The sequence below is a fragment of the Sphaerodactylus townsendi genome, linkage group LG09 (assembly GCF_021028975.2).
Source record: "Sphaerodactylus townsendi isolate TG3544 linkage group LG09, MPM_Stown_v2.3, whole genome shotgun sequence".
NCBI classification, from domain to species: domain Eukaryota; kingdom Metazoa; phylum Chordata; class Lepidosauria; order Squamata; family Sphaerodactylidae; genus Sphaerodactylus; species Sphaerodactylus townsendi.
The window spans coordinates 43,641,034-44,216,441 of record NC_059433.1 but is presented as its reverse complement, the minus strand read 5'-3'; the positions used below and the strand labels follow the sequence as shown (position 1 = coordinate 44,216,441).

The following is a 575,408-nucleotide window of genomic DNA, read 5'->3' as shown; positions in this document are numbered from 1 at the left end:
ATATAAACGGCCGTACCTACACTGATCTTCATATTCCCCATTGCACATTGTTTTTATATAGGACTTTACATTTTTAAAGTCCCAACTGAGAGTTTAAAAATGTATTACTGACTTGTGGAAATAGGTTAAACAACACACTCATAGATAATTATTCGTAGCCTAGTCTTGTGCAGTGGTTGTTTAATTGAAACACATTGGTTTCCATGGATTTTAGAATACTTATTTAACCATTTATACCCCACTTTTCTACCCAAAGCAGCTTACCGCATAATTCTCCCCACGTCCATTTTATCCTCAATGCAACCCTGAGGAGTAGGTTAGGCCGAGAGAGGGTGATTGGCAGAGTGGGGATTCAAACCTAAGTCTTCCAGATCCTAGTCTTAGCACAATATGATGCTAATTCTCTATGAAGGAAAATGATTTCCTATTCATGTTGAGCTTATAAGAAAATTTTACTTATTTTTTAAAAATCAGGAAATCTTTTAACCCTGAGATTGGAAGCGTTGTACATCCTTTAAAATGTAGGTGATACACAGTACCTTTGTCTTGAATTTCCTGATCTCTCAGTGTGGATGTTATATTTATTAATGAAACATTGTCAGGCAGAGGCAAAATGCATTCATGTCTAAAAATATTCAGTATACAGTCAGCTAGGAAAGCTGAATCTATCCTTTGTTCTGAACACAGTGTTGTTTGGTAGTGTTGCTTGGAAGCATTTCTTGGAGAAGGCAATGCCACAGTCAACTACTAATATGAAAATCAGGGGGTTTTTTTTAAATCAAATGTGAGATACCCCCCCCCCCCCAAGTGGAAAGGGTTGGATGCCCAGCTGGTAGTTACTATTTAAAAATAAGTGCAAGTGATGAAATATCCCATAATTATACCAGTGATAAAATTCACTTCACAGTTGGAGACTCAGAAAAAATAATGTATAGACTTTTTGTACTTACAACCATACAGACTTGAGCTACATGTTCACTAATGGCTCAATCCGTGGGGGAGGGGAGATCCTCTTGAGGCAACATAGAGCTGTGCCAACACTTTTGCCCCCTCTGCCAGTGCAAGGGGTACTTGTGCTGGTAAATGGGGCAAAGGCGCCTTAGCTCCACTGTCACAAAAGCCAGACATCCTGGTTGACACAGATGCGCAGGTGTCCCAGTTGGACGCCAGTGTGTGGGAAGGATTGTAGTCCCAAGAGCATGTATTTAGAACAGGGGTTCCCTATCTTTTTGAGGCTGTGGGTACCTTTGAAATTTCAAGACAGGATGCACAGTGAACACCAACATTGACCCCAAATGACTCCCATAAGGGAACAGAACAAAGCATACCATCTTCCTCCTCATTTTACAAAAGAATTACAAAAGGAGGATAAAAATAAACGAAGGCAAAGGAGAAAGTGAAGGATGAATAAAAAATTAGACAAGACTGAATGGGAATGGAACCACAAGCTTGGCATTCACTTGTCATCCTGCCCTTACCTTATACTTAGTTTCTGAAAAGTTCAGTAGGCACCAGGCCATGAGCTGATTGGCACCATGGTGACTGTGGATACCATGAACCCTGCGTTAGAAATATTTTCACTGAAGTCAAAGGAATATTGTTTCAAATAAATCCTTTTGGGATCAGAATGCTAACAAACCAAAAACCAAGTGCTTTGGCTTTGCTGCTGTGCAGCCCAGGCAATTAATATGCATTGTAAATACTACTTTGGCACTCACATAAGGGCATTGGCAAGTTTATTCCAACAGTGCCCATGCTCGTAAAAAAATCACAGCTGCTGCAAGTTACAAAAACAGCCACTAATTTGGACTAAAGTTGCTGGAGCTACTTTCTGCTTACCGTTAGTGAACGTACACATATATTGAAGACATCTAGATTTTGTATCAGCAAAATAGAATAAAAGCATACAAGTGTTGAATATTTTTTTTCTGAATGTTTTCAGCATTGGAAATAGATAAGGTGCGGTTCAGGCCCCAGTCTTGGTAACTGGCCCTTCAAACCATGATCAGCAACAAGTGTTTTATTCAGGTTCTGGCTAAGTGAAGTTCATTACAGATTAGTTTTAAATAATCCTGCCCTTCTCCCTAACCGTATGGCCCCAACATGTACAGACTCCATGCGGTGGGAGGCAAGTCACATTCACCATCTGCATGGTTACTGAATGATGGCTTCTTGCAATCTATAATACTCTAGTTATATGCAGCACTTTATATGTTGCTATATGGTTCTGCTTGTCTTTCATTATGGACTTAGTTCTACTTAAAACTTCAGCTGTGCAGTCCTCTGAAAGGTTTTCTTTATCAACAGCAATCTGTTCCCAGAAAAAGTTTAAAAAACTTTTCAGTTAACTGAAATCTCCATTTGACTTCTTTAGTGGTTGATGGGAAAAAGGTAAATCCATTTTAAGTCATTCTATTATAAAATTACCAGAAATGCAGCTGCCAACTGGCTGCTCAGAAGGCAGAAAAATCTTTTCTGTCAGGTAGTTCGCTGATTTGCTTCTGCTTCCTCAAAAGTTTTCAGAAATACGTAAAATATGTCTTAAGATGCCTTCAGACCTCTTACTTAATGACATAAAGCATAATTTTACCTAACTTCAGTCTATATAAAAATGTGAATACTGTCCACTCTCTTGAGAAACTTACGGTGGAATTCTAAACAGTTTCACCTTTCTAAGCCCATTGACTTCAGCTGATTTAAAAGGTGTAACTGTGCTTGGGATTGCACTGTTAATGTCAGAATTATCATCAGTCAATGTATTTGGAAAATAAAATAATTCTTATACATCACTTTTCACCCCAGCTTTTTTTCTTTTTGCCATCCTTAAACATAATTCGCTAAGGAGTTGGTACGTCCAATGATAAACCCACAGCCAAAGGGCGCCCAGGACTCAAAGTGAGTTCTGCGCACAAATTTGTTGGAAGTACATTCCTCACATTCCAACCACCCCTTTTCTTAAGATCTGTGGGCCTTGGGAAGCAAAGTGGGGGAGAATCAGGTCCCACCCTCCATGCTGGACTCAGCACACTGAATCCAGCATGGAGGACGGGGGGCGGGGGAGGGAGAACAGGCCTATCCTGCCTGCCCTCTTCCCCACCCCCACCGTCTACAGCCCATTTTATTTCATTTTGAAATGGGCTTTCCTGCTAGTCAACTCATAACTGACTTATGGTGACCCTAGTGGATTTTTCAAGGCAAGAGATGTTCAGAGGTGATTTGTCATTGCCTGATTACATGTCTTAGCTCTGGTAATATGTGGAAGTCTCCCATCCAAATACTAGTCAGAGCTGACCCTGCTTAGTTTCTGGGATCTCACCTTTCATCCCACCTATTGCATGTTTAAGTAACAATCATTTTGCATTATTACATAGCCCCAATGTTTTGTAGATTCTGATAAACCAGTACAAATCCCCATTTGTGGGTTCTGGTTTAGATACTATGAACAAATTCAATGTCTGCTGTAGAGCTTGCTTCCTCTTGCACTAGCCCTTCAGTTTACACAAGGCTCATTGAAAACTATTGATCATGTGCAAATGGAAGCACTAATGCAAGATGAAGCTCACTCCACAGCAGACACTATCTGGTGTATGTGGAAGTTGTTCTTTGCTGCCAAGCCTATAAGCATGACAGGATGATAACATTATATTTCACAAGCACATTGTTCTGTCAATGAGCACTTTTGCAAGGTAGTAAATGTATTACAAGTTAATAGGATGCAAATGTTCCTGTTGTCCTTAGACATTTAAACTAGGCTTGACGTATTTGGAATCAAACAATTATCACATGACATATGCAGCGAGCAACCTGATTTCCATTACTTTGTGTATACCTGTGTGAAAGCATGCCCTTATAAGTTATTCATGATTTTATCAGTGAATTGGAATTCTGCATCAAGATAAGCCCAATGCAGAAGCCGTCTATATCAAATAAAAGTACATCCAGAATACAGCAGCAAACGTGCAGTGAATCCATTAAATGGTAGTATATTTGTACTGCATCATCCAATACAGCCATTCATTTCATAATAGTGCAGTATTATGATAAAGCACCCCTGTATAGGATGTTTTCTCTCGGACATTTTTTCTGTTCCGACTTCTGTTCATGAATCCATCTGAGATGAAGTCTTGTCTCTGGCACTGGCATGTCCTGGGATTCCTTTAGTTTGCCAGATGTCTTCAGGATCATTTCAGTCTTCCAAAATTGGAATTTCATTTGGATCAGGTGTCTCTTCTGTAGCAATAATCTCTTCTACACATGGCTTAGTGAAATCTAATTCAAGAGAAATAATACATTTTCCCCATATATGTATTCCCCTGATCCAAAGAGAATATAAAGTTACTGTGTGTGTAGGAAGTTCTTCAGTGTTGCAAGGTCTCAAAAGCAGCAATAAAGCAGAAAAGTGAGGGAAGGTCCGTGCCATGGTATTATAGGCCCTCTCAGGTGCATCCTTGACAAGCTCAGTCTGGCCTGCTCTTCTCTTCCTACATCCTATGGCAGGGGTGGCCAACCTATGGCGTTCCAGATGTTCATGGATTACAATTCCCATCAGCCTCTGCCAGCATGGCCAGTCGGCCATGAACATCTGGAGTGCCATAGGTTGGCCACCCCTGTCCTATGGCATTGTCACCACACACCAAGGCCTGTAGACTACAATTTCTGTGACAAGAGCATTCTGCTTCACTAACTCCAATGCAACCATCCAGATGATGGGCATCTTTCTAGTGCATAAGCCATAAGTACATTTGTATCAGTCTGTCTACATCTGTGGTGGCGAACCTTTGGCACTCCAGATGTTATGGACTACAATTCCCATCAGCCCCTGCCAGCATGGCCAAAGTGCCAAAGGTTCGCCACCACTGGTCTACATAGTGTTCCACTGGAGAAACTGCATAGGATTGTGATTTAAATCTATGCCCTTCATAACTGGAACTAAGGGCTGTTTCATGCTGCCAAAATCCTGGCAATCATATCCAAAAGTGGGATAACAATAGGATAAATCCTATTAATTTTATTTGAACCATCTTCCAGAAAAATGTGCTCAGGGTCACAGCTTGAACTACCAAGGCAATAGCTTTGTTCATGAGGAGTGTCATCCTTAGTAGAGTTATACCCGCTGACTTAAATAGATATAGAAAGGTTTAACTCTGTTTAAGATTACAATGTAAAAGTCTTAGCTAGTTTGGTATATGATTTAAACAGAAGTTTTCTAACAGTTGGGATTTCAATGATCAGCACATTTCAGGAACTCCAAATAAACTATACTTTGTTTTAATTAGAACAAAAATTAAAATTCATAGGATCTTATGAAGAAACAGTATATATTTTCCATTTAAAATAATATGGAACAATGGGAAAACAAGATTTTTTTTTCACATGGGAAAATACCTGCAGGTGACTATAGAAGAAAATAATCATGGACTTCAAATATATTATTCTTGGAAATATGTCTGCAAAAATAAAAATTCTTACCTTTTTTGTCACCAGACGCCTTTTTCTTGTTACCTAGTGCTACATTATCAAGACAAAGCCCCTGTGCCTCAGTAGCAAGTGTAGCCAAAGGAGTTATTTCATCTGTTTGAGTTACAATAAGCTACAATAAAGCAAGCAGAAAAAAACAAGCAAGAAAAATAGGAAGCTGGAATATAGTTCCATGGAATTATTTGCTCTCCATGGTCCGAATTCAAATAGCAATCTTAAGTGTACTCAAGGACTTCAATGCATCTAATTAGGTTTTTGCCTTTTACTGGTATGTGTGGGGACGGGAGGGGAGGGACAGCAGCAAGATCAGCCAGTCTCCCATCACAAACAACTTTCAAACTGCTTCAGTCTCAAAAGTGGCTTACGGTAGTAATTGTATCCTTATAACAACCCTATGAAATAGGTTACATTGAGAGAGGGGGGTAACTGTCCAGTGGTGGGATTCAAATAATTTCACAACTGGTTGTTTACAAGCACCATTTTAGCAACTGGTTCTGCCGAAGTGGTGCGAACCTGCTGAATCCCACCACTGTGACTGTCCCAAGGTCACACAGTAAGCTTTAAGGCACATTGAACCTGGGCCTTTCCAAATCTAGTTTGACATTCAGATCCCTGAAACACACAGATCACCCCCTCTTTCTGATATTATTCTATGATTCGGTGTATTGTTGGAAACTTTCACGGCCGGAATCACTAAGGTGTTGCGGGTTTTCCAGGTTGTATTCTATGATTACTCAGACAAGGATCACCAAAATCATTTTAAAAATTATCTTTCCAACAGTAAGTTTAAAACTTCTCATATTATTAGGAGGATATTTAATAATCAGATCATCTTAATTTTATCAGATAAGCTCAGTGCTTTAAAGATTCCTGCTCAGCAAGTCTTCAATGAAGATATTTTCATATCTCTCACATGTTACTAATATTGTTTGTTGTACTCCCAAAAACAAAGATTTCATGAGAGGGCAGAAGCAATCATTCTCTCAAGTCTTGCAGTCATAATACATTTAAAGGTATAGTCTTAAGAACATAAGAACATAAGAACAAGCCAGCTGGATCAGACCAGAGTCCATCTAGTCCAGCTCTCTTGCTACTCGCAGTGGCCCACCAGGTGCCTTTGGGAGTTCACATGTAGGATGTGAAAGAAATGGCCTTCTGCGGCTGTTGCTCCCGAGCACCTGGACTGTTAAGGCATTTGCAATCTCAGATCAAAGAGGATCAAGATTGGTAGCCATAAATCGACTTCTCCTCCATAAATCTGTCCAAGCCCCTTTTAAAGCTATCCAGGTTAGTGGCCATCACCACCTCCTGTGGCAGCATATTCCAAACACCAATCACACGTTGCGTGAAGAAGTGTTTCCTTTTATTAGTTCTAATTCTTCCCCCCAGCATTTTCAATGAATGCCCTCTGGTTCTAGTATTGTGAGAAAGAGAGAAAAATTTCTCTCTGTCAACATTTTCTACCCCATGCATAATTTTATAGACTTCAATCATATCCCCCCTCAGACGTCTCCTCTCCAAACTAAAGAGTCCCAAACACTGCAGCCTTTCCTCATAAGGAAGGTGCTCCAGTCCCTCAATCATCCTTGTTGCCCTTCTCTGCACTTTTTTCTATCTCTTCAATATCCTTTTGAGATGCGGAGACCAGAACGGGACACAGTACTCCAAGCCCGGTCGCCCTACGCCTTTATATAAGGGCATGACAATCTTTGCAATTTTATTATCAATTCCCTTTCCTAATTATACCCAGCATAGAGTTTGCCTTTTTCACAGCTGCCATACATTGAGTTGACATTCCCATGGAACTATCAACTAAGACGCCCAAATCCCTTTCCTGGTCTGTGACTGATAGCACTGACCCCTGTAGCGTGTATGTGAAGTTTGGATTTTTTGCCCCTATGTGCATCACTTTGCATTTTGCTACATTGAACTGCATTTGCCATTTCTTAGCCCACTCACCTAATTTATCAAGGTCCGGGCTTTGAGCTCCTCGCAACCCTTTGTGGTTCTCACCCACCCTACATAATTTGGTATCATCTGCAAACTTGGCCACCACGCTTACCCACCCCTACTTCCAGGTCATTTATGAATAGGTTAAAGAGCACTGGTCCCAATAATGGATCCTTTGGGGACACCACTCCCGACATCTCCATTGTGAGAATTTCCCATTTACACCCACTCTTTGCTTCCTGTTTCTCAACCAGTTTTTAATCCATAGGAGGACTTCCCCTCTTATTCCTTCATTGCTGAGTTTTCTCAATAGTCTCTGGTGAGGAACTTTGTCAAAAGCCTTTTGGAAATCCAAGTAGACAATGTCCACTGGTTCCCCCTTATCCACATGCCTGCTTACACCCTCAAAGAACTCTAGTAAGTTTGTAAGACAGGATTTGCCTCTGCAAAAGCCATGCTGACTCTTTCTCAGCAGGTCTTGCTTTTCTACATGTTTAATAATTTTATCTTTAATGACAGATTCTACTAATTTACCAGGAACAGATGTCAAACTGACTGGCCTGTAATGTCCCGGGTCCCCCCTAGATCCTTTCTTAAAGATTGGTGTGACATTGGCCATCTTCCAGTCTTCAGGGATGGAGCCTGATTTCAAGGATAAGTTGCATATTAAAGTGAGAACATCAGCAATTTCATGCTTGAGCTCTTTAAGAACTCTTGGGTGAATGCAATCTGGGCCAGGGGATTTGGTAACATTTAGTTTATCAATGGCTGCCAGAACTTCTTCCTTGTCTACCACTATCTTCGCTAGTTCCTCGGATTCACCTCCTAAGAAGCTTGGTTCAGGTGCAGGAATGTTCCTCACCTCCTCTTGGGTGAAGACAGATGCAAAGAATTCATTCAGCTTCTCTGCAATCTCCCTGCCATCTTTTAGCACACCCTTTGTTCCTTTGTCATCTAACGGGCCTACCGCTTCCCTTGCTGGCTTCCTGCTTTTGATGTACTTGAAGAACTGTTTGTTGCTGGTCTTGATGTTCGCAGCCATGCGTTCCTCATAATCCTTTTTTGCCTCCCTTACAGCTAACTTGCTTCTCTTTTGCCACCATTTGTGTTCTCTCTGGTATTCTTCATCAGCCAAACTGGACTTCCATTTTCTAAAAGACATCTTTTTTTTCCTAATAATTTCCTCAACGTCCCTTGTTAACCATGGTGGCTTTCTTTTGGACTGGGCGCTGCCTTTCCTAACCTGCGGAACACATTCCAGCTGAGCTTTTAAGACTGTGTTTTTAAATAACCTCCAAGCATCTTGGACATTTTTGACTCTCTGGATTTTCCCTTTCAGCTTCCTGCGCACTATCCCCCTCATCTTTGAGAAATTTCCCTTTCTGAAGGCAAATGTAACTACATTAGTAGTTGTCACTTGTTCGCATGCAGAGATACTGAATCTGACAGCATTGTGGTCGCTGTTCCCTATCGACTCAACAACACTGACTTCCCGCACCAGGTCCTGGGTCCCACATAGAATTAGATCTAGGATCACATCTCCCCTGGTTGGTTCTACAACCATCTGCTCTAAGCCACAGTCATTTAGCATATCCAGGAATGTTCTCTCCTTACTATGACCTGAACATGCATTTTTCCAGTTTATATGGGGATAGTTAAAATCGCCCATTACCAATGTATTATTTTTGCTTTGTTGGCCTCTGTAATTTCTTTTTTTCCATCTCAGAATCCTCTTGTGCTTTGGTCAGGGGACGATAATATATTCCTAATGTTAAACTATGCTTCACCCCTGGTATTGATATCCACAGTGCTTCTGTAGAGGAATCAGCTCCCCCCTGCATTGTCTATTTTATGTGACACTATGCTCTCTTTGATGTAGAGGGCCATCCCACCCCCAATATGCCCTGTCCTATCCTTCCTGTAGAGCCTGTAACCTGGGATAACAGCATCCCACTGGTTCTCCTCATTCCACCATGTCTCTGTGATGCCCACTATATCAATGTCCTCCTGCAAAACTCTGTACTCCAGCTCCCCCATTTTAGGTCTAATGCTTCTACTATTAGCATAGAGACACTTGTATACTCTGTCTCTGTCCCTAACCTGGGATTTATGTGTTTTGCCCTCTAGCCTTTTGTAGACACAATCACTTATCACATTGCTGTGCTCCTCACTTGTATGTGGTTGATTTAAAAACGACCTCCTTCTCTGTCTGCATCCCCATGGCCTCTGTATTCCGCACCGAAGTCACCTCCGCCCCTGTCGGCTTTCCCCCAGGGATCAGTTTAAAAGCTGTTCTGCCACCTTTTTAATGTTGAGCGCCAGCAGCCTGGTTCCTCTTTGGTTAAGATGAAGCCCGTCCCTTTTGTACAGGCCTGCCTTATCCCAAAAGGTTCCCCAGTTCCTGACAAATCTGAAACCCTCTGCCTTGCACCACCTTCTCATCCACGCATTGAGACCCTGTATCTCCGCTTGCCTAGCTCGCCCTGCGCGTGGAACAGGTAGCATTTCAGAGAATGCCACCTTGGGGGTCCTGGATTTTAACCTTTTTCCTAGCAGCCTAAATTTAGCTTCCAGAACCTCCCGGCTACATTTCCCAATGTCATTGGTACCAATGTGGACCACAACTGCTGACTCCACCCCAGCACTGTCTAACAGCCTATCTAGACGATAGTCTTCTTTTTATATGCCCTACAAAATCCCTAGTTGACCCAATGGATTTCACTGCATTATTTTAATGGTTTCAATTTCTATTAAAAATATAAAATATTAATTTGACAGACAACAAACTTAAGAAACGAATATCTTCATTTCCTGGCTAAATAGACATCCATACTCAAGCATGCGCTTTGTTGGATAGAATGCTCACCTGTCTGACTTTTACATATTGCCATAATTGTTTTGATGATATAATAACATGGTTGGGGAAAAAAGCATTCTAAGAAATTAGCTATCTCTAATAGAATTTGGAATATATAAATTCTGGACCAAGCTTTGAAATATTTTAAAATAGCTATTTTTGTTATACCACAAAACTCACCTTTTTTGTTGTCTAAATATATTTACTTCATTCAGCCTCTCTATATGTTTAAGCTTATGTCATCTTTGTTACTTTGTGCTGAAATCACCATTTTATACATTAAAAATGTTGGGTTCAATACTAGAAGGATGAAACTTCAGGTGATGCCCAACCAGTCTTTAGTAGTATAGTGCTATCAGTACTATTATCCAACCTCTTTGGCATTAGTTTGTGGTGGAAAATGCTTTCAAGTTACTGCTGACCCCGGTGTGGGCTTTTCAAGGCAAGACATTCAGAGATAGCTATCATTGTCTCCCTGTGGAGCAATGCTGTACTTTCTTGGTGGTCTTCCCATTCAAGTGCTAACTATGGATGACTCGGCTTAGCTTCCATGGTCAGATGAGACCAGGCTAGCCGGGGCCATTTAGGTTAGAGTCTGGCGTAACTCAAAATGGCTTCTGCTGCTTATTCAAGTTGCTTTCTTCTGGACAATGACATAGTTTAAACACCCCATGGGTTAATATATATTAACAGCTCCTATATATATTGTGAGCAGAATGGTATCAGTTTAGTTTTAGTTATTGAATTCTAGAAAAATTCATTGCCTTTCTATGGCAATGATGTGAATGGGCTCTGAAGCTTATGGGTCTAGGATGGAACTGTTAATATAGCCCTGTGTTTAACAAGTTGAGCTATAAGCCTGGAAAGTCACATTTTATCAAGTCACATTTTATCAATGCAATTCTAAGCCAAGTCAACCCCTTTTAAATCTACTGAAGTCAATAGAAAGGTGTAGCCCTGCGTAGCGCTGTACTATGAAAGGCCTCAAATTAGTCATTATTTCTCAGGCTTTGGCCCATGTACCCTCAATCCAGTAGGCACACCCCAGTGAAACATTTGTGTTCATATTTGGAAGATAGATAATGGCTGGTGAGATATTTCTAACATGCCGAACAACATGCCTGCTATTCACAGGGTTTGCAGTGGAGACAGAATCAAGCAGAGATTAGTGTAGATTGAAGAGGAAAGTTCCATTTTCCTTGATGAGTGCTGCATTCAAGAATAAAGTGGAGGTTACTACAACCAAAATGGCATGAGAGGATTAGGTAAGTGAAATCATTGCTGGGGAAAAAATGTGATCCACTATTAGAGTAATGAGCAAGCAAACAAGACAGAGACAGCATGGTGAAATAAAAGTGTTTCATTTATTTGTGAAGACTAAGGAGGGTGAATAGTATTTCACTGACATTCATGTGTATTAATATCATGGCAATTTGTCTGTTTAAACATCCAGTTTCTAACACTATTCTACAATACACTCAGTAGATACCAGATTACCAGTACGGTCAAATCTAAATTCCCAGTGAGGAAAAAATTCCCACTCAGCCAAGATTATTACTTATCCTTTCACTCCCTTCACTGATGATTTTAATTAAATGATTTTTTTTTCAAAGACTGCTTGTGATTTATGAACACTTGGACTTGGGAAAACAGCCAACCTGTGGTTACCATGTGCACTCATCAGCTAGTTGGTGTGATTAAACATATGATAAAAGAAGGATTAGAAAAACATGTGTCAGAAAAAGGGACGATTGTAAACAGTTTTTGCTAAGTATAAGTAAGTCACAGTGTCTCTAATGAAGTGAGTGGAAGGATCCAGATCTACCCCAAACATAGGAAAACACTTTACACACATATATCATCAATCCAGGTAGAACTCTAGCTTCAGGGTTTTAGCTTCAGGGTTTCTTTTTCTTATCTCCTTTGCCAGCATCTGGCTGTGATATCTCATTCCCTTCCCCTTCGGGTATGAACACACTTACAGTGAAATCACTTGTCTCTGTGCCGTATTTGTTTTTCACTACAAGGCTGTATCTCCCTGAATCAGCTGTACTGACACTGGTGATGGTGAAGCAGGCATGCTTTCCAGATTCAAATTTCAGGATGACGTGGTCATCTCCCATCAGAAGCCTTTCATTTTTCAGCCATGAAACCTCTGGTACAGGATTTCCCCAGATACTGCATGTAAGATTAAGCGCCTGCGGAAGTCCACAACAAAAGAGTATCAGTAGCAGCTATAAATAAATGCCCTCAACATTTATGCTCCCTAAAAATGTTGTCTGCTTTGCTTCTGTAACAAAACTGATGCATATAAATGGTCAAAATATACAATACATGAATCTAACTTTATGTAAAGAATGAAGATATGCAGTCCTAAACCTTGGCCCTTTAACCTCAGTGAATTAAGGCGGCTACAATTCTGCTTAGGATGGCACTGTAAAGAAATTTGTTATAAATTGTTATTAAAATCCTTCAATGTTTTATTCAAGCCAACCACAAAGTGCAGACTTGTTTTAAAATGAAATAGGATGTGAAGATTATTTCTAAATATGGTCCTTTTGATAGATCTATTTATGTGTCACATTTATTTGAATTGCTGTTTATGTTCTTTTTGTATGTCCATTTATGTGACTTTTTGTCTTAAAATATCATCATTCCTGTGATATTTTAGCTCCTGGAATATTTCAATCCCATAGTGAAATTCTAAACAATTGTATTAATCCATTGAGGCCAGTCAGTGTGGAAGGGTGAAATTCTGCCCAAGATTGCAGTGTTATGTACATTAGTGTTATATATTAGCCTTTCTTTCTGGCAGTGTATTTGTACATTTTCAGGGGGGAAAAGGCAGAGAGTTTAAGGAAGTAATTCAGTATCCAGGAAGAACTGAAACAAAAGTTTAGGCAGTCTGTATCATCAGTTGAATCTGGACTGTCTAATGAGTTGTCAGGACTGGGAAGCAAAACTGAAGTATGGAAGTCTCCCAGGAGGGCTCCAGTGTCTGGTGCCTAGATATTAGTAATAATTTACATAATCTTACTGTATCCATTTAAAGAGAGACTCATGATGGATATCTTTAATAAAATAATTATTTAACATGGTTGTATATAATAAATAACAATCATTGGGTTTAAAACATTTTTTTTACTTCCATATCAGGGCGACAAAAATGACTGCCACCTAAAGCTAAACAAAAAATAACGTGATATTAAAGAATGTATATAACCTGAAATTATATGTATTGTCCAGGCTCGGCCGCAGCGCCTGGACTTGCCCCGCTGGGTCACGCATGGGCTGGCACCGCGGGAGATGGGAAGGCTGCAGAGGAGCCTCTTGCAGGGACGGTGGAGGCGTTAGAGGCCTTGTTCAAAGAGGAAGGCAGGGCCCACCCGCCCACAGCTGAGCCAGATGTAGGAAATGGGCTAGAGAAGCAGCTTAGACCAGGCAGGGCCTGCTTGCCTACAGCTGAGGCGGATTTGGGAGATGGGCTGGGGAAGCAGCTGGGACAAGGGAGAGAAATGAGAGGGCAGAAGGGATATCAGGAAATGGGAAAGGGAGAGTCAGGAGCTGCCACAGCAGCAGGGAATGTGGGCGGTGGTGTGAACAGACAAGGGAAAGGGACAGCTCACTGGTGGGAAGTGGGAAGGAAGAAAGAGGACCCTGGAGCCCAGACCCCCTACCAGAACCTAGAGCACAGTTTAGGCTGGTCCCATCCCTGTGCAGTAACAGGGTGGGAGTCTTTCACACAGTCTGGGAACACCTCTCCATGTGAGGCAACAGGGGAGAGCCAAACCCCGGGAAACTCCTCTCCCTGTGAAGCAACAAGGGAGAGAGAGAGGGGGAGGGTGCGAACTCTCAAGTCAGCCAGGGGAAGGAAGACGGAAAGACCTGCTAAGAGGGGGGCGTTGGCTGTGCGGGGAAGGCCAGGAGGTACACTCATGCAGGGGCCCTGTGGGCCAAGGGGACGAAACACCGTCTGGGGAATCCAACCCCCAAGTCAGGGAAGGAGGGACGGCACACTCGCCTGAGGACACTGGGCAGCTAGGGGAAACGCCACATTTATATAATCTGATATTAAAGAATGTATGTTCAATCGAGCTCACTAGAATGCCTAAGTGGTTTTCAAAATGTCCTTAAAACCAGCACACTTAATTACTTTGCTTTCAATCTGAAATCAGTAATATTTTGAGGGACAATTTCTAATCTTCACTAATCTTATGTGCCAGTAAGAACAAAATGTGGTTTGCGCCTTCAGACTGGCAGGTCTTATCAATGACAACGGTGGTTATATAATAATATATATGCTACTAGTAATGAATCCTGTTGGGCAAAAATTACAATGGGCTCTAGAAAACTAATACTCCCACAGAAAAGGATGTGGACAGGGCATACCTATAGGAAATGGCACTTGGCACAAACACTGAGATTGCGCCCCCCCCCCCCCCCAAAAAAAATTCCAGCTTTGCCAAGGAGTTACAGCAGGATGCCTGTGAAGATGGGGAGAGTTCTTTCTATATCCATAGGCACTTCCCTCCCCCAAAGTGGGGGATCATCAGGGTGCCTGCAAATCTGGTTCTACCCTACCCCAGCTTCTACTCTCTCTTTTTGACCACCTACCCTAGCTCACTCCTCCTCTTTCTGCTCCCCCCAGCATTCATTCTCTTTCTGCTCCTATTCCAACTCTCTATCTTTTCCCCCAGTGCAATTCTTTGTAGCTTGCCTGAAGTGCTGCAGGTAGGTGTGATAAGGCCTCTCCCCCCACCCACAGCCCCACTCTCACTGCCTCAGCTTGAGCCATTCTAGGTGCAGTGAGGCCTTCCCATTCAGTCCTGATCGCTGGCTCACTGCCAGGAGCGTAGGTGCATAAAACTGCAACCAGATCAAAAAGTAACATTTTCCCACCCAACCACTCCCAACATCGAGCCCTTCGGGGATGAGGAGGCCTATAAATTTAATAAATAAATAAATAAAAATATTTGCAGAGTTTCCTCCATTCCCCACACAAAACCTCTGTGGTTTCTTAAAATTTAGCTTCTTTTCCTTCCAGTTGAATGGCGCTGAGTCCAGCAAGAGACTGGGGCACTCCTTCCCTGGGCTTGTCCCCACCCGCAGTCTCTTGCTGGGCTCAGGGTGCTTGGAGGAAAGTAAGCTGAATTTTAAAGGAATGGTTTCTTTAAAATTCAGCTTACTTTCCTTCTAGTTGAGTAGCAAGAGACTGGGGTGGGGACAATGCCAGAGAAGACATGCTCCTTCCCTGGCCTTGCCCCCGTCTCCAGTCTTTTGCCAGGCCCGGTACCACTTAGGTAGAAGGAAAATAAGCTAAATTTTAAAGGAATCACAGTGGTGTTTGCAAGAATGACAGCAGGGGAGGCAGTGGCTAGGGTGCCCCAGGCACCTCATTACACCCCTGCTCACTGCTGATGTATTACTCAAGAGTGGGCTCAGGCAAGAAATAGGACAGCCATGTGAGGACTCCTACTGAACAGCTGGCTCAGCCATGGAATAAGACAGCCCTGCAAGGACCCCAGAGCTTTAAGAAGTATTACCAACTGAGTGAAAAGAAGTCTGGGAGTTGTAGTCCCATCAGCTTCTTGGTACATGAGAAATGGCACCCTCTGGACTACATCTCCAGAGTCCTTCATTTTTTCTGATTTGTCATTAGGAACGTGCTGCTTAATTATATAGTAAGATAGCTGCCCCTTCTCGATGCCCATGTACCATCTGCTGGTCCCCTCCCAGGGTTGGGACCAGGCGCCACCTACCAAGTGGCAGATGGGTCATACTGCTGCTATTTTAATTAATGGATTCCATGGTTTTTAATGATTGTTCGATTGTCTTTGTGCACTGGGTTTTATTGTTTTATTCTTTTGTTTACATGTACGCTGCTCTGAGCCCTTCGGGGGTAGAGAGATTAAGAAATAGAATTAACAACAACAACAACGGCCATATATTGGTGCTTGTGTTACACAGTGATGACTGATCAGATAACCGTGTCATGAAAATGGCTTTACTCTGGGGTGGGAAAAGTATAGGTTCATTTAGAAAAGGGCAGCATTTCAACCTGAACTTTTAACAGGCTCCTGGAAAATGTGCTTCTAATTTTCTAACTGAATAAAAGCCGACTGTACTCTTGAATGCCAAAAGTCAGGCTGGAGTGAATTTTATTATGTCACTTATAGAGGACTGAGAACACTGTTTCATTGTGTAAGTGTTGGCATAATTTGAATGAGACTAGCAAAGTCATGCACTTATACAGAAACACAAAGTGCTGAAAAAGGAAGTATGAGATAAACATGAGGCAAGACCAGAGCACTGCTTCCCCTGGTTCTGTTTCAGAGCCATTCTCAGTGAGCTGAGCACCTATTACAAGAGCTGCACCAGATTGGATGAATACAGGTGCTTTACAAGCTGGTGTGCTTCTCATCTCCACTGCTTGTACAGTAATGACTCAGAGTTATCCTTAGCTCTGTGTGATTCTCGGATTGTAATGCAGGCTCTAGATTCAAGGCAAACTCTTTAATTCATAATGGGTATGTATAGCAAGAGGATGTGCTTGTATTACAGGAGAAGTTACAGTTACCCACTCAGCAGGTTTTCTCAAAAGTTCTGCTTTCCCATCTATCTCACTGTGCCTCAGTCTCAACCTTGTTTCTCACAGATCAGCAGCAGTGGGCAATGGTCCCAGAATGGCAACAGGAAGTGAATGTTTACAGAAAATATTTAGAATGTAAGGAGTAGGAACATCTGTTGAGGACAGGACCATCCAGACTGCAATACTACTTCCAGTACAGTTGAAGGTTTATTTGCAGCTGAAACCAGAAAGAGCTGTATATGCTTTGTGGAAGTAATTTTTTAAAATGTCAGATTAAATAGCATGAAAGAGTGCTAAACTGTGGCTTGTATTTTCATTATTGTTCAAAATTGTTATTGGTAGTAAGAACTAAAATGCTGAACTGGGCTAGAACTTGGCACTCGTAGTTGGTTAGAATAAAAATTAAGTTAATGTACATGATGTTGGAAGTACTAGGAAATCTGTTCTATGCCCAGTAATTATCTAGGGTTGGATTCCAACCAACAAGATCCTCACTGAGGCAAGAGCAGGCAAGTTTTTGCTGATCCTGTCCCTCTCCCATAGCAGCCCTAACTTTGAAATTCTCAGTGAAATGATAGGATACTCTCCAATCTGTTTAATACTGAAGTGTCAACCTCACTGACAATGTATGGCTAAATCAACATTATCATGAGATTTTTTTAATTTTAAAAGGAGTCATGTAGCACCTCTAAAGTACTTCTAAAGAGTAACAGATATATTGTGTCATAAACTTTCATGGACTAGAGTTCATGTAAGGAACCCTCATGGGTTTCCTCAGTAAATATTATACACTTGCATGGGTTTAGAGAAAAAACTGTATAAACAGTAGAACAAAAAGAGAGAAATACAAAATTTCAGTCTGTGAAAGTTCTATGCAAATAAACGAAACTACCACATTGTAAGTTTGCCTTGAGGGTGCATTTGATGTGTCTGAAGTGAGCTTCAGTTCATAAAAAGTTCTGCTTCAATATATACATTGTACAAGCTATTATAAGACTACTGTTCATTTTTTCCTGAAACAGATTCATACAGCTAATTCTGTGGATAAATCTGAAATTAGGGACACCTTCTCTGTTAAATCTCCCAAGACTTGCCATCACTTAAAGTTTACATGTGTCACCAACAGTTTTGAGGGGGGTGGGGTGAAAAGCAGGTTGATGAAATGGTGAAGTTTGTTTATGCCATTGGACACAGATGGGCTCACAAAACCATTGTCCAGTGGGCTTTAGCAGACAACTTCATGTTGGTTTGTGGCCACCTTCCACAGATCTAGTGGAACATGTGAGTATAGCCTAAATACAGAACACCAGTCTGTCTTGTACAGCAAAATGGATTCTCCAGATGGTGGATGAATAGAGAGCTGTCTCACTATAGAAACTAAAGCCTTTAAATAATCCTGAAGCTTTTCCTTCCTTGAGAGGCACAGAGACAGCAAAAGTGCTGTTTTCAGACTATTGCTCCATTTAACTGTTCATTTACTGTACCTTGCCTTCCTGGATAGTAACAACATCGGGCAGACCTCCAAGCACCCGGGCACGATCTGAAAACACAATAGGATTTTTTAAAATTATTGTTTTCAAAGTAAGTTCTGGCCCAAATTTCATTACCCTTCTGAAGACTATTGTATTAATTTTGTACAAGCTGCCAGTGACCCAAAGCAAACTGAGAATGACACCCAATATTTCCAGTCCACTTTACTGGAATTAATTTAATTTCCCCCACTTTTTCATTGTTAGTATTGGACTTCCAGTCATTATCAGACTTCCAGTGTAAGATGTATGCTGCAAAATCCACACTTAAAGTCAGGATGCAGATCCTATGCTTCTTAACATAACAGCTAGCAACACTGTAAATGAAGTCTGTGGTTAAAAGAATTGTTGAAGTACACCCTGTTAGAACAGTTATTCATCACTGGTTATCTTGGAACACACAGAGAACTACAGGGGGTTCCAGCCAAACAGATCACTTCGTTGGGTGTTTTCACAGTAACAGTTACTAACATCTTGATGGATGGTATTACACACTTTCCTTAGTTAATTCCTTGAGGCCGTCGTTTTCCCTGACTATGGCATCTGATAGTTTTCTGCCAACTTTAATATATATAAATATCAACAGTTGCTTTAATACAATAGGGTTATATAAACCTATAGAGATATAGCGACTTTTGAAAGTTGACAAAAAGCCCTCCAGTGGAATAATGCAGAGAAATAATGGGATGAATCTAACAGTGCTCCAAGTAGCTTTGTTCCAATCTGCGTTTGGAAGCTGAGCAAATCAATGATGTGGATGCAGCCTCACTGCTGTAGTCATTTCCTCAAAGTTATGCATTTCCTCACTGCTGTAGTCATTCACAGAAAGTCAGGGAGAAATTTATAACTTGGAGCTCCAACCAGAGGTGGGGGAGAAAGGGCTTGGGGGAGCAGAATAGCCTTGCACCAGCACATTTGCCTTCTCTGGGGCACTTACCAGATGGCGGCAGATGTGCCAGCAGATAGCTGCTCCCCAACTCTGCGGCAGCAAAACCTGGAAGTCCAGGTCACTGCAAGGCTGTGATGGTGTCCCAATCAGACACCAATGTGGGGGTGCGATGGGCTGAGACGTTCCTGGGGTGGAGCCAGTGTTAGTTGGCTTCCTCCCAGAGGGGTGGTGTTTAAGACCTATGGAGGGACAGGATTTTTATTTCACATTTTTCACTCCCCACAATATTGGGAAGCCCTCTTGGAGGTGGCAGGAGGCACTGCAGCAGCACTGCATCCCATTGCCAAAGGCTGTGGATGGAGCTGTTAGTGACATCGATACAGTTTGTCTCCCTATATATTATGGTACCCATAAATTGGTTGCACAGGATGTTGCACAAGCAGAAAAAAAAATGAGGATACAATAAGCTTGACATAACATAAGTGGCTACCAGGGTCTTTTTCTTGCATTTCTGTTGGATAGCAAGAAGCTGCCTTTGCAGGTTTGCAATTTCTTTCTGACAAATAACGCTTCAAAACATGTTATCCTTGTTTGCCTGTTCTTCCTTCCTCTGATTAATTTTGTATTCTCTAAAAAGCATTTTCTAAAAAAAAATTCTACAAATCAATCTATCACTCAGAAAATTGAGTGCTTTAAACACAACATCCTATTGATGATATAAATATTAATACAGAAGAGTTTGCTTACTTTTCTCTGCAATTGCAGCTGCTCTGTAATTTAAAAAGACAAAGAAAACTCACTTTTATTTCAGTTGTTTTGACATGTATTCAATTAGTTTGAGATGCATAATGACATTTTTGGTCACTCTCTTTCTATGGAAACTAAGCATCCAATTAATGTTAAAGCAGATTTCCAAATAAATAAAAGAGTGGGCTCAGTACAGCCTAAAATCATACTAATATAAGCTATATAATTATTACATTTCTACAGCATAAGCCCCATTATCTTATTTAAATGGCACCTTTCATGAATTGTACTTACTTTAACCGTTGGAATTCAGCAAAGGCCTCATCATATGCTTTTTTTAAAAAGAAAAGATTGGTATTAATACAAAAACAATTCATTAAATTTTTTTAAATTAGATTTTTTCTAAGTTAGAATAGATTTTTTAAAACTCTGTTCTGTTGTACAAAGCAGAGAATATCTCACAGCCACCTTGTAATCCATTGCACTTGGTAAATGGGATTCATCACCTTCTGACATTAAATTCTAAGAAAGGATAGAATAATGTTTCCCCTCTAATGTGACAGTACAACTGCAATAATAATTCAATGGAGTTGAGGACTGTTGAAAAGCAAGTATAATGGTGGCATGGATGGTTCAGAAATTTCTCTCTAACTAGAAAAAGTGAGAATAACCCCCCAGAAATTGAGTAAATTTGTGTGGGAACTCTGGGTTGAATCCAACCAGCTTTTCAGCTGTTGACCCCAAAAAATATGTCAGGGATCATGGGACCTGCATTGGCCAAAAGGTAGGTACTGTAGTTAGGAGGGGAATTGGATGAGATTGATCTAAAAAGTAGGTTGGACCCAACCAACTGATGGTATTGTCTAAATCCTATGCACACTTACTGGGAAATACATCCCCTTGAACAGTGGGACTTCCTTTTGAATAAATATAACCACACAGTTGATTGATCTGCAAGGAATGTCTTGACTGTAATAATCCAAATATTGGGAATTATGTTTCAAGCATGTCTTATGCCAACAGTCTGCAAGCGCTGGAATCTTCAGCCTCCCACTAGTCCACACTGCTGATAGAACTAATGAGAAATGAGATAATGTGCTCTTTTGGGACACAATAATGTGTCTGGTGAAAAAGGCACTTGCATTTTTGAAGATGACTTGACTGGGCACAAACGCAAACAATAGGCAGAAGGAGAATCTATCATATTAATGCAATTTAAAACTTTAAATCCTAACCATTTGCACTATCAAGTCTCACTCTAGAGCCAGAATAACGTTTATGCTGTAATGCTAAAAAGGTCTTGGTTTTTGATACTCTGCCAGCATTATGGTCAATACACCTTATCATAAGAAATTTTTCTAGTAAAGAACATCTTAGATTAAACTATAAATTCCCTCCCCTATTTTTTTCTCTCTGGCAGCCCAATCCAGAGGGGGGGGGGAAATCCCCTCTCAGTGCTGGCATGAGTACCCATTCTACCAGCACAGGGGACAAATGCGCAGGTGGAGGGCCAAATTACCCAGGCGGCTGGGTGCTGTGGAGCTCCATGTCACTTGACCCAGAAGCACCCTCAGTTGCCCAGATCCATTGTGCTGGTGTGGCCAGGGGCATTCTGGCAGTAATCTCCTTCCATAAAAGTTGTCATCCTTGTGGAAATAAAGCATATGTGTCTCCCAGCTACAAGCTTCATAGTCTCATATGCTTTCAAAATCCCCAAGTGGGGATCACTGCATGATGACCCAGCCTATTTTGAACTACAGAATGGGGAGTCAGTGAACTTTTATTCTTGGTTGTTGGGAGTTCCATTGAGAATCATTCAACCAGAAAGGTAAAATATATTTCTTCATCAGAAAATGGTTATACTGAGGGAGTTTTTACCTTGGCCAGAAAGATCCACCACTTTTGTGTGTCCTGTTTTACCATCAAAGAGCTCCATGATATATTTGCCTTTGTCATTTGGGGTTGGCTCATTGATCTGCAACCAGATTTGTTCCCCAGTGACTCCAGTCTTCACTCTTTCTGTATACTTAATTTTGGCTTCACTGAGAAGAAAAAAGCAACATTTTTATTTTGATAATATAAACACTATGAGGTAATTTGGCCTCTCTATTGTACATAGATTGGGAAATGTCTTAAATCACTCTAAAAGCATTACACCAAAGGTATAAGAAACCTTATTTTTTCTTGTGCAGACACATTCTGGATATTTGAAATGGTGGGTCAGGACAGGACAGAATAAGCAACCTTTGATGTTGATAACAGTATGTCAGCACTGTTACAGAGCTTCTTACTATAGATAACGTTTCTATTTTAGTCCTAGCGCATTCTCCAAGAGACAATGCCATATGCTTCAAGAGTTTTTCCAGGACTACTTCAAAGGATAATTTTCAGCCTACAGCAGCCCACCTGTCAAATTTGAACCTCAGCACACTTTCTTCCTTCAGAAGTCTATCTATGCAGAAACAGGAATGATGATTAAATGGGAGATTTTACATTACATCAATGGTATTGATCCTGTGCCTGAAACAAACAGAAGCATGAAGGCTGCCAACAATGCAGGCCATGCCTAAATACCTCTATGCATCTTACAGCAGGAACTAGCAGAGAGAATGTCTGTTGGACTTCCAGCACTATACAGCATTATGCAAATGAGTTCATTGTGATCAGCCAATCTAAATCCAGCCTGGAGAGATGTATTAGTGTGGGTATGTCCTGCACTTAACTATGTATGGAATTCCCTTGCTGAGTGCCAAGAGTTCATTCACTTACTTGTGCAACCAGCTCACTCTCAGATCTTCCAAGTAGTAGTTAACAAAGGAATATAATCTGATGCCCTCTTCTGTGCTCTGGATTTTCAGTTCTGTTGCAGATAGAGCTGGAAACATAACACATGTTGTTTTTATAACTTTATAGTCCTACGTGGAGAGGCACAAATGAGTCATTCATCAGGAGGGGGACTTAAATACTCACCAATCACTTTGCATACTTCTGTCATCAAATCTGCAAAAGCTGTAGGGGAAAAAAATCCTGAGACTGAGCCTCACAGTTTCCAGATCAGATGTGTCTGGTGATGACTGAATATAGCCCTCGAATTCCCAGACTAATCTGGCACTTCCTGCCAATTCTTTTTTAAATTACTTTTTAAAGAGTTCTAACAAGCTTTCTCAAGGAGTTTGTATGCATCCTCTCTGGTTTTATTGGCCTTTGATTATTGGTGTTAACCAAACCAAAAGAGTATCCCTATACTATAGAGAGGAAAACTGCACCATTGATGTGAGATCAGTTATGTCAATGAATTATACTTGGAGTCTTTTGTTAAGAAATGTTGACCCTTTCTGTTAGAAAAATAATCCATCTTTTCTTAGGAATATACCACTAGAAAAGGCAGCACATAATATGAGTGTTTTTTTATTTATTACTTAGAAATAATGCTATTCCGCACAGCTGCAAAGTGTATTGAAAGTGTATTGAAAGTGCATTATTCTGCATGTGCAGAAAAGGCCAAGAGGAGAAACTTTGAATTGTATCACTGTTGGTGCAGCATAAAGTTCATGTAGGTCAGTGTGCTTACCTGCTTCCACAAGCTTCAATATGCTCTTGTCCTTTCCCCTGTCATCTTTCAATATTACTTCATAAATACCAGCATCTTTCTTTGAAAACTGTGAATAAAACAAACTAACAGCACCAGAGAAAGCATTCTGAATACTGCATGTGTAACTTATGAAGATAATGGAAAAGAACTAGGGAGAAGAAGCATTGCCAGCTGTGAAACATCATTGCTGATGATGGCTTTTTCACCTTCCTGTCCCAAACACTTTATAAAACTTGAGTGTGGACAAAAGCATGAGCCAAAAAGAAAGAGGCAATGACTCTTAGTCAGTAGCCTGCAGTCTTCCATCAAACTAGCTGATGAGTCTAGGACCAGTCTGAGATGCATTTATTTGTTTTACTTTGTTTGCTGTGCATTTTATTATGTATTTTTGTGTTGTAAATCACTATAGGTTTCACCAGTAGTTCCAGTTCTACAAGATACAGCATGTTGTGCTTATCCTGAAAACAAAATCCTGTAAAGTAGATTTGTTTCTATGCAACAAATGAGCAATAACGCTGCACTTGCTGTACTTTATTTATAGACCTGGGTGGGTTACAACATGCATAAATGCAGTCAGATAGCCTAAGAGATCCAGTGGAAAATGAAATAAAAAATGCAATAAGAGCAAGATGATATATACAATCAATAGTGCACTAAGCTACAATCCCATTCCCTTATGAAAGTGATTTAAAGTGAATGGCATCTACATGCATGTGTAGATGCCAGTGTTTGCCTGACTTGGGACACAACTTCCATTTCTCATAGTATACTATATTTCTTGACACCTGACATTTTCCCCAGGTCTGCTGTTCATTATGTACCATAGTTACAACAACTGAAGATGGCAGTACCAGCTTGAAATAAAAGTCAGGGACATTTCTATGTGTCTTCTGAATATCTGTTAAAAACTGAGTTAACAACAGGTGTAAAGACAATTAACATAGCCAGAAAACTGGCACCTTGGTTTTCTGTTGTAGCACTGCTTTGTCCAGTTTAAGTACCCAACCCCATATCTGCAAAATTTGGTATAATATGTGTGACATAAATCACTTGCATATTCATTTTCCTAGTGCATTTTTCCTGAATATATGGACCTGGTCTAGGGGCCTTCTTTAGACAGGTTATGTGTAATGTCACATAGGTAGAGATGAGCACCAGATTTCTGTGTGTCTGTTTACAGTGGGCTACAGAGAACCAACTTGATGCACTGAAAATTTGACTGTGGTATGTGGGAGAAAATCAGTATATAAATAAACAAACATACCACCTGGGTAGGTGGGAAACAAACTGGCAGAAGAAGGTTTAAGCACCTTCCTCACACCCATTCACACACACACCCTCCTCTTCACAGAAAACTGGGTCATCCCAGGCACAGTTTGCAAAGTAGCTGCTAGGCTTTGAAGATACTGAGCTGGTGGAGACAGGAAACACCATTCTCTCCTACTCAAAGCAAACCATCTTCCTAGCCCTGACTTTCCACCAGTGTTTATACGCATAGTGTGATAAATAAATGATTGATCATTACATCAAACATGGTTGGGAAATTTTAATTTGCGAAAAAGACCTCCTTTTGGAAAATTTATTACATCTGAAGAGGCTCTTGACCTCTGTGGAGATAATCATTAAAGAAGGAAAGTTCACTTACCTCTGTTATCAGCAGAGTACATACACCATCCTTAAAATCATGCTGTTCATCAACCATTATCTCTCTTTCATCTTTGTACCAGACAATATGTGTTTCCTTCTTAATATTAGCCACCTAAAGTTAAAGTTAAAGATATTCCTGTCATGTGTATAAATGTTATCAGCAGTCAGTAGTTATTTGGGTAGCTGGGGAGAGCAAAGCCCCATTCAGTTATGGAAGTGAGTGGCCATAATTTGCTTGCTAAATCTGTCCTCAGCCTTTCTACTTGAAGCAGTCAAAACATTCTGCATGGCCCCTTCCGCACACACAAAATAATGCGTTTTCAAACCACTTTCACAACTGTTTGCAAGTGGATTTTGCTATTCCGCACAGTTTCAAAGAGCACTGAAAGCAGTTTGAAAGTGCATTATTCTGCATGTGCGGAATGAGCCCATGTAAAGGGGAAGAATGCCCCACCAGCTCATTTCACAGTGAACAGTTACACTGTAATACTGACAAACATATTCCATTGAAAGGTAGTTTTCTGTCCTCTCTTTACATCTTTCACTTGGATGAATTGCCACGTTATTTCAATGACTAGAGGCACATTTGTTAAGAAGTGATGAATTGATAACTGTGAGCATCAATAACAGTGGGGGTGTGAAACATACCTGCCCCAATATATGAGGCTCCATAGTAGCCGCTGGTTGCTACCACTCTGTACTTGTGATTTAGTGTACTAAAATTCTAGCTCTTACCTTGCACTTCAGTAACACGTTGCATTCTGGGGTAACTTCCCATCCCAGGTATTCAACAAAATGTGGTCCTGTTTGAAATGATTTGTAAAAGAAATCACTCAGAAATTAGGAGATACAAAAGATCAAGTGACTTTTTAACTGTAAATGTTAATTTTCTCTTTTTATACCCCTGATTAAGGGTCAGCAACCCTTCTTTTAAGCTACTTCCAAGGAATGAAAAAATTCTGAAGCTACTCCCCAGCCCCCACTCTGGCACGTTACCAGGTTTGTTCTGTCCTAGAAACAGAACATGGACTAGGGAGAGCACCAGATATGAAGCTATCAGTTAAACAGCACTGAGGAAAAAAAACCCTACGGCACAGAAGATTTTTTTTTAAAGTCTACAGCACATCTTTTTGTGTTCTTTCCTGTGATCTTGTCTAAAGTACCCACAAGCTACTTTGCAGGGGCTGAACACACGGACTAGCTGTTAGAGACCCTGCCCTAGATTTTGGTTTTGGTGTTGAATGAAAAAACGGGTTTCACTACACAACTGACATATATTGCTATAGTTCTCTCCCACTGAATGACGTTATATATATTATATATTACCTTGTTTCCTGAACCACTCTTGCCTCTGGAATTCTGCTGCTGTCTGTAACTTCTGGAACACTAATGATTTAAAAAACACACACAGAGAGATCAAACTACATCTCTCTTTGAAGGGCAACTGCATTTCTATAAAGCCAAAATATATGCCCCAGTATAGCTGAGGAGATCCAGTGCTTCAGTACATTTCTGAATGGTTATTTCTTGCTAGATTAGGAAACAGGATGCAAAGCAAACCAGACACATATTACACCGTTTTCACACCTCTGTTTTTAGCCCATGCGGAATCCGCCATAGTGTTGCTTTTAGTGGAATACATGCTCTCATACATAATCTGGTGTATCTTAATCACATGCAAATATATTTTCAAACTGTAATCAGAGCTGGAATGGGATTCATTCAGAGGTGGGATCCAGCAGGTTCCCACAGGTTCCCGAGAGTAGGTTACTAATTATTTGTGCGTGCCGAGAGGGGGTTACTAATTGGTGATTTTGCCACGTGATTTTTGCCTTAGTTATGCCCCTCCTCTCAGCAGTAGCGCGCAGAACTTGAAGCAGTCTAGCAGGAGGTGCACTGGCGTGAGTGGCAGCCTGCGCCTGCATGCATTTGTTTCCCGCCCAAGGACCGGCGCAGCGGCTGCGTCCTTGCCACAGCCCTGCCCAGGAATGCCCCACCCCTGGAATGCCCAGCCATGTCCCCGTCGTGCCCCGCCCAGCCCCATTGGTGCTACGCCACAGTTTGAATCCCACCACCATGGGAACCTGTTACTAAAAGTTTTGGATCCCACCACTGGATTCAATGCAGATTGTTAATATGACAAAACATAATCCTGAACAGTGCAAAACTTAAGAGTCATTACCATATTTAATCTGGGTTGTCAGTTCTGATATGTATTAAACATACTTGTGACATGGCAAGATTAAGACAGTCAGCAGAGCCAACTAGATGGCTGCAGAATCAGCCAGAATTAGCCTGCACCAGAACTGGCAGTGGAACACAATTGGAGAGTTAGGCCCTTTCCACATGGGCCAAAAACAGCGCCCTAGGGACGTGCGTAAAAACGCTCTCTCCTAGTGCGTATGCGCCGAAGCATTGCTGTTGCTTCCTCGAAACAGCAGCTTCCAAAACGCTGCTCAGCCGCGAACGGCAGCAGCTGGAAGGCTCCATTGTCTCCTCGCAAGACAGTCCCCTCAGCAAGCTATCTTCGTCTCCTGGCTTCCAGCTCATTGCAGAGGCCAGGGGACACGCCCCCCTGGCCTGCGACTCCAGAGCCGTCACTCCAGCCTGTGGGGGCATGTCCCCTGGCCTCTGCGATGAGCCGGAGGCCAGGGGACGAGGTAAGCTTGCAGGGACGGTGCAGCCTGTGCGAAGGCTGCGCTGCTGCCCTCCCGGTACTGTCCATGCGAACGGTCCCGGGGGTGTGTGTTGGCGTTGTTTACACCGACACCCCCCCGCACCATTGTGGTGCAGAAAGGGCCATCGTGTAAAGAAAATATTACAGAAATAGAGGAAAGCAAGCAGGCAGTGGCAAACAAGCCAGAAGGTAGCTCTGATTCTCAGAGAAAGAGCAGAAGCTGACCAGTTCAGGGTCCTCGCTCCTTTTGATAATATATAATGCAAGCACTCAATAAGAATAATGGAAATATTCATTGGACTTACTAAGCATACTAAGAATACAATCATTAGTCCATCATTTGGGAGGGAAACGCAGTGTGCAAGCCAAAGTACTCAGCATTAAGAGACACTTGACAAATTTCTTGTTATAAAACAAGCATTAAAAGATCTTACCGTCACCAATAAGAACAAGGCTGGACTGATTGGTGGCCTTTCCATCCTGAAGTTGAAAAGTGTAAGTACCTTCATCCTCATCTTCAAGTCGATCCATTAACATTTCAATTAGACCAGTATTGCGGTCAATCTTCATCGTGTATTTCTTGTAGAACAAACATAAAAGGAAATAGAAGTTTTTTTCCAATCCAGAAGTACAATTTTTCCTAAGATGGCATGACTGCTACGAAAGTACCTCTTCTTAACTTGAAGTGTGCAAGATTTTTCCCTTCTATCTTATTTACTGTGGCTGCATTTTTCCCCAAAGCTGTATAGTTCAAATGTGGTTCTGGAAAGTGTCATCAAACCACAGCCAACTTATGGCAATCCCATAAGATTTTTCAGGCAAGACATGTCAGAGATGGCTTGCATTGCCTGCCCCTGCATAGCAACCCATGGACTTAGTCAATGGTCTCCCATCAAAATACTTACCAGGGCCAACCCTGCTTAGCCTAGGCCATGCAAGACAATAGCTAGTAGCAAGTAATCACTGTTAGACTGCAAAGTGCCATTAGCTTACCTCTCCATTTACAATTTCTTTGTCATTAAACACAAAGTTGACTTTAGAATTGCCAGAAAGTTTCTCAGCCTGCATCCAAAATCGCACCTGTCCCTTCTCCAGAATTTCCACTGCCAACTCTGACTGAAGAGGAATAACTGTAAAAAAAAGTTTCAAAAAGAATCTCTCCTTGGTGTCTTTTACAACAAACAAATGAAGGAGAGGAGAATGATGTAAGGTGCTTTGGTCTCCATTGTGATTAAAGGCAGGATATAAATATAGCTAAAGATGGTGGAGCAGTAAAAGGTAGATAGGTGGGTGGGTGGGTGGGAGGGAGGAAGGGAGGAAGGGAGGAAGGGAGGGAGGAAGGAAGGGAGGGAGGAAGGGAGGGAGGGAGGGAGGGAGGAAGGAAGGAAGGAAGGAAGGAAGGAAGGAAGGAAGGAAGGAAGGAAGGAAGGAAGGAAGGGAGGGAGGAAGGAAGGAAGGAAGGGAAGGAAGGGAGGGAGGGAGGAAGGAAGGAAGGAAGGGAAGGAAGGAAGGAAGGGAAGGGAGGGAGGGAGGAAGGAAGGGAGGGAGGAAGGAAGGAAGGGAGGAAGGAAGGGAAGGAAGGAAGGGAGGGAAGGAAGGAAGGGAGGAAGGAAGGAAGGAAGGGAGGGAGGGAGGAAGGAAGGAAGGAAGGAAGGAAGGAAGGAAGGAAGGAAGGAAGGGAAGGAAGGAAGGAAGGAAGGAAGGAAGGAAGGAAGGAAGGAAGGAAGGAAGGAAGGAAGGAAGGAAGGAAGGAAGGAAGGAAGGAAGGAAGGAAGCAGGGAAGATATGAGAGCTGCAAAGAGAAAAATAAGAGGAGATATAGAAAGGGGTATACAGGCAAAAGTGAGGTACCCTCTGCAAGTTCTTGCAGACTTTCCACTACACAACTGAGCCCAGTTCAGCTGGCACCATGCAACTGGGCCAAACTGTGCTGGGGGAGGGAAGGAGAGAAAGGTAAAGATGGGGAAGATGAAGGTGATGTGGCTGATTAATGGGGAGGATAGAAGGAAGCACGAAAAGAACAGAGTCTCTGGGAGTTTTCAGGAAAGGGAAAGAGGAAATTGTGGAGGAGAAAGAAATGAAACTCTGGTGGCTCCCACACTTGTTTATCTATAATTTATTATGTTCACATTAATGTCTGCTATTCTTTTTCCATGGTAAATTAACAACCATGAGCTATATTATCTGTGGATCCTGCTTGTCACTATGTTTTCTAGCACTTGAGGTCGAAGACTCAATCTTTGGCTATACCATGGTGCGAATGATAAACTGCAATACTCTGCCCACATTCTGAGTTGGATCCAATGGCAGTTGGTTTTGGGTAACCTTCACAAGGTTGACTCAGCCTTCCATCTTTTTAAGGTTAGTACAATGAATACCCAGCTTTCTGGGAATAAAGCGTAAATGACTGGGGAAGGTAATGGCAAACCACCCAGTAATCATAGTCTGCTTAGCAAACATCATGATGAGATGTCAGGCCATGAGTCAGTAATAGCCCAGGGCATGCCCAAGGAGGTTTACTGAAAGATTCATACAAGGATCCTTCTGTTTCATTGATCCTGGTCCCCACTGTGATTCCTATCTGGATGAAGCTCCATCATGTTTATAATATCGTTGCTGCATTTTTTTTATTTAGATGATGAAAAAGCCTTTGATTGTGTGAACCCTAGTTTCCTGATTAAATACTTGGAACAGATTTGGCAAGCATTTTATAAGATGGCCAGGATTTTGACTGAGAATTCATAAAGAGTTCTCCAGTTACTGTGAAATAATGAGAGGAATGACTAAGGTGTCCTCCATCAGCTCTACTACTTGCCTTATATTTAGAAATGCAGCAATGATTTGATAAACATCTTCACTAAAGGGATTATTCCTCTTCTATACATTAACACAGGGCCAAGTTCAGCAGATGGCCAGAACAACCAAGCACACATTAAAGGGTAGCACTGAGAGTGATTGGGTCATCATCTTGCAAGTTTCCTCTAGACAACACATCATATCACACACAGGCTTCTACTGAGCTGTTAATAAACAGCTTGATCATATGCTCCCTGACCTGACCCCTTCCGCACATGCAGAATAATGCACATTCAATCCACTTTTCACAATTGTTAGCAAGTAGATTTCGCTATTCCGCACAGTAAAAACCAGCTGCAAAGTGCACTGAAAGTGGATTGAAAGCACATTATTTTGCAAGTGCGGAAGGGGCCTGAGAGCCAACACTACCACATGAGAATTCTAAAGATATTTGTTCTAGTAGACTCTGCATCAGGAACTATCTGGGTTAGCATGAACCCCTGATACTATAAATCAAGCTAAAAGACCAGTGTTCTACTAGACTAAAGACCTTGTGCTATGATGATAAGTAGAGCAGATGAGGAGGTATGTGCCTAGGTCACCACTTTCCTCTGCAAGTGACAGTGATGCTCCAGTTGCAGGGGCATAGAGCCTGTAACTTCCCATGAAAACTGAAGTCGGCCCGCAGGGGTCGCAAGGAAGAGGCGAGACGCTGTGATATCATCCGATGGAGAGAGCCAGCAGCAGGAAGCACGATCCTTGGATCCGGCAACTCTGCTGTGTGCTCGGCCCTGGCACCTTTTATTAGGGTTTACAATAGGGGCGGCAATGGGGTTGCATCTGAGTAGGCTGGAGAGCTGAGAGAATATCATATGATACATGACACCTCATGCTGGGTTGCTTCTACGCAAGGGAGGAAACGCTTAAGGCCTGGGTCTAATCCATACCTGGGGGCAAGCACCCCTTTGTCCCTTTGTCTGGGACATCTGGTGACCGTGAGTCAGGCATCTCATGACCTGTGACTCACGGGGGGTCCGGGGGATGGGAGAGCGTGTGCGCCCAGAAGGACACAGATGGCACAGGCATTCCTGTGCTCTCTCTGAGGCTCTGCTGGGTTCGCGGGGCCCATCCCTACAAAAACAATGATACGTTGACATACAGACCAAAAACTGAGGCATCAAGTGTTACTCCATCAGCCCCAATACGTGATATGTGGCAGCCACTTTGCACTGCAGCCCATATCTTTAAAACTATGAGAGCAAGGATAGAGGAGTATAGTACATGGACCCATTTTGGAATACTAGGAAGTGAGATAAATCAGCCCCTAAATAAGAGGAACTTCACATTCCACACCCAGTTCAATTTAGCTTTTGCTCACAGCCAGTTTAAGATTTTCATCTGTTATAGCTTTATGGTTATAGAAGTGAGTTGTTCTCCTCTTCACAGCATGTAACTCTAACACTATTTCAAGTTTTTACTCAGATGCAAGAAAAGTTTTAGTCTGTAGAAATAGAACAAAGTAAACTGATGACATCCCCAAATTTAGATTCTACTCAGCACCATATCTCCTTGGAAACTGAAAAGCACTGACTGGGATATCTGCCATAGCTGTGCTATAAAATTCTTCAAAGTACCGGGAAAATAGGACATCAGCAGGTAATTTTTAGGGACTTATTCTTCACGATTTTCCTGATTCACACATGAACACTTAGTGGCAACCACAGCTGAATTTGTGGCATGTATTTGGGTAACATTAAACCCCTTACTATAAGTCCATGAGACAAAATGGGAAGCTATGGAGGGTTCCTAGATAGAAAGCAAGTCAAAGGAGGAGGAAGAGGAGAAGTAAAAAAGAATTAGATCACTTATTGTCTCTCTAGATACTTCTTCCTTCACATATTTACCACTGGGGTGTGAAAAAGCTGTATGTTATCTTTTTGTTTGAATACGAACAGAAGGAGAACAAGGACCTTTTCAACCTAAACTGGCTTAATACCGCATAAGTCAGTGCTTGCATCAGTATGTGGGTGTAAAAGACGACACTGTGCTGTTGCTGCTTTTGTTTCACTGTCAACTCTGTGACAAATTTAAGTTCTTGTGTGTAATTAGCTGTGAATATTTCATCCTGAAATGGAGCAGAAAACAAAGGATAAGGGCCAGGGGCTCGGTGGAAAGAGTTAGAATGACCTAGAATAATTGGCTGTTATGTGAAAAAATTTCAGTGAAGTCTCTTTCTTTGGCACCTCAATACCAAAGTGGAAGAATTCAACCCACTCTCCGCCCCCCACCTCACCAATCATGAGATGGTTTCATAAACCTAATTTCAAAACTGCATGTTCTGCCAGATAGACAGGGTCAAGAATGGATACATTTTTGGCTTGCACATCCTCTAAGAACATTTAATTCATGAAAGGAAGACCTCAGCAGATTTCATTAGCTTAGCAACACCCCTTGTCATTCTCCCAACCAGTATTTTTTGTTAATACTTACTTGGAAATTTGTGCTGATGGCTGAGGGCAAGCAGGCGCTTCATTTCTGCAGGACAGTTTAAGAAAAAAATGTATTAGAACTCATGAGTCTTATGCGGTAGACAAACATGCATCTTTTATTGCATCATACTTCATTGTCTTGCAGTTATATTGGATATAATGGAAGAGCCTGAAACATATACAGAAGAGGCTTAATGCTCACCTTCTTCATCCAAAGTATAACTTGAAGAGACACCATCTGTGTCTGTGACAACACAAGAGTAAATGCCCAAATCTTCTTCACTAAGATCTTTAAAGATAGCTTTTGACCTTTAAGACAAACAAAGTTGCTTAAGCAACAGGGATAGACCCACACCAAATATGTGACAGACATAAAATTCTTAATCGCTAGTGCTTATTTTCAGATGTGATGATTCCACCATGCCTTTTGAAAGACTATTTCATGTGGTCAAGCCACAAACACTAAAGGCTTTGTGAACTAAACCACTGCAACAACTAGTACAAAATGTGAACCCAATCAGAGAGCTTTCGGGGCTGTCCTTGAAGGTAACCTGGAAACTTCAACTTGTATAAAGTGCTGCAGCTCAGCTGTTAGCTTAGGGAAGGGCAACTTAGTTTGTTTCCAAGAATAATTTAAGGAAATTGTTTTAAAGGTAAATATCCTTCATGATCTTTGATAATCATGCTTCAAGGACCTCCACTCCCTGTGTAAACTCTCCACTTGGCCCAACAATTTTTGTTGATGATACCCTCCAGTCGGGATATACAATCATCCTCTGTGAGATTTACAATGATTAACACCCCCTCACCAATCTATGGAATGATCTGTCCAAGGAAAAGAGCAGGGTGTCCTCTCCAATTGGTTTTAACAAACTGTGTTCTGTGACTTTATTTCAGAGGCATTTACATGTCAATTTGATGAGATCTAAAAGAATGACACATTTCTAAATATACTACAGTTGTCATCATTAACATTTTCTTACTTTCCACCTTTGGTGTCGATCAATAATCGAGAGTCATCCTCAATTGGTTCATAATTCTTGGACCAGATAAATTTAGAGTCTGAAGACATCTGATCACATTCAAAGTTCAATGAAATGACTCCATTGTCATCTACTTCAACAACAACTTCTTTTGTTCCTGAAAAATCAAAGGAACAGAATAAAATAGCTGGCATATATGCTAAATTTAAACAAAGTTATTTTCTTAAAGAAGAAAAAAATTACCACTTTTCAAATAACACAATAATAGAATTCATATCTTAAGATTATGGACCAAAAACTGGAGGCAGGCAAAGGGGATCCTGGTTACCTGCTTCTTAGCTTAGAAGGCTAGCAGTGCTTTTTACCAGCTTTGACAGTCCTGGGTAGAAAAGATCTGGTCATGGTGGTGCATGTTCCTGTTACATCTATGTTGGCTGGATATTGACTGGAGTGGGTCATAGTGACTATGTTCCTCTAGTTTTGGCTGCTTTACTGTAGCTTGTAATCTGGGCAAAATGCAAGATCTTGGGGCTGACCTTTAAAGCCTGATTTGGTTTGGAACCAACATAACCAAAGGGACCATCTACTCACTTAACTAGTTACTCATTTATTCATCTTCTGAGGTTTTGCTTTGGGGGCCCTCACCTTATGATCTTAGGCAGGTGGCATCATAGGAGAAGGTACTCTCACCCAGGGAGACTTGTCTGTCTTCTTCCAACAGCAGGTAAAGATGTTTTTGTTTCATTTAGCATCATCTCAATGACCCCTCTTTCCTGCCCAACATCTCAATTGTTTTGATGCATTTGTATGTAATTCAGCTCTAATTTTAGTTTTCAAATGATGTGGGTTTTCTTGGTTATTTAATTTTAAAATGTGATTTTATTATTGTAATTTGTTAGCTGCCTTGGTGGCCCTTATGAGGGCTTAGCAATAAGGTATAAATGTTGACAAAATAAATCAAAATAAAATATATGCCTTCATCACTTCAAAAACAAGAGACTGTCGGAGATACTGGTACTCTGTGAAATGCTAGCTTTTAATAATCAGAGAACAGAATGATCTATTCTGTGTGCCCTGTTTCCAATATTCTGATGTACATGGCTATTTTAATTAAGTTTACACAAAAAAACCCCCCAAGTGTACATTGACAAACCTGGTCGCGTTTCAGCTACCACAGGGTCAGTGGAATCTGAAGGTTTTCCAACTCCAGCTTTGTTGACTGCTCGTATACGGAACACATAGCTGGTCCCTTCTTTTAGTCCACTGATCTAAAGGAAGCAAAAAAGTATAATGCCATCTAACATTTTAAAGGAAATGCCTTCAGGTTAGCTGTGTCTCTGAGTTGTGGTTCTGAGAATAGGATTGTTAGTATAGCATTGCTGGCAAAGATTATGTCCATGCTTACTTTGTCCACTTGATATTCAGTAATAATGATATATATGTTTGGTAAAGCTCTACACATTCATTAGAGAGCCATTGGCTAATGCCAGGTTAACATGCTATTTGGGGACTGTATGATGTGCTCAATGATCCAGGTGAAGTTCTTAGCAGAGTAAGAATTTGGAGAGCCAGAGAGTGTGAAAACAACACAGAAAATGCCACCTCCTGGATTGGGCTGCTCACAATCTAAAATCATAAAGAAACAGGCCCACCAAAACTGAACATGTATAAGTACTTGACCTTAGTAATTATTCATGAGCAAATTCTTCCTTGAATGTGGATTACCTTTAAGAATTTGCTTGCAGTTGCCTTCTCATTCACACTCTTCCAATGCTCTTCTGTAGCACTTGTTTCTTTCATGTCAACATAAAAGCCAGTTACAGGATTTCGGCCAACATAAATTGGTGGCTTCCATAATAAAACCAAAGAATCTTTCCTGACTTCACTGCATGACAAATCATGGGGTGGACCTATAAGATAAAATTAGAAAACTAAGACTACAAGTACAATCAGTGCATACTGTAGAAGAAAGAGTCATTGCACAGAAGAAGTCAGCAAACCAGAGGGAAGACAAGAAGTTATGGCATTAGCTTTGTATTTACCCCTTTTTGTCCATCATTCATCAAAATTTAATATGGGCTTTCTCATTCTGGAGTAATCACTCCTTATGTTCCTTGTCATGCATGTTTAGGACAGCACTGGCACAAATTTTCTGTGCCCTAAACTTGCTTAGTGAGGTTGTGTTAAATGTAATCTCTGTACAGACAGAGACCAAGGATGTAACAGGCGAAATGATTTCAGGAGCCAGCTTTTGTGAGATCTGTGTGCGTGTAAAGTGCCATCAAGTCACAGCCAACTTACAGCAACTTCAGCAAGAGGCCTTCAAGGCAAGGGAGAAGAAGAGGTGGTTTGCCATTGCCCTCCTCTGCAGAGATCTTCCTTGGAGATCTCACTGCAAGTACTGATCCTGCTTAGCTTCTGAGAACTGACGAGTTCAGACTGTACCATGCTGCTTTCCTTCTCTCTATGACAGGGGTAGGGAACCTGCGGCTCTCCAGATGTTCAGGAACTACAATTCCCATCAGCCCCTACCAGCATGGCCAATTGGCCATGCTGACAGAGGCTGATGGGAATTGTAGTTCCTGAACATCTGGAGAGCCGCAGGTTCCCTACCCCTGCTCTAATGAGAATTAGCTCAGTATTTTTAAATAAGCACTCAGCACTCACAGGATCAAACTTTTACAATGCTTTCAGGAAGAGGTCCATTGAGATATCCCAGACATCCATTATTTTCCTTACACTTGTGCTGCACAGTCTATCATGCCACACTTAAGAAGCCCCCATCACTTCTACATGTTTCTTTCTAGGTCTGACCTGGAACAGCAATGGTCCATTCTTCACATTTGAAGGATTGACTAGCTGGAGATGGAATACCAAGTCCAGCTAAGTTAGCAGCAGCCACTTGAAACTGGTAAGTTGTATTTTCCTTCAAGTCACATACCTGCAGCATTGATAGGAAAAAATATTATGGGTTTCATCCAACTTTAATGTCTCAATGCATATTTCTTGCTTACTCTTAAAATAATTAATTTAAGTTAAAAAGTGTGTGTTTTAAGATAGCTTGTATTTCTATTAGAGTTAGGCATACAAGCCAATATACTTAACCAAAAAAAATGAAATGCGTTTTCTAGAGGCTTCGCATGCAAAAGTATATGTCTTATACACAATAGTAGTAATACAAGTAACCTCTAATATCTCAATTAAGAATTACAAAAAAAAGCCCATGGCCAAGAGGACAAGTGAAAATGCATATAGAAACTTAAAATAGATAAAATTTAACATTGCTGTGGAATTTATCATCCCAAAATGTTATAACTGTGAGCCTTCTCTATATAAAGGAATTCTTTTTGCTACACACATAATGGCTGAACTATTATAGCTCTTCTCCCAGATGTGGGTGATTTATGTGCCACAGATTTCTTCCAATAGCAGTCTATGGAAGCCTTTCCTGTTTATCAGTAAATAGATATAGATAACTCAATAAATGAGATAAGGCGTTTCAGTCATCTTATAAGTAATGATTTGCCCTTTTTTCTGATGTCAAGTTTCATTTGACTTATGGTGATCCCAGGCATAATTTTCAAGGCAAGAGATGTTCAGAGATAGTTTGCAATTGCCTGTCTCCATGTCATGACCCTGGTATTCCTTAGAGATCTTCCATCAAATTACCTGCCAGAGTCAACCCTGCTTAGCTTCTGAGATGTGTCGAGATCAGGCTATCCTGGTCAGGATCTACATACAGCAAAATGGCTCTTCAAAGCCTTTTAATATTATTGCATTTCCAAAATGTATATATGAAATCTTTATATGATTGCAGTGAGCAGTGATTGCAGGTCAGATTGTAAATTAATTTCCGTTCAAATGAACAGTTCCCATTAATGCTGTATTTTAAAGTAGCTGTCCTGTGCTGACGTTTGCTGTCACTTTTGTGGGGAAGTGCTGTTTCTCTCAGCTCCCCAGGCTTCCATGTTGATGCATGCCCCTGCATTTTATGGTGGTTCTGACTATAAGAAGAATGGTAATAAATGTAGTCCAGCGGTTAGAGAGTCAGACTGGCATCTAGAGACTATGTATAAATGAAGGTATGTATAAATGAAGTAAATAAGCCATAAATAGTAAAATAATAAAAACAATAGCTTTAAAAGGGTAAAGGTCCTCTATGCAATCACCTTGTCATTACTGACCTGTGGAGTGATGTCTCATCACAACATTTACTAGGCAGACTTTGTTTACAGTGTGGCTTGCCATTGCTTTTCCCAGTCATCTACACTTTACTCAAAGCAAGCTGGGTCCTCATGTTACCTACTGTGGAAAGGTCAAGGGCTAAGCTAACCTTGGCCCTTTCCGCAAGGGCGTTTTATGGCGCCCTGGGGACGGCAGAAACGCCGTCCCCAGGGAGCCATTCGCACAGGGGGCACAGCTGCCCTCAGGTCGCCTCGGACCCGGCTGAAGCCAGCATTTTCCACAACCATCAGGGAGGCGAGGTTTGTTGGGAAATGTTGGCTTGGAGCACTTTAGCAGCGGGCATCCAAGGCGCCCTCCCCCCCCCACCTCCCACCCATCACTTGCCTGTCCCACAATAGCCCTGTTCGGTAGCGTACGCCGAGGCCTGGGGACACGCCCCCCTGCCCTGCGATGCTCAAGCAGACGCGCAGGGCCGGGGGGGCGTGTCTCCAGGCCTCGGCGACGTGCTGGAGGGCCAGGGACAAGCTGGGTCGGCCGGGCGACGGCGCTCCATGGCACCGTCGTTCCAGCCGGTTCTGAAACCGTCCGTGCGGATGGTCCCAGCGTCGTCGGGTCGGCGTGGATTACGCCGACCCAGCCCCTTCCGCCTCCGTGCGGAAGGGGCCCTTGAGTCACCTACCTGAAACTAACTTCCATTGGGATTGAACTCAGGTCATCGTACACTCAGTCATTCGTCCTAAGTACACTTATCAGGGAGCGGCATACTAAGCTCAACAAGACTTACTTCTGATTAAATATATATGGAGTTTACCAGTTGATTTCTATTGATGGGATAATGACACTTTTCAGATACATAAGCATTTCTCTACTCTTAAGTCACTAAACAGTTAACATTTCATTTTAACATGGGCATGACATCTTACCATATAAGTGAGCAGAATGTCCCCCCACAACAAACTAGAAAAAAACTAGGGCTGCTAGGAAGTCTAGTCCTCAGCCATCTGAGGTGGCCCAGATTCCAGCTCCTCCTAGAGGGGCAAGGATTACACTGCCCAGTAGCCCTTGCTGTAGGAAGCCCTTTTCCCTCTTTTTCTTATCACGTGCTTCTCCCTGGCAATTCCAAACCTTGAAAAGGGTGGGAAGTGCAGGAAGAAGCCATATCTCCCCCCAAAAAAGGTGTGCTTGTCCTTACAATGACTAGGTCCCTGTGGTGAACTTTTAAGAACTTCCTGCCTGGGAACATGGGACAAACTCTGTCAAGCTGCATCTGAGCCAGAAGAATCCATTCACAAAATTAGGGAAGCCTGTCTGTGTGTGTGTGTCGGGGGGGGGGGTCTGAGAAGGGACAGCCTGTTCGCAAAGTTAGGGGAGCCTGTCTGTGTGTGTGTGTGTGTTGGGGAGGGGGGGGGAATCTGTAATTAAGCCTTTATTTTTCATTGAATAAATAAGCCAGGTTTTCACTATTTATGGTAAACTGTTGGGCTAAGCATGGATGAAAGACAGGAGGAGCTGGCTCCCTCAGTGGGCATTGTTAGCTCACTAACAGTTTTCTAGAGCCCGTTGTATTTTTTTATACAATGGGCTTTACTGCTAGTATTTAAATAATCAACCTTGGCTGACACCATAGTTGGATTGTATTGGCTGCTGAGTTTCACAGCAGGTCAGATCCAAAGAGCTGAGAGCAGAAAGAGAAAATCTTCTAGCACTGTATTGCAAATGGTTGTACCTCTGCACAGGGATTTAACAGATACCAGCAGTTCTCATATCGTCACTCATGCAGAAAGGAGCTTCTTCTGGCTGTTCTATAAACAGAAGAATGCCACTGGACTTAAAATGTCATCAGACTTAAACTCACTGCTAGTGCGAGGTAGGGGCCTTGGCTCAATGTAGAGCTTCTCCTAGTCATGATAAGGTACCAAGTTCAATCTGTGGCATCTTCAGTTAAAAGGACCAGGTAGCAGGTGATGTGAAAGACCTCTGTCACAAATCTGGGAGAGCTGTTGCCAGTCTGTTAGATGGTACTAATCTTAATTGACCAATGGTCTGATTTGGTATAAGGCAAGTTAATATATGCAATACTGTCTTTATGTGAGCAGAAAAAAGCCTTTGAATGCAACTCAGAAGCTCCAGCATATAGAACAGAACATTCCCCTATATTCTCTTTACATGTCCAGACAATATTTTGTTAAAATACAATGACTCACATCTAGCAATATGAAAATTAAACTCTTACTCTGTAAGCCCTTTCACCAACAGCTTTAATGTTAGCTTCTCTCCATTCTTTAGGTGCTCCACCAATAACTTCTCGGTAGTTCACATAATAGCCCGTTATTTCAGCCCCACCAATGTTTTTGGGCTGTTTCCATCCAAGAACCATGGAGTCACGAACACTTTCAAGCACAGTGATGTCATATGGTGGAGATGGAGTAGCTGTTTTAGAGAGAAATGTATGTTATTAAAACAAAATGGCTTAGTTAGCCAAGTAAACATTTATTTGAATGTATTCAGACTGATCCTGGGGTTTCTTTCTTCAAGAAAAATCACAGCAGTCCCTTGAAATCCTTCCTAGACTTTCCTAAATATGTTCTGCCTGAGGGAAAATATTTATGGGTTTTTGTCATTAAGAAAAAAGGATAACGCAAACTGAATTTGTGTCATGATTACCAGTGTAACATAGTCATGAAATTTACTTCAAAACAATGGAAAATGTGGAAGGAAAACAAATACCAAGTGAGGATTGCAAAAACAAAACAAAAAGAACTGTATTATCTTTCAGAATGTAATTATTTTATGTCTCAGAATTCTTGTTTATGTTTTTCTCCTTGTTGCAAACACCCTCCTTCCTCAACTAATAAGAAATTCCAGTGATAGTGCTTACCTGTGTTGGATCCCTTTGGAAGAAAGAGCAATGGAGACTTCTGGCATATTTTTAATGTATTCCTATTTAATTTTAATTTGAACAGGGGAACTGAGTTGAATTGAAATCAACTTAATGTGTGTTTACCAGCAGTGGTGTAGTTCCCACATAGTGGGGGGGGGCATGATGCCCCAAGTGGAACCGTGGCAGAGGCGTGGGTGAGCCATGGAGGGGGTGTTCCGGGCAGGGGCAGGCAGCACGGCAGCAGAGGTGCAGGGCGTGCACGCACCACAGGCACAGTGTCCCCTTACTCCGTCTCTGTTTATCAGAGCTACAAAAGAGGCTCAAAAAACCCACCAGGGAAAAAAAATAAGAACCAATTCCAGAAACAGCATGGCCTCCTCAGCAGATGATCTGTGAATCACTCCTTGCTGTGGAACACAAATACCTCTTGGTAGCATTTTACCATAACCAATAAAAAACAAAAGCAAAGGTTTCTTGAATATCTATTGTTTCCAAGCTGGTTTCAATATCTATGCTTTTGCAATAAATATAAACCTAAACAAAACTGGTCTAATCAAATTAGCAAATGAATGCTTCACACAAGCTTGTTGTTAAATGCAACTGATACACACACACATAAAACTCTAATCACTAATAAATTATATATAATACAATATGACCTTAGATGAAAAGCTGAGCATATATTAGATGGATCTGGTGAAGGATGTAGCAGTGGCAAGAATGTCCACTTGTAGCTTGGATGGTTGCAGGCAATGAATTGTCTCAAATGAATCTGCTAAAATGATGAAATCACTATACAAGACCAAAGCTCACCTATAACTTGTTTCTTTTTCAGTCTTTCCAATGCTGAGCGATCCCCAGGTTGAGACTTACTTGCCTGATTGGTAGTTGTCTTTTGTGATGAAGGTGTAGGGACCATTTCACTCACTCTTGTGTCTGTTGGACTTTTCTGCTTATCAGAGCTACTGCGCCCTGTTTGTCTGTTAGGTTTAGCATTGCATTTTAACAAAGCATCTGTGTCAAAGACAGGCTGGGAGGACTCATGCATGCCTTCCCAGTTGGCAGTGTGGTCTGTTAGTCCACCAGCTTTACCACTTAGTCCAGGACAGACACCATGAAGCAATCCTCCCCCTATAATTGCCAGAAAATAACAAAGACAGTTGGAATTAGCATTCATTCATTCCCAATTCTTCATTATTCAACTGAATGAAGAGATGGACACACAGCAAGACAGAGGCAGGACATTTAAACAGCTACAGTTGCCGGCACTGCAATACGTTTTAAGTGATACAAAATTTATATAGGTGTACATACCATTCCATACTTGTTAGTAGCTCACATTTGCATGCCGTTAATGCTTCTATCAAGTTACACTGAAAACTGTTAACATGAAATGCAGCATTGCTAGACTCTTTGGAGAGATGCATGGTCTGCTTTAGCAATCTCAGAATTTATGTGTTATGTAATGATTATTTGAAGTTTGGAAATATTTCATTTAATAAGGCAAAATGAAGTTATTCAAAACCTGTTTGTTATTTTGGTTGTTGTTTCTGTTAATTAGTGCAATGGCCATGCAAACCTTCTCAATGACATTGTGAAAAAACTTTAGAACATTTACAGATGAGAATAGTGGTATTAGTTGATGAGATGATTACCAATGAGAATAATGGGATTAGGAAGCAAATCAGGGAAGTAACATTAGGAAGCAAATCAGGCAAGTAACATTTTGCAAGCTGGGATATGAGGTGAAATATACACCACCTGATGGAATCAGACCACCAGTTTTTCACAGAGTGATGAATGGGGAACATACTTTCTATAAGGAGTTACATGGAATACACCCAAGGATGTCTGTGATGGTGAAGATGAGAAGACTACAAGAGTACAGTGGCTGGTTGACTGTGTAACTATGAAAGTGAATCATCAAATTACTAATCCATAGTCAATATGTGTCATCAATACTGTAATTCATTAAGTCAAACACATTCTTAAAATTATCTCTGAGTAAATGATAAAATATTGTTTCACATCAATAGCTTACCAATAGCTGCCTTGACTTCAATTGCTTCTGACTCCGATGAATACTCACTAAGCCCAGCTGCATTAACAGCTCTGACACGGAGAGTATAATGGTCTCCAGTAGTGAGTCCATGACAAGTGAATCTAAAGAAAAAATAATAAAATAGTAGATAAAACTGAAAGAGAAAAGCACCTCACCATAGTTCAGATTGTGTATACCATGTTATCCAAAACATCCAATACAAATAGACCAAATAAAATTTAGTGATTTGATTTGATTTATTTATTTGTTTGTTTGTTTGTTTGTTTATTATTGCTAGGCTGCCCATTCCCAAAAAGGGCTCAGGGAGGCATAGAATCAATAAAACAATAAATAGATACAATTTAAAACAAGTAGATCATAATCAAAGTTCAAAACAGTAAAACCTAGTAACAAAGACGGCGACTTCCCCACACAGACCCACGGGAGGCTTCGATGTAACATGATGGTTCAACCTGGTTGGCCAGATAGAAAAATGGTCCTGAAGTAGAGTCCTTTTCTGTAAACCTATTTTGCATGAATCCAAAAAGGAATCTTAAACCTTGCTGAAAATCCTATTTTTGCTCCACTGCACTGAAAAATTTTGCTCATCCTGCACATCTTTGACAAGTAAGTGTTGCTGTGCTTGAGATAGCCTACTATCCATTTATTGGTCTAACCTGGTGCCTTTCACTGGATTATTGTTGCATGGTTCCCATTGACCCGATCCAACTTTGCTGGCTTCAATGTAGTACCCAACCAGTTCTTTGGCATCTTTTGATGCTGTCCAAGTGATAACAACAGAGGTATCTGTATTCCTGGTGGGTATAACATGGCTAGGTGCACTTGGAATATCTAATGGATTCAAGAACAAAAGCAAATGAATGACAACTTTTTGATTCTTTTATCTTATTTATACTTTTATCTTATTTATACTAATATTAACATAGGAGATTACCTTGATATACCTTAATGTACTAATAATTAGTGGCAAGCTTGAACAGATTTTGCAAAGTAGTCATTATCATAACATTTTATATACATAAACCTACCAAACTGCATGTCCAAGTGTGGATTTAAAGCAGTGGTGGAATTCAGCAGGTTCACACCACTTCGGCAGAACCAGTTGTTAAAATGATGCTTGTAAACAACAAGTTGTTAAATTATTTGAATCCCACCACCAGAACCGGTTGTTAAATTATTTGAATCCCACCACTGATTTAAAGTAACAGAATGCAATGGTGCTTGACATGTGTTTTATTTTACAGGGTTCCCTCCTTTTGAGAAGGCATACGTCTTTAGCATACTATTCAGTAGCTTTGCCTTCACTCCTTTTACCTGAAGGCATTGGACAAGAATAAGCCCTGCCATTTGAACAATATGTCTATTTTGACAGACATACCAACAGTGCATCTGTAGTGCATCTGACTATATACTTACCAAGTTTATCACCAACCACTGTGGACTCGGTTGCTTCTGAGGGCTCACCAATTCCAGCTGAATTACAACAGCGAACCCGAAAGTGGTAGGATTTCCCTTCAGCCAGGTCAAAAAGTGCAAAGCGAGGAGACTTAACAGGGATCTCAGTGTTTACTCTCTGCCAGTTCTCTGTTCCTGCAACACACTGAAATAAAAATTTTGGAACAAACAAACTCAGACACTCAAAGCACGGAGCCCTGCAGATATCCAGTAAACTAATTAGAAAAAGGTAAATAGTTTTGCCACATTGCTTTATAGTGCTGAACTGAAAAACCAATTTAAAAGAACATTTTATCATCTATCTATCTATCTATCTATCTATCTATCTATCTATCTATCTATCTATCTATCTATCTATCTATCTATCTATCTATCTAGCTAGCTAGCTAGCTAGCTAGCTAGTTAGCTACCTACCTACCTACCTACCTACCTACCTACCTACCTACCTACCTACCTACCTACCTACCTACCTACCTACCTACCTACCTACCTACCTACCTACCTACCTAATCTATGTACGCTGCCTCTTCAGAGTCCTGCTCATGGCGGCTTACAATTAAAAAGCACAGTACAAATAGCATAGAAACACACAGCAACACCCCCCTCCCCCCCAAAAAACTTGCTCATTTATATAGAAAACAAAGGTGAACTTATTGTTATACATTCACTAACAATAAATGGCTTGTGCTTGCTTGGTTTTCTCCAGTGTAAAGAACTGATCACCTGCCACCATTCAGCCATTCTTGGTTGACTACTAATCTGTTAGGACAATTTGTCAAAACACCCCCCCCCCGAAAATTGTATACGTGGAACACATGTTTAACAGACACATACTTGTATCTTATATTGTTCCTATTAAAACCAGTGCTGTTCATTCCTATCTGTAGTGGATGCTATTGAAAACTGGGTTGTTTTAACTTCTTCACTTATGTTACTTAGCAGAAAACAACTGAAGAGGTTGTCTGGGGGTGGCACAGAGAGCCCTAAAAGGGGTCCTGTCCCCTCATTTGATGGATGGGGAAGATAGATAATATGTAATGAACTTAGTATGCAAAGTATTATTTGATGTGAATAAATATCACTCAGTTCAAATGCAACAGACCAAATTGAATCTGAATATGATTGGCATGAACCTGGTTAATTACTAGGCTTGCAAACTTCCTCTCTCCTCCTCCATCCCTGTAATGATTTTAATGTGTGCATGTGTTTGAGACTTTAAACTGAGAGCTTAGTTGGAGAGAGCTGGTGAGAAAGGGTTAAGAGAGCAATATGATTGGTTGAATCTAGAATGTGCATGTAGGAGGGATGTGCTGGATGGGCAGAAGGTGTCAGAGAGGGCAGAAGGTCAGAGTGAAAGGACTGGGAGTGTCAAAACTCTAGTCAGAGAGAGTTAAAGCTCTGTGTGAGCATGGCAGCATATGTTAAGACTTTTTAGTGAAAAGACCCAGTGTTCGGAGAATTAGTGTGTCAGAGTGTATACAGAGAAAATCAGAGTTTCAATAAACTGTTAGACAAAATAATGACAGACAGTCTGGGAGAACTGTGTGTGTGTGTGTGTGTGTGTGTGTGTGTGTGTGTGTGTGTGTGTGTGTGTGTGTGTGTGTGTGTGTGTGTGTGTGTGTGAGTGAGAGAGAGAGAGAGAGAGGCTATAGCTGTCAGAAAGTGTCAGAGTAAATTTATGTTGATTGAGGTCCTCAAAGTATTTGTTGCCTCACTTGAAACTTTGATTTTTATTTTGTAAATATTTTTCTTGAAACCTTGAAGTTACCTTATCAGTTATAAATAAAATCTTACTTTGTTTGAAGAAACATTGGAATCCCACCCCAATTTCTGTAGGCCCACGTAGAGCCACTATCCACATTGCCTTATAAACTTGTACACACTACCAACAGGGAGATGAATGGGTGTGTGTGTGTGTGTGTGTGTGTGTGTGTGTGTGTGTGTGTGTGTGTGTGTGTGTGTGTGTGTGTGTGTGTGTGTGTGTGTGTGTGTGAATTTCAACTAATTCTATTACATAATGATATTCAAAGAAAGGAGCAAATCAGAGTTTATTTACTATTTATTTACAAAATGTATACCCCACCTTTTGTCCCTTACAAGGACCACTAAGGAATTAGGTATAGTATGTGAGGAGAAGAGGGAGAAGGAGAGGAAAGTGTATGAGCTTGATAATTAACCCAGCTTGTGCTCATCATAAACAAACTCCAGTTTCTGAAAGCAGCCTCCATTTTGTACATTTTATTGGTTTTTTAAAAGATAGAAAAATATTAAGGGTAGGAGATACCATTATCAGGGCATAAACGGATGAAGGATGAGTGCCACATTTCCCAAAAGATGGCATTAACTTATTTAATTATACACATCCTAAAACAACCCTTGTTGTTACAGGATTCTAGCTAACTTTTGCTTCTATGCTACATTCAGAAAGGGAGTTAGGAGTTTAGCTTCTCTTTCATGAAGGTCTGTGCTGTCTATGTATAGATTTTTTTAAAAAATTCAGTGCCTTTTCACTCTCCTGTAAACAATACCTACATGGCTTTGTCTTTAATGAGTAAAAAGAAATTGATATAAAAATGGCACCTGTCTTAAATTCTTTGTCTTGGGATGAACTATGACTAACTAAGGAGATAATGAAGATAACTAAGGAGAAGATAACTAAGAAGACTAACTAAGGAGATAATGAAGGTGAATATAGCATAATGATACTCTGATTTTACCTTTTCCACAAAGTACATGACACCCTCATGGCCCCGTTGACATGGAGGTTTCCAGCTGAGCACAACATAGTTCTTTGTGGCCTCTGTAACATGGAGATCTGAAGGTGGTCCTGGGACAATGCCCTCTGTATAAAAGGAGAGTGAAGAAAGGCTTTGTGAAATCTAACACAGACCTCCCCACACACACAATTATAATCACTATGTGTAATCCACCTTGAGTCCCTGCAAGAAAGATACACTATAAATAACATAAATTCATAAAATAAGAAAGGTTCCTTGAGGGGAAACTATAATTACTATTCTTGGAACCAACTGATGATGAATTCAGATCAGGCTTCTTTTAGGAGAAAATGTACTCACCTGTAGGTTCCTCTTCAGTGACAATAATCTGTCCAGTCCACGGCGCAGAAGGATGACCTGCGATAGAATCAGAGGTTAGCCAGACTTGCTAACTTTCCTTCTTTGACTCAGAGGTCCCAGTTGAGATTCAGCCTCCCAGTCTGATCTCCCAGTTTGTTTTTTGTTATAGTCACTTATATTGGTGGCCCACCATAGCAGCATAGGTGGCTTTTAGAATTGCACTGCCCAAGACCAACAGTTTTTTTTTTTTGCATCTGCCAATGTGACATCATATGTTTGGTGATACCTTCAGCTGGCAGATACAGTTTACATATACTTTTTCTTGTAAATATGAGGTTAAAAGGTAACAAAAAGCTAGGGACAGTGTAGGTATGTGATAAATTGTATGCAGAGCTTGAGGGCATGCAATACAATAATAGAGTGACCTATTCACAGCACCAGTTACCAGTCACTTCTCAGCTATATTATACTAATTTAACATATGTAGTGAAAAAGAAACTCATAGTTTGGATTCAGTCCAAGTTGAATAGAACCAAATGTAATGGTGAAAAAATCATCAAATTCATGCTAAGCACATTAAAAATACTATGGGGTCAGCGGCAGAATTTCCTGAGAGTTTGCAATTTCTCCCCACTGATTTCTGAAAGTCACCATTTTTTATGCTAGATTTATAGCTATTTTCTTTTGTAGAACTGTCATCCTGTGAATACAACATAAGTCATTGACTGTAGGTGATGGCATTTATGTTGGAGGATGACTATTAAATTGTTACTGAGTTCTGTAATGTTAATGCTTGAATCTAAGAATTTTTTATTACAGTCAGTGTTTCAAGAGAGGGTTATGCAAGCTTTATGAACATTTGAATGGCTGGAAATAAAGAGGACGGATATATTTAATATTTCTTAAACTTTATCAAAATCAAGGATTTTCAGCTGTGGCAATATTATTTCAAAAAAGGAAAATATAATGTATTAGAAGAATACTTGCTAATTTTCAGTGGCTGGAAGAGAGTGTAGTGCTTCAAAAACTGTGGTTATGAGGAAAGGCTTGGACACTCCAGCTGGATATTTGTTTTATTCAACATTAATATGACCAAGCAAATACTAATTAATAGAATTTTGAGACCAAATTAACCCAGGCTATCACAACCTAACATGGTTCTCTTGATACCACAGAAAACTCTGCAGACATGAAAATCAAGAGAGACTATTTTAGAGTAGCATATGCACCCTACCTAGGCCAAAAATGATAAAGAGAATGTATTTCTGATTAGGATTTTACGAGTATGTGGATGTTTGACAATCTAAGTAAGGTATGTTCAGGAACGTTCCATGTCAAGATCTGTATGACACAAGACCATCAACAGAGGATATGAGGAAACGTTATGAACAATATTTAAGAAGTCTTTCTCTTGCTAAATCCTATGTGAGTTTGCTTTGATATTACACCCTCTAGTGGGATGTTCTTGAGTTTAATTTCTGCTGATATCTTACCAAAATTAAGCCTTCAGATTCATATGATATTATTATTATTATTATTATTATTATTATTATTATTATTATTATTATTATTATTATTATTATTATTATTATTACAAAATACACGGCAGCCAGGTATCACTGTCGGTGTCGGTCTACATCACCATCAAGCCCCAGCCAGGGGCCTAGGATGTTGTGGCGTATCGGCAAAGGATGTTTGCGGAGCCCAGCAGCGCGGCTTTTTGAAGTTGACAGATGTTTATTTATTTATTACCCCACCCCCGAAGGGCTCGATGTTGATTTTGTCGATGTTAATTTGTTTCAAGTGCTGCCCCAGGTCTTTTGGAACAGCAACTCAGCATGCCGGATTTAATCCACCGGGCAACTTCACTCCTCAAGCTGCTGGTTTGTGCCAAAGACGCTGGATCTCGATCTTTAGATCCAGGTATTTCACGATCTTTTCATGTTGTTTTTTGTTGACCCTACTGTCATTGGGTATCACGATATCAATAATCCACACCTTTTCTGGTTCGACGATGACAATGTCGGGTGTGTTGTGCTGCAGGACTTTGTCTGTTTGTATACGAAAGTTCCACAGTATCTTGGCTTGCTGATTTTTGAGGATTTTTTCTTTACTTTTGCTTACAGCTGCTTATCTTGCAACTATGTTTTGATGCTTGCATTTGTATGTCCAAGGATGTGTTTTATGTTTTGATTTTAAGTTGCTGGCTCTTGATAAACTGATTGCCTGCCAGTATTTTGTGGTTCAGTAAATGGACTATGAAGCCAATAAAAACCTCTAAAAACATTTTAAAAGGATTTTCTGTCTCCAAGTTGTGAGTATCATCAAAGTCCTGACCCACACAGAGAGGAGAGAAGTTATCTCTTCCTTTATCATCATCATCAACAACAACAACAACAACAACAGCATTTGATAACCCGCTGTGAGTATCATCAAAGTTGTGAGTATCATCAAAGTTGTGAGTATCATCAAAGTCCTGACCCACACAGAGAGGAGAGAAGTTATCTCTTCCTTTATCATCATCATCAACAACAACAACAACAACATTTGATAACCTGCTCACCCCCAAAGGGCTCTGAACGGTAAACAAGGTGTATATAAGAGGAAGACACTTACTTCTAAGTCTTGCCCTATCAGCAGGGTCTAAAGCTGCCACAGGCTCTGACACACGGGATGGAATGCTTATTCCAGCATTATTCACAGCCCGGATACGAAATGTGTAAGAGCGCCCCTCTATTAATCCCGTTACAGGGAAGCGAGCAAATTTTACTGGAGTCTCATTGCACTGGGACCAGTGGGTAGTGCCAACTTCGCACCTGAAAGGAAAACCAAGAATAGTTTACCAGTTGTGATTGTACCCCCAACATTGTCCACATTCTTGTTCATATGGTGGCATGAATGCCCCAGTTTGTCCTGCAGTATCCAGTGCTTTTAAAAAAATGTACCAGACTTTTAAAAAATATAAATGCAGTCTTAAAAAATATATAAGTCTACATGAATTTCTACCAATTTCCACCTCCAAATGTGACAGTATAATACTCAATACCAATAAATTCCAGCCACAAAAAAGCCCTGCCAATATCTATTCTTGTATATTACTACAGGAAATTAAAGGAAGAAGACGACGAGAAGTTTGGATTTATATCCCCCTTTCTCTCCTGTAAGGAGACTCAAAGGGGCTTACAATATCCTTCCCTTCTTCCCTCATAACAAACACCCTGTGAGGGGGGTGGGGCTTTGAGAACTCCGAAAAGCTGTGACTGGCCCAAGGTCACCCAGCTAGCATTGGAGTGCACAGGCTAATCTGAATTCCCCAGATAAGCCTCCACGGCTCAAGCGGCAGAGCGAGGAATCAAACCTGGTTTCTCCAGATTAGAATGCACCTGCTCTTAACCACTACACCACTGCTGCTCCAGGAAGCAAAAGGATGTGTTTTGTGTGAGTTCCATCCACGTGGCTGTTTATTGTAGTAAACGAGGGAACGAAATATATAAAAACACACAAATACAAGTATATCTCCCTTTAAAAACTCAATTCAACTAATTGCAGCATAAGAGAAGAAAAAAAGTTGCAATTTATACCCCGCATTTCCTGTAAGACTTCTCAAAGTGATCCACAAACTCTTTCCCTTCCTCTTTCCACAACAGACACCTTCTGAGGTAGGTGGAGCTGAGAGAATTCTGAAGAACTGTGATTAGCCGAATTTCACCCAGAAGGAATGTAGGAGTGGGAAAACAAATGTGGTTCACCAGATAAAAGTCTGCTGCTCATGTGGAGGAGTGGGTGATCAATTCTGGGTCTCCAGATTAGAGTCCACCTGATCTTAACAAATATACCATGCTGTAAGACATGCCAAAGACTACTTAGGTGCATTCAGTTTTTGATTTTTTTTAAAAACTGAAATAGAATAGAGAATTCATCAGCCCCATCCAAGAAACCAGACGGCTGGCTGCAGCACTGCAGCCGCCCCACCCTGCTGTTCCCATAGGGGCTTTCTGTTGGCATGGGGAGACTTGCAAAGTAAAAAAATCTCCCAGTTGCCAAGAAGCCTCCATTGGGCTTAATAGACTTTTGGCAGCTTTTTAAAGTCTAAAGTCCTCTGGCATACGGCAGTGAATGGTCAGGAGGATTCCAATTGTTGCCCCCCCCCATGCCCCCAGTTTACTCCCACTACGCCAGCAGTGGCAACAGGGGTGCTGGTGCTGGGGAGGGCCATGGTGGCTGCATGCCAGCGGAATTGCCTCTTCACCAGGGCAAATGCCTCAGGGAGGGCAAATCCACCGGGACAGCTGCACGCCACTCCCATGAGTGGATTCAGTCCCCCCTCTTTGGATGGGTCCATAGGTATGTTTATGGAACCCTTTATAAAAACCATTGGGTTTCAATTTTATAGAAGTATTGTGTTCACTAAAGTTTTATGCAATTAACTACACTAAGTTAAGGCATTGGAAGAAGCCAGGTAACCACCCTGTGTGGAGAAAGAGAATGAATAATCAATTAATCATCCTCCATTGTTGATTGGAGGCCTTAAGCTGAAGTGAATCAGTCTCCCTTGCCAAACTGTGGCAGTTCTTCCATATATGTTCTGTACATAATAAGTCTTCTGTACATAACAAGGCTAATCTGTGAACTAACTCTCATTCTTTCAGAACTATCTGATTTTTCAAATAACATTTTAATCATGCAAGTGTATTACATGCTTAGATATGTAGCACTGATTTGGTGGAATCATAGAGTTGGAAGAGACCACAAGGGCCATCAAGTCCACCCCCCACCTGCCATGCAAGAATTCACAATCAAAGCTGTCTTGATGGATGGATGGCCATCCAGCCTCTGTTTAAAAACCTCCAAAGAAGGAGACACCACCACACTCCAACGCAGTGTATGTCACTGTTGCACAGGCCTTACTGTCAGAAAGGTCTTCCTAATGTTTAGGTGGAATCTCTTTTCCTGCACCTTGAATCCATTACTCCTTGTCCTAGTCTCTGGAGCAGCAGAAATCAGGCTTTCTCCATTGTCAACACGACATCTCTTCAATATTTAAACATGGCTATCATGTCACCCCTTAACCTTCTCTTCTTATTTATTTATTTATTTATTTATTTATTTATTATATTTGTAGACCGCCCCATCCCCTAAGGGCTCTGGGCGGTGAACAGCAAGCGTCATAGACAATTCAACAATAACAGTTACATTTAAAATCAATAAATACATAAATTACATAAAAATTACAGCGTTCCATGCAAGTCACATGACTTCCAGTATGAAACTATCAATAGATAAAAAGACCCCTCCCAGAGAGGAGGTGGTATAGATGTTATAGGCTCCCAAGATGATAAAGGGAGGACACAGGAAGGGCGCACACCATCAACGGCCGGCTTCCTCAAAGGCCCGGTGGAACAATTCAGTCTTACAGGCCCTGCGGAACTCTCCAAGATCCCGCAGGGCCCGAACAGATGGTGGGAGAGTGTTCCACCAGGCTGGAGCCAGGGCCGTAAAGGCCCTGGCTGCGAGGTGGGGCTCCAACCCGGTATCATTGAGGGGCCGGGGACCACCAGTAAATTGGCCTCTGCCGAGCGCAGAGGCCGTGCAGGGACATATACGGGGTAAGGCGGTCCCGAAGGTACGAGGGCCCCAGGCCGCCAAGCCAAAGCCTTAAAGGTTAATACCCATACCTTGTGGATGATCCGGAATTCCACTCGGAAGCCAGTGCAGCTGGCGCCAATACAGGCTGGATATGGTCACGAGTAGGGCACCACCTGTAAGTAGGCTGGCTGCTGCATGTACTGGACCAGCTTCAGCTTCCGGATCAGGCGCATAGGGTAGGCCAGCATGAGAGCTTAATTACAATAGTCTAACTTAACCTGGAGGTGGACCGCTGTGCATGGATCAGCGAAAAAAGTGGCCAGGTCAGCTTGGGGAGAGGAAGGGGCCAGCCGTGGGGCCTGACGGAGATGGAAAAACGCAGCCCGGGTTGTATGGAGCCCACCTGGGTCTCCATTAAAAGAGATCGAATCCAGGTGGACCCCCAGGCTGCGAACAGAGGGGGCCGGTGCCAATGAGGCCCCTCCCACACCGGCGGCTGGAAATCCCCAACCTTGCCTCTTCGCTGTCTCAGCCAGAGGATCTCCGTCTTCGATGGGTTTAGTTTTAACCTGCTCTGTTGCAAATCCAACCAGCGGCCGCCTCCAGACAATGCTGTAGAGCTGCAGGGAAGCGATGGCGTCCGCTCTCCCCTCCATCAACAGCAGGAATGAGCTGAGTGTCATCAGCGTCATCGGTGACAGATCAGCCCAAAGCTCCGTACTCAGCTGAGCAAGGGGGTCGAGCATATAGATAGCTTAAATAATAGCGGAGATAGAAGCGCAATCTCCTGGGGCACAATACCACACACCTGAAGCGGGCACCGTCGGGAGGGCTGGATTCTCCGCGACCACACTTGTTGAGTCCGTCCCGGAGAAACGGTGACAAATCCCACTGGAAGGACAGTGCCCCCGCGACTCGGAAACGGTCCAGGCGGTGGGCCAAAAGGTAGAGTGGTGGTTCCATTCACATCAAACGCTGCGTGTAAGATCTAACAATACCAGCAGCGCCCGATCCGCCTCGGTCCAGCTGTATAATGGAGCTGTATCTGTGGACGGCGACAAGAACGGTCTCCGGCCCCATGCCCAGCACGGAAGCCGACTGGAAGGGGTCAAAGGCCGATGTGTCCTTCCAGGAAACCCTTCTGAAGCTGCTCCAGCACTACTTCTCTCAATTACCTTCCCAGAAACGAGAAAAGATTCGCAGACGGGGCGGTAATTGGCCAGGATCTCCAGGGATCTAACGGGTGGTCTTTTTTAAGAGTGGGGCGGACCATCTGCCTCCTTCAACCCCACTCTGGAAAGCACTCCTTGCTCAAGGGAGCCATATTGATGATATCTCAACAGGTGGGGTCGTAGCTCCCCTCCCGGCAGACTTTTTTTAACAAGCCAGGAGAGGGCACAGATCCAGAAGGATGCAAGTAGTAGGCTCTAACAGCAGCCAGGGACCTGTCAACAGCGTCCTCAGAGGAGCTTAGGGCAAACCGGGCCAAACAAGGGCCTTTGAAGACGGCAAGGGAGCCTCCAGTTCACTAATTGTAATTGTCAAGTAAGCTGAAGGGAGGTCCTGGCGGAGTGACGCTGACTCTTCATCTGGGCGAAGAAGCTCATAAATGCCTCTCACAGCCTATAGCCAATTGATCATTTGCAGACCTCTTGAGGTAGTGAGGTCAAAGACCCATCATACACGAAACAGTTGTGCCGGGCGATGAGCTAGCAGACGCTGTAGAGAGGCTAGGAAGGCATGCATATGAAAAGAAAACTCTCTTTGCCTCTCCTTTCTTCTTATCGCCAACTCATAGGCAGCTTTCATGGCAACGCCCTCTATAAGATGCGTTCACAAGGCCTTAATTCGTCCACGAAGTTTTTTCCTCCCACTTTCGCTTCTAGGCATGTCTGAGTTCTCGTTTCATCCGGGCGTGAAGCTCCTCGGTATACCAGGGGCCAGCCGGGAACGGTGGGAGGCAGCAGAGGTCGCCGTGGGAGCAAACAAGCCTCAATGGCATTTTGTCTAGACGGGAGTTCCAGTCAGCCACCTGCTCATCGAAAGTGTGCCGGGCAGGTTCAGATTCCCGTGAGAGGCATTCCAGGAAACCAATTGGATCCATAAGTCTCCGGGCGGGCAGATATAAATCAGTCCGATGCACGCTTCTAGACGAGGGCGGTGGGGCATGTCCACCTCGAACCTTCAGGGCATAATGGTCGGACTCATGGCACTCTTAATCAATAGGAGGATCACAGGCCATATTTCAACCCCTGAACCAAAGACCAGGATCCAGAGTGTGACCGCCCTCATGGAGTGGGGCCAGAGTTCACCAAGGAGAGGCCTAGATGTTGCTACATGGATGACACTCAGGAGTCCGCCCAGAGCCACTTCTTCGTACATGAGGCAGTAGGCTGGCAAGCATGGACATTGAAGTCCCCCCCAAAACAATAAGTTTGGGGAAACCCCGCCAATGCCCAGTCGTGGCCACCACCTCTAGCAGCTGTAGCGTAGGCTACCTCCCGGTCTGCGCTAGGGCTGCACCGGTACACCAGGAGGACAGCCAACCTCTCCGAGGCCAACCACTCTAGGCCAACACACTCTATACCACTGATCTCCGGGACAGGGGCAGCCCTGAAGGGTATAGAATCTCGGATGAACATCGCGACACCACCCCCCCAGCCCTGGGTTCGAGACCGGTGGAGGCATGCAAAACCTGGGGGGGCGACCTCACGCAAGGCAACAGTCTCGCCTTCACGCACCCAGGTTTCGGTGACACAAGCCAGGTCCATCTGCAGCTCTCCAAGGAAATCCCGGAGCACTGCGGTCTTATTATTGATGGACCTGGCATTGATCAACACCAGGGACGAAGCAGTCCCTGCTTCTTCAGACTAAACATATCTAGCTTCCTAAGCTGCTCGTTGTAGGGTACTGAATCCAGTCCTTTGACCATTTTAGTTGCTCTTTTCTTGACCTGTTCCAGTTTGTTGATATCCTTCTTGAATTGTGTTGAACTGTACACAGTATTCCAGGTGATGTCTGACCAATTTGGAATATAGTGGTACTACTACATCCCTCGATCTAGACACTATATTCCTATTGATACAGTCCAGAATTGCATTGGTTTTCTTGACTGTCCCATCACACTGCTGACTCATGATCAGTCTGTGGTCTACTAAGACTCCCAGATCCCTTTCACATGTGTCACCTATCTTATATCTGTGCATTTCATTTTTTTTCCTGCCTAAATGAGGTATCTTATATTTTTCTGTGGGAAATTCATTTTGTTAGTTTTGGCCCAGCTCTCTCATCTGTCCAGGTCACTTTGAATTCTGACATTATCCTCTGGGATATTAGCTACCCCTCCTAATTTAGTGTCATCTGCAAATTTGATTAGCATGCCCTCTATTCCATCATCCAAATCATTGATAAAAATATTGAATAGCACTGGGCCCAGGACAAAACCCTGCACCCCACTAGTCATTTCTCTCCAGGATGAAGATGAGCCATCAGTGAGTACCCTTTTGGACCGACCGACCGACCGACCGACCGACCGACCGACCGACCGACCGACCGACCGACCGACCGACCGACCGACCGACCGACCGACCGACCGACCGACCGACCGACCGACCGACCGAATTCTAGGGGATCAATCGACCGACCGGCCGACCGACCGACCGACCGACCGACCGACCGACCGATTCCACCGACCGACCGACCGACCGACCCACTCACCCACCCAATTCCACCCACTCCACTCCACTCCACCCACCCAAACCCAACCAACCAACCAACTTTCAACCAACTACTAACCAACCATTCTCCACTCCACCCATAGTACTCCACTCCTTACCCACCAACCAATCACAAATCCATCTAACAGTAGCCTTGTCTAGACCACATTTTACTAGCTTGCTTGCAAGAATGTCAGAGGGGGGGCTTGTCAAAGGCCTTACTGAAGTCAAGGTATGCTACATCCATTTTCTTTGTCTACCAAACTTGTCATTCTGTCAAAAAAACGATAAGATTAGTCTGGCTTGACTTGTTTTTGAGAAACCCATGTTGACTTTTAGTGATCACAGCATTCTCTTCTGAGCATTCACAGACTGTTTAATGATCTGCTCTAGAATCTTTCCTGGTATTGATGTCAGGCTGACTGGGCGGTAATTGTTTGGGTTCTCATTTTTCCCTTTTTGGAAACATGGACAATATTAGCCCTTCTCCTGTCTGCTGGGACTTCTCCTGTTCTCCAGGAAGTCTAAAAGTTCTGAGATTACTTCTGCCAGTTCTTTTAATACCCTGGGATATCAGGCCCTGGAGATTTGAATTCATTTAAAGTAGTCAGATTTTCTGTACTACTTCTTTATTTATTCTGTGATGAATATCCCCTACTGCATCTTCTGTTTCATTTTCCCCTGGTTGAGCACTGTTTTTCTTTAGGGAGAAGACTGAGGCAAAGAAGGTGTTGAGTAGTTCTGCCTTTTCTCCATCCCGTTAGCATTTTGCCATCTTCTCTACCCAGTGACCCTATCATATCCTTTTGCTTCCTTTTGCTACAGACATAACAAAAAAGTATTTTAAAATTGTTTTTAAACTTTTTATTGACTTTTTATTAACATCTGAGCAATATTTGCTAACTTATATTCTCAATCATGTGTTAACTTGCTTCCATAAAAGGACTTCATGAGAGATTATTTGGCCAATTGGAATCCCTTAATAATTTAGAAGGTAAGGCTTCATTTTCCATAACCAAGTAGTTTTTATGATCATATAACAACCCCATTGATCAGTTTCATTCCTATTTGCCATGTTTTTCAACTTCTATATGAAACCTTTAGGAAAAATCAGTCATAATTTGGGGGGTTGACTTGTCATCAATATGCTGTTGATATGCAATTCTGCCCAAATCTCCTGGTGATGTTGTAGAGGTCATGTAGAGGTCAAAGAGGCATGGCTGCTATGGTAAAATGGCTAAGAAATTGACAAGATGTAGACAATGCTGATTGGGGAGGCAGAGAGGTTGAAGGACATTGCAGTTTAGCTGATATATGTTGGTTAAGACCCTACTAATACTGGATCCAGCATTAGTACTGAAGAAGAAAACCAATGAAGCTGCAAAAATCATGTTCCTCCAACTCAGTGTACCCAGGAAAATGATCCCCTACCTTGACATGGTTGTCACCTGGTTGCACACCAAAGTAACATCTGGGATAGACTATTGTGATGGATTATATATAGGTCTCCTTGAAGTCAACTCTACAAATGGTTTATATCAACAACTGCCTGTGCACATGCCTTCTCTGTTGTGGCCCCCACCTATCCTGATGAGGTTCTCTCCTGGTAAAACTGAATTATTTAGGATGGCTTTTTACACAAGTAATAGGATTGTATTGTAACAAAACGGTGCCAAAATATGTTTTAGTAAAGAGATAGGGATTGTGGACTATACTAGGGTATATTGTGTACTGTCTGTTGCTGTAAGTACAATCCAGCTATTTACTGACTGCATTGTTTAATGTGTCTTGTTAATGAACATGCTTTGTTTCTACTTCTTTCAGATTTCTGCTTGTCGTCGGTTTTCTGCAGTCCAAATTCCATTGCATTATTTATTAGATATCCCATCCTGTTAATTGTGTTGACTAACACTGTAATCCACACTGAGTCTCAGTACAAAGGCAGACGATAAGTAATGTAAATAAATAAATAAATTCAATCTGGCATAAATACTGACTTATCAATGAAATATCCTAAGATGGGGCTTCCTCCATCAACAGCTGGTTGTTTCCAAGAGATAATGACATAGTCCTTATTAGCATCCAGACATCTCACATCCAGTGGGGCTGCAGGGGCTCCTGGGATATCGGCATCAGCATCTATGTAGGAGGAGATACATGCCCAATTAAAATAATTAAAATATTTCTTTAATTTAAGACCAAAAGTCTTTTAAAAGCCAAATTCTCCTATCAACTTCTATCAATTTTTTCCTTTACTAGAAACAGCATGAATGAATCAAAAGCTTTACTGTTTTATTAATAATCAATATTCACCAAGTATCAAGAATTCAAGAAAGTAGTCTTATCAAGGGCTATGGAGAAAGTTTTGCAAGTTCATAGAACTGTTCCCTTTCACAGTGCTCTATACGTTTTTTGCAGTGTGTGAAGGCAGAAAATGAGGAAAGGGAGAAATTTTGCAGACTTCCCAAGAATTTTGTATAAATATCTGCCCAGTTTTTATGAATTCCAATATAAAAGTATGCCAGAAAGATCTAGTAAAATCCTTACAGAAAGTTAATAATAGATTGCTTATATAATATTTTAATTTTAGCTGATTCTGTAGAGCCTTCTTTTCCTGGAGTGAGATCACCAATAAGCAAGCCCCTTGGAATTGTCTATAATGTGTGACCATATCTACTTTGGTCATGTTTTGTGGGGTGAGGGTAAGGGGGTGACTAGCTGCACATCCCTAGGCTCTGCTGAATAGGGCAAAGTGGCGCCATTCTGGGCCTGGTTATTCAGCCAAGAATTTGAAGACCTCCAGCACTGGTATGTTTCTTTTCAGCTGCCTCCAGCAGCTGAGACTGATATAGTGTGGCTGCATGGCCAGTGAAATGTGATCACACTATATACTTGTTCAAAAGACATTTGAGCACTTATTCCAGGGACTTTTTGTCCATAAGAAACTACATGAGGCAATTTTTGCACAAAAACTTGAATAAGTCACCAAGAGAAGCAAAACAAAGACATTGTTATTCAGTTCTAAATCTTGAGTTTAAAAAAACTCCGCAATTTTTCTTCAGTATATTTGTTTATTTATTTACAGTGTTTATTGGTTGCCTCTATATACAACATGCTTAAAACACCTTCCAGTATTAAAAGTGGAATAATTCTTTTTTAAAAAATCAAACCATAGGGTCGAGGGGATTTTGCCAGCGGGGGTGGGGGGTTGGGGGTCAATGTACAAGAAACTGCTTCCTTGCCTTTTCCTTTAATGTTCAACCTGATAAAGAATTCTGGAGAACTCAAAAGCTTGCATGCTGTTTTGTTTTAGTTTGGAATATTTTAATACAAGTTATTAGAAAAAGAAAAAAAGTTGGTTTTTATGCCCCACTTTTCTCTACCTTTAAGGAGTCTCCAAATGGCTTACATTTTCCTTCCCTCCCCCTCCCCACAACAGACACCTTGTGAGGTAGGTGGGGCTGAGAGAGTTCAAAGAGAACTGTGACTAGCCCAAGGCCACTCAGCAGGCTTCATGTGTGGGAGCAAGGAAACAAACCCAGTTCTTCAGGTTAGAATCTGCTGATCTTAACCACTACACCACACTGCATCTCTTACAGGGAGATATTTATGAATCGCTCTTTTCCATCTCTTGGCACAATCTAACAGGGACTCAGATATCATTTAGAATGAGAACAGGCAGGAACGGTATTCAGTTTCCAAGATGCTTATTCTTTGTAATTATAATTTATAAATTAAGCAAATGAAACTAATCCACTGAATGCTCATGGGAATAAGGGAAGATACATTATACCATGCCAGAAACCTGAAAGTGTGCACAGTGTGTAATGCAATTGTGGCTGATCATAATAAAAAGTATCTCATAGGCGGATTCCGCGTGGGCCAAAAACAGTGGTGTGAAAATGGTGTAAAATGGTTTAAACCGGTGTAAAAGAGTTTACACCATTTTCACACCACTGTTTTTGGCCCATGCGGAATCCGCCATATATTTTGGCTTTGGCAATTGCTAAGTCCAGTTCATTTTAAAATATTCTATATCTTTGAGAGAGTGAGCGCACACACTTAATGGCCTACCTTATTTCACTTCAACAAAACTTACCTCGAACAAAAACATAAGCACTGTACTGTTCATAATAGTCTCCCATCACCACACGGAGGGTGTAAAGACCTTCATCCTCTTTGTTAGCATGAGTAAGGGTTAATGTAGCTCTTTCTCCACTCCAGTGTGTCTTGACCCATTTGGACGGAGTAATCAGATCTCCTGCAAGTTATAAAGATGTGACTGAACATAATCTGTTCCAACATGTGTGGAACAATTTCTTATGTGAAGAACCTACCATAATAACCCAACTTCTTCTCTCATATGAAGTTATATCTAAGGATTTCAAAGGTCTTGCTCCTTGTACAAATTTGTATGTGCTGTTGTGTGACCACTTGGAAAAAGAGCAACAGGGAAAGACTTGACAAGTGTCACTAACTGCATCTCTGGGAATATCTAGTAAATCTGTCTCATGCAAATACATGAAGCTGCCTCATATTGTGTCCCTCCATTGACCCATCTTGCTTAGTCTTGCCTAGTGTTGCCTAGTCATAGCATTCTAGTGTCTCAAGAGTACAGAACAATCTTTCCCAACACCTTCTGCCTGACATCTTTTGATTAGAGATTTTAGAAGTTGACCCTGGGGCCATGTGCTTATAAATCATGTACTTTACTGTTGTGCCACAGATTGTTCCACAGTCTCAGCATGTGACCACACTTCCTTTTATAATCATGATAACATGTGGAACAATATGTTGTAGCTTAAAAGTTGGAAACGTGCAGAATTTAGAGTGTAATTCTGAACAGTGTTAAACCCTTATAATTCCAATTAAATCATAACCCTTTTGATTATCTTTTTACCTGATTAGTGGTTATTTATTCTAAACTGCAGACAGCAGCCATCCTTCTCTCTTGGAGGCAGAAGGCTTGCTAAAGCACACATATATAATCCACCTCCCCCCACCCAAGGAAGAATGCTTTGATAAAATAAATTCTTGACAACTTTGACAGCTGCTATGTCAGACTATACAGGAAAGCAATTGACCAACTGAAATTCACAAACACAATTTCAATTAAAAATACAGTCTGAAAATCAATAAAACCTGACTACCAGTACTAAAAGACACCAACACCAAAAACCAGAGGACTTTTCAAACTCCATTCAACAATCCACCAGGTCCTATAAACTCCTCCCCTCACTCCAATTTTTGAGACATGTCACATATATTCAAACCACCAGGACACACACATACAAATGCAACTGAAAATTAACTCCACCCAAACACATGAAAATGCACCTCATCCCTCTCCCACCTCGTTGGTTGACAAAGCAAATATCCAATTATATTAAACACTTCATACTGTGCCATGGGGAGAAACACATCTTACCATGATATGCCTTGGAAGATGCCAGCCATAGATGTGGGTGAAACGTTAGGAACTAAAACTACTAGGCCATGGCCACAAAGCCTAGAAAACCCACAACACCCAGTTGATTCCAGCCATGAAAGCTTTCAACAATACATTGAAGTATGCTTTTCCATGAAAACTATTTCATTCATGTTGATAATAAAGATGTAATTGTTTAACTAATTGATTAATGGATGCATTAAATTAATTGCTGGATGAGAATTTGGCATACCCAATCCTACAAACTAACCTAGTAGCAGGTGTTCAGCAAGTGCAGGGTCTCCTTTCCACCTGCACTAAGATGGCCATGATTTCAGAACTGTATGAATCGCACATTTTGAACACTCATACAAGGAGTATTGCCAGTTTGGGATTCTTCCATATTATACTTCATGTTGGTTTCAGGACCACAGACACCTTACAGTTATACAATACTCAAAGTGCAATAAGGGATAAGTTCATCTTGCAACACATACTTACCATTCCTGTACCACTGGATCTCTGGTTGGAAACGTTTAATGTCAGGGTGAATGATAACTGTGCATCCCAGACTCATTGTCTCACCCTCTCTTCCAAAGGAAACCTCAAATTTATCAACAAAGTGAATCTCAAATCTGGAGGCATAGCCATGTGGAGTAACACCGACTGCAAGAGGACAAGATGTGTTTATTTCCTTTACCTTTATCAAGGATTAATTGTCCCAGGGCAGAATTGCACAACTACTGTTCTCCTACAAACCCCCCCCCCCCCCCCCCCACAAGCCATAGGATCTATATATAAGCTGAAAGTGCCAGGACATGTCTAAGAGCCATCAGCCAAGATACAAAAATCACGTTTATTGAATTCATTATAGCTCAGAAATTGAATGAGGTTTAGATTCTTCCTGCAAAGATAAGATGTTATTATGGAGAAGATTCAATAATTAAATTTCTTAATCGAATACAATGGAATAGGAAATTCAAAGCAATTAAAACACAAGATTAACCTCTACCAAATAGTTTATGTCTAATCAATTCTTATAATTAAGAGCTTGGACTCACTATAGAAGACTGTCAGCTGCAGCATCAAAGGCTTTAGCAATCTTAATGAAAGATAGAATGTTCGTCTTCAGCAGCAGCAGCAGCAGCAAACCATGTGCATGATTTCTCAGCATAAGCAAATACAATAAGAAGGGTTATACTGGGTAGAAGAAGAAAAAAGAGTTTGCTGCTTCTATTGATGAAAAGTGACACTGCTGAGCCTCATTCTCCCTGAAAGCAGTAGAACTTCTGAAACATAATGCTCCTAAATAATGTTATCAGGTCATTTGTAATGATTTATCCACATGGCCACTGATCAGTTATCAACTTACAGCTGATGGGTAGGGTAACAGTTCCAGCATGGAAACAAGTTTCATCAAATTCTCCTTTGTATCCTAGGAAAGAAAAGGGCAAGAACTGTAACTACTTGTCATCTCAGAAGTGGCATCCTGGCCACAAGAAAGACAATTTTTACATGCAATATGAAAAAACCACCTGTATAGATGAATTTCCGGCAAACCTACTTTTTACCACCAGTGAAGCATAAGCTGAAAGCTCTCCTTTTACATTCATGGCAGAAGCACGATACTGAGCAGTGTCTTCAAAATCACATCTGAAAAGAATCAAAGGATCAGGAATAATATAAATACTACTCAAAAAGCAGTGTTTTTATATATCTTTAAACCAATAGCGTTGCTAGGCAACATATTTCTCAGTGGTGATAACTATGTTGTGCATTTTACATTTCAGGTAAATGAAAACACTAATGTCAAATAAAAAGGACTCATTGATTATATTTTATTGATTAGATTTCCATCCTACCTTTTGGGAGGCATTCCATGTGAGGGAAGGCAGGATGATGGAGAGTGACAGATTCAGGGCTAACCAACAAGCAGAACGGGTACCTAGTCTGACACTCTAACCACTATACCACACTATATTTGATGACTTTGAAGCAAATGTGTGGTATTTGAGTTATGATTTTAATGTTGGATTCATTTTCTTGGCTCATTAATGCTCACCACATGGCTATTTCCTTACATATAACATCATATAACATATAACATGTCTTCCCATTTCTCCACCCCTTCTTACAGCATTCTTACCCACAAAACATGCATGCAAACATCTTATAACCCTTACAACTGGCTCTCCCATTACCAAAACTGGTTATGTCCCCGTAGATGGGGGTGTATACAATTTTTTAAAATAAATAATATTAGCACAGAATTTTATTTTCTCATTTGATTTCAAAGTTCACACAAAGTTTTTTTTAATCTATTTAGTAGAGGCTGGGTGCCCATCAAAAGTCTTCTACAACTTTGGGATGGTAGCAGGGATAGAGAGGAGAATACAGCAAAGTAATAGTTAGAGAGCTGGTAAATGGGAAAATGCTGGAGTTATTGAAGGGTTCAACAGAAACAGACAAAAAGAACAGCTGTTAAAGGATTTATCTTTTAGTTCTTTCAGCCTTACCTCAGATTCTTAATATTTCCTCTTGGGAACAAATTTCTCCACTAAAGCAGTTTCTTGTGGATCTTTTTTTTTCTTCATAGAACAATGTGTTCCAGTTTATGGGGCAGGGTGGTCTTTTGACAACAGAAGAAAGGCTAGGTTGCAGCACTAATCCAGGGAAATGTTTGGCTGTGGGCTTACATTCTACTCACTGTGGTCTAGACTCTACTGGCTGTGGTCTTACATCCTATACATGCACCAAGCTTAATTCTTAACACTACATGTATTGTATTAGGAACCCTAATCTTATGTGCTGTTTCTGACACCATAAAAGATGGGCTCAGGACAAGAGATATGATGAATACCATTTGAGGATATGTCGGCAGAACCATAACCAGCATGAGGCCAGTGGGGACACCATTTTGCTTGGAGCCCTGTTTTGCCTCCATCCATTAAGAATCTTAAGAGTCATCTAAATTTGTTACAGTTCCATTTGAAATTATCTAAATTCTACCCAGCTGACTCATCCAACTTTGCCCACCCAACACTCTTCTTATTACACTGATATGATCCTGGAAACATCACTGTTTAGCTACTATGAGTGTGCAAACAGCAAGGTGTTTAAAAGATGTATAGTGTAACTTATAAAGAAGTATTCATTGGTTTAAGAAAGGTATTCATTGTAAGCTGGTAAAAAAATAATTGTGCTTACTTATTCGTTGTGTATGTTCCTGATGCTACCAAACTATAAATATACCTAGGCATTGCAACAGGGTTGTAGAACTCTTCTCTGGTTATGAATCATTGCTGATTTCCCATTCATTTTTTTGAAGCCTCACTTGGAAGCATTGCAGCTCTACCTTGAAATATAGCAGCCCACCTTACATGGAAGGCTGGCTATGATGATGAATGAAGGGTATGTATTTATACTAAGTGAGTCCAAGACAGACCAGTGTTTTTCTGACAATGTATGGGAACAGAAAAACAAACCTAATCAAAGAATTAGCTTGGAACCAGATAGCTCATACACAATGGGAAGGCACTTCTATGGATGCAAAGTGATAAGGCTCATCAACTCCCCCTCTCCAGATGCTTGGGATCCAAGCTGCTATTTTCATTTTAACTGTGCCTGTTTTTCTGTGTTCATGCAGTCCAAGCCATTCTGAAGGGTTTGCGCTATTTAGGAGTGGCTTTGGGGAGATAGGCTTGAGAGGCCATAGTGGGAAAGGGAAACACTTGGGTCCCAAGCCAGCGCTTGCAGAGTTCCACAAATTGTAATGAATTAATCTGGAAAAGTTAATTTTTTATCCACAAAAATACAAGTGATTTATGATGGGCACAAACTTCTATAAATGTTCATAGTTTCAAAAATGAACTGTCAGTATAATCCTTTGTGTACTTATTTCATCGCTGAGTCAATTTGTCAGACTATGATGAAAGAACTATTGCAAAAATCCCAGGAGTGTGAACAAAGCCACATCTGCCAAAGGGACAACATCGTCCTAAAAGACATTTTTAATTTGACTGTTAGTGTCTATTAAGTGTTTAAAAGGCTATGTTCTAGTTAGTGGGAAACATTTATTTTCTAATGCCTCTTTCAGGGTAGATTAGGATCTACTGTGAAGACAAGATAAGGGTAAAAACACGATTATGGTCACTAATTGAATGACCAGCTTGCTAATAATGGGGCTATGGAAACTGGGGAAGGGGAGTATAAGTTCAGTTTTTAATTGTGAGGCATGAATATAATTTCAGAATTATATGTGAATGTTTTCTCAAGGGTTCACACATGCAAATTAATGAGAATACAGCAAGGTAGCAGTGTCCACAGGTGATAGAATGGATCATACCACTGCGCAACGCATGGCCGCTTTCAATATTCTCTTTGCGCTCCATGCTAACTAACCCAACAGGAACAAAGACTCTGTCTCCTCTCTTTTATTCCTGTGCTGCTCTTCTGTTTGCAAGGAGCCTTTTAGCAAAAAAGCATTCCAAAGTATGCTCACAAGAAGCTGCCTTCTACTGAATCAAACCATGGTCTATCAACATCAATATACTGTCTATTCAAATTACGCAGCAACTCTCTGGGGTCTCCGGAAGAAATCTTTGACATGACCTATTACATAATCCTTTTAGCAGGAGATGCCATGGATAGAACCTTTTCAATGCAAAGCAAATACGCTATACCACTTTGATTCTGCAGTCTGAAATGCACATTCCATTCTACCACCTCCTGTTTCTGTTATAAAATGGAAATGGAGCAGCAACTCCAGGCACAGTCTCAGTGTGAAAGTTCTGCCTGCAGCCAATCCATGAGGAGAGCAAGGTAAAAGTCAGCACTGTATTCAAAATACTGTCACTAAGCTTTGGAATTTCCCCCCATTTTAATCCTTTAACTGGGTTTTCCTTTTTTCTTAACAACTGAGTTGTGGCAGCTTTTAGGGCCAAGGACCTTCGGTGGGGGAGCAAGATTCCTGTTGGAGCAGCATTTCTGTGCCAAAGTGCCAAGAAGAAAGGGATGGAAAGGTGCGGTGCAAGCAGTAATCATGAATACGTTGTTCATGACGTAAAACAATAGCAGCACAGAAGTCCTGCCACTTGATATATCCTTAGTAACATCCCTAAGGTCAGTATTGTTTGTGCCTAATTATATGCCCAGATACAGTTATACTTTCCATAAGTCAGATAGTTCAGGAAGATATTGCTTCAGGCTATTATAACCAGCTCTGATAGACCTCTGACTCTTCTGTCACCGTTTGGGCCTGGAATCAGGTATAATGCTTGCCTCTCATTGGAGAAAGACCCTAGTGTCAGGTTTCCCTTGGCAGTCATCCACATGGATTGGGCTTTAATGCTACGTACTAAATTGTTTTGCAGGTAGCGTGAGAGACTGTGCCTCAGTTGTTTTCACCTCCTCAGTCTTGTGAAGAAAAGTGTGATGATTCAGAAGTCAACTCCTTTATCATACATTTTATTCAAAACAGAGAACAAATCATAAACAAATTCAAATCACGGTTGTATGTCATCCAAAACAAACTTGGGCTTGTTAACATCAGTTCACTCTTATTAATCAAATCAGCTCATTAAAACTAATTCAGTTAACTGATGTCAAATTGACTATTCTTGTCATCAAAATGAGCTTACAAAGAAATAGACTTGGGCAGAACTTACAGTGGCATTAGGGTTGCCAACCTCCAGGTGGTGACTGGAGATTTCCCACCATTACAACTGATCTCCAAGTAACACAGGTCAGTTCACCTGGAGAAAATGGTGGCTTTGGGGGGTGAACTGTATTGAAGTTCCTGCCCTTCCCAACCCCTGCTCTCCTCAGATCCCACTCCCTAAATTTCCAGGTATTTCCCAACCCAGAGCTGGCATCCCCAAGTGCCATCCTCAATAGTGTTTTATTCCTTGAAGCCAACTGAAGTCAGTGAGCTTAGAAAGGGATAATTCTGCTATGTTTTCATAGTAATTATTTAATAGGCAACTTACAATTATCCTGGTGGCTCTGTTAGAATTTCAGATAATATTTTAGTATTACAACTTGTCCAAAAAACAACTTGTGGGGCCTTTCTAGGCAGTTTCTGTATGTGTTTATGAAGAAATGGATCCCTTTTAATTTATTGTAGGAGCTCTAAATTACTTTCCTGAGTCTATGATTCTGATGTAAGAAATTGCATTTCCCAGCAGTCAAAGTGTAATTGCTGGGGGTGGGGGGTGGGGGATGTCATTCCCAAGTGAGTGCATTAACTGGAGTTTGTAACGTGACAATACTGCTGTTGACTGTCTCACTCCCCATTATACCTAGGCTATTTTTGCAGCATTAAAAATGTAATTTAAATATGTGTCTGCTGCTTATAAGCTCAGTATTCTTATCTCCCACTGCACTACTTCAGTAGTAGAGTGTAGTGGTTTTGAAAACAAAAAGCAGTAAATACTGCACTAGCAAGGCTAATTCCAAAGGAAGATATTCCTGTTTCATCTTCCCACTTCCTTTCTAATATTAACTCAAAGGCATGCACTCCTCCCTCTTTGAATGAAGTCCACATTTTGCATTATTATTTCTTTAAAGAAAGTGAGCAAGCTACACACACACACACACACACACACACACACACACACACACACACACACACAATTTTAACATCACCCCCACTTTAGCAAGGATTGTTTACCTTCTTCCATTTCATTGGGGCTATTGGCATTGAAATTTGGATTAATTCTAGGACACTTTTTCAGGGAGGTGGTAATCTACTAATGTGCTCTATATTCTCCATGTCTGCATGATAAGCAGTTGTAAGACCTATCGTACAACCTACATCTACACGATCAACCCTCAGCTCACCACTGTGCCAACTTTTCTTTCTTCCTTCTACCCAACTTTCTCGCACATTTCACATTTATGAGACCACTAGCTAATTTCTTGGTAACTTGACGCGAGCTCTTTCAGTCATTACTTTTGGGGTAGTTCCACCTCCTTATACCAGGAAAGCCTGCTACATGCAATCATCCCTATATGTACAGTCATCGTTTTATTGGAATAAGGCAACATACAAATTGTCAAGCTTTAGAACAGGTAGTTGGAAACCTAGACTTGTGGGTGTTCGCATGTACCAAAGCATGAAAATATGCTTCGTTCATGAAAAATGGCAGCCATGCATATTAGGAAAATTGCATCCAGAAGCATTCCCTGTATGCAAGAGAGAAGTGACTCAAGTGTAACAACTAAAAAAAGTTAAGAACTTCCAGTTTCTGTTTCCCCTCTGCTGTTGTGTCAATCTAACTAAATCAGTGGTGGCGAACCTATGGCACGGGTGCCAGAGGTGGCACTCAAAGCTCTCTCTGTGGGCACGTGCAAACAGAGTCAGCCCCCCACCCCCCCACACATCTAGGCTGTCCTGGGCTGCTGGGCTCGATTATTAGCATTAAACCTAAGACCTAGTTTTGGGGAAGCAGTGTAGGTGACCCTGATAAGTGCTGTTAAACCCCACTGATTTTCATGCGAAGAACTAAAGCACAACCCTTTACCTGGGAGCAAGCTCGGTTGCTGGCAATGGGGCTTGCTTCTGAGTAAACCCTCCTAGGGTCGTGATTCACCCATTGGAAGAGTTGCATGGTTCCTTCAAAGCAGAGCCACTGACTACCACGAAGCTTAGGTAAAGGTAAAGTTTCCCCTTCAGTCGTGTCCAACCGTGGGGTACCACTGCAAGCAGTGATTTCATAGGCAAGCCATTTTTGTGGGGTAGTTTGCCATTGCTTTCCCCGGCTATTCTTTACCCCCTAGCTGTGTGCTAGGTACTCATTTACCGACCAAGGAATGGATGGATGGCTGAGTTGACCATGAGCCAGCTGCCAGGATATCTGACCCACAGGGGGCTTGAACTCCTGACCGTGTGAGTGGCATCACAAGCACTTAACCACTATGCCACGTGGTGCCACTACCACGAAGCTTACTCCTGAGTAACACATGCCTCGGAGCCAACTGTTTTTTTCTAAACTAAAACCTCAGTATTCAGGTTAAATTGCCATGTTGGCACTTTGTGATAAACAAGTGGGGTTTGGGTTGCAATTTGGGCACTCGATCTCGAAAAGGTTCGCCATCACTGAACTAAATATTTCCTACAAATCAGATGCAGTGGTTTAGGGTGTTTTTTTGTTTTATTAGGAAGCAGCATCTCCAAGAGTTTAAAAAAATTATGGATAGCTTGAAGTGTCCACATCATGGCTTCTATATAGAATGCCCATCCTCAGAATCTTTTTAACAAATTTACATCTGCTAAGTGGACATGCTAGGATTCATAGCAGGCTAATGGTGTACGTGGGAACATCTGTGTTGAAAGGTCCTCTGGACCCTAGCAGACATTGCACCAGAATGCAGAAAGTTAACAGTTCTTGACAGCTTATTTGGAATTTGCCAGCCTCACTTTCTTGAATACACCCCACTTATACAAATTTTGTGTAGTGTGTGTGTGTGTATGTAGGGGGGGGGGCTCTTTTAAACTAAGATGACTTTTCCCAGATGTTATATGCTCTGAAACATGTTCAAGGAACACTTAAGATGTCCTTTTACTTCTTGTTGCCTATCACTAATGAAAATATCACAAATTGTACCATTATCCAAGTGAAGGGGGTAAAGCTTTAAGATTACAGGACTGGCTCTAACCTTGATGTTTGTACAAATTAAACCTCTATTCAAAATACTCTTTTTTGGGAGGAAAGAGATGGAAGGAAGGAGAAAAAACCATGATCTCTGAAAATGCAGGGAAATATTTCACATCATAAACAAAACAGACTCTTGTGCAAATTAATTTTAGCATTACTTTAACACTGACAGAAAGCTCTACACAAGCATTTAGATTTTGATGTAAGTATGCAAAAATGAGAAATTCAAGTTTTCACAACTTTTAATACTTACTTCAAATACTAAAAGCTACTCTAATGTTATCAACTATAGAGCTTTCTGTCTTTCACACAGACCAGTTTATGCTATAAGGAAAAATACTTTGCAATCTACAGACAAAACCCACTGTTCAAAGGCAATATAATGTAGTAGAATCTAACATACATTTTGCGTAGCCTATGATCAAATTCACAAACTAAAACTGCAATCCTGTGCATACTTCCTTGAGAATAACTGAATTCAGCGAGGCTTACTTATGAGTGAATGCGCACAAAAGCAGGCTCTAAGAGTGAAGGTGTTTTGGTTTCAGGTGCTCATACATTATGAATAGTTTCAGCTGCCATCTCTTAATAATGTTTTCCAGTAAACCACTAATACTCCAACATAACATGTGAACTAAAAGTCTTATCCATTTTATGCCATGTCAGATGTAAATCACATTCCATCTTTTAATGGACTCAGATCAAGCAAATTTGGTTGCTGTTCACAAAAAAAGTTGTTTTATTGTCCCAGAGATAAATGAATCCAGATGTTTTCCAGGGCTACATTCCATAAACATGGACAACTTTTGTTCTTCTAGCAACATTATCTCAGAATATGTATCTTGAGCAATAATGGTTGGTTTTCTTCTGGTCCCTGCAGCCATGGGAAATCAGAATTTGTAAATACCCCAACACCAATTGATTCTATTGCTTGTTTATAACTATGCTGTGTTAATAATTGAGTTTTTTGAATCTACCTTTATAAAGACTAAAGAGTTACAGAATCCTGCCTGAAATCAATATATAGTGTAGTCCTAAGCATAGATATACCCTTCTAAGCTCATACGTCTTCTTTTTCAGATTGTCTCTTATTTAAATAGACCATAATTAAAATTTGGAATCAATGGGTTTATGTGCTTAAAGGTTAGCCAGAATATAACACCAACTTTGGTTATGCAAAGCCCTTTAGAAAAACTTTTTCCATAGCTGTGGATCTAAACTAACAGGTTTTGTAAAATGGTGCCTGCCTTGACAAAAGGGGTTTAGAAATACCATTTTCATTAGAGGCTATGCTTATGTCCTAATGGTTTTTAAAAGATTGCAGAATACCACTCTAAATTTTAACAGCTTTTGCTGGATTCTGGAAGCAACCAACTTCTCCAAAGAAGTCAGACTGGCTTAGACGTTTTCTGCATAGTGGAGTTACTCTTCATTTTCTTAGGTGACTAGTCCGGACTAGTCATCAATTATCAAAAGACCAAGATTTTGATCTTTGCCAAACAATACAAAAAACATAACTGGGCAATTAATAAAGTGCCAGTGGAGCAGGTTAACCAATACAAATATCTTGGAATTACATTTTCTTATAACCTCTCCTGGTTACCCCACAAAAAAGCTGCTATTGCAGGTGCTACCATCAGTTATTCTGCCATTGCACGCTTCTTTTATGGAAAGGGCCACTCCCTTGTCCCAGCAGCACTAAAAATCTTTAACTCTAAGATAGAAGCGCAGTTACTTTATGGAGTACCTATCTGGCTCCAAGCAGTTGACGACTCCTTGAATACTGTCCAATCCAAATTTTTCCGTAAAATTATGGGCCTGCCAAATTGTGCAGCCGTATGGCCCCTCTGTTTAGAACTGGGCCAAAATTCATTAGTTTATAGGGCTTGGTTGAGAGCTTTTAAATTTTGGCTTCGCCTGCATTTCTCGCATGATGAGCACTCGCTGATTCACCTACTTTTGTCTGATACTCAGGCTAATCCATGGTTCTCTCTGATCGAAAAAAAAGATTGAATCACTTGGTATATCTCTCGACTCGCTTTTCCCGCTATCTAGTTCAGAATCCTACAACTTGTTAAAACAAAAATTGTTGGAAAGCGAATGGATTAATTTATTTAGGGCTGCTATGAAAACTTGTTCACCCTTACATCTTTCAATACCCCTATATCAAAACAGGATGGCTCCCTATTTGTATTTTTTGACTAATCCAATGCAGAGAAGAGCCCTCACACTTGCTCGCTTCAATGTTTTCCCCTCCGCTTTATTGCTTGGTAGATTTAACAACTTGGAAATGAGCGAAAGGGTATGCTCTTGTGGTGAACAACAAATTGAAACATTGGCACATCAACTGCTTTGCTGCCCTAAATCTGCTAATATCAGATCAAAATATTCCAACATTCTTTCTAGGATACCTAGTGAAATGGAAGAATCAAGTAGACTTCCTTTTCTTCTGGACAATTCTGACAATGAAACTTGTGAATTGGTTGCACAATTTTTACTGGAGGTGATGCACAATCAATAATTTATATTTTATCTTAAACCTTTGTATTTGTATACCTTTTATCTTAAACCTTTGTATTTGTATACCTTTTATCTCAGGTTTTTTATTGTGTTATGATTATTGTTATGCCAAATAAAGGCTTATTATTATTATTATTATTATTATTATTATTATTATTATTATTATTATTATTATTATTATTATTTTCTTAGGTGTCAGTCAACAACCACTGGGATCACTTTGAACAGGGTTTTTCCATGCATGATCTGCCTCCCTGTGCATTTTTACAGTTGTGGAGTTAGGTTATTTTCTCTGCACATGGCTTATTATTTGAGGAATTTCAAGGGAGAATGTTGGCATAATTGGTGTCATTACCTGTGTTGTCAGAGCATGCTGTCTTTTTAAAAAGAAGAGCCCTAAAACAGTGTTGTAATGAGAGTTTAAGCAAGTTCTCTGAATTCCCAGCTTTTTTTTAACAAAAAGTCTCTATCTCCTTCCCTTGTGGAAATATTCCTTTTTCCTTTTATCTCCATGACGCAAAAGACTAGAGACTTTAAAAAAAATGAAATGGGAATTCAGAACACCTGCCTAAAGTACCATTTTAACACTGAAGCATTATATTGTAGCATTATATGGAAATTATTTGTCTGGGCGGGAAAGTGGTATAAAGATGATGTCAGTCCAATCATAGAAAAGTGGGCTAGAGATGGGTGGGACAAAGAAAGCCAATAGAAACATTACACTAGGAAAAAGCAAACTCAAAATCAGCTTCCAGAAAAACATTGGGGTAAAAGTGCTCTCAAGAGACAAGAAAAAACAGGAGGCGGGGGGAGGGATGGGACGAAAACACTGAGGTGAAAAGTAAAAACACAACAATGCATGTGGAAATCAAGGGATAAATCAAAACAGCACAGAACCAGAGCTGATGAAAAAAAGCCCATGTAGAAAAGCACCTAGTAAAGTTTAAAAGATTTATGTACTGATTAAAATTACAACATTACAAAAATGACACAGAAAGATTGGGCATATTGTGGTATTTAGTTATTAACCAGTCTGAGTGAGATTCAGAAGAGATGTGAATTCAGGATTTATAATGGCTCCTAGCCTGGGAGAAGACTAGTTAGGATATATTAGATTTGAGATTATGCTAAAAGGAAGTGTAGTATGATTCTCTCTCGAAGTATAATTTGTTGTATAGTTATGTCAAGGATTCTTGTTGTTTTGATAATTTTTGTACTCTGTATGTTTTTAATACTTTAAAATAGAAAGTCAATGAGCTTAGAAGAGGATAACACTGTTTAGGACTGTACTCTATGAGTATAAAGAACAGTTGGCCTTAGTGTGAGAAAAGGGCTCCTGACGTTAAAGAAAAAGGCAAGAATTCTGGAGAGGTAAAAAGTTAGCCAGACCTTTTAAGAAAAAATTAATCAAAATTACAATTCTCATACAAAGGTAATGAGTTTTACTGAAAAAAACAAAGTTACAGTCATGAATCCTATGAAACTGTTCAAATCTAAACTCACAGATTAAGATTGGGCTCTTCTTCCCTCAGCTTGCATTAACTGTCTGGTATTTCCCATCAATTTAATGTTTCGTGGTTTCAATAGGTTTGAAGTACAGCTAAAACACATGCTTAGATACTGTATAGGTGAAAACTGGTAGGTCAGAACAAAATCATTCATCATAATTATAGCAGAAATAGCTGGAGGAAGAGGTAGTGAGGCTGTCCAATCTAGAATCAGTTTTTTAAGACTATCAATCATAATAGCCACAGTCAAACAGTAATTCACACTAGATGATTCGGTCACATGTACAGGTAGACAATTAAAATAATTTCCACTCAACAATCTTTTTGACATTGCTAACTTCAAAAGATACAGACACAACTACATAACATTGTAAAAACGTTAGGATACAATTCTAAGCCAATGGGAATACATTTACTAAACTGTGGGATATTTGCTTACTTGTTAATTTCCAGAGAATGCATCCCATATCGACTTTCAATTACATATTTGCCAGGATGAGCATGGACATCAATGGGCACATGGTTTTTGTACCTATAAAACAATGACAACAGTGTAGCTGTAATACAATGCAGCAAAAATATTTAGAATGAATTAATAAAATAATAAATACATGTTGAACCCTTGAGGAGTAACAAGCTAAAATTTAATCCAGACAAAATGGAGGTACTACTGGGGTGGGAGGGGGAAGGTCTGACCCAGGAACATGGATATCTCATGTTCCAGATGAGATCATATTCTCTCTAAAGCAGCAGGTTTCTAGTCTGGGGTGATGCTGAGCCTGTGCTTCCAGTTGGATAAGCATGTTGCAAAAGTGTTCACGAGCGCCTTTCACCAGCTTCTGCTGTTCATGAGCAGAAAAGATCTTGCTACTGTAGTGCATGGCCTGGTAACATCTAGATTAGTTTATTACAATGTGCTCTGCTGCCCTTGAAGACTGTCTAAGCTACAGTTGGTACAGAATGCTGTGGTGGAAGGCTGACTACTGTGGGTTGTAGGAACCATGCCACTAGCTCAGTTTGCTTCCATGCCCAACACAAAGCACTGGTATGGAACTTATACGGTTTGAGGCCAGCATACCTGAAGGATTACTTAATTGCCTTTCAAGTAGCACCTTTTTGTTTCAGTTTATCTTTTATAAATAAGATGTGTTGGTATCTTCCACACAATATGGTTTCCTCATTGCTGATGTGGCTGTAAATAAAATGTAGCAGCAATGAGGCTTCCACATGGTAGGTTTCTTCACAGTGTCCGTGACCCCGTCCCCTTGAAGCAGCCACCCCTTTCCCCGCAGGACTACCAGGGTTTTTGCAATTTTGTTATATCGGTATACCATTATAATAATAGATGTAGCAAGTTCTCTGAACTCCCAGCTTTCTTTTTTCTTCAATTAAGTCTGTAGTCCTTTCCCTTGTGAAAGTATGTTTTTTTCCTTATGCCTCTGTAAGGAAAAGAGCTATAGATTTACTTTTGTAAAAACCCGAAAGCTGGGAATACAGAGAACCTGTTACACCTACTGTAACAATGGTACATTGAAATTACAATGTTCTAGTGCTGATCTCTCTCTCTGTCTCTCTCTGTCTCTCTCTGTCTCTCTTTGTGTGTGTGTGTGTGTGTGTGTGTGTGTGTGTGTGTGTGTGTGTGTGTGTGTGTGTGTGTGTGTGTGTGTGTGTGTGTGTGTGTGTGTGTGTGTGTGTGTGTGTGTGTGTGTAAAGGACTTCCAGGGGTGGGGCCAGGGAATGGCTGCTGTGGGGACAATGTCACAGAAAATGGTGGCTATGTGGATAGAAAATCTAAATTTTTCCACTCGTGCAGCAGTCATCTAGGCTTTACTGCAATTTTCCCCAACATTTCAGAGTGAAGCTGTTTGAGAATGGCTGCAAAAAAGCCAGAAAGCACCACAGTGCTGTGGGAAAGCAGAAAAAAAACCACTTTCCCAAAGCACTGAATGTGGAACAGATAACCCATGTAGAATAACATCTCTTCCCTGGTCTTCCCTGGTTCCAGTTTTATTTATCTTCTGACTTTTGTGTTTTATGCTTGAACACTTTCATTTTTATATGATTCTATGACATTTGTAATTTTATGAAAAGCAAAAAAATGAAAAGCAAATAATTAAACTAATGCATAATATTAAAATAAACAAGTTACACCTACCATGTTAGACGAGGTTCTGGCCAGCCAGTAACAGTGCAATGTAATTTGATGTTTTGTTTTTCCCAGATAGTGTGGGAGCGAGGCTTGATAACAAATTCAGGAGCATGTAATAAACTATCCTCATTCAGTTTCCTGCGAAATTCTTCTGTCTCTCTTAACTGTAAGAGAAATATTTCATTTTAAAGTGTATTTTTCAGATTTTCTGGGTTTCCTAACCAAGGGGAAAAAACTATCTAGGACAACACAGAAAATATATTTAAAATCACATTCTGGTTTTAAGAAATAAGTTCTAAGTTGCTATTTTCTTCAAGACAGCTGTTTCAACTGCTAAGCCGTATTTTGTCCTTAAAGAATATAAAAACACTATTCAATATTACACAGATGTAATAAATGTGGCACAGTGCTTAAGAGTGTTGAATGAGGATCTTATAGACCCAGGTTTGAATTCCCAAGAAGCTAGCAGACTATTCCCTAAGTTAATATTCTTACTGTATCCAAAATGACAACCCAAACAACCTCTTCATATTTTGATCTCCCTGCATATAAGAAAAGAAATGTGGGGAGACCTCATGTGGAGCACTATGTCTTGGGGTAAGCAGGGCATGCATAAAGGGCCCTAATCTGTAGCAGTGGCTTGGAGTGGACACTAGGGGCTGCTGCAATAAAGGGAAGAAGGTTACAAAAACTTATATGAACTTTATGGAAGTCTTGCATCAAATCTTTTGTCTTTCACCACAAACTCTTGGCAATAATACAGGTAACATTTACAGTAATAACAGATGAATAGTGATAAGTGGAATGATAATTAAAATAGATCTAAATATAGGGCTTTATGTGCTTAATGTGAACAAGGAACTTATAGCCCTACAATTCTATTACTGTATTTACCTGAAAGCAGAGGTGGGATTCAGCTGGTTCGCACCGATTCTACTGAACTGGTAGCTAACCAGCTGAATCCCACCATGGCACCACCCTGCCAGGCTGCAAATCGGGCCACGCCGCCAGTCCAGAGGTACGCGGCCTGCTCCCCCAAAGGCCACACAGCCAGCCCAGATTGCACAGCCCGATTGGCCACTGACCCCCTGCCGGCCCCCCTGAAGGGTCAGGGGTGCAGCAGCCAGGTAAGTGGGCGGCGGGGGAGGGGGTGGCATGTGGTGAACCAGTGGTTGATCTGGTTGAATCCCACTTCCTGAAAGGAAGTGTTATGTTTAATTTGCATCCAAATTAATTACATACCGCAATTTAAAAAAATGTTTTGTGTATAATTTTTTTAAAGAAGAGGTCTAATACTGATTACTAATGGATAATTGCAAAATGCTTAATTAAATGTTATATTTCTGCTTCTACATCTGCAGAGCAAAGAAACCGCAATTCTGCAATTCCAACTTTCACTGAAACTTTCTGTGTACTCAGCATCTTTAACCTGAAATTTCCTAAGCGCTGCTTAGAGACAGAAAATGCTTGTAAGAATGTGTAGGAAGTGCATGTATAATATAAAAAAGAAGTCAAGGCAAAGAGCACATATGTGCCTGAAACAGAGATGTGCTTGAACATCTCTGTGCAGTCAGCCTCTTCCTTCACCTCTGCCCAACTGGTGTTATGAGAAAAGAGGGAAGAGTAGTAGTAGTAGTAGTAGTAGTAGTAGTAGTAGTTTGGATTTATACCCCACCTTTCTATCCTGTAAGGAGACTCAAAGTGGCTAACAAATTTCTTTGCCTTCCTCTCCCCACAATAGACACCCTGTGAGGTCGGTGGGGCTGAGAGAGTTCCGAAGAACTGTGATTAGCCCAAGGTCACCGAGCAGGAATGAAGGAGTGTGGAAACACATCTGGTTCACCAGATAAGCCTCCATCACTCAGGTGGAGGAGTGGGGAATCAAACTCGGTTCTCCAGATTAGAATCCTCCTGCTCTTAACCACTACACCATGCTGGCTCTGAAACAGCAGAGACAGTCGGAGCTGATTAACCCAGCATAGACCAACAAAGGACCAAGTGAGAACTGGGTGCACCTGCATTTTGGAGAGTAAAGGGAAGGAGAATAGAGGCAAAGAAAGAGTTAAGAAAGGCCAGAGGCACCAGCCCTACAAAAGTAAAGATACAGTCTTGCAGGGTCAGAATTCTACTTTCCACCATCAGTGGAGCTTTTTTGCCAAGCAGCCACCTTGGGCAGCTTGCACAACAGACTGCACATAACCATTAGGTCTAGTCAACCTGACTACAAGGTGAGTGTCAAGTGTGAACAGGGTTAGCACAGGAGGCATGAATGTTTTCAATAACACTTTGTTTCATTTGAAGGATCCTTGCCTAGGACTCTCCACCTGTTCACTGCTGGATACAAATGCAGCAGGCTCAGAGCCCTGCTCTAGAGTCTGCTCAGCCCCTGAGGTAAAAATTCAAGAGACTACACATCCAATTTTGTACCTGACAGTTCAAGGTTTCTTTCTTTTAGGCAAATATGCATAAAAAGTATACTGTACTCAGGATCTGTCCAACAAGCAGTTGGACTTTACCATAATAGGTAATATATCTCTGAAACAATAAAAACAAGTAAATTCAGGAAGATTACACATAAGGCATCTGCAATGGGGGCAAATGTGCGTCGCAGGAAGATTTCTTGTATGGATGTACTTCCCCATCCCCTGCTTTTATTTTTTATTCTCCCTGTGGCAAGCAAAACCACCTCTAGTAGGAATTTAATTTTGCTTTGCAGCCAGAGTGGGAAGATTTGCCAGTGGGCATAGCCAGCCTGCCTAGTCTCACTCCCCCCAACTCCCTCATGCTGCTTTGCATGCTTCCCCCTCACCTTCCTCCCTGTTGCCAACTCCTTCCCATGCTTGTATTGATACATCAACATGGTGATAACAGAAAGTTGGCTTTTGTAAAGGAACAGCATGAGCAGGATCTCTTTCTGGCTCCACTCCACCTTCCCTGCTCTGCCTCTGCCCTCCCTGATGATCTGGAGGGCATTTTTAAAATTTTCTCTCAAACAAGCTTCTATCTGAAAAACAAGCCTCCCACTTGCAGCAGTAGCAAGTGTGTGTGTGTGTGTGTGTGTGTGTGTGTGTGTGTGTGTGTGTGTGTGTGCGTGCGTGCATGTAAGGGAAAGGAGGGGAAGAGAATATCAGCGAGATCAGTACCTTTAAGGCTGTTTACTGGGTGGAGTTAGAAGAAGCAGCAAAAGGAGAGGCCATTTGAAGCTTCAGCAAACAGCTGTGGGGCAGGCACTCGGCTGCCTGTTTGGGTGCAATGAGACTAGAGCCGTGGTGGCGAACCTTTGGCACTCCAGATGTTATGGACTATAGTTCCCATCAGCCCCTTCCAGCATGGCCAATTGGAAGGGGCTGATGGGAATTGTAGTCCATAACATCTGGAGTGCCAAAGGTTCGCCACCACTGGACTAGAGAAATGCAAGGAGAGCTTTCTGCAAGCCCACTGTGAAGAGAAGAGTCCTGAGGGAAGTATTCTCTGCATAATTGGCCTAAGACATATTGTTTCTCATATAAATAAGAACAGTGGAAATAGAACATACAAAGCAAGCATCACTCAAAATATTTGATCCAGTCTGAAACTCAAGGCGCTACAAATCAAAAAAGCCCAGTGGTTTCCAAGAGCGAACAAGTGTGAAGTTTTCCCTGCCAGTGCAGGGAATGTGAAACAGACAGGGACTGCCCTGCTTCAGCTTTTTTGCTCCTCTGCATCTTCCCCACAGATTCAGGAGCAGTTCTGTCCTCTCCCCAAAAGGGATTTCTTGGGGAGCATTTTTTTTAAATTACACCAATATTCTATTGCAGGTGCAATAGAACACTGAAACATCCAAAAATGTATTTAAAGGAGTGAATTTTAAAGCCGGCAGCCAACCAGTCAGGCCAAAGCAACATGGAAGCCAAGGAAGGTAATAGTTGCTTGGCTTGGAGCAATCAGTGGAGTCTCCTCACATACACACAGAGAAATTACAGAACAAACTGGATCAGGCAGAACAGGGAATGCATAAAGGGCCAAAAACATTGTGAAGCAGATCCTCTTGGAATCAGCTAATAAAAGTAATACAATAAATTAAACAGGGAAACTCTCAGTGGTTACTGGGAAAAGTACATTTCTTTCCATTTAGACATTTAGATTAATTTTTTTAAAAAAAACAGCTATGACCACTATCCAGTGATGTTTAAGGATCTTTATGTCCTATTTATGTTAAGCAAATTAAGCACGTTTCACTCTTTCCTACTGAAACCAGTGGAATACAAAATATTTAAGTATACCTGAATTGTGTCCATGCTTTAAGTACTTGTTTTTAAAAAATCACATGAATGAATTAGTGATTAATACCGTTTTCTTTAGGGCTGTCCGTTCAGCTGTCTCTCGTATTTCCACTTTTCTTGTTGTATTTTTTTCTTCTTCCACAGAAGATGATGTTATCTTTTTGGTTGCACTAATTCCTTCACCAGTTGCAAAAAGGTTCCTTCTAGCAATATAAGCAGCACTTTCTTTAATTCTTTCTTCTTCTGTGTCTGTAATCCCACTGACATAGGTTTGTCTAACAGAATTAAGAACATGTTCCATTACATACTGGTGAGAAGACAAAAGATTTTATACTAAAAATTGTTGATAGCTTAGCCTGTCCATTTCTAAATGCAAATGCCCTTCAACATAATACTCTATAGGATCTTCATCTCCTGTTAATTTGAGGTAGAAGAGATCCCAGAACATATCAAGTCCATTAGTATTTTCACCATGTGATTAATAAACCTCCCATTATGGTCATTTTATTTTATCTCTGAAGAGTTTGTCCCAGAAATTGTTAGAGTAAGTTTTGTTCCAGCTACGACATCTTCCTAAACAGTTAAAAATACAGGAAGAGATTACAGTAACAATTTGAAAACCACACTTGATATAGCTTGGTTATTACCAGTACTCATCTTTTAAGAAAGAGGATGCTGAGTTTTACCATCTGAAAGTCTATCCTCTAAACTCAAATGCATTGGGCCTCATTCTGCTTAGTAATGAGGAAAATATATTCTCAACATGTTCAAGGGAAATTAATTTTATATCACATGTTCTAGAGTTATGCCCTATCATTGGAAACAGCAATAAGCCCTACCCTAAACTATTTGCTGTAAACTAATTTACTAGTGATGAACCATGTTAACTAGGGCCCCTTCCACATGGGCCGATAAACATGGGTGTAGGATGCTAAAAAACCCATGGGGGGATTTCACACAGATCCTACCCCCAAAATGAGTCTGCCCCATGTTATTTCCCCCAAACTGGCTTTTTTGAAAATCACTAAACAAGAGAGTCTTTTCAAAAATCCTGGTTTGCAGCCGCTCACGAATGAATGACTGGGCGGGAGGTGCTTTATTCACCTCCTTTAAAAAAAATTTCATGGCTTGTTTCTGCATAGCTACACAGGTGCAAATGGTCATATTGTGAGACATTGGCACGCCTGTGGGGGGTCATTTATGCATGCCTTCATAGCTATGCATGTGTGGAAAGCAATTTTTTTAAAAAGAAGCATCTTTGTGCGAAGGCATGATAGCAACCTGGATTGTTTCCATGGGTTCCAATCGCTGCCTGCACGAATGCACATAAATGCAAAAAGAGGAAGTTGGGTTCCTTTATCCTAACTGCAACCTATTATACATTATATTCCCATTTTTATTATGGGAAACTTAGAATGAAGGGATGATTTGCCTTAGACAATTCTGAAGTTATTGCTTGCCATCTCATAGATCTATACCCAGCCTGGTCTGCTGGCTCTCACCCAGAACAACTGCAAATGTGTCAGCTCCAAGGAGATTTGTGATTTATTTTTAAAAATATACTGCCTCTCCTCAACACATAAACTGCTGATGGAAAGCTGCAATTTGATCCAGAGAGAGAATTTAGATATGATTTACAATTTGCACATGGCTGAGTGAGCCTGGACTATTATCTTTCAGAGAATAAATAGTTGGCATGGGTGTTACATAGAGCAGCCAACAAACACATGACAATGGATCAAGTGAGTTTTTCAGCACCTTAAGAAATGACAGAAGCTATTGTTGACAGAAAAGAGATCTAAAAATACAGAAGTGGAGGCACTCCTCCTTTCCAACGTATTCCCTCCCAAGAATTCTGAAACCGCTATCTGAGTTTAAAACCTATTGATTACGTCAGATCTGAATGTAAATCTTCACCCCTTGTTTGGTACACATATGTACCAAAAAATATACAACCTTTTCTTACATTTCTTGGACTTTTCTGGAAAGACACTAGTTGGATCCAGCACAGCTACTTTTGTTCAAGCAGAAACACAAGAAATAGATTAAAGTAGTTGTTTGCTGTAAGTCAGACTTATTGTGCCACAACTGCACTTCTGTTTTCACAAGATCTTGTGGAACCAATTGGAGAGTTTCAGAAGTGAACCTAGCAACTTTTGGGGTCCCAGAATAGCTCCCTGTGGTACAGTATGGCAGAGGGAGGAGACTGGTGCACAAGATCTTACACATATGTTTTTGTATATATGATTTAACTAGGACAAGAATGGCATATATACAAAATCTTGTACAACCCCTTCTACAAGTTGATCTATGCTGAGTAGATTTCTTTTTTTTTTTTGCATCTGGCTGGATCCAACCCACTGCAAAGAACACTTTATCCTTCACAAGTTTGCTTGCCAATAGATTTCCCAACCAGCTGTTCATTTTTGACACCAAATTGCAGCAGTGTTTGCTTCTGAAGAAGCACTAGCCTTTTGTGTGCAGCCTGGTCCAAAAGGATTTACCAGAAAAGTTCAAAAAGTGGACCATTCCAATCAATAGTCGTCTGCATCCTTCCATTGTTCCAAGCAAAATATGAAGCTTTAAGTTGGAAAAAGCCAACTTAGGCAAGAGAAAGGAAAATCAGGAAGGAACATCCTCTAACCTAAGGCAGGATACTTCCCATTAACTTCAATGGACTTAATAACTCAATTTAGGATTGTACTGTTGATCAATCATCAGGCAGATATGTTGATGGATTTAGGTTTGCCAGCAGCCTGCAAAAAAATGCCGGGTCCTTTTAATGGAAGATTAATTTGTGGAAATGATCAACTGAAGCTTTTTATGGCATCACCAGGTATATAACATTCCATTAAGTCTCCATGTATTTATTTGTTTGTTTGCCTGCTTCCTCTATATCCCACTCTCCCTGGCATGCAGGCTTAGAGTAGCTTCTAACACATTCAATAAAAACATATAGAATACATTAAAGATACAGGATATTTTTTCTCCAGGCAGTTGGCAACCCTATGATCATTTGTACTGAGCTATTTCAGATTGATTGGACTCAGTTGCCTATCATTCCAGTGAAAGGGTAACTTCTACTAAATTCCTGGCCTGTTACATTCCATTATAACTCGCATAGTGATTTTGACCTCCTGCTTCTTTACTTCCCAGGGGATACCCTTTAGAGAAAATTGGAAACAGCCCAATGGATATATAAAGGTTGAGGTAACATGAGCTGGTACATTCAACTCAGTAAATCAAAAATATTAAACTAAATATCGAACACCTTTTCTGTAATGCACAAGGAGATCCAGCCTTCACACTCTGTCACCAGTTTCTTTTTACAGTTCAAAAATCATTGTTCACCTCAGGCATATCATCAGTTGTTTTTTATTTTTAAAAAGCATCTCAAACAAACAGATCCCTGCCCTGTCTAAACACACTCAAAATGTGAGATGAAAATGATTAGGACTTGGAGGGGAACAAGGGAAATAGCAGAACAACGTGTGAAAATGTGTGACCAATCACAGTGATCTGTGATTGGTCCCTACGGATGTAAATTATCCTTTAAAACAGTCCAATACAAACAGGATCACCGCTCTGAGGCTACCACATCACTCCTGCATTAACAACTGAAAGGAGAGGCAGCCAGTCTGTCCTGATCAGGGATACAGTTGAGCATGTACGTAATGCTGCCCATCTAAAGAATGCATCTGACTCAGCAGGTGCAAAGTGGTGGCAAACAGCAACTGACAGTCACTTTAATGACCCAACCATGACCTAGCAGGACACTGCCTACTTCTACTGCAGTCAAGACAGTTTTGTCTACCCACTGGGGAGGAGCAAAAGCAGCAGCAAGCGCCATCCTGTAAGTCATACATTATCAGGCACTATCCAGCCATGATCTAATAGCACAAATGGCTATTGGCAGACACACAGTTGCCTAATACAGCATTCAATGCAAATGTATTATTCCACCCTTCCTCCATGGAGTTCAGGTTAGTACACATGAAACTCCCTCCTCTCCATTTTATCTTCACAAGAACACTACAAGGTAGGTTGAGTGAAAATGGCCCAAAGATTCCCTGTAGCTTTCATGACAAGTAAGACTCTGAATCCAAGGCTCCCCAGTCCTACTCTAACATTCTAACCATTACATGGAAACACTGGCTCAGTCTGTTAGCAAAAATGAAAGCAACATAAGAACAGAGGTGTAGCAAGGGGGGAAAGCGCCCAGTGCACTGGTGTGTCCTCTGCCCTGCCCCACCCTGGAACGCCCCTGCCACACCCCGACAGGGGCGCGCCCGGTGCGTCCTGCACCCCTCCATCCCCTTGAAGCTACACCTCTGCATATGAACCCATATGAGAATGCCCAACAATTAAAACTGATGTCAGCGGCCCCTTTTCTCTGTTCCCTACATGAGCAGTCACCAAGGACAGGTCTTTCTTTGTTGTAGTGCACTGTTTGTAGAATGCTCTCCCCATAACCATTTCCTTAGCTTCAAATGTAATATATCTGCACCAGTTGATATCTGGTGATATCTATGTGATATCTGGTGATATCAATGTGATATCTACACACCCAGGTCTTTTGCTGATTTATGTATTTTAAGGCAGCTTTTCTCAGACTCCTTTGTTGTTAGGTTTTCTGTGGTTTTATTTATTTTATTTTGATTTGATTTAGTACTCCACCCTCCCCTCTTGAGGCCAGGCTCAGGGCAGCTAATGCACATTTTAAAATTGCAATCTAAAAATACTGTATCAAGAAATTAATAATTAAAACATTCCAAAAACATTCTATTACATTAGATGGCTATTACCCATTAGATAACACATTACCCATGTATCAATCCAACTCTCATCCCAATTTTTAAAAAGTTTATGGGCAAGAGAGGAGAGGCGTAAAATCTCGGGGGCCAGCATGACATAATTTGGACCAAGTGGCTTTTAGTTGTAAGCCGGGCAAAACATCTCAGTCATACAGTCTCTGGGGAACTGGTTTAAATCCCACAGAGCCCTGATGTCCTCTGGGAATGAATTCTACCCGGTGGGAGGCAGGGCTACGGCCAGGGACCCAGGGCTGCTATCAGAGGACTGTAGTTGCTGAACTGCTGGTTTTAATCTTTTAGTTTCTAGCTTATGGTATAACATTATTATTATTATACATTATTTTAATTATTTTTTTAGATTTTATTTTAATCCATTGTTTAATCCATTGTTTTATTATATTATATTTTAATTATTCTATTAAATTTTATTTTAATTTGTTGTTTAATTCGTAGTTTTCATTTATTTAGTGCCTTGAAATACCTTTAAAAATACCTTTAAAAATCATGACAAAGTGATGTTTGAGCTGGGCTGCAACCCACAGTTTGCAAGATCAGATCAAGGCTGTTTAAAATAGGACATTTTGGAGGATATTGATTCATAGGGTCACCATGAGTCAGAAGCAACATTATGGCACTTAACATACAATACTTTTGCAGAGCTTAAATATTTAATCAATATATCTCATCTTTTTCACGAATGCTGAGAGTAAGTGAGCAATAAGTAGGCAAAAGAAACAAATTTAATTCAAATATAGTAGTAATGGAAGAGACAGTTAAAACAGAGATTGTTAAATAGCAATAAGGATTTAACATCTCTCCTCAGGACATACATGGCCATTTCTAAATTCAGCATTGAATTATGTCCAGGAGTAGCCCCAGTGCTCTCATACTTACCAGAGGTGAATGGGAGAGAGCCAGCTAGAGCAGCATATCTGCATATAGCAGAAGTTGGCCCTACCTCTGCTGGTTAATACAACATGGCACTTCAAATAGCAGGTCTATTGAAGTCTACCCAACCCAGCTGGCCAGGCAAAGGAGGAACATCCACTGTGTAGAGAACAGGAGCCATAATGTGTTGGCATCAACCAACTGAGGGGAGGAAGGGCACCCATTTAAGGAAGGTAGAGGACAAGGCTGGAGACTGTCCTGGCTCAGTCACACCCAAATGGCAATCATTCTTGTCAAACAATTCAGGAGGGCAGGCAACCCTCAGGGAAGCAAGAAGGGGAGAGGGTAGGCGAAGCCCAGAGAATTTCCCTCATAAAGGCCACAGACTCTGGCATGAGAGGATATGGTAGCTCTCCTGCCAGCTACAGGAAAGAGCTATAAAAAGAAAGGAGGAAGACCAAGGAGACTGTTAATCAGTGATGGGACTCAGCAGGTTCGCACCACTTCAGCAGAACCGGTTGTTAAAATGGTGCTTGTATACAACCGGTTAAATTATTTGAATCCCATTATCCCACCACCGGAACCGGTTGTTAAATTATTTGAATCCCACCACTGGTGTTAACCCCTTTTACTGTCTGGTCTGAAGCCCATCAAGGCTCTCACAAATAGACTCCAGGGGGTGTGTCAGCCCTGACCATCTCTGGCAGGGGGGCAGATGCTCATAACTGTATAGATGTTTTAGAAACAAAAAACATGAGTGTAAGTCAAGTCAGGCCACTGAATCTCTAAAAGCATCTTCCAGGTCTCTAAAAGCATCTCATGAAAAATTCTGTTCTGTGTTGGCTGCATTACAAAAAACATGAATAAATAGAGGGTGGTTCATCATTGGCGCAACTTAAAGTTGCATTGAAATGTCTTGATAAGCTGCAATTAGTCTCCAGTTGGGCACAAAAACAATTTGAATCAGTGCTCATAAACAGGCATCATTCCCCCCATGTCCTTCTTTCTCCAGCATACAGAGATTGATCAAATGCTCCCATTAATTATGGCATTCAAATACAAACGCTGGGTGAACTGAAGCTCCACACAAACCAAGATTTTAAACTAGGATTAACATGAAATCTAGAATCCTGGATGTTGAGGAAATGAAGTCATATCAACTGAGGCATCTGCATTTGACCCCTCTTCCTCCTATATAGTTGTAAGTTTGATCAAACTGTAGTTGGTCCTGCAGTTTGATCAAACCAGAAAGTCTTCAATCAGGCTGTAATTATTGAAGGATGAGGTAGGTAGTAGGAGAAAGGAGTGCATACTAGTTAGGAGCAGCTCTTGTCCACTGCAGGGCAGGTGGCAGTTGCCATAATTGCCATCTGGCAGCCCAAACCCGATGCCAGGTGGGAAAGAAGATGCACAGCTCAGCTGAGATGCATACTGGGGATGGAGGATGCATGGCCGTGCATAGTACAGGACAGACTCTTTTCCCCTTGCTCTGTTCTTTGGTTGTGGGGGGGGGGGACATGGCACAGACCTTTTCCTTGGCCATTTTCCCCCTCCTTGTCTACCCTGGAGGAAAGCATGCAAACATGACAAGTCATGTAGGTCTAATCAGGTAGAAATTGTTGCTTGGCAATGTCATCTGAAAAGACTCATGAGGGTGAAGGTTGAAGAAGGACATTTATGTGGCTGCAAACAAGCATGGGAGGCTCTTCTTCCAACCTTCAGTCAGAAATAATCTGTTCTACAATGTTCCCTTTTTTGGAACATTTAGTTTTTGATAGCAAAAGTTTTGTAAGACACCATATCCCATGGGAAAGAAAAAACATCTGTCTTTGCCTTGGCTTCTGCACTAATTCCAGTCCATACCTCCTCAGCATACATCAACCATACAACATATGTGTATGACCATAGGTCTTGATTTAGCTGTTAATACATTTTTTTCATACAGGTAATATATAAGATGACAATTAAGAAAATCAGTTTATTATGTACAAATTTATGCACAGACTACTTGAAAGCAGAATTTTATATGTTATATAATTCCACTGTTTTTTTTTACCAGTGCCAGACTAAGCAAAGGGTTGGGGTTTGTTTGTTTGTTTTTGGCCATTAAGTTGCAGCCAATTTATAGTAACCCCCATACAGTTTTCCAGGTAAGACACATTCAGTGGTTGTTTGCCATTGTCTCTGCATAGCAACACTGGATTTCCTTGGTGGTCTCCCATCCAAGTACTAACCAGGATTGGCCCTGCTTAGCTCGGTACTAAAATCAAGGAGATAAATTCTGCTTAGGATGGCACTTTCAGTGTGCAAAATGGATTAAATCATATCATCATCACATCGTTGTCATCGTTGTCATCATCATAATTGTCATTACAACCACAGTATTCATTGCATCAGCAAATAGGCCACGGCAACAACACAATGATTTCAACAACAAAAAACAAGATGTTTCATAAAATCAATACATAGTAACAATCTATATATTCAGGTCTTTCCTATTATAAAACATTTACAATAAGAAACCCATTCTAAAGATGTAGGGACGTATATTCCTCATAATCTCTTTTTTTCTCTGCCCTACACACAAAATAACAAAAAAAAAAAGACACATACCTTCCTGTGAACACAGGTACAACATAATAAACAGCTGGGTTTTCTTTTTCGTCAGACAGTAAACTTTGCTTTGCCCGTTTTGCTCTGAGACTTCTCTCTTCTCTCATTTTACTGGAATCCTTTAATCTGAAATATAGACCATATTATTAGATTCACAAAGAGATTTTCTCACAAACATATGGAAAATCATATCTAAACGTAAATACTCAATAAATTAGGATGCATGTTTGTTTACAAATATACAGATTGAAGAGTTGGACAGAAAACAGACCCCAACAGATAAAGTCTCAGTTTCCCTAAAGCACTTAAGAGACTCCTCATCCCATGCTGCTGTAAAACCAGCTATGAAATTCAGGGTGTTTCTCTGTGTCTTTCCAAAACTGAAAATGCTTCTGTCTCTTTGAAACCACACTGTCCCATCTTGGTCTGTATGGTAGAAGGAACTTTCAATCACTGACAATTAAATAGGCATCTTTAGCCATTAATTTCAAATGTAGCTATGTTAGTCTCTTGCAGTCAAAGAACCTAGTGGCCTTTTATGCATGCAGTATTTACCCTGGTGCTGTTTGCCCCACAGTGGGATTTTTCTGCATTTTTGTTTACATTTGAGGAAGTGTCCTGTTGATTCCTGCCAAGCCTCCATTTTGCCCCCCCCCCCCGCCCCCACATACCACTTTCTGGTTGTTTCTGCAACCTCCACTTAGGGAAGGCCATTTTTGACATTTCAATAGTCTTTTGCTCCTGTGATAGATCTACAGTATTAGAATTTTTAACAACTGAAGAAGCTTCTCTGATCCTTCCGAAATGCCAGCCAGAGGAATGGTCAGAACAGCTGCTTTGTGGGTGGGGAAGGTAGGAGTGGGAGAACCCAAAGGAAGTTGAACACACCCTGGTCTCTTTTGATGTCCCTGTGAAAGGAGACAAAAAGTCGTACTTTCACTGGTTTCAGAAACCACACGGAGAGTCTGAGCTGAGAGCACAGTGTGAGTTCGAAGAGGGTGAAATGTGGGTGTAACTGAGAATCCAACCCAAAGGGGATGTACACTGAATGTGGAGGAGACCAATTGCGTATAAATGACCTAGTGGCACTTTAACATCTAATATCTTTATGGTAGCATAAACATAAATGAGTAGGGTGCCATTTTTTAAACTGGTCCCTCCAGCTGTCCCTTTAACATCAGTTTGAAAACAATTAGCATGGGATTTTTTTTAACTTCATGCCACGATAAGCTTTATCTGTTCATTTGTGCTAATAAGCCTCTATGAAAGGGACAGGACTTTTCCTTGGTTGGCAATCTCATTAATGATGGAACGGATGAACTGGGAACTGGCTCATGAATGATTATTAGAAAATCCAATTGTTAACTTTAAGGCGCCACTAGATCTTTAAAACATCAAACAGTTCACTAGCATTTTTAAAAGCTAACAATTTTATCTATTAAACTATACACAAGCCTAGAGAAATAATGGTCTCTTCACTCTGCACAAGTAATGTCTCTGTGACCATACAGCATACATCAGGACTGCACAACACAAAACAGTTCCTTGGATCACAATGGATCTTAACTGGAGTGAAATGGGCTGATGTGTGACATCACTTTGCTCCACCCTGTGACATCATCAGTGAAGAGGATGCAGGTATGTTTGTAGCTGTAGTGTTTGCAGTCTCTGACATGTTACAGTTGGTATGACAACAGACTGCCAGAGAAATGAAGATGCCTTGGGAATGAGTTAGAACTTCATATCTCAACTTGGAGAACATCTGAGAAGCATTATTTGGATTCATTCACAAAGGAAGGATATCCTCTCCACTCTGGCACACTTGCAATGGAAATGCAAGGCAGACACATGCTGAAGTGCTACTGATTTCTTTTCCTAGCTTAATAAGAAACAACACTTCAGGACTCATAACATGATTGTAGGGGCCACATGCAGATCATTTGTCTTGCAGAAGAGTAATACAGAAGTACAGTGTTGTGGGAACGGATCAGAATGTGTATAAAAATTGTATTTAATCAAGAAATATGGAAAATCCAAATGAACCAAAGAAGCAAAGAATCAAAATGGGAGCTTCTGTGTAAGTGACCCAAAGCCTGCATTTTTGCAGTAGGTCAAAGCTTGTCAGTGAAAATGCAGGCAACTACAGATAACATCTTTGGGATCTTGTAACTACAGGCTACTACGTGACAGAAGACAAATGCATTTTATAACTCTGTTTTTGGGTTAGAAATGAATGTGATTAGTTAAATTACAAAGTGTTTTTCTCTATAGTTAAAAGAGCACAAATGATAATGAGTAATTCACATGTATTTGTATTTCACTATAATTCTATTGTCTTAGAATCATTGTATAAGTGTTAGAATCATGTTTTAACATTTCACACTGGGGAATGGCAAAAGTAAGTTTTATGATCTAAAAGTATGTTAAGCCTGCATTGCCTCTCTCTCTGGGAGAAAACTTAGCAAAATGGGTTTTTCTTGAAGACAGCAATCTAGTTTTATTACTGTCCTTTGCATATGCATAGAGGGCCATAAGCTAACAGCATGTAGCGTTTGAGTAACAGAAGGAATGTGAACACGTAGTAGAATAAGGGGCTGTCTTACTGTGACCAGGAGACAGATTCTGACCAATAAGATTTTGAAAGGTACATGCTTGTAATACGTGAGTAAGGGGATGGATCGTGTGACGTCTTTGCATCTATAAAAATTAAGGCTCTTCCTCTACTGGGCGTGTCTCTCGCTTGAGAGCACCAGGGCCTCTCCCACGGGAGAGGTCACCTTCTGTAACTTATCTGTATTCTGTAACGTTCTAAAATCCGTGTCTCTCAATTGAGGGCACCGGGCGTGTCTCTTCCTCGGGAGAGTTCACATTCTGTAATCTCATCTATATTCTGCTAAGTAAAAACTGTCTGTTTTCTAATGTCAGATGTCTTTTGCTTTTATTTCTAACTAAGTTTTTCTTAAAACTAATCGTGCTGTGTAGGACCAGAGACGCGGCTCTGGCCCCACAGTGTTACATAACTTGTGTATAGTTACAGGGATGTGTGGATTTTATTAATCAACATAATAACTTGAATTACACTAGTGATTTTTTAAAAAATAGGGATGTCAGAATTGTAGATCTCAACAAGGCCATTAAAACAGGTAACAGGAAAATATCTATGTTGCTATTTGTTGCTGTTAATAATAGTTGTTCATGAAGGTAAGCAAATTTCTACCATTAGTAAAATTTTAAGATTTCAAATATACCTCCAGACACAGAAATATGAGAGCAATGTTGGATACCTCATTTGAAATGTATTCTGAATAAAATTTTGAGAATGATCTTGTTACCTGAAACGGTGGGAATCTGTCCCTTTTAGAGAGGGGAATTAGCAAGAGCAGGTCGAAGTGGAGGTCTAAGTGGTGATGCCTAAACTTTAGTTTAACTGTTATGTAAACACCTGCACAAGCCAAAGAATATTTTTGGATTATTTACCATTCTCAAATATTCTGCAACAAAGTAAAAAACTGTACTTCAATAAGTACAGGACACCTTTACATGTGGAAGGATTATCTGCATAGAGATATAAATGATCTTAACGTCGTAACTATTAATCCAAAGGAGAAGCAAGAAAGGACATTGCTTTCAAGCCCCTTTCCTGATAATGGATAGGTTTAAACTTTAACAATTTTATCAGGATCATGCACATTAATAATAACAGAAACAGGATGAACTATCCATGGCAGGCCTGGAATTTTAAATTCAGACTGTCCTGAAAAATACAAACATTTGGCTAAAAACATTTGAAAGGTCATGAGTCTGTTCTTGAAACTGGAGAGTGTGTGAGGTTTTCTCTGGGGAGATTCTGTTTCATATACCAAATTGCAGCATATCAGTTGAAGGGCAAGATTTTGGAATCTGCTTTTGAGAATTTTGATAGCTATGGCCAACACCTAATGATCATAGGTTACTGTTAGATGCTTTCAGAAAGCATTTCAGGACACAAGAAGTCAGGGCAAACTTACAAAACTGCTACAATGACCATTAAGCCTCCATTTTGTTAGCCTCTTTCTCAGTTCCCCGACATTTCAGACCTACAACAAGCTCATTTTTACCACACAAAATTAGACCTCAGAAAACAAGATTTTCAGGCCACTTTACAGAGTAATGAGATGGGCATGAAAATAGGCAGGAGTGGAGATACCTCACTCTGATTCCATTATAGCACGCTGACAAATCCAGAGAGATATCCACTGGCACAAAATTCAGAACTTAATTCTTTCAGGCAGTGAAACTTTTATACCATTTGTCAAAGTATTTCATCTCAATCAAGGTACCTTTGGCACTATGCCTCTCTGGTTCTTGGACAGCCCTACTTAATGAAACAAATCCCAGTGATAGCAGCAATCTAAATAATAAATTTTTTGTCTCTTGAATGATATCCCATGAAAAACCCACATCTAATATACCTCCTTATTACCCCTTTCCCCCTCCCTTTCCTTATTTGGAGGGGTTCCTAATCCCCATCCAAGAAATTTGCTCTGAAACCTCTCCACACACCCAATGAGATGGCTTGGATCAGCCTCATCAACATTCCCCTTCTCCTGCCAAGTGTAGGAAAATCAAATGTTTTGTTTTCTATTATCTTACAATATATCCTGAGTTGCAACAGCCCACTAGTTTGTATTCAGTGATCAGATGATGAGTGATTCTACAATGCGGTGTAGTTTGACATTTGTCTTCCTTGTTCAGTTCTGCCTTGCATGGTAGATTTCACAAGCTTTTCCTGGCTCTTAACCTGGATCTGTGTTTAGGTCCCTACTCAATTGGGTCCCTCCTAGAAGTCTGGGTCAGTCTGAAGCCACGCAGAATCAGATTATCTGCAAATCCTACACTTAGAAACAACCCCATATAACTTCCCCATTCAGAACTTCATGCATGTATTTTATTCTGCTCAAATAAACAATTCCTGTTTTTCTGGTATATCCACATCATAGGTTTCCCCTCCTAAAAATTAATTCTAAGGTTCATTATTTTGCTATAGATCTCTAATTCAAAGTACAGTGATCTGAGTCCAGATTGGAAAACATTGCATTCTAGCCAATTATTGGAACCTACATTAGTAACGCCTAATAGGACAGGAGTGAAAAGAGATTTCTTTCCTCTTCATTGCTGTTTAACACCAAAAAAGGAAAAAAGTTTTTACCATTTTAATTGTGATGACAAACTATTAGGGAATGTTTCCAGTTTTCTTTCTCACTTGACAAAGTATTTTCTAACTGATAATACACTTCATGAACCTGATGAAGTGGACTCCAGTCCATGAAAACTTATACCATAAATATTATCTTTAACAACCTGCAAGAGTGAGTCCAGCATATTCAGAGCCATTGGCTAAAAATATCATCTAGCAACAATGATCTGAACTGTTACAACATCTCAACAGAGGAATCATGATAGCTCTTTGTGTCATTGGCTTGGTTACGTGGATGTCTGTAAAGGGCACGTAAAGGGCATGACATACCATGGTTAAAAGCTGAGTACTGAAGAGGACTTGGAAGATTTTCAGCTCATACCTAAACATGTTTACTTGGAAGTCAATGCTGTTGAAATCCACTTGTTTGCACCCTTTTTGGCATGCTGGGGGAGAGGTCACTGCTTTTATCATTATAAGGTCAAATACCTACTGGCGTATCTAGGAAGCAGGGGGGTCTCAAGCCCCAGGTGCCACTTCTTTGGGGGCATATTTGCAGGCCCCCCAACTGTGCCCTGGTCCAGAGCTCCCCACAGAGCTTGGAACTCAGAGCAGTTGAAGACCGACAAGCCAAGCTCATCCTGCCCTCAATCTCCATGTGGAGATTGTGAGCGTGGCCAGCCTGGGCTCATCCCGCCCCCATCTCCATATGGAGGTTGGGTATAGGGCTGATCCCGCAGACAGTGTGAAACAGACTCCTCTCTGTGATACACTTCTGAAGATGCCAGTCACAGATGCGGGCGAAACGTTAGGAACAAGATCAGTGGTGGGATCCAAAAATTTTAGTAACAGGTCCCCATGGTGGTGGGATTCAAACTGTGGCGTAGCACCAATGGGGCTGGACGGGGCATGACGGGGGTGTGGCTGGGCATTCCGGGGGCAGGGCATTCCTGGGTGGGGCTGTGGCAAGGACGCAGCCGCTGTGCCGGTCCTTCGGCAGGAAACGAATGCACGCAGGCGCAGGCTGCCACGTACGCCGGTGCACCTCCTGCTAGACTGCTTCAAGTTCTGCGTGCTACTGCTGAGAGGAGGGGCATAACTAAGGCAAAAATCATGTGGCAAAATCACCAATTAGTAACCCCCTCTCGGCACACACAAATAATTAGTAACCTACTCTCGGGAACCTGTGAGAACCTGCTGGATCCCACCTCTGAACAAGATCTACCAGACCACAGCCACACACCCAGAAAACCCACAACAACCAAATATTGGAATTGTTCTGAATTCAAGCAGAAGTATTTCAGACATTTGTGAATAGTCAGGAAACTTGTAATCTGACCACTTTTCCTGACACCTTGCTGTTTAGTATCCTTTTCCCAGGCAGCAGAAAGGACTGGGCAAAAAGGAAAAAGAATGGGGCTTGGAAACAGGATCTTCCCGACTAGCAATTAAATGTTTCTAGGTTGTGCTAATAATAGCACATATCATTGGCTTAGGGAAAGTTTTCTGAATGTGAATGACCATGGAAATTAGTTATTACCATAAACCTTGGGAGGGTCAGGTAAAGGAAAGGCCTTGTCTGTATCTGCTGGCTGGTGCACAGTTGGCCATCCTGCAGTAATAAGTAGATCGTGCCCGAAAGCAGCCTGTCTTGCTGGGAACAGAGAAAAATGTTCTGCTTGTACTAGCTGGCAGACAGAGCTGCAGGGATGGAGGGGAATATGGGCATCAATCAGCCACTCACCCCCATCCTAGGCAGTCCTCCTATCCCACAAGCAAACTGAAAGGAATATTATTCATTTGCATATTTGTTTAATATACTTATATACAGTAGGGAAAGGACAAACAAATCCTATCTTCACATGCAAAGACCTGCTTTTAAACAACATCAGATCACTCGAGGCTGGGGACCAATCCTCCTTTACCTCAAATCTTACTCCAGCACTTACAATCTGGCTCCAGCAACGGAAATCAGCTATGTTACTAGAAAAATATTTAAGGAAATTGACTGCAGCAAATTAATCTGGTGCAGAGTAGGGTTTAAGTCCTTTTGTCTACTTTCTCTGTTTTCATAAAAGAACAAGATTCTATCCTAGGATCCTCAGACAGGAATTCACACACCATTTCAGACTTGCCTACTGCATTAGATTACACTTGTCACTGCATTAGACTTGTCACTGCACTAGATTACACTTATAACTAATGACACTTATAACAGCCTAAAGATTTAATGAATGAAGATTTAATGGATGAAGAGTGCAATCCCGGAGAATTTCACCTTAGTATGATTGGCTGGGTGGTTAAATTTGGAAATTTGTTTCTCTTTGAAACCAGTGAAAATAACTAGCAGATTGGCTTCCTAAAATGATTAGCTTTATGTCTGGTACTGAAGAATCCAATCCAAGTTTTTAAATTAACAGAAAACTTGTGTTTGAATCTAACTAATGTTTTCTTCTGCAAACTTCTGACATACAGTATATGGACAGTTTGGATCTGACAGACAAGGACAGACATTTCAGTTCCAGATGCATAATTCTAACAAATGCACAGGAGCCTCTTTTTTTTAATTCTGCTAACGAAGGTCTCCACCACCCCCTTTCTTTGCTGCTTGATAGATGCATCATGTAATCGATATAGAGTAACTTTGTTCCATATGTTGGGTAAGATCATCTGACAGTGGTGTGTCCTGAACTCTGAAGGGTCAGTTTAAGAACATTACAAATATTGGCTACAATCCTTTAAGAGGTTTAGGGTACATAAAGAGCTGTGCAAGACATTTAAGACATTTAGAAACATGCTGAATAAGCACCAGTCAACAAAAGTACACTTTGTACAGTCCAAATTACATCCCCCGCACCAATTATTTTTTACAATATAACACTGGAAGCACCTAAATAAGGTAAATACCAACTCCCCAGAGACTACAAAATGATATCAATAGTTCATTTATATCAGTGATATGAAAGTGATAACAATATATCTAATTCTCAACATGGCCCCATCTGCGGATACTTAAGTCTGTGGAGTGAGGACATGTAGACAAAAGGGACATTTTTGACAGCCAGGTTTGCAAAAAAAAAAAAAGGGAATAGTTCAAATAAATGAAAAAAATGAAGGGAAGGGAACCAACAGCGTAAATTGTGGCTCAGATGAATTTCTCCATACCACTACAAACCTTTCTTCTTTCTTTTTAATGTACTGGTAGGAAGCCCTTCACAGTCTGCTTCTGCACATCAGTAGCTTACTGTTTTATAACAGCCACCATGTGATGCAATTCAAGTGGCAGGTATAACATATCCGTTGACTTTGAACCTTAAGGACAAACTAATTAGGAATCAAATGCCCAAGTACTCCCTCTTCTCTACACCATCACTACACTCCTTACAATATTTGCTGACTAAGCACATAGCTTCTTATGACATATGAAAGGGGACATCCTCAATTGCACTCTTCAGCTGCTGGAGCAGTGGGTCTCCCTCCGACCAATGCATAGAAAAGCTACAATATCTGGACATTGATAATGATAGCCATATTATTACAAAAGTCACATAGCAGAGTTGCACCCTGATAAGTCAAAGCCAAAGATCAGGAGAAAGGAAGCTCTGCAGAATGGTCAGAAAGAGCAAAGATTAGAAGACACAACACTAATCCTGAAGCTTGAATGACAATCAAGCACACATTTTCCCATAACAATTAGCACACATTTGTAAGTAACTATTCAACGAGTTTGCTTGAAATAACCACACAAAGAGGTCTGCTTAAGATCTTTTCCTCCTCTTTTCTTCTTCAGACCTCTGTGACACCAAAACAAACCGGGGGGGGGGGGGCACCATGGGGACTGGGAAAGGAAAAATGCACAAAACCTGTCACCTGGAAGCCCAGTTGCCACTGCACTGCATTGGCAGCTGCAGGGCTTCTACAGAAAAGTGCTGTGTGAAAGTCTTCTCTCAGGGTTGAAGTACCCTGGAGACAGTGTTGGTGCAGCACAGAGAGGTGCCATTAGAGTGGAAAGTCCATGGGGATCAGACACATCATTATTTTTTGATGCTGCAGAAATGCTTTAATCTCACAGAAGAGCATCTTTGAACCCCACCTGGAAAATTTTCTTTCAACAGTATTCCAGTTTAGCTTTGAAAACCTGCCATTAAAGCTGTTTGCAGAGGTCAAAATAGCATGGCTAGTTTACAAAGCATGTAGTCATATTTTCATCAATGCCAGCAATTACAAGGTCACATTCCAAGCGCTTAAACCCATGTAATTACATGCCAGCCTAAATCCCAATCACAACAAATGAGGTAATTACTTTTAACAAGGTTCTCTTTTTAAAGCAGAGGCCTTGAACACAGGGATATCGTTGCTGGAGGAATTGGGTTTCCACCTCAAAATGACAGCTTACTTCAGAGACCAAACTATGGAGTGTTCTTAAACAACATACAGGTGCTCAATGGGACCTTACTCGTCTTGCTAGACCAGCCACTGAAGGCAAAACTAAATATTGCACTTTTTAAAGAGCATTCCTTGCAGCCACACAGCAGCCATGGGTATAACTTATAAAAATAAAGAAGAGCCCAAATAGACTTGGAATGGTGCTGCAAGATAGGAGGGAGTCTCCTTGAGTATCTGTGCACATAGAGAAGCACACTTGATGAACCAACTGCCTCCAGCATGGTTTTCAAAGTAGGAAATAGATTGGAGGGGGGGGGGGAACCAGGAGCCCTTCCTCCCCCTGTGGTGTCATTCTGAGCCTACGTAGGCTGTAGTTTTTATTATTTTAAGGAGATATTCCCTGCAGCTCATGTAAGGCTGCAGAAAACATGTTAGGTTCAGGGAACTTGGACTCGCCTCTTTTAAAACTGTAGTTCGGCTCTGAAAGCTGCTGACAGCTAATGTAAAGCAAGACATTAATGATGTGAGAGAGGAGTGTAGTTGTATATTCGTAATTCATTTTAACATTGGACAAAACATTTGCAGATTTGTCACCCCTGCTTCAGTTTTTCTAACTTCATTGTATTATAAAAGTGCTGTACGGCTTTGATGCCAAACTAGGTGATATATGGCACAGAAATATACCAGTCCCTTCAAACGCTCCTCAAATGAAATGCAGTCATGAGGTACGAAACAAAGCACATACATGGAATCTGATTAATCTTTCCTCCCCAGGCACTTTCCCAATCAAAATTCTTTTTCCAAGCTGATTTTCCACATTGAAAGAATGGGGAAAATAACTTTTTTTTATTTTCAATAGAAAAGCAGCTTGGAGAAAGAGGAATCTGAGTAGAAAGATGGCAGAAGGGAAGAAGGGAACTGCCCCTCCTCCCATTCTCTCACCTAATCTCATAACCTTCCACACAGGCTTTTCCGTTGATAAAAGATCAGGATACTGTGACACGTTTGTTGTGTAACGTATAATCTGAACTTCAGAAAACCAACAAAAGAGGCAAAGGTGGTGTTATGGACTGAACCTTGTCTACACTGGAAGAAATTTAAAGCAAAATGTAACATTAGCCTAAGAAAATTTAAATGTTCCAGCAAATAATTGCATATAGTTGCTGATGACAGATAATGCCTGATTTTGATCCAAAATGAACAGTTTCACATGAACCTTCACTGCACTAAGTCAGAATAATGGTATGTGAAGGTCACCATTGTTGTTCTGACTGGCAGCAGCTCTCTGGGGTCTTTCACATCACCTATTACTTGATTCGTTTACTGGAAATTCCAAGATTGAACCTGGGACCTTCTTCATGCAAAGCAGATGTTCTACCCCTGAGTCACTGCCCTTTCCCTAGATCAGTGGTGGCGAACCTATGGCACGGGTGCCAGAGGTGGCACTCAGAGCCCTCTCTGTGGGAATGCACAGACAGAGTCACCCCCCACACACACATCTAGGCTGGCCTGGGCTCGATTATTAGCATTAAACCGAAGAGCTAGTTTTGGGGAAGCAGTGTAGGTAACCCTGTTAAGCACTGTTAAACCCCACTGATTTTCATGCGAAGAACTAAAGCGCGATCCTTTACCTGGGAGTAAGCTCGGTTGCTGGCAATGGGGCTTGCTTCTGAATAAACCCTCCTAGGGTCGTGATTCACCCGTTGGAAGACTTGCACAGTTGCTTCAAAGCAAAGCCACTGACTACCACCAAGCTTACTCCCAAGTAACACATTACTCGGAGCCAACCATTTTTTCTAACTAAAACCTCAGTATTCAGGTTAAATTGCCATGTTGGCACTTAGCAATAAATAAGTGGGTTTGGGGTTGCAATTTGGGCACTCAGTCTCAAAAAGGTTCGCCATCACTACCCTAGATTAAAGCCAATGGAATTTTTACTACAGAATTCAATAGGTGGTTTTTCCACTATTAGTAAAGAAAAATGTACCCTACCCTTGATACGTTTCATATCCAAGACGGTAGGCTTGGGCTTTTCTATTGACCAACTCTGATCCAAGACGGTAGGCTTCAGCTTTTTTACTGATTGATTCTGATCCAAGACTGTAAGCTGCTGCTCTTTTACTGTGCGCTGATGATCCATGGGTGTAAGCTTCATCCAGGTCATGACTGGATAACGTAGACTGTTGCTCAGAAGATGCTGAACCATGGTGGTAGGCCAATGCAGTTGCCTGATTATAGGCAGAAGATCCGTGAGTGTAGATTGCAGCTTTGCTTTTCTCTTCCTTTTGGTACTGACTTAGAGTGGATTCCAGTTCCTTGTGGCGATACGTACGATCAAAATGTTGATGATGCCTCTGATAAAATGGTAACGACATCCTGGATTCCTCGTAGCTTACTTTTCACTTCACACTTGAGAAACACCATAAAAAATGCAGCTGTTAACCAGTTAACAATATGAATTTCAATTACAAACTCCAGAAGATTTCAGTAATTATACATAATCCATCATGTATTTAGGCTGCATAAAATGAGTGTGTGGGGGAAATTATATGCGAGAGCAGCCCATGATAATGTAGGGCAGGAAAGTCTATACTATTTTATTTTATAGCCAAGAGAACAGAGAGCTTGTATCTAAAGAATTTACATGGGTATGTTTGTGTTATCTTGAGTTCTAGTTAAATTATTAATAATTTATTTGTAAATCGGAATGTGAAAAGATATGGAGTGCCAACACACCTAGTAATTAGTACTCAGTCATTTGATCTTACCTATTAGATCTGTTGTTCGCATTTTAATTGAAAATATTCCTTTACTGTCCCTAAGATGGTGGCTTCAGTTTCTTTTTTTGTGGAAGCCAACTGTCAGGGTCATATGCCACAAGTTGCCTATATGGGGCATCACTGGCCGCCTCTGATCTGTCTTGACCCTGTGCCAAATAACAATGTACCCCAGAGATCTGAGTGATAGGCCAAGGCAGTCTGGGGCATACTGTTAATTAAAGCCTAGTTGACCAGGTTATAGATATAGTATGCTGACTCCAACCTATTTAAGTCCAGCACCAAGTGAGAGTATATTTCAAATGCCCTTAAGGTGGCAAAAAGGTCTTTTAATTCATATGGGATTTGGTAGTAAATACTGTTTTTCCTTGCTGATTGAGGCCTGCACCAAGATAAAGTGTGCCATAAAGCTACTCAGAATGGAGCAGATGATGCTAAACTATGCTCTTATGCCAAATGGGGACCAGTGCAGTATACCTTTCAGGATCTAAGGAAACCATAACAAATGAGGTGATCATGTTTAACAAGGCCCTCTTTTAAATCTGGGTTCAAATGTTCCCTCCTGGGAGATCTTTGGCTAGCCACCTCTTCCAGCTTAACCTGTCTCAGAGGGTTGTTGCGAGGATAAACAGGAGGAGAAGAAAACAATATATGTTGTCGTGAGCTCCTTGCCAGACAAGCAGGATGAAAATGTCATAGACAGAAGCAGTGGCTCCTCAATGTTGCCAGCCCAGGTGCACTAGAGTACATCTTAAAGTCTCCTTATTTCTTTTCATATTTCTTTAATGTGAGGAGGGGGGGAGGGAATGTGATTGCATTCACTACCTCATGTCTGACCTCATATGGAAACTGAAATGGAGCCTATACAATTGTACACATGTAAATCTTGTTGAAGGTTTGCAACTCTGAATGAATGCATGATGGATAAGGATAACCCATGGGAGCCTAATACACATTCAAAGAATGTCCAAAAGATATTTAAATGCAAAAGACGGCAAGGTTCTCTTTCAATGTATGTGTCCCTCTCTTTTCTGCACCAAGCTAAGGACTTTCCTTGGCCAAAGTGACTCAAGATTCAGCAAAAGCAGAAGTGAGAAGTTTTATGGTAACAGGAGCAAGATTCTATGTATGCACAGGCCTCCAGATATCTGAGGCATATTTATTTATTTTATTATATTTATATGCTGTTCTTTCCCTTGAGGGCTTAGGCCGGCTTCCAGCATTTATGTTTGAAGTTAACAGCAAACATTTATGTTTGTAGGAACACATACAGAATGGTACACTCATGGGGCATAATGCTTTCTTCTGGAATATCTTATAAAAATATTTGTTAAAAATAAGGAAACTAATCATTAATTTCATCCAGTATGACAGCTCTTAGGGAAAACCTAAGAGAAGTATCCTTATAAAAGGTCTGATTACCTACTGTTACTTTTTCTTTTATTATGAGTAGATGGAGCAGGACTCTTTTGCTTTGTACTGCATTAGAACTAAAAGTATAATAAAAGTATAATAAAAGTATAACTTTCATAAACTTATGATGCCTTTTACAAATCTAAAATGATGAAAATCATATTTTAAATTTTCAAATATTCAGAATTCTAACTGTAAAATCATGAAATCAGAATGTATTTTTTAATTCCAGACTGGGGGGTCCAAAAGTTTATTGTATATAACTATACCATATCAATGCATCTGGAATGATCCAAGCTCTGACTCTAAGGTTGCCAACTTCCAGGTGGGCAAAAGAACCTACTCTGCACCCTAGGCTAGCTCTCTTGCAAAAAACACAAGATTTATTCCTTAAATAATATATATTATCAACAATTCCAAAGATACATAAATAGTATACATAAATACAGATTCTCTGATTTCAAATGACACATATATCAGCTCCTTGGCTTTGAAACTCAAAAAAAGCAGAAACACTTATAATCCATAAAATGTGTTCGTGTCTCTTTAACTTCTTAAGTAAGCAGCACACTTGCTTGTTCCTTCTCAAATAGTTCCATTCACATTAGCCAGACTCCAGCAAGTTTGGTCTGGAAGTCCTTCAATTTGGCCTGAATAATTGCAACACAGTCTGTACTATTATATAGGCGAAGCATGAGCTGATGCAGCCTTTCGTGGTCCTGGAGTACAGAAGCAGATAAATATTGAGTGCCTATAAAGTAGTATAGACATGTTACATATGCAGTCCAGAACCATCAGAAAAGATGGATGGTTCTGTTATAATTTCTATACAACTAATGCAGTTATAGTCTGGCTAGTCTAATATGCTGAATAAGCTACATTAAGGACCAACCCTTACATCAGTAGTTCTCAGCATTGAAGAGCTACCTGCATTTGTTTGTGAACACCTGTTGACCCCAACAGGAAAGTGAATCTAGACTTAAGTCTCTTGCATCTGAGGTGGATTCTTGGAGGTTCGCCAGCAAGCTCCTGCAGCGTTCAGTTTTAACAGTATTATTCATTCTATGAATGTTTGGTAATCTTTTTAACAACCCTGTGACCATTGCCATGACACATTTACAGAAGCATGTACAGTGTGACAGAAATAGAGATTGTATTTATAACCTAATTCTACAAGTACTTGCTTACAGTATTTTAAAAATTGAAATATAGAAATTAAAAAAGAATCTTAGCTCTCTAGTTAATATCTCCAGGGAAATTCTGAAGTAAATAAATATTACACATTCACAATATTTTTTTGTACAGTCATTCATTCAAGTCTCACTTGAAAAGTATTTCAGCTATCTATATTGATAGCTAAAATCTTACAATGCTAGGAACACTTTGCTTAGTAGGATTCTGTGAAAGCCCCATTGAATAAAATGGGACTTATTCTGAGTAAACTTGTTTAGGATTGATCCCTAGCAATGAAATCCTAACCTGAATCACACTCTTCTAACCTTGATTACTTGTAACTCTGCTTAGGAATGCGCTATCGGTCTCTCATGTTGTTTTGCTTTGTCCCTGAAGTTTGATTAAGATTCTTCCAACTTGCTATCACATCTCAACCCTCACCCCCTGCTGAATTCAAAAGAAAAAAGGGACAGAAGTTGGTCCACAATTATAATATACAGAGCCAATTTATTTGAGAAATAATATCTCTGAACAGGGCGTACTTACCAGGAGCCAAGCTAAGAATGATAAAAATTTCAGTCTTGAAGTGGATGAATGGAAGCAAGAGGGAAATCCAGCAAAAGTTGAATCCAGTAAAGTGGCTGCCAGGATCAGGGCTACGGACAGGGCTTCAAGTCCAGAACAAAAATAAGGCCTGAAGTCAGTGGAATGTGAAGGCAACAGTTCCAACCTTTTATGGGTGGGAAGGTTGTTAAATATAGCAGCAGCAGAGAGGCAGAGAACTATCTCTGTGGAAAGATATGATGACAGCAGCTACAAGGGTTCTCTCTCTCTCTCTCTTTCTGAATGCCCAGTCCAGTGCTGAAGCCTTCAGTCAGCTCAAAAATGACAAAATGGATGTGCTACTGAAATATAATTAGTTTAAATGAAATAGGGAAACATGCTGCATCACAAACTAAACTTAGAAAAAAATGTCAGTGCACTGACAGACGCCAAAGTATAGTTGTATGATGTTGGTCCTTTCTGTACAAGTTGTTTACAATGTATTTTGCAGCCAAGTTCATTTTGTGTTTTTTTCTATTTCTGTATGCATTTCTCCCTGTTTAGTTTAGAAAATATTTTCCTATCATTTTTTGTCTGTGGTTTTTCCAAGCACATTAACAGTGATGTTTTTCCTGATCTGTTTTGGAGCCAATTTCTACTGCATGAGCGAAAATCTGCAAACAGTATTTTTGTTGGGTCTCCACCCCTACAAAAACCTGCTCCTTATCCATTCCCCATATAGTCACCCAACCTCCCCTTCAGCCACTTGCTCCTCCCCCTCCGTTTTCCAGGGAATTTCCAGGAGAGTTCCAGGCGGTATCCCATTGAGTGTGGGGTACAGCAGGGGGCAATCCTTTCCCCAATGCTTTTTAACATCTATATGCACTCCCTGGCCAAGTTGGTCTGAAGTTTTGGGCTGAGGTGTCATCAATATGCGGATGATACCCAGCTTGTCCTTACAATGACTGGCCAGCCAGACTCAGTCCCTGAGGCTCTCCAGTTATGTTTGGAGGCTGTGGCTGGTTGGTTAAGAACTAGCAGGTTGAAATGAATCCAGCAAAGATGGAGGTCCTGTGGGTAGGTCACAGGGAGATGCCGGCCAACTTTAGTTTGCCTGTGCTTGACAGCGAGGCCTTGTACCTAACCTTATCGGTTACCAGTCTGGGGATGATTCTGGACTCTGGAATGACCCTGGAGGCCCAGGTCACCAAAACGGCCCAGACTGCATTCTACCATCTTCGCCAGGCACGACAGTTGGTCTCCTATCTCTCCTGTTCTAATCTGGCCAAAGTGATCCATGCAACAGTCACCTCCAGATTGGATTATTGTAACTTGCTCTTCATGGTCCTGCCCTTGAACCTAATCCAGAAATTGAAGCTTGTTCAGCATGCGGCTGCAAGGCTCTTGGTGGGAGCCTCGAGTTGGGACCATATTATACCTGTCCTGTTTCATCTGCGTTGGCTGCCAATCAAGTACTGGGCTATCTTCAAGGTATTGGTTTTAACCTTTAAGGCTGTGTGCAGTCTTGGACCCACATACCTAAGGGACCGCCTCTCCCCATATTTCCCAGGTAGGTCCCTCCGCTGATCGGTGGGAACCTCTTAGAAATCCCTGGCCCAAAGATGATCTGGCTGGCCTCGACAAGGGCCAGGGCCTTTTCGGTCCTGGTCCCTACCTGGTGGAACATGCTCCTAATTGAGATCAGGGTCCTGCGGGACTTAAATAGTTTCCACAGGGCCTGTAAGACAGAGCAGTTCTGCCGGGCCTTTCCTGATGGCCAGCCAGGTTCATAGATGTAACATCCTCTTTGGCCTCCCGGGGGGGGGGGGGTTTGCTGCTGGGGGTACAGATCAAGTCGCCATCTGGAGTTGGGTTATTAATATTGTTAAGCTGCTATTGTTTTAATCTATTTATTGTGTTTGTAAATGGAATTGTTTTGTCATTGTTGTAGCCGCCCTGAGCCCTTTCGGGAATGGGCGGGGTATAAGTTTAATAATAAATAAATAAAATTGTATCTTTGCATTAACATTCTATTACTAGTTCAATATGACAGAGGCAATTTTGAAGCTAAGGCCAATTTGATAGAGTACTAGGAGAATTTCTGCTTGTGATCAGGGACTATCATGTGTTACTCCAGATCAAACAAAAGGGTTGTTCTGCATCATGGATGACATCCCACCATCATCAGGAATAATACATTTTCAGCAGTAGTATGTGGAATAAATGCAACTAAAGAGATGTGTGCAGGGGACAAAATGAGAAGGGGAAAGTAGGTATGCAGAAGGATATCACAGAATATATTTCAAAGAAACAAGGTTTGACCACTGGGAACATCTGTGGTATGCTGTGCATGTAGAAAAGGCCACTATCATTGAATCATCATATTCTCTCTCTCTCCAAATGGCCAAATGGACCAGATCTGAGGATAATTAATTCTGGTGATTGGAACTGTGATTGGGCAAGACAGACGAATTGTTGATTCCATCCCTTTATTTACTGTTGCTGTTGCTTTACTGAATAACCGTATTTTCTATTTTTAATGTTTTTAGCCAGTTGAGTATGGTTATGCCACTTGCTAAAGTTCAAAGTGTGGAGAAAAAGGCATTACTTGCATTCATATATAAATGCATGCAGATTATATCAGTTTATTATTCTACCGAAACTCGTATGATTTACTGACACGCTTTAATCAGGTAATAATCCTAAATGCATACACTGGCATGCTGGAGTAGTATGTGAATATGACCTATTCCTTATTCTCTTAGTATTTTAACACAGAGATCCCAAGGCAACTTCTTGTCTCTTTTCTAGTATCTCTGCCTTATCTGCCACCTGCTGGCAAAAGGCAGTATGAAATATCAGCTTTTAAATCTACTCCTTGCATTTATTTTGACCAATGTTGCTCTTCAAAAAAAATTGTCTGGTTAGAAGTGTATGGCAATAATATCCAATGGTGTATAGCGAATAAGTCCCAACACAGAAATTTTTGTATTAGAAGTTTATGGCAGCCTGGATGGTTGTCCACTAACAGTGCTATTCCAAACAGGTGTAGACCCATTAACTTCAAAAGATTTAGAAGAGGTATAACTATTTGGAATTGTGCTGTAAACCTAATTCAGTCAATTGGATGTACATTTCGATTTTTGTATTTCACTATTTAACTGTTGTGTACTGTGCATCAAAAGATATATTTATAGTTATTAATAATCACCAAGTAGCAAGACCATGAGCTTACAAACTGCATTATGTTACATTAATGTCTGGTTTATGTGGCCACTTTTCCCATTGCACCAGGTGAACAATATCTATGGCAACTTACTTAGCCTGATAACTATTCGAACCACCCAGTTTGCTCAAGTGGTTGAGACAGATACACTGCATTATAAATACTGGGAAATTAAGAATTGAAGGTGGGCTATACAGACTGTTAGAGCATACAAGAGTGTTTTCCAGCTTGTGAGTTCCAACCGAAGGATGAGTTGCTGAGCCTGTGAAAGTGGGTTCTGGGTTTTTGTAGTTTTACTGATTTATGCATGCTCTGTTGTTTGTTTTTAAGTGAGTTAACATTCAAGTAAATTTGGACTTTTTAAAAATGAATTTTCCTCTCACTCTTTAGCCATGACACTCAGCTTAATTTTAACTCTGTTAGTTCTCTCTGTGCTCCCTTGTCCTACTCTATCTTGCACATCATCCTATCCTAATATTTTGGTATCACAAATTAGGCTTTCCTACAGTTTAGTTCAAGCTGTATAACTCCTAGGCTTTAGGTGGATTATTCAACAGAAAGAAGGAGCAAATAAGGCATCCATATAACTGCTAGCACAGGCCTTTTTCTTAAAACTGCCCATTCAAAATAGTACAACTTAATCTGAGAAATCAACCAAGAACAGGGACTTTTCTGCATTTTTTTAAATTTGATTTTGGTTCTGGCCCCACACTGCTTCACTTTATCCCCTGATTTTTGCACATATTTTGGGGTCTTTAATTTTTGCCTTGGCTCTTGGGGCTTCCTCTCTCCCCAGTTTTTTTCTCTGTCTTTTACTACCACTTTTACTATTATCTTTTCTGGAAGCCAATTTAGATTCACCTTTACCCTCAAGTGTAATGTTTCTGAGGGAGTGATAAAAGATTCTAAAGTGTAATTATATTTTGCAGAAATCAAGATCAAGTGTGGCCTATTACTATTGTAAGGGTGTGAAAGTTGGAAAATGAATACACCTGACAATAAGAAATACAGTTCCTTTGAAATGTGGTGTTGGGGGAGAGTTTTACAGATACCGTGGGCAGCCATTACGACAAATCAGTGGGTTCCAGATCAAATCAAGGCTGAACTTTCCCTAGAAGCTAAAAGAGACTATTATACTTTGGCAGCATTATGAAAAGATAAGACTCACTTGAAAAAATAATGCTAAGAAAAGTTGAAGGCAGTAGGAAAAACTCAACATGAGATGGATGGACTCTTTAAAAGAAGCCTCAGCCCTCAGTTTGCAAAATCTGAGCACAACTGTTAATGATAGGATGTTTTTCAGGATGTTGATTTATAGGGTTGCCTTAGTTGGAAGCCACTTGATAGTGCTTAACACACACACACACATTTTTGTCAGTTTTCTTTGTTTCACCCATTTCCCTTACCCCCAGCCCATGTGTCAGTGACTGAACTATTGTAAAATGTCAAACCGCTTCTCTCCTCTTCCCCAATCCCTGAAGATGAATGGTTTCATTTTCATTTTTTTTAAAAAATGCAGCCTATTCCAGTGGGGGGGGAGAGGATCAAAGCACACTCTGGAAGTGGTGTGGGCCTGCACCAATGTGTTTACTTACCTTGCTGATGTGGGTAGCACCCGCACTGGTGAGAGGGCAAACAGGGCAGCATGCAGGTGCTGCATAGCTCTTTGGCGCTCAAACATGGACATGTCTGCCACCCGGGAACAACACTGATGTAAAAAAGTACACTGGTGCAGAGGTGGGGTGGTGGACTAGGGTTGTTCTGATTTTAGTTGACTTCCACAAGAATCTCAACCCAGGAATGCCCCATCCCCCACACTGACTGCAGACTTATGCCATAGTAAATTGTGGCGCAAGTCATTTTTTCCCACAGGATTTTCCCAGGTGCCCGGGGTGGGGGGGTGGGAGCGGGGTTCATTTTTTGCATTGTCTTGTTCCAGCAAAGTTCCTTTGGAAGCAGTATGACATCACCTTCACCGAACTTTCCCCAACCTCCATGAAGTTCCCCTCTTCTGGACTGCACTGTTCATCATACACCTGCACACACCTGCACGCGCGTGCGCGCGCACACACACACACACACACACACACACACACGAGATTTAGCATTAGAAGCTTTTTTTAAAAAAAAGTCTCTGTTTTATTTCTCTTTTTTATCTCTCAGCAAGAAAAAAATACTAGAGATTTATTTATTTTTTTAAAAATGACATAGTATATCAATATAACAATATTTTAGTGCTGACTTTTAAAAAAAACCCTGCAAAAATCCCTAGTTGTGGGAGGGGATGGCCACTTTTGGCTCTAGACAAAAGTGGTGTGATTTGACAGGGCCCCCTCACATAAATGGATGGGTGGCAGAGCTCCTCTCCTGTTAGGCTTTCCCATGCAAAGACAGGCAGGCATGTGGGGGGGGGGGGGACATAATCCAATAGCCAGCTGTAGCCTTCTATTTTGAGAATGCTATTCTCCCCACCCCCCCACACACACACAGCCCTGTATGTGTCAGTGAAGGCCCCCTCCATTCTATCTCTTCATTCCTAAAAATATGTTCATTTTCAATCTTTACAAAAATTAAAAATTTCAGCCATGATATTCATATAGCAACAGAAGCATGTGCAAAAATAAAAAAGAGGCATGCTATGATGCCATCAATGGTAACAGAACCCGCCCTTTACAATCCCAATAATTTAAGGTATGTGTTGAAGAAAATAAACTGACTCCACAATTGTCAGAGGCAGAGCACCCAAACCAAGTCCAATGGTGGATGGATTAAGTGCCAAGAAAATCAGGGCTGTTGCCATCATTTAGTAGAAGGAAGCAGCTGCCAAATGTCTGTTATGGGTGTAGATTTTGCCATCTCAGGCACCTGGCACGTTCCCTTCTGCTTGCAAATCAGGAATAGGGTACTCACTCTGGTTCAAGATTCACACAGCAGAGACAGGTGCATTCAAAACAACATCCATTTATCAGCAAGGAGATACGGTGATGGAAGCAACTGATTTCAGGACAGGTGGGCTCATGCAGTCTACAATTCTAACTAACAAAGAGGACCAGGTTGCTAGATCCTGTCTATTGTTTTACTATATTTGAAATTGTATTTGTACTATGTTTGAAGCTGTCCTGAGCCCATAACGGGAAAGGCAGCCTACAAATATAAATAAATAAATAAAACCCCAGTTGGGCCCTATTCTATTAGGCTAGTTATTTGTTTGTTTTATTTATGTATGTTTTTATAGTCTACCTTTCTCACAGGGACACAAGGCAGATTACACATAGTGAGTCACTACAATTGGCAAAATGAGAACATGAAACAACCAATGCAGTAGGATTTCAGCCTGGAACCACCAGAATTAACAGAAGCATAGTGTGAATATTAAGATGAGACTTTAATCAATCCAAGATTTAAATAAGAGGATCCTACTTACAATAATCTATATACAGCAGTATGGACTTCAATGCCTAATTATATTATCCAAAAAGTTTGTGAACCATTTTGTACAGTGCAACCCTATTACCGCCACAGAAAAGCCCTCTTGAATAGTTCAGTTTTGCATAGTTTGCGGAAAGCAAGGCATGTGGGCGTATTCCTAACCTTCTCGGGAAGGCCATTTCACAAGACAGGAGCTACAATGGAGAAAGCATGTGTACAGATTTTGGTGTCCTGGCAGAGCATAGGGAGAGGAGCAGTCCTGCAAATAAGACATGCCGAGACTATTAAGGTCTTTGTAAATGATCGTCAATAGCTTAAACTGACCCGCAGAATGGGAGTAATATGCACGCTCCATCTAGCTCTTGCTAATATTCAAGTCACAGCATTCTTGACTAGTTGGTGTTTCTGAGTCGATTTTGAGAGAAGACCAGGTACGATACATTACAGTAATCTACTCCTGATGTTACTGTGCCATGGATCCAGATAGCCAGGTCAACTGTATCAAGGTATGGGACCATCTTACAGGCTAGCCTCAGTTAGTAGAAAGTATTTTGCAGCTTCATTAATGTTTTTCTCTAGTAACAAAGCTGGATCTAGTATAACTCCAAGGCTTTTAACTGAGTCAGCAAGGGTCAGTTGAACTCTATCAAAAGGAGGAAGAACAAGACCTTTACCTTCCCAGCCAGCATTACCTCTGTCCAGTGGTGGGATCCAAAAATTTTAGTAACAGGTTCCCATGGTGGTGGGATTCAAACTGTGGTGTAGCGCCAATGGGGCTGGGTGGGGCACGATGGGGGAGTGGCCTGGCATTCCAGGTCGGGGCATTCCTGGGCGGGGCTGTGGCAAGGACGCAGCTGCTGCACCGGTCCTTGGGCGGGAAACGAATGCACGCAGGCGCAGGCTGCCATGCACACCGGTGCACCTCCTGCTAGACTGCTTCAAGTTCTGCACACTACTGCTGAGAGGAGGGGCGTAACTAAGGCAAAAATCACGTGGCAAAATCACCAATTAGTAACCCCCTCTTGGCACACACAAATAATTAGTAACCTACTCTCGGGAACCTGTAAGAACCTGCTGGATCCCACCTCTGCCTCTGTCTTACCAGGATTTAGTTTAGTATATTAGCATATTTCCAAATATACTTGTAAGCAGCCACAAGAGAATTCCTTAGTCTTAAATAAGGCTTTCAATAAGGACAATAGATGATTTCATATCTCATGGTCATTTATGCCTGTGTGGTCTCCTGTGCTTTGAGCGTACATTCCCTTTGAGTTGGATTCTTGGCATTCATCTTGCAGTCAGATCTGAGAATCCCTGTAATTTCTGAAAGCTCTTTAAATGTGACTTTTTCCTCATTTTGCAGGAAAAGCAAAGGAGATCACTGGGCATTAACACTTCCTTGTATTTTCTCACTCCTGCCCACCATCCACCATCCACACCACAGAAGTTCCTCGCATTCCTCGCATTTCAGGACAATCAGCAGAGATTCCCCATGCTAGCTTTTAAAAACTTTGCATGGTTAAGGCCTATCAACAAAGCAAACCCAATCAAATTGACAAGATCCTTGCTGTTTCAATGCATTATTGATAGGCAAAAGATGCCTCCCCACAAAGGCAGCAGGCAGTTTCCCAAAATGGATGGCAACAACAAAGAAGCAGGTGGGCAAAATGGTGGGAAACAAAAAACTGCAGGGGTGGTGGTGGAAGAATGGTGTAAACAAGGAAACCCCACTGCAAACCAAAGAGAATGACTGATTCTCAGCTGTGGGGTAAGTAATGCATGCATAAGTGGCCTATATTTTAGGCAAGGCAAACTATTCACCTATAGAGAAAAATGATGGTAAAAATGATGGAATGTAGAATAAAATTACATAACACATATTTGTATGATAAAGGGGAAATCTAAATGATATTCTACTCTACTAAAATGTAAATAAAACTGGAATCCAGAGGCATCTAAAAACTAACCAAATTTATTCCAGCATCAGCTTTTGTGAGTTGGAGCTCACTGTTGACAGAGAAGATACAGAGGTGCTATTGAGTTTGCTGAGAGGTTGCAGTAGTGGAATTACAGAAAATATACAAGGAGGTAAGAGTGGAAAAGTAATAAGCTTCTGTCCTTTGTTGTCAAAATGAATAGCAATGGGTTGCATAAGGTCATTTAAAGTGCACATAACACTGATATCTACATATGAAAGAGTACAGATAGACACTGAAGACACTGTAGTTCAAATACTGTTTCACATTATGACACCCCAGTTCTCATGGCAACTAGAAATAAATGTCACTTTCTGACAACTGAAAAGATTTATTGGAGCTTGGATTGTTTAAATCAAAAATTCTATCAGAAGAGACATTTGCAACTTGATTTGAAGCATGTTAAATCAAAAACAAGCTTTGCTGAATTCAGTAGGATAAGTGTGTTTAGGATTACAGTCATAAATCTAATTCCTCAGAACACTTATAGAAATAGGTTTCGCTGACCCCAAAGTGATTTACAGTGGTATCCTAACCAGAGATTACTTAGGATAACTGTCTTATTCTGGAATCTGATGAAGGAAGCTTTGACTCTTGAAAGGTTATATCCTGGAAATCTTGTTGTGCTACTGATCTTGAATTGATCTCTTCTACTGCACACCAACATGGCTACCCTTATTATTATTATTATTATTATTATTATTATTATTATTATTATTATTATTATTATTATTATTATTATTATTATTATTATTATACACATAACAACACAGCACAAGTGTCTGGAATTCATCTCTGAATATCGAGTCCTTCCCAAGGACCTAGGATATTAGAGGTATTTGCGTAGAATGTGTGCAGTTCCTAGAAGTGCTGCTTTCTGCAGCATGTGGACTGATGTTCTGTCCAAGTTTAGCCTTTCCAGATGTTTTTCAAGATTTCTTGGGATTCCTCCTAGAGCACCGACTACTAGTGGGATTACTGTTGTTCTTTTCTGCCACAATCGTTCAACTTCAATTTGTAGGTCCTTGTATTTTGTGATCTTTTCCAGCTCTTTGTCCTCTACCCTGCTGTCAACTGGCACAGCAACATCTATGATCCAAACATGTTTTTCTCTATCACTGTTATGTCTGGGGTGTTGTGTGCCAGGTGTCTGTCTGTTTGTATTCTAAAGTCCCAGAGTATTTTTGCTTCTTCATTTTCTGTGGTCTTCTCTGGCTTGTGCTCGTACCAGGTCTTGCTAGAGGGCAGGCCGTACTTTTTGCAAAGGTTCCAGTGCACCATTGCTGCTAGCCTATTGTGACGTTCAAGATAGTCAGTTTGGGCTATTTTCTTACAACAGCAGATGATGTGCTCCACAGTTTCATCACCCTCTTTGCAGAGACGGCACTTTGGGTCATTGTAGGACTTTTCAATTCATGTCTTTACTGGCGTATGTTCATAATGCTTGCTCCTGGGCAGCAAAAATCAGCCCTTCAGTTTCCTTCTTTAGAGTTCCCCTTCTAAGCCACTCCCATGTTTTCTTGCTGTCGACCTTCCCTTCAATGTTCTTAGAGTATTGCCCATGGAGTGGCTCGTTTAGCCACTGCTCCTTTTGTATTGTAAACTGTTGGGCTCTGTACTCCTCTTTTGATTCTTTGGCTTTCAGCATCTCAGCCTTGTGGACTTCTTTCAATGTTGGCTTTTGGCTTTCTTGGATGTATTCTTTCAGGCCTCTTTTCTCTTCCTCTACTGATTGCTTGACTTGGAGCACCTCTTCCTCCTTCTAGGTAGAGTCTGACTATATCACTTCTTGGGTGCAGTGCTCAATTTATGGTCATAATTTTCCTTGTTTTTCTGTCCAGGGTGTCTAATTTGGCTTAATTATCCCAGCAGTGTAGTGTACTACAGGCACCGCCCAAGTATTAATTGCCTTTATTGTATTTCCTCCATTTAACTTTGATTTCAAAATTTTTCTTACCCTTCTAAGATATTCCTTCCTAATTGCGCCTTTGACTTCTGCATGCTTGATGTTCTCTGCTTGCAGTATCCCCAAGTATTTGTAGCTTTCATTCACTGGTAAGCTCTTTATTTCTATGTCATTTGGCATATTCACACCTTCGCATGTTGCAAGTTTACCTTTACTGAGTTCCAAAGTTGCACACTTGTCAAGTCCAAAATCCATTGCAATGTCAGTGCTAAAGACTCTCACTGTGTTCAGTAGTGACTCAATCTCTGCTTTTGATTTTCCATAGAGCTTTAGGTCATCCATGTATAGAAGGTGTGAAATTTTTGGTGAGTTTCTTGCTGTCTGATATCCTTGACCTGTTTTCTTCAGAATTATAGAGAGCGGAATCATAGCAATGATGAAGAGTAGTGGGGACAGGGAGTCTCCTTGGAATATTCCCCTTCGGATGTTGATTTCCCCTATTCCTGCTCCATTGACTATTAATTCTGTTTTCCAAGTGTGCATTGCATTCTTGACCAATTTCTTGATGTTTTCACTGACTCCAATTATCTCCAGGCAATGAAGTATCCAACTGTGTGGCAGTGAATTTATTATTATTATTATTATTAGGTTGTGCACTTATTTATAGCCATCAAATCATAGCTGATTGATGGTAACCCCTTAGGGTTTTCAAGGCAAGAGACCTTCAGAGGTGACTTGCTGTTGCCCGCCTCTGTATTGTGACCCCATTATTCTTTGGTGGTCTCCCACCTAAATACTGACCAGGACTGACTCTGCCTAGCTTCCAAGATTGGGCTAGGCTGGGCTATCCAAATCAGGGCAAGGCACAGGGAAGCAAGGATGTACTCCTTCAAGGCAGCCAATTTTCTCCCTTGCATCAATTTCAGAGATTCCCTGAAAGTGCTTCATTTTCAACCTACTCACAGCTCACTCTCCCAGCTTCTCTTATGTATTTAGAGAACTTGCACATTGGCTCTTCATACCTGCTTGCGGCAGCTCACAACTAAAATAATTAAAATAAAATAAAACAATAAAAAAGCAAAACAAGCCATCAGGAAAAATATAAAATAAACAGAATAGTTTAAAATGAACAAAAAGTCCTTTCTCTCCCTGGCTGCTGTTTCTTCACATGCCCTCAAATACCTGTCCCTTGCCCATAACCAGAGTCCAGGCATCTGAAGACTAAGCTTACCAACAACCTTAGGTCATCCATCCCTTTAAGAGAGGATTAATGTATAGAAATCAGCAGGTGAAGCTTCTCAGGGCATGGAGATAATTGACATCACCTGAGAAGTAACAATCCATTTAAGCATTTTTTAAAAGGATAGCATACCATTTTTCCAGGCTTTTGGTGACCCTAAAGCTTATGCCAAAGTAAACATATCATGGTGCCACAAGATACTTCTTTATTCTTTTGTCAATAGTCATGACTTCTATCAGGTGTCACTTGAGGTCAAACCATAGAAGGAAAGACCCATTTGAAGGACCGAGACAGCAAATGCAAAAATGTTTCATAGCAGTGTGGTTACTGCTGAAAAACTTTTGCTTGGTCAAGTTTCCATGTGGTTGTAGAAACATTTTAAATCTGCTTCTCACCTGGATCAGCTGTATTGTATGGTAAGGGCTCAATTCAGTACTGCCAGTCTTAAACAAATTTGAGGTACCTCAAAAAGTAACTCAGTTATGGTAGCACGGACTTTCATGGACTTCATCCCACTTTGTCAAATGTCTGGAACAAATTCTCAGCCAATGAGATGTCTAAAGAGAAAAAGAAGGAAAAATGTGAACAATGGATTGAAGGGACTGGTTTGTAACATTATAGTCACAAACATCAGCTCATACTTCAGATAGCACAGTATCCATTCATAAGCTTTAACTGAAAACACACACATTTATTAAGCAATTTTACACTTAAAGAAACTGAGTTAAGTGCCAGATATGTTGAACCCTGGCCAGTACTATGAAATTTATTGCTGAATTCTAATTTAGTAATTGGACTCCTGCTTTGACGTTGCTTTGTTGGAAAAATATAGACGTTCAGGTCTGCAAGAGTTCCTGAAAACTGTTCCTGAAAATATGTTTCTGCATGCTCCCACAGTTTATGTCCAATTTGTGCAATTTATTTTGCAAGGCTACTGATCTGTTTGTCCTTAGTATACTGCACAAGGACACTGTTGACAGATAGCATATATTAAGTTAGATGGCAAGCAGGTGACTAAGCCAGTAATGGTATGGGTAACATTTTTAGATCTTTAGATCTTATAGTACCACTTCTGTGAATATGGAGGTGAAGCTGTCATCTGGACTTGCTGCAGTTTCGGTCACTGGGCTAATATCTCTGCTAAGTGCTGGACTGTTACTGGTAACAGCTTGAGATTAGGGCCTGTGAAAGAAAAGTACCATAGTGTTGGTGGAACAGAATTTTCCTGCTTCCTTGACTTCTACACTGAGAGACCAGAAATGTTGTTCCTGAAGATGAGCAGACCCTCGGGAACAGAATAAAGGGCAAAGCTGGGTCTGCAGTGGAAGGGGGAATAAATGGAAATCATTTCCACAAGCCTAAGTGCCATTCCACTAGAAGAACTGCAGTCCATCAGAGGACACATGCCACTGTTGTGTGGGGTGCACTATAGATCATCGCAACATTGCAGTTTCAGTTGGGAACCATAGGTGACAGGTGGAGCTCTGTCACCTGCTTTTGGGGGCATGTCCTGTACCAGTCTAGCCTTTCTATGTATGTTTTACTTCACTACCTCCCATTAAAGTAAAATGCACATTAAAAAGCCAGACTAGATCTTGTAGTTTTAAAGTCTTTGTCTTTAGAGTCTTTAAAGTCTTGTAGTCTTTAGATGTGAGCTTCTGTCCAAGGAATAAATACAGTTGTATCCTAAGGCTTGACTATAAACAATGGATCATGTAGTGTGCTCTGTATGGAAACACCAAGCATGGGAATATGTGTAGCAGTCAGTAGTCTTATACAATTGATACTTATATGTCCATCACATGGTTATATGGTGCCCCAGAAAGTGAACTAGCTATGTAGACCTGTTCAAGAACAAGTTAAAATTAGCATGGTTCCTGTTGAAGACCTGGTGACATTTCTTGAATGCCCATTTTCTGTATGCTTAGATAATAAAAAATATCATAGTCTGAGGGGATAGGAGCCCTCATCCACTTGCATATTATTATCTGCTCCTTAACTGTTATGGTAGGGATGGTGACGTAGTATTTGGACTAAGATCTGGGAGACTCAGGCTCAAATCCATACTGCATCATAGTAGCCCACTGGATGATGTTGGCCCAGTTACTCTCTTTCAGCCTAATCCAATTAACGAGGGGGGGTTGCTATGAGGATGAAAAAGGAAATATTTTACATAGGAGATCATCAAGTTGTTTCACTTTTATCCAGCCCCTTTCAAGGTGCACAATGTCCTCTTCCTTGACCCGCATAATAAATATGAGAGGTAGATTACACTGCAAGTGACTGGACAAACTCATTCAGTGCACCCAAGCCAGCTGATATTACAACGAATGCATGCACATCCTGCCTGTTGTAAGAGACAGCCAACATGCATCCACTTTACAAACCAGGAACAAATGCCTGGATGAATGTGTAGTTTCCACCACACCAGCTGAATGAGCACTGAATATAAACCCAGAGTTACTCAATGGACATATAATGACAAGAGTACAGTGTCCATGGTTTGCATGCACATCCCCTATAACTTGTGAACAGGACTAGAGTTTCATGGCACAGCAGCCCAGAAGAGTGGGTTCACGTCCTATGTTTTCAGCTTCCAGTCTGCAGTTGGACAGTCCATGCTGCCCCCTTTATTTGAAGGTCCACAAACATCCAACGTCCGCCTACGAGACAGTTCCTCTTTAAGCTCGCATGAGTCCACGCTCCACTGCCCTCCCCGCGCGTTCCATTTCAGTCACGTCACTTGACCCGCCCGACCCGAAACGTCAGAAGCGCCGCGATCCCCGGCCGTTAGTGACAAACAGGAAAGACTCGTCAATTGCCTTACAAGGGCATCAGTCTCTCATTCCCACTCTCTCGCGCGCGCTCGCACTCCCCACCCCGCCCTTCTGGCTCCGCCCAGGTCTTTGGAATGCGGCGAGCGCGCTACTGGACTGTACCATCCCAACCGAAGAAAAGGGGAGAGACGGACTAAGCCAACAATCCAAATGTGTTGTGAACGGAGTGACGCTAAAATTTTGGTAAAGGATTAGAGGGTATGTTGGGATTTGGCCTGGTCCCTTCGCGGCTTTTTGAGCCACTGCTAACTGTTCCCGCTACTGAAGCCGCCGTCTCATTCTTGTCTCCCCCCATTCCTGTGCGGGCGTGACAATAGTTCGTCCCGAAGTGGCGCTCTCCGGAAGTGCCGAGCCTATTCGAGTCCTCTGCGTTGCTGCCGTTGGGTCTCGCTGGGGTCATCTTGCCGCTGATTTTTCTCCTGTTGCCGCTCAGGTGAGATCAGACCTCTGGTTCGGCGGGGAGCCCGTTTGAGGGAGGGGGGGCCACGGGAGGCTCCCGGTTCTGGCGCCCCCGCCGCCTTTCCTTCGGAAAGAGCCCGGCCGGTGCCCCCTGCGGCCAGGCCAGAGGGTGGGGGGCCTCGGTGTGGCTCTTCTCCCCAAGGAATCGCGTCGAAACAGGGTGTGGCTGTCATGGCGGTGGCGGCCGCCACCGAGGAGGGGCGTCGCCCCTCTGGGCCAGTGGGGCTCTCAGGCGCCTTCAGCGACAGGGAGTGTCCTTAGGCCATCCCCAGGGTGCACGACGGAGTTACTTGGTGACGTTTTCTGCTCCTCGCGGGATGCGAACGGGCAGATACGCATTTAGGGCGGTCTGGAAAGCAACGGGGGTTGGGGGGGGGGAGAGAACCCCCACCTCGAAGCGCCCCAAGATGGGCTGTCAAGAAGTGGCTGCAAGAACTGATAGATCTGCCCAGGCCGTGGTTGTGTATGAGGTGACTTTGACCCCCGTCAGATGAACGCAGGAAGGTCCCCTAAAACAAACACTGTGGACCGTGACTGTTGGCACAGAAGCCGCCCACTGCGTGCCAACCCCGGCGCTGCTGATCTGCTTGCCCTCCTTTCTGCAGGAGAGTTGGATGCGCTGCAATATACCTTCAGCGCTTTGTATTCATTTCCTTTTTCTGCCGCCCTCCGTAGTTCTGTGCCAGATTGTCTTGCGAAAGTTTTCTAGAGGGGAATTGCTTGGTATAGATATAGAATGATGGCCGAATGTAAGTTCAGATTCATTTGGACAGTTCGTGTTTCATCCAAAAGCCATATAGGGCCTCTATAGGTGCTCTGGGTAATTCATCAACTCGGAAACTTGTTAGAAGGTCGACTTCTAGACTCCAACTGTGTGACATGTAGTCAAATTTTGTGTAAAGTTTGGTCAGCTCCTTAGGGGCCGAAAGTAGAAATGTTAGTGTTAATGCACACTGATTGCATAAAGAAGGACTGGAAAACTACTGATTTGCTTCTGAGGCTGGAGCATCCCATCACACATTCCAATAGAAACCATGTCAAAGGGGTATTTCACTGTAGCAAGATTCCAGTGTTAATATTCATTGCCAGGCAGGCCCCATGAAATACTTCCTGAAGTATAAGCTCAACCGATTTAAATAGCTGGGGCAAAGTTGCTGTATAAATATAAATGTGCGCTAACATTCATACTGAGATTTATCATAATAGATGTCTTGTGTATACTTGGCTCTGTTTCTCTAAAGTTCAGTACATAAGCCTGGAAGAGTTGTACAAGATGCCAGTTAACAATTTCTTGGCATTACTTGAGAGTATAGACTTGTGGACGCCCTCTAAAAGTAAACTTTGAAACCCTTACACCATATTGAGTCATTTTACAGCAGTTTTTAAATTTGCTAGTATTGTTCTCTCAGTGAAACCACTTGAGCAGTTGTTCGCCTTATTCAACTCTGTTTTCTGTGTCACTTAAAGAAAACACTGCCTTTGATTCAAGTCACCTTAAATCTACTGGTGTAAAAGGAGCAGAACTTTTGAGGGTTTTGGTGATTGTACTGTTTCACTAAAAGTAATTTCCTTCTGAAATTTCAAGCTGAAACAGGGCTTTTACAAATATGTCTTATTGCTTCATTTCTGGTTTGCATTTCTTAAGGCATAGTACAGAATTAGAAACCAACAATAAAAACTCTTAATAAATTTTCAGCAATTAAAAATCAGAAGCATCCCTTTTGTAGACATGACCTGATAAAAGTTCAATTCTAACCATTTTGTTCAATGATGCCAGTGTCAATGCCTTTCTGACTTTGTCAGGGAGGTTATTTTAACTAGGTGGAACTTAGCATGCAAACTGCTCAGAGACAGCAGCTGATCTTACCTGTTTTCAGGGCAACAACTTTAAAAGAGCACACAGAGATGAACAAAATTAGCAGAGTAGAAGATGCTGTCTTCCGATATCTAGGTTGCAGACCTTGAATAACTTCATAGAATGAACTTTTGTGAAGTTTTCTTGCCAGGTCACCAAAGGTGAGCTTATCATGCTGCAAATAGTTTCCAAAGTGCAAAATTTGTTTTGGAAAAGAGGAAATGAAGTACATTATATGTAAAGTGGTAGCTTTCAGAAGATAGTGAAGTATAGCTTCCAGTTAGTTGGCCTTTGTTTTGGAGCTCACTGAGAGAGTTCTTTTGGCTATCTAGCGAACCAGTCCAAATGATCAATACACAATAAAACTCTTTGTAAGTTAGCTGGTGAGTTTCATCTGGTACATCTCAAGTATTAAAATGTTTCAGTGAATGTTGTATGATTACCATGAATCATCCTACTTGAATTGCTTGTAATAGTAAATCTTAAGGGGAAAGGAAAAATATGAACAAATTCTTGACCGGTTGCGGTGGGTTTTCTGGGCTATGTGGCTGTGGTCTGGTGGATCTTGTTCCTAATGTTTGGGGTATATATTGTCCATTTCCCAGGGTGGAGAACCAATCAGTAAGTGTGTCCATGTCCCAGGGTGGGGACAACATATGCCCCAAACATTCCCTTCTGTCTGGACACAGTGTATAACAGACTTCCCTCTGTGATACACCTTTCAAGATGCCATCCACAGATGCAGGCGAAACGTTAGGACCTATTCTTGCTTTTATTCTCCAGGAAAACCAGGAAACTTCTTATTTGTGGACGATGTGTTTGGTAGTATGTGATAATATTATTTACTTATATTTTGGATTTTTTTTAACTGCTCTCCCCCAAAGGGCTCAGGGCAGTGTACAGCATAAAATTATAACAGTATCATATAAGATGCTCAGTAAGATGCTGAGGCCAAGTTGGTTTTATTTTCCCCATAATATATTTTCCAAAATACCACATACACGATGTAGTTTCAAAGTTAGAGAGCCCAGTGTGGTGTAGCGGTTAAGGCATCAATCTAGGACCTGGGAAATCCAGGTTTAAATCCCCTCTTGCTCTAAGGAAGCTTGCTGGATGATCTTGGGCCAGTCACACGCTCTCAACCCTGGCTCCTGGCCAGTATTAGGAGGGAGACTTCCAAGGAATACCAGAGGAGTGACATGGAGGCAGGAAATGGCCCACCACCTCTGAATATCTCTTGCCTTGAAAACTCTACAGGATCACCATAAGTCAGCTGTGACTTGACAGCAAAAAAAGTTTCTAAGTTGTGCCTCTTAAACCACTGAGGTTTGCCTCTGGAATCAATCCCAGTGGCAGCTTCTGGGATGAAACCCACTGCAGTCATAGACATGCTTTGGGATAGTTATTTCAATTTCTATTTTCAGTGCTTTCCTCCCACCATTTTCTCTCTTGTTCTGAAAGCAGCACTTAATAGGTGCTTAATATATAACTTATGCTAACTACTTAGATGATCAAAGACTTGGGTAATTGGGAATGCTGTTTGCATTGGATTGCGCTGACAAGGAATGTTATATGTGGTGAGCAAAAAATTATGTGTTTCATGACTTCCATGTGTCCTTTTGTTACATGCAAGAGATACCCATGTAGAAAAACCTCCTTATGAAGTGGTCCTAAATCTCTTCAATCTAACTTCTTCAGTTTATGTGGGTTGGTAGGCCAGTTATTCAAATAGGAGATAGAATTTTGTTTCAATATGGAATCTTCCATCTACTGTTATACTTGAGAGGTTATTCTGGTTGTAAAAGGGCAGTGAATGTTTCTCAGGTGACTTTTTACTTGAGCTTATTTTTAGTCCATGACAGTAGCTTGTGTTCTTGTGTGTCAGAGGAATGTTGTATATGGAACACAAGTTTAAAATTCTGCACTTAATCAGTGGATGAAATCAGAGTTACTATTTGTAGATCTCCTCTACAATATAACTCAAGTACAGCTTCATATCCTGCCATTTGGAAGCTTAGTGAACAATTTAGCGGCAGTTTCACATTGTAATATGGTATGGTTTTTCTCTTTCAAAATCTATGATTTTGTATTTTGGGAGGAAATCTAGAGGTCATTGGAATGTCTCTGTACAATTATGGAATGCTGCCTGGCTGAAAGAGAATTTATTTTAATAAGGCAGTTTTCCAGCGCTGTAAAATGTGGCTTTGAAGTAAGACAGTTGAAAGACAAAGCCATATGAAGAAGTTCCTCTCAAGGGACAGAAAACAGCCATAAGGACAAAACTGTAATGTTAGAGTGTGGCAAGAAATCATGTTATCAGAACAGTATATGTTTCTGTAGTAGTAGTAGTAAATGGTTTATCTTGCTTGCAAGATCTGATCTGAATGGCTCCAGCTGCTTTCATGTTCACGTAGACTTTTAATAGGCTTAAGTTTTAGAGTGTGATGTTTGAGGCTTGTTTGGGGATAAAATAAATCAGTTTTAGTTAATTATTTTTTAAGCTTAGCTATTAGGAGAAATTGTGTTGATTTGGTTCCCTTACAATGTCATCTTCATGGAGTGAAATTATCCTTGTGTGTAGCACTGGGTTTCAAACCTGGGGGGAAATAAGGAAAATAACTGCTCTAAATTATAGTGTTTTGCTTTATACCAGTGGTTCTCAACCTTCCTAATGCCGCGACCCTTTAATACAGTTCCTCATGTTGTGGTGACCACCAACCCTAACATTTATCCATTTTACAGCTGGAGAACACTGATGCAGAGAGTCTTAGGAGACCCCTGTGAAAGGGTCGTTCGACCCCCAAAGGGGTCCTGACCCCCAGGATGAGAACCACTGCTTTATACTGACAAAACTTTTCATTTTATTAGAAGTGATAAATGTCATATTAGAGTAATGCAGTAATTCATAAAAAGAATACTGCTTCACAATGTTAAGCTTTCTGAGTAATACTTGCGAGTAATACTAAACCTCTTTGATATCTGCTGAAATACTGTAGAGGTGTTGGTTCTGTTTGGTTTAGACTATTGTCTGAGATATTGCAAATCCTGTTCTATTGTGAATGATTAATTCTATATCCATCATCATGTTATTTAACTTTCTGCAATATCGAAATTTTTACAATAGTACATACGAACTATGGACCTCATTTTCTTTCGAGGGGTATTTCCAGTGGTGGGATTTAAATAATTTAACAACTGGTTCCAGTGGTGTGATTCAATTAATTTAACTACTGTTTGTTTACAAGCACCATTTTAACAACCGGTTCTGCTGAAGTGGTGTGAACTTGCTGAATCCCACCACTGGGTATTTCCCTTTCTTTTCTTCCACTGTTTGCTCTTTTCCCATCAGCCAACCTACCTTTATCTGCTCTTCTGTCATCAGTAGTCCCTCTTTTACCCCCCTGGCAGCCTGTCCCCAGGAAAACTGTGACTCATTGGTACAATGGGGAACCCACAAAGACTTGCAGGGGGCCTCTCACTTTCCAGTTTCTCCCTCTCCATATTATATCATTATATCCATTTTCCTTTGCCTTGTCAGCCTTACTTTTCCTTGACTGCTTCTCTCCTATCCATCCACCATTTGCTATTTGTTACTTATCTGCTTTATTTATACCCTGCTTTTTTCCACGGAAGAAAAGCAGCTTACATCATTCTTCTGTCCTTCCACAACGATCCTGTGAATAGAATTGCAAACTGCATTTAGCAAACCGGGGGGGGGGGGGGGCGACACTGGAGGGCAGGGACGCATGGAGTTCAGCATCACTTCTGGCACCATCACTGATGGTGTTCTGGTTGTCTTTGGAAGTGACACTGCATACCTGTTTAATGCTACTGTGCCCCGTTTAGCCACTTATCTTCCATCGATCTGTGAGGTGTTGCCAGGGACTGGGAGAAAACACCTGCAGCATATACAGGGGGAACTGGCCTATTGTGGTCAGGACTGAATAGGAGTTCAGCGGTGTGAGTCAATTGTGATTACTGAGCTTTTTGAGCAGTCAGAATGACTGCTTCTAAGAAATGTAAGGATGCATTTGCCTCAAAAGGTGTGTTATCCCATAAATGTGGGAATTGGCTCTCGTTTTGAAGGTATCTTGGCATTGTCTTAGCCATCTAGGATGACTGAAAATCCCAGTTTTGTCTGCTCCAGGTAATGTACCCACTCTTTGGTGATCTTTTTTAAACGTTTGAGGCCCATCCTTGCTCTAAAGAGCTTAGAACGATCTTTTAGCCTTGAAAGTCCACCCAGTGAATTTCTTGGCTATGGTATTTTGAGCTTTGTTTTCCCACACTGAAATGTAATACCTTAGCCATTAGATCATATTTGTTGTGTAACAATTAAGAGTTTTTAAATTCAACTATTATTGTTTTATGATTTTAGCATACTTTCAGTTTTCCAGTCTTCCTTGCAGCAATAAGCCAACACATTAAAATGTAACTGTTATTTATTAGGAATTATTACTCAGGAATAACAGCGTTGTAGACCCAAGTATATCCCCATGGTATGTCATTTTGTTGTGTGGGCTGCAGAAACCAGTGACTCTATTTTTCCTCCTAGAATCCAACCGCCAATATGTCGAGCAAAAGAGCAAAGACCAAGACCACAAAGAAGCGCCCCCAGCGGGCAACCTCCAATGTCTTTGCTATGTTCGATCAGTCGCAGATTCAAGAATTCAAAGAAGCATTCAACATGATTGATCAAAACAGAGATGGCTTCATTGACAAAGAAGACCTGCATGATATGCTTGCTTCACTTGGTAATAATTTTTTCCTGTCCCTGGTTTTATAAACTTCTTGTTTCCTGCTGAGAAAGGGGGAGGGGATCACTTGTTTTGCCTGTGTTTTTCCTAATGATTTCAGTGCCAGAAGTTTTTTTTATTACTCTTAACATTTTACAGTTGCATTTTTTTGTATAAAGCTGATTCTGTAACGGGTCATATTATATAATATCTGATACTAAAGATATTAATACCTGATTGCAGGAAAGAATCCGACAGATGAATACCTAGATGCCATGATGAATGAGGCCCCGGGACCAATAAACTTCACTATGTTTCTGACAATGTTCGGAGAGAAACTAAATGGCACTGATCCAGAAGATGTAATCAGAAATGCCTTTGCTTGTTTTGATGAAGAAGCAACAGGTAAAAAGCTGTAACGTCAGAGAGGGCTTTCCTTTATTATTATTAACTTTCTTGAATTCTTTATGATTAATATATAATATGGATTCAAATAAGGTATTTGCAACAGTTTTTACAAGATTACAAGAACAGCCTGTTAGTGAAAATTCACAGAAGCGGTAAACATAAATAGCCAAGGATGTGTGTGGCTTTATTAGTGGAACAAGCACAGAAGAGAAGACTGCACAGACTTCATGAATGTTTGCAAAGGGGCAGATTTGCAGGGCTGAACAGAAGTCACAGGCAGCACCTAGAGCTCTTAGGTAGAAGAACTGTTCTAGAGTAGGAAAATGTGCTTGTGTTAAGTGCTATCAAGTTGCTTCTGACTTATGGCAACTGTATGACTTGACCTCCAAAACATCCTGTTCTTAACAGCTTTGCTCAGGTCTTGCAAACTGTGGGCTGTGACTTTCTACTATGACCAAAGTAGAGCCTCAGATTAGTCATTTTAACTTCTGGTTAGAGTTTAAGCTTGGTTTGATCTAGAACCCACTTATTTGTCTTTTTGGTGGTACACAATATCTGTAAAACTCCTGCCACGCTACATTTCAAACGAATTAACTTTCTGTCAGCTTTCCTCATTGTCCAGTTTTCACACCCAAACATATACCCTTTTCAACAAAAAGAACTAACTTCATCTGCCATGTGCCGGACTGTCTTTGTTGTAGAATGCTCTGCTCTAGTGCCCATCTAATAGAACTTAGGATCCAAGTGGAGCATTCTAAAGCAAAGGCAGTCCAACACGTGGCAGATGAACTTACAATTCTGCTTAGTTGTTTTTCTTGAAAAGGGTATAGTAATAGGTAATACTGTAGTATGTATCATCTTGGTCTTGGTCACTAGTGACACATCCTTAAACTTAAGAATCTTTTTCTAGCTCCCTCATGCTGCCCTTCCTAGACTCAGTTTTCCATTTAGTTGATGATAGAGCCAAGGATTAGAAAATCTTGAACAATTTTGGTTTCTTCATCATCAACCTAAAGTTGCATAATTCCCCAACAGACGTCATTACTTCAGTCTTCTTGAAGTTCATCTGTAATCCTACACAGGGAAAATAATTATGATTAAAACTCTTAAGCAAAAATGCTGGGGTAAAAAGTAACTTTTTTGACAGGATGCATAGAGAATTGTCTCAATAATTTTATCCTTTTTAGGCATTGTTGGCTGTGTTTCAGAAACTTGTGTCCCAGCAGAAAAATATTTGAGCATATTTACTGATTGCTGAGATGTTTGCAATCCTTCAGATATTCTGTTGATTTTGAGATTGGGGTTTCTGTCCCACTAAGGTAGCTTATTGGGATTTTTAAAAGCTCATCTGTTTTGATAAAGTGATTCAGGAAGTGATACAGTTAGTCTGTCAGGTAGTTCAAACAATGAACTTCATTGAAGACCATTCACCTCCCCACAGCCAGATGTGCTTGAGGTACAAAAGCCAACTGTGATAAATTATTGTTACTGGCTCTGGGCGAAGTGAAACACACTGACTTCTGCCATCATAAAACAGGATTGCTTATTTGTTTATAACTCATTACTGCAAACCTTGGCCTTATCCAATAGCAACAGGCACTTTGCAACTCAGCCCAACAGGTAGGTAGGCAGGAAAGAAGGAAGCAGACCTGGCAGCCCCGGCTAATATTCCACTGAACTCAGCCTGGTTCTAGTAGCCACTGTATGACTCAGCCACACTTTTCCTGAGGAGAGGCAACCAGGAGTAACAAAGGAGTGAAAGCTGAAAATAGGGTGGCCGATAAAGGTAATTTGAGTGGGGAGTGGGAAAGAGAAAAAGAAGTAGAAAAATTAGTGTCTTTGGAGGTTGCCAGGGTAAGGAAAGGAGAAATAGCAGTGGAGGGGATGGAAAAATGAGATGCCCTCTGCAAGTCCTTGTGGGTTCACCAGTTGTGATAAATAATTTTCTGAAATGCCTCTGTGCTAAGTTCTCAAGCCATTACCAAAGTGTAGTCCTTTTTAATTGTGGGATCTTTTTGTCTGGTGGGAATTTGAGGCATTTCATTGTTCTTTAGCCGAATGTGACCACAGGACAAAAGAACGATGCTGTCATCTCCAAGAGAAAATGAAAATTATTAATTTGACATCAGGCTCCCTCCCACACTCGATTTCCAGTCCTGGAGCATGATGAGGCCTGCTTGTATTTAATGCCAACACATTTGAAAAAATAGGGAGTTAATTAAGTTCAGGGTTGCTTTTTCTTCATCATAATGAGAGCCCCAAATGGCATTTGTATTGTATAACCCAGCTAATGTATAACTTAAGTCTGTTTTATAAAAGTATAGTCCCTTCTTATTCAGTAAAGGTTTCTAATTCTTTGTATTTCCAGGTTTCATTCAAGAAGACTACCTGAGAGAGTTGCTGACGACAATGGGAGACAGGTTTACAGATGAAGAAGTAGATGAGCTGTTCAGAGAGGCGCCAATCGATAAAAAGGGCAATTTCAACTACATTGAGTTCACACGCATCCTTAAACATGGAGCAAAAGACAAAGATGACTGAAACAGAACTCTTGCCTCTGTGATTCTCTTTAGATCTCACTTGCGGTTATCTGAGGGTTTTTTCCTGGTAGCACCTGTTGCATGCATTTAGCTTTTACAGCTTTTGCCTTTGATGTATTTATCTATACCAGGCCATTCTGGCACATCTTGCACCTGTGTAATCAGGCTGATAGTGGAGATTGAGATTATTACAGAGACTGGAGGGAAAGATCAATGACTCAGAAGGCCCAGGAAAAAAAATCTCAATGTTTCTGGTTTAGCTGGATTTTTACATTTTGTAATAATGCATTTTGAAATAAGATTGCTATATCAATAAAATACCTCAAATGCTGCCCTGTGAAGCATGAGAGTTTATTTGAAGTACTTAACTACCTAAAACTGATCTTGTCTGTGAAATACAGGATATGAAATAGTAGAGTTTATAGAACTGAAGTACATATGGAACTTTTTTGTGTTGGAAGAGGCTGGTGCGGCATAGTAGCATTAAACTTACTTGCTCATTTAAATTTTGTTTTCCGCTTTTGTCTGCATAATCTTAAATACAGAATTTCGTCAAGTGCATACTTTGTACTTGGGTAGCATGGCTCTCTTGACTGTAGAGTCTATATTAGAGGAGCTGCCATCAGTAAATGAACTCTCTCCTTAAGAAAAGGAGGGGAAGAGATTGTGGGGTCTCCTGCTGCATAGTTAGTGTCCTTTAAAGCTTTTTGGGGCTCTTGTGTTACCCATTTTATCCACTGTTTTGTATAGGACTAGAACAGGGGTCTGCAACCTGCGCTCTCCAGATGTTCATGGACTACAAATCCCATCAGCCCCTGCCAGCATGGCCAATTGGTTGCAGACTCCTGAACAAGAATATCTTAGTACATGTTTCCTAAATGAAAAGAGGTGCCGTAATATTTAGGAGATCAGTATCACTGTTAAAATGGTTCTCTGTGTATGTTGACACTGCATGATGGTAGCTGGATTTATGTTACGAAGAGCATAGGCATACCATAGGGGGTGGTATTAGGTAACATGGCTCTACAGCTATCACTGTCCTGCTTCAGCTGCTTTTCCTTTAGCAGCTGCCCTTTGGGGATGAAAAAACAGCTGCAACTGGATGGTGATAAGCTCACTGCTTCTTTTCTGGCCCCATCCTACAGCCCAGTGTCCTAATGATTTTTCCTGTTCTGTGAGAGAAGTGGAATGCCTGCCACAGTGAATGATTTCTTGCTTTTTTCTTCTCCATCCTTAAATCAGCTGCCATGCTATTAAGTTACCTATTACTTCCTGGTACCCAGTAGGTGAACCAGCTGCACTTTCTACATTCCCCACATCATTGCTTCTTTGGCCAGAGACCAGTTCCTTCCCATCTTTGAAAATACGTTAAAGGAGACCGAAGGGCCAATCCTTCGCTCTTTGATCTACCTGGCTGTAGTATGGGAGGGTGTTCAAGGGCCATGCCACCTTAAATGGCCGAGGCATTTTAAAGCTATTGGCTTCCCATGTGAACTGGAGAAAGTCTCACGCTGGAAGGCAACTCCACACTTCGATTTATGTTGGAAATGCAGGAGTCTTCGCCACAATTGTGTGTGGACATTCGAAGACTTTATGAGACTTGTGGTACGAAACAGATTTTTTGTTGGCTGTACTACTGCGAGTGAAGTCCACAGTAACCATGTTTATGTGGTTGCCTTGGGGTTTGAGGTTATAAAGAGTGTAATTAATTTTGATCCTCAGCAGATTTTTACAGTATGGATGTTAATGCTTAGTCCTGTAGTATTTTCATTTCTTTTTAGCATGCCACTATCCTTTTCAGTTGCTTTTTTAATGTTCAAGGTCTTCTGATATGGTGGTTTTAAGGCTTTCAATATTCCATAGAACCTGCATGCATATGAATAAATTCTGTTTGTTTAAACCTTTTAGACTTTTATTTCTGATTTTAATCTTATTTTATTGTCATGCCTCTACTAGTATGCAAAGTTTTGTTCTATTTGTATTTAACATTTCATGTTGACTGCCGTTTCTAGCCTCTTCGCTTTCTGTCCAAGTTGCTTGTCTTTGTCCTTTAAGTCAGACCACCCAGCCAGTTCTTTCTCCCTAAGGGAAGTACTTGTCAGCTCTCCTATGCCATAGTAATTCTGGTGCATGGTGTTGAAATGTCAGCAAGATCTCTGCAGCAGTGCATTCTTGAAAGGCTGCTTGCCAAATATGCAATAACTTTTTCTTATTAAAACCCGTTGACAGGTTTATTGCTGTCTGATAAAATGACCTACTTTTTTATTTGAAAAGCAGTAAGAATTTATGGATGGAAAATAAAATGAAAACTTGTTTTAAAAACTTTTAAACAGGAGAAATGAACAGGCATACATAATTATTCAGTTTATACTTGCCTGTTTTTATTTGAGCGATAAACGACAGGTTGAGTCCTATGATTGTGTAAGTAGAAGGCATTTGTGATGGATTGCTTCCTTGCCTTTCCCTTCCCCAGTAATCCAGTGTAGTGTCCAAAAGGGTTTTACTACGGGGTTGCAGGATTCCTTCAGACAAAAAGTCTGGGCATAGGAGACCATCATAGGAAGGGGAAGGTCCAATAATACTAGCAGATGTGGACTTCCGTGTGCCATCTGCTTCTATTAACTTTTATTTTTGTCATACCTGAACATTACTTTGTTAAAAATAAATATTTATGGTATGTGTTACTTCAGTGGGCAACATACCTGAATTATATAAGCACCAAGACACAGTGCATGCCAGCTTCCTTGTAGCCCCTTAATGAGGTAGTTTTCAGAGGTCTACCTTGTGTAGTCCAAACCATACATGAAAACTACATCACTAAATACCTCATGGTTGTCTTCTTGGTGTATAGTGCTGATAACAATGATAATTGGGCAATAGGGATAAATACTCCTAAACAACTATGATAATGGCTACTTCCAGTCTTCTACTGTACTGAAGGCTCAGTGGGTTGGCTTCTGTGTATCACAAGAGCATTCATTACCCCAGTTATTTCCCACTTCTACCTTCCTGCCAGCAGAGTTTCTGTTGACCAAAGAGGCTTTCAGCTCCGGAAGAAAGTAAGGAGTGATATTACCAAAGTCTCTTTATTCATAGAACTTGGTCCAAGGGGGAAGATGGAAAATATGTAAGAGTACCTCCTGGCAGTTTGTAAAATTTTAACAACTGAATTTGATGTTGTGATAGGATCCTCATTAGCCCTAGGCATTATCAGTCTGAAGAACGTGGAATTCACAGCTGCTATGGTTTCATGCTTTTTGCACCCTTGACTTCTGTTCTATAAAATCTTTTAGCAAGTACTTCAAACAACAGTTTTTACGGTACCGTACTGGCACTGATACTTAACTTCATACTGTAATTTTAATCACACATAATCTGCATGCAAAACCTTCTCACAGAGAAAGAGTTCTGTTATATTTATTGAGTCTGTTTCATGTGCATGTGTGCCTCACGGCAGCTTTAACTCCAAACGAATCCCTGGAGTATCATCCAAACACAAAATAAGTTGGGAATATAAGCAACCAAGCAATCATAGAAGAACATATGGTACATTTGCAAACCCCTAGCCAAGAATTTCCAAATGTTGGTAATACAGGTCTATGACTTTGGGAGTTAGTAATTCTAAATCATTTCCCCAAAAGTGTATTAACTCCTTGATGCAAAAAATTTTTTGCATTACCCTTGGTATGAATAACAAGATATTATGCATGGTGGCAAATCTACCATACCATATTGTGGTTCCTCACTCAAGAGGAGTCCTGTAGTAATGTATTCAGTGTCGGTTTTGAAAACCTTAGATGGCTTATGGGATTTTTACAAGCTGCAATCGTAGGGCAGCATCCATAAGAGCTACCAGTAGAAAGGGAAGAGTTGCTTGTGCTGTCCCTCTCCCCCAGTACTCCTTTCCAACTGTGCATGAAGTTTCACAAGTGGGGAACTCATGGGGGGAAATAGCCATGGTAGTATACCATTAGATTGTGGTTTCTTTGAATGCAGAAGCTGTGGACAGACACAGTAGAGTTGGAAAAAAATCTATTCTGGCAGGAAAAATGAACTGTGTTGTGTGTCTGTTACATCTGGACTGAGGTGAGGGGGAGAGCTAAGTTATGTAATGTGGAGGTGTGAGAACTGTAGCTCCATATGCAAGGCACTACAATATGATTTAAATTCAAAGGGAGGATTTTTTGAACTTCCTGTGTTAAGTGGATCCAAACAAACCACAGAGCAGCAAGGAGAGCTGACAAAATAATAATGCAATACTATGTACAGGGAATTGATTCTATAAGAAATGTACCTTTACTGTGGGAAAAGAAAAATGTGCAAATACAATCCCAGCATTATAGAGTGAAGTGTATGGATTTGTAGTTTCCTGAAATGGAACTATTAATTATATTCAGTGGGACTAGTGCCTTTTCCATACAAGTTGTTTACAACATATCTTTCCACCAAATGCGACTTTTTCTCTCTTAATTCTGCACATTTTTCCTCTGGTTCTGAAAATGTTTTCTCTTCATTTTTCTTCTGTTTTCCCAAGCATTTTAACCACAATGTCTTTTTGATCCGTTTCCAAGCCAGCTTTTTGTGAGCATGTGATCATGTTGAAATGGTCTTTAATTCTCCACCCCTCCAAACACTTGTTTCTTATCCACACCCCCATATAGTACCCCAGCTTCCCCTTCAGCCACTTTCTTTTCTCTCTCGTTCTTCATTTTTGAAAGGAATGTTTTTAAAATTCTCTATTGTATCATCAATGTAACATAATGGCAAAGACACAAGCCTGGTCTATTGTATCAGCTTTGTCAATTTCATCCCAAATGAGCAATATCACATTGAGAGGAACATACAATATATTCACAGTTAAGAGCGAATGAAATTGCCAAGGAACTGCTGCAGAAACAATGATGTTTTACTGAATCGGTCCCTTGTCAACTTCCTCCTGCAACAGGAACTTCCATTGTTAGTATCACTGTGAAATATCTGTTTTTTTCCTTACAAACCTGGAAATTCCCTCAGGTTTATCCCTGTCTATCCCTGGCTTCATTGTGTGAATTTTTAGTCCAGATTCTAAGATCTTGTTCAGAATTAAATATAACCAGTTATGGACCCCCAGAACAAACGGGAGAAAACATCCATCTCCCCCACATTTCTCTTGCTTTCTTGCTCCCTTTCTTGGCGTTAGAGGTTTGCGGCAAAGAGCATGCTGAATGTGGAATCGAAATAGTGTCCTGTGCTTTAAGTCACTACTGCTCCTTTAGGTCAGCTGATAGGGCTGGTATTACAGGGAACATACCTCAGGCCAACACATCCCCATCAGCTGGGTGGTGCAGCAGGAGGCTTGGAGATGGGGGAAAGCCTCCCTAGCCTTGCAGCTGTTGTACCTGTTGCTATTCCTTTATCCTCCCCACCCCCTTTATTGCTACTCTTTCCTTCTTACTTGTCCTACACTCACATGCTGCAACTTGGTTTGGAAGGGTTGCTATGCATCCACTGTAATAGCAGCTTTTCTCCTTTAACTTTAATGCCTGCCATCTTGTTGTTGTTGTTGTCTTTTAAGCTTTTTCTGTAACCCTGGAAATTCTTCTGGGTTTGTTGCGGGGGGGGGGGGGAATCCCCTTACTCTGTAAACATGGCCTTATTGTGTGGAGTTTTAAAATCTGTATTCTGGGGTCATCTTCAGAATTGGATGTATTGATGACTTGCATTTCCCATTTTTAATTTCAACTTTATTAATGTACAATGCTTTATTAATGTACAATGTTTAAGCTCAACTTTATTTATGTACAATTAAAAAAAATACTATGTCAAAACTTTAAGAAATGTTCTGGCCTAAACTCAGACTTCCCATTTCTTCACAAAGACAGGACTAATCTCTTTTTCTAAGTCATCACTTGTGGTCATCATACTGAAATGCTTATAATAATGTGTGGTTTCTACTTCCATTGAATCTACTCATCACTGTTTAACGTACAAAGCCTTTGGTGAACAAATCTTTTTTTAATTTCATCAGGTAGGCGATAAATGGTTTCCAAGTGTTAAGATATTTGTCTGGGTTTTGGTTCCCTTATTCTGTTTGTTAATTTGTCCATTCTTCTAAATCTATGAGTTTCTCAGTCCATTCTTCTTTCATTGGTAACTTTGAACCTTTCAATTTCTGAGCAGTCATTGGTCTCGCCACTGTAACCATATACATCATAAGTATTTCAGCGAACATGATAGAGAATAAGCTATGCTGGTTTTAAAGCTATGCCATGTTTAAATAACTTCTTCATTTCTTCTCCAATCTCTAGCCAAAATTTGTATATCTTTTTACATAACCACCATACATAATAGAATGAACCAATTGCCTGGGAACATTTCCAACATTTAGGAGAAGTTCCTTTACAAGTTTTTGTTGATTTGTTCTGTGTAAAGAAGTTCCATAAAATATGATAAAAATTATCTGTTAGATTTGTTGCTATTGTAAACTTTATGCTTTTAGTCCTTGCTGTTTGCTAATCTTCTTACAAAAGATTATGTCCCAGTTCTTGACCCATTCGATCATATTGTTTTTAATCAATTCAGTTTCTGTCTCTAATTTTAATAATAGATAAGTATTAGAAATTAAAGGAACTTCTTTTTTGCACAAACATTTTTCGAATTCCAGATCTAATTCCAAATTAGATTCAGATTATTTGTGTTTCCTATATCTTCTCCACATGTCATGAAAATCACTTATGTGCTGGAGTGCAACTTGCAGATCTCAAAAGGCAGGTTGAATGGCGACAGAGTACATCTTATTTTCTCTGTGCACCCCATTTATATATTTATGCTGGCAGAAGAAGTGGGGAAAACAAGATTTCATTTAACCTTGCTGAATTGTTTTGTATGCAGGCACTGCACCTTAAAGCTACTGAATCAAACCTCTAAAGCGGGTTGTATATATTGGGAAACTAATACTGTAAGCATCTGGTAACCGTTTATGAATACACACATATAACTTGTTTTATGTTCTCCTTTGCTGTGAAAAAATCAAACCTCACTGCTGTGAGCACTTCCGTATTACAAAACAATATCGCTGGGCTCCGTCAGTATCTTAATGAGTGTTAAGTGCTTGTTTGTTTGGAGACATATAATAGAGTTTCCTCTCAATTTGCCACATAGAAATTAAATGGCATCATTTCTGAACTTCTGAACACTGCTTCTACAATCTGGTTTTTATTGGTCCTTGGTTCTAGGGCTAAAATAATCCAATTACTGCCACAGACAAATATGCTTCTGCATATATATTGTTTATTTGTTTATCAGGCCATTTCTATGCTGCTTCTCTCCTCATGGGGACCCAAAGGGACTTACAGAGATTTCCAAATACAAAATGACCAATTTAAACACTATCATTTAAAAAACAAAAAACTAACACATCTGCGGCAAGTCCTGATTCACAGGGCTAACTAACATAGATTATGGCCCAAGGACTCATGTTTCTGATTTATACCCTGGCTAGGTACCTGCAAGTAAAGCAAGAACTGAACTCAGCCCGGATGTATAAAGCTACAACCAGCTTCCCAACTTTAGAGGAGAAAGTTGCCACACCCTGTATATACAAAGTAGTGCTGTGCAGGAGAAAAATAGCCAAATTCAGTAGCATGCATCACCTGTTACTACTTCCAGTCATTAATGAGTACAGTTTGGGTAAGTAAATGGTTATATGTAGCAGTCGAAGCACAACCTATGTTATTTGCACAAAGACTTCTAGTGTGGGGCCATTATATTAAACAATTGTACATCCTTTTAGTAATTTTCAGTGTGATTAACTGGGATTACAATCAGAAATTGCAAGTTACACAGAAAACATTTGGAGGTTTACTGTGTTCAGGAATTCTTTGGACTTCTCTAATGGGTTCTAAATGAGAATAGCTAGATGTAAAACAGTCTGCTAGTCTGAAGGAATAATTCTACTCTGTGAGTAGACATCAGGAGATGGAGGCTGCACATGTAGACAAGTGAATACTTGGTGGAGAGCCTTTACAAGCTCCCTCCCCATACCAGCCTCTTTGCAACATGGGCCCCTCCAACCACACACAAGAATATTATCCAGTGTTTCTAATTCAGAGTGGAGACTCTTTTCCAGCTATATCCCCAACTCTTCTTTGAATCCTTCTAGCAAAGTTCTTGACAATGATTTATGGCCTTCTGTTTAAAGTGCTAGAAGTTGATGTCACATTATCAAACATTAAAGCCACTGGAGAAGATAATATTCCTAGCAACTTCTTTAAACCCAACTGAGAATGGTGAGTCATCCTGAAAATGTTGTGATGTCATTAATCTGATTGACTCATACCTTATGACTAGAATATGATAATTGTTCTTTCATCTGCCAGAAAGATGACAAAAGAACTTCCATAACTTATACAGGGCACATTTAAGAACAGTGTCCAAAACTTTATGCCAAGTTCCTAATATATGACGCTTAGGCTTGAGCAACTGTAACAGCTGTCAAAGAGCTAACAGATGTCAATTAAAACATGACACATGGGTCACGCAAATGCTGCCTTCATTGATTTCAGGATTGTGCTTATCATTATTGATGGGGAGTCCACCCCCCCTCCCAGATATGAACTATCATTTGATTCTACAAATCAAAGCACTTTATTCTGATACTTAGGCAAGATCATCTAGTTTTCTAATAACATTAATGTAGTGAGATGTTACAATACAATACACATGGCTATTTATTGATAAATAAAAGTAAAGTTTCCCCTTCAGTTGTGTTTGACCCTGGGGTACCACTGTGAGCAGTGTTTTATAGGTAAGCCGTTTTTGTGGGGTAGTTTGCCATTGCTTTCCTCAGCTATTCTTTTCCCCCTAGCTATGAGCTAGGTACTCATTTACCGACCAAGAAATGGATGGATGGCTGAGTTGACCATGAGCCAGCTGCCAGGATATCTGACCCACAGGGGGTTCGAACTCCTGACCATGTGTGTGGCAGTGCAAGCACTTAACCACTACGCCACGTGGCTCCTTTATTAATAAATATTATATCTTAATTCAGTGACAAGTGTTTTTTTCCTGTATGAAACAGTCAGCTTTCTATTCTATTTCATGTAGATTCTATTTCAAATCTGAATAGGACTTTGAAGACTTGGCTTCCTTCCTTAGAATACATCAATTATGATCTAATTAAAATCTGTATTTAACCTGTAAAGACCAAATGTCTCAGTACTTGGGGACAGGAATGTCTGTGCAGCTGTATTGAAAGAGGAATCATCGAGTTCCAATTGGCCATAATGGCAGGGGCTGATGGGATTTGTAGTCCAGGAACATCTGGAGAGCCGCAGGTTGCAGACCCCTGATCTAGTTCTACACTTTTCAGGTTTTAGAAAGGCCTGTGGAAGCAATGGGTTACCCCAGTTCTAAAAACTCTTGAATTGGAATTTTGGAGCTTCTAGGGCACCATCCTTTCCTCTCTGTAATCAGTGATGTTGCTTTGGGAATGCCATTGACAACAGGGAGGGAATGTTTGTGCAGCCACTGTATCCATGCAGTTGTCCCTGCAGGCAGTGAGGTGACTGTGCAGAGCCAGGATGGTGCCAGTGAACTCACTCCTGCTCACCTTCCTTGCACATTCAGAGAGCATGTGGAGTTGTTCTGTGTGCCAGGCTTAGAAGAGTACGATTTGTGAGCCTTTCCAGAACATTGCAAGTGGAAGGGTGCTAGGAAGTAGATGCCTCTTTCCCTTATTTATGTGCCACGTGCCTCTGCCCACCCCCACCCCCCCGCAATCTGTGCATGCTCCTTGTGTGAACTCACATACTTTCAAACATTCCTCTGCCTAGTGAATAATCAAAGCCATCCTTATCTCCTTTTCACCAAATCAGTAACAAATATTACTGCTCCAACTTTACACATAAGAATATGCATTTCCGTATTTACTACTGAATTACTGCAGCTGCACTCTGTGAATGAGGCTAGCACAGGCTCCAACCCCAAAATGAATGCCAAGGCATATTCATGAATATTGTCACATGAAGTCAGATCCAAATGACTGTGCAACATTTTGTCTCACTGTTGATACCGAGTGGTACAAACCTTGCTGGAATAGCTCAAAGCTGGTGTAAAACTCCATGTCCCCCGCTGCTTCTGTATCAGCAATCTGAAATTGGTATTTTTACCTGTAAAAAAAGGAAGTTGAATCTATATCTGTTGAATCTACTGAATAACATATGCCCAAACCTTTAAATGTCTTTTGTAAGATAACAGAGCAGAGCACGGTTAGTTCACCTGGTGCAGAGGATCAGCCACAGAATTCCATTGTGGTTTCTCATTGAAGGGTTTCCCCCGGCCCCCAGCTCAAGGACATTTTTGTAGCAAAACCTGGATTCAAAAGAAGAAATATTTAACAAGATGTCCATATTTAGAAAAGCATGATGTTTCTGGCTAGCATCAAGACCACTATTTGGAATATCATGTTTAATTTTCAACATAGTTTTGAATATTGTTTGTATTGTCAGCTGCATGGTGAGAAAAGCACATAGTTATCTTTGATTAGATCTAAAGCTATCAGAAAGTAAAGTTCTGATGAAGCTGCAGAACTGACAGATGTTAGATAAGATAATGTAAAAGTATAATTATTTGATGACAATTCATAGAGGTCAACACAATTCTGTTGTTCAAAAGAGTTGTTATTTTGTATGTATATTATATACATTGATATACATATTTTTCTTATATATATATCAATGTATATATGTATATATATATCAATGTATATATATCAATGTATATATATGTATATCTACATATGTATATATACAATGTATATATGTGTGTATATATATAATGTATGTATGTATGTATATGTGTGTGTATATATGTGTGTGTGTATATATACACACATACACACACATATATATACACACATACATATATACACACACACATACACGTGTGTATATATATACACACACACACACACATATACACACACAGATATATACACACACATACATACATACACACACACACATTTTAATAGGGCAAAAGTACAAAATGATGTCCTTATTTATTACATATGTATTTTTCATATATATGTAATAAATAAGGACATCATTTTGTACTTTTGCCCTATTAAAAAATGTAGAACCAACCCTGGATGCATCACTGTTCTGTTCTGCAAACACTTGGCTGTTGTGGTTTTCTGGCAGTGCAGCCACAGTCTGGCAGTTTTTACTCCTAACATTTTGTCCACATCTATGGCTGGCATCTTCAGAGGTGTGTCACTGTGCGATGCGTTTCTCTCCGTGGAACAGTCTTACTATGACATACGTCTAAAGATGCCAGCCATAGATGCAGCCATAACATCAGGAGCTAAAACTCCCCGACCACGGCCACACAGCCCAAGAAACTCACAACAGCCAGTTGATTCCAGCCATGAAAGCCTTTGACAACACATTCCCAAACATCCTTTTCCTCTGGGGTTGCAAGATTGTGGTAGCTGTTCCATGTTATGAATGAATAATTAATGGACTTGTGAATACTATCGTTCACAGGCTGTGGCCTTTCAAATGTATTGCCAATCACTCACTAACACTGTTTTACTTGAAACCCTGGCTGTTACAAAGCAGAGAAATAAACTGCAGGTTGGCAATTTAGCAAACAATGTGCAATACACAGATTAAGGCACTGAACCAGCTATAAAGCAAGCAGTATAAAACAAACTCATTATAAAATGATCTGATGGTGGGCTAGGCTATACACCATTAAGCAGGATGGCCCCCATAATACCTAACTATATTGTGATGCCTTACAGTACTTTCCTCATTAGAAATATGATTTTTACTGTTTCTGGTTTTGTGGGACTGTATGTTTTTTGTTTCTAACATCTACCTGTTTGTTGTGGCCCATAGCTAAAACAAAGAAAATAAGCTGAACAGAGCTGTTGTTGCTAGCTTCACCCAAGTGGACTGCTGTTTTTCACTAACTTAATCCCAGTATTATTGTGAAACAAATGCTGAAGATGCCCAGATATTCTAGTAGACCAACTCCATTGCACTTGGTGGCTGCTAAGAGCACCTTACTGGAACTGAGTCCCACTTAATAAAATGGTATTTAGTTCTGAGTAGATTAGTTTACTTACTTGACTTGCACTCTCATCCCCAGATCTCTTCTGTGTTCCATGTTAAGTGCCAGTGTGATACTCATCTTTCTGGTGGTTGCTTCTTGCCGGCTCTTTCTCTCCCAATATCATTTATTTTCCTTTCTTTGTCTTGCTCCCTCCGGAACAGCTGCTCACTTGTCCAACTAGCAACTGCCTTCCAATACCTTTATCTCTCTTGATCCCTCCTGCTTTTTGCCCTTACTGAGACTTAATTTGGTCCCTTTTACTTTACTATTAATGTCCTCTGCTTTGGAATCCTTTCCTATATACTTAGTATAATTTTAACTGGAAGTGATTTTGCAAGTGTAATTTTAAAGTACGATATTTATGTTTTATGCATTGTTTTATTGGAGGCATTGTTTTATTGAATGACGGAAACTGCCCTGAGTTTCTGGGGATGGCGGTGAATAAATCCAGTTATTAATAAAATTCTTCTGCATATTCTCTGCTTCCTTACCCCTGGTGGCTCTTATTACATTGATACATCATATATTTTAGGAAAGTATCCTTTAGTTGATTTTACATTCTCTATATATGATTGTATAGATACATAAGGCATCCACCCTAGAATTCATCAATCAGACCAATGAAATATAGAACAGGAAATGTGATCTAAGCAAAAATTTGCACTAATGATCTGACAATAAATTTTTTTAAAAAGGTTCAGATAAATTGAAAATAGTAATTTAATATAAGTATGCAATGTCAAATAATCATGAAAAATTATTAATAATAATAAATAGCATAAAATAAAGGAAAACATGAAAGGTTAAGTAACGTTGCATATATTAATACATAATCAACCATACTATTTTAGCTGTGAGTCACCTCAAGCAGATTTCTGGACAGGCAGCGTATAAAATTTCTAAATAAATCAGTGAATAATATCATGTAAATAACCATGAATATACATCTACACGAATAGTCATTGAGAGTCCATGATTAAGGAGAATGATCTGAACAGCCATCTTGTCTTTCTGCTCCTGCCTCCCCCATGGGATGCCCAGGACAATCTAGAAATACAGAATCTGGGGAAGATGTGATGTTGACGCTCTTGCAGATACCCTCTGAAACTATCCATGAAAGTGTGGGTATGAAGCAAGTTGACTACATGCAAAACATTACTGAGAGGCTGCAGGGGTTAATGAGAAGGAGTACCTAAAGAAGATAGCTGTCAACTCTGCTGTGATCACTGAGAAATGTGAGTGTTGCCCATCAGAGGTGAGTCCTTTGCCAGGTCATGGGCCTCAGCAAGTATCTAGCCAGGCTGATTTTGATAATCACTCTGAAGAGACAGAAACCTCTGCCACAAACCTTTGCCCAATTCCTACCTGTAAGGCTACAATTTCCCCTAACAAGGAAAACACACAGTGTATATTCTTCCTCCTTGGGAAAACACTACCTCCTATGGAGATCAATTTTCTCCAGGAAAAGGATGCCCCTTAACAATAACTCATCTTCAGTACCGGTATCACACGTATTGAACATACTGTCTATTTTTGCCCCAGAAACTCAGGGTAGTTTCCAACATTCGATAAAACAATGTTTCCAATCAAACAAATTGAATGGAGGTAGAAAGGGCGGGTATTTGAAGGCACATAGGCAGTCAAAATAGATGAGATAGTGGATATCTGTGACTGGATCCATCATCTGTTTAAACATCTAAAAATATAAGCCATGCACCTTTTGCTTTGAGCACAAGACTCATCTTCTTTTACCTTCCCTAAGTCACAGGAAACAACGCCTTCATGATATCACAGGACCTAGGGTGATATGGAAGGCGTTCAGGAGGAAGCAAAACATAATATATTCATATTTTACAGAGCCGGAGGATCTTAAAGGAGTATGGAAGAATTGCTACTCCACTTGCATAAACATTTCTCCCACTGTGAACTGGGAGGTTATATCTGCATTCTTCAGTTAGTGCATGGTCCCCTAACACTAAATAGGGGAGGGTTAATCCATCCCTCTCCTCTTCCTGGCGTATCATGGAGTTAATACGTGCCTTAGGGAAATCTTGTAGATAACATAGTGTTCTTACTGGGGCAAACAGCAACTCATTTTTGTAGATTAACATCAGAAGGAATGGAGAGATAGAGATGAATTCCTTCAGAACTAATGTCACAACTGGCTTACTCAGGATCAAGTAGTTTGGCCATAAAAGAAATGGGATGAAGAGACAGAGAAAAGGGGGGTAGGGCAGAGATAGGAAAAACAGTGAAGGAGAAGCACAGAGATGTAGAAGAGCAAGGAAGGAAGAATGGAGGGCAAAAAAGTAATTAAAACATCAGAAGAGTCCTGCTGCATCAGAACAGTGGTCCATCGAGTCTAGCATCCTGTCTCACAATGTGGCCAACCCTCTGGAGGTCCAACAACAGGGCATAGCGACCAAGGCCTTCCCTGATGTTGCCTCCTGGCACTGGGATTCACCATGGCTAGTTGCCCTGATAGACCTATCCTCCATGAATCTATCTGATCTACTTTTAAAGCTGTCTATACCTGTGGCCACCATTACAACCTCTAGTGGCAGATTCTACATTGTAATCATTCGCTGTGTAAAAAAGTATTTGCATTTGTCTTGAATCTCCTGCCAATCAATTTCATTGGATGCCCTCAAGTTGTAGTGTTGGGGGAAAGAAGAACAAGGAGGAAGAGGTGAAAACTTGTAGACATAGTTGCAAATTATCTGGAGAAAAAAAAGTCTTACCCCATTTAATGTGCAGAAATGGCCAATCGAAGCTTTTCATGGCACAGAGGCATACAACATCCTGTTAAGCCACTTATCCTTATGGAAAGACTGGGGTATAAAGTTTTCACTAGGTATAAGCTTTTATTATTAACTAGCGGGGCCCAGCCACGCGTTGCTGTGGCAATTGTCCTTCTCATCACAGTCCGCAGCCCACACAGATGTCCATGCAGGTTCAATGATCCTCAACATAGCCTTTTGGGGTGGTCAAATGCAATCCCTCTTTCCCTTTTCAATTCACATTGTTACATGGTGGTGTCTTTTTTTTAGTATAAGGTAACCCTTTCCTTTCTACAACGGAACTGTCCAGAGTGCGAATCCCGCTGTCCATGAGGCTGGTTGACATGCACAGTCCTGGCTTGGGGAAGGCAGAACTGGGGCAAGGAGGCTATCCCAGTCAGGCAGCAGAGGCAGGGTGGTGAGGTATTCAGATCGAGGCCAGCTCCCTGGGTTCTTAAAGGGCCATGTGCAAAAGAAGCGGAGCCAGTAGTGTTGGTTCGCCCGCACCCTGCAGATTTTCTTAGAAGAAAAAGGCAAACTCCAGCTCGCTTTTAGTAAAAGAGAGCTGTGGCGAATATTGGTGAGGAAGTGGGTAAGTGAGTGAGGAAGTGGGTAAGGGTAGAGAGCAGCAGTGGCGTAGGAGGTTAAGAGCTCGTGTATCTAATCTGGAGGAATCGGGTTTGATTCCCAGCTCTGCCGCCTGAGCTGTGGAGGCTTATCTAGGGAATTCTGATTAGCCTGTACACTCCCACACACGCCAGCTGGGTGACCTTGGGCTAGTCACAGCTTCTTGGAGCTCTCTCAGCTCCACCTACCTCACAGGGTGTTTGTTGTGAGGGGGGAAGGGCAAGGAGATTGTTAGCCCCTTTGAGTCTCCTGCAAGAGAGAAAGGGGGGATATAAATCCAAACTCTTCTTCTTCTAAGTGGTGGTTGGATGTGAAGGAGGGCAGAGTGAGGTGTGTGATGTGTATGAAAGTATATGTGTTATGTGGTAGCAGTGGGTGAGGCACAGAGAGTGAAAGTTACCTGCGTGTGAGGGGGGGGGGAACCCCACCTGAGATTATCTCCTGACAGGGTAAAGTGTGTAATGTTTCACTTCCAGTCGTATTACCTAACAATGTTACCTATTAACTATTTTAACTGCTCATCTCTGCCCATCTGCGTGACCAATTGACCATGCTGGCAGGGGCTGATGGGAATTGTAGTCCATAACATCTGGAGTGCCAAAGGTTCGCCACCACTGTTCTAAGCCCTCATCCCAAGCCCTCAGGCCACAGACAGACAGGCTGCATGAACATTCTAAGGATGACAGTTAAACACAGACAGCTTCACTTTGGCCTGGTGCGCCCAGGAAAAAGACGTTTTACCTGGCTCAGGTATGGACTTTTGGCAATTTGAAGGTCCAATTACCTGCCCGCAACAGGGAGGAACGTCATGTGAAAATTTGAGGGTGATCCGTCCAGCAGTTTCGGCGTTATGGAGTGACTAACAAAGTCACTGTTTGCTTTTTATATATATAGACTAGCAAGGGGATGCCACCAAGGCAGTCCAGGGTTGCTAAGCAGAGTAAGACAGCAGCAAACCACCTTTGAATGTCTCTTGCCTTGAAAAACCTATGGGGTCACCATATGTCAGGTGCAACTTGAAGACATTTTCCTCCACCGCCTCTTGTTGGGCAAAAATGTGGGTAATTTTTCTTTCATCAAGTAGATATGAGGGCATCTTTGAGGATCCGAAGAGAGTCTGACCAAAAATATTTGACATTACAGTCAAATGTGCAAACAATGTCCACTAGAGGACACTGCTTCACACATGTACTGTGCTAGATCCCTACACTACAGGTTCTATAGCCTTCATACTAAGCAGAACATTATACTTACATAGGGAAGTAATTTCCAGAACTCACTGTAATATTTATTTATATAAGGATTCAATAAAGTGTCAAAACAAAAATATATATACAAATTTATCTGGAATCTAGCTTTGCCACAAATGTCACTTGAACAATGAGTCTAGGATTTGCTGAAGTCCTTCACACACTTTTGTTATCTAGCAACAATACAGTCCTGTATGACTGTACAATTTCACTGCGTAGACATGAATGACTAAGTGTCAATAAGCAAGAGTCTTGTGGCATCTTTATCCTAGCATAAGCTGTCTGGAACTTTTTTTTTTGCTGTCAAGTCACAGCTGACTTATGACAACTCAGTTGGGTTTTCAAGACAAGAGACTTCAAAGGAGGTTTGTCATTGCCTGACCACTTTTGGACCCTGGTATTCTTTTGAGGTCTCTCATCCAAATACTAAACAGGGTCAAACCTACTTAGCTTTCTTGTAGTAGTGTAGTAGTGGTAAAGAGCAGTGGATTCTAATGTGGAGACCCAGATTTTATTACCTACTTTTTCTGCATGAAGCCTGCTGGGTGACCCTGGGCCAGATTGGCCTGGTACTGACAGCTGCCACAGAACTGGGACTGGCCTAGCAAGGGATGCCACCATGCAATTTGGCTAGGCCTTTTCCCAAATGGAGGCTGCCAAGGATAGGAAGGAGGGGGAACTGAGATAGGTAGACAGGCAGGCAGGCGGGCGGGCGGGCGGATGGAGAAAAGGATGCAAGAAAAAGAAGAGAGGTTATTGGGGCTTCCACAGAAGAGAAAGAGAAAATGGTGGGGTAGGGGATACTGGGAAAATAAGATGTCCCCCACAGGTTTCTGCAGCATATCTCTACAAATCTGGTCAGTACATTCTTCACACCCAATTCCAAATAATTTATGAACCCATTAAACAACATAGATCCCAATGCTAATTGTTGTGAGACCTCCTGACTTGTTTTTCTCCACAGTGGGGTAGTTCACTTACACCTATTATCTGTTACTTAACCAATTTCTAATCCATAAGAGGACATCCTAGAGGTCCCCAACATTTTTTAGTCTGAAGAGACTTTTGGAATTCTGAGACAGGGTGATAGACACAACTACAAAATGGCTTCCGCTGGTGGCAGGCCCAAGCATAAAATGCATAACTCTAACAGTAACTCTTCAACATTTTAGGCAGAAGACATTTTTAACAGGATGGCTTTTTAAAATAACACATTATTTAAAAATATTTTCTTGCATACACACAGCTTACCTTCACTCACATAATGAAAATCTTCCTATTGTGATGGCAACTGCTATTGATGTAACTTTTAAAAAATCCATACAGCTAATCAGAAAGGTCAATAAGAAGCCCTACTGGGCAAAAGCTCCACCTAGCCCTGAACACTTTCCAAAGGCACTTGACAGCCATGGGCACCATGTTAGGAATCATGGCCTTATCCTATGACTACTAGGATAACTTTGGCATCTTTGTTAAGAAAGCTTGTGAGAAGGTTTTCACAGTCCAAGTATATAACATCCCAAAGAATACTGAAATATTGATCAAGTAGGACTGACCCTTTGAGGATACCATGCAGATATTCCTTCAGCAGGCCTTGTTGCTTGGTGTTCCTTTTGTCACAGTTCCTTCTGGTTTTCCCAGAATAGACATTAGCATCCCCTTTGAAAAATCAGTATTGCACCTGCTACTTCTAGTTTTCTCAAAACAATGTGCTGTGCCAATGGCGAAGTGCCCACGGGATGTGTGACGCCCCGAACGGAGCAGCAGGGGAGGCATGGAGGGTGGTCAAGGGGGCATGGTGTGGTGTTCCAGGGCAGGGTGGGGGCCGGTGACACCGCAGCAGGGGAACAGGGTGTTCACTTGCCCCGGATGGGGTTTCCCCTCACTCCACCCCTGTACTGTGCAGAATATGAAAAATATTGATGAAAACTAGTTTTCTAGCCACATTTAGCGATAAAATACACTACTTTTCTCAGAATCTTCAGACAATTCTTACTTGGATTCAAAGACTTGTTTTGAATTTCTCCATCAGCCTTAGCATGTCACTCATCATCTTAATCTGACAGTTTTCAGACAGACTTTCCCAAAATTATGGTTCTGACATGGAGTTTGCACTCTAGATTTTCTTCAGTAAAAACAACACAAGGAACTTATTCAGTTTCTCTGCCATCAGCCCTCTTCCTTAAGCAATCCTTTCACTTCTTTGTTATCTAATGGCTCAACTGCTTCCCTGGTTAATTTCCTGCTTCTGATATGTTTGAAGAAATGGCTTTGTTTGATTCAGTGCTTTTACCAATTTACTCCACAGGTTCTTGGTGTTTGTCAGGTTGCATTTGTTTTTCCAAATACTCCAACATTGCCAGCATAATCCTTTTGGGGGGAGGACTTGCAGAGCCGGCATGTGGCCACAATGGTGCATTTGCCGACCCCAGTGGCATAAGTGGCACCTACTCTGATGGGGAGGACAAACTGGGAGGCAGGAGGACACCGTGGACCTTGGCAAAGCCCTACCCAGAGCTGTGTTGGCATCCAGGACGATGCTAGCATGGTTGTGGGTGTTCCTGGAAGCCAACTTTAGTTGTCTTCCACCAGGCTTTCAGTCTGGGAACACCCCCGATGTAGCCCTTGGACTTACGCCAACCGATGTAGCCCTTGGACTTACGCCAACCAAAAGGGATAAGGGTAAGTCCATTTTGGGCTATGAAGGGATTTCAGGTGGCTGAGGTGTTGCAAATCTTTGCTACCTCCCTGTGCAGTCTGGAAGCCCTCTGGAGGCAATGTGATGGAGCTGTTCCTAAAAATAAACAAACAAACAAACAAACAAACATATTCAATGTCTTCAATTCACCAGCAAGTATTCACAGCCTGGCATCATACACTTTTAGTTGAGTGGGGATTTCAGTAGAAGCAACAACTTCAAATGGTTCCTTTTTAGAAGTTTGCCACTGCAAATGACATATTAAAATTCCTTACGTATATGAGAAGAAAGAGCCATTTGTTACAACATGTGCAAATTGTAAAAGAGGCTGTCCTTGCTGACCCTAGGAGACCCCTGATAAAATGCATGCAGAAATGGGCGGCTGCCTTTGGCCTAGCTTTAGTCACTCGCTTGATTATGCTTGGTATATATTATGGTAGCTGCAGTGCTCCCAGATCGTTATTGCTTGTGATTGCTTAAGAAAAGGCGGGGTGAACTACAAGCTCAGACTAAACAGTGGGAGGGAGGAAAAATCTACCTGATGGCAATTCCATGAGTCACTCCCCATGAGACCTTCAGAAGGAACCCGTTTACGTTTTTTTTCTCCCACTAAGTGCAAAAACACTTTCCTCTATCTGAAACTTTCAAGGTCACCAATGAGTAGTTTAAACGGAGAAACATTTGTATTTCAGCACATAATGATTGGCTGCTTGTTCGGACCTCAGAACCCACTTCGAAGCAGCTTTCAAAGGACTTTTGAAGCAGCCTTTTATCTGATTTCCGAAGTGTCCCCCCAAATAAGGGAGATTAGCGGTACCGACGGTCTGCATCAACCCAAACGACTTTGGTTTCATGGAGAGGAACAAGATGCTCACGGAAGCTTGCAAACTCCTTCCATGGAAGGCTTTCTTTCCAGGGACGCTGCTCCTGTAGGCTCCGCCCCTCCCTGGCTATCCTGCCTCTGCATTGGCCGCGGGCAGGATTGGGGCGTGACTCATCCCGGCCGCCTGGGTGGGGCTCCGCGCGGACAGTCATTCACCCAGAGTCACAGCGGATGTGAGACGTGCATCGGCCAATCTCTGCCACAAGCAACTTCTCACAGCCAAAGCGCCGCCCAGACTTGCGGCTGAAAAAAAATCATCAACACACAGCCCAACCAGGAAACGTCTTTGCCTCGTGTTGATTTTATTGTGCAACTGGAATTCTTCTTGCTTTTCCCAAAGCTGACTCCGTAGGTCATCGAGTCTAAAATGTGACAGCATAAAAAAAAAAAAAAAGATCTGGGCCGGTGTAACAAAACTTTTTTTAGCCTCAAAGAACTGGCTGTCCAAGCCAATTACTTTCGACAATTAAACAGTTTAAAAAGTCTTGTAGCATCTCGAGGCCTGTTGGCACGTTATAACCCTTGGTGGATTTGGAGAGTCTGTTTATGCATCAATAAATATGCTAGTCCTCATGGTGCCACAAGGTTCGTTTTTGGGGGAGGGAGAGGGTGTGAAACGTGGTCTCTTATGACCAGGAACAGGCTTCGTCTGGAGGTGGTGGGCTCTCCTTTTTAAACAGGGGCTGGCTGGCTTTCAGACAACAAGGACGATTCCGTGAATTTAGGAATATCCTGGAAGGGTTGCATCACTGCATGGCTACATTCAGCACTTTGGGGTCAGGAAGCAATTTTCCTCTAGGGCAGATTGGCCAGGGATGCTGAAGGGTTTTTTGTTTTGCTATCTACTAGGCACGCAGCGTGGGTTACTGGGAGTGTGCGAAGGGGCAGATCGTTGTGAATTTATTGTATTTTGCAGGTGTTTGCACTAGATGACCCTGGAGATCTCGTCTGTGAACCTTCTGCCTAAACTGCTGGGTGTGTGATCGCCTATGTTTGCACAAACATGCAGAACTTCCCTGTGATTGGTCGCCGCAGCACAAACACATATGCAAAACTGGACTGCCGAAGGAGTTTTATACTTCCTTCTACAATTGTCCTAACTTGAAAAAAGTTCCCAGATGCACTTTGAAAATACTGGCTGAAAAGGGATGCTGGGGAATTGGTGCACACAAACTCAGCTACGCTAAAGCGTAAAATCCACTCAATCCAGAGGATTTGTTTATCGGGCTCGCCCCCTCCCCCGGAAACGAAACTACGAAGTATTTGAGTTGCCTTGTCTCCGAACGGGACAGCTGACTGACTGCTTGGTGACCAAGTGTTTCGCAGCTTGCCTGGCTGTGCTGGGGGGAAGGGTGTCTCGCTTTCCATTGAGCAACCACTATTTAATAGCCCGCACAAAGGAACACGCTGTAAGACTGGGAGCGTGTTTATGTAAGGCGTGAATTATTGCCTGACAGTTACGTGTTAGTCATCACTTTCCTGACAAAATCCAGGAAATGCAAAAGACTCATGCTTAAGTAAGAGACTGACTTTCCCGGGATCGACCCTGCTTCCTCCATGCGTTTCTTTCCTTGCAAACTGGACCACATGTTTCGCCAGAAAGAGGACGCCTGTTGCCGCACGGCTCTGTCGCATTTGTGCCGTCTCTTCAGTAACTGGACGAGGGAGCAAACGTCTCGCATAAAGAAAAGCCTGAGCTCAGGCGCCAGCTCCGACTGAAGCCGATTTAAAAACAAAACAGCCTCCCTCGGATAGCTTCATGGCTGGTTTTCCCCGTCTCGTTATCTCGGAGCAAAATAAACCTTGCAAAAGCACGTGTTTATTTAACCACCCGAGTGAGTCCAGCTGTGAGAGATTTTCGGTCAGTTTCATGAACGAGCCCCCCCCCCCCCTTATGAACAGTTCGCTAGCAACTAGACAATAACACTATATTTTTGAGATTGCGGGTGGAAAAGGGAAGGGTGGAAAGAAAACTATATAAAAACACTGTACTAGGACAGAGTGAATATCTGCCCCCTCCCCAAGCGAGTGAAACTGCTGACGTCATGGTGACTTTCCTTCTGGGGCTGTTTTGGGCGCTTTTGAATCAGCACGTGGTTTGGAGAGGTGGGGGGAATTTGGGTCCGCCTGAGCTTCCGAAGGCTTTTACAGCTGGGTGGCTGAGACGCTTTTCCGTTTGTAATGGAGCCCTGGGTAAACCAAGACACTTTTATTTGGGGACCTCACTGGGATTTAGTTCTGAGTAAGGCATGGCTGAGGTCGGGTGCGCACCAAGCGCAACTTACTGTGGTGCAGTGTTACGACCTATTGTGTGGCGACTCAGTAAACACTACTCTGGAGTAAGCAGTGCTCTGCAGCCTAGCCGACTTTACGCGACTCTGGGGAACGCGCATCTGTGATAGTAAGCTAGCACGTGAACGCCATGAGGAACTGGGGGAGTCGCTTCAACTTGTTGACCCGGTTTCTGGCCAAGGCAGAAGCGACAGTCGTTTGAAACGGCGCGAGATGAAAGTAAACCGGATTTGTGCCGGTGCTGCAGACTCACTATGACTGATAGGGCTCAACGCCTGTAATGTACGACAGCGTCTGGCTTTCCCCCCCTCCCCCCTCAGGCGTGCCAGGAATTTTCGAATTGCAACAGTACAAGGCAGCTGCGACAAGTTAATCATAAATACATAAATCAAGCCCACCACAGGAAGCGAAAGAATCCACGCACCCGGAGACCAGCTCTAGGGCGGGAGGGGCACGGAAGGATCCTCCCCCCGCCCCCACCAGTTAGCAAGCACTCCTAAACAGTTGTCCATTTTTCAGTGTTGAAATGCAACTCTGCTGGCTGCTGCAGACCTAAGCACCCTACAGGAATAAGCCCCATTGAGCTAATGGCATTACTCCGGAGTAAACAAGTTTAGAAGTAGTCGGCAATGCTGGTCTTTGTTCCTTTGCACCCTTATCCGCCAGCCCGCCAGGAGGGGCTCATGCAACCGCACTCACGCTGACCGGGAGGGGGAGGGGGCATTTGTCAAGTCCTCGTCCTCCCACAAAGCTATTCCTGAGTAGTGAACAACGAGCTGCTGGTGAAGCAAAGCAGGAAGCGAACGGAGGGTCCGGGCTCTCCCTGCCCTGTCACCAGTGCAGTCTGTCGGCTGCTTTGCAAGAAAGAGGTTCTGCCTCCCCCCCCCCTCGTCGGCGCCCCCCCCCCCGGCTTTTGGCGCTGCTATCTGACAGAGTCAATCACCCAAGCTGCCAGGCAGCAGCAGGGGAGGAGAAGCGGGGGGGGGGGGGCGGAGAGGGAGGGGAGGTGGCTCCGGTTCCTGGTGACTCTCCCGCTTACTCATTGCTGGGCGGTGGGGGAGGGCGCACCTCGTGGTGGAGGAGGCAGCCGCGCGCTCTCCTCACTTCGCCCGGCGCTAGTTAAACAAAGAGAGAAGCGGCGGAGTGAGCGCCCCGCTCAAGTTACTTGCATCTTTCAGCGAGAAAACTGTCAGCTCCGCACACACTGGACGCCCTTTAAGAACCACTGCTGGGAAGGGGTTTTTCCCCCCCTTTCTCTCTGGCTTTCCTTTCCCAAGTGTCCTCCTTCCTTTCTGAAAAACGAGGAATCCTCGACTATTGGCAGAAGGAATTTCCAGGGGACGAGATGAAAACTAAAAAAGGCAAGTAAGGTTCTCGAGAGTTGTGTCTCTTCTCTGCGGTCGTGTCTCTTGGGTCGAAGAAACTCTCTCGCTTTGCCTGCCTCGTGGTGTTGCTAAACAATTGTTGGGAGGGGACTGGCAGTGTTATGCCTGACACTCTGCTCCCTTCGCTGTCGTTTCTGGAAGAGATCCCCCACGCCACTCTTTCTGCGCCCGATCCTATCCTTTTGTGTAGCCTGTGTCTTGAACGATAATCGAGGAGGTTTCCCACCCAGACAAAACACGAGAGCTGCTGCTGCTGTGTGTGTGGCTGCTCCCGCATCTCCATGCTGTTGGCGCCCTGTCAAAAACCTGTTCCAACTGCCTGCTTTGTGTCCGGGCAAAGTTTTCTCCTCCTTATGGCCTCCCTCACCTTTAAAACTGCTCCTTTTCTTTTGTTCTTTCCCTCTCTGCTGTCAAAAACGGAACTTTCTCTTTTAAGGAGTCAAGAACTTTTCTCACAGTGCCCCCTTTCCTTTTAAAACCCTCAGTACCATTCTTTGAGCATGGTGGCAAAAGGACTTTCTTTGTTTGCGATTTTCGGATAGGGAGGGGGTTCTTGAGACAGAGGTGGAGCCATTTAAAATGCTGTTTTTAAAAAAGTTTTCAGTGTACTTTTTCATATTTTAGTCTTGTAAATGCACACTTTCTTTTTACAGAGAAAAAATAAAAGCAAATTTATGTAATTCTTTGACACCTAGAATAAAAAAAAAGTTTGGGTGCAAAAGATAATTTTATAAATCATCTCATTCCACTGTTTGACAGGGTGGCTTCCCTCTATTTTTAACAAGATTACCATTGTTTGCATTGGTAAACTTTAATGTGGTTTGCCCCAGTAGTTAGCTGCAAGTTGAGATCTTGTTCCAGTCTTCCTGTCTTTTATGCATTAAAATTTGAAAACTTCAAGACAATTGACTTAGTTTTACACTTTGGTGCTTTCAGAATCATTCAGATTAGCCAGTGTAGATTTTATAAGGGAGCACTCCAATCAGTGGAGTTTTCCTTTACTATGCAATGCTTTGTATTCAAACAGTCTGCTCTCTTGCCAAGAATCTTGGAGCAGTTTGTATTTGCTCTCAGATTTCTGAGTTCTTTATATGCACTGCAAGAGTGGTCTGTTAACATAATTTGTAGTTTTCTGAGGGAGTTTTGGAACTGAATGCAAAGGGCACAAAGGAAACTGGTTTCATACAAAGGGTACAATTAGACAATAGTAAAGGAGTAATGTAAGCCCACAACAGATGAAGAGAATACCATTAAGGACAAAGATCTTATGACTGTTCTGCCCAAACAGAGTGACTTTAGGCAACATTTGTTGCACATCAAGGCCGGCTATTGGTGACTAAAAACAGTTGCATCCCAGCTTGTGAATTTAACACTTTGTACAAGTAAGTAGCATTATTGGAGCTAAATAAATATATAAATAAAATTCCAGAGTGAATTAGAGTAGTTATTTTTAGAACATTCCTCTACTCCCTCTATTTGAACAGTGGTAGGGAGCTGGTTTCCTGTCTGCTGCTTCCATTGTTCCAGCCCTAGGGCAGCTGTTTCTGTATGTGTGTGTTTAGACCTAAAACTTAATACATAGCTTTGGCTGTTTCTGCATCTTTTCTCCAGTGTTTAATAGGTTTAAATGCTGCCAGGTGTTGTTTTTAAATTGAGGAAAAGTCACTCTAACTCTCTTGTAAGTTTAGGTAGTGTAGAAAGTCATGAAAAGATGCCATGAAGCATGATGGAAGACCTCCTCAGAGGAAAATACCATTTTTAAAGCAACATGTGACATATGGAAACTGTAAAAAATAGATTGCAGACACCCGAACCCTTAAATGTGTTTTCTTCCTTCTATATCTTGTAAATGTTTAATTTCCAGTTTGCACACATGGTCAGGTTGTTTACTTTGAAAGTCTGAAATTCTGCTTATGTTATGTTACAATCCTAATAACATTTTACTTGGAAGTAATGATCAGTGAAACTAATAGATTGGATTGGGGTGTCAGTTGTAGATTCTAGTTTCAGATTTTTTTAAACGCATGTATGACATCTGGGGGGGGGCACTAAAGTAAAAAATAAGCCCAATTGTGGAGGTGTTAGTTGCTTCAAAAACTAGAACATATACAACAATTTTTCTTCTCACAAGCATGTTTTCACTGTAGTTTATATAGCATACAGTTGACACATCCTGCTTACCCAAATGGTACCAAACCTGTTGATTGTAAGACTTTGCATAAATCATAGTCCTGAATAGATTGTGGAGGGAGGGAGGAACGGGACAGTTTGATTAGTTGTGAAGGCAGTGGGAAAGCCCCTGTTTCTCAATGTTTTAACTATTATTTTAGGAACTAACTCTGGGTAACTTCTTTCCTGCTCTGTAAATCATAAGCTTGATATCTTTCTTTGTTTTGCCTTGATTACATTTGTGTAGAGGCTATACAACCCAGTTTTTTCTTTAAGGAAGTTTTTTTTAATGGAACAGGCTTAAATGGAACAAGACGGACTGAACTTTCTTTACATTGGGGAAGTTTATTATATTACATATTTAGACTTGATTTGAATCTTGCAAATATAGATGTATACTAGAGTAAGATCTGTGGGTGAAGTCTGGAAATCTTTTATTTTAGTATAAGAAAGGCAACTCATCTAGAGCTTCACAAGTATGCAAATAGGGAGATTTCTGGATAAAGCAGTCTGGCACATTTCTTTCTTTCTTTTTTTGCAAAGAATTGGCTCTCTTTGAAAGCTATCCTTGTAGATTTCAGTTGGAACATCTGGTTTCTACCACTTCCCCTTCAGTACTTTTTTTTTTAACAGGACAGCTCTTTTATCTGGCCAGTTTTTAGATGAAGTTATCCAGCTTCTCCAACATTGTGCCATTCAAGGTGTTAATTTCTCAGACATTACATCTGTTACATGTGTGGTCTGACACATAACTGTATGATGTTATTTCTTTTCTGTTATACAGAAGATGAAAACCATTCATTTATACATAAAGGTGACATCTGATCTTGCCAACATAAATACATTTTTGACAAGCTGTCACATAGTGTGTATGTCTAAAATAGTTTTCAAAGTTGAGATATACAAACTGAACCCTAAACTAGTTGTTACCATGCACTTTATACCTGATAGATGGTCCACATAGCTGCAAATTTTAATCTTATGTACAAAATAGATTAGAGCCTTGAAAAGAAAGACATGAATTATGCACATCTGAAATATTTGGGTAAGGCCTACTATTTGAGGCATGTACTTGCAACTGCTGACATTAAATTAGTGTGAAGTAGCACTCAATGCAGAGGGACAGCCTGGACCCTGTATATTGCCATACATTTTGGGAACAGGAGTAACCAGTGGGAGACTGGGGGTGTGTGTCCAGCTGTCAGTGGTAGTATGACATCATCTCAGGGGCAAACTAGAAGTGATGTCAATCCTCTCTAGGAACTGCTGGAAATTCTGTGGTTTCCTAAAAAGTATGATGCCACAAGTTTTCCTGGAGGTGACATAATGCCATATGCCTGATGGCCATTTAATTTTATTTTCCTTTTGCTGTGTTCCAGAGCAGTGTGAGAAAGGGGATGTGAGGGCAGAGAATCTTCTTTCCCAACAAGGGGGCTGGAAATCCTACTTGGGACCCCCCAATTGTTTCTTTTATAGGGCTTAATGAGACCCAAAATTAGTGTCATTTAAGGGTAGCAGGGCAGGGTATGGAGCCTCAGGGCTTCTCTTGCTTTTTCTTGTGATTTGAATACTGGCTAACTCAGGCCCCTTCCGCACACGCAAAATAATGCATTTTCAAACCACTTTCGCAACTGTTTGCAAGTAGATTTTGCCATTCCGCACAGCTTCAAAGAGCACTGAAAGCAGTTTGAAAGTGCATTATTCTGCATGTGCGGAACGAGCCTCAGTTTCATCAGATCTCAAAAGCTAAGCAGCCCTGGTTAGTATTTGGATTGGAGTCCACCAGGAAATACTAGGGTCACTATGCAGAGGCAATAGTCAACTACCTCTGAACACCTCTTGCCTTAAAAAACTTATGGGCTCACCATAAGTTGTCTGGGACTTTATGACAAAAATAATAACCTTTTTTTCCTTAAGGGGAATCACTTAGTTTTATTTCAGATAAACTCGAAGTACAATTGTTTTATAAACTGAAATTGTGACATGTGTTCTGAACTTGTCATTGAGGGATCTCAAGTAGTTTCCATTAAAAAGGGGCAGTACTTCTTTAGCTAGACCTGAGTGTTTTGACAAAAGCCCCCCCCCCCCCTAACAGTTAACACATGAGACTGGCTGGCTAGCCGGCATGCCTCTTAACTATGCCCTGTTAAAACAGGAAATCACAAGCACAGTCTGATTACTGACAAGAGGAAAAACCAAAGCTAGCCTGTAATCTGCACAAATGCTCCAATGCAAACAGAGTCATGAGAACACCAAAAGCAGCCTTTGCTCTGGTGGGGTATCAGCTGGACACCAGGAATGGATCCATTTCTTCCAGATGTCTGTTGCTGCAGCCTCTGCAGGGATCTGGGGGCTCCTTGCTGGTAGAGCAAAGGACTGGTGCTTCTTTATGGAAAACAGAGTGCTACTCTGTGAGAAGCTGCATGGCAGTTTTCTACAGTTTAGCCAAAACCTGTTTTGTATCATTAACCTCTTAGCAGAGGGAACATGTCACAATAAGTAAGCAGATCAAAGGGCAGGTGGCACTGCTGGTTTGTTCTTGCTTTAATTTTATTTGTTCTTTTGTGAGTTTTACAAACTTTTGTTTCAAGGGAGGGGAAGGACAAGAGTTTAACTTCAATTTTTTTCCCTTTGGGGGAGGCACTAGAAAGGAAGCTCTGTGAATGTTCAGCTTTTTAACATTGTTTTCCAACATGCTCTTAAAGTAATATTCTGATCTAGCCAATTAAAATATTTTAGCATGAGTATTTACCTCAAGGCAGGACCTGTCATGTAAATACTTGTGTAAAATGTGTGTTGACCTGCTGACTTGTCTTCTTTTGCTGCTTTCAAATCTGCACTGTTCCTGACCACACCCCCATACAATCTAACTCCAGGACAGAGTTTGCCATAATGCACTCATCTCTGCCAATTGCAACTCTCCATATCCATAAAAAGGAGGTGTGGGTTTGGGGTGGGGGGGGGGTTAGGGCCTGTTAAGGGAACAACACACTACAGATGCTTCATGATGTGCTACATAGCTTGTTTGTATTGTTGTGTCGGCAAAGAGCACAAGCATTTTGTCAGGTAATCGAGCTGAGTCATTGCACAAAAAAGAATGAAAGCTACAACAGTAAGTACAACTGAAAACCCTAGGGGAGAATTCCATTACCTCTTGGATTGCCCTTTCCAATTGTGCTTGCTGTTGTAGGGTAGACATGAATGTGGTCTCTGAGGTACAGCCTGTTTGGAGGGAGGTGTACTGGTGAGTAAAGGAAGAGACTGCTGATTTCCCAGAGAGCAGCACCTGAGACCTATGGACATCTGTGCAGAGCAAAAGAAGTCAAATCACTCCTTCCTGACCCCCCTGTGCCATGCACGAGAATAAAAGAGTAAATCACCTGATTATTTTTCTATTCCATGTGCCTCAGCCTAGTTCCACGCTAATTCCCCCAGTAGAATCTCCATTAGTGCCTAGACTTGGACTTTCGTCAGTGGGAAGTTGCAGCAACCATACTTTAAAATTTACAATTCTGGGTGCCATTTATTTTTGTCTCCTTGCCTTGGCTCTGATCCTGCAATGCAGAATTGAATCCTAAGTGTTTGGCCATCCATGTTAATAAGCTGATAGGAATGTTTGGTGTTCACTGACAGAGATGGCAAATGGAGGAAGCAGCTTTAATTGTTACATGGTGAGAACACTGAATACTTACCTTGGGTCCCTTGTGAAGGAGAGACATCGTTGTGAAGACTCTCTGCATGCATACTACTATACTGCCATCAGGACAGAACCAGTCCCTCAGAGAGCATAGGATTCTGACCAAATTTTACTTCATGTTCCTAAATTTGAAGTACTTACTTACTTTGAAGTACTCACTTACTTACTTACTTAGAAGTACTTGCTTACTTATACCCTACCCTTCTCCCTAATGGGATCTCATCTCTTCTAGTTTATCTTCACGCAGCCATGTGAGGCAGGTAAGCTGAGCGTAAATGACTGGTCCAATGTTATCCAGCAAGGTTCTATAGGTGAGAAGGAATTTGAACCCTTTCCTCTCAGATCCTAGTCTGACACTGTAACACTGGCTTACCTATACCTCTGTAGTATTGTGTTCTGCTACCACAAGGAGGCTTGGATATAATACAATCCCATCAACTGACTGAAACTGTAAGGATACAATTGCTGTAACAGACTTATGTGAATGGTAGGGTTTCTACAATTTCTGATAGGATTAATACACAACCAGGTTTTGTGCTGAGGCCTACAGTGCTGTTCGATTTGTTTCTTCAGATGCTTTGATTGTAATGTTAAGCACATTTACTTGGATATGCATTTTACTGAAGTCAATAGAGTTGCACTTCCAAATCAGAGAAAATAATATTAGCAAATTAATATTGCTTATAACAGTATAGTTGCAGACTGATTGCTTAGTTGCTATATATAAAATGTTTTAAATAGGATAGTTGTGCTAGATTTCTGTATGAAGCTGACAGAATTTCCATAAGGAAGTTGAACTTGAGTATTGAGATATAATAAGGTCTGTGCTCCAGTTCTAAGATTTGCAGCGCCAGCATAAAAAAAAGGTTTAGAATGAAGCATCCCGACTGTTGTGTCAGTGCAGTGTCTTGTCTGATACACACTACGTTCATTTTTCTGGCACATATATTGAATGGGCCTCTCGGGAATAAATCAGCTAAAGTTCCAAGTGTTCAGTATTGAGTGGTTTGTGAATAAGACTCTTCATGAGATGTGGAAAGATCCCATAAACATATCACATAAATGGAATAAGTGTGTGGCAATTTGAAAGCATCAGTAGACAGGAAATGGGGCATGACTGGTCCTCCAGAAAAATGAAATGAGTATGAAATTACTTGGTGCATGGGTTTTTCAGGCAATGTTTTTCCCTTTCCTATTCGGTTAGCATGATTTTGAAATGATTCCAAAATAGCCAAAATTAGTGCCTACTTGAATGCCTCTCACCTTCTTTTGTTAGTCTTTTGAGAAGAGCAGGTTATGTTTAAAATGCTGAATGCTATATTGAGATATTTAAAGGTGTCAGAATAGCATCAATGCCTAGTTCATGTTTTATCCTTCTTGATAGTTGGCTTCTTGTCCAACCAGGAAACTCTTGGATTTGAAGGGAGGGAAAGAAGCTGGATGAACACCTACCATTGCTGGCTAATCTTTGATATAATCCTGGCAAATGATGCAAGCTATTCTATGTATGTGGCCAGGTGGCTGGTTGCTAAGGAGACTAGTACACTTACGAATACAGAACCATATCCCCAGAATGCAGGTCATTGGCTCCAGCATTGTACACCAAATAGGAAGTATACAGAATGGTTCTTTTTAGTGTGTACATCACTTTGCTTTATTGCAGAAAGTGAATAATAAAATGTTGCATGCGTGGATACAGCAGAAGTGTGATGAGACTGTTCTGTTTTTATCACAGGTGCTCTTGTTGCAGTCTCAGGTAGTGAGACTGATGATGACGACAGCATGGATATCCCCCTGGATCTTTCTTCTTCTGCCAGCTCCATCAAGAGGAAGAGACGGGGTAACTTGCCCAAGGAATCAGTTCAGATTCTTCGGGACTGGCTATATGATCACCGCTATAACGCCTATCCTTCAGAACAAGAAAAAGCACTACTGTCCCGACAGACACACCTTTCCACACTACAGGTATTTAAAATATGTTGATGGAAGTTTAAAACAGTGTTGTTTGGTGTGGTAGATTAGTTGGTTCTTAACTTTGAAAAGCACTATTTGAGTTCCACGTCTTGCTACATATTCACTGAGGTGGCAGCTCTTTTTGGAGCTTTAGATTGAATTTTGGGAGGGCGGGGTCTTATTCAGGCCAAAGGATATGCACTGCTCTCACACAAAATTTGCAGTACTTTGGATCATGTCTACCATAAGCTGCACCCCTTTTACATGTACCAATGTTAATCTCCTCTCTGAGTACCATGTGGTTTAATTTTTAAACCCTGGTTTACGAGATGTGCACAGCTGCTACAATGACCCTGGTGGCTCTGAAAACAAAAGAGCAGAGTAATGGTGGTGGAGACATGGAGCGTCCGTACTCTTTTCAAGATCTCTGAGTGCAGCCGTTTTCAGCCCACGTTTTCAAACACATCCCTGAGTGGTTTTATGTGTAAGAAGTTTTTTCCAAATAACTGAAAATATGTACCTGTGTGTGTCTGTACTTTTTTTATTTACTTTGGCTTAAAATTTAAAAATTAGTTTCTGTTCCCAATTCTGCCTGTGACCAGGCATGGTTCTGGTCATGCTTTTGTTTGCTTCCTTTTCTGCTAGGAAGAGGAGAAATTTATTATCCTCTCTGTTGCAAATGCTTAGTGTTTTCATAGATATGCAAAACAGAGTTCATGGCAGCTCTCAGAGTAGTCTGGATATGGGTGCTTACATGCAGGCTGCAAGTAAAAGGGGTAATTCCTTAAGTATCTTCTGCTCTGTTTTATTAAAGTAAGTTTCAGCCTTGCAGAAGAAAACACTAAGAAAGCTCCTGTTGACAATTCAGAAACCCATGGCACCCGGTATCCATCCTCAAGTCCATTAATTGTCTGCTTTTTAAAAATAATTATTTGCAGCCTTGAATATTGCAACTGAGGAAGCCCTTCATGTTAAAATAAATCACAAATGGCTAAAATGCACTTGTGTGCAAAAATTTGTGACCACTTTGCTAATATACTTCTGGGTTTACCACTTTACATCATCTTGTAGTTCTTGGAGTTGTTGGTATCACTACTCCCTGAGAATTGAACAGTTTACTTCGCTGCATGGCCTGGGGGGAGGGGGAACCTACCTTTCATGGTAAACAAGCAAATGACTGTTGAGCTGTCCTTTATTGCCCAGGAAACTGGCTAGATATTCAAACAAGAGCAAACTTCTTCGGTGAGGTAATCTGGTGTTTTGCTTGTTGACACAGTCAGTTGAACAGGGCAAATCAGTAACTGTTTGTGGGCGGAGTAACTCTTTTACAGGGCAACATTTTCCTGTTGTTAATTAATCTAAGCGTATTGAACAAAGGGTAATAATTTAACATATGTACAGAGCTGAAAGCTAAGCCTCAGTTCAGGCTAAATAGCCTTCAGATGTCCTGAGGCACTTGAGTAAGCAGAAAGGGTTGGGAGAAGCTGAAGAAAAGGAAGGGCTTTGAGTGAGTGTGCTGGAGCTTGTCTGCCAGCCTTTGTTTTGTCCCACAGTTAAGGAATCTGCTTTGAAGGGACTGGTTAATTTTAACTGAACTAACCCTAATGGCATTTAGTTTGAAATGAGAATGAAGGCAGGAACTTAGCTGTTGTTGTATTCTCAGGTCTGCAACTGGTTTATCAATGCACGGCGTAGACTTTTACCTGACATGCTGAGGAAAGATGGGAAGGACCCAAATCAATTCACAATCTCAAGAAGAGGGACCAAGATGGCTGATGGCAGCCCGGTGGAATTCTCCGTTGGCACAAAAAACTGCATTCCACTGATTGAGGGCTCCTATCTCTCTGGCAGCCCAGGACTAAACAAGATTTGTAAACCTTCTTCCCCGGCATCAGTTTTGGCTCGACCATCAGTAATATGCCACACCACAGTAACTGCACTGAAAGATGCTCCTTTCCATTTTGGTCAACCAGCTGGTACAGGTCAGACCCCAGAAGACCTGCAGCAGGCCTTTCCTGCCAACTTCACAGACAACTGTCTTATATACCGTGAGGATGCGTCTAAACTGGAATCGAGTACAAATGCACAGAATGGGCTTTTCAACACCCCTCCTCCTACACCTCCAGATCTCAATCAGGACTTTAGTGGATTTCAGCTCCTGGTGGATGTAGCTCTGAAACAGGCAGCAGAGATGGAACTGCAGGCAAAACTCATGGCATAAATCCCTCCCTACTTTATTTTTCTTCTCCCCTGGCAGGGATGTAATAGAAATATGTGGCAATTGTCCATGTCAGTATCAAAAACTGACTGCATTTTTTAAAAGTAATCTTATTTGCACAAGGGATTGTTGAGATGAAGCTTCCTGAAATGGTCTTCAGTGGAATATGGTCATTCCTAGAATTATAAATGTAAAGCTACTGTAGAAACAAAACGTTTTTCTTTTTTTTATAATAAATGTTTCTTAGTAGGTTTTTCATAATGTGAGATGGTTCCCAAGGTCATGTGATTTTTTTGTTATTGTTTTCATTGTTTCTTTCAGACTGTGCAATATTTAGTGACAAGATTAGTCTTCATATCATTCCCGTGTGGAACAAAATATACCAACAGGCTGTCTTAAAACAAATTTCAGATTAAAAAATGAGTTTGAATTTTGATTATTATTATACTTTTTCATGATGTAATAAAGTATTTTCTTTAACATTTGATTCACATTGAGTGTTTTGTTGAACAGGTGTCAGTCTTGGAAAACAGCCTGTTGTACTGCAGTATAGTCAACCCCCCTTCTGCTTTCCTATATGTGTACATACAAGCCAATAAGAATTTTTAAAACACTCCTTGAACATTTGGCTTAAGTGTCAAGTTTTTGAAAGCAGGATGCCTTGAATGTATGGTACTGGAGCTACAAAGAACCAGAAAAAGTCATTGTGAAAAAGCACTGCTTCCCATTTCATTAAGTACATTGATATAGGGATTTCCAGGAAAGCAGGGAGTGCTGGGACTTCCCATTTGTCAGTGAGAACCTAACCATGCATCACTCTAGTTCTGACTCTGCCTCAGGTTCCGTCAAGCCAGAGGTGTATTGGGTCTTCTGTACTGTGAGTACCCAGCAATTTTATTTGTTTTGCAGAAATTCCCCATGTATTTTTTTTACCCCAGTCTGTTAGGTTGATTGGGACAAGGGCACTCCACTGGTAGAGTGGATTTCTGAGGTAATTTGGGACCGTAGGTGGGTTTTTTTTAGGAAGTGTCTGCTGACTTGGTTTGCTAATGTGCAGATGACAGTGTCCTCAAACAGTGACATTTAGCAGCTCAAGAGTTGCCTGTAAGGGCTTGTGAATGACAGATAGTTCCCCCCTTAAAACAGCCACTGGTCTAGAAACTGGAGGCTGGAGCAACTGCAAGCCACTTTGAGTTCAGACCTTGTGCCAGGGATGGAACTAGAGGGTCTGTTCTTTCCAGTTAATTCTTTCCTACAGCTCCTGAACTCTCATCCCAGCACTGTAGCAGCTACTGGGAGCAGAATAAGCTAGCCACATATAACAGAGTGCACCACTAGCAGCCCTGGCAGCTACCCAGGAAACGAGAAAGCTGGCCACAGTAGGTTGCTTCACTGTATTCCTTCCTAGCCGTGCAGCACCGTGCAAGTAGCTTTTCCACATGTGCATTCTCACACAGCCTGATTGAGTTCTACTATCACCACCACATCCTTGCAGCAGACAGTTGTTTAAATAGACAATTGAATCAACCACAAATAAATGCTGTGTTTTGATAAAAAAAAAATCCTCCTTGTTGCTATTTATCTAAGTAGTCCCTGGTGGTGCAAATGGATGCCACTTAGTTTGAATAGGCAGTATCTTTGCTCTTGCATAATATTGCAAAAACCAAATGCAAACCAATTTGGCAGGCATTCATGGCTGTTTGGCAGAAATCGAATGGGATGAGTGATTGGTTCATCTTTGACTGACACATTCAAATATGGCAAGTTCAACTGTCAAACATATTTATAGTGAAAATTGCTTCCCTAATTTTCTTTGGATTGTGTTCACCCGAAAATCATGATGAAGCCAAATCAGAGAAAACACAGCAGCCCAGGCCGTTTCCGCACGGCCAAAAGCAGCGACGCGATGACGTCGCAAATTGCGACGCATCCCAAAAAAAGCGTTCACACAGACAGGTTGAGCGCGGGTCCGCGAGCCCTCGCGAGAAATGTGCATCGGTTCGCACGAAGCGCTATGAAGCGGCGCTCATGACGCTAAGTGCCTGGCGCGACTTAAGCGGCCGCAGGCTCCTGGACGCCATTTGTAGACGACAGCTCCGGCATGCTGTTCGCGACGAAAAGGCCGATAAAGGCCACATGGGGAAAAGAGTGGTTTGCTGCTTTTCTGGAATACACCGCCTTCACAATGTTTAGCTACACGGGCGCTGACTGGCGCGACCTCGCGCTTGCCGCGGCGAACGCTCTGACGCTTCTTTTTCCGTTGCGACGACGTCATATTTTGCCCGTGCGGAAACGGCCCCAGCTAAATGAATTCAAGCCATTCTAAAACTGAATTAAAACAATTTGGATTGCAGGGTAGTTTTAAACCATTCTTAGGTAAATTGGCATATACCTTCAGTATTAAGACAACTGACAAATTTTTTGGCAGTAGATTCCTTGCAACAAATTGTGCTTCAACTGAAGTTTTAAATGGAACCTGATCAAAGTTACCAGTGACCAAAACTACCAACCACACATTTTGATAAGATCAAAAGTAGCATTTTAACTCTTCAAACTAGTGATTCAAGAAATGCAAGCAATTAAGCTATATGCGTATCCCTTGTTTTCCTTAAGAATGCTTTCGTGGGAATAAGCTTCACTAAATAGTAGCTCCACTAGGTAGACTAACTAGTTTTCCAATTAGGTCTGCTTAGGATTGCTCTCTTCATTGCATTGAACAAATCTGGGTAAAGCTACTTAAGGAGATGCTACGCCAGCATTAGTCTCTGGCCGTTTCCGCACAGCGGCGGAAACGGCTGGGTCGGCGCATTTCACGCCGACCCGAAGACGCTGGGACTGTCCACACGGACGGTCCCGGGAAGAGGCGGGACGCCGGCGCCGCTGAGGCGCTGGCATGCCTTCGCCAGTTCAGCGTAGCCTTTAGCCTCTGAAAAGTGCCAGTCGTTGAGGTTGGGGACACGCCCCCCCTGGTTCTGGCGCCCGGCTTCAACCCAGCGTGTCCCTATGGGCCTCCAGCGTCGCCCGAGCCTGGGAGACCACGCCCTGGCCCTGCGCGCCTGCTCCAGCGGTGCAGGCCAGGGGGGCGTGTCCCCAGGCCTCGGCGATGCGCCGGAGGCCCAGGGACAAGGTAAGTGCCGGGTGGGGGAGGCGGCGTGAAGCCACTGCCGTTCGCTTGGCAGCGGCTTCACGGCGGCATATTCCCTAAAAGAGCGCTTCCCAGCGCTCTGGAAATACGCCGGCTTCGGGCTGGTCGGGCGGCGCGGCTGCGCTGCAGCTGCGCCCCCTGTGCGAATGGCGGCCTGGAGACGGCATTTTTACCGTCTCCAGGCCGTCATTTTCTGCCCGTGCGGAAACGGCCTCCGACTACACTTGAGGCAAGCAGTAGTTGCCTGCTGGTGTTGGTATTACTGGATGGGCTACAAATGCTTTATTTAGCTGAGAATATTTATTGAGAAACTGCATAATGGAAAATGTTTCTAGACCTCAAGAAATAGGCTTGGAAATGAGATGGAAGTTTGCCAACTCAGTGAATTTCAATAGTGTTCTACTTTTGAATCTGGGCCAAGGTTCAGGGGGAAAAAGAAAACACATAAGTGAAATATAAATAAACTTTCTGCTCTTGTTTTTGAAGCTAGTCTAGACAGGCAATGCAAAACTGCAGATTTGTACTGATTAAATACTCCTACGGGAAAAGCTTGTGCTCCTCAGAATGTTTTGCCTCTTAGGGTCATTCACCATCCAAATGCTTGGCTTTCGGAGTTATGCACATTAATGGCAGCTTTCCACCTCACTGAATATTTTCATTGTAACTGTTGGAGCTGAAAAAGTCACCCATCCCTATCTGAAAGGTAAGAAACTACACAAGAATTTCAATTTTTCCACTCAAGCAGCAAAAAGAATATAAATTGCAGACACAAGAACAAAGAAAATTAAGAGTAATCTGTATACCATAAAAGGAGGAAAGCTTTGGCGTCAAACTCATTTGTTATGAAGGCCAGATATGACATAAATGTGACCTGGTTGGGCTGGGCTGGTGTGTGCGTGTAGCTGCCACAACTGGCCTTAACACTGCACTGGGGGGTATGTGTGTGTGTGTGTACCTGGACTGGCAAGCTTGCAATGGTGTAGGGATGGCTGCCTTGAGGGAATTTATTAGGCCCACAAACCAGCTGAGGCAACCCCCCCCCCTTGCTTGTGATCTGGCCTGTCAAGCACGCATATCAGGAATTGTGGGGGAATTGCCTCAGCTGGCTTATGGGTCTGATAAGCCCCCTCAAGGGACTGAATCCAGTCCCTGGGCTGCATGTTTGATACTCCTGAGGTAAACCATAAAAATGTTACAACATAAAATTATTGTTTTGTTTATGCTCATTCCCTCTGTCAAAAGAATAAGAAGATTCTGAGGACATCTAGGAGGCAATGGATGAGCTGATACCCATTTTCAATGCTACTGACTGAGTCTGAGCAGAGTGGTTTCTTCAGCCCTGTAAGGGCTATTTTGTTTGGTTTGTTCCTGGGCCATGTAAACTTCCTGGTCCCCCACTATGTTATTTGACATAATTCACAGCTGCAGGAAGCAAAGCAAACTCTAGCAGGTGCTGTTTCTTCCCATTTTATTAAATTGCTTCATATCTGTTGCTCACCTTTCCCACTGAAAAATAAGGCATGTGTCTTTGCCCCTTCCATATAATCTCAAACATTCGGTGATGTTATCTCACATGAAAAACATAATGTCTTAATGATGGCTCCTTTAGATGTTACTGTAGCACTCCTTTCCAGAGCTGTGATAATATCTGACAAACTTATTGTGCCGATATTTGCTTCCCTAGCTTCAATGTAGTTCAATGCTTTTCAATGCCAAGTTTCATCTGTTTTCAATGCCAGGTTTCACCCTGGACTTTCTAATGTAAAATGAAAAGTAATCTGGGCAGTTTTGGAATGTATGTTCCTCACCACTGAGTTTGCCACAGAAAATCCCCACTGATTATAGCGAGATTTAGGGGAAGGGCTTCCAGAGCAGAAGAAACATTCCCAGATGGATTAGCCTCCAGAATTTTGTCTCCTGTAGGAATTTACACATTCAGTTATTTTTTTATTTTACAATTCATGATGAAGTATGACATTTCTGCATGTCACTGTTCCAGCTATATGACTCAGCAATTCTGCAACCTTTTAACAGGGAGAGCTGTGACTGCCCATTGTTTGCTCAGACTCTTTGATAGTTTATTTAACCCCAGCAGAGGCAAATGTTTTATAGCAGGACAGAGGAAGACCTTGTTTTTAGTTTCTTGTTTGCGGATTTCTCAGGTACTTATATTCTGGTCCTGTAGCACTGGTTTAGCCTACTCATTAGCAATGTATTTAGTAAACTAAAATGACACCAAAATGGTTTTTGCACTAGTGGATTTTTTTTAGTTAATATTTCCCAGTTAGCCAAACAAGAGACATTTGACACATACACACTTTCCTGGTTGTTAATGAGAATTCCAGTTAACTTTAGTAAAGGGACAGCTTTCTTTGTATTTACCATGCATGCTATTAATTAATGACCTTTCTGACAATGAGCTCTTACTTTTCAGGATTCTTGTCATGGAGAGAGGTTGCTCATTGTTTCAAACAGAGTCTGTTACAGTTGCTTTTAAATGAAACCAAATTAAACAAGATACGAGACTGGGATAAATGCTACTATTGTTGATCGCAATGCATCCAGAGTAGTACATATTTGTTCCATCTTTCTGTTTCTCCCTCAAGCAAGTATTTGTCAGGAAACAGCTCTGATCAAAAGCAGGCAGGATACTCCCAGATCCAGTTAGCATTTTTTTTACGTTATAGAAGAAGGTAAAATCTTCACGGGTTTGCCATGTTAACATTCTTCTGTTGAAGAAAACTCTTAATTGGAATCAGACTCCAGACACCAAAGACACCAGGCTAAAATGGCAAATAGTACTCTCTAATGGCACAGAGGTCATGGGTGTTACATCAGATGCCAGGGGATTCTTTCTGCACACATAATCACAAGATCTGTTTCTTAACAAATTATTATCTAGTTCAAACTGGATTTCTGAATAGTTTTTGATTCTGATGGAGAATAAATTTAGTAGGAGTTTTACATTTTAAACTTAAATATGGGCTGAGATTGTAGAAAGGCAGATTTTGGTTGAATATTAGAAGAAACTTTCTAATAGTAAAAGTGGCTCAGCAATACAACAGGTTACCTAGCATGTGAGTCGGTTCTCCTTTGCTGGTGGTCTTCAAGAAGAAAAGGAGTAGTAGTAGTAGTTTGGGTTTATACACCACCTTTCTCTCCCGTAAGGAGACTCAAGGCAGCTTACAAACTCTTTCCCTTCCTCTCGCCACAACAGACACCCTATGAGGTAGGTGGGGCTGAGAGAGTTCTGAACGAACTAACTAGTCCATGGTCAACCAGCAGAAATGTAGGAGTTCAGAAACACATCTGGTTCACCAGATAAGTGTCCGTAGTTCATGTGAAAAAGTGGGGAATAAAACCTGTTTCTCCCTATTACAATCCATGTGCTCTTAACCACTACACCATGCTAGTGTATACACTCTCTCTCTGTGATCAGTAATTTCAGAAAGCTGCACCACTAATCATGGGGAGGGAATATGCATGGACACTTCCTCCACATATTAACACCATGTAGATGATTCAGTTGTGTTGCCAGTATGAGGCTGACAGCACAAGACTGGCAAACAGTGAGAGACTCACCCTATGGATGGAACTTGTTGGAGATGTAGTGATGTCTTGGGGTGATGCTATTACTTCTGGGGCAGCTTCTTCAGACCTATTTTGTTTCCAGCATCACATGAAGTCTGTAATACATTCTGTGTATAATTTTAAGATTCTTCAAACTGCACACCAGTGGCTTCCACATCATGCCTGGACGCTTTTTAAAAGCCTCTTTCCTCTTTTGTGTGAATTAGCCATTCAGCCCAACAAAGAATTCTGGGGAAGTAAAATCTTGCTTACAGTGAGGTGATTATGTTCAGTTAAAAGGTATTATAATCCTGTTGCAATATGGGTCGGTAGTATCATCCCCATAGACTATTATTGAGGAAAAATAAGCTAATGCTTTTCTATGACTAGCTAGGCATTTGAACCAGGTTCCCAAACAATTTGCCCTGTTATCTGTGGCATTGCACTAGTTCTTACTGTTCAGTTCCACAGGTCTGGAACCTGAAGAATTCCTCAGCATCATGAAGAAAAAGAAGAGGAGGAGGAGGAGTTTGGATTTATACCCCACCTTTTTCTCCCGTGTGGGGTCTCAAAGTGGCTTCAACCTTCTTCCCTTCCTCTCCCCACATCAGAAACCTTATGAGGCAGGTGGGGCTGAGAGAGTTCTCAGAGGACTGTGGCTAGCTCAACATCATCCAGCAGACCTCATGTGTAGAAGAGGGAAAACAAATCCCATTCACTTGATAAGAATCCACTGTACATGTGGAGGAGTGCGGAATCAAACCCAGTTCTCCAGATTAGAGCCTGCTGCTCTTACCCACTACACCACGCTGGCTCTCACGGCAGCCACAAGGACCCCACCACTATTTTAAAGTAATTTAACAATGCTGTGAGGTAATCAGGCCCTCAGCATGGGGCTCCTATCCCTCTCTGTGCCCTTTTCAAGTGTTAAAACAGCTGCGGGTGTGTGTGTGTGTGGCTGTTTTGACACTTGATCACGTTTTGACACTTGATAAGAGTGCTCAGCTCACCATCTAGCAGCTTCTGGACATTTTAAACTGTCTCTCTGAATAGTCAATACCAGACGGTAGTTTTCTTTTCAGGTAACTCCTATCCAATTTTCACCTCTGAAAAATGGGTGTTGGCAGGTTCTTATACTATTTGATAAATCTACAAAGCCTATTTGATTAGAGAGAACTGATAAGATTTTTTAAAAATTGTGTGTGAAAAACAGCCTCACTCAAAGTACTGTCTTAGGAACTAGTATCAACCCACAGGGCAGAAGTTACCTTAGCAAGGCTTTTTTGGATTTTTTTACATAAGTAAAAATTACAATGCAGAGCAGAGTTAATTACTGGAATTCTGCTGGAACAGTCTTGTTGCTGCCCTGTAAACAGTATTGATAAAAATGATGTTTAGCTGCTCCAAATCCTATTTTCTGTCCCCACTATATTATATGCCTACATAATTGCTCCTGCTGATAATTATCTTTTAGTTTTCAATGCTCTTCATCAACGATGAGCTGGCACTAATAATGGGACATTTGCATGTGTTCTGATCATCCAGAGGCTAACATATATATTATTCACTAACATATATATATTCACTAACATATATATATTCACATCATACTTCCTGGTGACAGAAAAGTGCACTTGGAATTGCAGGTGGCTCACCAGCATAGTGGACGTCGGCTGAATCCATTCAGATCTTCCATTGTTGCTTCATGCTTTGAGTTATCAGAATCCTGTTACACTGAACATGGTTCCCAAGTAATACGGTACAAGTTATTAGGGGAACCAGTTAGGATTTCAAAGATTTGTCTTTTTGATAGGTTTCTTTTCACAGATTCGCTTAATGGTGAATCATTCCAGCACAGTGTCTTTACAAGCAGCTGAATGTTGCAATCAATGATAAACATACTGCAGACCCTGGAGCAGGGGTAGAGAACCTGCGGCTCGAGAGCCGCATGCGTCTCTTCTGCCCTTGCACTGCGGCTCCATGAGCTGAGCCGCCGGCCCCATCCTTGCCCGCCCTGCAGGCAGCAGGGGGGGTGCACCAACTGCTCGCAGTTGGATGGGCCACGCCGTGGGCTTCCCCTCTCGCCAGCCCTGTTGGAGCGGGGTGGGTGCTTTCCCGGCGGCCGGTGAGGCTGAGCCACCGGCTTCATCCTTGCCCGCCCTGCAGGCAGCAGGGTGGGCGCATCCATGCACTTCTCAGAATGAGCGGAGTAAAAGGTAAAAAAAAACCCTAATATATATGTGATCTTTATTTTAAATGTCAAAAATTATTTGCAGCTCCAAGTGTTTTCTTTTCCCGTGGAAAACGGGTCCAAATGGCTCTTTGAGTGTTAAAGGTTCCCTACCCCTGCCCTGGAGTATAACATTCTCATACTTCTAGAAATTAATTATTATCTTCCTGTATACAATACAGAAAAAAGAAAGAGCTGCAGGTTGGTAGTAGAGCCATCTGTTGTTCATGCAAAAGATTCCAGATTTCTAGCTCCTCCAATGAAAGGTCCCCATCCCAACCTGGATGGCTCAGGCAAACCTGATCAGCTCAGATCTCTGAAGCGAAGCAGGGTTGGCCCTGGTCTGTATTTGGATGGGAAACCACCAAAGAATATCACGTGCACTATGTTGAGGCAGGCAATGGCAAACCATCTGTGACCATCTTTTGCCTTGAAACCCTATGATATCACCATAAATTGGCTGCAACTTGATGGCACTTTATACTCATGTACCAGTGAAAGCATCTTTGGAATCAGGAGATGGTACGGTAAAACACAGTCCCAGACTTACCCAGGGCTGCCCTTGTGGGAGGAGACCAGGCGAAGCAAGCATGTGCACGCTCAGAAGCGGGTCATGTGATGGGGCCTGGCAGCTCCGGGTCATGTGATAGGGGGCCCGTCACATGTCAAAAAGGGGCAGGTGGGCCGTGCGTGGTGTGCCCCGGTCTCTTTCAAGGCAGACAAGCGAGTGGACCCACCCTCCCTTCCCTTTGGTTAAATGGGTTTAATTGGTTTAATAATGTTTGTTAAGATGCTTTTTCGTTGCAGCCTTGGGTGGGTATGGGCATAGGAGCACATCCTTTCTGGGGAGGCCGAGTTTGTGATCCAGACCTCCCCATGGTTGGGGGTCTCAGTAAGAGGTCTGAGGTGGGGCAGGCTCGATAACGCAAGCTGTGAAGGCTCTGCTAGGGAGCCCGCTACCTCTGGCAGGAAGGGGTGTCACATAATGGGCATGCGCTCAGGTGGCACCTAGTAACTTTCTGTCCCAATTCCCCAATAGGGATTGGAGATGGTGCCAGGTTCAGCAAGGGTGCTGCCCAGCTGCTAGGATGTGCTCCTTATGCTCGCCCAGCTTTCTATGTTATGTTAATAAAAAGAACTGCAGCCCAATTTTATTCCAAAGAGAATTGTGTTTGTGTTGTTGGGGCATGCGAGACTCCACATATCTGCACACAGCAAGAAGTTTGGTTGGCTGAAAAAAATGCTATTGTTTCCAGATGCTTCTTAGTTTAAGGAAGATCTAGATTTTAATGGACTGTTCCTTTTATTTCAGAATGTCATAGCTCATGCAGCATCCCAGTTGTCCTGTCTCAGAATACAGCAAATGCTTATTTTAAAAAGAAAGCTGGTTCAGACCACTTAGCAACCTTAGCTTGGTTTTGTGTAACGGTAGCAAACACCGAACTGAAACAAAGACTGTACTTGTGCCAAAAGCGCTGAATGCAAAACCTTTCTACTCTGGACCCTCTGTCCTTTAGACTACAGAACAATGAATTCACATGGAAGTTAATAGTCTTTCTGTGGGTTAGCTCCACTGCACATGGGACGCATGTTCTGCTTATGAAGGGGCCTCATGTTGGAGCAGAACAAAGTGAAACTGCATTTTTAAAAATAGTCTGCTTGTGCCAGCTGTTGTAGAAGCACAAGGATAGCCTGCCTAGGATACCCCTGCATGAATGAAGGTGTGCAAACAGAGCAACTTGCTGATTTTCCTTCTGCTTACACTTCTTTGGATCTAGTACAGCATATTTAACTGTAAATGTATTAAGGACTTTGTTCCATGACTTGCTGTCACTGGAAACTGTATCTCAATTATAATGATGGGCTTGTTTCTTCATAGGTATGTGGAAACAGAGTTTATTGATTTGCTGCTACTGGTTTACTGCTGAGCTTTAGAAGACAGAGCAGGTGGCGGTTGGCTCTGGTGGTTGTGATCCTTTGTTCTTGACTTCCCGAAAGAAAAGAACTGTTGGTGGAAGTGAGACCTATAAAAGCGGCTTTCCTCAGCAGCAAACAATCCATGAAGAGCAGTTGCTTAAACATTAACCAAACTTATGGAGTGGTTCTGCCCTTGTTGTTTAATTCTACAGCATGAAGGCAACAAAGCACAGTACTGATAGTAGCAACAGAGTCTTTTGGTTGTAGAATGCTTGCTTTCATGTGATGGAGGATAACTAATCAACTGTGGTGGAAGACAACTTCTAACTGTGTGAGATGTCGTGGTAAAAATGTGTAGAAATGGAATTCTGACAATATATTATAAAATACTCATAAAATATTCCACCTACTGGCAAAATACTATGGGAATTTTGGCAAAAAAATTAAATTCCTGCTCAATAGCCAAGCATCACCCATTGTATAACAATACTAAAGTCATAGTTATTCCTGTTAATAGTCCGCCATATGAAAAACATTGGGAAATAGCAACTCTAAGCAAGTTGGAAGATCTGGGTAAACAGAAGTACAGAAGCTCAAACTAGCAGGAGACAAAGTGGCTGTGCTGTAACAAATACTAAGGCCATTGCTGCCAACTGGGCTGATACTTCTCATATATGAATCTGTTAAACAGCTGAAAGTCATTTGGTGATACTGTAGTTAGTGTGATGTAGTGGTTAGAGTGCTGGAGTAACATCTAGGAAACTCAGGTTTAAAGGCCCACTCTGCCATCGAAGTTCATTAGGTGACTTTGTGCCAGTCACACACACTCAGCCTAACCTACCTCATACAGGGGTATTGTGAGGGTAAAATGGAGCAGATGTTAGCTATTTGCGGTCCCATCATGGATAAATAGTGGGGTATATATAAGGCAAATAAATAAATTTGTGTAAGTCACTGTGAGGCAAGATATAAATGGTTCTTTAAAATACGTAATGGGAAAACATCAACTTTTTTTGTTTATTAAGGGTATTGTATATTATAAACATGTATAGCATAACAGCAAAACATAACCTATAGAACTGCCAGTCTTCTGTGAGCCTGCAGGTACATGTCACTCAAACCCTACCTCTCACCTTGAGCTGGTTTTGTGATCCTGTAGATAAAGCTGCAGGAAAAAAACACAAGTAAAGAGATTTTGGATGTTTGATTCTATGGGGCTACTTTGAAGTACTAATTTGTATGTAGACAGTTCCATACAACATAATAATACCGGATTACATTAGGTATTTAAAAATCTGGGTCTACTTTACCCTGGTTTCTCCCTTTGCATGGGTGCCCATTTCTGTGAAGGAACCGAGTTAAGATTGGGAGGAAATACTCCAATTTCTTTCACACAAGCCCTTTTGTGTGTGTGTTTTTACAACACAGATGGCTTGGACATCCCTGCTGTGCTGCATTGTGATTGGCTCTTCCCCCCCAAGGCAATACTTGGGGAGCATTTTGGAAAGGGTGGGCTGCAACTCAGCAAAAATGAAACTGACATGATGTAAGGCGGGGAGATCAGGCCGCGGGGTGGGAAAAATAAATCAGTTTTGCTCCTGTGGCGTTTGCATGGAAATGGATTCAACGCGGGATTTTGGGAAAAGATTGTGATTTTAGCAGTTTTTGAAAAACATGGGATGAGGGAAATATCCCAGGGCAAACCCGCTTTAGGATCGGGAACTGTGCGAACTTCTTGGCCAAACTGGGATATTTCCCTTGCTCGACCCGAAATATTTGGACCGTGTGGAATCGACCCTGTGTTGGATGGCTGGAAGATAATACATGAACCACCTCTCCCCCAGACATGAAAGCATCATTGTGCTAGGGCAGGGGTAGGGAACCTGCGGCTCTCCAGATGTTCAGGAACTACAATTCCCATCAGCCCCTTTCAGCATGGCCAATTGGCCATGCTGAAAGGGGCTGATAGTTCTGAACATCTGGAGAAAACACGGAACCCTACCCACAATAACTAGGGAATAGAATTTGCCATAGATGAAACCCCACATCAGTCATAAACTAATTACATTATTTTGGTGCAAATTGGATTGGAAGAATGAATTGACTTTGGGAGCTGGTTAGAAGGTGGATCATTTTTTTTGTAGTATACCTAAAGAAGTGAGTGGGAGCAGTAGCTCTGTCCATTTTATATCCCCTAGGAGAAATTGATGTCCTGAAGAAATGGTTAAAGTGTACACATTTCAGCACTGATCCAGGCAGACATTTTGTCTCCGTCTCAATTCAGAAGAATATAACTCCATGCTAAGCATTGGTCCAACAGCCATTATCAGTATTAAGCAGTCTTCTTCCTCTTTCCCAGAGCAATACATCTGTGCAACACAAGGAGCTTAGTTGGAGTGTGCCAGGGACCCAATGGTTTTGTCCCATAAATTTGACACTTTTTTCAGCTTCTCCATAATGTGGAGCAGGGGAAGTTTGTGATAGTGGAATTGTGGACATCTCTGCTGTATTTGCCATGAAAGGGCCATTTTAGCGACCACAGACTTACAAGGACTGGTTATCTGTTTTTGGAGATCATAGGATAGGATATAGTTATTATTTTAAACAACGTTGTAGCCTGCCCAGAGATACAGAAGGCTAATACATATTTATACAAAACAACATTTACATCAGCTTCCCTGAGTTACATCATTTATTGTTTTGCCCCAAATTCTGATGATTTCTCATGTGGAAAAGACATGGCAAACCCAGAGCACAGGATTGTAGGCTAAAACTACAAATTACCTCTTTTACTGTTCTTTTCACATATCTGAATCAGTGGAACTATGATATATTAGTATGATTGTGTTATTCATTTTTCAAATTGCTTTAGTATTGTTTTGGTTCGCTGATGGGACGTTTTGTTTTTAACTATAAGCCACCTTGTGGATCTGCCAGACTGAAGCCAGGATGCACATCATTAAATTCATGAAGCTACTGTAGAATAAGCAGATGGAGAATCAATACTCAATAGACTGTACTTTATGAAAACCAAAAAAGGAAATTTACAAATTCACAAGGGTGCAAAGCACATGTTTTGCAAAACAAACCAGGCCTGTTTATTGGCTGATAACTTCAACTGGCTCTTCAACATGGCCTGAGAAACCACACTACAATTTCCAGGAGGCAATTTGATAATGTGCATGTGTGCAGCACCATGAGCATGCATGACATGACAAGCGGGGAGAGAACTCTCATAGGATGCATCCCACTGGCATAATGCCCATTGGGCAAGGTGGGCAGCTGCCCAGGGCATCACCTTGTGGGGGGCATCAAAATGCTGGGTTCGTTTTTGGATATTTTTAGTGGTTTTCCATTTTTAGCCTACAGGGGGGTGCATTTTTAGGCTAGTGGCTCCAAAATTTTAGCATATCATCAGGAGACTGTCCTTATGCTACCCCCCAATTTTGGTGAGGTTTGGGTCAGGGAGTCCAAAGTTATGGATTCCCAAAGGGGGTGCCCCTATCCCCCATTGTTTCCAATGGGAGCTAATAGGAGATGGGGGCTACAGTTTTGAGAGTCCATAACTTTGGCCCCCCTGAACCAAACTGCACCAAACCTGGGGGGTATCATTAGGGAAGTCTCCTGATGAGACCCTGAAAGCTTTGAGACTGTGCCTTCAGAAATGTGCTTGACTCTAAGCCCCATTGACAGCAATGCAGAAAACTCAATGCAGAACAAAGATTCTTGGGCAAATATCGGGATGTTCTTGCAGGGAGGGCATTCTTGGGCCGATATCCAATTTAAGGAATTTCAGGGTATCATCTGGAGACTGTCATGATGGCACCCCCCAAGGTTTGGTGCAGTTTGGTCAGGGTTAAAGTTATGGACCCTCAAGGTAGCCCCATCTCCTTGGCAAAGGGTAGCTCCCATCTCCCCTAAAGCCAAACTGCACCAAACTTGTGGGGGATCCCCATCAGGACAAGTTTCGAATGATACCTATTTGTGCTGATTCATCAAAAAATAGCCCCTTCAGGAACATCCCAGAAATTTGCCCAAGAATCTGATACTACGATGGTCTGCAGTACTTCAATGAGGAGTTACAGCTGAGAGCACAGACAAACTGCATAAACATTTCTGAAGGCACAGTCCTCAAACTTTCAGGGTCTCATCAGGAGGTGCCCTGATGATACCCCCAGGTTTGGTGCAGTTTGGTTCCAGGGGAGACTGAGATTATGGACCCTCAAATCTGTAGCCCCCATCTCCTATTAGCTCCCATTGCAAGCCTTTATTGGCATAGACAGCAGTACAACAATAATAAAAACGGATTAAAAAAGCATATAAAAGGAAATAAATGTTAGGTCAAAGGAAATCTACTAGCGTTTAGTAATTTCCAGGAGAAAGTCTGCCACTATCATACAGAGAGAAGGATCAGGATTGTCCAACAAGTAGTGTAATCTAATTAAATCGGAGATCGGGTAAATGTAAAGGAGTAAGATTCACATAATTGGATCTGATTTCCTTGAATCTGAAGACAGTGTAGTAATTGGTGGGCCAGAGATTCAACTGAGCCACATCATTACATAGGGCACAATCTTTTAGCCTTTTCTTTGCTTATTAAACCTGCCATGTAACAAAGGCAGAAGGCATAACATTAAACCTGGCAAGCATTATGGCTCTCCTTTGAGCAGTTTATTAAGGGTTTATTAACCAATACAGGTGGTGTGCCAAGTGGCCCGTTCAAATGGGAGGAGAAAATACAGGGGGAGCACGTTTTCTTGGCTGGGTTGATTAGGGTAGAGAACTCTCTATCCAATAGTTGACCTTTTAATTTTCTATAAGCTTCTGAATGGGACAAAGGGCTAGTGAATCCACTGACAGTCCAATAGAGGCCATTTTTTCTTGGATTATGGAAAACCAGGGGTTGGAATGGGTGTCAGAGAGCAGACGGTGGACCAAGGGAATTACAGTCCGAGAGAAAATGAATTAGCAGCCAAGTCGAAAAAAGCCCTCACCCACTGGCGGCTGATTCCAAGGAGTTTTGACCTAACTCCAGACAAAGGGCTGCATAGGGCACACAATTTGGGGATTAGCTCCCATTGGAAACAATGCGGGATGGGAGTCCATAACTTTGGACTCCTTGAACCAAACCTCACCAAACTTGGGGGGTGGCGTAAAGGACAGTCTCCTGATGATACGCTGAAAATTGGTTGTGGTGGAGTGTCTGCCCATGGGGGGGGGGCATCAGCCTCAGGTTTTGCCCAGGGCTACAGTTTGCCTCATTAAGCCCCTGATGCATCCTTTTTTTTTAACACAGTGAAATCTCATAAAAGCTGAGTCAGTTCTAAATGGAGCTGAATGGAACTCACTCACCACTGCTTCAGGTGTGGTTTTTAGTCTTTTGGTAGCTAAAATTTTATCAGCTAGCAGTACCCTTTAGAAGGATTTTTTATTGTCTCCTAAGCAGGAATAATGAAAACAGCGAGTTTCATTGTCCGGGTAGCAACATGACAAATGTCTAAATCAAGCGAATAATAATATATTCATTAGTCTTCAGATATAAACAGTTTGTTTATGCTGGACTCACACAAGCCCAGTGACAGTCCCATTTTTGACTCAATTTTTATCCTCCATGGCCTTACTGGATGACCTGGGGTAAATTATTCAGTCTTCAATTTTGCAATCTTTAAAAAATGATAACAGAATTATCCTTATTCAGAGAAATAAACAATGTAAGGCTCTTTGGAGCTCAAGGATGATGCATACATTCTCATCCACAGTTTTGTTCTTTTTTTGGTAATTGTGACTAAAATCATATGATCAGAATGTTGAAGTAATGATAATCTACACTTTTATCTCTTTTACAGTGAAGAAACCAGATATCATATAGAGATATGTCTCTTATTTTTTTTAAATTAAAAAAGTTCTTGGGGGTAGCTACTAGTTTAAGCAGAGAAAAAGCTCTAGCATTCCATTCTGCTACTTCTTCACACAAAACCTTTGCTTTCCAGAATATTTTTTTTACCTGTAGTGCAAATGAAATGTTTGCTGATGACTCTTTCTGCACAAATCTCCTAAAACATTTGTAAAAAAATTTCAATCCCTTCTTTTGTTTGCATTCACCCCTTTGAAATGATTCCTGGCCTCCATTTTGTGATTTGACCCATTTTTAAAAAGTTCTGTGTTGAATCGATGTTTCAGTGTTTTATGGCCTTGTGCTGCATTCTCCACTTCTTGCATACTCGATGCTTTGAAGATTGCCCCCCCATAAAAGAACAAACAGCTAAGTGCTTCAAATAAGCAGACAAGGTAGGACTGAGTGAGCTCAGAAGATGGTGCTGAGGAGGAAGTTCAAGAAAGCAGAGAAGCGTGGAAACTGTCAATAGATTGCACAGCAACCAAAGACATTTTCAAAATGTTTCACCCAGATAATTGCTTTAAAAGGAGATTAATTTAAAAATGTTTTGAGGCGGGAAATAAAACATTTGGGGGTAAAAACAATGTGGCACTCCATGAAGGAAACGTTTTATTTCCTGACTCAAAATGTTGTAAATGAATTGTTTGGAAAAGCCACATATCTCTTCTCCCCATGGGCATAAAAAACACCTGGCAGGTCTGAGCTCTCTCTCTCTCTCTCTCTCTCTCTCTCTCACACACACACACACACACACATACAGAGCAAGAGTAGCTTCCCCACTCCACCCCTCGCTATCCATCTATTCATATGGGGAGCCTCCAATGGCAGATTATAATCTTAAAAAACCACTGGCAGAATGTTATGTGTCCACTGTGTACATTCTAGTTTTTGCTCACAGTACAGAGTTCAAGTTACTTGAATAAGACAACTACACAGAGAACACTGCATATGACTTTCTAGTTGCATGAACAGGTTGCCTCTGAATATTTTGTGAAAAACAGGGATGGTAGTGGTATTGGCTCGGATTCTGTAAAGAGTTCCACAGCTTTAAGGAGGTGGGGGTGATTTTTACTTATCCGCCCTGCAGTAGATCTCTACTTCTCCCTTAAGCTATTCTTGAGAGTCCTCCCTGCGACAGGAACTGCATTTCAGAAGGCAATTTGGGCTGCTGAGGCAGGAATTAATTGGTGAAAATTACTCCCCCCAACCATTAACCATGCCTTTCTAAGCAGAGTTACTCCAGTCTTAGCTTGGGCTGGAATAACTCTACACAGGATTACACTGTCATCATCAATTTTAAAAAGCCTCTAAAATACTTATAGGGATCAAGGCATCTATCCTGTAAGCACTGCATATCTGAGCAGCTATACGCATTAAGTAAACTCACTAGGATGGATCGTATGAGTAACATTGCACATGTAAGTCTGAAGACTCTGACTGAAATTCCATACTATAGTTTTTGAAAAGCAACAGTCTTCTGCTTTCATTTTTGCATTCAATCCAGTCAACAAGGCCACTTCTTACAAAGAGGAAATGTGAACTTGTATTGAAAAGTCACAGCTCTTACAAGCAGTGCATTATTATTTTATTAATTTGCTCTTTTTTACAATATGGGAAACATTAATCTATTTACATTTTTTGTCCACACACCAGGTCGGCATATAATCTTATGAAAATTCTATTCATAATACCGTACGTTGCTCTCCACCTTTCTATACCTCCATCAATAAGCTTTGCAGGTTGTATATCAGTTTTGCAAATCAAAAACATACTATTATCATGACTTGGAATGCAGGTAGACTGTGAGTATGCCAATGATTTACATTCTAGTTAAAATATGCGTTATAACTTAGAAAAACCAAGCAGTAAATTCACAAACATAAATTTTAAATTAAAGTGATAGTGCATACCAGAACCTCAAGGGAACACCCAACAAATAAACTGAAATATATTACAAATAATTTATTCCTATATACCTGTTCAATATCAAAATGTTTAATCCATTACTTCATCTGTCATTACAAAAAGATTACAGAATATTTTATGGAAAGGTCTGCAAAAAATATAATAAATACTTTTGAACTTCCAATGTAGGAGGCCAAACCAAGCATTTTTTAAAAAAAATATCCTACCGTGCAGGAAACCCTAACAGCTGTCCTCAAAAACTGGTAACAACAGCTATTTCCCTTAAACAGATTTGGATTTGTTTGCTTTTTAAAAAGACACAAATAGATTAAAGCAGCATGGGCACAATTCAGCCAAAGCCAAGCACTTTTTAGTTCCATTCAGGTCAATGGAAGAGTTTCAAGCACTTGCCTATTTCTCCTGTTGAAATTAACAGGACACTGGAAAGTACTTAACTTTGGCCCTTTCCGCACAGGCCTCCGGGCACCCTCACGCTGGCAAGAATTCTGCTGGCGTGGGGGTGGAGGGCTTGACCAGCATCTAGCGTCTTGGCGGCCCCAGCAGAGGCGGAGCTCTTCCCTGCACTTGCCTTGTCATGCGTCACCCTGCTGTCTTCCTAAGCCCGCCCGCTGCCCTCCGACCTCCAGGGTGGGGAGGACAGCGATGGTAGGCAACAAAATCAACGAAGGCGACGGCTGGAGACAAAGGCAAAATAGCGAAGAGGAAACAAGCGTGTTCCCTGCGATGCCCGTTTGCACCAGCCACAGAACCACGGCTGTTTTCTCAAAACACCTTTAGAGGGTGTTTTGAGAGCCTGGCCTTGCGCCCTGAGGGAGGAAGGGGAGCCAGGTGAGAAGCTGCTGCATTTCATGGCGCCGCCTGTGTGAAGCGGCGACCTGGGGGCTGCGTTTTACCGTCCCCAGGCGCGTTTTTTTGGCCTGTGGGCGGCTGCCTGGATTATGGTCTATAAATCGGGGGTAGGGAACCTGCGGCTCTCCAGATGTTCAGGAACTACAATTCCCATCAGCCTCTGTCAGCATGGCCAATTGGCCATGCTAGTAGGGGCTGATGGGAATTGTAGTTCCTGAACATCTGGAGAGCCGCAGGTTCCCTACCCCTGGTCTAAATATATCACTGTATGCTTGCATGGTTGTACATGTTAGGTGGACAATAAGTGGCAACCCTGGGGAATAAACATTCACTTACAAGGCTGTTTGAATCAAAGGTGTGCTCTGCCAGCAAAGAAACAGTCACGATGGAACTCCTGTCTAGTGCACTAGTGCAATCTGACAAGCCACACCATCATGTTTGGGCCCCTTCCGCACACGCAAAATAATGCGTTTTCAAACCACTTTCACAATTGTTTGCAAGTGGATTTTGCCATTCCGCACAGCTTCAAAGAGCATTGAAAGCAGTTTGAAAGTGCATTATTCTGCATGTGCGGAATGAACCTTGGATTGTATGCAAGTGCTTAGAATCTGTTTGTCGACTGGGTTTGCTGGAAAACCATGCAGCAGTACTGTCCACACACAGAGACCATATGAATGATTAGGCCTCATGCTAATAACAGATCCTTTCACACTTCATACCCAAAATATTTTGTGGCATATAAATCTATCAGTCCCAACCTACAAAATGTTGGGCCCCAGATCCTCATTTTATTTATTTAGGAAAGAAACTAATGGGCTCTTATTAGTAAGTACCTGTGTATATGCTTCAAATATGCGAAGCTATCAGATTTATTGCATAATCCAAACACAATTATTCTCCAATAGCCTGCCAACCAGTCTTAACATCTGTTCCAAAGAAGTTCAAATAGTCAACAATTTAGTTGTAAAAGTGTTTTGTTTGTTTGGCTGCTGCTTTGTACACCTTCATATGTTTGAGTTCCCAAATCTCTTTAATACATAACATGATTATGATTAAAGATGGCAATTGGCACTATGTAGACTGCAGACAGTGTGTGAGCCTTCATTGCTGCTACAGTTTTAGTGAAACATGTTGCAAAAATAAAATTTAAAAAAAAAACCCCAACCCTGGTGAATACAATGCGCTGAATCCTTGCAAATTAGACTTTTGCCAAGTTCATTTAATGCGATGCATGTGTCGGTTTATATTGGATTTTTCATCCTTCAGTTTTTAAAAGTCTTTAAAATATTAAATTATTAGCCCTTTACTTGTAAAACACAACAGTGATAATCTTGTGCCCTGTTTATAAACACACAGCTAGGATATACCAATGGCTTGGAGAGGTAGCAAATTCTCTAGTGGTTTACAAACGTTTTATGAAAGTTCTCCTTGTCAGAACCTATCACCTCTCATAAATTCTTGAATAAAATTAAAATTAGCACCTGCCTACGATGCTGTATTATGTGGAGTGCCCTGGCATGGCCTGTTAATGTGCATTTCCAGAAAAGGTCAGCTTTTTGAAGGTAACTGATGATGCTTTCAGATGTGAACTACACAATTATGCCAACCCTGCCATTAAGGTTTTCACAGTTGGAATGTTCTGAATGTTTCAGGAGCGAGGCACTGAAAGCCGCCTCCAGTGAGATGCAAAGTATACATTATCCACACTTTGTAATGAAACATCTCTTCGTGGAAAGATCTCCCTTAGTCTTGTGACAAGTAAGGGCCACAACCTGCCATGGTCAACATGGGTGCCCAGGTAGGAAAAAGGATGCTTCAAAGAACAAATGGAATAGGATTCTTAACATAGCATCTGAGAGAATACTAATGAAAAAGGACAACAGATGGCTCAGACCCCAAATATACTCACTTGAGTCAATGGAAAGCCTCCTAGTGATAATGTCAGTAGGGTGTGCACCAGGCTTTGTGAGTGAACCCACTAACTCCACAAAGGCACAATCTGCTGGTCCTATCTGTGGGCAGGGCTCATATAAAATCTACTTCCTATCGTGCATACTAGTAGGATGCCACTGGATGCCATTCTCAAACTCTGTGGAGCCTGTTGTCCTCTCTTCTGCCATGATAGCTGATGTAGAGATGGCAGAGGCAGAGAGCTTTCTCATCAGTCTTGTTCCTGCTCTTGATTTAAAAGAACTTACAGTTACTTATACAGTTCAGCCTTTAAAAACTTCTGCGAAGAAACAGTTCTCACCAGCTGATGACCTGTGATAATTCCTTGATTTTGTTAAAATTAAGTCTTTTCTTTGTTTAAAGAACAGACCAAAGGAGCAATTTGCACTCAGGTGTGAAGCATATGATATAAGCAGTCTGATTTTTAGTGTGCAAACATGTATTTCATTTACAGCAGTTCAGCAACAAATGATGGTAAATGCATGCGTGATATCTGAGTCTCACCAAAGTTAAGACATCAACAAAACCAATGATACTTTTTGTACTTTGAAGGAAACCCCCCCGGACCTGATGTAATCCATACATTACAATAGAAATTGACAATATAATATACAGTCTTGAAAATTCTCACTAGTTAGTTGGACAAAAATATTCCTCCACCCACTTTTGCATCTTATCATTGCATGATCCCTTTATTGCCTTTTCAAAAATACATTGTTCCTTTAAAGATTCATTTTACAATCTTCAGCCAATCAAAAATACTTGTTCTGAAGTAAGACTGAGGAAATAGAAATGCAGCACTTTATGCAGCCGCAGGGCTCTATGGAATCAGGTACAATTCAGCTGCAAGATTCACTGCACTTTTTAACTTAAGTCAATGGTATCCAGTACTTTACAATTTACCAGGTGAGAAGTTATGATTCTCAGGATCAGAATAATGTGTGCCATCTGTTTGGTTTTTTTTAAAAAAGAATAGCCATAAGAAGAAGGGATTCTGAGCTGGAGCTCCTTTCATTCTTAATGAGGAAGACAACAGAATCTTAGATTACCCTGCAATACTGGATCTCCAAAATACCATATAATTGAATATTGCTGTACATTAAATAACAGACTAGTTTTAAGGACCAAGGATGAGTTAATTGGTGAATCTACTGTATAGGTGTTTATGTGTGTAAGAGGGAGGGGGGGAGAGAGAGAGAGAGAAAGAGAGAGAGAGCATTTGTATGTTTTGTAGAAGTTTTTACATGAGGCAAAGTGGTAGCATCAGTACATGTGACAAAGCATTAGGATGACATGGGCAAACCTTAGAAAGCAAGGATTATTAGCGAAAACCTCTTGGAGGACTGACAACTACGCCACAGAAGTGTTACTTCATTGGGAGAGAAGAGATAGATAAAAGGAGGAGACATACAAATACTTATTGGTGTCTGTGAGCATGGACCTAGAAGGGCAGATTATACAAGAGATATTTCTTGCCATTAAGAGTCCTCTTGCTTGGATCCCTTCATAGCCTGGTCTGGGCTTCGGGGATGTAAATCTCAATGCTTTCGGCGCTTTCAGTGGCTGAGTTCTGACGGACAGATGCGGCTCGTTTGGCAGCCATCAGCCGTTTCCGGGCCTCCTGACGCTGTGAGCTCTCCAGAGAGCGTTCCCGTATGAGTGGCGCCTGACCTTTCGATGGCTTCTTTGGCACTGGAGGAGGAGCCCTTCTCTCCTGATCAAAGCAGAAGGTTAATGACATTATACAGCTTCTTAGGGGAAAAACAAAAAAAATGGAGTGGAAGAAAAGTACTAGAATAGGTCAGAAGTTAGAATATACATTTTACCTAAAGTTTGTTAATTCATATCTGAATTTTGTTCTTCATTGAACTGGCTTTTGCATTCCTAGACTCATAAAATAATTCAATCTTAAGAGAGAAAAGGGTGGCACTGATAGCAGTGCTAGTTATCCAGGGCATGGTGTTCAGCTACATGCCTGGTGTTGAAAAGGCTGAAGTTCCACAGCTGAACAAAGCACATAGTTCCTTCTGAGGAACTCCTCTTCCTAATACCAGGAATTAGAAAGGACAGTGTCTTATACAGTACCACCTTTTAAACTAATACAAAGCCATACATCTAAGGTGTCCAAAAGCTGTTGTGGAATGAAGACAACCCACCAACCCACTGTTAAAAATAGTTTTGGGATTTCTTTATCAAAGTATCAAATTAGAGTAGTGTTCAAAAGGTATGAAAGACACACATAATGAAGCCCCCATCCTATGTACAATATACATATACAACACTAAATGGGCTTACAACACTGAGGATTTATGGATATATTTCACAACCATATAAACTAGCAGACTGATGTAAGTTATCACAGCATTATATATGTATTAAAAAAACCCAATGTGCTTAGGAGTGACTGATTTGGGTAACAGCTCACATAATCCAGTCTTTGGCTATTGCCATAAAAGTGCTTCTGAAAGCTTGGTAGCATCGTGCTCAATCAGCACCAGAATTATACAATTTAATTACAAACTCAAAAAAGCTGTTGGCAGTGACTCAAAAGTCATTGTGAGAACATATATTAATCATCACTTTGGCATCCAAAGATAACATAGTTAACAAAAGAAAACTTATATATACATGCTATATATACATACATATATATATATACATACATATATATATAAATTCAGAAGAGGGAATCTTCAGAGGAAAACATATGTTACATTTGGCCTGGCAGGATGCTTCAGTACAAAGTGTATATCTGTAATCCCTAACCTTGGATGTCCTTCCATTATGACCATGCTTTCTTAGAGCAGGGATTGTCCATTGCATTACACTACACAAATTTTATTTTAGTTTCTAATTTTCTCAATGTTGATGACAACAGCTTCATCGCTCAATCTGTAAGGGCATTAAAACTGAACAGAATTTATTTCAAAAGTTACATTTCTTCAGCATGCAAAGGTTCATCTATGCTATTTACTCAAGGCTGAGAAGTAGATGAACAAATAAAACACAAATTCATAAACACTTTCTTTAAAGTATTGAAAATGAACCTCCAGTTTAAGGTCCTAAACACACCCATTAAACTCTGAATGCCATGGTAACTGTGTACTGCAGAGTCTCTATGCACCTACAACATGTAGCAGAAATATCTCCTTTTCCTTATTTTGCTATCTGGGACCTTTATTAAAAAAAAATAATATTTAGGTTTTTGTCTGTTGAGGAACTTGAAGTATTTATTCACTTCTAGTTTAGTCCGGGAAGAAGCAAACAAAAAGGACGCACCACTTTCAAAGACTATGCAGCTATAAAATGTGCTGCTTCATTAATCATGTGTTTTAAAAAACATAATTATACTTCAGGAATTTTGTAGGGCTCTCCTGAATTAATCATTTTAAAAATGGGCATTATGGACAGAAAGCTAAGTATGTCCAATAGATTATTGTGTCTCTATTCTGAGCATCTGTAAGGGATCCATTTTATTATTTGGCAGAAAGAATGCATTATGCTGTTTGTCAGCAACAGATAAGATCATGGTAGTGTGTGGGATGTAACCAGTATGAAACTATTTGATATGCTAATATCCAGATAAACTTAATCCAAGATTCTTCCTTATCCCTTATTTCTTCTTTCCTAGTTCATGAAACAAACAGTCTTTATGAAACATTAAAGCTATAATGTGACATCCCATTTTTTTCCACAGGAAAATTTGGTACATTGTGGCCTTTTCTTTGATAACTGTTCCACTTGCTTATATCTTTTTTACTCAAAAAACCATATGAGTATATACAACACCCTTGGTTGTGGTACTAAAGGATCCAAAATATTTTTTTCAGAGGACTGTGCTTAAATGCATGAACTTCATTTCTTGAAATAGCCATTAAGGCAGATATTGGAGATAAAACTAGCTATACGTAAAAACAGATTGTCAGCTTGTTAGAAGAAAGGAAGAGCAAAGTCTCCCTGTGCTTGTTCACAGTATGAAACTGAATTAGTACACAGATGACCTAAAACTTTTTCTGGATCAGCCAATACCTCCCTGTAAAAGAATTTTGCAGCTTTTAGTTCTTAATATTTATTTTGTTCTTCTTCTTCTGGAAATGGAAGTGTTACACTCAATATGTTAACCTTGCTCTGGATTTTAGGTAATACTAACATTATGCAATATTATTAAAGATAGAAAGGGAGCAGTATATTAAATATTTTGTTAGAAGCATTACATTATTTTCCACTTCATCATGGGTGAAAATATTTAGGAGTTTCAATTTTTTCAAAATACCCCCCTCCGCTAATGCACACTTTTGGACTCAGGAAAAGAAGAGGAACAACAGTTCTTATACAAAAGTTCTCAAATTCCCTCTACAGCATGGTGTAGTGGTTAAGAGAAGGTGGACTCTAATCTGGAGAACCGGGTTTGATTCAGTACTCCTCCACATGGGTGACAGACTCTTATCTAGTGAACTGGATTTGTTTCCCTGCTTCTACACATGAAACCTACAGGGTGACCTTGGGCTAGTCACAGTTCTTCAGAATTCTCTCAGTCCCACCAACCCACAAGGTGTCTGTTGCAGGGAGAGGAAGGGAAAAGAGGTTGCTAAGCCTCCTTGAAACTTCTTACACAAAAGAAAGGTGGGGTATAAATCCAAACTCCTTTTCTTACTCCTGCCAACTGATGTATTATTAGAATTCTTAGACTGGGGATGTTGTACTCCCCAACCTGGTGAAATGCTCTGTGTCATGAGACCAGGATCCTGCAGGAGTTATAATTTTGCAGGGCCTGTAAGACAGAGATGTTTCGTCAGGCCTACAGTAGAGGACAACAGAGTAGTTGGCTGGTCTCCCTTCCTGTTACCCCCCCCCCCAGAGGAACAGCTAGGGAAAATGGAGCCCGGTGCAAAATCTGAGTTTTGTGCCCCCCCCTCCCATGGGCAGCCACTGTGATGCTGGAATCCACCCACAAACAGCATCACTTTCAATGGTGTTTAAGCTGGGGAGCCCAGATTCTCCTTTTAAATCCACCTTAAAGGGAGATTCTGGGGTCCCCAGTTAAAACAACATTGAAAGTGATGCTGTTTTGGGGTGGATTGTCCCCGACCCTGAAACAGCATCACTTTTAATATTTAAACTGGGGACCTCAGATTCTCCCTTTACATCCATGCTGAAGGGGGTGGATTTAAAAGGAGAATCTGGGGAAATTTGGGGGGTGCCTGCTATTAGGTGGGCAGTTGTTAAGCTAGTAGCACCAAAATTTCAGGGTATCTTTGGGAGACTCTCCTGATGATACCACCCAGGTTTGGTGAAGTTTGGTTCAGGGAGTCTAAAGTTATGAACCCTCAAAAGTGTAGACCCCATCTCCTATTAGCTCCCACTGGAAACAATGGGGGATGGGGCATCCCCCTTGAGAGCCCATAACTTTGGACTCCCTGATCCAAACCTCACTCAACTTGGATGGTATCATCAGGAGAATCTCCTAAAGATACCCTGAAATTTTGGTGCTGCTAGCCTAAAAACTGTGCCCCCTGCAGGCCAAAAACGGAAAAAAACACTAAAACATACCAAAAAACCCACAAATGAACCTGCAATTTTTGTGCCCCCCACAAGAGGGTGCCAGGTGCAACGCGCATCCCCGGCTCTCTGGCAGCTTTGCCTCTGCCACCCCCCTTCTTCCATCTTTAAATTGGGGGTGGTGGTGTATTAATCTACCCTGATTTGTTTTAGCACCATCTCTATATGAATTTTATAATTGCTTTTTATCAATATTGTTATCTGTCTGAGCCTGCCTCAGCAGGAAGAGAAGGATAATAAATTGAATAATAATGATTTGTTATGAGGGCCAGACACAAATGTGACTTAGTTGGGCCAAGCCCTTGGACGAGGTGGGGGCCTTTACTGGCCCATGTACAGCACTGTGAGGGGTACAGGGACTGGCGAACCTGCAGAGGGGTGGGTGCTGCCTTGAAAGGGTTTATCAGATCCATGAGCCAGCTAAGAAAACATCCACCCCTTGAGTTTAAACTCTCCAGGCCAGATCAGGAACAACGGGTTGTGTTGCCTTAGCTGGCTTGTGGGCCTGATAAGGGGCCATATGTTTGACATCTCTGTCTTAGATCAACTGCATATTTTTATTTCAAATTAAATACTTTTTAAAAAAGTGTTTCTGCTCTTAGGCCTCTTCCGCACATGCAAAATAATGCACTTTCAATCCACTTTCAATGTACTTTGCAGCTGGTTTTTACTGTGCGGAATAGCAAAATCCAATTGCAAACAATTGTGAAAGTGGATTGAAAGTGCATTATTCTGCACGTGGGGAAGGGGGCTTATTGATGCCACAGGACCAGGCCCACAACATTAAACCATGGTCCCATTTTTATGTGCCTGTTAATGCTGCATGATGATGTAAGGCGGCTACATTTTGCTCAATAGCTGCTTCTGACACAAAGGCTGAAAACAAACAAACAAACAGACAGACAAGCTGTGTCAAAGCACAATAAAAGGTAAAATCCAATTTACTCTTAGAAATGCAAAAGAGCATTATTTGCCAATTCTATTTAATGTTCCAGACCAAACTATGCTAAAAAAAATGAGGTGAGCCCAGTTATGAGAGCACCTTCTAAGAAATCAAACCAAAGCAATGACATGAGAGGTGTACCATGTGACTTCTATGATGATATGGTTGGAGAATATCCACATTGTTATCCGTGGGAATGGGGGTTGGTTACCAAGGCAGTGATGATTACAGTACTTCCCTAAAGTTCTTGCTTACACATTTCAGAGTGCATTAGTAGTAAACAGAACTCTTACGCTAGGCAGTACTACAGACTGTCCATATTATTTATTTAAATTTAAGAATCAATATATGAGGCAGTTCCTTCCAACAGTTGATTATCTAATATGAATATAAGTATAATAAGACAAATGAGCACATTCCCATTATTCAAGTCACAGAAACAATTTTGGTTTAAAAATATGCCTGAAACATATTACAGATAATATCCCAGGTAATTAATATGTAAACATTTTTTACAATGAAATTAATCTGATATGAGCTCCATTTCACATTTTTTTAAACGTCAGTGCTGTATGCAGAGGCCTATTTAATTTGTCCAGTATTTGTGCAGGGTTTTAAATGAAGCATACAAAATCGACAATGTTCTACCTTCTTGTCATGCGGATCCATCTGTTTCCAGTTATTGGCCTTTAACTGATGAAGTTCATCAAATTTCATACTAATATTTTCTATGGATAACTGCAACATATCCCAAAACCCTGCTAAATCCTGGGAGGCTGGTCTTGGATGTGCATTAGGATTCTGTACAATAGAAAAAAGAAAAGAAAAGAAAAGAAAAAAGAACATGAAAGGAAACATTCTATTTCAACCTTTTTGGAAATCACAGCAAAAACCTTATTACTTTTTACCTCAGTCTGATGATACTAATTTAACTGTTGTACTAGACTCAACTGCATTTGAGATGTAGGCTAATTGTGCTAAATAAACTATAACTTCTCTTTACTCAGACAGATGTTGTGTTTAGCATTATTAGGACTGCACATTAATCTAAGCAGAGTTTACCACAAGAGAAAGCTCCATCTTCAAAGTGAATTCTTTGACAGGGAAGACTACTGTCTGATTCAGAGTTAATGACATGTTTTGTTTCACTAACTGTGTGGTGGATACTGTCTGTTGGCAGCTTATGTCTATAAGACACATGATTGATTTTTAATGTATATATCAAAGTAATAGTAAGAATGTTATTTTAGCTTGTTTTGATATGCCTAAAACGTTGTGTTCTTGGATATATTTTCATTGGTCAAGCAAATATTGCTTCTTGGGTGCTGTGTGGTTTCCGGGCTGTATGGCCGTGTTCTAGCAGCATTCTCTCTTGACGTTTCGCCTGCATCTGTGGCTGGCATCTTCAGAGGATCTGATGTTGGGAAAGCAAGTGGAGTATATATATCTGTTGGAGTGTCCAGGGTGGGTGGAGAAACCTTGTCTGTGAGTAACAAAGAAGGCAGCCAGGTCAATAGTTGAGGGCATCTGAATATACTTATATCCAGCCACAGATGCAGGCGAAACGTCAGGAGAGAATGCTGCTAGAACACGGCCATACAGCCCGGAAACCACACAGCACCCAAGTGATTCCAGCCGTGAAAGCCTTCGACAATACATTAAATATTGCTTCTACTCTGCACAAAGCCTTGCCCAAATGAATAACCCACAACTGATGTCATAAATACAGCTGAGACCTAGGGGTTGGGTTATAATGGAGTGAAGTTAAAGTTGAATCTACTTCATTTGGTGATGGAAAGAATAGACTTTGGAATGATTAACCTCAATGGTGCCCTAGCTTAGATAGTCACCTAAAATAAAATGTATTTGCAAAACTCTGCTTGTGGGTGAATTCACAGAAATCTTCATCTGCCAAGGAGTACAGAAAAATTATTGTGTGATGTGAAGATCCAGAGTAGAACCTGATAGGCATAATCTCAATCATTACTGTTAAGATGACATCAAGAAGAGTTCAAAAAAGTGCAAGAAATACAGGGTCAGTGTAAACATTGACCATGAATGTGATCTTCTTTACTGAACACAGCCTTATGCAGGAGTGTGCTTTATGTAGAACACTTAACCTGCATTCAGATTGCAAACTTAGCCAGCATTAAGCAAAAACATGCATGAACCTGTCCTATTACAGGGCTTACATTTGCACCTTGTCCCTCCTACATTTCTTTTCACATGAAATACAATAAAACTTAACTGTGACTAACTGTGATGTATGAATGTAGGTGTACAGCTTAACTGGAGTTAGTTTTCTCCTCACTAATCAGGGTTATCAACCAGTGTTTAACCGACATTTAGAATTTTTGTGCATGCAGTTAACCTGTATACTTGCATTTGTATGTCATCGTTAGCTGGAATTAGTTTTTGATAAGACATTCTTATATTATGTCCCATGAGGAAAGAAATGGGGGAAAGTGACACATATGTTTCACAGAACAGCAACAAGCAATGTTTATGCATGTTTTACTTTAATCATAGGTAAGTTTGCTGTGTAAGTACAAGAATGGAAAAGTGGCTTATTCTGCCTAAGAGGAAAGTAAAACTCTCTTTGTGAGCAAGATGAACTTGTTTCATATGTGTGTCTAATCTAAACCATGAGAAACTGTATAACTGTGTTTCTAAACCATGAGAAACTATATTTCTACAATGCCTCAGAATGATCTGAAGATATTATGAAATTAAATTGGATCCTTATCTGAAAATTTTATGATAAGTGTTGGATTTTACAGCCTTGCTTGCATGGAGCAGCAGGGAATTCTGGGAGATCTCTAAAGGTGGCAGTTGGAAACAGTTGCTCCCTGACCCTTGCTGAGGAAAGATGTGTTCGCTTAACCAAAAGGGTCTGACTGAAATGTTTAATATTGAAAACTATGCTTGAAATTGTAACCATACTATGAACTGTGAATGTATTCATATAAAAGTGATACTTTGTGTATATAGTCTACTTGTGTATATAGTCTATTTCTCAGTTTGTAAAGCTCTCTCATGTTTAATGATTTCTGAAATAAAAAGACTGGCCTTTAGCTAGATAGCTGTTGCTATCATAAAGTGGCACACAAAGCTACACTCTGCTCATTACTGTGCTAACAGGATCATACAGAAATATATCTAACAGGATCATATAAAAATCTGTTGCTCTTCAGGTTATGGGCCCAGACAGCCCAGACAGCCCCCCCATGTAGCCAAATGTGCCAGTGTTGTGCAGTGCAGCTCAGTGTAGCCCAGTCTGACCAGACTATCGAAAGTCAGCCAGAGCAGTTCAGATATTGAATAATCAGAAATCATTAGAAACTAATCTTAACTGAGAGAAACAAAGCTGAAATAAGACTGAAGGCTATCAAAATGTTTCTTGTTGAGGACAAAGCAACGGGAAATATGCAAAGAATCCCCATACTAACTACAAATAACTATCAACAATGGAGAAAAAGACTAATTGTTTCTATAAAAGCAGAACAAAATTAAAACTGTATTGAGTGTCCCAAGCCTGAACAAAACATACAAGAAATTAGAAAATGGGAATTACATGCAAGTCTGAGAAGAGGTGTTGGATTTTACAGCCTTGCTTGCATGCAGCAGCTGGGAATTCTGGGAGATCGATATGAACATCCTAAATGTGACAGTTGGAAACAGTTGCTCCCTGACTCTTGCTGAGGAAAGATGTATTCTGTTAACCAAAAGGCTCTGACTGAAATGTTTAATATTGTAGACTATGCTTGAAATTGTAACCAAACGATGAGCTGTGAATGTATCTGTAAATAAGTGATACTTTGATTGTGTATATTTCTCTCTCTGTTTAAGTAAAGCTCTCTTATGTTTAATGATTTTTGAAGTAAAAAGACTGGTCTTTAGCTAGATAACTGTTGCAATCATAAAGTGGTGCACAAAGCTACATTCTGCTCGTTACTCTGCTAACAGGATCATGTAGAAATATACCTGTTGCTCTTCAATAGGGGGGATAAGTTCACCGGGGAAGAGGAAGACGAGTCAATATATCCTTGTCATCCCAAATCCTTAAACTCATTGAGTGGGGCCTGATAATATCATGACCGGGTTGTAGTGATGTAATAGGGTGGCAACTACTGAAGTCACAATACTGCGGTATGAATAATAGTACTGCTGCATACCACTAGGTTCACACCACATGGATGTGTGTAGTCATAATCTGAAGAGATGGGCTATTTAGCAGACTAAAAAATGGAATTAGCTAAGTGCTAAATATAAAATGAAGTTACATGGGTTTTCCAATTTACATCTGCAATAATTGTCACAAGTATGCCTACATTTAAGTCTTACAATAGAAGCCATATGTTAGTAATATGGCATACCATTGGCTTTTTAGAAAAAATGTAACTGTTGATTTAATTAGTGCATCTATATTATTTTCTCAAGAGATGTCACTGGGCATAAGATTGTGGGATAAGATTTAGAGCACAGGGGTGAAGAGATGGCAATTAATCAGTGCTTTAATTTTTAAATTGGAAATTTCTAAATTATACCTGCCTGCAAATCAGTCCCTCAAACTAAGGAATTATCCTTTAATAACAGGTAGGTAGAGGTATATTGTTATGGCTTGTTTGTGTGTGTAAAGTGCTGACAAGTTGCAGATGACTGATGGCAATCCAGTAGGATTTTCAAGGTAAGAGTCTAATAGGGGTGGTTTGCCAGTATGTTATGACCCTACTATTCCATGGTAACCTCCCATCCAAGTACTAACCCTGTTAAGCTTCTAGGATCTGAGATCAGGCTAACCTATGCCATTCAGGTTAGGAATTGTTAAATCACAGTGAAGAGGAAAATCCAGCGTGTTCGTGTACTGAATGCTAGTAGTTCTGGCATTCAGAAGAAGGGATTTAAAAATGATTTGCATTTACACAAATGCTTTATTATTCTGCAGTGAGAGGTGGGACAGAATAAGAATGCCATGATATTCAGGCCAATTATACACTGCTGCTGCCCTGACCTTGAATGAGGAAATGTTTCCTTCAGGGCAGAGATTTCCTTGCAGACACACTCTGTGTTACAGTGCCACAGATCTCAGAAGTCCTGTAGTTAGTAAAGGAGGTGAAACCCTAATGTTCTCACTTGCTTCAGGGTTTCTATTCTGGTCTTGCCCCTATTCCTTGTTCCCTGCTCTATGAGGGAGGGACACAGAGTGAACTGTCAGAGGGAGAGGAAGCGGTGGTGGCAGCAGCAGCAAGGGAAGAGCTGGGCAGAGCCAAGTAGAACTGCTGTACTCTGGCACCAGCTTTCCCCATTGGAAAGAGAGGTAAAAAAAGATCCCATTGAGGTGCGCACACAGCCAGCCACTACAATATTGATATAACATAGAAATATTACTACCATATCAATACAGCAATGAAATATTGATCTAACCCAGCAATAATGATATGAAAATTTTAAGAGCTTTGAAAGCAAAACTGGCAATCTTATGACTACCAGGAGCAACCTGGAAGTGGGGGCAGGCAAGCCACACAGCAGGCAGTGGGGTGCCTCCTCGTGTGTAAACAAAGAAATGTGAGGAGGCCCCAAGACGACCCCACCCACTGCATAGTGAAGAAAGCACTCCATGCATAATAGGGCTATGTCTCCCCTGCCCTTTGGTCTCCTGAAGTGAAGTACTTCTTTTTCTGAGAAGTTCTACAGTTTAAATCTGTCTGAGCATTATATCTCTTTAATTTAGAACTAATCCTAGATTTTGGGGAAGGAACTTGCTGAGTTGAGTGAAAATCATTCTATATGTGCTCAAAGGCATACATACATTCTTTTTCACTGCCACATTACAGCAAAGTAGCATGCAATAAATTATTTTAAAAGATATCAGGCTAAAATTAATTTTTCTGCCGCAGTCCTCTACCCATGACCCTGCCTGCTCTTGAGGCAAATTTCCTACTGCTAACAAGGGAAGCAACCCAAAAATTCACTCCAATTTTCTTAGTTCTCATTGGAGACATAAAATAGCAGAGAAACTGCCTTATGGAGATCCCATAGGACTTTCAAGACAAGAGATGTCCATGCCATGACCCTGGTATGTCTGGTGGTCTCCCTTCCAAATACTAGCCATGGACTTAGCTTCCAAGGTCAGACAAGATCATGCTAGCCTGGGCTATAAAGTTCACAGCAATTAAGGTTATAAAATAGAGGAAATGAGAATTCAGTTGGCAAAGGGTTAACTGACGATTTCAGCTTTCTTGCAGCTTCTCCTTCCCCATTCCTTCCTAGGCAATAAAAACGGTGTGCACATTTCCCCTTACATCTCCACAACAAAAATAAGATGAAAGCTGGTAATTTAGAGTGGAGGCATGACATATTTCTGTGAAGCATTACTTACACATGACTCCTGAAGCTATGCATCTGGAACAAATGGATCTCTCAAAAGCAAGGCATCTTTAAGGGGAAATAATTGGGGCAGGGGAGAATCTGCTTATCAAGGTTTAAAATTATTTTAACAATTGTAAGTATTTAAAAATCTGTGAAGAATCCAGCCATTCACTATAATATTGTATATGTACAGTGTTTTGGATAGCCATGTATTTTGGTTCTATGCAGAAATATCTTCTAAATTACCTTTCCTCAGTTACAGATAACAGATTGTGGTCACAATGCATATTACATACCAGATTTTCTTCACACAGTTCTCTGAACTGGTAAAATTTCTGAGCCATGAGAAGCTGGGCACTGCCAACTGCAGTTCGAATTTTACCTAGAACTGAAAAGACAGAAAAACAATAAGAAAAGACTGGTAGACATTGTCAGGATGCAAACATGCAAATCAGTGTTGGAAATCTCTGTGGGTTGGATCTAGGGTTGCTAACTTCAAGCTGGGAAATTCCTGCAGCTTTGGAGGTGGAGCCTGAGGAGGGCAGAGTTTGGGGAGAGGATGGAGCTCAACAAGAATGTGGGAGCCCGCCCCCAAAATGGTCATTTCCTCCAGAGAAACTGATCTCTGTAGACTGGAGATCAGATGTAATTCTGCAGCTCCACCTGGAGTTTGGCAACTTTAGCCAGCTTCCATTTAAAATTCTATGCATGGAATGGCAAGTTCCTTGCTTTCCACACTCCCAGTATGGCCAAAACACCTCAGTGAGAGAACTCCCAGAAGCACTATAAGGGGGAAGTTGGAGGGCTGCCATAAGGTGGTGGTAGAATAAGCAAAAACGAACCCCCTCCCCAAAAGAATGCTGAGCTTTTCCACAGAATCCAACCATATACCATTATAAAGTCATTTGGAGTTGAGCTACCATCTTCAAGGTGGGGCCTAAATGGAAACAGTTAACCATCCAAAGAACCAGTTCAAGTTCCAGCACTGAAGCTATCATGAGACATCCAGAGACCATTCTGAAAATGAGGATACATGCTCATGAACCTAGGTCCCCCCCCACCACATCAATTTACTAGTGTGGAGAATGCAAAAACAAAACAAAACCTGAAATGATGCACTTCTGCTTCCAGTAGCTATTCTAGTGTTACAAATAAGCTCTATCTTGTTATTATCATTCTTAAAATGGATTACAAAGAGTTACCACATACTATAGACAGTCCCCCAATATTCATATGCCCCAAATTTATGTCATCAAAGTACTATAGATGTGAAGGCATAATGTGAAAACCTGGATTTGAACTATTTTCCTAATGTGAGTCCTTTCTTTAATTTAATTTGCATTAGTAATTGTAATTTTTTCTTTCTTTTTTGCTATTAGTTTTTTTATTTCAACAAATATTAAAATACATCATATTCAAATCATTAGTATATATGTCCATAATATAAAAAACATTATCACTTAGTGACCAAACATAAATCCACATCTATTCACAGTTAAAAAAAACAACACAAATAAATCTTATTTTCATTAGCAATCGTAATTTTTTCCCCACATTGAATAGATTTCCATAGTTCTTTTTTGGCTTGAATTTGTACAAACAAATCAGTCCCTCTGAAACTTATAAGACCATAAATAGTGAACATATAGTGCAAGCAACATACTTCACTGACTCCAGAACACATACTCAAACATTATGATATGCAGATGATGTCCCTAACTAGATAATGTTTCATGTGCTTCAGCCAATGGCATATCTAGTGGGGAACAGAGGGGGCAGATGATCCAGGCACTACTTTCAAGAATCACATGTGGGCACACTGCTCCAGTCCCCCCACCCTCCTCCCCAAGAGTCAGCGCAGACCTCGGGAGACCTGCCCCACAGCAGCCCCTGAGCTGGGCAGGCGGGATTGTGAACATGCCACCTCCAGCCTCCTGGGACCCTGCTGCCACATGCTCTTGTCCTCCTCCACCATAGCAGCACTGGTGCCACCAACAGTATAGTGGCGCCAGTGCTGCTGGTGGTGGTGGAGGGCAAGAACATATGGCAGTAGGCTCCCAGGGGGCTGGAAATGGGAGCACGTATGCCCAGCATAGCCTACATGCCACCACCCACCATAGCCCCTTTAAGGCTCCACCAGCACCGTGCAGCCTGACTGTGACATTGGGGAGGCAGAGTGTCTGGTAGAGCCAAGGTGCAGCCCAGTGTCCCTGCAGGCTTCTGTATGGTGGTGGCAATGGCGGGGAAATGTCATTGAGGGGCAGCCAACTGATGCAAAATGGATAACTGTGATCCATGAGGCCAGAGGTGGCTTTGCCCACACCCATCTCTGTACCACCATCCCAGTCCATCTGGGCTGCTCTCCCAAATGCTGCCCCTCAAGCCTCAGGGCCGTCCAAGGTATGGGCAGAGGTGAGTTATTTTGCTCCTGCAAGGACTGCTGTTGCACGGCAGCTCAGCAGAAGGCAAACATCAACCAACATGATTTCAAAGCTGTTATGGGGGGGGGGGACACACACCTGTGTGTGGGGCCACTCGGTGTAAGCCCCTGGTGCTGTTTTTATAATGGTACACTCCTGGTTCCAGCTTTCTAATCAATCTAAAAATATGGTGAGAAATAAGATACAAAAGCACTGATACAAAAGTATCAAAGTCTAGAGCTTGGACAATTACATAAGCATTCCAAATGGACATGTGAGGCACCATATTTTAGGGGCATCACTCTGCTTTTAGTAAGAAGTTACTAAGGAAAGTGAATGCAGCATGCAAAAAGAGAGCTGTGTCCTCAGATCCACTGCAAAATGCTGTAGATGCTGGGGTGAGAGTTATCATCCTCATGGTGGAATTCCCTTAGAATTACAACTGATCTCGAGAATGCAATGCTCAGTTCCCTACCAGATTCAGGGAACAGAGAGTGGATATTCTACAAAAGAAAAAAAAGACTGTCATTTGTAAAAAATACTAAAGGGCAGAAGCTAGTGGGGACTGCTGTGGACTGATGCCCTCTTATGCATCTTCAGGGTGGATTTTTTTCTTTTCACTGAGGAAAATCTGAAGAGCAGTTCAAGAGGTTTTTAAAAGTTGGGTATTAAGTCGACTGGCACACAGCTAGTCATGTCAGCACAAATATTTAGGAGCAAAAGTTCTGACATACAGAAGTGATGTAAACTGGAAGAAAAAGACAAGACAGAAATGATATAAGGTAAGAAATTTTTTAAAATGTGAATTTGGAAGGCAGTGATCACTCAGGACCTGGTCAGATCACTCAGGAATGGGAGAATTGGACAGTCGACTTTTGATCTTATGTGACAAATAGGCAGCAGAAGAGGCCAGAGGAGTCTTGAGCTACTGGGCTGAAGGCAGCAGCTTCTCCAAGAGTGGGATGCCACCTGAAATGGCAATAGCTGCATGATGGCCCTGGCAGGAGTTCAGGTGCGCCATATGGTACTGCCTGGCAACTGGCAGAAGAGTTGTGGTGGGGACACAGCATCACAGGAGAAAAATTCAAGAACAGCGGGTCTGTGTACTTACTGGAAGCTGACCCAGGAAGTGACAAGGGTAGCTGTAAGAATTACTGGAAACTCTATGTGGCCTTTCATAGAGTCTTTGGCTATTCCTTAAGGTAATCTTGTCACTTCCTGTACCAAGTAGGACTGCTAACTCTGGGTTATGAAATTTCTTTCGCTTTTCCAGGTGGAGTCAGGATTTGGTGATGGGAGAGACCTCAGCGGAGTATAAAGCTATGGAATTGTCAGGGGATGGCTATCTAGGTGATTGAGATGCATTTCTGGAATTGGGCAACTGCTTGAAGTAACAAATTGCCGCTGCTAAAAAGATTCATGTAACCAGCCTGCTATATGTATCCACTGCCATCTGCGCATTCTTTCCTTGATTTTTACTATATGACTTCACATGCTTGTAGACAACTAGGCTTCCCCTGATACTTCTGCCCCATGGGAACTGTGTTACATCTGTTATGTCGTAGGGCAGGAAACCAGGTGGCTCTCTCTTGCTATCTGCTGCCGACCTTGGGGTGCCTTAGCTCCAAAGTGTTTTTTACAAACTCTTGGGAAAATGGGAGGGAGGTTCTCTATGGGGGCTAAAGGGTTAGGGTTGCTAGCTTCGTCAGAACTGGCTTTACCAGTGTGGTGCTTCGATGTCTATTCAATAAATGCTACTGATCAATACTTCAGAGTCCATTTTTTGGCTTGAGGTTCTGAGACCTAACAAGAATCCACCTTCCAAAGCAGCTGCTTTCTCTAGGGGAACTGATCTTTTTTACCTGGAGATGGGTCGTAATTCCAGAAGATCTCCAGCTACCACCTGGAGACTGGCAACCACCTGGAGACTGCAAACCCAATTGGGGTGGGTGGAAGGCAAGGAGTGAAGGAGTGAAGAGAGAAACTTGATTTAGAGAAGTGGGGTGGTGGTGGTGGGAGAGCTGGGCATGGCCACTTTGGTTGAAGCTCCAGGAATAAAAAGGAAGATGTCAAGGGAGGAAGGGGGGGAGGGGGAGAGAGAGGAAGAGGTAGTACATGGGAAGGAAGAAAGAGAAAGAATCAAGAGATGATGCTATAGGTCTAGACACGGTAGGGGGACTGGACCTAGTCAGATCTGGAGGAATCAACCCATGGCAGAGATGTGGCTTAGCCCTCAAAGGCTTTAAAGGGGTAGACCAGGTGAGTAAAGGAAACACACTCATGTGGAAACCTATCTGGACTTGTTTCTGGCAATAATGTAAATCTTAATAAGCACTATCTAGTCTGGCTGAGTTTCCACCTGCCATGGAAAACACTTGTACTGTCCAGCTGGCATCTGGTGGGGCTACACCTGGCCATGCATTGCAGCTAGTAGTAATATCATGGGATGTGATCTCACATGCCTGCTGAACTCCTTATCCAAACCACACCCTATAAAGGGACAATCTGCCAATCTCCAGGAATTTTTTAAGCTGGCAAAGGAGCATGGGGCCTGCCACTTTATTTTGCAGCTACTTAAGGTAGCAAAGTAATTGGGTTGATGTCACTGATAGTTAGCTCAGAGGAAACAGCCTACAGCCCTGAGCAGATTAGATTTCCAGACCCCTTTGTAACTTGTAAAATCAAATTATAATGACATATGGGAGAAAAGATTTTTCTGAAATTGCACAGTAAAGAATTCAATGCACACAATAGTCCATTCTGAACAGCACAAATAAGATGTCCTGAGGCTACACACACAAAAAAGACATCTTGGGGAGGAGTTCTGCACAGCTTTTTCCTCAAGACATCCTCAGAATGCCTTATTTTCTGTGCAATATTTCTGCACAAGCCATCCTATTTGAGGACACATTAAAGTATATCTTTGTTTCCCAAGCCACCTGCAAGACGTCCCCTGCCTAGCTGTGCAGAACTCAGGAGTCGTCTTATTTATTTGTTTGTTTGTTTATTTATATATTATTAATTTTATATACTGCCCCTTCCCCGAAGAGCTCTGGGGGCTCATTTTCCCACCCGGCTGTTAAGCCCTCTGATCAGTTTCACTCTCTGCTTCTGCCTGACATTTTGTGGGCTGTTGAAGGCATCCTCCCTGCCTCCATCTGATGAAGGTTGCCCCAGGATGTTCACAGGCTCCGATCCTGGGTGTCTTTTCAACCCAAAATGTACATAGTTGTACTCAGCTCTTCCTACCCATTCAAGCAATGTATACCGGTAGTTTTCATATTTTTTAATTTTGGAAGAGCTGTATTTGAAGATACGCAAATGCACATATGAGAATCTTAGCCATTCAGAGAACTCTAAATGTAAAGCATTGGGAGGGAAGGTAGACCTGCCCTCCACAGTCCCAATGCTTTTCATTGGGAGTCTTCCAAGTGGGTAAGATTCTCATATGCGTATCTTCAAATATAGCTCCTCCAAATAATAATTTTTTTAAAATAGAAAAACTATATATTGCCGGAATCAGCAGGAAGAGCTGAGCACAGCTATATACTTTTTAGGCTGAAAAGTGGTCTAGGATTTGAGCCTGCAGAGCAAACACCCTGGGGCAACCTTCAGCAATGGAGGAAGATAGAATCCCTTAAGCAGCACACAAAATGTCAGGCACAAGTGGAGGGTGAAACTGACCAGAGAGCTTACTAGGCAGGTGGGAAAAAGCCTCTTCCCTCCTCTGATGGCCGTGCTGTCTGGAAAACAAATGAGAAGCCATTTTTAAAAAGATGTTTCCAGGATGTCTTATTTTAGGTGCGTGGAGGGAGATTAAGAAGTTATCTTTTTTTAAGACATCCCCCAGATGTCTTATTTGTGCTGTGCGGAATGGACCAATATAAACCTAAGGAAGCTGAATAATGACGGAATTTAGAGCTCCTTTTTAACCCAATATAAAAAAACTGCAGGAGGGCAATCTAAGTAAACATTGAACAACAAATATGTGAAACATGAATAACTTGAGTAGGGAGGCTTATTCCGGCCTTGGAGAATAAGTAGGTAAAAAACCTAAGCATATCCAAATTCAGACTAACCTTTTCAGTTTGCTTCCAGGCTTCAACAGCATTGCTAAGAGGAAATAGCTGTGGGCTGTGAAATTTAAGTGGAATACACCCAGTCCCTGTGCAGGAAATTCTATATACAACTGCCATTATTGTTCGTAAGAATTGCGTGTCTAATTCCTTGCACACTGTGCTGAAAATGTACCCCTTGGTGTGTCTAGTCTTTTATTCAACCCAATGTGCAAACCACTCAACTGAAAGGAGCCCTCAATAGTGGGGTGGAGTTACTAGGAGAGCTTTCATGTGGTTCTCATTGTTATGAAAACCCCTTCTTCCCCACTTGCATCGATCTCTAGAACAGTCTGCCACTCCAGGCTGGAGCACAGGCCAATTTTAATCTGACACTCTCACAAAGGGCATCTGAGAGGAGTTACAGAAAAATCCAAAAGATGAGGGGATCAGACAGAGGCAGTCCTTCAACTTTGATACAGGAGAGGTTTACGTACAGAATAAAAATTGCTCCAGTGCTTGCACTAGTAAAATATGTTACTGAAAAACAGGCCTTCTTAATGGTGTGCTGCTGGTCATATTTCACTTAACAATAGCAAATAAGCTTGAGAAAATAGTATTCCAAAATCACTGGGTGGGGGAACTGAAAGAATGCTTTGATCCCAGCCAGTTTAGTGACTGGTGATTGTTTAAAACCGACTTCCCAGCTGTATGTGAGATGAATGCTGATGCTATGCGGCATGGTTACTACTGCTGCAGTAGCCACTATAAGCAAAGATTTGTGAGTTGGTATGTCATGAAAATGGGCAGTTTGTGGTTATACTAATAAAGAATACAAGGACAACGTAACAGAATTGGAGGTCAGAGATACTGCCAGGGGGGAGGAGGAAGAAAACATGTCAATGTGGAATCCTGGGTCAAGTCTTTCAAAGAGATAAAGATATTTGTTTTGATTAGGGTTGCCAGTTCTAGGTCCAGACATTCCTGGAGATTTGCAAACTCTACCAATGCAGCTTTTTTTCAGGAAGGCTTCCAGAGGCCCATATAATAAACGTGTGGAGAGTGTGTAAAATGGAATTGTTTTGGAAGGCACTGTTGTTCAGGAGGATGTTTTTAATACAGGCTGTGTCACTGTTTGTGGTGTACAGTTCTTGTTTTTTCCTGCATTGAATTCAGGAACACACGAGGCTGCCTGCTATTGAATCTGACTCTTGTTCTATCAAGTTCTGTAATTGCATACTCAGGCGGGCCACAGCTTACCAGAGTCAAAGCTAGAGGTCTTTCACATCATCTGTCACTTGGTCCTGGGAATTGAACCCGGGGCCTTCCGCATGCCAAGCAGATGCTCTGCCACTCAGCCATGGCCTCCACATAGTTCTATAACTTTTTTTCTGATTTCTGCAATCCAAATTTTGCATTTCATATGTCAAAACTTACCCTGTCTTATTGCACTTTTCTAACTTGAGATCCAATCTTATTACAAGCTTTTTATATCTTCTACTGTTTTTGCTGCCTTGCTAAGTTTTGTAAACCATCTTGAATGTCAGCAAGATTGGCACATTAAACTCAATGTAACTGAATGGGCAGTCAGTGTGCTTCCATCACTGTCGCAATGACAGGCATTGTGACTAAGAATAAAACCTCAAAAAAACTTTACCAATTGACGTGTCCTTAGCTATGTTACAGGTGTTACCCCATCGATGTCTATGCAAAATTCAGTACTAATAAATCTTACCTGAAGTTTCCCTGAGATTGGAAAAAGGCCTGGATTCCCTGCCATGAGTGGCAGTGACTCTGTTATGTCATAAACTCTTCTCACAACAAGGCCCAGAACAGGCCAGAGATAAAATCTAAACCTCTTTGCTAGTAAAAGGGTTACTGAAGTCGGTTTTGTACTGCTTCAGAGATCTTAATTATATGGCCAACTTGTTTGTCACAAAAGCTAAGTATTGCATGGCAGCAGATTTCCAGCCTTGCAATGGGAGACTGAACTGCCAATTTTCAAGTGGGTCTTCGAGATCCCCTGGAATTACAACTAATCTCTAAACTCCACTGAAGTCCCTCCCCTTTCCAAACCCTTTGCTTAGAAGGCTCCACCCCCAAATATCCTGGAGCTGGCAATCTGAAGTGGGAGGAAGCATCAGCAGCAAGGGAAAGAAGAGGAAAGAGAACTGAAAATGGAGACAAAAGTGTGATGTTTGCAATTCAGATGTGCCTTGTGTATATGGACTCTTATGGTGAGATTAGAGCGAACTATTACCTGCTTTATTCATGTGGACAGACCTTAAAGTCTGTCCACATGGTGCGCAGTCCGAGAATAGGTCTATGGTCTGTTTCAGGTTTTGGATTTTTGTTACAATTTGGGAACAATTTATGACTGAATAAATTAAATAAAAATAATAAGTTAGGGTTAGGGTTAAGGCAAGAGCAGGTGCTTGGGCTTGTCTTAGTGTTACGTTGAGTTCTAGGGCGCAGTCTGAGAATAGGGCTATGGTAAGTTTCAGGTTTTCGGGTTTTGCCTTAACCCTTGCCCGAACCCAAACCTAACTTTTTATTTTTATTTAATTTATTCAGTCAAAAATTGTTCCCAAAATTGTAACAAAAACCTAAAACTGACCATAGCCCTATTCTAGGACTGTGCCCTAGAACTCAACGTAACACTAAGGCAAGCCTGAGCCTCTGCTCTTGCCTTAACCCTCACCCTAACTTATTATTTTTATTTCATTTATTCAGTCATAAATTGATCCCAAAATTGTAACAAAAACCCAAAACCTAAAACTGACCATAGCCCTATTCTTGGACTGCGCCCTAGAATTCCATGTAACACTAAGGCAAGCCTGAGCCCTTGCCCTTGCCTTAACTTTAACCTATTATCTTTATTTAATTTATTTTTTGTTACAATTTTGGGAACAATTTATGACTGAAAAAATGAAATAAAAATAATAAGTTAGGGTGAGGGTTAAGGCAAGAGCACCATATCAACTTTGATTTTGTGCTTCAGCATGAAAATAAGGGGGGGAAAGACCCTTAGCCATGGGACTAAAAAATGTAGAAATAATGAAAGTTTAGTTAATTCAGTACAAATGTACTGTCTGTTGTCAGGAGGCATAGTTATAAAATATTAAGCCAGCCCATTTAAGAGCAACACAAATAAAAGTGGACATACGTGCATGTACCTCTAGCTGAATGGAGAACTGTTTGAGTAAACAGGTGCTCTGTACATGATTTCCCTTTGCCGTCCAATAGCTGGCCCGCCCCTTTAAAAAAAGCTAAAATTCTACAGGTCAGCTGTTCGGAATACTGGATTTGCCACCCCTTAATGCTCTCTTATCTTCAGCAAAAATGGTCTTAAAAGTTTTTTCAGCTGTTAAAAGTGTTATGCACACAGAGACACAATTGTTCCAGGCACACACTCTTGGATCTGAGCCCATTTGTTAATCTTCACACTTTCAGATGTGCAACAATCTCAGAGCGGACATGTTTTCTAATACAGATGCAGCAATTGTGGAATAGAATCAGCACTGACTCGTGCTCGACAGTTGGTAGAGAGACTTGGCCTTAATTTTCTTCTTCTTCTTATAGATAAGTGATTCAGATGAAACCAGCAAATATTCATATACTAAAACCATGGCTTAATTGTCAAAAGAAATATCACATAATTCAGCTTGGAGTCACCTATGCTCTAATTCAGTGGTACTCATATTGTGGCTTGTGGAGAATCACATTTCCAATTACCTTAAAACAAAGAGCCAAACAGTCACTGCAGGCCTTATGCATGATCCTACCAAACACAAACATACAATAATAGAAACCTCGACTTGCCAACCTCTAGGTGATGCCTGGAGACCTCCCAGAATTACAACTGATCTCCAGACAACAGAGATAAGATCCCCAGAAGAAAATGCCCCCCTCCCATCCTCAAACCTCTCCAGGCTCCACTGCAAAATCCCCAGGAATTTCCCGACTCACAGTTGGCAACCCTACAATGTAACGAGTAATATTAAATATGTAAGTATAACCTTTTAAATTACTAGAGTACCTCTGAGCATGTAGAATAATATTAAATATGTAAGTATAACCTTTTAAATTACTAGAGTACCTCTGAGCATGTAGAGTATTACTAGAGTACCTGAGCATTACTAGAGTACCTGAGCATGTAGAGTACCTCTGAGCATGTACCTCTGAGCATGTAGAGTTATCTCTCCTTAACCTTTAGTGCCAGGAGTGAGGAGAAGTTCTTATGTTCTTATGTTCTTAAGGGCCTTTAAGTCAGGCTTATGACACATCAGAGTGTGTAATCTTTCAGGTTCTATAGCACTTTTTGGCCGTTTCCGCACGAGCAAAATATTCCGAGATGAGCAAGAAAAATATCCCAATGTAGCCATGAATTCCGCATGGCTCCCGGTGCTAACGCAGGCCTGACCCGGTGCTTCCCCGCGATTTCCCCCTTACCCCGGGATATTTCAAAATTGCCAAATTGATGATTCTTTTAAGAGATCTTGGGGTGACCCCGCTGCCATGCAAACAGCATGGGAGCAGACCCAGTATATTTTTCCCGCCTCACCACTTCCTCTTAAAAGTGGCGGGAGGCAGCCTCCCCCCGCGGCTAGCAGCTTATCATGAATGCTGTCAGAGACATCTTCTTATTTCAATACTGTTTTCCTTCCCACTAGCTTTATTTTCAAAGGCGTCCTTAACAGGTTCCTTCTAAATGTTAAAGCCAATTGAAGGGCAGGCACCTAGGTAGTTCCTTTTGTTCTTAGTTTTGAAGACCCCTTTCTTTCTCCCCTTTCCTGCAGCATTTTCATGCCAAAACACAAACACGTGGGGCAGCTGGACACACTCCCCCTCCCCCCTCTGCCATGGCTAGCAGGCCCACGAGGAAGAGAGGGGGCTGCTGAGAAGCTTCCTTGTGGCGCGGCTGGGCACACTCCCCTCTCTGCCCCCATTGGAATTGAACAAGAGAATTGGACAATGCTCGACTGTTCATGGGGCAAATACAAAAGACCCGGGCTGTGCAGAACAAACTGGAGTATTACCTCCCGGTCCTACTTTGGCTCCTGGGAAGAAGCAGGGAGCCATGCGCAGGCAGACACCAGGATAAAATAGCCCCAGCATGTAAGATCCTGGTTCTACCCAGGAATATTCTGACCGTGCTGAAATGGCCTTTATTAGGCAGATTTTTTTTAAAAAAGAAAACGTTTCCTGTGTTAAAAGCTGTCCAAGTGCTGAGATGAGAGTGCAGAAACTACAGAAAAGGAGTGTGTATGTGGGGAATCATTAGAGAGGACATGCTCCGTATTTTCAACTCTGGCATAAGGCCCATAACTCACAGCTTACACCTCCTCCATTCCCTCCATTGGATCTATTCCAATCTGCCTACCATAAACTCCACCAGGCTTACATTTGTGGAAGATGTGGCAGGTGCCACATTGGAGAACAGTGCACAGAAGATCCACAAGTGGCCTGTCAAAGAGCCACATGTGACTTCTGAGCCACTGAGTGCCACTGCTGTACCTTGTTCTGGGCTGGAGCAAACTACACTCCTAACTACAAACATTCCACTCCATCTGGCAGTTTCATTCTCAGATAGATTATACTGAACATGCCTATGTAACAAACAAGCCTGTCAGGCAGCCTTAAGCCATCTCTTCTAAACAGCTGTTTTATACAAGGAGGCATTGTCTGAAAATAGTTCGTATCATATTACTTCAAAAACTGGGTAACCACACTCTCAGCTGCTGAGGCACTGAGGAAACATCAGTCTCTGCAATTTTTTTAATGAGTTTGTAATCTGATGAGTAAGCCTCTGAGGCAGGAGATGGTGGGGGTGAAAACTCCTCAGCAGCACAATCCACCATGGCACACCTGGGCAAAGTAGTTGAACTGCATACTGTCTGAAAGTTCATGAACAACCATGTTTCTGTGGTGTCTTTCTTATTATTAATTCCAAAAGATAGTTTTTAGAAACTGAAGTTGACACCTTTGAGGATGAAGTTCACAGAACTCCCAAGAAGACAGCCAAGATGTTTTGAGGCCTGCAGGAACTTGACAACAATAAGTCTATGTGTTGCAGTGATTTTTTTTTTAGTTTCTCCTTTTCTTTCTTTGGTTGCTTCCATTTGTCATTCAAACTGGAAGGGCTTGCTTTCAAGCAGGGCTTGCTTTTTTGAAGCATCCACAATCTCCTGCTGTGAAATGAGGTGCGGATAGGTAGGTCTTTTTAAACGTTCTGCCTGTATTGGCACTAATTTCTTTGCCTCCTCCCCCAGTGGCTGTCATCCCCCCTTGCCTATTTGTATTTTCAATTTACAATTGCTGAGGAATAACAACAATCTATTGCCACTAGGTGCTAGCTCCTCTGAATTCCCACCTTTAATTTTAAACGCTGGTCCCTAGCCCTTTTCATTGCAAGATATGGGAGAAGGTGTACCCTCTCACAAAGGCCATAGTGATGAAAATGGTTACAATAAGGGGGCTTACAGAGGGAAAATGTCGCTTATATGGACAGGACCCTTGAAAATGTGCACCACCCAGAATGCTCGCTAATATGGCTGGACTGCATCCACTCTGGGAAGATTGTACCAGACCAGGTTTCAAAAAGAACATGGGAATGCCCAGAAAATGTACCATGAGAAAACAATGCTGTGGGAAACTCTTCCCCGCGTCAGCCCAGGCTTTGTTTAGAAACCAAAGTGGGTAAACATTCTGTGTGGCTGCAGCCAGAGTCAACTGTGACATCCCCAGAACTATACCAATGTACCTTTTCAAGCTGCACTGCAAGGTATCAAGTAAATATCAAATCTATTTCAGTCTGATCACCTAACATCTTGCACAAATGGATTCTAGTTTTGTGGTCCATGGAGTTACGTTACAGATACTGGTTTTCCTTTCCCAGGTGTACCCTTGTGTTTCTTTTACAGGATTCATAGAGAATAATTGTTTTCATGCCAAAGGAGTTACAGCAGTAGACAGAAAAGGTTTGACTCATGCTAATCTGAAGTACTATTGGACTTATTGGTTTAATTTGCTACAGCAAACACAGCTACTCCTCTGAACTTATTATGATGTGAAATCAGAAACCGCACACAAAAATTGGTGCCAGACAGGGGAATTGGTGGGGATTACAGATGTTTCAGCTTTCTGATCACTGTGTCCCTTAGGCATATGAAAAATGTCTACATAAAGTTTTATTTCTGACCATATTAATGTTTGAAGTACTTACTATCTTCAGGTAGGATGTTATCTCGCTCTTCTCTCTCCATCTGTTGGCACCAACCTTCCATACGCTCCCTTTCTGCTTGAAGAAGTTTCAGGAACCAGTGTCCATCTCTATGACACACTGACCTTTGAACAAGCTCAATTGGGTCTTCAGTTATGGAATCAATCCAAGGATCCGGTGGAGGTAAAATTGAAGGATCAAAATCTGCATCAAAGTCATCATCCACTGCACAGGCATGATAATGGTTTCCTGAGCCCTGTATGCTAACAGTGGAAGTGCTTGCATCTCGAGAATACTGTCTTGATATCTGCCCAGGATATGAATTATCTTCTTGAGGATCCAAGGACATTTCAAAGTTCTCATGGAAATCCATGTCTGCTTGAACAGCTGTTGTAACACTATTTGATCGTGTGAACCTGCGGAAACTGAAGGACAACAAAATGAAAAGCTTAGAGACAGATGTTAATGAGTAAATCCTTTCCAAAGATAAAACAATGAAAATATAGACGTGTATAAGATTCCTTATGTTTCCACCCAGACATGCCAGAATGCCATAGCCGAAGCTACAAGGGGGCGGGGGGATGCACCTCATACCAGGTGCACATCTGGGGGGTGGAAATTGCCCCAACCCTTCCCCCGACCCCCTGTGACCCCCCATTCATGCCCCCCACTTACCTTAGTTCTTAGTTTCGTGTTTAGTTTCAGGCTGAAAAGCAGCCTGTTCCATTCAGGCTGAAATGGGCCCTGGTGGGAACTACACTACCCAGGAGACCTTGCGAGCCCCAAGGGCTCCTGGATAGTGTAGTTCCCACCCGGGCTTTTTTCCGCCTGAACTTTTCAGCCTGAAACTAAGCCTGAAATTAAGAACTAAGGTAAGGAGGGGTGGGCAGGGAGGAAGGAAGGAAGGAGCAGGGCCCGTGGGGGAGGGCAGAAAATGCCGAGTCAGCCCCAGGCATAGTTTGGTCCAGCTATGCTTCGGCAGAATGCTAACACTAATACTGAGAGCTTTTAAGAAACATTGTTGAATCAAGTTGTCATGTCAGTTTAGATCTGCAAAAGGTTCTCAGCTTGTGTATGATTCCTAGATTTTGTATATAATCCTGTATATTTGCCCCCCTGCTCTCAGCGGTGTTCCATGTTATTACATTCAGGTGAGATTGCAATGATGTTTCTTGTGGATCTTCCTGAAAACGAACTTTTTCTTGTGTGCCCTTAGGAAGCTAAGAGGCAGTAGACCCTTCTCTGACACAGTTATCCTTTCAGAAAACAACAACATGAAATTGACATAGGCAATATACCTGCTCCACCTCATTTTATTTCCAAAAATATTTACATCCTGCACTCTCAACACAGTGGTTAAAGGCAGCTGACAACATTCTAAGAGGAAGGAATGTGAACTGTGGGGAGATGGCTGCCAGCTGTTTACAATTCTGTGTGAGTTTTGGTCTTCCTCTCACTGGAGGTACCTAAAGCCTGGACATGGCCGGAGGCGCATGTTTTTTATTTATTTATTTATTTTATTTATTTAATTTGGTATACCGCCCAATCCCCGGAGGGCTCTGGGCGGTGCACAACATAAAAACACATAAAAACATCATAGGCATCCATAAATTATAATAAAAACAGCAGTTATAATATATCTAGATGGCGTCCCTCCTAAACCTAATCCCTTTAACAAAGTCCGATGGTATAGGAACCCATAGATCTTAATAGTGGATCCCATTGATATTAGGATTCCAGCCAGAGGGCACTCAGGCGGCTGGTTTCTCGAAAGCCCGGTGGAACAACTTCGGTCGCCCACAGGCCCTGCGGAAATCCCAAAGATCCCTTGGAGACCCGGACAGTTAGATGTTCCACCAGGCGGGGAGCCAGAACGTAAAGACCCTGGCCAGTGAAGAACAACGCGTGAGGGCCAAGGGATCTCCAGTAAGATTAGCCTCTGCCGAGAGCGCCAGAGAGGCGGAATTTGGACTGTAATAAGAATATCTGCCGGTCGAAGGTACGAGGTCCCCGAGCGTAAGGCCTTGAGTCAAAACCCACACCTTGAAGGCGATTCCGAATTCAACTGGGAAGCCAGTGCAGGCAGGCACTTAACACAGGTTGTATATGATCTCGGGAAGGCCCTGTGAGCAGTCGAGCCGCTGCATGCTGGACCAGTTTCAGTTTCGGATCAAGCGCGAGAAGGCGTAAATGAGAGTTACAATAGTCAACCTGGAGGTGACGTTGCATGGATCGCAGTGGCCAGGTCCGATGTTGGAGAGGAAGGAGCCAGCCCGTGAGACTGGCCATGAATGGAAAAAAGCGCAGCCTGGGTTATATGGGCCACCTGGAGTCTCCATTGAAAAGGCGAATCCAGGTGGACCCAGACTTCGTGAAGCGGAGAAGTGGCGCCAATGGGGCCCCTCCACACACGGCGACTGGAAATCCCCAACCCCTCCCCGGCCAAGCCACCCAGAATCTCCGTCTTGATGGATTAAGTTTTAACCTGCTCATGGCGCAACCAGCCAGCAACGCCTCCAAACAATGCTGTAGAGGCAGCAGAAGTGAAGAAGCGGCTCCCCTCCATCAACAGAGATAGGCTGGAATTGTCATCCAGCGTACTGGTGACGAATCAGCCCAAAGCTTCACGTACCAACTGAGCAGAGATTAGCATATAGATGTTAAATAACAATACAGGGACAACAATGCCCCTAGGGGCACACCATTAGGCGGGCACCTCCGGAGGCTTGGTCCCCACACCACACTTGCTGACTTAGCCCGAGAAGAAGAAGCGAGGCAATCCATTGAAGGACACTGCCCGGATCCCGGAGCTGACCAGTGATTGGGTCAAAAGGTCATGATCGACCATATCAAGCGGCTGGTAAGGTCAATAATACCAGCGGCGCCGATCCGCCTCGGTCTAGTTGCATGCATAAGCGTGTCTGTGATGGCGGCGAGAACCGTCTCCGTCCCATGCCAACGGAAGCGGACTGGAAGGATGAAAGCCGATGTGTCATCCAGGAAGCCCTGAAGCTGCTCCAGCACCACTCTCAATTACCTTCCCAGAAGCGAAAGATTGAGACTGGAAGCGGTCAGTTAGCCAGATCCCCTAGGATCTAATGATAGTGCTTTTCAGGAGTGGAAGGACCACGCCTCCTTCAATACCGGAAAGACTCATGCTCAAGAGTCATTGATGATCATCTTCAACAGGTGAGATACCGTAGCTCCGCCCGGCGGGTTTTATAATAAAGCCAGGAGAGACGCGGATCAAGAGGGCGAGTCGTGAGTCTAACAGCAGCCAAAGGCCCTGTCAACAGCCCGGCCGGAGAGCAGGAAAACTGGAGTCAAACAGGGACCAGAGGCGACAAGGAGCCTCAGCTCCGCCAGTTAGCCAATGATCAAAGTGGAGGCAGGTCCTGGCGGGCGGCGATTTTATCTGCAAAGAAGCTCATGAATGCCTCACAGCTAATAGTCAATTGAGGGTTTGTAGAACCTTCTGATAAGGAGGTCAAAGTTGATTATCACCCGGAATAATTGTGCGAGGCGAGGCTAGCAGATCGCGGAGGAGAAGAAGCCCTCTTAAGCCTCGCCGTGCGCTTCATCTCATAGAGCTTTCATAAGCGTCTATAAGATGTTGGCAGCCGTCCTTGAATTTCCTCCCTCGCTCCTGAAGTCGTCTGAGTACCGTTTCATATGGGCGCAGCTCCCTCGGTGTACCATGGAGCCTGCGTGAGAGCGGGGCCCGCCAGAGGCGCCGAGGGCTAACCTCGATGGCCTCAGTGCGGAATTCCAATCCTCACCTGCTCATCCCGAGTGTGCGGCAGGTTCAGGGTCATAGACATTCAGGAAACCAAAATTGGATCCATAAGTCTCCGGCGAGGCGAATAAATCAGCCGTCGCCCTAGACTGGAGTAGTAGCGAGCGTAATCATCGAACCTTCAGGGCATAATGGTGGGACCATGGCACTCTGTCAACAGAGGATCACGACAAAGTTAACCTCAGACCCGAGACCGTCCAGTGTGACCGGCTTCATGAGTAGGGGCCAGATTTCAATAAGGAGGGGCCTACAAGCGTCGCCATGGATGACACTAGGTCAGCGAGCCTGTGCATGGCGATGTCGACATGGGCGTTGAAGTCACCCAGGACAATAAGCCTGGAAACCTCAGCATGATCCGCCACCACCTCCAACGCAGCGCGTAGGCTGTCGATGTAAGCTAGGCGGCGGTACACCAGTAGGACAACCAACCTCTCCAGGCCAACCACTCCAGGCCGACACACTCCATGCGGTGATCTCGGGGCCGGACTGCCCTGAAGGAGCGAATTCGGTTGAACATTGCCACCGCCCCCCGGCCCGTGTTGCGCGACTGGTGGAGGCAACGCGAAACCTGGTGGCGTGTGGTCGCCCAAAGGCGATAGATCTCACCCTCACGCGCAGGTCTCCGGTGACTGAAGCCAGATCCCTTGCAGTTCCTCGAGAAAATCCCGAAGAACCATTAGTGCTTATTATTTATGGACCTGGCATTGATTAACACCAGGGGCGAAACAGGGTATCCCTGAACCATGCATCCTCGTTCCTAGGGATAGATTCGGAGTCAAGCGAGCGAGCATATCCGTATCTAAGATTCGTTGTCTATTATGCGGCCACGCCTACCGCTATATTTACCCGTCCCATCAGCACTGGGATCCCAGCCCGTTCGGTGCCCCATTTCTCCCTAGTCCCCTCCTGATCTCCTAACTTAGCCAACTAAAATCTCCACAATGGTAAGAATCCAGTTACTACTAACTAACTAACTAATTCTACTATGGCAGGTCGGGCTATTTAGTTGCCTACCTACACAGAGTATAACGATCAACTACTCCGCACTATACTAATAATAATAATCAACTTCTCACTATGTTAATAATAACCTACACAGCTAACTGTCCAGCAAATCTCTGTAATTGCCAGTAGGTTGTAGGTAAAAACAATCAATTATCCAATGGGAGGGAGAAAAGGGCACAGTATTTGAAATATTAAGGAGGGCACTAATTCACGGAGCGCGGCACATCCACTTACCGCGATTAAATGATTGATTGGAGTTAGGGCCGGTTGTCACCAGGCATAAAGTGCCCCGCCGGGCGAATAGTATCCCCCACAGACCGCAGTCTGTCGGCTCTCACTGCCCGTCTCAGGCGTCTCAGGCCCGGCTCTCACTGCCGTCTCAGGCCACGTCTCTCTCAGCCCAAGTTGCCCTACCTCCCAATCTGCCCACTGCGTCCAGAGTGAAGGGAGGGAGGGTTGCTGCACCAACTAGCGTCGGCTCTGCGATGATGTTTCAAAGCACTCCGTCTCCTTTCCAAGCTGCCCAACTCTTGGGTCTCAGCCTGAATCTACGGGCTCCGTTAGATCGCTGCAACTTCCCACCTGGCTAGCTGCGTACTTGGAGGTGGGAAGGAATCCCTACCCCTCTTCAGCCAGGTCCTGGATTCTTGAGTGAAGTAGAGGGAAGTCCCTGCCGCCCGGCCCCAGCTCCGTTTCTGCTGGATGCGGCTCGAGACCCTCACGTCCTCGGCTGCACCCGCTCCGTGGCGAAGCGAGAACGCGCGGAACATCTTATAGGACGTTTATGAAAGCCTATGAGATGGCGACGAAGGAGGCGAAGAGGGCTTTCTTCTCCTCCTCTCTCGCATCTGCTAGCTCTCGCCCGGCACAATGTATGTTGAAGCACCATCAAAGTGGATAGCAGACTAGGCCAGTCAAGGACATTCATGTATCATTTGGTTCTTGATTTATAATCCAGGAGGCCCTGAACACAGTGCTTAGGAAAGTGGGGAACATGTAACATGGCCTTTGAATAGAAACTAGCAGGGGAAGCTTGTCAGGCCTCTTTCTTGAATATCAGTTCCGCTGAGGTGCTCTAGGTTTGTGTGAAAGCACAGCAAAAGGGGTCAGCATAAATAAATCCTAAGTTGTTATCTACTGAAATGATATGGTGATAAATGGCCAAAAGGCAAGCTGACATCATTTAGTGCATGACTCATGTTGTTGTTGAAAATGAAGTTTTGACAGATTTCAAAGGCTCAACTTACTGCGCAAATGAACAGTGACTATGGATCTGGGTTCTTTGTAGTTACAAAGAAGACAAATGAGGACACAGGGTGGAGAAGGGATAGCTGTCAGTAGTATATCAGAAAAAGAAAATATTTGGCAACAAAGATGTTTTTGGCACAGACAACATCCCTCATATATACAAACTCAGGATTTGTTCCTCCTTTATTTCAAAGCAAAGACTGAAATATTTTTCATGCTGTTGCATGTTTTGAAGTACAGGGGTAAGTTCTGAAGCACAGAAGTTAGTTATGCAAGTTCTACTGGCACTGACAATGTGGAATACTTATTGAATATTCCTGATTTTTTAATTCTTGGAATTATATGCAGTGTGCCATTTTAGTGACTGTTAGTGATTCTGTAACAACAGTCTTCAGTGCCTTTTAGGCAAAACTAGCAATAATACCCGTTGTATGAACAAATACAGTCAACAGGGTGCCTATGAAGAAATCCATAAGCACCCCCAACCTTAATCTGCAAAGCTGAACTGAGGCTCTGCAAAGTGGGGGGAGTCCATGGGATGCCTGTGAAGACGGGGATAGTCTTCCCCATCTCCATGCCCACCCCCCACCAAAAGCAAAGCTGGGATCATGCGTTTGCAAAGGGGGGGGGGACAGAAGGATGCCTGTAAAGATGGTGAGAGTTCCCCCCTTCTCCATAGGCACCCCTGTGCTGTTTTTCCTTCCACCTTGCTTTCCCCCCCTGTGGCTGATGTTGTTGAATGGGGAGGGTGATGTTGCATGTGGGACGGAGTTAGCTCTGTCCTGCATGCAGGATCATACTGTTCCTTCACCCCCGGGTGTGGGGGGTGGGGGTGGGAAGACAGCCTGGCCTGCTGACTTGTGGCTGCTTCTCCCCCCACCTCACTTCCCGAGACACACAGGTCTTAGGAAGAAAGATTGTGGGCCTGATCCTGCTTGCTGCTCAGTGTGCTCAAGCCTATACTCTATACTATATAGTGTGCTGAGTCTAGCAAGCAGGATTGGGCCTGCTTCTCCCTTTAATTCCATCTAGGAGGAGGTGAACAGATAAACTGGAAGGTGACGTGGAAGCCTGTGGCATAGCTGCTACTGCCCTGCTGCCTGGGTTGTTGTTTGGGGTTTTGGAGAGGGTGGACAGGGGAATCAGGAGCGGGCTGGCACAGCAGCAGGCAGCAAAGTTTGCCAGTCACTGTGCTGTGCTCAAAGGGCTGGCTGCCAATGAGTCCTGCGCAGTGATTTGCTGAGAGTTTGTCGTCAGATGTTCCAAAGGTTTAGACAATTATAAATTAGGATGCGTTTTTAAAAGGTTTCTTAATGTCCCTTTGAATTTCACAAACTGTGTCTCAGAGTCTCAAGCCTACATCACATACATAGAAGAATCAGGTGACAGTCCCTGCAGGGAGTGGAATGGACCGAATTGTTCCACAGTGATGATAGAGGATTACACTTGGGTGCTTCTCACATGCTTCTTGGGTACTTCTCTCTCAGCATTCATATGCATTATAGAATTGTGCATCAAATCTAAATGGCATATATATTCCTCTTTTTGGGGGGTTGGCATGGGGAGTGAAGGTGATATAATGCCTGAGGCATCACTTGGCAAAAAACTGCAGGAACACACCCTCAGAAAACAGGCTCTGTTCACCTTATAATGATGAATGACCTAGTTCTGCGTACAGCCTCAAAAATCTACGGCAAATTTTTATATCAAAAATTAGAAGATTGGGTTATAGACAACCATCTAATATATCCCATCAAGAGCAGGTTTTAAAGAGGGACAATCTACCATTGACCACTGTCAAGAAACCTTTACAATCTGGCATTTTCAGGAATAGAAAGCCCTACCAAGAGCCTTATATGCCCAGCTTTTGTGAATCTGGCCACACGGCTTTTCGATTCAATTGACAGAAACAGACTCTGTGAGTCAAAACTAGAGAAATTAAAATCTATCAGCGTTTTGTTATTCAGCTTATTAAACGTGAATTACATACAGACACCCAGGCGGCTAGGATTAGAGTTGGTATGATGGGTTTCCCCTAACAAACAAGATATCAATTAAGCGAGGAGGTGTAAAAGCAAGGGCTGTGTCTAAGCTCCACTACTTTTAATCTCTATATAAACGATGATAGTACAAAAGGGTTATCAGGACCAGAGATACATAGCCCCCTCTATTAACCAACAGAAAGAATTTCCATCCTATTTATGCATGAGGCGACATGGTCCTAATTTCTCAAACCCGATTGGGATTAAAAGACTGCTCAATGGCTTAAGGTGAATATTGCAAGGAGGAAGCACTCTCCATCCAATTTATATCCAAAACAAAGAGGCTATGGTATTTAGGAAAAAAACCGAAGAAGAAAAAACACTCCTGGGCTGATGCACAAAGGGAATTCCTATAGAGGCAAGTGCAAGCTCATTTTAAATATCTAGGAATTAACTTTGGGTGAGACCTTAAATTGGAAAGAATTACCACTTAGGAACTTTCACGAGATCTCAGCTATAAAAATAATAGGGGCGAATTATAAGATTCTATTACTCCAAAAGGTAGGTTGTCTTTGTAGATCCAGCTATAAAACTGTTGAAAGTAAAGTCATCTCACATATGTTATATGGAATGGGAGTTTGGGGCTGGAATGACCTTATACTCAAGACACTGGAATCCATTCAGAACCTTTTTAAGGCCAGTTTGGATGCCTGCCAAAGGGAACACCGGCTGCACTAATGAGGGGCAGGAAGTTAGGTTTACCATCAATTGAATCCAACGATGCCCATCTTGCAATCTTGGGAGGCCTGGAAAAAAAACAGCTCAGATAATAAAGGAAACCTTTGGTCATCCAGTCTTTTTGCTCTCTGTTGATGACAAAAAAATAAAAACCGCAATCACCTTTTTGAAAAAAAATTAGATCTCGGTACACTGGCTTCCAGATGATCTATTAAGAGTTTCAACATCCAATGCTGCTGAACTCCGAGGACTGGGTGTACAAGAGAAGATGCCAGAATAAACAGACAATTAATAGTTCAGACAAAAACTGCTCCATGGTATAAACTATTTAAAAGAGATCATAATTAGAGCTACATAATACTGACCACTACACTAACAAAAGGAAATCTAAGAATAAAGCTTATACTTCTATTAGATTTCAATCAATGCCTTCAGCAGTGCTTGAAGTGGCAGATACACACAGAACCACCATTTTTCTCAAGCGGCTTTTTGTATCTGTGGAAAACAAAGGAGCCTGAGGATCTCTTCCACTACATACTCTCCTTGTCCTTTATATTCTGAGAATAATAGGAAAAGGGTTTTTGGAGCCAATACTACCTAGGACAGCTTTTTTGTCAGATGATGAGAAACTGATTTTCTTATTATCGGATATTGATTCCTATGTTTCTTATAAGATGGCTCTCTTTGCCCTGGCGGCTAGGAAACTACGAGCAAAGTATTTAAAGCGCTGTTTGAACTAATGTTGTAAAGTACTGGAGATTAACTTAGACTAGCAGAAGAAACTGCAAAAACATCTGACGTATTTGATGGGGCATTTTAATTTAGAGATTGTGAACGCTAATAATTTATATTTTAATGTAAAACTAAATTATTGTTTTAATTTAAATTATTGTTTTAACTAAGTTACTGTTTTAACTGCATGTATTTTTGTATTGTTATAGCCAATGGCTCAAACAATCAATACTTGACTGACTAGTTCTGCGTATCCTTGTTTGTCAAAGCAATACTGTAGTACTGCTTTGTTGGGTAGACTATTTTTGGCACTGATACACGTAAATATACATATTTTTCCACAAAGTGTGATTTCACAGCAGATAATTAAAACTGAAAACCTCAACAGACTAAGAATTTAACAAATGCCTTCATATGCACTGTTTTGATATCCTTAGCCTTCATGCAAAAACACTTGCTAATGTCCACCTATGATAGGCTGACCAGACATCCTGCTTTTGGCGGGACAGTCCCGCCTTAAAACAATTTGTCCTGGTCCCGTGGTTTTTTTCAAGTGTCCTGATTTTTTGAAGGCTGCCACACTGCCTTCTGGGGCGCAAGGCAGTGCGGCAGCCGGCCGCGCGCGCGGCCGCAGGAGCACACGACCTTCTTCTAGAGGTAGCTCCCCCGTTTTCCACCCTGTCACAGGTTCACAAAGGTGAACCGCACTGCCTTCTGGGGCGCGCCCGCCTACCCGCCTGTCCCGGTTCACAAAGGTGACCATCTGGTCACCTTAACCTATGACTACATCTGATGGACAAACCACACACATTCTTAGAGTCTGTATCTACTTGTCCTACCTGGTTAGCATTGCTAAGTCATGGGAGTCACTAGACACATTGCAGGTCAAAATACATTACAGGTTGTGCAGCTCAGTCCTACAACTATAGAAATTGGTCCAATAAAACAGATCAGGTTTTTGTATCTCAGAATTCTGCTCCTCAGATTAATAGTTCTGCACACAGTAGGATAGATGGTAAGAGTAAGCAGTAACAGTTTGTACATGGATCAGTCTGTAGAACTGGTGGCCCACTGAGCCAAATGCTGACTCCCAGTGATGTATTGGGGCTGGCCACATGTGGCAACGCTTCCATTTTTGCTTTCTCTACCAGGCCAAAGAATAGAAAGTTTATTAAGTCTCAGGCAGTCACAAAGCATGGCTGATGGGCTTCATGTGGCCTGGCAGATCACAAGTTTTGTGCTAGACGGAAAAGCTTTACACCGGGTCTTGGGATGGGGGAAATTTCCTAAAAAAAAAAGTTTTTCAGGTAATGCTCTCAGGCCTCTGGGGTTTCCTTGTTTTTTATACTTTAAACCTGCATGCTTTTGTGTTCACTTCTGCCTCAGGGCATGAAGTGTAATAATTACAGCCTCTGAGAACTATGACAGTTACCTGGCCTGAGGTGCACAAAACCATGAAACCACAGAGTGGTTAAACCTGTCTTGAGCACAATGCAGAGTCTGTCCCAAACAGCAACAGCAGGGTTATTTGAACACATTCATCTCTCTGCTGCTTCTTTTGTGTCCATTTTGAGAACCTTGTTTACATTTTTAGTGAAAGGAGGTTTTCTTTTGCACAAACAGGTGCTGAACAACTTACAGACGGCTTTGATGGTACTAATCATATTTTCATTATCTTGTTGCCCTAACATTTTAATTATATACAAATTTATCTGAACATTCTGGATTATGGCTGAAACAAATACATTTTGAATGGAGCCAAATTTACAGCTGGTAAGTAGCGATGGTGCTGGTGAAGTTTTGAGCTGGCTTCATTACGGGTCACAACAGACCGGCTGTTACTGGATTGATCCCAAAGAATTAGAAAGACAAAATGGGTAATGTGATACTTTTTATTGGGGCAACTTCAGCTGGTGAAAGATTTGCAGGCTGCTGAGATAGGTATCTGCAGTCCTTCATTTGAAACAACTGAAAGGCAGCCCCTTCTCAGCTACACATGAAGCAAAGCTATTTAGTAATAGCAAAGGCTTGCTTCAGGTAGACAGTTACCTGAGTCTAACTTCCTTAGCATTTCTAGTTAATAGTTAATGGGTACAGAATGGATGCATTGCTGTAATGTTAGGATGGCACTGTGAAGCTGCATTTGAAAGTTCACCTATGAGGAAGTAAGCTCTGTCAGAATTAATGAGACTCATTTGTTAAGACAGTGTAATTTGCAATTAAGTACATACATTAAAACTGGCTTCCAACAACATATGTTTAGGATTGGAGAGCCTTGCTGTGATTCTAAGTATGACTGGAAGTCGAATAGTCTGCAACCAAGATATTTACTGGACTAATTGTTTCCATATATGTCTGCCCTCAGTTAGGGACTTCTGTACCCCCCACCTTGATTAGAAGTCAGAGAGGTGGCTGTCAGAGACAAGGCCTTTTCTGTGTGGTATATTGGTGTTCCTGAAACACCAACAGGAGACTCTGTGGTGCTGGTGCCTTGTATTTAGAGCTTCCCCCCTTCCATAAATTTGCTTGATAAAAATATTTCTTTTTTCCCCCCTTCACAGTTTTAGTTTGAAGGGTCCCGCTCCTTCCCTCCACTCCCTAGTTTTCTCAATTTGACTTTATCTTCTAGATCTTTTATTATTCCTTTTAGCTGTTTTTCAAATTTAATATCAACTTGTTTAGATGGCTATTCTATTATTAACTATTATTACTGATGGTGTGATTTTTTAAAAATGTCTTTTCATACATTAAAAGTTATATCAGCAACTCAGACTGAGAGAAACAGTAAAAAATGATGGAATTAAGCCAGTGATTTTGTGAAATCTGCTGGGGATTTCTTGAGTGCTGAGCAGGTCTGAAAGGCAGGATATAAATTGAAAAAAAATTCCTTCAGGGGAGATTCATTTAGGATTGCACTGAGACTGACCCCTCTGTACCCAAGAAGAAGCTCTAGACCCCTTGTTGCAGGTGTGGTTGTATGTGTTCTGGCTTATGAAGGGGGATATCCAACAGGGACAGCTCTGGCTCTGAATGCTGACTATCCGCTTCTCCCAAAGGCTTCCCAGCTGAAAAAGACCGCCTTTGAAAAGCATCCAGGGTATGCAAAAGGCTGACCCTGGTGTCTTTCACCTTCATGGAAAGCTGCATAAGCAGGGTGATACCTGTTTTACATCAGGAGATGCAGAGGTGGAGACAGATCCTTGACATTCCATTGCCCATCCAGCCCATCCAATGAAGGGTTCTGAACAATCACTATGGTGTTATTTGACTGAATTTGGGTGGGCCTCGGTGTATGTGGGGAAGATGGAGCCTTATTGGGACTGCAGGTGCTGAGAGTTTTCTGTGCGGTTGTTGGAGCTCTTCATCCAAATGACGGTGGTCTGTCTGTATGGAAAGACTTTGGGGTGCCAGCTTCTTCTCCTCATAACTCAGGGACTAGGGGTGAGCACAATCTTTTTTATTTGGTAAATTTTGGGTTCGGGTTTCAAAAGCTGGGACATTTTTGGTAAAGAGAAATAAAGTCGATAACCATCAGTTTTGTTTTTTTTTATTGAAAATTTTCAGGTTTCTAAAACCCAAATCCAAATATTACCAAATAAAAAAACTGTGTTCCCCACACCGTATTGTTTCACAAGTCCACATGGACCTCTAGTCTAGCATTTAGTTGAAGCTCTCCTGTCCCTGCTACAGTTTCCCAAGTCTGTGAACCTGAGAAATGGCAGCAAAGAGGACTTCATTGGAATGCTGGACTCATTTGGTATGAGTGCCCTGTCCATCAGGGCCCACCACTGTCTCCCCATGTGACTGTTTCCCCATGGTGCGGTAGGCTGCTGCCACACTGCTGATCCACACAAGTAAACAGCATTGCCAGATCCTGGTTGAGAAATACCTGGAGATTTTGGGAGTGGCGAATGGATAGTGGAAGGTTTGGGGATGGATGGGACTTCAATAGGGTATAATGCCATAGAGTCCACCTTCCAAAGTGGCCATTTTCTCCAGGTGAACTGAACTCTGTCTCCTGAAGATCAGCTGTAATAGTGGGAGATCTCCAGCCACCACTTGGAGGTTGGCAACCCTACATGTAATCCCCCCAAACCCCTCCATTGTCCCTCTGGCTGACATGTAATTTCCCCCTTAGAAAGTGCTCCAGCTGAGTCGTAATTAAACTGCAGCCAGCCATGACACAAATCCTGGGTCTCAGGATTGCTCTGTGAGAAACCTACTGTTCTACTTTTGAGTATAAGTATCCATCCTTGCAGGATATGTGTGTCTTTGTCTGTTGGTAAGAAAGAACCAGTACCTGGATAAATGGGGTGTGTGTGTGTTACATCGCATTTTAGGCTGTACATATATTAAATGTAGCATGAGGAGTACTCAGTGCATGTATAAAGGAAAACCACGCTTAAGCTGTATATGGATTGTGCATGTCTTCACAATAACAATATAGGAATACAGAGGGACAAAACCCATAATAATAATTACATTAATTAAATACAATAATTAAATACAATAATTACATTGTATCTGCCCGTTTGTGTTTTGAATCAAGGAAAATGCAGCTCATTTACAAGTAAATTCCTATAAGAGATAATGATCCAGATTTGCTCTGCTATGTTAACAATATGCATTAAACATCTTAACAAAAATGATAAATCTTTTGTGTGCTGAATGAATTCTTTTTCTGACAATTCAGATGCAAGTTCATTGGGAGATACCATTTATTTTTCTGCTCAACGACTGCAGTTCCTTTCCATTTATCACCAAATGATCCACATTTACACCTCTGACAAGTTTTTGTAAAAATAATGGTTTTATAGGACCTCAGAGACAACATTTTCCTTTGAACACTGGAAATACATTTTCAAAGGCCTGAGAACAATAGTCATACTGCTTATCGGTAAAAATAACACTTGTGCTTGGAAGAACTACATTGGGATTTCATTATATTTTTTGGTGTGGCGTGTTTTTTTAAATGACAGAAAGACCTCTTCACTTGAGTATGCCAAAAATGTATATGTGAATTGTCTATCAGAAACAAAAGGCTTGACCCATCTCCTTCTGCAACCACAGTAGAATACTAAATGTGTATGGAGGTAGGATTTGGCTTACCTCTCTCAGCATCAGAGGCATAGCTAGGGAAAATGGAGCCCAGTGCAAAATCTGAGTTTTGCTGCCCTCCCCCATGTTTATTTGTGTTTTATATATTTTTTAGTTTTTTTCAGTTTTCAGCCTGCAGGGGGCCCACACTTTTTAGGCTAGCAGCATCAGGGTATCTTTAGGAGACTATCCTGATGATACCAGCCAGGTTTGGTGAAGTTTGGTTCAGGGGGTCCAAAGTTATGGACCCTCAAAGGTGTAGCCCCCATCTCTTATTAGCTCCCATTGGAAACAATGAGGGATGGGGCACCCCCTTTGGGGTCCATAACCTTGGACCCCCTGAACCATACCTCACCTAACTTTGGTGGTATCATCAGGAGAGTCCTCCGAAAACTGCCTGAAATTTTGGTGGTGCTAGCCTAAAAACTGCGCCCCCTGCAGGCCAAAAACTGAAAACACTAAAAAAATACAAAAAACGAACCTGAAATTGTGGATGTCCCCCCAGGACATGCCTGGTGCAACGAGCACCCCCCTGGTCCCTTTGTAGCTCCGCCTCTGCTCAGAGTCACCATCACATTGCTCTTCCCTACTCATCAAGATGCCAACCACTGATACAGATGAAGGGGTGGATCTTGCCATCTTCCAAGAAGCCTTCCTCCAGTGTAAGCAGCCTTTCTCCAATAGGCAGCTTTTCCTTCAATACAAGCACTACTTAAGCTGGAAGAAGGTTTTTTCAAGTGGAGGAAGATTTCAAGCTTTGCTCAGAGGAGTGTTAGGATGGAAATGGGGGGTAGAACTTAAGAATATGAAATTAATATTTGCTTACCACTTCTCCTCCTCTACTTGAACACCTATGGATTGGAACTTACTGGTTGCTCGGTTGTCGTTTGAGCTAGAGGATTCCTCTGCACCATCAACCTAAAAGAGTAACCAAACACAAGTAGTGATAAATGATGGCATGCATACACTTTTCTAGGGTTTACCTTGTGCCTTAGTACTTTCCCTGAATGCAAATTTACAGCTCTGCTTAAGGTTCAAAATGTGCAAACATGGGAATGTACTGATTAGATTCTTTAGATTAGATCCACTGTGCCCTGATTAAACTCATGACAAAGCCAGCTAAGTACTAAGGGGTCGGCTGCACTGCCCCTGAACTACTGACACATAGCTTAGGGATGCTACTGGACCCTGGTCTAGGGTTTGAGATACAGGACTCTTCTATGGCACCTTTGGTCAGGTTGGTTGATATGGCAGGTACAACTCTTCCTCAAAAAGCAGGATCTGGCCATATAATCCATGCTCTGGTCATATTCAGATTAGATTACTATAATGTACTCTATGTGGAGCTACCAGAGTTTTCAAGGAAAGAGACGTTCGGAGGTGTTTTGCCATTGCCTGCACCTACATAATCGCTTTAGTATTGCTTGGTGGTCTCTTATTTAAATACTGAGCAGGGATAACCCTACTTAGCATCTGAGATTTGATAATAATTGGGTTGTTGTTGTTGTTGTTATTATTATTAATTCAATATGGTAGACCGCCCTACCCCCGAAGGGCTCAGCTGGAGCTATCCTTGTCAGGGTGGTCCAGGTTATAGCAGCTTCATTTAAGGGACTGAAGACAGGGATTGTATCACTTCAGTGCTGAAAGATTAGTATTGGTTACCACTCTGTTTCTAGGAACAATTCAAATTGCTGGTTCTAAGGCCTAAACTAGGGCACTTCAAGGATTTCCTCATCCCATACTGTCCTCCAATCAGCTAAGATTATCTTCTTAGACCCTGTTCACTGTATCCACACCTGCAGAGCTGAGCTGGCTGGCAAGCCGAAACAGAGCTTTTAAACCATTTTACAGTCTACTCCTAATTTGAGGGCTGTTTTGTCAAAATCATTTTAGATTGCTCTATTTTATTTATTGATTTATTTACAAATTTTACACTCTGCCCTCATCATGATCACCAAGGTGATTAAAATATAAATAAGAAAAACATCTTTAAAAGATTAAAACCAAACAAAAACATTCAAACTATTAAAACCAAATTAAACGATACATACAGTGCAATAAATTACACATACAGAGAAATGAAAATTAAAAACAGGGCAAGAAGAAAGGCTCACTGAGGGAATGCCAGTCAAAACAAAGTATTCACCTGTTTGCGGATAACAGCAACAGAAGGGGATAGTTGAGTCGCCCTGAAGAGACAGTTCCAGAGTTTTGGTGCCGTGATGCAGAAGGCTCTCTCCTGAGCTGACACCCTGCTTTTTCTCAGAAAGCAGGGGCGCCCAAAGCAGGGCCTCAGAAGATGACTTTTGCAGTCAGGTAGGTTTCTTTTATCTGCTTTTATGCCCAGCTTGCTTTTATGAGCATTTTTTTTTGCATATTCATGTATAGCCCTTTACTGTTTTATTGATACAATTTGTTTTTAATTGCCTGCTTGATTTTCTTTCATTGTATGAACTGCCTTGAGCAGGTCTGGAAAGGCAGCATATACATTTTCTAAATAAATAAATATTTTCAGTTTGGTATTATACAGATCACCCAATTACTGCTGGAGTTCTATTATATTCTTCTTCCTACCATGTAAGCCATGTTTCTGTCACATTTTCTATGACCTTACGCTAATTTTTTGTTAGTTTTGAAAGGGCAGATCCCCTCTGCTACAGCAATAAATTCTTATTACATTATTTGTGATTATTCCATGCATAATAATCACAAATTATTGATTATAATCACACATTATTGATTGAGAAAATTGACATTTAATTAAAAGTGTAATTAGTTCACCTTGCCAAGGTCAATCAACATGAGTACGGTCCTGTCATATGTACAGCATTCCCGTTCTAGGATTTTTTTTGGTCAAAATACTAGTCTGGGATGCAAATTGTCAGTACAAGCTCTTCCCTGTAGAGAACAACTGTAACATGAGCCCCCACCCCCACCCCCTGGAAGATAGATAAAGCACACAGTAAATCAGCATGCTCTCAGGGAAGGAGTTACAACATCATTCTTTTGTTATGTGTCCCCAAGATCTTGTTACTGTTGTGCCCACTACATACCTTTCTGGATAGTAACGCCAGGGGTCACAACTGCTCATATCCTTCTCCATAAACACATAATGCATAGTTGTAATGTCAATAGTAATTCCTGTATAACTACATATGTTAGTTTAAGTGAAGCCTGTACCACACAGCAACATAGAGTTTTGGGCTGGTAGCATCAGTTTGCCCAGCAAAAGCTATTTTGTTCAGTAAGCAAAATCTTAGCAGACAAATAACTAAAACCTTATTGGAGATCTGCCTTCATTTTAAGTTGTGATAAGTGAACTCATCTTGATTTGGGGTCAGTTCTTGCACATTTAACACTGATGATTTTGGAAGGAACAGTGTAAAAATTGGGGGGAAAGCAAGGAAATAAAGGCCAGGAGAAGAACTAGTGAAGATTATATTAAAAGTTTTTGAATAAGCTGTAGGTTACTGGTTTGGAGGAAGCTCCCCAGAGCTTGGCCAAATTCAAGAATTCCACTTCTCCCTTTACTTCAAGGCTCACGGCTTGCCTGGTCTTACTACTGTTTTCTGGAGCCTTAAAAACTCGTTCTTTGGGTCACTCATTCAGCTCTGCCTGAACTCTGATTAGTGTATAGGACTTGGAGAAGACAGATTTAACTAGAAATACATTGTTCACATAAACAGAATATTATTTTCCATCAAGATTCCATATGTTATAATGTGTCAGGGAAAGAGCAATTGAGGAGAGATGGTAATAAATTCATCACTAATATAAAATAGAAACTTATAGCTCTTTCCCCTCTGCGTTAATTAAGGTTTATTTGGCATGTTCTTACTTCCACTTCATTTAATATAACAAAGCTTTGATTCAGCGATTCAGGAAGTGATATGGCCAGACACACAACTTTTCCACCTCAGATTTCAAAGTGAGAAGAGTGGGATTTCTTATTTGAAAGCAACTCCAAGTGAAAACAGCCCCCCTCCCCATCAAAGCTTGCCACCTCAGAGAAAGTGCTAGTTCCTGTGCTTTGAATCAGACCAAGGTTTAATTTATTTTAGACAGGGATAAATCAGACAGATCTTATCCCTAAGCCCTCCCTGCTGATTTAACAGCTAAGCAGAACAATGCTTCTGCATTCAAGTGAGTAACAGTTGTTATGTGATGCATGAATAAGCAGTGACAATTCAGCTAAACTGGATGAAAACATCTCTCTGGCTATAGTGCAGTGTAAATCATTGCTGTACGCATTCTCTTTCAGTGATTTCATTCAGGTTTTCCTAACTCCTGCTGGGATATGAATCAGAGGTTTTGCACGCTTAATTCTTATAAGCAGAATACTAAATACCCAGAAGCCTCACTAAATCTGTTTAAGATTAATTAATGAAATTTGAGGAACATAAAGGGAGTCTATTTGCCAAATCAGTCATTGAAACTAAAACAGAACTGGAAAGTAACAAAAACAAAGGATATCATAGCTATTCCACAGGTTAGAAATAACTCTCAGTATCCTTGCATGTTATTATACCTGTATTCCAATAGATAGGCATCTGTTTTTCTTGAAATGGTCCCTTTTTCTGTCATCTGCAGTAACTGTGGCAACAGTGGTAGTGGTGGTGACCGTGGCAGTGTTGTTACCCATATGCTGGCTGGCAGGGCCATGGATCTGCGCATTGGCTGCCTCAATAGCAGCAGTCAGTGCCTTCATGCTGTCCAAGCTCTCTGTAGAGTTGCTAAGTCCTGACTGGCTGATGATATCTCCCCTTTGCCCATGTCCATCCATATAAGCATCCTGAGCAGATTCTGTGCTGCTCTGGGCTGTGATAGAGATAAAAGGCTTGGTGGTAGTTCTTGGTGGGACTGGAGGTGGTGTCTTCTTATATGTGGTAATGCAAGAGGAAACTGTAAAAATCAAAGACATATTAATATGTAGGTTGAAAAGCTTGGCTCCTAACAGCAGCCCAAAGCTAAACAGTCTGATAGTGAAAGTATATTTATATTACAGTGAGAAAAATATTATTTTTCAAGTAAAAGGGCACACTCTCATAAAGTCTTGTTACTTTATATTGAGTACATATCTTTAAGCTGCTGGGTGGGATCCCAAGAGCCATGCATGGAGCTAAATTTGCAGAAGGGATCTCTGCTTATACCCACTGCTGTCCCCTGTACTGCGTCCTCTGATATTCTGACCCTTGGATGCAGCTTTATTGGGGGCACATGAATTTACAGTGGGCAGGATGTTTTGATTGGCTGCCTTGAAAGCAGGACAGGTTTTATACAAATCCTTTAAATTAATAAATAAAATTAAGAAATTCCTGAGTTATGGTGCTTTGGATCCAAGAAACCACAATATAAAAGAAACTATAATAAGTTCCAAATTGAATCACATTATTTCCCTAATTTATTGTCTACTCATATTCTTATATATTTTGGGACAATTTAGTGATAATGCAAATGGGGGGACAGCTGCAGCTTCCTTTACTATTTAATGACAGAAAGAAATTTGAGGTTTGCTGCCACAGACAAGGTTCAGGAGACACTTGATGTCTGTTTTATAAAGTTATAAGCCCTTTTTTAAAAACAAATGAATCATATGCACAATTTTTTTGCTTGCTTTCCACTGTTAGCGTTTATCTAAAGAAGATCTTTTTTGAAATGTCAACTCCAGCAATGTTGTTTAATGAGGTTTGTCAGGCCCAGTCTGGCAACCAATCAGAGAGCAGGGTGGCAAGGGTCATGGGAGGGGGGAGCTGTCGGCGATAGTGTGAAATAAGGGAAAACCCCAAACATGAATTCCTCAATATTCTATGTTTTTACTACAAAATTTCCTCAGATTCCTAAAGAGGCATGCCCAATGCCATAGGTGTCACAGCCACATTTGTTTTTTCCTCCCACTTCCACATACGCTGCCTCTGCAGGAGAATGACAATTCTATAAACAATTTAACAGGATAGTGGCTTCACTACACTGTAATACATAAATATATGTATTGATAAAACTTGGAAGGTTTTCACAAAGTAAATAACCCTGCAAAGTGTCAAAAATACAAGAAAAAATCATTTATTAAAATCACAAAGATGCTTTTATGCTTAAATATCACCAACAATAATCTTGAGGCACAAAACTGCTTATCGGAGATCAGTAATTGATTGGTATCTGTGCTATTTGCATAAAATGTAGTTAACTCCAAATGTTATGTCTCTTTGTTCTGAGCATGCTTAGTGAGTCAGAATCCATTTGCAATTAATACAGCGAAATCAAACTGTGTCTTTCTACTTCTGAGGTAACTCCACATAGCTGCTCAGGAATGGATAAATAAGAAGCCCACATCATGTTTCACTTATTAGCAAATTTAAGATGTACCTTGCTTTGAAGCCCATGGTCAGTCTAGTAAAGCGAACCACAAATGCTGTATTGAAGATTTACCTTAATTTTATGTGAACATTAAATATAAGGGGGGAAATGCTGATGAGGAAAATTATCTTCTGCTTATCTACCAAAAGCATATCACACAAATGGCAGTGTACCAATCCTGCCAGTCTTTGGCCTCTAATAAGCAACAGCTTCTTCTATCTGGGAGAGGACTGCAAGATTATGTTGGAATGTGGCATGCTATACGCTGTGTTACTGAATTCATTTACATTCTAAAGTGCACTGCAAAACAAAACAAAACACATCTAGATACGGAGTTCTATCTTCTTATAGCTTTGTGGATTATGATGGCAGGATAGTAATTTCATTTTAGCCTTTGAGAGTTATCATAGAATCTCTCAGTAATTTTACTGGCTGTCGACTATGTCTCTTAAATCATCCAAAGTTTAATGCATTTACATGTTCAAATGAAAAGGAGGGAAGGACGAAGACACAAAAACAAGGTGGTTTCAAACAAGTTAATGCAAAAACCTTTCTTTCCTGGAGTCACATTTGTACAGACTGTACCAAATCCAAAAGACAGAGTGCAAACCATTTGGGAAAGAAAGCCCTAGGCTCTTCATTACTGGAAATGATGTAAGTTTCTTGAGACTCCTTTGATGAAACTACAACAAAACAATCAAAAGCCACAACCTGCCTTGCATGCTTCTAAATGTCAGCATTGACTGAGTTTTTCAAGTGTCTCAGCTGTGGTGAGCTAGTAGACTTCATGCTTTCGTTTTACTTCCAAACACTCCAACAGCCTAGCAACTTAAGGCATGGCAACCTGTCTGTTCTAAAAAAGGCATTTTGTTTTATGGTTAACTGCAAAGTTTTGGAAAAAAAGAGTTTTACAAAAAGTGGTGAGAAGAAATGTGATACTCTGATGCTTTTTGTTTCAGGGCCAACAGGAACTGCCAAGTCCTGAACAACAATGTATTAAATCAGCCCAGAAGAGACTTTTACATTCCAATTCTGGCCATGATGAGACTATGACAATTGTGGTCAAAACAAATCTCTGCAGAACTCTTCAGCCAAAACAACAGTCATTGGTTCAGCTCCCTGTAGATTTAAAACAGAGATCCACATGTGATCCTCAGAGATTTGGAAAAAAATTCCAGCTTGGTGCATAGCCTCAAGCCAGTCTTTACCATCCAGCTTCACTTCTTTATCTAAACTTTTAGAAATTAGGATAATTTACTTGACTGAATTATCATAGGAAAACTGAGTCCAGTGGTGCGATTCAGCAGGTTCGCACCACTTCGGCAGAACTGGTTGGTAAAATGGTGTTTGTAAACAGCCAGTTGTTAAATTATTTGAATCCCACCACTGTAACTGACCCTATGTTTTAGGCATAGCAAAGGTTATAAAGGACTCATGTTTGAAAACTGTGGAATGAAAGGGATGAGATTAGCACTAAAGTCATGCCAAAGATCTGAAGTCCCAGGGATCACATTGAGGAAATGTGAGAAAGGAGAATGGTGCATATCCTCTACACAAGCACATCATCCACAATGGCAGGCACTGGAATATATGTACAATTAATCCACCTCTGGCCCTTATGTAGAATACTTTGGTTTAATTTAAGAGGCCGTGCCTATGATGCAAGGATGTAGGTAAGGGTTTTTTTTTCCTAGGGTTCAACCTGCCCATTACATGTCTGAAGCCCTGTCCCCCGTTTGTGGTTTTTTTTTTTGTATTTTTAAGTGTTTTTTGGGTTTTGACCTGGAGGGGGTACAGTTTTTAGGCTAGCAGCACCAAAATTTCAGGGATTTGTTGGGAGACTCTCCTGATGATACCGCCCATGTTTGGTGAGGTTTAGTTCAGGGGGTCCAAAGTTATGGACTCCCAAAGGGGTGGCCCATCCCCCATTGTTTCCAATGGGAGCTAATAGAAGATGGGGCTACACATTTGAGGGTCCATAACTTTGGACCCCCTGAACAAAACTTCACCAAACATGGGTGATATCATCAGGAGCGTCTCCTAAAGATACCCTGAAAGTTTGGTGCTGATAGTTTAACAATTGCACCCTTGACAGCAGGCACCCCCCAAATTTCCCCAGATTCTTTTTTTAAATCCATTCCCTTCGGCATGGATTTAAAGGGAAAATCTGAGTTCCCCAATGTAAACATGGGAAGTGATGCTGTTTCAGGGTGGGGGATAATCCAGCCAGTGGGGGGCAGGCAGGACAGGGGAGTCTGTCGTCCCTGGCCTCGGAGAGCTGCTTTTATAAGCACTGAGGCTGGGGGCGGGGCTTGGGGAGGCATGCTCACGCCCCCAGGAGCAGGAGGGGGCATGCCCCCAACCCCCCCATAAAAATCTATACCTACATCACTGTTACGATATATATTTTTTTCTTCCTCTCCTTGCCAGGAACAGACATTTCAGGTGAGCTGGGAGGGAGATGGAAAGCAAGAGAACACCAGTAATGAGAGGAACTGGCACTGGGGTAACAGCTATGAACTTTATAAGCCCTTTAAAAGGCGGATTGCTTGGCCAATTGCCTTTTTAAAACAGCCCTTGGCAATCTTGCATATTCATTCCTGCCTTTAGTTTTCTTGGATTGCACAGATTACGGAAAGAACTCAAATGCTGAAGTATTGTACTAGAGCTTAAAAAAAAAAACCATAGAGGACTGTTCCCTTTTTGTAGTTTACATTAGAGTCTTCAATGAGTTTTATTAATTTCAACATTGGTTTTGAACCTTTCCCTGTTTTGAAGATGACTTAATGGGAACTCTGGATCACACTTTACCTGATGGTAGAATATTTATCCCAAAGGGGAAAGGGAGGGAGTTTTTTTCAGCAGCTAAAGTTTCCAAAGAGCTTAGTCATGGGGCAGGAATTTAGAACAAGGAGTGTCAACCATCAAATGCATAAGGAAGTAGAACTGTAAAATATTTCCAGGCTCACTTATTACCAAGAGTTAATATTAAATATTCTGTTATCAGAGCATTTCTAAAACCTACTCATTGTTTAGGAAGCAAAGAGAAAAACAATCATCATCTCACATTCACAGACTGAAGTTATTTATGAACTGGGTGACACTGAAAAATGGTGAATGTATATGTGTCATAGAAGCACATTTGCAGAACAGGAGGGAAGGACAAACAAGAGAGACACAAGATTTCCTTGTTGCACATTCTCCATTTAGCATAGAGAAAACAGAATTCTCAGCCAAGTAGTTGAGGAAGACGGTTAAGGCCCAACTTTTTTCTTTTGCCATTAACTCACAACGGACTTATGGCGACTCCAGTAGGGTTTTCAAGGCTAGAGATGGTAAGAGATAGTTTGCTATTGCCTGCCTCCATGTCATGACGCTAATATTCCTTGGAGGTCTCCCATCTGGATACTTGACCTTACACAGCTTCTGAGATCTGACGAGATCTGGGCTATCCAGATCAGGGCAAATACCCAACGGTAGAGCTTGACAAAAGGTTAAAGGGGAAGTAAGCCAATAAGGAAAGAGTAACAGCATTATTACACTAGCAATCTGCCAGTCATTGTGTGTGTGATAGGTGCCAGCATATTAAGAAATGCAGCAAGATGTTTCCCTGAAGCTGCACACAGACTTCTGGAATTTTCTAGTTTCTCCCCAACATCTAACCCCTTGTTTGATGGACTGTTTCTAGTAGTCTTGTGAGTCTTGTTTGTCTGGAAAAATACCATAAGGGAGCTAGACACTGTCAAGAGACTAAACTCCTAACAGAATCACTCAAGGTGAAATAGTCACAACTAAAACACCAGACTAAGGGGTTTTCCCCACTGACAGAGTTGAACTGGTTTCTACCTAGGTTCGCCTCAGTGAATCCCCACTGCTCCCGAGCTCAACAATGTTTTGTCTCAGTTCCCCCGCCCCCTCAGAACTGCAACATCCTTGTTGCAGTTATGAACTACACTTTTCTGCCGGAACAAGGTCGATACCGCTTCGAAGCTTCGAAGTTTCGATACCGCTTCGAAGCTTCGAAGTTTCGAAGTGGGGAAGCATTGAAAAGACACCTCATCCATTCAACCAATCACGAGTCGCTTTTGTGGCATGTGCAGAATGGGAGAGTCATGGCGGGCAGAAAGCGTATGTAACTGTAAACTGTAAACTGCAAAAACTGTAAAAAAAAGAACGCTCCTGTTTCCCACCACAACACAAGCACCAATCACGATCAAGGAGTGAAACAGGCACCAAGATGATCCCACCCACTTAGCTCGGTTCCAGGGGGCCAACTCAGTTGCTGTGGGGACAGCCTGGAATCGCCCTCCACTGAAGGGAACCGAGTCGACCTTAGCTCCCTTCTGTAGTGGGGAAAGCCCCTAAGATGTGTCTATCCCCTTCAAAGATCAATGGCTACATCCACAGAAGAGGACAGTTCCAATGGTGATGAGGACAGAGGAAACATTAAAGGTTAGGTGCTAGGCACCAGTGGTAGTGGAAGGTGAAACTGGTGGATGGTCTTTTGCAGCTAATGCTGGTTAGTACTGCATCGATGAAGGCAATGGTAAACCACTTCTGACCAACCTTGAAAACCCTGTAGTGAGACAATCCAAAATGAAAAAGATAAAGTTATGGAAGATACCTCTGCCCTTGTTTTACAAGACCTTGAGCAAAGTTGTTAATGATAGGTTGTTTTGAAGGACATTGATTCACAGAGTCGGCATGAGTCATAAGCGAATTGAAGGCAATTAACGCACACACATAATGCGAGTAGAAGGCTAAGAAGTTATGAAATTCTGAATCATGGAAAACCTTTTACTCATGCTTGCTTCAGGGAGCTCAAGAAAACTTTAGCTACTGGGAGTCATCTCACAGGGATTTCTATCCTTAATGATATTCTCTTAGCCTGTTTCCTCTGGACTATTGATGGGGCCAGTTTCAGTGCATAGGTCGCTGCCTCTCCCTCTCAGTCAGACTAATTCACTATTTGACCAGCAGTAGCTCTTTAGAATCTCAGGCAGAGGAGGTCTTAAGCCAGGCTCACTGCCTCAGCACCTTTAATGAGGACCTTCCTCATAGAAAATAGGTGTTCCTCCACACATCCATAAATCATCTTCAAACCATCAACTGTAATCTGGGAGAGAGACCTCATTCCCTTTCTAGTTCCAACACTGCTTTGGGAATACTCTGAGTCAAGAGTTCCTTCTGCTACTAGGATCTGCTTTCCACACACATAAAAAAGGACAATGCAGAGGAAAAAGGTACAGCGCAGCTATCCATCACCTTTGAGCCTTAGCTCCTATAAAAAATGTGGGGATAATAGGCCTATACTCTTTTCAACAAAAAGAACTAAGTAGAATTGTATGCCACATGCTGGACCGTCTTTGTTCTAGAATGCTCCGCTTGAGTCCTAGTGCACGCTGGGACCAAAGCATTCCAAAACAAAGACGGTCCAACACGTGGCATATGAAGTTACCATTCTACTTAGTTCTTTTTGTTGAAAAGGGCATAGTATGTCTGACAACATATATGAAGGCTTTTGAACACTTAGACAATGAGCTGTATAAATACTTATACTTTCATTGCACTGCCCTTCTGTATTTATTTATTTTTATTTGATTTAATATGCTGCCCCTTCCCTTCCAGGTTCAGGGTGGCTCATGACATATGCATATACACATTTAAAAGCATCTACAACAACAATAAAACATATTACTAAATCCAAGCAGCAGTAATCTTCCAATTCATAAGACTAACCAACAGCAACAACCATAAATCCAAAGGGCCCTGATGATTAGTAAAAGATTGTGGGTGGGGGAAGAGATGAAAGATTGGTGGGTGCTAGATGGTTAACTGTAGTTGCCTTGACCATATGCCTGGCAAACAGCTCTGCCTTGCAGGTCCTGTGGAACTGCATAAGATCACGCAGGGCCCTGGTCTTCTCAGACAAAAAGCCCAGGCCCTGTTTGAGGCAAGCCAGATCTCCTTGAAGCAGGGGTGAAGCCAAACTGCAAAGTTAGTGGGAGCGAGCACATAAAACAGGTGCTATGAAACATACCAAACTATTTAAAACTCTACTGCTGACTTTCATCGGCGCTGAGCTCAGGCCTGGCAGTGTTCATCTCACCACACAAGGCCAGCCCGAGAGTCTTCCCACTGCTGCTGGCCAGCATGAGCTACCTGGGGGCACTGGTGGGGGCCTATGCCAGCTACCTGCTGCGGTTCCTGTCACACGGTGTGACCCTGGACTCCACCAAGCCGGGGCAGCCTGGTCTGTGGCAAGGCGGTGGTTTCGGGCTCCCGCCCACTGGCTGGCGCCTCCCCATCTCAGTGATGACAGTCAGGCTGTGCTGCGATTCTTACTGCCTCAGCTACCATTGAATCAGCCAGCGAGCCAAGGCCGTCACCATCAGCACCTCTGGGTGAGCAGCCACTACCTACCTACCTACCTACCTACCTACCTACCTACCTACCTACCTACCTACCTACCTACCTACCTACCTACCTACCTACCTACCTACCTGCCTGCCTGCCTGCCTGCCTGCCTGCCTGCCTGCCTGCCTGCCTGCCACCACACCTACCATGGTCTACTTGAAAGGGCCCCTGCTGCTCCTGGTCCTGCCACTACACACTATATGCTCATTGCCACCCTCTACCTGTAGGCTTCCTGCTGCCCAATCAGTTGCAGCTGCATGCCTGCAACTGGATCTTGGTGCCACTTTTCAAAAATGGGCTCAAGGGAAGCTATCACTCCCTTTGCGCCCCATTAGCTACACCACTTCCTGGAGGCTGGGGACTTCCAGTAAGTTGGTATTTATCAAATAGAGTGATCTTTGGGGAACGTAGCAAGAGAGACGGTCCTGTAAATACACCAGTCCCAGACTGTTGAGGGCTTAGGACCCGATAAGGGTGCTCACTGCCAATTTTGAATGAGCTGGAGCCTCTGGAGCAAGCCCAAGCAAATTGCAGTAGTGATGATTACCTAGAGGTGACAGTCACATGGATCACAGTGGCTAGATCAGTCTGAAAGAAGGCACTACCCAAGTGTTGTGTGCTATGTGGGCCTCCATATTCAACAAGGCATCGAGGACGACTCCCAAACTCTTGACAGTCAATGCAGCTGTCAGCTGCATGTCGTCCAGAGTCGGCAGCCAGCATTCCCCAATCAACTCCTCTGATCTAGCCACATGATTTCCATCTTTGCTGGATTGACTAACTTTTACAGTAAACTTGCTGGGAATTCTAAAACAAGCTCATCTACTCATGCCTAAAACAAACTGAGAACAGTATGCTTACAGAAATCTTGGCATAATCCAAAAAGAGAGAAAAGGCAAACTGTTACTGCTCCCCTCCCCACGGGTGCATGCTATGAAGTCATTACACCTAGATAAAACAACAGGTTGTTTGTTGACACTGGTAGTTTTGCACACTATTTTAATCTCAGCTAATCAATAAAACAGCATTTGAAGTATAATTTAGACTGTTTTCACAAGTGAGGTTTAAAATGTTTTTGCATTTCCTGCACTGTTATTTTCAAATGTATAAAAAGCATTGGCTGGTCTCTGTGTTTAATTGAAAAAGCACACTCTCAGCCCTGCTTTAACAATATCCACTAGTTATGCCTTTCATTCCAGAAAGCATTTTTATGATAAGTCACTTGTAAAAACACCCACAGCCAAGTTAATGTCCAGATGCCTCCTGTTCTTTCTGCTGCTTTGATTGATTCATAACACAAAAGAACAGCTTCAAGGCTGTTTTGAAAAATCTACATTTTAAATTAGAAATCCTGTACATTAAGTTACTTAATAGTTTTAGTGGGAAAAGAAGACTTAAACTGTCCATAGCCTTTTCCCAGTTATCTGGCATGGAGGTCTGCCAGTTTCATCAGAACAGTTTTCCATTCAGTGGGAGGAGAACCGGGTTTATTTCCTTACTGCTCCACATGAAGCCTGCTGGGTGACCTTGGGCAAGTCACAGTTCTTTCAGGACTCTCACAGCCCCATCTAACTAACAATGTGTTTGTTGTGGGGAGGGGATGATGACTGTCAGCTGCTTTGAGACTCCTTAAAGGTAGAGAAAAGCAAGGTATAAAAACCAACTTTTTTTCTAACTACATTGGCATTCTTCTTCATTGTCATTTCATGTGCTCATTTTTGCATAATATTAGGATCTTGCCAAATTTGTGCAAGGATATCAGAGGCATTTTAGCATATATGATCCATGTGAAATAGATTAGGCTGTGAGCCAACAACTCACCCAAGGCTGTTCAGTGCACCTCATACCTCAGACAGGTTTTGAACCTGGGTTTTCCACAACTGAGACCAGCACTCTAGCCACTATATCATACTGGCTGTCCATTTAAGCAATTCAACATCCTTGCATGAAAGGAACAAAGAGAAGGGGTGCTTGAAAGCTAATCTAGTAATTATGCATTTAATACTCCACACAGGACTAAAGACACTCCTGGGAAAAAGACAACAGAACTTGACACACATCTGGAGAATTTTACTACAGAGAGGAAGACAATCTTTTTTTTGTGGTAAGCATACAGATACACAGAAATGCACAATCTCATTCAAGTCGTGATCCAAACTGTGACCACATCCAGATTAAATTAGAGTAATGTGTTCTAAGAAGGGTTGCCTTTGAAAGCTGCCTAGAATCTTTGGAAATTCTAGCTAATCAAAAACATGGCAGCCAGATTGTTCTCATGGGTTAGATACAAAGATTGTATCACCCCTCTGCTGAGAACCCTGTGGGAATGTCCATGTGTTTCCAGGTACAATTCAAAAAACTGATCCTTACCATTATAGCCCTAAATACCTTGGGGTCAGCATATTGGAATGAGCTCCTCCTCCAGTACTGTGCAGCCGGCCCAATGACAGTCCTCCACATAAGCTTACTCGCTGTGCTCCTGCCTTCAGTGGTGAGATGGATGATGACCAGGGACAGGACTTTTCTCAGTAGTGGCACCTTGCTTGTGGACTGGCCTCTCTCTCCCTTGAGGTTTGGCTGGACCTATTTCTACTTTTTTTTAGACACAGAAATAATATGCTGCAGATGGGAGCCAAAACTGGAGCAAAAAGTCCATACTGAAGTCACCTAACATTGCCTAGAATTCAGGCTCAGAGTTACTATACTCCAGTGGTGGCAAACCTTTGGCACTCCAGATGTTATGGACTACAATTCCCATCAGCACCTGCCAGCATGGCTAATTGACCGTGCTGGCAGGGGCTGATGGGAATTGTAGTCCATAACTTCTGGAGTGCCAAAGGTTCGCCACCACAGCTTATATTCTGTCTTACCAAAAGAAAAAACTCAAATTGTAATTTAATTCGCCACATGTTGAACGGTCTTTGTTTTAGAATGCTCCATTTGGGTCCTAGTATTTTCTAGGTAGGCACTAGGACCCACAGAACCTTGCTGTTCTCCAATGGTGTACTCCAAGAAGCATTTAAAGGATGTTCAGCTTATATTAAATATTTTAAAGGAGTTTAAATTATGATAGCATTGACTGTTCTGTTAAAGCTGTGTGTAGCCTTAGGTTGTATAAGTTTATCAGGCATTATTCGTGTGCAAACTGACACAAAGTTAGGAGAGAATGATATGTTAATTATTATGAAATAAAAAAGACACATATTGCAAAGTAACAATTTATTTTGGGGTTCCACTCGCTTATTATTTTAATGTGAAGCAACGATGTGGAAAAATCTAATTGTTTATGAAGTGGTAAAATACTTTATTTATAAAAGAATAATGGTCCAAACATCCTTACTGGCATATACAATATTCCAATTAGTCTCCTCATGGTTGGTTGTTGTGGGTTTTCTGGGCTGTGTGGCTGTGGTCTGGTAGATCTTGTTCCTAACATTTCACCTGCATCTGTGGCTGGCATCTTCAGAGGTGTATCACAGAGAAAAGTCTGTAACACTGTGTTCAGTAACAGACTTCCCTCTGTGATACACCTCTGAAGATGCCAGCCACTGATGCAGGCAAAATGTTAGGAACGAGATCTACCAGACCATGGTCACACAACCCGGCAAACCCACAACAACCAGTTGAATCTGGCTGTGAAAGCCTCCTCATGGTTGATTATCATGTTCCTGAATTATACATGTGGTTGCCCTTGTTTGGTTGCATCAGGTTTGATTGTGAACACTCTGTGAGTGCATGGGTTTTGTCTGACTGAAAGAGAAAGAAACCTGAAATAGAAAATCTCAGTTTTGTAAAAATGTACAATATAAGCAAATCTGTTCTAATATTTGTTGAAGTCAATCCTATTCCTTCTACTAAATAAGAAAAAATACAACTAGCCGTGAAACACATACATTTCAAATAGTTGCCTAGGGTGACAAATTCCCAACTATAAGTCTGAATGCTATTTGCACAAAAAGAAGTCCTACTTGACAATTCATTTACAATCACCACAGGGCACAGATAAACAACCATTCTAATAAATCAGGGCTCAGAATTGCCTATTGTCTGGACTCTTTTGCTAATGCCAAGTCACTAACACTCTGTATTGTTTCAAAAAGTAAAAGATTAAGACAAGGGAGAAACTGGGGATCCTGGGATATTGGAAAGTTGAGAGGCTGCAGGCTAACTTGGTTCTTAAAGAGAGTGAAAAGTATTCTCATTTTCTTCCTGAACAACACACATTCCTGGATACAATAAAGCAACGCCTTTAACCTGGGTCATGTCATGGAGTGTGAAAGCCTTTCTCAGGGTAGATCCACTCCATGAAGTACTTCAGAAACAAATTGTGCTTGATTCTAGTGCAAACTATGCACAAGCAACCTCAGTGCTTGTAAATATGGCTCTTCAGGTTACATTTATTTCCTTGAATAATATAGGGGTTATTTTGAGCTTAAAGATTTGATAGCTGAACAAGTGCCTTGCTTTTTAACCAAGTAAATGATTAATAAACAGATTAAAATATAGTCTCTCAGTGCAGGTATTACTTGAGGATAGTGAATCAATATTTTTGCTTGATTCACTACACTTAAGTGGTCTGATTTCTTTTCTTCATGTGGTGATGGTGATAGGGAAATATTCTGAAGCACATTCCTGACTTCTAAGGTATAAAGAATTAATCCACAGTGATACAGTAGATCAGGGGTAGGGAACCTGTGGCTCTCCAGATGTTCAGGAACTACAATTCCCATCAGCCCCGGCCAGCATGGCCAATTATTACATGTACTGGCGGGCTGATAAGTATGGTTCCCTGAACATCTGGAAGCCCGTTCTGATAGATCATGAATATCTTTTCCAAGGTTACAAATGTACATTTTAAAACTGGGCCGGGCCTAGTAACAGCTCTGCTAATGTCTGTTGGATTTATGTTGCTTCCACATTTTAACAACTACCTGCTGTCTTTTTTGGGATAACATGAAATGCTGGATATAGCATGATTAACGAGGCCATTGCCATATCTTTCACAGAAAATCAAAATTTGCCAATTTGATCTATTAGTCAAAGGTAATGCTATCATTCCAACAGGTAAGGTTGTTGTAGTGGGAAAGAAGAAAATTGCCTCACAGAAATCTGTGATGCTAAAAAAATGGAAGCTGGCCTCTTGTTTTTAGAAGTTGAACTCACTTGATCAGTTATGATAAAAAGGAATTGTTTTCGGCTTTTATTGAAGGAACTAACACTGCTGAGTTGGACTGAGTGAACAATATCCTCTGTGATATTTTTGGGTGGCTGGTACATCTACTTTTTCAAATGAGATTTTCAAGGAATAGCACAATTTCTAGCCAACCAAATAATCAAAAAAAGGTACTTTAAAAGAAGTCAGCACTTCACAATTCTAAAATAATACGCTAACATCAATATTCACAAGGGGGTAGGGAGTAAATGTCTATCCTGACACTCCATTCCTAACATATTCCTCTGTGTGCTGCTTGGAAGGGAAAGGGACAGAATCTCCTCCATGTTCATTTAGGCAGTACCAAAGAGTTGTAAGATTACAGCAAAAGAAGAAATGCCAAATGAAAGAACTTGTGGTTGCCAAATGTGTTGCAGCATAAGCTTTATGGGCAAAGGCTACTTTATCAGATGCCCATCATTGATCCTGTGCACACACACACAGACACACACATGTCTAGAGAAACAAAAATCCAACCAGCAAACTCTGGGGTCAGAGGAAATTCAACTGGCAAAGTCTGTAACATTTCTAAGCAAAAGTCAAATGTGCGCCAAGAAAGCATAGTGTCCGTTCATAACTGCAGTTACTATTAATAGTTTGGTCTGAGCTTTGTTAAGCTAATTTAACATTTGTACTTGTTGAGTAGTCCATTAGCTCCTCTTGAGACCAGTAAAAGTGTACACCTCCATGAGCCTTTGACTTATACTATGAGCACAGATGCAGGAGAGCACTCCCAAAATTTCATATGATTTTGTACCGCAGCATCTCTTGGCCTCGTCATTTAGAATTGAGGGAAATAGCATTTAAAAGAAGGTTTCTTGATCAGAGCAAGAACTGATTAAGAAGCACTCCTGGCAGGGAGGAGGGAATAACAGATCAAACTTTCTTAAAATTCCAAAGTTTTTGCACGTTTTTGGTCATCAATCATGACCCAGGTTTGCAGGATAAATAGTCAAAGCTGCTGAAATTTTCTCTGCAAAGGCAATTTCCAATTGAGACAATAACAATCCCAGGAAAGACCATTTGCCCCTCTCCTGACTACTATCAGCAGGTCCATGTTCTCTTCTATCCCATAAATATTTCCTATGCACATTTAAGTGTCCCTTGTAACACAAGTTGGTTACACTACCCGATCACTGTCTGGAACCCCTAACTTTGCAGCAATAAGGTCCCAGATCAAAATAAGTGCCAGTTAGAATGCACCCCACAGATTACAACAGATATTTTAGGCTGCAGTTTTGTTTGAAAGTATATGTTTTGGCAATCCATGGGATACCTCTAAGTAAATGTTCATTGGTTTGTAGTGCCAGTTCCACTGCATTTAATGGGATTAAAATGGTTCACACACCAGTGGCCCATAACATTATTCTGATTGCTAACAATAGTAATGGAGATCGCTTCTTATATGCTCTCCATAGTGGTAGTATTTTATCACCTTCCTGCATATTAGTGGATGTACCATTTCCACAGCAGGCCTCTGTTGTGAAATGACATCACTGTGAGATGGATTCAATTACTTTGAAGAGAAATTTCATCGTTTCCCTTGCAGTTCTGTTATTCTTTTTCAAACAAAGGGAGAAAAGGAATTCTGCAGGAAATCTTTACAATTTGGTGTATAGTTTATGGCAGATTGATATAAACCATAAGGGGTCTGAAAAAGAACTTTTAAGACTGTTATTCATGTCTGTTTTAAGAATATATGTGCCTCAGATAAGATTCACGTTTAGATTTTTATCAGACTATATTATATTTCACCAATGTTTAAAAAAACCCCAGCATATATTTTGCCAATAATTAAACAATTGCAACAGCTTTCTGCTCGCTCTCTCTCTCGCTCTCTCTCTCTCTCTCTCTCTCTCTCTCTCTCTCTCTCTCTCATGGTTCCTCAGTACCAGATCATACACATAAACATAGAGTTTTATTTCTACTATCAAAGTTATGTACCAGAAATCAAGCACAAAAGTTCCAACACAAGTTCAACGGTAAAACAAAAACACAAATCCAGAGATTCAGGCCAAGGTCAAGACAGAGCAGATAGTTCAAAGCGGATGCCACAAGGTCAGCAGAAATTCAAGTGTTGCTTCCACACAGACATGCCCTTTGCAGCTGCTTATGAAGGCAAAGCTACTTAGAGCACCTGTAATGCTGGCTGCCTCAGACCTGCTCCTGTAAATATTCCTCCTCACTGTCCATGTAGGCCCTATGCTGGGCTGCCAGGCGTACACTTCATCTTCTTTCCTGCAGGGCCCTGCATGCCTGATCCTACAGGGGCTGCTTCTCCCTGTGCCATTTCTACTGCTAGCTGTGGACTTGGTTGGTCCATAACACTATCTCTCATCCTCTCCCTCTTTTTCTGTGTCTCTTTATTGCTCCCTCTTTCTCCCTCCCCCTCTTTTCTCTCCCTCTCTTTCTCACCCACTCTCTCTCTCCTTCTTTCTCTCGCTTTCTCTCCTTACTCCCTCTTTCTCTCTTTTTCTGCTCCTCCTGGGCAGGAGCACCATTGGTAAGTTGTGGCTGGGGAAATAGGGAGGGGATGTTCCAGTTCTCCTCCATGTGGGGGCAGGGCAAGGACTGGGCAGCTGCATAGACCCCCTCATCAATTGGATGCTTGTGGGAAGGGGGGAAAATCAGTTCTTGCCCTGGGCTCCATTATTTATAGATATGCTACTGGCTGAAAGGGCTCAGGAAGTTGACTAAAGTTTGCTCTGCTCATGGGAATACAGATATTGGTGCCAGTGTGGACTCTTACACCAGTGGGGTACTGGTGCTTTAGCTGCATTGGCACCCAGGCATCATGTAGCCACACAGCTCACCAGTAAGTGCTTCTGCACCGCCATAGATGCCACTTACACCAAGTTGAGTGGCATCTACACCAGAACAGGGGTCACACTGCATTCAGAGCCCTTTTCCTTCCCCCCCTAGTCAGCACTGCATAGTAAAGTATGTTCTGATTATGTTGTGTGGTGAATACAATTCTGAAACTTTCTCATTCAAACACTGATTTCCTTAAAGAAAATAATCCAGATTTGTAGTTGTTAACTCCAGCTCAGGAAAGTCATATTTGAAACTAATGCTGTACTTAGCATTACAAAAATAAGTTTAATACTGAAGCAATGCAAACCTTCATGTAGCAGAAGCTTAGATTCCACAGTAATTCAACAAGGAGATCTGTTGCAAACTACCAGTTGCTCATGCAGTTCCTTCTAAGATTACTTAGAGAACTGTAGTGCCATGATACTCTTTGTAAGAGTTCTGAAATTGGAAATCTTGCACAGTCCTCTCAACAGGTCCTGATTCCAAGGGGGCCGGGGGGTGCCTGTGGGGGTGTGGCGAGGGCATGGCAGGTGCGTTCTGGGGCTGGATGGGGCGGAGGACGCCTTTGATAGAGGCAGAGAGAACTCTTTAACTGAGCTAAAGTATTTGGGTCAAAGCAAAGTTTCCTAAATGACAAACCTTCACTTTGAATAGCAAAAATAAATTTTGTGCATACATTGTTCTTAGAGGAATGACATAAAGATTCAGAGGTGTGTCCATTACTTAGCTGTGGGAAGAGGTGTTTCACTATGCAAAGTTTCAGGGCAGTGTGGGAATTTTTGTATGACATGGCTCTTTGTGAAATCTTTAAAATAACAGGCTGTTTATGATATCTTTAAGATTTATGAGCCGTAGCCCTCTTCATCAAATACATGTTCTTATACCACACTCCCACTGATTGCAAGTAATCAATAATTTAATGTATCATAAATATCTGTGAGTAGATTATTAAGGCAATTGTTATATAAAACTTTAAAAGATTAAAAAAATTATAAGATGCTAATAGCAAACTGGTTAAGTACAGAGTACTATCATGTGGATGGTACTGAAAGAGGGCCTTTCCGTAGTGCTTTATCATTCTTGAGGCAAGCTTTGACTGGGTTATGTTCTGTACTTGATACTCTTCAACATTTTTATCAGTGAATGGATGAAAGAATGGAAGGAATCTTCACCAGATTTGCAAATGACACAAAATTAGAAGGAATAATTAATATATCAGGAACAAAATAAATAAAATGATGAATGACTTTGGGCTGAAACTCACAGAAGGAAGCTCAACAGAAACAAACTTAGTATTTTAGGCAATAAGAATCACAGGCACAGCTACACGGTGGGAGATATCGGGCTTAGCAGTAGTACATGGATCACAGGGTTAGAGCCAATAGGACAGTGAACATGAGTTAGCATGTTATGCATTTGCAAAAGTGACTAATGTGATTTTAAGCTGCATTAATAGAAGCAGAGTATCCAAGTTCTACTCTATTTCATAATAATCCTCATGTGGAATACTGTGTCCAGTTTGGGCACAGGACTTTAAGAAGGACGCAGACAAATCAGAATGGGTTCCGAGAATGAAAACGTTTATGGATCTTAAAAACAAGTATGTCTCACAATGATAAGACAAGAATATGTGAAAAGGTAACCTCTGTTGCATGGGACTAAGTGCTGATATGCATAGGAGGCAAGATGTCTCCATCCATCAATCCATCAATCCAACTATAAGGAAATGGGCGGTGGGGAGGGAGTTGAATCCTATAGAGAACAACAGCACCACCACATGAACAACATTTTAACTCAGTCAAAAAGGCATAAACAGAGACGAAATGGAGGGATGGTGATTTACAAAGAGTAAAGATAATAAAAGCAGGGATTATCTCTTGTACATAGGGACCACTGCAATATATACAGTAACTCTAATTCTGAATGAGTATGACATTCTATTGTACAAATCATTTTAATCTATTGTTGCTATACAAGTTAAGATATTAGTAATTACTAGTTATGTCACAAAATTGTCATATTTTATATTCTAACTAATATTTGAAAGGATCACTGGGTATAGAGGAGGTTGGGGTCTGACTAAACAAATAAAATTTAATTCATTTCCATCCATCAAAAAGAAATTTGACCTTTTTATTATGATAATTTATAATTTCTGAACTAATCCACATATTTCCAAATTCAAAGCAGATTTTAAATTGGGAGATTTATGAATTCATTACATTTGCCCAGTCAGTGTGGGGGAATGCTGAAGCAGTCTGGGAATAGCAGAATTAAAGTGTTCAGAGTTCCCAGATCCAGAAAGGTTTGCTGCTATGCCCCAAACACACACACTGGAAAAGTCACCTGGGGATGAAAGGGGGACACACCTTTGTAAGACTTGTGCTCCTGTTTCTTAGGAGCAGTAGACAGATCTTTCTTTTTGTCTTTCATTTCAATGAGGACATCTTTGACAGAGTACCCAGAATGTTTGCCACCTAGGAACAGAGTAGAGGAGAGATTAGATCTGACATCCACATTTCGGTCGATAAGACACAGGATGCAGCAGACCACAACACAGCTCTGGTCAAATACACGATTACAGGGTCCACACAGAAGTCAGCCAGGAGTACACAAAGCTGAAAAAGATTTTCTACCATTTTCATTTCTTACATGTCCTCTTCTCCCTATTTCTCAGTCCCTACATGCTTTTGCTACTATACAGGTTATCCAGCCTGTATTCAACTTTGGGTTCTAGTAACTCCTAATCAATGTTGGGGCAGATGGGTTTTGTGACTGGTTGGGATCTACACTTACTGTATAACTGGCAGGGCATCAGACTGGGTCTTTCAAATCATGTTGGTGGGAGATGATCCTGCTGTGGTGACGGTCTGCTAGCTGAGAGAAGCTGTCTAGGTGAAGTCAGGCTCCATAGCATCTGCGTGTAAACTGTTCCACTTGTCACTTGCATTTTGGAACAAAGTGGTATCTGCTTGGTGTCAGATCTTTACTGTGGGAAGCTGCCAGAAATTGTTGTAAGAGATCCAGGGAAAAAGGCAGGAGCTAGTTGTCCACTTCCCCATAAATATATTTGAGAGAAAGGTGGAAGAGCATATCACTAAATTTTCCATATTCCACCACAGTTCTAGTTGGCAAGAACAAGCAACCTCCTTTCCTGTCCAGAGCTGCTTTGGTGGGATGGCAGCTGAGGGTTCAGCAGATGGCTCGGTGGCTGTGAGGGGGCCTGTATAGGTCAGCATAGCAAAGCCCTGTCAGGCTCAGGTTAACTAAGAAACTGAGGATGGGGATATGTGAGAAACAAAAAGCAAAACAACATAAAAATTAAATTACAAAAACTGAGGTAGTGGAGGATATAGTTTTAATATTATGAAACTACTTGTGCTGGTCTCTCCTCAGAAGAAAAGCCAAACATTAGGAAGGAACTCCTCAGAAGAGATCGTTCAAGTTAATTGGCTCTACTTTGTCCTACCATTAAACATGAACACTGTTTAACTTTCACTATAGTATATGCATGTTCCCACAGTTCATACAAAATCATTTTACACCCTGAAAGCACATATTACATAGTATATGAGGGCAAAAACATCAAAAGCAAAACCTGCAATTACAGTCTTCTAAATAGTCACTGAAACATATTAATATGCTGCTCTGTCATGACAAATACCTCTGGCAGTTTAATTCAGTTTTACATGTGCTATAACTGTATTCCAAGTCCTGTTTTGAAATAACTGACTAATTCTGTTCCCTATAACTAATCCAAACCATTAACACTCTTTGAAATTGCAAAGTGACTTAATGCCTGCTGTTTTAATTTCACAGAAGAATTTCTCCTGCCACAGTTACTTTTAAGCCATACAGTGAAATATACAATTTCCAAAAAAAATCTTTTCATGTAAGATAAGTGCTGTATTTGGAGGAATGAATAGTTCCAGGCATGGCTTTGGAATTTGCTCTCATCCCTTGAGAACACACAGGAAACAGCTGCAAATTCACAATGCAGTCACCCATCATCAGTTTTCCTCCTTCCTAGAGCGATGCAATATCAGGACACCCACTGTGGAGTCTGCTTCCTCTGGAGGAAGAAGCATTAGACGTCCACAAAGCAGAGGCAGAAATTAAGAGGCAAGAGCAGGCAGAGCAGGGCTTGAAGAATTATCCCTGAAGACTAGCCAGAATAAAAAGGTTTAGGAACTTTTACTGTAAAATATTTTACAGGGTATGTAAGACTGCGCTTTTCAGTTGTGAGTGTTCTAATTCTCTGTCTTATGTGGTTGGCTGTATGCTGTCTTGAACTTTCAGAGAGGTGAGCTATAAAATTTGAAATGAATGAAGGGAGGTCTAAGGCTCAGAAGGATCTGACTGAATATAATCAAATAAAAACATCATTCTGGGACATGCCCAATCATAAAAAAGCCGTAACATTACAAACCTTTAGAAATGAATGTGGGACAGCATTAAGAGAACCCTTTGAAGAACAGAAAGGCAAGCACCGGTAGAAACAAGATACAGACACAATTTAATAGCTTATGCGGGAAGGGACGGGAACCAGCTGGCTGCTGTCAGGAGGGAAGGAACAGGGAATAGGGATGCTGACAAGCTACTGGGCAGCTGCTCTTCCAATTGCACCGTACGCCAAGCAAGCAGCCTTTGATCTACTGACCAAGCCTGGGCTTGCAGCCAGGAGTCATATTCTTTCTCCAGTAGTTCAAGTCTGTTTCCCCTCACTAGTGCTTCTCCTGCTAGCAGATCACAGGACAGACATTTCATGAAACTTTCAAAATCCTTGAGGAAAACAGCATCCCACAGCCTTTTATGTGCCCAAATGTTTTCTTATATAAAACACACACTACAAACTGCTCTGGTTTCTCATCTTGGAAGGAAAGAAGCCTGTTATAAAGTAAGTGGTTACCACATTGGTGACTTCATCTTGTTACCACCAGGAAAATAGGAAAAATATTTTCCGGAGCCTGCCATCGAACTACACTGGCTAAGAATCAGAGTAAAGAGACCAGTGTTGTCCAAAAGCCTCCACAAGGCTTGGAAAGAACATATATATACAAATGTGCTGATATTTCACATGGTTTCCTTCTTGCCTTTGTCCCTTTTAAAGTTTAATGTAAGCCCCCTCAATGTTGAATGTATTAGTTGCCCAATGTTTAGGATTATACTTTAGTTAATTTAAGGTTTTGTTACTGTTAATTTAGGATACTCTAATAATTTAGGTTTCCTCTAATGTTTCAGTTTAGAAATGCTATTTTAAACTAACGGGGCCCAGCCACGCGTTGCTGTGGCAATTGTCCTTCTCATCACAGTCCGCAACCCACACAGATGTGCATGCAGGTCTAATGATCCCCAGCATAGCCTTTTGGGAGCAGCAGTGGCATAGTGGCTAAGAGCAGGTACACTCTGATCTGGAGGAACAGGGTTTGATTCCCAGCTCTGCAGCTTGAGTTGTGGAGGCTTATCTGGGGAATTCAGATTAGCCTGTGCACTCCCACACACACCAGCTGTGTGACCTCGGGATAGTCACAGATTTTCGGAGCTCTCTCAGCCCCACCCACCTCACAGGGTGTTTGTTGTGAAGGGTGAAGGGCAAGGAGGTTGTAAGCCCCTTTGAGTCTCCTACAGGATAGAAAGGGGGGATATAAATCCAAACTACTACTCCTACTCCTCCCCCCTACTACTACTACTACTACTACTACTACTTCTTCTTCTTCTTCTTCTTCTTCTTCTTCTTCTTCTTCTTCTTCTTCTTCTTCTTCTTTTGGGGTGGTCAAATGGAATCCCTCTTTCTCTTTTCAATTCACATTATTATATGAATTGCACTGTCTTGGTTTTTTTTTTAGTATAAGGTAACCCTTTCCAGATTTCCGCAGCGGAACTGTGCAGAGTGCAAATCCCGGTGGCCGTGAGGCGGGTTGACGCACACAGGCCTGGCTTGGGTAAAAGTGTGGAGACTGGGAGACAACGGGAGGCCTATCCCAGTCAGGCAGCAGAGGCAGGGTGGTGAGGCGCTCAGATCGAGGCCAGATCCCTGGGTTTTGAAAGGGCTACGGGCAAAAGAAGCAAGGCCACTAGTGTTGGTTCGCCCCCACCCCATGGATTTTCTTAGAAGAAAAAGGCAAACTCCAGCTTTTCTTTTATGTGCTGATGTTTATTGTTGTACGGTAAGGGACCTGCCCCCTTACCTGCCCCTTTGCCCCCTTTGATCTGTGTGTATAAAAGTTCTTGCGCTTGGTTACGAGAGCGCGATTCCCCTGCCTGAGCTGTAGCAACCACTTCCGAATAAAATACTATGCTTTGAAGAACACCGGCTTCCTGCGCCTTACTACGTTGCCTGAGCTGAAATCACTTAATGTTACCCGAGAAGCAGTGGTAACAATCTAGCTATGTTATAGGTATAGCAGCAATGCCATGACTGGAAAAACTGCTTGGGCTGAAGGCAGCTGATAGGCTAGATAAATAAGACTGATTTTGTGGATAATCTCAGTGGGTGTTACAGCAGGATTTACTAACATGTGACTTCCAATTCCAGACATAAATGCACAGTGTAAAGAGATTGTTACAATCTTATAAGTAATGGTGTGTTTCAAGAGAACAATGCGACCCATTTTAATAAACCCATCAAAGGTGTGAATCACAGACCACCCACATTGAAATCAGAGACTACAGTCATCTCAGTATGGCTACATTAATATAACCAAATAGCCAAAGTGAAACTCATGGGACTATTAGGAGCACTGCTCAGGAAAGGTAAAGGGTGCTGCCCAGGAAAGGTACTGCCCAGGAAAGGTAAAGGGTAAAGGTACATGTGTACTATTGTGGGCTGAACTTGGTGTATTGTGCTATTTAAAATAGAAGCAAGATGCACCAAAAATGTCAGTCAACTCTAAAATCCTCATAAGCATTTGGGAAGGAAGGTCACGAAGACCACCTCTACTTAAACTGAGGTAAAAGTCATCCCATCTCCCCTTGACAACTGTTTTTGTGGGCAGGACAAGATAATTCTCAGAACCATCACCACACCACAACTCCCAGGATTCTTTGGGCAAAGACATACACTGGTATAAAAATGAAATAAATCTGTAGAAAGTAATAAATCTGCCTAGAATCAAACCAATGAGCTGTTAAAAAGAAACTGTCTGAAGCACAGCAAAGGACACAAAAATTAGCTAATGTCAATGAATTCCATAAAAATGGCCAATTTAAAGCCCAGCTGCAAGGAATCCAAAATCATCTCAATCCACTGTTTCATTGCCCTTTTCTTCTGGAAGGGACAGAAAAAGATAAATTTCAAGTTCCTGCAGGTGCCAGCCCCCAATTCCCCACGTTTACAGATTAATTCCAATCCACAAAACTTCTTCCAAAGGAAAGTGATGCCAACTGGGTGCAAAATTTAAGGGAATAAAGAGGATATTTGGAGGTTAAGGTGGCTTTATCATGGCAGATGCTTTCATAAACCCACCATCAGAGTCATGAACTGAACTGAAAAGGTTGCATGGGTATTATCTAGGGATGAACCAAGTTTATTTAACAAGGACTGCAGATACATAAATGGTTTTAGGATTGTTTTATATGGTGATATTTTACCGTTGTTTTTAATTTCTGTAAGTTGCACTGAGACTTCAGTATAAAGTAGGATATAAATTCCATAAACCAATAAATAAACACAAACATAAATACTGCCTAGAACATTGCATAAATGGAGGTAGGGGTAACAAGTTGGTTTCCTGCTGTGTGTTCTAAACACACACACACACACTTGGGAGGAGAAAAGAGCAACTACTGTGACATCTTCACAGAGTTTAGGAATAATGGACACAAAGGGGTGCTACTAAGTGCTTTGCTTCTGCACAGGTCTCATCATTATGGTCAGCAAAATAAGTCTGCAAGAACCACGCTTGAAAAAGCTTTGCCACTGCATTGCAACCAGCAAGGTAGTAGATGAATTGTGCACCACTTAAAGACAAAACACACATACCACACAGCTACATTCAGAAAAAGAATAGCTACCAGTTTTCCTCTTTAAAAAATGTAGGAATGAGACCTAAATTAATACAGCTGTAAAAATGTCACATGTAGTTTGCTGCGTGAAGCAGTTGCTAGGAAATTTGACCAATTTACTCTGTAGCAGTAAGTCCAACCTTTTTGAATTACATCAGTCCCAAGTAAGTGTGAATACAACTGTCCAGTAGACTTGGATTGATTTCCAAGCAGGGCTCATCTCTGAGTGTGCAGGCATACAAGCATGCCATTTGATTTTCAGATGTGTAGAGATGATTTAATTCCTTCATTTAATCCCCCTTTTTCATTTAAGAGGCACTCAATGAAGGCAACCTCCCCAGCTGAGATCTTATGAGATTTTCTTGTGTGAAATTTGAGAGCTCTTCACAGTTGGTGACAGCATGCAAATTAACCCAGCCATATTTCTCACTTTATATAGAACACGTAGCATTCAATGACAGTCATCAGCAGTGACATGGCAAAACCATGACAAAATACATGGGAACAGATAACTGCACAGTCACACAGGAGATGCCCCCCTGAGCATTTCAGAACCTTTATATTACTTCGGTCACCTTCAAAGTTACGGTCTGCAATCTTAAAAGAAGAAAGAAGCCCTTTTCAGGAGAAACTGGAGCTTTGCAATAACCAGCTTGAATTTACACCACGCTTGGTGTCACTTTAGTTTTCCGGACATCCAAAGGCAACAGATAGTTTTCCAGGTAAAGGCAAGCCACACCACACAAGCTGTGCCTCAGTTTCAGTTCAAAGAGATCAGTCAGCTCAGCTGCTAAAGCTGGGTTTCTTCATGTTTCTTAGAGGTCAGGGAAGGCACTGCTAGGCCAAAAATAAACATCTGTATTCCAAAGGCTTGTTTTATTCCTTCTCTCTAAAACAATCTTTTGCTTATAATGTATCCCAAGAAAATTCAAGTACAGGCTTGGCGACGGAGCAGGATTTAACATGATTCATACTCTTAAGTACTTTCTTAAGAGTGGGTGTTCTCTCTGAATTACATGTTATGTACAAACTCCATTTAGTACTGCTATTCATTTAACTATTTTTTGCTATTTTTCTTTTAAGCTAGATAGTCCATACTTGAGAAGACTATTATGAAAAGAAAACTGAATTTGTACAAAGAAAACTGAATTTGTATGGAGTGCTCTATGCTAGCGGCATAGTTAGAGACAGACCCTCCCTACTGGTTCTGCAGTCCTTCCAGGCCAATTTTTGTGTGTATATTTTGAGTCATTCAGAAAGATAAAGAAGTCTGTCCTCTGCATTTAGTGCTCCACAGAGAGCATACAGTCATGTAACCATGATAATAGGTGAAAAAAGAATCTATTATTGTGGCTCCCCCCCCTTTCCACATTTCTTTTTTCATATGCTCTGAATTGTGGCAAGCCTGAGACTGAATGTCTGATTTTATAGTGTGTAGTGTACCTATTTTTTAACTTCTGGTGTCTCCTTCTCAGGGTCAGAGTCATCCATCCAACATGATAAAGTATCCTGGTTCACTCGCTACTCACCTGCAATGAGGGGAGCAAGGAGGAAGCATTCTAACTCAAGTTTGCTCCAGATTCCCCCTCAGGTATAATTTCATAACACAGGAAGATCATCTAAATAGGTCCTATTTAAAATGGCAGGACATCGACATAATTCCAAAATCCTCTAAGTTTTCCATTTGTTATCATATACATTTTGGGATAATTCTATGAAGTATGGCAGTACAGACCCTGTTCCAAAGTTATTTCATTTGGAGTATTTATTTTCCACTTTTCTTCCCAATGGGAACCCAAAGCAGTTTACAATATTATCCTTCCCCTCCATTTTATCCTCAAAGTCATAACCTCAAAGCCATAACCAAGTAAGGTAGGTTAGGCTGAAAGAGTTTTCATGGCAAAGTGGGAATTAGACCATAGCCCAACATGTACAAACATGCTCATCCCAAAATATCCAAACATATGTAGTAAAAACTTTACTGCTTATGACAGATTACCTAAATATGCATGTGCCTGGGAATTTCTCCTTTTCTCAGTTTGAAGCAGCATGGAAAAAATAAATGTATGTCACAACATCAATTTACATGCATGAATAAGATTAGCGCAACTGATTTATCACTATTCATAAGAATCCAAATGATATGTTCCCTTAAAGGAGGGTTTATGCCCAAACATTATAATGGTAGCAGTAACAAGCTGTGTACACATGTGCTATTCTCATTCCAGAAGTGTTAGTCCTTTCACAGGGACTGAAAAAACAATTGGAATGGCAATGGACCACAGAGATGGCAACAAAATTGAAATATTTGAAACAAAGAGAGTTTGAACTAGCAAATAAACCAGGAAAATTGTCAGCTGCCAAACTAAGGAAAGAAAAGCAGAAAAAGATAATAATTAAAATTAAGGACAGTGTGAAGAAAATGTATATATTCCTTTAAATTTACTTAGAGATCATTTATCTTGTATATTGAGTCTTTTATGAGGCAACCATTTGGTTTTGCTAGGTCATTTACAATGAAACCATTTGCCCTCACTGAAGTTGTAAACTGTGTTTGTGTTTAATTTAAGTAATGTTATTCTTTAGATAACGAATTGGCTTTTACAAGGCCACATTCTAAACTGGACAGATAGGTCTTAATTGTCAAGAATGCTCAGGTGAGGTTCATCTCCCTCATCAACTCTATTTGACACCCAATTGGTAAATTACTGATCAAATTATCTAGATGAGCCAATTCTATAAACCCCCTGACACCATTTTAGGGAGATTCATTCTAAAGAGATTCATTCATAAGGATTCTTCTTAACATTGTTGTTCTTGCTATTATTTTGCCTTAGGCTGAATAGCCTTGTATTGTATTGGGCTTGTTTGTTTGTTTATTTATTTATTTATAATCAATTTTATATACCACCCCTCCCCGAAGGGCTCTGTCTAGAGCTGAGAGAGAATTGACTTTATTATTTCTTTTCCTTTCCTTTTAATAAAATTTTAGAATCTTAGCTGTTTGAGAGTATCTGGATAAAGAACCCTGGTTTCGGTGTGCTCCTGGTAAAGTACCCGGCTTTGGGTAACCTTTTCACAAATGGTGAAAGAACAATATCAGAAAGGAAAAAATTGAGAAGCAATTTGTTGCTTCAATTTATATAAAGAGGAAAATATAAGCGAAGAAAACAATGAGATATTTAGCCAAACAAAGTGTTCCAAAGTTAGAACAATTAAAAGGTCTTAAGGAATTTATAACATTAAAAGAAGTAGTAGATATAATAAGAATGTTGAAAACTGGAAAAGCACCAGTTTTGTTATAAGACATTTAAAAAGGGACATGCAGAATAATGCACTTTCAATCCACTTCCACAACTGTTTGCAAGTGGATTTTGCTATTCTGCACAGCTTCAAAGTGCATTGAAAGTGGATTGAAAGTGCATTATTCTGCATTGGCAGAAGGGCCCCCAGAAAAACAATTTTCAATGATTTTTATTGATGCAGAGAAGGCATTTGACAATGTAAATTGGGTCTTTATGAATAAGGTGTTACAGTATATGGGAATAGGGACTACTGGTAATTTCCAACATTTATTCAACCCCAAAAGTGAGAATATTGATTCACAGAAATCTAACTGAACCATTTAAGCTACAAAAAGGGACCAGGCAAGGACCCTAACCCTAACCCATTATTCCCTCTGCTATTTATAACCGTGTTGGAGGTGCTAAATAGAAGTATAAGAAATAATAGCCAGATGGAGGGGATAAAGGTAAAAGGAGAAAATGTTAAATTAAAAGCTTATGCGGATGACCTGGTGTTATTTCTAGATGAGTTTTTTTAAAAAGATCAGTTTGCTAATAGAAACAATAAACAGTTTTGGAAATCTAGCTGGATTAAAAATTAATAAACCAAAGACTAAAATTATATCTAAAAACTGAACAAAAAGTGAAGACTTAGAATTGGGATTTAAAAAATCAGGATTTAGTTTAGTCAAAATAATAATATATTTAGGATTTATAATAGAAAAGAGTAATAATATACTTTTGGAAAATAATTGTGAGAAGACATGAAAAGAAATTAAACATGAGATGGAAAGGTGGCAAAAACTCACAGTCCCCTTAATGGGAAGAATAGCAATAATAAAAATGCACATCTTGTGTAAGATGTTATATTTTTTTCAAAATATTCCCATGATTCTCACAGAAAAACCTTTTCAAGAATGGAGAAAAGATTTAGTAAAGTTTATTTGGAATGGAAGAAAACCTAGAATAAAATATTTATCACTAATAGATGCCAAAGAGAGAGGAGGACTGGCAGTACCAGATTTACAAATATACTTTGAGGCATGTGCCATCATATGGCTAAAGGATAATGTAAAGAAGAGATGAACTGCTAAAAATAGAAGGCCATAATAATACTAAAGGATGGCATGATTACCTTTGGCCTGAAGAAAGTAGAAGCTTCTCAAATGTTAAGAACCATTATATTAGAAGAGCCTTATTAAGAGTTTGGATAAAGTTTAAGGATAGATTCTGTACAAGCATACCAATGTGGTTGCCAAGAACAGAAACATTACAAATAAAACAAGATCGTGAAGGGAAAACAGACTAAGGTACAGAGATATAGAAAGAAAAAGTAAAGAAATTTGTTTGAAACCTAGAAATCAAATCAAAATTCAAGGAAAAGAGTGCCACTGGTTTGCATATCTTCAACTAACTGAATGCTTTCAAATAAATAATAAGAAATGGGGTTTTGAACAAGATACAATGGATGGTCTTTGAAGAAACACTACGGCAAATTCCATATGTAATATGGTTTTACACCGTTTTCACACCGCTGTTTTCGGCCCATGCGGAATCCGCCATTGTTTCTTCAAATACATTCTTCTATGAAGAAACACCAAATGTACTCACAGCCTTTTAACATACACATGCTTCTCTGTACTCAAAGAACATGGGTTACTTGCCTTGAGTTTGATACAGTGGTGAACTATTTCCCGCCCCCCTCTACGGCATCATGATATATTGGGGCATCTCCTAGTTTTCCCCTTCTCCTGACTTTATGAAACTTACTTTTGAGAGGGATGACAGTGAAGTCTGGATGGCTGCCATGTTGGTGGGGAAGTTAGAATATCATTAAATTGCTATAAGAGTGTCTATCAGATTCTCTGAATTCCCAGCTTCCATATTTTTTAAAAAGTCTCTCACAGTTTTCAATGTAGATCTATGCCTTTCCCCCACAAAATGAGCTAGAGATTTAATTTTTTAAACATGAACACTGAGAATTCAGAGAACCTGATACCATATTGTCATAACATCTGTGTAAAGTTGTATTGAAATAACAACATATAGTTTCCCATTTGAGAAACCCAGAAGCCCACATGGTCCTGGGAGGGGCATGACAGGGGACTGGGGCAGGAAAAATGAGCGGAAATCTGCCATTGGAATCCCTGTGGCTGCTGTCCTGTATTGGCAGCTACAGCAGCTATCAGAAGCCTCACAAGCTTGATCCTGTGTGGAAAACATTTGAGTACAAGCACATTCCATACAAGCACATTCCGTATATTTTCAACTGGATGTTGCCAGTCTCTTCTTCTTCTTCCTGGGTTAAAGGCACCACCTGATACCAACTCCACCCAACATTACGTTATTTATTTAAATCTGCCTGGCATTCTACACAAAGCACAATTAAAAGGCCTTGAGATCAGGAGTCCAGCGGCAATTAAAAATAATAATCTTTATTTCAGTGTTGGTGTTTGAGATATCCAAAGACTTGAGTGGTGACTCATGAAATCTCATATTGAAATAAATGTTGCTGAATCTTTAAGTTGCAATTGGGTTTTTGTTTTACTTTTGTTTTACTTTTACTTTTGTTTTAGTTCACTACACCAGATCAACACAGCTACCTCTTTGCTGTCATCTTAAGATCAGGGCCAGCCAGACCTCCCTGCCTCCTTTCTAACATCCAACCTGATGAAGACTTCTGGAGAACTCAGCAGCTTGTACACTGTTTTATGTTATTTTAGTTGGTCCTAATAAAAGATGTTTTTCTTACACTTTTGATGTTTTAAATGGATACCTACATATGTAGTGTGTCTGTCAGCATGAACGTGAATCTTTTCAATCATTTTCAATACAAGGAACTGGACATCACACACACTTGTGGCCCTGGATGCTCGTACATGCAGGATCATGTCTCCTCCTATGCTTTGCCATGACAACAATGCTCAACTGAACAGGGCCTTTTACAGGGGCCATTTTGCAAATGGGCAAGATCAACAAAAGCCCATATGTTTGTAGTGGCTCCCATCTGCCTGAGGAGATCAAGAAGACTTCCACACTTCTGGTTTCCCGCAAATTGTATAAAACTGAACGGTTTAGGAGGGTATTTCTATAAAGGAAAAGGACAACAGTATAACTGATTCAGGAAGATGTTTTGATGGAATAGAACTGAGGACTATACTTTTAATATGTGTAATCTATTGTTATGTTTTATATTTCATTGCATTATATTTCTACATGCATACTGTAACTCGCTCTACGCTTTACACGGGACTTCCCTTGTGACTGATCCGGAAGTTGAAGCTGGTACAGAATGTGGCGGCTCGGCTCTTGATGGGTGGTGGTTATCTAGACCATATCACTCCCATGCTGTGCCGCCTGCACTGGCTACCAGTGGAGTTCCGGATCATTTTCAAGGTGTTGGTATTGACCTTTAAGGCCCTACGCGGCATGGGGCCCTCATACCTGCGGGACTGCATCACCCCTTATGTCCCGCATAGACCGCTACGTTCGGCAGTGGCAAAACTGCTGGAAAACTCCTAGCCCTGCGACAATGCGGCTGGCCTCGACCCGGGCCAGGGCCTTTACGGCTCTGACCCCTGCATGGTGGAAAGCTCTCCCTCCAGCTGTCCGGGCTCTGCGGGACCTTGGTGAGTTCCGCAGGGCCTGTAAGACTGAGCTGTTCCACCGGGCCTTTGGTGAGGCTGGCCGCGGATCTACTGCCCCCCACTGAGGCTGCCAGTTTTCCATCTTGGCAGGGCCTTGATTCCATCTTGGGCCCTGCCTTTCCCCCCCAGCCTTTTTGATCGGGCGCCTGTCTTTGAATTTTGCTTGCTCTCCCAACTTTGTTATTTAAGAATTTTTAAAGGAAATTGCTGCTGTGGAAATTTGTTTTAATGTGGTTAGTTTTAGTTATGTATTTTATGTGCTGTTATTGGAACAGCTGTATTGTAAGCCCTTTGGGGGTGAGGCGGCGTATAAATCTAATTAATATTAATATTAATAATACCATTTTCTTGTATTGTTTCATGTTTCATTGTATCATGTTTACTACTTATGCTTTGTTTCAGATTTCTGCAATCCTAGTCCAATTACATTGTTTATTGGATGCCTCCTGAGCCTACTGATTGTACTGATTTACATTATATAATCTGTCTTGAGTTTCAGTGAAAAAGGCAGTCTAGAAAGTAATATGTGAGTGCCTGTGCATTTGCTACGTCTTCTCTGCTACAAATACACAAAGTGGAAACTATGTTAACCTCAGCCTTTCTACAAGGGAACTGAGTATGAAACAAAATCCAGCCTCCAAACCACAGTTAAAATTCTTCAAAAGAACAACACTGCCCTCTAGTGTTGAATCATTGTACCCACTGCATTATGTTTAGAACCCCCCCCCCCCAAAAGACTTGCTTGAGACAGAAATGTGTAGATATTTAAAATATTAGAATAATGTCAAGGAGGCTAGGGCCAACCACCAAACCCAAAGTCTCCTATGGGTAAACTGAAATCAAATGCTGTGTTGCAAGAATTCTGTGAAATCAAAATGAACTGGAGAAATAACATTAAAAAAATCAGAGACCCTGAGATGTGAAAAAAATGCAGCCTATGCCAAATGAACTTGTCTAATAAAATCACCACAAATACCTAGACTGTTTATGTTCTCATACCAGACACAGTATCAAAAATATTTCTATATAAGAAAAAAATAGCAATTGTGAAGTCAGGGAGGGAGGGGACTTCTTTCAGTGTCCAAAACTTGCACGCTATCTTTCATCCAGCAACAGCTGTTGTTCCAATTTGATTTGTTTTGTGTCTCTCACTCACTGAAACCAACTGAACAACATTTTTGTTGTGACTGAAAAGCCTTAGAGTCTTAGGGCTGCATTCTTTACCCTTAATGATCAATCTTCCCATTACAGTTTCCTTTACCCAAAATGTCCATGAAAGGTTCACACATTTGTCAGCTGAGCATCAGGTACATGCAGGGTTGTAATTGTGTCCAGGCTCAACTTCACCATCTGTTCTCAATATTCGGGTTCAACTTGAAATGCAAGAAGTACAAGGTTAAAGGGGGGCTGGGCAGGTGTAACACACATTTCTGTCATCACTGAGTAACTGCATAGAAACCCCACACATCTGGGATTGAAGGGTCACAGAATGTTATTTCCAGATGAATTTGATTCTTGGTCTCTTTTTTCTAGGGATTAAGTACACATGGTGAATGAAAGGGCTGATGAATATGAGATAATGTATAGTTCTGGTGCCATGTAGATACACAGGTCCACTGACTAGTTTATTTTAAAAAGTATAACTCTCTTTAAGATTTAGGCTACAGTCCTAAGAATATATATGCCTATATATGCCTATATATATGCCTATATATATATATATATATGAAAGTTCTAGTGACTTAGGTAAGACTTACTTCAGGATAAGCACATCTATTTGTTTCAGATAGCTCATTTTATAATTAGGGCAGAATAACTTCACAGAAGCCCTGTGACAGACAGGTTGTGCAGAGAGGAAGTTACTCATCCAGTTTGTTATTTAAAACGGAGTTTTATGGCTGTTGGGCATTTGTAGCAAAGTCTCTCAGATCACAGTCCAATACATAAACAACTATACTATAGTTTAAGATTGAGGTAACGATTCTCAAAATACCTGTGAAATCCACAAGTCAATGTGATGGGGTACTGAGGTAACTAGGGAAGGAATCTCCATCCTCTCAACAAAAAAGCAGGCCTAGGAGAACTCTCATGAAGTACAAACACAAGACTGACTTTATACTCTGATTATACTATGGTAGCTGGCTTTCCAATGCAGTATACAGCACCACTGCCTGGCTAATTTTGTATAGAGTGTACAGAGCTACTGCGCTGCTTACAGTTTCAAAACAGTTTAAGCAATAGTGGTAACTTCAATACTATCACTTGGATCTCTTTATCCCAGTGTTAAACCCATTCCAGCTGTAGAAGATTTTAGTTACAATTTTTTTTCTTATGGAAAAGGTCTTCTTATCAGTGAAGACTGTCAAAACAATTTTTATAAGTAGGAAATGTTTTATTCCAACCCTCTTTTTCTTCTCAATAACAAACAACATTTCAAGAAAATGAATACTTCTGAAAGAAATGATTTATTTATGAAATGGAAAAGTAGCACATTGATTTTGCTACGCATATATAATTTCCACCACTATTCTAATTCAAAATAAATGATTTATAAATGCTAAAATGTTATGCAGAATGACATAATTTCCTCAAAATTAAGCACAAATATCATATATGTGTGTTATAATTTTTGATTACTAGTTAAGTGGGCAGAGTTAACAGTCTTTTGTCCTTGGGGATGCAGAGCTCTTTTGCATGTGAAGAGCCATTCCTACTCTGCCTTCTGCATGCATAAAGGGGGGTAGGAAAAGGTAACTTTCCCATTTTTCATGTTTAGGCAGCTATTTATTTTTAAATACAAAGAGATGCATGTTAATTCTGCTTCGGTACTAAATAGAGACATTCTTGAGAAAAGGATGTTGCCTCAGGGCATTCAAAAGAGATGTGAAAAAATTCTGTTTAGCAGTTCTACACACAATTACAACGTTATGTCATTTTGCCTCTGAGAGACTGAGATATAAAATAGACATACTTTCAGATATCTACCTCAGTCCCAACATTTTCTAATCTAAAAGTTGAAGCAAGACAATTTTTAATTACACTGAATTTGTAGCATCTTGTTCAGGAACTTGTTTCATTGAAAAGCCCATCAGTTTTGGGATTTTGCCAGTCAAATTATTGACAACACTTTATGCAGGGGAGACTATGATCAGATAAAGAGAAAATGGAAACCCATAATTGACCCTCTTGAGTTTAACTTAATATAATTACACTTAGTGCCAGGAATCAGTTGTGATTTTGGCAGCTGAATTCTGTACCAATCACATAATGGAAGAATTATTCAGTCCATCAGGTCTCATTTCCAAGGGTGGGAGGGGGATGCTGAATGAGGGACAGTTAGTTAGTTTCATTGATCAAAACAATGCACACTTAGTTGGAAGATATTGCTTCTGTACTTAGTGGTTTTGCTGGTTTTTATAAGATTCAATTACGAGTGCCTATGTAGTCTGCAGTTCAACACTACTAAAGATTATGTAGCATGTTTGTGTTTTTTTTAAATAAACAGAGAAGGCTTTAAATCTATCATAGAATCTTTATCACGGTCACTATTCAAAGGAACCTCAAAATTACTAGAGTATTACTGCACTATGCAAGTAAATGTGATCAGACTAGCCAAATACTTCTGCATACAATTAGTAGCTAATGTTTACTGAAGGGGAAGGGAGGAACTGTGGCTCAGTGACAGATCATCTGCTTGGCCTGCATAAGGTCTCAGGTTCAATTCCTGGTATCTCCAGTTAAAATAGGTGAGAGGTGATGTGAAAGACCCCTACCTGAGACCCTGAAGAGCTTCTGCCAGTCTGAGTAAATACCAACTTTGACAGACTGATTTAATATAAGGCAACTTCACGTGGAAGCTGGACGGGGTGCTCTTGTCACACAAAATGGCAAACACACAAATTGAAAGGATCACCTATAGCTTGTTCTGCTGGAACATGAGAAATCATCATGACTGAAAAGGGCTTATGATATTGTTATCTGTTAAACTATTTTCGGTACACAACTGCAATGAGGCAGAAACCATCCCACTGTGTCTTCTGCACAAGACCCTTGATGTGATATGAAAAGCATAGCTTTGGGAGCATTAATCATTTGATGGAACTGGAAGAAAACAGAAGTACAGGATGTGGAGCCATTGATTCTCTGAAATGATGTCCCACACTCAAAGATTAGTCTGTAAAATAGAGACTAGAATGTGCCACCTACAAAAGAAAATAAGTGATAATAGGATACCATGCCAATTTTTTTCATTTATATACATTATTTATAGTCTGCTTTACTCCACGGTCCAAGGAAATGTGTTGGCTGTGTCCCAAACAGAAGCTTCAACTTGACTCCCAAGTCTTTATATATATATATAAAGACCTGGCAAAAAAGGCAAAACCCATCCATTCTAAATTAACAACAAAAAATCCCACCCCAAAACAAAACAAATTGCAGACCTTGCCTTACTGGTTTTTAGACGAGATATAACACTGTCTAAATACATTAATTTGGACAGTGATTTCCATTTAACTCTACCAAAAGAGATGTTGGAAATGCCTTCAGAGAATAGTTGAGGTGTTGAAGACTAGAGAAGGAGACAGAGGCAGAAGCTACACCGCTTCCGTGACTGGCAGTATGTGTTTGTGATGTGGAGGGCAAGAAACAGAGCAGACTGGAAGGTGAGCTGAACACCAATGAAGCACACCACCAATTCAGGTCCACGTATGAGAGATCAGGGTGACAGATCCACGCTGGCAAATCTGGTTAACAAAAAGCTGTCAATGTGCTCCACAATGAAACAGACAGAAAAGGCAATGAAATGTAGTAACTAAACTAACACTTTTTAATATCAATGAAAGAACTGTAAATAATTTATTTTTTTTCTATTTTCATTTTCCATTTTTGTTTTTTAGAAAAATCTGTCCATATCCCCACAACTGAGAATGAAGCTGGAAAGAAGTTCTCCTGCTGAAATTTTACTAAATTGAGCATATGAAACTTCCTTATGCTGAACCAGGTCACAGGTTTATGACGGTCAGTATTGTCTACCCAGACTGGTGGCAGTTCTTCAGGATCACTGGAGCACATCTTTCATATCACATGCTACCTAACTGTTGTAGTTGGAGATGCCAGTCAAGTTGAATCCTAGTATGAGTGGTAGGCGAACCTTTCTCCAGATGTTATGGATCATACTTTATCATGCTCCCTGCCAGCATGGCCAATTGGCCATGCTGGCAGGGGCTGATGGGAATTGTAGTCCATAACATCTGGAGTGCCAAAGGTTCGCCACCATGGACCTAGTACCTTCTGCATGTAAATGTTTATCATGGAGCCACAGCCCTGCCCTCTCCCACCCAACTTAATAGAATACTATTTTATTTCATCCCGAGTGACATAACTCTCTTCCGTAAATGCCATATTGTTCTAAAGCAGAGATTAACTTTTGCACAGATCAGTAGCACTCTGTCAAAACAAAGAGTACAGTATAAAACAGTCATTTCTATCGTCTGCCTGCTATGACTTTAACTAGGAATAACTTCCAGCACAAATAGAAAAGCTATATTTTCTCCCACAAGCAATACCGTTAGAGGATTTCTTCACTGCAGGATTAAAAAACCCCTGCCACCTATTACATCTTTTTATTGCTGGTAACTGGAAAAAAACCTTTCCTCAATTGATACTGGTGTACTACACTGTGTGTACTAAATTGCAGTGCTTTGCAATATCAAGGCAGAAGCGTGGGATACACTTATCATTTCTGAGATTTAGAGTGAAGATTGCTTTCGTTGGGTTTCCTCTGGGTTGTTTTTTTATAGCACAATAAAGTTGAGTGAAAATGTTTGCTCAGAGAACTGCTTAATAATACATGTACTCAGTAGTCTGCAACAGCTTCATCAGAGCAATTAGTTCTACAGACTTTTGCATAAATACATATAGAAGAGATTTTAAAATCCGGCAATATGTACTACATCAGGCAAATAAATATGTGATGTGCTAAGTCTGAAATGGGAACTACTGATATGATGAAGTAGCAGTAGCTTCAGATGTTGCCTTGCTCTGGTGTGGAGAAGCACTGAGGGAGCTATGATTGTATTAAATCCACTTATTAAAATGTTCAAAAAGGTTTTTCCCCCCTCAGATTCTGTTCTTTGTTAATTCTACAGGGATACTCCTACTATGCTTGGAGACTGCTATGCCAGGACTAATATATTGGTATAATATAGCTATAATCCTATTTGTTCCCAGCAGTGTGGTCAACAGTATTACAATAATCCCCCACCAATCACGTTGCTTACCTAAGCCCCATGCATTAGGTATGCATAGAAGTGTCTGTCAACAGCAGGGATGTCAGGACAATGTCGGTAGGTTCAGTATGCACACAAGGCCCAAGGATGCTTCTATGAACAGATTATAGTATCTCCGCTATTAGGGCCATGGTCCGATGGTTAAAAGGCTATCTTGTCAAATTCAGATAATTCTCATGAGAAGGGATTAAATCCTAATGATTCCAATGGGACAGTGCTAATAACACTGCACCCAATACATTCATGCTGCTTCTGTGTAATGATAATATTCTCTTTTACAAGGGGGAGGGAAAGAAGTGACATGGATAAAGAAGAACTGAACTTGCAGCATCAAATTCACAAAATTTTGATCTGTTTGATTGCTTAATGAAAAGGAACAATGCAGAAGGGAATGCCGATCCAGAGGAAATAACAAATGAGATCACAGCACAGTTTTGAGGGTAATGTTGTCACCAGTAATGGAAATTATTGATGGCTTTTTCTGCACAAAACCATTTGAAGTACATTCGCAAAGCTGTTTTGATTACCCCCTTTTGGTTGTTGTGGGTTTTCCAGGCTGTGCGGCCGTGGTCTGGTAGACCTTGTTCCTAATGTTTCACCTGCATCTGCAGAGGTGAATCATAGAGGGAAGTCTGTTACACACTGTGTTCAGACTGGAGATGTCAGCCGTAGATGCAGGCGAAACGTTAGGAACAAGATCTACCAGACCAAGGCCACACAGCCCGGAAAACCCACCACAACCAGTTGAATCCAACTGTGAAAGCCTTCAACAATACATTAACCCCCCCACTTGTTCGCACTCACCCCCTCAAAATGTTTCATGGCCGCTGTGAGTTTTTTCTCTCTTTTTGTAGAATCTCTATTTGTAGAATGAATGCTTTGAAGACTCGTTGTATGGATTCTGTGTTGCTGTATATAATTTACACTTCAAAGATTTAATCTTTTTTTTAAAAAACACAGAACTGATGAAAATAAAGAGATGAAGGGGAACAGAGTGAGCTCAGGGACATGATAAAATGGCGCTGAGAGGAGAATTTAGTGATGGCACAGAGGTATGGAAAATGCATTTAAAATATGTCTGCACTGCAAGGGAAGACATTTTGAAAACATTTCACATGAAAAACATTGTTGTAAAAGGGTTTTCAGATAAAATGGTTCCAGGCTAGAAATAAAACATTTTCGGAATGTAAGGGGGGTGGGGGGGAAACAATGCAGAACTCCACAGACGAAGCACTTTATTTCCTGCCTCAAAACATTTCAAAAGGTTTCTGTGGAAAGGGCCACTGTGGTGTTAAAGGCTTAGCATTCTCCCATTATGGAGAAACACTTTATCCACAGAGTCACATGAGCAGACAGAAAAGACCATATGATGGGAACTTCCAGAGACCAAGCCTTCTCTCTCTGATTCTTGCAGGGTGTCTAGTGCTCCAAGCCACACAGGCAAGCATCCTAAGCACTATATTTAATTCTACAGCTCTATGCATAGGGTTAACATACATATAAGAGACCCTAAGGTGGATTTCGCATGGGCCAAAAACAGCAGTGTGAAAACGGTGTAAAAGGGTTTAAAACAGTATAAGAGGGTTTACACAGTTTTCATACGTTTTCACACCACTGTTTTTGGTCCATGTGAAAACTGCCTTAGTTTAGTCGCTGGGGTTATATAGAGCCATTCATGTATCTGTGGCAAAACAATGGTGGATTCCGCATGGGCTAAAAACAGAGGTGTGAAAACCCTTTTACATCATTTTAAACCCTTTTACACTGTTTTCACGCCACTGTTTTTAGCCCATGCAGAATCCGCCAATGTGATAACTAATCAGAGATAGTGACGTTATAAGTTCATATGCTGCTTTATTTACAACCATGAGTTTTGAATAAACATGCAAAATGAAAAATTTTACTTGAAAACTTTATTTTGGTAATAAACTATATAGTAATTATTCAAAAAAAAAAAAAAGTTCATATGCCAGTGACTGGACAGGCAGATGATTTCCAGCGTTGGTTCTGGAAACTGTCTGCCATTTGAGAATTCCTTCACCTGATCCAGCCACACTTCCATCAGTTTCATTAGGGTGATGCTGATAATTTTCCTCGATTGCCTTGTTATCTACCCTCATTTACAGTTATTATCAGTCCCGCTCTGATTATTTATTATCATATCAATAGCAACTGGAGGAAGGGAAAGAGGCGGGAAGTAGAGTCAGAAGAACCCTGAGCTGCTGGGGCCCCACCCTTGAGTCTTCCTAGGACAACCATAGAAGAAAGGAAGGGAGGTTTTCAGTAATGTTGAGGTGTGGTCATGGAGACCTCACTGGTTCCCCTTTTGAATGTGCATCATGAAGTCAGTTGAGGTGAACAATACAAGGGAGAAGTTTGCCATGTAACAATAATTATGAAAAACACACACACGGGTATAAGGATTGCAGTTTTTATTGAACAGCATCAGCAGTGGAGCTATAACTGCTATGCATCACAGAAGCACCTAATCCCAGCATATCTATGGCACTTTTTGTGCTTGTTGCTTTGAAGGGATACTAGTTGAAGCCCTTCTGACAAAGAAACAACAGGAGCCTATCTTTCCATTACTGCACCTGTATATGGGCTGCTACTGCAACTCTGGCATACTATCTGTCATATTCTCTGTTAAAACACAAAACCTCTGGTAGAGCAAAAAAGATGACAGCTTCACAGAGCAACAGCTGACTTCTGAACTGCTGGGCATCTGGGGCTTTTGTAGACCTCACTTATAATTTCCATGGTCCTGGTAGTAGGTAGCACCCTTGCTTCTGTGTATGTGAATGGCTGCCTGTGGAGAGACAAGAGACAAGTGAGTGGAAATGAAAATGGGCAGCAACTGCACGTGGTTCATGTGCAGCTTTTATTAGTGATTGTTAAGTAGCTGAAAAATGGTGCTGTCTCCACTCCATTTAGCTTCCCACTTGTCCCACTGGTATCCTTTCTATATTTATACTCTGGAGGGGGGTCACCTTTTGGGGCAGTTAATACCATCCTTGAAACAATACTCACCAGTCCAATGTAAAACTCAGCTTCTGGTTACTGTTTGTTCTGTTGCCATATGCCCTGGCTCTTACTCTGGAAGGAAAATGAGTCATAAGAAACTATCAGTGGCAACAAATGGAGCCGCATGTCTGGTGGCTATGCTTTCTCTTGCCTTCATTTGTGGGTGGTGAATTTGAGGATTGCTGGCAACCTGAGTTCCCTTTCTGCATAATGCATACTTACCCAGTGTCCTCTCTGGAATGGAGGAGTGTTCTTTAGCCAGTGCACAATAGCCACCAATTTTAAGGTGACAGGAAATATTCTGCAGCCATGAGTGCCTGAATGCTCTGCACACTCATCTTTTCTCCTGGATAGATTGGCGTATTAGATGGAAAAGATGCAGGAGTCAGTGATATGCAGCTAGAACTGTCTGGAATGGCCCATCCTCTGCTATGATCATTACTATACATCTTCCTAGATATAGAGGGGAATAAGCAAGGCTCAAATAAAAGCAAACCAGCAGCCCATGCAGAACTGGGCTAGTAGAACAAGGTCCCTGATACAGACTCAGGATTGAAAAAGGAGTGAAAAACAAGCAAAAGAGAGAGCAAAGATACTTCAGTGAGAGAGAGATAAACTTGGATAGGTTAGATTGTCTGGGTGGGAGTTTGTCTGGGTGGGAGATCAGTCTAAGACGCAGGGAAATTACTGAATATACATAAGTAATGTGTTTGTAGAACACGTTATTAAGAATGTCTTTGGTGGTTGCAAATCTTCACAATAAGAATATAAGCTGTGCATGGCACACACTATTTGCAAAAAGATGGGTCAAAGACAATAGAAAACAAAGAAGAAGGTCACATATTTATATATCTCCAGCTTCTTCCAAAAATTCCATGGCTCCCATCAACAACATTAAAAAATCCAATAAAAACAATCTATTGTAAACAATTGTTTTTGTTATCAAGTCACAACTGAATTATGGTTATCCCATAGGGTTTTTAAAGGCAAGAGATGTTCAGAGGTAGTTTGCCACTGATGATCTCTGTGTAGCAAGCTCTTAGTGGATTCCAATCCGAGTACTAACCAGGACTGACTCTGTTTAGCTTCCAAGATCTGACAAGATTGGGCTATCCAGGCAAGAGAAGCACAAGATAAATCAGCAGTCTACACAACAGCAATACAAACAACATCAATAAAATCAACTAAACCAATGGGTTGCACCAAAACAAACAACACAAAAACATTAATGTATGTAACCAAAAAGCCAATCTATAAGCAGTTCTCTCCAGGTCTTGTCTGTTGTGTTTTAGGACGAGGATCTAAGGAAACAGATGTTGCAACCAAGACCTCAATATCCATTCTGAAAGGAAACACTGAAGGTCCACTGAAGGAGCTGCTAATGAAGATGAACGTATGCGGGAAAAGGAATGGCATCTTGGGGGGAGGCTGTTTCATAAATGTGATGGAACAACTCTTCCCCTTAGTTGCCCTCCACCTTGTCTCAGTTGTACAGGGCATCTGAACAGAGGTCGCAGTTGGTGACCTTGGGCTGATTTTTTATGGTCAAAATGCCCCATGGTAGATCTGGGAGCTTACCTGCCATAGCACTTTTTGCCGTGTTTCTGACTCCCCATGGCTCTCAGGTTTTTCCCAGGATTTGAGGCAGGGCCGGCATGTTATGTTACAGCTGTTTCTTCACAAGCCCGGTACTTTTCCATTTGCACTGTGAGCTCTTCCGCAATGTCTTCCATGCATGCATGGACAACCTCCGTTTAGCGCATTCTGATTAGCTGAATCTCCCCCCGTTCCCCCACTCACTTTCACTGTTTTAGTTTTAGTGAACACAAAACAGGTGCTGAAAGTCAGCGCCATTAGCCCCCCATCTAAAATCCTTGCGTGTGAGAGAGAATTGCTGTCTTCCACCCCCTCTGTCTAAAACCCTTGCATGTGCAAGATTATTGCCGTCCTCCAACCCTCTTTCCCTCCATGTTTTTTCCCACTGCAATGACAGCCACGCCTTTTATTGACCGGGATTCTCTCTCACACACAAGGATTTTATGTCCCCTGGCCTCTACAGAGCGATGGCAGCAGGGAGAAGATAAGAGGGGACCTGAAGTGGCAGACCCCATGAGAAAGCAGCCCCGTGGGCCACTGGGGCACCTGTACCATTCACAGGACAGCTTGCGAATGGCCTCAGGGGTTGCACCAGAATTAGGTGTGGAACAGGCCTAAGATTGTGCTTGAAAACACAATACTAAGATACAGAAGATAAACTATCTGATATTTTAGATCATGGACAATATTTTTGTCCTGGTGCAGTTTCTGAGAAAACTTCAGAGGCAGAACACATTTCACTGGTTTGACCTAGGAACAAGTTATGAATATCTTGAAGCCAAAGTTTGTTTATTTCTCCCCTGTGACATCCACTCCTAAACTATTAATAAAACTTTAATTCTACTATCACTGTGGACACTGGTCTTGAACCATTAAAAACAAAAATGGTGTAAAGGCTTTCTGTTCTGCAGAAAAGCAGAATAGGTTGTGTCTACTGTTATGTCTTTAGGAAATGATTGTCTTTATGAGGTGATTGCTACCTTCCTATCTCACAGTACATACAATGCTCAGTTGGCCTCAGAATTCATGAACTTAGTGGTTCTTAGCCGATTTTATAACATGTTGAGGCACTGCATAGAGCTCAAATGGGAGGGAAGTCTTTTATGTGTGTAGCAATAATTTCAAAAGAACAACAACAAAAGCCTGTAATAGTAACTGAAAATGAAATGCCATTATGTAGAATCAATGAAACACTTTTTCTTGAACACAGTGTTCTGTTTTAGAACAGGAAACATAAAGGTCAACAAAATCAATTTAAAAAGTCTTTCTTGAAGGATGAAATGGAAAAGCAACTTGGTTGTAAGAATTATATCCACAGGAAGGAAATTTATTCCTGAAATAAAGGTTTTATGAGAGATGAGATTAAGTAGTGCCACACAAATGTGTCTCGTGAATGGTTTTCATGAATCCATAAAGTGACCATTGAAAAACAATATATTTGAAATAATGGTGGATTTCACATGGTAGAAATATAATGGGTTGACAAAGGGAAGAACTTTGTATGGATCCCTTCCCCAAAGCAGGATTGACCTGTTATATTTCACACAAAAAAGCCAAAATTATGATGTTTTGGACAAATCTTGGGTTGAACCCGCTACTGAGGGAATGGCACAGACACCCAACCATTTTATTTTTCCCATCCTGTTGCCCATTCTCCCGCCTTATGTCATGCCAGTTTTGTTTCTGCTGATCTGCAGACCAGTGTGATAGCGTACCATTTCAAAAAAGTCCCCCAAGCATGTTTTCTCCCCTTGGCAGTGACTTTGAGCACCATTTCACCAAAATGTGAACAGCAATGGATTCACAACATTTCCTTTTGGGGGGGGGGGTGGTCAGAGCACATAGCTGGGCAGTGCACACCCTTGGATATGGATGGGACATGTTGCATTGCTCCCTTTTTGGACAGACTTTATTATTTTGTACATCACAATGTTAAAGGGGGGGGGGTTATGCTTCATGTGTGCATGTGTCATGGTTTCAAAGCCCCAAACTTGTTTTCTACACTGTAGAAATGGGAGGAGAAAGTCCCACTCAGGCTTCCAGAGTTGTTGTAGGAGAGGTTCTCCACCAATCATATATTCTCCTAGCAGAGGGTGGGAGCAGGCAGAAGGGGAATTATGGCGATGGAACAGCCAGTCAGAGAAAAAATGGGATGTTTGCACTTATGTGTTTGCATTGTAAAAAAAAATATAGGGGGGTTTGTGCAAAGGGGCAGAAAGAAAACAAATTGTTTCCTTCACAGAAAACAGGCACCCATGAGATGGACAAAAATGGAATAAAATAGACCCAGATTAAAAAACAACGGATGTAATCTGTTATTATTATGCTGTTTGGAATCCATCAATGTTTGACATGCAATGGTTCATTTATACATATACGTGAACTTGACTCTGAAGTTATGAAAACTGGCACATGTGAAGACCTTGGGACAAAGATTATGAAAAATTGTGTCTATATCCCAGGCATTCCATTATCAGATCAGAATATTTCAGAAATATGGGGAATGTATCTGTACTACTCCATGAAATCCAGATATGAAGGCACTTTAAGCTTTTTTGGAGCAAGGGGAGTTGCTGGATGGATATGGAAATTGTCTGGCCATTGTGGGAAAAGGAGAACCAAGGCCTTTGGGTACTTTCAAGTGTTTGGGGAAAGACCTCAGCAAAGAGCTTCCTGAAAACCACAGAACTGTCTTCACTGACCTTCAATAAGGGCAAACAGATGCAAGGGTTTTGTGAACCAATCAAAGCAACCACTGGTAGGACTGACAATGACTAATACTACTTTAAAGAGGCATATCTCACAGTATGAATAATGCTGTTTTTGGATGAGATCAGATTCTTGGATCTGACATATGATTGTCAGTTACATTCAACATTCACACCTAGGCCATGAAAGAGTATAGCAAGCACGTGGAACAGTCAAGGAAAGACTGGGCATAAAATAGTTCATTAAAGCTTTTACGCAAAGTAAGGCTAAAAATTAAAGACAGATTCAGAAGCAGCTGAAAAATTGTTTGTCAAAAGGGTTTGCATGCTTGAGCTCCTTCTGTCTTTTCACGTAAGCCAAGATAAGATCTGCTCTCTGGGTTCATTATACAGTTGCTTCAAACTAAATTTGAAGTTGTGTTCTTTCTTACTAATGAGGAGGTAACCTTGGAAAGGTCATTCTATTTTAGATTCCACAGCACCAAATCATGATAGATGGAGGTGAAAATTTCTCACTTCCAGAGATTTGTGATACAGTCTTGTCCATTTTGAAAGTAAATACATGTAAATTTGGAGCTTTATCCAGGCACAGACAGCCACATCCATAGTGCCATTAGACAAATACAAAACTTTTCTAGCATTATTTTGATTCAGTTGTGGATGGATATAGACAACAATTCTATCTGCACCTGTGTGGTAAAATTCTCCTTACTACTATTTGGCAAGATGATATAGACAATCAAGCTACTTTAACATGATATTTCTTAGTCACTGAGTAGGCAACTATTAATACCCTGAAAAAATAAGAAAAACTCAATGATCCCTCATGTATGAACTTTTTTCCTATTACATGTATTTATTTTGGTGAAGTTGTTAGACATAAACTTAAATGCTGGGGAACTCTCACACAAAAAAATCAAAAGATCCCAACACAGGTGGCAGAAATACTGAATGCTGTAGCCATGTTGGTTTCATTCCATTATGAGATGAGTACTTTCTGGGTGTGACACTGAACAACCATATCAGTCCTGGGAAGGTGCACCTAAAGGGAAACTCAATCTCACTTTGCACCAAGTATGTAAAGGTCTATTAGAACCTATTAGTCCTTATATATCTTCTAATATATAATTACAAAAATATTTTTGTTCTGTCTTACAGGTTATAAATTATTATTTTGGAAAACCATTCTCAAGCCCAAATTAAATGATAAAAATGAAGAAGCATTTAGGAGAACAGATCCCATTCTTCTCAAAGGAAAAATACTGTATATACTCATGTATAAGTCGACCCGCATATAAGTCGAGGCACCTAATTTTACCACAAAAAACTGGGGAAACGTATTGACTCACATGTAAGTCGAGGGTGGGAAATGCAGCAGCTACTGGTAAATTTCAAAAATAAAAATAGATACAAATAAAATTACATTAATAGAAGCATCAGTAGGTTAAATGTTTTTGAATATTTATTTCAATGAAAAACAGTAAACCAGTTCTGTAAGTGGAAAGGAGGGTCAACAAAAACAATATGGTCTCAACAATAACTTTAAAAGTACAAAAATCTTAGCTCAATAAGCAACCAAGCGATAACACAACAGTTAAAATCCTTCAAAACTGGATTTTTGGTCAGGGAAGGAATGTTTATGTTAGCAGTACCAACATTTCAGAGTATCTTTAGTACCCCCCTGATGATACCACCCAGGTTTAGTGAAGTTTGGTTCAGGGGGTCAAAAGTTATGGACCCTCAAAAGGGTAGCCCCATCTACTATTAGCTTCCATTGGAAACAATGAGGGGTGGGAGAACCCACTTTGGGGATCCATAACTTTGGACCTCCTGAACCAAACATCACCAAACCTGGCTGATATCAGAAAGTGATTATCTTGATGATACCACTCAAGTTTGGTGAAGTCTGGTTCAAGGGGTCCAAAGTTATGGACCTTCAAAATGTAGCCCCATCTACTATTAGCTCCTATTGGAAACAATGGGGGATGGGGCACCCCCTTTGGGGGTTCATAACTTTGGACCCCCTGAACTGAACTTTAACAAACTTGGGTGATATCATCAGGAGAGTCTCTTGAAAAATCTCTGAAATTTTGGTGTTGCTAGCCTAAAAAATCCGCCCCCTGGCGGCCAACAAAGTAAAAACCATAAAATATTTTTTTAAAATACAGCTGACTCGCGTATAAGTCGAGGGGGGCTTTTTCAGCACAAAAATGTGCTGAAAAATTCAACTTATATGCAAGTATATAGGGTACATAGTGTCACAGGTAACTTACTATTTTTAGCTCCCTGGGAATTAAAGAATTGGTATTTAAAACTTTAAATTATTCCTAGAGCTTCATTAGATTATATATCTATAATAACAAACACAAGTCTTATAGTACATGTGCATGAAAATGCCATGAATGATATAAAAGTGAAAGCAGAGAGATTTACAGTGTAGCTCTCATAGAAAGGAGCAATCTGAACTATTTTACCCCTGATGCTCTTTTGGGCTACAATCCAAATATTCTCCTACAAAATCAGCATACAAATTAGTACCAACAATACACAGAGTAAGAACCCAATAGAGGTAATATATCCAAACCGACATCACGGTTTAGCTGCACTCCCTCAAGTTCCATTTAGGTCTTCAATGGACAGCAATGAAGCTCTCATCTCATTTAACAAGCCAGATCATGTAACTGATGCCATCTGAACTAGTTACAAGAACGCTGAAAAGTCCAAGGTTTGATTGAGTCCTTTAGGATATCCAGTTCCCAATTCAAACATGTACTTAGCAACCATCCTGTTCAATGTCCTTTTCATGGCAACTGAAGAATCATAGTGGTCTAGTGTTGCATAAAGGACTTTCCCCTCCTCCTGGAGGGCCCACAGTATCAGGAATTGGGTCTATTTTGAACAATTTACTACCATTTATAACCATTTATTTTAGAAACATGTCCATATTTTAGAGACTCCATGGATTTTATTTCCAAAATTTAAGGTATAGAAATCTCACATAAGGCATGCTTGATGACTGTTTATATACTAATATTCCACATGAAGATGGTAGAGCTTCACTGCTCTCCACTAAGGACCTAATAAGCTAATAAGACATAATGAGCTAATAAGAGTAAGTTACCTGTGATACTATTTATTTATTTTAATTTGAGAAGAAAGGGGTCTGTTTTCTTAAATGCTTCTTTATTTTTATAATTTATAGGTTTGAGCTTGAGAAAGGTTTTCAGAAATAATAATTTATCTGGAGGTTATACTGCCCTATATGTAGCTTTCTAAAGCACATTACAGTGCTCAGTAGTATATTTCATTTTGTATGATAAATACCTAATGTCTGATTTTGTCAAGCAAAATTCTGAGCAAAGTTTGATTCTATATGGTTTTTACATAATTCCCAGCGATTGTAAGAGGCATTTTTATAAACTGATTTTGTTATATGTAAGAAAATACGGACACAGAACAAAGCAAGAAAACGAGTATTCTAGTTCAGTGTCTTGTGAGCACTGAACTTCATTCCAAACTCTGTTTATTGAATGCTTAGGGCTTAGAGAAAAGATTATACCACCCAATTCCTCTGAGCAACTCACTCAAGACAACTAATCAATCCAGCTGACAAGAGAAAGTCTATGAAGATTTCAAACCAAACCTGAGTTTGTTACAAATTAATTACTAGCATTTTACTGATGCTGTATATATTATGTGGAAGCAATGTAGATCATAACACCACTGGAATTCATAGATGTGCCTCGGTAGTCTGAAAGCAGTTCCAGACAGACCCTAAAGATGCCAACGTGGGGGTGGGGTTGTGTGTGTGTCAACATTCCTATATCCAATAATTCCACCAGCAGAAATGTAATCGTTGAACATTCAGCAGCCCATAGATATACCACTGGCAAATAACTTCACATGCTGATTTGGAAGGGGGAATTTTTCATGTAATTATAAATATTACAGCATAGTTGCCAATGCTAAAAGAGACAAACTAAGAAGTACAAAGGGAGAGGTAATAAAGTCAGCAAGGGTAAAACATGATGCCTGAGTTTGTCCATACATAATGCAACTTTATTTTCCAACTGATAAAAAAGCAATTATGTTTGTAACTGTTAACCTTTCTGATCTGACACGGTGTGCCTTTGACACTTCTAGCTAGAAGAAGCCAGCAAGAAGCCACAGGAGACAGCACTGGAATCAATCATGGCTGGTTCAGAATATAGCCGCTACACTGCTAACTACGATTAGGAAGCTGAGAGTATTAAAGTAATTTTTGAAAAACTTCATTGGCTTCCTGTTCCCTTTGAGCACAGTTCAATATTATAAGATTATCTTTAAAGTTTTACATGATTTGGCCATTTTTAGCGACTGCCCCCATTCTTACTAGGAGAACAGCTTATGATTTTTAATTTCCAATTAGATTTTTCTTTAAACAAGCCTGGACTCTTCAACTGCTTGATATTGATAGAACACAACTATTTAGGATGATGATTACAATCCAACTGACACCATAAACATCTCTTTGTGAATATAAAAATATGGATTCTTTATAGGTTCTTTGTAGCCTAAAGATACTGACACAGTACACATTTTAATAGAATATTTTTTACGAAAAATGGCTTTACACTGATAATTACTGCAAGGCATTAATTAGAAACTAATAATAGAACTTGCTAACTGTAAGTAGAGATGTCACAACCTTTCACATAGTTCACAGTATGTAACCTCTTTCTACATTTAGGGCAGGACTAAGCTGCCAGTCATTTACTGAAGACTAGACTAATATCTTGAATTTTTCAAGGCAATGATTGGAACTGTAACTTCGCTCACTCTTCCACTAATCCTTCTATTCTGCCTTCTTTTGTATTTGCTATGGATGAAGATGGGGAAGAACAAGACCTCCAGAACACTACATGCTTAATCTATCAGCCTATCAGCACACTTAAGGGAACAAGTTTCATCTTCAAACAACCCTATGATTGATACTTCCAGTGTGTTACTTTGCACATGGCATTTCATCCCCCCTCCTAATCTTCCTTCACATTTTCTCAGCTCTTTGTTCCCAGAGTGTTCTTGTTGTTATAGTGTGGGTGGAATCCACTGCATGAGTCCTAACTCTGATCCTTATTAATAAATGTTCTCAAATAATTTCCTTTCATTGTGAACTTATACACAGCAATTCAGGAATATACACAAACATCCAACCTCCTTTTCCTTACTTCTAAAGAAACTGGCCTACAAGAGTGAAGCCAAGCAGACATCCAGTGGCAATTCTACAGAAGATGAATTGTTATGTTGCCTTGGTAATGTGGTGGGTGCTGGAAAAATGCTTCTGCACAGTTGGGCGTCACATAACAGCAGTTATGTCTAGAAACACCAGGCTCATAGTTCAATTGCGTAGTTTCTTCCTACATCAGCACTTCACCTTCTTCTGGGGCACTGGTGTGGGAAGAAACAATTCAGCCAAATTGTGTGATTAGAACTGTGATAGGATGCTCTCCAATCACCATGAATTTCTGTTTTAGTAGCCACCACATCACCAAAGTAAATGATTAACCCAGCCTGAGAAACAACTATACCTGCCACTTGAGCAGTGATGTAGGTATAGATTTTTATGGGGTGGGTTCAGGGGTGCCACACACCCCACCCGCCCCTGGGGGTATGGCCATGCCTCCCCAAGCCCCGCCCCCACCCTAAGTGATTATAAAAGCAGCTCTCTGAGGCTGGGGACAGCAGACTCCCCTGCCCCGCCCGCCCACCAGCCCACTGGCTGGGCTCCCAGCCGGCAGCCGGCAGTCCCTTCTGTCCTCTCCTCCAGGCAGAGGCATGGCTAGGGAAAATGGAGCCCTGTGCAAAATCTGATGCAAAATTTGTGCCCTCCCCCCCATGAGCAGCCACTGTGATGCTGGAATCACCCCCAAACACCATCATTTTTAATGGTATTTAAACTAAGGAACCCAGATTCTCCTTTTAAATCTACCTTAAAGGGAGAATCTGGGGTCCCCAGTTAAAACAACATTAAACGTGATGCTATTTTGGGGTGGATTTTCCTCCACCCTGAAACAGCATCACTTTTAATGTTTAAACTGGGAATCTCAGATTCTCCCTTTAAATCCATGCTGAAGGGGGTGGATTTAAAAGAAGAATCTGGGGAAATTTGGGGGGTGCCTGCTGTCAGGGGTGCAATTGTTAAGATGGAAGCACCAAACTTTCAGGGTATCTTTAGGAGACTCTCCTGATGATACCACCCAGGTTTGGTGAAGTTTGGTTCAGGGTGTCCAAAGTTATGGACCCTCAAAGGTGCAGCCCCCATCTTCTATTAGCTCCCATTGGAAACAATGAGGGATGGTGGCAGTTTTGCCAGATGCATGCCTGACAACTTCATTGGATGAGCATGAGAAAAATACATTTCTTGATGCTGCAATGTCACTTCCTGGTAAAGACTTGGAGGACATGTCAAGTCTTGTTCTAAGAATTTATTAACTCTCTATGGTAAAGGCCATAGAAATTTGGTAAATTCCTAGAGTTTTGCTCAACTCAATGGTGTCATTTATGGACCTTCAACTGGAATTGATGTCATTGCATCAAGCATCTTCTCTCCCCATTCACTCCCACTGCCCTCCCGACCACTGCTCTGGTGAGTATGGACAGAAACAAGAAGCACTGCCAGGGGTTTGCCTGGTCATATATGATATATGTCTGAATGAAGGTTATTATCACTGTATTCAAAACCAAACTATATAGGATATGGTTGATTAAACCACAAAATGGACCTAAAAATAGATAGGAGGATATTTTTTACCAAATTTAGGGAAGTCCCAGGTTCGCATAAAAATCTGGAATCTAATTTTTTGAGGAATTAAAACTGAACTAACATTTTAGAGATTGCTAGGCAACCACAACAATAGAACAGATCTGCAAAGGTCCTATGCCCCCCTAGGTGTGCCAACCTCCAGGGGCTTGGAGATCTCATGAATTACAACTGATTTCCAGATTAGAAATATCAGTTTCCCTGGAGAAAAAGGATGCTTTGGTAGGCAGACACTATGGCATTATACTCTTCTGAAATCCCTCCCCTTGCCAAAATCTGCCTTCTCCAGGCTGTACATCCAAATCTCTGAAAATTTCCCCAATAGAATGGTGAAGAGTGGTCCTAGCTCCTTTCCTGTAATGTTCCCTAATGGCAGAGGAAATGCTGAGACCCAGCCCTGTGGCAAGGACTAAGACTCACTATCCACAAAATTGAATCCAGCCTGCACAGCAACACACAGTTGAGCACACACAACTGGGCCCAGCCGGATGTTGTGGGGGACTGAAAAACAAGATATTCCTGCAACTTTTTGCAAGCTCCTTGCTTGTTGTACAATTAATAGTCATGAATTTCTCTACCACACAGATCAAAACCTCCACAAATAGGGCCACCCTAGGTTCAAATAGATTTTAGAAAACCCAGGTTTTCCAGAAAAAAATCAAACCTTTAAAAGGGAGGATGAAATGAAACATATGACAGTTTAAAACTGTCAGCATCGTATGAGACTCTTTCATGAGAGCACAGCCATCACAATCTGTTGCTTAGGCAACCCCAGACAATATTAAATAAGCAATTCAAAAGTACAGTCAAGATGTCAGGGGTAGACTTGTGAACCTTGAAACTTCCAAATAATGTTGGAGACTGGATTTTAGACACATTAAGAGGAAAAATAAAATATTTAAAACACACAGACCCTCAAAAATAACACAATTACAAATTTTAACTATTATATGGTCTCATATAATTTTAACTATCATATAGATTCATATAATTTCAAAATATAATTTAAACTTGAATTATTACCCAGAAAGGAAAGCCAGAAACCAGTGTCACTGTTAATCAAGAGAACAACTGACTATCCTGATATATACCATAAACCTAAATTAACAACTATTACATGGGTTTTAAGGGTTGTTGAAATAAATGTGGTGTTTCTTTTAATCCCCTTTGGAGGTGAGACAGGGAATAGGAGTTGAGAATGGAGAGGTAGTGGAGGAAAGCTCACAGGGTCTGCAAGGGGTAGAAAAGAGAGCCAGGAGGAGAAAAGAAGGAAAAGTAGAGGCTGTGATGGATGGAGGCAGGTGGAGGAAGATTCAGGGAAGGGATTTCCCGTCCCCAATGAGTCCACCTATAAAATGCTTGCAACATTTCTAGTTATGAACACAAATGATACCATGTACTCAGTGGTGGGATCCAAAAATTTTAATAACAGGTTCCGATGGTGGTGGGATTCAAACAGTGGCGCCGCCGCACACACGTACCTCCAGTCCCTATTGGGCAGGGAGATTGCTTTAGTAACCCCTTCTCGGCACTCAGAAAAAATTAGTAACCACTTCTACAGAAGTGGAGAGAACTGGTTGGATCCCACCTCTGCATGTACTTTATTATCAATTCAGTTATTACTGCATGTGTACACTTCATATAAATTCTACATTTGCATGTGAGTTCAAAGGAGAAAGACAAAGTCTGAACACAAAAGTTATTCTGAAGTTCCATAAGTCTATATCCTGCTGATCTGGGGAAAATAGTGGCTTTATTTGTCATGAACTAACATTGTTTCCAATGACTTCACTGATTTAGAAAAGCAGGGCCTTTTGTCAGGAACACTCTGTGTTGAAAATTTTCTACATATAAAAAGCATGCCAGCAATGCTGAGAACAGAACAGAATAAAAGCTAACTTGTACTCTATTATTCTTTCCCCCTTCCACCCAGAAGGCAGTCTTCTTTTCATATCTACATCAGGATCGAAAGCTCAAACCTAACTTTATTAAGATAGACAGTTAATACACATTAATATATATAGCACCATTATAAGACATTCCAGAATGAATTCTAGTTGTGGGTATTTTGAAAACCTGCACCATGTTGGCATGTCAAAAGTATAAAGCAGTAGTCTGGAATTCTTCTTGATATATACTGAGTTATGCCAATGATAGCCTCTAGGAAACTGCCAAAGATCAATATGTATCTAGGAAATGTTTAATAGAACCATACATGTTAACTCAGTGAAATATTTGCAATATTTATGCGTCATAACTTTCTTCACACTTACAGTTTTATCCCTCCACAGTTTCCCCATTAATCTTGTTTCTACTGCAAATAAGCTTGTTGATTCAGTAAAGTCAAATCAGCAAAACAACAACAACAACAACAACCCAAAAAGCCCCATTGTGCTTTTTGGGTTTTTTAAAAGGGCCAAATACAAGAGCCTGGCAAAAAAATCTGAGCCGAATAGTACCCCCCCCCCCCCCAATAATCTGAAAAGGGATTCAGGTTATCAGATTTTGATCATTTAAATTTTAAAGGGTCTGTTTCCACATAGACTTTCCAATTTGAACTAACGAGCTCCATTGTAGCCTATGGGGAAATTTTGGGGATGTTGTAGGGGTGGCAAATTTTCAAGGTAAAGTCATCAAACTTGCAGGGTGGCTTTGGGAGACTCTCCTGATAATAGCACCCAGGTTTGGTGAAGTTTGGTTCAGTGTGTCTAATTCTGTAAGTCCCCAAAGGTTCCCCCATCTCCCATTACAATTAGAACCAATTGAACCATAGGCTCAAGTGGGGTTGAATTTTTCAGGGGTTTTTGGGGGTGGTGGTGTTCCTATAAAGGTATTTGGGTTTTTTTTGCTTTACCAATAATTTTAAAGCCCAAATAACCCAAATCTGATTTTTACCATTTTTTTTTGGTTTTTGCTTAAGCCTAATTGCAAAACAGAAAGGCCTCAGACTTTGTTGGCACCTCCCTACCTTTGAAGCTCAGACTGGCCTATTCTTATTTCAACACACAATCACACACACACAGTCTCCCCTTTATTTCCATAGTTGGTGCTTGAATGGGTATGTGGAGATGGCAGCCCAAATGAATGAATGTATGGCTACAGTTTCAGAATATACAGACCACCCTTTGAATAACCATGAAACCATCCCTTTCTTCATCCTGGGTCTAAGTTCTTATTTTGTAGCTTACCAGTGCTGCTTTGGATGGTCCTCACAGTGGTGGTTGTGCGTGGGGGGGATGAGGACCTCAGTGACAAACATTCATCATCTTGGGAACAGCCCTTTTCAATTGCTCGCACGTAGCTGTGGCTCCTCATGCGGAAGCAGCCCGGCATTGGCAGATCCAGGGCTTCTACTGCCTGAGACTCTAGTTCACTGAACACTGACTCACAGACTGATTCGAACTGACCATTTACTTCCATCTCGCTCACCTGCAGGCAAACAACATGCAGGTTAATTAAATCCAGTACAACAGTCCAGCTTGTATTACTATCTACAACCAAAGAAGAAAAGAAGTAACAAAACCTTAAATTCCCATGATAAAGAATCACCAAACAGGTACCAAGAATACCTCCTCTTGGTGTAGGACTATGCACTTTTTGAAATGCAATTGTATTCTCAAGCACCAATAGATATCCATCTTAACAGTTTTACATTTCTTAGGTTACGTTCTTAAGAACCTTTTCCTGAACAGAATGGGATTTACTTCCAAATAGAATTTTTCCCTTAGTCTCTAAACATGATCTGCTTATGCCAAGTGTAGAAATTATCTTGGTAGAATCAGCAAATTCAAACTATTATGAAGCACCTTAGTTTTAAAATCCATTGTAAATCTTTTATTATTATGTGGCAATATCAGTGTTAGTTTTAATGTGGGTATATCGAGATCTTTAACCGATTGCACACACCTTCTTCTGCCACACCTCTGTCAGTTATTTGAACACTGAGAAGAGGATGAAACTTGTTCTTAGGTGGTTGATGCTGAAATGGACTTTTCATGTCTATTTCCACCTTCCACCTCAATATTGTTTATTAGAATTTACTCATATAGTGAAGTTATGACATTCCATACTTTGGTATGAGACAAGGGTGAGGAACTACAGAATGTCATGATGCAAGCTCAGGAAGGAAAGACACATGCTGTTGTTATTTTAGTGACAATTATGATTTTTCCATAGTGCTTAGTTTAGATGGAAATGGTACTGAATATTCAGCTAGGATCCACTAGTGAGCTTCTGGACCTTTTGGATAGGTTGTAAGGTGCTAACCAGTGATGCCACAACATTGAGTAGATTAGAGACTTCACACATGACACAAAGAGACAGGCGTTTATTAAACAAACAATGAAAAAGAAGTACAAAGTGCTAGAAACATCTGCAATAATGCATGCACTAAAAGGCTCAATCCAAATACCAAAGGCAAAGCACACATGCTAAGAAAATTCAAGTTTTCAGTATTTTATGGATTATGAAAATACAAAATGTGAAAGTGGCATGTGTACAATAATAGTTATATTACTATATAGAAAGCCATCCAGTTTTGATCAGAATACAGCAATTCAATATGAATCAATGGCTATGAATCATATGAAGAATATGAATCATATGAAGAAGCCCTTGACTGGATAGTAAGGCCCTTGACTGTTCAAGCTGATTTTTTTTAAATGCAAGGTATGTTCCTCAATATTTAATGCAGAGTCCCATAATCCTTCTCTGGTTCTATAGTACTATACAGGGTTATGGAGGCTGCCACTATCAGGCCTACTTGCTTCCAAAGTCAGATCAGCAGTGGGTGTAAAGGTGACACCAGTTCTATTCAAAGACAAAATGGAAGTCAACCATATAACAGCCCAGTGTGTCATACAGTCTGCAAAAGCAAGACTGAAATTTCACAAGCATTTCCTGAAGGTCCTACAGACTCACAAGTGGGTCTTAGGTTAGTATGAAAGTATTAGCCTGTATGGTCTCTGAGGAAGTCATGCTCTCCCCCCCCCCCACCATTTTGTCGCTCAGGTTCCTTAAATAAAAGTCTCTCTCCAATATATTTTGTGCCATCTGACATTCAAGCTTCTGCATTCCACTTCAGCAGTGGGTGTATTGGTGCAGTAGGAATGAATACATTTAGTACTGACAGTTTCAAGTATTCAGAAACCATGCATCATCCTCCCCAGATAAAGTGTCTGAGAATCTTTTAAAAATACGTTTGGATTTATATATTTCTCCTTTTGACTTTTAAAGTGTATGAACCTGCCTTTCAGAGTCTCTCTGTTCCCTCAAAGTGAGAGAAATAATATTACTGTCTTTCAAGAGGTTGAGGATTAACAATATGACTAACAACTTATCACTATAAACAAAAATATTAGAAGATTTATCCATAAAAACTGAAAAACAGGCAAGTGCCAGGAATTCTACCACAGCTCCTTCTTTTCTGCAATGTTGTGCTGTGGAATGTAAAGTCACTGAACACAATTTTACCCATTTTGGGATTTCTCTGGATAGTACAAAAGTATATAAATGTTACAAATAAAACCAATCAATGCTTTGCCTTAGACATACAGAAATAGACAGATATGGAAATTAATTCATGTGACCTTTTTTGTTTGCTTTCAAATGTCCACCACAAAGAAAATGTCTGTGCATGTGGAGGAGCACAGAGCTTGTGTAGTGCAAATACCTCTAGCAGGGCACAGTGTATATAATCTCCCTTTGAGACTGCTGTCAGAAAGTGCTGGTTCCCTCATATTTTGGTAGGAGGCAACTTCAGCCTTTACTGCACTGGTTTTTCTTCTCTCTCATAATAACAGAACACAGGGTCATCTGCTGAAGCTGAAAGGTGAGAGATTCAAACCAGACAAAAGGAAGTATTTCTTCACAACACATAGTTCTATTGTGGAACTCCCTGTCCCAGGATGTTGTGATGGCCACCAACCTGGAAGGTTTTAAGAGGGGAGTGGATATGTTCATGGATGACAAGGCTATCCATATCTACTAGTTAAAATGGACTCCAGGAGGAATTCCTACCTATTCTCTCCAGGATCGGAGGAGTGTGCTTAGTATATTAGGTGCTATGGAACACTGGCAGGATAATGCTGCAGCAGTCATCTTGTTTGTGGACTTTGTAGAAGCACCTGGTTGGCCAGTGTGTGTGAACAGACTGCTGGACTTGATGGGCCTTGGTCTGATCCAGCATGGCTTTTCTTATGTTCTTATGTTTTCCTTTTCCTCACAGATGTAAAGGGCAACCATTCACTCAGGTCCAAAGAGTTCTTGGAGCTATATTTGGAGCTAACTGCACAATCCTATGCAAAATGATTGCAGCCTAAGCCCATTAAAATGAATGGGTTTAGACTGGAGTAACTCTCTTTAGGATTGCACTGTAAACTTGTCCTCTGGTACTTGAATCGACAGTAATCAAGAACCATGCTGGCACTTACACTCTAGGTTTCTTAATCACAGTACAGTGTAATAAAGTGTTTGGAACATGGTTATTTTTAAATGTAGGCAAACATTTCAAAATATTATGTAGAGTATTATGTTTTTTTCTTTGCTTTCATCTGGAAGTAATTAAGTGCTTATGCTTATCAGACCTCTGTGCTCATCAGAACAGGCTGGAGACTAACATTGACCTTGTTTTCTTAGCTGTGCATCATGCCACTCACCTGACTAATAGTGCTCATAGCCCTCATGTAACTCTCATTCCTGGAACGGAATTTGGGGGAAGTAAGCAGAGTTGCAGGGTCAAGGCTATCCAAACTCCTATTGATTGACACTTCACTCACTGCCCTCAAGTAACTGTGACTCCGGATCTGAAGTTTTGGAGAATGCTCACTGGATATCCTTGAAGGGAAAAAAGCAGGAAGAAGTCATTGCATCATATCTACATTTCTTATCTCTGATAGGCAATGACAGCATGACAGTACTTTATGCAATGAGTATGCAGAGGCTCAAAGAAGAAGACATTACAAGCAACCCCTGGCCATTTATAAACTTATATAGTACAGGAAGTGGGTCATGCCAGCTCACTTGCCCCAGTCATCTTCCTTTTAATTCCAATAGAAGCCTGTCATAATGGTATCATCAGCATTACACTTATTGACAGCACAGTCCAAAGCAAGGCTTCTTGAGATAATAAGTACTGAAGTGCTCAGTTCCACAGAAGATTGAAAAGTAGAGCAGTAGGCATTTTAATCTAATACAAGGATATGGCCACAGTTACCATTTTCTAATGAGTCAATAGTTGAGAACAAAAATAAATTGACTTAAAATCTCCCTCCCCCTTTTTTTTCCACATGAGAAGAGTACACAGTGCTTGAAGTATGATCAATTTCCCTCTGGTCTTGATCACTGTTCTACTGTTTTAGCTTCTGAAGAAGAGTGAAGTTGCAGAAAAAGACATTCTGGAAAATACCCTTGAGCAATCTCAATACTGTCCTGGAAATCATAAGTGATGAACCAAGAGGCAAAATTCTTTTTAAAAAGATTAAACTGACTGGACTGTTAGAGCAAATTCCTGAAGGACTTGAAGGAAAGCTAGATATCTGGTATGGGATTTCCTCACCAGATGCCCTTCCTCTTTGCAAAATGGAGGAAGCTGGGGAATTTCTAACCCTGTAAGTAGACTCAAGATATTTACAGTGGAGGGGCTGTAGTTTGCTGCATTCAGAAAGTCCAGGTCTAATCACCAGCATCTGCAGTTAAGAAGAGTTTGGATTTACATCCCCCCTATCTCTCCTTTAAGGAGACTCAAGGGGGCTGACAATCTCCTTTTCCTTCCCTCCTCACAACAAACACCCTGTGAGGTGGGTGGGGCTGAGAGAACTCAGAAGAACTGTGATTAGCCCAAGGTTACTCAGCTGGCATGTGTTGGAATGCACAAGCTAATCTGAATTCCCCAGATAAGCCTCCACAGCTCAAGCGGCAGAACAGAGAATCAAACCCGGTTCCTCCAGATTAGAGTGCACCTGCTCTTAACCACTACACCACTGCTGCTCCTTAAGGATAAAAGGTGATGTGAAAAATACATGGCTTAACATGTATACAATTGTACTGCTAGAGATGGAAAACTGTTCTCTTTCCATTAAATAAAAACAATTTGAAGTACTGCCTAGTTTAAAAAAAAAACAAACTACTTCAGAGTCACTTGACTTGTCAAATGTCTCTTTGTTGTTACTTGGTGGGAGTGTAGCTGGATTTGCTATAAAGAAAGTCACCAAGGCAATCTCCTTTAGTTGAACTCAAGCCAAATAGTTTCATTTGTGAAGTACCTATTTGATCTTGCAGAGCATAAATGGACACCTGTGCTGCCTTGCACATACTTGAAACCTTTTGATCTTGGTGCACTGCTAGCTTGTACTACAGACTGTAATCCAAACAATGATGGAAACTGGGCAATATGAAAGACTGTCTCTGCTGCTTATTTACAGTTATCACGGAAGGATTCATATTCTTAAACAGTGCACACACACACACACACACACACACACACACACACACCCCGGCTGTAAGTGAATTACTGGGAAGTATTAGGGATGACTCAATAAAGGAAGGCTTGGACTTTGGTTGCAAGACTTCAGCAAAGCTGTTAGGAAGTTTTGGAGGTTATTAATTCATGGGATCACCGTGAGTCAGAAGCAACTTGAGGGAACAAAACAAAAATACACTGGGAAGGGATATGCTATCATGAGTGAAGTGCTGCTTTCATTACCCACAAGTAAAAATAAAGTGTGGAAAAGTATCAGACATCACAAATATGATGGGGAAACTGTAGGCACTTATTGAAAGATCAGGGCTCAAAATTTAGGACGGGGGGGGGGGGGGGAACCGGAAGGTAGAAACAAAAACTTCTACATCCAAGAAGATGTGGTAGATGACAGCAGTTGTGAGAAACTGAATGAAAGCTCTGAATTAAAGAAGATACCTGAAAATGAAAACATACTACCCCATTTATTTATTTATTTGGAAAAAGTACATGCCATCTCCCCAGTCTTGCTCAAATTGACTTATAAAATAAAATGATTTAGTAAAATCATAAAACTAACAGCATAAAGACCAAGCAAGGAAAAAAACAGCATAAAACATCACTCATCAGCCTATAATGATATCCTTAGAACAGCCTTCAGGATAGAAAGATAGACCATAAAGGCAGCTAAAAAAGATGAACCCCCTTAATTGAACATCTAGATAACAAGAAACTTTTGGGCCGGAAACCTAAGAAAAGTAAAGTAGGAACCTGGTGAGCACAAGAGAGCATCATTTCCAAGCATAACTTCCAAGTCTACAGTTTATAATATCCCACAAAACACCAACTTCAGACTGTTGCACAGGAGGGGTGTGAGAAGGTCAACAAATCAAGTGGTTAAGACTTAGAACTTCTTTTGTTAGTGGAATCAATTTCATTGGTTTAATTCAGACACAATAATAGGGCTACACCACCTACAGGAACAGGGAAGCTGGCAACTAGCTTCTTCAGATAGTCATAAATTGCTATTTGAGAGAAGTAACTGATAACCCTACCAACTGTAAACCCAGAATTAATACAACAACAACATGAAGTTGCTTTACATCAAATCAGACAATTGACACAGCCATCTAGTCCACCCATCTCCTGATGGACTGTCAGCAATTCAAGCAAAGGCTTTTTTTCTGCAAATAAAATGTCCTGCAGACTTTATAAAAAGAACCGTTTTCACTTTTCTGTCCACATAGCACAGAAAAATAAAGCATGTCCAGCAAACATGGTTTTCTGATGCTTACAGGGATTCTCTGTGCCACCTGCCATGAGTTCCCCATGGATTTTTCCTCATTATTATTATTATTATTATTATTATTATTATTATTATTATTATTATTATTATTATTATTATTATTATTATTATTATTATGTTTGATATCACAGCTGCCAGTTCTTTAGCTGGTTGCTGGCCTTTCATTACAATTTGAGTCTCACTCAGAGGCCTAGGAAGTTGTACTGTATCAACGTAGTATTCATGCGGATCCCAGCGGGGCTGCCTTCTGAATCTGACAGATGTTGATTTTGTTGATTATTGTGTTTGGTATCACAGCTGCCAGTTCTTTAGCTGGTTCTTGGCCTTTCATTACAATTATTATTATTCAGACACTTTCAAACAGGCTTTTAAAATTTTATGCACATGCATTTGAATCCAATTTTGAATTTCAGATGGTGCTACATTTTCCTAAACTTTTTTTTGCTTTCTCTCAATTTTGTGCTATGTCAAGTGGTAGCTGAAGGTTTCCTGATATTACAACTGACTTCCAGGCAATAGAGGGCTGTTCACTTGGAGAAAATAGATGCTTTGGGAGATGGGCTCTACAGCATTATACCCCATTGAAGTCCCCCCTTCCCAAGCCCCATCCTCCTCAGGCTCCACCATAAACATTTCCAGGTATTCCACAACCTGCAGCTAGCAACCCTACACAAGACTAATTTCTGAAGTAGCGTCTTGATAGACGGATGTTTGGCCCAGTGATGAGCACATGGCAACCAAGTATCCAACGTAGATAATAAAGACTCAGATATATCTGAACAACCCTGCTGTTGTGGGTGTCTTTTGTGGCAGCCAATTACAAATGTGCTGTCTAAAAGTGCCCAAAGAGAAAACTGTTCTTGAAACAGGAACATCACACTTTTGTTTAACCTTTAAAAACTGCTCTGTCTTCCCTCACTGGATTTGCAAAGTTCCATCTGCTCATATCTTTAACTGCTCATCCTGTCAACACTCAGCAAGCAGGTCAAACTTTGACAAATGCAGGATATTCCTTACAAAATGAGATACTTGAAAGGTATGCAGGAAAGAAGACTGTTAAAAGAAAATGTAAATAAATGCCTAAAAACAAACCACTAAGTCTTCCTTTTATCAGGTAAAGCAACTGCAGGGAGGTTCAGATTGAGTGAAGTGTGTGTGGTGGAGGGAAGAGATGAAGGTCTATCTTATCTTTTCTTTGCCAGCTGTTCAAATACGTTGTCCTGCTTTTCTTCTAAAGAGATTAATGATAAGGGGGAGGTGATTTTGAGCAAACAAATAGCTGGCAGGGAAAAGGTTAGATAGCCTTGCACTCAGTCTGAAACCATCCCTATGACCTAACCTGATAAAAGAATGCCTAAGAAAGGGGGGGGGGGTCACAGAGCTACACATAAAGTACATTTCCATCCTTAGTGTTACAGGAACATAATTCTTAAATGTGTTATGACTGAATGGGTAGTATTTTATTAATTTATTTGATCATATTTATATCTCATTCTCCCCCTGCATTGGCAAGGACCAGGGCAACTTGCATCATAACATATAAATTCCACCATGAAATATGAGTTTGGACCTCACACATCATTCCTAGCTCAGTAAAAAAAGAAATTAATGTGGCCTCAATGGGAAAGGTGCTTTTTCTAGCAAAAGGATCCCCAACAAAGAAGACCAAGAATAACATTTGGAGTATAAAGCTATTGATCAGGTTTATGCAAGTTCCTGTGATGATGAAGGTAACCAGATAGAAGTAGCTATGTTGCTGCTATATTTGTGCTACAGTAAGTTGCTCTGTGGGCAAAGATGTCACCTCAAAATAAGCTGCAAGGCCAAAAATTTCTACAGACTTAATTTTTCTTCTTAAGAACTTGTTTCACACTTTGGCTGTTTCTGTATGGCGGCAGAAGCGGCTGTTGCTGGTGGAGCCACGGGACTGCTCACACAATCTCGTGAGGGCAGTGCAAAAGCTGCTGTGAACCACAGAGGTGGCTCTGCATGGAGCCGCCTCTGGTCTGCGTGTGTTGTTTACCTTGTCTTCCCTCCAAGGCTCCAGAGGGAGGAAGTGACACACCCATGCTACCCTCTGACCACAGGGGTCAGAGAGCAGCATGAGCGTGTCACTTCTACCTCTGGAGCCTTGGAGGGAAGACAAGGTAAACAACACATGTAAACAGGCAGTGCCTGAAAGTGGTGCTCTAACGCCTGTGCCCTTCGCACAGTGCTGGCAAGAAGACGCTGCTTTTCAAAAAACACGCTCATGGAGCGTGCTTTGAAAACAGTATTTTCATGTCATGGGGGGTGGAGGTGGGGGTTGAGCACGGTGCAGCAGTGGCAGATATGTGAACAGTGCCCCAGGAACAGTGTTTTTACTGTCCCCAGCATGCTGTTTTTGGGCAGTGCGGAAACGGTCTTTCTCTAACCTTTTAAAAATTCTAAGGATCTTTAGTATGGATTCTTACAATTATAAAAATGTATTGTTCTTCATTGAGTTGTTTCACAACCAATCAATTAAAAACCATGCTGCAAACAACCATTTTCCAGACACTATTCATGGAAGACTTCAAGTTCTTTTGCAAGCCTGGCAGCTTGAACCATATATAGTTTTACCAGCCTCTCTGGAAATCTTTTAAGAGGAAGTTAATACTTTAAAAAGAGCATGAGAAAGATAAAGAACCCCAGTGGTACCCTAATAATCTCATTTTAATATTATTTAAACTGAGTGACTTAAAAAAACCTAAACCCCAATTGTGAGCTTTGTTAATAACTGGATTCATTTCTGAGTGCACCTCTATAGCCATTCAGTGATGTCATTAGTTGGCAGGATTTGATTCATTTCACACAAGTACATATTTTATTAGTAAACTTTTGTAAAATAACATATTTTTCCAAAGCTTGCCATGGGTTAGAAATCTGCTGAGGGAGTTAAAAGACAATGTATTTGTGAAACATTTTTTTTCTTATTCAACAGCAGAAAAGTTATTGTAACTAGTTCATGAAAACAGTTTTAAGGAGTATATCTAAATATGCACAGGCTTAAATCCTGCCTGATGAGGAGTCAGATATATGAGAAACAATTTATCATGTGAAATCCTGGATTCTATGGCTATAGAGTTGAGCTATAACAAAAAATTTCTGTCTGAAAAAATAGTCTATTAACCACGGACTTCCTAAATAAAATTACCAGGTAATATATATCTTTTATGAATCATACATTCTCTATTGTGGCTTCTTTCCTCAACCAGTAAAACGTGAAATGATTAATGGCTGCAAATTGTACTCTTGCAATTCATACTTCATGTTAGACAAATCATGCTGAAATTATGAAAGAACTCTATATAGGCTACACCATACCAAAATATTAAATCCCCTTTCTGACAGTAGCAGATCAAGTGCCTTGCAATGCCCAGATTAAACTGGCATTCACCATATTTTACAGGTGGATATAAAATTGCTGAAGGTTACGATTTTCTCTGACTGCTGCAAAGGAGATTTGCATACAGACAGGAATAGAAACAAGAAAATCTTTCCAATTGTAGCTCTTTTTTCTCAATCAGTCTTTCCAGATTCTTAGTTTTATATTACATCAAAATTATTCTCAATCCAGGTGCTCCTCTGCTCTTTGTCAGATGAAGCAGATGCTGGGCAAAGAAACCGTACCTCGTGATGCTCCAGCACTATAATTAACCTTAGTGTATTATTTCATGGTGGAGGAAGCTGCTAAGATTGCTTGCAAAGAAAAGAGCAAAATGGTACTTTGAACAAGCAGTTCTCAAATGTTATCCTCCCAGTGTGATCTGGCCACATGATTTGAAAAGTGAAGACAAAGATACTGCAAAATGTCTAAATGAAATCTTAAAGGTTGTTTTTATAAAAATAAATGTAATATTTTAAAGCACTAAAAAGAGACTATGCTAGGTATTGGGGGACCTGCACAAACAAAAAGTTATGGGGGTCGGGGCTTGTGGAAATTAGGAGAGATCACCCCCTCCTTCCTCCTCCGCCAGCAGAAAGCTGGTAGGATTTCACCATGGTCTTGGAAAGTCCGGATTTCCAGTCTCTGAAGCAGTACACTGAAGAACTAGTATGGTATAATCATAACTGAAATACCAGGTTAGAAATGGTGGGAAAGCTGTATTCAAATCCTTACTCTACTATGTAGCTCATGGGTGACCATGAAGTGGTCATTTCCAGCATAACCACTTCACAGTGTTACTGTAACTATACAATGAGTGGGCACTGGAACCATTTATGCCACCCTGAGCTCCCTGTAGCAAAGATGAAATAAAAGTCAAAATAAATGAATAATACCAAGATCTGCAAACCTGTTTTTCCAGAGACCATAATGGGGTATGAAAAAATGAAAGTGCTGTTTCAAGTATCTGAAAATTATTGTCTGTATACCTCCATAGAAATATACAACCTTATATAGGTATAATTTCATAGATCCTCTATGATAGTAGCTCATAATGAAATCAGTCTATGTCCATAGTTATCCAAGCGTTTATGGAATTCACTGCCATGGGATGTAGTGACAGACACCGGTTTAGTTGGCTGTCAAATGGAATTAGACAAATTCATGAAGAATAGGTCTATCAGTGGCTACTAACCAATGGCAACTGAAAAAAAAATCCAGATTCAGAGATAACAGTCCTCTGGAGACCAGAACTAGCTACATTTGGAAAGTTCTTGGCTTCAATGTCCTGTTTATTGGTCTTACAGGCCAACTGACTGAATACTGGAATAGATGAACTGCTGGTCTGATCCAGCAGTAAACATCGTATGTGCAACCTACTTGAATCATGTTTTATGGTTCTGGTGGCTTTTCTAAACTAGAGACAGCTCATAGATGGATTGAAATAAGCTATATGAAATGTCTGTCCTTGTACCACTTTGTTCAAAATTGGGCCAACAATGGATTACATCTGGTTTAGAATGGTAATCTGCAAGGAGCCTCAGTGTGAGGGTTTGTTATTAAAGGCTGGACTACCCTGTTATGGATGTCTCAGTGAGTGAGAAAGAAGTCCTCATGTATGAAATGGTTATGGCTCTGTGTATATTTTAAAAGAGACAAGAAGGGTAGTGAGTGTGATGTCTTGAGTCACATGCGGCCCATAAACTGAGAAAGAAATTGAAGAAGGTAATAGGTATTCTGTGTCAGTGGAAAGGAGTGTCGTATAAAAATACAATAAAATTTTATTACAACAATATTGCAAGTGTCTTTATTAGGATCTTGCTATGAAAAGTCTTAATAATGCATTTGCATTACTGATTATTATGAGCATTTATTAAAAATACCAATTTGAAATTCATGTCCAAAAAGCTAACCTTGTATGAAGTACTAAGATAAAGGATCAGAAAAAATAATTATGATAGCAAATGAGAAGAGATGTTGACTTCTTAGGAATGTAAGTAGAAAATAAAACACACAGTTAAGCCCTGAAAATTATTTTACCAGTTATTTTATCCTCAATTACATTTCTTAAATACTGCCAAACAGAGTGAAGAGCTTGAAAATTATTAGGAAGAGATTTTGACAGGGTACTGCCTAATTAACACAGACTGCATTACTGCTGAATTAGTGTGAAAACATGATAATGCCCTGGGACTAAACTCCAGCATTGCTTGGTGCTGACAGAACAAGGATCCATTCTAGAGAATAGTCAGGATATCATTCAGGTTTCCACCAGAATAAAAGTTTATTGCTGAAGATCTGTCTGATATGAAAAAGAGATTTACTTCATATTACAGGTTGGATATTTGAACATGCTTTCTGTAGAGTATATCACCATCAAACTGCAAATTCACACAGTCAAAAGCAAACATGGCTGCCAATCCAGTTTCATTAAAACAAAAATGAGGTTTCAGGCATTATTCTGGATGTGGCTGAAAGCTCTCACAGATGACAAAAGGAATTAGAGCTAGCTAGACTCATAGCCTTCTGTAGGCATAGCTTGGGGGAGTACAAGCAATAGCCTTATCAGGTACTATGGTATGCCAGAGTAACAGTTGTGACAAGCAAAGATTATTTACAAATATTTTAACGCTACCTTTTAAAACTCTAAAATCACTAGAGGAAAAAGAAGTTGGTGCATTGTGGCACAACATCTATTTCAAATAGATAAATAGAAATGAATTGAGACTGGGGGAAAATGCCCTGCCTCTGAAAAGTCATAAATAATTTCATAAATGCATTATTTGAAGGTATATGTTAATGCTGTGCCTGCTGCAAGATTTGCTAAATGTCAGAAACATGTTCCTGTTGCCTACATGGGTGTTTTCAAAAAATATACATCTGTGTTTAAACCCATGTTAAAAAAAAACCTTGAGGAAAAAATTTCCATCATCTCAGAAGGTTTTATTACGTAGTTTTTTACAATATATTTTAAATCTCTGTATGGTAACATTATGTTGGGCAAGAGATTTAGAAGCATCTCCATGGAGACATACTTCACTGTTTATCTTTCAGAAACATAAGAACATTAAGCAGAGTACTGAAAAAGGGTCTTCGTTTCCAGAGTACTATTAGAATTTTAATAATGCGCAATAAACTTGGGTCTTGCAGGCACACAACTGATGCTTTGTAGGCCCACTCCTCTCTTGGTGCGTGAGCTACCAAATTTTTATCCCTTCCTTCCTTTTAACGAGCTGAATGAGAAGGGGCACCTGGGTTCTGGCTAAAAACGTTAAGATAAAGTTAAATTAACTGTAAAAAATCCATTATAAACAGTAACATTAAGTTTAAAAATCCATGTTGCTTTGTTCTCTGAATTTGAACAAAAGAACTCCAGTGTATGGAGTTTGTGCATCTAGATCTTTTCAGATTGTCCGCTGATTACAAACTGATCTACAGTTTTTGCGTATTCATCAAGACTTCATTTGAATCAACGTATGAAAAGAATATAATCTTGCTTTTTGGCTATTTAGCATCTGCACTGTATCCCAGAAGGCATTAAAAATCATACTTGTTTTTTAACTTGCACTTACATTTTTATATATACAAAAAAATAACAGTTTCTTTACTTAGGATAATGAAGCCATAGTTGGGGTCATGGTTTTCTTAAACTGGGCTACAAGCTTTGCTCATCTATTTATAATTGTGACAGATCTTTTTTTCAATATAACTTTTTAGCATTGGGGAGAAATATATATTTCAGTTAGAACAGCTTCGCTTGTTTCTATAATATATTAAGGGGGGAGGGAAACCACAGGCAAATTTTGCCAAATGAAGAAACAGCATCTCACTTCCTAGTAGAATAATGAGCTTAGAGCAGCGGAGGTGTGGATTTCATGATCATAGCAAGCTGTGTTTTATTCAGAATTTTAACTACAACTTTGAAAACATGTTCTGTAACCATGTGGAAACCTTGGCATGGAAAACAGCTTGTAGGAGGAGACTGTAACACAGGACAACAAAAAAAGTATCAGGAGAAATCAGAAAATAACATTCTTACATAAGGTGGTAATGATGCTTCTCTGATTTTCAAATCTTGTTACTCATATAAAAAGAAACACTGATGATAAAACTTTCTCTCCTCCCACCTTTTGCCCAGAAGAGAATGAACAAGAACAACTGTATGTGGGTGGGAAAATTGTGGATTTTGGACATATATAAGGCTCAGTTTGGGAGATTTTTAAAAAGTCATGCACAGGGAAAGAAATAATTGAGGGGGGGGGGGTAAGGATTCTGTCAATCTCCCTTTAGATAAACATAGCTTCTTTTCTTGTCTAGCTAAATTGTACATTTTAAAACAGGTAGTGCAAGGTAGTGCAGAACAATTAACACACACTCTCCACATCTTGCAGTCATTGCACATTAATGTTCCATTAATTCAATTACTTCTTGTTGGGGTACATTTTTAATAGATTCACGTAGCTTTGTGAGCAAGCTAGTGCAGCTTTGTACGAACTGCCTTACTGAGATCAACAGGAGAGTTTGAGATCAACAGTATTCAAAATATACCCTGGCCTCTTTGATGGTAACATGGAAGAAGTCTGCTAAAAAAGTCTGTTCAGTTCCAACTGGATAATTATACCAAAAAGTATTTGCCTTGTATTTCATGTCTACCTCATATACTTCTGTAGCATATAAGGCATCTTTAACATCAGTTCTAAGTGCAATCTAAGTAGTGTGATTAAATACCTGGGTTTTTTTCCCCATTGTTCAACAAGTACAGTTTTATTAACCACAGGATTACTTATGGGACATTTGTTGTTATGTCTGGAAAATACATCATGCTTGCTACTGAATATTTTAATCACCAAAATAGAATTTTATCTAAGCCGAACTTATATACGTGCATTGTACATACATATGAGAAGAATACAGCTGGTATTTTGTTAGTGCTTTCCTCTCCCAGTAAATGATTTTTGTAATGATACTGTTGTAGTAATATACAGTCTCCACATTCAACTTTTTTTTCTGGGCACTTTTGGTAATCATCAGTTCCTAGAGAAAGTCAAGCCGTGTAGTCTCAAGCATCTATGTGTGAAACTCCACAGAGACTTATGACATACTTTGTTAATGTAAGCCATGCAACTAAACAGAAGAGCTGGATCTAGAAAGCAAGAGGGGGTAGGTGCCCCATGTAGCAAGCAAAGAGGAACAGAAGTAGGAGGTTGCTCATCTGCCCTGCAGAGATGGTTCATTCTGCAGCATGTACACCTCTTTCTCCCATTTAGCCACTAATACCTTCTCTAAACTAGCACACTGCATACCCTGTAGACAGCTCAACGATTTGCACAGCTCTTTGTCCAACATATCTATTGTCTCCGTTCAATCCCCAACAAAATAATTTCTGACCAAAGTGCCCAATTTGTGTCTAAATTCTGGAAATGCTTCCTGAAAATCCTGTGTGTGGAGTAAGGGCTAAGCTCTGTCTACCATCCACAGACTGATGGGTAAACAGAGAGGGTAAGCCAGGAACTGGAACAATATCTCAGGTGTTACATTCACCACCACCAAGACGATTGGGTAGACCTATTGCCATTTGCAGAGTTTGCCTACAGCTATACAGTTCATTAGAGCACGGGACATCCCCCATTGAAAGTTATATATATGGGCAGGAAAGGAAGCCTTTCCCTGAGACTCTGATGTGACCTGTGAAGATCTAAAGAACTGGCTGGTGAAAATCCATGCATCCTTGTGGGACATTGTCCAAACAATGGAAAAGGCCAAAGAGACATACAAAGCCCAGGCTGATAAGAAATGAACTGTCCTGTGCCTCAAACTTGGAGATGCGATTTACAAAAAAATTCTGGTGTGCTCAGCCTAGCCATAAATTGAATCAGTGTTTTGTGGGAACCTTCAAGGTTAAATGGCTGATTAATGAAATTGATCTGCCCAAGGGATATCAATCTCTTTACCCTGTGTTCCATTCTAGCTTACTGAAGGTGCCACCAGCAGAACATTGGCACCCTGCTATGGAAATATCCCGCCTACCATGGTTGACAAGAATGCCCATTACAGATTTTGCATTCTTGCCTGCACAAGGGGCAGTTGCAGTATTTGACTGCTTTGAAATATTTTCCCTCTGGGGATAATGCTTCTGATTTTTCTGATGTTTCTAATGCTTCTGCCTCCTGCCTAGTCCGCCTTTTCCATCAACAATATCCTCACAGGCCAGGGCCAGGGGTGGGGGAGGGTGCTTCAGGGAGATGAAATGTCAAGATCTGATGAATTCTCAGTGGTGTTGTCATTTCTTCAAGTGAGGCCAGAAGATTGTCTCAACTGATGGGTTTCTGTCTCTATTGTATTACATTGCTAGACACTTGCTGTTAGGCTAGCTGCTGGAATGTGCAGGCTTTGAGGTAATGCTGTTCACAAGACAGACATCTGAGCAGTTATCAAGAGACCTTGGGATAGTGTAGGCTTGAGAATGCACAAATTACTGCTTTTCAGCAAGGGGGGGGCGGGGGGTTAGAAGGAGGGGCTGTTGCTTTTCCTACTGGGGGTTTTGGGTGCGAAAGTCAGACTTGACAAAGATTCCCTTAGTGTAATCTGCCGGATACTTCCATCAACAAATGGAATTCATTTTCAGCTGAGTTTGTTTGGAAGATCCATAGAACACAACGTTGTGGTAAGCTTTGGGCATGCATGAATGAGTCATTGATTATATACATTGACTATATACATACTTATAAAGAGCAAATATGTATATTATGTATGAGGGGCCATCATTTGATACTTTTGCCCCCTTAAAAATGTAGATCTGGACCTGCTAAACAGTTTCAAAGAGAAGTGGAAGTAACAGAAGTGCTATTCCTTCCCTATGTGTTTTGCCTGCATGTCACAAATAATTAATAGTATCTTAGGTCATAGAGGCTGAATCATAGAAAGGGATGGTATAAAGTATGGACAAGCACTTGTCAGGGATGCTTCAGTCTGATCCTGTATTGAGCAGCGGGTTGGACTGGATGGCCGGATGGTGCCTTCCAACTCTATGCGTCTATGATTCTAAGATCTCTGCCTCAGTGTTCCACTTATAAAATACCACTTTATGCACTATTTAACATGTTATATTTAACATATTTATATTTAACATAAGCTTGTTATGTTCTTGTTTTGCTTCAGATTGTTCAAAGAACCATTATGTGAAGTTACCATGCTCTATCTCAGTGATGGTGAACCTTTTTGAGATCGAGTGCCCAAATTGCAACTCAAACCCCACTTATTTATCACAAAGTGGCAACCCGGCAATTTAACCTGAATGCTGAGATTTTAGTTTAGAAAAAATCAGCTGGCTCCTTCTTCCTCTACCCCACCCGCTTGAGCAGGAACCAGCCTGCTCTAGCCTCCAGCAAGTCCTGCGTGCACCGCTCTGTGCCTCTCTAGCATCTCTGCCTCCTCTGCGCCCCCCCCCCCCCAGGAAGCAGCCACCCAGAGCACAGGCACCAGGCCCGCCAGCCAAGTCATCCCTGCTCACTGCGGTGCACGCATGTTGTGCTCAGTGGCCCAGGTCAGTTTAGATATGTGTGTGTGGGTGTGATTTTCTGCCCCCCATGTGACTAACTCTGTGTGCGCGTGCCCACCCACAGAGAGAGCTCCGAGTGCCACCTCTGGCACCCATGCCATAGGTTTGCCACCACTGCTCTATCTCATGAGGATAACAAACTAACTTGAGGTGGTGGAGTTAAGTTGGTCTTAAGGTCTATCCGAATTAGAACAAACAGAACTTGGGCTAACTTCACATTTTTGACTCATGCTACTGCTGAGTTAAATAGACATAGATTGCATATACAATTTTCAGAATATGGGAAAAAATCTCCTTGCTGAAATGGGGGAGGAGTTAGATATAGGGTCTGGCAATAAAATCACAACTGCAACTGGTATCTCCCTTACTTTGCACTGGTCACTCCCAAGAACAAGTGTAGAATTCTTGCTATTCTGTCTTAATTGTTATAATCATGGCTCAGTATAAAAACCATCTTACTTGAGAGTGGTGAGTTCTGTAAGTGATGGCTGCGTGGCCTTGAGATAGCTCTCTCTTCGTGCAGCAATCTTTGGAGATGGCTTTGGGCTGTTGTCAGAGTCCTCACTGTCTTCATCTCCCATGGCTTTGATATAACTGCCACTACGCATCCGCCGACATGGAATCTCATCATCTTTGTTATGTGGAGTATATCCAGACCATTCATCTTGAGGAACCTATACCATAAGCAAAACATACTGATTAATCCAATCTTCTTATTCTTGCTCCTTTTAATAACAGTATAGAAACTGAAGTTAATGTTCTAATGTAACCCCTGTGTAAGAATGGGATGACCCAGAAATGGGTGGAGTCTGAAAAGAACCAGAATGCTGCAGAACTCATGAGGTTGGAAGAAGCAAGGCTACCAGGCTGGGACCTTGATTGATTATATTAAGCCCTTAACACCTTGTTTAAGGTAACTGCAATGTTGTTGGGAACTAGTGGGAAGGGAGTTTAATTTTTTTTGCTATATTGTAAATGCTAGAATTTATTGTTTCAGGGTTTTTGTGTATGTAAATGGTGAGAGTTTTCTGGGAACCTTCATCATCTTGAATCCCGTTCACCAAGCCTCTGAAGTCTTCAAAACCAACCAACAGCAAAGAAGAATTGGACTTGGCAATATCAGTAGACTAAGGACTTGAAAATGCAAACTTAACAGGACTGTAAAGTGTAAATGTTAAATGTTTTAAAAGTGTTATTTGTTAAGAGAAGTAAACTGTTTTGTTTAAATTTAGTTCTTTGCAACTCCTTCCAAGTACTGCCCCACAGAACCCACAGAAAGAGGTTACACTAGTACTTCCAAAGCATACTGAGCAGGCACTAGACTTTGTTCAATGGGGAATTCCCCACAGCATTTGCAAAAAGGAATGGAGGAAACTTTGCTCTGTTTGTACAAAAGTTTTCTCATGAAGAAAGGATTCTGCTGACTTGAGATGTCATTTGTGACAGCATTTTGTTTTTGTATACACGAACTAGTATGCAAAGGGGACAGCTATATACCCAGGAAGATAGCACTAGTCCCAAAACAACATTAGCCCTAGGAGCTGTTTCTGCCAGGCAGAAACCACATAGTAACCTTCTCCAGTTAGCTCAAAACCATTTTTCTCCAGTTCAAAACCATTTCAAGACTCCAGAAAACATATAGTTACTGCATTTATATCCTGTCTTTCTATAAAAAAATTCAGAGCAGCAAGCAAATTAAAATAAAACAGAAACTATGAAACCACTAGGAAGAGCTGAACATTTCAACTCCCCTTTCAGAAGCAAACATCAGCTAGGAAGACAAAGGCATAATATAACAGCAATAAAAATCAAAACAAAAATTGGGACTGATTATAAAAGATCCCACAAAATTTATCCCCTCTCAAAAATTTAGAACACGGTCCCCAATGTGCTGCTTGTGGGTGCCTTGGCACTCGCTGACACCCAGTGGCATAGCTATAATGGGGACATCTGGGGACAAGCACCTTGGGCACCCCTAGTGAATCACTTGGGGGGCAGAAAATCGCCACCCCCTTCCCCTCTGCCCTGCCAGGCCCGGCGGAAGCTTTTCAGCCAGCTGCTCTTTGCTGCAAAGCTGCAAAGAACAGCCAGATGAACTAAAGTAAGTGGGGGCTGCAGGGGGGTGCACGGGTAGGCACCTGCACAGGGGTGGGACCCAGGCACCATTTTGTCCCAGGTACCATTCCCCCTCTACACCTCTGCTGACACCTTTCATGGTACCCACCAGGGCCATGGGGGACTGTGGTCCAGCAAAGCTTCTGATTGACTATTTGAGATTTGATTGCCCAGCTATCCCTAGTGGATAGTTTTATGCTATTTTATGTATTATCTGCCAATAAAAGGTTTTGTTGCTGTTGTTGATTTGATTGCTTGAGCAGGTTTTTTAAAACACTGTTCTGTGGCAGCATCTGCCACCACATCACTGTGTCACTGAAGGTTAGCTGCAGAAGCCATTTTGTGGTTTGCTCTGTAATAACCACTGTATGGCAGCAATTTACTGGCTAGGTGGGTACAGTCTCATTGCTGGAAAGCCAACAGTGACAGGTAACTAGGCCAGAGTTTCCAGAGCCTGAAGGCCACATGTGAAAAAAGTCCTCTCTCACATACCCACCAACTTCACCTCATGTACAGCAGGCATCCAGAGAAGGCCAGGCCTTTTTAATCTCAACCCATGGGCAAATACATAGAGAAATGTATTCTCTTCAACCACTTCTTTTCCTAGGCAAGAAGGTGCAAGTTGCCACTAGTCATCAAAATTATTAATGCTCCCATTGTTCATTATTAAGTATGCATCAAAAGATAATTTAGAAAAAAGATACCATCTTCATAACCAAATAATATGTTTACAACTGTATGCTTACTGGAAGTTATAAGATCACTACAAAATTCAAATGAAAACTAATTAAAAATAAGTTTCCATGATAAACCTTGGTTTAAAAAGAAGCTAGATTGAATGTGGACTGAAAATATAGTATTAATGCAGACGATTTGTTCAAATATACACAACTGGCTGGTGACAAAATCAGAGTGGCTGTAGTGGAATAAGAAGTTGTTTGGTGAGCCATAGAGCTGCCCTATTAGTACAAAAGAAACCATTCAAAGCAGCTTCTTTTGAACTTCATATGATGCAATCATCAGAAGCACCTGTATGCCTGGCCCACACAATCTCCTGTTAGGGATATTTCATGAACAAAAAATCCATGTCACATTACTTAGACAATGTAAAGTACTTGCGACAGGAAGCTACAGCCAGTCACAGCTTCTTAAAAAATGTATATGAGGTATATTTTACATGAATGATGTGGTACACACGGTGTACTTGCTATTGTAATATTCACAAATTAAAATAATCTTGCATTAAGTGTACTTGAATGGCTGATGGGGAACCAGTGCATATAGGGTCTACCTAGAAGTAGACTCTCTGAACTGGGTTGTGGAAAATGGATAATGAACAATAGGCCCCTTTTGGAGGGCCAAAAGGAAATAAACATAAATCTCAATCAACTAATGTTATAATGCCAATACGTTAATAAATTGCATATCATCACATATCATCACATCGGAAGAAGAAGGCATACTTCATTTTGAGATTACTTAAAGAGTTATTGTAGGAGAGGCATTCTGTCCTGTGTTGGAGAGCAGATCTAATACACTTCTAAGATGATGAAGCTTACCACCTGTGGTTTTTATAAACAAAATTTCAATCTCTGTTATGATCAAAAGGTAATTAACCACTTTAACACTTCAGCCTATTAAAATATACTAGATACAGTAATTTTTATAATTCCTTGTTTCCCAATCTGGAGCTGATATAGAAAAGAGGGCACAGAGCCTGCCTCTGCATGCAACAAGTATTTGTACTGTGGTATAAGAATCAATATATTCACAGTATATATGCTTACTAATTATGGTCATAACTTGCAGGGTGGGGAATGTTTCTTCTCAAAGCATCAGTTCATTGGCTGTCCATTTAAAATCATATAGACTGTGTCTCCCAATTAAAAAAAAATCATCAAAGGAAAAACCCACAACTGATTCTTCCTGTGACTTTCATCCAGAAGCCATAGCTCAGGGGTCAGCAACCTTTAGCACCCAAAGAGCCACTTGGACCCGTTTTCCACAGCCCCGAAGATCTACTGAACTGGAGTGGCAGCTCTGCACAGAGCCATCTCCGGTTCAGCCCCTTCACTCACCTTTCCTTCCTGGGAGGTGGAGGCACTGGGCAAGGAAACCCCCTCTGCCCGATGGAGCAGGCAGCCCCCTGCTCCATGGGGCAGAGGGGGGATGGCACCTGCGGCCTGCCAGGTGTCGCCGCCTCTCTCGCTGCAGGAGGTAGCAGCACTGGGCAGGGTTTGATGGTTTAGTTTAGATGGTAACCTAACCAAATTTACAGATGCTCATAACACAACAAGCTATGTTACATGATCCACGGATGCAGGGTCACTCTTTCTCTCTAACTTACAGAATAGGTTTGCCAGTCAGCTCTATAGGAATACTTCTCGAACTACTGAAAAAAATGCAGTTTCTAGTTACTATCAAAAGCACTACAGCAGCCAACTGATGCCATACTTCTTGCCAACCTGGAATTCAACATATTTGTTGAACAGACATTCAACTACAACAACTTCCTTGAAGTTAACTATAGCCTCTGTTTTCACCCTGGATCAGATCCTAGCCCTCAACTCATCTTTGTACATGGTCCTTTTAATTCTGGATCTTTTAAAATGCTGACAGCTGCCTTAAACAGCAGATAGGAAAACCAAGCAAATTAACTACAATGTCATATTTTTCAGAAAATATAATATTTCAGGCTCCTCATTAATGTATTCTGCCAAGGATTAATAATATTATATTAAAGTATGAATGGAATAAATCATCCTGCATTACAAAAAAGCAATATATTTTTAATGGCAGAAATAAAGATTACAAGGCATGTGAGAAAAAGCACTCTGTTTCAGAAATGAATACTGTCCCTACTATTGAAACATCCTTTAAATCACAGGCTTGTTATTAAAAAAAACTGTTCTGAGAGTCCATCTGCCTTTCCAAGTGATCACTGATTCAAACTGATGTGCAGCCTTCTTGTAGTGATTTTGAATTCAATACAGAATTGATATGTTAATATGCAATTTGCTATAACCAACAGGTTTGGCTTAATAAAGACAGTTCACCTTTTTCCAAAAAAACCTTGGTAAGCTACTGAAAAATCTTTTCATACATACATGCAACTTAAGACATATAATATAGTTTACATGCAAAGATAAAATTAAAAGGAATTCTGTACATTGTGCTCAAATATTATTTATTAGGTTATATGCGCATACAGCAGACACTTTGCTGAATAAAATATATATTCCCAGTAATCAACTCATTAATTATATTTAGCAGTGCAAGGAACATGGAATGTCCTCCTACCAATTTACTTTGGTTTACTGCTAAACATATTTTAAACAGTTATACAGCTATCAAAAAAATTCTGTAGCCTTCCATTATCATTGAATTTTTAGAACAGAACTGTGTAGCTCTTCAAATAAAAATAAAAATAAAAGCAAACAACTGAACACAATAAATGTTAGTTCTTTAAAGCACATATTGAGCATGCTGGAAAAATGTAAAAAATTAACTGCTGAAGCAAGATTTTTTTAGTTTAAAAATCTCTTTTCTTATAATTGGTGTGAGCTTACCTTGTAAGACGACAAAGCAAACTGATTGTCTTTATGGCATAATAAGTTCATTATTCATCTCAGTTTTGTTATGGTTTATTGCAGCAGAGACCATTAAAGCTTCATTTGGGTTTTGCTAAGGCAAATGTGGGTGACTTTGGAAGTAAACACGAGGGCTGCGAGGGGGGGAGTGGTTGGCCATCACTCACAACAGGAATCTTGTAAGGAGAGCTTTTAATAGTATGCAAATACTTAATGAAAGAACAATGCTTACAGCAGATCTTCAAAGCAATGCAGTATAGGTTTTTTAAGCAGTCCTTCATGTACCACAGCAAATACCATTCATTTCCTGACTTCCACTTGCTTGATTCTTTTATCATTTATATTTAATCATTCACTTGAGGAGGATAATCCTTGAATGACGAGTAGCACACTCTACATGAAAATCTTAACACAAGTTAAGCTCAAGTATGTCTCATAATGACAGGCATTATAACCTGTGGTCAGTTATGCACAGGATGTCCACATAATGAAAAGTGATGAAGGCACTCTCGAGTTAGCAACTTCTGGACTAACCTTGAGAATTCCAGAAATCACACTCACATGTGGCTAAAAACAAAATAAGGTCTCATGGGGGAGGGAAAATGTCAGCCATAATGGTCTAGTAAATAGTTTCAGAGTGTTAATGTTCAACCAAGTGTCTCTGGTTGCTAGTTCCATAGTGGACAAGGACAACTTCAATAACCTTTTCAGACCCTTCTTTCCAAGCTCTGTCAGTACACTGAGTTTAAACTGCAGCCTGTATTTTTGGTTTCAGTATGTTGACAAAACTCTTTCAGGCCAGCATGAGAATCCATACTAGTGCCTCTACAGACTCAAAGGCCTATTCCTGGGCACAAGTTTGGTGTCCTTCTTACTTTGTTTACCTCCTTTTTCCAGACTTTCTTCTTCCCTCTCATACCCCAGAAAGGTCAACATAGCTTTTCTGCATGACTATCAAGAAGAAAGATAGGGTTGTCAGCTCTGGGTTATGAAATTCCTCAAGATTTTGGAGGCAGAGCGTCGGGAGGGCAGGGTTTGGGGAGGGGGCAGACCTCAGTCGGGTATGCCATACAAAGCAGTCATTTTATCTAGGGGAACTGATCTCTTTTACCTGAAAATGCTTTGTAGTTCTGAGACATATTCAGACACCTGGAGACAGGCAACTCTAAATAAGGGGGTGTTTTAAAATGTCTCCAGTTGCAGTATTGCTATTACAATAGCCCACAGTTTGAAAGACCTGAGCAAGTCTGTTAATTATAAGATATTCTGGAAGTAATTAATTCATAGGGGTGCCACAATAGCTTTTGCTTTTCTTAGAAAACCATGCAGGGCATTTCAATTTAATAGCTCTTAAGTTTTTGAAGGTTTTTTAAAACTGTAGTTTTGTTTTCTGGGATTCTGATCCATCTAACCAATATCTTTGAGTAGACCTTTAAATACAAATACAAATAACCTTTATTGGCATAGGAATACAATAAATAAATAAGTAAATAAATAAGTAAATAAATAAAAATACTTAAAACTTTTTAAAAGTCTGGAATAGAGTGCCACAAACTTGGCCACATCCTCTATTCTTCTTGAACAGTAGTCATTTAAGAGAAACTGACTCTTGTTCATATCAGAGTTCAAAAGATCGAGATGGGGGTTCGATAAAGTCTCTTCTTATGGAACTGTACAGGACACAATGGAGCAGAACGTGTTCTGTAGTTTCTTTTTGCTTTAAAGGGCAAAGGCATGTTCTTGCCTGTGATGGGATCTGCAGGTGTCTTCCTCTAAGAGGGCAAAATATTCATTTGAGCCTGCATGAATACACACCTCAATGCTGGTGATGTTAAATTACGGAAGTATGAGGGTATTGTTCCACGGTAAGACCATGGCTCAATGGGAAACAAATTTTATTGGCAAGTGAGAATAGAATTTGCTTCTCCGTGTCCAGGATTCTTTGCCTAAAGGTCTTATATAAACATGATTCCTCCTGGTCAAGAAGTAAGTCTATAGATAAGCCTAAATATTTGATTATTGTTAGTTATTTGTTCATTCCCTTTGGAGTGGTATGGGTCAGATAACATGGCCCAAATTAAACTACCAGGTCAAGTCTTAAAATGTAGGTGTAGCCAAACCTTCACTGTAATTAACCAACCTCTGGTCTCCAAGTAGTTCAAACTTGCTTCCAGGCACAAAGTGGAGTAGGTAACACAATTGGATATGCCCGGCAAGCTACAAAGGAACTTTATATTAGTTCAAGATTTGCAGTGACGCCACTGACCCATATTGGAACGCCATATAGAATTTGAGGCAGAAGTTTTGATTTATAGACCGTTATAATTGATGGGACATGTTGGCCACCTTTGGTGAAGAAAAAGGGCCTCATGGTGGTTAGGTTACAGTTGGCCGAAGTTGTTATTTGACTCATATGATTTGTCCATTTTAGGTTGTAAGAGTAAACCTTTATATATCAGTATTAACTGCTGAAGGCATTGTATGGTAGCTAAAAGTCAGGCTAAATTGTGATTACCAGTGAAACATCATTTATCACTCAATTTCTGCTGTACAGCGTATTAAAAACTATAAGCAAGGCAGCTAGCTGTTTAAACCACAATAGTACTTTAATTTTAATTAATGGTAGTGGCTAATAAAACATATTGAGAGTCAACATTAAAAATAATCATAGCATCATAGAGTTGCAAGGGGCCATACAGGCCAACCCCCAGCTCAACACAAGATCAGCCTAGAGAATACCAAATAAGTGTTTGTCCAGCACTGTGTAAAGATTGCCTGTGAGGGGGAGCTCACCACCTCTCTAGGTAGCTGATTCCACTGTTACACAACTCTTACTGTTCAAAAAATCCTAATATCCAGTCAAAAGCTCTGAAGCCCCCACAACAGTTTTGTCATCTCCGGCATTAATGGGGCTATAGCTCCAAGATGGCGTCTGAGACGGAGCTCCTTTGCAGAGCTCTGCTACATTAGGCTTTTAGAAACCCTCCTTTTTAGTTTTTTTAAGTCTTTTTAGCCTTAGTTTCCCCCACACTTCCATGGTGAATGGATTGGCACTTGGGGAGAATTTGTGCAAGTAAAACTTGGCTATTTCTGTGCAAGTAAAACTTTTGGGCTGATGTTGTATGAGCTCCTTGCTCCCCTGCCTTCTTGTCCCTGCCTCCTCACTCTATCAACTCCGTCTGGTTTTTACCTAATGCCGCAGATGGTAAGCTTCCCCCTCTCCCGAGGCCTTGGTGATTGCTACAACGGGGTCTGTGGCAGAGACCCCAGGGACCTACCGGCTTTGTACTGGGACTTGACAGCACCTACTGGGTCCTGGGCAGCCAAGGAACCGAGGAGTGTGCAATCGACTCTGGGGCGGCTAGGGCTACTGAGCTGAGACAGGCGTAGCCGGCTGCAGCCGTGGGGCTGTTTGGAGAGTGTATGCAGTGGAAACAGAGACTGGAGGTCAGATGGCCAGGGCCAGGGACGTCCCGTGCAGGCGTCGGGAGGCGCTGGTGACTTCTATCGTGGAACGAAGAAGTAGAGACTCTTTGCAGCTCATCCATTACCACCATTTCATCTGGGTTCAGCGTGCCGGCGGTGAGAGGGCTGTGCGGGCTGAACCTCTAGGATTGTGGGTGTGGAGCAGTATACTGAAGATCTGGTGGGGGTGGCTGGTGGCAGGAGACCCCCCCCCAGCACCCACACTACCTCCTCGCTGTTGACTCATTGACTTCAAGGGATCTCCCTTCAGGCTTGGTAGTGGTTGTGCAGGCAGCGAGCCAATTAGTGAGAGTCCTGGGATCTGCTTCCTTCATGGCATTTGCACCATCTCGTCCACTAGAGGGCGTAGGGATCAGATGGCAGCAGCTCCCCATTGACATCTATTTGGCGCCCTCTCCTGGTTCCATATGGGCTTTGCAGGGCTTTGGCCCTGACTACAGACTGACTTTCATTGGAAAACAACTACAGCCCCACTGGTGAGAGCGTGGTGAGCTGTATCAAATGAACTTCAGCAGATTTAGCTGTTTTCCCCCCCTGTGGTTTGGTTCAGTCTATAGCTTGAGGGGTAGTGTAGTGTAGGTTAGGTTAGGTTATTGGCTGTGGCTGTAGTTTTAAGTTAGTGGGTAGGAATTTATGTTAATCACTGATTGGCTAGTGTTAGCTGGGAAGTAGGTTGCTGTGGATGTTATTTGTTTGAGCTCAGTCTTGCTTGTTTATTAGTTGGGCTGCTAGTTAGTGGTAAGGCTGAGCCTGCTGGGCTTGCTGGTTAGTGGTTAGGTTAGGTTAGCTAGTGGCTAGGTAGGGCTGCTACATTAACAATTGCACCCCTGACAGCAGGCACCCTCCAAATTTCCCCAGCTTCTCCTTTTAAATGCAGAGAAGGTTAAAACTGAATCCAGCAAAGACGGAAATCCTTTGGTTAGGTCGCCGGGGGGGGGGTCTCATTGGCACCGGCCCCCTCGGTCCGCAGCCTGGGGGTCCACCTGGATTCGTCTCTTTCTATGGAGACCCAGGTGGCCCATGTAACCCGGGTTGCGTTTTTCCATCTTCGCCAGGCCCAGCGGCTGGCCCCCTTCCTCTCCCAGGCGGATCTGGCCACAGTGATTCATGCAACGGTCACCTCCAGATTAGACTATTGCAATTCGCTCTACGCGGGCCTACCCTTGAGGCTGATCCGGAAACTGAAACTGGTCCAGCATGCGGCGGCCCGTTTGCTCACGGGCGGTGCCTCTAGAGATCATATCACACCCGTGTTGCACCGTTTGCACTGGCTCCCAGTTGAATTCCGAATCGTCTTCAAGGTATTGGTGTTAACCTTTAAGGCCTTACGCGGTCTGGGACCCTCGTACCTCAGGGACCGTCTGGCCCCATATGTCCCACGTCGGTCTCTGCGCTCGGCAGAGGCCAATTTACTGGAGATCCCCGCCCCCTCTATGATGCGGCTGGCCTCCACTAGGGCCAGGGCTTTTACGGCCCTGGCCCCTGCCTGGTAGAATGCTCTCCCACCAGCTGTCCGGGCCCTGCGGGACCTAAACGAGTTCCGCAGGGCCTGCAAGACTGAGTTATTCCGCCAGGCTTTTGGGGAGGCCGGCTGCTGATAGGTGCCCATTAACAACTGAGATCCGCTGTTCCCCTCTCAGAGGAGTTGAGGAGTTAATGGTCGAACGCCATCTGTTTTTAATTGATTATGAATTTGGAACGCTGCATTTTAACTGATATGAATTTTAATATTTTATTTTGTTTATCCGCTTGTTTATATTATGATGTAAACTGGCCTGAGCCCCTTGGGGGAGGGCGGTATAAAAGTGGAACAAATAAATAAATAAATAAATAAAAAAATAAAAAAAATTAAATCCACCGGCATGGACTTAAATGGAAAATGTGAGGTTCCCAATTTAAACATTGAAAGTGATGCTGTTTCAGGGTGGGGGAGAATCCACCCCAAAATAGCATCACTTTCAATGTTGTTTTAACTGGGAACCCCAGATTCTCCCATCTGGGCTCCCTAATTCAAACACCATTGAAAGTGATGCTGTTTGGGGGTGGATTCCACTGGAGGTGTTTTGTGAGAGATGATGCTGACATTTATTTGGTAAATGTTTTGCTGGGGGTGATTTGTGAAAGATTTTCATGCTTAATACCCACTTGCACTGGCTTGGAGCTGTTTCTCAGGCTAACAACCTACCTCATAGGGTCGGTGTAAGAACAAAATTAGGAAAGAGAGTTGGTGGGGAGAGCCATGTATGTTTTGCTGGGAGTGGGAGGTGTTTTGTGAGCTGGTGCAAAAATCATTGTTGGGTCATGGTGGGAAAGGGTTTGTGTGTTTGGCTCATGGGGGGGGGAGCGCCAAACTCAGGTTTTGTCCACAGGCTCCAGTTTGCCTAGATATGCATCTGCCTACAGGACCCCACCACTGAGAGGGTGGCCTACTTGATCTATTTGTGCTTTTCAACAATTGGCAGCCCTATTTATATGTCTCACTCCCTTTCTACCATTTGTTCTCCAAAGGCGGTTTCCAAAATGTGAATAAAAACAACTCATACAAAGTACCAAGAATCAAAGACTGATAAAACCAAGGGCAAGGCCTGAAATAAAAAAGATCAGCATAAATAAAAAGTAAAGAACTCCTAAAGAATTAGACTACTCATAACATAATTCAGGTCACCATAACAATGCAGAAGAAAGCTAGTCAGGGGAGCAAAAAACACAAACCAATTATGTCAGTGGAAACTCTGGTGAAAACAGAAGTTGTTGTTCCTAGGCACCTAAATCTCAACATTATTCTGAGGAAGAGACCCTACAATCAAGGCACCATAACAGTCCCACATTCTATTCCACCCTACTTCTTCAGGTCAGGGCACATGAAACAGAGCCTCTGAAGGGGATCTTATCTGACCAGAAGATTAATGTATGAGTCCTTATCTTGGAGATCTACTGGAGCACTACATTATACACACTAAACATAATTTGAACTCTGGCTGTGAAGGTATCAAATGCTATAAAATCTACCAAAAATCTATCTTGCTCTCTCCCCTCTTAAACAGGGAAAATGAAGACTCCTAGTGAGATAGCTCAATGTGACAGGACTGAAGGGGCTAAGAATTTATCACCCCCTACAGTAGACTTAAAACCCAATTTGTTTCCTGAGGACTGAAGTCAACAGCTCTTGTTCTGGCTTTCATTTCATTTCCCCCTGAGCCTTTGCTACGTCTTTATTGCCACACACTCCCCTTCAGTGGGTTCGGAACAATTGGATCCCTTTTTCTTTTCACCACTGTAGCATGTGTGTGGCACAGGTCCTGCCCACATTCTGCCAACAGTCTCTGCAGCAGCAGCAACACATTTTGATCCAATTAGTGAAGGTAAATCCGGGGAACTGATACTCCCCTCTGGTTGCAGAGAACCTGTACTTGCAGGTAGACCACAGGAGCAGGTAGCAGGAGCCATGGGAAGGCTCAGAAGTAGCTCTATACAGATGCAACATGGCAGTGACATCAATGGAGCTGTTTCAGTTTCCTTCCTCAAACAGAAATATTCAGTGGGATAACCGACCAAAGGTGCATCCAGCTATTGCTGCCTGCATGAGATGATGGCACATGGGAGACACACCTGCTTCCCAGCATGAAGAGGAGTTGCTGCAGAGTCAGCATGCTGGAGAAAAGAGAGTAGATGATTGCTCCCAGCCTCTTACGGATCCTACAGGGATGAGGGGGGGAGTGAGTTGGAATACTCTGTTTCTGCAACTAGTCCAAGCCCCAGTAAATCACGGACTTTGCTGCCTTTTGAAGTTGCTGCCTGCTGGCTATGCCTCTTAGGCCCAGTTCTTTCTCAACACTAAATATTTTATCAGTGTTTTTCCTAGGACAACCCATGGAAATACAGGACAGTTTGGGAAAATACCAGACCCTTGGTGACCTTAGCAAAGTCATCAAGAAGAACAGCTAAAGTACTTATGGTATCAGTTTCTGTGTGTAACATATACAGAGCCTATCCCACAGCACTTTTTGCATAAAGCTCAATCAGATGCATTTAATTTTTTTAAAAAAGTACATTAAAATATGTTCTCTTATACAGGCGTATGCATTTCCATTATTACTATGAGGCAACCTGTAGTCTCTTACACCCCAAGGACTTTTTAATAATCTTATTTTTTTCCTGTAGGCAAAGAAATTATGTAGCTCTTCTCAAGATGTCTGCATATATGCAAGCAGAAAAACAACAAAAGAGTTCAAAGCTACCGATTTCCACACAGCAACTTTCCACCTATTCAAAAACATTTTCTTGGTTTGTTTAAATATTTTTCCCCAATTTGTGCATTTCCCTTCCCCAGCACATTCAGAAACATTAAAAAAGTTTTCCACTGGAGTAAAATTTTCTAACTTGGGAAATACTTTGCAACATTTCTCCATACGCATGTTTGGGACTAGTGGAAACATTATATAAATAAATCTGCATAAACATCAGTTTATATTGAAAAAGTTTCAGTGCTGATATATGCACACAATATGGTTCTTCTAACACATGCTCAAACTGGCTGTCAGCCTGCATTGGCTAGCTTCTGGGGTGGTTTGACCTCCTGCTAAGAGCTTACTTATTTGGCTGGATGTTTCCTCTCACCTTCTGTTGCCTTAGTTGAGAAGCTGTGCCTTAATATTGCATTTCCTTCCAAGTCTATCCAGACTCAAAAAACAGCATCCTTTGTCTGAGGGCCCAAGCAAGTTATTTCAGGACATCAATGCCCAAAGTGGCATGCCTTCTCCAAAAACAAAAAAAATCAACTATCCTACAGAAACTTTCCTCATAACTCTAGTGATGACAAGGGGTGGAGTCAGAAAGAGATTTTGTCTCCTCTCATGTGTTGTAGCACATTTACTTGGAAGAAGTTTTGCCTCAGATTGTTGTTTGTTTATTTTGTCCTTCAGGACACTGGCGGCTAAGATAGTTTGTCTAAACAGCTATCTACTCACTATCCTCCCCTCCACTTTTGTTTCTTAGATTCCTGACACAGATATCTTTCAAGGAGGGGTGGGATACAAATCAAATCAAATAAGCAACCCTCTCCCCCTCCCCCAGCCATTACAATAGCAGTTTGGGTGCAGCCAACATATGGCTCCTTCCCAGTCAGTCAACTCCTTCAATACTAACAGGGCACAAACTGTATGGGAAAGAATAACTGATTTTTCCAGTCTACCTGGTAGCAGGTCTGCAAACCTTACCAGTAACACCAGGTGAAAGAGTGGCAAGAAAGAAATCTCATGCCTCTGCTGTAATGTCTGAATGGAACAGTACTTGTGTGTTTGAAACACTCTTATGAAAGTGTTAGAAACAGATCTCTCTCTCTCTCTCTCTCTCTCTCTCTCTCTCTCTCTATATATATATATATATATACACACACACACACACACACACACACACACACACACACACACACACACACACACACACACACACACACACACACATATATATATATATATAGAGAGAGAGAGAGAGAGAGAGAGATCAGGTCCATCAAGCTTGAACCGTGGGATGAGATTTTCTAGCCATTTCCCAACACATTTTCTAACTCCATTCCCCTCACTGTAGAAGGAGGTTAGTTCCATGTTTGGCTCAACAACCACAATGGAAACACAATGATGGGGACTAGGTATTCCCTTGATGTCAGTCTCCTATTAGTCTACTAATCTTGTTTCTAGTAGCTTCCCCTGACATTTTCCTAAATGCACTCTGATGTCTACTGTGGGGCTAGTTGGGCTTGCTTTTGACAGGGAGTAAACATTGACTAGCAAACCTGTATGGTAGCCCTCCAATCCCACAGCATGGGACCTATCTCTGAAAGTTACAAGACACCACTACCTAGGTCCTAGTCTATTTGCCCCTCTGCCTGCATGCCCGTCTCATTCACAGTTTTTTTTAACTATGCACAATTATATAGGAGTAAACCCCATAGAACTCAGCTTTTCTTCTGGATAAGGACTGTGAAAGTTCGCCCAGTTGTTTGTTTGCCTTCCCTGGATACTTGCCCCGTCAGTGTCCTGACAAACATGATACCCACCTTGCAACCTGCTTGACTGGTCATCAGTGGTGTAGCTACCACCAGGTGGGGTAGGGACAAATGCCCTGGGTGGCCCCTTTTGGTCCCGTGGGGGGGGGGTGGAAAATCACCCCCACCCCTTCCCTTTACCCCCTCGGCAGGGTACATCCCTGCCAGGCTACTCCTTCAGTGGGTGGAGGATGAAGGAATGGCCTAGCAGGGCTGCTGAAGGGCGCCCCTCAGCCCCACTCCACCAGGCAGAGGCTGCAGCTAGGCACCCCTCAGCCCCACCTCACCACCCCCATCAGGCTGCCTGGGACTGCCACCGGCTCAGATAAGTCGGGAACGGGGGGTGTAGCTACCATGGGGTGTGGGGGGGCATGGGGGGTGCCATTTTGCCCCGGGCATCATTTCCCCTTGTTACACCTCTGCTGGCCATCTGCCAGGTCACCTATCTAGACAGTGAGTCGTCACTCATTCACCCAGCTGCTTCCTTACCAGAGAACTCTCCTGTTCTTCATGCAGTGGAAGAGGAGGTACCACCAAACCATAACCCATGTACCACCTGACACTACTGGTCACTTAGAACTCACTGAAGCAACACAATGGTAAATCAAATGGGGAGTCATGTCCCATTCCCTGTCAGTGGGGAAGGCACCAGGAAGAAACAATGGTGTGTTTGCACTCTGATGCTTCGTCCAGCACATTCCCCTCCAGTGGAAAGTGGGATTTTGCTCTAGGGTCCCTTGCTCTTCAATCTTCCAGATTCTAATAGGACAGGAGGCAGTGGAAAAGGAACAAGAAAGACTTGTGCTCTGCTGCCTTCCACTACAATGTGTAGAGCATCTGTAGTGAGCCACCTGGCAGGGTATGGGCCCTGGCATCTGCCCACTTCATTGACTCCTGATGCTGGGCCTGCCCATTGCTATCTAAGCCATTCCCATTCATTGCTTCCAAAGCCAAAGTCTGACAACATTGTACTGCTTGCCTTTTTAAAAGATCTTTTTTCACTATTAATATGAAACCAGAAATATTTGGACAGTGTTCCATATCAAGCCCTGAGTTTCCTCCCATCTTTTAAATAGTTACTGGCAGGCTGAACAGATGTGGCAAAAAATATAAAGATTTGTCCCTATCAGTTCTGCTTCATTTATTCATTAGGTGGTATTTTCCCTTCCCCCAAGGACCTCAGGGTGGTTTACAAGGTTTCTTTTTCCACCGTATCTTAACAGCAGACTTGTGAGGTAGGTTACCTGGACAGTGTGAATGGACTACAGTCACTTAATGAGCTTCATGACTGAGTAGGGACTTGAACTCGGACTCCCTAACTGCTGTTTCACTTTTGTACTACACAACTTCAAAGGATAAATACTACTCAGAATAAATTATTTTTTGCTTTCTGATGCTGAATCCAAGCAGTCACAAACAAGTGGCACTTAGCACTCTTAGCAAGATCTTCATTGATAACAGTTTACATTATTGGTTCCATGCAAAGAGGGAAGCAGGCAGTCCAGTGATTCCTGTAATTTCCATTAAAAAGCTTTCACTACTGGAACTGGCTGATTTGTTCTGGCCAAGAAGTCACACCCTTTTAAACTTTTACACTGCTTCCCTCTGTGAGGCCATAATAAACAGACTTCCAATCTTCCTTTGACATTTTCAGCATAATAATTTGAATTTATAGTATTTGGAACTCAATGGATTCTCCCCTTGATATGAACTAAGCATTTCCCAAATCAATAATTCCTCCTGGTTAAATAATTCTGTGTAAATCTGGCAAAATAAAGTGAGAAAAATATACATGAGTGTTTAAAACTAAACACTTTGCATTTTCAGTATAGTTGCTATTAAAAGACTTGGTGGAAAACTGGCTTTATACCGCCTCTTCAATTCGTCATTCTTATTTGACTGATATTCAGGATTAATAACTGCAGTATTAATTATAATGCCAGCAGGATATTTCTGTGATTAGTTATTTTTAAAACCATCTTGAAGTATTGACATGCCATTAAATTTGGTAAGTACTTAGTAAAAACCTAGACAGAAAGACAGCAAGGTTAAAAAAAGTAGCCCTTTAACCACGTTGAAACAATGCTGGACAGCTTTCCAAGCAGACACAGATAATGTCCTCTAATTCTACTTCAGAAATCTATTCCTGGCAATTAAATATTATCTGAAAGTCCCTCTAGTGGGGTTCATGCAACTCTAAGAGTGGCACAATTTTTTTCACTTGTCTTCACATCACCTTGTTACATACTGGGTCATGAACTCCTTAGCTAATAATGCCTAGATGTTAAAGAACTAATAAAAGAAAAAGAAGACACTCCCAAAACAGTACACAACACCCCCTTTCCTTGCTACATTAACAATTTATGGCTCTTCACAAATACATCCTCCAAAGTCTCCCCAGTCTGTTATGCATAAGGATCTGTTATGAACACAGAGGCACGTGCTGGTCAAAATACATATCGGACATGCAGAATTTCCTGTCCATCAACTAGGATTTAAATGGATGCAAAATGCATATAGTATTACAAGCTGGATTTCTTTAAAAAAATTTCCCCTCCAATATAATGTATTAATGGTCTGTGTTATAACGAAAATAGTCACCTTTACAGGATAATAACATCTTGCTTTTTGACCAAAGTGCCAAATTTTGACCACACAATGTCCATAAAGTTAATCACAAGAGAAAACAAGTCTGAAATATACAACACATAGAAACAGAACTAAATAGCCAGTAAGCAGAACTGCACAGCAATAACCCAACTGTTTTAAAAAGAATAATTTTTTCTGATCAAACCTCTTTTTTCCTCATGGTCTTTTCTCTTCTTTGTTTGACATTACTCCACTGTCCATGCACAGTTAGATGTGCCATATCTGCTTCAAAATAAAATGCATAAAAAGCAATCCAGAGATCTTGCAAGACTGAAACTGTGTTAATTTTCTGATCCACGTTCTTGCCACAAACATTCACCGGCAGTATGATAGCTCCAAGAGCAGACATCTGATTCTTGACATTTAAAGATACAATACTGGTGAAAAATAGTGACGCTTTATTAACTGCAAACAGCTTGTGAGGGAGCCAGTGATGTACTCTTAAAGAGTATAATCAGAACATTCAATAATTTCAGTCCTTCAACTTCACATTTTCCAGTCAGTGCTATTTAAAAAAAAGAAAAGAATGAATAATAGCTAGATACACCAATCTGGCCATTTCATGTAATTATTACATGAGGCTTTTTGTACGTGGCAAAATGGATAGTAGCTTTGGTTTCATAGTGTATAAAATGGTGTGACATTGCCAAGTATTCAAAGGGTCTTGAAGTTTTCCTCACAAAATAATAAATTGGAAGCAAATCCCAAGATTACAGAAGATAATGAATGTCTGTACTGGCAATATCAGGTTCATTGATATTGTAATGCTAAATGAAAGCTTTACTACCTCCTGTTCCCTTGTGACCCTGCTGTGCCGTTTTGTGTGTTTTGAGTTCCTTTTTAATCCCCCCAAATTATTCAGAGAGCTCTTGTTCTTTTCAACATGTTAAAAAGAAATAAACCAATGCCTCACTCTATGCATTCATTGGAAACACAAAATCTTAGCAACCAAAATGCAGATTTATTCATAATTCACACTTGGATTAACTCCCACCTTCATCTTTCCATTTTTAGTTTCATCTTAGAGAGGAATAGAGTGTAAGTAATGTAAGTAATAACATATACAGTACCTGAAGATACTGGCAAGACCGTTCTTGTTGACAAGTCTCTGACTTCATCACTGTCTGGTCCATATTCATGGATGCTTTTTGATAAACCTCGCGGGCTCTGCTCACTGTCAGCGTAGAGGACCAAGAGCTTTTTTTCATTAACGGAGCATCCAAATTTACTGGCAGGTTTGCACAGGTGGAACATTTGACATCATTATTGCTTCTGGACGGCTTCACAGTATGTTCACTAAGAGTGTTATAGGCTTCCATAAAGTACTGAGAAGTGGAACGGTCAGGGCATCTTCCCATAGTCATAACTCCACTTGGCCCATGATGATAAATGCACACATCATTATCCAAGTTGTCATCTGAACTCCACCATCCTGATGCATTAGACCTGGATTTTCCATCTGATCTCCTGTCTTTGCTCTTGCTACGCTTGCCATACCTTACAGTCTGTGTCTCCTCTGGGCTCGCTTTGCCTCCATTGATGCTGCCCTTTGATGGGCCTTCAAGTGAATGAGACTTTGTGAAAAGCTTTTGAACAGAGTGAACCAAATGGCGGATTCTCCCTGGACTATCACTACGATGTTCTACAGCAGTCCGTTTGTACTGTAAAGTATGATAGCCATCTCGATTAAGAGGGAGCTGCCTTTCAAATTGGTCCAAAAGATTAGCAGGGATGCGATTAGCTTTACTGACTGTTCCATGTGGCACCAAAGCACACTCATCTTTAAGTTCATTGTGGGAATTGTAATGTCTCCGTGGGAATGTACTGCTAGCAATCTGATCATTGTAGGGAACCATGCATTCTCCCTGAAAAGAGTTCCTCTGAGTGTAGTAAGAGTGATCTGCAGGATGATGGTCCACAGGATTTAACAAATATGGCTTCCTGTCCGAGTGATGTACCAAAGAATCACATGCTGGCTCACAGGCAACCCCATGATGGTGACTGCGACTGCTAGATAATCCTTTCATCATTGATGTGAAAAATATCCCAACGTCATCTGAGTATGTATGTTTATGTTACTGAAAGATCACCCAGAGAAACCTAGGAAAATTGAAAATAAAAACATGTGAAATGCCGAAGTAATTAATATGTACATTTGGCTCATGATGATGATGATTGCAGCATCTCTAAATGGCTTAGGATTTATTAATGCATTGATGCTGCACAAATTATTTTATTAGGCATGCAACATTTAGCTAGAACATGCTAAAAGATGAACATTCTAGAATGCAAATAAGTCATGGCCTTTATCATTAGGAGCAGAATGGGAGAGAACCACAGCAATCACATCACTCTATCGGATGAGGAAGCTTTCCTCCTAAACAACTGGCTACCTCATAACCAAGAAGGACAGAAGCACATAGCAATATATGAAGAATAGCATTGGAAACAAACCAACATTTGGAGTTTGAGTCACAGCTAATGCCATCCTTATTGCAAAGCTAATCCCTTGTAACAGTTATAGTTCAATGATTGATGAAGGTAACATCCCAATAGTGATATAAAGCATGATCAAAAACTGGCCCTGTTAAGCTAGAACTTCCATCCTTTGCCTCTTTTCCTCATGCTAGTATTAACACAGGCAGCCCAGTACTTGCCAAGCTTTACTTGCCAAGCCTTAGGCATACCTGGGATCAGAAACAGATTCTGGGTTAGACTCATTAGTGTTATTGTGATTGATTGAAACATTTGTGTGAAGGTCTATATAGCTATACATTCATTTTTACTCTGCCCTTCTTTCAAGTTGCTCAGGATGACGTATATGGGCTTCCTCTTTATTTATCCTCCAAACAACCCAGTTAGACTCAGGGAAAATTATTGGACAATGGTTTCCCAAGCTGTTTGACTGCTGAGCTGTAATTTGAATCTGGGATTCTTAGGACCTGGGTCAACACTATAGATCTAATTAGATGATACACAATTCTCAGGTAAGCTCTACTAATCTCATGTAAGGAACTCCCCTCCCAGGCACATGATGCCCAATTTAAATCAAGGACATGGTGCATGGGGAGAAGAGTCAAACTCTTTCCTCTGGTGTCCTTTCCTCACCTGAAACGGCCCCGGGGGAAGTGCTTTTTGCTGAACTGGTGAAATCTTTGTGTACCCCATCAGTAAATCCCATGCTCCCATTGTGGCAATCATTAGCTCCCTGGAGCTATTTCAAGTCAGGAAAATGATGATGGGAAAGGGAGCCAAAGCTCCTTCTCCCTGCATGTCATGGTCCCAGTCTTAACTGGGCTTTGACTGAGAATTGAGTTCCAGGTGGGGAACTCAAAAGAACACACCTAATTGTGTGAACCCAGAGAAAGTCACAATGTGTGGTTAGGATAACACATTGGCTATCAATAGGGCATCCTACCGGGTCTTCACTGCCCTGTTCTATAACTCTTGCCATTGGTCACACACTATATCTACAATATCTGGATAACATGTAGATGATAGCACAATGCACATAGTGCTGTATAGTAAATTTATGGCTTTTCAATTTATGCATAAAAAGCACCATTCATATAACCTATCTATATTCCACTGAAGTTTATAGAACTTCAAGCATCCAGAGCTTTTAACAACGTACCAATGAGCATTGTCAAGAAACCTAGGCCAATTATGCACAATGTCTTGCTGTGTGATGGGGGCAAATGTCAATCACAGCAAAATTCCTTGTATGGACCGGTTTCCTCAAGCCCCACTTTCACTTTCTCTTTGGCCCTTCCCGCACGGGCAGTAAAGAGCGCCCCAGAGATGCTAAAAACAGCGTCCCTGAGGAGGGATTCGCACGGCTGCTGCTGCTGCATCGCAGCAGTGCTGGCCTCGCAACCCCCGAGTGGTGCGAAGACACTGCTTCTGAACCTCGCTCCCTGAGCTAGGTTTTTCGGAAGAAGTGTCTTCCAACCACTGCTGTGCGAATGGCAGTGGTTGGAAGGCGCCATTCCCCCCTTTCCCGAATGCCTTACCGTCCCCTCCGGCCTTCTGGTGTGTCGCACAGGCCATGGGACACCCCCTCCCTGCCCTGCAATTCCAGAGCTGTTGCGCAGGGGTAGGGGGCATGTCCCCAGCCTGTGCGACACTCCGGAAGGCCGGTGGGGACGGTAAGGCGTTCAGGGGATGGCACAGCCTCTGCACAGGCTGCGCTGTCTTCCCCACTCCTACCAGGACCGTCCGTGCGAACGGTCACGCGGGTGTGTGCGTCAGCGTTGTTTATGCCGATGCACCCCCGCAGGCCTTTCACGGCAAGTGAGACCACTTTTAGCACAACATTAAATGTGCTTCGCTGGGACAGATTTGCCAGTGAGCACACTTTGCCTCTGAGATCTTCTATCCACCCACAGCCAACTTTCCCTCTCCTTTGTGCTGCTTTGCATGCCTTCACCTTGTCCCCCTTCCATGTTGCCAGCTGAAAAGAAGCTCACTGATTTAACATTGATCTCTAATTATCTTGATATTTCAAGATACCAACATAAAGAGATCTTGGAAATAACAAGCCTCTGTCCCCCAGGAGGAACAGCACCAGGGGGAGGGGAGTGAAGGGGAGGGAATATCAGCTCTAGGATGGTCCCTTTCTTTAGCAGGCTATGGTCCAGGGGAATGCTTTGTCTCTTTCATCTGTGGTGGGGGGATGTGGATTATTTTTGGAACAGTAATATCAATGAAAGTGCAGCTTAAAGGGCTCAGCCAGCAGTCTTGACTACTGGGTGTAATGAGATCTGTGCCTTTAAGAATCACTTGATGGGTGAAAAGAAAAAACAGGCCTGGAAAGCTCTCTGCAGAAAAACTCCAGAAAAAAGAGGGAGTGCCTCTTCACGTGTAAACAGAGAAATGTGAGAAGAGTCCTCTACAAGGCCACTGTGAAGAGAAGAATCCCGAGGTAAGCATTCCATGTGTAATGGGCTCTAGTATAAGAAGATATTATACTTTCAGAATAATAGTATTTGGAATAGTCAGTGAATTCAATGGTTTCTCCTAATAGAAATATGGCTTGAAATATCATTATAAGCATTTAAAATGACTACAAGGAAGTGTCAAATCTTGTCAACTACAGAATACTTACCATTTCTGGCAGTTTTGAAATATATTGTACAGCATTACCAGTTCCTTTGAAAACATTATCTATCAGACTATGGAACAGTTAGTCTCCCAAAAGAAGATGTATAAACTCTATCACCAAAGTCATTTAAAATGTGACTTACGGACTAGGCTGTCAAACACAGTTCCAAAGGACGGATATGCTGATCAAGTCTACTATTTCTTTCTATGAATTTAAAGGCAGATTGCAAAGTAATATTTCAGAAAAAGGAAGGTGTTTTTTTTTTTTTACTAACAGTCATTATATTGTGGAAGGGAAAGTTTGCTGGAAAGTTTCGCGGACACATAGGGAAAGCTTCAAGAATAATACAATTCAAAGCTAGGACTATAAGTATTACAAAAAGGCTACAAGAAACTCACTGTAATGGAACAACACCTGACATTATTAAGCAGAATTAGTCTAGCATATAGACCAGCACCATAAAGCATATTACCTAAAATCAGCAATAAATATAAGCAACTGAAACCAAGCAGGAAATGTTTATTTCCTATGATATAAGAATTGGAACATGTGATATACCGTATATACTCGAGTATAAGTCGACTTTTTCAGCATATTTTTATCCTGCAAGCATGTTGCTGCTTTTTTTCTGACTCACCAGAGAGCCGTAAAAACAAGCAGTAAGGACAGCCTGCATAGCATTACAAATAGGGTGTGTGTATATGCCAATAAAGGCTTGTGTGTGTGTGTAACTAGGGTGTGTGTGTGTGTGTGTGTGTGTGTGTGTGTGTGTGTGTGTGTGTGTGTGTGTGTGTGTGTGTGTGTGTTAAAAGAAATCAAGGCATTTCTCTCCTAAGGGTTATTGGTGTATTGCATTCTAGATTAATACAATTCTTCATACAGTAGTCTACTGCCAAATACTGATGTTGCTGAAGACAAAGTTTAGGTTGGCATGGCTATGAATCCCAGAATTATTCTACATTTGGAGGAAAGCAGTGGTTCATTTGTGTTCCTAGAGTGCTGGAAAGCTGCTCATCCCTAATGCAAACTCTGTTAAGCAACTCTATCTCATCTTGCTCCCAAATCTTCTGTTTTTAGCTGCTACTGAGTCAAGTTCTAAGGCTTATGCTCAAATCAATAATTTTCCCAGTTTTTTGTGGTAAAATTAGGTGCCTCGACTTATATTCGAGTTGGCTTATACTCGAGTATATACGGAACTTTACAACACTGGAGATCAGCATTTTAAATAATGGTTTTTAGATTTAAATATACAATATACTTTACAATTCTGGTTTACTTAATTCATACAACAAGCCTTTGAGGCATAATGAACAGACCCACAGCACCATCCTAAGCAGTGTTACACCCTTCTAACACCATTGATTTAATTGGACTCAAAAAATGTAACTTTACTTATGATGGCACAACTTGTGACTTGACAAGGCCACCAGCCACTTCATTACTCAGAGGACTTTTGAAGTTGATGCTCTCACATTCTAATCAAATATTACAATGCGGAAGAGACTTCATGCATTAATGTGTGGGATTGAGTATCTTTTTCCTGCCAATGACCTGCACAAATAGATTTGAAAGTCTGAATAGACTCTGTGTGGACAAGTGTGCACAAGGGATTCTTGTTCTCAAGGTTCCTGACTGGTTTGCTTGTGTGTATATACACACAACAGAATAAGTGTGGAGTCTATTTAAACTTTTAAACCAGTGCATGGATGGTTTGCCAATTATGAAACTCCTAAGTAAATTGAGTGTTTTCTTCCCTAGAAAAAAGTGTAGGAAAATTTGTGTGGGGAAATTCACTCTCAAAGTAGTAGCAGATACAAGTACTCTTCGATGCAACAAAAATATATCACTACAGGATACTGCAATGGTGTTTGAAAGAAGGATTTCAACTTTGATATCATTTTGGTGTGCTGCACTTTCAGAACTCTTGCTTTCTTGTAGAACATTGTGGTCAGATTTATACTGGAGGAGTGATGTTAAGTGAATCAGTGGGCAGAAGTCTTTGACTTCATGCTAAGTAAGCATTCTGGAAATAACATATAACATGAAACTGGCTTGTGCTAAGGTAGATGACAAGTCCATCTAGTTAGGCATGTTCTACTCTTGCATGCCTTAGGCCCTTTATGCATGGGCCAATAAAAGCGGGGGAAAGCCCTGGTTTGTTCACACACCTGGCTGTCCCATGGCACGTTGGCCAGGGAGCCCCCCTAGGACATGATACAGCTCATTTCCTCTACGAGCTCTGCAGATAGGAGCTGGTGAAGAGTTTTTCAAGAATAATGATTTTTGCGATTCTCTTGTTGGAATGCGCCTCACCGTGGCTGTAAGGCACATTAAAACAAAAGGGTTGAGGTGGGGTGGGGGAATGTGGGGCACACCCAGTTTAGAGGAGGAAATCCTGGGTTTATTGGCCCATGCGGAAAGGGTCTTAGACACTGACAGGTCTTTCATAACACTTGCTACTTTAGATCCTTTAACTGGAGATGCCAGGGACTGACCTGGGATCTTCTGCCCAGGGCCATTTTAACAGCATTATATGCCCCTGGGCAAAGCAGTGCATTGGGACCCCTACCTACACAACCACTCACGGAAATAAAAATGTAAATGATTGATGAATTCATAATCTTGTCTAACATCCAATTAACATGAGTCACAACGAAATAGCATTTCAAAGTCTACAAGTACTGAGGGACCCCTACTTTGCTGAAATGTCCTGGAATACTTAGATCAACAGTGAATCAATTAAATGTACAACTATCAGAACAACACACCAAAATTGTTTTAGAGGTTAGGAATACAAATGGTGAATTATGATAATTGAACTCTTCTTGATTTGATCTTTATGAAGATATTAAGACAAATCCTAAAGAGGTGTAATCCTAAAGAATTACACCTTTCTAAGTCAATTGAAGTTATTGGCCTTAGAAGGACTGCTACTCTAGCTTTACAACCATAATACATATATGTCATTTCTGAGATGTATCATCATAAAACATAGACTATGCATAGCGAATGTGGTTGAGAATTTCACCAGAGTAACACAAAATTCCCCACCTACTTTTTATGCCCCACTTTTCATGCCTAAGTTCCACTTAACATAAGAACCTGCCTGGCTAGGATTGAGGTTCAAATTCCTGCTATGTCATAAAACACTTTGGGTGGCCTTGGGTCAGTCACACACTCTCAGCCTCACCTACCTCACATGTTTTATGTATTTTATCTCTATGCTGCCTCTTCAGAGTCCTCCTTGAGATGACTGACAATTAAAACAATGTAAAAATGTAAAACAAGTCATTTGCGGTGAGGATAAAATAAAGGCGGGGTAATGGATGTATGCCATCCTGAACTCCTTGGAGAAGCCCTCTTGGAGGAAAGTGTGTGTGTAAAAATATACTAAAACAGGAGACCCCAAACTGCAACCCCCAAGCTCTTTTGGTGCAGCTCTCCAACTTGCTCATTTGCTGCTATCACCTTCAAGGCATTTTTCCTCAGACCCGCAGTGTTCTTCCTGCTTCAAGAGGCCCCACCTACTGTGGTTCTTCCTGTCCTTTTATGGCAAAAAACCACAATAACATTGTTTCTTTTGGTCTCCATTTTTTTCTGTTAACCTCATCTTGATCTTATCCTCCATACTAGCATTTGGGTCATTCTGGGTGATTTGCTAGCGAGCAAAGCTCAGGTACCCATACCTGATACTAACACCGGCTTCTTGGGAGAAACAAAATAGCTCCATGATTTACAGTCTACTATGGTCAATTTCACAGATTTGTTTGTGAACCCTTTCCATAGGATCTGCAGAATGATCTTGTTTTCCATGTGATGCAACAGCACTTTCTACAGAAAGAACAGTGAATGCAACTTCTCAGATAGTTGGATAAGGAATGAGTATTCAGATTGTTGTTCCATTTACTTGTTGCGTAGCTTTCACACAAGGTGAAAGTGAATCTTCTCAGATTTGCACAGGATCAGATTTCAGGAGAGAAGAAACTAGCAACAAGGACATCCAAACTGCTCTAAAGTTAGTGGGAAGGAGAATTCTCTGTCATTATGCAAAGAACAGATGAACAGCTAAATATAATAATCTATTCACTTACGAAACATGAGCTAAAGATGCTTCTCAACCCACACAGCTCAATATGAATGAGAAGTTAAACTTTTAACTTGAGTAGCCTGTTAAAAATTATGCCTCACTGCTATGTAAGCTATACTTCTTCATTGCATTTATATAGCACCTGTTTTATACAATGCCAAAAATGAACTAAGGCCTGCATCCTACCTCTCTATTAAGCAGAATTTGAAGTATTTTTCGAACAACAGACTGAGTTCCCAATCTGTTCAATTCATGCTGCAGTTAGGGTTGAACATATCTAGCACAGTACAAACAGGTGCTAAGAGGGTTCTGTGTACATACTGTGCAGATTCTGGAATCCAGGGTGAATGGACTTAAATAATAAATTATATCACCATACTGGCAAAAGGCCAGCCGCTGTCAGTACTGTAACCAAGCCCTTCTGTGTTTGGCCACTAAACTCACATCATTTAAAAAGCAAAATAGAGGCTAACTGAGAAAATTAGAAAGATGTTTAAAATCAAATAGATTTATAACTTGGCAGTAACAGGTACCCAGAAAATAACAAATAAATAAATATTCACTGAAGTTCTACACAGCATAGTTATTCTTGAGACCTTGGGTTTCAAAGTGTAAAGCAAAGTTCTCTCTAGCAGCCAAAAAAAGGGATGATTAATAGTTACATTGAAGACTGTGTATGGAAAACACAGGCCATAGCTAGTGTCCCCTCTCAACCAATCCTGACTGCCCACACTGAACCTTTCAGGCTTGGCTCCAAATGCCCCTTTGCAACTAAAATGAGCAGCTCAACCCCCCCCCCCGCCCAACTGGAAGTTCCTCAACTGCACTGAATGTTATAATTAGAACCAGTGGGCAGGTACATCCTTGAAGATAAGCAATAACAAAAAAAGCAAGAGAAGAGACGAGAAGAAAAAAGAAAAGACACCCTGCAATTGGCCAGGCTTGCTGCTAGCTAAAACTAAAAGATTTTCCTAAGATGGTGACAATCACCAAGGTGGAAAAAGAATGATTTAAAATAAATCAAGTGTTACAGTTTGAAATGTATGTATTTTCTGAACATGCATGCATGCTACCTGGGGTTTAGGAATACCATTTCCTTGCTTTGGTTGGACACTGCCCCACTGCTGAGCCCCCCGCCCCCCACTCTTGTTTCTGGGATTGGTAGGAGAATTCAATTTTAATTATAAGAGGTTATTTTTTCATATTATGATTGAAATTTGTTTTAAATAAGCATTAAAATCTAACTTAATTTTTCATTCAACATTTTTATTTTATTCTCCTTACTGGATGAATAAAACAAAATCTCATTTCTGAGAATCCCCATTCATACTGACACAATACAAGATTTTAGCCTTCACATTTCTGAAGGAATGCCTGAAATTATTCAGGACAAATTTATTCAGAATTCCTATCTGAAACAAGCTTAAGCAGGTCATATGAGCTAAGACAAAACATCCTCAATTATACTATGTAAAATCTGGCTTTACTGATAAACGTCACCATTTTGTGCAGTTAAAGCTGCTTGAAGTGCAATTCAAAGCAGAATCACATCCTTCTAAGTGACATGAAGTCAATGAGTTTAGAAGGATGTAACTCCATTTAGGACTGCACTACCAACTCACCCCCTCACAGGTCATGACATAAACAGTCATAGGATCGAGTGTTTACTGGTTTGAGAGCAATGGAATATATAAAAACCAATGGAAAATAGAGCAGAGTTCATTGGAGGTGTGGGAGGAGGAAGTTGTAAGATTCCAGTTTTGTGCAGGGGGTTAGACTACATGACTTTGGAAATCCCTTCCAACTCTATATTTCTATGTTTTAGCTACTGTATCAGCTAGTAAATATAATAAAAATATTTTCTGTACTTCTAACACATACACAGAGGGAGCATATTTTCTTCTAGCAGCAGACTCATGCATCGGATGGGGTTTTACTTCAGAATGGTGGACTTTTCAAGAATATTTAACCTGAAACTTTAATAAGGAAGCTGTAAGAGAAGACCTAAAATGTTCTCAGTTGTGACTAAAATATTATCTAAAGCAGTGTGGTATGAATCTTATTATGCACAAAATAGCAAACCAAAGCTGAAACAGCCATTTCAATTATTGCATCATTATCTTTTCCAGTCATAGACACCTGTAATTGAGTAATATGTATTATTTCAAATTTGAAAGAGTTATATGTTCAAAGTGATTTTGAATGCTTCAGTTGCTAAGTTGAAAAAAGCAGACAACCTTTATTCATCAACCAGTTATTGATCATATTATATATTTGTTTGTTCAAGAAAATTCTGTTAAATATTCATTGAAGAAATATATGTACACTGAAAGCATGCAGTTGTAAAAGGTATCGGTTATGGAAACTTGTTTCTAGAAGCTACAATCACTTTGTTAAGTAACAAAGAACACTGCATAACATATGACTCATATGTCACATCAAAATTCACACAACTCAAAGCCTGAAATACTTTCAATGAAATAGATCAAGATTCACTTATGGAAATAAGAGAAACTGTGAATAGTTTAGAATAATGAATAAGAAGTTTCTTGTGACCCATTTGTGAATGGCAGAGCATATTCATTAAATAAATTCTTAGATACTAATTATTCTGGGGGTTTGTTTTTGTAGACAGATGACATTTTCTCATCTTATTACTACTGCTCAGCTCACATAAGATACTGGACACAAAAACTAACAGTATTATTGATACCTTACATAACATTAAGTACACCTGCTTAATTCCATGTTACTTAATTGAATGGTTTATGATTCATGAAACCAAATACAGATGGGTAATAGAGAAGCACAGTTCATAAAAAGCAAAAGGAACAACCAACTTGTTATTCTGCACAGAGAACATAAACTATAAAATCTCAGCAGTTGTATGTATTCTCTTGAAATGCATTGCAAATCAAAATGGTGGAGTCCAGCAAGTTTTCTCCTCCTGCCGCCATTTCCCAAATTCATGTGGACCTGGAAAATGTTGGCAAAGATGTGGGTGTGGTGGCTTGAGCTCCAGCCAAAAAACCTGAACCATGTTTGGCTTTTTTCGCCCCAGAGCTACAAATACCCTGTTTTGTCAGATTTACCAAATACAGCCCAAATATAAACAGGAAGTACAACCTCCTGCTTGGATGGAGATCTATGTGTTAATTAAAAAAGCCCCAAAGTAAACACCAGAGCTCAGAACAGAAATGCAATAGGTGCTGTCAGCAGAAACCTACACTGAAGTCTACACTGCTTTGATCCACGCTGACCACCATGAGGTTTAGGAGAAGTTTACTTTCATGTGCTTGTACTTGCTGAATGAGAACACTCTTGCAATGTTCAATTTGTGCAACTTGGAGCCAATATTTCTTTAAAGAATGAAAACTGTGTCAGATGCTACTTTAGTCCAACATCATTTTGCATCAGAAGATGAAAGAAAAATTAGACCTAGATACAGATTATTCTCAAAGATGTTCTGTTGGGGATAATCAAAATAATGCTGCCCTAGAAAAGGAGTACAGCTACACATGAGAACTACTGAATTAATTAATCCTTGATCAGGACTGTTTTGTGTTCCTGATTCAATTATGTTAACACATTTGAATCCTGCCATTCTTCTATGTAATTTCAGAAGTGTTTGTTGGATTATTTGATTTACCTTACAATTTACTTTACATATGTGTTATCCAAAATGCTGGGTCTGCCCCTTTTAGTGAATGGTAGACTGTGCTTTAATGAGAGGTTGGGTAAGATCAGAGGTGGGATCCAACCAGTTCTCACCACTTCTCTAGAAGTGGTTACTAATTTTTTCTGAGTGCCAAGAAGGGGTACTAAAGCAACCTCCCTGCCCAGTAGGGACTGGAGGTGCGTGTGTGCAGCAGCGCCAGTGTTTGAATCCTACCACCATCGGAACCTGTTATTAAAATGTTTGGATCCCACCATTGGGTAAGATCTGTCACCAAAGTTTATAGTGATGGGTTTCCTCAAGAAATCCACAGGAAATGAGAATAATTTTTTAATTATTTTTATTAAAAGAGCAAAATAATAAATGTACACTCAAATACTTACTACCATACTCTTCTTGGCTATTCCTAATATCCAACCTATCTAAAGGATTTATTTACAATGCACATGTTTTTAATAAGTAGCAGAAAGGGAAAAAAAGGAGATAAAAATTATTCATCACTTTAAAATAGCATTGACCTTAAGGACAATTTGCCACATTTTTTTCATTCAGTTACTGGATTTCACAAAGCTGCTGAATGAGCATATCTACTTTTGATGAAGATTTGAATGTTATTCTCATGCTAGTATATACTATTTTAGCAAAAGTCAAACAAAAATGGCATACATTATTCACTGTAATAAAATGAAATATAACTTTATTGTCTCAAGGACTAGAGATAGATATATGAATATTTTATTTAATCCTAGACTGTTGATCAAAGCTGTCAGGTAGAGGTTAGATGATATGCTTTGTTTGTATGCTTTGTTTGCATAGATTTGGAATTCAAGGATCAGAGCTATAGTTAAAATGAAAAAGTAGTTTTTCTTCATTAAATCCCTCAATTGTGCCTTTTTGTGAATCTTGAAAAGTTATTTTGCTGATCTGAATCTCCTATTCAGAGGATACGACCCCACCTGTTGAATATCATCAACTACTCCCTTGAGCAAGCAGTGTTTCCTGGATGGTTGAAAGAGGCAGTGGTCCGCCCACTCTTGAAAAGACCATCTTTAGAGCCTAGTGATTTGGCCAATTACTGCCCTGTTTCGAATCTTTCATTTCTGGGGAACATAATTTGAGAGAGTTGTGTTGGAGCAGCTTCAGGGCTTCCTGGAGGACCCATCGGCACTCGATCCCTTCCAGTCCAGCTTCTGTGCTGGGCATGGGACGAAGACCATCTTCGTTAAGATCAAAGATACACTCCACATGCAGCCTGACCAAGGCGGATTGGCGCTGCTGGTATTATTAGACCTTACCACAGCATTTGATGCGGTCGACCATAACCTTTTGACCCACAGCCTGCTGCATTTATGCAAGAGTCCTTTGAATTGCGGGCAGTGGGGAGGAGGAGGGAGGAGGAATAGGCATCATCAAGCCCCTCGTGTGCTAGAAGAGTTAGTAAGTCAGTGTCCTGTTCAGAAGCGTACAATAGGCTTAGAGATCAGCTTTTAGATCTGGAATTTGCAAATTTACACCTAGCAGTCAAACGAACCTGCCTCTCAACACAATTCTTAATTCCATTTGAGCAGAGCTGTATGGCCTATTACCTCTATGCTCTAACGAACCCACATGCAAGGAGAGCCTTTACCATTGCGTGATTTAACATTATACCCTCTGCCCTACTAAAAGGTAGGTTCAGTAACCTAGAAAAATCTGTAAGGCTATGCAGCTGCAAATCCAATGTGGTTGAAACCCTGGCCCATTAACTCTTGCACTGCATCAGATTTGATAAAATCAGATCTAAATATAACAACTTACCCGTATATACTCGCGTATAAGTCGACCCGCATATAAGTCGAGGCACCTAATTTTACCACAAAAAACTGGGAAAACTTATTGACTCGCGTATAAGTCGAGGGTGGGAAATGCAGCAGCTGCTGGTAAATTTCAAAAATAAAAATAGATGCCAATAAAATTACATCAATTGAGGCATCAGTAGGTTAAATGTTTTTGAATATTTATTTCACAGAAAAACAGTAAACTGGCTCTGTAAGTGGAAAAGAGGGTCAACAAGAACAATATGGTATCAACAATAACTTTAAAAGTACAAAAACCTTAGCTCAACCAGCAACCAAGCTAAAACACGAGTTAAAATCCTCCAAAACTGGATTCCTCATCATCATCTGTATGTCCAAATGTAACCCAACTTAGATTTTAAGAGGGATATTATCAGAAATGGAAAATCTACTATTAGCTTCCATTGTAAACAATGGGGGATGGGGCATCCCCTTTGGGGGTCAATAACTTTGGATCCCCTGACCCAAACTTCACCAAACCTGGCTGGTATCATAAAGAGACTCTCCTGATGAGACCAGCCAGGTTTGGTGAAGTTTGGCTCAGAGGGTCCAAAGTTATGGACCCTCAAAAAGGTAGCCCCATCTACTAATAGCTCCCATTGAAAACAATGGGGAATGGGGGCACCTCATTTGGGGGTCCATAACTTTGGACCCCCTGAACCAAACTTTACCAAACTTGGCTGGTATCATCAGGAGTGTCTTCTGATGGTACCCTGAAATTCTGGTGCTGCTAGCCTAAAAACTGCGCCCCCTGCTGGCCGGCAAAGTAAAAACACAACAAAATTTTTAATGACCCGCATATAAGTCGAGGGGAGTTTTTTTAGCATTAAAAATGTGCTGAAAAATTCGACTTATACATGAGTATATACGGTATATTCTCTCTTCCAATCTGGGCTGCCTGATCTGATTAGGTTATCTCTATTGCTGAATAACTTGGACCCTGGTCTTTGTGAAGAGGTCGCCAATTTCATTATGGAGATAGTTGAGAGTTCCCAACTTTTATTATTTATTGCTTATTACTACCTATCTATGTATTTGCTTCTGATTATGCCAATAAAGGCGTATGTATGTATGTATGTATGTATGTATGTATGTATGTATGTATGTATGTATGTATGTATGTATGTATGTATGACCCACCAATTGGCCGTTGCTGGGTTGAGGGGCTTTGTCCTTCAGTGGATTGCCTCGTTTCTCCAGGAACGGAATCAGCAAGTGTGGTGCGGGGATCAGGCATCCCAGTGGTGCCCGCTTCATTGCGGTGTGGCCCAGGGAGCATTGTTGTCCCCGCTGTTATTTAACATCTACATGCGGCCCCTTGCTCAGCTGATGTGGAGTTTTGAGCTGAACTGTCATCAATATGCTGCTCACATTCAGCTCATTCTATTGATGGAGAGGGTGGCGGCTGCTGCCCCTGCAGCTCTACAGCATTGTTTGGAGGCGGTTGCTGGGTGGTTAAAGCAGAGCAGATGACCAGATAGGTGTTAAAAGGCATAGAGGCCAAAATGAAACCTTGTATTCAGAGGCCAAGGGGCTGAGCAGCAATCACCCAGCATTGCACTCTGGAGCCTTCAAGGTAAGACTAAAACCACCACAAAATGGTGCCTCCCAGTTTCTATCCCAAAAGATGGTCTAGTGGGATACCATGTTCAATGATTCTGAAAGTTGCTGGGAGGTCCAGGGGAATTAACAGGGTCATACTTCCCTTGCCACCTCATCTCAACTGCCATGGATACAGGGTCCCTGCCTTGAAAGACTGGACAGAAGCTGACTAAAGTTGGTTCCTCCTCTGGGAATGTCCTCCTAGTCCCACCCATATAAGCATTTGCTTATATGCCATTGTAGTTCCACAATGACACCCACTTCTGGGTTTGATCACCATGGAGCTGTAGAGTGCTTGGAGACTGGAGTCATTGCCCTCTTGGTGGTGGGGATGTCCCTTATGCTGGTGCAGGGGGAAAATGCACTGGTGTAGACCCCGCAAAACATCCAAGTGATGATTTTGCACCCCCATCCAGATTGGGCCATTAGTGATTACGGCCCCAGGCAGAAGTAAAGCATGAGGCTCCTCCTTTATTCCCACCCAACCACTCACAAAAAAAAAATACAGGAATTCCCAATTTATAAATGAGCTGGAATCCAGAAGTTTGTTTGTAAGACAGGTATTTGGAAATGAAGAAGAAAATAGCTTCTTGTGGAAGGGTGGGATACAAATCAGGGCCATGCATTTGCATATTCCTAAACAGAACCAATACCTGAAACTTCTTATTCTGGAACACTAGAATACTAGTCAGGAATACTAGAAATTTCTTTTTGAGACTGAAATACCTGAAATCAACCAAAATACTCTCAGAATTTCAGGAAAAACAAAGAAATTGGTAGGCAGCAGGAAGTGGAAGAGCACATAAGGAAAGACAGAGGGAGAAAGCACCCAACGAGCTGCAATGCCAATCCTGTCGGTATCCTTTAAGTTATCTGTGAGTTGTTTCGTTTGCTTTTGCTGTATGGGTGAGAAGTATGAGCATGTGGTACACTCAGGAGTGCATGCTAGCTTCTTTCTATAGTCTGACCTGCAAGATGACCAGCAGCAAAGGCAGCCAGCTGTGACATGGTGGCTCCTCTCTACTGGCAAGGAGGAAAGAGTCAGTCTGGGACAGGGTGTTGCACGGCACTTGTCTGCCAGCCACCAACACTGGCCAGGTCTGATCCTCTGAACTGCCTGGCCAGGTTGGCTCAATAGGCTGCTGAGTGAGAGCTTTTGCATCTCTTTATGTCCCAGTCAAACTCTGGCTCCTGCCTTGTCTCAGCTGGCTGGCAGTGGCTTGAGCTGGCTGGGACAGCATATTATTATTATTATTATTATTATTATTATACACATAACAACACAGCACAAGTGTCTGGAATTCATCTCTGAATATCGAGTCCTTCCCAAGGACCTAGGATATTAGAGGTATTTGCGTAGAATGTGTGCAGTTCCTAGAAGTGCTGCTTTCTGCAGCATGTGGACTGATGTTCTGTCCAAGTTTAGGCTTTCCAGATGTTTTTCAAGATTTCTTGGGATTCCTCCTAGTAGCACCTCCACTCACTAGTGGGATTACTGTTGTTCTTTTCTGCCACAATCGTTCAACTTCAATTTGTAGGTCCTTGTATTTTGTGATCTTTTCCAGCTCTTTTGTCCTCTCTTACTCCTGCTGTCAACTGGCACAGCAACATCTAATGATCCAAACATGTTTTTTCTCTCTCACCGTTATGTCTGGGGTGTCGTGTGCCAGGTGTCGGTCTGTTTGTATTCTAAAGTCCCAGAGTATTTTTGCTTCTTCATTTTCTGTTGTCTTCTCTGGCTTTGTGCTCCTCTGTACTCAGGTCTTGCTACAGGGCAGGCCGTACTTTTTGCAAAGGTTCCAGTGCACCATTGCTGCTAGCCTATTGTGACGTTCAAGATAGTCAGTTTGGGATTATTATTATTATTATTATTATTATTATTATTATTATTATTATTATTATTATTATTATTATTAACATTTGAATACCACCCTCTTTTTCCTCTGCTGCTCATCTCATACCAGGGACAGGGCAGCAACTGTATGGTGGTTGGGCTGGTCCCAGCACTGAGCCAGGGGAAGCTGTTCCAGTTGCCCCATGGCTAAGACCTTCAGTGTCTGTTTACAATATACTGAGGTGTGGCTTCTTGTTTTCGTTGTTGTTCAAAAGGACAGTTTCATGGATAATCTTGTCTTCCAAAGACAGACTGAATATAAATTCTTTTTGCTTTCTCCATTTAAAGGCATTAGAGTTCATATAAACTCTAAACTATTACTGACTTTCTCTGCAACTCCTAATTATACTGTGATTAAGAAATTTCAGCTCTTTGTATGTGGCAATGGTGTATAGAAGCTTTTTCAGTCTTTTTATTGTCCTTTTATTCCCCCAGGTGCTTTGTCTCATATGCTAGTTTTTCACACATCCACAGTTGTTACTCTGCCAGTGTTGTTGATGAAAGCTTCTTTCTACAAAGCTGTATATTTTAAATGTCTTTACAGTTTAAGTTTTAAAATTATCGATATTCGCAAAATACATCAAGAGAATGCAAACGGAAAAAATAACTAACATTTTGGCATTGAATAGTAAAAACAGGAAACTTCAAAGAGTTCACAATTCCCATTCTTGAGCTCAATATGGGCATTTCCCAGCAGAAATGGTATTTCTCTATGCATTTGCAATACTGATTTAATTCACTGTTTTATATTTTTTTATTATCTTATTACTTCCCATACTTTCTCTTAGATTTTAAATAGCTAAGTTACCCAAAAGTGGTCGCAGTGGTGTAGCTGTAGAAAATGGCACCCAAGGCAAACACTGTGCTTTTCCCCACTTCAAAAGTGAAAGTGGAGGGGACCCCTGCTCTGTGTTTGGCGCGCGGTATACTTCCGACCAGGATCCGAAATGACGCGCGCTGAGGGGTGGGAGGAGTGGCAGAATTGGGGTGACTATGAGCTGGGTTAAGCTGCGCTTGTCACCGTTAAGGCATACAGGGGAGGTTGCAGGACCCTGTAAGGGTATTTGCCGGGAGGAGCGCCACAGATCTAATGGTGGTGGTGAGGAATCCGCACCACTATTGTCTCTGTTCCTTTGGTTCCTCAACAACTCCACCTGGGCCAGCACACTGTTCAATGCTGGACTCATCTTGGCTGGGTCCAGCTTTAAACTGCAGGCTTTAAGTCTTCGATTTAAAACTCAATCTAGCCAGGCTGAGCTCAGCGTTCAGTGCTAAGCTCAGCCTGGTTGGGCAAGCTTTAAACTGTATGCTCGAAGCTTGCAGTTTAAAGCTTGACCCAGGCTGTGCTCAGCATTGAACAGGCACACCCCATCCTGAATGACACAAGGAATTTGGGGATGAGGAGAAACCAGATGAATGCTGAGTTCAATCTGGCTGGGTGCAGCCCTGCCCTCGAACTCCACCTGGAGTTTGGGGTGGGAAGACTTTCAATGGTGACTTTTCAGAGTTTGAGTGGGCTGCCTGCGAGGCTGCGACCCTCTTCAAGGGGTCCCGGCCAGGGCACATGCCCTACCTAGACCCACTCTAAATATGCCTCTGAGCATTGGGAACCAACTTTTCGTAAAAAGAGAAATTCGAAATGGTGGTAGAAGTTGTTTGAACATACATGCTCTGCATTCTGAAGTATTTAAGCAGATATTTGGGACCAGAGAATTCTACTTTGTATTTTCTTTTAAACTTTGGGAAAAGGGAAGTTAGCATAATAAAACTTTTGTCATAAAATTCTTCAGACAAGAGAATAATTGGAATGAAGACAGTAGACAAACAGATTTCTATGTTCCTCCCATTCAGTTCTCAGATAAGTTAAACTTGGGTGCTGTGTGGTTTCTGGGCTGTATGGCCGTGTTCTAGCAGCATTCTCTCCTGACGTTTCGCCTGCATCTGTGGCTGGCATCTTCAGAGGATCTGAAGCCTTCGACAATACATTTAAGTTAAACTTTTTTAACAGTAGAAGATGTTATGACATTTTCTAAGAGTGGATTTTATTAAGGTTGGATTTTATTATTATTTATTTATTAAGGTTTGGATTTTATTAAGGTTTATTTTTTCATGAATGAATTCAATCTCCATCACTTTGGACTGTGGACCATGAAAACAAATGTTCTTCATATGTGCCAGTTGTTTCTATTATAATATACAATATCATTTTGGTTAACTATTACTCTCTTGCCACTCATCAAATGTTAATTTTTCAATAGGAAAAAAGTCTTTTTTATTTAAGAATGCAAAATGAGCTCAGACCTAATACAAATGTAAACCAAACATAAAATAAATATACAGATAATTTGTTGTCAGGACAAGAAAGCATTTAAATGGATCATGCCACCTTGAAAAGCATACTTTATAGACATCTCAAATGATAGTACAAAACCAGTAATAGGAAGAAGCCAAGGCAGATGGCCAGGCGGCGGCAGCAGCAAAAGGAGCTGTTTGCGCTGTAAATACAAATAAACCAGGGACTCATGCAAAATTAACTGGAGTACTTCAATTTGATTCCTTCATGGAAACAGATAGTCATGCAATGGAAGGAACCGAAATACAAACAACCCAGTACGTATGATCCTGGTTCTACCCTGGGGTAATTGTGGCATGCAGAAAATGAATTTTCCACAGTATTAAAATAGCAAATGTTTAAACTTAGTAAAACATTTTTCCTTTTAGAATTAAATGATCAATCAGTTAATGTTTTATGTATAGAAAAAATGCAAGATTTTTTGACAGATTTCACACCATCCACAACCTCCTTTTGATATATATGCTCTCGTATTCAGAAAGATCTTTTAGGTATCATATTACTGTGCTTCATCAACAATTCCTGCAATGATATTTTTGTATTTAGCAAACATGTTCAGTCTAAAAAAATGTGCCCCAGCCATTTCTAATCACTAATTCTACAAGTTTATCTGTCAAGAATCTAACTTAATATTTTCAGGGAAAACAACCACCTTCAAAGGCCTCCAGATGGGAAAGACAGAGAGCTATACCACCCAAATCTTCTTTCTTCCCAGGATTGGCTTCTTTTTGGCTCCCTCTGTATCAGCTTCCTCTGTAGCTCAGTCCTTCCTTTCCTCCTCAATCAAGTGTGCTGCCTTTCTTTTTATGGGATTCTTTGGCCCCATTCCAACTGGGCCTGTATCCAATCTCCTTTCCCCTGCTCCACTGGGCAGGTTATACAAGGAAAGGGAAGCCTTCCCTGCCACTTTTCCCTTCTGACTGTCTTCCTGCTTTGCTTCTGCTGGCTGTTAAAGGCTGTATCTCATTCTAGCCTTCCCCAAGTCTGGGTATGTCTTCTGATCACACTGTCGTTGCTCCTGCCCACCTCCTGCCCTTGTCATCAACTGTATTGGAGAAATCTGTCTGGGTCCTGATTGCCTCCCTCTCCTAGACTTCCTTGCATGGTTAAATCAGACCTCCAATGTCCTCAGCTCAGGCAGCTGTGGGGAAGGGTCAAATAGGGGCTGAGTGTTAGCTCCTGACAGCCAGGTCAGCAGTCACTCCAGCTGGCACCTATTAAATCATCTTTGATGAATCAAGATGTTATACAAACAGTAGTTACTGATGGTCACCTAAAGCATCTGTACTTGGAGACAACAGAAGAACAGATGTGAATGTTGGTATTTCATAAGAATAAAACCAATTTCTGGCATACGTTTAGCCTACACAAAATTTCACACTGTGATCAGTGCTATATCTATAATGTTTAACAAGGAGTATGAAATGAAAGCCAGTGCCATGCAGGATCTGACTCAGATAGCAGGAGAGAAAAGTGTTTCCATTTTTCCAATACTTATATATTAAAACAGGAACCCACAATTGTTATAAAAAACCACTGCAATTTAAAATACAGAAGGAAAATCTTAAGAGAAAATCATTTTGTAAATGAAACCAAAGATGTCATCATGACCAGGTCCTTTGCTACAGTCACCGCCTCTTCAATGCTACTTTCAGATAGAATAAAATATGCATCAGTAACAGGGTGATAGTTCTAGCATGAGTTCACACTATTTGAAACAATTTGGTTTACCTGAAATTTTATTATAGCTGGTAAAACACTGATTCACTAGCTTCTCAACAGCACCTTGACAGTAACTCCACTTTATTCCCAGTACCAATACAGATGTGAAGCTGTCAGTTTTCTTAATTATGGTTAGAAATTAGAAATGCCAGGTAGGCTTGACATGAATGTGGGAAGATGTTCTCATGGATTATACAGGCTCTTGGCCATAGGACTGTTCCTGCAAAAGTTCATGTAGAAGGATGGAAAGGTCTTTTTTTTTCCATAGGCAATTAAGAGCATAACACCAGAAATACAAGATTAATTTTCATTACTTGACTATCAGAATTTTCTAGTATGCCAGTTTCATCTCTCTTGATGTCTTCCATGTATCTCTTTCTTTGGCTTATCAACAGACCAAAAATAAAGGGCATTTTTTGCCTTGATGATTAGTTCCCATTTACTTAGGTGACTATATAGTATAATGTTTAATACTATTTATTTTTTATTCTGATGGATGATTAATTGATTAATTAAAAAATTAAAAAATTCTGCTTCTAGGGGTTACATTTCTCCAATTGCCCACCTTCTCTGTTTGAGAGTTGCGATCTGCTCAGAGATGTCTCTGGTGTGTTCTCCACCCAATACCGTCTGCACCAAAGGATGACACAGGGCCATCCATGGTGAAAGTTTATTGCATATTCAGGGAATTTCCAAATTAGGCAGAAATATTGGTTTATAAACATAGAAAAGAAGACAGAAACATAGTACAAAAACACAAGAGGTACTCAGCTTGTTCATCATGTTGAGCGCCAGATAAAGAAAAAAATCAGATTAGGAAGGGCAAACTGACCTGCTTACCGGTAAATATTTTGTTCTTAGTAACCTGGAGAGTAAGAGATGTATATTCCCTCCCAAACTTTTCCATACTGTACTGGAATAAAAAATAAAATTCTTTGGATTACTTCAGTTCTGTGATTATATGAGCTGCTTCCTTAAACCTCAAATGTCATTAGTCAGCACAACAGGGCAACTGAGCTGCTGTAGGTTGGCTTTTGAAGTTCAGGGCTAGGGAATCAGAAAGCTAATGATTAGCAAAGCAAGACATCTTTCTTGCACCCTAGGGCAGTGATGGCGAACTTTTTTAAGACCGAGTGCCCAAATTGCAACCCAAACCCCAGTTATTTATCACAAAGTGCCAACCCAACAATTTAACCTGAATTTTAGTTTTTTAGGTTTTAGTTTAGGTTTTAGATTAGAAAAATTTTAGGTTTTAGTTTAGAAAAAAACGGTTGGCTCCCTCTTCCTCCACCCCACCCACTCAAGCAGGAGCCAGCCTGCTCTAGCCTCCAGCAAGTCCTGAGTGCACCGCTCTGTGCCTCTCTAGCATCTCTACCTTCTCTGTGCCCCCACCATCTTGGGCAGAAGCCACCCGGAGCACAGGCACCAGGCCCACCAGCTGAGTCCTCCCTGCTCACCACGGTGTGCGCATGGCGTGCTCAGTGTTCCAGGCCAGCCTAGATGTGTGTGTGGGGGGGTGTGTGTGTGAATTTCCGCCCTCCACATGACAAACTCTGTGTGTGTGTGCCCACAGAGAGGGCTCTGTGTGCCACCTCTGGCACCCGTGCCATAGGTTCACCATCACTGCCCTAGGGATTGGGGAGTCTTGTTCCAGGACAAATATTTGTCAGGGTTCGTCACTTCAAATGTTATGCCAAACCTACACATGAATAGGATCACTAGGCAAAATTTCCTAATTTGTGAATAGCCCAATAATGTAATAAAATAATGCAACGTTATTGCATTACATGCTCCACTATAATCTCCCCAACCAAACAAAAGTTGTTCATGTAGTTACCGGTAATTTGTTTTTAACTACTATGGGGGGGGGGGGCGAGGGGGGGGCAGCAGGCAAACAAATAAAAGCAACAGATACCTGTCTTAAATTCCTGTATGACAATTTTATTAGACTTATAGGCAGTAAAAATTCTAGAATACCACCTTGCAAAAATTCATATAGAGGCGTAAGTGTCATTTAAAAATCTTTCTAGTGAGGAGACTCATACTGTATAAACCTCACTCTCCAACTGAAGTATTACAGACTGCGTTAGGTTTGATAAGAGCCAGCGAAACCAAATATTGAGGCTACTGATGAATAAAATATGATGTTTTTCCCGGAGGAGAAGAATTAAGCACTTTAAAGCACAACAAAACTGAGGAAGTTCAGTTCAAGTTAAGAAGTGGGACAATGATAGAATTTCACAAAATGGCTACTGCTAGTTTTGGCACCCAGATGCTTTCCAATGATGTAATTATTGGCTTACAAACAGAACTGCAACATCCTGGTAAAGCAAATAGACACAGCTTGACAACTAAAAGCTGTGTGTGTATATGTGCCATCAAGTCTCAGCTGACATGACAATTTCATAAGCTTTCAAGGCAAGAGATGCTCAGAGGTGGTTTGCCATTGCCTGTCATTATGTGGGTTTTGACAGAGTTCTGAGAGAATTGTGACTGGTCCAAGGGCACCAGGCTTCATGTGGAGTGGGAAATTGAACCAAGTTCGCCAGACTAGAGTCTGCCACTCTCAACACTACTCTGCGTTGGCACTCTAAGTGAAAACTACTGATTATTAAATGGTATAGCTCTTTTCAAACATTACACAGATTTCAAAACATTACACAGATTAACATTAAACCAAGTTTGATACCAAATATACATTTAACATGAACTTATAGTCCATGATTGTACCTGGTGACTTACTTTAACAAAGTCACACTTTCTGGCATAAAACATTTAAAGAGTATACCTAAAAATGTAATATATGAAATGATCTTGAAACCAAGGAGCAAAGTGGTGATGGGAGGAACAAACTCCAGTGATATTGCTAATGTTGCAACATCATTTCCAGACTGTACCCAGGAGAAATAAAGTGTAGCTTTAGAAACTGGTGGAAACTCAATAGTAAAGTAAGGTTGTACTCAGAAGTGACAAAATGACATTGGTGATGTCATGCCCACTTCACCCTCTATCTTCACCTTTCGCCCACCCAACAATTGCCAGGCTCAGTTTGCTAACCCTGCTTATGCAGTGGATCAGTGGGGCTGCCTTATGCTGGACAGGGCTCATTTTGTGCACCGGGACCCCGAAGCAATGGATCCTGTGTGTGTTAAGTTATTGAGCTCATTGGATCAGTGGAGTCCTCACTACCTCTGAGATCAGTGGCATATTTACCTAGGGATGATGGGTACCCTCTGTCCACAGGTGCCACTAATCTGGTCATGTGAGGGGCACAAAATTGTCCCCCCACGTGACCAGGAAGATGGCAAGGCAGCAGGAAGTCCTGCTGCCTTGTTGTCTTTGGGAGCCCTCAGCACCTCCCATGTTGTCATCAACATGGGTGGGGCCAAGGACACTCTAGGACATTGCCCCCCCAAGCCTCGCCCCCTCCCAGTTCCTGGCTCCTGGCCAGCAGCCAGCATTCCTTTCTGTCTTACCCTCTGGAGAAAGCAGAAACCACTGCCGCCCCCCTGAGAGCTGCTTTTATAAGCACTGAAACCGGGGGTGGAGCTTGGTGAGGTGTGGCCATGCCCCCAGGGTGGGGTGGGGGCATGGTCACACCTCACCAAGCTCCACCCCCGGCCTCAGTGCTTATAAAAGCAGCTCTTGGAAGATGGAGGATGGCAGTCATTTCTGCTCTCCCCATAGGGGAGGACAGAAGGGACTGCCGGCTGCTGGCTGGGAGTGTGGGCGGGGAAAGCCATTTGTGCCCCCAGGTGCAGTGAGGAGGGGCGCTCTGAGACAATTTGTCTCCGGGCACCTTTTACCTCAATACACCTCTGTCTGAGATACAATACCTTTTTACATTTAAAAATATGTTTTATGTTGTGTTAGAGCAGAATGGGGACACTAGCATATCTGCCTTAATCTTACCACTGTTGAAACTACCTCCCTCAAACAATCTTCTATGGAATAGTGATCTACAGGCATTTCTATATGTGATATGTCAAGAAGTTTGTGTGTTCTTGCTGTAACAATACTACTAACAATATATAATGCCTTATAGATACTATATTTATTTCTGTGTGTAAACCAGATTAAACCATTATTCTGGACCTAGAGTATTCTGCATTCAACTTCCTTACTAATGCCTTCTTATACTACACTTTAAAGCTTCCATAAAAATTCAAAACCAGTGTTGGGGGGCAGGGGGGAGAGATATCTACAAATATTTATTTTAAAAAATCCTAAGAAACTGGCCATTTCCACATTCCACAGCTACCACAATTCCAAATTTACCAATCAGAACATCCCAATCTGAAACTAACCAATCATGTGCATATCTGCAGAGTGTGGGGGTGGAATCCATACTGAGTTAAAACTATCCCAAGCCCCATGCTAGTTGCTGAGAGGAGGGACCTGGCAACCCTAAATGTGTGTGTTTTGTGGCAAAAACTCTCCATGAATGCCATTTCAATTGCCATTTGTGGAACCATCCAAACAACCCTAAATGGGATGCCATTTTTCCTTCCCTAACAAGCCCTCATTTTCCTTCTTACTACAGTATATTTGTTACGTAAGAAGAAGAGTTGGAATTATATCCTCCCTTTCTCTCCTTTAAGGAGACTCAAAGGGTTTACAATCTCCTTTTCCTTCCCCCACCATAAAAAAACCCTGTGAGGTGGGTGGGGCTGAGAGAGCTCTGAAGAACTGTGACTAGCCCAAGATCACCCAGCTGGCATGTGTTGGAGTGCACAAGTTTACAAAGGGACAAGGATCAGTCAAACAAAAACAAAAGACAGTTATTTACTTAAATTACCTTTTAATTTGTTTGCTTTTATTTTGTTTTTGTTTTTCTACCAGATGGAACCCAAAACTGCAAATGCCACCTATCATTTCAAAAGTAATTCCACCACTACTGCTGTTCAATAAAAGCTTTGATTATTTCAACTGCATTTCTGTTTTAATTAGTGAAGATAGCAACCACCTTACTCTGTTTATTCTTTACCTAAGCTGTTTCGGAAAGGGTCACAAAATGGTGAAAGAAGGCTAAGAATATTTTTCACCAATGCACTCCAAAATGGTTCAGACTATGACAATTCCTCTGGTTATTGCTGGTTTGATAATTAACATAATCAATCAATCTTTATCATAGTCATAGACCAGCACAAGATAGATATAAAATAATTAACATGATTTAGGAGCATGTTAGGAGAAAGAAATCCAGAAACTAATTGGTATTGTTTAGAATGTATGATACCAGCATCCCTTCCTTCCAAATTGTATCTCAGCTTAGAAAGTGTTGCTGGCAGATCTCTTAGGAACCAGTTTCCCACATCCATTACTTTCCCACGTTTGGAGAGAAAATAGCAAGAGTAGCTCAAGTCAAGCTGTTTCTAAGCTGTTGCTGCTGACATGAACACTGGAAAGAGAAATTATTTATTCCTTCTGACACGTAGATGAGAAGAAATCAAAAAGAGAACCCTAGAGTTCCTGAATTTCTCACTAATAATCAAGATTTTTTTTAAAAAAATGTTAAATACATCCTTAGCCCTTGCCAGTTTTCATGAATTTGGTGCTCCAACTCTCTAAGAGAGTGGCTATTCATAATCCTCTCAACATGCACATTCACTGTGTGTGTGTATGTGTGTATAAAGTGTTATCAAGTCACAGCAGAGTTATGGTGACCCCCTGTAGGGTTTTCAAAGCAAGTTATTAAGCAGAGCTGGTTTGCCATTTTTTTTGGTGGTCTCCCATTCAAGCACCAACCTACTTAACTTCTGAGATTTGATGAGATTGCATTGTACTATACCATTCCATACCCCAACACACTCATTATTCACATATTATACAGCTTTGGTACAATCAGGTAGCATGTAGTGAAGCTGGAAAATACATGGTATGCCCTAATCATACAGAAAGGTGAACATGCAAATTGGGAAGATACTAATGCCTAAAGCAGGCACATCAAACTCATACAAATGAAAAGGGCAAATGTTGCAAAGAGCTGGAAATCTGGATACACATGAATACAACTTGGCTTCTGTAAGTCCTCCCAGTTGTATTTTTCTTCCCATAGTTTGTAAAGTGGGAGGGGACAGTGAAAGGGTAATAATGGTAAAGAAGCTTCCCTGAACTGGGGCTTTCCCAGCATTTTTGGAGTATCAGAAACAATCAGCCTGTTCAGAGAATTGACCCAAAATGCCTGCAAAGATCTATGCCACAGACACAGGAAATGGGATGAATATGTAACATCTACTAGAGAAACTGCAATAAAATGTTATCAAATTAATTTAGATGGATGGTTGGATAAGACTTAGGGAGCTGGGAGTGTGGGGGCCAAAAGATACTACTGACCACGTGTAGTAGTACAGACCTCCAGATAATTTTTTCATGATGCTTTCTGGTTTCACTGAGCTACAACTCTAGTTAAGGCTTTTTAGTATGAGGCTGAATGTTTGGGACTTTTCCATGCATGGGTAGGAGTTGTGTTAAGAGTACAAAGAATTTCTCATGTTTGCTCCCATGGCTTTGTGGTTGAAATGTCACTCTATGAAGCTGTAAATACAGGCTCCCTTCCTGCCGCCTCCTCTTTTCCACTATGCTTCCAGGCAACTTACTGGGTTCATCTTCTCTGTAGCTTCCATTCTTTCCTGTCCAAGTGACTGCTGTTTTCCTTACAAAAGCTTGTTGTCTGAACATGGGCTTCAGCATTTGCTGCATTCTGATGAGTAAATTGTGGAATATTATTGCTACAGCAAGTCTTGACTTGCTCTCCTAGAGACCATGATTTTTCATTATATGCTACATATCATCAACCGATTAATGCTTGAATTATACCTGAAATGCAAGGGTTTTTTTCCTTCTCCTTGGTTGATTCTGCACAGGCCAAAAGTAGGATGCCATGTACTTTGCATAGGTCCTGCCTCCAAAACAAGTCTGCCCCATTTTATTTCCCACAACCTGGGATTTTCAAAAATTGCTAAGCCAGCGATCCTATTGAAAAATCCTGGGTTGGAGCTGCTCCCGCATAAACAGCAAGGTAGGATGCACTTCATTTACCTCCCTTCCACTGTTCCATCCATGGTTAGGGAGAATCCGCCTGCCCATTACCTTGATGTTGCAGGAAGGTCCCATTTTCTTTTTCTTTTTAATTTTGTGGGTTCCAATTGTGTACCTATGATTGGTATGGTTGTGGGGGTTCATTTCTGTATACCAGCACAGCAATGAATGTGTTGTCGGAAATAAAAAAAGAAGCATCTTCATGTGAAGGTGCGAAAACAACCTAGGTTGCTTCTGCGGGCATTTCCCTTTACCTCAGAGGCAGAATTTCCTACATAGATGAAATGGCACTTGAAATGGCACTTTTTTGAGTAGTTTTTTAAAAAACCAAATTGTATTTAAACAAGAAGAGGAAAGGTCAGTAGAAATCAGGATTTTGAAAGTCTTGAGAAAAAAATCATTTAGTGCATATACAGGCTCATGAAAAGTTTTGAAACTGTTGACAAAATTGTTCAGAATAACTGTATTGTGAGGTTTTCAAAATGGTGTGTTGTTGTCCAAAATACTCTATTGTAAGCTCCGGGAGTGTTCTTTCCTTTCAGTACTCCAGCCCTTGTTTGGGAACTCTCTCTCTCTCTCTCTCTCTCATCCCCAATTCTCAACTGACCTTTTAGAAACCTTAAATGGCAGTACTTTAACCAGGGATGTAGGTATAGATTTTTTATGGGGGGGGGGGGTTCAGGGGCATGGCCACGGCTCCCCAAGCCCTGCCTCTGGCCTCAGTGCTTATAAAAGCAGCTCTCCAAGGCCAAGGACAGCAGACCAAGGGCAGGGACAGCAGAGCACCCTGCCCCCTCACCAGTTGGGCTCCCAGCTGGCAGTCCCGTCTGCCCTCCCCTTCAGGCAGAGGCATAGCTAGGGGAAATGGAGCCCGGTGCAAAATCTGAGTTTTGCGGGGGGTCCCCATAGGCAGCCGCTGTGATGCTGGAATCCACCCCCAAACAGCAACATTTTCAATGGTGTTTAAACTGGGAAGCCCATATTCTCTTTAATTCCACCTTGAAAGGAGAATCTGGGGTCCCCAGTTAAAACAACATTGAAAGTGATGCTGTTTTGGGGTGGATTCTCCCCCACACTGAAACAGCATCACTTCCAATGTTTAAACTGGAGACCTCAGATTCTCCCTTTAAATCTATGCTGAAGAGGGTGGATTTAAAAGGAGAATCTGGGGAAATTTGGGGGGTGCCTGCTGTCAGAGGTGCAATTGTTAAGCTAGCAGCACCAAACTTTCAGGGTATCTTTAGGAGACCATCCTAATGATACCACCCAGGTTTGGTGAAGTTTGGTTCAGGGGGTCCAAAGTTATGGACCCTCAAAGGTGTAGCCCCCATCTTCTATGAGCTCCCATTAGAAACAATGGGTGATGGGGCACCCCCTTTGGGAGTCCATAACTTTCGACCCCCTGAACCAAACCTCACCAAACATGGTTGGTATCATCAGAGGAATCTCCCAAACAATCCCTAAAATTATGGTGCTGCTAGCCAAAAATCTGTGCCCCCTGCAGGCAAAAACTGAAAACAACACTTTAAATATACAAAAAAATCCACATACGAGGGTGGAGCTTCGGACATGTAATGGGGGGGTTAAAACCAGGAAACCCCCACCCTCTTACCTACATCCTTGACTTCAACCAGACCAGTCCAGGGAACTCCGTTCTCTGTCTGTTAACTGGACAGCATCAGCCCAACCAAAAGCCCTTAGTTCAACTGAATCCAAAAACATCTAGCTGACAGACACTCCCTCTCAGCACTCCTAGGGTTAATCATTTGAAACAGAAAGTAACTCTTGGCAGCCCAGGTTATGTCTGCACAGCTCATCCAAACATTGCAGGCAGTCTTAGCATGCTAATTACTTTCACTTTCCACGTGAAGGGGTGGAATTCAGTTTTGCCAGCTTTCCAAAACCAAGGGCACAGGAGAGAAAACATGTGTGCAGCAAAGAATCTGAACCAAAAGGCATGCACGGTCACTGCGGGGCAGACCACAAGTGCATAAATGGCCATAGTATTCTTACTATCACCATGTCCTGTTGGGTGACTTCTATGCAGTGCTAACATTGAAGCATTTTCATGAGTGATATGAGATTAGTGAAAGGTGACAATATTGACTGGAATTGGGGAGTGTTCACCATTATTTGGGTGTTGGTTGTTTACTGCGATTGTTATGCTTTTGATTTTTCCATTGAAAAGACAGTGTATTAAGCTCCTTTCCACTGGGTAGAAACAGGCATTTTGTTTTGGTCTGCCCCATAATTCTCTATATGAACAACAGTATACTTAGTGTTCTGATTAACTTCATTTTTCATTGTAAGCTATTTTTTTCAAATCAAATGGAAACAGTACTTGTGAAAGAGAAATACAGCTAATGGTCTTCCCCACCATTTAGTTGCTCAAACTTTTACATTGATTTTGATTTCTAAATTTAGACCACAGTGAGCTCAATGATTTTTATGTAAGCAAATGAATGCATAATCTTAGTCAAGTACCACCAAAATGAATTAGAATGTCAATGTTTGCTGGGGTACTAATTTATGTTTGTCAGACTGGTATGCTTAATTGCAATTCCAGTGTCCCATGAACATTCCCGTAAATCTTGGACAAACAAGCCCATCATGCTTTAAATTATGTTTAAAAGCTGCAAGAAATATATATGGTAGAGTGAACAACATAAAAATTTTGGAACAGCGAGTGGAGTGTCTTGGCCAGCACTACAGCAAGAAGGTTCATTTCACACTGATGTCTTCTGGTATTTCCAGATAAGCAAGCTCAAAGAGATTTTTTACTCTACAGGTCTCTTGACTTCAAGTCCTGCTTTTTGTTTTATTTTTTCATGAGAAGTTTATAACCCTGTGAAATTTAAAAGCTGTCCAGTCAGACAGACTACTTACAGAATTGATCCAATGGTAAGCAGGGGCAGTCATTTACCAAGTGATGATGTTTAAGTACATGAGGTTATTCTGAAACCTCTTGGCGAACTATATTGAGAGGTGTGGAGGATACTATTCTTATTGACTCCCAGATTTCTGATCAGGTGTAAATGTGTGGAAGTGTCCCATCTTGCCAGGTGTTTATATGCATAGCATCATTAGTTAGTTCTCCACAAAATCTACACATTAAGTTTGGTTCTGTGATCATTTTTTTCTTTTCATTTTCCAAATGCAGCTGCTGCTGTTACTTTTTTGAAGGGGAGAACAACTGAAAGGGAAAGCAGCTTTCCTCAATATGCAATTTTCTCACTGAAAAAGCCATCCCAAACCACTTTAACCCCTGCTGAGCAAAATTTATGGGTTTCTGTATTTTTCCCCAGTGTAGATGCACATTGTCTTGGGGTGTTTTTTCAAGGGGAAAGAAAAGAAGGAAAATATTTCAAAGGCTCTGCACTGTTCTCTCCTTGAATAATCAATGCCAGTATCAGCTTTTGGGAATGAAAAAAGTCTTTAAAATGACAAAAGAATACAAATGTTACATGTAGTTGGAACCTCAGTGCATCTTATTTTTATTCAAGAAAAAAAAATTTCTATTTTAACTCTCCTAAAATTTTAGTAAAATTAGCTAGTAATTTTTTTTGTTTAGAAGTGGTAATGAAAATTGTGTTCTAAGCTATACAACGTTCTCTTTCACAATAATCTTTCCCATTGATATACCTTACCCTCTGACTCTAACAAAAACCAACTTGCCTATTCCCCTTACAACTATCCTAATATAAGTATGCATAACCCCAAAGGTTCTCAGTACAGGAAATATCTGTATTGACTTAAGTGAAATTTCCCCTTTATGCAATTAAAATTGATCTGTTTATGTGCCTTTAATCTGTTAACTACCACTGTCTAATTGGGGGTGGGTGGGTGGGGAGGGTAGCAGTAAAGTGCCTGTCAAATTATAGGAAGATTTGCATATTCCACTTCATTTTCCAGATCCCACTGAACTATGCAGTGTCTTGGCCTTCTACTGGCTTAAGGATGCTGTTCATCCAGACATTTGGAAGTCTCCTCTCATTTTTGCATAGGATCTTCCTACCCTAAAGCCATGCTAATTTTTCCATCTGACCACAGCAATTCTTCTACCATTGTTATCCTAATAAGGGAGCAGACCCATTTTTCCTTTGCCTTATCTGTGTGTACTGTAACAAACTACTTACCGGTAATTAGAGGTTTTGATCTGGCTCACTAACTGATAGTTCCCGGAAAATCTCCTCATAGGTCTAGCTGCTTGACCACACTATCTGGTTTGAGGGGTGGGACAGAAATCCCAATTGGCAAAGTTTTAGAGTACACAAGTGTCTTCATTCTTCATTTTTAAATTTTTTTAATTATATTCATATTTTCTGGATTATACTCGCTAGTAAACATATTGTTGTGAATGATATGCTTTGATTTCTTCATATTACAAGGAGGGCCAAGGTTAGGGTAAATTGAGTTTTATGAACCACATTGTTTTTCAAGGACATAATTTACAATAACTCTTTCTCAAACAATTTTTCTAGAAAAATGAGGCATTTAGGATGTATTTCCTAGATCAACTATTCTCTACATTTTCCTCAGCACAGGTTTTCTTTTTTAATTTTCTCTCAGGATATTAACAAAAGCAGTTTCTCAATTGTTTGTGTTTATGCCAAATATATTAAATCTACTGTGATTAGTCAGAACAGTCATTACATTGTGGACAGTGGGTGTGCTCTAGCAATGTACTAGCTACTGTGACATGTGCCACCATGGTAGAATGCTCAGAAAGACAGGCTTTCACTTGTGTGACTATATTGCCCTCTAATGCCTGATTTAATCAATACTTCCAAAATCCAAATATATGTCTGCATGGTGTGAAGTAATTATGAAAATCCTCTCACTGGACCCCTTGGAGGGTTGTGAACTTTCAGAACTGACAGTGCAGGACTGGGTAAGTCGATGGCCTGCCTCACAGCAAGGCATTTCCATGGTAGCTGGGTTAAAACTGTGTTTGGATTTATATCAATATAAAGAGATGTTCATGAGGAATCACAGGGGGAAAGGTGGATAGGTTAACAATACGGGAATTGTCCTATCTGTTATGAAAAAAACCTGATATGGCTGAGCTCTGAGACTGGCTTCCTGTTCATCTAGTGTGAACTTCAACAGTGACTCATGGAGAACAATTGACCGCACTGCTGAAGTTCAGGGCTAGGTGAGCACTATAATACAGGAAAGGGCTTTAAAAAAAATCTTTCCATCAACCTATTGTAATGGGGAGTTTCAGTGAAGAAATGGAGTTTGGGTGGTATGGAACTCAGGGAACATATAGTCTGATTCTAAGGATACTGCACGTTATTATTATATGTTACATAGACTACTGTCCCCTGTGCAATTTAAACAAATCCTGAGATGGTGGTGGTAAGATTGGGACCCAATTAATTTTTGTACCATTCCTTCAATACTGTGAGAGTCATTGAAAGCTTATAGCATCCTTGGGTAGTGGCAAGTTAGACTTGGAGGATGCAATCCTAAAAGAGCACATCCTCCAAAAAGTAATCTGTGCCCTGTTCAAATCTGAAAATGAGAGGAAGAGGTATTATTTTCTCCAGTCCTAATTAATGCTTTCCATGACTATTTGAATCCCAAAGGGGTTAGAATTGTCAAAACATTCCATCTCTGGTCACCATATGCCAAAAAGGGTACTTTATAGATAGGAAATGTACAGAAAAGAGCAGCAAAAATGATCAAAACATTGGAATGTGTTTCCTACATGGAAAGACCAAAAAGTTTTTTGTTTTTAAATTTTTTAGTAATTCTTCGAACAGCACATAATTAGCTTGTAAAAGTAACTGACATGAAATAGTGATGGACCAGTAGCAGATGGTTTTAAAGAGAGTAGGCATTCATGCAAGATAGGTATTACAATGGCTATTAGTCAGAATGGATGAATGGGGACCCTATGACTGGAGGCAGCATACCTCTGGTTAGTAGTTATTGGGTTGTAAAGCAGACAGACATTGGCCTCTGTGTCCCTACTTTGGGTCTTCTAGAAGCATTTGTTTAGGCATGGTGAATCAACACTAAACTAGATGGACCTTTTGTCTGATCCTGCTATGTTCTTATATTTGAGAAGAAGTGGGTTGGATGAAGATATATACACTAATGTTCTAACCAGGATGTTGTAAAGTAGTGGTACTCACACATTTGTACTTATTGTCAACCAAAGGAGTCACATTTTCTTCCATTATTGATATAAGGCCAGCATCTAATGGAGGCATGCAGACTACCTGTTCCTGTAGCAGCAGCTGTTTCATAATGGGAACCATTTATCAACCACAAACCCCTCTAGCCAAGGACAATGTCTACCTTTGTGAAACATGGGGCCAATCCCACACTGGAGCATAGATCTCTGAAGAGCCATTTGTTGCAAGTCAAAGAGCCACTGATGGTTCCTGAGCCCTGAGCATCTCTTAAACATTTTTTTTTCATTTTCTGAGAGAATTCCCTTTTAAAAATAATAACAATAATTCTTTAATCTCCACATTCCTTGGCTCTTGGAAAGAAATGAACAATCTCAGTGTCCATCAGTCCATTTTGGGATGTATTTTCTACTTTTTTAAAATTTACAAGGTTTTTTGGGGGGGCATATCAGGGTTGTGTTTCATATTTGAATTTGTAACACTCCAAACTGGTATGTTGCCAGCTGAACTTTAGTGCTCAATCTATGGAGGAGTTTGGAGGAGTTTGGATTTATATCCCCCCCTTTCTCTCCTGCAGGAGACTCAAAGGGGCTTACAATCTCCTTGCCCTTCCCCCCTCACAACAAACACCCTGTGAGGTAGGTGAGGCTGAGAGAGCTCCGAGAAGCTGTGACTAGCCCAAGGTCACCCAGCTGGTGTGTGTGGGAGTGCACAGGCTAATCTTAATTCCCCAGATAAGCCTCCACAGCTCAGGCGGCAGAGCTGGGATTCAAACCTGGTTCCTCCAGATTAGATACACAAGCTCTTAACCTCCTACGCTGCTGCTCCAACCTCCTACGCCACTATGCATGGGGTAATCAAAAAATTATTAAAAGGAGTAAAATAAACAAAGGAATAAGAGAAGTAGAAACCAGCAACACAAACATAGCAGATGACAATGTTAATATGATGGTAGGAAAGTCTAATAGGCAGATGTTGCTTGAGATTTTGGATTGAATTAACCTGTAAGGGTTTGGAGTTCCATGCAGACACAGTCTCAATAAAGAAAAGCAGGAAGAAATGAAGATGTCATCAGATTAAGGTTGCCAACTTTGACTTAGAAAATTCTGGGAGATTTGGAGGCAATACTTTCGGCTGGCAGAATTTGAGACGAGGGAGGAGCTGTACAGAGCTATAATACCGTACAAACTGCCATTTCCTCCAGAGATCTCAGTAGTCTAGAGATAATTTGTAAGTCTTGGAAAGCTCCAGGCTCTATTTAGAGGGTAGTAACCCTATGCCAGTATCCTGTCTACAGTGGGAAGAAGTCAATAGCCCTATTAATCAAATATCTCAAACTTCAGATTAAATTATTTGTAATATACGTTTGGGGCATTGCTCACAATATGTGCTGGAAAGTGATTAATTGGCCAGTCTCTGTAACAAGTTGTGTTTCCACTGTATGCCCTGGCATTCTATTGTTTTCCTGGCATGATTAAAGCTTCCAGTTTCAGCATATAATGCCTTACTGATTTGGGGCACAAATACATAACTGCAATTACATTGCAATGACAATGTTGTGGGGGAGGTCCACCAAAGAAAAAGGATGACAATTCCAATGAGTCTTGTGACCCAATGGGTAGTCTTCTTCATAGTTCATCTAAGGACCCCAACCCATGGGCTGGACCTTCTACTGGCCAAACTCTTCTTCTCAAAGATTCATTTAAGGCAGAAGTATTAGAGGCATTGAAAAATGAAACTAGAGACTTTAGTATATCTGAATTTATATTAGAAATATTTAAATAGAAAATGTTATATTTAGTTATAAAAATAATATTACACAACCATCTTCCCACTGCCGCAGTCTCTTTCCAAATCCTAATATCAACCCATACAAAATTGTTTGGGTCTTGATATTTATAATGAATATGAAAAAATGCAGTAATCATATATGATCTGTGACACAAGGATCAATAGCATTTCATTCTTTCAACCACTTCCTTTCTAAGCCTGCGGTAATCTTTATCTCCTTTCTTTCCTAATTTTGCTGGACCAGGCGTGAATTCTGTTTCCACAGAAATAGCAGCAATAACGTCAATTGCATACTCGAACAGTGATCATCAAACCTCCCACAGACAACTGTAGAGAATGAATCAGACGAAGATTTCCCCCCCTTTAAACCAACTCTTACATAATAACTAAACACTTACATTTTTAAGCTCTTACCTGAGGTGCCACAGTTCAAAATCCAATCTATTTACATTAATAATTTAGAGAGATTTGAGATCTTCACCACAAAACGCTCTCTATTTTGCTCAGTCAGTGAAAAATGCTTTTATGCTCAAGTACAACACAGGATAGTCAATTGGAAATGATTAGACAAGACTGTATATTCTTTTAACCTCTAAGTGTCTAAATAAAAATGTAGCCAAAAAACTGTGGCCTTATTTTTTCATTGCTTTTGATCCTATTAACAGAAAGCACTGCTCCTAAGCAAGCATGGGCAGGAAGAGAATATCAAGTTTAAAGACATCCTGTTTCCCTAAATAAGCCCTGCAGTCCTTTCCTTCAAGCCATACTTCCTAACACCCAACAGACTGAATCAATGCACTTATATCTGGAATAATGTGGAATTAATACTGTTTATACTTTCCACATCAATTTACAAGTATGCAGTTTGAGAAACGATACAAAGGTAGAAGCCAGGAATAAAAGCATGGACAACAAACTTACAGTGCAAACGTGGGGGGAGGGGGGTGAAGAGGCTCAGGGAGCCAACTGACACTTATGCTGCCACATCCCTGATATACGTCACTACAAGGAACAGTTACATTGGCACAAGATTCTAATGCTGCTGTTCTGCTCTTGGGTGCTGGTGGAATTCTGCTGCAGTTGCATGGCTGTGAAACTCAGGCACAGTCTGGTGGCATCATGGGCTGACTGTGGGGTGGGGCCATTATTAGTCTGCTCCCAAAGCCCTTCCAGCTTCCTGACAGAGGTGCAAAGTTGTTCCAACAAAAAACACAGAGCAGCCCATAGAAACCCACTGGCCCAAAAAACTCAAGTGACCTCTGCTACAGCAGCCATTCCCATGAAACCCCAAGCAGCTCTGGATTCTAATTAAGGATGGAACCAAACACCTTCTCCCCTGTGTTAGTGAAGCCTCCTTCCCAGAACCCAACCATACTCCCCAGTTCTAAAAAAACCTTAGCCAGGACACCCTGCAAGAGTCATGCACAGAATGCTGTCTGTTAGCTACCTGTTGTGTGGACTTGGAGTAAGAGTTGAGGCACTGCTAGGACATAAACAGCACAGCGAGCCACTTAGCATTACTTTGCAAGCACTTTGTGGCAACACCCAACAGGGAGAGCAAAGTATACACTCTGTAGCCCTAACTGGTACATAAAGGAGCAGACACACAGTGACAGGTAAGCAATAGTCTGTTTCCCAACCTCTTGTCCCCTTTCCCTCAATTAGTGTCCGGGAGCCTCCCCATCCATGCCACCTCCTGCACCCAAGTCCAGCAATGTGGCAGTCCAACACAGCTGGCAGGAGTCATGGACTTCCACCACCACAGACCTTCATGTCTCAATCATTGTCGAGCTTCCCCTCAAATAGAGTGCTTTGTTGTATGGTAGGTCCACCTTGCTGAGTGGAGAAGATAACCATACTCTTAATGAATTCATTCCCTTTCAGAAACACAGCCCTATGAAGCAGCTGCCAAGGTAGTTCTAGCAATTTTGCTGTTACCTCTGGAATGAATTTGCACAGCTGAGGGTGTTTTAGATGGTGTAAGCCTCTGTCAGGCAACCTAAAGTGGACTCCCAGGCAACTCCTGTCAGACACATCAGTACCCACCAAGGGATTTGTTACCTAGCTTAACAGTTAGAATATATTTTTAAAGTAGCAATGGGGAAAATAACTCAGTTTGGCAGTGCGAGAGGCAGGCTAGGTGGGATCTTTTAGACAACTATACCAGAATTGGCTTTTGAAATGTTCTACAGAGAATGCAAAAGAGACCAAATTGTAGTTTTAAATATTTTTATATAAATTTTGGTTGCAAACAATCACACAGTAAGACATGGAGAAGTATACACACAGTTCCTAAGTGATATACGCAGGGAGGAAAAAGATAGGTTTGGATGATAGGTTGGGAGGGGGAGCAGGGGACTTATACGTTACCTAAATTCAGCTGAAGAAGTTCTGGAAGAAGGCAGGGATTCCTATGCCAGCATGGAGAGTGGGGGCCAGCAGCAGCTGGAGCCAGCCTGGAGAGCCAGACTGAAGGGCTTGAGCCAGCACTGAGAGCATGGAGAGCTTGTAGAGCCAGCACTGAGAACCAGCACTGAGAACTTGAGCCAGCAGCAGCTGGAGCCAGCATTAAGAACGTGGAACTTGGGGTGCACTGTATTTTTATACCCCTGTGAGCAGTTTGGGGCAGAAGCTAGTAAATTTCTATTCCTGTAAGTTTCTATTCCTGGATTTTCTGGGTTTCCATGCTGGGATTGCTGGCTTGAGCTAATTAGTAGCTCTATCTATAGTTTCTAAGTGTTGGGATAATAGAGTCAATTGTTCCTTGATTTCATTGGGAGCTCTGAAAGGCTTTATGCAGAGTAACTCCTTGGAGTTTCTGCTCAGGTATTCAATTTGGCTGAGGTTTTGATTGGATCAGAAAGGTATTGATTGTTAGGGAAATCGTATCTAGAGGTACAGGAAATGCAGGGAAGGGGCAATTGTTGAGGAAATGGTTTCTCAAAGGTAGATTAAATATAACATCCAGTATCATGGAGTTTTCCAGGATTCATTGTATCAGAACAGCTTAGCGGGGTGTGGTAATCAAGATGTTTCCATGGTCCATGAGGCTTCCAGCTCCTATTGCCTGGAGTAACTCATTCACTGATTTAATCTTGCAAACAGACCTTTTGCCTTAGGCCTGCTTTTAGGATGGACACTCTGCTACCTACACACACAAATATGAGAATTGGCTTTTACCAATACAGTTGTACAGAAAAATAATATGAGATCCATATTTCAATAGAGCGGGATATGAAGGCAGGGCTAACAGATTCTTGGCCCCATGTTGTAACTGCATTTCTCTCTACCATTTCCTCCCAGTAGCCCTCTAATAAAAGTGTCTTCAGTTGCAACAACTGTATCTTGGTGTGAGTACTTGTGGGTGCTACTTGAGGTTAGGTGGAGAGGTTGATGTCAAATGCAGATGCTTTAAACTCTCTGCAGAGTGGATCGTGCTTATTCTGAAGTAACTGACAGATATCAGCCATGGAGTTCCCAGTTGATAGCTGATAGCAAACTCTACACATGTAGGGTGCGAAGGAAATTCATCAATCTGTTGGGTTATCAGGGCCAGGGCTGTATGTGGCATTTCCCCTAGTTGCCCCGGCCCCGCAGGTGGCTGTACCGACCCACCTGAAGGGAAAGAACTAAAGAAGGCCTCAGGCTTTTGAGGGTACTATTTGCAAAAAAAAGATTTGTGCCAGGGCCATTGTGCATATCAGGCTTCTGGTTAGTCCCATTGGGAAAAATGACAGCCACAAGATAAACACCATTGATACAGAAAGTACACCTGGTTTCAGGTGGCTCCTGTTTATCCTGGGGTTCAGTGCCTTCAGAGCTAAGGGCACCTACCCTTTATGAGATGGGTGCCTGAGATTACCCCATGGATGGATCAACCATCCATATGGGTGTGCGGTTCCTTCCATGATCTGGCTCCTTAGCCAGACTGGCTGTATGCTAACCCCCCTGCTTCTGCAGATGTTCTTTGCCAGCAGAGACAAACCCAAAAATGACCCAGGACATGATCCCCTTGTTCTGAGCCAGGAGGAGATGGAGGTGAACAGCAGAGGAGATGATGGTGCCCAGGCTGCAGAGATGGGGGCTACATGGGTGATCTGGATAGTGGCATTTAAAAAGTTGGTAACAGATGCCCACATGGGCTGAGGCTTTGATTTCTATCCCCCCACCCTAGAGGCATAGCTGGGACAAACTGCACCCAGGGAGAATTCTATGTTTTCTGCCCCCCCTAGGCCTCATCATCCCATAGACCCCCCAATGCCCCTCCACTTACCTTAGTTCAGGCTGAAAAAGTTCAGGCCTGTTCAGTTCAGGCGGGTTGCCGTGGGGGGAAAGGGGGCGGGGGAGATTTTCTGCTCCGTCCAGGCATGCACCCGGTGCAATGCGCACCCTCATCTCCTTGTAGCTCCGCTACTTCCCCACCCCAGGACCCTTTCCCCTGATGTTTGCAGCTAATGTTGTCAACCATCTCCCTGCCCTGATCACATGAAGCAAAGTGTGGTGGCCGAATCAGCTGTATAGTGGACACTGGGCATCATAGAATCCCTCAAGGCAGTGACTGAGATTTAGCCCATTCGACAGGTGGACTTAATATCTTTTGACTGCATAAGAACATAAGAAACAGCCTGCTGGATCAGAGCAGAGTCCATCCAGTCCAGCACTGTGCTACTCACAGTGGGCCACCAGATGCCATTGGGAGCTCACATGCAGGATGTGAAAGCAATGGCCTTCTGCTGCTGCTGCTCCCGAGTGCTAAGGGATTTGCAATCTTAGATCAAGGAGGATCAAGATTGGTAGCCATAGATCAACTTCTCCGCCATAAATCTGTCCAAGCCTTTATTAAAGCTATCCAGGTTAGTGGCCATCACCACCTCCTATGAAAGCATATTCCAAACACCAATCATGCGTTACGTGAAGAAATGTTTCCTTTTATTAGTCCTAATTCTTCCCCCCAGCATTTTCAATGGATGCCCCCTGGCTCTAGCATTGTGAGGGAGAACAATTTCTCTTTGTCAACATTTTTAATGCATAATTTTATATACTTCAATCATATCCCCCCTCAGATGTCTCCTCTCCAAACTAAAGAGTCCCAAATGCTGCAGCCTCTCTTCATAAGGAAGGTGCTCCAGTCCCTCAATCATCCTCATTGCCCTTCTCTGCACTTTTTCTATCTCTTCGATATCCTTTTTGAGATATGGCGACCAGAACTGAACACGGTACTCCAAGTGCGGTCGCACCACTGTTTTATACAAGGGCATGACAATCTTTTCATTATCAATTCCTTTCCTTTTATTATCAATTCCTTTCCTAATTATCCCCAGCATAGAGTTTGCCTTTTTCACAGCTGCCATGAATTGAGTTGACATTCCCATGGAACTATCAACTAAGATGCCCTTTCCTGGTCTGTGATTGATAGCACTGACCCCTGTAGCGTGTATGTGAAGTTTGGATGTTTTGCCCCTATGTGCATCACTTTACATTTTGCTACATTGAACTGCATTTGCCATTTCTTAGCCCACTCACCTAATTTATAAAGGTCAGCTTGGAGCTCTTTGCAATCCTTTGCGGTTCTCACCACCCTACATAATTTGTTATCATCTGCAAACTTGGCCACCACGCTACCCACCCCTACTTCCAGGTCATTTATGAATAGGTTAAAGAGCACTGGTCCCAAAAATGGATCATTGGGGGGACACCATGCCCTACATCTCTCCATTGTGAGAACTTCCCATTTATACCCACCCTTTGCTTCCTGTTTCTCAACCAGTTTTTAATCCATAGGAGGACTTCCCCTCTTATTCCTTGATTGCTGAATTTTGTCAATAGTCTCTGTTTGCACCTTCAAAGAACTCTAGTAAGTTTGTAAGGCAGGAGTTGCCTCTGCAAAAGCCATGCTGACTCTTCCTCAGCAGATCTTGCTTTTCTACATGTTTTATAATTGTATCATTTTTTAAATTTTATCTTTAATGATAATGATTACATACAAGAAAATACTCAGAAGGAACGGTAGAAATAAGTTCATATGGAATGGCAAAAAGTAAAGAATCAGATTTACAGCCTAATCCAGAGCTGACAGGTGGGCAGGGATGGCACCAGTCTGGTACTGCCCTGCCTCCTCCAAAGGGCTTTCCTATGATGTGGGATGCCCGAAAAGTTCCTCATAATCCTTTTTTGCCTGCTTTACAGCTAACTTGCTCCTCTTTTGCCACCATTTACATTCTTTCTTGTATTCTTCATCAGTCGAGCTAAATTTCCATTTTCTGAAAGACATCTTTTTTTCTGATAGTTTCCTCAACCTCCCTTGTTAACCATGGTGGCTTTCTTTTGGACTGGGTGCTGCCTTTCCTAACCTGTGGAACACATTCCAGCTGAACTTTTATTACTGTGTTTTAAAATAACTTCCAAGCATCTTGGACAGTTTTGACTCTCTTGAGTTTCCCTTTCAGCTTCCTGTGCACTATCCCCCCCATCTTTGAGAAATTTCCCCTTTTGAAGATGAATGTAACTACATTAGTAGTTGTCACTTGCTTGCATGCAGAGATACTTAATGACAGCATTGTGGTCACTGTTCCCTATCGGCTCAACAACACTGACTTCCCGTACTAGGTCCTGGGTTCCACAGAGAATTTGATCTGGGATCACCTCTCCCCTGGTTGGTTCCAAAACCATCTGCTCTAAGCCACAGTCATTTAGCATATCCAGGAATGCTCTCTATAGTGGGCAATAAATTTGTCATTAAACAAATTATGAGATGATGAGCTAAATGAAACACATGGTTATGAAAGAGATGATGTATATTTGAAACATGTCTTTTTAATGACAGCCTTCTTTTTATCATGAGTGGAAAGAAAAGTAAGTTGGCCTCAGTTTCACTATATTGTAATGAATATCTGGATACTATAGCAGAACATCTGCTTCCCCTTTCATTTTTCTTCTAAAGTTTCTACAGACTGGAAAAATACTTATGTACCATAAATATCTCTGTATGAGTCATTTACTTAAGCTAACAGCTGCTTCCTAATTAACCAAATGTTCTTCATTTTAAATCATACAGCTAAATGAACAACCTACAACAGGCCAGAATGGGAAAAAGCCCTCCAAAACTGAAGAAGCACAAACCTGCCATTTGTAGCGATCTGTAGAGGTCAATACTTTGACTTCTGATCAGGTGAGTTTAGATAATCTTGCTTCTTGTCAGAGCTGAAGAATGTTATGTAGTAGGGATGAATCTGTGTTAGAAAGAACAAAGACTTTCAGCCTAGGTTAAATACTAAGAATGGTGTAGCATTTAGAAAGTCAGACTAAGATTTGAACCCCTACTGTGACATGGAAGCTCATTGGGTGATTTTGGCCAGTCACTCTCAGCTTAACTTACTACACAGGCCTGGTATAAGGATAAAATGCAGGAGGGGATAATGATACTGCAAACATCCCTAAATAAATAAAAAAGTACATTTTATCAGGAGTCATGATCATAATCGCATTATGAATGGAAATAACAGGCATCAATCAGCCCAAGTGAAGCTTTTTCAATCCCACTGATTTTGATGAAGAGTTTAGTGTAAGCTTACCTTTCACTCATTTCTAACTTTCATTTCTAACATCTGAACTATTCAAAGTGTGGGAATCACAAACATGGCCAGCCTTAACATGATTCAAGTACATATATTCCATCACAAAGGAGTGCTTTATTCTGACAATTTATATGTTGCAGGTTGCTATCTTCTTATCAAAATTGACTTGTCAAAATACACATTTGCTTTATTTTAAAGCAATCAGCGTTTTAAGATTAGAAAAAACAACTCTTCATCACAAAAATAGGATTTTGGAATAAAACGTAATTTTCTTCAAGGCAGTCAAGTCTCAAGTTTAAGAAAGGCTTTTTAGCTTTTAGACAATAACAGGATAAAAAAGGTCTGAATTTGATTAAATCTGGCTACGTTAACAATCTTCAGTAGACATATTTAAACAATAAATCCTCTTGAGCATCATCACAACATGCTTGTATCAAAGGAGATTTCATCTCTAATCAAAATCCACACATTTTCACAAAGATACCATAATTATTTATCTTCATTTCTGAAGGTTATTAAGACCCTGGGGGGGGGGGGGGGGTCTTTCAACTGCCACACTGCCTTTGCCTTATATACTGTAAAATATGGGATATGATTTTAATTTTCAACAGTACAAAGTACAAAGTAATTTATACATAGAACACTGCTGATAAACATTTACAGACTAATCCAGAGCTGTCATGTGAGCAGGCATGGTGCTGCTCTGCCGCGTCCCCTTCCACTCTAAAAGGCTTTCCCACAGCTTGGAAAGTCCCAAAAAGTTAAAAACCTTTACCTCCCACATAGGGGGAAAAAGAGATATATTGCAAAAATTGTGGCATATGCCCAAGCCCTGCTCCGCCAGTGCAACGGGACTAAACCAGGGGTGGAAGGCAAGTAAGGTTGTCTCCACCTCTGGGAATGCCCCCATGATGGCGATGCAGCTCGGGACCATAAGGAAACACCTGTGGAGAGCTGGCCACCATGTCTGGGTGTCCCAGGGCTCAGCAGTGGCTGGGCTCTGGTGTAAGCATCCTTTGTCTGCTGGCATAAGTCCTGAGACGGGCACTTCTACCAACATAAGCCCGTGCCGCATATCCTTTCCACTTGAGAATTATGTTATGGCCATTAACCTTCCTTGAAATATGAAATCCCTGGAAGGGAAAAAAAACTATCATGCCATTCTCTTCTACAAAAAGCACAAAGTAGGAAAAAATATAAATTGCTCAAATTCAACTAACGTATACCTCAGGAAAACTTAATATTCCACATGTATGTAAAATGTTTCACTTTTTAGCTTACTGCATTTGGCTGACTGTTCAACTAGATGTGGTTATTAAAGTCTGGAGGTTTACACTTCTATTTGTCACACAGGGTGATTTTCTAAGCTTTTACCTACCAAAATGAGAGGTTGCCTTATTCGCTTCAATGTCAGGGAACAAAATACACCCACAGGCACAGAAAATCCTGACACTGAAAGGAAACTAGAGTCTCAGTAGGGCGCTCAAAGTGCTTATGGGACACTAAAATGGCTGGTCAGGGACTAATTTTTGAAAAGATGGGAACAGATAATCCTGAATGTTTAAAAACAAAGAGACCAATAAAAACAAACATGAATTGGCTGCATTTTCTTAGAATTTACTTGTAATGTTTTTGAAGGGCAAATATGTTTTCACAATTGAGGATAATAGCTTAATATTTATGAAAATTCTAACTGCTGTCTTGGAAGGTGGACAAAATGCTGGAAGTGAAAGACAAATTGGGCTGGAGAAAAAAATCTCCTGCAAGGCAAGAAAAGATATTTTGGCAAAGGAGGGTAAAGTGCTTGGTGGGAGCAGAACCTAAGTCCTAAGGAGCTAAAACAAACTGACGTGGAAGTGACAAAACAAATAGTCAAACATTACAGAGACTAAACCTCTTCCAATAGTTTAAGGAAAACTGAAGCCGTGTAGACACCTGAATCTGATTTGAACTACAGAGAAGAGTTTACTCCTTCCAGTCCAGTGTGGTTTCATTGGTTTCATTGATTTATTCCTCCTCCACTCTTATTAGCTATTTAACTCTTGTTTATATTTATAAAATTGTATTGGGAAAAAAAGAGGTGGATTCCACGCAGCAAATGAATAACGGCTTGCAATTGTTATAAAGGAACCCATTTCTCTTTTTCTGTTCACATGCGAGCTGTGCAGGCAGCGATTGGAGCTTATGGAAACAGTCTGTGTTACTTTCGCGCCTTTGCACCCAGACACTACTCTTTTTTAAAAAAATTCCTGCAACACATGTGTAGCTGCATAGACAAACAGAAATGAACCTTCCCAGCCATGCCTATCATCTCACAATATGATTGGCTGCACCTGTATAGCTGTACATGTGCAACACGCAAAAGAAAAAAGAAAAAGAGACCTCCCTGCAATGGCAAAGCAATAGTGAATGTGTTGCTGTGATTTGTCATACTTGCTGCCACGGGGAGAAAGCATGCTTGGGAGACTTTGTGCACTGTGGGGTCCTCTGAGAATCTGCCCACAACCTGCTGGGTGACCTGAACAGAATGGTAGGCAGACAGATTCTCCCTGACAGTGGATAGCGTGGAACTTAACGTTAACGAGTGGGAGGGAAACGAGTGGGAGGGAAATAAAGTGCCTCCTGCCTGGTTGTTCATGAAGGAGTGACTCCAACCCACAAATTTGCAAAAGGATCACTGGTTTAGCGATTTTCGAAAATCCCAGTTGAGGGAAATAAAATGGGCCAAACTCATTTGGGGGACAGGAGCTGTGCAAAATCTCCCCTGCCGAATGGTTTGTATTGTGCCCTACACCCGTTATATTTGCCCTGTGCGGAATTCACCAGAGTTGGGACCTCATCTCTCTGTCCTCATGCTGTCCATACTTAGAATTCATAAGGAACCTCCATTATGAGAACTTTAGAAATATGGCAGTTCATACAAACAGCCCCGGAGGATAATAGACACGGCTATAGCATATTGCAAACACTATTCTGATTACAAGTATTCCACACAAACTGAATCCTACCCTTCTTCAACTTGGCATGCTAGGACAATGCAGGACATACAATGCAGGACATACCAAATTCTCTGCTACAACACACACACACACACACACACACACACACACACACACACAGAGAGAGAGAGAGGGAGAGAGAGAGAGAGAGAGAGAGAATATACAACTTCCTTAAAATCCTTTAAAGCAAGCACCTAATCTTTAGGAAAGATGAGTTTCTACAGTCTTTATTCTGAATAGCTAATAATAAAACTTTATTTTTGGTTTTTACCTGGGAAACAACAAAAACAAAATCATAACATAGATAAAAAGTTATTTTTCATGGATGACAACTAAAGGTCAATAAAAACAATCTCAGTTAAGTTTGTCGATTGGAATTTAAATGAAATAACATTTAAATTGTCTGTTTCCATTTACTACTCCATCATTAGCTAAACATGAGAACAGGCTGGTAACACTGAAATGTATTTTATTCCATCTTCACTAACAGGACCCCATAAATTGATATGGTAGCTTTTTTCATATAGAAGCTGAATCGCTTCACTAAAGATTCACAGTGCAAAATTTATTAAAACTGCAGCAGCCATCTGTTCCCTGGGAAAATAAGCTGAATCATAAACCTGTGAGGACTTTCTTCTTTGCCAGTATCCATGATTCAACCATAAGGCTCATGATTTTATGAAGATTATTTTTATGCTCATGTATCACAGATGCTGCCTTGTAAAATATCAAGTCCTATCCTAGATGAGCACCTGTATTGTGCCTCCCTATATTGCAGATTCAGGCTCTTCCTCAATTAGGCCCTCTTTGGATTTCAAGTGTTTCCCTCATTAGCCCTTCCTTGTGTGCTCTTCCTACAATCCATGCAGAAAGTTAAGTAGGCAGATGTTTCAAGGGAGAACCTGGCACAGAAATCAGTAGAAAAAATCCTCCAGGGAAGGATAAGAATGAGCTTAATTTTACTGTGAGGAGGCAGAAATGGGCCTTCAAGATTTATGGATGAGAAAACAGCAGGAAGGAACCAACTCAGAAGAAGAATACCAGGACAACTTCAACACAGGATGAGGTACACGATGTCCTCTCCTGTTATTTCAGTTCATGATACTCACAGAATGCCCAAGCAGTGATTCCAGAGCCCAGTCTAGATGCAGTCACAAATATCTTTCCTAATTTCCTTCTTTTTAAAAAACCAAAATAGAAGAATGCAATTCTGAATGGAGGAATAGTAGGACAGGGGCTACTTAATTAATTTCCTTCAACCATCTTCTCACTCAATAGTAGGATAGGGGCTGCTCAGAAGGATGGAAAGATGTGTTCCAAAACTGTTTTTTTCACTATTGGGAAAAAAATATAAAGAGACGTTGTCTATTTTATGGTATTACCAGCATTTACTTGTAAACTGCCTCATGATGGACTCTGGAGAAGCAGCTTGAATCTCCTAAATAATGAAATAAATTTCCTACTACAAGTGAAAAAGACACTTGAGAATGGACAGGCAGTCAAGAAGGTTAGTCCATTCCTACTCAGACATTTCTTTGTTTAGTATAACACCCTTGTGATGCCACTCAGGGGCTTTAGGGTCCAACTAGACATGATGTTGTGTCCCAGCGTTTCTGTGAAGAGTCAGAATTCACCACAAATGCTACTTCTTCAGACTGGAGCCATGGAATGGTGAGGCAATCTTTTCCTAATAATTTGCTCCATGAGAAAAAAAAGAAATATATAATTGAATCAAAGGATTTTGGGCTTTCCAAAGTACTCATGCAAGTTTGTTTTCAATGGTAAGAACTTGGCTAAATGCAATGAAAAGGCAACATTGCTAATTTTTCATACAAAGGGATGGCCAGAGGTAGAGAGCTGGTGTTTAGAGCTATTTTAAGCAGCAGGTCTACAGATCACGTGAATCTCACCTCAACCATTTCTGCTTGAAGTTTCCAAAGTATGAAAAACATGAATTGGTGTTGTCAAATCAGACCAGAGAAAAGCTACTATATCAGTGAAGACACATTGATTTTTAAAGGTCATTTCAAGATGTGCCTTGAAAATCACCTTCACAGTCTGGTTAAACCCTAAGCATTCTCACTTTGGATTTGCAGGATTCACAGAAAACAGAGAGTTTACAGAATGAAAGCTTCATAAAGTATCACTCTGGACCTTAGCTGTCAGAGTTGAATCTGCCTTTCTAGTCCTCAGAGGAAACCAATGTCAATAAACTGCTATTAGTGAGACATGAAAAGAAGATATCTGAGATCTGGAACTGAGTGGCATTTGACTACAGATGCCCACTTTCAGTTACAGTATTTCAGAACAAATCTGCAGAGAAAATGTTACTTTCAAAACTGATGGCAGCATTTTTAAAAAAATTATATAATTTCTCTATTTAGATATAATGTTTTAAATGTTATGAACAAATCAGTAAACTATACATAAATTGGTATAGAGCCAACCTTGCTCCGGAGAACATTCCAGACACTTAAGCAGCTGTTCCTTCAACAAAAGAAAAGCCACTTAAACTGAAGGAATCACCTTAGACTGGAGAAAAGCTTCAAACTTTGTTCAGTGAAGTCCTAGCACAGAGTTAGGATCCACCCCATTACAAACAGTCAAGAATTCCTGTTGAACTTTTGTGAGAAGAAAGTGAAGATGTCCAACCTCCGGAACATGAATAGATTTCCAGTAAAGTTGTGTTCTCAGAACCTTCTTTGATTTTCTTGTGTTCTCACTGGCTCTGATATTGTTGGGACTTAATTCTTCCATTAAAATATGCCACCCTCATTGACAGGATTCAGCTACACTGTATTGCAATTAGGTGCAATTCAGTATAAATATATCATCTCTCCCAGCATCATCCGTTTGTTATCAAAGTAATAAAATTGGACACCACCCCAAAACAAACAAAATTCTTCTAGATTGTTTGGTGGTTGCTGTTCCTTACTGTTACAATAGGGTATTTTAGTCATGTGTAAGATGAAAACTGTTATGCAGCAGAGGACATACTGTTGTTTACAATTCTTATCTGATGCATCACTTAGTGGTGGAATAGTCAGCAAATAGGACTTTAAAGCAAGAGATGAACAGAGGTTGTTTGCCATTGCCTGCCTCTGCAAAGCAATCCTGGACTTCCTTGGTGGTCTTCCCTTAACTTCCTTGGTGGTCTTCCATCCAAGCAAAGCTAACCCTGCATAGCTCCTGAAATGTGATGAGATTGGGCTAGCCTGTGCCACCCAGGTCAGGGTAGAGCAGCACTTACAGAGCCATTGCTCTAGCAATGACTATAATTTTTTCTGCTTCATACATTTTAGTTTTATCATGTATATATACATTATATGTTATTAAAAAGTGTTGCACTTATCTATAATTGTTGCCCAGTGTCCATCAAGTGTCACCTTTACGGCATGCATAAGAACTGTGCAAGAGAAGGCCAGCCACAGAGCTAAACTTCCAAGCTTCTAGAAGGTTTTTAACTTCTGAGGAGTGCTTCCCCACCCTCCATCTCAAGCTGAGGCTTTCCTGCCCAAATGGTCACATGATGGTGGCTGGAAGAGCTCCTCTCCCTCAGTTCACCCTTTTCCACCATGAAGCTTAAGACTGCTTCAATGAACTCAATGGATTCCTTGCCTGCAACTGACACTATTCAAAGTTGATTACAAGCCATAGGCTACTGAGAACATCCAGAGTCAGATCAGACTGTAGTAATTAGAAGGGGGGGGGCACAAAGACCCAGTCATCAAGGTAAGGATAGTTAGAGCAACCCTTCAACTTCAGTTAAGTGCTACAGGTGAAATATATTTGGTAAAAACTCATGGTGCTCTTGCCAGACCAAATGGAAAGACTGCATACTCATAACAGTCTCCATCACACTCAAATCTCAAATACTTCCTCCATAATTCATGAATCAAATTATGGAAATATATGTCCTTTAGATCAAGAACTGCACACCAACAATATTGAAGTATTGTCGAAGGCTTTCACGGCCGGAATCACTGGGGTGCTGTGTGGTTTCCGGGCTGTATGGCCGTGTTCTAGCAGCATTCTCTCCTGATGTTTCGCCTGCATCTGTGGCTGGCATCTTCAGAGGCATCTTCCTCTGGCATCTTCCTCTGAAGATGCCAGCCACAGATGCAGGTGAAACGTCAGGAGAGAATGCTGCTAGAACATGGCCATACAGCCCGGAAACCACACAGCACCCCAATATTGAAGTAGTACGGGGAGGATATCACCAAGAGAAACCATTCTAAATTTGGCCACCCTGAGGTGTCTGCTCAGTCTCCTCAAGTCTACAACAGGTCTTTTCCAATCACCTTTCTTGTCAGATAGGAAATTCTCAGAGTACAAATTTTATTAAAATAAGTAAGGGAAATTTCATCACCATATTCTTATCTACCAAAATGGCAACTTCTATGACCAAAAGTGGTACAGTCAAAGCCTGAGGTGAAAGTGAAGAAACACAGTGAAGTCTGGTTCTGTAATATAACCTGTAACTGAACTTTATTGTGTATAGAACCAAGCATAAGTTGTAATCAAAGATCAAGAAGTGGCATAGCTGCACCATTGTTTAGGAATTGGCCACCCTCCCTAGTCTCCCTTGGTGACTGATCTTGGAGTGAATGGACATGCTGCCTTCACTTTTGCCTCTGCTGAGGCTAATTCCCTTCCCTTGATTTTTTAGGGATCTGGATCCTTCTGCAAACAAGTGTCTTAATGAAGGTCTTTTTGTCCTTTGGCATATCAATTCACTGAGATTAACAGTCCCATAAAAACATTTGGTAGCATCCCATAAAAGCCATGAGGTTTGATACCCTGAATGAATAGATCTTTATTCCCAGCCCATCACATTTTCTCCCTTTCTTATTACTTGGAGCTGAATGAGTCCCCACTTTGTATCTGGAAGGTCGAAGGCTTTCACGGCCGGAATCACTGGGGTGCTGTGTGGTTTCCGGGCTGTGTGGAATATATACATTTTTATTCAAAACACAAATTTTAAAACAATTACAGTAAGAATACACCCTGATGAGAACTCTCATTTGGCTATGATCAACATGCCTTTGAAACATATGGCAAAAGCCATGTTTTTCCACCGTGAAGAGGCCTCAAGGTAAAGAAAGCACATAGCATTGTTTTCCAGGTTTTATACTTCTTCAGAAAGCAAGAGCAATATTTGAATATTTCCTCATTTTAAATATCAACACACACAGAAATCTGTGAATTATCAGACTTAATCTGATAGAGAGTTAAGACTTTCTCTGATGTGTAAACTCTCCACAGGCAGGGTTTTTGTTAGGGAGGGAGACATGCAAACATGATCCCCCATCAGCCCTCTTTAAGTGTATTGCATTTAAGTGTACTGCATTTTGAAAGGCTATATTTGGAACAGCCTTGGTGTTAAACATGTTCCACTGTACTTCTCCTCCTGTGTTCTGATTCTTTAATGCTAAATTTGTATACGGTGCACCCATTGTGCACCACAAGGACAAAGAAAAACCTACATAGCCAGAGAAATCAAGGAAAAAAAATTACTGGAGCTTACTTTGCCATGGCAACGAATGGAATTTATAAAGAAGCCAAATATAGATGACTGAATAAGGTTTGCTTGGAAACGTCACTGGATTTTATTTTTGGTTTTATAAGCTAAGGATTTCTATTCCAAAGGTTTCTACTGCAAAGGGTCCTTAACCCATTCCTTTACATAATGACTTGAGATAAAATATAAATATACGAAATTGTAATACTAATTGCACAATTCTACTTGTATTTTCAGCAACTGTAATTTAATAATATTTTCATGTGTCAACAGCTAAAGTGATAGCTTATGGGAGTTGAGAGTGCCCAAGCAGTCAAATCTTCTTTACTTGCCTCATAACTCTCCAATTTTGTGCCAGTACTGCTGTTGTAGTTGAGTTATTCCAAAGAGCATTAAATCACACGTACCTGCTTTCACACCCATTATATTCCTACCAGAGGTGTATCTAGGAAAAATGTAGCCCAGTGCAAAATCTGAGTTTTCCACCACCCCCTTCCCCATATGGGCAGCTGCCCTCCCCCACCACGACCAAACAACTTTTTTTGCACTAGGTCATCAGGGAAGGAAGAGAGGTGTGGGGAGGCGATTTGACCACATATGTCCCCCTGGGTGGTACGTCCCTGGTTCCTACTCTGGAGCCCCTTCCGCATATGTAGAATAATGCACTTTCAATCCACTTTCAATCCACTTTGCAGCTGGATTTTACTGTGCGGAATATCAAAATTCAGCCTAGGTTGATGCTTTTGGCACAACTATCAGGATTATGTATGCAGCTAAATAGGATATACCTATCAGTTTTATTATCTTTTCCTTAATATTTTTATTTTGTTTAATAATTTTTATCCCATATTTTCTCTAAGCAGCTTGGGACAGCATTCATCATTCTGGCTTCTTCCACACATGCAGAATAATGCACTTTCAATCCACTTTCAATGCACTTTGAAGCTGGATTTTATAGTGCGGAATAGCAAAATCGACTTTCAAACAATTGTGAAAGTGGATTGAATGTGCATTATTCTGCATGTGCAGAAGGGGCCTCTCTCTTCCTCCATTCCATCCTTTTGACAAGCCTGTGAAGCAGATTAGATTGATGGTCTCCTAGAGACGGTCACAGCAGAATGTGGATTTGTACCTGGATCTTCCAGATCCTAAACTAACGACTCTAGCACACTGGCTCTGCCTACACCTGCACTCCTTCTATGTATTATTAAATGCTTTTATTAGGTGCTATTTACAGAGTTTAGGCTCAGGCTTAAGTAAATACTGCACAGTGAAAGTAATACTGTTATTTTTAGTTATCTTCTTGTAAGGCATCTTTGTTATAACCTCCAAAATTCTTTGGAACAAGCCATCACAGTTAAACAGGTATAAAACTGCAGAAACGCAGATATGAATAACACTATTCAAATGATAGTTAGGCATTCCATCTGAACTGACAAACCATATTTCATGAGCAGCTGCTGACTTAGAATCCACAACAGCAGGTTGAAATGTTTTGGCAAGTCATGAACAAGCCATGATTTATGAGTGGCCAACAAACCTGAATCTGAAACAGTTGGCTGAGTTGTGAGTGAACAGCACCTGAACTCCCTCAGGTTGGCACTTTCAGTGTTTCTTGAAACACTCCCACGTGTCACTTTCACACAGGCCCAGCTTTGTCTCCTGCCACTCTACCATCTTTATCTCCACCTCCACTCCATGCAACTGCTTTTCAGTTCAGAAAATCCAGGGTGGAAAGGATATTTCACCCATAATGGGTGGTATTGTAAAAAAAAAAACCTTCTCTGCATGCCTCCAGCATTAAAAAGTAGATGTTGGAGACCATGGAAGCTGACTGGGAAAAAGCTATGCTGCAGCAACAATAAGAGAGAAATGCAGAGACATTTGCAGCAGCACTGAGAGCTACACAAAGAATCTTTGCTGTGTGAAAGCAACCCGAGCCAGCGTTGTAAATGCTGCAATTCTAGAATATTATATCTGTCTCTGAACAGAAAACCTGTGAAACTTTTCTCAAGGAGCATTACTCAGTTTCTAGGGCAGCTGCCTTACACGATGCCCTCCGCTAAATTTCCAGTTTATTTTAACATGTGCATAGCCATTTATATGCATACAGAATTAATGACTCATTCTTTATGACCTATTGGACAAAAGAAACTGAATATGTGTTGTATTTAAATAGGCACAGAAAATGTAGGTGTAATTTTATTGAAATCTTAAGTAGCTGAAGTAGCTAATAAGGCATTTAATGTTATGATTATGTGATTAAGTGATTTCTTATGATGAATTTGTATGGGGAAACTTAATATGAATTGATTAGGTAAAATTTGAGAAAATTGAGTAAGCTGGCCTTTGGTTGATCATTTCAGGTAGATTAAGTTTCTGAAGTCCACAATAAAAGATTTTGAGATGGTACATTTTACGGGGGATTTATAATGTACATATTAACAATGTTAAAGCATATATTAACTCCTTCATCTTCTTGATAGCCGCAAAGGAAGACAGAATTTGAACTTCTTGGGTAATTATGGTATATCAGCAGAAGTATCAAGAAGTAAGCCCCATCAAGAAATACATATTTCCAAAGTGCAGCAGGAGGCTATACCATTTGTTTGCATGTCTGGAGAATCTGGAGCACTATCTTCACAGGTGACAGAGGGGGAATGCCAACAAAGAACCAGTCTTGTCATCCAGGCTCTCAGCCCAGGGAGGAGGGCAACTTTGCCCACAAGGAGCCTCCTCCCAAGCCAGGGGCTCCTCCGAGACCTCTTAGTGGTGATTACCTCAACCAGCTTCTTGTGACAAGCCAGGAGGAGATGGAGCTGAGCAACAGGGAAGTTAACTGAACTGTAAGGCTGCAGAGACAAGGGGAGAGTGCAGTGAAAGGATCATGAGGTTGGTTGGTGGTGCCACAGTGGGAGGGACTGGAGGCCTACTTCGCCTGATGTTCTATGCTCTGTCTCCCCAACTTCTCCCTGAGGCATACAGTGATGGACAGGTTGGTCATCATGCAGACACTGGGCATCTCAGAGTCATCAGGGGCAACAGCTGAGGGTGAACTCATGCAGCAGTTGGACTCAACATCTTTAGATGACAATGGAGGTTGGATGGTGGTGACTAGGTGGAGAGAAGGGGGTGGACCCCATCCTCCAGAACCAGGTATCACACCTGCTGATGTTCCACATAACGTGGGGGATTCTAGCCTTGTTCTGGGTCCCTAGGCATGCTGCTTGCACCTAGTTCAGCCCACCCACCCCCACTCTATCATCCATGCTGATAGCGATCAAGTGTGAGCAGCTGGATCAAGTGTGAGCAATCAAATGTGACAAGTGTGAGCGATTGAGTGTGAGCGATTGAGTGTGAGCAACTGTCAAACATGGTGAAAAGCCTTCCCCAGGGGCCAGCAGTGACTGGAAGGGCTGCCCAGTGTCCATGCCTCTAGGCATCAGCAGGGGCTATGTGCTACTGCAAAGGATATGGCGAAGGGACAGATGCATGAGGAGAGGCAGCTGGGGGGCCACTGCTGGCACTTCAGGCCCCTGTCCAACAGCCTGCCCTGCTGGCTCCTCTTCCAGTTCTGCCATAACCAGAGGTACTGCAGTGGTTGGTGTGGGGATGCCCTCAGTAGTGTGGGTAACCAGCTGCATGGCACTTTTGCCAATAACCAGGTGACTCTCACTACTGCAAACATTGGTCATGACATCCCCCTTCTCCTTCTATGGTACCCTTTGCTCTGAGTGGGTACTTATCTGGTTTGGGGTGGCATGGGGGGTGGGACACACTGACATGAACTGCTGCGGTGTGGTTTCTAGAGATGCTGCCACAGTGGTGCCCATGCACAGCCTAATCAACCCTCCATTTTACTGCAGGTCACTGCAAAAATATCCCCATAGGGAGCAAACTAGTGGTGCCGTAATTGCACCATTACCATTTGTCACAGCCTGTCCAGCCCTCAGAACTGCACTTTGCACTGATGCTTCTAGTAAGGATCCAAGAACAAAATCTATTAGAAAAACCTTTTCTAATGTAATGGAATTTGTTCAGTACCAGAGCTGATTTATAAGAGAATAAAGTATCACTGAGCATTTCCATCTATTTTATGATTGTATACCATCAATTTTACATTTTAAACTAATAAAAGGAGCATTTTTCTTTTAAAAATAGAGGAGCTCAAACCAGAACACAGAAAAAGGAAAAACACTGAGTCATGTGAAGAAAAAGAATGAATCATTCATAAGGTCTTAATCTCTCTTAATTACAGATATGTGTTGTGACACTGTACCATTGAGTGAACTACACTGTTAGCTTTCGTCAACAGAAGTTTAAATAGGTCAACGTCAAAAAGCTTTTCAGGAAGCAATATTGCAGCTAATGACAAACCTTTCTGATAAATCAAAATATGGATACTGGTTCAAGGAAAACCAATTACGAATTCTACAAATATAATGTGGAATGTATCTGGTGGATTCGGCCCAGGGCAAATATAATGGGTGTAGGGTACAATACAAACTGTTGCGGGGGGCACTTCGCATAGGTCCCATCCCCAAAATGAGTTTGGGGGTCCCATTCTATTTCCTTCAACCCAGTATTTTTTTAAAATTGATAAGCCAGTTATCTTTTTGCAAAATCCCAAGTTGGAGCTGCTCCTGCACAAACAGCCAGGCAGGAGGCATTTTATTTCCCTCCTTTCCACTCGCTCACTGTAAGTTCCGCACTATCCACCATCAGGGAAAATTCCCGTCTGCCATTCTGTGCAGGACACCCAGATAAAGGTCGATATCCAAATATCCCAAAACGCAAAAGGCTTTGTTCCTGCTCAGCAAGACTTCCTAAAACGACAGTACACATACTCCTGTTCTGTAACAACTTGGCACCCATACAGTCACTTTATCGAAGTTATTCTAAAGAAGCGACCAGAGAGAAAAGATCATGAAACAGTAGCCTATTCGCTTAACAACCAATAGCCACATATTATAGAGATGGTCACCAGATTTTTATTTAAGGGTTTTAGCTCTCACGAGTAATTTTACTATCTTCAGCATTTGCTTTGATTTTTCTGAATATGTTTTATTTTGTGCATTGATGCCATTAAAGGTCTTGTTATTTGTTATTTGTATTTGATTGATTGGTTGTTGTTTTTCATTGGCAGCTGCAAGCACCTATCAGCATGCATGATATCCTGCATTCTGATTGGCTGTTGTTTTTGAGTGGCAGCTTAAACGAATGGCAGCTGGGGAGATCAGGAGGCTGGGCAGGAAAAATAAACTGGCTGTGCTCCTGATTGGTTTTTGCACAGTAGCAGGCCCTAGCTGGTTCACACTGGGATTTTTAAAAAGAACCTATAATTTGGTGATTTTTGAAAATTCTAGGATAAGGGAAATATCACAAGGAATGTATTGTCAAAGGCTTTATGGACGGATTCAATTGGTTCTGGTGGGTTTTCCGGGCTGTGTGGCCATGGTCTGGTGGATCTTGTTCCTATCACAGGGAAGCCCCAATTTAGGACCAGAAGTCATGCGAAAATCATCCACAAACCAGTATGTTTCACCTCCCCATCCCAGGATAATTGGACCGTGGGGAAAATGTCTTAGTTTCACTTTTGGGCAAGGGCTAATCAGCTCGTTAGGCAGCTGCTGTCTTTAACACTTCAAAGTGGTGGGGAGTATGGGTTGTTTTGATTTGGTGAAGGCCATGCCTCCATTTTCCCATGGGAATGGAGGGGTCCCTGCTTCCCCTTGAAGATGAGTGCCAAAGGGTGGTTCCAAGCGATGTAGGGGAGGAAATAGAGGGTATAATGGAAACTGTTTTGGTGCTCAATTCTTAATTCTGTTAATGGATGTCTAAATGCTTAATCCTGATGCTGCTTTGAATAAGGAAAATCATTTGAACGTGAAGTCTTGTTACTGAATAGTACAGGGGCACAACAGAATGGGGGTGACACACTCCTATCCTAACCCACAGACAAGCTTGTTGTGAAGATAAAATAAAGAATATGATAGGCACTCTGGGTCAATAATAATGAATAACACCCCCCCACACACACACCAAAATTGGATATAAACAGGCCACAGTTTAAGAATAAACACTGGGAAGTTCGTGGAAATCTCCAGACAACTTAACCATGGAACAGGATGATATTCCTGAATTATGCCCCACCCACCCCGAGCAGAATTCCTGACCCATATACATTGTACAAGCAAGCCCACCCTAGCACTTGCCAGTTTTTGTCCTGTGGAGAGTCATTTAAAACACCCACCAGCCACAGCAACCCACACTCTGCCAGTTCCAGTTGAATAAATGACACGGTGTCAAAAGATTCCTTCAGCAGCATTTCAGGCTGTTCCAGCCCTGCAGAACTGTGCCAAAGATCAACCTAAACCTTCAAGGACGCTCAGTGAAACATGCTGATTTCTGTCACCTATAAATGGTAATTTCCTTCAATAAAAGAGAAGAGACTGACATGGCAGACTAAGGTACTTTTTCAGATGCTACATAGGGAGGAAAAGTTGCAAAGTTATAATAATGAGTAACATCTATGCTTGTTTTGATTATAGCACTTCTCAGCTGTTACATTTTACTGTACAGATGGGCAGAAAAACATTTTTCCATCATTACATTTTATGAAATGTATGGAGAGTCTCCCTGACTATAGTCCAGCCCTCTAACCAATATACCACTCTTTCAATTGGGAATGGCTCTTGGTTGACTAAATGGTGATTGTGCATATTGGGTGAATCTGTCCCTCAATAATAATAATAATAATAATAATAATAATAATAATAATAATAATAATAATAATAATAATAATAATAATAATAATAATAATAATAATAATAATAATAATAATAATAATAATAATAATATGGTCTAGATCAATTATAAGGCGGCATTTGACTCATTGCCTCATAATTGGAACATTAAATGCTTGGAAACAATTGGCATCAGCAAAAACATTCAAGTATTCACTGAAAAAGCAATGAGATAGCGGAAAACTGAACTGACAGTTGGAAATGAAAACTTCGGAACAGTCAATATTAAACGAGGAATTTTCCAAGGAGATTCATTATCGCCCTTACTACTTATCATTGCCATGATCCCACTAACAGTAATTTAAAAGAAAACAAAGTTGGGATATCAAATGGGCAAAGACTCGGGAAAAAAAGCTCACATTTGCTGTACATGGATGATTTGAAGCTGTACAGGAAATCAGACACAGAAATACAGTCACTAGTAAACACAGTCCAAATATTCAGCATAGACATTTCAATGGAATTTGGCCCGGAAAAGTGTGCCACTGTGACAGTAAAGAGGGGCAAGATCACTGAGAGTGATGACATAGAAATGCCTGATAGCCAACTCATCAAGTGCAACTAAGAGGCAGCTTATAAATACCTGGGCATTTTACAGCTGGATAACATCAAGCACAGGCAAGTGAAGACTGTGGTCAGCAGAGAATACACTCAGAGAGTCAGGAAAATTTTGAAATCTAAGTTAAATAGTGGGAATACCATCAAGGCCATCAACACTTGGGCCATACCTATTATCAGGTACGCTGCAGGAATCATCAACTGGACACAGGCTGAGTTGGATGCATTGGATAGAAAAACTCGAAAGCTTATGACAATGCACCATGCCTTACACCTACACAGTGATAATGGCCCTTTCCCCACTTACCTTAAGCCCTGCGCTACTCGAGGAGAGTAGCGCGGGGTCCCTCGGCACTCCCCACTGAGAGGGGTGGCGACAGCGCAGCCGCCCCGACGCTGCTGCTGTCGCGCCCCTCAGCGCAAGGCATTCCTAGCGCTCTTTCAAAGGGCGCCTTTTGATGACCCCGCGCAAAGCGCGGGGTCGTGGGGATGCCCGGGCGCGCGCCAGGGATGCCGCACACTAGGAATTGCCCTCGGAAAAGGGTAAGTGGGGAAAGGCCCACTGATAGATTATACCTTCCCCGGAGATTTGGTGGCAGAGGCTTACTGCAAGTACAGCAAACAGTGGAAGAGAAGAAACATGAGCTGGTCGATTATGTGAATTAAAGTCAGGAACAGGGATTGCTTGAGGTGAAGAACAGAAATTTGCTGGAGATCCAGAAAACCAAACAAAAATACAAAAAAAATGTGATTAAAATGAGGACTGAAAGCTGGCACAAGAAGAAGAAGAGTTTGGATTTATATCCCCCCTTTCTCTCCTGCAGGAGACTCAAAGGGGCTTACAATCACCTTGCCCTTCCTCCCTCACAACAAACACCCTGATAAGCCTCCCCAGATAAGCCTCCCCAGATAAGCCTCCCCAGCTCAGGCGGCAGAGCTGGGAATCAAACCCGGTTCCTCCAGATTAGATACATGAGCTCTTAACCTCCTACGCCACTACTGCACAAAGTTCTGCACAGCCAATTTCTGGAGAAGATCTAGGACAAAGTGGACAATGAAAAGACCGTGGCTGTGGTTAACAACTGGAAGTCTGAAAAGGGAAACTAATCCCTGATATAGCCGCTCAAGAGCAAGCCATTAGAACAAATTCAATCAAAGCCAAAATAGAAAAATCCTTGGATGATGCAAAATGCAGATTGTGCAAAGAAGCTGACGAAACTGTAGATCATGTCCTCAGCTGCTGCAAAAAGATTACCCAGACTGAGCACAAACAGAGGCACAACTCACTGGCCAAGATTATCCACTGGAATTTATGCAAGAATTACAGTATAAGAAAAGTGGTGAGTACATTGTCCGGAGAAAGTAATGGAAAATGACAAGGTCAAAATCCTATGGGACTTTCTAATCCAAATGGACAAAGTGTTGAAACACAATATACCAGACATTACTGTGATTGAGGACAAGAAAGTGACCATCATCGACAGCTGTACCCGGTGACAGCAGGATCATTGAAAAAGAACATGAGAAGGTCACTAGATATCACGATTTGAAAATCAAGCTTCAGCGTCTATGGCACAAACCAGCTGAAGTCATCCCAGTGGTAATCGGCATCCTGGGCGCCATTCCGAAAATACTAGGACAGAACTTGAAACATCTTCGAATTGACAAAATTAACATCTGTTAAATTCAGAAGGCAGCCCTGCTGGGATCCGCATGAATACTATGCTGATACGTGACAACTTCCTAGGCCTCTGGGTGAGGCTCGAATTGTAACAAATTGTAATGAATGGCCAACAACCAGCTAAAGATCTGAAATCGACAATAATAATAATAATAATAATAATAAGAAGAAGAAGAAGAAGAAGAAGAAGAAGAAAAAGAAGAAGAAGAAGAAGAAGAAGAAAAAGAAAAAGAAAAAGATGAAGAAGAAGAAGAAGAAGAAGAAGAAGAAGAAGAAGAAGAAGAAGAAGAAGAAGAAGAAGAAGAAGTTTGGATATGTACCCCCCCTTCTCTCCTGTAAGGAGATTCAATGGGGCTTACAATCTCTTTTCTCTCCCCTCCCCACAACAAACTGTGAGACAACACAACACCATGTTATTCACTGCATTTTTAGCTTAATTGTTGTGTTTTTAAAGGTGATTATTGCACAGCAATAATGATTGTCTCCACAGAATGCTTTGATGCTCATAAAATGCTGTTTCACCTTTGCTTTCATACTTCTGACTAAACGCTCTACTTTTTGAAGTACCTGTGGTACTTTGTTTCCTCCCAGAGCACAGTGGAGCTTCAACAGCATTCTTTATTAAGAATGTCAGCTATGATCACCACAGCTGCACTCCTCATCCTGTTCTTCCTAAGAATGTAAGCTTGAAAGTTAACCTAAATGAATTGCTTTTAGCCGTAATAACGCCCTGGCAATTGCTCTTGCAGCCATCACAAGCAATTCAGACAGCATGTTGTATTTAAATCCTTTATTCTCACTTGAAGCTTTCCAAAAACATCTTAGAGGCATCCCCTGTAGCGCTTAACATTTTAAAGCACTACCTTGCTAATAAGAGGGCTGCATGCTAGAGTATTAATTCCTTTGATAAGAGACATGCCTTCAGAAAGAAAAAAAATCTTTTGTTTGTTAATAATATGAAGGGTTGAACTTTTCAATTTGATTTCAGTGACATGAAATTTTAAAAATTAGGAAATTTTTATGCAGGATTCTTTTCTGAAAAACTGCGAATGCTTAGTTTGTCTGGTCTACTCAGCTGTTTCAAATTACATAACTTAGGGTTGCCAACTCCAAATTGGGAATTTTTTGGGAGTTTTGGGGGGCAGGGCTGGGGAGGGAGAGTGTCATGCCTCCACAGAGGCTTTTGTTATTTCCCTATTAAGCTTTAATTTCCCCATAGTATGGTTTTAGTTCTTTGTTAAGTTTTCTAAGGGAGGGTATTTTAGTTAGCCCCTGCCCCTTTAAGACATTTCCCAATAGGCAGTTTCCTTTCTTTACCCAGCAATCCCCTGTTTAGTTTTAGCCAGTCAGTCTGAGAGAGGTGTTAAGGGTAGTTGGAAACCGGAATATTTGTGACATCCATATGATTATATGATGGTCCATAGAGTACAAGACAAGTTAACAGCAGTTAAAACTAGAAAAAGACTGGAAGAGTTAAAAGGAAGCAAGACACAGTAGACTTTCTTGAAAGCAACCAAGAGAAGACACAGTCTACAGCTTCAAACCTGCTCAAGACAAGCAAGTACTCTGACTTAGATCCAAGGGAGGAGTTAGGGTCTTGTTTTTCTCAAGTAATAAACCCAGTGTAAGAACTGTTGAACCTGGCTTGTGCCTCTCCCATTCTGTCCTAGACAAGTACAGGGCATCTCAAACAGATTCACTTGGGGGGCAGAACAGAGAGGCTTATGGAAGGGAGAGACCCCTTAATGATGTCCACTTTGCCTCAAAAGGGTTCCACTGAAGACTGTAACTGTCAGGTAGGCCCATATTATAACTGTAGCAAGATTACAGTTGTCAAGATTACAGATTACACTGCTACATAACAGTGCCTCCTATAATGCAGTTTCCTTCCTAGTCTGAGTTCCAGCAAATGACCCAAGGAGTAAATCATAAAACCTTCGGTCCTAGAAATGTTGAGTTTTCAGGCTGCCTCTTCATTCTGTGCAACTTGTCAGCTTGTGAAGGCCTAGTTTGGGTTTTTTGTTCTCTTCCATTGCTTAAAGTATCCTGACTTCATTGAATTTGACCCTACCTGCCTAGGATTATGCTTTGACACTTTGGCCCATTCAGTCTCTCTCTGTGTGTTAAGTACAGTCAAGTCACTTCTGACTGATGGCAACCCTAAGAATTAAGGCCCTCCAAAATGTCCTATCATTAAAAGCCTTGCTTAGGTCTTGCAAACTGGAGGTCATTTTCTGGAGTCAGTCCATCTCATGATCTTCCTTTTCTCCTGCTGCTTTCAACTTTTCAGTTTAGTCTGCTCATTACAACTTCACCCTTTCAGGCTGATCACTTGAAAAGATAAGTCTAAACTTTCAATTTAAACCTGAACTTGCATTGTTATCTGTTGTGTTTTAGCAGATACAACTGTAGTGTTGGATCTGGTGACACAAAAGGAAACAAGTCACAGCATTAACATAAAGAATGCACTATGTTTGGGATAGTGTTTCCAATTTTGGGTTGGGAAATTTCAGGGAATTTATGGGTGGAGCCTGGAGAGGGGAAGCATTATAATGCATACATTCCACTCTCAAAAACAGCCATTTTCTCACAGGTGAACTGATCTCTGTCATCTGTAGATCAGTTGTATTCTGGGAGATCTACAGGCCCCATCTGAAAGCTGGCAGCCCTGGTTTGGGAAGACTAAAAGATTGTAACACCATCCTGATATGAACAAATAGTTTGTAATGTTTTAAGCCATTGTATTTAATCATATAAGTTATATGAGTGTAATTCACTGGGCACTGAGCACTTCAGAAACTTATTTTTGTTAAGAAAAACAAAACTCAGAGCAGCCTGACACTGGCCTTGAGTTGAAAGAGAACAGGGCCCCACCAAGGAGATAAGGAATTAGCAGAAGCTTACAAATACAGATAACAGTAAAATAGAAACTTAGTTGTTATAAAAACCTTTGCGTAAGATGTTTTTAATGGTTAAAAATTCAACATGGGATGAAAAGGTGGTGAAAGGTGGGATGAAATGATAGGGTCTGTACGTCTCTTGACTCAAACCACAGTCAGGAAGACAAGGAGGGATGTCAAGAAGGTGGCACCTATGTTACACAAGCAACAGCCCTTTGAACCTCCCTCCTGGGTTAAGGAAATAGAGGAGAGGCCCCTCTGCGCAGAACACCAGAAACAATAAACCTGAACACTGAAGAAGCTTATGGATGGTTATTTGTGAGTAAACTGACAGAGTTTTGAATTTCTGGAACACACAGGGCCTGCCCCTGTGCCTAACACCAGGGCTGGTCTGCACGGGGAATTAATTTTGATCTAGCTCTGGTTTGACAGTCTCTGTGGGCTTCCGCCTCCCTTTAGGTGGTCAGGGCACTGTTCATTCTAGTAGCTCAGCATTGGGATTGAAGACTCACAACTTTAGAGCCAATTCTTCAGTGCTCAGACTTTTAGCAGAGGATTCCTGAAATAGGGGGTCCCTGCAATTGTATCTTGGGGCAGTTAGAGCAAGGATTCCTGAACACGGGAGGAATCCTGGAGTAGGTCCTGAAAACAGGGACAAGTTGAGACAGATGGTAGGTGGCGGAGCAGCCATACTACAATGTGAAAGAGAATGATGATGGAGACCTTCTAGGCCAAGAGACAAGTAACGCCCTCAGACCCCTTAAGGCAATAAAGCAATGGTGGAATAAAGGGGAGGAAAGGTGTGGGCACGCCTTTCTGAGGTTTTAGATGGGAGGTATAGTGGTAAGGATACCCCCCGAGACCCCTGGCAATAAGGTTGAGGTCAGGACCAAGATGACCCATTGTTTTAAAGGCATGGCTAGCTAAGAGAAAGGCAAAAAGATTATTGTATTTAAAGTTTTTTTTGTGAGTTTAGCTTAATTTTGAGCTCTTTTATTTTAAGAAAATATTTGATAAAAGAATTAAAACAGGCTGTTTAAAGTAAAAAGAAAAATGCTTTTAGAGCAGTATTTTATAACAGGAGAGGGAGGAAAATCCTGCTCAGTGGTCTGACCATGTTTGTGTGTGTGAGAGAGAGAGGCTTTTTTTAGCTCAGACGGGACTGAAAAGAAGGGGGGGGGACCTGTAGCTGCCCCTCTACAAAGAGAATGTTACAAAGTTTCACTAGTTACATGGTGAGACTAGAGGCATGGAGAAGCAAAGAGTTTTGTTAAGGAATGTGTGAAAATGAGAGGGAGAGAAGGCTGCCATCCCTGGAAAACAACCCTCTGCTCCCCAAGAAGGAATCAGAGTATAAAATGCAGAAAGGGAAGCAGAATATGTTTAAAGATGAATCTATGACAGGAAGCAACAAGAAAGCAATTGAAAATAGGGATGGACATTTATAAAACATAAATTGAAAAGGATAAAATGAGGCTAGTCCCCAGTTCTAATTACAGGGGAAAATGGGAGGGAGCCAAAATGTTGCAACATTAATTAGGAGAAAGTATGATGCTGCTTTTAAAGTAATCAAAGTGCATGTTTTGAGTGGGCAAGTTAAAGTAACAAGATAGAGAAAAGGCTGAGTTAGTCAGTTTCCCTAATGAAATGACATGTTTTAGTAATGCAACAAAATAAGAATGGTATAGTAGTTTTAAAAACAAAAAAAATTTGAACCTAGTAGTTTTGAAGATAGTGTAGCCTTGTACCCAGTTCCAGACCCAAAATTCCAGGCAGAAATTTTAGTATTAAGAATCAGTTTTTAATAGCTGCAGGAGAAACCAGGGGAAACTGGGGCACATGTTTGCACTTTTAAAATTTAAATTTTAGATTGAAGGAAGAGGAGCCCCAAGAACAAACGAGTATTCCTGACAGGCTGTCTGCTTCCAAATTGTTCAGGGAGAAAAAAAGCTGTAATTGAATTACGTAAGATGAGATGGCAGTGGCTGCATGCCTTGAAGAAAAGGAGATAAAGAATTAACCCTTTCTAACTGTAGATGCCAGCTCACCAGCAAAGGGGTGTGAAAGTCAATGAAGATAATTGAGAGATTAGAGCACTTTCCTTATATGAAAAGGCTGCAAGGTTTAGGATTTTTTTAGTTTAGAGAAGAGACTTGGGGATAAGGATTGAAGTTTATAAAATTAAGTAAAATGCTGACAGAGAGAAATTTTCTCTTCTTCATGGTATTAAAAAAGCAGGGGGGGGGCATACATTGAAAATGTTGGGGATAAGCAATGGGAGAGATTAGGATTAATAAAAAGAAACATTTCTTTTACGCACGTGTGATTAGTGTTTAAAATATGCTGCTACAGGGAGGGTGGGATGGCCACTAGTCTGGATAGTTTTAAAAAGGGGTTTGACAGATTTTGAGGAGAAGTCAACCATGGCTACCAATTTGATCCTCCTGATTTGGGATGGCAAACTGCCAGGAATTTATGACATGCTCATTTGTTTAAATATGAAGCTGTGTTTACTTTGGAACAAACAGATTTAGTGTTAAACACAGACTTATTGTTGTTAAGAAGAAATGAGAATGTAAATATTTATACAGATTCAAAATATCTGCATGGGGTTATTATTCAAACCTTTGGAAATTATAGAAGAAAAAGGGGTCTCTTTGAATACAAGGCAAATTTTGGCATACCTAACAGTTATGGAAAAGTTCTAGAAGCTCTAGAACCTCGCAGGCCAAGTGCATTAGTGCCATGTCAAAAAGGGCAATTAAACAAGGACTCTGAAATTCTAGCTGACCAAGTGGAAAGGGAAGAAAAATATTTCAAAATTTAATGTACAAAGGGAGGGTGACTGTTTTAAATGGTTTTTAGGTAATAAAGGAAAAGGTACCAAATGGCTCTGGTAATAGTGGATGGAGAAACAAGTAAAATTCCTTTGAGGCAGGAGACTGCTCAATACCTTGGTCAACAAAATTCAAATTTACGAGCTTTATACATTGAATTAGGCATTGCAATTATTTAAAATACCAAGATGGAATGTTTGTGGGGTGTTATACTTTTTGGAAAAAAAAAGAGGTTTTTAAGATAGAAGGGGAGAAGAAAAAAAGTTGTTCTAGAATCAGGGGTGTATTTATGAAGATGATCAAAGGTGGGTTGGTAGAGCAGTAGCCCGTTTGGTGCTGCATGGATAAGCTTGCCAGGTATTAGTGTGTTGAAAACAACTATAAATCGTTTTTATAAAGTTTTATAATGAGAGATAACGTATAAAATTATAAAAATTTGTAAGGGGAAAAAGTGGTTTGTGTTTGTAAATGTGTTAAATATATAGTTTCTTTTGAAAGTAATATAGAGGGAAAGGTCAGAAGGAGGCGTAATTGCGAAATATACGTAAAGAAAAGTTTGGGAAAAGTGAAATTGAAAACATAGATACATAAGGTCACAAAATTCTGGCCAAGTTAAGGAAAAGTCTCTGGTCTTAAATGAAAATCCTTTTAGTTTATCCAGAGTTTAAACATAACCAAGGGATTATACCTTTTGCTTTTTAAGCAATGTGCAAGATTTTGTATTGGGATGTCATTTTTACCATGAGGGGGGGTAATTTTGAAATTAATGATTTGCCATTAGGCCTGTGCCAGTTGGTCTGGCCTTTGTTTCTTGGTTCTCTTGTTTTACGGCAGGCGTTTTATCACACCAGATCCTGGAGTCCAGATCATAAGTTCTTGCCTGGAGATCGAGTCCCGTTAAAAGCACCAAATGGAGTCAAAGTAATGGCCTTACAGTGCTGTTGGACGGTTGTGAGGCATCAGTAAGGACAGAACGTGGATGGGCGATTATATACTCTAAAAAAGCTTCATTGCCTCTTGAGCCTGAACTGCTGTTATGCATCCAGACTAGCTGTTTAAACTGACTTTGGAGAAGAAAGCCAGGATAACAAAAAACTGAACTAAATTTAATATTTAACTTCAGGACATTGACAGTTGAAAACTATAAGAAGACAATTCTGTTGGATACCAGAGAAGAAATTATTATAGAACTCCTTTGCTTTTACCCCTCGACTTCCTTATGGACTCCTGATCCTAAAACCAAAAATGAATTTTGTGCAGAGAGATAGGAGTTTTAGATAGTGGGAGGGTGCACTTAAGTGTTACTACATATGGAGGAGAGAAAGAAGCTCTAGCTTCTAAGACTAATAGATCTCTGGGTACCTGTAGTAGAGGTATCAAGACTGAGGCCTACAGCACTCTAATTGGTAAAATGGGTGGCATTGTAATCAATTTTTTTGATATAAGTGGTGTCATATAGTACATGCATTATATTATGGGGTTACCTTTAGGTGTAGACAGAATGTTATAATAATAAGTTTTGGCAAAGTAGTAAGGTTAATGTTATTAGTGGCAAATGTTCTAAAATGTTGAATATGCCTCAGAGAGCCTTTTTTTACTTGAGAGATGGGTTGCAGCTTACTAATTGAATTTTATTTTGTGGTTGGAAAAATGTCCTATGTTTTATTTTTTTTTTAATAGTGATAGTAATGGGTTATTATGTATTTGTATGCAATGTTTATTACCTTTAGGCAGTTGTGCACATGCTACACGTCACAAGGTTCAATAGCTTTAGTTACAGAAAAGCACACTTATTTTAAAAGAGCACCAAGTTAACGCAGAAAAACATAATACAATTATGTAAATGCAAGTTTTAGTGGCTTAAAACAGTATGAAAAAGAAAAAGGATGGATTGATATGAACAAATAGTTTGTAATGTTTTAAGCCATTGTATTTAATCATATAAGAAAAAAAGGAGTGTAATTCACTGGGCACTGAGCACTTGTGAAACTTATTGTTAAGAAAACAAACTCAGAGCAGCCTGACACTGGCCTTGAGTTGGCAGAGAACAGGGCCCCAACTAAGGAGATAAGGAATTAGCAGAAGCTTACAAATACAGATAACAGTAAAATAGAAACTTAGTTGTTATAAAACCTTGCTAAGATGCCCAACTTAAGCTGCAACCAAATATGGATGAAAAGGTGGTGAAGCAGGGATGAAATGATTAGGGTCTGTACGTCTTCTTGACTCAAACCAATAGTCAGAAGACAAGGAGGGATGTTTGTAAGAAGGTATAAATTATGTTACACAAGCAACAGCCCCTTTGAACCTCTCCTCCTGCTGCTAGCCAGTGAGAGTTCCCCTTCAGAATTGAAACAATAAACTCTGAACACTGAAGAAGCTTATGGATGGTTATTTGTGAGTAACCGGACAGAGTTTTAGCTCTGAACACAGGGCTCTGCCCTGTGCCTAACAATCCATTAAAACATTCAAGCAAATCTGATGAGGTGACTAGAACACCAACATTTTGTTTCTGAAACAGCAGTTAAATGCTTGGACACTCTACAGTAGTGTTCAGAAGCGTAACTGACGTAAGTGCTAACTGCTTTGGAAAGAGCCACTTGAGGCTTGCAGTCTTACTGATATGAATTCTATTATGAACACTCATACACTTGTCACTCTTCGAGGTCAAAAATATTGCCTATTCTGTGCCATTGTATTTGTTTGGCTGGAAGGATCAAGGGCTACTCTTCAAATGCACATTCGTATTAGCATGTGATGATTAGTATACTTTGTAATAGCCAAATAAGAATTCTTTTAAGGCTGGCACATGCATTGGGAAACCAATTACTAATCTGCTTTTGCACAGAACTGAAGACATAATTCAGCAATAGCACAGTATGATTTCAATTCAAGGACATGGGATGCCTTTGTTTTATTAGATTAGCTGTCAAAGCCCCAAAGGTCTTTTAATCATGTTTTGGAACTGCTGTGATTTGATTTGAATCTCAGTCTTTTTGAAAGATATTCAAAATGCCAGGATGTATATAAATGATGTTTATCACCAAAGCTGTATATTCGGATAAGTTTAGGGAACATTGGAAGATCTGTTTAGTTACAGGCCTGTTTAGTTAACCATACTGCACCACAGAAGTAAAAAGGGTTTGCTGTAAGGTGACAGACATACAGGAGTCACACTTGTTTTGTTACTTAGTTAAAAACAATAATGAATAGATTTTTGAACGTTGTGAGAATCACCTCCCTAAGCAAGCAAAGTGCCTTTGGAACCTTCATCATAACTAGTAAGTCAATTTAAATCAGTGAGCCTCACTTCAGCGAATACACTGAAGACTGGAATAATAAACAAACAATTCATGTCTCTGCAGGCAGAACTTAAATTCATTTGTGATCTGGGGATTAATTAGATTAAAGAAGGTTTCAGACAACAGAACAGGCTGTGGGACACAGTTCTTCACACCAGAATCAAAATGTGTTCTACTTAGGTGATGTCTCAGCAAACAATCTCTCCAGAGATTTTATCGATGAGGTACTGAAACTGAGAATATTGAAAACAGGACTTTTTCCTGCTGGGATTTACAGTGCAATCTTATGCAGTTACTCTAATTCAAGCCATTTAAATGAATGGGTTTAGACTGGAATAATTTTCTTTAGGATTGCACTGATGTAAAAATATCTGACCTGAAGACCTCTTCAAAGAGAATATCTCTCTTTTACAGAAGAGTTGAGATTTTTCTATGTTTTTGTCATGCTGTTACATGCTCTCTACTTTCCCAAATGGTAGGGAATTTCAGGAGGCCTACTTGCCAGGTTTAACCTTTGTTGGATGAGAGAGTAAATCTGTGGTGCCTTAGCAATATTTATTTTCTTTGCAAATGTCCAGTTCAGTTCAAAAATACTATGGAAGCAAACAGTCATTTACTTATTAGCAGAAGATTCCCAGGGAGCAACCTGTGCAGAACCTATGACTATTGGAAACTACAGTTACTTTACACACTAGGCTGGTACAGACGATCTCCCTGCACACTGGCTTACTGTGTGGAGAGGGAGAATGGGAACGCTACCCCCTACTGCTGCATGATCGGCTGGTCTGTCAAGGGCAACTGTGTGGAGGAAGGGACCACATGCTCAACTCCTCCCCATGATTGGCAACATTCTGAAAGAAGTGTTATGTGTTTTTTAATTTTTATTTTCAAGTTGATCTTGCAACACTTTACTTGTTATAGTGAAACTTCTTAATAGTACAGATACACAAAGATGCCCAGGTAATCATGAATCAGTTTTATGTCCCATTCAGACTCATGAGAATAACATAAATCTTGCTGTGCTGGGGAATTATGTTGTCAAATATATGGCTTGCTCAGTACTCCAGTATATATTAATGACGTTTGTCACAAAACCATAAAGCTCCTTGGGCTCTTAGGGTCTAAGGGTCCTTTCTGAATTTCCAGTTGCCAAAGGTCTCAGAATTCTGTAAAAAGTTGCTATCAGAAAGAAATGATACAATGAAAATGTAGATAATCCAGTCAGAGGTATGGACATTTTATGTACAACTAACTTTTGTAAGCTAGATTTAAACACAAAATTTAGACATTTTTAAAGGTTTTTTACCTTACTTTTCTCCCAAAGAGGAAAGTAGACTATTAATACTTAAATAAATATGTGTATCAACTATGTGGTTAAATCTAGTTCAGTGTAATCAATGAAACAAAAAGTGCATAACTGTCTGAAGTCAATGGGTCTACATTTATCATTATACTTATTATTTATCATTATATATCATTTACTTTGAAGTGGTACTATTTAGTTCTATTTAGCTCTTACTTCTGAGTAAAAAGTGTTAAACTATACTATCAGTGTGTTTCAACAACACTTTTCTGATCATAGATGGATGAAGATGGAAAATAAAGTACACTCTGAAATATTTTAGGTTAGGAAAAGGCACAAGGAAGACAAATGGTAAAATGCTGGAGGCTTTCAGGTTCACAAGGCAGAAAAAGAACAACTAATTGCTCTTTTCCTAAACTGAGCAGCAACGCACGATGGCCTTATTAGATGTCAGCCATTGCAGTTCAGAAAAGTAAGCCAAAGGCTACAGTAAATTGGAACCTATGTATGAACTGAAAACCCCTTTCTACTAATGCACATATGACTTTGTCATCAGAAAGAACAACCTGATCCATTATTAATTTTGGACAGCTACCAATGTTCTTTGTAAAGGAGTATAAAAGCATGTTTTTAAGGACAGCCTTTCCTTTGGTTCTGACTGAAGGCTGGCTGATGGCAAAACAATGAGATTACAGAGTGGCATTCTTTTCAATAGGCTTTTTGGATTAAAACTAGGAAAAGAACCAGCAGCTAATAAACACATAAAATTCTAGTGAATCATCAAAAAGTTCATCAACAAATAATGTGGACACAGTATGGAAATTATACAATCCTTTCCTCCTAGTTGTATAGTCCTTGACTGTGGAACACATAGTCTTCTGGAGCTGGCTAGGCACCTTTTCATGCAAGATGCGAAGAACATACTACGTATGAAGAAAGCAGTTACATAATAATCAGCAAAATATTGCTAAAAATATTAAAAACTAAAATAAAAAGCTAAAGCCATTGTTAAATCCTTATTATGATACTGATCACATATTATTACACTATCAATCATATTGCTTTATCAATCATATTGCTTCATATTGCTATATAGGAAGAAAAAAAGGTTTAGAATAGGTGAGCTGGTTAGCGGTCGCTTGCAGTAGCATTTTCTCCAGATTTCTACATCAGCCTAGTGGCTGGCATCTTCAGAGGGCCCTCTGAAGATGCCAGCCACAGATGCAAGCAAAATGTCAGGAGAAAATGCTACCAGAACACAGCCATACAGCTCGGAAACCACACAACACCCCAGTGATTCCAGCTGTGAAAGCCTTCGACAATGCATTCAAAAAGGTTTTCTTGTATGTTACTTTGCTATCAAATATAAATCATGCTTTGATGGAGCCACAGAAAATTGATGATTTGAAAAAAAAACACGATCAGAGGGCAATTTTTCTAGAGTAACATCACAAATTCTAAAGAACTAATCATCTATTGAAATCTTTACTCTGTTATGTAACTGTGCTGTTTCCATCCTTGTAGATTACCAATAAAACTATTTTTATGTAAAACATACAGTTGCTTCCTATTCATTACACTAGAGTCAATCCATTTGTAAGAGTCTGTAAGCATACCTGCAAAACACTGCACACTATGCTCACCTCCCAACAAAGACTCAATTAATGGATGTTTCCACAAAAGAAGTACCTAAAGCACCACAGTCCCTTTTCATCATGTACTTTGGTGATTCTAGTTGGTATGAAATTTTGGCATTTGATTCCCTCATGTTTATGTGTGTAAGTGCTGCCAAGTTTCAAATGACTTATGGTGATTCCAACAAGAGGCTTTCAAGACAAATGAAAAACAGAGGTGGTCTTTTGCAGAGGCCCTTTCTGCACAGGCCAATAACCCCAGGACAACAACAGTGAAAAACTCATTGGGGGGTGGGGGGGGGCTTCGCATGGATCCCATCCCAAAAGCAAGTTTGGTCCATGTTATTTCCCCCAAAGCAGATTATTCAAGAATCGCACTATCTGCAAGTCTTTTAAAAAATCCTGGCTGCAGCCCTTCCGAGCAAACAGACAGGCATGAGTTCCTTGGTATTAACCCACTGGCTGGCAAGATGGCCACATACCTATTACATCTTGCTGATCCTAGGCAACGTTGGATCTTCACCAGAACCAGATGCAACGTTTTCTCTCCAGCCTTGTTACAGGGTTGGTTTGGGAATTCCCCTCTTTCAGACAGAGTAAGCGCACGTTGGCCAACTTGCACTGAAGTGCTCAAACACATATTGTTCTACTGCCCAAAATAAGAACATAAGAACATAAGAAAGAGCCTGTTTGGATCAGACCAGAGTCCATCTAATCCATCTAGTCCAGCACTCTGCTACTCGCAGTGGCCCACCAGATGCCTTTGGGAGCTCACATACAGGATGTGAAAGCAATGGCCTTCTGCTGCTGCTGCTCCCGAGCACCTGGTATGCTAAGGCATTTGCAATCTCAGATCAAAGAGGATCAAGATTGGTAGCCATAGATCGACTTCTCCTCCATAAATCTGGCAAACTCCCCTAAAAGGTTACTGGTCTCCTTCTGGTGTTGTTTATGTGTTTTTAATTGGACTATTTTGTAATTTTAAATAAATCTTAATTGTTCAGATGTGGATTTTTCCCCAAGTTTGCTACTCTGTGGACTCTGATCTGTGGAAAGGCAGAATAAAATGTTTTAAATAAACAAGAAGCACAGTACCAAAGTGATAGATTGCACACATTATTTAGTGTAATGATTTAAATGCAAACTCTGGGATTTCATTCCCTGCAAAAGAAAAGAAAAACAAACTAACAAAATATCCAGCTGTGAAGTTGCTCAGTGGAACATGTGCATCTGACCCAGAAAATGGATCATAAAATGTCTTTGCAGCCTTATTTATTTGAATGCCTTGGAGAAAAGGATCAGGAATTAAGTAAGCAAACAGAAGTTTTGGCGACTTTGTATTTTAATAATAGAATATTTGATATAATAATAATAATAACAACAACTACTATTACTACCACTACTACTACTACAAGCAGAGGCATAATACTGTTGCTCAGATGATTCACTGGAACTTGTGCCACAACTACCATCTGCCTGTGACAAAGAACTGGTGGAATCACAAACCTGAAAAGGTCACTGAAAATGAACACGTAAAACTACTCTGGGACTTCCAAATTCAGACTGGACAAAAGTTTTGGAAACACAATAATTCCCTGGACCTTTACAATGCGATTGTGAAAGTGTGGATAGTCGACAAGCTGTTGCAATTCCTGGTGACAGCAGAATTAAGATGAGAAGCAACTTCGGAAAAGCCCAATGCTACACAACACGAGGGATTTAAGGATTGGAATTAGCAAAAGACACAAACCAGCAAAGGTGGTCCCAGTGGTGATCGGCACACTGGGTGCAGTGCCTAATGACCTTTGGACGGGCACTTAAACAACAATCGGGCGGCTGGACAAAATCACCATATGTCAGCGGCAAAAGGCCACCCTACTCGGCTCTGCAACCATTATTCGTCGATACATCACATAGTCCTAGATGCTTGGGAAGTGTCCAACATGTGATGTAATACAAAATCCGGCATATTGATCTTGTTTGCTGTGTATAACTGTTTTTGTATCAATATAATAATAATAATAATAATAATAATAATAATAATAATAATAATAATAATAATAATAATAATAATAATAATAATAGTAATTTATTGTCATTGTGAATGCACAATGAAAATTACAAGCATTCCCCGATGCACACTATTTCAGACCTCACACCCCATCCTCACATTCCCCTTCCTCCAACAATCACTACACAGCCCCAACCACATCAGCACGAAACCACGGAGTTCAGCATAGCCACACCTCTAGAATAGAAGCTGTCTCTGAGCCTATTTGTCCTTGTTTTTATAACCCTATATCGTCTGCCAGATGGTAATATTTCAAAAAGAGAGTAGGCCGGATGAGATGGGTCCTTCAGAATATCCTGAACTTTCTTTAGGCAGCAAGAATTATAAAGTTCTTCAAAAGAGGGGAGTGAACAGCCAATAATCCTCTGGGCAGTAGTGATCACCCTTTGGAGCGCCTTCCTATCTGCCACTGTGCAACTTGCACACCATGCACAGATGCAGTATGTTAGAACACTCTCTACAGCACAGTGGTAGAAGGTCACCAGCAGTTTTTCATTCAGTTGTTGTTTCCTTAAAAGTCTCAGATAGTACAGTCTCTGCTGGGCCTTCTTAACCACCGTGGCAGTCTGAACACCCCAGGTCAAGTCCTCTTTAATCATAACACAGGAGCTTAAAGCGGCCATCCGCTCTACTCCTGTATTTTCCATGTTTTAAAGATAGCACCAGGAATGTATACAAATATTAAAAGGCAATTGTGGCTTGTGTTTGAGAGCCATGTCTAGGTCACAAACTGCACATGAATTTGATGTGAAATATTTTGCTCAGCTGTTTTTTTTTTTACAAAGACTGCTTTTAAACTCAAGGAAACCATACTTCCATCAGATACAGCACACATACCGTATTTCTGCATCACAGCTTCGAAAGTTATATCCTTCACTAGTTATCAGCCAAGATAATAATGGAATGCAGCATCATGCTCTTGATGTCCTTAGTTTTTGACAGTTTTGTAAATGACATGGAATAAATCACTTCATAATTCTCCCATGACTTCCAGTACACTCCATTGGACTTCATCAAAATAGCCATTGTCCAATGGGATACTGGGCTCAAAAGCCCATTGATCCTGCATATCTTTTCTTATTTCACTTAGGCTACTACAAGCAATATCTGCCTTTGGTGAAATCTGAAAGACAAGTACTTCTGACAGACAACTGCTTCAACTTGTCAGTGAGGAGGAAGGAAATAAAATATATCAAATTCAGTATCCTCAAAGGAGCCCAGAAAAAAAGACAATCAGAGTAATAGGTATGCTAATTACAATGATCTGGTACTTAAAAGAATGTGTGGAGGAAGAATATGAAGGTAGACATTAAGAAGATTGAGGGTCTTGGTAAATATGTGATATGTAACTATGACAGAAAATTACGTATTTTTACATTTTCCTATCTGATCAACAAATGAACAGATAAATAGAAAGAATATTTTGTATGATGTAAAGGAAATCTCTATTTTCTGATGCTTGCTTTGTGAGTATTTTCTTCTGAGAGGTATATCAATATAATTCTTTGGGTTCCCCTCCCCCCCCCAATCATATTATATGCAGTAAAAAAAACAAAATTGACATTTCATAAGAGAACGAAGTGGTATTTTCCAATAATTATTAGTAAGGAAAAGGAAACATCTTAGTTGTACCCAAGAAGTTTCAAATGAATATATGACTGGTTATATTGGTAGATCCTATGACATGGGGGGGTGGGGGGGGGAGAGATAACTTTTTTCTCTTTCCTGGAAAGGAGGGAACACACACATGCAAATTTGCCCTGGATAGAAGAAGAGGAGGAGTAGGAGTTTGGATTTATATCCCACCTTTCTCTCCTGTAAGGAGACTCAAAGGGGTTTACAAATTCCTTTCCCTTCCTCTCCCAACCACCGACACCTTGTGAGGTAGGTGAAACTGACAGATTTCCGAAGAACTGTTACTAGTCCAAAGTCACCCAGCAGGAATGTAGGAGAGTGGAAAACAACAGCATTAGATATATCTTTGCTCCTCCTCCTTCATGTGCACGCACACACACACCCTGGTCTCTGGATAGTAAGGAGTCTGCTACTGTCCCTTTTGCCCTGCATCAAAGCTTTTCTCTGCCACTTCAGGGAAAACATGTGGGCAACCATATATATTTCCCTGGCTGGGCATGTTACATTTGGAGTGGAGGTTTGCTTTGGAAAAACAGCCAAGGAAAAGTTGCTCCAGCTAAGCACTACAGAAATCTAAGCACTGGTCTGAAACAAAATAACTGTTGTAGAAGCCATGGATTTGTGAATGGATCCAGCCACTAAACAACCATTTTGTGATTGGGTCCACACAGAAAGCCACATTTGGTGTCTGGCTCTATCCGTTCAGCTATCATTTTATGACTGGTAGTTCACTAGGCTCTCGAAAAAAATTACACAGGTTCCGGAAAAAATAGTCTGCCTTTATCTATAATACGTTAACTACATAGATGGAATGTAATCTAGTACTAAAACAAGATTAATTTGGAAAAGTGAAAATTTTTCATGTGGACAGGCAGTACTTCAAAAAGAATATGAAAAATGGCATACCTAACAGCTAAATCAATCAAAACCCAAATCTTGCCATTGCAATTCTTTGTTATAATTTATTTGCCACATTCATCACGATTTTCAGCCAAAAACTGGATCTGAAAATGGCTCAAAAGAATAAGTTCTGTACAACTAACAATTATTATTGAGTATAAATCAGATTCTCAACTGAACTGAACCACAGTGGATGCCACACCCTCCTTATGATAGTCTCATTGTCAGCAGCTGTTGGGGGAGCTTTCTCCAGTTGTATAAGCTACAGGCAAATGCTAGAATCACTGGCTGGCAGCCCAGAACGCCAGGCCCCAGAGGCCAATGTTCCTGGCTGAAGTACTGCCATCTTTGACATTCTCTTCTCGTCTTAGACTATTGGTTTAGCTCCCAAAGTTCCTTTCACAATATTTGCAACTCAGACACTTTATTCTTATAATTCATTCAATCCACATCTTTCTGTCATTTTATCTCCCCCCCCAATTACATTTTATCTCTATTCATTAGCAATTTCCCAATAATCTAACCTTACCTAGAAAGTTAGGACTGGCAGCTGTTATTTAACTTTTAAAAAAGTGAGAATCATATTACAGTTACTGGCAAGTTGCATCTTTAAAAACTATATAGAGTAATACCCACTTTATTGCAGCAATATTAGTACAATACCCACTTTATTGCAGCAATATTAGTACAAGAACAGTGTAAGTTTCTTGATATAGGCAATGTGTTTAAAGATGCTTTTTAATGACAGATTTAATTAACATTGGAATGAACACAAAAAATCTTCAAGATATGACTTCTTATATGGGTTCTTCCCATTGTGAATGAACAACAGGTGCATTTGTTCTGATACCTGTCAATCTGATTCCTGAACGTCTGAAGAAGTCCAGTCTGATTATGCTGAAGACCCTGAGTTTGGCTTGATACAGACCTGCCTATGATGGAGAAAAATAATATCTTGTCAGAGAAAGCAGCCTATTCATGTGATCTCATGAATGGAGATGAGGAGAAAATAAGTGAAAGTAACAGTCTCTTTAATGCAAAGACAGAGGTGAAATGTCTTGGCAGTACATAATGCTGAAGAAGCTGCAAGTTGTTCATTTGAACCAACAATCTGAAACACACCACTCAACTGACTATTGCAATTGTCAGAGCTCCTTTATTGAAAGGAGCGAAATTGAGGTGGGGGGATTTTTGCGAATTCGACGGTGTAACCGGATAGAATGATCTCCTTGGTCCAAGCATCTACGTGGCCATGCAGCCATGTTTCCTGGAATTCCTGAAGGCAACCCCCCACTGCAATCCCGCAGTCAGGACTTCTTCTTGTTGTTGCTGGGATTCCTGTCATTCCTGAAGTTCTTTCCCGATTTGGGTTGGTGACGAAAGGAATGGTTGTATCCACCTGGGTTTGGCCTCTTGCGGAATCCCTGTTGGTTTTGCCAGTGTCTGCCATCTCTGGGTGCCCTGGGTAGGGTCCTATGAGAGCGGAAGGCGGATTTAGGCTTGGATGATGTGAAGTTGGACCGGAAGGATTTTGGCATGGCCTTCTTATCTTTGGTTTCCACAAGGATGCGGTCCAGTTCCTGGCCAAAGAGGGAACCCGCCTTGAAAGGAGAAGCCTGCGACTAATTGTTTGGAGTGATAGTCTGCTTGCCAGGAGAGGAGGAAGGTGAAATGTCTGGGAACCAATGCCATGGCAATGGCACGGGCGACCACAATCAGGGGGTCGAAGTTAGAGAATGCCAGGAAGAAAACGGTTAGAAGAATGCATTCCATCCCTTCTCTGATGGCCTCTTGTGAAGGTGGGATCATGTCTAAAAGTTTGCGTAGCCAAACTATGCCTGCCCTTGCCAAGGTGGCTGAGGGTGCTAAGATCTTGAACGCCATGACCAAGACTTCATGAAGCCTTTTAAGGACCCCGTCTATGCATTTATCTAAGGGATCTTTAACGTTACCATCACCATCTTTAGAAATTAGGCCTCCGAATTGGAGGGCTGTCACTGGAGCATCAACTAGTGGAGTAACAAGCATGTTCTGGATATAGTCTGGGACAGCGTACAGCTTTTTGAAGCTAGAGGAGAACCCTTTGCTGGCAGAGGGATTATCCCATTCTTTCTTTGCACAACATTGGAAATATTCCGGAATAGGAAGGAACTCCTTGTTGGGTTCCTCTTGTGGGAAAATTTTCTTGTATCCTTTAGGGCAGCCTTTAATGGGCTTGGCAGAGGATGAGGAGGGTGCTGTAGGGTCTATAGCATCCTCCGTGTCCTTTAAATCCAAAGCAGAAATAGCTTTGGAAATAAGGAGGGAGAGGTTCTCAGCTTTGAAAAAATTTGGAGTCTGCTCCACCTGTTCTGGGGTCCCTTCTTCTGGTTCTGAGAAATGGTCTGATTCCACACATTCTCCCTCGCTAACTCCTTCCTCCCCAGGAAGGATAGTGGGTCCCTGTAGGTGCTACTATTTTGGGGGGACCTGGGGGGGAGGAAGATGGGGGAGAGGAAGAGGGATATCTGCCCCATCTATGGTGTATCCTATGATAGGACCTAATTTCCTCTCTCATTGACTTTTTGAAAAGGTTTACCAGTTCCTGGGCACTGGTTTGTTGCCGGCCCCCCAGTAAAATAGGCTGAGATAAGGTTTCAGAAGCCATTGGTGAACCTCTCCCCCCCTCGATCTTGCCTGATTGAAGGGGAAGAGCTGGCAGCAGAGACGGGATTTTTTTCCATTCTGGCGCCTTCCACATCCCTCTCCAGAATGCTGGTGCTGTTTTCAGTCATTTCAGGGGTCTGAGGTCTCCCCTCAGTCCTGCGAGGTGATGCAGAGCCAAGTGAAACCCCCCCCCCTGCCCCTGCCCTGCGCTGTCATCAGCCAACCAGGCAGCTGGGACAAGGAAGCCGGAAGTGGCTTGGGATAGCTGTCTCAGGCTGTGCCTCTCTAGGAACAGGGACTCTTTCCCATTAACCCTTAGGGAGGCTGAGGGAACCCAAGCCACACGGAGCCGCAGAGCAAGGACGAAAGAGCCGCATGCAGCTCTGGAGACGCAGGTTGCAGACCCCTGTGTTAGACTTTATTTGCATAACAAGAAACATTATTCAATGAGCCTACTTGCTGTGATTTAGGGGATTTAGGGGATTGGATGTGCTGAACAATCTTAAAATGCATTTTGTGCAAGCATCTGTTTCTAATCAAATCACTGATTATCATAATCACTGAAAGGCACCTCACAAACACTATTCAAATATTTGAATTGTGTTTGTGCTCATTGTTTTTTAAAATGTTTTGTTGGGTAGGAAAACACATATTATGAAATCCTCTCAGTTTCAGACCTAGTCTACTATAAATTATATGAGGGGATACTTCTTTGGGGGGGAAGGGGGGGGGGAGAAAACAGGCACAAGACCAACTTGGATACGCACAGTTAGGTCATTCTATATCCCAAATAATGTTGGGGAGACAGATGACACCATGTATTCTCTGACAGATGTGGGATTTTTTGGAACACCTTGTCAGACACAAGCCATGGCTGTGTGTTGTGATAATTTTCAGTCCTGCTTATTAATGTTGCATCTAACTCATGATTCTTGCGATCACTGATTTGCCTGGCCTTTTTGACTATATCCTGCCACTCTATATGCCAGTACTCAGATTTTCAGACTACAGCTTAGCTTTGGGGAGTTTCCAAATTCAAGTTCACTGGTCTTTGCAACTCCATTTAGTTGTTCCTGACTTCACATTATTATCTTACCACAAATGCAGCTTGTTTGACACTTGAAATGCAATCTAAGGAAAGTTCACGCAGTTTATCTTCAAACACAACAGTTTAGAATATTTTTCCTAATGTGCTTAGGAGGAGATCGTAGCAGTCTTGAACCAAAAACAAAGGTGGCTTGTACATTTTTAATACAAAACAAACAAATAAATATATACATTTTCTTTCCCATTGTTTTTGCAATCCAATAGCTCCTTCCATCAAGCTGCAATTAACTTTATGGAGGTTAAAAAAATCAAACACAGGACTACAAAACATTACAAATCTCTCATGTGACATCCACTATGACTCTGAGAGTTTAAAAACGTGGTTTGAAGATGAGTAACTAGTTCTACAGACCCTATGAGGCATTGTGGTTCTTTTTCAAATGTTGTACAGCTGTTCCCATGTTGTACAGCTGTCAGTTTTGAAAATAAAGAACAACTGAGATTTACCTTGGCCACCATTGTTACCCAGGGATGGGGCAGGGAGAGGGGCATGCTAAGCGCAGGCATCCAGCCCAACGTGGGGCTGGACTGCCCAGCTGCCGGCGTGAGTGAGTGATGTGCCTGGAGGAAGCGGGGCCGCGGCCTTATATGGGCAGTTTGGGCTATCCCATGCCTCTTTTTGCCTGATAGCCAACAGTTTCTCACTCCCTTTTGGGTGAGTTTTTTGTTGTTGGCATTCTGACTACAGAGATTGTTGCATTTCATCTGTCACAGCCTGGTGAGTTGCGTATGTGGACCGATCCGTTCAGGAAATGAGTAGCCTTGTGCTGGCCCTTCCCATTTGGTGGGTGCCTCCATAAGAGGCCTGGGGGGGTGGAACGAGCCTGTGAACCACTTGCCTAGGTGAGGATTGCTGGTGGCTCACACCCCCTGGCAGCAAGGGGAGTTCATCCAGAGGACAGCACCCGGATGACTCCCACTGTCTTGCTGCTCAGGGCATTGGTGTTTTCCCCCATGCATCGAGCTGGGGGAAAGTTATTACTGGGGGACAGCAGACATGCTGCCCAGTGGTCACTGGGGGACAGCAGATGTGCTACCCAGTGCCGGATCTGTCCCCTAAGCTGCACCTCTGCTTCCTTTTGCCAGCACACCAATAAAACAGCTGTGGCCAAATTTTACCCACACAATGGGGTTTTCTGTGTCTCCTGCACCCTTGGACCGCTTCCTCCCCTCCTTGGGCGGCAATGGTACGTAGATGGGATTTTGCTGTTCAACTGTGTTTTTTAAAAAAGAAAGAGATGTACTGAGAATACCAAAAGGTTTTTAGTTCTTTTGACCTCAACCAATCATTCCAATGTCCCTAGTACTGATGATTGTCCATAAGGACACAAATTAGTTTAAAAAGTATCAAGATATCCCTAGTTTAATTGAACTGTTTGATCAACAGCTATCTTCAAAGAAAGTACACAAAAGTGAAACCTCTATTCCACAAGGAGCTGCTTGTAGAACATGCTAAGATTAAATAGCAATCAAATAACATCAAAACTGTACTGAGATAAATAGATGAGAAGTGTTTTAAACACCAAGCACTATTTTGCATTATTATTATTATTTCATCTCCCCATTCTTTGAGAAACAATAGAAACAACTCCAGCTGGAGTTGGTGATACTTGGATATTTTTGGGAAGATGAATTGTGTTCTCTATTTGTGCAGAAGCCATCTTCTGTCTATCTGCCTTCTGAAACAGAGAATAGTGGTGGATTCCCCCATATAAGCTATTTACCAAACTAGGAGCATAAATTTGCTCAGTATGCTGCTCCAGTTTTTGCTACTTTTTAGATAAAATATTACAAACAACTTTTTTGCCCTTTCACCATTTAGGCACCATTTACAAGGAAATGTTCCTTGTATACTTTGAAGACTAGACATTAATACAAATTCAGATGAAGCACAACCAATGCCCCATGGATGAAGAAACCAAAGGTCTATCTGGGAACTATTAAAAGTGTGGAAGAAACTGGAAACTATACCAGAACTGACCCTTTTAAAAGGGATGTTACCTCTTCAACAGCTAACTGTGAAACAGCTCCAGGTTGACAGTGGCCTCAGGGCATGTCCCCGTTGCCATGCTGTCTTCTAATGGTAGGATAATTAGGAACTGCCCAAACTCCCTCCCAGATGTGGAACTTCTCTCTTCTCTCATTTTGAGGCTGCTCCAAACTAAAGTTCTGGCTAAATGAAACAATTGAAGGGTATACTACGGTGTACCCCTTTCCCAACATAGAATGTTAAATTGCAGATTTAGAAAACAGTGCAAGTACTGTTCTTTCTTGGCAACTACTGAGATATTATTTTAACAGAAAGAGAGATTTCTGCTTAAAGACACCAATGATTAGATTCTTCAGATGGACTTAGATTTGCAATCAGAAGAGGAGCAGGAATCCAAAGGGTGACTGGAGATTTGTAGTCATTATGTTTCTTAGCTGTTCCCCATACAAATGTGAAATACATAAAATGAGGACAGTACAGATTATATCTTTAATCAAATCTTCAATAATTATTCTTGTGCTCAGGAATATGAACTTAGATGAATGGAAAGAAAAGAGTTGGTATTTTCTTCTTCAGACACTGAAGTCAGGCCAGCTTGAAAAAGGAAGGCCTCGATCAAGCTGAGCATTTTCATAAGAGGATGGCAGGGAGGGAACTGCAAAAATGTGGACTTTCTTTTCTACACAATGTGTAAAAGTGCTCTGACTTTCAAAAAAATTCAAACCAGGTTTATTTATTTATTCATTTGTTTCTCATACTTGATATACCACCCCATCTCCCTAGCTCTGGGCAGTGTACAAATCAATAACAACAAATCAACACAATAAAACAATAAATAACAGTTAAAGTCATTCTAAAAACATTCCAGTAACTCCAAAAACATTACTATTTCAGTAATTTCAGTATTTTTGTAGCCCAGCTCAATGGCAATCGTTTGGGAATGATCACAATAAAGGGAAGGAAAATGCAGAAGCAAAACTATAAGAGGGCAGTCAGTGATGCTCCCGGAAACAGCACTGCAATAAAACGGAGCAAGCCATGTAAAGTCCCCAGAATTTCAGCTAAAAATTCCAGAAATGTAGGTGCAACAAGTTTGGAGATGTTTGGCCCAAAGCAAGAACACTGAAGTAATGAAACTGTATACAATTATCTCTGCTGATTATACACACAATACATGGATCATGTATCTATGTGCATAGCAGTACTCAATACTTATCTAAAATTATACTGATGAACTGGATTAATCAATTGCCATTGTGTTTGAAGTTATGTAAGGTGGTATATAAATGACTAAGGATGACTACATCTGTTGGTTCAGTTTGTAACTGCTCACAAGATGTGATCACCAGGGTCAGATGTTTGACACTTTTGCTAAAACATTTTCCAGGCTATGTTTTCTGTGATTGGCACTTCCATGAAATAAAAGACACATTGTGAAAAGCAGCAACAAGCAACAACAAACTATTTTAAAGATGAGACTTCCTTACAAGTTAGATGAGTTCTCCATATATTATATGGCAGCATCATTCAGTGTTTGTTAATGTTTGCTGAGCTCTCCACATCTGGATAAATATGCATACAAGTTCTTTTACTACCTTATGGGATTTTTAGCATCTTCCTCATGTATCAGCAAATATACTGCTTTTCAAGCTTTTAGACTAATTAAAAATGTCTCGGGATTTCTTTGCCACAGTATTGCTGGCAATCAATAACTACACTGAAAAAATAAAAGGGAAGGTAGCCAAATTGTCTAAGCAGCATACGTTCACATTTGCACATTCTCACTGGCAATGTATTCACCCATACAACTGTGCAGATACAAAAGGAAGTGATTTCATGATTTAATGACCCAAATGTGATTCTGTTACCGCTGTTGCTTGGGTCACAATAAGTGATTTCAGCTCAGCAACGTATTGAGGCGCAGGAAGCCAGTGTTTCTTCAAGGCAAAGTATTTTATTTGGAAGCAGTGGTGACAGCTCAGGCAGGAGAATCACGCTCTTGTAACCAAGAGCAAGAACTTATATACACATACATCAAAAGGGGCAAAGGGGCACGTAAAGGGGGCAGGAAAGGGGGCAAGTCCCTTACCGAACACCAATAAACAGCAATACAAAAGGAAGATACAATTACAACTTTTGTGAATGGATCCCGAAATCCCGCTGTCAAGCTTCTTCCCACGAGACTTCGCAATGGTGCTGAAAGGAGAGCGGAAAAGGTCCATTCAGAGAATCTGTGTGGGCTCGCTACCACTCGCAGTTATCTACGTTATCAGATGGTTGTTTCCTTCGGTTATGACCTGAGGCTCCCGCGCCTCAGCTCCGCAACAAAGGAGAGTTCAAAACTGTCCAATGGTGGTCCCGACATGTTTTCCAATGGCTGGAACCTCTGGGTGCTGCTATCAGATTTAATTTGCAAAACCACAGGGGGTCTTTGTCTTCGCTAAGGAGTTGGCAGGGTGTTGGTCTAAGCTGCATTCCAGGGCTAACTTCCTTGTCCCTTAATATCAGCTTCTACAGGCTACTGCTTTTACTAACACAAATATCAAGAATAACATTTCTAAACTTAAACATTAGGGAAAACAATACAGTACAAGCACACAAGAGTCTCCTAAATTAACAATAACAAAACCTTAAACTAACTGGAGAACCTAGTCAAACTATAATCCTAAACAGCGGGCAAATCATAAATTCAACTCTAAAGGGGCTTTCATTACATCTTAAAAGGGCAGCGGCAAGAGGGAAACCATATAACATTGGCACAATCACATGTTTATGTCCTTTGCAAGCCTTATAGAGGCTTCTGAACCACACAGGTCTCTGTGTCTTGACATGGAGCCAGTGTAGTCGCGTAACTTGACTCAAGAAAATATTTTGGCCATTTTCTTGGACGGTAACAATTCTGGGAAATATGAGTCTTTAACAGTGATTAAGAAGGTTCTATACTATAATTGTGCAGATAAGTTGCAAATGCAGTTTATTCACCAAGGTGCAACCTGGCCATGACCAAGTTGTGAAAGGAGTGCCGCACAGCACAAAACGACTCAGCTTGGAACAACACAGAGGTGATCTGGCAGAAGGGCTTGACTTCCATGCAAATGAAAAGTCTCATCAGGGTAAATTTCATTGATGATCGCTTTCATGTTGAAATTGTGCATAGATTTAATTGTAAGGTACCTTTGTTTCAAAATAGGTGGGCATGGTATAAATCTTGTAATAAATAAATAAATAAAGCTCCCATTATCCTTAACATGATCTGTTGGATGATATAGCCCCACCCCGCATTTTGAACAGAATCTTTTCCACTAAAATGTCAGAAAGAAACAGGTTTCTGTTTTATGTGTTGACTATCTTTGCCTTGAACTGGCAAGTACATTTGTATTTTGGATATGTCCCTTCACCACCTTTTTCTCTTTGTTTCTAGCTTTGTTCTATGTTTCTTGCTTCTGAAACTTATACTTGCAATAGCAGACTTGGCTTCCGCTTTCTGTCATAATTGTTATCTACCCAAGTGTCTGATTTTTGACACTGCTTGGGCCATCAGGTTGTTTATTAGATATCACAACCTTCTCTTGAAGATAGCTTTTGTAGAGAACAATCAAGGTGAATTGTTCTGTGATGTTGCATTAAGCCAAGCAAAGAAAAGATATAAAGAAGAGCTGAAAATGTACTGTGATGCTGAGGGTCAGAGGTGAAAAAGCAACAAAGGAAAGTAATAGATTGTGGTTGTGTCCGTGGCATGCTCCATGAATGACGACTCTGGAACACACAAAGTTCTTTTCTGAAATCTCTTGATCTCAATTTTATTTGTCTCAAAATCAGTTTGTTCCTTCTTTATTTTTTTAAAGCAGCTTATGTTGAGAGACCACAAACTTGCTCAGATTTTAACCCCAAATTCAAATTGTGAATTTAAGAACAAATAGTAAACTATGAATAAATAAAATATGAAAATGTTCGGTTATGTAACATTTGTTTAATAAAAATAACAGCAAATATTTCAATTTCTTGTAAAGTTTCTTCTCCCTCCATAATGATGGGACATAATATAAAAAGAGGAAGGACACACGATGGCAGCCTATCTAGAAACTGAAGGGAAACTGAGAGAAAACTTGATGTAAGCACAGACATGGCATACCCTAAAACCAGGTACCTTTTGTGGAGCTTCACCCTATACCAGTAATACTGGTTATGAAGGTGATGATGCATGTACATTTGCTCACAATGGCTTTTCCATTGATTTCATCTGAGGGAGCCATTCCTCTACTCATACTTTTGCATATGTGAGTTGGGAGTCTCACTGGGCTGGATTCCGCACAGCATATGTATAACAGGGTTGTAATTGTTATGCAGATAGTCATTGCTTTGTTCATTAAACATATACAAGAGTCCCAGAATTATTCCTCATGGAGCATTTTCTCTGCTTCAGCAATGCTAGCTATGTACATTTCTTCCACACAATGCCATTCACCATTGCTGCACAAGTTAGAAAAAGCCCGTTTTGCTCCTAAAAATATTTGATTTTTTTAATGGGAGAAAAAAAGATCTTTTCACCATGGCAGTGTTGAGACAATCCTCTTAATATGTCCAGAAGGGAAGATATGACTTGTGTCCAAATGAAAGGAAACACCTCCTTTGCCTTCTTTCTCTGCATTTTCACACTGCCTTGTGTTGCTGATACCAACAATACTGAAATTTTTTACTGGAGGATCAGAGGACTATTCTATTACAATCATATGTGACAAGTGTTTTTTGTGCCACTTGAAATATTCCTCAAGTGTTCTCTCTATTAGCGCTTGAAAATTTTCCGAAGTGATTCTGCCCTTCCCATAAGCATTAGGAGGTCTGTAGCAGCTAAAGGTCCTGCTGCTGTCAGTAATGTAACCAAGCACTCTGGATTGAGCCAGTAAATGCACACAATTTAAAAAGCAAAATAGGAGTTTTGGAAAATTTAGAAAAATGGTTAAAAACAATAGAATTACAGCTTGGTAATGCAAAAAATAACAAAGGTATCTCACTGCATACTCACAGAAATGCTAAACAGCTGGTCTTGAATCCAGGGCTATAAAACATAAGCAAATTTCTCTCTGGCAGGAACAAGGAGTGAGTGAGTGAGTGAGTGAGTGAGTGAGTGAGTGAGTGAGTGAGTGAGTGAGTGAGTGAGTGAGTGAGTGAGTGAGTGAGTGAGTGAGTACAATTATATACGCTTAGCTGATTAAGGAAAACACTAGCCATACACTAGGTGACCTCTTTTAATCAATCATGGAATTGCCCTGACTTGACCTTCTAGGATTGGAGCTAGTTGCCCCTTCCCAATTAGAATGTGTAGTTCACCCCTCCCAGTTTGAAACTTCTTCAGCTATGGCGAATGTTCTTAATTAAAATAAACTGGAGAAGTGTCCTTGACAGAGATAACAGTTACTAAGCAACACCATGCACCCAGCAAGACTTGCAGCTAGTTAGGCCCAAAAGATTCTCTGGAGATGTACACTTTGCTGGGGAGGAAGCAGTCTGAGGGTGCAGAAGGAGACACAGAAAACCCCATTGTGTGGGTAATATTTGGCCACAGTCATTTTATTGGTGTGCTGGCAAAAGGAAGCAGAGGCGCAGCATAGGGGAAAGATCTGGCACTGGGCAGCATGTCTGCTGTCCCCCAGTACATGAGGACCCCGCCGCTATGGTCATAACGAAATGTGGGCCTCAATTTGCTGCAGTGAAAAGCCAAGAAGGCCAAGGAAAAGGCTCCCCATAACAGCTTTAATTTGAACTGGGAGCAGATACTCGACAGCTGACTGGACAGGTCAACCAGCATGAATAGGATAATGGGTCTGCAGCTGTTGTGGGAATGCAGTGTTAAGCGGTTCCACCCTTCAATAGCTCTTCTAGTGTGGAAGGAGCGACACATGTCGGCTTCGCCCAATGCCTTGCAGTAAAAGGAAATGGCAGCTAAGTGCATACGCAAGGTCTTGGAGGCTGAGCCCAGACCATAAAAATGTGCCAGGTAATGAAGGACCACCCCTTGTGTGAAGGGCGTGAAAATGTGAGGGGCAGAGGGAGCCAAGAAGACCAGGAAGCCATTGGTGCTCGGGTGAGAAGAGATGCAGGATGGCCCAGCCTGCCCATATAAGGCCTCAGACCTGCCTCCTCCAGGCACATCACATACTGGGCTGGATGCTGGTGCTGAGCCTGCCTCACTTCCTGCCCCACCCCCGGGCAGCAACAGCACTCTTTCTTGACAAGGTCAATTAGTTGCTACAGTGTAAATAACCATAACTGGTTACCCAGTACCTTCAAGCAATTAGCATTAATGAAAAGTGGACAGAGAATTATGACTGGCTGTGTAAGACAGTTTTCAGGGGAGAATAATGAAATCTGCAGGAGGTGTAAAAGGTAACAGCTAACAAGGGTGAAAAACCAAATTGCCCTGAGCCATGTGAAATCACTGTTGCAAATGCAAATTAAGCAAGAGTCACACAAGCAATATGACCACTATGGAAAACTCCTCCCTTCCCCACACCCAGTGTCAAATTAGCCCAGTATATTAAACTGAGATAAACTCTGACCGGAATATTTTTTACGGACAAGAGATAAAGCTTTCTATGCAAAAAAAGCATCCAAACCCATGCAATGTGTGTTATAGAAAAAGAGTCTCCAAGTCCATACAATTTTTTGATATAGAAAAAAGCAGAAAAGCTAGTGGGAAGAAACCAGAAATTCTATCTGACAGGGATCTTTAACTCCTAAAAATGTATACCCTGAAAATCTTGATTTTTAAGGTACTACTGGACTCAATTCTAGCTCTTTTACTACAGAGGTGAGTGACTAAACAGACAGAACAGAAAGATTGGTGCTTCACCTGAGAGAAAATATTAGTTGTTCAAGCTAAGGTAACAATTTTTTTACCTTGTCAGTTTAAAAACCTAATCTAAAAAAGGATTCTTATAAAATACTTCAACTATTCTAAACTGGATTTGGCATAAGTGATTGCATAAGTAGAGCAGAAATCAAACAGACTTACACAGAAACTTCATTTTTGAATTAGCTGGAAAGTTTAGACAGAGGGAGAAGTAGGTCTACAGTTCTTAACAGAAATGAGATGAAAGGGAGGCTTTGCTTAGGAATTAATCCAGCAGGAAACAGAGAACAGAAAAGGTGCACAGTGTTTAAGCTGGAACAAGGCAGGAAGAAGAGTCAAAGTTATCATCAAACATAAAATTTAAGTTAGGTAACAGTACCTCAGCATTTATGCACTTAAATGAACCTATGCTTTTTACCTCACAATACTACTTCAGATTTGGGAACAAGCTTGTACACTGGGTTGCCTGAATGGCACCACAATATGCAAACATTTTCATGGATCACTTAGAGCCATACTTTCTTAACTCCTATCTATACTTTAGATTATTGATGGCATTTTCATCATCTGGCACATAGGATGGAAGCTCTTGAGCAACTCCATGAGGGTTTCAACAACTTTAACTCCAGATCCATCCATGCAACAGGTATATTTTCTACATTATGGCAACCAGAGGCATAGCGAGGGGGGAATTGTGCCCAGGTGCTATAGCACTGTAGCACTAACCTTAGAACATTTTTTTAAAGAAAAGAAAAAGAAAAAAGAATGTGTCACAAAAAAAGTGGGGGGAAATAGCCTGGTGCTATTTGAAGTGTCCAGAGTGTTTCAGAGTGCTTTAAAGGTAGCTCATTAATAGATTTAAATCAGATGTATGAAACACCCATCCCTCTATTGCAGGGGTCCTCAAACTTTTTAAACAGGGGGCCAGTTCACTGTCCCTCAGACTGTTGGAGGGCCGGACTAAAAAAAAAGCTATGAACAAATTCCTATGCACAAATGATTGTAAAATGTTTGATTTCACCTTTCAGCCTTTCTGTCATGGTCTATTTTTAGAACAGTGACCAAAGTATGTCAAGTACAGGGTGGGCTCCAAATATTGTTGGGGAGGCTGTGGAATACCTTCCCCTGTAAAAAAAAGCAGAACTTTCCCAATGAAGCATTCCATCTAACCCAGAATCAGGTATTTTCCTGGGTTCTTTCCTCCCTAGCAGCCAGCGAGCGATTCGCCAGCCTGGCTGATGCCAATGGGAGTGAGGCGGAACAGAAAGCCTGAGAGTAACACATGGAGTAGCCGAGGGGGAAGGGCGGAGCAGGCGTTGCCACATGTAAGGTTTCCAACTCTGGGTCAGAAAATGCATAGAGATTTGGGGGTGCCATCATGTAACTGCAATCAACGGCCGTTGGGGCCAGTTCCTCCTCTCCCTCGAGCCCCCACTGCACATGAATGGAGCCATCGCTGCCATGCCTGGCGGGCCGGATAAATGCCTTCAGGGGGCCACATTTGGCCCCCGGGCCGTGGTTTGGGGACCCCTGCTCTATTGCTTTACTCAGAATCAGACCAACACAAGATAACATTCATCTTAGAATGGTTAACTAAAAGGGACCAAAACTATGTCAATCCCACTTTGCCCATCAACAGTTGGGAGCAGTTCTCCACTACTTTTCTCAGACTATCAGTAAGCCTATTCCCACATTATAGGATGGAGTTTGGACCCCCCACTGTTTAACAGTTAGGTGTGAGTTGTCGGTTCTCCTTAATTCCTGCACACACAGTGGCTGGTTTGGATTAGGACTATGTTGCAAATGTGGGAAATGGCTTCAAGGGTCCTCCTACCAGGTAATTTTCCTCACCTGAAATGGTCCGACGATGCTGTTCAGCCTGAGGAGGAAATCCAAGTGTATCGGAGGGAATATGTGGGTTTTTTCTAATGAGCTAGACATCACCCCCAACCCAGTTTGTTTCAGGTTGGGAAAATGGCTCAAGAGGCATGGCTGAAGTTCCTTCTCTATGGACCCTGCAGCCTCTATCTAAATGTACACATGACCCTGGAAAAAATGGGAATTGTAAAGATTCTGCAACTCAAATCTGCCTTTTACAGATGGTATGGATTTCTCCATAATGTGTGAATTAGATTGCTCTTTTGATTTGATCTTATTTTAAACTAGCCTGAAGGGGGAACACTTTAGCTGTATATTGCTGTTTTGAAGACAGCATGAAGGTCTGCCCTCCCTTCAGAGGCTTTGCCCCGGCTCAAAAGGGAACTCTCCAAGTGATTTTAACTGCTAGATGGGTCCTAAATTTCTCCCAGAATTACAACTGTTCTCCAGACTACACAGAAGAATTTTCGTGGAAGAAATGGCAGCTTCAGAGAGCAAACACTATGTCAGATTCCGCACGAGCCATGAATAGTGCCCCCGGAACGGCAAAAATGCCATCCCAATCGCACTCCTGCCATTCGCATGGCAAAAATGCCATACCGATCGCACAGCTGCCAATCGCACGGCTGCCGTGTCTCGAGCAAGGCAACATTGTGCTTTTCCCACCGTTTTTAAAAAACAGTGGCATCCACTCATGCTGAGTGGAAGGCGTTGTTTTTCAGTGTACCACTTTTTAAAACTTACGTCCTCTTCCCTGCATAGCTCTGTGGGGACAAGAGGACACGTCTCCTTGCCCCCGACCCCTGAGGCGTGTCATGACCACGGAGGCATGTCCCCATATCTCTGCAGAGCTATGCAGGGAAGAGGAGGCAAGTTTTAAAAAGCAGCACACCTCCATTTGGAGGTGCCTCTGCACGCTGCGGCAGCTCCTGGGCCACACACACTTAAGCATGCGAAAAGTCCTGGGAGTGCACCAGCATAAGTATGCCAGTGCACTGCCGCTCTTAAAGCCTGTGTGGAGTGGGCCTATGATATACTATAGATTCTAGGGGCAATCCTTACCCAAATTCCTCCCATCACAGGCACCACTCCCAAATCTCCAGGAATTTCCCAGCTGGAGTTGGACTTCATCTAAACCTTGCCTTAAGAAAACCTTCCATGTGAAAGGCTTTGTGTGAAAGCTTTCAAAGAAAGCGGAGGCATTCTGTGTGTCACCTAGGAAAAACCCTGTGTGAAAATAGCACATGTTGCTCAGTTCCAGCTCGATGCTACAAAGTAACCTTGGGAAAGTGCTTTTTCAAGTGGATGTAATACAATGTCTTTCTGGAGCTCTTTGTACAGACAAAATGTATACCCTGCCTTTACATTTTTAAAATAAATAGTCAAGGAGCTTACATAACTGAAATCTACAAAAAAAAGTTAAGATATATAACATCAAACATTAAAAACTTATAAAACCTGGGCAAAACATTGTTTTTTTAAAAAATTCTATAAGGCCTTTGCAATGTTAAAACAAGCTCAGTTGGTTTTTTTCCTCAGAAACGCCAAAGAACCTGTAATAAAGAGCATGTTAAACAGATCAGCAAATATATACAGTCAACTCAATACTGAAAGATATGAGGCCAGCCAAGCCTAAAAAACAAGGACTGTATATATAGGGATACAAGGCAATGAGGTATAAGCAGTTAGTTTGAGTGTAATTTGAACAGATACTTCATAAACCGTTCATAAAGATTGTTCATAAGGATATATTATGGTTATTTAACTGGATAGAAAGGTAATAAACACATATATAATGAGAGCATGTCATAAACATTGTCCATGAGGCACGAAACCTGCAATAGTCATATTGCGTTCCAGTCGATGAGAAAGAAGTCGAGTATCTCCAAAAGTTCAATGAATCAAAGATATTAAGCTGAGTTGTGGTAGTTGACAGCAACAGCTCCAGCAAGTGATGAAGAAACTACGGCGACAGCAGCCACATTCACAGAACGCGTTGCGCGCACTAATCCGCGTTTTTCAACAGAAATTTCTTCCAGTGCGTTTCCAGGTAATTCTATTAGAAATAGAGATTGAATTCTGTAAAATTAACGCCTAAACACCTGATAAGAGATTCAATCTCTATTTCTGTAAATAGAATTACCTGAGCGACTGAAGAAATTTCTGTTGAAAACGGGCAGTGGATTAAGCGCCAAGTAACGCGTTCTCGGCTAATGTGGCTGCTGGGTTGTAAGCCGTAGTTTCTTCTTATCACTTTGCTGGAGGTTTTCTGTTGCTGTCAGCTACCACAACTCAGCTTTATAATTTTTGATTCATTGAATCTCTTGGAGATACTCGACTCTTTCTAATTGACTGGAACGCAATATGACTATTGCAGGTTTCGTGCCTCATGGACAATGTTTATGACATGCTCTCATTATATATGTGTTTATTACCTTTCTATCCAGTTAAATAACCATAATATATCCTTATGAACAATCTTTATGAACAGTTTATGAAGTATCTGTTCAAATTACACTCAAACTAACTGCTTATACCTCATTGCCTTGTATCCCTATATATACAGTCCTTGTTTTTTAGGCTTGGCTGGCCTCATATCTTTCAGTATAAAGAGCATGTTACCAGTTATGTACCTTTTCCACATGAAAATGATAATTCCTTTATCAAATTAGCTTATTATCCTACCTTCTCTTATGGGTTCATTACAACCAGTAGAAAACACTGCTGATATTTTAAGTCCCACTCCACAAATTTACAAAACAAATGAGAAGAACAAATGTTTCTACATGCATGAACCTCATTTTTAACTAGAAGTCAAAATACACAGAAGTATACACAATATATCATTCAAAGAGCCTGTATAATGCTTTTAGTAGGACAGAGGTACCCAGTCTGGTACCTGTGGGTACCATGGCACCCATCAACATCTTTTCTGGCACCTGTCATGTGTTTTTAGGCATGGATGGGGCTAGGTAGGGCTTTTGCCCAGCAAATCGTTTGACTGATTTATTGGAGATTTTATTGGCTGGGTAGATTATTTTAGATATTGCTTTGGCAGAAGCTGACACTACAGCACAAGGATCTTCACTGTGTTACTGAAGTTAAGCTATGGCAATCATTTTGGGGCTGGCTCATTCTCCTGTGGCAACCATTTTGTGGCATTCAGTTTGTTGCTTTAACTGCCATGCTATGTCAGAATTCCAAACGTGCCCACAGGCTCAAAATGTTTGAGGACTCCAGCAATGGAGTGTTCCTTGATATTCTGGCCTTGCCTTGACTTTGAAACAAATCACATTTCGGCGAAAAAAACATTTCTGCGATACATATATTCATTACTGGAAAGCAAGAAGACAGTTTCATATAAGGTGAATTAGAGGCCAACTTTCAGTCTCAAAGTCTGTACTTATTTAACAGAGTTCTTTTGCTAAAGAATTATTAGTTGATAATCAGAAGGCTTGTACAGAATTATTTTAAGATTCTTAATGGGGCAGTTGTACAGCCCAAGTTACACACAGATTTTAGATACTGTAAAGGAATGTAATAGGCAAGGATGGTAAGATCTAGTCAAACAACACTTCTCATACACTATATTAGCACACAAAAAAAGATGGAGCACTCACATTTATAGAGAATGATCAGAAAATATTCCTCGTTATAAGAAAATGTTGCTGACTCAGAGAGGCCCGACTTCTCTGAATTCTATATTTTTCAGAATCTAATGACTTACATACCAGTATATTTTTCAGATTTTAAAAAAATCACAGGCATGCATATTGAAGCAACATAAGTTATAGAAGAAAGCTGCGAAGTGGATTGAAAGTGGATCGAAAGGGTGTTATTCTGAATGTGTGAAAGGGGCCATGGAGATTCCATAAAGTTCCACCTCATGGGCTTTTCAAGGCAAAGATGAGCAGAGGTTGCTTGCCATTGCCTTATTTTGCGTAGCAGGCACTGGTGGTGTCCTATGCAATTACTGTCCCTCTTTAGCTTCTGAGCTCTGATAAGATCGGGCTTGTCTGGGCTATTAAGGACTGCTGTGGTGTAGAATATAGATGTAAATAAATACTTTCATTTAAGATGTCCTTCAATTTTTTGTTCTTCTACTCTACTTTTCCATGGCCTTATATTCTATGCATATCTGCCATACATACTAACACTATTAACATTTTCATGGAACAAACTAGCCGCAGTAACTTTGTTCTGTTCTAATCACAGCACTCGTTCTTTTACTGGTTATTTGTAGCTCCACAAGATGCACAAGGAATATTCAACAGTCGTCAGTAGCAATTTGCTTCCAATACATGTTACTATATCTTCTTGCTGGACTTGATGGCCCATGGAAAACAGCTACATGGTAACAAGGAAAACTGCAGCAATTTCGTCAGTATAATTTTCCTTGAGAAGATGATATATGGTTCTTTAAGATGACAAATAGCTACTACAGCAATGTCAGAGCCCCAACAATCCATAAAAGTATCATGTTTGTCAAACAAATTACTTGTACAATCAGAGCTGAAAAGTTCTGAAATAGAGCAGTCAAGGTATCAGAAGTCACAAATAATTTATATAATGATTTAAAATACTGAGCCCTTTAAGGATTTAACAAAACCATTAAAATATGTGGTTTGTTCCAAAGATGTCTGGAATTCATGAGTATTCCATTGCACAGCATCATACTAGAAGGGACAGTTCAATGTAAGGACATGCAAAAGAACTGTTCGGTTCATTAGCTCGCTGAAGTCTGCTTGCAGAGTCAGGACTTAAAGTTGCCAACCTCCAGGTGGTAGCTGAAGACTTCCTGGAATTACAACTGATCTCCAGATGACCAAGATCAATTCGCTGATGCCACAAGAAAATGGTCTGTTTGGTCCTTCACCTCTGAAGTCCTTCCCCTCTCCAAACCCCATCCTCCTCAGGCTACACCCCAAAATCATCAGGTATTTCTCAACCATAACCTGGGAACCCTGGGCCAGTTTTTGAAATAGAACTATATTTTTGTTTTTCATAAAATGAGAAAAAATTATTTTATACTTGTGAAAGACCAACAGTGCTCAGATTTTATAAGCTGTCAAGCCATATACACAACTCTACTTCATATGTCAGTTTGTTAACTACAGTGGAACCTCGGTTTTTGTTGGTAATCCATCCAAAAAGAATCGATGAAAACTGAAACCGATGAAAACCGAGGCAAATTTTTCCATAGAAATCAATGTAAATCCAATTAATCTGTTCTAAGCACTCCAAAAAAAATACCAAAAACACATTTTTTTTGGTGAATAAACATAGTGTTTAATGCTGAAAACAGTAACAAACAATACTAGGACCAGCTTCAGAGCCAGTGGACAATGTCGCACCAGAAAGCTGTCCAAAGATGTCTGTTTCTGACACCTCTTTAAGATTTGTCTGAAATGGGACAAAACATTGTAATTAAACAAGTTGCAGACACAGCCCGCAACAGCTTTGTCCGAGTGATTTTTCTCCACAAACCCCTGCACCTTACTGCAAATCGATGAAAACCGAGGCAAATCAATGAAAACTGAGACAAATTTTTCACTGAAAAAAAATAAATGAAAACCAAAACTGATGAAAAGCGAAGGCAATGAAAACCGAGGATGCACTGTATATCTTAGGAAGAGGTAGAAATTCAGGAAGTAGGAAACAAATGGATGGATCTTGAAAAACTGATTCCTAATCAGTGGATAGCACCTCACCAGGGGATTGCCACAATGAAGATGTGAACAACTATTAAACCTTAGATTAAGTATACACACATAAATTTAAGAAAAAATATGGCATATAATAAAACACAATATAACCAGACCTCCACCTCCAAAGAACCAAGAGGCCACTGCTCATCGGCAAAGCCTGTTTTTCATGAAGGTTTATTACTAGTCACAGTGACAACAGTGGACAACTATAAGCTGTCAGTGGACAACTATGAGTTAAATAGGCCAGTTTTCTGGTTCAGGATAAAATAGTTTCACGCATCCAAATGATCTAAGTACCACTCTAGTAAAGCTAAACCAACTTCTTCCCCCCTTCCCCTCCCAAAAGCAATAACATGAGCAAAAAAAGTGTGCACATAGAAAAGCTGATGACTTCTTATTGTCAGAACTTTATATAATAAAACAAGCAAATAATTATATCCCCCACAGTAGCAACATCATTTCCACACACACCCTATTCCACCTCTGAGTGGGAAAACACATTCACATACATTCCTTGCACAGTGAGAAACAGACATCCAACACCTACCCCCCAACCTCCACTCCCAGCTGCAAAAGCTGTTACAAAGTGAGATAAGTGACAGACTGGTACAAGCTGGAATCAGCACAAGCAATTCCCAAGGCTGCCCTCTCAAGAGTAACCCCGAATGAAATATGGCAAGGCCCTAGCTAAAATCTTGCAGGGCCATTACACTCTAGTCATTGAAGGTTCCTTGCTTGTAATATTCCATTATTTTTAAATCATTGGAGAAACTGAAAAAGCTTTTCCCCTCATAACTCTAATGAAGCCAGATGAGACTTACAAGCTTTGAGAGTTTCAAAATGGTTTTAAAGAAATGGCTGCTGAGTTGAGAGGATTAACTTTGTCAGTTTCACCAGTATTTTTATTTCTCAACAGCAGGAATACAGACAACCATTTACTGAGTCCCTTTTCCAATCATCAGTTTAATTTCAGCTGTATAAGAGTTACATGTGTATAACTATGTCCTGCAGCCTATAAGTGAAGTTCCATCACTGAGCCATTTAAACCCATGCTCGCTCCCCCCACCTCATATGTGGTAACTTTTAAAAATCTGGTCTGGTATATATAAATAGTTTAAAGGACATATGAGAAAATGGAGAAAAAGTGTGACTAATGGCTCATATGACAGAATTTAGAGTCCTGAAAGACTGATCATGAGACAATTTTTTCCAGAAACCAGATTAGTGGCTGCCACATCAAATCCAACTTTATAATGTCTAAAGTCTTGAGAAAGTTTTTGCGTGAACGTTACTTCTGGCAGCATGTTTTGAATAATGGCAAAATAATTTTTTTAGTATACATATCTAACAGGAAAGCTACATGAACTCTCTGGAGATGCAAACACCCATTTATCTGTCTGTATTGCTCTCAGAATCAATTGAGGAAGAACTTGTTTTCAATAAAATACATGTTTGAGTTTGAAGGTTTCTGCCAGATTTTTTATCATCATATTTATTTATATATATATATATCAATCCATCCAGGGGGTGAATACACTTTTCATATTAGATCAACAAATATCAACATACCTTCAGAACAATTTTCAGAAAACTGATAAAATTAAAGATTGCTTTTATTTGCTAAAGACCAGTCACCCATCTATCATCAACATTCTTATCAATTATTTAATGAAGATAACTGTCCAATATGGACAGCATCCAATTCACAGATACAAAAGTGATGTCTGTTATTTTACCAGAGTAAATATTGGTAAGCATCATATCTGAGATCAAGTTCATGCTGGCCCAACAAGGAAGATTCTAGAACTTGGAAATGTAAAATCACAATTCAGGAATCTAGTGAATACAACCAAATGATGCTTTAAAACTCTTCAACTGCCTTTTAGATTAAAAGTGAGGGGGCAGGTGCACCTTCCTGGGGAGGCTGTTCCATAATCGTAGGGCTTTGCAGGTCAAAACCAACACTCTGAATTAGGTTTGGGAATGGATTGGAAGCCAGTATAATTGCTGTAATATCAGGTCACATGCACCCATTAACTAGCCCTAACCAGCATTCTGAACTAGCTCAGGTCTATGAATGCTCTTTAAGGGTAGTCCTAGTAAACCGCATTGCAACAGTCATGTCTAGATATCACTAAAGCATGTTTCACTGTGGCTAGATCTGACTGACATAAGAACAGATGCAAACTACTGCAGCACCAGGTTTTCAAACATAGCTGCTGTGTTAAGTGGTACTTCCAAGCTGTGGATCTGGCTATTCAAGGAGAGTGTAACCCGATCTGAGACAGAAGAAATCTCAAGTCCCATGGCTGCCTTTTTACTAACCCAGAGGTAACCTCTAAGTCTTGTCATACATATGGCATTAAGTTTCACAGCTTTGATCATCCCTCACTCTCACTCGTACATAATTTACCATCTAATCACCAAGTTCAGAAACATCTTGACAATATCCTTGGAATTAGATGGGAAAGAAAGGTAGAGCTGGGTATCATCTACATATTGTGACACCATGGCCCAAACCATTTGATGGCCTTTCCCAGTGGCTTCAAATAGATATTAAATAGCATAAGTAATAAAACTTAACCCTGCGGAACTCCACAGACCAACAGACATGGCGCAGAGGAGGAATCCCCCAGAACCAACTCTCAGATTGACCCCTCCAATAGTACTTGTAACACAGTGGCCCCTAGTCCTAGGGCTGAGAGGCAGCTCGGTAGGATACTATGGTCGATAGTATCAAAAGCTGCTGAGAGATCCAGCAAAACTAGCCAGGTCACATTCCCACATCTAAGGCTCAGGAGAGGTCACCAAACAAGGCCTGAAACCAAACCCCAGCTTAAAACCAGATTGAATGGGTCCAGAAAATCAGTCTCTTTCAAGAACTCCAGGAGATGAAAAGCATCTTGTCCAAGCACAGGACTTGATAGAAGTTCTTCAACATAGAGAAGGGATTTTTTAAAAAACAGGTCTAATCATGCTCCTTGATACAACACACACTTTCAAGTAAGCATTTACCATTCCCCTTACTACTCAACCAGCTCCCCCCTTTGGCAGCTTATATGAGCCAGGAAGGGCAAGGGTCAAAAACCCAGGTAGTAGGTCTCACCTCTCCAAGGATCTTGTCCATATCCTCAGGGTCCACAAGTTGAAAGGCAAATATGTAAATTGGACAAACAGCTGGCAAAGGTACATTGTCTAAACATGAATCCATGCCAGCACCTAACACAGAGCAGATCAGGGTGATTTCATTTGCAAAGTAAGCAGTAAATTTATCACATTTGGTTGTTGTGCAGCAGAATCCAATTCCCTGGGCCCATGATGTAAAAGCCCCTGGACCACACAAAATAGCTCAGCTGGACAATTATATGCCAATATATTTAGTTATTTTAAAAGTCTAATTTATTGGATATATTGTATATAAATAGAACAACTTTAAAATTATGGCCAACAAAGCAAAAATATTATGAATTTGAAGGGAAATGTTTTAAAATGTTAGCAAATAATATTAAGACAGTACCAAAAAAAGGAATTATGGCAATTTAGAACCCAATAGATAATTTTGTTAAACCGAAAAACATACTGAATTCTTTTTTTGGAATTTTATAATAATTTATATGCAAGGAATACAATGCAATCTTCATTATTAGATGAATATTGCCTCTTAGCAGATATTCCTAGAATAGATTCTGAAAATAGAGATGATCGATAAATGCATAACAATTAATGAATGCAGATTACAAATCTTTTACTATGATAGCAGCTTCGAGATTGAATGAGTGTATTCCAAGTTGTATTAAACTAGCTCAGTGTGGTTTTATCCCTAAATATTATATAGTGGATGCAATTAGGAAAGTAATATGATTTCTATTCATTCAAAAAAAGAGAAAGCAGCTATGATTTTATTATCATTGGACACTTATAAAGCATTTCATTCCTTTAATTGGGATTATTTTAAAAAGACAGTACAATATTATGAATTTGGAAACAGATTTAATAATACCATTTCAGCTGTCTATTCTACAACTTGTGCAAATATAGTAATATAAATAATTGCATATTGGCTGTGGAAAAAATCAATCGTAGGACTTAGCAAGGATGCCTACTCTCTCCACTGCTTTTCATTTCAGTGTCAGAGCCTTTATCCAATAAATTAAGATATAATCACGAGATTAGAGGAGTTAAATGTGGAAGGAAAGAGTATCTTCTAACCATGTATGCAGATGATATGTTAACATCTATAATACCTGAAAGCAGCTATAAAACCCTTGAAAGAGGAACTTCTAAAATTTAATCATTTAAGGTTTAATACAATTGGAAGCTTCTCATACTTTGGAAATTCCACTGGAATGTAAAAGTTTTAAAATGTCCTTAATAAATGTCTGCTCATTCCATATTTAAATAGAGTATTTTGTGCCTTCTGCTATTGGTTTGCCTTTGCGTATAGGGAGATGTGCATTTCCCCAGCCTGGGAAATTGTGTCAGCTGAGCGATGCCTTTCTTCACAATGGTAAGTCAATTATGAAAAATTTAAATAAAATATATAATATAATTATAAAATACCATGGAAACAGTTACAATGGATATGAAAAGATGGGGGTAAACAAAATACAGCAATTTCTACTATAATAGCAATGCTTAAAATGTTGGTAATTTCTAAATTATCATATTTATTCTATGTGTGCCATGACATATCCCAGAGAAGACTTTAAGGTGTTGGCAAATGGAAATATATAAATTTGTTTTTAAATCTAAGCAACCAAGAACAGCAAAAACTGTAACGTATCACTCTACTGAAGAAGGAGGTTGGGGTATTCCAAATATATTGTTGTATTATAATGCTTATCAATTAAGAAGAATAAGAGTTTGGATTTATACCCTACCTTATTCTTTTGTAAGGAGATTCAAAGTAGCTTACATACTAAGACCATGCCTTTCTCTCCTGTAAGGAGACCTAAGGCTGTGTACAAACAAGGTGGCTTACAAACAGGCAGCCCCATCCAGAGGAAGGGAGAATCCCTTTCTGGAACCAGCGTGCCCCTGCGCCAGTGGAAATGCATGCTTCACTGGCACAAGGGGCAAATACACTGGTGGAGGGAGTACTTAACTGGGCAGCCAGGCACCATGTGGCTTTGCAGAGCCTGACCTGGAAGAAGCAGGGTTGGAAGTAACATTCCCATAGAATGTAATTGGATACAGAAAAATTTCAAATTTTTGTACACACACACATACACTCAAAAATATATTAGAAAGCAGATTAACAGACCCTTGCTAAATTTGTAGAACTTGTGTCTAATGTTGTTAAGGTAGAAGGGAAACTAAAAACAAAAATATATAAGATAACAAAAGCCATCACAGGTTATTAAAAAAAACCCTGGAAACAATTAAATACAACTATAAATGATAATGAATGGAATAGAATATTTCAGGAAGTTTCATTCAAGTCAATTTCAAGGGTTAAAGGTACCTCTTAAATGGCATTACACCCTGGTTAGGATTGATATCATGAAGGTTGGGAACAAAAATTGTTAGCAAGGTTGTGGGAAATTGGGTACATTTATACACATGTGGTGGTCTTGCCCTATGAAAGTAAAGTTTTGAGTATCTGTTTTTGTGGAGATTAATAAAATTGCAAAAGAACAGTTAGACCCGACAAATGAATTAGCTCTGTTAAACTGATTTTCTAATGATAATGTGCACTGTAAACAGAAAATACTTATAAATTTTCTTATATTATCAGCCAGTATGGTTACTGCAGCAAGCAAATGCAAGTAATATCTCATTAGAGAGATGGCGAATTAAAATAAGGAGTTTCATGGTATTGGAAAAATTAGCTAATAATGTTAGAATAATACGAAGCAAAAAGGAAGATGATTTTAGGAAAATTGGAAATATGCAATAATCTTTAATAAGTTGAGAATCAGTCTTGGATACAAAGATTTAGATAACAAAATATAATTATATTTATATAGAATGCATATGAAATCTACTGCCAATGATGGAAACTTTTCTCCCTTTTTTTTCTCTGAATGTTAACTGTTAAGTTCGCTATATATTGTATTAATTTCAGTACTGGTAGATTGGATATGCAGACGAGATTGTAGGAGTATTTTCAATTTTCTGAATGTTTAGTGTAATTTGTATATTTCCCTCTTCTTTTCTTCTGGACAACTACATACAGATGCAATGGTGGTGGAGAAATACTGCCCTTCTGTCATCATCACTGGCCCTTGATAGGTTTAATATGGGCTCTATACTGTATCTGAGCAGTCTTGCTCAGACTTTTCCATCTGCAGAGGTCTAATAGTCCTTCCTCTTGTTTAACCACCATCAGTTCCTGAGTAAACCAGAGAGACTGCTTGGCTCTGCCGAACGACTACTGTCAACAGCCAGGGCCATCTTCCTATTCCAGAAAGCAGCCAGGGGTCTCTACAGAATGATCACTAGCCGATTAGTGCACATTAAGTCAGTAAGGCAAAATCAAACGTCTTTTTGATATTGTAAAAAGCTTGTTCACTTAAACAGAATTCCTGTTCTTTTTTGTTATTTTAATATATTCCTCAACAAAACTCTTGTTTCTAGCAGACTGCCTGACAATAGCCTAAGAACATGCTTTCTCATCATCTGCCATCAAACCTGCCATGATTTGAAATATCCATAGCACCTCCAATATGTAGGTGTGGGTTACAGCATACTGGAGAAGGAATATTTATTTAGTTATCTGTATCTTGTAATATTTCACTCATCCTATACTGGCTATTCTGTTGTGGCCAGCACTTCAACAATGTGCCCTAATATAATCAATTAAATATCAGCTATAATTGTAGTACCACGAAATACTGATCTACTGAAACCATTATGCTCAGATTACAAATTACAAATGTCAGTCCTAAAAAAAAGGAAGACTAGATCTTACATTATCCTAATTCTCCACATCATCTATTTATTTATTTATTTATTTATTTATTTATTTATTTATTTATTTATTTATTTATTTATTTATAAAACCGCCCCATCCCCTAAGGGCTCTGGGCGGTGAACAACAGACATTATCGACAATATGGCAATAACAATATCATTTAAAATCAATAACATTATTAAATATAGAAATTGCATAAAATTACATAAAATTACAGCGTTTCGTAATGATTATAATCAAAAGTTCCTACTGCAGTGGTTTCACCTAACTTCACTTTCACCAAAGTACAAGGAATTATGCACAAAATTGTTCCACAATAACTGAATGTGATCTTTTCATAATATTTGCAATTCCTAATGAAAACATGTTGAGAAGTGTCTAGCAAAAACTTGGAGCAGATTACTGTAGTCATGGTGATACTCCTAAAAATGGCCTCCCCGTGAAAAATAATCTCTGTCTAGCCTATAGCATTTAGAATCTCTTTCTATTCAACCCTTATATTATGACTGTAAATGGTGGCTGCTAAAAGAGGCATGGAGACTCATAATGTGATGGCCAAGATCCACATGGAAATAATGACTAAAACTAAGAATCAGTTGGAGATCAATCAGCAGTTTTTAGTCACATCCTTCAGGCAACAATATCATTGTTCCAGCTCTCACTTTATATTCCTACTGTAATCTATGCTATTCATTACTAATGGCTTAAAGTTTTATTTCTTCACACAACACAATCAACATCAGCAATCCTACTGTCACCAAGGTACCTTTGCAGTCAATTAAGAAGATCTATTGGACCTTGTTAGGCAGTGAGATAAAATAAGTAGACTTAGGAATGCTCTTGAGACTGTCAAATGGTGTCTTTGATAAATGCAACTCATTGTCTGCCAACAAAAATCTCTAAGGCAAAATACAGCGCAGCACACATCTAATGCTGATTTTTAATGGGCTGACAGTAGAATGGAATGCATATAAAATTAAATGCCCATGCTTCTTAAGAGTCTGAATTCATACAAGTGCACTAAAAGCAAGTTCAGATGATTACGCTTTATGGCTCTTCTGCCTTACCAGCAAGTAGATGTTTGGAACATCATGCAATGAGCGAAATAACCTTTAATGCACAATGTCAACATCACAAGCTTAAACTCAAAAGAATGGTTGTGGAATGCAAGTCTCAGTCAGCTTTTAAATAATGACTGGTGTGGCCGTCCTCCCGGACCATTATAAAATACTAGCTCTCGTCAAAGTTTTTATGCAGAATTTTTTTTTCTAAACTTGTGCAGTGACAAAATACAAATATAGTTGAAGTATCATTTTAGAAAGTATGTCAATTACCTGCTGTAATTAGTTTTCCATTTTTACTTGCTGGATGCTTAAAGAGATGAAAGTTGTATAGTCTTTAGTATAGATGTTACTTGAGATGTTGGTCCTTGGCTGTTCTGAAATGCAATCAAAATGTAGCAAATTAAATTTTTCCATATAAATACCACAAAACTGACAACAGTCTTACAAACCACTATTTATTCAGCCTCATATGTCACAATGATAGATATTTTTACACTAAAAGCTTCATGATGATCATTTCACATATAGAGCAATTTCGTCTTCTCTTAGGGAAAACAATTAAATGTAAAATCAATTGACCAGAACTGTATTAATCCTTGGACTTGGGGAAAGAATACATAAAAATAAAAACTGCATATATCTCAGAACATTAGGCACCATTTGTATATAAGTAGGTTATAAAGGCATCATATGTTAAGTCAACATGCAGGATAACTGCAGACACCCCATCCATCCCAGAGACCGGCTGACAAGGAAATAGGTAAGGGGGGTTCCCGGGTTTAACCCCCCCCCCCATTACACGTATGAAGCTCTACCCGCATGTGTGGGTTTTTTGTATTTTAAATGTTTTTTTCAGTTTTTGGCCTGCAGAGGGCACAAAAACTCAGTTTATGCACTGGGCTCCATTTTCTCTAACCCTAACCCAGATCACAGCTCAGTAAATGTCATTTAATGAAACTTTTGCAAGGAAAGTGGTTGAGGATGTTTGAGCCCTGGAGGAATGAGCTTTCGGTGTAAGCTAATTTCATTGCAGATACTATCTATGTGGATAACGCCTTGAGGATGCTTCTTTACTCTTACAGGCATCACTGAAAAAAGATAAATATATCCTGGTCCTTCCTGAATTCTTTTGTACAATCCAAATTTTTTAAAAAAAGAGTTCTCCTAATGGTTAGGATATGCAATGTTTGTTCTCGTGAGGAAGTTTGGAAGTGGATTATATCTTGATCAGATGGAATCAGGAGACTACCTTTGGTAAGAAGTTCAGACTACGATGCATTACCATTTTGTCATTTTGTCAGTGAGGAATTTTGTGAAAGGATTGTCACAACTGAGGGCATGTAGCTCTCCCATTCTGCTTGCCAGTGTAACAGCCAGCAGAAAAGTGGTTTCGTATGACAAAATAGACATCAAACTTAGCCATAGATTCAAAAGGTTTATACAAGAATTTGTTAACAGACTCTACTGTGGGGCGGGAGGTTAAACCAAGAGGTATAAAATTAAGCAGGCCTTTCAAAAAATGTTTTTGACTGAGGTTCAGAAAATACTGTTGTGCCATTAATACCTGTATGAAAATCCAGTATTGCTGCCAAGTGCACTTTCAGAGATGAGGTTGCTAATCAAAAATGTGTGACAAGGGGGGCCAGGGAAAATGCTGGGCTCCAAGGCTTATCTCATTATGGGACATTATGAAGAAATAAATATCAGTTGAGAAGGATTATTTATCTTCCTTTCACCTCTCCGAAGGAGTGGAGACCAGATTTGAAAGATGAAACCTACAAACTCAAGTAAGGAGATGTGAGCTTCTGATTTAAGAAGGGACAATGCAAACTAGCTTTGCTTGCTCTTAAACCAGGCCTCCTCCTTTACATATTCCTGCCCTTTCCTTTAATATAAACTTTGCTCTCTGACAATTTATAACCAGGCTGCAACAAAAACATTTCTGTCTTGTCTGTTGGGAGCTATATTGAGTTGTATTGACAGAGTGAGTTAAAATATTTATTCAATATATTTTAAAAAATTGGAGACTAGCTAGAAAGTCTGATTATTTGTAATGGTGCTCTAAAAACTATAATTATAATTCACCACAGGACTAAATGACTTCAGAGAAAATATATAGCCCTGTCAGTTAAAGGAGATAAAAAAACAAAAACAAAGAGAGAACAGTCACTGACATATTGGGAGGAAAGACTAGCAGGGGAAAGATTCCAAACACTTTGTTTCCAAAGACTTTCATTAATTCTACACTAATTTCTCTGGTGGTGGCTTGGACACTGAAATTATTTAGAATAACAGGACTTGAAGGAATGCATAATTAATAATCTCCTAAACTGTGTGAAGATCTCTCTACTCCATTTTCCTTTTTTTGTGGGCAGACTTCAAAACAACTATTTTTTTCTCTTCCTCTTTTTATATTTTTCCTGGTTGATAAAATATTTACCTGGGGTTTTGTAATAAACAAAGAGTTAAACCAAAAGAATCTTAAAGAACTATATAAAACTTTCCTTGATTTATATGGGATATAATTAAAACATAAAAACCTACAATGCTGATAAAATACTGATTTGAGAATGGCGGAGGAATGTGAAAAAGTTGGGCCATCTCATGGATCAACACTGGAATAGTAGTATATAAGGAGAAGACTGAATTATGACAAGCATTGGTGCCATCTGGGGATCATGAGAAGGAACTACAATTTGTCACGTGGTCTTAAAAGTTTGGAACTTTTAAATAATGTCACAATACTAATCATTGTTTGTACGTCAATATTATTATATTAATACACTAATACCAGTATTTCTATTCTTAATTTCTCTCTTTCTCCAATTCATTATTCATTTATTTTATGATCGTTTATTATAGACTAACCAATTCCTGATTTAATATTTTCAGTTCCTTTATCTCTCCCCTCTTTATTTCCTTTCTTTTTGCTCTTATTTATTTCTATAATTGTTCTATACTATTTTGAATTTTTATAAGTAGAGAAGGCTAAGAGTCCCACCAAAGATGAAGACTGAATCCACTTTTGGGAGCAGTGTGCTGACACATTGGCAGATTCACCTTCCCATTGGCATCCGGCTTGTGCTGCCTCCCCCCCCCCCCAGGCACTGTAATGTGGCACTGAACATCATGCCAGCATCCTAGGGCCCCTGCTGCCACTGCCAGCATAGTGGCCATGGGTCAAGGATGTGGCCAGGGGAGGAGCCAAATCAGTCAGCCCCTTCCTGGCCTTTACCAGTGTTATGCTGGCAGGCCACAGTTTGGACTTAAACTAGTATTTGGGATGGTGTACATCCATTGCAGCCCATAGAGGATTCTTAGCGGTGCTGAGACTTTTGTGCTTTTTGAGTCTCGCCATAAGTGCTGTGGCTTGCTGCTTTCAGTTTGGATGGAGCTGTCCGAGGTTTAACTATATTTAAATGGTGGTTTATCTGAATTGACTGAAACAGCTGAACTATCCGCTGCATAAAATAGTTGAAATGTCTGAATCAACTGACAAACTGAAATTATTATATCACTATGCATGAAATAGATGAAATAATGATGGTATAAGATTTTTCTGAATACTGCTGAGTTATCCAGTTAATATGATAGTACATGGATAAGCAATCACAAGAACAAGAAAAAATCATACAAGGTGGAGAGCACGCTCAAGAGAAGATAAATTGAATGCAAAGTATGAGGCAGGAGATATCAATTGGTTTATCAGAAATGAAAAAAAAATACAAGAAAACAATCCAGAAATTGTGAAAACTAAAGAAAGGCAAACATGAATTGTACCCTGAAGGGCAAGCTCTATGAACAGAAAATGAAGATTGAAACTTGGGAAGTGAAGTACAGAAATAAAAATCTATTATTCAGAGGATCCCAGAAGATTTTTGATGGATAAGCTTGGAAGACAATTTTCAAAAGCTGCTACAGGATTACCTGAAAATCCAAGGACACTTTCCTGTTATTTGATCAGATAGTCGGAATAAATTAAAATTTTACATTGAAGAATAAATTGACATGGGATTCTCTTGTCAGATTTATGCATAAGAAAACACAATAGCCTATATTAAGTAAACAAAGAATATCCCCACATAAAATGGTAGGGACAGATGTGTAGACCTTTCAAAACTTGCCTACCAGATTGTTGAGAAAAAGGAGTGATTTTCATTTTTACACGACAAATTCTACACGGGAAAGAAATCAGGTACCACTGGAGAATTCCATTCACTTTGGAATTTGTGCTACCTAAGAATAAAAGAATAATCACTACAGTGACCACCATCTGCTGAGGACACCCCAAAAGAACCTGAGAAAGAAGCTGATAGACAATTCCCATCTAGATCAAAAGAGAATTTACCAAAATCAGAAAGGAGAAAGAAAAACAAAGGATTACCAGATAAAGAAGAATAAAAGTTAGACCAAGCAGCAGCATTAGAAATAAAAATTGGCAAACGATGATTCCATTGATTAATATTAATGGTTTAAATTCTTCCTCTAATAGAATAAAATATATAATCAACTAAAAACAAAGTGCAGATATTTATTCAAGAAACTCATATGAAGAAAAACATGAACATATTTTCAACAATAAGAAATTGGAAAAAGAGTATGTGGCATCACTGAAGAATAAAAAATGAGTTGTGGTTTATATAAATAATCTACACATAAATTTATTAGGATATTTGGAAGGAAGATACATTATTTTTAAAATCAGGCTCCCAGAAGACAAAATTTACATGTTGGCAACAATATATGCTCCAAATAATGCAAGAGAAAAACAACTATGATTACCAATCTACAGAAAGTTTTCAAGAAAACAGTTTTCAAGTTTTCAAGAAAACATCTTCAGAGATAATGGATCCAAAATGAATGAGGTAATGGATCCAAAAAATGATAGGTCCAAAAAACTAAAGAAGACAAACTTTCTTAAAATGTGTTTAACTACATGGATATGCTACAATTGGAAGATGCCTGGAGGATTAAACACCCAAACAATAAAGATCACACTTTCTTACCTGACAGACACAAAACATATTCAAGGATTGATACATACTGGATATCAAAACTCTAGTCAAAAATCTAAAGAGTATGAAGATACAACCAATTTACAAATCATGATCCTTTAGCTAAAATCAGGCAACAATATACAGATAAAAGGGGAAGATGAAGACTAAATGACAATCTTTAATTATATCACCACGGTCTAGTAGTTTTTGCTCCTAATGTTCTGGTTGCATCTACAGCTGGCATCTTCAGAGACATATCACAGTAAGTGTTTCTCTCCATGGTAGGTGAAATGGTAGGAGCAAAAATTCATTAGGAGTATAGCCATGCGACAGCTCCATAGAAAACCCATGTCACGGAAGGGCCAGTCAGCTGATTCCTGGTTTGTAGAAGTTTCCTTCTGACAGGTGCTACACCAAATGGATTTTAGAAGAATTTTTAGATTAAACAACAATAGTTTCGATATCCCTCATTGCAATGGATCTTTGGAAACCAGCAGCAAGACTTATATGGCGGAAACCTAATATGGATTTCGCTTGGAAAGTCAAAATGTTGGAAGAATAGCATAAAAATCTAAGTCTCCAATAGAGCAATTCTGGGAACCTGAGTAAGCTGCATTAAGCAATTCAAGAAAACAAAAAAAGATATCCTTGAAACTGAAAAGATACAGAAGATATTAATTTTTAAGGTGGAAGAAATTTTGAATACATGTACAAACTTGGAATATACCTGGCATATATCTAAGAAAAAAATGTGGAAGAAAAACAATAACAAGAGTGAAGAAAGGAAATTCCGTTACTTATAGAGAAAGAGATACAAGAGCAGTATGCTCTGACCTTTTCGGAACTGTACAAAAAAATCCATTAGCAGAAGATGGACTAGAGGAGTGCCTAAAGGGAATACATACTGAAGAGGCACATCTGAACATGTATTATTCAAAGACAACTATAAAACAGCATGGGTGAACAAGCAAGAAGGCAATCAGAGATGGCCTAAATTGAAAGTTTCATGGCTAGGAGGAATTTCCACTGTAAAAATGAATGTATTATCAAAAAAATTTAAACTTCAATATTGCCAATTTACATACGAACATAGGAAAGAGCCAGCTGGATCAGACCACAGTTCATCTCGCCCAGCACTCTGCTACTCGTAATGGCCCATCAAATGCCTTTGAGAGCTCACATGCAGATCTCCTCGTAGGAAAGCAATGGCCTTCAAGCTGCCAAAGCTGCTGAGAGGGCTGGCGTAACACCTGGTTCTGTCTAAGGCTGCATTTAAGGTAATCTCAGATCAAGGAGGATCAAGACTGGTAGCCATAGATTGTCTGTCCAAGCCCTTTTTAAAGCTAGCCAGGTTAGTGGCAATTACCACCTCCTGTGCAGCATATTCCAAACACCAATCACGCGTTGCGTGAAGAAATGTTTCCTTTTATTAGTCCTAATCCCCCCAGCATTTTCAATGGATGCCCCCTGGTTCTAGCATTGTGAGGGAGAACAATTTCTCTTTGTCAACATTTTTTTGATGCATAATTTTATAGACTTCAATCTTATCCCCCCTCAGACTTCTCCCCTCCAAATAAAGAGTCCCAAAGGCTGCTGCAGCCTCTCTTCATAAGGAAGGTGCTCCAGTCCCTCAATCATCCTTGTTGCCCTTCTCTGCACTTTTTCTATCTCTTCGATATCCTTTTTGAGATGTGGTGACCAGAACTGAACCAAGTATGGTCACATCACTGCTTTATATAAGGGCATGACAATATTTGCAGTAGCTCTTTTATTTTCACTTCAATTCCTTTCCTAATTATCCCCAGCATAGAGCTTTGCCTTTTTCACAGCTGCCATGCATTGAGCTTAGATATCTCCCATGGAATCCACTTACTTCAACTTAAGACGTTTCAAATCCCTTTCCTGGTCTGTGACTGATAAGCACTGCTAACTGTAGTGCAGTGTATGGGCGGTGAAGTTTGGATTATTTCTGCCCCCTATGTGCATCACTTCACATTCTTGCTGCTATTACTGAACTGCATTGCCATTTGCCTTAGCCACTCACCTAATCGCCTGGTCAAGGTCCGCTTTGGAGCTCTTCGCAATCCTTTGTGGTTCTCACCTAACCCTAAAAAAAATTCTGGCGTATCATCTTGCAACTTGGTCACCACACTATCCACCCCTACTTCCAGGTCATTTATGAATAGGTTAAAGAGCACTGGTCCAAAACGGATCCTTGGGGAACACCACTCCCTCACATCCCCTCTCCTAGCTTGTGAGAAACTTCCTCATTTGAACATTCCCAATCTCTTTGCTTCTTGTTTCTAATCCATATTTCTTTAATCCATAGGAGAATCCTTCTGCCTCTCTTAATCTCCCTTTTGATTAAGCTGAGGTTTATAATAATCAATAGTCTCTGATGAGGAACTTTGTAAAAGCCTTTTGGAAATCCAAGTAGACAATGTCCACTGGCTCCACCTTATCCACATGCCTGTTTATACCCTCAAAGAACTCTAGTAAGTTTGTAAAGCAGGACTTGCTGCTGCAAAAGCCATACAGACGCTTCCTCAGCAGGTCTTGTTTTTCTACATGTTTTATAATTTTATCATTTTTAAAATTTTATCTTTAATGATGATTACATACAAGAAAATACCCAAAAGAAATGGCAGAAACAAATTCATATGGAATGGCAAAAAGTAAAGAATCAGATTTACAGCCTAATCCAGAGCTGAGAGGTGGGCAGGGATGGCACCACTCTGGTGCTGTCCTGCCTCCTCCAAAGGGCTTTCCCGTGGTGTAGAATGCCCAAAAAGTTCAAAACAAATACAAAGCTGGAACTGTCCCAGAGGGAAAAATAGAAGTATGGCACAAAAATTGTAGTGTATCTCTGCTGGTCAAGAGAATTAGGAAAACAAATATGCCATATTGGCAAACTTAATGAATGTTGTGAATAAGAGTCCAATTAAACAATTTCATAGTAAGTGGAAAGTATAAAGAGGGGAGAACATTTCTGTCACCTCATTCCTCCCTGTCTTCTCAGTCTCTCTCCCTCAACTTGTGGAGAGAGTCAATACTACCTTTCAAAATGTCCAGCAGTCTGGTTCCTTATTAGGTTCTGGTGCAGCCAGTCACACATGACCAGCTGGTCCTCCAAATGTCTCACAAGAAGAGAAACTTTTGAGGGAGACCTGGAGTAAAGCTGACCTATTAGGCAGCTTTCCCCTGCTCTACTCCCTCTTTCCTGGCCTGGTGCCAGCAGCAGTTGCTCAAGGCAGTGGCAGCAGGACATTAAAGGATCCAAAACCAAGGCTAAGTGATCATGAGAAATGCCAAGAATGTTTTGCAACCATGTAACACAGCACCATAAGGGGCTGGGGCGTGCCAGTGCACGGGTGTGGTGGGGGTATGGGGGGAGCGCAGGGTGCAAACGTGCCCTGGGCACAGTTCCCCCTCGCTACAGCTCTGGTTTGCACTATACAAATTTGAATTGAGATTTTGCTTAATTTTACTTGAATAGATTTAGCATAGTTCATATTAATGGCAAATATACTTTCAGAAAACACTAGTGAATTTCATCAGCCTAACAAGCTGTTTATCTTCTTCAGGAATCGCCAGTAACAGGTGGATAGACAGTTTTAGCATTTGAGAACATGGAGTAAATGTCCTAATGTTCTATTCCCAAAAAATCATATAATAATCATAGATCAAGGTTTAGTCACTATATTTAAGCAATTTGCTAAAATTATGATAGGCAGTGTCTCCTTCAGTACATTGAATTGAGACCAGATAACATTAATTAGGTACACTAGAACATGATTTTATGTTTAGTATTCAGAGACGTGGAACATCTAGTCACACTCATGTAACATTAGAAACATTAAGTTATTTAACATTAAGTAACATTAAGATTAAACTACTGTAACATGTTTTATGTGAAGCTGTCCTTGGCGACAGTTCATACACTTCTACAGAACAACACTGTTCACGGACGTAGGTAAGGGTTTTTTTTCTCGGGTTCAACCCCCCCCCCCCATTACATGTACAAAACTCCGCCCCACCATTTGTGTGGGTTTTGTATTTTTACTGGGTTTTTTGGCCTACAGGGGGTGCAGTTTTTAGGCTAGCAGCACCAAAATTTCTGGAATTTGTTGGGAGACACTCCTGATGATACCATCCAGGTTTGGTAAAGTTTGGTTCAGGGGATCCAAAGTTATGGACTCCCAAAGAGGGTGACCAATCCCCCATTGTTTCCAATGGGAGCAATTAGGAGATGGGGGCTACCCATTTGAGGGTCCATAACTTTGGCCCCCATGAACCAAACGTCTTCAAACCTGGGTGGTATCATCAGAAGGCCCTCCTAAAGATACCCTGAAATTTTCTGCCACTAGCTTAACAATTGCACCCCTAACAGCAGGCGCCCCCCCAAATTCCCCCAAATTCTAATTTTAAACCCACCCCCTTTGGCATGGATTTAAAGGGAGAACCTGAGGTCCCCAGTTTAAACATTGCAAATGATGCTGTTTAAGGGTGGGGGATGATTCACCCCAAAACAGCATTACTTTCAATGTTGTTTTAACTGGAGTCCCCAGATTCTCCCTTTAAGTTGGATTTAAAAGGAGAAACTGGGCTCCCTAGTTTAAATACCATTGAAAGTGATGCTGTTTGGGGGTGGATTCCAGCATCACAGCAGCCGCCCATGGGGGGTGCAAAACTCAGAGTTTGCACCAGGCTGCATTTTCCCTAGCTATGCCTCTGCCTGGAGGTGAGGGCAGAAGGGACAGCTGGCTAGGAGCCCAGCCGGTGGGGGCGGCGCAGGGCAGGGATGTCTGCCACCCCTGGCCTTGGAGAGCTGCTTTTATAAGCACTGAGGCTGGGGTGTGGCTTGGAGAGACATGGCCACACCCCCAGGGATGTGTGGGGCATGGCCCCACCCCCAACCCCCCCATAAAAATCTATACCTACGTCCCTGGCACTGTTAGAGTTGTTACTGAAACTCTACATAATAAATACCATATATACTCACACATAAGTTGAATTTTTCAGCATATTTTTTGTGATGAAAAAGCCCCCCTCGACTTATACGCAAGTGAGGTGTATTTGAAAAAAATATTTTAGGGTTTTTAATTTGTCGGCCACCAGGGAGCGCAGTTCTTAGGCTAGCGGCATCAAAATTTCAGGGATTTTTCAAGAGACTCTCTTGATAATACTACCCATGTTTGGTAAAGTTTGGTTCAGGGGGTCCAAAGTTATGGACCCCCAAAGGGGGTGCCCCATCCCCTACTGTTTCCAATGGGAGCTAATAGTAGATGAGGCTACATTTTGAGGGTCCATAACTTTGGACCCCCTGAACCAAACTTCACCAAACCTGAGTGGTATCATCAGGAGGGTCTCCTAAAGATACTCTGAAATGGTACTGCTAACATAAACATTCCTCCCCTGACCAAAAATCCAGTTTTGAAGGATTTTAATTGTTGTGTTTTAGCTTGGTTGCTGATTGAGCTAAGGTTTTTGTATTTTTAAAGTTACTGTTGAGACCATATTGTTTTTGTTTCCCTCTTTGCCACTTACAGAGCTGGTTTACTGTTTTTCTTTGAAATAAATATTCAAAAACATTCAACCTACTGATGTCTCAATTAATGTAATTTTATTAGAATCCATTTTTATTTTTGAAATTTACCAGTAGCTGCTTCATTTCCCACCCTTGACTTATATGCGAGTCAATAAGTTTTACCTGGTTTTTGTGGTAAAATTAGGTGCCTTGACTTATATGCTGGTCGGCTTATACACAAGTATATATGGTATATACCGCCTGCTCTGTTGCAGTCTTCCCCTCTGAGCTCTGAAACTCCCTTTTCCAGTAAGAAAGGCTGGAATTCTCTCTTCAGAGATTCTAGACAAAATTGAACAGTTTGTTACAGAAGACCTTTGGATTGACTAAAAGTGGCAACTTGTTTTTCTTTTAGAGTTTTTAACTGTGTCCTCTTGTATTGTTAAAAGTGTTTTGTAATTGCTGTGAGACATCTTGGGGCCCACAGACAGGGATGAAAGTCAACACAAAAAGTGAATGAATGAATAAAAGTTGTAGCAATGGTCATTTGCTCCACTTGAAAATTGTTAATGTAACACTGACTAAACACTTCAAACGATGCATTCAGAATGGGATCAAAAGTTTTTATCTATTTCAGATTAAAATTCAGTCATATTTCACTGGCACATCATTATGACAATTCATGCAACCTTTTTTTAAGGTCCTGCATTAAGTTCCCATTTGTACTATGGCTGAGATAAAGCTCAGAAGAATGAAACAAGCAATACACAGTTAAATACACAGTTAAATTCTATTGATGGGTCAAATCCAGTTGAGGGCCCATGCAGGGCTATGCTGATGCATTTCCCCCTCTGCTGGCTCAAAGGGCATCCCCACTGGCAGAGGGGGTAAAGGCACTGGCAGCCAGCTGCCTCTCAGCTCTAGAAAAGTGAAACCTGGAAGGTCAGGCTGCTATGGAACTGCACTGACTTCTGATTGGACACTTGCACAGGGGTGAGCTGGAGCATTCCCGTGGGTGCTTTGTGGGCAGTAGCACCATAGCCTGGGATTGGACTTACACCCTTTCAAGTGGCATAAATTCATGAAGCCATATGAAGGGCTTTCCAACAGGGGTGGGGCGGGGTGTTGGTTCTGCCTTCCTGCACCCACAGAGAGACCTCTAGAGACAATGTGGTGGCACCACAGCAGTGCTGTCCCTGGCTGCCTGGGACCATGCATTGGGCTGCTGGACTTCAGCTAGCAAACATTTTATTTCTTAAAATTTATTTTCAGTTTGCAGGACTAAATCATTTATTTTGAAAAAATCCAAGATTAGAACATTAACTTATTAAATCAGACATTTGAATATTTAATTATTCAACCAAACACAGACTACTAATTAACCAATTAATTAAAATACTTTTCATCAATGGACAAACTGATTTTTTTCTTATCCCTCTACACAAATATTGAGTTAATTTTATCATAAACATCTTTGAATATTTGCTATGTAGGAATGACTCAAAAGGTTGGACCAGTCTCAGTATCAATCATGAGTTTCTGTTATACTTTATAAAATAAAGGTTCACTCAAAGTTGGGTGCACTTTATAGTACTTTATAGGATTGTGTGTACTTTATAGGTTTTCCTATAATTAAAAACAGTTTGCAACATTTGGGCTAAAGTTCCACTTTGTAGACCATATGCACACAGAGATTAGTTTCTTCAGGTTTTATAGAAGGCAATTCAAATAAACCAATTATAGTATTTTGAATGTAGATAGCATACCAGAATATTCCCTGCATTTCAGAGCTTTTTAACTAGTTTTGACTGGTTTGTAAATGTTCCTCGAGAAGTGAAATTTGACCATGGCAAACCATGCTGTGATTATATCCAGGTTAAATTACTGTCATGTGGAGTTGCTTTGGAAGACTGTTCAGAAGCTTCAGTTAGTACAAAATGCACCAGCCCTTCTATTGTCAAGTCTGAATCAGAAAGTATGTCATTCCCTTCTGGCACTGGTTGCCTATCATTTTCTAGGTACAATTCTTACCTTAAAATATCTAAACAGCTAATGGCCAGAACACTTACATGATTGGCTTCTTCCACATAGTCCTATCCTTCCTGTTAAGATCTTCATCCTAAGCTCTCCCACACACGCCAGCTGGGTGACCTTGGGCTAGTCACAGCTTCTCCGAGCTCTCTCAGCCCCACCTACCTCACAGGATGTTTGTTGTGAGGGGGGAAGGGCAAGGAGATAGTAAGCCCCTTTGAGTCTCCTACAGGAGAGAAAGGGGGGATATAAATCCAAACACTTCTTCTTCTAAAAAAAGTAATGGCATCCTGACTGTAGAATATTCTTCTCCTGGCAGGTCATTTGACTAGCAGTTTTGCACATATGTGTGTGTATGTGCCACATAAAATGCCCAAATGGCTTACCAATTATCTCCACCTGCCTTTTAATTCTTTTGGCAATGCTACTTTTTTTGTTAGCTATCTTTTGACCTTCACACAATTTTGGACTGTTTTACAGCTTTATGTTTTTGTTAACCCTTCACTGCTTGTTTTTAATTGGATACTAATTGATCATTTTGTAACAGATCTTTATGGATTGTTATTGTTTTAGAATCATAAAATTGGAAGGGACCTAGGCCATCTAGTCCAATCTCCCACACAATGTAGGATCAGCCTAAAGAATCTCGACAAGCATTCCTCCAGCTGCTGCTTGAAGACTGCCAGTGAGGGAGAGTGACTCCTATCCTCTGCTGCCAAAAGGAACAGCTCCCTGCTCTCCTCTAAGTGACAGCTTCTCTAATACTTTAAAAAGGCAATCAGGTCTCTCTCTCTCAACCTTCTTTTTTCCAGACTGAATAGTCTCAAGTCTTTCAGTCTTTCAACTTGTGAGCCAAACTAGTCAGCAGGCCACCCCTGCTGGGGCCTAGTAAGGCAACAGTGTGGAACTAAGTTTGTGCAAGCACTGCACCAGAAGTAGGAGTTAGCTCCTTAAGCCATCACTGCCTGGGAATACCCACAAGAACAGGTAGAAATTTCCACCAGCAAAACTGTGGTGAAGCCCATAGGTGCCCATACACCAGAAAAGGTACCTCCCCATATACACACACACATAGAAATGTCCCAGTTCACAAGTCCTGATGTAGCATAGGATGCCAACCAAACTACAGACAATCATCTTTCTGTCCAGTGGAGGCCAAACCTCTTCTTTGTAACCACTCGTAGCTGAAGCTCTGCATAACATGCACCATAGGTCAGAGACATGTAGACATACAGTGCATGATGTTGCACTTTGAAAAAGAGTTTGGATTTATACCCCGCTTTTCTCTTCTGTAAGGTGTTTCAAAGTGATTTACGAACTCCTTCCCTTCCTCTCACCACAACAGATACCTTGTGAGATAGGTAGGGCTGAGAGAGTTCTGAAAGAACTGTGACTAACCCAAGGTCATCTAGCAGGCTTCATGTGTAGGAGCAGGGAATCCAGTTCACCAGATAAGAGTCTGCCACTTACGTGGGAAGTGAAGAATCAAACCAGTTGGTTGTGCAGATTAGAGTCCACCACTCGTAATCACTACACCACGTTGGCTCTCTGGTAGTGTGGGAGGCACAATGAACATTCAGCATCACTAAGTAAGTATGAAACACTAACACCCAATGAAGAAAGCAAAGACTATGCTGCAGAGGTATAGATAGGGAAAATGGAACTCAGGGCAAAACGGCATCCCGCACGCCCCTCCACACCCCATGATAGCTATTGTTAGCCCACCCCTCATACCACACACTGCTGAAATATGGATCCCATATCATTTTTCTGTACAACTGTATTGGCAAAAGGGTAGGTTCATTTGATGCAAATTAATTAGAAACATTAACTCACCAATTATTCCGTTGTCCTAAATCAGCAAGTATTAGAGTCAAATACTCTAGGTTGCTTTCTATGATACCTAGCGAGCTGGATGAACTAAGCAGATTAGTGTTCTTATTAAATAATTCTGATGCTACATTCTGTAAAATGGCTGCGAACTTTCTGCTGGAAATATCCCATAAGCAACAGTATGTATGAATCAACTTCATTTGCTATATGTTGCAAGCTTGTATTTTGATGCGATTTAGATATGATTTTATACTGTTTATGCCAAATAAAGGCTAAATGAATGAATGAATGAATGAATGAATGAAAAATGTATTGGCAAAAGCCAATTCTCATATTTGTGTGTGTAGATAGCAGAGTGTCCACCCTAAAAGCAGGCCTAAGGCAAAAGGTCTGTTTGCAAGATTAAATCAGTGAATGAGTTACTCCAGGCAATAGGAGCTGGAAGCCTCATGGACAATGGACACATCTTGATTACCACACCCCGCTAAACTGTTCTGATACAATGAATCCTGGAAAATTCCCTGATACTGGACGTAATCCCAGCAATCCCAGCAAGGGAAATCCCAGCAGATTCAGGAAAATGAAACTGAAACTTACTTGTTCCCACCCCTACCTGCGCTAAGGGGTATAAAAGTACTGTGCACCATAGCCTCAGCGCTCTTTACTGGCTAAACCTCTCTTGATCTAGTTGGTTGGAGACATGATATCGTCCTTCGCATTGGATCCCTATGCTGGCATAGGAATCCTTGCCTTCTCCAAGATCTTCTCTGCAGAATTTAGGTAATGTATAAGTACCCTGCTCCCTCTCCCAACTCTGTCATCCAAACCTATCCCACTCCTCCCTTTTATATTACTTAGGAACTGTGTGTATGCTTCTCTATATCTTACTGTGTGATTGTTTGCAACCAAAATTTATATAAAAATATTTTAAACTACAATTTGGTCTCTTGTGCATTCTCTGTAGAACGTTTCAAAAGCCAATTCTGGTATAGTTGTCTAAAAGATCCTACCTAGCCTGCCTCTCGCACTGCCAAGCCAAGTTATTCCCCATTGCTACTTTGAAAAATATATTCATAAAGCTAGGTAACACTATGTTCTCTGTGCCTCACTAACCTGAGCTGGCAGTGGTCCCAGGCAGCCTGTGGGGCCATCCCAGGGCTCTTCCTCTGAGACATGTGTTCACAGCCTGGCCCCACATGGCTGGAAGTGACATCAGGGCTGTGGTGGAATGCCTACTGCCTATGGCAGTGGTGGCGAACCTTTGGCACTCCAGATGTTATGGACTACATTTCCCATCAGCCCCTCTGTGCTTTATGGGGATATGTGTTTTATTTTGCCCTGTGGAATGCCCATAAGGAACAGACCAGTGGCCCCTCAACTGCATTGGTGGCTGCCTGCCTCCACCCTGGTGGCCTTCAGCATTGTTTTGCTGCTTACTTAAACTTCTACATTTATTGAATATCTGGAATCAATTTGTCAATGCTGTAAAACATATCCAAGTAGAATATCTTGTCAAGTAGGGGTGAACATAATGCATTCATGGAACTGCTAACATGTTTGCTATATTTCTCTTAAAGGTTTTTTCAAGAACATTCTTCAAGAACACACTATAAAACACCAATGCAGTATTTTCACCACCAGGTGGTATTGTCAGGAGGATGCTATCTAGGTGATTGAGATACATTCCTGGAATCCTGCAACTGCTTAAAATAATAAATTGATACTGCTAGAAAGATATATGTAACCAGTCTGCTCTATATATCCACTGCTATCTGTGCATTCTTTCCTTGATCTTTACTTTATGACTTCACACGCTTGTAGACAACTAGGCTTCCCCTGGTACTCCTGTCCCATAGGAACTGTGTTATATCTGTTATCTCGTACGGCAGGAAGCCAGGTGGCTCTCTCTCTTGCTATCTGCTGCTGACCTTGGGACGCCTCAGCTCCAAATACTGTTTTTCACAAACTCTTGGGAAAATGGGAGGGGGGTTCTCTATGGGGGATAAAGGGGACTGTGAATGCCAGCTTCATCAGAACTGGCTTTGCCAAGTGTGGTGCTTCAATGCCTGTTCAATAAATGCTGCTGATAGATACTTCAGAGTCTATTTATTGGCTTAAGGTTCGAAGACCTATACATATTCTCCCTATTAAATGCAAGATTCATTTCCTCTCAACAGTTCACACAAAGAAGCAAGACATAATGTATTCCTGCTCACTTGGACTACTTATATTCTTGTAGAGCACAGTCTGCCATTAATGCTGAGTGTAGCTGTGGCTATTCTAGCAGAGTCATGTGCTTGAATATGTCTTGCATGATAAAGTGAGAACTTTAAATCATGTCAGATTTTCAAAGTGTATCACAGTGATATTCAGTAGGGGTGCCATTGTCACCAAGTACAATACAACCTCTTTTCCTCAGTCCTTTAACTACATACGGTTTTTTGTAGCCAAACAAGATATAAGAACAAGCAAGCTGGATTAGCCCAGAGTCCATCTAGTCCAGAACTCTGCTACTTGCAGTGGCCAACCAGATGCCTTTGGGAGCTCACATGCAGGATGTGAAAGCAATGGCCTTCTGCTGCTGTTGTTCCTGAGCACCTGGTCTGCTAAGGCATTTGCAACCTCAGATCAAGGAAGATCAAGATTGGTAGCCATAGTTCGACTTCTCCTCCATAAATCTGTCCAAGCCCTTTTTAAAGCTATCCAGGTTAGTGGCCATCACCACCTCCTGTGGCAGCATATTCCAAACATATTCCCCTGGTTCTAGTATTGTGAGAAAGAGAGAAAATTTTCTCTCTGTCAACATTTTCTACCCCATGCATAATTTTATAGACTTCAATCATATCCCCCCTCAGACGTCTCCTCTCCAAACGAAAGAGTCCCAAATGCTGCAGCCTGTCCTCATAAGGAAGGTGATCCAATCCCTCAATCCCCATAAGAAAGGTGCTCCCTCAAGGGAGCAGCAGTGGCGTAGGAGGTTAAGAGCGCGTGTATCTAATCTGGAGAAACCGGGTTTGATTCCCAGCTCTGCTGCCTGAGCTGTGGAGGCTTGATTCCCAGCTCTGCTGCCTGAGCTGTGGAGGCTTATCTGAGGAATTCAGATTAGCCTGTATACTCCCACACATGCCAGCTGGGTGACCTTGGGCTAGTCACAGCTTCTCGGAGCTCTCTCAGCCCCAACTCCCTCACAGGGTGTTTGTTGTGAGGGGGGAAGGGCAAGGAGATTGTGAGCCCCTTTGAGTCTCCTGCAGGAGAGAAAGGGGGGGATATAAATCCAAACTCCTCCTCCTCCTCCTCAATCATCCTCATTGCCCTTCTCTGCACTTTTTCTATCTCTTCGATATCCTTTTTGAGATGTGGCGACCAGAACTATACACAGTACTCCAAGTGCGGTCGCACCACTGCTTTATATAAGGGCATGACAATCTTTGCAGTTTTATTATCAATTCCTTTCCTAATTATCCCCAGCATAGAGTTTGCCTTTTTCATAGCTGCCATGCATTGAGTTGACATTCCCATGGAACTATCAACTAAGACACCGAAATCCTTTTCCTGGTCTGTGACTGATAGCACTGCTAACTGTAGCATGTATGTGAAGTTTGGATTTTTTGCCCCTATGTGCATCACTTTACATTTTGCTACATTGAACTGCATTTGCCATTTCTTAGCCCACTCACCTAATTTATAAAGGTCCCCTTGGAGCTCTTCGCAATCCTTTGTGGTTCTCACCACCCTGATATGAGTTCTGCAGCAAGATAATGAACTGTTGCTAGCTCATTTGCCTGATTAATAGCTCTCCAGTTTCCTCTATCCCTTTGTCAGATTAAAGACATTTGTAAATTTTATACAGTTTGACAAAGCAGTTCCTTCCTGCCTGAGTCCCAGGGAGACCCATACTAAAGTCAGGATACTACGATTTGGTCACTGCAAATTAAGGTGTAACGGTAAGTAATTTTACAGCTCCTTGTGGGTAGACCTCATCATTCTTTGCTCACATGAAGTCAGATTCAGGACCTAGCAAACACCACTTCCATACCCAGAAAGCCCAACTTTTGCATTCATGTTATGAAAGTTATATATTTATTTAGAAAATGTACATGCCATCTTTCCAGACACTTGGTCAAGGCAGCATATAAATCAACCTGTCATATAAATCAGTCATATTACGACTTTGTACATAATGTATTCTTGTTGTTCTAGTCTTCACTTAGCCAAAAATTTTTTGGCAAAGACTAAAGTGGTAAAAGAAAGAGGGAAAACTGATGAGATCCATAAAGTCTAGGAGCTCAATATAGTAACAAACATAATAAAATAGAAAAGTTACCCAAGTGAGAGACATTGTGATGTGGCTTTCTTAGGCAGTAATTTATTCACCAGTAGACATATCATGTTTTTGGATGCTCCCAATAAGCCAACAAAGTGGAAAGCATCTCTAAAATGGCAGCCATTCGTTTCTTAAAACATTCCTTTTGTTACTTTGGCCAAGATCATTATTTTTGAGCTCAGAAATACAGTTAGACTTTGTGCAAAGAATAAGCCCCAAATATTTATGAAATCAGTGCAGTTTTTCTGTCCATCATGATCTTCTGATGAGACCAAGAAATCCAGACATCAATGAGCCACAACAACACTTGTCTCTTGAAAATATAAGAGTGGCATCTTTATTTGTTTCCACTCAATTACAGATGTAATTAAGGCACAGTCTACTTTAATCAATCAGCTTGCTAGATGTTTCATTTTTATTTGCAAAAAGAAACTGCATTAATAAATAAGTAAATCTAATGCTTCGGTGTATATTTGGAGAACTTGTGTGCAAAACATAGAGCACAATTCTGACAAAATTTCAAAAACAGTAAAATAAGAATCATGATCATCTGTTTGAAATTTGTGAAGTATTTAAACCCCAATTTAAAACAGAGGGCTGAGTTTTCTGATAGTTCCAAGCTGATCCTGCTACTAAATAGCCCCATCTTAGAAATGTGTGAGCGGATAGCTGACTTTCTGCAGGAAGCTATTAAGCTCTGTCTTCCAAAGAAAGGGTGCTAATTTTGCTAAAATTTACACTTCAACCCCTTTACCATTGCTTGAGTAAGCAGAGTTACACCACTCCAGGTGGGGAGGGGTGAATGGACTTTGGGAGTGGTGGAGGGCCATGTTGATGCATTGGCATAAGGGACACCCATGCTGGTGAAGAGAGCAAAGATGCCAGCATCTGGCTACCCCATAGCTCCACAGCAGACAACCCAGAAATGGACAATGCTGCAGAGCTATGCTGGCATTCCAGTGGATGCTGACAAAGGGTGGGCTGGCTAGGGTGTTACTGGTGGTGGAGCTGACTTTTAGCAGGTTCCACAAATGTTCCAGCCCGGGAACGGCACCCTCCAAGCTCAGAGACTTAGACCACATGGAAGTATGGCATAAGTCTGTTTCAGCCATAGGACAATTTCGATGGCAGGAAGGTTTTCAAGTTTCCCTGCTTTCCACACGCCTGAAGCCCCTTTGGACATGGTATGGTGCAGCCTTCTCCATGTCATCCATAGCCACAGCAATGCACCCTCTCCACTCTGGTTTGTGCTATAAATAGTTTCCTTTTTGCTTAGGTCTAATTGAATCCAAGCTCTAGAACACATACTTCACTTTAATATTGTAAGAGCAACTACTTTAAAGTAAGTCAAAAGTTCATTTAGCCTACTATTCCATGTACTGATCCTCCATGGATGCCCACAACTCAGCAAAATAATTCCCACACTCCTCATCAGTCATAGATCTAATAGTGCATTTGAACATGAAGGTTCCATTTCCAACTGTAACAGCCAATGGAAAACTTATCCTCACAAATCTACCCAATCATTTCTTTAGCCAGCACTCCAGTGCCAATAGTTATATATATTGTGAAGTAGCAGTACCATTTGTTTAAATTTGTTGCCAAACAATTTCATTGAATGGAATACTAAAATGAATATTTTTATTTATTTATTCAATTTTTACCCTCCCCTTCCACTTTTTCTTATTTATAGCACCATCTTTGGGCTAGTTCTCACTTCATATTTTGTCCTTAAGCACAAGAATAGGTCCTACTCATAAAAACATAATTTCAGTATTCCTATGGAACACATCCCTCATTTACGCTAAATACTTCAATGGAATGATATAGAAAGTGATGAACTTGAACCTTAGGTTTTCATTATGTTCAAAGAAGGAGTATGTCCAACTGCCATTTCCAAGGTAACAGCACCACCATTTTTTTGTATGTCTGTTCGAGCAAACTCAAATTTTTGAAACTATATAGGTTTGTACTGTCTCTTGTAGAATCCCATTTCAATGTAAGTAAATACTATTAAATAATATTTAATAATAAGCAAGCATAATGATCTCCTCTTGAGTTATTAGATGGGGTGGAACACAGGAGGGATAGTAGGGTTAGTAAGAGGTTAAATGATTATGTATAGAATAGAGATACACTCTCCTTTTCTGAATTGTATATCAATGTTATCTTTCCCTTTTTTTCCCTCTACCCCTGTCTTGTGGAAACCCTTTATTAAGTTGAGGAGTGATTTTGTTTGTTTCCTACCTGTATTATTCATCTACTATATAGTTTTTTATGAAATAATAAAAAAAGATTTAAACAAAAAATATTTAAAAGGAAATTCCAGGCACTAGAAACAGGGGAGAACTTCAACTGAGCAGTATTAAAATACTAATCCTGTAGAAGTGTAGCCAATTCCTCATTGGGATTCATTGCCCAGGTGGGACCCAAAAATGTATGATGAATTAGAGATCCTAGGATAAAAAGCTGTGAAAACCCTTATTCCTCAACAGAATAATAAAGAAAGTTCAATTTGATAGAGGTTCCCTGGTTTCTGTTCTATGATGTAACAGCAATCTATATCTATAAACGCGAAATACCACTGACTGACTGACTCACTGACTCATCAAAAGAACTCAAAAACCACCGAACCTACAAAGTTGAAATTTGGCACACCGGTTCATTATGTGGTTTAGGTGCTCACTAAGAAAGAATTTTTCAAAATATTTAGTTTTACTCGAGTTATTACACATTTACTGTTTTCACTGCTCATCTCTGGCCATCTGCGCAAACATTCTAAGGGCAAACCAGCCCCTCAGTCCACAGACATGCTGCACGAACATTCTAAGGGTGACAGTTAAACACCACCAGCTTTGTGTCCTTCACCATGGTGTGCCACTCCAACACCGCCTTCCACAATGCATGTGAACCTATCCCTTCTGATGAAACCGCTACAGGGAGAAAAGGAATTAAACACAGAAAGCGCTTTACACACAGCATTATAAAAAGACAACTACAGGAAGCTGCTGCAAAATATGCAAAAACAAACTCATCAGTCCACAGACAGGCTGTGAGGAAATATGTTGCATGTCACCCCAAACAGGATGCAAAGCAGTATGCTGAATGTCACCCCAATGTTAACAGACAGGCTGTGAAGAAGTATGCCTCCACCCACCCTCACGTTAACAACACCGCTACAGTCAAATACTATCAACATACATTACAAACCACACTATCATCTTGGACTACTAAACATTTGTCAGGTTTTGCATATGGACATCAGATTGATTACTGCTCTCGGCCTCCAATCACCCTGTGCTTGGTGTCGTGCTCTGAAGTGGCAGGATGAGTCCCCAGGAATGTGCTGCAGTGGCGGTACAGTCCAGCTCCCTGCCCTTCAACCCTACCCTGAACCTCTTCACAGCCTTCTCACTCATCAGCACTCATTAAAATTAAAACTTTTGAAGTATACACCCCTACTATATTCCCAAATGTGTTCCTTTTGTGAGCTGCATAAAAGGTATACTCAAATGTTGCCTGAATCAAGCTCTAAGTAATTCAAACTGCATCCAGTTAACGATGGTATCCACCTTATCATCATCATTTCCTTACTTTCATTTCAAAACTACTTTTATACATCTATAACAGATATATAATACAATAAAACTGAGCAATTGAACAGGGCAAAATGATGAACTTGCACCATGCAATCATATTCCTATGGCAGACACAATACTACTTTGACAAGCTGCAAGCAAGAATGTACAGAAGAGGCATAAGAACATGTCATGTATTCTTTTTCTTAGATTGGTGTAAGATTTACATTGCTCACTACTGAATATTCTATTCTTTAAAGAAGGGGAAAGGCAATTTCAACTTCTTTTGTACTAAAAGCCTTTTTTAATTAGCGTAAGGCATGCGTTTTCCCTCCCAAAAGTCTGAGTGTTTGGGCTCAAATGTCAAATGGCTATTTTTACAGAGGATTGCTTTCATTTATCCAGCTCTCTGTAAGTGCATCTTTATCAGTAACTCAAAAGAAGAAATAATTGCTTTTTTCTGTTTACCGTAGGATTTAGAGATGGTACTCTTCTGATATGATAAGCCTTTTTCAGTAAGGATCGAGGTTTATTGTTAAGCTTAACCAGTGTAATAAGGGAACAACTGCCCCATAATACTAACCCATTTTCACTATCTGAAGGACAAAGTAATGCAATATATTTAGACCATATTGCTTTGTTGCAGCAGATTTTTCCGTCTTTTTACCATGAGCCACATTCCACCACTCCAGACTCTGCCTTCTGAAGGTTTGCTGTCATTTTGTCACTCGTAAATATGTAGGTCTTGCTCCTGTTTATTAGACTTTTTATCCCAGATTACAGGGTTAACAACACTGTTTACTGTACTGTCGAAAGCTTTCATGGCAGGAATCACTAGAATGTTGTGGTTTTTCTGGGTTGTATGGCCATGTTCCAGTAGTATTTTCTCTGATGTTTCACCTGCATCTGTGGCTCACAGATGCAGGTGAAACGTCAGAAGAAAATACTACTGGAGCACCTGGAAAAATCACAACATCCTAACAATGTTTACTGTTTGATATTCTCTCTGTTTTATATTCTCAATGTTTTCTGTTTGATATTCTCTACAAATGTATTACTAAGTATTGTTTTAAATGTATCCCTTTTAAAATGGGAGTTAAAAACTAAGTGGTATAATGGTTAAGATGTTGGACTAAGACCTGGGAAACACAGGTTTGGGTCCCCACTCACACCCTGGACGCTTGCTGGGTGACCCTGGGCTACTCTACGAACCCTGACCCTGTCTAGTATTTGAACAGAAGACTTCTAAAAAAAACAGGATCATGATATGGAGGCCTGCAAAGGCAAACCAGCTCCCAACATCTTTTGCCATGAAAACCCTATAGGTTTGCCATGAGTCAGCTGTGATTTGACAACAATTTATTTTGTAAAAAATAGCTAAACATCAACTGGTATTTCCAGAGACGTATCTAGACAAACTGGAGCCTGGGGATAAAACCTGAGTTTGGCGCCCCCCATCCCGCGTATGGGCAGCCCCCCCCCCAGTATGGGCAGCCACCGTCCCCCACCTCGACCAAACAATGATTTTTTGCACCAGCTCCCAAAACACCTCCCACCCCCAACGAAACATACATTGTTCTCTACCCACCAACTATCTTTCCTAATTCTGTCCTCACACCAACCCTATGAGGTAGGTTGTTAGCCTGAGAAACAGCTCCAAGTCAGTGCAAGTGGGTATTAAGCATGTAAATATCTCTCAAATCACCCTCAGCAAAACATTTACCAAACAAATGTCAGCATCATCTCTCACAAAACACCTCCAGTGGAATCTCCCCCCCCCCAAAAAAAACAGCATCACTTTCAATGATGTTTAAATTAGGGAGTCCAGATTCTTCTTTTAAATCTACCTTACAGGGAGAATCTGGGGTCCCCAGTAAAAACAACATTGAAAATGATGCTGTTTTGAGGTGGATTCTCGCCCACCCTGAAACAGAATGACTTTCAATGTTTAAACTGTGGACCTCACATTCTCCCTTTAAGTCCATGCTGAAGGGGGTGGATTTAAAAGGAGAAGCTGGGGAAATTTGGAGTGTGCCTGCTATCAGGGATGCAATTGTTAAGCTAGCAGCACCAAAATTTCAGGGTATCGTTAGGAGACTCTCCTGATGATACCACCCAGGTTTGGTGAAGTTTGGTTCAGGGAGTCCAAAGTTATGAACCCTCAAAGGTGTAGCCCCCATCTCCTATTAGCTCCCATTGGAAACAATGGGGGATGGGGCACCCCTTTTGGGAGTCCATAACTTTGAACCCCCTGAACCAAACCTCACCTAACTTGGGTGGTATGACCAGGAGAGTCTCCTGAAAAAATCCCTGAAAATTTTGATTTACAAAATGTGTAGCCCACCCTTCTGCCCTCATCATTGTACTATTCCGTGATACTTTCCTTAATAATTTTAGAATCTGTGCAGGGTTTTTTGTGGTGGAGACATTATCTTCAAGGATCATGTTGATCGAAGGCCAACACACTTCTTAATATTAGCAATGGTTTTGGACAAACATTCTTCTGGGATTAAACAGCAAAGTATGCCTTCTGCATTCATCATTAGATCTTGTTTGAAGTAAAGGCCATAATCTGCATTGCTTTCTCACAAGAAAAGAACACAATTTATCTGAAGTTTTAGCAGTGTTCCATATTCACTTAATTCCCCCAAGCATTGGTAGGTTAATAACTTCTATTTAGTATATTAAAGATGGGACTTTGGAATTGTCACTGCAAAGGAGCTTCACTGTTCCCGTAGAATTTGCATACCCTTCCATGCAGAATGACCAAATCACCCCAGCTGGCTGAACAAATTGCATTCCAGGGATGGCATTATAGCTCACCTCATAACAAACCTCTTCTGGTTTTAAGAGTCTGATTTCTTTTAAAATTAGGCTGTTAAGAAGTGCTGGGATGTAACATCTGATGAAGGCAAAACAAAATGAGTCACTAAGCAATTAGTTTTAAAATAAAGGTAGACAGAGGCTGCTTCACACATGGCAATTCTCTCACAAGAAGATCAGCATAGGAAAATAAAACTACCACTCACTTTTTTATTTTAAGAAAGTCATGGACAGTCATAGCAAATGCTGCTGACAGATCTAACAAAATCAACATTGAGGAAATCTAGTCAATGCAATGGTAGAAGAAAAGGAAGATTTCTTTGCCCCTACTTCTGGTACCTCATGGGCTTTAAAGTGAGTTTTATGATGCCTTCTGATTCAAGTACAAGTTTGCTAATGACCCAAAGAGAGGACAGCTTTCAATGTCTTCATATAAACCAAGGGGCTGGGCCATCTTCAGGAGGGAGGGGAGAGCTCCAAGAAGTACCTCTATTAATAAAACCCTGAAAACCATCATCCCATGTTAATGGAAAGGCTTCTACAGAGTCAATGCCGAGGCTCTCAACAATTCCAAGGGCCACCTGGAAACCTGCTGAATCAGTTTCTGGGGTAACCATTCTAATTGGTCCCCACTCCTGCAGAAACAGGTGGGCATCATTGCCTTCAGCAAGTTATCATCTGACTCTAGGGCTGTTTCTGCACGGGCGGAATACAGCATCCCAGGAACACTAAAAACAGCCTCCCAGGGGAGGGGTTCGCACGGCCGCTGCCCTGCGTGAGGTATTTTGGAAACAGCGGCTTCCAACCGCTGCCGTGTGAATGGCAGAGGCTGGAAGGCTCCATTTCCCCCCTTTCCCAAATGCCTACCTTGTCTCCTGGCTTGTTGCAGAGGCCAGGGGACAAGCCCCCCTGGCCTGCAACTCCAGAGCCGTCGCTCCAGGCTGCGGGGGTGTGTCCCCTGGCTTCTGCAACGAGCTGGAAGCCAGGCGATAAGGTAGGCATTCGGCGACAGCTGGAAGCCAGGAGACAAGGTAGGCATTGTTTATGCCAATGAACTCCCGCATCGTTGCGGTGCGGAAAGGGCTTCGCACAGGATGTAACTATAGATTAGAGGAAAGTTTGCTAATGACCCAAAGAGGAAAGAGTTCCCAGCTCTTCCAGACAATGTTATGGCCACTAGGAAATAATCTTGCATCCTTTTAATGGCATCAGACCACAGGTTCAAATGAAAGAATCTATTTACAGCTGTAAGGATATGGCTCAGTTTCCAACTGGTAGTGTCTTCCACCCACTGAGAGATTCCCTGACTTTGTGAGAAAAAGGCCATAGTCAGTCTATGTCAGGGGTAGGGAACCTGCGGCTCTCCAGATGTTCAGGAACTACAATTCCCATCAGCCCCTACCAGCATGGCCAATTGGCCATGCTGACAGAGGCTGATGGGAATTGTAGTTCCTGAACATCTGGAGAGCTGCAGGTTCCCTACCCCTGGTCTATGTACTTCCCTGGAGGAAATTTCATCCTGAAGAGGAATCAGACACCACTGAAAATTCTCATGTGGAAGTCAACCCAGTCAGCCTGGTAAGACTCAAACTCAAGAGTTGAGTCAAGGTCACAATATAAATTGTGATATCTCACTGACTTGTACAACTACGGCTGTAATCTTGCTCCTTTCCTTTTCCTGGCAAAAACATCTGGAACAGCCTCTTGGGAAGTGTGTTCATCACAAATAAACAAATAAAGACAGTGAAACAAAATATCATACAGACAGGAGTAAAAAAACCCCAACCCAATATGAAAGATGTGCCACCAGGTCTCGCACTTTTGTAAACGGTCCAGGGAAACTCTGTCAACCTAAATGGAAGCATGTTGTACTGGAAAGGCCTATGGACATAAAATGAAGTCCTACTCTTCCAGTAGAAAGAACATACCAATATATGCAAGCATCATGTGCTACCATCAAACTCCACCTCAGTGGATTTATATCCAGTCATCTAGAAGGGATTCTGGCTCAAGGATTCCCCTGTTCAAAGTTTTGGCCAGAAATATACCACCACCACCCCTAATAGACATACTGCCATCCTTTTCAATTGCCAGAAAGCTGGTTTCCATGACTTACAGAACTTGTGTGAACTAATAATAAAAATCTATGGCCCTTGTGCCCACACTTTTCTGGATCCAGCCCTATACTAGCTGCTGCTTATCTGGTCTTTTACATTATGTTTTATTGGTATATGTGTTTAATCATTCAGCACATTTTTAGAGATTGTTATGAGGTCCCTCAGGCTTTCTTAAACGGAATATCAAATTATGAACACTTTAAAGAAAGAAACAGTTATTATTTGCTGGAGGTTTGAACTGTTCTTTCACCAATTCTGGCTGGAGTATAAGTGCTGGCAAAGAACAATTGTCTCAGAGTTCTCGCAGCAGGAATACTCACTGAGGATTATGTGGCTGTTCCAGCCAAAGTTGAAGAGCATTCTCAGCACAAATACAGCATTTGAAAGCATCCTATACTAATAAAGGGAGCATGTTAATGTGTTGCACAGCTTTTACTACAATGGCTAAAGCTAGTTGTCTGCATGGCTAAGGGAATATGAAGAACAGAACACACATTAGATTCTGATAGGTTATGATTCCAAGAACTGCGTTGTTCCCAGGCAGAAAGTTGATAGTACCATTTTTTAAATGAGAGGAAAATTGAGAGATTTGGGGGAAATATGTTTTTAAAAATGGGAAAAATGGATTGCCTACAGTAACAATAAACAGGATCCCAAATTCAATGGTGAACCCCAGCATCTTGCAAGTTTTAACCCTAGTATGACCACTAAGCATTCAGAATCAGAGCAATCCCCCTGAATAGAAAATAAAAGTTGTTCAGTCCTTTCCTGGGTGTACTAAGGTATTCACTGCATGGATAAAACATGTTGGAAAGAAATTTTAGCAATTAATAAATAATGGAAAGGGCACAGGATAAAAGGAAGTCAAAAGATAGTGGAAGCAAAGGTTAAATAAGGACAAGAGCAGGAGACAGAAGCTGCACAAATAGTGGGACAAATAGTGCTGCCGGTTTGGGACAAAGAAGTAGCAATGTCTGTTTTTGATTGTAAAGCAGAAAAGCCAGGGTCAAAGACCAGGGTTAGTAGTTTAAAATGCTTATATTGCAAGTACGTGCTGCAAACATCTGGTGTTTATCAAGCCAAAATAGATAAGCTCTTTGCAGTGAACTGGGTCTATGTTCTTTGTCTATTTATTTTAGAGCAATACCATTCAGTTAGAAACTATTTCGCTTTATATGAAGCAACCAATCAGTATGAACCTCAAACTCCTAGGTTGTAGGGAAATGTATAAGAAGGAGTGTCTTTGTTCTGTCTCCCTCAAGTCACACATGCTTATTTGAGTATCTCCGCTTTAATTGCAATAAAAGCTACTTCATGAGACCAACTGTTTACTTGGATAGCCTTGTTATTTGTCTAACACACAGAGCAATATATGAAATATATATGAAATATATATGAAAAAATACAGCTATGGGAATTTAAAAGCCATGACTAGAATCATGTAGCTGATTCAGATAGTTAACAGGATTTAGAATAATCAAAGTTTTCTATAAGGAGTTCCATACACTTTGCGTATTTTCACATACAGAAGAGAAATTACAACAGCAACAAAAGAATTCAGAAAACAAATTATCTAGAACATTCTCTTTAATTGACTGATTTACATTTTAAAATGTTATATATATATGTATGTGTGTGTGTGTGTGTTGCAGAGAAGATAAAATTACAAATATAGGTTAAATAGCCAAGTTTACTTTTTAAATGCCTTACATTTTATGCTCCTTATAAAGTCATCTATATAGAACTGAAAGGGTTTGAATTCCTGTACTCTAGCCCCTTGAACTACACAATCTTAATATATGTGCTTAAAATGCTCTTATTGCTTATGGTGTGATGGGTGGTATGTTACAGCCAGGAATGGGAGGAAAGTAGCCAGGGTGGGAGGAAAGGGGATTGATAACATTCTGTGCTGGGAAAATAATCAGCAGCTGCAAGTGATTAACCAAACAAATATGTGGGAATCATGTTTTGATGAGATTAAGGGGTCAGGACAAATAATGGGAATTCAAGTGTTGAACCAGATAATTGGGCAGTCTATCAAATATTTTCAGATGCATGTGTGGCTATCTCAAGCCTTTCTGCTAGAATTCTTTTAATTAGATCTGAATTGGAGAACTTGTGGGCAGAACTATGCTGTTCCCTGAAGTATAATTTCAATAGGGTCCTTTCAGTACAGGGCAATGTGCCTGCAATTCCTGGAAAGAGGTAGAGGGAAGAAAAAATTGCAAAGGCCACACCATGTTGTGGATGTGCAGTTGGGATGTTAGAATCTGAAGAGGTAACCAGGGGTGAAGCATAGTTTAACATTAGGAATATATTATCGTCCCCCTGACCAAAGTGCACAAGAGGATTCTGAGATGGAAAAAGAAATTAGAGAGGCCAACAAAAGCAAAATGTTCGGTAATGGGCTTATTTTAACTATCTCTCACATAAACTGAAAATGCAATGTTCAGGTCATAGTAAGGAGAGAACATTCTGGATATACAATGACTGTGGCTTAGAGCAGAGATGGTTGTAGAACCAACCAGGGGAGATGTGATCCTAGATCTAATTCTATGTGGGACCCAGGACCTGGTGCAGGAAGTCAGTGTTGTTGAGCCGATAGGGAACAGCGACCACAATGCTGTCAGATTCAGTATCTCTGCATGTTTAACAACTGACAACTACTAATGGAAGTTAAGCATTTGCCTTCAGAAAGGAAATTCTCAAGAAGATGAGGGATGAAAAGCAAAGAGGAAGCTGAAAGGAAAATCAAGAGAGTCAAAAAATGTCCAAGAAAGTTTTGGAGGTTATTTAAAACACAGTCTTAAAAGCTCAGCTGGAATGTGTTCCGCAGGCTAGGGAAAGGCAGCGCACAGTCCAAAAAAAGAAAGCCACCATGGTTAACACGGGAGGTTGAGGAAATTATTAGGAAAAAAAAGATGTCTTTTAGAAAATGGAAGTCCAACTTAACCGATGAAGAATACCAGAGGCAACACAAATGGCGCCAAAAGAGAAGCAAGTTAGCTGTAAGGGAGGCAAAAAAGGATTATGAGGAACGCATGGCTGCGAACATCAAGACCAGCAACAAACAGTTCTTTAGTACATCAGAAGCAGGAAGCCAGCTAGGGAAGCCAGAGGTCTGCTAGATGATGAAGGAACAAAAGAAGAAAAGCTAAAAGATTGACAGGGAGATTGCATGATAGCTGAATGAATTCTTTGCATCTGTCTTCACTCCAAGAGGAGGTGAGGAAATTCCCCGCACCTGAACCAAGCTTCTTAGGAGGTGAATCTGAGGAACTAGCTTAAGATAGTGGTAGACAATGAAGAAGTTCTACAGCCATTGATAAACTAAATGCTACCAAATCCCCTGGCCCAGAGATTGCATTCATCCAAGAGTTCTTAAAGAGCTCAAGCATGAAATTGCTGATGTTCTCACATTAATATGCAACTTATCCAGGAAATCAGGCTCCATCCCTGAAGACTGGAAGATGGCAATAATGTCACACCCATCCTTAAGAAAGGGTCTAGGGGGGACTCCAGGAAATTACAGGCCAGTCAGTTTGACATCTGTTCCTGGTAAATTAGTAGAATCTATCATTAAAGATGAAATTATTAAACATGTAGAAAAGCAAGACCCGCTGAGGAAGAGTCAGCATGGCTTTTGTAGAGGCAAGTCCTGTCTTACAAACTTACTAGAGTTCTTTGAGGGTGTAAACAGACATGTGGATAAGGGGGAACCAGTGGACATTGTCTACTTCTGATTTCCAAAGGTTTTTTGACAAAGTTCCTCACCAGAGACTGTTGAGAAAACTCAAAGCAATGAAGGAATAAGAGGGGAAGTCCTCCTATGGATTAATAAAAAACGGGTTGAGAAAAGGAAACAAAGGGTGGGTATAAATGGGAAGTTCTCACAATGGAGAAATGTCAGGAGTGGTGTCCCTGGCGATCTGTTTTGGGACCAAAGCTCTTTAACCTGTTCATAAATGACCTGGAAGTAGGGGTGGGTAGTGTGGTGGCCAAGTTTTATGATGATACCAAATTATGTAGGGCGGTAAGAACCACAAAGAATTGCTAAGAGCTTCAAGCGGACCTGGATAAATTAGGTGAGTGGGTTAAGAAATGGCAAATGCAGTTCAATGTAGCTAAATGTGAAAGTGGATGCACATAGGGGCAAAAAATCCAAACTTCACATACACGCTTTGGCCAGGGGTCAGTGCTATCAGTCACAGACCAGGAAAGGGATTTGGGCGCTCTTAGTTGATAGTTCCATGGGAATGTCAACTCAATGCATGGCAGCTGTGAAAAAGGCAAACTCTATGCTGGGGATAATTAGGAAAGGAGTTGATAATAAAACTGCAAGGATTGTCATGCTCCTTATATAAAGCAGTGGTGCTGCACCAAGCGACTTGGAGTAACTGTGTTCAAGTCTCTTGGTCAGCCACATCTCAAAAAAGGATATCATCAAGAGATAGAAAAGTGCAGAGAAGGGCAACGAGGGATGATTGAAGGATTGGAGCACCTTCCTTATGAGGGGAGAGGGCTGCAGCGCTTGGGGACTCTTTAGTTTGGAGAGGAGACGGCTGAGGGGGGATAATGATTGAAGTCTATAAAATTAAGGGCATGGGTAGAAAATGTTGACAGAGAGAAATTTTTCTCTCTTTCTCACAATACTAGAACCAGGGGGCATTCATTGAAAATGCTGGGGGGAAGAATTAGGACTAATAAAAGGAAACACTTCTTCATGCAACGTGTGATTGGTGTTTGGAATATGCTGCCACAGGAGGTGGTGATGGCCACTAACCTGGATAGCTTTAAAAAGGGCTTGGACAGATTTATGGAGGAGAAGTCAATCTATGGCTACCAATCTTGATCCTCCTTGATCTCAGATTGCAAATGCCTTAGCAGACCAGGTGCTCAGGAGCAGCAGCAGCAGCAGAAGGCCATTGCTTTCACATCCTGCATGTGAGCTCCCAAAGGCACCTGGTGGGCCACTGCGAGTAGCAGAATGCTGGACTAGATGGACTCTGGTCTGATCCAGCAGGCTAGTTCTTAAGTTCTTAAGTTCTTCATGTACTTCCTCTCCTTTCCCTCCTCTAAAGTTTTTATTCCTATCAACATGGAATTATGGAGGCCTCATGTTTATCTCCCATACTCAGGAACACCAAACTCGGTGTTTTGTTTGGTGCGTTTCCTATATAGGTGTAGTGTAAGTGTCATCAGAGCACAAGTGACAGTAGTTTACTGGCAGTAACCATGAAGCTCTGAAGCAGGAGGGCATCCTTCATTATGCTTGTTCATGCTCCAGTAGCAAGGTCATGGACAAGGTTTAGACTCTAAGCCCTAGTGGGATTTTCACAGCAAAGAACTAATGCTTCATTCACATTGTGACTCCCAACTATGAAAACTTCTAGAGATTACCACAGTTGAAGGATAGAAAGCTGTAGCCACCAGGACAGATACACTTCTAATAGTTGTCACTGTTATTGAAAAGGATCAGTGATGGTGTAAACTATAACATTATCTGAGAAACCTGGAGGTTCCAGTATTTTTGTTCATACATGACTCTTGCATATCTAAAAGCTGAATGAAATTTAAAAAAAACTAACATATTCTTCATCACTGCAGCACCCTCTTGAGTACTCTATACCTGCTACATCTGTTGTGCAGTTAGCAACCTTACATAAAACAAGCAGATTATCCACTGGTTACTACTTCAGAAGCCTTGCCTGTGACCTGAATTGAGGGGAAGAGTAGTTCTGCTTCTGTGAGATGAATAAGTTACCCGTCAAACTCAAAGAAAGACAAGGGGGTGGAAATATATCAGACAAATTTTGTAAGTGGTTATTCATTTGTGCTTTGGGTGCTTGGTAAAAGATACTGACATCTAAATGTTCTTCTAACCCATTTCCTCTTTCCGTACTTTATTAGTGGTATTCCTCTAATGTCTGTTTTAAGAGATTTATAATGTTGGGGGACATAATATAGTTACTGAGACAATATTTACCATTTTGTGTAACAAGATGCATTGTAACATTGCCTCTAATTACTGTTCAGTATGCTCTGGGTACAGTTTCTCTAATCCTGCAAGACAGAATGAGTCACGAATGCCAGCAGTAATAAGTTTCTAATGTACATCAAAAATGCCAGCTGTACACAGGCTTCACCAGTGTATGGTAAAAAATAACATGGTTTTCTAGTTTATAGCCACCAAGCCCCTCTATGCTCAGGGCATATAAAATACACTCAAAGCATACTTTATATCACTTACATAGGAAATACTACTACAGTCTTTGAGAAAAGGGGTGGTGCTGTGCCAATACACTATTTCCCCTATTGTGAGAGAGCTATGAGGACTGTGTGCTCTGCACACACTTGGATGCTCAAGGACAGGGACGGAGGATGTAAGTTCTTTCCAAGTATGCATTCTGAATTCCCTTTCTTAGGGAGCTGCCCCCCACTCTTCTTACCTAAGCAGAGTACCTTGCCCTTCATCTGACCTGCAGCAACAGAGCTTAGGTTCTTAGAATAATGCAGTAGATTCTCTGTAATCTTAACCGGATCTTCAAGTATGTATGCCTCACAACCACGATTTTAGAATCCAATGTATGGTACATCATATTTTCCCTCAGCAATACCTCACTTGCTTGGATACTCTCTTGTAAACACCAAGAACTGCTTTGTCTCTTGATGTGAAATACTTGTTATCTGACCATCATCTAGTGTCCTTCAGCACTTTATACAGTCCACATTTCCAATACTCTGCTTTTTTGATGATTCTGTGACTCACAGACTGGTTTTCAATCAATTTTCTGAATGTTTTGTGCCCTCTTTTCTTTCACTTGTCACTTCTGCTTATAACTTATGCTGTATCTATTATATTGTGGTTCGGCCTTTTTAACCAAGGCATATCCAGGTGGCATACTTGGTTTTCTTTTGTTTTATCCTCACAACAACCCTCTGAGGTAGGTTAGATAAAGAGTAGAGATATGAATTTGGTCTCTCCAGATGTCACCCAGACTCTACTTTTCAGCTAATCCTTTCCTTAACTTTGGACTGATTTTTCCAAGTCTACTAAACAATTCATCCCTCCCCTCCCAGCTTTATTTCACTCATTCCTTTCTATTATCACCACTACTGCTGTCATGAGAGGGAACATCTCTGATGGGAAACCAATTCCCTGTATTACCCAATTAAGTATCTGGGGTGCTGGGTGGTTTCCAGGCTGCATGGGCGTGTTCTAGCAGCAATTAAGTATCACTTCAATTCTAGAAATTATCAATTCCAGAAGGCTAGTCTCAGCCTCCTTCAATGTCAATCTAAACTACACACTCTAATATCTTTCCCTCACCACTTCCTTCCTTGGTCAGCTGTCTCACTTCTTTCACTTCCTTCACTATTTTTTCTCTGATCTCTAGATGACTGCATGGAGCTGCCCCTCCCCACACATCCAATTGACCTTCCCATCTCCTCCACTGCCCTTTGCCCTCCTCTCAACCACATAAATCAACCCATTGTACATTTGAATCTGTTTCCCTTGTAAACATCTTGCCTAGGTCACCATATGTCCATTGAGCAAAGGAAATGAAACCCCTAGTGGGATTTTCACAGCAAAGAAATGCAACCCCATCCAAAACAGTGGAGCTATCAAGTCATCTGCCTTTCAACTAACCCAGAACACTTCTTTCTCATCAGGATAAAGTTTCAGCTTGTTCATCCTCATCCCACCCATTACTGATTTCAAGTACCAGTCTAAAATATCAACAGCTTCCAAAGAATTAGGTGGAAAAGAAAGGTAGAGCTGGATATCATCCATTCATTAGAGACACAGCAGGCCAAACCTCCTGTTGACCTCTATAGTTGATTTATGTAGCCTGAGGGATTATTTAAACCCTGCAGAATCCTGCAGGCCATTGGGCAGAGCAAAGTTACCTTGCACCACCTCCTGAGACCAATCTCCCAGATAGGAATGAAACCATAATTAGACCCTTAGTCCTAATGCTGAGATTCAGTAGGCTACTATGATCGATGGTATCAAAAGCCATCAAGAGATTCAAGAGCACTAGAAGGGTCACATTCTTTCTGTCTAGTTCTCAGTAGAAGTCAATAGCCAAGACCACCAAAGCAGTCTCTGTTTCAAACCCAGCCTGAAGCCAGATTGAAATGGGACAGGGAAATCAATTTCTTCTAGGAACCCCTGACGCTAAGAAGCAACCATCTGCTCAATCACCATGTTTAAAAATGAAAGGCTGGAGACTAGCCATTAGTTCTCCAACATGATAAAATCAGAGGTCTAATTACTGCCTCCTTGAGCATGAACTGCACAACTCTTGCTCTCAGGTGAGCATTTTTTACTTCCCTTACTCACTACCCCCTGGCAGCTCCTATCAACCAGGATGGGATAAGGTCAAAAACACAGGAGGTAGTCCTCCTCTCTCTAAAGATCATATTCATATCCTTGGGGTAAATCAGACAAGCAGATCACAAAGGTACATCATCTGAATATGCATTCATGCCAGCATCTGGGCAATTTTGTCTGCAATGTGGTAAGATTCCAATTCCCTGTGGTTCACTTCCAGTTTTCTGTCACCAGCAAGCTAGAAGTTTCCCCTCCAATTTAATCGCTATCATTTACCTTGTATCATTTCATTGTTATCATTTCCCCTGTTTTTAGAGGCAATTGTGTCAACAGACTGCCATTTTCCTATTTTACACTACCAGCTCAACCAACCAGGTCTCTGTAGGACATACCATGTCAGCTCCCCTTCTGACAAGATTAAATTCTGAATTGCAGCTGTTTCTTCATTTACTGACCTGGATTGGAAGCTGGTTGGGAATCATTTCATCAAGGAAAAATATATTTCCTACATGCAAGGCTATGCTACATCAGGAAAGATCAAGGTGAATCATGGTAAATTGCACTAACCTCCCTCCTCCTTCAGTGTGTGGAAAAATATTTCTAACGACTAACTAGAAAACCTAGCAAGGGAACTTTGCCATTTTTAAAAATAGACGTATATGTATTGATAGTTGCATTTAATCTTTATCTTGGAACTTTTATATTTAACTTTTCACATAATAGAGTCTAATACTTTTAAAACACAAGTTATACGGACAACAGGTCTGCATAACTTTTCTTTCTTGCAAAGTATTACTTACCATTTTAATTTTTTTAATGTCAATAAATGCATGCTCTATTTGGCAGGATGTACTCCTCCAATGAACCATTCCTTCATTCAATAAAATTTGCTACTATACATATCATTATACCATTCAGGAACAACAATGAAATCTTCCTTATGTCTTGTCATATGAACAAACTGACAACAATACAAGTTAAAACTGGCAAAGTAATTCTTATGGGAGTTGTAGAAATTTGACAGTTTCTGAATCATTGGTATTTCCTTATACTGTATATGATATTAATGTAATTGCATGGATGAAATGCAGAAATCAAAGACAAAAAAATTCTACTACTCAGCAAAAACAACAGATATTTACAGAGAGTTCCAGGACCACTACTACTGCTAAAAAGGTCATTTTAGCCATTGTACCATAATAGCCTCCTGAAGTTCACTGAACTCCAACTAACCTAAAATGAAGACAATGTATGTTAAATAGCTTCTCTGGGAATGAAGTTCTACATTGTTCTACATACCAGCTATATGTATATATCAAGCCACTCATGTGCAGCAGCTAATCAGCGGCTTTTAACTGCACTGTACTGACCCATACAAACAGCCACATAGTAGAAGCTACTACAGCCAGTACTACATTAGTCAGATGACTGATGAGCAGCCATCAAAAGATCACAAACATCCCTGGTCAACAGTATACACTGTACCTCAGAGGTTTCTTTAAAAAAAGAAGAGTAGTCTTTCATTGGTTCTCACCATCTCCAAACAAACTTCATGCATTGACCCCACTTCTCTATGTGATTTCTGCTCATGACACATACCTCAGGGTATGGGAAGGCCTGGTGGCAACAACAAACTTTGTTTGTCCAGAAAGACCATTCATGTAGATACCTCACAAAGAAGAAGCCAGCTGTCCTGTATTCAATTATTTGCATTTCCTTTTATACCCAGAAGGCTAGATAGAAAGACTTAGCAGCTGTCTACAGGTAATTGAAAATCTAAGGCTTTAATGATACAATTCATGCTGTGGACAGCAGTAGCAAAAACTACCTCACTCAGGTAGCTGAGCAGCACTTAGTGTTACTATCTAAAATTAGACGTCTCAAACTTTCCTGCAATTCATTGTAAAAGCCTCTGATCTCAGATGCAGGGAAAGTGTCTGCAATTGTAAAAAGAGAGAGATAGGCACACTTGCCATGTTAAGAGACATTCTTTGATTATGAAGTCAGTCTGATACTGAAGGCAGGTACAAAACATGTTGACTTTGAAAGCTGAGTGAGATATCTTGGTTTTTATTGAGGGAATAAACATGTATACGCATATAACATAACAAGCACATACAATTCCTTCCTTGTGGCAGCCTGTGTTGCAATTTCATCAAAGTGGAAGTGGCTCTTCATAAGAAGGGAAGAAGAGTTTGGATTTATACACCACTTTTCTCAACAGTAAGGAGTCTCAAAGCAACTTATAAATTCATTTCCTTCCTCTCCCCACAACAGACACCTTGTGAGGCAGGTAGGGCTGAGACAATTCGTAGAGATCTCTGACTTGCCCAAGATCACCTAGCAGGCTTCATGTGGAGGAGCGGAGAAATAAATTTTGTTCACCAGACTGGAATCCTCTTCTCTTAACCACTGCATCAAGCTGGCTTTCAAGACAAGACAAGTCAAAACAAGTCAGGAGTTACAAAGTGCCCAGTCTGAAGTGCAGGGCATAGTCAAGCGATTAAGCGATCAAGCAAAGACAATTATGATCACATATCTAGGCTGAGTGAACCATTCTCACTTCCAAGCAGTGGCTTTTGTTAGATGAACAGATCTTTTCCTGGTTGACTGCCTATTACTGGGCCTGGGGAAGACAGAAGTGTTACTAGACTGACCCATGGTGGGGTGGGGGTGGGGGGAGGCTTTGATTTAGGAACAGTATCCATCCTGCCAACCCTTGGTGTCTAGCAGTCCATGCCAAAATGAGGAGTCCATTCTCTAAATTGGCTAGTATTGTGTCCCACAAGGACACAATAAAAACTTGTCTGGACATGCTCTTGTCCATATCTGCTTTGAAAAATAACTGTCACACACCCTCTGCCTTGGAAGCTGTCACTTTCCATCTCCAGTCCTAGACTATCAACCCCACGATGACAAAGGACTTGTTAATGTATTTGCTCCAAGAGTTCCTGCCAGTATTGTATTAACCCAAAAGTTCTTCCTCTGACTGACCTCTCTCTAATGACCACCTTATTTACATTGCCATTGTTTTATAGTTATGATTGACTCAGCACTCTGTCCATGTTTAGGCACTCCCAGCTTAGCCCATCAGGCTAAGCACTCAAACCATTTGCTTAACAACTCAAACCATTCAGGGTGATGTCTGTCTCTTATATTTCCTCAGAAAAGCTGGATTCCCCTTTGTCCTGGGAGATTAAGGGCCACTCTACATAGCCCTGAGGGTCCCTTTTCCCCCTATAAGAAGCCCTCTCTCTCAGTACTTCTGTCTGCCTCAGGGTTCAGTTGCTGCTGTATGCCACCTGCTTTCTACCCTACTCCCTTGGAGCCTGGACTCTGCTTCATGGACTCAAAGCCACTTCAGTATCTGGAACAGTATTACCCCTAAGAATACCCCCAGTACCTTCACTATTCCCAACCTATCCCCTCAACATTGCTTATATCCTAGAACTCTGTGTGTGTTTTGACTATTATGTGCTTGTGTACCCCTAAATAAACCTGTTCAACTTTATTTTGCTGTCCTGCATAAGTTCTAAAGCTGATTCTAGTATACATAGGCAACAAAGACCCTGAGCGTGCCCAACCTTTTGCTAAGCCAAGAGTCTGCTCTCACTAATTCCCCCACTCTAAAACAAACAGACTCCCACCATTTCAGGTAACAGAAGGATGAGCTATCGTGAAGACTGCCACTGAGATCATCTATGAATAGCATCTATGAACAGCAACCATTGGCACAACATCTGTGAAGATACAATTGTTACACAGTTGCTCACTTTTAAAAGAATGTTAATTTTCTTTTATATATACTCTCTTGAATTTCTTTACTCCTACTTTTTAGTTTGTTAGCTTGCACCCACAGCCACTAAGGAAAGGTTCACTTAACAGTAACTGAAAATGCCTTGGAGGAAGGCCAGTAAGAGGGAAGGGTTAACTAAAATGGAAAGAGAATGTTCACAGAAAGAAAGATTTCTGACTGCAGCCTGCTATGAAAGTGCCTGATCTTCAGGAAGAGCAAAAAATAACAATATGGAAATCAAAACCAAATAAAACTTGAGAACTTCTATGGCTTCTTGTAAAACCACCCACTGAACTGGATTTATCAGCATCAGTAAAACATAACATTTAGTCACAGTGCTTTTTGCACGTTTTCAAAAAAAGATACTATTTCCTATTATAATATTTCTATAGTATTCAGTATGTATCCAGTGTGATGTAATGGTTAATGTGTTGGTCTAGGAACTGGGAAATCCAGGTTCAAATCCCTACGTGTTGGGTGTCCATGGGCCAGTCACATGCTCTCAGCCCTGACCCTGGCAAATATTTGGATGGGAGATCTCTAAGGAATAGCAGAGTTGTGATGCAGAGGTAGGCAAAGGTAAGCCACCTCTGAACATCTCTTGTCATGAAAACCCTGGTTTCTATTCCCAAATATCAGCAAATACCCCGGTCGCCATTTTTCCGTGCAGTCTCAAGAAGCACCAATGGCTAAAATTTTAAAAAGAAGTAGTTACACAATTTTTAAAGCATCCTCTAATCACATACAAGAGAAACCAGTTAATTTGGATTTCAGATTTAAAAATCTCTTGAATCTGTCCACAAAATAGGCTTGAAACATTGAAAATACCTACTGCTCTGTACATGGTCTGCTTTTTCTGTTCCTGCTATACTACTACTACCATGAGTACTTGACTGCCAATACCACGTTTTCAATTTTAATATACATAATGAGCTCCAATTATGTTGGAAGTGCTCAGCATGAAAAGGGTAATTTCAGAAGATAAAAATAATCCTTTAAAGCTTACTCTTTTTCATCCTGACCTTGACATGGCTGAGTCACCTAATCATCTTGTCTTTTTCACATGACCACATCCCCCTGCAGTACAAGTAAATATGCGGAATTGCTCTATTTTCATTCATAACGAAATGGAGCAAGCCACAAACAGCACATGCATAGCTGGAATATAGAATTAAAGCCTGTTTAGGATTGTATAGTTTTATCAGCTATATTATTTCATTGCCTTTAAAGTAATGTGATGAAAATGTTGCTGATGTTAACAATATGTGGATACAAGGTTGGATTTTTTTTAAAAACTAGTATGGTGTAATGGTTACAGTATCAGACTAGAATCTTCAAAACACATGTTTGAATTCAAATTTTGCCATGGAAGCTCACTGGGTAACTTCTGTCACTAACCTCACAGTCACTAACCTCACAGAGTGGTGGCTATGAGAACAAAAATAGAAGAGGAAGAATAATACTGTATTTTTATTTTACCCCCACTGAGAAAAGTGATCAAAAATGTGATATGGTTCTTCCTGGGCAAACAATTAAACAAATACATTTATAGGTACTTTTCTATACCCTAAATGCTTACTTTGGTCTACAGTTCATGAATACTGTACATATCTTGATTCTTGATTCAGAAAAATCATAGTATTATTGTAACAGAGTGACAGTTTTTCATGCCAAAGCAAATAACTCCTGGATTGTGGGGTGATGTGTGTCATTTTAGGACCTCCAGGAATAACAGATGCAGAATAGGTTTCATTAAACAAATGACCCACGAAGAACTACATCACAGTGGTTGGGCCAATAATACTTAATTCAAGTTGTGTTGTTCAGTTTTAACCTGTAGTGAAATACCACCTGCAGAGAGACAGTATTTCAGCATACTGCTGACCTAATACTGTGATTAATGCTGTGAGCTACACCCAGCCTAGCTTCTCTAATCGCTAGGCCTTCTAATTTATACCATAGATAGATAGGCTATCAGTAGGGAATTATAAGGATTACTTCCTGTTTATCTCTCCTTTGCAGAGCCACTTCTCTGCTTACGGAATTATTATAAACCCTTCAGCAACACTGCTACTTCTGTACTCACTAAGAAGTCTGGCTGCTTGCAACAAAGAATGCAAAACGGTAGCCAAATTATTACTAAATGGTACAGAGCATGATTTTTAAAGTAATACATTTGAATATAATTGCCAAGATCCATCATGTTATTTTGCATACCTTCTTGTATTAATTCAAAATACAGAACTATAGTTTTTCTATACTAATTATCTTTTTTAACATTTAGAATTTGCTTAAACACATCTCCTTTGTAAAAACATGCATGCCAAGATTCTGCTAATTGTAGCATTACCCTTGTAAACTGTTTCCGCAATAAGAAAAATTATTTATGCCTAATAAAAGTTTACTGTACTGTAATAAGAAAAATACTGATATTATTAAAGGCATACAATTAATACAATACAGTGTAACCCGCTATTAGGTTATAGTAAAAACTTGTGAGTGTTTTAACAGTTTTTCATAACCACATTATTACTTCAAGCTGAAATTAAATAAACTTCTTTAGTTTCTCATCATTTCCTTTCTAATATTTGTTTTCAGTTTCAAACTGGGTTTCAAAAAGAATAACTTGTCAAAATGATTCCTGACATTTTGCTGTTGTGCTCTATGATGATTAAAACACAAATGCTGCTGATGAAACATAATAGAAGACATAACATAAGAAACATAACAATAAATCCAATGATTTTAGATTTAAAAAAGAAAATTAGTATAATCATCATACTCATCCCTAAGTACCCCAGACATGTTGTGTTTGCTTACAATTCAAGATCTTCATAGTTTCACACCTTACTCTCTCTCTCTCTCCCCCCCCCCTTCCAATACACTGTGCAAAGAGAAGGCTATTCTAAATAGTAGAAAATCCTGTATTTGATCATGTCCTGTTTTATTTACGTGTTCACATACTGTCAGCCAAGGAGGAAAAAAAAATCTTTCTTTTGTCATTCCTCCTCCCATAGAAAATGCAAGATGTCTTGTCATCACCAAGAGAAATATGGTTGGATTTATAAATATTCCCAAATAAATATCTGAAATATAATTATCTATAAATATAAGATGCAAATCCCTCCTTCCTCCTCTCTAAGAATGCATCATCAGAGTAAGTACACATTATTGGATCAGACATGGATAAGGATCTGCACATGCACTTGCAAATGCCTTCCTCTCTGCAGTCTAACTATAATTGCACTTGTTAGCCTGTTATCCATTTTCTTTTCCTTCAACCATTTCATCCAGAAGACACAGGCATCGTGGCAAGCACATCCGATGCAGATGTAGAATTTGAATCACTGTATTTTTTAGCACTTGTAGGAAACAAAGTGATACAAAGGCTCAACTGATTTGTGTTCTAAAGGCTCTTTTGGACAAGTTTATTTTCACAGAGATTTCAGAACCTGTAAAGCTGCCATTATAGCAGGATCATTTACCAAAATTTGAGGTGCGTAGATTCAGGGAGACGGGTTTGCTTTTCCCACTTAAGCTTTCCGCTTACATGCATTTCAAATGTTTCTTTCCATTTTGCCAATCAAATTCAGTTACAAAGAATTCTAACATACAGGTCCCTATTATTTTTGCTTTACTGGGGGTCTTTTTCGAGTCCTGTTCACAAGGAATACAGAAGACCCATCACTATGCTTAGGAAACTGCAAGGGAACAAATCCTATTAGAAACAATCCCATCATCAATAACTGAATACAGTTGGATGAAAGCCAATTAAAAAAACTTCTGCTATTCTTAACTAAAAAAAACTAGCATTCAAATTAGATCCATGAACTCTAATCAGTTATTTTAAAATGACATTTGTTAATCTTCTCTCTCACTATTTGCACAAAATCCCAAACCTAGCAAAGGCAAATGAGAATTGAAACTGTTACTTATTATCTTGATTCACTATGTTCAGTTGTGAAGTTTTTATCTTTTTATGACACTGTTGAGGAGAAATATTTAATTCCAATATATAGAAATGATACATTCTCAGCAACTTACTTTAAATGCTATGTGACTGGCTGTCAACAGAACATTTGACTGTTTCGAAAACAACACTTGGGCAGGACAAATTTCTTCCAATATGTGGTATAAAACCCCCTTCTTTGTTCAGACTCTATTACACAAATAGTGCCCCTTGCTTTAAATACAAAGCGTACGCAGAGATCCTCTCCCAGCTGAGACCTTCATGAAGTTATTCTTACTGATACATCTTAGCTCTGACTGTAATTATGTCATTCTATAAATATCTGTATTCTACAGCAGAACTATTCTACAGCACCTTTGAAAGCACATCTCCTTTATCCTCACCATTCCCCATCCCACGCACTTTTCCCTTATCAGGCCAATATTCTGGTACTTACACATTTTTTCGTTTAACACTTGGTGACAAAAAGAAGTAAATAATACAATCCACTGTGACCAGAAATATATGCTTGCTCAGTTTTCAGATCTCTTTTGTGGATAAATATGGCCATAGCAGGACTATATTATTCATGGCGCGCCTGTTTTTTAAAAAAATTAGGTAAAGTTTTTGAATAAAGGGAAATCTGCAATAGATGTAATGCATGCTGAATACAAAGGAAATGTTTCTACTGTAATTTGCTCATTAGTAGAACTATAAGAAATAAGGTACATATTAAGACCACAACTTCGACTGAAAATATCTAGCAAAAAATCAAAGTATTTCAGAGAGACCAGAGAGGAGGAAAAACAGCAGGCTAAGTACAGCAGCAGTGAGAAAAGTAAAAGCTACTCAATGTTGATTACATAACACTGCACAATCAATCTTCAAAGATGGCTCTCAAAGATGGGAAATTACAGTTCAGGGCTAAACTCAGCTGGAGTAAAAGGGCAAGTGTTTTGTCATACATAAAAGATGCAGAGTACAATCTGCAGTATGTTCTGGCTCTCATGCTTTATAGACGAAAAAATGTTTCCGAAAGGAAATGCTCAAAGAGAAGTGGAATTTTCCTCTTTGAAACTTTTTCCTTCCGGTGTGCAGACAGACAAAAATAACTGTCTAAAGGAATTCATTAAAAAGATCCTTGTTCTAGCTGGGGCTATACCTTCCAATCTAATACAGAGATAGCAGCAACATGCTGAACATGACAAATGGAATAAGACACCTTATAAAGATGTATGTTCCCTACCACACCACAAAATTTCAATGTTTTGGTGATTCTGGACACTGTGTACAATAATAAATAGCAGCATTATTTGTAACATATCCTGATAAAGTGGAATTACAAATAAATACTCTGCATTCTGTACATCGTTCATGAGATAAACTATTGCTGAATCATGGATGAAAAGTACATTAAACAAGAACGGTTAAATAAAATTTAATGATGATGTGGTTAAATTATGAATTAAATATTTTATGACTTCTATTAATCTCTTGCTCTAAATTCAAATGCACTTTTTAGAAAACATCGTATTCAGGTACGGCATTCAAAAAACTGACTGAATTCAAGCAAAACCTTTTGCTTTCTTTTAATTTTGTGTTGTATATTGACCTTATGTTGGTTTATATTGGTCTATATGACCATAATAAAGATTGTGATAGTCAGCCTGGTAAATGTTGTGATGTGACATCACCTCATTGCTGTCATTCATATATAAAAGTCAGCATTCATTATAACCTCTACGTCAAAATGAAACAAATAAATTATGGTGAAGAAGACAGAAATGCAAAGGCAGACAAGATTTTCTGAACATTTTCTCTTACATGTTATTTATGCTCATTGCTTTCCCACAGCATTGCTTGCTCTAAGACGATGCTGCAGGCAATGCAGCAAGATTCACTTTGTGATCCTTAGTTTCTTGAGAAAAGTGCTGTGGAGACTTCTATAGCTAATGCTGACATGTCTCATGCATATTCTTTAAAAAGCCCTAAGGGGAATCTCTCCTTTTAGAAGACTGTGTCCCACATTCTGGTACAATGAATCTAGCAACTCCTATAACTATTCTCTCTGTCTCTTTTTGTTGGGGAGGGGGGGGGGGAGAGAAAGACCTTTGAAATATAAAATTATATATTAAAACATTATGGGATTTTTTCCTCTCTTTTTTTTACTCTCAGTGGCTCCATTAAGTTAAACGACATGATTCTGAGAACAGATATTTCTTTCCCCTTTATGCTTGAGATGAAACAAAACATTGCAACAAAGTACTTATGAAATATGAGGAGGTTATTCCTCAGGAGAACAATTTCATTTAGGAAAGCTGATTTTCTCTACAGATCCTTCCCAAGATGGCCAAGCAGGTCTCCAGATGTACACTGAGTGGATGGTTCAGGCATTGCACTATGTTTGCCAATCAAACATCAACCTCTAGGTTCAGAAGACAGACAGCCCTTTTCAATTAATAGGGCAACAATTATTACAGTTTTGTCACCAATGCCTCAACAGAGGAAAAGAGGGGGGAAAGTTTATACAATAAAAATGTTACTTCTAAATTTATTCTACTTACATATATACCCACACTAAAGTTGGTCTCACTCGTCTCTTAAATTGCTGTGCTGAATATTGTAAGAGGAACGAACTGGTAATTAACTATGGAAAAACCAAAATAATGGTCTTCGCTAGAAGACCCCCTAGTCATACATGGACCATCAATAACAGACCCATAGAACAAGTTAACCAGTTCAAATATTTGGGCATAACTCTTACCAGCAACCTTAATTGGGCAGTACATAGGAAATTAGCACTCGCTGCAGCTAACAACAGTGCCCTAGCAATTCAGCGTTTCTTTTTCACTGTGGGCCACCAGTATATACCATCCGCATTGAAGGTGTTCAATGCTAAATGCGGCTCTCAGCTCCTCTATGGAGCACCAATTTGGATCGGAGCTATAAACAAAAATATAAACACAGCCCAGTCCCGCTTTTTCCATAAAATTATGGGTTTACCAAATTGTAAGCTTCATGGCGCAGCCCTATGTTTAGAACTCAAGTAAATATCATATGCCACAATGGCCTGGTTGGAGGAACTGTCAGATACTGGCCACAAGATCCACTATTTGCAGGATCGCCTCCAGTTTGCTACACCTCATGCTTTCCGACTATGCAAATTCTAGGTATTGAAATCCAGTTGAGGGAAAAATCAACGCTTCTTGGCTTTTCATTAGAGTCATTAGCCCCTCTTTCCCTAAGAAGCATATATAGCTGCTTGAAAAAACAAAGCATATTAGAACAAGAGTATCGGGATATGATAACGGCCATGGTGAAAACGCGGTTCCCCCCTGACCCCTGCTTATTCCAATTGAACAAGGACACATGGCCAATTATTTACATTGGATCACTCTCAACCCTAAATTAAGAAGAGCCTTAATCACGGCCAGATTCAATCTCACGCCTTCTATGCTGCTCTATGGCAGATATCAACAAATTGATAAACAGAGGAGGCTATGTCCATGCATCATACTGTAGGAGACACTCTCGATCATTTCATTGTGTAAGGTTTGCAAAAATCAGAATGCTCTAATCAATCTGCACTTTTCCCATTTCTGTACAATAATTTAACTTATGCTTTTAAGATACCTATGCTTTTGAACAACATGGATCCCATTAAAAGTGCGAGAATGTAGCAAAATTTCTGCTAACGATAACAGACGCAAGTCTAGATGAATACCAATCAATGTCTATGTATTATGACCACATATAGCCAGCAGTAATTTTTCTAGCTTCTATCAGTATCCAATGACGTTTAAGTGAGTCAACTTAGCTGAAAGAATGTTTTATAGTTACAGAAGGACCATGTATATATTTTAGTACCAGTGTCTATGACTGTGAGCAATGGTGGGCAGGTTTTGTATGCTTGTTTTGTATGTTTATTTTATGCCAATAAAGGCTTGTTACTTACTTACATATATATAAATCCTTCTAGAATATAATTAACAAGCTTGCAACATGCAAGCGACATTTCAGAGATTCTTTTCCCACAGCATTTGGCATTACCCATCCCAGCTTTTCTTTTAAAACCTTACCCTACAAATCTTGTCTTTGTACCCAGAATGGAGTTTGGTCCCTACTGCTTTATATACATGGAATGTAATCTGGATAATGAATCAAGGATGTTTTTATGTTTTCCTATTTCAGAAACAGGAGACTGCATACCTAGTCTTCTAGCCCTTATATGATTCCCAAGAATACAGAGTTTTACAACTCTTCTGCAAAATTAAAGCAGACCTCTCCAGGTAGGTGAAGGATGCTATGGAAGAAAATTGCAGAAGCTGTCCGCTAAATTTATCTGCTGACCAATGATGTTTAGGACATGACCCAGTTAATTTGACTTCATGATGTATAGACATCTTGGCTATTTGCATCTTGGCTATTTGTTTTTGGAAAACTCCAGAAAAAAAAGCAGTGTTCTGATTAAAGTTCCAATCAACATGACAAAAAATATGAGGCCATTGTCTCTGAGTCACAGACCTAACAAGGGCCTAAACTTCATAACATACACCTCAATTACAACCAAGCTTCAGTAAGGGTAATGATCCAGAATTATACAAAAGTACGAAGAACTATGACAATTTCATAGGGGTATATAATCAGTTCAATAGGCAGCAGGAGTTCACAGGAATGCTGTTCTCTTACAGTCTGTCAGGAAAACATCTATATAATACAGTAATATCCATCCATCCTTTCCATCCAGTAGAGAAAAATATCTCCAGGATTGACATTCTGGTATTAATTATTCTACCTATATAGCATTTAAAATGTAAATGCTAACAATTCGTGCAGAATTTTCACAGACTGGGATGGAGAGAATTGGGTGTTTAGTGTAGGTTAAAAAAATTATGGCCATCTGCTGAAGTTACATTACTTTTCATGATGTTTCCACTGCAGTCTTTTTCTCAAGAAGCTTGAACAGATGGTTGACGCACCATTGTCTACTTGCTTGTATCCATGAAGGTAATATACAGCCTTTTCAAATCCTTAACAACATAGCCTTGTGTTTTCTGTAAGTGATTTGTCTGTAAAAAGAAATTTAAAATAATCAGAGTTTGTCAGAATTTTGTATTAAATAGAAAAATGACAGACCTGAGGAAGGTAAACAGCAGTTTTTAGTAATACCTTGATACTCTGGTAATAATGAACCTATTTATATGTGAGTATGCGACTTTTTAAAAGCGAAAATAAAATATCCATAATCATATTCCATATAGTCATATTCCAAAGTTCTATGTTAAAATGTCTTCTGGATTATCAGAACTGACCTGAATCCTATCTACAAACTTTTAGAAAGCTGTGTTGAAAAGAAAATTGGTAAATAAATAGCACAGAAAAAGAAAATATGTAATATACTGAGAAACTAGTAGCTTAGTTCAAAGGCTAAGCCTGCAAACTTAACTACTGAGTGTAATGAGATCTGTGCCTTTAAGAATAAGTTGATGGGTGGAGTTAAGAGAACCAGGCTGGGTGAATTCTTTGCAGAAAAAACAGGTATCCAGGAAAGGGTGCCTCCTCAAATGTAAACAGAGAAACGCGAGAAGAGCTTACTGCAAGCAAACTGTGCAGAGAAGAGTCTTAAGGTCAGTGTTCCATGCACAATGGGCCTTAGGTTGCCATCTTCATGACGGACTTCAAAGATAACTTTTGCTATTTTTATTACAGTCTAAAGGATTTGTTAATACGGAACTCATAATTTAGTATTTATTGAATAATCATGTCCCTGAAATCTCAGTGGTGGCTGGAAAAGTTTTAGGGGAAGTTTTAAAGTTAACGTTAAGTTTTAAAAATATATTGTTACTTTCTCCTTTTTCTATCAATACTGTTTCCCATTTAATTTTTATTCCTGTTGACACTTTGTAGTGTTTGTTATACATATGTTTCTTCATTCTGATAAGCCAGTAAATGTTTTTTGTGTGTGTGCATATGCTATTCAAGTATGTCTCTATAATATGAAGGGGTACTTCTGATTTATTAACATTTATTACAGAGAAGAGCTGTTCACACACATATGTTCTTCCAGACCAACATTTTTTTGTTCAACTGGGGTGCAAGTCAAGGGATAATTCGGACACCAAAATAGATAAAATTTGCTGCTGTATAAAAGGGATTACTGTTAATAATATCCATGTTTCTTATTGGTGTTTGTTACAAATAGATTTCCACTGTGTTTTAAATACCACACCTTTTAGATAAATGTTTAACAGCCCAATCCACAGCCTTGGGCGGCCAGGAAGAGTGCTGCTGCAGCCACCCTACCTCACCACCTCCAATGGACAGGCAAAACCCCTCCCCCAAAAGGACTTAATGGATTTATGTCATTTGAAAGGGTGGCATAAGTTCAAGCCTCAGCCCACAGCATGACTGTCTGTAAAGTCAGGGTAGAATCTGACGAATGTCGGCTCTACCAGTGAGAATACCTCTGGCATGCCTTCCAATGGCCGATGGGACCAGTGGCAGCTCAAAAGCACTGATGTAGCACCTAGCACCATGTCCAGGCATCCTAGAGTGCCATGGTGTCTGCTCACCAGCATGTTTGCATCTACTCCGGGGTAAGTCCTTGAGGATAGCAAATCTGCCAGTTTGGGCCTGTGCCACCTCCACAGGACAAAGGAGCCTGCCACCTCCACAGGACAATTCGGTCCTGCCTGGATTGGGCTATTAGATACCCAACAAACAACACATTCCATAATATCCAAAATATTATATCCCAAAAGAGAAAGTTGTTCCCCAAGGTATTTTTCAATGGGAATAGATTTTATATAAGCCTTTACTCTCTCAGGGTTGGGTTTGGAGGTTTTTTGGCTGAAAATAAGCTCACCAAAAACCTAGTCAACTCTTTGCTTTTAAAAGTATCAAGAGCACAGCGTCAGTGGTGGACGGCCCTAGAGACATGGGATACCCCATGGGTTCCCCATGTCCCCGGGTGCACACCTTTTGGTCAAACTGAACCACCAACGAAGCTCCCAGTCCTGCCTTCCTTGGCTGCAGAAGGAAGGACTGGGAGCCCCGGCAGCCAGCTCAGGTTCTTGCCTTTAGCTGGAGTCACAAAGCTGAACAGGCCGCCAGGTCTTCCAGTTTTGTCTTCCCTGGCTGGAGAGGGCAGGACTGGGAGCCCCTACCACGGCTCCTCCTCCCTGCCCAGAAGCTGGGGCATGAGGGAAACACGCTCCCTGGCTTCTAGGCAGTGAAGAGGGGCTGCTCAGTTCCTCCTCTCTGCCTAGAAACCGGGTGCGAGGGAAACTTACTCCCCTGCCACCCGGAGGAGTTTTTGCCTCTGGGCGCCATTTGGCCCTGGTACACTCTGCATAGCGTGGACAGTTTACCAGAGGGCTATGATCTTTACTGTATTTATTCCAAAGCAAGATTTATTTATTTCCCCCAGATAAGTCTTTAAAAAAAGAGGGCCAATTTTATTATTATTATTATTATTATTATTATTATTATTATTATTATTATTATTATTATTATTATTATTATTATTATTATTATTATTATTGGGTTTATAGACCGCCCTCCCCCGAAGGGCTCAGTACAAATTTACATTTGTACTCAAGCAAATACATCCTTTCAAGCAAATACAGTAAGATTTCAAAAATGTTTTCATTGTGAAGTGTCTTCAAAAGATCTAACATGATAAAATGTATTTAAGACTAGAAGTCAAGGGTGTCTATCTAAATCAGGGGTAGGGAACCTGCGGCTCTCCAGATGTTCAGGAACTACAATTCCCATCAGCCTCCTACAGCATGGCCAATTGGCCATGCTGGTAGGGGCTGATGGGAATTGTAGTTCCTGAACATCTGGAGAGCCGCAGGTTCCCTACCCCTGATCTAAATGATGTGATTGGAATATTTCAGTGTTTTCTTAGCATGATAGAAGAGTCCCTAGAACAAAAAGTGTCCTTGTCATACACTTTAAATCTTTTAAAAACTTAACTTCTCCACATTAGTTATTTCCTCCACAATATCAAAGTCACAGTCAAGATAGTTATGGTTTACCTGTATGTCAATATGGTATAGCAAAACACTTTTGAAATATCACTGTGTTTTCTAAAGCAGTTTTGAATATCATTCTGGGTAGGAAGTGTAATCAACAAGCTCTACTAAAAGAGCTCTCTAGAAAGTGAAGTTTAACTGGTAGACTCATCAACCAAATCTTTTGTTGATTCAATGCAAGCAGGTAACCAGTGACTGCGAAGAACAAATCTCTTATTTTTATGCTATAATAGCTGTGCTGTGTATGTGGCAACAGGGAATTAAAAATATGCTCTTTTCCTCAAGTGTGGACCTTTTTGCTCATTAAATTAAAACCTCATATCACTCCCAAGGTTTGAAAAAAACCTCATAGAGTATAAATAATTTTCAAGTTCAATTAAATGTAATTGATTCATCATCTGTCTTCTTCCTAATCACTCAAAAAATAATTGCTTGGTATTACTATTAAAAAGTAACACAACATAGTTATATACCAGTATTGAAAGTAATGCATCCTCATTTAAAAAAATATATTGAAGAAACAAAACTAAAACTGAACTGAAAGTAAAAATGCAGATTTGCAAAAGATTCTGAAAACTAATTCCTATACTGTAATGTACTGTCTGGAATATCTGCAATACCATGGATTGAAGTAAGGAGCAGTTGTTTACTGCTATTCAAAACACAAAGGACTTGCATTAAGATTGCCATATTTCAGCCCCATCCACAAGCTGTCCACCTGGCCACCAGACCATAGAGACATGGAGAGCTGAAAAGTCTCCCCATCACCAAAAAGCCTCAATAGGGCAAACAGCACAAACTGCATCCTGCCAGAGCACCACCTGAAAAGGCCAGGAAGGAGCCGACTAATGTCAGCACCTTCCCCATTCCCACTCCACCAGTGGCGGCAGAGGCGCAGAGATGCTGCCACAGCATCCTGCAGCACACCCACCACTGGAGGAGGTGGTGGCCACACAGCAGCAGTTTTACCCCTCCACCGGGATAAGTTCCCCAAAGAGGGCAAATCCACCAGTGTGGCCGCCTTTCCATTCCCTGAAGAGGATTCCCTCCCTTTGGATGGGGCTCTTTGTGCTGAAATACTGCTCCTTCATGACAGAAGTAAACTCAGCAAGTAGGAATCAATTAATTAGAAATTAAAAGTAAAGTGTCATTGGTTCAATTCAATCTACTTTCAATTTTCAATTATTTCTGTATCAAATGATTGTTGCATTCTCCTCTAAATACTAGAATTAAATCCACTTTCAAACTGATTGCCTTGATTAAGAGCTGTATAATGTTGTCTCTCTCTGTTACCTAATACGTCTTTTAAAAGCAAATTTCCTCCCTCCCCCTTCCTGGCAGTTCCAGCACCCAAAGGTCACACTGCTTAGTTCTGCCACGAATACTGCAAGCACATTCACTCACTTTAAGACATGATTTCTCACTCAAGATCAATTGTGAAATAAATAATAGATAAGATCTTTTGACAAATGGTTTGCAGGATATCTACTCTGACTGCAAAGAATCCCCCCAAAACCCCTATTAGGCCCCTTCCGCACACGCAAAATAATGCGTTTTCAAAGCACTTTCACAACTGTTTGCAAGTGGATTTTACTATTCTGCACAGCTTCAAAGAGCACTGAAAGCAGTTTGAACGTGCATTATTTTGCATGTGTGGAATGAGCCTTAGATTCTACAGATCTGTTCTCTATGAACCTTGGGGCTTATGTAAATGCAATAAGAAACAGGGTTGTTATTACTAAAATTCCTGTTTTATCAGCTTCTCCCTGTTGGAAATAATATAACATTTCTGAATATCTCAAATCAAGGCTGTAAAGTACTACAAATATATTCCAAGTAGAAGCCCCTCTTGCCTGGGCCTCCCAGAGCAAACTCTCTTTGTAAGCCAACAAGATTTCGGCTAGAGTGGACACAACCCCACCGAAAATTCTACCCCTTAATCGAAAACACACGTGCTTTCTGCGTGCGCGAGGGTTTGGTTGCCGTAAAAACTGGTCAGCTTGTCCGGCACGCTTAATGATGTATTGGGAGTGTGCGACGGTTTCTGGTTTCCCAGATGCTTCTGAGGCAAGATGGTGTCGGGCAGTGGGGCTAAAAACTTGGGGCTAAAAACTTGGACTTCCACAGGAAGTGGGACAAAGTTGAGTATGAGAAGCTTACAGAGAAATGGCTCACGGAAGAGAGAGAGAAGAAAGATGGCAAAACAATTCAACCTGTCAAGTGGGAGCTTCTTCGGCACCGAGACTACAAGGTGGACCTGGAATCCAAACTGGGGAAAACCATTGTTATCACCAAAACAACTCCTCAGTCTGAGAATGGGTGGGTATTATTGTAATGTCTGTGACTGCATTGTGAAAGATTCTATCAACTTCTTGGATCACATCAATGACAAAAAAACATCAGAGGAAGCTGGGCATGTCCATGAGAGTGGAGCAGTCGACGCTGGATCAAGTGAAGAAGCGTTTTGAAGTGAACAAGAAGAAAATGGAGGTGAAGCAGAAGGATTATGACTTTGAGGAGAGGATGAAAGAGCTCCGGGAAGAGGAGGAAAAGGACAAAGCCTACAAAAAAGAAAAGCAGAGGAAGAAGAAGAGGGTGGAGGAAGACTTGGCATTCGAGGAGGACGATGAAATGGCGGCCATGATGGGTTTTTCTGGGTTTGGCTTGACCAAGAAGAGCCACGAGCAGCCGTGGACTTTTCCTCTAGACAGAACCTGTTTCAGCTCAGCTGACACTTGAAAATTCTTGAGATGATTTTGCAGGGAATTTCTATCTAAATGCCCAGCATAGGCGTTGGCCTTGGGAGCTGGGAAGCGATTCCAGACCCTCCCGTGTGAGGCTGGCTGGGCCCGCCCTCTCAGTAGCACCCTTCTGCCTGCAAAGGTAGCATCACACTTGCCTGTACAGTGGTAAACCTCGGTCGCAAATAAAGAACTTTTTAAATTAGCATCCTTCCTCCCCCAAAGTCCTTGCAGTGCTTTGGGAGAATCCTGTTGCCGTCCTTTTAAATTTTTTGAAATCTCTTCCTTTATCATGAATGGGCTGCGGTTGTTTCTTCTGGAACCCCGCCCTGCCAGGGCTCTCTTGGGCCGCTTTCTTCCTTGCCTGCTTCTCACTTTGTGTTACATGGCCTTGTGTGCACGAGAGACATTCTTCGGCATATCTTTTTCTATTAATAATATATTCCAAGTAAAGAATGAATTTTCAGTGTGCTTGCAAGTAAATAACTTTTTTCACAGATTCATTAAAATCCATTGGGCAGAATCCTCTCATTACACTTGAGTAAATTCAGAGTATGTTTTTACATATTTGTGTACAATGGGCTGGTTTCAGCAATCTGTTAGTGGAAGGAACTGTGGATCTTTCTTTTGTTTCCTCACCCCAGATGTTCCTTCCAGGTGGGAAAGTTGATTACTGTAGTCATGAGATTCACAAGAAGGAGGGGGGGGGTTTAGCTCTAACTGTTCTTAAAGTAAATTACAATACTAATATACCAATGTAAAATTTCTATCAACTATTGTAAAAAAATCAATGCACTATAGCCAATAATGCAAACTGCCCTGTGTTAAAGCACCAAGATTTTCAGATGAAGTTAAACAGGGAGAAAAAAAACAATGCTATGAACATTGTCTCTTTTTGCCATCAAGTCACACAGTGACGTAGGTATACATTTTTATGGGACGGGGTGGGGAGTGGGTCTCAGGGGGTGGAGCCATGCCCCCCACCCCTGGGGACATGGCCACACCTCCCCAAAGTCCACCCCCTCAGCTCTGCTCCCACCAGCCCCTGCCTGGAGACAGGGCTCTGCCACCGCCCCCCCCCCAGAGACAAAGGCTCCGGCCCTACCTTGCTCCAGAACAGTACCTACAAGTTTACAACCACAACAGCTTTTCCAGAATTAGGTGGAAAGAAAGTATGGCTAAGTATTATCCAATTATTGGTAATATCACAGTCCAAATCTTTAGATGACCCTTTCCAGTGGCTCAATGTTGATATTAAATTGCATGGGGACAGGATCAAAGCCTGCAAAACCTTATAGGCCACTGGCCATGAGGCAGAACAGGAATCCCCCAGCACTACTTCCTGTGACTGGCTCCCAGATAAAACTTGAACCATCATAACACAGTGTCACTTAGTCCCAGTACTGACAGGGAGCCCTGTAAGATACCAGCTGTTTTTAAATTATTGATTTTTACAGTGGATTTTATGTATTTTATTATTATTTATACCTTGGGTTCCTATAAGGTAGGAAGGTAGCTGATAAATGTTTTAAATAAATTAATTAATCTTTTTAAAAAAGAAATATTTTTGTGCTGAATGAAGACCTCATGGAGATGAGTTGCAGTATATCACTTAGTGCAAGGGAATCATATGGCCCAACCCATTAGAAATTCAGGATCATACACCATTGTGGAGGGCTACAGTGGCTGCCAGCCAATGGATTTACCCCTCCACCAGGTTAAGTGCCCCAGGGAGGGCAAATCCACTGGGTGTTGGACCCTTCCATCTCCATAACTCCCTTCAGTCCACCTCTGGATTGGATTGTTAACTACAACTTAAAATAACAAATAAAACTTGATTCTAGACTGTTCTCACAGTGAATGGGAACATGTGTAAAATGTGTAGCAATGGCACAATAAAATAAATTCAAAATTACAGAAGAATGGGACGTCTTCCTTGTAAGTTTTTTAAAACATATTTTGCAAATAGGTAATACAATATTGAAAAAACAATTATTAACAAATATGTGCTTACAAAAGAGAAAAAAGTAAATTACATTGGAAAGTACTTGATCGTTTGATACTCCTCTCCACATACACATCATTGAAAAATCCTTTTTCTAGATGCTATTACTTACGGACATGCTCTTTTTGTTAGCAAATCAGTTTCTCACATCTCTTTTTCATCTGACGTTGAATGACAGACTAATTGCTTAATGTCAATTCACAGCAAAAACTGTATTAGCACATGAAGGTGAAAACAGTAATGAATTAACATATGTGGGTAGTGTCTCTTGAAGTTAGAAATCAATGAAAGAAAAATTAATGCTGTGGGTAATCCCCCTTCCCCCCCAAATGATTTGTCAGAACTTGGGAAAAGTAAGTTATTTTCTGGGGACTGGGGGAGGGTGGAGTTTAGAATAAACCAAGATATTTGCTGAATTCTCCTTCCCCCCAAGCTTGATTAATTCCAATCACTGTTTCAGAACACTTTGTAAATGCATTGTCATTCTACTTCTTTATTCCAACTGCACCTAACATAGTACTACTAACATTATTACTACCAACATTATTTTTATCTTCCCCTTTTCTAAGGAAATCAGGGTATTGCACACATTCTCCCTGTTCCATTATATCCTCACAGTAACTCCTCAACCTAAGAAAGCATGACTGCACCAAAGTCATCCAGTTAGTTTAATGGCTGAGTAGAGAGATTTAAACCTGGAACAGCGTGTTCCTAGTCCAAAATTTTAACCACTATATGGCTCAAACAGCTGCTGCTATTGTAATATTAGGTAGCTAACAACTCTCCCTGTATATACACAACTGCGCAGAGAATCATCCTCTACTGCATGTCTTCCAGCACAGTAGATTGCATTTTGGTAGCATTTATGCCACAGTAAACCTCTGGAAAAATATGTATTTCTTTATACAGTTATTTCCCATAATATTTCACCCATATCCATTGACATATGCATCCTGATTGCACTTTCTCTCTGCTCCAAGCTTCTCTGGTAGCATCCTATCCAAGTATTAACCAGGGCTGACCTCACTTAGCTTCTGAAATCTTACAAGATAAGATAACCTGGCCCATCCAGGTCAGGGCAGCAGAAATATATTAATAATAAAATATACTCTCCAAAAAAACTCAAAGAACAAAAACAAAAGTAACAAAATAAACCTTCCAAAGCAGAGTGAACAGAAAATTTTTAACATAACTAATAAAGTCAGCAAAGCTAGGTATCATACAAGTAGCTGTGAAGACAGAGTTCCAAATACAAGGCACCACTTTTTCCCATCCAATTTGTGAAGGAGGTGGGCAAGATTCACAGAGCAGTGATAGCAGGTTTATGTGGGAGCAGATGGTCTTTTAAATATGCCACACCCAAGGTGGATCTGATTTAAATCAAATTGATTTAAGCCATGATTTAAATCATGGTTTAAATCACTGGTCTGTCAGACTTGATTTGAATCTTGGTTTTATGCATAAAGGCTCATTCTCATTCTTACAACAAGATGAAGGTTTAATTTTTTAAATAACTTGTTGGATTAGTTTTACAAATACATCAAAATTTACTGATTTGATTATACTATTAGCAAAACATAGATAGATAATTGTGAAAGGTGAACTATCTCTGGTTTCATTTGGGCGACCAGGCCTTGTATTTTTTTGTTGTTGCAGTGTTTGCATTTTGCATACATGCCTAAATTATCCATAGGTAGAGGAACTTGATTAAAACATTGCATGAATATACAGTTTCATGCTACATAATTAAAAACGAATCCTTATTTTCATGATGAATAACCTTTGGACTATCATGTATCTTAAACAGAAAACTATTTAACTATATTTAGATAGATTTTTCCTCAAAAAGCATTTTATATTAAAAATCCAATTTAAATTTTAGAAATTTAACTTAATTTTTTAAATTTGATTTTTAATTTTAAATCTTTGATTTTTATCAACCTTGGCCAGACTTACTGTTTTTACGAACAGGATTAAAGCAAAAAAGTTTGACCTGCTTCATTTTAAAGAAGGCTGTTGGTATACTGATTACTCTAAGTTGTAACATTTATACAACAACACTCATTATGTATTCTGTTCCAAATGTTCTATTTGCTATAATTATATTCTTCATTGTTACTCCCTTTACATACTTGATGTGCTTTAGGTCTCATTGCTTTCATGAAAGTATGGCAATAATTAATGTCCCCCATGCCATTATTAAAATGAATTGAGAGCATAACTAACTCACTCTGCAAGGAGTAAAGACAAGCCATCTCAACAATCAGGGACTCTTAAAAGCAAATAACAGAATTTATTTGGCATTTGGGATCTATATCTGCCATTTGTTTGTGCATGCAACATTATGAGTTTGACTGCAATAAGCCAAAAAAAAACCATTATTAAGAAAGACTGTTATACAAGAGACAACATACATTTTACTTCTGGAAGAAACCTAAACATCAAAATCTGAACCTTTTAAGAAGTTGATGGGACACTACCTTACCCCAATCACTTAGAGACGAGAAATTCATCCTCAATATTTTTAAAAACTTCTTCACTGAAGGTTCAGTACACTCAAAACAAACCAGTTCTCATCTGGAGCCTGGACTTAGTTCAGCTATGTCAAGGGTAGTAAACTCCAGCTTGGAAAATTCCTGGAGATTTGGGGCAGTGACTGGGGAAGGTGGTGCTTGGGAAGGAGAGGGAGCTCAGTGGGAATGTAATGACATGGAGACCTCCATCAAAGCTGCCATTTTCTACAGAGGAAGTGAACCTCGTGGTCTGGAGTTGTAATTCCAGGAGAACTTCAGACACAACCTGGAGGTTGGCAACTATTGTTACCAACTCTGATTGGGTAAAATCCTTGAGATTTGGCATGGTGAATGTAGAAGAGCCTCAGCAGGAAGGATAATACCACAGAGTTCACCCCCTGAAGTAGCCATTTTTTCCAAAAGAACTGATCTCTGTTTCCTGAGATCACATGTAATTCTATGATGTCCCACACAGATTTGCAAGCATACTGGCAACTCTGCCACTCAAAGCAGGCAAGCAGGAAAGGTTTGAAAGCAATAAAACTCTTACACAACATGTTTTGATGTTAAAAGTGCTGGTCAAAGCTTTGTTTAATAATTAGAACACATCCTAGGAGCGAAGAAGCAGCACAGGGATGGATCCAACATGGGGATGGCATGCCTTCCAATTCCCTGATCATCACCCTCAGAATGCCTGCTTGGGGGGACCCTCTGGGGTGGCAAGCGCATGTGGGTGCTGACCTCTACTTGGTGTTTCCCTTGCCACCGTGGGGTATAGGCCAGTCAGCTGGCCATGCCAGGCCTGAAGCTTAGTGCCCCCTCCCCAAGGCCCTTATCTGAGCCCCATATCAATGGGAAGGCAGGAACACAGGTACTTCCTCTCCCACAAAAGGATCCATCCCCAAGCTCAATCCACAAGCTGTGACAACACAGAAAGTGCAAACATGTCAATACAGTAAAATACAGACATTGCAAACATGGAAAACAAGTGTATAAATGACAACTGAAAACACAACAACTGGGGACAAGGTTGTGGGAAAGAGAGCAGTGGTCTACAAAAGAGACCAAGTGGCACTGCAAGCACTCCATGCTCAACCCCGAGGTCACCACTCCCTCCAAACTCCAAAACGGCCCTTCCAATGGTTTTGCCCTTGTGGCCACTCGGAGCTGCCTGGTCCTCTCCTGTTCCTCCTATGTGGCAACCTATGGCTGTATATATGGTTTGTGTCATGTTTATGTTGATTAAGCATATCTAACCACCTTAAGTAAACAGAACGTAGTTAAAAGCATAAAGAAGGGATAACATGTAGTGGTGTGCATTTGGGTAGTTATATAAAATAAAATAAAATAACAATAGATTGTTATTTAAATAGTATTTAAATAGAATCTAAATCGTATTCAGGATTTTTTTCAGATGTCAGTGCATCTGTTCCGAAAAATTCCAGAAATATTCGTAGTATTCAGAATTACTGGGAGAAAGAATTTGAACTCTTCCAGAACTATTTTTTCTGTAACTTTAAAGTGTTCCTGTGTCAGTTTCTTCCTGCCAGGTCTTGGTACATGTTGCCAGGTTTCTGTGGTTTGAAAGTACACTTGTTGATGCTGCAACCATGTCCCTTGCTTAAGTTGACCTGCTTTGGATTCTGTAGCTTGTCATTGACATGGATTTTATGGTTTGACATTAATTGTATTAGGCTTGCCACAATAGCCTGTGGTTCAGGGATTATTTGGTTCTGTATTGGTTGTATTAATATTTGGAGACTTTTGGTTAGCTTGCTTTGCTTGCTGTTGTGTGTTTGGCTATTCCTTGCCCTGAAGAAAATATGGAATTTTCTCCCCATTGGAAACAATGGTGGATGGCTGGAGTTACCTTGTTCAGGGCCCACAGAATTGGATTTCAATATCCAACATAGCTGAAACCTGGGGTTCTTTAGTGAACAGGCAGCAAAAGTTCTGTTAGAGTTTTTGGTGCAATTTGCTTGAAAAATCTCTATTTTAATGTTTAAAATAAAATTGTGTGTGTTGAAAATGAGAGATAATGAAAAGGAAATTTCAGAAAATGTTTTTATACAGATTAAAAACTGTTGATATTACTCTATTTTATCCCGGTTACTCACTTTGCATGGGTGCCCATTTCCGTGAAGGAATTGAGTTAAGACTGGGAGGAAATACTCTGATTTCTTTTGCACGATGCTGGCTTTTTTTGTTTTTACACTGCAGATGCAGCACGCATGCTAGAACATCCCTAGTGTGCTGCATTCTGATTGGTTCTCTCCCTCCCAAATGCAACGCTTCTGATTGGTGGATCTACAGCAACTGCAGGAAAACCAAGCAGGAACCCCCCTCCCCTCATTTCTCTAGCTTTGGAAAGGAGCCGGTGAAGTGAGCAACATGGCAAGCACATTGTGCTATACAAAGTAAAAACTTTTGACCAATACTGGGCAGAGCACTATGTCTCATCCATATTTAAAGGTGTGCAAGAAAACACAGCACAAGACACTAGCCCCTCCCACCCCCGGATATACCAAATGACATTTGATTGGTCTTTGGGGCTGTCACAGGGTAAGAGCATCCTGCCAGGCAGGTGTTCCCCATGCCTCAGGAAGCGGATTCAATGGGGGATTTTGGGAAAAGATTACCATTTTAGCATTTTTTGAGAAATGCGGGTTCAGGGAAATATCACAGGACAAACCCGCTTTAGGACTGGGAACCATGGGAACTTCTTAGCCAAACCGGGATAGTTCCCTTGCTCAACCTGGGATATTTGGACCATATGGAATCAACCCTTATTAATAAAGATCCTCAAAAACTTTCTATTGTCAACAGTTTTGTTCAGATCTTCATTCTGAATTTAGGGTGTTGTGGGTTTTCCAAGTTGTATGGCTGTGTTCCAGTAGCATTTTCTCCTGACGTTTCACCTGCATCTGTGGCTGGCATCTTCAGCCATGCCGTATCAGCCCTGTGTAGCTGCTCCACTCTCCCCCCAGAGAAAGGGCATACTCTCTCTGGGCCAAATGCTTCTGACCCAGACTGAAGAAGGGTTGCTGAGGTTGGTGTCCTCCCAGATCATCCAGATTCCTAACAGTAAGCTGGAGGGGGAGAGGTACAAGTGATCCCTCCTGCTTCTCTCTCACCCTGATCCCCTCTGGCTTTGCGGGCTAGTGTTTTGCTGTCTTAAACGTTAAAGACAGTTAGGGAAGGCAATGGCAAACCACCCATTAAAAATAGTTTGCCTAGTAAATATTGCCATGTAACATCACCTTATTGGTCAGTAATGACTGAGTCCTTTAATTTTTTAGATGGAACAAAGCTGAAGTGAAATGGCCCCTGTACCTCTGCTGTGTCCTGGTTTAGGGTGCTCAGGAATGTCAGATGTTAGGGGGTACAATTTCAGTGCTTGCCTCAGTCACCGTTTTCTGTAGATAAGCTCCTGGCAATAGGCCACAGACAGCCTTCTCCCTCACCCAAAGAAGTTGCCACAAATGTTGAGTTCTCTGGGTAGCAGCCAGAACACACACACAGTCCTTCCCTCCCTTCCTCTACCCCTTCATATTGTTAAAACCGCTCAATAAATTGGTTTACCTTTACAAGGTCAAACTTTTACAGTGTGTTTACAGTGTTAAAATTTATTATGAATTTGCACTACACCTAATACCAAAAAAGAAGTGTGTGCTTGAGCTCAGCTTCTTCCTAACTCTGTCCTGAGTCATAAAAGTAGTCCATTAAGCAACAATCCACAAAGAAATACTGGAGACAGCATTAAGAGTCAGAGTTAGGTCAAGCATGAAACCCAAGATGATTGATAAAGATGCCAAACACATCTTGGGCTGTGACCCAGAGCTGAAAGGAGTGAAATAAGGAGAGGCACAAAGGGCTACAAACCACAAAGAAGAGCACCTCAAAATGGAAATATGATACTAACAGTGAGAGTTTTCCTCTATTGACCAAGCACAGAAAAAAAGTCAAGTTCTTGGTATGTATGGTGACCTTAGGCAATTCAGAGACACTTTCTTACCAACTTAACGGCTGAGGGAATCACCGACTTACCAAGGCTGAAGAGGAATCTCTTTCACAATAAGATGTAATACCTTATGGTTTATTGTGGCTGTTTTGTATTTTGTAAATTTGTGTTAAGTTTGATGAATAATTTACCTGTATGTAGTGGTTATGTGGTTGCCATTTTATGTATTATATTTATAATGCTGGCCTAGGACCATTAAATTTGTACACTGTAAATTTGTACATAGTAACTTCCCATGACAAGTCTTCATTTTAAGTTTCTCACTGTATATCTTCCTATGACAGGTCCTCATTTTAAGCTTGTGGGGTTTCTGGCTATACGCCTGCATGCCTTCACAACACTCAGTAACTTGCTAATTCATATTTCAAAGCTTTTTCTAAAATGTGATGAGTTACAATTTAGTTGTGCCTCAAAACACACACACAAACTCAAATGTAGCACAGTAGCTACGAGTATGAGCCAAGATGTAAATAGTTCAAATCCCAGGTCATTCATTTAGTAGTTCTTGACAAACCCCCACGCACAAAGTTGCCATGGAGTCTAAATTTTTTCATTGCATCATTGCATCATTCACATCAGAATAAACATGTATGAAGTTCTTGTTATTGTTGTTTATATATAAACTAATTTATACCTTTCAGTGGCGAAAAACAGTATGTTAACCAGTTACTTTCTAGAAACAATCAAATGGAGCTTTTATAATACAATGAAATTATAAGAAATTGGAAATTGTAAGAAACTGGAAAAAAGTTAGGTTAGAAGTTGCTGCAAGTTGCCTACACCTACTTTAAAGTAGCTCTTTAGGGTTCAACACTGGCTCTTTCAAACTAGATGCTTTTAGCAATATTCCCTTCTTTAAACAAGACCTACCTTTAATAAACCCAAGTAGATTCCCCAAGCAGTCTGTTGTCTCAGGCCACAGAAACTGGCATTCATCCAACCAATTACAATTAGAATGACCCTCAATTATATTCTGAGATTCAAAGGCTTTTACAACGGGAATCAACTTCCAAAGAGAAGCACCAAGAAATAGGATGCAGGGTGCACGCACATAGGGGATGGATTTTGGAAGTGGGGCAGGTCCCAGCAGCCGGACCTTCCAAAGCGAGGCACCAAGAAATGGGATGCGGGGCACACGCGTGCACGGAAGACAGAATTTGCAAGCCGGAGCACCTTGGGGGAGCAGCTGGGCACACTGGAGCCTAACCTCCAGTTGAGTTGTGTGCTTTGTGTGTTTGCTCGGCTGGGTGCTCCTCTTCTCCCTCCTCTTCTCAGCAGCTGGGAAGGGGAAGGGTTCAGCCTCACAGTTCCTGCCTAGTTTCCCTCCTGACTGAGGCAACATGAGTGGCTGATCTGGGGAAGGAGAACTTTGTGCAGCCTGGTCCTCATTGGCCCCCAAAGTCACCAGCCTCTCTGCCAGCTTGCAGACCTCATCCATGTAGTAGTGGCAAGGCAAGGTTTGAGGGAGAGGTGCAAATTCAGGAAACTGCTCCAAAGTCCTTTCTGAATTGCTGCATGCGGGTTATAAAGTGTCTGGAGCTCTTTTAAAAATGTGTATTCGGGTTGTCACCCCCTTTCCTGGTCCTAGATTTCATACAGGCTTGCTTAGAAACCCTGCTGAACTCAGGACTTACTCCACAAGTAAGCTTGCATGTTTCCATGCCAACGAAGGGAGTTGAGCCAAGGAGATAGTCATGTGCCTTTTCAATTGGTAGAGTTGTTAAGAAGGTTGGCAAAAAGGCTGTAAAGTTCTACAAAGTATTTTGAATATTAAGAGACAGATGCAATCGTCTGAGATGTGTGCATTTAAAAGTTTTGCAAATATTTTAGAATCTTTGCTTTCAAATTTTAATAAATTCAGTATGTTTGAAAATTTGATAACTATAACCTTGCCTTCAAAAACAGTGACGCTACCATACTTTCTAGGTTCATTACATCCCAGAGTAAGAAGCTGGGATTAGAAGAGAGTTCTTCTGCAGTGTAGAAATAGATGTTTTATACAAAGCGTAAAGGTTAAAAAACAATATATACAGTGTTATCTTCATTTTAAATGTCAAAAAGTATTTGCGGCTCCAAGTATTTTCTTTTCCGTGGAAAACGTGTCCAAATGGCTCTTTGGCTGTGAAAGGTTGCCGACCCCGATCTAGATTCATCATCCTATTTATATTGTTGTGAACTGCCTAAGTAGTTTTAAGTTGAGGGGCAGCCTAGAAATATTTTAATGAAACAAAGTCACTGTAACAATAAGAAAAAATCTAATAAAAATATTGTAATCACTCTTGATTCACTCCCACCAAGTTACTGAGCTCATCCTGCAATGATAAATGTACTATAAATCAGCTAGAGGCATTATTCCAACTTAACTGGTTTGTGAATAATGCTATTAGTCAGAACAAAATTCTGAAAGTATATTCAGACAAACAGGAATACATTCAAAACAAGGCTCTGAACAAACGTCTAATTTGAACATAAAAGGAAGAAACTGATCACCATAACCTTTGGCTTTTCCTCATTTTCATTTAGATTCAAGAAAAAAATACCATGGACAAAATATTCAGCATAATACTGTGTAACAGCTGATGTGGAGATTGTTCTGGCAGTTTTGTACACTACTGTCAACATTAATTGTGAAGATTTATCCACTACCTGTTTTTTAAAATTAATTGATTGATTTGATTTCAAAACATTAATTTCATGAATTTGCAATCCATCAGGGCAAAAAGTTAGACCAGGGAGGTTATTTGGAGCTTCTCTGTGAATTCTTCTTCCCTCCCCTCAAAATGATCTTCTGTTTTAAAAAGGGAAATGGACATCATTAAACACATTTGCTTGTAACATGAATTTGCTTGTAACATGAATTTGACTTGTCACATCTTCTAATATTTATTATTAATAATCAGAGTAATGAACGGAATAAGATTTTCAAATGATGTGGACACACTTAACTACAATGGTGCATATTGGATTTTCAGCCGCCGGTATTGGAAGGGGTGTCTCTAACCCCTACTTCCCTGGCGTGCAACCTGGGGTCCGCCTGGACTCTTCCCTTTCCATGGAGAGCCAGGTGGCCCATGTTACCCAGGTTGCTTTCTACCATCTTCGCCAGGCCCGACGGCTGGCCCCCTATCTCTCCCAGGCCGACCTAGCCACTGTGATCCATGCAATGGTCACCTCCAGGCTGGACTATTGTAACTTGCTCTAACTTGCTGGACTATTGTAACTTGCTCTAACTTGCTGGACTATTGTAACTTGCGGCTGATCCGGAAATTGAAACTGGTCCAGAATGCGGTGGCGTGGCTCTTGGTGAGTGGTTCGTTCAGAGAGCATATCACCTCCGTGTTGCACCGCCTACAGTACACTGACTTCCAGTGGAATTCCAGGTTACCTTCAAGGTGTTGGTATTAACCTTTAAGGGCCTTCGCGGCTTGGGACCCTCATACCTTCACGACCGTCTCACCCCATATGTCCCTGGTAGGCCTCTGCGATTGGCAGAGGCCTATTTACTGGTGGCCTTTGGCCCCTCCATGTTGCGGCTGGCCTCTACCCAGGCCAGGGCTTTTACGGCCCTGGCCCCTGCCTGGTGGAACACCCTTCCATCAGATGTGCAGGCCCTGTGGGATCTTGGTGAATTCCGCAGGGCCTGCAAAACGGTTTTGTTCCACCGGGCCTTTGGTGAGGCCGGCCGTGGATTCCCCCTCCAGGATGCCCTTGTGTTGCATGCTATTCCATCCTTGGCATGCCCAATATAGCATCTACTTAGCACTGCTGTCCCCTCCCGGCCTTGGGATTGGGCGTCGTACTTTTTGTAATGTTGTTGTGCTTTATTGTGCTGTATTAATGCTGCTATGTTTTATAGAATTTGTAAATTGTTCTAACTTAACTTATTTTTATTGTATGAAATGTTGCTTTGGCCTACACCGCCCAGAGCCCTTCAGAGGTGGGTGGTTTAAAATCTAATATATTAATATATAAATATATAAATAAATACATAGGAGCTCAGAATAATTTACATTATATTTTAAAACATGAATCAAAGTACTGGCTGAAAAGGCATCCTCTTCTGAGAGATGGCTTCTCAAAAACGAGTAAACTCTCTCATAATATTGGAGGGGGAGGACAGAACTAATAAACTACACTGTAAACTACTAATAAACTATTCTGCAATACCAAAAGTACATTTCAAGCAATCAAAGAATTTCATGCACACTGTTGCAATAATCCTTATAGCAGTTAGTTATGCCAATGTTATAATCCCCATATTGAAATAAGAAAGACTGAACCTAAGAGGCGCCTGGGAAAAGAGAAAGACCTAAAAAGAGCCACTGCTATTTGATTTGTGGAATACAGCTCAATATGTAATTGATACTGAGATACACAAACATACTTTTCTATTAGTTAAAAAACTTATTTCTCCTGTAATTAAGCCCTATTGTGTTTCTTCCCAATTATCCTTAGCTCTGTATACAACCAAATTAAACTGCTCAGTCTGATTTGCTATGTCAGTCTTTCATTATCCATTTTGCCTCTTCAGTTGTCACTAATGAAGGAAAATGATTTTCTCTCTGGTCAGCCAATGAATTGCAGAGTATAAAGGAAGATATCCTTAAAACATAATTATGTTCTGCAGGTAAACAACTCTTGTTTTGTAATAAGATGTGCTTTATATATTCTCCTATACTTACAAACTATTATTTCAGAAATTACATTTAATTCCATTACTGAGGCTCACACCAAATAGGGGGCTTTCAGTTACCTGTTTGGGCTCAGTCTCTTGAGATGGGCTTCAAAAAAAGAACTATTCAGCCAGAAAACTAACTCCGTTTTTTAAAAATACTGTGAATTGACCAATACTGCAAAACCTCCACAGCAGATAACATAGAAAACAACGGATTGGAGCTTATCATGAAGGTCTCTGCTGTTCAGTGGGGTTCCATTATTCAGTGACAGTTGGTCATACCCCCTACTGTCCAAGTTACAAGGGGAAGGAAGAATGGGTATGGAAATGTCACTGAGCCATGATACAGCTTTGCTGGTGAGGAGGGAGACCACACACCCCTGCAAGACCCCTGATACAGCTGCACAATCCCTGGTGCAACTGTGCGATCAGTGGGAAGTATGGGAACAAGAGCTGTCGCTCCCCCTGCAATATGGGCCAGGCCATCTCCCACCCCAGACTGTGAAACAGAAAAAGAGGAAGAGGATGAAGACACTATGTATTGCCCGCCCCCCACTTGGGGCAGAAAAGCAATTAAACAGACACGCTGTCTCAAGGACATTAAGAGTGAGATGGACTTGGAGAAATCCTTTTTGGACCGGTCAGAGGTTTGCACCTCTGAAAGGAGGCAGAGTGGTCTGGAGATGAGGATAATCCCAGGACAAAACTTTGTGTCCTAGATTGGACTGCTAGGCAGAAGTGGCGGTTTGTCTCTCTTCGGCGCCCACGGACATAGGCCCTACTCCAGATCCGGTGAGTGAAGGCAGCGCGCCCATTACTATTCAAGCCTCTTTAGCCAACCCTGCTAAGCATACGCGTATCTTAGCCTCCGCCCTCGTTGATTCTGGCTGCTCCCACTGTTTAATGCGGCCACAAGTGGCTGAGGAGCTTGGCTTGGACCGAATTCCCCTAGTGAAGCCTATCCCGTTTACTCAAATGGATGGCAGCCCACTCGGAGCTGAAGGGCCGGCCCGATTCAAAACGCAACCCGTGCTTCTCCGTTGCGCTGACCATTGGGAGAAGATTAGTTTCATACTTGCCCCAGTGGCCAAACACTCCATTGTCTTGGGCATGCCATGGCTGTTATTACATGAGCCAAATATCATTTGGAAAGAACGAATTCTAGAATTCACTGATCCCCCCTGCGGGGAGCACATGAAGTGGGGGGGGACCCCACCTCCAAATGACATTGAACCGCTGGCTTCCACAGCTTTGCACACATCAGTGACTTCTAATCCCACAGATATCCCACAAGCGTATCAAGATTTAGCCAGGGTATTTCAGGAGCAAGAGTGTGATCAATTACCCCCCCACAGGGATACCGATTGCAAAATTATACTTCAGCCCGGAGCTCAACTACCCAAGGGTAGAATCTACCGCATGAGCCCCACCGAAGAGAAGGAACTCCGTGCATTCTTAGATAAAAACCTAGCTCGCGGTTTCATACGGCGAGCCACCAAACACACCCATGCCGCCCCTGTTCTGTTTGTAAAGAAAAAAGACGGTTCCTTGAGACTTTGTACTGATTACCGTGGATTAAATGCTGTCTCCATGTCCAATAAATACCCTTTGCCATTAATCAAAGATCTCTTAGATGCGCTAGGCAAAGGCCGGATCTTTACAAAGTTGGATTTAAGAGAGGCTTATTACAGGGTCAGAATTGCAGAGGGCTACGAGCACTTAACAGCGTTTAATACTAAGTTTGGACAATATGAATACTTAATAATGCCATTCGGATTAGCTGGAGCACCCGGAGCTTTTATGGCCCTCATCAACGAAGTTTTGCAAGATTTGTTATATAAGGGGGTTGTCGTGTACTTAGATGATGTTTTGATTTATTCACAAACTATGGAAGAGCATGAAACTCTTGTCCGGGAGGTATTGCAACGGTTACTTGACAACTCCCTCTTCGCGAAATTGTCAAAATGCTGTTTTCATCAGTCCTCCATAGACTATTTGGGCTATCGGATCTCACCCGATGGCTTAAAAATGGATCCTGCAAAGATAGAAGCAGTCCTTCAATGGCCTGCCCCCACCAACAGAAAGGAATTACAATCCTTCCTTGGCTTTGCTAATTTCTATCGTGATTTTATACCCCAATTTGCTGAACTGGCCCTTCCACTCACTGATCTCTTACGCACCAAAGGCAAGGATTCCCAGGCTACTAAACCCGGGACTCCCCTCCCTTGGTCTCATGAATGTCAATCAGCATTCCAGCGTCTGAAATCAGCCTTCACTACCGAACCCATTCTGAAACACCCAGACCCCGACCTTCCTTTCGTGGTTCACGTGGATGCATCGGACAAGGCGCTCGGTGCAGCCCTCTTGCAGAGAAATAAAGATGGTAGACTTGTTCCGTGTGCTTACTTATCCAAAAAATTTTCTGGTCCTGAACTCAACTGGACCGTAGGGGATAAGGAGACTGCTGCTATCAAGGTGGCTCTATGCACTTGGCGCCACTGGCTTGAAGGGGCCAAACACCCCTTCCGGGGTTGGTCGGATCACAATAACTGGGCCGCCTCTATCCACCCCTCAAAATGTCCGCTGGCAAGCAACTACGTTGGGCTGATTTTTTCTCCCGCTTCTCCTTCACAGTCCATTTTTGCCCTGGTAAAACCAATAAGCGGGCGGGTGCGCTGTCTCGCCTTCCCGGGGAGGGGGTTGGTTCTTCATTGCACGATATCCCACGCACCGTGCTCTCCCCCTCCCAGTTGGGCTTAGCTGTCACTCGTTCTCAGACCTCCACCTATCCTCCCCCTTCGCCCGTTCCCAGCATCGTCTCCCCCTTTCTGCAGGAACTCGAGGAGGCGGGGCTCCGTGAACTGCCAGTGGAGGAAGGAGACTCCCAGCTACGTTTGGAGGGTGGCGTTTGGAAACGTGGGGGATGCTGGTACGTGCCTCCCCCCCTTCGCAAGCAGGTTCTCGCAGCCTGCCATGATGCCCGGTCGGCTGGACATTTTGGCTTCCTAAAAACGCTGCATCTGGCCCGTCGCCAGTTCTGGTGGCGCGCCATGCGCAAAGACATTGAGGCTTACATCAAGGGGTGTACGGTTTGCGCAGAGGCCAAATCCATTCCAGGAAAACCCCATGGACTTTTGAAACCTCTCCCTGTTGCCTCCCGGCCCTGGGAGGTTATTTCGATGGATTTTATTACGGATTTGCCGGAAAGTCAGGGAAACACAGTTTTATGGGTGGTGGTGGATCTGTTTTCCAAACAAGCACATTTCATTCCATGCACCACCATTCCTTCCGCTCCTAAATTGGCACGGCTGTTCATCCAGCATATCTATCGCCTACATTCCTCCCCCTCCAAGGTGGTATCCGACCGCGGGCCCCAATTCATCTCAAAATTTTGGAAGGCTTTCCTGGACTTGTTGGGAACCACCCCGGCAGTTGCCGCCCCCTACCACGTGCAAAGTGACGGTGAGTCAGAGAGGACGAACAGGACTCTAGAACAGTACTTACGTTGTTACACTAACTACCATCAAGACAATTGGTGCGAGTTGATCCCATTTGCGGAATACGCTTACAACAACGCCGTTCATAGTAGTACACAAAAGACCCCCTTTGAAATTGTGTCTGGTCACTCTTTCCCACCACTGCCCCAACTGCCCACGGAGGCGCTACATCCTCCGGAGTTCAAGCAGTGGATTTTATCCCTGGCTGAGGGGTGGAAGACGGTCCAGACTGCCTTGCAGCAAGCCAAGGACTCACAGAAGTTTCAGGCGGATAAACATCGTTCTGATTTTCCTTTACGTGTTGGGGCTTGGGTTTATTTGTCTACTAAAAACCTTAGAGACGTTCACAAATATTCAAAACTTGGCAAGAAATTCGTGGGGCCTTTCAGGATTACAAAAGTGATTAATGATGTTACTGCTCATTTAGAACTGCCTAACTCTTTAAGTAATATCCATCCCGTCTTTCATTCCAGTCTGCTCAAGGAGGCTCCCGTTTCAGATGCCTGGCACGACCCTCCGGAGATACCCCTGCCGACTATAATTGATGGCCACAAGCACTATGAAATTGATGCTATTCTGGACTCTCGCTTTAATCGCAATCGCTTGCAGTATTTGGTTTCTTGGGTGGGGTATTCTTCCGGTCATAATCAATGGGTGTATTCGGAAAATATCGATGCCCCCTCCCTTATTTCTGCTTTTCATCGTGCCTTTCCACTGAAGCCAGGGGGGGAAGGGTTTCTTCTTAGGAGAGGCAGAATGTAAAGATCTCAGCAATGCTGATTCTCTTCACAGTCGTTTGGCCTTGACTGCATTCCTTGACTCGGGCGGTGGGCCAGAATCTGCGGCAACCACACTGTTAGAGGGCTTATCTCATAGAGCAAGATGAGAATTCCGTTCTGATGAGAATGGGGCTGGAGACACCGGGAGGGGGATGGGACAGGGGATGTTATAACCTGTAGTTTTAGCGGGAAGCCCCATTCCTGGCATGCCGTGTGTGTGAGCTTTCTAAGATGTCTGAATAAACGGTCTTTCAACCAAAAGCCTTTTATTTCTGCCTCGTTGGAATTCCTTACAGTTATCAAGTTACAGCAGACAGCTGAGTCTAGCTGAGTCTGGAATGTACTTCTAATATGGGAGGGAGGGGTAGCGGAGGAAGAGGGAGGGAGGGGGAGGGGTGGCATGCAAGGGAGGGGATGGGAGGGAGGGGTGGCATGCAAGGGAGGGGGGAGGGAGGGGTGGCATGCAAGAGTCCATCAAGCCCAAGAGTCCATCAAGCAATTTCAGTGTCAGAAGTCCAATCCGAGGGTCAGACTGCACAGAATCAACAAGTCAGAGGAAACATTGTAGCGGTCACATGCTTTGTTGCATCCAGGTGGTTTGCTCTGTGAACCTACTTAATATAGGATCTTCCAGCACTTTAGGCTTCAACCTCTGAAGACTCTGCTGACCTCTGCTGCAGAAGAAACCTTCTTTGAGCTGGCAGGCACATGCTTCTTCATTTAACTTGCAAAACCTCCCTGTGTTGCTGCCTCTTTTGACATGTGGGCTCAGGTGAGCTAGGCATATGCAGTCTCTGCAGCTGGAGCAGGGCTGGATGCAGAGGTGGGATCCAGCAGGTTCTCACAGGTTCCCGAGAGTAGGTTACTAATTATTTGTGTGTGCCGAGAGGGGGTTACTAATTGGTGATTTTGCCACGTGATTTTTGCCCTAGTTACACCCCTCCTCTCAGCAGTAGCGCGCAGAACTTGAAGCAGTCTAGCAGGAGGTGCACCGGCGTGCATGGCAGCCTGGGCCTGCGTGCATTCGTTTCCTGCCCAAGGACCGGCGCAGCAGCTGCGTCCTTGCCACAGCCCCGCCCAGGAATGCCCCGCCCCTGGAATGCCCGGCCACGCCACGCCCAGCCCCATTGGAGCTACACCACAGTTTGAATCTCACCACCATGGGAACCTGTTACTAAAATTTTTGGATCCCACCACTGGCTGGATGTTTAATAAAAATAAAATAAAATGTACAACCTACTTCTAGAGGCACTTCTGGTTCTGAATCCTGACCTGCTTGTTATTCACCCTGTAAAGTCTGCAGGACGCCCTGGCTGCTCCAAGCCCAACCTTTGCTGGTTCCCAACCTGGTCTGGGATCATTGGACTCTGCTCATCCCCTGAGGACTCAGCACTCTCCAGGGGATGACCCACAACACTTTCAGTAAGCCTTTTCAGCATTTATTGAAAAAAGTCATTTTTACTCTCAAATTCCAGATGAACAATGTAGGCTCCATAGTGCCGCCTGATCTTGTGGAGCAGTATAATACAAGAGCATTTAAGCAATCCATCCAATGCTGTCCTTCTCCAAATTGTTTTCTAGAGGTCATAAAATTGGCTACCCTGATATATGTGAATTCCATGAATGCTATTTCTAGCACCACTGCACCTTGATGGAAGAGGCCATGGATGAATTAAAGACTCCAGACTCAGGCACCAATTAGAAATTCAATGTAGCAAAATGTATAGTGATGCACATAGGGGCAAAAAATCCAAACTTCACATACACGCTACAGGGGTCAGTGCTATCAGTCACAGACCAGGAAAGGGATTTAGGCGTCTTAGTTGATAGTTCCATGGGAATGTCAATTCAATGCATGGCAGCTGTAAAAAAGGCAAACTCTATGCTGGGGATCATTAGAAAAGGAATTGAGAATAAAACTGCAAAGATTGGCATGCCCTTATATAAAGCAGTGGTGCGACCGCACTTGGAGTACTGTGTCCAGTTCTGGTCGCCGCATCTCAAAAAGGATATTGAGGAGATAGAAAAAGTGCAGAGAAGGGCAACAAGGATGATTGAGGGACTGGAGCACCTTCCCTATGAGGAGAGGCTGCAGCGTTTGGGACTGTTTAGTTTGGAGAGGAGGCGGCTGAGGGGGGATATGATTGAAGTCTACAAAATTATGCATGGGGTAGAAAATGTTGACAGAGAGACATTTTTCTCTCTTTCTCACAATACTAGAACCAGGGGGCATTCATTGAAAATGCTGGGGGGAAGAATTAGGACTAATAAAAGGAAACACTTCTTCACGCAACGTGTGATTGGTGTTTGGAATATGCTGCCACAGGAGGTGGTGATGGCCACAAACCTTTATAGCTTTAAAAGGGGCTTGGACAGCTTTATGGAGGAGAAGTCGATCTATGGCTACCAATCTTGATCCTCTTTGATCTGAGATTGCAAATGCCTTAACAGACCAGGTGATCGGGAGCAACAGCCGCAGAAGGCCATTGCGTTCACATCCTACATGTGAGCTCCCAAAGGCACCTGGTGGGCCACTGCGAGTAGCAGAGAGCTGGACTAGATGGACTTTGGTCTGATCCAGCTGGCTTGTTCTTATGTTCTTAAAGGTTTCCCTCATCAACGGCCCCATAACTGCCTTGAACTGGGGAATGATTTTGCCAAAGGATGGCCAAAAATGGTTTGAAAGACTTGTTTGATTGGAAGAATTAGATCACCCTTAAGAAATCCTTTGAAACAGCATCCTTGGTTATCAGAGCACTGCTTTCCAGTTTTGCCAGAGCTTCCATAAGCTGGGCTGACAATCTGGCAAAGGAACCAAAGTTGGCTTCAGTTGCACTTAAGAGGTTCCTGTTAAAAAATCAACACTTGTCTCAATTCATAGCTGATCCATCCTAGGATGCAGTGCAGTTCTGCGCCAGGTCCCTGGCAGTGACAAAGCTGGTTCACAGGAACCTGTGGCTCAAAGCTTTGAAGGTCAAGTAAGGCTAACTTGTCAGCTGAAAGGTTTTCTGGTAAACTGTTATTTGGGGATGCAGCCTTAGTAGAGATGAAGGAGAAGAAAAAGGCAAGGTCATCTTCCTCTTCTGCACACAAGGACCAGAAGGGCAAAGAATCATACTTCTTTTGTTCCAGTTACAAGTCCAAAAATTACAGACCTTTCAGACCAGGGAGGACCTCTTTTTCCTTCATAACCAGAAATAAAGTCTGGTAGTACCAACTCAATTACAATGAGCAAGACAGGAATTCTGCTTCTAAGTCTTCATCTGCCTGACTACAACATTGGGGGTCATTTAAGTCTTTTCCAGGATGTATAGAGACAGTAAACAATCAGTGGGTTCAGGAAATTATTAGATAGGAGTATTGGATACAGATTTCCTCATCACCTCCCCATCTGTTCCAAAGTGTACTAATACCAAACTACCAATACCCTACCAACACCACAGTAGGGGCATGGCCACTGGCAGAACTAGGGGGGGCAGAGAGGGTAGATGACTCAGGCACCATTCCTTCTTTTTTCATCCTCCAAGCAGTACCAACTAGGAACGAACTGGGGGCAGGGTTAAGGTTTGGGAAGGAGGATGGCCTTAATGCCCTCCCCCAGTGTGCTGCCAGCCGGCGCTGCTCGAAGGATGAGGAAAATATTTGTTGGAGGGTTTTTTTGTGGGGACGGTGGTGTGGGAGCAGTAGGGAGGAGTTTGGCAATTGCAGGAGTTCGGTGGCAGCAGGGGGACAGGGAAATTCAGCCAGAGGTGTTTTTTTTTAGGTTATGTTATATTTGAATAACTTTTTGTGAATACACAAAACATAGAATCTGCTATACAACTTTTCCTCTCCAACACATTCGGAGTATCTAACATGGAAGTTGATTAGAGGTACAATTTTTGTCCATATGTTTTGGCAGTTACTAAAGCACACTTGTGACATATGAACTGGCCGTCAGTGCTTGTTTGCCAAGTTAATCTATTGTTACTTCCCACCTCCTACAGACCCATCATTTTTCTCAAGGCCACAAAATAAAATAGGTCACAATCTGGTTTTACAAGGATTGCCACTAGCTATTTGTATCCGATTTGAACAGCTTTTTACCCATATTTCAAAAAAAATGTGTAGGTAGGATGCCCACTGTTTCCAATTTTTTAAATCTGTTTTTAACATTCCAATAACTGTCAAGCCCTTGAATTGGTGATGAATAAAAAATATGTACTTTTTTGATTAACCAACGGGATATACTGTCAGTTAATCCCTATTGTTTTGCTTCTCAAATGTCGTATCAAGTGAATACTTTACTGATCTGCAGGGGAGATGGGGAAAAATAATCAGTCCTATTGGAAATTAATTTTTTAAAGACAGAAATATTACTGCCTGTAGTGAAAAAGCAATGTAAAAAGAGAGAAGTGGTTCACAATCAACACATCAAGAAGCTTTTAGAAGCTTCTTACATTTCAAAAGAATATTAAGTAGCACCCCTCCCTCCATCCCTCCCCCCTCTATCTGCTAGGGTGGGTGAACCATGTCCACATGCTGGGTCCCCTCCCCTCCCTTGCATGCCACCCATTCACTCCCTCCCCTCCCTTGCATACCACCTCTCCCTTCCCTCCCCCTCCCTCCGCTAGGGTGGGTGGGCCATGTCCAGATGCTGGGCCGCTTCTCCCTCCCCTCCCTTGCATGCCATCCCTCCCTCCTCTCCCTCCCCTTCCTTTCCATGCCACCTCCTCCCTCCCCTTCACCTTCCTCCGCTAGGGTGGGTGAGCCATGTCCAGATGCCAGAGCCCCTCCCCCTCCCTCCCTTCCCTTGCATGCCACCCCTCACTCCCTCCCCTTCCCTCCCCTCCCTTGCTTGCCACTGAGATATATATCTCTCTCCCAACTTGCCACTGAGATATATATCTCTCACTCCCTCCCCTTCCCTCCCCTCCCTTGCTTGCCACTGAGATATCTCTCTCTTCCAACTGCCACCCCTTGAATGCCACCCCATGCATTTCCACTGAGATATATATCTCTCCCAACTGCTACCCCTTGAATGCCACCCCATGCATTTCCACTGAGAATGTGAATAAAAATAATATTTTAATAAAATCATTATAGAGGTTTGGGATTTCAATGAAGTTCATGGAATATCTCTAGAATGGAAACCATAGTAGATCTATGGAGGACAGAAGGGGCAGATTACCCAAATGCTACTTTAAAGTTTCAAATGGTGGGTGCACTGGAGTGGTCCCCCCTGCACTCCCACCCCCCACCCAGGAGCAAGCAGCAGCTCACCCTCCTGCTTGTTCATCAGCTGACACCTGGCCTAGGCAGCCTGCCCAGCTGAGAGACCGCTTTGCCCCTTGTCTCTTTTCGTTTACAGAGCTGCATGTGGCCATTGCTCAGGCTGCTGCTGGCCCTGGCTGCCTGCACCTTGGAAGTGCAGCTGCTAAAGTGATAGCGAGCAGGCTGGCCACTCACCTGTCAACCCACTGCTCGTCTCACTGTGGGAGGGGGTGCAGAGCCTGGGACTTGCCCTATGTGCCTTTTAATGACAGTACACCTCTGGATGGAAACAATAAGTGAAACACCAGTCTGGATTATGCCCAGTGGTCCCAAATCTGTACTTCATCTATACCTACAAACACAAAATACCACTGACTGACTCACTGACTCATCAGAAGAACTCAAAAACCACCGAACCGACAAAGTTGAAATTTGGCACGCCGGTTCATTATATGGTTTAGGTGCTCACTAAGAAAGAATTTTTCGAAATATTCAGTTTTACTCAAGTTATTACACATTTACTGTTTTCACTGCTCATCTCTGGCCATCTGCATGAACATTCTAAGGGCAAACTAACCCCTCAGTCCACAGACATGCTGCACGAACATTCTAAGGGTGACAGTTAAACACCACCAGCTTCAACAAACAGGCTGCAAAAAAGCATACTGAATGTCACCCCAACGTTAACAGACAGGCTGTGAAAAAGTACTCCTCCACCCACCCTCGCGTTAACAACACCGCTACAGACAAATACAATCAAAATAGATTACAAACTATACTATCACCTTGGAATACTAAACATTTGTGGGGTTTTGCATATGGACATCAGATTGATTACTGTGCAGACAAGTTTACTGCTCTCGGCCTCTGATCACCCTGTGCTTGGTGTCTTGCTCTGAAGTGGCGGGATGAGTCCCCAGGAATGTGTTGCAGTGGTGGTACAGTCCAGCTCCCTGTCCTTGAACCCTACCCTAAACCTCTTCACAGCCTTCTCACTCATCAGCATCCAATGGCAGAACACTTCCTTTCTGCATCCCGAAAATACAACGGCTGCTTCCACATGATGTCTTTTGGAGCCCACCAGGTGAAAGAGAACAATAACACATTGCATTAGAAAAAGACAACTACAGAAAGCTGCTGCAAAATATGCGAAAACAAACCTATCAGTCCACAGACAGGCTGTGATGAAATATGCTGCATGTCACCCCAAAGTTCACAAACAGGCTGTAAAGAAGTATGTTGAATGTCACCCTGAAATTCATAGAGAGCCTGTGATGAAGTATGCATAGCGAAGCACAGGTGTCCTGCTAGTTCAACATAAAAAACAAAGGAGATGTGGGAATTAATTTGTCACATTTTCCTGGATCTTCTCTGCTGGGTCCTAGTGCCTGCTGTCCTGCCCCCCACCCCACCCCATCCCCACCCTTCTGATTCTCTATTGTTTTCAGAGATCCTTATTAAGTACCACTTTTGTAAAAAAAAAAAAAAAACAGTATGCCCTGCACTGGGAAACATAGAACTTTGAAAAAATGGCAGGTTCAACTTTACAAAAAGGCAAGCTAATAGCTATCCAGAGCAATATAAATGCTATTTTTTTTTCAAAGTTCTATGTTTCCCAATGCAGGGCATACTGTTCTTTTTGTTTGTTTGTTTGCAAAAGCAGTGCTTAAATAAGGGTCTCTGACAGTGACAGAGAATCTGCAATATTTTGACTTGTGGCAGTGGGTGCTGCAACTGCAGTTATATCTTTATGTTGTAAGAAGTATAGTACAGCATCACATAATAAGAACATAAGAACATAAGAACATTATATAATAATGTTAAGATTATTCATCACATTTTATGTAGCTTTTGGGGTTTCCTCTGTTTGCTAAGTGTTTAGACATACCTTTTTTCTTTTTTAATTTAAAAGATACGTAGGGCTAAAGATAATGCTTTAAAATAAGTTTAGTCATAGGAAAGCAATTAAAATGTGTTTACACTGAGGAAAAATATGCTCACTATTATTACCATTGCAGGCTCTCCATCCTTCAGCAAGGTTGGTGGCTGGATTTTTGGCCTTCAGAACAGAATGGACTATAAAGAAAAATGCTGAAATTCTTCACATCCCACATTACCTGTGACAGCCTCCGAGGGAATATGTAAATGATAGCAGTGGCTCTAAAGATTAAGTCAGGATGGAGAAAGTCACATAAAAAGGCTAGAACAATTACACAGTAGAAAAGTGTTCCTTCACTGCTCCCACACATAGCTATATTGAAAAGATGTTTCAGTGTCAGAAATAGAACTACTAAGCAGGCCCCTGGAACTTACAAATTACACTCTTAAAGTATGCTACCTTTGACACAAAATAATTTTAGTAATTTTCACGTATTGAAAATCTGTGCCAATTCTCTTACCTGTAGTGAAATATTTAAACAGTATTCTCAATATTATAGCTACCCTGAAAATAGTGCATTTTGTTTTTAAATACTATTTCAGTGTTCATTATGGCACACCCATTTACTTAGGGACCACTGTCGTCCCAGCACACAATATAGATTCCAAGTACAGACACTTGAGCCTTATTCTTTGAATTGTTCAGAGTTCACAGATGTAGAAAATCACCATCTAAGGGTAAAAACCAGAATGGCACTTTCAATGAATAATGAAAGTGCCATTTTGCTTTTCACTCTTAGATGGTTATTTCAGTTTGATCTAGTTTCTACAACTTTGATCTAGTTTATTCACTTTGATCGAGTTTCTACAACTTCAGATAACAAAATAAATACCACAAAAAGAGGAAGTTGGGGAGGAGGCATAGCCATCGATCACCTTTTGTGGTTACACATTCATGAGCAGTAGCAGATCACACAGTGGGGCAGACAGTAATAAACAGTGATCAAAGGGGACAGGGTTGGTGATGTATGAATGCAATGGACACTTAGTCATTCACTAGCTATTCAGCAGGATGGTGCCCTTCTCAGAAACTCTTTGTCCACTGTCATTCCCCCATGGCACCTACTGCTAACAAACATTGGTTGTACCACATGAATTGCTTCTGCCCAATGGATGTATTCACAGGAGTCAGTGGCTAGAGATCTCTCCAGTTTGAGATTGCTCTGGTAGCTGTGTATGGATGGCAGAATTTCATTTATCTCCATACACAAATAACTGCAATGTTGGAAGGTATCCAATTTCAACCTTTTTTCCAGTAAGCACTAACAAAAATCCCACATCCTTGTGAGCTGTTATCTGGCAAATGGCAATGAAGGGGAAAGAGGAAAGGTGGGAGAATATTTCAAAACCCGGCTTCAAAGTGCTGTCCAATCAAATTGCCTCCCAGTTGCTTTTAGTTAAAACAAAAAATACCAGGAGATGCAGCCATGGATCTATCACAGCTGTGCCCTTAAACAAAGCGCAGACATTTGAGCAACAGTGCCATTATGGGATTTCTGATTGCAGATGTCAACCTATTCACCATCCACTGAGGGCAACAGTTGGAAACCTTTGCTCCCACAGCAACATTGTTATGAAATATCCAGTTAAAAATAACAACATTCCTCGAAATACTCACTTCTTATCAACAACCTGTTTATTTGAAGAGAAAGTTAACTACTTAAATCAAAGAATCAGACTAGAAAGGAATCAAAAGTCCCCAGAGTCCAAAAGGCAAGCTATTCTGCTCATAAATCTTTAAATTTAGGCTAAAACTAAATTCATGAATTTACTATCAGCTGAAAGAAAAATGTGGCTATTAGAATGCAAATAAGCAGCCCTATATGTTTTCAGAATTCAGGAAAATCTCAGCATGGCTCAGTCTAAAGAAGCAGGCCCGACCTGCGAATTTTACAGCAGCAGAGCCTGGTCGCATTCCTTTGTATTTAGTCTGGTCACATGGATTGCTTAAACTTATTGTAATAAATGCATTTGTTTTATTATGAAAGAATATACCTTGCCTCTTAACCATATGTTTAAGACTTCCACAGAAAATCAAAACATTTTAATAAATAATTAATAATAAAACAGCATCAAAGGCCAGAATGCAGAACGGAAGGGCCAAGAAGTCATGCATACACACACAAATAAATCAAAAGCCTAGATAAAGAAAACAGAAATAATTTATCACCTAAAAGTAAATATTAGCTGCCCATAATTTCAGAATGGGAGGAGAGTTCCACCACTGACATGCCACAATTGAGGATAGTTTTGCAATTTAAAAAGTCATGTCCATGATTACTACCCACCTCACCCCTGTCACTCTTAAGCGGCTTCTGCACAGGCCTGAGGAGTTCTCTGCAGAGTTTGAAAAGCCTTTTCCGGCTCCATTAGTCATTTTTTCAATGGGAAAGAATGGTGCCAACTGAAAAGGGTAAGTTTTGCCGATAGTCGTTCAAGGCACTAAAATTGTTCCTTTATCACTAGACCATGTTTAATAATGCAAAGAATGATGTTTTGATGAAGACTGCATTTAAAAATGAACTTTAATGTGCACAGACATTTGGGACTATTTTCTACTATGGAAGCAGGCAACTTTTTCTTCCACCACAACAGTACTGACCACACTTTTATATTTTGATGGAAAATAGTATAGCTAACATTATAATACAGTGGAGCTACCCAGTTCACTGGAGCTTCTCAGTAAAAGAAATATTAAATATATTCTTTAAAAGAAGTGGTACAACAATTAATCAACAAAATAGCAAGCATCTAAAAAGATAATATTGTTAAAAAGTTGTTCCCTTTACAAGCACATGCATCACTGGCACAGTAACGGTTGGTAACTGTTTCAGAAAGGATCCATATACCAACAGTGAATGACTCTCCTGAAAATTTAATTGGAAAGCAAATACAGGGCTGAACTCATAATTCAATTACTACATTTTAAAAAAATTGAATTCACTCAACATAACTCACATGCAGCATCTGAAAGATTTATTTATATAAAGACTAGATATTTCTACAAAGTTTTATAAAAATTAAATGTGGAAGTGGGAGAAGGTTGCATTAATGACTGAATATTTTATCCTAATACTTTATTCATGTATTTTCTTTGTGTAGGTACTCTGCCCAATTAGCTTTACATAGGTAATTATTCCACAGCAGGGGGTGCAAAGAAAATAAATTATTGCTTGACTGTATTTAAGCACATTATCTTTCTGATTAATAAACGGAATACATTCATATGCAAACTGATTTTGTAATTTGTCAAGGAAAAAAAGTGGAAATACACAACGGTCACAACTCAACACAGAATCAATCCATACAACACTGTGTCCAATGTGTTTATATACATTGCCTGTTTCTAAAGACTATATAAGTGCTATAGATAGATTCTTAGCATATAATTATTTGCAATGCCTAAATTTTGGACTTTAGTACAAATGAAAATACAATGATAAAGACTAGCTCATTATGACCAACTCCATGTAAAGAAGAAAGTAAAAATTCAGGCTTGTACTTATAATGCAGTCTCATTAATTTTTTATTTATTTTATTGTTCCACTTATATATCGCCCTCCCCCGAAATTCAAGATATCAAGTTTAATTCTATTTCATTTCATTACAGAGTTGCTTCAGTTCTGTATATCTTCAAGGAAGAAAGCTTCATTTAGTGCAGCATCTAGTATACTAGAAAATACTAGATATTAAAATATACTAGTATACTAAAATACTAGAAAATTAGTCATATTATATGCTTAGAGAATGTACACATCACTTTTCCAAGATATGCTTGAACTAATAAAAATGTAAGAAAGAATTATAAATATTAAAATAAATTATTAAAAATAAGCCAAGGGCATAAAGACAACTTGAAATAAAATTTCTTTGTCACATCTGAGTCAAGGCAATTCTTGGTGGGGTTTTCAAGGCAAGAGATGGTCAGAAGTAGTTGCCTGATTCTGCACCACAACCTTGGTATTCCTTGAAGGTCTCCCATCCAAATATTTACCAGGGTTGATCCTGCTTAGCTACTAAGTGTAGCCTGGGCTATCCAACAATTCTCAAACTACATTAAAACTATTAAAACATCTTAAAGGATGAAACCCCTCAATTGAAAGCATGGTAAAAAGAAATGCTTTTGCCTGGCACCTGCACAACCTTGAGGAGCCAGGCAACCCTCAAGGACAAGTGTTGGGATTTTGCTACTGGAAAGGTGCTTTCACTGGTTACCACCCACCTCCCTTATGCAGGCAGAGAGATAAGAGAGCAGATATTAGGAAGAACTTAAGAGGTGGGCTGGACAGTACATGAAGAGACAGTCTATCAAGTGCCCCATCTCCAAGTCATTGAGGACCTTTGAGAACCAGCAATGTCACCTGTACCTGGAAACTTTCAAGCAGTCAGCACAGATCTTTCAGTGCAAAGACTTGCAGCAGCTTGGTAGTTGCATTTTGCAGTAAATAAAGGTTCTAGATAGTTTTAAAAGGCAGCCCCACACAAAGCACTTTACAGTTATCTAACATGGATGTAATCAGATAAGTTAGTAAACAACTGATTATCATATTTTTTTATTCATAAATCCATATTCTTATAGTAGATTCTTAGCATATATATTGGATGTAAACTACGTACTTACGGTCATTCTTTGGACATGAATTTGTAACATTTTGATCACAAAAATCTGATCTTTCGTCCATGCAGCCTTTCACAGAGGTATGCATAAAATTCATTAGCATCTTGATCTTAAACACACGCACATGGAAACATATATTCACTTATTTCAGTGGAATTTACTAACCACTAAAAATATTTAAGCACCTTGCTTATTACTCAGACTGACTTCATCGTTTCAGCATTCACACACTATTCCAGGCAGAGGGAGCTGTCCACTACCACAAAAAATAACTGAGTGTCTTGCTGTTGTTGCTATATAACTAAGTGGTGCGATGTCATAAGCAATATCTGATGCACCTACATGTAAATAGCATTTATAACATAATTACATATTCCACTGACACATACAAGGGCCTCCATATATTTTTAGAGATTCAGTAGTTATATGATCATAGGAATCAGCAAGAAATAGTATCAATCCTAAATAAAGAAGAAAGTTTGGATTTATACCCTGATTTTCTCAACTGTAAGGAGTCTCAAAGCAGTTTACAAACTCCTTCCCTTCCTCTCCCCACAACAGACACTTTGTGAGGAAGGTGGGGCTGAGAGAGTTCAGAGAGAACCGTGACTAGTCCAAGGTCATCCAGAAGGCTTCCTGTGTAGGAGTGAGGAAACAAATCCAGTTCAACAGATAAGAGTCCTTCGCTCATGTGGACAAGAGGGGAGTCAGACCCGGTTCTCCAGATTGGAGTCCTCCGATCTTAACCACAACATTGCACTGTGGATATTACACACAAAAATAAGCTAGATTCCTTTACTGCGCCTTCCAACAATGACAAAAAGTTCCAGAAAGTGAAACCTTAAGAAAGAATTACACAATCAATTCTGCTGATCCATTGTTAGCCCACTTCTGTAGATTCAGTCACTGCCACAGGCATGAAGGGGCTGGCAGCACAAACTGTGTAAAATGTCATTCAGCTTCACTGTCTCTCTTGCTGTGCTTCACAGAGCAGAAAATTAATCCAGACAGATTTGCAGGAGGAGTCCTGTGATTTACTAGATTTTATATACATCTTCATGCACATGGCAGCAAAATAATATCTAATAACTTACAAGGACCTACCATTTAGATTTGTCATGAACTGGCTAGTTTAATAAGTTTTAACATGATTCCACTCTTTTATTCTCTTAAGTAGAAATACTGATCACACTTATGGCTTTGAAATACCATCCCCCAGCTGCTGCCACCAACAAATAGCTTCATTTCTGCAAAAATGATTCTACTGGTACATCTCCCAGCAACATGTCTAGATATGGTCCTTGACTGATATATAGCAGGGCTTCAAAAAAAAGCCATGTCACCTATTCTCTTCAACATTTGATGATGATGCTCAGAAAAAAACATTAGCTATTTTGAGGCTAGGAATTTAATGAAGACTTCTAGGAATGTAATAATTTTTTCCATTGCTACTGTAGAGTAATTTCTTCTGCAGTCCTTACATGTCAACAATCTTCCTCTTACATTCACTTTAGTAGCTCCCCATTAATGTGTTAAGAAGAGAAGAACAGTTTGGATTTATATCCTACTTTACCTTCATGTAAAGAGACTCAAGGTGGCTTACAAACCTCATTTCCCTTCCTCTCTTAACAACAGACACTTTATAAGGTAGGTGGAGCTGAGAAAGTTCCAAAGAACTGTGTCGAACCCAAGGTCACCCAGCAGGAATGTAGAAGTGCAGGAGCAAATCTGGTTCACCAGATAAGAGTATGATGTTGAAGTAGAGGAGCGGGGAATCAAACCTGGTTCTCCAGATTAGAGTCCACCTTCTCTAAACCACTATACTATGCTGGCTCTCTCGTAACCTGTCGGTCAAATCAGACACAGGACAAGAAAACCATAAATCGATCTCTACATGAGTACCTGTGTGGATACATTAGTGCTGTCAAGTTTCAGCAGATTATGGTGACCCCATCAATTGGCTTTCAAGTCAACTGAGAAGCAGAGGCAGTTTGTCATTGCCTTCTCCTGCATAACAACCCTGAACTTCCTTGGTATTATCCCATCCAAGTACTGCTGTCATAGACAGGCCCGCAGGAACCAAGCATAGACCACACACAGGTTTTAGCAGGTTCAGACGTTTAATGTGCATAGAGCAAGGAATCCAGACAAGACAAGAAACACTAACCTGCAAACTAAACCACAACGTTGCTGCCACAAGCTAGCTCAACTGCAACCTCTCTTTTACAGCCAGCCTCCAAGACCCTTGTGTAATAACCTCTTGCAGCTGAGTTACTCAAGTCTGGCTCCTGAAAAGACTCTGTATCTACTCTAGCTCACCCCATAGCTGCTAACCTGCTGCTGTGTCTCCTTTGCTGTAAGCTAGCACATAGTGGGGGGCGAGGGAGCTGTCAGGGTCCTCTCTGGCTCTGTATCAAGGGGCTGAAGAGTCTCAGAGCTAAGCTCTTGCTGGGGAATCTCAGAGCTTGGACCTGGCTATGGATCCCAACCTGAATGCTCTGCCTGAACCTGGGGACCTGGTCCTGCAGGAACTTCTGGCTGCTCAGTCTGCATCTACAGGTAGTGCCTGAGAATCTGGAACCAATACTGTCCCCTCTTCTTCATCTGAGTCTTCCTCCCAGGGGTTCCCATTCAGACCAGGCTGAGCCCTAACAATTGCTTAGCTTCTCAGATTTGATGAGACCAGGTTAGATCATACCATATCCACATCCTGAAGAGATCTCCAGACTTCTTAAAAACACCATTTGGATTGAGGCAGTTACTCTGAAGAATAGTTCACATAAACTTTCCCTTCATGCCACTACCCAAACCTAAATCATCTTCAAAGTTACTATCAGAACCATGGGATGGAAGTAAAAGTCTTAAATCAGGGAAATGGCACTATTTCATTAAATTTGCTCCCTAAACCTATGGACGCTCCTAAATAACAGACACTGGGAGAGTCATCCACAGTTCTCCTGCACCATGTTTGGATAGCATGTGCTTTATAATGTCCCCATATATAATGTTCTGAGACAAGCCAAAGAACCCATTTAATTGGAAAGAGTTCGTACGAGTTGATCCTGCTTTTTAGGATTCTTCCACCAGTTTCATCACATAATGCAGGGGAGAATGTTTTGCAAAGAACATATATTTTGCATTCAAGTTTTCAGTTTCAGATGCTGGTATGTCTAGGTAAAAGGTTTGCTCTGGTAGCATGGCTGAGACCTATAAATTCACTTCTAGGAAGATGGGCCAAAGAATTGATTAGGATGGAGCAGTCAACGTTCCATGCGTTCAAGTCTAATAGCCATGCCGTGCCGGGAAGTAAAGCCTGCGTGAATCCGGTGGGATTTGCTGCCGAGACAATGTGCAGATTGAACTGGTAAGAATACTGCATGGATTTGAAAAAGATTTTAGTAGCAACCCTAATTTCAGTTGTTAAAAAGTACTTTCTGGTCTTAGCTGCTAGATAGGCAGCATTATCCCCTTGGGGCAGTATACAATGTATTGTCTTTACATAATTAATAATTACATAAGCACATTATTTTGGCTTATGTTGTCTATTGAGGAAACTAAATTGGTGTAGTGGTTAAGAGCAGTGGACTCTAACCTGGAGAACTGGATTTGATTCCCCATTCTTCCACACGAGTGGATTCTTACTTGGTGAACTAGATTTGTTTCCCCACTCCTACACATGATGCCTGCTGGATGATCTTGAGATAGTCATAATTCTTCTGCACTCTCTCAGTCCCCCCTACCTCACAAAAATGTCTCTTGTGGAGAGGGGAAGGGAAGGACTTTAGTAAGCTGCCTTGAGTGTCCTTACTGGAAAGAAAGGAAGGATATAAATCCAAACTATCCTACTCCTCTTCCTCCTCCTCCTCCTCAAGATTTTTTGACACACTCATCTAATCTAGAATGCCTTGCCCTTCAACTGTTTCATGACAATACCAGTCAAGCCAAAAATGTTATGTGGCTCAATCCATGACTGCTTTCAATTGTCTTCTTCTTTACTTTCTTAACCTCTTTCCTAAACAGAATTCTTTTTAAAATTTTATTTTAACATAAAATCAAAATCGAACACAATCATTTTGAAGCTTGCATACATCTTAAATTCCAACAATAATTTTAAAGTCTTAAGAAATGATTATGCATTCTCAATCCTTTATCCTTATCTGTATGTAGTCTTTATAGACTCTAATTATACATCATTAATGTATATAACTGTCCAAGTTCTCAATATAATTAAAAAAAGCTTTCTATCTTCTTTCACACTCTGTGAAGAATCTAGCTTGCACCAAACATGTTACCTTTGCCATTGCTGAGTATTCTGTTAACCTGATCCCCATTCCATAAGATCTGGGTGGTGGTCTGCTTTCCATCTTGTTGCAAATAGAATTCTAGCTGCTGTCACCATAAATTTAAACAATTCATTATGCACTGACATGCCCACCACACATGGAAAAAAGAAGAATCGGTATTTTGATATTTCCAACATTTTGCATTATAACTCTCATCTACTTTGGCTATATCTTTAGGTGCTATATACCATCTAAAACATTTTATATCAATTTTCTATTAGCATATGACATTCAGAAAATTTTATTAATTTAGTTCAAAGCCTCTCCCACTGTTTCATAGTTATATTTTCCCCCAGGTTTTGCATCCGTTTTATCATGCAGTTTTTCACTTGTTCTGCTTCTATATCACATTGTAACAACAGTCTGTAAATTTTCCCTGGCAAGTGTCTTGTCAAATGTCCCCCTTCTTTTTTAATTGCTCTTTCAGTATTGCAATCATCTGATGTTATAAGAGTCAAGGAATATTCTTCCTTCTTTCTTGAATGCTATTTGCCAGGGTTTCATTTTTCCTTGTCTATCCAGCATACTCTCAATAGTCGTGTTTTCTATTTTTCTCCTTATATTAATATCACAGTATGAAGTAAGTGACAAGGAGAGCAATGAGAATGGTGAGCTTCATTTTACTTTGCTCTGAAACCATATTTTAATAGGCTGTGTCTAAAAGTACATCTTGTTTTTGGTTTGTTCTCAGTTACTTTTTAGTCCATACATAATTATTCATTCCCCCTTTAGTAAACATTGTTTCAACTTTATACTCCTTCTTTGTGGATCAATAATCCAATCAGACATTCAAACTAAAACTGCTGCCTGTAGGCATAATCTTACTATACAATTGAGCAGTGTATTCCTAATGATGAACCAGAGAAAGCGAGGGCTTCTGGGAAGTGTGGTCCATGGCCATATGGGAGGGGGCAGATTCTAGCTCCTCCCAGAAGCTAAGGACTACACTTCCTAGCTGTAGGAAGCCATAGTCCCCCCCCCCCAACACACACACACAATGTGCTTTTCCTTACCAGGACTAGATCCCTGTGATGAACTTTGAAGAACTTCCTACCTGGGAACACAAGATAAACTTTGTCAAGCCACAGCTGAGCAGCTCATTTGCAAAATTAGGGGAGCCTGTCTGTGTGTTTTTTGGAGAGATGGGGTGAGAAAGGAGACCCTGTTTGCAAGTCTGTGTGTGCAGAGGAAAAATCTGAGAAAGGAGAGGCCATTTGCAAAGTTAGGGGAGCTTGTCTGTGTATGGGGAGCAGGGAATCACTAAGCTTTTTTATTGAATAGTTAGGCTAGGTCTTTGTTATCTGTGGTTAATTGTAGGTTAAGCAGAGAGGAAATGCCATCATATTTAAAAAGTGTTGCTGAGATATCCTCCCCATGGAGAAGTACTGACACATGAACACCATATACAGTCTGAGGAGATACAGTCTAGAAATATTTTGACACATGATCCTCTGTTGGTATACTACTCTTAGACTACTCTACCCAATCTCTGTCCTATGTTCTACTGGCTGCAATATAGTTTTTGTGATATCATAAGTATGTTTACATACAAAGACTATCACCCTAAGAAACTGCAATCCCTAACTTCTCTTAGTACAGCACTGATTTTAAACATCGTCTCTTTTCTACAAACCAGTCTAACTCACATCTGCTAATATTTCAGTCTTCTTTACTGTGATGCCTTAAATTCCACAAATTTCCTCATCACATCTCTGCAGTAGTAATTTGTTATCCTATTTCCCATTTCCTTACAGAACCCTTATGCACCGCACAGGCAGAGTGGGTTGCAGTCAGGATAAAGTAACCAGCTCTCCTGTTTTCACGTTCGCATGTCTCTGCAGGCAGTAAACAGAGCCCGTGGAAACAATGCGGGTTGCTGTCATGCCTTCGCACAGAGGTGTGTCCTTTTTTTGGTATCTTACCTCCCACTGCTGCATAGCTACGTGGACAGGCAGCCATGAACTCCCACTGCTGTGAGGCATTCCTATGACCCTGTGTGGTTATGCAGCTGCAAGGTGGGACCTTCAAAAACAAAGAGAAGTGCAGCCGATTAAAGCACTTCCTGGCCAACAGTTCGCTCACGAGTGGCTGCAACCGAGCATTTACAAAAAGAATTGCGGATAGTGCACTTGCTGCCCGAGAGAAGTAACTGAAAGCCCTCCCATCTATTAAACCCTAAATTAATACAACACGTCTGGCTCTGGTAAAGTGGTGGAGAGCGGTATAGGCTGCCCGGACTTCCTCCCAGTGATGTCAGGGTGACCCACCTGACATCACTAAGTAGCACTTTGATGCCTGCCACAAGGGCCTCGTGAGCCTGTAACAAGGTCTCACAAGGTCCAGGGAAGGTGGCAGCTGCCGATCGAGGCTGTCCCTTCCCCATCAGCAATGGCAGATGCAGTAAGTCGCGGCTGCTCCTTTCTCAAAAAACCTGTTTTTGGGGGACTTAACACAGGCAGCCTCACTTTAGGGACAGGAGCTATGAAAATTCCCCCCTCAAAATGAATTTTTTTCCATCCCCAGCCCTGGTTTATTGGCTTGTGCGGAAGGGCCTCTGTTTGCGATGCTGATGCCTTTTAGTTTGATAAATAGAAAATTTTAAATAAAATATTCTTGATTCAGGTAAATAACACGACCCTGGTGGCAGAGATATTCAGGAACTAAGCTTTGGATTGAAAAATTTAGAACTGTTTCATGTCACTGAACTTTTGTGACAAAAACTGCAGCTTCTAATTAACTTCAGCTTAAATTAATGTATTACCAGATGTTTTATTGGAATGCTATGTCTAGTTAATTTTCTTATTAAAAGAAATCATGTACCTGAATAGAGCTTTTTTATGACTAAACTACACAGATGACTGGAGATCTAGGAACAGATCTCTAAGTGTTTACTAAACTTTAAATTGCAAGGGGCAATTTGTGTCCAGACACTGCAAGGTGTCCAGATTCAGTTTGGGCTGATGTGTATGGGAGGAGAAGATGTAACCCTTCCTCCACTCCATTTCTGTAATTGTTCTCGCTCAACTGTTATTTGATGCAAAGTGAAAATTAAACTGGCTGAAGATCTCTTAGTTGCAGAAGTTTGAAGTTGTAGGAAATACTGAACAAAAACAAAGGATAAATGTCCTGGGAAAGTGTAGGAGATGGAGGAAAGGAAAGTGTAGGAGATGGAGGAATGCCATCAACTGTACAGGCATAAAAGCAGTACGAACAATCTAAATTATCTGCTTTTTAAAAGCAACATTCAATGATGACCTTGGGCATGCTAATGAAGCATGCATGATCAACAGTTACACAACCAACCACTATGTTATATGTTGCCACTGACACTGAAAATGCAAAACTGCTCACAGTATTGCCCTAAACTATGAACTTGTCACTGCAATCAAAGGGACTCTCAATTATGCAAAAATTGGCATATCAAACAACTTGCTATTGAACATCAGAACTTTCTCAAGTTCATAGCATTCCTACATGTAACAAGCCAAAGATCCCAATTTCCTGAGATACTATCTCTGAAGCTTTAATTAAATCCCAAGTCCGTGGCTAAGGTTTATATCTTTCACCCATGCAACCATGTCTGAAGTGTGTCTTATATTCCAGAAAAAAAAAATCTGTGAACTTGGTAGATTCCTGAGCAAGACTATACAAAAAAATTGATTTCCTTCAGCATCATGAGCATAAGAATATTAAAATCAAGCTCTTAGAGAAAGTCACAATAAATTTTAATAGGATGCTATGTGTCACAACAGGAAGAAAAAGAAACACTGTTCTTCAATAGCATAATAATTATTCATTGTTCCTACATGGAAACCTATGACTAACACAAGTAGCAAAGTAACACCAGAACATACATTTGATTGAAAGCTTCTATGAGAAGCACCATGTTTACTGATGGAACTATATCTAGCAAAGTGTTCCAAATAAGGTCATAGGTAATAAGAATATTCTTACATATTATGCACGGTTAGCAAATCAACAGAATCAAGGAACTGAGAAGACCTGGCTGACTGAAATTCATGGCCAATATATGAGGTAATGCTTTGGCTCAAGGGAATCTAGCTGGAAATCAGATAGAGGTCATTTCAGTAACTTTTTTTTGGTTCATGTAATTTCAAACTTGGAAGGGTTTTGACTGATTACCAACAGAAACTTAAATTAAGAAACAGTAAGTATTGCTTCATAAAGCAACAGTATTTTAATTTAAAATGGGTGTCTCAAGAGGAGCTTTCATGTAATCTGATACGTTTATAAAACACAACAGGTATTGGCCAGATGCATGTTTGCCATGTAAGATATGGAAAGAGTCATAGCATCATCTTTACATTGATTTCAGACATTCTCACACATATATACTTCACATAAAGTTATGAAAAGATGATTCCTCCCACCCTTCACATGAATGGTGATCTGCATTGATCGTATTAGTGGTTATAACTAAGCGTAAAACACGTTAGAGCAGTGGTGGCGAACCTATGGCACTCCAGATGTTCATGAACTACAATTCCCATCAGCCCCTATAATTGGCCATGCTGGCAGGGGCTGATGGGAATTGTAGTCCATGAACATCTGGAGTGTCATAGGTTCGCCACCACTACGTTAAGAGTACTACTTAATTCAATGAAAACTGGAACTAAGGTAGTCACCTAAAACATTCATTAGTCCAGGTTTATATCTACTAATACAGATTAATATACTGTGCATGTGAAGAGTAAGGTAGTTTGTTCAGAAATATTAGAATCCACCCACCCCTTTCTGTTCATAATATTAACAGAGGTTTTCTGTTCTATTAATGTGTTTTAACTCACCAGTCAGGGTAAGGTTGAGAAACAATCAGATCAAAACTAGACAATTAGGGCGGAGACAAACACAAAAGAAACTGAAGATGAGGAAGAAAGAAATGAGGCCAGATCACGAACAGGAAAAAGGAAAATGAAATAGAAATGAAGAATACAGAAGGAAAGGCAAGATCTGATTGGGCAGAGAAAAACGTGGAATTAAGTAGAAAGAGCAGAAAAGGAAAATGACTTTGACTCCCCATAGACAGGGCTTGCTTGAATTTTAATTTTTTAAAATGTAAATTTCACCTACAGCACCAGAATAAAAAAAACAGCTATTAGATCAGACAAGAGGGAGGAGAACTCACTGTCAGAACTGGTGACAGGATCATCTGGTGCAGCTAGAAGCAGCCCTGAAAAGTCAGCAGTACTTGATCTCGCCTTGCTTCACTGTTGGCATGATTGATGGGCTTATCAGAATTTCATAGGCAAAAAGCACTGTTAAAAAGGCACAGCAAATAGGAGAAGAAGTCAGAACTGCTGGTGCTTACTCTGCTCTGGTTTCCAAATGCTCCTAGTAGCTGCAGTGCTGAACTGTGTTAAAGTAAAATGAAGTGTTTTGTTTAGTTATTACTTGTGTTATTTACAGTCCGCCTTTCTAACTGAAACTCAAGGCAGATAATACAATGTCAGTCAAATACAGTCAACAGGATGGAACACCCAGTGAATTAATAATTAAAATGCATTCACTGAATGTAGCATGTTTCCATGTTCACAAGGCTCTCAAGCTGACCTGGGCTTCTGGAATTTTGTTCCTCCTGTCCCCCTGCAGTCAACCCTGCCCTTTAAGCAATACTGAAAAATTTGGTGAACAAGTCATGCAGGGTCTTTATTTCAAGAAGGCTCTTGATGTGGTAAATTTAATAAACTATCTGAAATACTGGTTTTGAGATTATCTGTCATTAGCACCTCATCTTGGAAAAACTGTGTTGTCCATATTAATTTTGTGATTTCTTGCACTTTCTTGATCTTTGTTTGTTTGGTCCAGAATATGCAATTTTTTTTTGGTGAAGTGCATAATAAGATGGCTATACCAAACAGCTTAAATGACTTCTATGGAAGAAACACCAACAATAAATCTAGTTGCTTGTGAATGCTGTTGCTGCAGAAATGTCCATTTTTATCTACTGTTACGTTTGTTAAATGGTTTTTGAAGGCTATGCTGAGGATTGCAGATTTGGGAAATAAATGTGAATCAATTTCTACACTAGTGCTACAAAGGAATACAGAATAGAGGCTGCATTTCGGTTAGTGGTACACAATAAGAATAATATTGCAGTTAATATGATACCTAATATTGCAGTAATTATTTCTATGGCAGATTTCCCAATGCATCTATAATGGTTTGCTTCTGAAAAGCCATTTGCAGTGTGTTAGACTAGTTCAGCATTAAAAATAGTTTTCACATAATGATAGTTGAATATCGTCTCTTGTAATTTAGGTCAGTGAAGAATATGTATGCATACTGAAGTAACAGTTTGCAAGCCCTCAAGGTAAGAAAATTTCTGAGGCACGAATACAAGAATGTTTTGCTTTGTTCATGTCTTTTAAGCAAGGGAAGGCTCTGTGCAAGTATTGTGATAATCTTTTAACAGTCTCTTCAAATGTGTTGTGTATAACATTTTGAAGATTGGGGCCCTAAATGGAGATGGGTACAGGAAAAATCAGGAGTACTACCAGACAAACAGATGCAAGACAGATTATTTTCCCTGACAACAGCAGCAATCACTACCCATAGTGAGGACAAGGGTTCTCACAATGGAGATTTATAGTGGAAACAAGAGCACTTCCATTATTAGGAAAGGCTTGTATCTGAAAGATACTAAATGAAAGCAGCCAAACAGCTACACCTTGTTAACAAATGTCCCCAAAGCAGTCACAAACGAATGGATTTTTCAGTAAATCAGGCAGTTGGGGATCGTCGTCTCACTATTGAGCTTGGAAAGCCTCTCTTGGGGTGATGATGGAAAAATGGATTATAACTTTCTGACAGATTACAAATAAAGAAGACAGACTTTGTCTTCTCACTAAAATAAACCATGGTGGTAAACCTAGGGCAGATAAGGTTAACCAAGATTTTCCGAAGGAAGGTCAGAGTGTGTGCCTTAGAAGATCTATCACAACTTACCTCACTGGTGATTATCTGGCAACCCTAGAAGAGCATGAGTGTTCTAGGATTAGAATGACAATCCTTGAGAGTAGTACACATGTTCTGGGCCTGGTATGACAGCCACCCTGGGAGTAGCAAAAGTGCTCTGAAACTGACCACTGCCAGAGTAGAATGGTTCCTGGGAGTGGTGGATATGTTCTGGAAATGAAATGACAGCCCCCCCACAGTGGAACAATAGTGCCTAAGGATGGCAGAAATGTTCTGGGACTGGAATGACAGGTCCCAGAGTGAAATGATGATTGAAATCAGTGTAAGGTATTTCATTCCACTCTAAAATTTGTGATTATAGGTACAGAACACTGATTTCAATCATAGGGGCTGTCATTCCACATATCACTCTAGTCCAGACCACTTCTGCTATTCCTAGGAGCTGTCATTTAATGTGTTAGTTGGACTGTCACTCTAGTCCCAGTACCCTTCTGCTACTCTCAGGAGTTGCCATTCTTCTTTGGGACCTGGAATGTTCAGACTGTGCTGGTGAAGGCTAGGAATTGATGTTCTTTTGACTATATTTTAGATAGTGAAAAGCAGACACCCCACTGAAATGGCTCAGTACTATTTGCTAAAGTTCCAAGATTTGTGTACAAGTCTGAGATTACTAACACAATGTACTTCTATGATTACCAAAATCTGGTATTTTTGGAAAATTTAAAATTGCAAACCTATGATGAAACCCAGAGGAAATTAATTTTATAAAATAAAGTTCAAAATCTAGCTGTGACTTCCAGTCTTAATAAATTGGGTATTTTTCTTTTGCCTCTGTTTAATTCTTTTTTTCAGGAACTAGCATGGCCCACAAAGCTAATTTTTTTTTACATTCTAAATGTCAACAAAACACCATGCAACCCCATTCTTGTTCATGTCATACCAAAACACTGTCTAGTAATTACCAGTCTTTGCACTGGTTTACCTGCAAGCATGTGCTAGACTGGAATTGAAAAGTGTTTGTTGAGAACCACTTGATGACAGCATCACATATGAATTTTTTTAAAATGTCATCACTCAGCCTTAATTTAGGCTCACTGTGTAATCTTGATCGAGTCACTAAAGCTTTTTCTAACTGGACTCTCAGGATTCTTTTATGACATTTATGTGCTTCATGTGTACCTTTTCTTCCCAGAAGGAACTCAAAATGAGAAAGAGGGCCTGGCTACAGTGTCTTGCCCACAGCCTACAAAAACATGGAACCTACCCTGGTCCAACCCCATGTCAGTTTCAGACCTAAAAAACAAGAGCTTTTTGCAAATTCAAGCATGTCCATTTTAAAGCTGCCCTTTGCAACCTTTGTGATAGGGATTAATTGATGTGAATTATCTTGTCTAAACTGAAACTGAGAGGTCCACCACCCCAGCAAAATCTCTTCACTATAAAGCTGAAATTGTTGCTGTTTTAAAACCTGCTATCACAGGAAGAGATATTTACCACTGTCCTTTGCAGCATTTTCACAGTTCTTTGTGATAGTGTAAAATATTGAACATTCAGCAGAATCTACCTTTTTTCACGAAGCAGTGCAAACAAGATTTTCACATCCAGCCACCAATATATCTCTTTCCACTCCAGCAGAAATTAAACTGGATGACATTAGCTATAAGGAGACTAGGGACTATTAATGACAGAACAAGGGGTATACCATTTCCCCTCCCCATATTTTTAGGTTTGGGTTTAAAAGACCCAGAAATGTCTGAACACCCCCCACCCCCCGCCCAAAAGCTCACCCTCCATATTGGTGTAGGCATTGTTCCTGATTCTCTTCTTTTTTTCGCTTCTTTTTTTCTTTTTCAAAATTTTTAGGTCTTTTAAACCAGATCCCAAAAATTCTGAGCTTCAGAGCTGAATGCTGAGCTCAACATTATGATCCCATGTGGCTTAATCTGTTTGTGTTCATTCAGTAGGTAAGGGGGGGGGGATGGAGAAAGAGTTCTGGTGGTAGGGCCAAAGATGCTCAAAAAATGATGGAAAAGTTCAGCATTTTTCTGGATCCACTTTTTGGCTTCCTTAAATTACTGCCATTTTTCAGCCAAAAACAATTATTTTTAGTTTGGCTTTATTTGGATGCACAGCCCTAGACAAAACTACAGTAATATAAGAAATCAAACCTAATGAGTTATTCAGACTTATATTTAAATAAGCAGGGAGAAGAAAAAGACAAGCATGAAGACAAAGAAGACAATATATGCCATTAAAGGTTAAAATTGAAATTGACAAAGAAGACAACAACAACAACAATGGTGACTTAATGCAACCATAATGACAGACCATTGTTTTCTTCTGTGCAGACAATCCTGGGATCCCTGTACTTATAACCTTCATTGTCCCCTCATGTGCAATAAATCAATATTTAACTAGATTTGGGTTCCCAACCTTTTTGAGCCTGTGGGCACACTTGAAATGAAACCACAAAATAGTGGAGGCGGTCACTGAAAATAGTTCTTCAGCATTTCAGACAGAAGCTCTGTTTAACCGGATACCTCTTAAAATTAATATATTGCTTTAAAACATTTTCTAGAATACACACAAAATAAGTATATAGGAGCTAGCTAAGAAACCAATATCCGATTGTATCTGTTTTCCTTTTGCAGGCATCTAACATACTTCTGCAAAAGGAAAAAAAATGTTTCTTCTGTCTTAGCTTTAGACAAACCCTTCACTAATGAGCCCAGACATTTTCATCCTGTGCTATTTCTTTTAACAATGACAGTTAGTGTTGATGGGCTAGTCAGAGATAACTGCTTCTGTGATACGTACTTTAAAAGAGAGTTTCTGATCAGACTTTGATTGGAACATAAATGATTTTTGAAGAGTTACCAAAACATGTATTACTAAGACATAAAATATACTGCTTAAAATAAAGATGAGCAAAATATTAAAGAGCCCCCATAAACAACCACACAACACAAAGCCCATCAATAAGCAATGTTGGGTAGAATAAGAATAGCTTTAATGTGCATGAAAATCTAAGGAGGACTGCAAGTAGATCTGCTTTTTTCAGACTGCCCCCATTTCTCCCTCCATTCTAATCTGATGTCAACAGTGTGAGATCCCCCTCCCTGCAGCCACACATACAGTCACACACCCCTTACACATAAAAAGCCACAAAGACTTCAGTCCTGTTGTGAGAATCACAAGGGAGGAGGAGAACTTTATACACACACCCCACGAACTTCCTGAAAATGCTTGGGGGGGTACCAGAAAAGGTAGGACTATGTGCTGCAGACCTCTGAATTATAATGATTCATGAGATGAGGTCATACATGAGTCTGAAGCTCCAGCTCATTTACACGAAGAAGTCATAATTTCAGTCCATCTCCTTCTCCTGACAATTCAACATGTTCCATCCAGTAGCAATCAAGAAATTTACTTAACATTATTTCTTAATTATAATGTTTTTAGCTTCCCAAGGCTAATAATATTTAATGTTTTATGCAGAGATGCTCAAGCATCCACAGGTTTAACTCACATCCTGCTTGCCCAGTACAAGGTTGAGCAAGTTGTTCAGCAACCTATTCAGACGTATCCAAACTACAAAAATGTGAGTCATATTGTGGAGGAGTCTGTGTGTGCCTTCATTAGCTGCTGCCTAAGATTATTTATCTGCTTCCTTCTCTATTTACTAATGTCCATGGTGATATATTTCCATAATATTTTCAGTTTGAGTATGTTAGTACTATTACACCATGACACAGAGTATATTGCCTTATATTAAAAATAGTGAACTGGTGTAATAGCGGGGGGGGGGGGGGACAGCATAATATAGCCCAATCTTGTCTAATCTCAGAAGTTATGAAGGGTTGGTACTTGGAAGACAGACCAACAAGGAAGACTGCAGAGGAAGGTGATGGCAAACCATCTCTGCTTCTCTTTTGCCTTCAAAGACCCTTGCTAGGGTCACTGTAAGTCAGCTGCAATTTGATGGTACTTTACACACACACACACCGCAGAATTTTCAGGGGAGTGGGTTAATGGAAACTATGGCAAGCAGTTCAGAGGTTAATAACTGCAACTGTAAGAACCAAAAGGAGCAATGATCTGGCCCAATAGAATAAATGGTCATTTCACTGGCTCAACAATATCCATCAAGGCAATCTAATCAGAAGCTTACTTGGCATTTGATCATGGGAGTCAAGCAAGGTAAGTGTGGCTGGTAATCATGCTTGTGTCGAAGTTCACAGGCATTATATGTACTTTACTATTAATGGATTGGATCCAAAAACCCACTCATGGAGCTGACCTTTTCGATCTCCTATTTTGCACTCAGAGATTTTTTTCAGAGTCAGAGATGCAACTCAAGTGCCACACCTACAGGAACTACCCATACATACGCACACACCTTATGAACAAGTACTAGTACCTTTTTGCTCAACCAAAAACACCAGTGAATTCAGCCACACATTTACAAGACCTGTATGGTTTTTTAAAATAACATTCTACCAATATATTACCAACATATCTAAATTCAGGACAAAGAACCTGATTGATGCAATATTATCACAAATACTGCCATGGAAGGGGCTAATTAAATAACATTACAGCAATGCATCAACCTCCGAAGTGAGCTCAAAATAAAATTCAGGAACTTTAAAGTACAGCCAGCATCAATCTGCCTTTCTGAATAAAACTGAGATATAAATAAACCAAGCATATATGTAATGGTGTTATTTTTCAATACTGAAGGTAGGTACAAGGCAGTAACCAGCTGTTCTTCATTTATACAAATTATTGTAACATTTTCTTTCATTTGTCACATTACAGTTTACAGTTAATTTTGGCATATGTTCCTGCTTGCTCCCTTCATTTTTCTCCAAAGTTAGCTCAATTGACCTTTCTTTCCTGGCAATCAAAAGAGCATGCTAGTTAATCTACAAAAAAAGCAGGAATGTATGCCCCTTTCAGGTGAATGCAGGTGATAACTTTGACTCAGTTACTTTGACAAATACATTACAACAGATTATCTTCTTAGTCATACCTGTACTGATCTAAAATAAATTCCGTTACTGAATAAACTGGGACACTTCATCATGTTACATATCAGAATGTGGAAATCTAGTCTTCCAATACAGTCTCCCTATTGCCAAAATATTGTTTCAGTATAGATCATTGCTAAATATGGCCTTCACACTTTATTCCTTCCTTCTTGACTTCCCCTCTTTAAAACACATATTAAGAAGAACAAGCCAATTCCTGTGCAATGTACAAGAGCGAGCCCACTGGAACCAGCAAACATCCAAAAATAGGCAGGGCAACTGGTAAGCCATCAAATGTGAAACAAACTGTCAAAGACAGAAATAATCAAGATTCCTAAATCCAGCAGCACTGGCCATGGTACCACTTAGAGAGGGAGGAGCATGGCTTTGTGTTACCTTTGCCCTTCTTTGGCTTGGGCTCATCTTGATTCCCTTCCACCACCATCCCCAATTGCTGGCCTTCTGGCTGCACCAGCCTGAGAAGAAGGGATCATCCACTTGACCTCAGTTTGGCTCAATGGTCTTCCTAGCCCTCCCCCCGAAACCACCCTGCCCTGTTTCCAGCCGCAGTAGACTGAAGAGAATCAATTGTCCCTCTCTTGCTGGGCTTTTGTCAACTGAGAAAGAGAGGGAGAGAGCTGCACTGGTGTCTCACTAATACAGAAGGAGACACCACAGCAGGGGGCAGGGAGGGTGGATGGGGGAAGCAAGTATGAACTCTCAACCAATGGGCACGCAGAATAGTTAGGTACACGCATTGGTTGAGGGTCCGTACATTCTGCACAGCCATTGGTTGAGGGCTTGTACAATTTGCATGTTAATTATGTAGGATAATATGGTATCCTTCTCAAGTATCTTGTTTCTAGGAATGCTAATTTGCAGTAATTCTGTTTATACCTTGCCATCATTTGGATCTGGAGATAAGGGAACTCTGTTCTACCCAATATGAATGATCCCCTTCAATGTCCTCCTGCATAAGGAGATTCAGGGTTTTCAAGGTCAGTGTCATCACTTTGCGGAGAACACATTACTTTATTTTGTCCCTTTTTGTAACAAGGGTCATCAGTTTCAAAAGTGAATGACAGTCTGAGCTCAGTAATGGATGGGAATACAGTGAATGAACAGAAGCTCAATTGATACAAGGAGAAGATGCCAACAGTAGGCACATCTACTAGTCCGGATATGGGGGATGTGCTTGATCTTAATAATATCACACTCCCCTGCAAGAAACAAGCCAGAAGTCTGGGAGTGGCCAGGGATCCAGCACTGTTATTTGGCACTCAGGGAACAGCGATATCTGGGAATATTTTCAGCCTCTAACTGCCAATTGTGCCTTTTGCTGCTAGTACAGACCTGACACTCTTTCACATGTATTGTTAACTTCTCAGCTTGAATATTGCAATACAGAATATGTGGCGCTATCTCTGAAAATACTTCAGAAATCTTAAAAAGTACAGAATGCAACAGCCTCACACTTGGTTGGTGCCAGGCAGCAAACACTTATGATATCTATTCTTTATGAACAATAGCAGCTACAGTGACTATTCAGTGCTTAAATGGCCCATAGGGAGCACCTTACCCATTCCTCAGCATTCTACTCAAGAAATTCTTCAGTGCTTTTTTTCAAAATTATTTTACTTAAATTGGCCACATCATGGCACATCTGACAAAGTGGACTCTGAATGACAAGAATGTATTCCACAATAAACAGAGTAGCAGCTTCATAAAATTGCACTGTAACACAACTACCATTTCAGAATTCTTTACCTCAGTTTTAATTGACTCACTAATGGTAGTGATATTTTAAAACCAAGCTGTTCAGAACGGTTACTGCCTTGCAGGCTTCAAAATATTGTGAAAGAAACATGCTTGATTATTTAGCTGATTTCATAATCAAGCATTATTTAAGAAGAGTTTGGGTTTATACCCTGCTTTTCTCAAGAGTAAGGAGTTTCAGGGCAGCTTAAAAACTCCTTCCCTTCCTTTCCCCACAACAGACACCTTGTAGGTGGGGCTGACAGATTTCTGAAGGACTGTGACTAGCCCAAGGTCACACAGCAGGCTTCATGTGGAGGAGCAAGGAAACAAATCCTGTTTACCAGAGAAGGGTCTGCTGCTCTTGTGGAGGAGTGGAGAATCAAGCCTAATTTTCCAGATCATAGTCTACCAGCTCTTAACCACTATATCATGCTCAGCAATTTCAACTAGTAAGAACTATATAGTTCTTTCATTTATTATTTGTTATTAATCATGTTTTGAAATGTTTACATGTGAATACTGTATCAATTCATATTCAGTTTGATCAGATAGCAAGTAACTGAGAAAACATTAAGTCCTTTGATTTACATCTCCTATGTATTCATATTCTAGTGTGATTACAAAAATAACTAGTTACTTCTCTAATTCATAACCAGTTAAGTAGATTGTTGATAGCTTTCATGTTTCAGAAGCACATTTATTCCCATCTCAGAATATGAAGAAATATCCACAAGTCTCCCATTAGGGATAACCCTTCTCTCATTCAAGTGAGAATATAGCCTAAGGGTTTATGAATTCAATTTGTGCTCCATTACTCATCCCTGTTACTTTACATTTCAAAACGTATTTACATATTGGCTTAAAATTACTATACTGAATGATGCTAAATTATTACTATAATGACTGAAACTCCATTTATTGCTGTATACAATAAATCAAAGTGTGAAAGATATTTTAAACTTGAAACTTAAGGCCAATGCCGGAAGCATGCTCACAGTTGCTTACCCTGGACAGGACCATAGGAAGGAAGGCTCTCATAGACTGGAGAGGCCATTTCTGCCTGGGTGGAAGTAGAGAAAGCCATGATGCCTTGTGGCAACTGGTTTTAAGCAGGCAGCTCTCAAGCAGCTTCCCGCAGCCTGCCTCAGAGTTCAGACCTTCACGGAACAGGCACAGACCTGCAGGCTTGTCCAAGAACACAGCTCAGAAGCAGGCTCAAGAGGTGATTGGCATTTAGCAACTCTCTGGCAGAGAGGGGGTTTCATATGCACCCACAGTTAGAACAGGGAACAAAGTTGCACTCTGCCAGCATCTCTTCTATCTGCTGCTCCTGGCTGATGGCGCCATCACTTCATTCCTGGAGCAGAAGAGGCCCAGAGCACAAAGCACCACAAGGTTAGGTATCCTGTGAAGCGACAGAGGTAGGTGTGCACCAGAACAACCGGTTCTGCTGGTGGGATTCAAATAATTTAACAACTGGTTGTATACAAGCCGAAGTGGTGCAAACGTGCTGAATCTCACCACTGGATTCCCCCCCCCCCACCTCTGCTGGGGCAAATGTCCCAGGGAAGGCAAATCTGCCGGTGAGGCCCCACACCACACCCAAAGCCCATCAATAAGCAATGTTGGGTAGAATAAGAATAGCTTTAATGTGCATGAAAATCTAAGGAGGACTGCAAGTAGATCTGCTTTTTTCAGACTGCCCCCATTTCTCCCTCCATTCTAATCTGATGTCAACAGGAGGTTGCCTGCTCTGTGGGTCAGAGGGGGTTTCCCTGCCCAGCACCACTGCCTCCCGCATCATGAGAGGCAGCAGCACCGAGCAGGCCGCAGCCGCCATCCCCCCTCTGCCCCATGGAGCAGGAGGTTGCCTGCTCTGTGGGTCAGGAGGAGGGGTTTCTGCTCAGCACCCACCACCTGCTCTCCTCGCGCACTTCCCATGAGAGGCAGCAGCACCGAGCAGGCCGCAGCCGCCATCCCCCCTCTGCCCCATGGAGCAGGAGGTTGTCTGCTCTGTGGGGCAGAGGGGGTTTCCCTGCCTGGCGCCACTGCCTCCTGCAGCGTGAGAACCGTCTGCCTTTGATTACTCCAACAGTGGGTTGGAGGAAGTGCTGACAGCATTTGGGCAGTCGACCAAACCCATTATCTCCAGCCTAAGCTGCACCAAGATCTGAGGAACCTGTATTTAATAAAAGTGAGGACTGATTCCTCCTAGCACAGTGTGTTTGTGTCATCTTCTTTCCCTCCCCCCATGAGTTGGTTTCCACTCCAGGTGCCATCAGACACTTCAAAAAATTCTCCCTTCTGACAGATCTTCCTTTCTTGACTTCAGCGGACTTGGTAGGATGTGATTTTGCATGGTACTACCCTTTGAGTACATGAACCACTAATGTCTTGGGCAGGCAAACACTTCTTTCTTAATGTCATTACTCATGAGCCAAGATCTACAGATCCTTTGCCATCTTCTGACTTAAGCAGCTGCCAGACTGTTTTTTGGCTGGAGAACTGTTGGGGCCACAAAGTTTCATCTCTTGTGGCTTCTTTTGCATCTACACAGTAAGTTAAATCAATTCTCCTTTAGGGTCATGGGTGACTGGATCAGGTAATTAAATGACTATAACTCCCATTACCAGCTGTATGTGCAAAACAATGTCAGTAGCAAACAAAACTTTTTAAACCACATTGTTTTTAAATAACAGACTGCTTTTCTCAGTCTGTTTAGACAACCGGATGAGAAATGCCACAAACTATATAAGAACATACATGCATCAAGTGATACCCTCTTGGGATTAGTTTCCTGCCAAACCAAAACTCATATTAATATTACTTTGACCACATAGAACACATCCATGTGCAACTAAACATATTTGGCATCTTCATGTAATTTGAATGTACAAAAATTTAAATGTACAAAATTTAGATCTCTACAAGAAAAAATTGCAGGAATACACCGCTGCAAACTGCTGCATCCTATGCTACCTTAGCACATGTATCTTAATTTTTGCTATCTGAAACTTAAGAGGGGAAAAAACAAATATTAAAATTAGAAAACAAATCCTGTAGTTAACAAAAGGAAGTGTATCATTTAGACAGAAAGAGTCTCATTCAATCATGGTAGGTGTAACTACCAGTGTATCTGGATATCAAGTTAAACCTTATAATTTTATCAAACATATAACATCTTATTAATTATTGCAACAATGAATCACATTTTAAAAATATACATCCTTGAAAACATGTTGTATATTTCAAATATTAAATAATGCTTCTTTATATATTGTTGTATATATACAAAACCTGGGACAAAACCTGGTGCAGTGGTTAGAGCGTTGGACTAGGATCTAGCATACTCAGGTGCAAATCTACACTCTTCCATGGAAACTTGATGGGTGACTTTGGACCAGTCACTCTGCTCTGCCTGGCCTATCACTGTGAGGATAAAAAGGAAGACTGGAATGATGTTGTCAGCTGCTTTGTCAAGAAAACTGGGGTATGAATAGGTAAATAAATATAAACATTACACAGAGCTAAAGAAGTTTCACTTTGCATTTAATTCTACCAGCCAATTACATCATTTTCATATTCAGTCAAAACCTAGGAAACAAGTGTTTTATCAAATTTCAACATTTCTTTCTGCTAGTTAAGTAAGAGTTAGGTTTGCAAATAATTTTATAATTGGTTGAGTACATCTGAAAAAGCACCTTAGCTGCAGAGAACTTTTTGCACAGTTTCTGATAGGACTTTCTGCATGGTTATTCAGACACACAATTTTCATCTGTTCAGATGCCCTGATTCTTCATGTTCCGTGGCTTAGCTTCAAATAGAAATAGATGTCAGAACTGCTTTATTGGGCAATAAGAATACATTGATAGATGTTAGCAATGCAAAATTCCTCTGCAAGTCTGACCACAACTTTCCTTTCCTTTTTTTTTTTTTTTTGTGGCCTTCAGTGCGGGAATAAGAGGATTTCTCCTTTGAAGTTAAATCCACACCAAAATAAAATGATAGGGAACTAGTACTTTGGATTCATTTCCCCTTGGACTATTACAGAAGGCAGAATCTGCATCTTACTTTTTCATGGCAAAAGTCCAGTACAAGAGCAGAGAAAATACTCGTTCCTTCCTCTAGTTATATGTAGAACTCCACAGAACAGTGATGGCGAACCTTTTCGAGACCGAGTGCCCAAATTGCAGCCCCAAACCCACTTATTTATTGAAAAAGTGCCAACACGGCAATTGAATCTGAATACTGAGGTTTTAGGTTAGACAATACGGTTGGCTTTGAGGTGCCCGTTACTCAGGAGTAAGCTTGGTGAAGCAACCGTGCCACACTTCGAATGGGTGAATAACGACCCTAGGAGGGTTTACTCAAAAGCAAGCCCCATTGCCAGCAACCGAGCTTACTCCCAGGTAAAGGATCATGCCCAGGACAGCCTAGATGTGTGCATGTGTGGGGGTGATTTTTTGCCCCCCCTCCACATGATGAACTTTGGGTGCATGTGCCCACAGAGTTCATCATGTGCCACCTCTGGCACCCGTGCCATAGGTTCGCCATCACTGCCATAGAACTTGGAGAAGCAGAGTATTGCCCATTTGTGGAGCCTACAAGTATTTTAAATAGAAATAGAGAAATAGATTTCAATCAGTTATTTACATCTCCCCCCCATTCCCCCACCATAATCTAAATAATGAAATTGCTTTAATTTAAGTTCAATCCACCAACATTCCTAGCAACAGAGATGTCTCTGTTCACATACTTCCCATTATGCATATTGGATCTTTGATAATTATACTTATTTTATATAAGATGCTAGTGCAATTGTTTCTATCATTACCTTCTTACAATTGAAATACCACAAGATGTGCCTGGTGTGGCATGACTGTACAGTTCTTCTAATGTGTTTATATTTTAAAAATGCATGTGTGGTAACCTGCCATGCAGTCCTGTACAGAGTTACTCTACTCTAAACTCACTGATTTTAGTAAAACTTAGATTAATGTCACTATGCACTATGCACACTTCGACTAGGAAGACAAAATTATTATACTGTATACACTTACACTGGTCAACAAAGTGGACTTCTAGGAATAAAACACTGTTGTAATTGTTTTGCTGGGAAGACCACTCACTGCAAACAAATTCTGGGAAAGACCTATTATAAGAAACATTTTCTAGAGTGCCTGATTCTGGGAAGGTGATCTGAAGCCCAGTGGCAGACAGAACAGATATTTTAGAATGGGGTTTCCCATCAGCGGAGCACTTAATCATCTGTTATGATAACAACATGACAACACCATGGTTTCAGAGAAACATCTTCTTGTGCATGATTGTGTCCAAATTCAGCATTTTTTCCTGGATTTATATTTGATGTAAGTTATTTTAAATTCAAAGCATGGCCTCACATTTCTCCTCTTAAAATAATGTTAAGGATATTATGCAATAAATAGTCCAAATATACTGAAGATAGTAACTATACTGTGGTAAACATTACTTAATGAAACAATGGTGGGTTGGTCACCATTAATCGTTTTAAATCTCATTTTTAGCCTATCCCTTCTCCTTGGTCGAATCCCCACTACCATCTTAGCCAGGTTTCAGAACACAAACTAACCAGGTTTGAGGGATGACCTCCCCATTGCTTGCGTGGCAGATTCCGTTTCTGGCGCTTGTTCTCCCCGTTAATCCGCGTTCCGGCAGGATCTGGTTGCAAGTGGCACAGACCCCATTAACACGGTTCAGAGCTGATCCGAGGAGAGGGATGAGGGTTGAAACCCTGACTCATTTCCCATCCTGGAGTGTTACACGGAATTCGGGCAACCAATCAGTGCTGTGATGCGCATGCAGCCTTTCCTTGGTTTTGTTTACGCTTTTGCGATCGGCCAGCAGAAGGGGACGCAAACGTTAAACTGTCAAACGTGTAACTTTGAATCGTTAATGGTTTACACGGGTAATGATTAACTGTTTGCACAGTTAAACGTTAAACTTTTACACACTGGTTTTTTGATCACGCCCCTACAATGTACGTTTCCGCAGTGGGAAAAGGTTCGGCCCCATCAAGGCACGCCAGCCAATCAGGGGAGACCAGTGAAGGGAGCTCGCCTGGTAGTGGGGATTGCTAAGAGTTCTGCAACTGGGTGTGTCTGCTGTGTGCTCGCTGCAGTGGGGAGGGAGAAACTCCAATGAAGAGGACACAGTTTCACAATGAACTGGTTTGGATCTGCATGCAAATTTCAAGTGGGGATTCGACCCTTGCATCTGCACATCTTTTAAGGAAAGTGAAAGTCATGTAGGTAAAGGTTACCCACTGGACTTTATGGCACAGTAGGAATTTGAAACTGGGTTTCCCCAGTCCTAGAACAACCACCCAACCATTACACAACACTGTCTCTAATCTAATAAACATTAGCTAGTATGAAGTATTTACTATCATTAGTAACTTTCACACTGTCCCAGAACAGATTATTTATGACAGTTTAAAAAGCCAGAAACATAACAAGAACAAAATGGTACAATAATTCTCATTTTATTCACTGTATGCTGCTGTCACAATTACCATTTCACAAAAACCGACCCATTGTGGTTCAGTAGTTTATTTAACTATTTGCTTCATTTCCACAGCAGCCAAAATCTGAAGTCAATCAGTAGCTCCACCATTCCAACCATCACTTTTTATAATTGCTTTTACCCCACCTTTCTGTCTGCAGAGGGCCACCAACTCAACAACAAACCAAAACATGAAAATAAATTAAATAAAAACCATTAAAACCAACACCCAAATACATCACTGACTGAAAAATAATCAAACATTATTACAACAAAAGGAGTAAAATTGCTGGACTAGATTGCCACTTCCAACACTACGTCCAAGCACTGTGTAGCTGCTAAAAAAAAAATCTATAACCTAATTATATTATTCTTTTGATCTAAGCATGAAGCTGCTCATTTTTTTTAGTACATTCAGAATAAGACAGAGAACAGACACCATAAAAGTAATTCCACATCAATTAAGGGGAAGATAAAGGAATCTGTCAGTCAGCAGCTCCCGAGGAAAAGCAAGCCTGTCATGGAAGACAAAACAATCAAAATACTTGATGCTGTCTAAGACAGACTTGCCACACCTTCCAATATCATCCAGGCAGGAAAACCACTCACTGACCAGATTTGTCAGATTTTTCCTCCTTTTACACCTCTAGGACTGAGCTGCTTCAGAAATGGTAGTGTTTGGTGACAAGAAGCACTGTCCCTCAATCCTGGTATACTCCCACAAGGTTAAGGAAGCCTGTGATTTAAAAACCTTTCTTAGCAAGCCCTTTTACATAAGGCACACAAAATAATAATACTCTTGCAGGTATAAAACTTAAACAGAATAAAAGGTCTATTTAGCAAACAGAAGATAGGAATGGGAAATAACTTAGTAGAAGGAATGGAGGAGGCAGCTGAAATATATATTCAACCGAGATCTTTGGCAGAAAATCAGCAGTATTTGTTTTCAGTCATAGGCTTAAATAACTTTGTTCAGTTTCATTAAACTTAGACGTTAAAGATGGTGTTTCATAATATGGTACAGTTCCTTATATTTCAGATATTACTCCAGCTAATGGGTTACACATGCACTCTGGGTTTTATCAGGCTTGGTACATTTACCCCAGTACCCTCACTCAGCCCTCACAGATAGAAAACCCCAAAACTAAAGCATAAAACACTCTGGTTGTTGTGGGTTTTCCAGGCTGTGTGGTCGTGGTCTGGTAGATCTTGTTCCTAACATTTCACCTGCATCTGTGACTAGCATGTTCAGATGTGTATCACAGAGAGAAGTCTGTTACACACTGTGTCTAGAGAGAAGAGAAGGTTTAGTGGGGTATATATTGTCCATGTCCCAGGGTGGGTAACCAATCAGTAAGTGTTTGGGTGGAACTTGCTGTGCAAAAGTGTGGTTGATTGCATTGTATTGCAGGTAGGGTTATCTGTCCATTTACATTTGTAGTCACGTTTGCATTCCCTGCCGCAGCAGCAGTATTGATAAATGCAAATCCTGTGTCTGGGTGGTCTATTGTCCATGAATTTAGCATGCCACAAACTATATGAGAACGTATATGTCCACATTGTTTTTAATTCTTAAAAAAGAGATAACAGGTTAGGCAACCTGACTGATAAAAATAAAATGGCAGTAAATAAAGTAGACAGAGTAGAAAGAGGATTGCAATACCCCGTGATGATTGTTCAAGAAAACTATTAAAGGGTAAGTAAAATATACACATAAGTTATTTAGAAATTAAAAAAAACAAGTGGTGTGGCCTTAGGGTTTCTGAACACTAAAGGACAATAAGTTGATTTGCAAGCTGATCTTCAGCAAGTCAATTCCCTTCATTTTTCTATCAAACTGAACTATGAGACACGCTTGTCACTTGCTTGGATGCAACTGAATCTACGGAAGGACATGACACCAACACTACCTTTCACTGGACTTCTTAAAAATCAAATGACCTAAGCATACAACTGGACATATTGTATAACTTCCATAGCTTTGGGGAAGGTTTTTTTTTTAAACAAAAGAACTTTTGAAGTATGAATTGCTAAAAGAAAAGAGTGGGATTTGGCTTCATAAATGCAGTATTGTGAATTGTGGTCTTAGGAGCAAGTCTTAGAATCATAGAACTGAATCCAAGGACCATCAAGTCCAACCCCTTCCCATGCAGGAATACATAATCAAAGCACCCTTGACAGGAACTGGGTTATGGAGCCAGCACAAGCCCATGCAGGCACATTGGTCTACCCACCAGTGCATTTGGTAAATGTGCTGGCAGGGTGGGCAAACTGGGAAACAAGCAAGTACTGAGGACTTTGGCAGTGCCCAACACAGACATGAGGGCAGCCCTCGGAACTGTGTTGATGTCCAGGTGGACGCCAGCACAGCTGAGGGCATCATAGGGGCACTCCCAGGGATGTAGCCGACCCTTTGAGCTGGGAATGCCATCCTAAAGGCTTTGCATTTGCCATTTTACAATATGGGGGCTTTTGAGGCAGCCAGGATTTTGCAGATTGTCACTGCCTCACCTTAACACAAAAAGCTTTCATGAGGTGGTACGGTGGTTCAGTAGTGGCACCATTCCCAGCCACCTGAACCCTTTGGATGGAGCTGATAATAACAAGGTAATATGGTCTTATAATGAGAAGTATGGTAAGTGAAATCTATAGAAAAAGATTCTGCAGGAGAGAAGATAAAACTAGGAAACATTAGTCACTTAACACAACTGGGACAATATTTTAAGAATGCAAAACATCAATTTTAGTTTTTTCACTTGTTTTATATCTTCTTAAAGTAAATTTGCTTCACTAAATAGTCACTTTAAACAACAGGACATAGGTATTTGATGGACTATATATTATATGTTACTTGAACAAACTGCTTTTCTTCTTTGAGTAGAAATGAAGTATAAAAACATCATATTTAAAGCATTCAGGGTGAAGCCATATGACAAGTCAGTTTATATCAATTGTATTTGCACACTCAAAGGTCAATGATATTGAGGTCTGGAACACTGCTCTCTAATATGATCATAGATGCACATGGCTGCCTTCTATTTAATTTCTCAGAAGACAATAACAGGTTTGCATGAACACATGCTGCATCCAAGTCAGATCACATTGCAAATGCCAATATATGAGGGAGTCAACTGCATTTATTTAGGTTTCTCTAATTAAACCACTTTTCAAAAACCATTACTTGGTAGCTAATGGGCATTAAACAGACTTAAAATAACATTCAATTAAAAATTGGATATTTTCTGTTTTGTGTGCTCAGTTTCGGGAACAGAACCATTTGCAACAGAAAGGTTTAACATGGTGCCAGTTATTTCTATATATAGATTTCAAACCTAGGGCTATTTCTATTCATCTTTCCCCAAGTGAAATTTTTAAGCTGCACCTCCTATTATGTGAAAATATAACTTCACACAATGCCCAAAAGATAAGAGAACTAAATTCTTTCAAATAACCCATAAGTAGTGTTATGAAGCAGAAGGACTTTGCAAATCCACATGTTATAGCCAAAAACTCATTCAAATTCAGCTATGTTCACAAAATTAAAACAACAGTTTCCCAAAAAGCAGACTTCCCTCTGTGATACACCTCTGAAGATGCCAGCCACAGATGCAGGCAAAATATTAGGAACAAGATCCACCAGACCACGGCCGCACAGCCCGGAAAACCCACCAGAACCAGTTGAATCCAGCCATGAAAGCCTTCGACAATACAAAGATATGATTGTTTCTTAACAGCCTAATCCACAACCTGAGGGCTTCCAGAGTTTTGTAAATTTGTTATCTCCTTCTGACTCTTACATTCACCTTGCTGACAGAGTTGTGTGACTGTTTTAGATCACCAGGCATGGATTTGATTAGTCATTGGGCTCTGAACACCTCAAATCTTCACAAATTCTTATTGTTCAGCCTAGCAACGGGTGCTTCTTGGTACCTTTCACTATGGTTCTTTGGCCCTTTCTGCACGGGCCATAAACGGCGCCCTGGGGACGGCAAGTTGCCAAGATCCCAGGGAACCGTTAACTTTACAGATGCGGCGCTTCGCGAAAATGCAGGCATGCCGTACCTGGCTCCCTCCCAGAGGCTGGCGTCAGGCCGCCTCCAAAAACCTCCCTCCTGGAGGGAGGTTTTTTGGTAAACAAGCGCATTATCCCGGTGAGGTCGCGGTTGCTAACAGCTTTACCGCCGGGGAATGTGCTGTTTCTGAGTCTCCTCTCCCACTCACCTCGTCACCTTCATTGCCCTGCTGGCCTCCTAAGACCCTCCCTGGAGGTCGGAGGGCAGCGTGGGCGGGTCTTAGGAGGCCAGCAAGGCAACGAAGGCGACGAGGTGAGTGGGAGAGGGAAGGGGAAGAGACGGCTCCGTGCGGAGCCGCCTCTCCCACGCTGGCCTCTGCAGGGGCCGCTCGCACGCTCTGGTGCGAATGTCCCCCACCCGTCCACCGGCAGAATTCCTGCCGGTGGGGGAGCGCCCTTTCCGCACTGCGGAAAGGGCCTTTGATTCACCATTTTGGACTGTGGCAAACGTGGCAAACGTGTTTGGACCATGGCAAATGATGCCTCCCTGACCTTTTGGGACTCTTGCTCTGGATAGAGAGACATTTGTGAATCTGACGGATTACAGCTAGACATTTCATTTTTGTTTTGAATCTTACCTTTTGAACCAATGTTCTTTTAGTGTGTGGTTAGTCAATTTTGGTTTAGATTTCTATTATTTTATTCTGCACTGCCAATGTTCTTTTGATTGTATTCTTCCACAATTTTAATAAATGTTCTTTAAGCATATTTTGTGGTGTTTTGTTTTGGCTTCAGGCTAAATCCGGTCTGAGACTTTTATGGACATATCTATTGGTTATTTTGTTTTGTGAAACTCACTTCACAAGTGGGCTACTTTGCAGAGGTGACTTTTTTGTTTGTACTCCCAGGAAGGCTGGAAGCTTGCCCTTGGCTTTTGGATGCTGGGATTGGCAATGGGTCTAATGGCAGCTACAAACCAGCTGGGGTTTGTAGACTGAGAACTCAGAGTTTGTTAAGTTTGTTTGGATCTTCCCAAAAGAAGTGGCTCTTGGGACTAGAGCTACATCTTTACACTGACTTGCTACAATGAAACCTTGAGCTGGCACAGTTGTATCAGCTTTTATGTTTCCTATAATTATAAAAGTATTTTGTCCCTAACAAAAGTCTGTGAAGTATCTAGAACTTCTGATAACACAGTTTTCTGGATCATTACTGGGCTATTAATCAATTGCTCCAATGTACAGAAACATGTGATATTACACCTCTATTATTAAAACAAAAACAGCTTGTTAAAGTCCAAAGTCTGTAAGAAGCATTCACAAAAATAATTTTAAAAAAACTTTTAAAAAGGTTTCTAGCATTATTATTAAATCCTCATGGGACTTACCAAAACAGTTAGACTTCCATTAGACTAGCATTTGAGAGTATAACTTCGTTTTCTTTTGATGCATTAGAGCAGCAACAATTAAATTCGCTGGAACTGATCCATGCACATCAGAGAGCAGAAGGAACTACTACTAGTATAGAATTTTACATTATTAAAAAATTAACTAGAACTGCTAAAGATGTTTGAGTACTTATTATAAATTTCTATTTACTCCAATAAGTGCCAGTGAATTGACAGGATCATTAAAACTGGAGATAGAGATAACTAAATTATTTATTCTGTGTTTTATGTTGGAGCTGCATATTTAGAGCTGATGTTTAAATAATAGCCTTTTTAACATAATGCATGTTGCTCCAGCTAATGTGTTTCAGCTACTCTCAGTTCAGCTGCATTACTGTGATTAGTTCAAGTGCTTTTAAACTAACAAATTAAAATATCATAGTTGTAAAGAGCGCTAGCAATTGTCCTAGGAGAAGAAAAGAGTAAGATCAGATATTAGGGGGCAATGATCACAGGATGGCATTGGCCACAATTCAAACGGTTACTTAAGTCATATTCAAGGGCTTGCACATACCTAACAAAATTGTTGGCTTTTCCTTCTTTGAATAGTAGATGCTCATGCCAGATCACATCCAGTTTTTGAAAACAGTCCAGCAGGATTTTTTTGTGAACCATCTGGTTTAAGAGGCAAAACAAAAACACTCTGTTGGACACCCAAGTTACCTGCTAATTGTTTTTTAAATTGTGGGTCTTATGTTATGGCTTATTCCACACTTTCTCTATATAACATATCCATTGTTGACTGTCTTTTGTTTTCTATTTTGTATCTCGTTGAAGAACATGTCCAGAGGCAGCAAATTGTAAGCCAACCTTTTTCAAATATTGTAATCTGGAACAGTGAGACATATAATAGGCTGGAAAGTCAAATGTAGAAATGTGCAATTTTAGCAGAATTAAGTGATGCTTAAGAAAACCAGATTTAAGATTAGGAGACAAGGAAGCTTTTAGCAGAACAAGAATTGTTTTTTAAAAATCTGTCAGGAGTCTCAGGAGGCATATTCACATTTGAAGGAAACATACTAGCTGGAAATACAGTGGAACCTCGGTTTTCGTTGGTAATCTGTCCGAAAAGAATCAATGAAAACCAAAACCGATGAAAACCGAGGCAAACTTTTCCATAGGAATCAATGTAAATCCAATTAATCCATTCTAAGCACTCCAGAAGACATACCAAAAACATTTTTTGTGAATAAACATAGTGTTTAATGCTGAAAACAGTAACAAACAATAACACTAGGACCAGCTTCAGAGCCAGTGGACCAATGTCGCACCAGAAAGCTGTCCAAAGAGGTCTGTTTCTGACGCCTCTTTAAGATTTGTCTGAAGTAGGGCAAGACATTGTCATTAAACAAGTTGCAGACATGGCCTGCAACAGCTTTGTCCGGGTGATTTTTCTCCACAAACCCCTACACATTACTGCAAATCGATGAAAACCGAGGCAAACCGATGAAAACCAAAACCGATGAAAACCGAAGGCAATTAAAACCAAGGTTCCACTGTATTTCAGTGCCTGTTTACTCCATAGACAACTCAAAATAGAACATCTTTACTGAACTCAATCCAAGGTTTATATTTAAAAGCATAGTGCTAGTTTTCCAAAGAAGTACCCTGGTGCATAGGAATTTGAACTTGTTTTCAGTATATTCATGACCATGTAGTTCAAAGCAGCATGTGATTAACTAAAGCTGATTCAGGAAAACTCTGCCATGAATAGAAAAACAGGTATACAAATTATGGAAGATCACACATGACTCTGAGGAAGTTGTTTAAGATACATTTCTAAGACAATAGGAATAAATATTAGATCACAAATTCATTTTTATTTAGATCATGTCAGACTCTGCATCACCTTTCTGTGACTCCCAAGGTTTCTTCCCCTTGGTGGGAGAAACCCTGTTCTGCCTAAACAAGGACAGGACAACCACAGCTGGGCTCCTTTTGTGTCCTCCTTGTCCCTCCCCCAACCCCCATCCTGCTTGTTTTCTTCCTCCCTGGCAGGCTGCTTTTGATTCACTTTTTATTCCCCACCCTGTGGTCCCCACCTCATTTGCTACCCCACTCCCATGGCCAGTTCCCCTATCAGCAGGGGCTGCCCTGTTCCTCACAAATGTGCCCTGGCCCTGCCACCCTGGGCTTTATCAGATTTGGTGGGAGCCCTTGCTGAGAATTGTCCCCTGTTCACTGCCCTGTCTCTGTAAGGGAATGTTTTGGTTGCTTTGCTACCTCCACCCCCATTGCCACTCCCTGAACATGTTGGTGAAGTCCTGGGTTCAAACCAAGCTGCTCATGTATCTGCTTGGGCAATGGAAGCTTTGAAGGCAAGACTGTGAGCACCATTTGCAAGATGGTAGTGTGAAAGGTCAGCTCCATCTTCTTCCCCATCTCTGTCAAATGCAGTCCTCCTGACTCCTGCTATGGCACCTGTGTCAGGCATCATTGGGGTAGAGGGTAGGTGGTTAGCCCTATGGCAACCAGCATAGCAAAGCCTCAGAGGCTGGTTGCCACAGGAGTTGATGGGGAGCGGGGCTGGATAGCTGATAGCCAACACTGTGGGTGGTGCTGTCATGCTATTGTGTTCCTCCTGGGAGAGGCAGTGGGATACAGGCTGCAGCAGTCTCTTGCAGGACAGTGCCTTGATATAAGTCCAGAGCATCCCAAGTCAGCTCTGGACAGATAATAAATGACAAAAATAATGAAAACTAGGCTTGGTCAATACCCTAGAAATTCAGTAAGATTTGGATTTGGATTTATTTGGGCATAAAATTATCTGTATGCTCGAATAAGACAAATAACATATTTGGGTATATTCGAATAACCGGAAAATTTGGGTCTGTCTTATTTTTTGGTATTTTTCACATTTTGGTCTGCAGGGGGCACATTTTTAAAGCTAGTGGCAGCATAATTTCAAGGTTATGCCCAGCTGGCTCTGTGATGAAGGAACCAGCAAATTTTGCTACAGTGTGGATGGCTGGGCACTCATTCTGTGGCATCAGGTTTACCTTCAACTGGGTGCACACAGCATTTGCCCCTCCCAAGCAAACTTTAGCAAAGTTGGCTGGTTCCTTTCAGGAGACTCACGCCAGCAGCCCTGCAGGAAATTAGGCACCACGCAGAACAACCCCTCCAGAGCCCCTCCCAAATCTCCAGCACATAGCCAGTTGGCCATAACAGCAAGCTCCATTGAAGTCTATGGTGGGAAGATTTAATTAATTTTTCCCACCATAGTACTTGCTGAAGAGCTTGTCATATTCTGTGCAGTGGCTTCATTGTACCCAATGGGGAATTTCTGTGCAGGCTGCACATTTTTGAAGAGGCACCAGACTTTCAAGGTGGCTCCAGGAGGCCCTCCTGGCGACAGCATCCAGTCTTGATGAACTTTGCTTCTGGGGGTGGGGTGGGGGGTTGAGAGAGTTCTGAGAGAACTCAGCCAGCAGGCTTCATGTGTATGAATGGGGAAACAAAATAAGCCTTTTGGACGCCCATAAAATTGAACCCCCAGAAGCAAAGTTCACCAAGCCTAGATGCTTTTATCAGGAGGGCCTCCTTGAGCCACCTTGAAAGTCTGGTGCCTCTATCTTCAAAAATGTACAGGCTGATAAACACATTGAAAAAAAACCCCATTGGGTACAATGGTGCCAAGGCACTGCAGAGCAGAGAATCTACACAAATTTCTTAGGGTGTCTGTCAGGGACACATTTTTAAAGCTACTGGCACCAAAATTTTTGGGTATCATTTGGAGACTGTCCTGATGATACCACCTGAGTTTGGTGAAGTATGGTTCAGGGGGTCCAAAGCGATGAACCCTCAAAGAGGTATCTCTCATTTCTTGTTAGCTCCCATTGGAAACAATGGGGGATGGGGCCCCACTGAACTTCCCCATCTTCGGTGACCCCATCAGGACAGTCTCCGGAGGATAGTCTGAAATTTTGGTGCCACTAGCTTTAAAAATGCACCCCCTGCAGGCCAAAACACAAAAAAACAAAAAAAGCATGAATGCTTTGCATTTGGATTTGTTCATATTCGGGCAGGTCATATTCGGCTGATTTTGGCCTGAATGTGCCTGAATGTGCCCAAATTCAGGATTTGGTTCATCCGAATTTCCAACCCTAATGACAACCTTAAACACAGGTTTAAGGTTGATGATGAATAAACTGATATTGTTTAAGATTTTCTGTTCCTTGGCTCTGTCATCAACCAACAGGGAGACTGCAACAAAGAAAAATTAAAAGAAGATTGAGCCTAGAAATGGCAACAATGTAGGAGCTAGAAAAGTTCTTTAAGTATAAGAATGTATTGCTAGCAACCAAGATCATGCTATAATTCATATTATAGAATTTCCCATTATTATAGCTGGTAGTGAAAGCCAGACAATGAAGAAAGCTGAAGGAAGTTGATTTGTGCTGAAGAAGAATTGTACAGACATTGCAAACCACCAAAAAGACAGTTAAGTGAATTCTAGATCAAATTAAACCTGACCTCGCTTAGAAGCTAAAATGACTAGATTGAGGCTACCGTACTTTAGTCACATTATGAGAACACAAGAGTCACTGGAAAAGACAGTAATGCTAGGAAAAGCTGAAAGCTGCAGGAAAACATGTTAGAGTATACTCTTAATACAATACCAGGCTTTTGTCAGAAGCTGGATCTGGATCTTTTCTGTATGTTCTGATTTTCTTGGGAGTCAATCCACAAATACTGGAATCAGTTTGGGAAGAGTCCTTCCACACATCGGTCCCATGTGCAGTTTTCAGCTGTAGGATCAGTTTATTTTCCTCTGCATTTGGCTTCTATAATGAGGATTTACAAGGGATGGTACTGTTGTCACTGGGGTCACTATTGGGTGTCAGTACACCTTCCTTTACAGCATTATATTGATATTTTATGGCCTTTTAAAAAATTGGAATTACTCATTTTTGGGTGCAGAAGAAGTAGTTTAACGAAGATGACAGCCCAATAACTGAAAAGTGAGCTGGAAGCAGGTGGGAGAAAAAATCTGCCTCAAAAAAAGCTTCCAGAAAAAACATCATAGAAGACATCTTGATCACTTGATCACAGAGGTAAGACAGGTGGCAACTGGACTTATTCAGTGGTGGCACTTCCCTTTGGAATGTACTCTCTCTTGATGCTTAAGCATGGGTTGCCAACATTAAGGTGGAGCCTGGAATTCTCCCAGCATTACACCTGATCTTTTGACTACAGAGATAAGCATCTTCAGAGTTTCAGGATACCACAGGGTCTACGCCAAATTAGATGTAACATTTTACATAAGTTCATGACAGGGTCTTGCAGCTATGCTACAGCTGTGAGTTCCTAGTGACAACGCTATTTACAAGTGCCATAGGAGACCAGTGGCAGTTTCTGGTTAGGACATGGGGAGAAGGCAGAAGCCTTCACACACACCAAAGTTCTGACCAGAATCAGGCCCCAGTGGTGCTTCTAAATGGAGTTACAGCAGAAGTATGCTAGCAAGTCACCATGTGCTTCTAAATGGAAATCACAGTAGAAGTATGGCTGCAAATCCCCATGGCCCACTCTTGTAAAATGTGGTGTCTTGTTTGGCCCTAAGACATAGGAAATTCTAGAGTAGAATGCTCAAGGACATCTGCTTCACCTAGGGCCAAATTAGACATGATCTGTGCTTTTACAAACAATAGTCAAAGGCTAGAGTACAAGCGTGAATTGAGTGAGGGACAAGTCTGCTGTTGGCTGGCATTCTCCTATGGTCTTCAAAGTAGATTGTTCTTAACAATGATAAAAAATCTGAATAGAATTTTGAGAAGGAACATAATTAGAAAACAGACATTCATGCCAGCACAAATATTTAGGATTGTGTATACAGAAGTCTACAAGTGATTATGGTAGAAGAAAGCGGTGAGAGAGATATGAGGCAGAAAACTTACATTTAAATTTGATTTTTAGAAGGTAGGATATTGTAGTACAGTTTAAAAAAATTCACAAGAAACTGTTATTTGACTAATTAATCAACCTAAAGAGAAAAATGATAGACTCTTAATGGGACATCTTTATTTTTTAGCTCCTCGTTTTTTAGTACATGACACACTAGAACATATCTAATTATTCTGCCCATAGAAAAATATTATTTCAGTAATGATTCTCAAAATCAAATTTGAAAAGATTCAACTGCAACATTTCAAAATGATACAATAGATTTAAATACATCTGGTACTGGATTTGAATAACTACCATGTTCTTCAAAGCTTCCTCCATCACAATACTTTTCTACTGCAAAACGTTTTCACAAAAACATTCTTTCAAATATTGTCATTTTTTTGCTCAAATATGATCAGCACTAATAAATACATGTTTAAAGAAGACATATATTAGTCAAGTAACAGCCAGAAAACAGTTTGAAAATATATGAAATGTCCTATCTGATGCCAACTGGGCAATATCTATTTAAAATTTAGTCAGTCCCCCAAAAACCAACAACATGTAAAACAAATATCATCATGATAAATCGACCACTGAAGAATTAGGGAAATATTTATTCATTTACCTGACTGCCTTTTCATCCAAATAGGGTCCCCAAGGTAGTGAAATTAACAACAGTAGCATTTAAAATGTATATATAAAAGATTTAACAACACAATATAATATATAGCCATTCAAACACAACACAAGGTTGGAAGGCCAATAAGAATGTACTCGCAGTTTACGCAAAATGAAACAAAAAGTTTTCAACTTCTGTTGAAAGACCATAAGAGACGTAGATCTCCTTGGGAAAGGCATTCCAAAGTTTCTGCACCACAACTGAGAAGGCCCCCTCTCAAGTTGTCAGTGGTCTAACCTCAGCCACTAAAGATATCCAAAGCAAGGCCGCCGAAGATGACCAGAGTGGATGACTAGGTTCATATGGGAGCAAGAGTTTTGTAAGCTATGGTTATAAATGGATTTTACGGTCAATACCAGAACCATGAATTGGGTCTGGAAGCAAGTTGGGAACCAGTACTATTAGTTGGTACGATATTAGAATGCCATCTTTTAAATTAAGTGAATGATTATACTTTTAATTCTATGTTTTAACACATACTATACATTTTATTTGTATGTATTGTATGTTGGAAGCCACTTTGAGCCTGACTAGCTTGGGACAGGGAAGTGTAAATAAAATTGACTAACTGTATCTTCTGGACCATCTTCAAGGGCAGTCCTTGAAGAACATTTTGGAATAATTTCATCTTCCTGTTACCAAAGCATGCACCACAGTGACAAGATCTTTCCTGCACAGGAATGACCAAAGCTTGTGAAAGACTACCAGATCCAGCATCATCCTCAAGCTATGAACTTGTTCCTTTAAAGAGAGTACAATGCCATAGACATCAGGAGATATTTCCATTGCTGAGTCAAACATTCCCAGGATTAAGTTTGAATTTATTTGTCCTCCTCCATCCAAAAACTGCCTCCAGGCATGTGTTCATGTTTTCTACAGTCTCCTTCAGATGCACAGGAATCACAGTATAAAGCTGAGTGTCATCTGCTAACTAGTGGCAATTCCACCCAAATCTCCTGATGATTTCTTTAATAGGTTTTGCATAGATATTGAAAAGCTTGGGGAACAAGACAGAACCTTGACAAACCTCACAGGTCTGAGGCCAAGCAACTGAGCAGTAGTCTCCCAGCACTACACTCTGAAACCCACTTTTGAAGTAGGATCGAAACCATACTGAACAGTCCCAATCCCAGAAGTGGTTCAGAAGAATACAATGATGGATGGTATCAAAAGGTGCCAAGAGGTCCAGCAGAATTTACAGGATTGCACCCTACCACCTATCCACTGGCGTAATGCCCATTGGGCAAGGTGGGCAACTGTCCAGGGCATCACCTTCTGGGGGGCATCAAAATGCTGGGTTCGTTTTTGGGTATTTTAGTGGTTTTCCATTTTTGGCCTGCAGGGGCGCAGTTTTTAGGCTAGCGGCACCAAAATTGCAGCGTATCATCAGGAGACTGTCCTTATGCTACCCCCCAAGTTTGGTGAGGTTTGGTTCAAGGAGTCCAAAGTTATGGACTCCCAAAGGGGGTGCCCCTATCCCCCATTGTTTCCAATGGGAGCTAATAGGAGATGGGGGCTACAGTTTTGAGGGTCCATAACTTTGGCCCCCCTGAACCAAACTGCACCAAACCTGGGGGGTATCATAAGGGCAGTCTCCTGTTGAGACCCTGAAGGTTTTGAGACTGTGCCTTCAGAAATGTGCCCCCCCCAGCCTGCAACCCCCATTGACAGCAATGCAGAAAACTCAATGCAGAACAAAGATTCTTGGGCAAATTTCAGGCTGTTCTTGCAGGGAGGGCATTCTTGGACGTATCAGCACCAAAATTTCAGGATATCATCTGGGATCAATATGATGGTATTCTCATCGTTTATGCAGTTAGCCTGGTAGACAGGGGGTCCAAAGTTATGCACCTTCAAAAGGGTAGCCCCCATCTCCTTAGCAAAGAATGTGGGATGGGGTACCCCATTTGAGGGTCCATAACTTTGGACCCCCTAAACCAAACTGCACCAAACTTGGGGGTCCCATTAGGATAGTTTCTGCCCTTATGATGTTCAGTCCTGTAACATGTTCAGTCCTGTGACAAGGCCCGAAACCAGATTGGAAGAGATCAAAACACCTTGCTCGAAGTTGGTACATCTTAGACTTCTAGACAATAGTTATTCAACTCTCCTGGCTCCAGAGTATTTTTGTTTAGAAGTGGACACACCACTACCTGCTTAAAAGCAAAAATGATCACCCCTTTATCAAGGAGGCATTCACAGCATCACAGAACCCATTTTTCAGCCTCTCTCAGAAGATTTAAGACACCAGGATGAGTAAGGGTCATACAAGGACGCACTAGCTTCCAAGGATCCTGTCCACTTCTGCAGACTTCCCTTTGGGCTTATGTTGCTGTATGTCAAATTAAATTAATTTATATTATATTTATATTAATAGCTGATGCAGAAAATCCATTTATTCTGAGGAAGAGTAGCTTATCCACCACTAGTTTCATAAACATATCACTTCAGAAATGCCTTCCTGTTATTGTTAATATATTTTTCAACCACTATAAAAATCAGACTCATTTTTGTGTTTCTATCTTGTGTTGAATATCTATGGATACTGGCAATGAAAACAGACAAACCAAGATGACAACTCAGTTTTCTTTGTATAAAGTTATGGAACCAAATTATGCAAAATGACAAATGTTTTTGTGTGATATGCTGCATCCCAAGCATGTCCCAAACTGGATTTCTAAATGAGAACATTTTAATAGCAATCTATTAGGAGGCATGCAGTGTCCATTCTCATTCAAATAATCTCTCTTCAAATAAGCTTCTTTCCCATTAGCACTTTAGATACATCAATATAACAGGGAAAACAGCAACTACGCAAGTTAATTATATCTAAAAGCTTCCCATTCTGCTGTGGTTCACAAACTGTTGTTGTCTATGGACCACATCAGCATATCTATAGAATAATGCTTATTAGAGCCCAATCCAGATAGAGAACTGAATGTCCTTAGAGAGAGGCAGATGGGTATACCAAAAAGTTGCTCCCCTCTGCCAGTGCAAGGGGCATCCTGCTGGCAAAGATGGTAAAGGCAGTGGTGGTCAGCCACCCTTAGCTCCACAGCAGCAAAACCCAGAAGTGCAGGCTGCCATGGAGTTCAGCTGATATTTTGATCAGACACTGGGAAGGGGGATGGGCCAGGGCATTCTTGGGGGTGGAGCTGGGTTTGTGGGCAGTTGCACTGCAGCCAGGGACTTGACTTACATCACCCAAAGGAGCGGCGTAAGTCCAATAAGCCCTACGAAGGGCTTTCCAGTGGGTTTTTTTAGTTTTTCTGCCTCCCCCCTACCTTCAGATAGCCCTCTGGAAGCCCCTGGCTGCCTTGGGCTGCACTGCCTAGGACCTAATGAAAAATAGTCCAAAAAGCAAAACAAAACCCTGTTCAGCAACTTAGAATCTAAAATTCAGGAAGTACTACTGGTTTTGTTTACTTCATGCTTTCAATAGTCTTAAATTCCAACCACCAAAACCTAATCCAAACATAAAGCTTTTTACAATGCTTTTCCAAGCTACTTAAGAATATACACTATTGCTTCTGAATCTAAACTATCCCATGCTTCAGTATTTGTTTCAGCTAGCTATCAATCATTTTAATTCTCTTTCTCAAAACTATATGGAACATGTTTAATACACCTGTGCACATTCCAAGTTAATTGGTATATTAAAACATTGCTACAATGGCATAGCTTACTAGTCTTATAATCCAAAACAGGAGTTTCATAAGAAATGGAAATTATATAACTAAATAATATTTTGAAGAAACAAGAAAGAAACCAATAAAATATGGTATTAATGTTCAAAAATAGATCCAGTATACTATTATCTACAGGTTTTTTAGAACAAGGACAATTGTTTGATTTGTAGTTTATATGATTGATATGTAGCAGATATTTCATCTATTCCGACCTTTAAAAGAAAACTAATCTTAACAGAGGTATATTACTTGAATAATGACAGATAAGAATGGCTAATGATAAAATACAAGACTTGGGGTGTTTGTGTGCATGTGTGCGTGTAACTTTCTGTCTTTTTTATCAATGGTGTATTCAGTTGAATATTGTTATATCTATTTTATATTTATTCAATTAAAATATATATATGAAAGAAAAAACACTGCTAGAGAGCCCATTGCTTAAAAATGACCAAGTCTGAAAATATAGAGATATACATGCATCTAGCTGCAACATTTTTGCCATTTCCTCCTAAGATCTAAAGCTTCATCCATGCATCCATCCATGTGGAATACAGACATGCGCTTCAAGCTCAATCAAGCTTATTTCAAAGACAATTAAATGCTTTTGTACAAGGCTTTATAGATGATCTTACATAGTTGTACTTGTTTGTCTTTCAAATATATTTCCCCATAACATATTTTAGCAGTGGAACGGCCATGTTCCTTATAGAAGCTCTTATAAATGTTACCATCAGAAGAATTTGCATAAAATATTTATTTATCTTTGGTTCATTCACTAAGACCTTTTACTTTCCTAGGATTAGGTTAAGTTTCTTGTTATCACTTGACTGAGGACAGGAAGCATATTCAGATTAATGAATTTGGATGAGTCCCACAGATTACAGGTTAAAAATTGTGATTTGTCTACACTTTAGCTAGAGCTAACCCCGACAAAAGAATGCCCATGAATGCATAAAACAGTATTATAACCTTGACAAATTTTGTCTTTCTTTTATGATGACACAGTTATAAACTAAGAATATACCCCCATTAAACAACATGATAAAGAGAATTTGGTGTTATCTGATTAAAATTTTCTTTAAAAGCCTCAGTATATAATTTTAATCAATTTATTAGTTTGTGCTACAAATCTTTCCACTATAATTGTCAGCCTATCAGTTTTTATTCTTCCCTTAGATTCTTCCCTTGCATTATACAGAAATGAAAGAATAAAATGTCAGGGATCAGAGATATGAAACAAAATTAAAATATAAAATCGCAGACTGAAGTGGGGCAATAAACAGGGCTCACAGGGTAATCCTTAAACATACACACTACAGTACATACATGCTTGATATTGACTATTGGCAGGAATCAATATCCATGGAATTATTTTTCGGTGTGGTTGCTAATTACTGCCTTTGGCCAAAAAAAAGGGGGGGGGGTCTTCACATATGGCTAATGTAACTCATTACTCCAGTTAGCAACATGTCGACTCCAGTTGACTGCTATCCTAAGAGGCAATTGGCGTTAAAATATCTTGCTCGTTGATTAAATCTTTACAGACATAAGTTGAGCTATAAGCTTTCAATATTTTACCTAACCATTACAGATAAACATTTGCTTCCAAGACAAAGCATCCAGGAAACATAAGGATAACAGGAGCCTGAAACAGCAATGGAATTGATGCATCAAAGGATGGATAAGCTAGGATAAAGGAAAGAAGCCAACTATGAACAAAGAACTGAAGCAGAGGCTGACATTCACACATCTTTTTGGCAAAATGTCTATATAAGTTCCCAGCTGGACATTCAATGATGCCCAACTCCAAACTTTCAATAATTGACACAAACTGGAATTATAAACAAGTGTGCAATTGGGGGGGGGGGGAGGTGGCTAACAGAAAACCCAACTCTGGCTCTACATCCTCTAATTCTATGAACTAACCAAGAGGCTACAATCCTGGCTGGGCTTAGACAACTATGGCTGGTGATCATATGCAGATATGAGGAAAGTCACTTGTTTGACCTAAAATGGATACTATTGGGAAGTATGTAATCTCTAAATGCCCTATTGTAAAGCAGTTAAAGTATGCTGAGAGACAGGCATCTGTGTTAAACATAACTGATGAACTGACTACTCTCCTACAGTGCCACTTACTCTGCACCAGTACTATGAATGAAAATATGAAGGCAACTGATTGCTTATATTATCTTACACTGATATCATTGTGGCACTGCTGTACAAAGAAATACATTTCATTCAATCATCCAATAAACGTGTGTGCATTAAAGAAAAATATGCACCCAGCCATGGGTTTGCATACCAATTCTGAAAACAAATGCAACTCAATTTATTTGTGCCATGAAAGACAGAATGAATCACATCTACATTCATACTGAAGGGACTTTATAAATTATTAGGCATTGTTGGTAATAGTAAAAGGTTTATCATATTTGGCTTCAAAAAAAAAGAAACCATGCAGTTATTTTTAAAAATGAAATTCACACATATCATAACCCCTAAAATAACAAATGTATTATCATAAACTCCAATCTATCTTTATGAGAGGTTTTTAATGAATGTAATATATTGTGTCTTTGTCAAACATCTGTAGTTACTACGAAGAATTCTAGCATTGTTATAAATTATAGTTCCTAACAGCAACAATAGTACTATGTTTCACTCCACTGTAACAACAGAAATGCTTCTGTTGGCAGGATTATCATGGTCTACTTCCTGTATTCATTTAATACATGTTGATGCTGCATGTGTCACCATTCACTTCAGCCAGGACTGCACCATTCAGTAAAGGCAAAATAATTTTTTTTCAATGTGGTAGGCTTCCCAAATCTGGTAAAGTCCAGCCTGCTCTAGAAAGAAATCCAGTGAACTGGAAGAAATCCATTAACTGCCATTAGCCTACAAAGCCTCTAACTACAAACTATGGTATGTCAGACAAACTTTAAAGCCCAAAAGCATACAAATGAACATATTCCAGAGGCTCAAATACACTAATATGCACACTTGTGTTTGGGGGCACATTTGTGTGTTTATAAAAAGGATCAAAAGCTTTGTATAACACCAAATATAAATGGATCAAATCATTTACAAATTTTAAGTCATATACCATACCTGGGATATTTTTTTTTTGCTGTCATGTCACAGCTGACTTAATGTGGTCCCATAGCATTTTCAAGGCAAGAAACATTTGGAGGTAGTTTGCCACTGCTAGCTCCATGTCACTCTGGTATTGCTTGAAGGGGTCCCATCCAAATACTAGCCAGGGCCAGGAATGAGAATGTGTAACTGGTCTAGGAAGTTTCCATGGCACAACAGGAATTATAACCTTGTTTTCCCAGGCCTTAGTCTGACACCTTAACCACTATACCACACTGGGTCCCAGCAGACATCTAAGATAATACAATGCTAATTTATACAAAATGACTAGACTTCCAAAGAAACTTTGAATCAATCAGCTTCAAAGGAAACAAGGTAAATGTTGATAGTAATCTGAAAAGCATAGCAGTATGATTATTAACCTGGCCCAACTATTTCACATTCCTTTCCTCTGACTCCCCTTCAACATTTAAACATTTAATAAGTCAACGTTATATATCACATTTCCCCCCATGAACTTTAAAAGACCCAAAGGACATATTCACAACCATGAAAATGAGGTGTTTATCGATTTTCCTAATCATTAAAGTGGTCTTATACTCAAGGCTTCTGTCCAAGATTAACTGCCTGATCCCACAATCTTAATGAAAATAAAAATGCAAGCTCTTATTGTATGAGTGACAAGTGGACAATATACATCTACAGAGTAACACTGCAATCCTGCGTAGGGAAGGTGAAATTGCTGAGAAGGTAGTGTGACCCCAGGGCCTATGTAAATGTCCCTTGTGCTGGTGGAAGGAGAACCTATGCCAGCACTGGGAAGCCACAAAGCAGTGTAGCACCCAGGCACCATCGCAGCCTCGGCAGCAGCATTTCTCCAGCACAAAAGCCCACTTCAGAAATAAAGGGGGCATTCCAAGGGTGAGGCCAGCTTTAGAAAGCTTCCTGAGCCCTTTTGACTCGCAAACTCCTCATTTGTTGGCACAGACTTACAACCAGCAAGATCAGTGGCACAGTCTATTGAGTTGCATTTCCCCCTCCCCTTTCCTGGGGGAGGGGGAGGGGCAGCAATGCTTTTGGCTTGCTGTCCATGGTGCACCAAGCCTCTTTGGAGGTCATGTGGCTGTGCCGGATCCAGCTGTGACGCAACTACCCTACCCCACTCAGGACTGAACTGCCAGAGCGATACAGGCAGTTTTTCCTTTTTCATCTTTTTTTAAATGTAGGTAAGAATAAACAGAACAGAAAAAAGGAAAACTGAATCAAACCCTAGCTACAATTTAATATAATTATATTATATTAAAAATTAACTATTACAATAATTGTCATTATTGATTTAAATTCTAATAATCCAAAATAAATAAAAACAACACTGATGACTGTTTACTATTATAAATTTCTAGAATTCTTCTCACAAAGTAAAGATTGCATTGGTATGTTATTATGATCATCTTTCATAGCGTGAGTAATAATTTATCTAATTCCTTTAAAATATTTTTCAGTTTCTTCAGCAGTTTCAGATTAATAAATTCCAAATATGCAAAAGATTAAAAATAACTCTTTCTAAGGAAACTATTCAGCTCTTGAAAACTGTTACTGGACCATCTCAAAAATCAATATATGGCTATAAAGCTGTATAGATTTTTAACAGCAGATTGCAAAGGAGTAAGTCTAGAAGTGAATTCTTTCCCTTACATCTATTAAATACAAAATCACCTGTTCATGAATCAGTATACGGCACGGACACACACAGTCAACATACAGTTAAATCAGGAACAGGCCTCTCCTGCTCAACCACCATTGTAGAGTGTATAAATGTTAATTGTCCATGTCCTGACAACCTGAAGTTGTTTTATTGAATCCTGCATACCAAGTTCCTATAGAAGAGTTAGTAGACATCTTATAATCAAATAAGCATGTTTATTTTATTTATTTTCATTTGTAGACCACATTTCTCATTGGCAATTAAGGATTACAAGTTCAGTAGAACAATTCAGTCAATCAAAATATTTTGATAGTATTTGAGTCTAATAGCAAAGATTCCTACTAAAACAACATAACACAGTCAGGTTGGGATTGAAGGACTGGAAGAAAAAACACATTATTCCTAACAGAGATCACCTTGCAAACTGATCCATGACATCACAGCTTTACTCCTTTACAAGAATGGCTTCCTGAAAAATTATTTTTGCACACTTTGTACAACAAGAGAAGCATGGGGGTCTTATCAATCTCCTCAAGCAGAGTGTTCCATAAATAAGAATACTTATGAATGGGCAGTTGCTGATTTTACCTGTTTGCAGTGTGGCACCTTCAGAAGACTTTGCTCTAATAAGCAAAGTCATCATAGTACAACAAAGAAGGAAAGATAGATTGGCAATTGGCCATGTTGCCAGGGGCTGATGGGAATTGTAGTCCATAACATCTGGAGTGCCAAAGGTTCACCACCACTAGATAGACCTGTAGGTAGGTGGGTCCAATACCATCAAGGATTTTACAGGAAATAGTTAGAACCTCAACTGAGCCTGGCACCTAATTAGTAACCACTGGAGTGCCTGCAGAATGGGAGTGATATACAGATTAAGCCTAGCACCTGATACCATATATCTGTGGCCAAGGTAGTTAATGCTAAATAGAGTTGATGGACAGCTTTGTGTACAGCTGCAGCAGATTACTTCTTCAGAAATAAAGCTGGATCCTGGATCATTCCATGGCTCTTAACTGAGTGTAAAGGATTCAATGGTGTTGATGGTGAAGTAACCTTGAGTGCATTCCACAGCCCGGGCGATGGGCCAGATGCATCGGCGGAGACTTTATCTTTGCGCGGGAGATGAAGCCTCTGTTCCCATGGGAAGCAGGAAGGGGGGATGGGGTGACTGGTATTATAACCTGTGCTTCTGGCGGGAAGTGTCATTCCTGCCACTGCGTGTACTTGAGCTTTCTAAGATGTCTTAATAAATGGACTTTTACTCCCAAAGCCTTTTATTTCTGCGTCTATGGAATTCCTTACATTGTGGCAGGAATCCTAATTCATCTATATTCTTGCACAGTGGACCTCTTGTCTTGCGATGGAGAGGTTGAATGTCATTGCGGACGCTGCGGTAGCTCCCAAAGAGGGCTCCGACCTTTCCCTTCTGGATCTGGAGAAACCGGCAGGAGAACGGGTTCTTCGCTGGTGGCTTCCTTTTCCGGCCCCTCAGATCAGCATCAGTCTTCCTTTACTCCGCTGGAACGCAGGGACGTGACGACGACGATGCGGTAATTCTAAGGAGTCGCTTTGGGGCGCCTGTCCATGGATCGAGCGCCTGTGGATCGATTCTCTACCCGTTTTCGTGTGGATTACAAACCTCAGATGCAACCTGTCATGGAGGAGACGGGCTTGACCACCTTTCACAGCGGCAACCCAGGAATCCATTGAACGCATTCCTGGACTCGGTGATTTTGCGGATGCCCCCCAAGGAACCACCGTGGTGGCACAGCATTCGGGGCCCGGCCCAAAGCGACACCGGGACTCAACCTGGAATTCGAGGGGTATCCGTATTCGCCCTTCCCAACCGGACTTCCCTATCCCGGACCGGCGATCGCACCTGAGGTGCTCTCGGGGAGCCACCGGTGGCTACGGGCGCTACTGCGTCTCCGGCGGCTCGCTTCCTGATGAGACGGCGAGACTGAGGAAAGCCTGCATTCCCAGCCGGACCGGCTTCCTATCGCATCGAGAGAAGATTGGGATGAGGAAGTGGGGCTTAATTTCGGTGGATGCCCAAGCTGCATGGAACCGTGAACGCCAGCTATGGGAGGAGGAACGGGCATTATTGCAGCAAGAGCGCGAAAACCTGCAGAGGGACCGGGAACAGCAACGCTAAAGAAGTCCAGCTCCAGGTTGGACTCTGTACAAGACGCTACCCAACGCATTGCCAATAATATGCTCCAGAATCTGTCAGTCCATGATAAAGTCCTGGAACAGTCCAGACTGGATTTGGCTACAACGGCAACGCGAAAGCTGCTTCAGGTTCTGGCGCACGCAAAGTGAACTCACTGAAGCCCTTAAACGGGACGAACTGGTTAAGCTAGAACGGGAAAAAGCTGCTTTTGCATGCTTAATTCGCGATGCATTGACTCGCAAGGAGAGGGAGCTGGCTATGCGTTGGAGAGGGAACTAAGGAGGTAGCAGACCAGGGGGCCCCAAGTTGGAGCCTATGCTGTTACTGATCATGCCGGTGCTGGGGCTAATGCGTACCTGGGTCCTGCCACCCAAACGCTGTAGTGGCACCGCCAGCGCCCTCGATTCCGGCCCCCCCCGCATAACAGCTGACCGAGAGGCTTTCGAACGGGGCTACTATCGCCTCGGGATACCAGCCCGCTTTGATGGGACCGCTTCCAAACTTCCCTACTTCACTCCGTAACTCAATGCCTAATTTGGAAGACTATGATGATCTATACCGGTCTGAACGCGAAAAAATACTGACATCGGTTCAGTCCTGGATGGGGCAGTTTCCGACTGGTTCGTGACTGTTTTGGGATTTTGCAGGATGAGGACTCTCCTGCATATGCGCCCGCATTCCTCCAAGCTTTAAGAGCGCGCTTTCAACATCCACAGGCACCGAGAATGAAGCCAACCGCACTATCAAAACTATCCAGCAAGGCAAATCACCGCTTGCAGAATTTGTCTGCGACCCTGCGGCGCTGCTGCTCGACTTCCTCCTGAGTGGCCTGAACGCATGAAATGCGCATACTTCTCGCGATGCTGTGGACAGCAAACTACGTGAAACGGTGTTTTTAATTCGGGTTCCTCGCACCATTGCAGATTGGATCCAGTTGGGGTCTCAAGTATGCGTCTCGCTTGGAATACGCTTGCCAAGGAGGTCAGCCCACGCCTCTAAAACCACTCACTGTGTTCACCAAATCAAGCCCAGTCATTCCTACCAAAACTACTCTCTGAACGCTGCCGCCGACTTGGGCTGTGTCTTTGATTTCGCGGAGGGCCAGGTCATCTAGCCGCTAACTGTCCTAAGAAGCAAAAACCAACCGCTTCCAGCTCCTCACAAGACTCCGCCGGGCCAAAACCACCACGCAGGGTCAGGGCCGCCCCCCACTGGCTCGTCTCGTGCTGTGACCGAAGGCTACACCTTGCAGAGGAGGGGGAAGCAGCTACTTGTCTTTCTTCAGCCCCTGATGGACATGGGCCCGACTCCTGATGCGGTGAGTGAAGGCAGCGCTCCCATTACTGTTCAAGCATTTCTGGCCAACCCCGCCTAAACATACTCGCGATTATAGCGCCTCGCCCTTGTGGGATTCGCTGCTCCCACTGCTTAATGCGCCCCAGGTAGCAGAGGAGCTTGTGGTGGTCTAGACCTAATTCCTTGGCTAAGCCTTCTATATACCATTCACTCCAAATGGACGGGCAGTCCCCTCGAAATGAAGGACCGCCCAGTACAAAACAACACAGCCAATTCTCCTCCGCTACGCTCACCATTGGGAGAAAAAATTAGTTTCATTTTAGCCAGTGGCCAAACACTCCATATAGTTTTGGGCACTGCCTTGGTTATTGTTACATGAACCAAAAAAATTCATTTGGAAAGAAAGGATCCTAGAATCTCACTGACCCTCCCTGTGGTGAACATATGAATTGGGAAGAAAACTCCAACGTCTCCTGACACACCCCCCTCTCTGGCTTCCTCAGTGATTGCTCCCGATTCTATTGGCATCCCACCTGCATATCAGATCTAGCCAGGAGCTTTTCAGGAGCAGGAATGTGATCAGTTGCCACCCCACAGAGACACAATTCGACTGTAAAATTGTCATAACAACCAGGGGCACAACTACCCAAGGGTAGAATCTACCGCGATGAGCTCCCAATGAGGAGAAGGAACTTTCGTGCCTTCTTAGATAAGAACCTTGCTCGCTGGTTCATAATGGGCGAGCTACCAAACACACACACACACAATAATGCCCCCGCTTTGTTTGTCAAAAAAGAAAGATGGTCTTTACGGCTTTGCACGGATTATCGAGGTCTTCACGCGGTCTCCCTGTCCAATAAATATCCTTTGTCTTTGATCAAGGACCTTTTAGATGCACTCGCAAAGGACGATTTTACTAAATTGGACTTGAGGAGAAGCTTCTACTAACAGAGTCAGAATTGCTGGGAAGGATATGAACACCTGACCGCGCTTAACAACAAAGTTTGGACAGTTTGAATATTTAATAATGCCATTCGGGTTGCAATTGGGCCCCGGAGCTTTCATGGTCTCCTTTTAATCAACTAAGTTCTCCATGATTTTACTGTACAAGGGAGTAGTTGTATACTTAGTATGACGCTTTAATTTACTCGCGAACTATAGAAGAGCATGAAATATTGGTTCGAGAGGGTATTGGAAACGCTTTGCTTGACAACAACTCTCTTTGCCAAACTCTCCAAATGCTGTTTTCATCAGACCTCCATTGACTATTTATAGGTTACCGGATCCTCGCCTCGAGGGCTTAACAATGGATCCTAAGCTAAAATTGAAGCAGTCCTCCAATGGCCTGCCCCCACCAACCGCAAAGAACTCCAGTCGCTTTCTTGGTTTTGCTAATTTCTATCGTGGATTTTATAAATTCCCCAATTTGTTGAACCTGACTTCTCCCTCTCACAGACCTCTTACGCACTGAGGGTAAAGCTCCACTGGCCGCCAAGCCCGGGCCCCCCCCCCCTTTCTGGTCTGGAGAAATGTCAAACAGCCTTTCAACTATTAAAAATCTGGCGCTACCAACCGAACCTATCCTAAAGCACCTCTGACCCGATCTCCCGCTTGTGGTTCACGTGGACGCCTCGGACAAAGCGGCTCAGCAGTCTCCTACAGCTGGGTATGAAAAATAAAGATGGTAGACTGGTTCCGCGGTGCTTATTTGTCTAAGAAATTCTCTGGTGCCGAACTCAACTGGACTGTAGAGACAAGGAGACTGGCGGCCATCAAAGCCAGCACTTCCACTCTACGCCACTGGCATGGAGGGGGCTAAGCACCTCTTTCAAGTTTGGTCGGATCATACAAACCTGGCAGCTCTTTCCACTTCCCTCAAGATGTCCGCAAAACAACTTCGTTGGGCCGATTTCTTTTCTCGTTTCTCTTTTACAGTCCATTTTTTCCTGGGAAAACCAACAAACTGGCTGGACGCCAGCTCGCCTTCGTTCAGGTGGAGCTGCCTTTACGCAGACATTCCTTCCACGCACTGTTCTTTTACCCTCCCAATTGGGGTTGGTTGTCACCCTCGATCTCACAACGCCCACTTCTCCCTCCACCCCCCCCGCTCCCAGTCTCGCTCTCCTTTCCTGCAGGAATTGAGGAGGCTGGGCTGCATGAGCCTCCAGCGTCGGGCTGAGACTCCCAATTGGCGCTTTTGAGAATGGGATTTTGGCGGAGGGGGGAATGTTGGTACGTGCCTCGCCTCCTCCGCGAGGCAAGTTCTTGCAGCTTGCCACCGATTCGCCCGCCCGGGCTGGACATTTTGGCTTTTTGAAAACTCTGCACCTAGCTCCGCCAAGTAGTTCTTGTGGCGCGCAATGCGCAAAGCACATTGAGGCATTACATTAAAGGCTGCTCGTTTTTGTGCAGAAGCCAAAACCATCCCGGAAAGCCCCATGGACTATTGGTAACCTCCTCCCCGTAGCTTCCCCGCCCTTGGGAAGTCATCTCCATGGATTTCATTACAGATTTTAGCCCGAAAGTCATGCGCAATACGGGTTTTATGGGTGGTGGTAGACTTATTCTCTAAGCAAGCCCATTTTATTCCATGTGCTTCCCATCCCTCCTCGGGCCTCCTAAGTTATAACGGGCTGTTTATTCAACATGTTTACCGTCTCCATTCCGCCCCTGTTAAGGTGGTCTCCGTAACCGCTGCCCCCCCAATTCATCTCAAAGTTCTGGAAAGCGTTTTGGGTTGTTAGCCGCCTTCAAGCCGTCACTTCTGCCGCCTACCACGCTCAAAGTGACGGCATGTAGACGGAGAGAACGAACAGAACCCTAGAGCAGTATTTACGCGAAATACACCAACTACCACCAAGACACCATTGGTGCGAAGCTTATTCCGCTATGCGGAGTACGCCTACAACAATGCGGTTCATAGTAGCAACAAAGAAAAACCCTTTGAAATTGTGTCTGGTCAGCTCCTTCCCGCCGTTACCTAACTACCCGCAGCTGCTTTGGACCTCCCCAGAGTTTCATCAACAATGGATTTCTCATCCCTAGCCGAGGGATGGAAGTCGGTCCAGACCGCCTTTTGCCAACAAGCAAAAGGACTCCTCAAAACTGCAAGCGGATAAACACCGCTCGGATTTCCCTCTGCGTGTGGGCTCCTGGGTGTATTTATCTACAAAAAAAATCTCCTTGGAAGATCGTGCATAAATATTCCAAACTTCTGGGCAAGAGATTTGTGGGACCTTTTCTAGATTACTTCAAAGTGATTAATGATGTCACTGCCCGGGCTTAGATTTTGCCTTAACTCTCTTAGTAACATCCATCCTGTCTTCCATTCCAGCTTGCTCAAGGAGGCTCCCCGCTTCCGATGCCTGGCACCGACTCGCCGGAGAGGCCCCTCACCGACTATTATTGATGGCCACAAGCACTACGGTAAATTCGACGGCCTATCCTGGACTTCCTCGCTTTAATCGCATAACGGCTTTTGCAATATTTAGTTTCTTGGGTGGGATATTCCCCTGGGTATAATCACTGTGATTATCCCGAATACATTGACCCCCCCACCCTTATTTCTGCTCTCCACCCGGCCAGCCTCTTCCGCACAAACCTGGGGGAAGGGGTCTTCTTTAGGGGAGGCAGAGTGTAAAAGGATTCAATGTAGTGTTGATGGTGAAGTAACCTTGAGTGCATTCCACAGCCCGGGCGATGGGCCAGATGCATCGGCGGAGACTTTATCTTTGCGCGGGAGATGAAGCCTCTGTTCCCATGGGAAGCAGGAAGGGGGGATGGGGTGACTGGTATTATAACCTGTGCTTCTGGCGGGAAGTGTCATTCCTGCCACTGCGTGTACTTGAGCTTTCTAAGATGTCTTAATAAATGGACTTTTACTCCCAAAGCCTTTTATTTCTGCGTCTATGGAATTCCGTACAGAGATAGCCCCCCTCAAAAGTGGGAAGCCCCATGTCTTTCAGGGCCTTGGCTTTCCCAATAAAAATCACCTCAGTCTTTTCAGGACTGAGTTAAGCTGATTTACCATTAGCCATTCAACTACAGCAGTCAGAAATTGGTTCAAAGGCTCCATAGCAAGTGTCCCAACTTTTCTGAGGCTATGGGCATCTTCAGAATTCTGACACATGGTGGCATGTAAAACCACAAAATGGCTGCTGAAGGAAGCAGAACCAACCACAACATTCAGGGAGTGTGGTAAAGCGTAACTCTAGCAATAAATATTCATGGAAAAGCGGCCTTCATAACATGATGCCTTTTTAAATTTACATATTGTTTAAAAACATTTTCTAGTATACCTTCAGTCACAGAGTAAAGATCTTTATGCTCTGTTGGCAGTTGCTGCTAAAAAAACTTTTTAGAAATCTGCACAACCTATCAGACCTCCAATGGCTAATCAAAAACCCTGCTGACAAAAGACCAGCCTGGTTCTGCCCACTTTCTAAAAACACACGACGAATACCGGGAAAGGTGTTGGCAGGTGCCATTGTGCCCACATGCATTACCTTGGGGATGCCAGTTTGTAGCATTTCCAGGCATTTCAGATATTAAAAATGCTGAGATTGATGTCATTAGCATATTGATGCCACCCTATCCAAAACCATGAATTATTTCTCCCAAGGGCATCACATAGAGATGGGATATGTTAGACCCGTAAGGCAAATCCCACATTGTAAAAAAAACTTGTGCCCTACAGAAACCTTGATTTCTGCCTGAAGGAATAACTGAAGCCAATCCAAAACACATCTCTTAATCCTCTATTCAACCTCCAAATATCTGAACAGGATGGCCTGGCCCACTGTGTCAAAGGCTGCCGGCTGCTAACATGTCTAGTAAAAGCAATCTTTGTGGTTTTGAGGCTGGTTTTTTTATGTCCGGATAGGATTTTTTAAAGCTTCTGTATATGTTTGGATTGTGTAGTAATTTGATCTTTGCTGCTTGCCTCCTTGAGCCACGTATAGAATTATTTTCAAATAAAACTTTCCAATTCAGATATTACCTAAATGCATGAAAAAGAAAGGAATTTTCAAGCACACCCTGCTTTCTTTCAATGGGAAAGGAATTGCTCTGAAATTCTGAATGAAAAGGTAGAGTACATTTCACATTATAGATTCAAAGAGATTTTTCTCTGTGTTCAATTTGCAGCTGTGAAATTAACACATTACATAAATCTTGGAATCATTAGCAGATTGGAAAAAAGTTGGAAGGGCAGTTTTAAAAAATCTGGTCTATACATACAGTTGGACAGATGACCAGTAAAATATGGTCTAACTTTTAAAAGGTATTTTTAAAGAATTAACTTAATTAGAACAAGAAATGAGATACTTCAACATATTTGCTACTTCAAAAACAAATCAGACAATGTTATTGCAAAACTGTGACATTAATGTTTAATACATTTAGAAAATCTTCTTTATAAATGTGAATGATTCACTGAAAATTTCTTTTCTTGGGCTTTCAGCCTGGAACACCAAGCCTACAGTTACATTTTCTTTTCAAAAGTACGGAACTGACGTAGAAATAGGAGTTAGCATTTAAAAACCAGGCAAATTATACCAATCAACAGGAATTTTGCAATGATTTACCCTCAGTGCTGCAGGAATCAGAAGCAACTAACTCTTACTCCTGCTTTTGTTAACAAAAGGCATAATATAATGACTCAATACAACAAAAATACAAGTTGACATCCACACTGGTATTCTTTAGTTACCATGGCCAAATAATAGACACCCTGTTTACAATGTTTAACTGGCCAGATGACTAGAATACCAACACAAGGCTCATCTAAACACCTGACATTTATGAAGTCTTAGAGCATAAGCATATGGTTCCATGAAAATGTTAACTTCTGTAAATGACCACTGTTTCTCAATCATGATCCTGTGTAAACAATTATCTGAGCCACAGCAGTAAAACCACCATATTATACTATATTCATTTAAAATACTTATATCTTTTATTTTCTAAGAATGCATTTCACATAGGCATATATTCCAATAACATCCTAAAACAAAGTAGAAAACTTAGAAAAAATGTAGTTGACCCTTCCCAATACTATCTTGTCAACAGCTTCTTCGGTCAACAGCTCTTTGAAATAAAATGATGTTGGATGTTTTCCAAAAAGCAGGAAACAGAGTGTAATCTAATAGGCATGATGATGGACCAAGACTGTAAAGGACTGTAAAAGTAATTGCCAGAATTGTTAAAATGCGCAAAAAGCAAACAATTAACCAATTCAACTGCTGAAGATGATCCCAGAAAAAAGCCTTGTTGCCGATGCATTTTGTGTCAATTGCAGTCTCTAAGTTATATTCAAAGGTAGGGCCTCATTGGCTGAATTACTGTACTTTAATCTACTGCTGTCCAATCTGCAGTGACATGGATTAGTATGACTCAGTTGGTAGAATCCAAATAAAGAGCAAGCTGTAACTGAGGGAACACATGCCTGGCAATATCCCCAACCTGTTTCTCCATTAACATCTGGGTTTGATAGCACCTCAAGCTATTCTAACATTGGTTAGTTCAACAAAAGCTTCCACCTTTCCAACCAGTATCACCTTAATCTTGTCTGGATGCAGTTTCAGCATGTTAATTTCAGTCACTTGATCACAGTCTGAAAACACTGGCCCAAGGCTCTATAGTAGCTTTTGGAGACACAGGCAACGAACTGTAGGGTTGGGTGCCATCAGCATTGTTGATAGGAGCCAACTTTAAAGCGACATATGATCTCAGCCAAAGGCTTTACATAATAATCTGGCAAGGATGCCAGTATGACTAACCTCACTTTCTATGCAAATACATGCACTTATGTTAACACGGCGCTAGTGCTTGTCTCTCATTATGAAGCATCATATGTCACCACTAGTACAATATATGCTCATATTTAAACCCAAAGATAACTAGTACTTTTTTAAATCAAAGTTCCATTTCTGTACTAAAGTAGTCACTAATGATTGTAGGAGTGATGGCTATCTGGTTATTGCAAGCACAATGTACATTTATGTCTGAAATCCAAAGAAACAGAAATAGTTCCATGTCTTAAAGAAGGTTGTTGGAAGAGTGTTTTTAGAACAGTAAATTCCCATGGCACACAGTCAGCCAACATAAAACTGAGGAAATTTCAAAAGCAGTTTGAGATACGGCATGCAACAAATATCCATTTAGCATGTCCAAATCCTTGCATGTGTGCATAAAGTACCATCAAGTCACAACAGATTTATAGTGACCCCACAGGGTTTTCGAGGCAAGGGATGTTCAAATGTGGCTTGCCAATGCCTTCCTCCATGTCACAACCCTGGAATTCCTTTGGATTCTCCCATCCAAGTACTTGCCAGGATCAATCCTGCTTCGCTGCTGAGTTCTGATGAGATCAGGCTAACCTAGAGGCCATCCAAGTCAGGCGTCCAAATCCTTAGGATTGCTTAAAGCCATTTTTTTAAAACCTGATTGCAGTCTTTAAGAACTAAGCAACTGACTGTTACCAAATTTGGCTTCAACTAATGTCACTCTCTTTTGTTAAAGGGTGCCATGGTGGGGTGGGGGGGGGGGCAATAGAATTTTTTCATATCCTTTGAGCAAAGTGATTAGAATTGCTTTCACACAGAGGTGGGAATAGCTATCTCTGCTGTGAAAGATTAAGAAGCAGGTTCAAAGCACACATGGACTGCATTCACATACCTCATGACTGCATTGCTCACTGGTGATACTGCCCCCCTCTATTCCCTTCCTGCTTATCATGTGGGCACAAAAATGCCAACATGACCTGGCAATTGAGTTAAGACAGTACCAGTATGCTCCCCAATACAGCTGACCTGGAGGTTTTTTTTCTAAAAATATGTTTAACGTTTTTTGAAAGGCTAAAAGGGGAAGGTATGCAAGAATTGGATGTTGTTGAGCTCCACACACACACACACACCCACACTGGACTGGAAGCAGACAGAGCTGTCACACAAGCTCTGACTGAAATCATTGCACTTTCCCCCCTTTAAATTTGACCAAAGAAGGGTATTCTTTGCTTCACCATAAAAGGACAAGACCCAAGAACCATGTTAGGAAAGAGCACAGCACCATGTAGAAATTCTAAAATAAAGTGCAGTCTTGCTGTACGCTAGTGGAGGGAAATCTTGGTGTGAAAGCAACCCAGGTTGTGGCAGGGTGGCTACAAGAATTGCTGCATGAAACATCTGCCCTTGACCAGTTTGGTTGCAGGCCTGGATTCAGGACTGAAACCATCCAACTGGCCTTAGTTTGTATATTTCTTTGAAACATTTCTACCTCACCTTCTCAGACTTAAGGCAGCAAACAATTCTGCAACCAAGTTGCAAAGACAAAGTTTTTAAAAGTCATATGGATACAAATTACAACTCAGGTTAAAATAATTTAATTCAGGTTTAATTATAACTCAGGTTAAAGTAAATTACACATTTAAAAGCAGATAAACTCTAGCTACCAACAACCATCCATACTTAGTTGATCCATCAACAGAATTTGTTATGTTTGACCCTGAATAGTGGATTGACTACAATAAATGTTTTGGGTAAAAGGACAGTTCTCAATTAATTTCATTCTTTCCTTATTAGCAGGTAACTGTTTCCCTAAGGAAGCAGAGCCAGCCAGTTGAACTCAATGTGTGCTATGCCAGAAGGGTTTGTTTTATCCTCCGTGCTCTTTATCTTAAGCCCTTGGGTCACAATCATCTGGAACGTCATATGACCATTTGGAGATCACAACTAATTATAAGATATCTCAAATATTCAGGAGAAGGAGCCTATAGCCCACTGATTTGATTTTATAACTCATTTCCTTGGATCGCAGACATACAGAAAGTATACGAATTCTGCTTTCTTTGCAAAACAGAGAGATATTTTGTTCAAGAGCTATGGAAGACATAACGACCAACACTCCATGCTATTGGCTGCTGTAGGTTTTCTGGACTGTGAGCTGTGGTCTGGCAGTGTCACAGAGAGAAACACATCCTACCGTGACATGCCTCTGAAGATGTCAGCCATAGATGCAGGCAAAACATTAGGGAAAAAACTACCAGACCACAGCCACACAGTCCAGAAAACCCACAACAGCCAGTTGATTTCAGCCGTGAAAACCTTTGACACACCAAGCTATTTCCAGAAACTAGAAAAGCACAAGCAAGCAAAGTTATGGTCTTCACTATAAACACAATTTTCTGCTTGCACCTATGAGAAAAAGAAATACAGCCTACATAGTGCTCAAGACCCAGTGGGCATAAGTTAAACTACATAGTCACAATGCGCATCTTCATAGAAGTTGTCAAGGCAATTATACATTGCATGGGATAGATCCACCATAGAGGTTCTTTTTCCAGGTTTTATGAGATTACATCATAAAGGAAATACGTTATCATATAGTCCCTTAAAACATTATCTAATTAAATGAACAATAAAATAAAGAGTTTTTGAATAAAAATGCTCATCAACAATAAAATAAAATGATTTTGGGTAGTTAAAATCTTTCATGATGCAGTGCTTTGGATTTCACCTTGCAACAGCACAAGAAAATATTAGGAGACCTAAAGGATTTTAAGAGGCCTAAAACTATTGCAAAATCATGTGTTATATCATGCCAAGCTAGATAATGCTGTATGACTGCCTAAATTCCTGCCTGTTATAAAGATTAATCCAGGCTGAACTCATCTATACCATCTTTTTCACATGCTTCTACAGAAACATACATTGTGTACATACACAATTTGGGCTTATCCAATATTAAATAGGCTAGAAGGAACAGATTAAGGAAGGGTAACCCAATTTCCTAAATGTTTTGACATCACATCCAGAATTCTTATAAAGTAAAGCATTTTAATCTCCTAAAACAATTTTAGTAAAATGGGTTTATGTTTACTTTTGTTAACATTTAATCTGACTTCCAAAATAAAGAAGAATAGCACTGAAGTACTAGAGAAAGCAGAAAAAGTATAAATAATTATTAATTCAATAACAACTTTGTGACTTCTAAGCCACAGTGACTTCACTCAGATGCACGTTCATATGTACGTAATCTTATATACTTGACCACTGCCTAATACTTTTTAGCATTAACATGCAAGTACATTTTACAATAAAATAGATGGGACTAATGCACATCTCAGATCAGAAGATTAGACAGCTGTTCCTGAAGCTCTCCTGTGCAATATATGGCATATATTCAATTGTAGCCTTTTAGAAAAAAGTTTAGTAAAGTAAAAACAACAATTAAATAAAAATTACAAACATCTAATCATGATCTGAATTAAGAATAAATTATCATGAACATCCAATTAATCTGTATCTCACACCAGCACTGTTACTCATTCAGAAGGAGCATACAGCTTGACATCTCCTAAGCTGGGGTAATAAAATGTAATTATGTAAACCTCCATGTCAAAGGTGACATTCTTTCTGTGGCATTGAGTGATTTATTTAAATATGTTTACTTGGAAACAAAATAGGACCCACTATCTTAGTCTCCATCCAGAAACCAGTAAGTTTTGCATTCTAATTACATAGCTCCAACACTAAATAGATGCAAGTTGGATGCATGCTGTCCATCAGGTGTCAAGAATTGCCAGCATTTGCCTGAGACTTAACAAGCATATCCACACTTTTTGCCTAAACCACATCATTTCAGATGAAAAATGCAAAGTATGTTGAAATTCCCTGCTGTCAAAATTAAGAACAGCAAACTCCTGGTAGTAAAATCACCCGGACCAGGAATGCGTATTTATATTTACCCCTTGCTATTATATCGGTGGGGGGAGCAACAATATGATACAGCCAACAATTCTGTATCTTCTCCTCCAGATATCCTGAGCACATTACTCTTCAGGGAATTATTCATGGATGGCTTAATTTGGGATTTCAAATAGATAAGATGTATCCCCATCTCACTATGTTAATTACTTAGAAGACTGACAGTTACCAGATCAAAAAGCCTTGACTGACACATTCAACCCTCTCCTTTGTCACAGAACTTCAAACTTGTGATTTGTTGAACTCGAAAGTGGTACTGTTGATTAATACTCCTCTTCAGTAGGACCTCCTACATCCAGGCAAACACCAATGCAACAGAAGCCCAAGACAGGAACAGTAAATACATGCTCCTCAGTCTTTTAACTTATTCTTTTTTCAGACAGGGCTTTTTCCATTCCAAGCAAAAAAGGAAAAGAATTATTTTAAAAAGACAGCAGTGCGGTTCCCTGAACGCAGTGCCCCTTTCCTTTTTTTGCCTTGAGAGGGTTCCACTTCCAGCAGCTGCACTTCCGCTAAATGAAAGTGTCATCTGTTATACCCCCACAAGTCCTGCTGAGGGGGGTCATGGCTGGATTTCAAGCGATCCATTTAAGCTGCTCACTCTAATGCAGGGTGTGGAGGACCCTTGTCAGGCTTTGACAGAACTTCCAAGCATGGCTTTCCGGAACAGGCACACACACGCACCTTGGGCAGCCAAAATAAAAACCAGCAAACCCAAACGGACCCCCTGGGCAACTATACCTGCCTTGCCTTCCCTTCCAGTCGTGGCTCTCTGGCCAGTGCCCATACAAAGGTCCGAAACGATAAAGGGTCGGGATTGGAAATCGGCTGGACATCGGAGGTACCGGCGCGCTCAGCCCCTCCAGCCGCACGCAGCGAGGGCTGCTGGCTGGCTGCTGCTCAGCTCGCCAGGCTCTGCGCCTCCGAGAAGCCCCCACCGAGCGCGGCGAGGGCAGAGCGAGAGGCTGCTTAGCCAAAGCAACACGCCGGAGCAGGCAGGCGGCACGGGGGCCACCGGGCAGGCAGCCTCCTCGCCTGATGATGCCGCAAGAAGCGGCGGGAGGGGCGCGCGCCTGAGCCTCCCTCCGAAAAGGCGAAGCTGATTGGGAACACACGAAATGGGCACTGGCGGCGAGATTAAAAGGCGCGTGGCTGGGCGGGGAGGAGACTTGCCTCCCTCACGCTCCCCGTTTCACACACCCCCTGGAAGCCACGGTTGCTGCCCACCCAGCAGCGCCCGTCGGTGCCACACCGAGCGGCCCGGGGCGTCAAGAAGGAAAGCCTCACCCCCCCCCCCTCCTTCAACAAGCCGCAGCGGCGACGGGAGGCGGGAAGCGAGGCAGCCCCTCCGCTCGGCGTCCGCCTGGACCACCCTTGTCGGCCAAACGAGCCACGTTCCCCCCTCCGCCCCTCCATTTACCTTTCTTTCGTAAGTCTGTTGACAGGCGCTGAAACGCTGACCAGAGGCGAGAGGCAAACGCAGCCGGGGAGAAGGCGAGCGAAAGGCGGCTAATCCTTGGATGGGTGGAAAGAGTTGCAGCAGCAGCAGCCGCCGCGGCCCCAGCGTGCCATCCGCGTGCGCGCGCGCGCCAGTGTGTTGTGTGTGCCCAGGGTAGAAGCGCTGCCTGCTGGTCCGGGCGCTGCAACGTGCAGCAAGGAGGTGTGCAGTGACAGTGGGAAGCGAAGCCCCAGATGAGTCAATCAGCCTCGGCCCCGCCGCGCACATTAATATGGCACGAGCAGAGGCGGAGCTCGCTTGCCTCCTTCCCTCCCTACACCCCCCAACCACTTCGGGCAAGAGCGGAAAGAGGAGTCCTGAAGCCCCCGCCCCTCCCCATGCACACACACTGGCGGGCGCACACTGGGATGGCCCTGCGCCGGATGCCCGGATCCACTCAACCCGCTTCCTAAGTCGCGTCTCAAGAGCGGCGATCGCAGCACAAGAGCGCGAGGGGAGAACCTCAAGCCCGTTTTCTCCTCACAGGCTGCAGCGACGCATCACCCATAAAAATCCTTCTTAGCGCCTGCCCGGATGCAGGCTCGGCAGGATGGAGAAACGACTGGCCGGGAAACGAAGAAGAGGAGTTTGGATTTATACCACGTTTTTCTCAACCGTGAGGCATCATTAAACAGCTTACAAGCTCCTTCCCTCCCTCTCCCCGCAACCAGGCACCTTGTGAGGTAGGTGGGGCTGAGAGAGTTCTCAGAGGACTGGGACTAGCCCATGTTGAGGATTGGGGAAACAAATACGGTTTATAGAGTCCACCACTCTTCACCACTACACTACACCAAGCTATGAAAGAGCCACTTGTGTGATTTTCCAGGAGACTTGGATGCACTTTCTGCACTGGAAGTCTGAAGAAAATAATACAGTTGGCCTCTAAAACAGATAACAAAGTTGTTCATAATTTGGTCTGTATTGCTTTCAAAGTAAAGGGCCAAGTAGTCAGAACTGTGTTCTCTGGGCTCCCATTTTGAACAAACAAAAGGGGGACAAATGGGATCATGACTTGAAAAGGAATTTTAACCCAACCCTCACATTTCTGTTTTTCCAATCTGACCTTCCCCAGATGGCCCCTTTCCCAAGCTGCTTTTTGCCCACAGGTATTAAAACATACAGGCATGCTAGTGGTATCATTTTCAGAAGCTAAAAGAGCAGTCTGGTTCTATGTACCTTTAGCTGGAAGTAAATCCAAGTCAGTTCAATGAGGATTAAACCCAAGTAAGCATGAAAATAACTTTAGCCTAAGAAACTCCAAGCACAAGTGCTGACCATAAACTACATGTTAGTAGTGTAATCCTAAACAATGTTTAATCCTTCAAAAATCCATTGAAGTCGGTGAGTTTCGAAGAGTATAACTCTGTTTAGGATTGCACTGTAAGTCTCACAAAATATAAATATTTTTTCATTTCTAGTTAAGCATAAGAGCCTGTGATCTTATGCCTGCTTACTTGGAAATACTCCTACTGAATCAGTGAGATTTTCTTTCCCACTGGCACATGACAATATTACAGCATGTCGGGTACGCTACCACCAGAGGACTCAGGATTATGCCACAAGGGTACATAAATCCATATACAGCTATAAGTGATTCTCCAGCAGCTGGGCTGTTTTCTCTTTTCACTACCTTCCCATGTCACCTGAATGCCTTTTGGAGGTGGAGTGGCAGGATGGTAGCACTGTCCCCATGTACCTGGAGCTCTGGATTGGGCTGATAGTCTTTTATAGTGAAGACCTCCTCTCCTGAGAGCCAGTGTGGTATAGTGGTCAAGAGCAGGTGGATTCTAATTTGGAGAACCGGGTTTGATTCCCCACTCCACCTGAGTGGCAGAGGCTTATCTGGTGAACCAGATTTGTTTCCCCACTCCTACACATTCCTGCTGGGTGACCTTTGGCTAGTCACAGTTCTTCGGAACTCTATCAGCCCCACCTACCTCATAAAGTGTCTGTTGTGGGGAGAAGAAGGGAAAGGAGCTTGTAAGCCACCTTGAGTCTCCTTACAGGAGAGAAAAGTGGGGTATAAATCCAGACTCCTATTCTTCCTCCTCCTCTTCTTCTTCATTGTTGGTGTCTTTGTCGTCTTCCATGAGAAACTACATAGTTGGATTGAGTTGTACGGCTGCAATCCTAAGAATGCTTTTTTTTTAATAAGACCTACTGAAATACTTCTGAGTAAAACTGCTCCACTGTACTTCTTGAATTCATCTCCATGCATTTGGACACTGGCCTTCAAAAACATATATAACGTGTTCTTTGTTTTCTGCATTCAGGCTGTGTCCATAACAGCTGTTTTCCATGCAATATGCCTCTCTTATTCACACAGAGAACAGTGCCTTCTGCATGACACTCTGCATTCTGTCACTGTGTTTTCAGCCCTGCAGTAACATCTGGTTGGTTAAATATTCCAGGTGAGTTATCTGAACCGAAGTGTTGTGGCCACTGCCCCTCTTCC

General features: G+C 41.0%; 5 protein-coding genes and 2 long non-coding RNA genes across 20 annotated transcripts; 3 read left to right on the top strand and 4 right to left on the bottom strand.

Annotated features, from left to right (window-relative positions):
- Positions 1-3,962: 3,962 nt before the first annotated feature.
- On the bottom strand, positions 3,963-5,590 carry LOC125439045. Its single transcript, XR_007245471.1, has 2 exons — positions 5,470-5,590; positions 3,963-4,269 (listed from the first exon to the last, which is right to left on the bottom strand). It is a non-coding gene; the product is annotated as an uncharacterized LOC125439045 (long non-coding RNA).
- Positions 5,591-11,630: 6,040 nt separating this feature from the next.
- MYOM1 (myomesin 1) lies at positions 11,631-105,650 on the bottom strand. 3 transcript variants are annotated; one of them, XM_048507908.1, is made up of 38 exons: positions 105,496-105,650; positions 101,579-101,995; positions 90,025-90,150; positions 81,777-81,984; positions 77,454-77,611; positions 75,738-75,830; positions 64,178-64,266; positions 63,986-64,048; positions 63,115-63,279; positions 61,285-61,446; positions 59,183-59,324; positions 50,500-50,699; positions 47,884-47,940; positions 47,524-47,648; positions 44,768-44,951; positions 44,008-44,182; positions 43,331-43,452; positions 42,103-42,420; positions 40,642-40,838; positions 37,038-37,164; positions 35,949-36,133; positions 35,377-35,491; positions 34,224-34,380; positions 33,443-33,549; positions 33,242-33,286; positions 28,949-29,085; positions 28,390-28,534; positions 26,605-26,664; positions 26,014-26,081; positions 25,277-25,390; positions 23,611-23,698; positions 23,010-23,048; positions 22,809-22,914; positions 21,918-22,081; positions 20,334-20,370; positions 20,040-20,062; positions 18,359-18,414; positions 11,631-12,483 (listed from the first exon to the last, which is right to left on the bottom strand). In XM_048507908.1, the coding sequence occupies exons 2-38, from the start codon at positions 101,959-101,961 to the stop codon at positions 12,184-12,186; spliced, it is 5,040 nt and encodes a 1,679-aa protein (XP_048363865.1). In that variant the 5' UTR covers positions 101,962-101,995; positions 105,496-105,650; the 3' UTR covers positions 11,631-12,183. The 3 variants fall into 3 exon arrangements, with proteins under 3 accessions (XP_048363865.1, XP_048363866.1, XP_048363867.1); XM_048507909.1 differs by lacking the exon at positions 42,103-42,420 and having other exon boundaries at positions 105,496-105,649; XM_048507910.1 differs by lacking the exons at positions 101,579-101,995; positions 105,496-105,650 and adding an exon at positions 98,376-98,424.
- A 14,754-nt stretch (positions 105,651-120,404) lies between these two features.
- On the top strand, positions 120,405-130,435 carry LOC125438809 (myosin regulatory light chain 2, smooth muscle minor isoform). 2 transcript variants are annotated; one of them, XM_048507377.1, is made up of 4 exons: positions 120,405-120,539; positions 126,976-127,174; positions 127,400-127,561; positions 129,933-130,435. In XM_048507377.1, the coding sequence occupies exons 2-4, from the start codon at positions 126,991-126,993 to the stop codon at positions 130,103-130,105; spliced, it is 519 nt and encodes a 172-aa protein (XP_048363334.1). In that variant the 5' UTR covers positions 120,405-120,539; positions 126,976-126,990; the 3' UTR covers positions 130,106-130,435. The 2 variants fall into 2 exon arrangements, with proteins under 2 accessions (XP_048363334.1, XP_048363333.1); XM_048507376.1 differs by lacking the exon at positions 120,405-120,539 and adding an exon at positions 124,374-124,473.
- A 23,082-nt stretch (positions 130,436-153,517) lies between these two features.
- TGIF1 (TGFB induced factor homeobox 1) lies at positions 153,518-164,635 on the top strand. Of its 2 annotated transcripts, XM_048508415.1 has the most exons (4): positions 153,584-153,602; positions 153,740-154,094; positions 161,720-161,949; positions 163,601-164,635. In XM_048508415.1, the coding sequence occupies exons 2-4, from the start codon at positions 154,079-154,081 to the stop codon at positions 164,156-164,158; spliced, it is 804 nt and encodes a 267-aa protein (XP_048364372.1). In that variant the 5' UTR covers positions 153,584-153,602; positions 153,740-154,078; the 3' UTR covers positions 164,159-164,635. The 2 variants fall into 2 exon arrangements, with proteins under 2 accessions (XP_048364371.1, XP_048364372.1); XM_048508414.1 differs by having other exon boundaries at positions 153,518-154,094.
- Positions 164,636-184,275: 19,640 nt separating this feature from the next.
- DLGAP1 (DLG associated protein 1) lies at positions 184,276-573,270 on the bottom strand. 10 transcript variants are annotated; one of them, XM_048508637.1, is made up of 16 exons: positions 572,876-573,270; positions 518,350-518,449; positions 476,924-477,074; positions 428,963-429,066; positions 365,932-366,041; positions 322,635-323,664; positions 304,141-304,355; positions 289,613-289,790; positions 286,145-286,385; positions 249,974-250,081; positions 231,336-231,709; positions 227,631-227,722; positions 212,210-212,631; positions 198,806-198,897; positions 192,789-192,941; positions 184,276-187,352 (listed from the first exon to the last, which is right to left on the bottom strand). In XM_048508637.1, the coding sequence occupies exons 6-16, from the start codon at positions 323,592-323,594 to the stop codon at positions 187,143-187,145; spliced, it is 3,045 nt and encodes a 1,014-aa protein (XP_048364594.1). In that variant the 5' UTR covers positions 323,595-323,664; positions 365,932-366,041; positions 428,963-429,066; positions 476,924-477,074; positions 518,350-518,449; positions 572,876-573,270; the 3' UTR covers positions 184,276-187,142. The 10 variants fall into 10 exon arrangements, with proteins under 10 accessions (XP_048364594.1, XP_048364593.1, XP_048364595.1 ...); XM_048508636.1 differs by lacking the exon at positions 518,350-518,449; XM_048508638.1 differs by lacking the exon at positions 518,350-518,449 and having other exon boundaries at positions 476,985-477,074.
- On the bottom strand, positions 271,248-273,263 carry LOC125439528. The gene is made up of 2 exons (XR_007245537.1): positions 271,860-273,263; positions 271,248-271,638 (listed from the first exon to the last, which is right to left on the bottom strand). It is a non-coding gene; the product is annotated as an uncharacterized LOC125439528 (long non-coding RNA).
- Positions 482,140-483,223, top strand: ZMAT2 (zinc finger matrin-type 2; the record flags this gene model as incomplete). The annotated part of the gene is given in 3 exon segments (XM_048508535.1): positions 482,140-482,358; positions 482,360-482,434; positions 482,436-483,223. Coding segments are annotated over 3 exon segments (642 nt in total), but the record flags the coding sequence as incomplete, so codon positions are not given.
- Positions 573,271-575,408: the final 2,138 nt, after the last annotated feature.

What these genes read in the sequence shown, in the direction of transcription:
- MYOM1 (XM_048507908.1), bottom strand. Translation starts at nt 101,961, where the DNA reads ATGTCGTTACCATTTTATCAGAGGCATCATCAACATTTTGATCGTACG. An exon ending in CCAGAACCTCGTCTAACATG is followed by an intron (nt 75,831 to 77,453) that starts GTAGGTGTAACT and finishes ATTGTTTTATAG; the next exon opens with GTACAAAAACCATGTGCCCA. An exon ending in TGAAGTCAAGGCAGCTATTG is followed by an intron (nt 42,421 to 43,330) that starts GTAAGCTATTGA and finishes TGGCAATTATAG; the next exon opens with GGGGAGGATTGCTTCATGGT.
- LOC125438809 (XM_048507376.1), top strand. An exon ending in TGATATGCTTGCTTCACTTG is followed by an intron (nt 127,175 to 127,399) that starts GTAATAATTTTT and finishes ACCTGATTGCAG; the next exon opens with GAAAGAATCCGACAGATGAA. An exon ending in TTTTGATGAAGAAGCAACAG is followed by an intron (nt 127,562 to 129,932) that starts GTAAAAAGCTGT and finishes TTGTATTTCCAG; the next exon opens with GTTTCATTCAAGAAGACTAC.
- TGIF1 (XM_048508414.1), top strand. An exon ending in CACACCTTTCCACACTACAG is followed by an intron (nt 161,950 to 163,600) that starts GTATTTAAAATA and finishes TTGTATTCTCAG; the next exon opens with GTCTGCAACTGGTTTATCAA.
- DLGAP1 (XM_048508637.1), bottom strand. Translation starts at nt 323,594, where the DNA reads ATGATGAAAGGATTATCTAGCAGTCGCAGTCACCATCATGGGGTTGCC. An exon ending in GCCTATCTATTGGAATACAG is followed by an intron (nt 227,723 to 231,335) that starts GTATAATAACAT and finishes TTACTCTTTTAG; the next exon opens with GTTGATGGTGCAGAGGAATC. An exon ending in CAAGTAGAGGAGGAGAAGTG is followed by an intron (nt 212,632 to 227,630) that starts GTAAGCAAATAT and finishes GTTGTCCTTCAG; the next exon opens with TTTCCGCAGGTTCACACGAT.